Source organism: Carcharodon carcharias, chromosome 6 (assembly GCF_017639515.1).
Source record: "Carcharodon carcharias isolate sCarCar2 chromosome 6, sCarCar2.pri, whole genome shotgun sequence".
Lineage (NCBI taxonomy): Eukaryota > Metazoa > Chordata > Chondrichthyes > Lamniformes > Lamnidae > Carcharodon > Carcharodon carcharias.
In genome coordinates, this window is record NC_054472.1 from 132,589,722 (window position 1) to 133,134,779 (window position 545,058).

A 545,058-nucleotide genomic window follows, 5' to 3' on the forward strand; every position below is an offset into this window, starting at 1 on the left:
GGAAATGAAGTGATATGAAACAAATAATTAAAAAAATAAAAATGTAATAAAACATGTCCCCTCATGTGACTCTGTCACATGAGCAGGGACATGTTATTAATGGAAAATTAAAGTTTTTATTTTTATTTGATTTTGGAAACCTCATCCCGCCCATGAATGAGGTTTCCAAAAAATGCAAAGGCCGTTAGGTTGGACGGGCAGCGAAAAATTTTATTTATTCGATTACTTAATGGCCTTAACAGGCCTTTTCATTGTTGGCAGGCACGCTACCGACTGCGCCCCATGCCCACTGACCGAACTATTGTGTGACTGCACATTGAAGTCGGTACACACGGCCAGCGTCAAAGCTCGTCATTTCACGCTTGAGCGGGTCAGCGTGCACCCGCCCGCCAAGGGAAAATTTCTGCCCATAGAATCCCAGTAACACTTTTGGGATTTTAAAATTAAAAGATTTATTAACAAGAAGAAAAATAAAATAATCACACAAGATTAAAATTACACGTTTAAAACAGTCTTACAAAGCTTCCGCCACCAAAAATAATTTGGTCAGAACACACAAGTAAACTACTCGGCAAAAGCTCCCTTATAGATTTTAACCATAAAAATGCAGTAATATTACTGAAGGCAAAAACTGCCGCTACTTTAATAAAGTGTACCTCATGATTTCTCACTCTCTTCCACTCTGCTTTGGAAGCAAAGAAAGTTCAGAAACAGATTGCTTTCTCGAAACAGCCTGGCTTGAAACTGGATGGCTGGTTCAAAATTCATAAATTTTCTCAGCACAGAACTGGTCTTAGGACACCTCCCCCACACAGCCATCACAAGTTAACTAAATGTCTTTCCTTAAATATCATTTATCCATTTGATTTTAGACTCCATTTTTCTAAGCACCTCTTTGGGCTCAATTTTTACAAACTCTTAAAAAATCTTTCATGCCTCCCTATTGCCTCCACTTTCGGGTCAAATAAGATTTAATAACCTTCCCTTGTTTACCTATGAAACCTTTGTAAATTTTAAAATTCCTTACCATCTCTTTGAAATTCATGACTCTGGTTTATTTAAAAATGCAAATGTTCTTCACCCCTCACATTCTAAAACTTCAGCCATGTTTACGTATTTTGCATTTCAAACCTAGTTTCCCTTCTGGTACGTCAAAGCATCCAGACCAGCTGTCCATAATTCAATTAAAACCCACACACACACACCTACGCACAGAGAAACTAATCCAAGCCCCACTATTAATCTATTTTTACAATAAATTACAATACTATTTTGAAAATTATTATATTTTAATGACAGACAAAGTTGGGAGAGCTGTCCCACAGACTAATCAAGCAACAGCCTGGCCTATTCATACTCACCGAATCATACCTTACAGACAATGTCCCAGACACCTCTAACACCATTCTTGGGTATGTCCAATTCCTCTGGCAGGACAAACCCACCAGAGGTGGCAGCAAATTGGTATATAGTCAGGAGCGAGTTGCCCTGCGTGTCCTCAACATTGTCTCAGGACCCCATAAAGTCGCAGAACAAACACGGACAAGGAAACCTACTGATTATCATCTATTTCCCTCCCTAAACTGATGAATCAGTATTCCTCCATGTTAAGCACCACTTGGAAGAAGTACTGAGGTAAGGAAGGGCACAGAATATATTTTGGGTGTTGAGGACTTCAAAGTCCACTGTCACTAGGTTAAAAACCTGGAACTCCCTTCCTCATAGCACTATGGATGTACATACACCAAATGGACTGCAGTCATTCAAGGAGGTGGCTCACCATCACCAACACTGCTGACCATGCACTCTGAAGCCTGGCCTTCTAGGGCCAGAGCTGCTGGAGGTTATCATGCAATGTTCATCTGCAGTGTTCCCCACTGAATGTCAGCAGCCTTCCACCAATAATGATGCAGCCATGGCGTAGCACTGTTTGGGAGCCATAAGACAGGCAAAGACACACAGAAGTCATGCGCTAAAGGAATGCACAAGGCTGATTAGTGGGCTTTTGTATTCAATATGTCAATCTTTGATTTACAAATTTGATTTGGAAAGTTGGTTTGGTGGTCACTTCTATTTTAGATTATGGCTAAGAGGGCATCTAAGATGTGGGAATGGGGAATTGGGGTAGTGTTCACAGATACTGCAATGACTGAAGCAGCCACAAACATCTGAGTCTTTCTCCTCCACTTCCCCGTTCTCTTCCTTCTCCTCAGCTGGCCATTGTATAGCTTTTGGCAAGGACTATGCCCTCAGCATGGAGCAGGGCATGATAAATATTAACACACAGTCTTCTGAGTACTAGAGAGCTCCCCAGAAGTGGCCCAGACAGTGAAAACATTACCTAAACATTCCAAAGGTTTGCTGTGTGTCATTTTGCAGAGCAACATGGCTTTTGTTTTATGCATGACACAAATACAGCATGTAGGAGTTTCTGTACAGCACTGCATCCTGGACAACCACCTCTGCAGTTAGTGTCTGAAGCTCAAGGAACTATGGCTTAGAATTGTTGGGCTTGAGTCTGAATTGCAGATATTGCAGGGCAGCAAGGAGTAGGAAAGTTACCTGGTCACTTTGTCCTGGGAAGCACTCTTATCCCTTAGGTTAGGTAGTACTTTAGAGGTGGCCAATATTCAGGGACAGGAGGGAAAAGCAAGTCCAGTGATCCAGGATGTATTCATGAAGGAGCCTCAGACCTTGACTTTGTCCAACAGGCATGAGATACTCGCAGCCTGTATGGATGGGCACAAGGACTGCAGGGAGGATCGGAAAACTGAGCACAGCACCATAATGTAGGAGGCCATTCAAGTTAGGGGAGAGGTAGAGGACAGCCAGGGGAATATATATTGTTCTCTGCAGTTGCAACTAGGAATCCTGAAGGTTGTGTTGCCTGCCTGGTGCAAGCGTGAAGGTTCCAGGGCCGTGCCTGGAAACGAACTTGGACTGGGATGGAGAGGATCCGGTTGTTATGGGCCATGTGGGAACCAAAAATGTAGGTAGAACTAAAGATAAGGTCTGCAAAGGCCACTTGATGAACTCAATTAATAAGAAGAATTTCAAGGCTAATCATCTCTGAATTATTATATGATCATCTGCAAAGTGATATAGGATCAATTAAGAAATAAACACATAACTCAAAGAGTGGTGAGGGAAGAAGATGTTTTGCTTCATGGAGCACTGACACAGTACTGGTGTGAGGGCTGATCTGGTGGGATGGTGTAATAAGCTTGGAGTACCGGGTAGGTTTTGTGTAAGAAACAGTAAACTTTATTTACAGAGCTCCTAATAAAGCTACATGTTTGTACCGAGACGAAGGCTAGGAAACTCCACCCCCAAGATTACCCACGCTTAGTGCTGATTCATCTGTACAGTCACATGATCCCCATAACATTATGAAAGGTTCAATTTACAATTACTATAGATGGTCTCCATTTACCTATGGCTAGGATCAACATCCTAGCGAATCATAGTGGATAGGAATTTAAACTAAAAGGGAGGGGAAGGACCAGATGAAGAGAAATGTTAAAGTTTAAACAAAAAAGCAAAGGAAGGACAGCTGGGTAGCAATTTGGCAAAGGCAAGCTGAGTGGAACAGGAATGGGCTAAGAGTTTAATGGTCCATGCAAAGAAGTAGTGGCAAAAAAATAAAATTAAATCTGAATGCACAAAACAGTCATAATAACATGGATGAACTAGTGACACAAGATAGAGAAAAATGGGTTTGATTTAGTTGCCTTTACAGAAGCATGATTAAAAGGTGGTCATGATCTCTATCACCTAGAGGGACAAGGGCAGCAAGCACATGGAACATCACCATCTGCAAGTTCCCCTCCAAGCCACACACCATGCTGACTTGGAACTATGTTGTCATTCCTTCACTGCCAATGTGTCAAAATCCTGGAACTCCCTTCTTAAAAGCACTGCAAGTGTTCCTACATCAGATGGACTGCAGTGGTTCAAGGAGGTGGCCTTTATTGCAAGGGGTTTAGAGTATAGGAATAAATAAGTCTTGCTATAATTGTACAATTGCTTTGGTAAGACCACACCTGGAACACTGTGTGAAGTTTTGGCCTCCGTATTTCAGGAAGGTTATACTTGCATTGGAGACAGTGCAGTGAATGTTCTCTACATTGGTCTCTGGGATGAGATGGTTGTCCTTTGAAGAAAGGCTGAGAAATTTGGGCCTGTAGTCTCTGGAGTTTAGAAGAATGAGAGGTGATCTCACTGAAGCATGTAAGATTCTGAAGGGGTTTGACAGGGATGACGCTGAGAAGTTGTTATTGCTGGCTGAAGATCTAGAGCACAGTGTTATGATCCCATAGGGACCAATAATTTTTAAGAGATTCAAACTTCATGTTAATAGTTGAAATAATGTAAAAATAAATTTGAACTTGCAGTTAATTGTTGAAAATTTTCACTTTTTAATACTTTTACTGTAACAAATGCCCAAAACACTATTGACTACACACTATTTCTGTACTAACTTCTTTATTAACTACAGAAAAAAAGTTCCCCCTTTATACTTATCATGTTTCACAGTCTCCACAAAATTACAGTTCTTACAGCAAACAGTCCACAATTACTCCCAGCTTCCAATGGGTTTACATTTGCCTGTTTTGCTGAGTAGTAACTTCAAGTGACCACCTAGAGTTGCTTCCTTTAGTTTTGGGAGTTTCCTAAATCCACTACCAGCAGGAAAGCCTGTCCTGATGAGTATTACTCTCTGGCCACGCTAGGACATATCTCTTAGAATCCTTACATGGTTGTGGGGTGTATCTCCTTGACTAAAACCATTTCTCTCCTGCATCCGGCTGTGGTAGTTTACAAAGCCAAACAGCCTTATCTCTCTGGAAAAACTCAGCAGGTCTGGCAGCATCGGCGGAGAAGAAAAGAGTTGACGTTTCGAGTCCTCATGACCCTTCGACAGAACTTGAGTTTCTGTGCCCGGCCTTCTGACTCAGATCTATGTAGTTCAGCATGTCCTCATGGTCTAACATCAAGGGTTGTAGAGTCGCATGTAAGTAAACCACGCCCCTTTTTTTACAGCAAAGTGCCCAGTCCATCAAAGTTGATTTTTGCAGGAGTTTTGTCTGAAGGCTTGTGGTGCTGGCTTCAAGAAAGACATTAGCATTTGTTTGAGGACCCTCCCTTGAATCCAGAGGCATTACAGATAGAATTTCTCTCCTGCACTTTGGTGTCACTGATACACAGTCCAGGTCTCACTGTAATGCAGGAGTGTGGTGATGACAACTGCTCTATACACTAGGCCCAGAATTTTATGGTCCCATCACAGCAGGGACGGGGCCATAAATGCAGCGAGGCATTCTAAGCTGCATTGACTTCAATGGGAACATAAAATCTCGCTGCTTAAAATTCTGCCCTAGGACTTCTGTTGACTCGTGGTGATCTTTATTGTCAAACACACTGCCGTAGTTCGTAGAAGATTAAGCTGGCTTAGCTGATCCAGTGTTGGATCTCCTTGTCAATGGTGGCCTTTTGAGAGAGGTGGCTGCCAAGGTATGGGTAGTGCTCAACATATTTCAGAGTCTCTCCTTTAATGTAGATAGGAGTGAAGAATATTTAGCTGACCAGTGTCTTGTATGCAGAATTGAAGAGATTGAGAGCGGCTTGCAAATCTGGTACTTAGTGGGCAAACTGTAGATCATATATGTCTATGGTAGTCAGTTTGGCATGGAGGTAACAGAGTTTTCCATCTAGATGGTATTTATACTCACACTAGAGGGCATTTGATATCTGATGAGGTAAATAGCCACTGTCAGATAGATAGTAAGTAATTTGGGAGCTATCTCACAGCCTTGCTTAACACCGGTCCAGATTTTGAAGGCTTATTTTTCAGTTCTCCCACTCAAGACGGTTGTAGTCATGTCATCATGAAGCAGTTACAGGATTGTGATGAAAATTCTTGGACATCCAAATCTTAGGAACACAACCCACAGAGCTTTGCAATTTACTGAGTCAAATGTTTTGGTCATATGAATGAATGCAAATGAATGAATTGCAATGAGTGTTGTTCTCAACATGTTTCTTGGATAAAAACAAAAAAACTGCGGATGCTGGAAATCCAAAACAAAAACAGAATTACCTGGAAAAACTCAGCAGGTCTGGCAGCATCGGCGGAGAAGAAAAGAGTTGACGTTTCGAGTCCTCATGACCCTTCGACAGAACTTGAGTTCGAGTCCAGGAAAGAGCTGAAATATAAGCTGGTTTAAGGTGTGTGTGTGGGGGGCGGAGAGATAGAGAGACAGAGAGGTGGAGGGGGTTGGTGTGGTTGTAGCGACAAACAAGCAGTGATAGAAGCAGATCATCAAAAGATGTCAACAACAATAGTACAATAGAACACATAGGTGTTAAAGATAAAGTTGGTGATATTATCTAAACGAATGTGCTAATTAAGAATGGATGGTAGGGCACTCAAGGTATAGCTCTAGTGGGTTTTTTTTTTATTTTATATAATGGAAATAGGTGGGAAAAGGAAAATCTTTATAATTTATTGGGAAAAAAAAAGAGAAGGGGGAAACAGAAAGGGGGTGGGGATGGGGGAGGGGACTCACGACCTAAAGTTGTTGAATTCAATATTCAGTCCGGAAGGCTGTAAAGTCCCTAGTCGGAAGATGAGGTGTTGTTCCTCCAGTTTGCGTTGGGCTTCACTGGAACAATGCAGCAAGCCAAGGACAGACATGTGGGCAAGAGAGCAGGGTGGAGTGTTAAAATGGCAAGCGACAGGGAGGTTTGGGTCATTCTTGCGGACAGACCGCAGGTGTTCTGCAAAGCGGTCGCCCAGTTTACGTTTGGTCTCTCCAATGTAGAGGAGACCACATTGGGAGCAACGAATGCAGTAGACTAAGTTGGGGGAAATGCAAGTGAAATGCTGCTTCACTTGAAAGGAGTGTTTGGGTCCTTGGACGGTGAGGAGAGAGGAAGTGAAGGGGCAGGTGTTGCATCTTTTGCGTGGGCAAGGGGTTGTGCCATAGGAGGGGGTTGAGGAGTAGGGGGTGATGGAGGAGTGGACCAGGGTGTCCCGGAGGGAGCGATCCCTACGGAATGCCGATAAGGGGGGTGAAGGGAAGATGTGTTTGGTAGTGGCATCATGCTGGAGTTGGCGGAAATGGCGGAGGATGATCCTTTGAATGCGGAGGCTGGTGGGGTGATAAGTGAGGACAAGGGGGACCCTATCATGTTTCTGGGAGGGAGGAGAAGGAGTGAGGGCGGATGCGCGGGAGATGGGCCGGACACGGTTGAGGGCCCTGTCAACGACCGTGGGTGGAAAACCTCGGTTAAGGAAGAAGGAGGACATGTCAGAGGAACTGTTTTTGAATGTAGCATCATCGGAACAGATGCGACGGAGGCGAAGGAACTGAGAGAATGGGATGGAGTCCTTGAACATTCCTTGTTGCAGTCCTACTCCGGCCCCCTTCCACAACTCTTTCTCCGGTACATCGATAATTATTTCGGTGCTGCTTCATGCTCTCGTCAGGACTTGGAAAAATTTATTAATTTTGCTTCCAATCTCCACCCCTCCATCATTTTCACGTGGTCCATCTCTGACAATTCCCTTCCCTTCCTTGACCTCTCTGTCTCAATCTCTGGTGATAGACTGTCCACCAATATCCATTACAAACCCACCGACACCCACAGCTATCTCGACTACAGCTCCTCACACCCCACTTCCTGTAAGGACTCCATCCCATTCTCTCAGTTCCTTCGCCTCCGTCGCATCTGTTTCGATGATGCTACATTCAAAAACAGTTCCTCTGACATGTCCTCCTTCTTCCTTAACCGAGGTTTTCCACCCACGGTCGTTGACAGGGCCCTCAACCGTGTCCGGCCCATCTCCCGCGCATCCGCCCTCACTCCTTCTCCTCCCTCCCAGAAACATGATAGGGTCCCCCTTGTCCTTACTTATCACCCCACCAGCCTCCGCATTCAAAGGATCATCCTCCGCCATTTCCGCCAACTCCAGCATGATGCCACTACCAAACACATCTTCCCTTCACCCCCCTTATCGGCATTCCGTAGGGATCGCTCCCTCCGGGACACCCTGGTCCACTCCTCCATCACCCCCTACTCCTCAACCCCCTCCTATGGCACAACCCCTTGCCCACGCAAAAGATGCAACACCTGCCCCTTCACTTCCTCTCTCCTCACCGTCCAAGGACCCAAACACTCCTTTCAAGTGAAGCAGCATTTCACTTGCATTTCCCCCAACTTAGTCTACTGCATTCGTTGCTCCCAATGTGGTCTCCTCTACATTGGAGAGACCAAACGTAAACTGGGCGACCGCTTTGCAGAACACCTGCGGTCTGTCCGCAAGAATGACCCAAACCTCCGTGTCGCTTGCCATTTTAACACTCCACCCTGCTCTCTTGCCCACATGTCTGTCCTTGGCTTGCTGCATTGTTCCAGTGAAGCCCAACGCAAACTGGAGGAACAACACCTCATCTTCCGACTAGGGACTTTACAGCCTTCCGGACTGAATATTGAATTCAACAACTTTAGGTCGTGAGTCCCCTCCCCCATCCCCACCCCCTTTCTGTTTCCCCCTTCTCTTTTTTTTTCCCAATAAATTATAAAGATTTTCCTTTTCCCACCTATTTCCATTATATAAAATAAAAAAAAACCCACTAGAGCTATACCTTGAGTGCCCTACCATCCATTCTTAATTAGCACATTCGTTTAGATAATATCACCAACTTTATCTTTAACACCTATGTGTTCTATTGTACTATTGTTGTTGACATCTTTTGATGATCTGCTTCTATCACTGCTTGTTTGTCGCTACAACCACACCAACCCCCTCCACCTCTCTGTCTCTCTATCTCTCCGCCCCCCACACACACACCTTAAACCAGCTTATATTTCAGCTCTTTCCTGGACTCGAACTCAAGTTCTGTCGAAGGGTCATGAGGACTCGAAACGTCAACTCTTTTCTTCTCCGCCGATGCTGCCAGACCTGCTGAGTTTTTCCATGTTTCTTGGATTATCTGGCAACAAAGACCATGTCAGATGTTCCTTTGGAAAGTCTAAAGCCACATTGTGTCTCTGGGAAGACTTCATCAGCCACAGAAAGTAGGCGATTCAGGAGAATGCATCAGGAATTCCCTGCTATGGACAAGAGAGAAATATCTTGATAGTTTCCACATGATCTCCCTTCTAGAAATTGATGACAATTGTCGAATTCCTGAAGTCGAGGGACCCAAATCCATTGGATGAGTACATGGAGTCATGATGTGAGCAGAAGTCCACTAGCTTTGAAGGCCTCAGCTGGAATACCATCAGGGCCACAGGCTTTGTTGCTTCTCATCCATTTGATTGCTTGTAACAGCTCTCCCCTTGATGGTGGTTCACCCATGGATTCTACCTCAGGGTACTGAGCGATAGCCTGGAGAGTACCAGTTGCCACTGGGACAAGCAGTTGGGGAGTTGTTCAAAATGTTCTTTCTAGTGATGATGGATGGCATGGTTATCCTTAAGAACAAAAACATCACCCTGTGAGCAAAGGGATTTTGTCCATTTGACCTTCGTCTATAGATGGTTTCAAAAAAGCTTTCCATGTCGTGACAGTCAGCATATTATTGAATCTGATGGGCTTTCTCTTCTCACTACATGTCCTTTATCTTCCAGATTTGTCTTTGGGTGCCAGCCTTGAGGTTTCGGAATGCTGCCTCCTTGACCTACAACCTTGTTATGTTCTGCCAGGCAATGAAGCTGCTCATTTTTGTTCTAGGAGATCATGTATTTCAGTATTGATTTCATTGAACCAGTCCTAGTGATGATGATTATCTAGCCCAATGGTTTGGGCACAGGAGTCTAGTACTTTAGAGTCTTAGAGACTTTATCTGATCCCAGTGTTCTGGAATTGAATTGGATGTGTGAAGATGTTCCAGATTCATTGTGAGCTGCACTTAGAATTGTTCTCTTCAGTTGGGCTGCTTTAAGGCTGAGGCTGACATTGCCTTTTTCCTTTTGGACTTCTAGGTCTTCTGATGTATTGGTGCTCGATGGATGTTCATCGCCAGCTGAACAAATTGATGATCTGTCCAGCAGGAATCAGTCCCCTTTATGGATCGAGTAATGCAGACATCACTTAGATCTTTGACTCAAACAATGGCATAATCCAAGAGGTGCCACTGCTTTGATTTAGGATACCTCCACGTAGTTTTGTATTTGTCCTTCTGGTGGAAGAGGTGTTTGTTATAATGAGGCCATGCTGAGCATAATTTGTCAGCAGGAGGACACCATTTGCCTTAGTTTTTCTCACCCATTTTTCACAATAGTTCCTCTCCAGACATCGGAGTCACAGACAGTCCTGGCATTAAAATCCACCAGAAGGATGATCTTTTCTTTTTTTGGATGACAGAATATAACTTTTCCTTGACATCGTCATTGGAGTCAAGTCATTGGGGCATTAGCGCTGATGATGGTGGCATACAGGTTTTGGTTGAGTCGTAAGTGAAGTGTCATAAGTCTTTCATGTATACAACTGGGGAGTTCTGGGAGTGCATCCAAGATCCTATTCCAGATGGCTAAACAGGCTTTGTGGACACTAGGATCACTGTCAGCCTTTCCTTTCCAGTAGAAAGTGTATTCTCTTGCTAGTTCCTTCAATTGCCCCTTCCGAGGAGGGGGAGGGGGGGGGGGGGGTGCGGTGCGCAGGGGGGGTCTCACTAAGGACGGTGATGTAAATGATGTCAGGTCTTGATTGCAGCTCTTCTTTCCAAGTTACAAAATTTAAAGTTTTCTTTCATTGACCACAAAAGTGGTGATCCTGCAGGATGTGGTTCAGGAGAAAGTGGGACAACCTATTTTTAGGGGATCTTTTCTAACCCCCTCCCCATTTGGGGAGAGCTGAGGGTGTCCTGAAGAGGACTGCTCAGTCACAGATGCTGCTGCCCAGAGACGTATCTGGCATAACACAGGTACCCAACAACCTTCAAGCAGATTCTTGTGCAGACTAGGGACACCCAGGTTCACACTCCTGTCCCTGTCACCAATTCTCCATCACCACAGGACTTGGCAAATGGACCCTTGTTGAAGCTTGTGCATGGCCTTGTTTAATGTGGGGACCTTGGGAAACTGCCACAAGATCTTTACAGCAGATTTCATTGACATGTCAAAACATGATGACTGGGACCAGTTTGCCACTGCATCCTCCTTCCACCTTCACTGTGGGTGAGATGCACAGTCTTCCTTTGCCTGTTCTGCTGTTGAGGACTTTTGGACCACACTTTGTCTGTTATAATATGCCTTTGGGGATATCAGCATGACATCACTAGAAGGGAATTGTGGCTTGCGATCCAGTTTTAGTTTCACTTTTGCTTTAAGCAGAGCACATACACACATACACACACACACCTCTGATATCTTCAAGCTTTATTCCTATGTATAACTGTTCTCATGTGCCTAGTCTTAATAAAGAACCCATAGCGTGTTTACCAAATCCTTTATGAGCGATTGGTGCCTTGTGTCTTAACAGAAAATAAGCTCAAGGTATTATATCACTATAATAATAGAACATCCCTGACCCTGCCACCATGTCTGGCCTTATTGGGTGTGAAGAGCTCCTGGTGGCATTGCTCAATGGATCACCAGAGTGCACAAGCACCTCCACCGCATCAAAATGGCAATCCACCTAGGCGATTTACTTTGGTAGTAAGAAAAGAAAACAGGATTTTTTTTAAAAGTTGTGCAATTCTAACTTGCTGATCAGAGAGACTCGGGTGTACTTGCTGTGCTTTTTGTTACATTCTTCTATTCAATGTAAATGTACCAATCATACGACAAGGATTGAAGAAACAATAATGTAGGTTCTTTATTTGAAGATAAAGCTATATAACATACAGCGTTTACAGGAGACTATGTACACATGTCTGCCACTGCTGCATATAGACTAAGTCCAGAGTTACTGGACTAATGCATCACATCTTGTGTCGAGGTAGCAGTGATTGACAGCAGTTTAAGAAACACTCCTGTAAAGATGCATGTACATCACATCACAACAATGTTTTTTTTCTAAACTAGAGGTTTGCTTTTAAAGAAGAAAACTATTTACATGACAAAAAAAGAAAATATCAATGTGCCTGAATATGTCCTTATACCAAGCAATAAATTTACAAGTCTCTGAAACATATCGGCAGTTTGTTTATCCGTCCAGACTTTGCTATGGTGATCTTGGTTGGAGGCTGCTGTATATTTTCAGGATGCCAGTTAGGGTTCTTGTTGCATCTTAGGCCATGTTCTATTTGCAATAGGATTACTCGATATTCCTAGTTGTGGTATTTCCTGATTTGGCATCTGTTTTGTCACACTGTCATGCCACATCGAAGCATAAAGGAGGTCACAGATGCCATTTACAGGAAGTCCCATCATTATGTCAGGTTTGCTCTGGATGAAGATAGCCAGGCTGTAAGATTCACCAGCTTCACCGCCATCTCAGGCTTCCCAAGAGTGCAGGGTGCAATAGGCTGTACCCATGTGGCTATATGGGCTCCATAGTGGCAGGCCTCAATGTTTATAAACCTCAAGGGCTATTATTCCATCAAAGTACAATTGCTGTGTGATCACCGGAAACACACACTGCACATTTGTGCACGGCACCCTGGGATTTGCCATGACTCCTACATCCTGAGTCACTCCCAGGTACCTGAGATTTTCAAGGGCCCATTACATTTGCAAGGCTGGCTTCTTGGGGATAAAGGGTACCTACTGAAATGCTGCTGATGACACCAGTACGTTGCCCTCAGAGTCTCTCCTCCTGACCCTCCTGTTCATGCTGTGGCTCCACTTGACCATGTCCCTCCTGCTGGAGCTGCGCACAGAGTTGTCTCTACCTCCTTTACCTCCTCTACTAGGACCCTCACAGCTCCACACGCTCCCTTATAGAGCAGACCATAGGGCTTCTGAAGATGCGTTTCAGATACTTGGACCATTCAGGTGGCTTACTCCAATACACTTCCGATAAGGTTTCCCACATTATCGCAGTGTGTTGCACCCTTCACAATCTGGCTATGCAAAGAGGTGACCTCCTTTAAGAGGAGGATGAGACGTCATCAGAGGACAAAGATCTGAAGGCCCAAGAACCTCAAGAAGCTGCTGGGGGTCAGGATGAGTGCAATCATGCCATGGAGGGAGGAAGACATAGGAGACGTGCCTGTGAAACGTTAATCACTGCCAGGTTCCAGGAAGCATAGAGTCAAGTGAGGGAACATGGCCACATCTCTCCTAGCTCTCAATGTCATTTTCTTTCAACTCAGGGAATGTCCACCCACTTACAGCGAGAATAAGTCCCGCATTCACACTTTCCTCAAGAATTGCCAGGCCATGATCTTTGCTTTGCTCTATGGGGCCCTGTAAGTGAGCTCACTCTGGGAGCTGAGAGCCCACTTAGGAACAGGAGCGATGCAAGAGAAGATTTGATGCCTTAGCCGCAATCTAATAAACAAAGAAAAGTACAGCACAGGAACAGGCCCTTCAGCCCTCCAAGCCTGCGCCGATCATATTGCCCGTCAACTAAAACATTTTGCACTTCCGGGGTCTGTATCCCTCTATTCCCATCCTATTCATGTATTTGTCAAGCTGCCTCTTAAACACCACTATCGTACCTGCTTCCACCACCTCCTCTGGCAGCGAATTCCAGACACTCACTACCCTCTGTGTAAAAAACTTGCCCCACACATCTCCTCTAAAGTTTTCTCCTCTCACCTTAAATCTATGTCCCCTAGTAATTGACTCTTCCACCCTGGGAAAAAGCTTCTGACTATCTACTCTGTCCATGCCACTCATAATTTTGTAAACTTCTATCAATTCGCCCCTCAATCTCCGTCGCTCTAGTGAGAACAATCCGAGTTTCTCCAACCTCTCCTCATAGCTAAAAACCTCCAGACCAGGCAGCATCTTGGTAAACCTCCTCCGCACCCTCTCCAATGCCTCCATATCCTTCTGGTAATGTGGCGACCAGAATGGCACACAATATTCCAGGCGTGACCTAACCAAGGTTCTATACAGCTGCAGCATGACTTCCCAGCTTTTATACTCAATACCTCTGCCAATGAAGGCAAGCATGCCATATGCCTTCCTGACTACCTTATCCACCTGCGTTGCCACTTTCAGTAACCTGTGGACCTGTACGCCCAGATCCCTCTGCCCGTCAATGCACTTAAGGGTTCTGCCATTTACTGTATAATTCCTGCCTGTATTAGACCTTCCAAAATACATTATCTCGCATTTGTCCGGATTAAACTCCATCTGCCATTTCTCTGCCCAACTCTCCAACCAATCTGTATCCCGTTGTATCCTTTGACAATCCTCGTCACTATCTGCAACTCGTCCAACCTTAGTGTCATCTGCAAACTTACTAATTAGCCCAGTTACATTTTCCTCCAAATCATTTAAGTATACTACAAACAGCAAAGGTCCCAGCATTGATCCCTGCGGAACACCACTAGTCACAGCTCTCCATTCAGAAAAGCACCTTTCACTGCTACCCTCTGTACTCTATGTCCAAGTCAATTCTGTATCCATCTTGCCAGCTCACCTCTGATCCCGTATAACTTTACCTTCTGTACCAGTCTGCCATGAGGGACCTTGTCAAAGGCCTTACTGAAATCCATGTAGATAACATCCATTGCCCTTCCATTGTTGATCACCTTTGCCACTTCCTCGAAAAACTCAATCAAGTTAGTGAGACACGACCTCCCCTTCACAAAACCATGATGCCTCTCCCTAATATGCCCACTTGCTTCCAAATGGTAGTAAAACCTGTCACAAAGAATCTTCTCCAATAATTTCCCTACCACTGATGTAAGGCTCACCAGCCTGTAATTTCCTGGATTATCCCTGCTACCCTTTTTAAACAATGGAACAACATTGGCCATTCTCCAATCCTCGGGGACCTCACCCATACAAGGATTTCTGTCGAAGCCCCAGCAATCTCCTCCCTTGCCTCCCTCAATGCTTTGGGGTAGATCCCATCTGGCCCTGGGGACCTATCCACCTTAATATTCTTCAAGACGCCTAACACCTCCTCTTTTTTGATCTCAACATGATCCAGGCTATCTACACACTCTTGCCTAGACAAATCAACCACCAAGTCCTTCTCTTTTGTGAAAACTGATGAGAAGTACTCATTTAGTATCTCTCCCATTTGATGCAAAAATTGCTACAACTGGGATGTGGACATGCCAAGGGATCTCATCCTCCAGTCCACGTCTTTTCTTCTGCCACTACCACTGAAGAGACACAAATGTCATTAGAATATCAATGCTGATGAGCTGCCCTTGCTCAATGGTTTTATTTGAGGAAGAAGGGTTGGAAATGCTTGCATCACACACTCCCAATAATGATTTAAACACATCTCCCTGACATCACACAAGGGTAAGGAGACTAGTTCAACTGATGTTGGCATCACAGGAATGTGAATCTCACAGTAAGACGCTATCACTGAGTGGGAGGAAGACTAAATCTTGAGTAAGAGGATTCCAAAGTATAAAATCACCCCCAGTAGGCAGGAACATTCACATTACCATCAAATGTATTAACAAAAGTATAATTTAGTTACATGTCTAGCACATCCATGACCCAAAAGTGACACCTATTTTTCTTAACTTGCCTAACTCTACTGTTATGCCTGGGTACAGCGACGACATCCGCAGCAGAGGTGGAGGCTGACTGCTATGCCCTGATGTCTGTGATGGCCTTGGCAGACGTCCTCTGGTGGCCCATGGCTGGAGGGCCCCGGCCTGATGAACGTCACCTGTTCAGGGGCAGACTCGCCCTCGGTGGCCTGAGAAGCTGGAGTGGACGAGATGACAGTCAGAGGATGCTGTGAGTGGCTACACACCCATGGAGTATCCTAAGAAGAGGCCCCTGGGGTGTCTGGCTTACATTCATCCTCCCTGTGGGTGCCCAAGGGCCCCGCCCTGACTCCTGCAGGAGATGGTGCAACTGGAGGGAGGTGCCTCATCCCCATGTCGCACACATCTTGATGGTGTCCCCCAGGGTGTGTGGCCATGGAGTGCAGGACCGAGTGCAAATCTGACAAAGTCTGCTGGACCAAGGTCTCCCTGGGTTGCCAGCCTTCCCATGGTGACCGCGAGGCTTTCGCATGTCGGAGCCACTATCCATGTGGATGGACTCTAGTCTGTTGAGTGACTGCTGAATTTCTGCCTGATGTTCTGCCACCTGTCGTTTCATCTCCAGCATAGATTTGGCAGCCACTTCCAGCGGCTCGTCATCTGACTTGGACTGAGCAGGTGGCTGGTCTCCAGCAATCTTCCAAGTGCCAGAAACCTGGTTGTCCCTGCCTCCGACTGCTGTGGGGATGTGTCAGTGAGGTGTTACCCAGAAAGTGAGCCCCAGCCTAATCTATATCTGTGGTCCACCGTCGTGTGTGTGTCTGAGCTGTGGAGGGTGTGTGTGAGCGCTGTGACAGTTCTTCCAGAGCTTCCTCCTCGGATGAATACACTTTGAAGGAGTAATTTGACAAGGATGTATTCAATGAACGGCATGACACTAGGAAGTTCTGAGGAACAAAAGGACTTGGCGTGTGTGCCCATAGATCTCTGAAGGCGGAGGGGCATGTTAATGGGGTGGTGAAAAAACCATAAGGAACACTTGCCTTTTTCAATCAAGGCATAGATTACAAAAGTAGGGAGGTCATGTTAGAGTTGTATAGAACCTTTGTGAGGCCACAGCTGGAGTACTGTGTGCAGTTCTGGTTCACAGTGGGATTTCAATGCAAGAGTGGGTTTGGGCATCATGGCCTGGAAAAGATAATGAGAGCAAACAGAGACACTTAAGTTTTGCTGCTACCACGAGCTTTGTGTAACTAACACCTCATTTCAGAACAAGTCATACCACAAGGTGTCCAGGTAACAGCCAAGATCAGGCCAATGGTACCAGCTGGATCTAATCATCACCAGACGTGACTCTCTGAACATCATTCTCAACACATACGGCTACAACAGTGCTGACTGTGATACTGATCTTGACTGAACACATCTACCTCAAATCACAGAACAGGAAGATCTACAATTTACACGATCTTCTCAGTCCAGCAGTTGCATGAGAAATGCCATGGACAAAGGAGAGCACTGTATATTACCTCCGTTGATCTCACCAAGGCACTCAACCATGTGGGCAGAGGCAATCTGCTTAAGCTGCTGGGGAAAATTGGCTGCCTGCCGAAGCTGCTCAAGGTGATCTCCTCTTTCCATATCAACATAATGGGTAAGGTCAGCTATGACAGGGCAACATCAGAACATTTGAGATCCACGGTGCGGTCGAACAGTGTTGTGGTCTGGCACTGACACTTTTTGGCATATTCATGTTTTTGCTGCTGTCATATGCCCTCAGGTTATCTACAAAGAGTGTCTACTTATATACCAGAACTGATGGAAAGCTGTTTAGCCTTGCTCGCATGAGACCCAAGATAAAGGTACACCAAGTTCTCATCAGTCTGCAACCTGACTGAGAACACCAAACTGCGAGTCTACCAAGCCTCAGCGCACTCCTCTACAGTAGTAAGACTTGGATAACATATGCTAGGCAGGAGAAAATGCTGAACAGTTTCCACCTTCGCTTTCTCAGGCATGTTCTCGGAATCTCTATCTAGGACAAGCTCACTAACTCAGGGGTCTTGGAGCATGCTAATTCCATCAGCACACACCCATTGCTAAGCCAATAATATCTGTGCTAGCTCAGCCAAGTTCATTAGATTGATGATGATTCAAATACCTTTTTATGGTGAATTGGCGACCTTTGCTACAAGGACACCTGCAAATGAGATATGAAGATGGCGGATATTGACACCGACAACTGGGAGACAGCTGGTGACTGCCATGACCTCTGGATGTTGACTGCTTGGATGGGTATTGTAAGAGGTGAGGCAGAATGAAATGCTCAGCTGGTCAAGCAGATGGCCCAGAGAAAACAAGAGGCCAGCAAATTGAGCACCCTCTCAGCCCACTGTCTTCCTCTACAGCAAATGAGGCAGAAACTGTCATGCCAGAGTGGGGTTCCTGAGTCATGCCAGGTGATGCTTAACACAGTTGACCATGACAACACTAACCATTGTCTTATGAGATGGAAGGCTTCCCCAATTCTTCAAAGATATCTGACCAGCAGAAGCATCATCATACACAGTGCTGATGAAAGGTCTTTGACCTGAAATATTGGGCAGGATTTTTCAATTGGCATGCGGGCGCGTGCCCAACATGCCTGAGCGTAAATAACACGTGATATTTCGCTCTGACTCTCACACACAGGCACCCACCGACAATTAAGAGGCCTATTAAGGCCATTAATGTATTAGTTAACCTGGATTTTTCACTGCCAGTCCAACATTATGGTTGGCAGGCAGGCGAATGCATCATTTGGCCTTTGGATTTTTGAGGAAACCTCATCCAAGGGTGGATGAGGTTTCCACTATTAATTTTTTTAAAAGTATTTGGGCAGAATTTTTATCATCTATATATTTAGGTGAGTGAGTCCAATGTGTGAACATTTTTTCCTGCATTTTAAAACTTTTATTTGTTGGTCTTAAAGTCTTCAGCCCCTGAGGCAGCTCTCTGCCTTCAGGGAGTTTTCATAGCACGCTCCCCCTTTCCCGCACTGACTTCAGTGCTTGTCATCCTCCCACCACCACCCTGGCAGTGCTGAGCCTTTCAGTGCGCCTTTCCTGCTGGCTGGCTGTTAATTGGCCAGCCAGTGTGAAATCGCAGTCGGGGGCCTATTGCGGGTGATGGATCGTTTCCCGGGCGCTCCCAGGCCCACTCACCCAACGACCTCAAAATTCTGTCCATTAATTCTGTTCCTCTCCATAGATGCTGTCTGATCAGCTGAGTTTTTTCAGCATTTTTTTGTTTTTATTTCAGGTCTCCAGCATCCACAGTATTTTGCTGTTGCACCAACATGTACATCATTGACTGAGTTCCAGAAAGCAGGTGTTCATGGGGCCCACATTCTATGAAAGAGCAATAGAACAGGATAGGTGGCTCTTGGGAGAACATACCTATCCTCTGAATGCATGGTTGCTGATGGCCCTCAACCCCCGCCATCCCAATCACCTGTGCCCCCACCCCAACAACTCCGAGAAACCCCCTCACAGTAAAAGAGATCTCAGGCTGTTAATGTTATTTATGCTGTTTCACCGGGGCTTCCTCTAATATCCCTCCAAAGTTATGGTGGAACTTCAGGAGAACTCCCTGTGGTAATTCCAGGCACATCGAATGCTTAAAATTCAATGTAATCCTCACTGAGCATGGTGCAAGGTCTGATCTCAGCAACTACAATTATGTTGCCTTTAAATTTTTGAGTTTATCAAAATAATTCCTTCTTCAGCTGAAATATGTTGTAAAACTCATAGGCTTAAGTGGCAGGTCATTATTTCTGTTTTATATCACCACTTTCACAAACTTACTTAATTTATAATGAGCATGACCCAAATCCTCCAGGGATCACTTTAATTAAATTACTCACATAAATATTAATATTTGGTCTAAGCAAATAGTCTCATCAGATTACTATTTCTTCCCATTCTTGCCCTCCATGACCCATGCGTGAAATTCTTAAACACCTTCAATTTATTAATTAGATCTGAAGAATTAATTTGATAAATCTGCTCTCTATAAATCATTATAAGATATTCTGCATCAAAAAGTATCAGTGCAGCGACCTCATTAAAACAGTCAAGCTATAATAGCAATATATATAAATAAACATATATATAAATAAACATTTTCCCATGCAAATGGCTATTTGGTAAATCTACTGCGGATGAGAGATTGCCCCTTGAGCAAGTGAAGGGCTTTTAATTCATTAGAAAGTAGTTAGGTGAACACATGACTTATGTATAGCCTTTGCTACTTAAAAGATAGATGAAACTGAGCTCAGTGACACAGCTAATGGTGAAAGATCAAATCAAAGTGAAAACTTTTGTTCTTTAATTTTCATGAATCTTGGTTCAATTCTTAATATGACATTTAATTATTCACAACTGTCTTGATCAATAATCATCTTACGTATGTAGTTACTGGACTGGTCTCCCTTTAAATAACTGGATGGCTTTCAATAACAGACTAACATGTTGCTCATGATTTTCCATATCAGCTGCGTTAAAAGGTTATTTATTTTTATAACAACAAGATCAGGTTTTGAATTTCATTAATCACAGCGTTTGTGAATTATTCTATGTGTTAATGAATTCATGGCATGAAAACATTACTTTGGCTTTCAATCTTTAAGCGGCACAGTTGCATTCAGGCACTGGGTTTAATCAGCAATGTTTGTACTCTTTCAGCCAAGAGATGAGATGTGATAAGCTGTTAAATAACAACATCTGTTCTCTTTGTTGTCAATGATGCAATCTGCAATTTGAGTGAAGAAACATAAAACCTTTTTACATACAATGGTAAGGAAGGTAAAGCAGGCAATTAAATTGAAACCTGATACATCCACAGCAATGAATGGTTAGAATGAAATATATCTATCAAACTATAGAGTTAAAGGGTGTTATCATCATATTAGGGTGATTTTTCTTTTGGCAGTTCAATTCCTGGAACAGATTGCTTGGCAAACTGCTTCAAAACCACTATGGAGACCAATATGGTGAGTTCAAGCTGTAGACTGAATCTTTTCAATGCAGTTTTAATAATTGGTTAGATTTACTAGGTGACATGATGATGTTGGTGCAAAATAAAAACAGAATTACCTGGAAAAACTCAGCAGGTCTGGCAGCATCGGCGGAGAAGAAAAAGTTGACGTTTTGAGTCCTCATGACCCTTCAACAAAAACAGAATTACCTGGAAAAACTCAGCAGGTCTGGCAGCATCAATGGAGAAGAGAAAAGTTGACGTTTCGAGTCCTCATGACCCTTCAAAAGAAGAACAGTTCTGTTGAAGGGTCATGAGGACTCGAAACGTCAAATTTTTTCTTCTCCGCCGATGCTGCCAGACCTGCTGAGTTTTTCCAGGTAATTCTGTTTTTGTTTTGGATTTCCAGCATCCGCAGTTTTTTGTTTTTATATTATGATGATGTTGGCGCATTGGCAAACATGTCATGATCTCATTTTTATGATAAAACTTGATGCAAGTGACATTAGCATGATGACGTTGGCCTTTTAGGCAGCTTCTCATTTAACCCTGAGCATTTCTAAAATTGCTTTTAACTTATTCAGTGCATTTTTAGAACTTTGTAAGCTATATTGCACATTCTCTGTGCATTAACCATGGCGAGCTGGTATCTCCACTGCAACAAGGAATGGTTCCTGGTCTAGAAGTGGTGAAATGGAAGAGTTTGGAAAGAGATTTGTGATAGACATGCTCTGAAACAGTAAAGTGGGAATAGAACACTTTGAACCAGGTGTTATGTGTCTGGGATGCTTTCCAGCACTAATGAATACACATTAGACACATTGGCCAGGGGCGGGAACTAACCATTCTGTTTGACTTTTTAGTGTTGCTTTTGTATTGCTGCTAACAAAAGTTAGTAGGGTCAAATGGACCCAGGCCATACAGTCACCATCTGTATATAGTGAACAGGCAAGAACTAGTGCTAGCAGGGATAGGGGAGAAAAGTCTAGGTTCCTGGTGAGGCAGTAGGAGCCTTTATTACCAGAATTTCCATTATTTTAGCCAAAATTCCATCTGGTTTTGGGTGGGATTGCCAGGGGAAACCTCTTGCTTCCCAACTTTTAATGGATTGCTCATGATACTCAGAAGTTAAGCTATATTTGTCAAGAGCAAAATATTGCAGATGCTGAAAATCTGAAATTAACAAAACATGATGGAAATACTCAACAGGTCTAGCAGCAATTGTGTAGAAAGAAACAGAATTAATGGCCAGACCTTTATGCACTTAGTCCCTGCTGGAACAATGCGAGCAATTACAGGTTGGGAATTCGATTTACTAATTGGTGTGCTTTACTGAGACTCTTTTTCAGAGCTACAGTATTAACATCCCACCTCTGTGATCGCTGTCCAATCAGGGAAGGTGGGCAGGATGGTGTACATAAACAAGCAATGAAGGATCTCTATTTAAAGGGATCCTGGCTGGGCTCACAATGGCAGCACTGAGCGAAGCATTCAAGATGACAGTAGGAAGTGTTATAATATGCCTTTTAAGGGATTGCAGCATGACATCACTAGAAAGGAAGTATGTCGTGCAATCCAGTTTAGTTTCACTTTTGCTTTGAGCAGAGAGCATAACACAGGTAGCTCTGCTAGTGTGTCTTCAAGCTTCATACCCATATATATCTGATCTTATGTGCCTTGTCTCAGTAAGTAAACCCACAATATGTTCACCCAATCCCTTATCAGTGATTGGTGCCTTAATATCACTATAAAAACACAACAGGAAGGAGGAAACTGCTACAGAATGGCAGCAAGATAAGAGAGGGGTGCCTCTTACCCACCCTGCCCCCTTACCCACCCCCCCCTTGGTTCTCAGACTCAGCCCTGGAGGTCATGTTGAGTGCATTGATGGCAAGAAGAGAAGTACTCTCCCTAGAGGATGGGAGGAGGAGACCATCCAGTCTCTGTTTACGGGCGAGGCTATAAGTTGCAGAGGAGGTGAATAGCAGCAGTATGGTGTGCAGCGTAGTATAAAGCATTAACAGATGGAATATACTACAGATGGGATGTACAACTGATACAAGACAATCTTGTGTTAGACTCTTGAAAGAGAGGTTAGAATCATGCCTAAGAGCTACGTGCTTACTCTGTAACCTGTTTAGATGTAGTACTAACAAGTGTTATGTAGATACCAGAGTATCTCATGCCTAGAATCCAAGACAGAAGGACCCAATCTCAAAACATGGTGGCAGTGATGGAGACATCAATGTAAAAGACATATCCGTGTTATTGAAGGAACCACAGAGTGGAGAAACCTTTGAAAGCAGCTCAAAACATTTCGGTGGTAGGAGGCGGCACACTGGAGAAAGCTAACAATGACTGTATCTAGTGAGTAGTCCCTGCCCTCTCCCCACCTGTTTGACTGCCTTGAGGGCCCGCAGAGAGGCCAGAGCGGAAATTATGTGAATGCAATTTTCTCCGGCACTGAGAAGTATTAGGTCTTCGTGAAAAGGAGCCAAAGCTTCAAGTTGATTTCATTATTAAAGACTTTGAAACCTTTATTATTCTGCCTAGGAACCCTGTTATCAAGCAGTGCGTGATGCTTCCCCAATTCTGAGCATTGAATCAGACTATTATTTGTGGCCACACCGAGGCTTCGCATGACTCTGTAGATTGGATAGGCCCAAGGGCAGTGGGCCCAACCATGCAAAAGGCTGTCAAACCAACCAAAAGAGCAGGAAACACCATGCTGGCAGCCACTTTGAGATTCCTGTGTTGTAGAGCAAAAACCCAGCATAAACACCAAGACTACCCGGCAAGGGGCGCAGAATGCTTTTTTTATTCATCATGGGGTGTGGGCATTGCTGGCTAGGACAGCATTTATTGCCCATCCCTAGTTGCCCATGAGAAGATGGTGGTGAGCTGCCTTCTTGAACCGCTGCAGTCCATGTGATGTAGGCACACACTCAGGGCTGTTAGGGAGGGAGTTCCAGGATCTTGACCAGGCGACAGTGAAGGAACAGCGATATATTTACAAGGGGAACTTCCAGGTTGTGGTGTTCCCAAGTGTCCACTGCACTTGTCCTTCTAGTGATCATGGGTTTGGGAAGTGCTGTCTAAGGAGGCTTGGTGAGTTCCTGCAGTGCATCTTGTAGATGGTACACAGTGGTGCTATTGCGCGTCGGTAGTGGAGGGAGTAAATGGTTATGAATGGGGTGCCAAACCAGCTTTGTCCTGGATGGTGTCGAGCTTCTTGAGTTTAGGAGCTGCAGTCATCCAGGCAAGTGGAGAATACCTCATCACACTCCTGACTTGTGCCTTGTAGGTGGTGGGCTGGCTTTGGGGAGTCAGGGGGTGAGTTATTCGCCGCAGGATTCCTAGCCTCTGACCTGCTCTTGCAGCCACAGTATTTATATAGCTAGTCTAGTTCAGTTTCTGGTCAAGGGTAACTGCCAGGATGTTTTTGGTGGGGGATTCAGCAATGTTAATGCCATCGAATGTTAAGGGGGGGTGGTTAGATTCTCTCTTGTTGGAGATGGTCATTGCCTGGCGCTTGTGTGGCATGAATCTTACTTGCCACTTGTCAGCTCAAGCCTAGATATTGTCCAATCACCTTCCTTTGTGCTAGGTATGACTGCAACCAGTGGAGAGTTTTCCCCCTGATTCCCACTGGCTCCAGTTTTGCTAGGGCTCCTTGATGCCTCACTCGGTTAAATGATGTCAAGGGCAGTCACTCTCACCACACCTCTCAAGTTCAGCTTTTTTGTCCATGTTTGAACCAAGGCTGTAATGAGGCCAGGTGACCCTGCCAAAATGCAAGCTGAGCATCAGTGAGCAGGTAATTGCTAAGCAAGTGCCACTTTATAGCACTGTTGTTAGCCCCTTCCATGAAGTGAATCGAATTGGCTGAAGACTAGTATCTCTGGTGGGATCTCTCGAGGAAGCCAAGGTGGATCATCCACTCGGCACTTCTGGCTGAAGATTGTTGCAAATGCTTCAGCCTTATCTTTTGCACTAATGTGCTGCTCTCCCCGTCATTGATGGGGATATTTGTGGAGCCTCCTCCTCCAGTGAGTTGTTTAATCGCCCACCATCATTCAGAACTGGACGTGGCAGGACTGCAGAGCTGGGATTTGACCTGTTGGTTACGGAATCACTTAGTTCTGTCTATTGCTTCCTGCTTATGCTGTTTGTTATGCAAGTAATCCTGTGCTGTAGCTTCACCAGGTTAACACCTTATATTTAGGTATGCCTGGTGCTGCTCCTGGCATGCCCTCCTGCACTCTTCATTGAACCAGGGCTGATCCCCCGGCTTGGTGATAATGGTAGACTGGGGGATATGCCGGGCCATGAGGTTACAGATTGTGGTTGAGCACGGTTCTGCTGCTGCTGTTGGCCCACAGCACCTCGTGGTTGCCCAGTCTTGAGTTGCTAGTTCTGTTTGAAATTTATCCCATTTAGCATGATTGTAATGCCACACAACACAATGGAGGGTATCCTCAATGTGAAGACAGGACTTTTTCTCTACAAGAACTACACGGTAGTCACTCCTACCGATTCTGTCATGGACAGATGCACCTGCGACAGGCAGGTTGGTGAGGATGAGGTCAAATATGTTTTTCCCTCTTGTTGGTTCCACTACTACCAGCCACAGACCCAGCCTAGGAGCTATGTCCTTTAGGACTCAGCCAGTTCGGTCGGTCTGTAGTGGTGTCACTGAACTACTCTTAGTAATGGACATTGAAGCCCCCCATGCAGAGTACATTTTGCACCCTAGATATGCACTGTGCTTCCTCCAAGTGGTGTTGAACATGGAGGAGTACTGGTTCATCAGCTGAGCGGGGCGGGTAGGTGGGAGTGAGTGGTGAGGCGGGGGGTGGGAGCGGTACATAGTAATCAACAGGAGGTTTCCTTGCCCATGTTTGACCTGCTGCCATAAAACTTCATGGGGTCTGGAGTCAACGTTAGGAGGGCAGGGCAACATCTTCCAGACTGTGTACCACCGTGATGCCACCTCTGCTGGATTGTGATGGTGGTGTCTGGGTCATTGTCTGTAAGATAACAATCCATGAGCATGACTATGTCAGGCTGTTGCTTGACTAGTCTGTGAGACAGCTCACCCAATTTTGGCACTAGCCCCAGATGTTAGTAAGGAGGACCTTGCAGAGTCATCAGAGCTCAGTTTGCAGTTAAGAACATAAGAACATAAGAAATAGAAACATGAGTAGACCATTCTGCCCCTTGAGCCTGCTCCACCATTCAATAAGATCATGGCTGATGTTCTTGTGTTTCAATTTCCAGATTCCCATCTAACCTTTGATTCCCTTGCCTAATAAGAATATATCTACCTCTACCTTAAAAATATTCATTCAATGACTCCACCACCTTTTAAGGCAGAGAGTAATCATTTCCAGGGCTAGATTTCATTCATTTTAGGGAGCATAGCATTTTGATGCAACTGAGTGGCTTGCTAGGCCATTTCAGAGTCAATCACAAAGCTGATGCCAGGAGTCACATGTAGGGCAGCAGCTGTCCTTCTCCAAAGGACATTAGTGAACATGAGGGGCTTTCAGGGCAATGGTTTCTTCAAATTCCACTATCTGCCATGGTGGGATTTGAACCCAGCTCCCCAGAACATTACCATGAGTCTCTAGATTACTAGTCCAGCAACAATACCACCACACTACCACCTCCCTTTCCTGTGTGACAAAACTGGACATTTCAAGCATTTCTGCAAATCCAGAAATTTTAATCAAAGTTGCAGAGCAGTGAATATTTATGAAACACAGTCCTTCCAAGTCATGAAAATTAAAGAAAATGACGATCCAACAGAGCTCCCAAGTGAAGTAATAGTCTAAATCCAGTCTACTGGTTAGTTTCAATCCAAATTCAAGGCTTTGATATTTCTTTCAAAATTGATACTGTTAACATTTTAGCAAATAATCTCAACTAGCTTCAGGCGATGACACTTTATCCATCAGGCATTAAGTTACAATGCCCAGGTGGCATAGAGCTTCCAATCAAAGTCAAGGTTATTGCTGTTCTTACAAGAGGTGACGGATCATTGATCCTCTCTATGTTCTTCACAATCAATGTACATCCTTATTGAGTGGTGATGTTTGCATATTTCAAGGAATCCAAGAAAAAACAGATGTTGCTCATCATTTGAATGATTCACTGTCTTTCATGTAACAATCTTCAACCTTTTATTTAGGAACAGTGGAAATTCAGCCTTCAGAAGATGAGGAAGTTTATATACTCAGCAGTGAGCTCCTTTCTTTCACAGAAATATCATCCACTAGACCCAGGGCAGACAAGGAAGTTATGATTTTTTTTTTAACTCACAGGTTGTGGGCTTTGCTGGCTGGGCCAGCATTTATTTGCCCATCCTTTTGCCCTTGAGAGGTTGGTTGTGAATTGCCTTCTTAAACCGCTGCAGTCCATGTGGTGTAGATACACCCATGGTGCTGTTAAGAAGGGAATTCCAGGCTTTTGACCCAGCAATAGTAAAGGAATGGCGATATAGTTCCAAGTCAGGATGGTGAGTGACTTGAAGGGGGGAGTTTCCAGGTGGTGGTGTTCCCATCTATGTGCTGCTCTTGTCCTTCTAGATGGTAGTGGGTCTGGAAGATGCTGTCAAAGGAGCCTTGGTGAATTCCTGCAGAGCATCTTGTAGATGGTACACACTGCTGCTACTGTGCATTGGTGGTGGACGGAGTGAATGTTTGTGGATGTGGTGCCAATCAAGCAGGCTGCTTTGTCCTGAACAGTGTTAAGCTTCTTGAGTGTTGTGGGAGCTGCACTCTTCGAGGCAAACGGGGGGTATCCCATCACACTCCTGACTTGTGCCTTGTAGATGGTGGACAGGCTTTGGGAAGTCAAGAGGTGAGTTACTCATCACAGGGTTCCTAGTGATGTCATGGAGTAAGGCCAGAGGTGGTGGATACAGAAGACACTGCAACAGATAGTGACTGTCCCCAGGAAGACCTGCTGGACCTGAATTGGCTCTTCCTAGAGAGTGATGTGGAAGAATCCCTTACAGTGCTGTGTGATCTCTTGGAGGTTCATGTTCTAGAGAATGATTCATCTTTACCATTGATTGATACACCTTCTCAGATAATACTTTAGCAGCATTGCTGCCAGCAGAGATGGGAAGCTGAGTGTAGGTTGCAGAATTTCTTTTCAGAAGAATCAGCTGTGCTTTTAATAGCTGACCAACATTCAGATCTGAGTTCCACTGAATCTACTGATATATTGCCTACTTTTTCTCCTGTTGACCATGAAGAGTCTTCCACAGATGATGCCTTGCTTGAGTTTATGTCAGAGCCCATAGCAGATCACATTCCTCAAGGGCTGGTACCTTCCTTAGGTGAAAGTCAATTGACACCCATACCTCATTTCCAGCTGACAGTCCTCTCTTCATAGCTAGTGGTCAGTGCAGAAGCTGTGGTAGAATCTTTAGCACTTCTGAAGCTGCAGAATCCTGTACAACAATCTTGTCCCTGAGTTGATTGCCTACAGGAAATTCCTCCCATTACAGAAACTGAGGCTGCCTTGTCTCCATATCCTCAGCAATACTTGACTTTGCCCATAGTGGAGCAGCCTCTTTCAGAAAGAAGTGCGGCTCTCTTACGACTGCCTACAGAAAGTAGACAACCCTCCTGAAAAATCATTGGGAAATCATCTCTTCTTTTCCTAACAATCTTATAGGAAGTTGATTGTTTTCTTCCTTCATCATCTAAGTTCATTGAAACCTCAGATCTTCAATGCCTTTTCAGTCTTTGATGCAATAGTTGATGATGCAGCTGTGTTAGTATTCCCAACAGCCATAGATCATTCCTCTTCTGAAGTTTCATCCCAGAGTTCTTCAAGGGAGCAACAAGTTCACCACAGTGTCCTGAGTTCTTTTCTTCTAGTCTCACAGGATCCAAAGTTTGATTCTCTTCAGTTACCTCTTTTGGATCAGTGTTTTGTTACAAAGTCTTTGTTGTTCTTGCAGTTTAGTCATTCTGCAACCTACACTCAGCTCTGCTGGCAGCAATGCTGCTAAAGTGTTATCCTATTCTGCAGATGATGATGCCCTAACAGATGCAGAAGAAAACCCTTACGTCCCCAAGACATCTTCCCTCAGGGCTGAGAATACTGAGGGAGACTGAATCCCCTAGAACTGACTTGGAGAGGGGAAGAATAAGAGTTGGAGTTGAGTAGAGGCTGTTCTTGTAAAAAGGGAGTTACATAGTTTCATGTCGTTGTTAAAAAGTAGGATATCATTCTTGGGGGGAGGTGTAGTATAAAGGGTTAACAGATGGGATATGCTCATGTATGGCATAGATGATGATGCCCCACTGACAATAGTCAGTCATGTGTTAGACTCTCAAGAGACATTGGAATCATGCCAAGAACCAAGTCCCACACCTAGAGGCCAAGACAGAAGACCCAATCTCAGAACACCCAGGGCCTAGATCCAATGCAGCAAAAGATTTAATGACCTCGTGACATCCAAAACGGTGAGTGTCCTGCAACTCTCAGCTGCCAGCCATCACTCTCTCACCTCCCTTGCATTCCGCAGCACTGTACCTCTCTGATTGACATACCTTGCTGTCACATACATTGTTTACTTCCAAGCTCCTCCTCAAATCTCCATCTCAGCAGACAATATACAAAGTTGATTTAATTGCATTCCTGTGTCCATTCCTGACAGTCCACCTTTCTCCAGTGCTCAATCTCCATCCTCTGTAATTGTTTCAGATCTCATACTCTTCACTCTCTGCCTCATTGCAGGAGAATCAGAGAATCATAGAATGGTTACAGAACAGAATTAGGCCAATCGATCCACTGAGACAGTGCAATCTCCCTGCAAAAGCAAAATAGCTAGTCACACTCTCCCACCCTTTTCTCATGTGCATTTTTTTCTATTCAGCTGATTATCCAATTCCTATTTTGAAAGCCATGATTGAATCTGCCTCTACCACACTCATAGGCAGTGTATTCCAGATCCTAACCACTTGCTGCATAAAAAAATTTCCTCAAATAACCTTTGATTCTTTTGTTAATCACCTTAAACCTGTGTACCCTAGTTGTCAACCCTTCTGCTAATGGGAGCAAGTTCTCTCTGTCCATCCTGTCTAGACCCCCCATGATTTTGAATACCTCTATCAGATCTCCTCTCAAACTGCTCTTCTCTTAGGAGAACTACTCTATATTTTCCAATCTATCCATTTTACTGAAGTTCCTCATCCCTGGAACCATCCTCATAAATCTTTTCTTCACCATCTCTAATGCCTTTACATTCTTCTTAAGGCGCAGTGACCAGAATTGGACACAATATCCTATTTGAGGTTGTTTTATACAGGCTTATCATAACTTTCTTGCTTTTGTATTCTATGCCTCTGTTTAAAAAGCCCAGGATCCCGGATGCCTTTTCAACCACTTTTTCGACCTGCCCTAGCACCTTCAACGATTTGTGTATATATACCACCAGGTCTCTCTCTTCCTGTACCTACTTAGAATTGTACCCCTTATTTTAGTTTACTGTATGTATTTATTTGTGCTGCAACACCAGGGAGAACACTTCTTGCACAGGGGCAAATATAGTGTCAGTCAGCCTGTGACTTTATCATTTGCAACTAGACAGTCTAAATTAAGTTTTGAGATGCAAACTGAAGCCTGATAAGAGGGAGTAAATTAAAACAGAATCATGTTAGGATTGACTGTTCCCCACAATGTTCTAATCATTTGTCAGTTATTAAAATTCTCATTAGAAATACTTCAGGATATTAGCTTTTTTAATAGAACTTTTTTGCAGATGCATAAAAATCTATAGGCTTACTCCATCTTGCAATATTTATTAACTTTTACTATTTTGAAATGGATGTATTCTTCAGTAGCTGAGCTCTCCCGGGAAGTCCCTATTCACTCCTGACAATTCTTGTATCTGCAACAGGGGTCTTTATTCATCACGATTCTTGTGTTTTGAGTAAAAAATAAGTAACAAATAAACAATATTACATTTTTAAAAATTACCTAATGTTATATTTGAGGCCAGGACCCTGGGGTTAAGAGCCCTATTAACTACCAACTGAGCTAGTCAGGAATTACCTCCACAAAGTATTTCCAATTTGCTTCAGAAGACTGTTATTTAAGCCTACATGATAATTCATAAAATCATTATTTCCATTTTGTATATCTGCTAAGCATTACAAATTCAAACAGTTTATCCCCATAATAAAGAAGAAATCCAGGAGTTGATGCTCTGCAGTGATCCTGTGCCACTGATGTTCCTACCGCCGAATGGAAAGACATCTGGATCAGCTGCACCACATGCGCCGACAGTTACAGTGCAAGCTGAGTGCACATGTGGAATCATTCCAGCTGCCTTCCTGGTCAGCAGCAGGAGTTATGCATATTTTATATTGCTTCTCTTTGTTCTACCAAAATGTATCACTTCGCTCATCTCTGCTTTGAATTTCACCCGCCCACTCATTCACTGACTTATGTTCTCTTGAAGTCTGTCACTACTGTCACTAACCTACTCACAGTTTACAATACTTCCAAGTTTTGTGCCATCTGCAAATTTTGAATTTTTCCCCTATACCCAAATCTAAGCAATTAATATAGATCAAGAAAAGCAGTGGTCCTAGTACTGACTCCTGGGGATCTCCACTGTCCTTCAGTCTGAGAAACAACCATTCACCACTACTGCTGTCACTCAGTAATCTCGTCTCCACTGTCCTTATTATTCAACGCCCTTCAAATACCCTGACACATGATCTCATTGAAACACCCAATAGTCTGAATGGGCTTTAAAGGGTGGACACTGAGAGGCTGTTCCCTCTGGAAATGGGGAAACAGAATCTGAGAAAAGGGGACACAGACACAGGATAAGAGATCAGTCATTTAGAACTGAGATGGGGAGAAATTTCTTCACTTGGGATTCTCTACCCCCAAAGGGTAGTAGATGCTCCATCGTTGAATATAACCAAAGCTAAGATCAATAGATTTTTGACTCACAGGAGTATGGAGAGCTGGTGAGAAAATTTGGTCGAGTCAGAAAATCAGCCACGATCATGTTGAATGGTAGAGCAGGATTGAATAGACAGATGGTCTACTCCTGCTCATATTTCTTATGTTCTTCCTCTATTCAATATCCAGTGGAACCAGTGGACAGGCTGCTTGGTCATTTATAGGGCTGCCTAAAAATTGCATAAGACAGGCCTTGGGTGTCGATGGAAGTGGAAGTGTCCCTGTCAATCTTCAACTGCCAGATTTCCATTCTTCTGGTCAAGCAGGAGAAAATCACCTCCTCCGACTCTCTCATCCTCACTCACCTGTGGAGATGAAAAAGGCGGTTAAAAGTCCTGGTTTGAATTTAGCTCAACTCTTTCATAAATCCATCCAAAATTTGCATTCAACTATTTTTCAAGAACATATAAATTAGCATATTATTCTAAGCAAAGACATAAGTTACATTTTTAATCAAAAAAATAGATAATAGTTTGTTTTGGAATTTGAATATAAAAGAAAACAAGCATAGGCATGCACCCTGTACTGAGATGAGGAGAAGTTTCTTCACCTAGAGGGTGGTGAGTGTATGGATTTCGCTACCACAGAAAGTAGTTGAGGCCAAAACATTGTATGTTTTCAAGAAGGAATTATATATAGCTTTTGGGGTGAAAGGGGAAGCAGGCTATTGGGTTGGATGATCAGCCATGATCATAATGAATGGTGCAGCAGGCTCGAAGGGCTGAATGGCCTACTCCTGCTCCTATTTTCCATGTTAATCAATACGCCAAGGGTTTGGGTAGTGGGCTGAGAGGGTGAAGTCATTTTCCACTTGTCTGCCTGTAATCAATGGAATGAAAATCTGGCAGTTCTATCAAGAATGAGCGACCTGCTCCTCCAGGTTACTGTCCAGGCAGTGAAGCTGAAGATGGGTGGACCTAATCTGAGGAACTCCTGCAGTGATGTCTGGGGCTGAGATGATCCTTCAATAACCATAATCATCTTTGTTTGTGCTAGGTTTGGCTCCAAACAATGTAAAGATTTTTTTATGATTCCATTGACTTCAATTTATCTCAGGCATCCTGTACCACACTTGGTCAAATGCTACCTTGATGTGAAGGGCAGTCATTCTCACCTCACCTCGAGTTCAGTTCTTTTGTCAATGTTTAGATCAAGGCTATAATGAGGTCAGGAGCTGAGAGGCCCTGACAGAACCCAAACTGGGTGTTAGTGAGCGGGCTATTGCTGAGTCAGTGCCACGAGGTGAAGTAGATTTTTCCCTCTTGTTGGTTCCTTCACCACCTGCTGCAGACACAGTCTAGCAGCTATGTCCTTCATTAATCGGCCAGCTTGGTCAGTAGTGGCGCAACTCTTGGTGATGGACATTGAAGTCCCCCACCCAGAGTACATTCTGTGCCCTTGCCACCCTCAGTGCTTTTCAATATAGAGAAGTAGTGATTCACAGCTGAGAGGAGTTGGTAGGTTGTAATCAGCAGGTGGCTTCCTTGCCCATGTTTGACCTGATTCCATGGGATCTCATGGGATCTGGAGTCAATGTTGAAGCCTCCAGGATAATTCCCTTCTGACTGTATACCACTATGCCGCCACCTGTGCTGCGTTTGTCCTGTTGGTGGGACAGGACATACCCAGGGATGGTGATTGTGGTGTCTGGGACATAGTCTGTAAGGTAGGATTCCATGAGTATGACTATGTCAGGCTATTGCTTGACTAGTCTGCGGAACAATTCTCCCAATTTTGGCACAAGCTCCCAGACGTTAGTCAAGAGGACTTTGCAGGGTCCATAGTGTTGGGTGTGCCGTTGTTACTTTAGGTGCCTAGGTCGATGCCAGGTGGTCCATCTGTTTTCATTCCTTTTTCACGTTTCTGTAGTGGGTTGATACAACTGAGCGGCTTGCTAGGCCATTTCAGAAGGCATGCCTGCATGAGTGTGCCTGCAACAAACTCAAGAAGCTTGATACAATCCAGGACAATGCAGCCCACTATTTCAGCACCCCACCCACCAACTTAAACATTCGGTCCCTGCAGCATTGATGTACAGTGACAGCGGTGTTTACTTAGACTATATGTGCATACACCACCCACTATCTTGACAACTTTAGTATCTGTAAAATGGGTGCATTGTTATCAAATTTTTTTGTGTTAAAGGCTAAATACAAATATTAATTTAGTTAGACTGACAACATTCTACTGGGAAACACTGCACATTGCAAATGCTGATGTGAAGCGGGGTCTCTGATTTACAATAATATAAAATAAAAGCAAAATACTGCAGATGCTGGAAATCTAGAACAAAAACAAAAATACCTGGAAAAACTCAGCAGGTCTGACAGTATCTGCAGAGAGGGATACGATTGACGTTTCGAGTCCGTATGACTCTTCATCAGAACTAAGACATATAGAAATGAAATTAAATATAAGCTGGTAGAGGGGGGTGGGACAGGTAGAGCTCGTTAGGGGGCCAGTGATAGATGGAGGCTAAGAAGAGACTGCCAAAGATGTCATAGACTAAAGGACAAAGGGGTGTTGACGGTGGTGATATTATATAAGGGATGTGCTAATGGGGACATTAAGGGTAGAAAGCAGGATGAGCAAGTAGCAGGTGGCCCTAGTGGGGGTGGGGGGAAGGGGTTGAAATGGACTAAAAGTTGAAGATGAAACAATGGATCAAAATAAATTTAAAAATAGGAGGGAAAAGAAAAATATATTTGTAAAAAAATTATAAATTATTGGAAAAAGGGGGATCGGAACAGGGGTGGAGATGGACGAGAGAGTTCATGATCTGAAATTGGTGGACTCAATGTTAAGTCCGGAAGGCTGTAGAGTGCCTAGTCGGAGGATAAGTTGCTGTTCCTTCAGTTTGCGTTGAGCTTCACTGGAATATTGCATTTTTGTTCCCTGATTTACAAAACAATTTCAGTAGCTCTCTTTGAAAATATTCTGAAGCCCATGCATGAAAAGAAATACTTGCACTTATATATCACTTTTCATGACCACTCAACATCTCAAAGTACTTTACAGCCAACAAAGTACTTTTGAAATGTCATTGTTGTAATGTAGGAAATGTGGCAGCCAATTTGAGCCACAGAAATCTCCCACAAACAACAACATGATAATAACCAGATAATTTGTTTTTCTGATGTTGATACATATTGACCAGGACATCGGGGCTAACTTCCCTGCTCTTCTTCAAAATAGAGTGATGAGATCTTTTATATCCACTAAGAGGGCACACAGAGCCGCACCACCAACAGTGCAGCATTCCCTCGGTACTACACTTGAGTGTCAGCTTTGATGTTTTTGTGCTCAAGTCCTGAAGTCATTTGTATTCAACTGGAATAGATGTTAATATCAGCTGCAAACTATTTGTAAGAAAATTACTTTTGGTAAAAGTATGGCATCTCAAATAAATTTAAAGGCAAGGGAGAGTGGAGAGGGCTAGAGAGAATGCAGAGGGGAAGTAAAATACAGCAGTATGAGGGTAAAAAGTACAGGAGGCAAAGCCAAAGAAGATGAAGGGGAGAGGAAAACAGAAAGGAGGAACATGAAGGGGAAAAGAAAGAATTAAAGGAGATGGGAAAATGTGTAGCGGGATAGCAAGAGAGGAGCAAAGACCAGTGGGAAGGAGGGTGACCAGGAAAGCCAGTACGACCTTAAAGGTGCAGGAGTCTTAGCTGTTAATTGGGGGCAGTTAGAGTGAGCTTCTTCTGTCAGCATGTATTTTGATCTTAACAGGCGTGGAAAGACTGGAGAATCAGGCTCAAATAAAGAGGCAAGAAATTGACTCTGAATTGTAAAGATCGTGGGCAGAATCATCCCAGATTTGCACTAAGTGCAGTAGTGGGCGGAAAAAAGGACATTTTACCCACCGGCTGCAATAGCAGCTTTTCATGCCGTATCATCCCAGTTCTGCCTCATTGATTATGCATTCCTGGGAAACACGCTGTTTCGATGGTGGGCGGGCTCTCATTCACCCACCACACCATCACCTCACCGCTTCTTCATGTCAGGAGCCACATTCAAAGTGCAGCTGCACGCTCACCTCTGTGTTTCCAGCCCAGGACAGATGTATGGAAGACATGGCCCCAAGAGGCAAGAAGACTGCAGCCCCCCAGATAATGACGTCTCCATTGAGCACCTTTTGGATGCAGTGGAGGTCCACCGTGATGTCCTGCACCCCTGCCTGGCCACAGGATGGGCAACAACATCACTAATTCAGCATGGGAGTCAGTGGCAGCAGTGGTCAGCACCAATGCCCTGCAAAAGAGGACAGCCACCCATTGCTGCAACAGGATGAATGGTCATAGAGTCATAGAGGTCTACAGCAGAGAAAAAAGCCCTACAGTCCATCAAGTCTACGCTGGTCAAACAAGTACCTAGCTACTCGAATCCCATTTTCCAGCAAGAGACCCATAGCCTTGTATGCTGTGGCATTGCAAGTGCACATCCAAATCCTCTTAAATGTTATGAGGGTATCTGCCTCTACCATCCTTTCAGGCAGTGAGTTCCAGATTCCCACCACCCTCTGGGTGAAAAAATTCTTCCTCACATCCCCTCTAAACCTCCTGCCCCTTACCTTAAATCTATGCCCCCTGGTTAATGATCCCTTCTACAAGAGGAAAAGTTCCTTCCTGACTACCCTATCTATGCCCCTCATACTTTTATACACCTCAGTCATGTCCCCCCTCAATCTCTTCTGCTCCAGGGTAAATAACCACAGTCTATCCAATCTCTCCTCATAACTAAAACTCTCCAGCCAGGCAACATCCTGGTAAATCTCCTCTGCACCCTCTCTACTGCAATCACATCCTTCCTATAATGCACATTCCAGAACTGCACGCAATACTAACCAGCGTTTTATTCAGTTCCAGCATAACCTCCTTGCTCTTATATTCTGTGCCTCAGCTAATAAAGGCAAGTATCCCATATACCTTCTTAACCACCTTATCCACCTGCCTCGCTACCTTAAGGGACCGGTGGACATGCACACCAAGGTCCCTCTGTTCCCTCTGATGGTCTCATCAATTCTGCCAGGGTAAGTCATTCTTTTCATCACTCACAACTCACATGCTCACAAACCCATCACACATCCACAGCGATCTCTCACCTCAAGGGACAACACCTCTAACTCTCACACACACCCTCATATCTCCATCAGACTCATATCCTCTCAAGCTCATGTCCTCATCCTGTCCATGGCTCCGCTCACCACACAAACTTTCCACACAGTGCCATGTGTCCTGATCACACCCTTGATCACACCCTTTCTATCTGTTTTCATGCAGGAGAAGCTGGCTCACAACAGCTGAAAGAGATCCTAGACTGGGGGTGGCGTGGCACACATTAGGCCCTTCATTCATTTTGAGGAGTGTGCCATTGTGCTGACTGGTGAGGACATGGACCGGGCCTGTGGCAACTGTGAGGTCAGCAGCGAACACCCTTGTGAGGATCCTGCACCACATCATTCCTCTCAATGCAACTGTGAGTGTTTTCCCTCCTGCTTTAGACTCTGCTGCCATGCACTAATTATCTCTACTTTGGTTCACAGGGAGTTTTGCCAAGTGACCGACACCCTCAGCCAGCCAGTCCCTCAGCTCTACCCACGTCCTCACCTCCAGCCAAGAGGACATTCCTCCATTGAAGAGCTGGAAATAAGCAGCCTGGAAGATCCGTCACAGCCCCTACCCACACCTTCCACCAGCGCCAAGACACACACCTCGGTGGGACCTAGATCTAGAGCAGGCTCAGGTTTACAATCTGGTGGTCACCGCATGGACACATGGCTACAGTAGGAGGAGGCAGGTTTCTCCGAGCTCCCTAGCACTCGGAGGACTGCTGAGGAAGAGGCATCCGTGAGGTTCGAGTCAGGTGATGAACCTCTGGATTTGGCCTTCCAACTCAACAGAAGATGGGGGAACATCACACTGTTGGAAGCCCTCAACAGAGAGGCACACAAGTCGGAGGAGTTTGTCCTCCTGCTCTCTGATGAAGTGGTGCCATATGTGCGCATATGAGGTCTCCATGGGGAGGATGGCGGATGCACCAGAACATGGAGACGTTTGCAGACCACTGTCCATCGCGGGATCCATGGCTGAGTTCCTGCAGTGGAAATGCGAGAGGGAAAAATAGGACACCTCGACGTCCTCTAGATGCTCCTTACTCTCAAGGAGTCAGGCCGGGGCCCTCGGGCACTCGAAGGGAGGAGGAGTGGCAGCTGGACAGTCCTGGGTCATGCAATCTTAGATGCTGTCCTCTCCCTCCGAATCCCCTTTGCTCATGACCTCCTCAACCTCATCCTCTGTCACTGCAGAGGGAGCAATTGGCCCACAGGAGGACAGCCAAAGCAGGCCAGGTCCCAATGGCCTCAGTTCTCCAGAGGACCCATGCCAATGTCATCAGAGGCAACAGAGCCAACCACGGCACAGGCTGTCTCCACCCCTGCTGCAGATGTCAGAGCAATACCTAGCAGTCTAAGGCATTCAAAATTTAAAAAAATCTGATCACAGTGGGTTGCAGGGTGAGCACATTTTGTCACTTTACAGTCTGGAAATATATTCACTTCTACAAATAATGTGTAATGGTGTTGTTGGATTCAGTGCCCTGGCTTGTTGGGGGCTAAAGGATCTAGGTTGCACGCTTGTTTTGGGGTGACTGAGTTGGTACCAAGACAGAGAAGATCAGTGGACTGTTCTTAGAAGAAACACATTCTGCTTATTTACAAAAGGAATTCAGCAGCTACACTTGTGTTCTTAAAACTCAAAACTGTGTCTTAACTCTTCAGACTTTAACTCAAGATGACTGTCTACAGAGGTAGTCCACGCTACTCTACTATTGTGTATCAAGATCATGTGATACAACGTTTGTCTTAAAGGTATATTACACATCAGATTACTACACCCCTCCCCCTTTACTCAGAAATACATTTTACAATTTGTCTCAAAATATCAAATTATTCACATAGATAAATAATTTACAAAGCCAGTCTTTCTGGGGGTTTCCTTTTGCATGTAGAACATCTCAGCTCTACAGCTTCTGATATTTGATCTGGAAACGTCCCTCTCTACAGTCACCTGAGCATCTGGCTCTTCAGTAGGTACCTGCAAATCTGTTTCTTCGACTCTTTCAGGTACAGTTGGCCCTTCAGACACATCTGTACTCAGTTGAGTTCTTTCAACAGGAGACATTGATTCAGTCACAAACACTTGTTGTATCATTTCTGGGTATTTTGTTTCTCCTCTTCTTATATGATCCACATGTCTTGACTCAATCTTCCACTTTCATGTGGTAGGAAAGAGGTTCTGTTAATGCACTTGTTTCACCAAACAACCGTGTTGGGCCATCTCTAAAGTTTTTCACAAATACTTTCTCTTCTACGTTAAATGTTCTGTCACGGCTGTGACAGTCATGTTCAATTTTCTGACTTCTCTGACTTCTTTTTACCCTTCCCCCAAGTTTGGTATAATTAGGCTCAATCTCGATCGGAGACGGCACTTCATCAACAATTCCATAGGTGTGATACCTGTTGTCGTATGAGGGGTGATCCTATAATGGAAAAGAAAATGCACTAATTTAATCGCTATAAAATCTCCAGACAATTTCTTCATACCAGATTTCAAAGTCTGAACTGCTCTCTTGGCCAGTGCATTTGAAGAAGGGTGGAGTTTTCACATGAGTAATACCATTGAGGCTGATAAATCGATGAAATTCAGCACTCATCAATACTGTTCCATTATCTGATATGTCCAATCTTTAATCTGTCGAGCACATATTGGTGATGAGTCCAGGAAGTTCAATAACAAAACAAATTCTTGAGAAATTGGACACCCTCATCTTTTATTAGCATAGGCAAATGACCGAGTGCACCTGCATTTGCAATTTGACTTCTGGGTCTATGAATGAAAGTATACTCATACACTGTCAAGATCAATGCCCATCTTTGTACTCTTGCTGAGGCCAAAGGGGGTAACGCCTTGTCTGTGCTGAACAATCCCAATAATGGGTTGTGGTCCAAGATGATAGTAAAATGACAACCATGTTCATGTTAATGAAGCTTCTTGACACCACAAATGATTGACGGACCATCTTTTTCTATTTGAATTATCCTTATTCTGCTGCATTGAGTGTTCATGATATATATCCTATAGGCCGTTCTGATCTGTCATCCATTCAATGGTAAAGCACTGCTCCCACTCCATAGGGAGATGCGTCACACATTAATGCCAACTTTTTTGGGGGTTAAAATATACTAAAAGTGTAGATGATTATAACAACTGTTTCACTTTTGTGAAACCTCCTTCCTGTGGTGTTTGCCAAGACCATCGCTGGTTTTTTCTTGAGTAAGTAATACAGGGGTGCCAGCGCTGTCGACAAATTAGGCAAGAAGCATCCATAGTAATTGATCATCCCCAAGAATGACTTCTGTTCAGTTGCATTCTTGGCACTGGTGCTTCTCTAACAGCTTTAACCTTTTCTTCAACCGGATGTAGGCCTGATGAATCTACTTTGTGACCTATGTAAATTACATCTTTTGCTTGGAATGTGCACTTATCTTTTTTCAACCTCACTCAAACCTGTGAAAAACATTGCAAAACTTCTTCCAAGTTCATCAAATGTTCCTTTTCAATGAGTCCAGTCATGAGAACGTCATCCAAATAAACTACAATGTGGGTCAGTCACTGTAGTAAACCTTCCATGGTTCTTTGGAATATGGGGCAAGCTGAAGATATGCCAAAAGGGAAGCAGATGTTTGGTACAATTCCTTTGTGTGTATTAATGGTGACAAACTTCTGGGAGGTCTTCTCTAATACCAATTGTTGATAAGCATGATTCATATCAAGTTTCATGTAGGTGGTTCACCTGCCAGTTTAGCATACAAGTCTTCAATTTTTGGTATGAGGTATCTGTCCAACTTTTCTACTTTATTGACTGTTAATTTATAGTCCCCACAAATACAAATGCTTCAGTCATGTTTGAGAACAGGTACAACTTGTGCTGCCCACTCTGAAAACTGCACTGCTTGTATCACTCCGAGTTTTTCTAATCTGTCCAGTTTGGCATCTACCTTTCCCCCCATTGCATAAGGTACTGATCTTGCCTTCATGAATCTTTGTGTTGCCTCTGGATCTGCTTGGATTTTTGCTTGTAGCCCCTCAATTTTTCCAAGTTCCTCCTTGAAAACTGAGGCATATTTTTGTAGTAGCTCTGATAGCCCAGTAGTTCTCAGTTGGAAGATTTCAGTCCATTCCAGTTTAATTTCTTTCAACCAGTTTCATCCGAGAAGACTATGTCCCTCGCCTGCTACCACCATCAAGGGTAATTTCACTGTTTGACCTCCGTAGTGTACTGTGACTTTACGTATGCCCTTAACTTGTACGCCTTCTCCCATGTAAGTTTTCAATTTGGCATCAGTTTCTTCCAAATTTAGTTTACATTCCCCATGATGCAGATATTATGCTCAACTTTCACAGTAGTGGCTGTTCCAGCATCCACCTCCATTCTGGTCGGTCTCTCATTCACTCTCATGGTTACATCGAGAGGCTCTGTTCTTCCTGTCTTTAAATTATAAAACAAATAAATATCTGAATCTATTACTTCAGGCTTTCCAATGCTGTTGATCTCATTGGGTTTTTGTTTTTGTCTGAAAGTCTGCTTGATTCTATCTTTACAATGTCTCAAGAGGTGTCCATTTCAATGACAGAAAAAACGTTTATTCATTTTACACTGTGATTCATTACAAGGTTGTCTGCTTCCACCTCTGTTAGCATTATGGCATGTTTTTGCTGCTAAGTTATCTCTTTTAATTTGTCTGCTAGTGGTGGCTGCTTCTCGCTTCTGAGTAAAGCTTTGCACTTTCATTCTATTTTTGGCTGGGCTCCCCGCCCAGCATGGAGGACGGCGCCATTTAGCCTGTAGGGATTTCGAATCTCGCACTGCACCTTCCATTGCCAGAGTGATTTCCAATGCCTCTGAAAATCTAAAGTTGTTTCAGACAGTAATCTCTTCTGAATCACATCTTCATTTATACAGCACACCAAATGATCTCTAAGCATATCATTGATAGATGTACCAAACTCACAATATTCCGTTAATTGTTTCAGATGTGCCACATAACAAGCAACTGTCTCCCGTGCAGCTCTATTCCTTGAGTTAAATTTGAACCATTGCATCGTCACTGACGGCTTGGGCTGATAATGATCCTTTGCAAGCTTCACTTAGTCATCAAAACTTTTTGTAGCTGGGCACTGGGCGTCAACAAATTTTGAATTAATCCATATGTCTTACTCCCACATGTGGATAAGAGTATCAAGTGCTTCTCCTCCTCCCGCACAATGTCGTTCGCCTGGAAGAAGAACGTGAGGCGTTCAGCATAATGAGACCAGTTGCTGAGGTTAGATTGAAAGGCTCAACTTTTCCAAATTGCGGCATGCTCTGAGGAGATTTCTTCAATGATGAGGAAGGAAACTTTACTTTACTTACCATGTGAGGTACAGCCCGATTTCTGTCCTTCTGGTTTCCTTCATTCTTTCTTGCTTTTTACCTCATCCTTTTGTATCTTTTCTTGCTTTTCACTCTCATCATCAGTTTGTTGGATGCAGTGCCCGCTTGTTTCTGGGTGACCGAGTTGGTACCAAGACAGAAAAGATCAGTAGATCGTTCTTAGAAGAAGCACATTCTGTTTATTTACAAAAGGAACTCAACACTTGTGTGTTTACAACTCGAAACTCTATCTTTACTCTTAAGACTCTAACTCAAGACTACTGACTACAGAGGTAGTCCGTGCTACTCTGTTATTGGGTACCAAGATCATGTGATCTTACATTTGCCTTAAAGGTTTATTACACATCAGGTTACTACAGGTATCCTTCAGCTTCATTGGCATGCTTCGCAACTCCTCCCACTGCATCTCCTCCCACCCCTGCACTAGCAGTTCAGCTGCACGCAGCCAGCCCATGAGTGATTCTGGAGAGAGAAGTGTGTGTGTCACAGGGCCTTTCGGAACCTAGTGCAAGCTTTCTCCCATGCGTCATACTCATCTCAATGCCCTGAGCATTTTCATTGCTGCCTACTGGGGTTCTCTTTCAGTTGACCATCTGAGTTGATCTGCATCTCCGCCCACCCATTGATCACACTCCCATGCAGTACCTGTTCTCGAACACCATGACTTTTGTTTCACTTTTGATTTAGCCAGCATCATAGTGCTACAGCTTTTCTTGCTCTCCTCCATGCTTTCTCCTCCCCCAGTCAATCATTTTCTATACCCTATCATTTCTAATGCCCCGGCATCACCTTCCACTTCCCCACTGTGACCTACCAGCCACAGCCCTTTTATTTCAGGGATGCCCAGGTGAACATGCGCATTCCCTTCCTTCCTGAAAATCCCAACCCATCCACATTAACTTCCCAACCTCCTCCCTCCCACTCCCAGGGTCCGTGTCTGCCTCCGCGTCCCCACCATTCACCCTCACCGTTCTTTCTATTGATACTGTTGCATCCTCACCCTCCCACCCTACCGCCTCACCCTGTCCTCAGTCATTCTCACAGTTCCCTTGTACCACATCCACCCTCAATTCACTCCCCATGAGGCAGTCATGGACTCATCAGAGCCCTCCATTGCACGTTACCCTGGATATCCTCCCCTTCTGGACTCCTTCCCCTTTTGGATATCCTTACCCCCTTGGAACTCTTTCCCCTCTTGGAACTCCTTCCCCACCCCCACTCCCCTGGACTCCCCCCCAACTTTAGTCTTTCCCCCTTCCTGACTTCTTCATCCACCCTTACTTCTTTCCCTTTCCGGACTCCTCCCTCCCCCTCGGTCTCCTTCCTGCCCCCCAGACTCTTGCCTCTCCCCGGACTCCACCCTTCCCCTGTTCGGACTCCTTCCTCCCCCCGCACTCCTTCCTCTCCCCAGACTCCTTCCTCCCACCAGACTCCTTCCTCCCCTGGGACTCCTTCCTCCCCCTGGACTCCTTCCCCTTTCTGGACTCTTTTCTCCTAATGAACTCCTTCCCTTACACCTTCCTCCCCTCTTACACTTACTTTCCCAGTTGCCATATTCTCTCATGTTACCCTTCCTTCTCCGTAGTCCCTCCCTCCCAACCTCACCCCCACAATACCTCTGTTTAGTCACCCCCAATCTCACCACCCACCCATCCCCCCCACCCCCACCACACCTCATCGACACACCTTCCTCTCCCAGTCAACCCTAGACCTTCCTCACCCACCACCCCCGGCACATCTTCCTCTCCTAAACACAGCTGGACCTTCCTCTCCACCCCCTTGACCATCGTCTGTTATGAGCAAACCATCAACAGCAACTTTCCACCTTCCATGAGCTGCTTCATAGCAGACCCATGTCCATGAGAATCCACCCAGCATGTCATCGGTGTTCCTCCAGGGACCCATTGTTGTTGGGATCCAGCATCTTCTGCTCCTTGAATGTCCACGATGTGAGCTAAGCCCTGACTCTAATTCCTGGCTTCTGCATGTCATGCTTTTCAAGAGATGTTCTGCACTGGCATGTTTTCCTGCCAATGTTGGCGGATGATCCAGCGTGGGGAATTGTTCTAGCAGATTGGGTTTATAATGATATGCAGGTGTATTACAATGAAGTTCCCGATGTCCAACAGCGGGAAATGTATCCTGCCATTGATGGACAATTGCAAGCTGGTTTCACGATGGTGTGAAGCAAATTTTTGGCCTTCTCACCCTGTTGTCCTCTCGCACAGCCGAACACTCCCAATGCCAGTGGGCGCAGAAAATTCCGCCCAGTGAGCTGGGAGGGACCAATTCACTAAATGCAGGGGAGCAGACTGAGGTGTTGGTGCGGATTATGATGGAGGACACTGTGGCAAGAGTCAGCTTGTGGATTCCAAGTAGCTCCAACCTTGTAGGAAAATCAGCTGATCCATTACTTTTTGCTCTGTGTGCATCAAAGCTCCACAAAACATCCAGACAAACAACGGTAATGGAAAATCACTCAGAACTTTTGGTATCTCTAGTCTGGGGTACAGTCTACATTTGTGAAATCTTCATCAATGTTACAAATATGAGAGTAAAAATCTTATAAGTTAACTTCAACTTTTGTCCCACACTTAGACTATCTGGTTGAAAATTCAAAGAACTTTTGTGAAGCTGTGGAGTATAGGGCAGCAAACATTGCTTTGAGAAGTACAGATGATTATTCCACAACGTACCCATGTACAGGTACTGATGGAACATTGTGACCCATCTTTCATTAGAATTTGACCCCAATAAAAATCCCATAATGCCACTTGGAAAGAAAAGTTTGCCTTTCACAACCTCAGGACATTCCAAAGCACTTTACAGCCAATGAAGTCCTTTTGAACCGTAGTCACTAAAACTATTACTACGTATTAAACTTGGGGTAATTACATTTTATTTCAACTTGACCATTTTTACACTATAATCACTGTGATAGCTAACAAGGTCAAGGAAAGCTATTTTAACATTAACACGTGACTGAAGTAGCCATTTTGCATCCTGTGTTAACTATATGTATTATTCAAAGTGCTGTATTAAATAGTGGCCAGTCATGAAACCGGTGATTGTAAAAGCAATGAACCTTGATTGAGTTATAATCAATGAATCAATTTAACTGGTAATCATATTAGAAAGACTGGGTTTTCATTTAAGTACTAATGTATAATCGTTGTTTTATGTCTTTTTCTCATGAGTTTCAGTTGAATATGCACAAATGAGGAAATCTATTTGGAATCCTGATAAGGTCCATGAGGCAGTACATAGTCTTGCAAGAGCCTAGCTTAATGAATGTTGAGTTGTTCAAAACCAGACTAAGAAACAGTGAGGAATAACCCCATTTTATTTCTGTTTGAGATACTGAGGCCTGATGGTCTCAGGAGCGAAGATACAGGTGAAAGCTAACCAAATTTACCTAGTAACAGCTAGAGCCAATCATTAAATCAATCGGCTGAAGCTCTAAAAGTTATTGTCCTAAGTTGTTAAGTATACCCTTTCTTTAATAAACTTTCTAAAATTTGCTATCCAGAGGGTCTTGTTTTGCTTTAATTGGTTAAGTCTCACCCGAGCAAAAGTAAAAGCTTCACGTTTGTCAAATTCCTTCCTTAAATTGGAATAGTTATCTAAATTATCAACACGTGGAAAAATAATGTTACTTATTCAGTCACCATAAATCATAAGCCGTGGAAGTCTGGGATTCTAATGCCTATAATAAAAGCTATGGAAATAGAGCAATTATCTTTTTCATGAATAATAATTACAGCAGAAAGTGGATATTGTTACATTTTTAACAACTGGTAAAATATTGTTCTGAGAATTTGATGGGGGGTGTGGGTGGGAAATTATTCATTGTTTAACATGCTATCTGGTAGTCGCATTCCTATTGTGCCGTTATTGCAAAAATGCTATAGCAATTGGTATTACAATGTAAAATTAATTTAAAATTAGTCCCTAAATTTAAACAATGAAAAATTGTTCAGTATATTTTCTAATTTATGTCCTTGCCACCAATTTTCCATCTGAATAGATGAATTATTTTAAAAGTACAATGGAGGCTATTGGAGTTTGAAGATGGCACTTGACATTGTACTAACAGTGACTTTTTCGACACTCAATGCTGACAGTTTAATTTACTGCCTTAATACGGTATATACTGAAAGGGCGACTGTGCATTAGTGTCTAACAGTAAACAAGTACAAAGAAATGCAACAATAAACAATTATCTTCACAGACAGTTCCCAATCTGTTCTAATTCTCTGTTGATTTAATGTCTGTATTTTCATTTTAAGTTAAGGGCTGAGAGGACAAATAAAAAATGAGTTATTTGGAGAAAAACTCAATGGCTGGAATTTTCTGCTTCATGGCAGGTGGGGGGAACAATATGGCGAGAAGGCCAAAAACCGGTTTCACGCTGCCATGAAAACAATTTGCGATCACCCGCTCAACCCGTTAATGTTGGTCTACGTTTCTTGCTGCTGTACATTAGGAACCTAATTTCAATACTTTAGCATCTCATTATAAGCCCTGCTCGCCAGAATCACGCCCAACACCCCCCCACCAACCCCACCCCACACACACAAGCTGGGTCATCCAGGAATCACACCGACGTGTTTCACAGCTGTACATAAGCGACGTGCACCTGGTGAGCTGCGCTTAGCTCAGGGCTTCAAGGTTTGTTTGCCAAACTTGCTTTGGGCAGCATCCACGGTCAACAGCACCAGGCTTCACAGTCAGCTCCACATCGCTTTTGGGGGGGGGGGTGGGGGGTGGAGGGGGTCACAGGCAGGTCTCTAACTACCAGACCAACCGTAAAGTAGGGGTGGCTTTTCAACGGCTGCAGGGCTCGGGCTTGTTTGGAGAAGGGGAGAAGTGGCCTCAAGCAAGGGAAGAGGTTGCAGGGCAAGGGCTGTACTGGGGAAGGGGCAGGGGGTGGGGGGTGGTGGTGGTGGTGGGTATCTCAGGCTGTGTATGGGACCACATGTTGACCTGTGCAAGTGGCCTCAAGGTGGCAAGGACTGAGGAAGCGGTTTCCAGAGGGGGTGAGATCAGATGGAGATGTGAGGGTGCGTGTAAGAATGAGTGGTGATGTCCCTTGAGCTGGCAGTGAGTGAGATGCCAGTGAATGTGTGATGGCATTGAGTGTATGAGTTATGATTGATGAGATGGTTGCTTTACCCTGGTGGCATGGATGAGATCATTCATCCATTTTCTGCACTGGATGGCTGACCTCTTGTGTGCAGCATTGGCACTGACCACCTTTGCCACCTCTTCTCAAGCTTGAGTGGTGAGTCTAATGGGCCACCTGTGGCCAGGGCGGAGGAAGAAGACATCGCGGTGGGCCTCCACAGTGTCTAGAAGGCATTCCAGGGATGCGTTGCTGAATCGGGGTGCGGTGGCGGGGGGTGGGGGGGTCATGGGTGCTACACACTTCTAGGCTTTTGGGACCATGTTTTCAGTGGAGAAGTCCTGGGCTGCAAGCATTAAGGAGTGTGCACGTGACTGCAGTGTTTTAAAAAGTCTCTATTTTTAAAAGTTCAATTTGGTTTTCTAGCTGATAGATTAAAAAAATTATTTGGCATAAGTCATTTTTCATGACAACTATCTTCCCCAGTTACTAATAATGCTAACACTTGGGGCTGAATCTTCCTCTGGGCTCAGGAGAATCCAATCTGCACACTTTTACCCCTTGGAAACTGCACACCCGAACTATCTGTGACTTGACACATAATTTTTGTCTTTTCAAGACGGGTTTGGGCCAGCTGGAAGGCCCACCTCAGTTGTCCAGCACAGTATCCCGGTTCCTAACAGTGATTAAAGCCCTCTAAACCTCACCCCTTATCTCCCTCACCCCCACCTCCCCATGCCAGTCCATGCCCCCTCAGATTACCTATGCCATTCCATGCCACCTCTATAGCCATGTATCCTCCATGCCCCCTCAGATCACCATGCCATCTCGATTCTCCAATGTATCCTTTATAGCCACTCACCCAGTATGCATTATGTATAGTCATCAGATTCCATGCAATATCAATGAAAAATATTGTATATTTCTTGTAGAAAATGAACCTCTCATTATCTAATATAAGCCTCAATATAATTGAATCTGAAAATAAGTGCTTCTGCCATGTAAAACCAAACTTGTAATATTTGTGATCCTATTAGCTTGTGTCAACAACCCAGAGACCAATGTCTTGAAACTATCATTCATCCTCTGATGGATGGAAGTCCTACTGCACTGAAACCCATTAGAACTTGAAACACAGTCAAGCATTGATAATAGCTACAGCTGTGCAAACAATAGAATAGCTTCTGGGAAGGAAAGAACAAAAGGTGTTCATTTCAATTTTAAAACAGAGTGCCTGTCAATCAGTCTAAGGTGGTTAGATTTTTTTTCAATTGTGAAAACCAGAATGTAAGTGACCAGGTACTTAGATTATTTTAAAGTATTAAAATTATTTTTTTTATCAGCCACAGCCATTTACATCACAGTAGGAAAGATGACAGCACATGCCGATAGGACATTGCTAACATTTTTCACTGCATTATGGTGCTTTCTCAATTAGAAAAGCATTGAAATGCATGTGAACAAATACATAAGGCTGGCCAATGTAAGGGTCAACTTATCTTTAAAGGGCAGATTCCAATTGATGGATCCCTATGATGAATTAATGGGTTTTCAAACCCTGCACCACCAGATGAAAATGGTGTGTGGGAGGAAATCTTTTCTTTCCCCATTTAAAACAGAGAATCCGCCCTCAGCGTGGGCTGGTGTACATGTTACATTCTCACTAAAAGGCCATAGGAAAATGGCACAGGGTTGGGAATGCAGAGGTAAATTGTATTTCCTCCTGAAAAAAAATCTAAGTTTGACCCTCCACATCCATATGGAAATTCATCCCTTGGAGTCAAATAAGAATGAAATTGCAGACAGTTCAGAAAATAACTCTGGAAAATTCCTTCCCAATTCCCTTGCAATCAAGCAAGATCCAGAAGTCCACAGTTAGCCACGATGTATCAGGTAATCAAATAACTTACTCCCTATTTTGTTCCAGTCACCTGAGGTTTGAAGAATATCCATCGGAATGGTTCGAAAGATCATAACCTAATTTATTTCTTATACCTTTCAATAGTCGGGTCTGGCAAAAATCTCTAACAAATAAGGTGGAGTATTAATTATTTCAATCAGAAATACCATTGTATTAAAGACAATATGTTGAGTACACCAACAAATTGACTGAAGAACAAAATGTGTCTATAAAATATGTTTCATCTGGACTAATTCTGAAAATACACCAAAAAATACTTGCTAACATCCATGTTATGCTTGATCATCTAATTTTGTCAAAAGTATATAGTTTTCATGAAAACACTGCACTTTCAAGTTTAATACAGACCATTCTTTTTTTCCAATTATTTTTAATACCCAGCACTTAGCAAGGTGCTGAAGTACATGTGACCATCAAACTGGTCAAAGCTGCCCTCTACTGGACATTTAGCAGTGGTGCTTAGATGTTGTGTACCATGTCTCACCAGACCTCCTGAAAATGAATTGTGAAATAAATGCAACTTGAATTTGTAGTTCAGTTTCAAAAGATAAACTGAAGGGCTAGTTTCCCTTATTTGTTAACTTGTTACAAAGTCATAAATGTGAGTATTAGGCTAGATTTAATTTTGAAACCCAATTCCAATCTGTGTACATTAAATAGTGAACACTTATATGATTTTGCTTCAAACATTAATCAAATAAACTCAATTCCCTGAAATATGAGGCATGACACTGTCGCCTAAAATTCTTTTTTTTTTGGAAAAATATTCTTTATTCATAAAATATCTGAAAGAACATTGCAAAACATTTCTAAATGGCCATCACAAAAAAGTGCAATCAGATTCAACTTATACACATGGATCATGAGGTGCTTCAATACAATCAATGAATATGACAATCATTTCAATATGGTCATTACAGACAGTCAGACAGTGCAATGGGATTGGAGTTTTTGACATACATCATGTCACACTCTATGGTGCTTCAATACAATTATGATACATTTAGTATTCACTACATACAATCTTTGTGATTTGTACAGCATGAGGGGTCTATACCTTTCCCAGTCCCTCGGTGCACTATGGCTGAAAGGTCTTAGACAGCGACTTTTCCCCCATTGCACCTTTGTGGCAGCTGCCCCAAGTTTCAGCACGTAGTCCTGGACTTTGGAATGTGCCAGTCTGCAACACTCGGTCGGGACAACTCTTTGCACTGGAAGACCAACAAGTTTCGGGCAGACCAAAGAACGTCTTTCACTGAGTTGATGGTCCTCCAGCTGCAGTTGATGTTTGTCTCAGTGTGTGTCCCTGGGAACAGCCTGTAGAGCACAGAGTCCTGTGTCACAGCACTGCTCCGGATGAACCTCGACAAAAACCACTGCATCTCTCTCCAGACCTTCTTTGCAAAGGCTGTCACCTAAAATTTACCCGTGTTTCCATAATCTCCTGCCATAACCCTAGAGGAAGAATCTGCTGGAACAAGGCATCTCATCTTGTGCTAACTACTATTAAGTATACTTGATTATGCATACATTTTTAAAAATTCGGTCAAATTTGAGTCAGTCAAAGTGTGAGCTGAAAACAGCAAGCCAATTGAGGGCAACAGGGCATCTAAAACCTTGGTGACTGTAAAGGGTTAACTTCAAAAGCACCTGATACTGATGTAACTATTGATGTAAATATGATGCAACATCACATGAGTAAGTAACTGCAATCTGGTGGGAAGCAAAAGTATAAACTCATGTACTCTACATAGACCTGTAAATAAACAAGAATGGTTTTTACGAATAACAGTCTATGGCAGTATTCTTAGGGTAACAGGCAAACCCTAAAGGTAGCAAGATAGGCTGACAGCACAGTTAAAGAAACATACATATCCTAGGCTTTATTAATAGGGGCAAAGAGTAGAAGATCAAGGAGCTTATATTGAACTTTTATAGAATACTGGTTTGGCCTCAACTGGAGTATAACATCCAGTTCTGGGAGCCACACTCTAGGAAAGATGTGAGAGAGTGCAGAAAAAGTTCACGAGAATGGCTCCAGGGATAAAGAATTTCAGTTAAGAAGATAGAATTAAGAAGTTGAGACTGTTTTCCTTGGAAAAGAGAAGGTTGAGAGAAGATTGGGTCAAGGTATGCAAAATCATGAGGGGTCTGCTGGACAAAGTAGATAGGGAAAAACTGTTCTCACTGGTGGAAAGATCAAGAATGACAGGACACAGATTTGAGGTAATTGGCAAAAGAAGAAATGGCGACATGTGGCAAAATGTTTACAAGCAGTGCATGGGTAAGACCTGGATTGCATTGCCTGAGATGTGGTGGAGGCAGGTTCAGTTGAATTATTCAGGAGATTATTATCTGAAAATGAAGAATGTGCAGGGTTATAGGGAGAAGGTAGGGCAATGGTACTAGGTGCATTGCAAATATGGAGTGGCTGGCACAAATATGACAGTCTCCTTTTGTGCTGTAACAATTGTGATTCTGTGAAGAGAGGTTGCAGATTTATTTTTTTTATAATCTTCTAAAAACAATTCACAATCTGTAGGAATGAGACTCCATACTTATCATTGTTCACTTCCTGGGCAAGAGAGAATGTTCACTTCCTGGGCAAGAGAGAATCTTTGGTAGTCATTAATAATTATCATGCAATTAAAAGGGCTGAAAGGCCCTGCCACACACAAACCTCTTCCTTCACAATCACTCATGGGTTGGCTGCATGCAGCTGAACTGCAGTGGGAGGATTCACGAAGCCTGTCAATGACAGACAGCATTACACATTATCCAGTGAAAGTGAATATATTTTCAGATTATAAAGTAATAAAATGTGTTCACCCATGCAACCACTTGTGATCAGAAATTCTTAACTTTTCTAGACCTATCACTTCTTCTAGGTGCTGCCCTGACATCCGCAGCAGGGATGAAGACAACCTGTGCAATAATTGGCCCTGTTGCCTCTGATGACTTAGGTACACATCCTCAGGACAGCTGAGGCCTTGAGGGCCCTGGCTTGCTTTGGCTGTCCTCCTGTGGGCCAGCTGCTCCCTCTGTGATGACAGAGGACAAGGTTGAGGGGGTCACAGGCAAAGGAACAGACAGCCTCTGAGATCCCTAAGCGGATGACCCAGGGGTGCCCAGCTGCCGGTCCCTCCTCCCTTCAGGTGCCTGAGGGGCCCAGTCTGACTCCTTGAGGGGAAGGAGCACCTGGAGGGATGCCGAAGTGCCCCGTTTCCCTCTCACATTGCCACTGCAGGAACCCACCCATGGCTATTGCGATGGCGTGCAGGCTTGTGAGCATCTCTACATTCTTCTGGACCAGGATCTCCATGGTTTCCGCCATTCTTCTCATGGAAACCTCCACACACAGTGGGCACCACTTCATCAGAGAACAGGCGGATGCACTCCCTGACTCGAGTGCCACTCTGATTAGGGCTTCCAACAGCTCTGCGTGAGGCCCCCCCTCACCTTCTGCTGACTCTCCACAATGAGTTGGAAGGCCGAATCCAGAGACTCATCATCTAACTCTGACCTCACAGATGTCTCTTCCCCAGCAGTCCTCTGAGTGCCAGGGAGCTCAGCCGAACCTACCTCCTCCTGCTACAGACACATGTCCGTGTGGTGCCCACCAGATTGTGAACCCAAGCCTGCTCTAGATCTAGGTCCCATCAAGGAGTGTGTCCCTGCAATGATGGAGGGCATGGTAAGCGCTGTGACAGGTATTCCAGGCTGCTTATTTCCAGCTCTTCAATGAAGGACATATCCTCTTGGCTGGAGGTGAGGGTGTGGATGGAACTGAGGGACTGGTTGGCTGAGGGTGTCGGTTCCTTGGCAGAGCTCCCTGTGAACCAAATTAGAAATAAATAGTGCATGGCAGAAGAGTCAAAAGCAGGAGAGAGCACTCACAGTTGCATCGAGAGGGGGCTGATGTGGTGTAGGATCCTCATGAGCATGTTCACCGCCGACCTTACCGTTGCCACAGGAATGGTCCACGTCCTCACCAGTCAGCAAGACAGCTTGCTCCTCAAAGTGAGTGAGGGGCCTAATGTGGACCACTTCATCCCCCAGTCTGGGATCTCTCCCTGCTGTTGTGAGCCAGCTTCTCCTGCATGAAAGCAGGTGGAAAGAATGTGAGCAGGATGCATGGCACTGTGCTGAATGTTTGTGTGGTGAACGGAACCATGGACGGGATGAGGATGCGGGCTCCAGAGGATATGAGCCTGATGGAGATGTGAGGGTGGGTGTGAGAGTTAGTGGTGCTGTCCCTTGAGGTGTGAGATCCCTGTTGATGTGTGATGGGTTTGTGAGTGTGTGAGTTGAGAGTGATAAGGTGGTTGACTTACCCTGGCAGGACAGATGACAGCATTCATCCTTTTCCTGCACTGGATGGCTGACCTCCTCTGTGCTCCAGTGGCGCTGACCGCCATTGCCGCTGCCTCCCAGGCCAGATTGGTGACTCTGGTAAGCCTCCTGCGGCCAGAGTGGGCTAGAGGACACCATGGTGGCCTTCCACATCGCCCTGCAGGCACCCCAGAGAGGAGTTACTACATTTGGGGGCTGCCGGGAAACGTCAGGAATGGGACGATACGGAACAGACACTCGCTATTGTGGCCGGCGGGTAGAATGACTTTTTTTCCACCTGCTACCGCACTTTATGCAAATCTGGGACGATTCCACCATTGGACAGCAACTTCATGAAAATCCAATAGAGTTTAAGGGCCAACAAGCCATTTTCATGAAGCTAATGGCAGAGCAGTGCAAATCATTCTGCAACTTCTGGCACTTTGCAATTCACCAGGTCCAGGAAATTCTGATCTAAGAGTCTCATGAAAATTCAAGTCTTCCTCATGACTGAAAGAACAATTGTAACATACTGCCATCTGCTGTGGCATTTGATTTATTCAACCGTAGGATTAAGATTAAAATGATTCCAGAAATCATATCTGTATTAATTGTCTACATAACCTTGAATCTTTACTCTTTTGATTCTTTTACCGCAATAAGTTCCTTGCTAATAAAGAACACTGTTGTTCATCTGCAGAAAGCCTTACATACAATTTTCTTGCAGAAAGTTAATTTAAATATTTCTGGTGTAATTTGAGTGTAGGAACTCTATCTCCCAGTCTTACATGCACACATCCTTCAGCAAACTTCCCTGCAATGGCTTAACTTTTTAAAAGCGCCCTAGTTGCTTGACAGCCAAAGAACACTGTCTGGCAGCAAAGGAGAAGTTGACAAGTAGTTTTGCTGCCAATATCCACCAAATCATTTGATGGCATTAGTCAGTCAGCCATCTATTTGGATTGGCACCATCATGCCCTGTTAAGTGGCAATTGTGCCCAATGGGCACTATCTCATGACAGAGATTTAGGTAAGTTGAGTTATGTAGGGTGTAAGAAAAGTCAAAGCAATACAATGTGAGGTAGAAAGGCAGTTGGACACAAGGGGGAAGGTGCTAAGAAAGAATAGGAAGTCAAATAATTTTTATGCAAATATTTTTCTGCTAAAAATGTTTTGTTCAGGACACTGTCTGTTTATCTTATGCTTTGTTACCTATGTTCACAACAGCCTTTCAGAAAGGGGAACATTCATTTGGTATGGACGTCTTCCCTGAGGTGATGCTTTGTGGCAATGTCCTATTGGGCTAAATAGGTTTGTTGTGGTGTTACCCTGGTAGGGCAGCAAGAAGAGGGTAAAGCTGAGGCGCTGTCATTGAAGTCAATCAATGAATGAAGACATCCTGCAGAATCTGTCCTTTGCAGCAATTCTCGAGGGCCAAGCTGAGCCATCCCGGAAATGGAAGTCCTTCCATTAACAACCATCAGCAGCTGCTTAACTAGCAAAATTTGGTGCCATATGTGTGCCATTGTGACACCCATACCCCAGGGAATCCAGCTAACTTGTAAAGCTCCCTGTGCCTTAGCTGCTTTGGGGTGCATCCCGGCTGGAGTAATTTGGTTGCTCTATGACGGATGACATTGAGTCACTTTCACACTGGTAGTGAGCACCTCAGGAGAACTGAGGTTAACAAGGTTGGCGGTATCCTCTCGGTCTGCAGCAGGTTTTTAATCACTGCCCTTGAACTCCACACTGCCCTCCTGATGCAGTCCCTTTGTTGCCCTGACGCACACTTGCGTGGGCCCTTCAAGCTGCCCAATGGCAGCTGCTCCCCTTTGAGTGCCTGCTCCTGTCACAGCCTAACAGTCCGCTCTAGGCCTCCAGTTTTCAGGCAGATGCACCGGTTGGTTGCTAATTGGGACATTTTACATTCTAGACAAACCGCTCTATTGCATCATAGTGGAGGATCAGTTGCGGCAGCAGTGTGTTGAGGCCAAGCATATCAGCAACATGACAGAGGAAGCAGTACACCAGGTTCTATGTTCCCAACCTGTGTACAGTTCACTACAGCGTTAGAAGTCCCTCTCAAAGGAGCTATGGATCTGACAGCTGCATCTCACCAAGCTGCCACTGGGCATCTCAGCCAACTTCACAAAGATTTGCAAACTCACTCCATTTCCACAGCTGTTCTGAACATAGCAATCAGCTGCAGCCCCTCCTCAAACTGACTTGCTTCCAGGTGAAACCTTCAATGGTTCCTCTTCAAAAGTGCACAGAATTCCCTCACCTCTCATGCAGCCTCAATTCTTCACTGACCTCATCAGCCGTTATATCTTTTATGCTGCTGAGTTGAGCCTGCTGTCAGTCCCTCCTCGGCCATCCAAAATCTTCAAATTCTTCTGACCTCAACTGCCATACTTTGTTGCACACTAACTCCTGCTTGCCAATTATTCCTTTCCTTACTGCCTAATATTACTTCCCTTGCCTGTATCTGATCATTGGTTGTCCTGCTGAGGATGTGTAATTGGTTGTATTGCCTGTCTGGGGCGCTGGCAGAGGGGTCATCAGCCATCTCTTCAAGGAGTTTTATTTGTCCCTTAAATCTCCAAAGTGTATGAATGGATTGTGAGTGCACATCTGACGTAGGCTGGACTGACAGATGATGAAGGAGTTCAGTTAACTGAGGAGCTTCAGTATTGGAGGTAGATTGAAGAAGTTAGGACTATTTTCCGTGGGGACAGTTCCCACTAGTGAAAGGGTTGAGAATGAGAGGGCACAGATATAAAATAATTAGTAAAAGAAGCAAAAGTGACATGATGGAAAACTTTTTCATGCAGGGAGTTTTTAGGATCTAGAATATACTGCCTGAGACCGTGGTGGGGACAGGTTCAATTGAAGCATTCTAAAGGGAATTAGACTATTATCTGAAAAGGTACAATGTGCAGGGTTACAGGGAGAGGCTGGGGAATGGTACTAAGTGTGTTGCTCATTCAGAGAGCCAGTGCAGAGACAATCAGCCAAATGGCCTCCTTCTGTACCATAACAATTCTGTGATTCTGACTTATGGCAGCTGCCGGGAAAGCAAGCACACACATGGAGGAAGTTCTTGTTGTGGTCATAGACCAGTTGGATATCAAGGGAGTGAAAGGCCTTCCTACTGATGGATCTTGGAGGCCGGTTGTTGGGTGTTCTGAAAGCCACAAGAGTGCAACCAATGATGCCCTACACCAGGAGAAATCCTGCAGTTGAGTCAAAACAAAATGCCCTCTGCCCTTGCAAGGCTGTGTCACACAGTAAAGGAACGTACTGTCCAGTTCTGGCAGAGAGGGCATCACTGACCTGTGAGATGCAGTGTTGTGTGGCTGTTTGCATGATGTCACTAAGGTCTGCAGCTGATTGTTGGAAGAGTTAGAAATGAAGATGTTCAAGGCCACAGTGACTTTGATGGCTACTGGCAGGACATGGCAACCAGTGCTGAAAGGTGCAAGCATGGCTATAACCATCTGTCTGGGGAGTTGCAGCCTTCTGCGGCACTGGTTCTTGGTCATCTCCAGGTAGTTTCATCTTCGGCAGTCGATCATATATTGAGGATTTGGCCTCGGGTGCTTTCCTACCCTTCTTTCCTCTCTTGTTCACTCCTGATGTCAGGGGTTGGGGTGTTGCCCGGGACAGCCATGACTAGCTCCGACCTTCCCTTCGCTGTTCTGAAACCGACAGCTTCCACAACTTGTTCACCACTTTAAGTATCCCATTGCCCCCTTCAGCAAGCTATTAACAAGCTCAGCATAAAGAATTGGCCCTAATGGGGATGAAACTGCGATTCCTGTTTTGCCCTCCCCCTACACTGGGGGTCATTGCCAGTACCAGGGTCATGGTAACTTGAAATCGATACAATGCCTGGCACCAATATTTCCAGGTGACACCCCTGCCTCCATTCTTGTCTTTCAGAGCTGCAAAAATTCATACCTATGATGATACCCTTTGTGAATTATTCATATCCATTCAATAACTGAGGTAGACAGATTAATCCCTCGCAGCTCACTTTGTGCCATTAACAGTGCAAACTATTATATTTCATCTAATGTCCTCATGCCAAGATTCAAGGCAGTGAATGACAGTAATAGTCATACATAGCTTGTGATGCAAACTGCAAATAAAGTTTTATTTCCTTCAGTAATTAGGAAGAGAGCCAGTGAATAAGGCAATGCTTCAAAATTATCTCCAGCTATCTAAATAAGATACTTATGCCCTCATAATAGAATATATATCTTAGCAGGAGGGTTAACAGCTAAGCATTTGCACAGCTGACTCCAGAACAGACGTAGTATTTAATTATATTTCACAATGTTTTTGTACGTTGAGTGCCAGTTTGTTAATTTGAGACAAGAAACACGGTCAGCTTTCAACACAATCTGTCACCTGATGATTTTGAACCCATTTCTGAATATCTCTTACCATTTCATGTAATGGAATTGTTATATCATGTTTGTAATAATGAATTGTTACAATATTTAGATGTGACTTGTTTCAAAAGAGACTATATGGAGATCCCTACTGTGTGCATTAATATGGATTATCAAACTCCTGGCGTTAATCCCTCCAAGTCCACTTGTTTTGTGAATCTGTCCTTGCTGCTTCATTCAGGAATAGATGCCAGGTTTCAAACAGCCTGGGTGCCAGTGTGATCCCACAGTGACTTGCAGAAATTAATACCCTAAGGAGGAAGTAAGCAAGCACGAAGGTAGCAGCTTGTCACTGAGTACAGCTCAAGCCAGAGTGAAAGCTTGAGAATTAGTAAATGAAGGAATTTTAAGAGTTAATTTTAAGGGTTAATCTCTTTCTAAAATCTAGTCTAATATGCATTTAACTACTATTTACTGTTAAAGTTAAGTTTCTTTCAATCTTAGTCAAGGATAAACAAGCTCCCTACTAGAGAGGTAACTACAGTTAATTAATTAGTTAGCTAGTTAGAACTGATTTCTCTAGCCAGCAGTGCTTACTCATCTCTACAGAATTTCATCTAGTATAATTACAGGTGGTCTTGCTGAGCATAAAGTAAGCAAGCACAAAGGTATCAGATCATCACTGTGTGCAGCTCAAGACACAGATTGTCAGCTTGGTAATTTGTTAAGTGAAGAAATTTTGTGCAGTGAGGGAGAAGGTACTGTTCTGACCTTTAACATAAAAGGAGTGAGCCGAGAGACGGAGCAGGAGGCCAGCAGCAGGACCCAAGAGCTGAACCCAAAAGCATTGATTAGGTGAGCAGCTTTGCAAGTGATACATCTAAACCTAATTTGTTAAATAAAACACAGTAAAGATGGCAGGGTGGGTGATGTGTAGCAGTTGTCGTACATGGATGCTGGTGGACAACTGGATGATCCATCACAACCACATCTGTAGTAAGTGTCTGCGATTCGAGGAACTTTGATTCAGAATTGATGAGCTTTAGTTGGAGCTTCGGACAATGCGATGCATCAGTGTCATGAAGCTATTAATGTATATATTTTGGAAAATACTTTTCTTTTAAAATAGAGGTTTAGTTTGCGGGTGTGCCTTAATTGGATTAAAGTCAGCTAGTCTGGGTGCTTTGATATGTATTAGTTTTGATATGGAAGAGAGAGAGAGAGAGAGAGAGAGCTTTTGCATTTTTTGAATAGCGCATTCAAGAAGTTGGGTGAAAACTTGACGCCTTTCTAGCAGCTACCAAGCAACGTGTTTATATTACTAATAAAATTAGTACAATGAATGGGGTTTCATTGTTAAAAGGTGGAGTTCAAAGAGGCTGGTGAGACAATGAGGATTTGAATTCAATCAGTGGTGGTAGGTATAACTTCAGTAGTTTTCGGGCATGCAGGCAGAGGCAATGTAAGATCAAAAGGCAGCTGCAAGCCTCCAACTGGCTCCACAGTAAAAAGAACCTCATTTTGAATTTGTAAGGTGAAAATGCTTTGCCTGGTGTCTGGTTAAGTCTATGGGTTGCTGTTGCCTCAATGGAGATTAGTTTGGGAATTTGTCAAAAGTTATGGTAGTAGTAATTTGTAGCCATGTGTATATATATTTTTAACAGTGTAAATTAATAAAATGTTTCAATTAGTTTAATGTAAAACCTCAAGAGCTGATGGTCTGATTCCTGAATTTAGAGTTGCATCTCAAACATAATACTTAAAATTATAGGTTATTACAGTTCTTTAAAGTGTCCCACTGGGATTTTAAAATAACTCCGCTTTACCAACTGCATCGATCATAACAATCAGGGAGGGGGAAAGTTACCTACACAAATTGTTCCAAAAGGCAGCTGTGCCATTTAGGTTAGGTGCTTCTGAATTAGTCCATGGTCAGGGACAGGAGAGTGTGACTGCAAGTGAGGCAGGTATGGGAAGGTAGGACTGAAAAACTTCAATGTCCTTGCAATTGTCAAAAAGATTTGAGGTTCTTGGTTCATTTAAGGTTCATCTCTGTGGATGAGCGTAAGGACTGCAGGGAGCAGATTGAATATAGCACTGTGGTACAGGAAGCAATTCAAATTTGGGGGGTGGTGGGATTCGAGGGAGTTAAAGTGAATGTAGTCATAGCAGGAGACAGTATAGTTAGGGGGATAAATATGTCCTGAAGAGCTGACAGCATGACTCCAAAGGTTGCGTTACTGGTGTCAGGGTCAAGTACATTTCCTCGGAGCTGGAGAGGAACTTGGAGTGGGAGGGGAAGGATCCAGTTGTCATAGTCCACGTTGGTGCCAATGACATAGGTAGGACCAAGAAAGAAAGACTGCTAAGGGAGTATGAGCAGCTAGGGGCTAAATTAAGAAGTAGAGCCACAAAGGTAATAATCTCTGGATTACTAATGAGCCATAAGCAAATTGACAGAGGATAAATAAGATCAGAGAATTGAATGCATGGCTCAAAGGTTGGTGTAGGAGAAATGGGTTTCAATTCATGGGGTCCTGGCACTAGAATAAGGGAAAGAGGGAGCTGTACAGTTAGGACCAGTGTCCTGGTCAATCATAAAACTAGGACTGCCCCTCTCTTTGTCACCCTCTTTTCCTCTCCCTCTTCCTGTAGCTGTCTTTCCATCTTTGTCTCTCTCTCTCTCTGTTTATTTATCTCCACCTCTGTCTCTCCCTTCCTCTTTTTCTCCTTGAATCTCTCTCACATTTTCTCTCTGCCTCTGTCGCTCTTGCTCTGTCTCTCTCTCTTGCTCGCTCTCTCCCTCTGTCTGTCTCTCTCCATCTGTCCCTCTCTCACTCTTTCTCTCTATCTCTGTCTCTGTCTCTCTTTCTCCCTCTCTGTGTCTCCCTCTGTTTCTGGATAAACCAGGGAACTACAGGCCAGTCAGTCTAACTTCAGTGGTGGGGAAACTATTGGAAGCAATTCTGAGGGACAGAATTAATCTACACTTGGAGAGGCAGGGATTAATCAAGGACAGTCAGTATGGTTTTGTTAAGGGGAGGTCATGTCTGACCAACTTGATCGAATTTTTTGAAGACGTGACCAGGTGTATGGATGAGGGCAATGCATTTGACATAGTCTGCTTGGACTTCAGCAAGGCTTTTGATAAGGTCCCACATTTGAGACTGATAATGATGGTAAGAGCACATGGAATCCAAGGCAATTTGGCAAATTAGATCCAGAATTGGCTGAATAGCAGAAAGCAGAGGGTTATGGTCGAGGGGTGCTTTTGTGACTGGATGCCTGTGTCCAGTGGGGTTCCACAGGGATCGGCGTTGGGTTCCTTGCTGTTTGTGGTATATATAAATAATTCAGACTTGAATGTAGGAGGGTTGATCAGTAAGTTCATGGATGACACGAAATTGGTGGGGTGGTAAATAATGAGGAGGATAGCCTACAGGAGGATGTAGACGGGCTGGTCAGATGGGCTGATCAGTGGAAAACAGAATTTAATCTGAATACTTGTGAGGTGATGCACTTAGGCAGGAAAAACAAGGCACAGGAATACATGTGGTAGGACCCTAGGAAATATCGAGGATGAGAGGGACCTTGGTGTGCATGTCCACCTGTCCCTTAAGGTAGCGGGGCGGGTAGATAAGGTGGTTAAAAAGGCATATGGGATACTTGCCTTTATTAGCCGAGGCACAGAATATAAGAGCAGGGTGGTTATGCTGGAACTGAATAAAACGCTGGTTAGGCCTCAATTTATTGAGTATTGCATGCAGTTCTGGAATCCGCATTATAGGAAGGATGTGATTGCACTAGAGAGACTGCAGAGGAGATTTACCAGAATGTTGCCTGGGCTGGAGAGTTTTAGTTATGAAGAAAGATTGGATAGACTGGGGTTATTTCCCTCAGAGCAAAGGAGATTGAGGAGGGACATGATTGAGGTGTATAAAATTATGAGAGGCGTAGAAAGGGTAGACAGGAAGGAACTTTTCCCCTTGGTGGAGGGATCAATAACCAGTGGGCATAGATTTAAGGTAAGGGGCAGGAGGTTTAGAGGGGATGTGAGGATGAATTTTTTCACCCAGAGGGTGGTGGGAATCTGGAACTGACTACCTGAAAGGGTGATAGAGGCAGAAACCCTCACAACATTTAAGAAGTATTTGGATGTGCACTGGCGATGCCATGGCATACAAGGCTTTGGGCCTAGTGCCAGAAAATGGGATTAGAATAGTTAGGTACTTGTTTGACTGGTGCAAACTTGATGGGCCAAAGGGCCTTCTTCTGTGCTGTAGACCTCTATGACTCTTTGACTATAGAGGGGGCTTTAAATTTAATAGTTGAGAGGAGTGTTCATGTGAGGGGAGATTTGGAAAGTCAAGGAGAAAAGACAAGGCTATACTGCAGGGTAATGCTACAGGTAATGATAACAGAGTGTGACAGCAAGGGACAGAATGTACAAACATTACTGCGCACCAGCAAATAAGGTCAGAGAAAGCAAAATGGTAAAAATACAGAATTAGAGGCTCTTTATTTGAATGCTCACAGCAATCGTAACATGATGGATAAATTGATAGCATAAATAGAAATAAATGAGCATGACATAACATCCATTACAGAGATATGGTTGCAATGTGACCAAGGCTGGAGACTGAACATTCAAGAGCATTTGACATTTCAGAAGGACAGGGGTACCTCTGTTAATAAAGGATGAGATCAGTATAGCAGTGAGGAATGATCTATGTTCAGAAGATCAAGATGTAGAATCAAATTGGCTGAAGATGAGGAATAGCAAAGGAAAGTCACTGGTAGGAGTATTTCATAGGACCTTGAACAGTAGCTAGATACTAGACAGAGCATACATCAAGAAATAATTGGGGCTTGCAAGAAAGGTACTGAAATAATCATGGGTGACTTTAATCTTCAGTTTGATTGGACAAATCAAATTTGCAACGATAACCTGGAGGATGAGTTCATAGAATGTATTTGGGACAGCTTCTTGGAGCAATTTGTTCTGGAAACAACAAAGGACTAGGCTATTTTGGACCTAGTAATGTGCAATGAGACAGGATTAATTAAGGACTTCATAGTAAAGGATCCTGTAGACAAGAATGATCATAACATGATAGAATTACATATTCAGTTTGAGAGTGAAAAATATGGGTCCATAACTAGTGTCCTAAACTTAAATAAAGGGAATTACAAGGGTATGAAGACTGAATTGGCTAAAGTGGACTAGGAAAATAGGTTAAAAAGGTAAGACAGTGGAGGTGCACTGGCAGGCATTTAAGGAGATGCTTCATAACTCTTAAAGATTTATCCCATTGAGGAAGAAAGACTATACCAGAAAGATGCATCCTCCATGGCTAAGGAAGTTAAGGGTGGTATTGAATTCAAAGAAAATGTATACAAAGCTGTGAAGATTAGTGATAGGCCAGAATATTGGGAGAGTTTTAGAAGCCAGCAAAGAATAATAAAAAGGGAGAAATTGGAATACAGGAGAAAACTAGCAAGAAATGTAAAAACAGGCAGTAAAAGAAGTTGTAGAAGTACATTAAAAGGGTAAGAGTAGCTAAATGAACATTGGTCCCTTAGAGGGTGAAGTTTTGAATTAATAATGGGAAACAAGGAAATGGCAGAGGCTTTGAACAAGTATTTTGTATCTGTCTTCACATGAGAAGATACAGTAAGCATCCCAAGAATATTTGTAAATCAAGAGGAAAAAGGGAGGGAGGAACTTAGAACAATCATAATCACTAGAGAAAAAGTAATGGGAATACTAATGGGAATTAAGGCTGACAAGTCCCCTGGACCTGATGGCCTTCATCCTAGGAACTTAAAAGAAATGGCGAAGAGATAGTGCATGCATTGGTTGTAATCTTCCAAAAGTCCCTAGATCCTGGAAAGGTCCCAGCAGATTGGAAAATCACAAATGCAGCACCTCTATTCAAGAAATGAGGGAGACAAGAAGTCGGAAACTATAGACCAATTAACCTAACATCCATCACTGGGAAAATGCTAGAATCCATTATTAAAGAGGGAGTAGCAGGACATTTAGAAAATCAAATTAAATCAGGCAAAGTCAATGTGGTTTTGTGAAAGGGGAAGTGTGCTTGACAGCTTCATTATAGTTCTTTGAGGATATAATGCATGGGGTGGTTGAAGAGAATGTAGTGTTTTTCAATTTCCAAAAGATATTTGATAAGGTGCCACGTAAAAGGTTACTACACAAGAGCGTATGGTGTTGAAGGTGATATATTAGCATGGATGGAGGGCTGGCTAACTAACAGGAAATAGAGTGTCAGCTTAAGTGGATCATTTTCAGGTTGGCAAACTGTAATTAGTGGAGTGCCGCGTGGATCAGTGCTGCGACCTCCACTATTTACAATTGATATTAATGACTTGCATGAAGGGACTGAATGACTGTATTTTAGCCAAATTTTCACACAAAAACAGTTAGGAAAGCAAGTCATGAAGAGGATACAAAGAGTCTGAAAATCTGGCAGATGGAGAATAATGTGATAAAATATGAGGTTGTCCACTTTGGCAGGGAGAATAGAAAAACAGAATATTGTTTAAATGGAGAGAGACTCCAGAATGCTGCAGTCCAGAGGAGCGTGGGTGTCCTTGTACATGAATCACAAAAAGTTAGCATTCAGGTAGAGCAAGGAATCAGAAGGCAAAGAGAGTGTTGGCCTTTATTGCAAGGGTGGATGGAATATATAAGCAGGAATGCTACAACTGTACAGGGCTTTAGTGAGGACTCCTGGAGTACTGTGTACATTTTTGGTCTCCTTACATGAGGGTTGAGGAGAGAACTGGAGAATGGGAGGGTCAGCAAAGTGGGCGCATTGGGAAGAGGTGTGGAGGCGAGCGGGAGGGCCAGGGAATTGGGAAGGTCAGGGAGGGAAGCAGCGAGCAGCAATTTGTTTTGAAAAATAAGGCTCAGGAACTGTTCCAAAATGAAAATGGTAATAGCACTGTTGGGGAACTGTGCTAAAATGAAAACACACCATTAGAGTCATAGAGATCTACAGCACAGAGAAAGGCTCTTCGGCCCATTAAAATGCACTTTAAACGGGGGATGCCTGTATCTATTTTAAGTTTAACTATTATGCATCAGAACATGCAGTATTAATGGTCAACATTTTAGGTGGAGAAGGTGGGCCCACCACTCAGAGTTACGGGTCATGCCTACATATGCCATTCCTGGAAGCCACGACTTAATTTTACATTGATCAGGCCTGCAGTTATGGCTTCTGCCCCTCTAAGGCAGGAGGTCCAGCCTCCAGAAACTGCCGACCAATTAAACTGTCAGCAGCTCTTCAGTCCCAGCAGCACCACCGGGAATGATGGCCACTGCTGGGACAGCAGCAGTCCCCAGACCAACAGTTATAGAGGAGGCCCAGAGTGCAGTTAAATGGGATTGGGATTTGTCAGGAGCAAAGAGGCAAGCCCCCGTGAGATTGATGGCAAGGGCAGGGGAGTGGGGTCTTCCAGAAAGGAGAGGCCCTTTGCCCTGGGGAGTCCAACATGGGCCACAGGGTGCCCGATCAGGAGACATGCCCGAAGGAAGGCTGCTAGGCAGCCTCCTCAGGTGGCGAAGTGTTCACCCACATCTGGTAAAATACTAGTGACAGTGGGAAGATGCCCTTAAGTGCCTACCTAAGGGCCTCAAATGGCCTAAGGGCAGGCAGGTAAAATCCCAGTGGCATTCGGAAAGTGACATTCATGATATTCCCTACCATCCTCTGATTTTATGCCCCTGCCTTCCAACTTCCCAGGATTAGGACAGTATAAAATTCCAGCCAATGCTAATATTGAAAAACTGTCAAAACTACCTTTGGGTGAGCAATTTCTCCTTTTGGTAATTTTCGTGAAAAGCTTGGTGAGTACACAAAGCTCTTGCAAACTTTTTCATGCAGTGTATCCACACTGACAATTTTACCTCATTTATCTACAACAATTCAAATTTGGGCACTTTGATTCTCGTAGCAAACAAAAAAGGCTTGGTAAAGCTTTACCGGAGTTCATCTGTGAAAGAAGCAAAAATGGCAGTTATTTCTGAGTGTAGATAAATGTATAAGAACATAGGAACAGGAATAGATCACCTAGCTCCTCAAAGGTGCTCTGCTATTGAGTTAGACCAGACCCGATCAGTATCTCAACTCCAATTTCCTGCCATTCCTCCATACCCATTGATAAATTCTTGTTAGGTAAGGCTATCAATCTCTATCTTGATTTTTTAATTTAATTCGTTATGTTGATTACATTTAAAATCTTAAATTTCTTAAGGCCTTAAGTGGAAACAATTTTTTTTGGCTCCTGGATATTGTGCAACAATCTATTTAATTGTACTTAGAAACAATTTGCTTTTGTGTTGTGGTTCTTTATGCCCTCAGGACATCTCAATGCCTTTACCACTCAGTTCATTAATTTTTGGAGTATAATGTTATGTAGGCGATACAACATACAACGTGTGTGCAACCAGGTACCATACAAACAGAAAATAAGATATCAGTTAAGCAGCTCCTGGTGGTAAAGTTTTAAAAGGCCATTCAAATCTATATCCACTTCTTTTGAAAAGTCATTTAAAATTCTGGTTTCAACACTGTTCCTGACAGGGCATTCCATGTTCTTGCATTGATTGTATTAAAAAGAAATCCCTGTTTTAATGATTGTAAAATTTTTGCCTCTAGTAGTTGACTCAACCACCAGTGGAAATAACTTTTGCAATTTATCGCATCAAAATCCCCAACTTGATCACCTCGCAGGCTTCTGAACTACAAAGGACATACACACATTCTACTCATTCCCAGAACAGGCCCTCTCATCCCAGAAATAAATCTAGTGATTTTTTTGTTGCATGCCCTCCACGTAAACTATATGCTTTTTTAGGTAAGGAAACCAAACTCTGCGCAGTACCCTGTATGCCTAGACCATGTGCGCAGATCATGGAGTGGGGCCTGAATCCATGGTCTTTTGACTCAAGAGGCAAGTGAGCTAACAAGTAAAAAAGGAGCTTTTAAATTAAAAATAATTTTGCTATTCAATACAACCAGCTGGAATTTAGAAAATGTCAAAGGACGTTTATAGCCCCTTACGGACTTTTTCAAATTTGTTTGAAGCTGACACTGTATTGGTAACATTGGTGGTTCTTATTTGGTGTAAGAAAGACTTAATACATTGCATTTGAGCAGCATTTCACAAGACACTGTTAAGAATTAAATTACCCCAGTCTCCCAAAGGACATTCTGTCCAACGTTCAGTTTGTTGTTCATCCTTGTTCACCCTCCAGGTGTTCACTGTTGAATCCTCTGCACTGGAGTGGTTACAGTATCCCTGGTTCTACCCCACAAACAGATTTTGTCCAATCACATTTTCTCCCATATTTTTCCCAACTTACCCAATCCTACTGATGATTTGTCCAAGTGCAGATGATGCTTGGACCTCATATCTTTTTTAGTCTAATCACAAGCTTCTACGGTCTCTAGGTTAATGGCCCATCATGTAGACCTTGAAACTAACAGTCTTACTGACTGTAATCATGTCTCAAAACAATGTCACTGTTGCTTAGAGGAATGAATGTAGCTGTGGCCGATCAAAGCTAAGAGATTAAATGTATTGGGCCTTGGTGGAAAGCTATATGTACACACTGATCAAAGGTGTAGTAGACTGGGAAAGAGATCAACAGCATGTTTGCTGGACAGACAGGAAAAGCCAATTACCTGTAACAGTTTAAGGTGAATCTACTGTTAAATGTGTGCTGTAATGTTTAAATCCTCTGGTTTCCTCAAATACCCTTTAAGCCCATATATCAGATGTGTCTGAAATTTAAAACTTATTGCAGTGCTGTATGTTAATTATTGTAAATATATTCTATTTTATGCAATTGCTTGAGGGCTACAACTTAATTTGAATTTGTTAGTAGAATTTGTGTGTACACAAGCAATTTATGCTGGAAGCCTAAACTCGTCCTTCAGCAGATAGGCTGCTCCATGTGTCTGAACTAAAATTCATACAGCTCACCACCTGTAATAGAGTTGGGATAGGAGGCAGTATACGGAATTGCTCTATGGTAGATCTTGGAGGTTGTCTTTAAGCAAGTCACTGCTGGAGTTTCCACAAAAGTTTACTCTTACGTCAAATTTGTTACACAACAGATTCATTATACAAGTAAACTCACTGCTAGATGGTTTTATTTTGAACATAATCATAAACTGCTTGAAATGCTCAGCAGCATCTGTAGAAAGAGAAAAATAGTTAACATTTCATGTCGGTAACCTTTCATCATAAGAACATAATAACTAGGAGCAGGAGTAGGCAATTCAGCCCCTCGAACCTGCCCCACAATTCAACACGATCATGGATGATCTCATTTCAGCCTCCACTCCAATTTCCTGCCCTCTCCCCATAACCTGAAAGGTCATTGACCTGAAATATTAACTCTGTTTCTCTCTCCAAAGCTGCTGCCTGACCTGCTGATTGTGTCCACCAGTTTTGTTTTATATTTCAGACTTTCAGCATTTGCAGTATATTGGGTGGAATTTTCCGAGCCCGCTGGCAGTGGGCGTGATAGGTGGTGTGCATGGAAAATATGGTGTGACCTGCTTCACAATGGCGTGGAGGCAGAAGCAATCGTCCGCTCAGGCTGCCAAAAGCAGCCGCATTTTCCGGCATCAGTCGGCGGTGGGTTAATTGTAATACATCAGCACATAGTTAAAAGGCCATTCCGCCAGGTCTTGGAATCCATCGTGTCATCTGTCCATGTCAGTGGGAAAGCATGCTGACATGTTTCACAACAGCACGCAGGGGCCGTGCACTTGGCGGCCTCCACTTTGGGGGAACTGAGGTGAGTGAGCAGCAGCATTCTCCACAGCTAACCTGTTGTTTACAGGCCTCAGGGGCATCATGGGTGGGGCAGCTGATGCCTGGCTCCAGAGGTGACTGTTTTGGGGTGGGGGGAAGCCCAGGGGCAAATGCTGACCAGCCTCGGATGCAACCATTGTTGGTAGGCGGGTGGGTTGGGGTGGGGGGGCGGGGGGGGGGGGGGGGGGGGGGGGGGGGGTGGGGGTGGTGGCAAGTGCTGCCCTGGTGCTGCATCCTGTGCACAGGCAATCGAGGTGGGGGTCAGGGTATACGCAGGGAAGTGGCCACGCATTAGGGACACCTGTATAAACTGACCATGCCTCGGCAGCTGAGACAGACGAGGGGCAGCCCCAGTGATATGATTGCCTGCCCATGCAAGAACATGGTGGCTCCAAAGGGGCACCAAGCGCTCCATACCTTACCCACGCCCCCAGCACAGACTTAGAGTCCGCCACCACTTTATTGGGCCGTGGAGCAGTTGGACTGCACACGTTGTACAATCTCCTCGCCAATGCTGGCCATGTAACAGTCACTGCTGGAGACGCTCACAGCCCCTTGCAATCTCAGCATCCCAGTTTGGATTAGTGTCCCCATGTCGCCGGTTGACAGGGCATCCATGCAGCGCACTCATCTCTGGCCAACTGAGGGGTGACCAGCACTCTCCGGGAAGCATTAAGGGGAAATAACAGAGGGCCAGGGATGGTGCTAAGTACAGCTATGATAACCAGGTCTCTCTTTCATGCTGCAGGAGGACCACGTCAGGATCAGAAATCCTGGTGACCTAGCTGTATGCCTGATGACCTACAGAGGCCATAGAAGACATGGTGACTGAGGCTCCTGGCTGTGCAAAGGCAGGAGCAACAATCTCATGAAGGGGCAGCAGGGGCTCCCGCTCATGCTGCCCAGAAGTGACAGTGAGCCATGGCTGGTCGGCGCCTAGCAACACCCAGGGTCTATAGATTCCGCCTGCCATTCCTGCAGGTGACTGAGAACCAGTGTCGCTGATGACTGTGCATGTCTAGGGACCTAGTGACTCACATCTGCCACTTACTGCAGGAATTGGCGCCAAGGGGACATGGAGGGCATCCACTGCCAGTGGTTGTGAAAATGATTACAATGTTTAATTTCTACAACAGTGGCTCCTTTCAGAGCTCCAACAGGTGTGGGATTTCACAATCCGCCACCCACAAATGCATCCTTGAGGTCACGGCTGCCATCTTCTCGAGGGCACACAACTTTGAGCATTTTGCCCAGGACTGGGACAGCCATTGGAGCCGGTGCCTGGACCGATCTGGTGGAGCCCTGCAATACAGTCCGCAGAGGATGTCACACATCATTGTCATCGACAGGTGCAGGGTGCAATTGACTGCACTTGTGGTGCTCAGGTCTCCATTGCTACACTCAGTGGACTTCATCAACCGCAAGGGCTTCCACTCACTGACTGTGCAGCTGGTGTGCGACCACCAGAAATGCATCCTGTAGGTGTGTGCACGGTTTCCAAGGAGTGTGTATGATGCCTACATCCTGAGCTGCTTGCAGATCCCTGCAGTCTTCCAGGGTCCACAGAGGCTGCAGGGGTGGCTCCTTGGAGGCAAGGACTACCCACAGAGGTCGTGGCTGATGACACCCGTTCAGTGGCCTCAGACTGCAGCAGAGCGACGCTATAATGAGGCTCATGCAGCAGCTCGCAACTTGGTGGAGCAGATCATCGGGGTGCTGAAGATATGGTTCCGGTGCCTGGACCTGTCTGGTGGAGCCCTGCAAAACAGTCCGCAGAGGATGTCACGCATCATTGTCATCAGCTGTGCCCTTTACAACCTGGCACTTCCTCAGCCTGCGAGTCTCCCTGTTGAGGAGATGGAGGAGCTGGAGGTCTCCTCGGATGCGGAGGACACCGACGGGGATGAAGGTGAGGGGGTCCTTGGTGGTGACGATGACGTGAATGAGGCTCTCGCATAGGGTTAGATGAGGCAGGCACACTTAGGAGACGCTCATAGCTGCCAGATTTGTGGAAGATGACAACGACATGCAGTGAGGTGTCCCCACAGATCCTCACATCACAGTTGTGAAAGTTTGACTTATGGCAGCGTCAATACGCTCTGTGAAAATGCTCCTGTCATGGAGATGCAGTAGAGGCCCTCACAGGAGGATGATGACAACATGCAGTGAGGACACTCCATAGATCTTCACATAGTCTCTGAGAATGTCTGAATCCTGTCTGGCCAGGGGCAGCTCACTTGCACTCATGAGGCCAACTCAGAGACACAGTCATGAAACTTTAAATGCATCTGATGCTGTGTCTGCCTTCAGCACCTCAGCTCTTCAGGAGCTGGTGCACAGCACCACTGGTCGCAGATGTTGTTGTGATGGGGGCCAGGCCCACCTTAAAAGTGCTAAGAGCGAACAGAGAGAATGAGAGAACTCTGTGGTGCCTGCCCACTATAATCTGGCAGCAATGACCAGCACCACCGAGGTGCAGGCATCAGTAATGTTTCCAGGGAGTGAGAGGCTGGACTATCACCCTGGTCTGGGCTGCCTTTTGAATTCTGTCAGAACTTTGGCATCCCTCTACCTGTCTGTGACCTTTCCCTCCTTTTGTGAGACAGTTTGTCCTGCATGGACAGAGATGGGAAGAGTGTTCCAGGATGCCTGCAGGGCCAGATGATAAACTGTCCCACCACCCCCACTAACAGCTTATATTTCACCTCATTTCTCTATTTCCTTAGTTCTGATGAAGAGTCATACAGACTCGAAACGTCAACTTTGTTCCTCTCTGCAGATGCTGTCAGACCTGCTGAATTTTACCAGATCTTTTTGATTTTGTTTCAGATTTTGCTTTTATTTTAGATAATAAGTATGCCTGGCCTGTGTGGGTGGTGAGTGGTCCCATGGATGGATGAGAACAATGACTATGGGCAGAATTTTGCTGTTGGCGAACAGGGGGGGGGCCTGCTCGCCGATGCGTCAAATGACACAGGATGATGTCAGGTGAAACCCCCGATGTTATCCTGCCCCATTTAAATTTTCAGGTAGGCGGGGGCTCAGCAAAATCATCTGTGGGCCCGCCAACCTGTCAATGGCAAATTGAAGCCATTGACAGGATCATTTAAACAATTAAAGGACCTGCCTTAAGGCTGACGGGCAGGCCAGGAGCCCCGATGGCAAATAGAAAAAACATGAAACCTCATCCAGCGGCGGGATGAGGTTTAATGTAGGGTTTTAAAATTTTTAATAAAGTTATGATGTTAATTATGAACATGTCCCGTCTCATGTGACATTGTCAAAAGGGGGACATGTTAGGGAATTTTTTTCCTATTTTTAATATAGTGAAAAGCGTAAGTGATCTCCCGGAGGAAGCATGTGCGCTCTTTTGTGTGCATGCATGAAAGAGCGCACTTTCACTTTTGGGGAAATCCCCCCCCACCCCAACACAAGAAGTGCATAGAACTTCCCGCCGGACGTCACGCTGGGCAGTCTTTAATTGGCCCGCCCACGTAAAATGGCGGCAGGGCCTGCTTCTCTGGCAAGGATCGGCTCCCCACCCCTCCTGCCAGAGACTGGGTCAGGCCCGCCCACCCGGCAGGCAGAAAATTCTGCCCTATGTGTGAAAGAGTGAATGTCCCTTGCATTGGCAGAGTGAGGATCCTACGGATGTGTGATGGGTTTGTTGTGAGTGAGAGAGTTGGGAGTGATGAAAAGAGCGACTTACCTTGGCAGACCGGAGGAGATCATTCATCCTTTTGTGGCACTGGGTGGCTGTCCTCCTCTGCAGGGCGTTTGTGCTGACCACCGCTGCCACTACCTCCCAAACCAGGTTAGTGACATCGCTGCCCATCCTGTGGCCAGAGCGGGGGTAGAGCACACCCCAGTGGGCCTCCACGGTATCCAGCAGTCGCTCGAGGGGTTGAAGCAGGGTCTGCAGTCTTTTTTCCTTTGCTGGCCATGTCTCCCAGGCAGGGGTGGTGAGCTGGTGGCGATGAGCGCTTTGCTGGCGGCTGCCTTTTAAAGGTGGCAGCCGACGTGCTGCAGCAGCAGGTTGACGGCTGGCAGGCGAATGAGAGCCCGCTCGCCATGGAAACAGCGTGTTTGAGGGAGTGAATAAATAATGAGGCCGGCTCGGGACAACACGGCATGAAAATCCTCAGGGAAAATTTGGCCTTTTGTATGTGTATTTTGTATTTGTTTTGAGTAAACGATGGCAGCCTCAACAGTCTAATTAACTTACTTTTTATCTTTTTAAAAGAGTGCTTAAAGAGGCTATACTGTTTAACATTTAACTCCACTTTAGCTTTTTGAAGAGGCAATCCCATTTGAAAGAAGTATTGAAAAACCCATTACGCATTTTACATCTCAAAAGCATGTTTATGAGTAATGATGCAATACTACAGTATTGTTTAGTCTCTTCTAAGCCATAATTCCGTTTGATTTTCTAGGTGGGAAGTTATTGTTTCATCTCGAATGATGTAAATGAAGGCAAATAGCAAGATGCAAGAATGTTGCTTTGTACAAAATTGAATTATACAGTTTACAATCTAATTCATGATTTAATGTAGCGAGATTACAAAATTTAGATCTGCTAGATGACAGGATATATTCGTCAACGTGGCTTAGCAGAACAGTCTCGTAGTCAGAGCTCATGGTTCAAGTTCCATTCTGACTGGAACACAAGTTCTGGGTAGGCATTGCTGGAGGTTTTCACAGGTTATAACAGAGGCCATGCCTGTCCATTCAGGTTGGTTATTAGTTTCTCTTGCATTATTCAATGTTTATTTTAATCAACATCACACAAAGATTAACTGGTCATTTAATCCCATTGGTGCATTGTGAAACATTGCTATGTGTAACTGGTTGCCATGTTTGGCTACAAAACCATTACACTTTCACTGATTATTTGGCACATCCGGAGGATCATGAAAACTGTTATATAAATCCAAGTTCTCTCTCTGATCAGGGATCATGCCTCATATATCCTAGAAATCTGAAATTAACTATTAGTTATTTTGCTCTGCTGGTCATGTCCTTGCTTCATTGTAAGCTAAAAATAAAAGCAACACAGTTCTTGATTTCAATTTAAGACATGAAAAGTATTTTTTTCCCACCGACTTTCTCCACTCCTCCAAAAAGGCACCGCCTCCTAGTATACAGGTATTACACTTTGCAGCATTTTGCGAATTTTCTATTAATGCCTTAATCTAAACTGCAATGTTCAGCAGACTGTTTAATTACGGTTACATTGTAGACATGTTCTTACCGATTGTCAAAATGTGCACAATTTCAGGCAGATTTCTCCTATAGATGGGACCCAACAAAATCTGGAATATAAAATTATTGACCACATCTAATATGCTTCAGGTTAAAAAAAGTAGCTATAATTAGTATGTTATACAATTCTTCAATCTGTTTTTTCAAAAATTCTAAAACATACTCTTAAACTGGAAGGCTGACATGACCAATGGCTATGATGAATGATGCAGAAGCAGATGAAAAACTGCCAGTTCACTTTAAGAAGTCAATTTATTAAAACGGATTACACATTAAATTAAATATTCAATTTTTCATCTGACATCAATACAATTGAGAAATGCACTTTATAGTAAACAATGGTATCAATTTTACTGTGTATAGAAACCATCAGTTGTTTCTACACAAAATACCATAAGCCAGGCGTAACTTTGAGTGACCTAACTGAGCCAGTCAAATGACAAACCACATCAGTAAAGGTAGTTTCTAGCAGTCACCTGAACCCAAAATTAGATTATAACATTGTAATCACTTAATTAGAATATATATTTAGTTTCAATTTCATACCGGCCTTTTATTCTGGAGTTTCCATAATGCCAGTGGCTGTTAATCTGGACACAGTTCATGCGCATCATATTCTTGATGCGCAATATTCACACAAAACACTCAACCATGATGATACCTCTGCAGATTTATCACAGAACAATCTGCAGCTGATTGCTGGAATCTTCTGCACACTGTGTTTATAATGTGCTATTGATATACATACATATTATTGCCAAGTGCCATTATATGAAAGTATCATTGACAATTCAAGCAGAATTCAAATTTTATAAAATCTTAATACTTTTCAAGAAATATAAAGGGCAATTCAATCCAAAGACATTAAACAAAATATTCACCACTCTGTTTTTGCAAACAAAAAGCAGAATAAGTTGGGTAACCTTCCACATCAATTTTACTTATAGAAGGGAGCAAGGTCACAGCTGTTATAGAATTTATAATAAAAATAGCATTATCAAAGTCCCAAGTCCAAGTTAAAATTGTATCTGTTCCATACCCGTTTTCAGTTTGTAAAATCAGTTGTACGTTTTCCCACTGATGCTCTTGGACAAACACGAAACAAATCAAAGTTCTTTGCACTGTGCTTTTTTAAATTAATTACAACTAAATCTTATTCTTTAAAGAAGAGACCTTTCTTTGCATTGAAATATGCGATTGCCCCCAAAACGGTGATTCGTTTGGATGAATGTCAACTGAAGTTTGAGAAAAATATGTATGGTATATGCTTTGCAAGTTTCCATAATCAGCTACAACTCTACTGCCACAACCTACAAAGTTTCAGCATAAACAAATGTGCTCTACTCTCTTCCCTTATCACAACTGTTTTCAAAACAAAGAACTGTAATAAGCTCTGTATGATCCCAATTATTTCCAAATATGTTTTTCACTACCTCACTACATTTCATTATTTTAGCCATAATAGCACTGTTCAATTTATGATCCTGACAAGATTTGGAATAAGTCTGAATGGTACATAGGACACTTAAGTAAGAACATATTGTACACATCAAATAAAAGGAAGCAATTCATGTGCGTTTGGTATTGGCTAGAAGTGCATGTCTGTCAACTCCAAGTTATAAAAACTAAAAGGAGTACAAATATCGTTTGTATCTTTTAAATGTGCTACATCATATAAAAGTTACCTCATGTGCTGTATGTAAATTAGTTATCAGATTACCATCAAGGCAAAGAGAGCATTGACACATATGTAAATATCAGAACAGCAAAGAAAACAACATTGATAGTTCAAAGTAATGGCTCAGAAAACATGCAACACATCTTTTGAAATTTACTGTGCCACAGAACAGCACATTCAGTATAAACATGCTGCATTAAAGGCAGTTATTAAGCCATAGTGCATTAACTAACTGATGCTCAATATATACAGAACTAAAGTATTTTATCTTACACGTGGGATGTTCAGGCAAAATGAATCATTGTACATGCTGCCTACCGATTTAAAATGTATTTGTCATGCAAAATTTCTGATATGTGCATCTATCTAAAAAGAAAATCCTATTTGATGAAAATGGATTGTCACTCAAATAATAGACTGGCTATGTACTTCAGCATTTTCTGTTTATTTCACTGCATTTAATTGCTTAATTATGTTTTTTCAATATGTTATTTAAGCTAAGATTTCAAATGCAGATTAAAATTACCTCAATGACTTTGCTGAAATGAACATTCTTCCACGGAGATTGTTTGAGACATTAATGCCATCAGCATTTTAACAAATGGAACAGCCCTGACTAATATATTGAGATGTTGGTATCATCATAGTTTTAATCACATAGTTTAAAACACACCTTGGTGTTTTGTAAACTCATAGGGCACCTTGAAACCACAGATTGGAATAGATTGAGAAAATATATATCACCTTGTGGTATTTATATTTTTACTTCCATGTTTTGATGGGAAGGAGCATATTCATGTACATTTTAATGTTTCCTATGCCACCTGGTTCAAACTGATCAATAATAAGACTGTAAATGTCTTCCGCTTCAACATGATAATTCTTGAGTGCAAAATAATTTATTTAGGGAGTATTCTTTTCAACCCTACATTTTACTTATTTCAATTATAGCAGACAACTTCAATAGCTCAATGACACTGAACTTATTATATTTGAGACACTCTGTTGTCATCCTTTATTCTACAAATGGTATCATTAAGACCAAATAACTAAAGTGCATATTACAAGCAGCCACAGGGTCATCTGTGCTACTCTTACTCACTTAATTAGAAGGTTACATTGCAAGACAAATATATAAACTTAGTGCTCATTTGATTGATCAGCAAAACCATTGTATTATTTAATGCTTTAAGGACCAGATTAGAAGAGGTACTTTGATTGTTCGGTGACATGTGAAATTCCACTGTTCTAAATCGTATAGATTGTAACACTCTACTTCACTCTCCACACATGGGAGGCGTTTTGGTTCTTTTCTCTTGCCTGCTCATTTGACATTAGGCAGTTTATTCACACAAACAGAAATTGTCTTACTAGATACACCATAATGCCACATGTACTAGATTTTATAATACAGTTGCTACCAAACATATATATATATCACTCTGCACAAATTTTGATTGTAAACCAATTTACAAGGTCAATGTGATGGAAAGGAGAGTCAACTTACAGTGCATTCTTCCACAACAGAAAAAAACATGGTTCAACATAGTCTGTGGAATTCACTTATGAATACATTACAAATGTTAGTTTTTTTTTATAAAGTTGCCCTTCCACCTTGCTTTCTTTTTCACCAGCAACTAAACTCCATCACTATATGGATTGTGATTATCTTTCTATTTCAGCTGCCAGTACCATACCTTTAATTTATTCACTATTAAGGCAGTCGTGCGAAGCCAGAACGTACTGATGCCCAATTAGTCATTAGCCTCTAGTGACCTAAAATTAGCACTGGCTGATGGGTTTACAGTTCCCTGAATCTATATAATCATTTTGATTCATACAATATTAATTCCACCACTTGTCATTGCTGAAGTCCTCTTATTGCAGAATGTCAAGCTGGGTCCATTTGGGTGACCGTCTTTAATAAAGGAAGTCTTCAGCTCCATCTGGCAAGCCAAAATGGCAGCATCCAATTCAGTATGAGCCCTATGCACAACATAAAACATCAATCCAACGCTGATACAGATCTGTAACCAGAGGAAAGCAAACCATATAATCACAGCATAATGACATGGATAATTTAATGTACAAATTGAGATTTTAATTCTCCATAAAATCAGATTGTTATAAGCACTTTCAAACAGTATACAATCAAACTATTCAGGAGTCCTGCAAATTTGCATTCACAATCACAACAACCAACAACTTGCATTTACACAGAGCCTTCAATGTACAAAAACACCTTTGGGGAATATTGTGTTATTCTGTGGAAAAGGCTGTGTGTGTGTGTGTGTGTGTGTGTGTGTGTGTGTGTGTGTGTGTGTGTGTGTGTGTGTGTGTGTGTGTGTGTGTGTGTATGATTTAATTAAGCTGGGCTTAGATTAATAGGAGCCAGGTTGTCGGGGGGAGATTAAAACATGAAAAGGATAGAGGTGTTAGGTCGATGTACAAGTAAATGGGTTATAAATAACATTTGTATTTTTTAGATATGTTGAGTTTATTTGAATGTCAAAGCTGAGTCAGAGGTACAAAGAAACATGTTTGCATCTTGCAGGAGTTCCATAGGTAAATAGAAGGGGTTATCATTTTTATTGACCCAAAAGGAAAGACAAGATGGCGACATGAAAGATTTTATATTTGGAAGGGTTTGAGTTTCAAAGAGGTGTGAAAACAATGGAACCTGAGATGAAAGGCGGTGGGGGGAGGGGGGGGGAGGTATTTTAGAGTTATTGTGGGCAGCTTAGGACTATAGCTGTTTGAGCTGGAGCAGAGTTGGAAGCTGTTTGAGCAGTTGAGTTAGGAGCTGTTAGCTCTGGGCTGGGAGGAGATGCAGTTTGAATCAGCCATCCAGCCAAGTCAGAAAAGTCTTGGGCTACAAAAAGCAATTTTATTCTGAAGTTTGGTTTTTCACAGCAGATGGAAGCGAGTTACAGGTCATGTGGTATGCCTTTAGTGAAACTACAGCAGTTTCCCCTAAGTCATATTAATGGAATTTCTATAGTTAAATATCTATAAGGGAGTGTTGCCTGAAAGGTGTTTACTTGTGGGTCTGACCAAATTGAGAGTCTTTTTAGGGGGAATGTTTGTAAGACTAACCTTAATTATGTAACTGTAATCTTATGTGTTTAAATGTTCTTTTATTCTTGTTAATAAAACTTTTACTTTTAACTTTTAAAATCCCAAAAGTGTTATTGGACCTCTTACGGCTGAGATCGGTACGTCGTCTTCTCGTTTTCAGAATACAAAGAAAAAGGGTATGGCCTGTAAGCCAAGTTTCCCACTGGGATATGGTTTGTGCAGTAATTAACACTGGCTGTGGTCATAACAACCTCTAGTTATGTCACAAAGAACGGAGAGGGAGCCAAAGTTATATTAAAAAGTGACCAAAAACGTGCTTAAAGAGGGGTTTTAGATTCTTGAAAGAAGTGAAGGATATGATTGCTGGCGGGGTTTAAAGGAGGCAATTCCAGAATACCCAGCCTTAATGACTTTAGGCACAGCCACCAATGGTGAGTCAAAGAGGGAAGGGTCAAATGCACAAAAGGCTAGCATTATTAGAAGGTTTTGGCCTGGAGAAGTTAGATCAAAAAAAGATGAGGATTCAATAGTATAATGAAAATGGAATTAACAAATTAGGAGGTGGGCCTCATGGATGAGGTGAGCTCAAGAGATTGCCTGGGAGGAGAAAGGAGAGAAACACAGACTAAAAAGGGTAATGAATTCAAAGATTGGTACATACCAAAAAGCAATCTTTTATAAGTATATACGAGTGGTAGAACTAGAGAAAGAATAACTAATCAGTCATAAAATAAATCTAATTGTGCAGAAGGTATGTTGGAGCTTTTAAGTAGTCTGCACCAGTTTTTAAACAAATGATTGTGAAGTGAGCTGTAAGTGTGCTGAATATGAAATAGTTGTTAGAGATAACTGGAATTAGTTCCTTAGAAATGTGCAGGACTCCGGGTGACCACACTCTGGCTGCATGCATACTAGAAGCTAAAGGAACTCTGGAGTTTGCAGAAGCACTACCTACAACTTTCCAATCCATTTTAAATATGGAAATTACGCCGGGGACTAGAGCAGTGCGAAAGTAAAATCGTTATCCTTTTCCCCTTCTTGAACAAAGTAGGGAACCACAGACCAGTCAGTCTAATAAGTAATAAAGGTAAACTCTTGAAATTCACAACCAAAGATACATTTCATGAATCAGAACCAAAAAAAGATACAAATTAAAACACAATGTCAAAGGTAATAATCTCTAGATTGTAACCTGAGCCAAGACCAAGAGCATGGGGTAAAGATTGAAGAATTAAATGCATAGTTCAAAGCGTGTTGTAGGAAGAGTAGGTTTCAATTCTGCGTCAGCATTCAGGAAAGAGGGAGTTGTTCCGTTGGGAGGGGCTCCACATAAATCAGGCTGGGATCAGTCTCCTATCAAATCGTATAACTAGGGCTGTGGACAGGGATTTAAACTAAAAGCAGCTGGGCAGGTCAGGTGAAGGGAAATTCAGAAGTCTAAAGAAAAAAGTTGAGATAACAGAGTAGTGTAGCGATTTGGGTAAAGACAACCTGAGTGGGACAGGAGGGGAGGGAAGATAGTAATAGTGGTATGGTAATTAATGGTAATAGTGCATCAGCATATAGGGTCCATGCAAATAGTATCAGTTATAAAAAAAAAGGCTCTTTATCTGAATGTGTGAAGCATTCACAATAGGATTGATGAGCTACTGGCACAAACAGAGATTGATGGCCTAGATCTAACCACCATTACCAAGGTTGAGATATAAATATTCCAGGATGCATCACATTTCAAAAAGGCAGCAAAGATGGAAAAAACAGTCACCTTGATAGTAAAGGTCAATAATAAGAAAGGATCTTGGCTCAGACAATCAAGTAGGTGGGTAGAGATTAGGAATAACAAGGGTCAGAAAACACTGATGGGAGTAGTTCATGGACCTCCCCTAACAGTATTTATGCCACTGGGCAGAGCATTAAGCAGGTAGGATGTGCTTGCGATGAAAGCCATGTCCAGCGCTGACTGCTAGGCTGAAAACCATCTTATCATTTCAAAATTAAACATCAAGATCTATCCCCCTAGATGCTCCTGGACATGAAGGTTCAGAAGCATCTCAATGCCCCAAGACTCAAGCAGGCAGATAGAGAAGAATCTCTCTGAGAAAATCAGGAGTCGCCTGTGTACAGCGAAAACGGACACTCACTGTGTTAAGGGTGACTGGGCAATCTTCAGGTATAGAGTGTACTTCACTGCTCTAGAGGACCTTGGTCCTATCTCTCATAAAACATCAAGATTAGCACAATGAAAACAATGACATAATCGAAAAACTAATGGAGGAGAAACATTGCCTCTACAGGGTATACCTCAGTGGCAAGTCATGACTATTCAAGCACAATGCCTATCAAAATATCTCAGGGCTGACCCAAACAAGCTCAGAGACATGCAAGATACCTGGCTGAATCAGAAAGCAGACGAACTTCAGTCATATGGAGACTCAAGATGAAGAGAATCTATGATGCTCTGAAATCTGTTGACGGTCCTAGTCTACTGGTTCGTCACCAATTCTCGGTGCCAAAAGGTCAACATTGCTCACAGGAAAAGCCCAAATTCGAGAAAGACGCTCAGAGCACTTTAACCATATCCTCAATCGCCTTCATTTATCAATAAAGAAGCAATCAACAGGCTGCCATCAACTATTCTCTTGATGACAGTCCACATGCTGTTAGAAACAACAAATGCAATCAAACTCCTGTCTAGTGGCAAAGCTCCAAGTGCTGATGCTATCTCAGCTGAGGTCTACAAGGCTGGAGGTCAATGCCTGGTCAAGAAGTTCACTGAACGCTTTCAGTCTATGTGGGAGCAATAAAACATCCCACAAGAATACAAAGGTGCCTCAATTGTCCACCTATACAAGCAGAAAGGAACTTGCCAATCTTGCCACAATCATAGGGGAATATCACTCCCCGCCATCGTCAGCAAAAATTTGGCCAGAATCCTTTTGAACCACTCAGTGCAACGTCTTGATAAGGATCTGCTGCCAGAGACTCAATGCGGTTTCAGAAAAGGTCAAGGAACCACATATTGAATTTTCAGTTAGACAGCTCCAGGAGAAATGCTAAAAACAGAACATGGACCGCTAACACCATGTTTGTTCAACTGACCAAGGCCTTTGACACAGTTAACTGTGAGGACCTTTAGAAGGTATTGGAGAAATTCAATTACCCCGAGAAATTCACCACAATGGGTCAACAGTTTTATGAAGGCACGCTTACATGTGTCCTGGATAATAGCGGGTCTTCTGATCCATTCCCAGCCACTAAAGGTATTAAACAGGGCTGCATGCTCACGCCAACCTTCATCAGCATGTTTTTCTCCAACACATTCTTCAATTCCTTCCACGATGGTGATCCCAGCATCAAAATCAGATATTGTATGGACAGGAACCTGCTCAATTTGAGACCACTCCAGGCAAAGACCAAGGTCTCCCAGGACATGTTTCATGATTTCCTGTTTTCTGATGACTGTACACTAGCTGCCAGTTCAGAGCTGGAGATGCAATGTAGCATGGACTTGTTCTCCAATAATTGTGACAACTTCTGCCTTATGATCAGCACAAAAAGACCTGAAGTAATGGACCAGCCTGCTCCAGGAAAGCCCTACCTTCAGCCTAAGGTTTCAGTCCATTACCAGTGCCTGTCAGCAGTGGATAAGTTCACCTATCTCGGCAGCACACTCTCTCGAGCTATCTATACTGACGACGTGATACATGCAAGAATTGTCAAGTGTGGCCTTCAGTAGGCATCGAACATCAATCTGGGAATGAAGAGGAGTAGGTCTGCCTAGTAAACAAAGTCTATAAAGCAATCGCCCTGCCCTCTCTGCTTTATGCGCCAGAGACATGGGGCAGCATTCTCCGGACAGCAAGTGGGGGCGGGGCCCACTTGGCGACACGTAAAATGAAGAACGCTGACGTCAGGCACGTGTCCTGACGTCACAGCTTGTCATTTAGATTTTCAGTTCGGCGGGCGCACAGCTGAGTCAGCTGCATGCCCACCAAAGTGTCAAAGGCCATTTAAGTAGTAATTAATTCAATTAGCTGAGCTGCCCATCCAATCTTAAGGTTGGCGGGCAGGCAAAGAGCCCAGGCCACCTTCGCATTTTTCATGAAACCTCATCCGTGGGAGGGGTGAGGTTTCATGAAGTGTTTTAAAAGTCAATAAAAATTTTAAAAATAATTCTTTCACACGCCCGATCTCATGTGACAGAGTCACATGAGGGGACATGTCTTAAAAGTTTTTATTTCCCTTTATTTAAATTTACACATGTCAAACCAATCTCTGTGCTCTTTCGCGCGCATGCGAAATTGGCCCGCCCACTTAAAATGGCAGACCGTCCCTGATCAGGGGTGCCTATCAGGTTCACACCCACCCCTGCACAACATCCCCCACAGGGGAAAATTCAGCCCTTGGACTATGTACCTTCACCATGCCAACTAGCTCAACCACTTTCACTTGAGCTGCCTTTGGAAGCTGCTGACAATCAGAGGGCAGGTCAAAATATCAGACACTGAGGCGCTCACCTGAGCAGGCATCCACAGCATACTGAGACAGTCACAACTGAATTGTGCTGGTCACGTGGCCAGAATGTCTGACAGTCAATTACCAAAGCAAATCTTCTGTGCTGAGCTCGAGTGTCGGGTGCACTCTCATGATAGTCAAAGAAAGTGCCACAAGGACACTCTGAAGGCTTCACTTAGGAGTTTGGTTGTCATCTTCAAATCCTGGAAAAGCTCACCCAGGATTGCTGCATCTATTGCAACAAAATAAAAATGGTGCGGATTCCTTTGAAAGCAAGCAAATATCAGAGGCAGCGAGAAAACGCAAGGAGAGAAAACGGTGAACTAGCAACTCGTCCAAAACTCAATCATCCATAGTATCCTGTTCTATTTGAAGTAGAACCTTCTGAGTGCAGATCGGCCTTAACTATCGCCTATGTGCCCGCTGGAACACTTCCAAACACCCCAGATGGTGAACATAGTCACCTTCACCTCAAAGGATGAAACAGCAGCAAGAAATAATTGGTGATTGTAACAAAGGCAGTGTAATAATTGTGAGGGACTTTAAACTTCATGCAATAAGCAAGCATGAATGCAGGCAGACATAGAGTGAGCGCTTGGAAATTTGGTGACTAAGGGAATTCAGTGCAGTAAGGGACGAGCTGCTATTCTGACCTTATACATGAAAGGAGTAGGCTGAAAGATGAGCAGGAGGATGAGAGTGCTGAAGCATGGAAACATGGGTTAGGGCCAGAATTTTGACGTCGGCATGCAGGGGGCCTCTTGACACGCTGACAAATAAAATGATAGTCGGTGTCGTCGGGCGTACATCCTGTCATTTAGATATTACATTTGGCGGGCATACGCCGAACTGTCAATGGCCTCTTAAGGCTATTAAAAAACCAATTAAAGTAGTAACCGATGCTGCCTGTCCAATCTTAAGGTTGGCGAGCAGGTGAAGAGTCCAAGCGGCCTTCACGTTTTTCAGGAAACTTCATCCACGGGTGGGATGAGGTTTTTCCGAATATTTTATTAAATAAATAAATAAATAACTTTTGCATAATTCATAAACATATCCCAGCTCAAGTGGCACTGTTACATGAGGGGGCATATCTAAGTAATTTTTAGCTTTATTATTTATGAACTTTTATTTTGTACTTAATCTGCCTGGGGCAGCTCCGTGCCTCAGAGATTGCTGCACTCTTTCGTACCCATGCCCAGACTCTCCCTCCTCTCCCTGCCCACAGAGGTAGCACTGAGTGCTATCAACTATGCGTCACGCTGGGCGGGCCTTAATTGGCCCGCCCCGTAAAATGGCAGCGTGCAGCCAATTGCGGGCGGCAATCGGCTCCATGCCGTCTGCGCCCGCTCCCGACCAGCCCGCCCAACATGCAGAAAATTGTCCCCTAGATGAGCAGCTAAATGGGTAGTTGGTGAGTTTTAAATTTCTTTTTCTCTCTAAACAGGAGGCAGTACTTTAAACTGTTATTGGGGAAATGTAAATATTACATTAAATTTACAGCTTAACTAGTTGAACCACTTGATATAACTAGAGATAATCAGTGGGTGATATTTCTGAAATTAATTGATTAAATTAAACAAAATAAAGATGGCATGCCTGATGATGTGTTGCAGCAGTAGAATGTGGGAACTGGCTGACACTTACGTGATCCACAGAAACCACATTTGCAGCAAGCGTCTGCAGCTCGATGAGCTTCAGCTCAGAACTGATCAGTTGGGAGTCCAAGCTTCAGACACTGTGATGCACCAGGGAGGGGCAAAGTTACCCGGACACTTTGTTCCAGAAGGCAGTCACACCTCTTGGGCTAGGGTCTTCACAGATTTGGTCCATGCCCAGGGATAGGAGGGTGTGGCTGCAAGTGAGGTAGGTATGGGGACCCAGAAGGTATAAGTGGAGGAGTCTCAGTCCCTGCAATTATCCAACAGGTTTGAGATTCTTGCAGCTTGCATGGAAGGGAAAGAGTGCTATAGGATGTAATAGCAAACTGACCATGGCACCATGGTGCAAGCAGCAATTCAAGTGGGGGAAGCTAATAGGTATGCAGTGGCAGTCAGGGATAATATGATCAGGAGACTAGACATAGTTCTCTGCAGTTGAGAGTGAGTCCAGAAGGCTGCGTTGCCTGCCCGTTTTGAATTGGCTTAGGGTTAATAAGATTAAATAGTTGAAAGCATGGCTCAAGGACTGGTGTGAGAGATGGGTTTTGATTCAAGTGGCACTGGCACGAGCACTGGGGAAAATGGGAGCTGTATTGTTGGGACGGTCTTCACCTGAACTATGCTAGAACCAGTTTTCTGGCGAGTCATATAACTAGGGCTTTAGAGACGGCTTTAAATTAAATAGTGGAGGGAAGGGATCATGTGATGGGAGATGTGATAAATTAGAGAGAATGGGCAAGGCAACAGGAGCGGGGTAACAAATGATAACGAAAGTGCAGCAGGAAGGACTACATACAAACTTAAGATTGTACTAACAGATAAGGCCAGAGTTTGCAATAGTAAAAGACAGAATGAAAGGCCCTATACCTGAATGAGCACAGCATTTGTAATAAAATGAATAGGACAAACAGAAAGAAGTGAGTATGATCTGATAGCCATTTCAAAAATGTGATTGTAAGGTGACCAAGGCTAGGACCTAAAAAGTCAAGGGTATTTGGCATTTTGGATGGGTATGAAGCTGGGTGTAGCTCTGCTAATTATTTAAAACATTAGTACAGGGGTGAGAGATGACCTTAGTTCAGAAGATCAAGATGTAAAATCAATTTAAATAGAGATAAGAAGTCACAGTAGTTTATAGGCCCCCTAACAGTAGCTACACTGTTGGGCAAGATACACATGAAGAAATTATGGGGGCTTAAAAGAAAGGTACTGCAATAATTGTGGGAGATTTCAATCTTCATATAGATTGGACGAATCTGATTGGCAAAGGTAGCCTGAAAGAAGAGTGCATATAGTGTATCTGGGATAATTTCTTAGAGCAATATGTTCTAGTGTCAATGAGGGAGCTGGCTATTTTAGACCCGGTAGTATGCAATAAAACAGGATAAGTTAAGAACCTCACACTAAAGGAGCCTCTAGACAACAGTGACCATATCATGATAGAACTTCAAATTCAGTTTCAGGGTGAGAAATATAGGTTAAGATGAGGGTCTTAAGCAAAAATAAAGACAATTACAAGGGTATGAAGAAAGAGGTACTAAAGTGAACTGAAAAAATAGTTTAAAAAGTCGGACAGTAGAGGAGCAGTGATAGGCATTTAAGCAGATATTTCATAACTCCCAAAGGTATATTCCACTAAGAAAGAAAGACTATAAGAAGCATGCACCATCTGTGGCTAGCTAAGGAAGTTAAGGATAGTGTTAAATTGAAATGAAAAAAAAGAGTAGAATAGGTCAGAAGGTTGGGCAGATTTTAGAAACCAGCAAAGAATGAGAAAAAATGAGGGAGAAATTAAAGTATGAGAGAAAACTAGCTAGAAATATAAAAACAAAGTTTCTACAAATATTTAAGGAGGAAAAGAATAACTGAAGTGAGTGTTGGTCCCTTAGAGGTTAAGATTAGGGGATTAGTAATGAGAAGCAAGGAGATGATGAAAGCATTAGACAGATATTTTGTGCCTGTCTTCACTGTAGAAGATACAAAAAACATCACAAGAACAATTGAAAATCAAGCGGTAAAAGGGAGGGAAGGAATTAAAACAATCACAATCACTAGGGGAAAGGTACTAAGAAAACTATTAGAATAAAGGCTAACAAGTCCCTTGGACCTAAAGGCTTTTATCCTAGAGTGTGGCTGCAGAGATAGTAGAGGCACTGGTTGCGATCTTCCAAACTTCACTTGATTCTGGAAAGGTATCAGCAGATTGGAAAATCACAAATATGACACCTCTGTTCAAGAAAGGAGGGAGACAGAAAGCAGGAAAATATACAAGAAAGTTTATCTATTATGAAGCATGGTCAAACTTTGATAAACTTCAAAAGACATTATATAGAGGACTATATCATGGGCTTTAACAGATTATATAAAGATTGCAGAAATTCGAATGGCAATGCTTTATTCAGTGCTTGCATTTAAATTGCTGAATTGTGCTAAGGTGTTGCATGTGGATAGGTTCCTCGTATTAACCGGAGTTTGGTTCTCAGAAAAAAAACACTCTTTTGGATCAAATGTCTTCTACTTTAAAAAAAATTCCTGGGGGAGCAACAATTTCCAACAGCCTTGATGGTGCAAATGGGACATTCTGTGGTGTCGGAAAGGACGGAGGAGGGCTCAATGGCCTTTTGAATTTGTTCAGCTATGGGCTGCAGCCGTTAGTATAACAGAAGAGTTACAAGCAAAAGGAATGAGGACAAAGGCATTTTTAGCAGATCTGGCAGACATCAGGATTAGAGTAGCAATAATAGGTGAATGAACTCCAGGAATGCCCAGGGAACAATTAATGTGCTTCAGATGTGACTCAAAATATTATGTAATGAATTGCGTGGAACAGCAGGGTTTTCATAGCGAAGCATGACACAGAAAATTTGAAGGTTAAAGATGACGTTCAATCGGAAAGAATTGTACTTGTCACAAGAAACTTTTGTCTAGTAATGAGTGTATTCGTTGCAAATTAATTTAATTAGGTAGTAGCTGCACCTCAACAGTGCGTGGAACAGATTGGTTAAAATGTTATTTAGTATCATTCAGTAGTAAGGATCAAAGTAAGGTCAGGGAGTACGGAAGTTCTACTTGTCTCAGGTTTGGGGATGACAACACACTGAGGTCACTGGGTAGAGTGGTGATTCCATGCAAAATAGCTGAATAAGCCACTTAATTAGTACTGATGTAGTCTCTGGTGAGATACCCTGGCTGTTGAGCAAGCTTTCCATGAAAAAGGCTCAAATGAAACTGGACATGGAATATGATAGAGCAATTGTTTTGGAAAGTCAGTGGATCTATTGTTTACTCAATCAGTGCATTATTGCATCCTCTTAACAAAACCTGACATTTCAAGAAGTGGTAATGGCATTAGATAATAAGAATGAGAAAAAAAATGTCTTAATGTTACACAGAATTTTTTCACTTACCTTGTCACAGATTAAAAATCCTACTAAAGGATACAGGTGTGGTTGATGAGGAGTATACAAGGCTCACTGAAGAGTTTGGTGCAAAATATGAGATATGTAAAAAGCATCAGAGGATGCTGCCACATCCCACTTTAAGTCTTTCATTGGCGCAAGACTTTAGTGAAAGAGTAGCCATGGATTTAAAGGTGTGGGACAAAGGCAGAAACATTTTCATTTTATATTTTATAGGAATGGCAACTAGCTACAGTAATACATGCTACGGCCAAAATGGTGATTGCAGTTAAAGTCATGGAAAACTAGATAGGGAAAAGATTTGGAACACCAGCTAAATTTCTGACTGACAATGGGAAAGAATTTGCTAATGACATGTTTAGAGGCATATGCGAAAACATGAACATTGTGATTATGAACACCGCAGCTGAAAGTTCTTTTAGCAATGAACTAAGAAATCACACTGTGATTGATGAGATGTTCAATCAGATCTTAGCCAATCAACCAAACTGCAAGTTAACAACTGCCCTGGCATTGGCATGCAAATAATTCACTTCAGATAGTTGGGGAGCTATAGTCGTCATCAGTTGGACTATGGGAGAAATCCAAAGTACCTTCTGCGTTGCATGATAAGTCTCCCTGCTCTAGAAGTGACTACAATTAGTTCCACTTTTTCTGCACACTTGAACGCTTTACTTGCAGGGAAAAGCACATTCATCAAGACCAAGGACTCAGAGAAAGTTCTCAGAGCTCCAAGGCATTGCCTAAGACCATACGAGGGAAACTTTAATCCAGTTATGAGGAACAGTACACAGAAGATAAAGGGCCAGATGGTGATAGGCAGAATGATACTGATGCACAGAACAGGGCTATCTTATTCAAATGGCAACTGCCTAGAGTGGGTACTCAGGTGTCATACATACCAGAAGGGTCCAGTGAATAAAGGGAAGCTATTATCGGGAGAGGATGGAAAGGAACCAGTAAGTTGAAATATTGATTAAATGCCCAAGGTGATGGACAAGAGGCAAGATCTATGGGCTGGCAAAATGGAGTGAAATTGAGTAAAGAAAGAAAACACATTGCGAGTTCTCATAGTGGATCTGGAAGTGACTCTTATGTTAGGAACTCTGATTGTGGGGAGGGAGGGATACTGTAGTAGTCCAGAAAGACACTGAAATGCAAGTAAAGGTCTTAGCTTGACTAGATTATGCAACAGAACAAGCACAACCAGAAGTAGAAGACCTTATGACCAGCAAGTTTTGGCGGCTGTCAAAAAAATCAGAAGATAAATTAACAGGAGAGACAAAACAAAAAGAGTCAGATAGCTGGAAGGAATTTGGTGTCTATTCTGAAACACTAGATAGGAGACAGCAAGCCTCATCACATAGATGGGTATTTATGGAAAATGTCCACCCAGATGGGACTTTTAAGGCTAAAGCCAGACCAGCGGCTTGGGTTTAAAAGAAAGACTTGGAGGTCAAGATGTTAGAGTGGAATTCCCCCTGGCAGGAAAAGTAATCCTGAAAATTTTCTTAGCTTTGTTGGCCACATATTTTTGGGAATCTAGGTCGATCAATGTAAAACCAGCATTTTTACAGGGTGAAAAATTTCAGACAAATATATTTTTCAAAACGGCCAAAGAGGCAAGCGATGTAGAAGGGAAACAGTAGAAATGTCTTGCTGAAACTAGGTTGTACTCAACTGAAAGCAAATCCAGCAATGTTATCCTGGTACCACACAAAGGGAAACTCTTAGGCATATTTATGATGCATGTCAATGGTTTTCTAAGGGGAGATTCTATAGAATTTGAGCAATTTATTAGATATGATTAAAGGGGAATTTAAGAATGGAAGTCAGACTTTGGGAGCCTTTAAATATATAGGCTGAGACATTAAGCAGAATAGATCAGCAGTAATCTTGAATCAAAAATCTAACCTAGAAAGTGTTACTTGCACATTGATAAATTGTGCTAGGTCGTCACAGAAAAATAGTCTTCCCCTCTTTTGGGGGGGACTAGAACTAGGGGACACAATTTAAGGATAAGAGTTCTCCCTTTTAAGGAGATGAGGAAATATTTTTCTCTTGGAGAGTCACTAGTCTGTGAAATTCTCTTCCACAGAAAGCAATAGAGTCTAGGTCATTGAATATATTCAAGGCTGCGTTAGATAGATTTTTGATAGACAAGGGGGTCAAGGAATATGGGTTGTAGGCAGCAAAGTTGAGTTAAGGACACAAGCCATGAACTTATCGAATGGCATGGAAAGCATGAAAGGCCAAATGGCCTACTCCTGCTCCTAAGTCCTATGTTACTATGCTTTTAAACAGAGCATTGAAGAGCTTTGATCAGACAGCTGAATTGGCCATTCACTCAGACAGGACCAGATGCCAGTTTTCATGTATTGGAACTAAGTACCAAGATGAAACATGCTACGATTGATGATGAAAAATTGCCAGAAACGGGAATGGGGAGGGACTATCGGAATCAGGTCCCGACTACCGTTTTTAAAAGTTCCCGGAGTTGGCCTGACTTGGTGAAAATCCAGGCCCCAAGAGGTTGCTTTACCTGGTTGGGGAATCTGGAACACAGGTACAGTTATCAGGATAAGAGGACAATCATTTACAACTGATAAATATCAAAATAAAACTGAGATAGACATCTTTTTGATTTGTCAGGGAATTGAGGGATATGGAGAGCGTGTGCGAAAGCGCAATCAAAGCCGATAATCAGTTGTTTTGAATGGCAGGATATTCAAGTATGGTTTACTCCTGTTCTTATTTCTTATGTTCTTAATTTAGTGAATATCTAGAATACAGACGATTGATCAAGAGCAGCCAAATTGAATGATAAAAACAAGTCATGGACTTGATAAATTTAAGGCAATTTTTCTTACAGGAGTAACTAATTTAGTAAATATAAGATTTAAGTAGATTTTCAAAAGATATTTGATTAACAAGTCTCTTAGGAGACACTTGAAGAGGAAAAAAACATCAGACCTAAGGTAGAAGCGGAAATGTAGCATTTTGGATAGAAGGTTGGCTGATGGGCAGGAAACAAAAAAAAAGTGTTATTTGTGCTCCAGAGATTACAAGGTTTTAAGTGCTATATCGATTTTTGTTCTCAGTAGAAATAGTTCAATGCACTGCAACCTCTCTAGCCCAGAATGCTTGGGAACAAAGCATTTCTGGATTTCAGAGTATTTTGGATTTCAGAATAATGTTAGAATGCCTAACCACAAGTGCATTAATGGATACAAATATGTATATACTGAGCTCATTAACATTAGAACACACAGTTATCAGCAAGTGATTTGTGTACGTGTGCATGATAAGAAGGGGATGGGGCTGATTACTGTATATGAAATATATCTCTGTCCATCCTTAAAAACCTCCTTGAAACTTACCTTTTTGACTGCATCCTCTCCTAGCTCCATTCCTCTTCCTTGGATGCTTTAGAGGCACTTGTCCTTGACAAAGGCCATTAAAGTAGTGCCTGGCAAAGCTCTGGGGATTTACCATTACAACCACTCTGGCCAAAACATCAACTCTGTTACAGAACCACAGGTTGCCAGTTCTAGACTTGCATGTGCATTCAAAAAATATTCTGGACAACTGGGATTTCTAGATTTGAGAAGTTACAATGTATTTCAATTTGCAGGCAATATCAAAATAGAAAGTCTGGCAAAAAGCAAGTTGGGCATCATCTTTCAAAGAACATGCATATTTAGCAGAAATAATAGGCGGGAGGCAGATGCAACTTAATGTGCATAATTGGGGCAAAACATTCAATGGTTAATGTATTCAGTAGAAAGATACTGAAGGTGACTGTGCCTTTAGCTATCTAAGCCTTAAGCTTTGGAATTCTTTTGCTAAGTCTCATTGACTCAATTTCACTCCTTCAAGATGTTCCTTAAAATCTAACTTTGTGATGAAGATTTGGTCCATGTGTCCTAGTGTCTCCTTACATGGCTCAGTGTTAAATTTTGTCCAATATCGCTTCTCTGAAGTGCCCCAAAGCACTTCAGTTATGATAAAGGAATTACATAAATGCAAGTTGTTAAATGAGATGAACAGAAAAAATTAGGATTTGCATTAATTTCCTGAAAATGAAAGTACAAGCCACTAACATTTGCATTTTATAAATAGGTACATAGATTAAAAGGCCAAAAAGTTCAATGATAAATTTACATCAATAAATGTTTAGGACAATACTGGGCACTGTGTAACATGCCTCATTGTTAAACAAATCATTAAAGCCACATAGAGCAAACAACATAGTACATCAGAATTATACCACAAATGGAAAAGTAAGGTTATAAGAAAGGTTGGACACAGAGACTCGAGCAGAGAAAAAAGATTTAATACAATTCAAAAAATATAAACGAGTTTTGATAGGGAAGGTTTGGTAGGGAGTCAGTGACAGAATCATCAAATTAAAATGATCAATAACAAGAGCTTCTGAGAGGTTTCTTCAAAAGATAGTGATAGGTTTTTAGAAAAACTAGTAGAGAGAATGGACCAAGTAGACTTGTTCCACGCTCGCCTTCTATGGTTCGATGCAAAATTATTTACTGCTGGATACATTTATAGGCTAAAATACCACTCGTGTTTGTGAAAATCAGTTTCCTTTCACAGGCAGAAGACCCACGAAATGATGGACAGAACCCATAGCTGGGGTAACAGCTTTCATTTATATAATACTTCTAATGTAGAAAAAGCAACATTAACTTTTTCTTTTTAAGGTGCTATCATCATCCTGGGTGTGTTATAATATTCTGCAAAAATATTAGGGCGGGGGGGGTTGGGGGGGAGTGAAAATGATCTTGAGGGCAAGAAAAGCCAGGATGCTCCTATAATCTAAAAGGCAGGAGACAAAAAATATCTAAAAATTGAAAAGGCTAGGATAGAAAAACAAAAGATTGAAATCTGGTCAACAGTGTGGGATTCAGATCAGTGATTACACTCCCTACTTAGGCAGGAGTTCTTACATTAGTGTGTCACAATAATGTTCCATACCATGTAGCATTGATTATGTACTTTATGACATTTATTTATACAAGGCACCAATTATTTTTCACTCATCTCCTGTTACCATACTACACTATATCAAATGAATTTTCACTGGTCATAAAGACAAAATTTAATACAAGCAATACACCTTACCTGCAGACTGAATATTAAATATCCACTGACACTCTGTTCAGCAATAACATCTTCCATTGTGCGCAGTGTTGTTCCCAGATAAGAATTCAAAAGCTGAGTGGGAAGCAGTCCAACTGAGGATGCGACAAGATAGTTTGGAAGAGATAAATCTGTAATCTGCAGGATCATAAAACTAAATATTAGTTCAGGAAGTGAGCAAGTGTTGTATCAAATTAAGGATCAATTTGTCAGTTATATGGATAGATTAGAGAAGCTGGGATTGTTTTCATTAGAGAAGAAAAGCTTGAGATGAGATTTGATAGAAGTGTTCCAAATCATAAGGGTTGATAGAGAGAAACTGTTCCCATCCACAGAAGGGCTGAGAACCAGAGGACAGTGATTTAAGGAGATTGGCAAAAGAGCAAGTGGTTAGAATTTGGAATGCACTGAGTATACGCAGTGGAGGTAGATTCAACCATGGCTTTCAAAAGGAACTGGATAAGCACCTGAAGAGAAAACATTTGCAGGGCTATGGAGAAGAATGCAGGGAGCTGTTCTGGATGATTTACTTTGGCAGAGAGTCGGCATGGATTGAATATCTTCCTTCTGTTCTGTTACTATTTCAAGTATCTAAATGACTACAGGATGAGGGAAAAGGTGGGACTGCGGTGCATACTTTCCACAAGGTGCACTACATCAATTCTCTAAAGCTTCTTCAACAGCACTTTTCAAACCCACAACCTCTACCACCTAGAAGAACAAGGGCAGCAGATACATGGGAATACCTCCACCTGCGGTTTCCCTCCAAGTCACACATCATTCCAACTTGGTTCTTTTAATATCACTGAGCCAAAACCTGGAACTCCCTGCCTGACACCATATGCGCCACAGGGATTCAATGCAGCAGTTTATCATCACTTCCTCAAGAGCAATTAGGGATGGGCAATAAATGCTGGTCTTGGCAGCGACGCTCACATCCCACAAACCAATTAAAATAAACCAAACCAGGTGTTTGTATTGCTGCCGCTATACCCAATCATACGATCTGCGGATATCAGCTGCCTAAGTTGCCACTGGCTGGTAGTTTAGTTTAAGGAGTTCTACAAACAAATGCTTGTAACTTTTGTCAATATAAACATGAATCTAAATTCTGAAACATTCCATTATTGCAGCTGGGTCTGATCAGAGCAACTCTAACTTTAACTTCAATTTCATCCAATCTTGGGTTCACTGAATATTAAACAACTGCAAGAACTAAGAACTTGCTGATTGTTTATGACTATGGATTTGGATTATAGAATATTCCATTACCACAGCTGGTTTGAATCAGAACTGCTGTTATCTCTTTTCCACTCAGCTTCAACGATACTCTCTGTATATTACTTGGTGCATCTCCATCATATACTCAAATTAGGCAGCTGTTACATTCTTTCCATGACAAACCTCAATTAAGCAGTCACTTTGGTTATAATTTGCACCTATGTTTAGTGAAGTACACTGGAAACTAACTCATAGAAGGGAACAGTGATCCGAAAGTTAATGTATGAACGTCTAGGGACATGATTAGAATTGCCCGCTATGGTTGGATGTATCTCTGGAGGTTGCATGACATGATCCCTAGCATCCAACCACCTGACCCAGTCAACAGTCTTCCCCACCACCAATCATGATCAATAACTAACAAAGAAAGTGTTCAAAAGAGAAACAACACCATTTTTGAATATCCATATGATCTTTCTCTTGGAGAGATGAATCTTTAATTCCTGGAGAGTTTGGAACAATCCTAGAAGAATGGAAAACCTAGCATAATATCAAATACATTTTTTTTGCAAAAATATACTTTATTCATAAATCTTCAAAAACATTTCGAAACTTTTTAAATCACCATTACAAAAATACAAAGGTTCAACTTTTACAAACTGAAAACACAAGATGTATCAGAAGAAACAATGAATATTTCAATCATTGGCAGACATACATTTTAATCTGTACAGACTGAGGGGCTCTTTACAGTTGCCAGCCCCCCAGTGCACTGTGGCAGAAAGGTCTTAGGCAGCGACCCTTCCCCATTGCGCCTTTGCGGCGGCTGCCCCAAACTTAACTGTGTCCCTCAGCACGTAGTCCTGGACCTTGGAAAGTGCTAGTCTGCTACACTCGGTCGGGGACAACTCTTTGCGCTGGAAAACCAACAAGTTTCGGACAGACCAAAGAGCGTCTTTCACCGAGTTGATGATCCTCCAGCTGCAGTTGATGTTTGTCTCGGTGTGTGTCCCTGGGAACAGCCCGTACAGCACAGAGTCCTCTGTCACAGAACTGCTCGGGATGAACCTCGACAGCAACCAGTGCATCCCTCTCCAGACCTTCTTTGCAAAGACACAATCTACAAGGAGGTGAACAACGGTCTCTTCGCCACCACAGCCACCTCAAGGGCAACGTGCAGAGGGGGTGAGACTCCTGGCGTGTAGGAAGGATCTTACAGGGAGGGCTTTTCTCACCACCAGCCAAGCTACATCTTGGTGTTTGTTGGAAAGTTCTGGTGATGAGGCATTCTGCCAAATTACTTTGTCAGTCTGCTCAGGGAACCATCCCACAGGATCCACCCTCTCCTTTTCCCTCAGGGCCTTTAAGATGTTACGTGTCGACTACTGCCTGACGGACTTGTGGTCGAAGGTGTTTCTCTGCACAAATTTCCCCACGAGGGACAGGTGGTACGGCATGGTCCAAATACTTGGAGCTTTCCGCGGCATCGTGGCCAGACCCATCCTTCGCAACACCGGGGACAGGTAGAACCTCAGCATGTAGTGACACTTGGTGTTTGCATACTGAGGGTCTACGCACCGCTTGATGCAGTCGCACACAAAGGTGGCCATTAGTATGAGGGCGATGTTGGGCACGTTTTTTCCCCCTTTATCTAGAGGCTTGTACATCGTGTCCCTGCGGACACGATCCATTTTCGACCTCCAGATAAAGTGGAAGATGGCTCGGGTGATCGCCACCACACAGGAGTGTGGAATGGGCCAGACCTGCGCCACGTACAGCAACAGCGAGAGTGCCTCACACCTGATGACCAGGTTCTTACCCGCAATGGAGAGGGAGCGTCGCTCCCACAAGCCCAGTTTCCTTTTCACCATAGACACTCGCTCCTTCCAGTTTCCAACACATGCCCTGGTCCCTCCGAACCATATTCCCAGCACCTTCAGGCCATCAGCCCTGACAGTAAAGGGGACAAAGGATCGGTCAGCCCAGTTCCCAAAGAACATGGCCTCGCTCTTCCCACGATTTACCTTGGCTCCCGAGGCCAGTTCGAACTGGTCGCAGATGTGGATAAGTCTGTGCACCGGCAGTGGATCAGAGCAGAAGATGGCGACATCGTCCATGTACAGGGAGACTTTGATCTGAGTGCCTCCACTACCTGGGATCGTCACTCCTCTTATGCCCGGATCCTTCCTGATGGACTCAGCAAAGGGTTCTATGCAACACACGAAAAGAACAGGCGAGAGAGGGCAGCCCTGCCTGACTCCAGATTTAATAGGAAAGCTATCTGATTCCCACCCATTGATTGAGACTGTGCTACTGATGTTAGTGTAGAGCAGTTGGATCCAATTGCGAATTCCCTCCCCAAACCCCATTTTGGAGAGCACATCCACCATGTAGGTGTGCGATATTCTGTCAAAGGCCTTCTCCTGATCCAGGCTGATGAGGTAGGTTTCCACACCTCTGTCCTGTACATAGGCAATCATATCCCTGAGCAGCACGAGGCTGTCAGAGATCTTCCTGCCCGGCACAGTGCAGGTCTGGTCAGGGTGGATCACCAATTCCAGAGCGGATTTGACCCGACTGGCAATGACCTTGGACAGAATTTTATAGTCCACATTCAACAGTGAAATGGGTCGCCAATTTCTAATTTCCTCCCTTTCCCCCTTGTGCTTGTAGATGAGGGTGATAATGCCTTTCCTCATGGATTCTGACATACTGCCGGCCAGGAGCATACTCTCGTACACTTCTAGCAGTTCTGGGACGATCCAGTCCCACAGAGCCGAATACAACTCCGCCGGCAAGCCGTCGCTTCCGGGAGTTTTACTCTTCTCGAAGGACTCAAGGGCCTCAGTCAGTTCGTCAGGAGTTAGCGCTTTGTCCAGACTCTCCCGTGTACTGTCATCTAAGACCTCCGTGATAGAGGACAGGAAGGACTGGGAGGCCGTGCTGTCTGTGGGCTTCACATCATACAATCCGGCATAGAAGGATTTGCTAATCCTCAAAATGTCAGATTGCAATGACTTAACTGAGCCGTCTTCTTCCTTCAGGCTGCTGATCACAGAGCTCTCTCTGTGTACCTTTTGGAAGAAGAAACGTGAGCACGTCTCATCCTGCTCCACGGAGCGGACTCTGGAACGGAAGATGATCTTGGAGACCTCCGAGGCAAAGAGCGAGGCTTGCTGGCTCTTCACCTCTTGGAATTCCTCCTTGATATCGACCCCCATCGACTGCAGCCAGAGCAGATTCTGCATGTTTCTCTGGAGTCGGGACATTTCCCTCTGTTCCTTTCTAGCTTTCTGGGTGCCTTTGAGGACGAAAAACCTCTTGATGTTTCCCTTGATCGCTTCCCACCAGTGTGTCAGGGACTCAAAGAGGGGTTTCATGGTTCTCCAACCTTTGTAATCCCTCTTGAGGTCCTCAATGTTCTCTGGGGTCAGCAGTTGCACGTTTAGCTTCCATGCCCCCCTGCCAACCCTCTGGTCCTTCTCTAAGTGACAGTTAGCCAGTAGGAGGCAGTGGTCAGAGAATAACACCAGCTTGACGTCGGTGGATCTGACTGCAAATGCACGGGACACAAACAGGAAATCTATCCTGGAACAGACGGACCCGTCAGGCCGCGACCAGGTGTATCTACGCTGCGCTCCATCTGCAGGGTTGCTGAAGACGTCGTGCAGCTTGGCATCCTTTACTGTTTCCATCAGGGATCTGGATGTAGCGTCCAATCTGCTGTCGGCCCTGCCGGATCGTCCAGCCGCATCGATGATGCAGTTGAAGTCACCGCCCAGAATGACCGGCCTGGAGGTTGCCAGCAGCAATGGGAGCTGCTGAAAAACCTCCAGCCGCTCAGCCCCTTGTGACGGGGCGTAGACGTTAATTAAACGGAGTGGAGCATTCTTATACATTACGTCTGCTACGAGGAGGCGCCCGCCCACCACCTCCTTAACCTGGGAGACGGTGAAGCTGCCTCCCCGCAGCAGAATCCCCAGGCTGGAGGAACGAGAGTCGTTTCCTCCCGACCAGATTGATGGCCCATGGGACCACCATCGTGACCATTGCCTGTAGGAGCTGAGGTGCGGTATCGCACACTCCTGTAGAAACAGCAGGTCAGCTTTGACCTTGGTAAGGTAGTCCAAGGTCGCAACACATCGCGTAGTAGATTTAATGCTACGCACATTTATATCATAAATAATATCAAATACAAACCAGCACAGTTGTATTAAAAACAGAAAGTAGGCTATTTCATCTTACTTCAATGCACTAATTAATTTGACTCTAACTCTAGATTTGTAGTTATGCATTGAAAATTGATTTCTGCTCTGCATCAATGCAATGTACATTACACAGGGGACACTTCTTGCACAACACAAAACTACCCAAAGGAACTGTATCAATTGTGCAGACTCAACTAGCTCAGAAGGCTTGCTAATGAGGTGCAAATCTGCAATGGTTGACATTAACATAAAATGAAGAACTGTTCACTGCAGCTACTTTTTGCTACTTCCAGTAGTTTACCCTGTAGTCGGCTGAAAATCCCCTGGGATGTTCATTTGTGGATCCAACCAGAATGCTTGTATTTTGCTAGGGTTTTCATTGTTAAATTCAGTCGTCAATTGGGTATAAACAGTGCATTAACCCCTCTATTGAAACTGGACTGCTTCTGTTAGGAAGCTTAAAGTGTTGAAGCAAGCACTAGTTCAAAGATGTATATTGTGATCCTGCTGAATAAATTTAAACACATTTAAATTAAAAATCATGGGTTTCTTCTAAATGTCTTGTTTCTGCATTCTAAGGTTTAGAAACTGTGATTTTGACATGGATTTCATTCAGTATTTGGCACTTAGTGAACATCAGCATCTCAGTTCTAATGACGGAGTGGCTATCCTCAAATGAATTTGTATTTGTTTTTGCAATTTTCATATTTTCCCCCATTCCCTTCTTGTTGAACTTCTTGATACTGTCTCAGTTCCTGGGGCTTTATGCTAGGGCAGGCTGTTCCTGAATAGCTACTAATGGACTTGATAAGTAAAAATTCTACCACAGTTGAGGACAGAACTTAGCAGAACATAGAGAAATCAATCCAGGAACATCATCATATACAAATAGTGACTTCCATCTCACTCATGTGTGGCCTGACTTGGTCATCAGGCCCAATGCAGATTAATTAATTAATTAAATCAAACCCAATGTCCTACTGCCAGATGATTAGTTTTTAACATTGAAGCGATAATATCGCTAATGCCATCAGACTCTGATCTCCACCATTCCCAGCCTCACAGGCCACTTTCTACCTGTAGGAAGCTGGTTGATTATCTTTTAAAATACTCACAATAGATTTGCGGTAATAACACCCTTTAGGTGCAGTAAGTCTTGTGTTTGAACTGGATTATTTCAGTGAAGGAGGTAGGATGGTATGGGGAGTCGGGGGTGGGGGGTGGGGGGGGGGGGGGGGGTTTCTGGCAGGGAGTTGTTGGGGGAGGGTGTAGGGAAGGGTCAGAGATGGAAAGTTCAGCATCAGTAACAACACAAGTCTCAGCCTTGGCTACCTGTATAAGTTCTGGAATGAGATTCAAACTCTCAGCTTTCAGACACAAGAAGCAAGGGGGCTACCACGGAGCTAAACTGACAGCTAGAACAATAAAGGGTTATAGTTAATCCCCCCTGGTGCTGTATCTGCACATGTGCAAAAGGTATTCCAGGCATAGTGTGGTGCCCAATTACACTTCCCTGCACTGTCAGTATTGTTATATACTAGTTGACACGCCATTACCAACAAACAACCTTTAAAGTCATACATACAGTCTTATTTTTAAACTTTGTGAAAAATAAAGGAGCCTGCCTCTTTTGACACATTAGTGTTGGAACAGCTCCAAGAACAAAAGTATTGAAAGATTGGAGAAGTTGGGACTGTTTTCCTTGGAGAGAAGGCTGAGAGGAGACTTGATAAAAGTTTTCAAAATAATGAGTGGCCTGGACAGAGTAGATAGGAAGAAACTGTTCCTGCTTGTAAACGGATCGAGACCCAGAGGGCACAGTTTTAAACTGTTTTGCAAAAAAAGCAAATCCAATGTGAGAAAAAGCTTTTTTGTACAGAGTAGCTAGGGTTTGGAATGCACTGCCTGGAAGTGTGGTGGAGGTAGGTCCAATTGAGGCATTCATGAGGGCATTGGATGATTATCTAAATAGAACCAATGTGCAGGGTTCCAGGAAAAAGGCAGGAGATTGGTAAAATGCTCAGACACGATGGGCTGAACGGCCTCTTTCAACACCGTAACAATTTTGTGATTCTGCGTGACGATGTTTTAAGTATAACATAACCACAACGATGTCGTTAGCTGTCTCTAAACAAACTTCACATTTTTTTAAAAGTAGCATGATGTTAAATACAATCAAAATATGCTACAATTACTCAGCAAGTCAGGCAGCACCTGTAGGGAGAGAAACAGTGTTAACATATCCGGTCAAAAATCACTCATCAGAACTAGAAATAATTAGAGATGCAATAGGTTTTAAACAAGGGAAGGGGAGAGGGTGGAAAAAGAAATAAAATGAAGGACTGTGATAAGCTGGAAGGCAGGAGAAAGTAAATGACAAACAAGTTGGTAGTGCAAATCCAAAGGGAGTGGTTAATAAGGCAAGAAATAAAACATGTCCACAAGAGGTAGCTCTAGATGCCGTAAAAAAGCAAAAAGGGAAAAACAAGAGAGTAAAACCAAAACCAGAAAAGCAAGAGAAAACAAAACGAGGCACAGGGTACAGTTTGAAATTCCCAAACTCAATGTTGAGCCTCAAAGGCTGTAAAATGCCTAATTGAAAGATGAATTCCCCTTCCATTGAGTTTAACTGGAACGCCAGAGGAGACTGAGAACTGACGTCAGAGCTGGAGCAAGATGAAGAATTAAAATGGCAGGCCACCAGAAGCTCGGGACCATGCTTGCACACTGAATGGAAGTGTTCTGTAACTCTCAATAGAAATATAGGAATGCGAGACAGGCAAAGACCTATGTCCATCTTGTGTGCCCTTAAATCATTCATGAAATTCTTGACTAATTATGGCCATCAACTTCTTTCAATTAATCTACAACAGGCCCAGACATGAGGCGAGGAGACCTTGGTGGAAAACCTTTGGTACCATCAGTTCAAATGATATAAATTCCTCCCAAGTATGTTAAACATACCATAAGCCATGACTCAAATCACTCATGTACTGCAGCCTAAAATATTCATCCAGCAAATTAGTAGCAAGAAAGAGTTGCAAATCAGCATTAGTTGCCGGGTAATTTGCACGACTCCATAATTAGTCTCAAAGATGGTAGTTCGCTGCTAATTTCCATGTAAATTTCTTAGAATTATAGAATAGTCATAGCACAGGAGGACGCCAGTTTGCCCTGTTGTTTCGATGCCAGTCCTCAGCAAAAACAATTCAGCTCACTCGCCCTCCCTCCATTTCCCAGTAAATACTCTCCCTTCAGGTGCTCATCCAATTCCCTTTTGAAAGCCACGATTGTATCTGCCTCCACCACACTCTCAGGCCGTGTATTCCAGATTCTAACCACTCCCCTGGCTGCTAACTGGTTAACTATTTCCCCTTCTGCACTTAGTCCCTGGAGTTCCTGGGGGATCTTTTGCTTACTGGATTTGTACTTTTTAGTGGGGGTTCACCTTTCCAGAAGAGTAAAAATGTTTGATGCCTTTGGTTCTTTTGTCATTCACCTTAAATCGATGTCCTCTGGTTCTCTAGGTCCCTCCGTCAATGGGAACAGTTACTTTCTTCTTAATCAGTTGTTCATGATTTTGAACACCCCCATCAAATCTTCTCTCAACCTTCTCAAAAGAGAACAATCTCAGCTTTGCCAATCTATCATTGTAACTGAAGTTCCTCATCCTTGGAACAATTTTCGTAAACCTTTGCTTCACCCTCTTTAAGGGCTTCACATTTTTCCTCGAGTGTGGTGCCCAGAATTGGGCACAGTACTCAAGCTAAGGCAGAAAAAGTTTTATAAAAGTGCACCTCAACTCCCTTGCTTTTGCACTCTATATCTCTATTCAGAAAGCCCAGGAAACTGTATGCCTTTTTTAACCACTTTCAATGATTTGTATAGCCCCAAGTCTCTCTGTTCCTGCACCCTTTAGAATTTTGTCCTTTAGTTTATATTGCCTCTCCAATTCTTTCTACCAAAATATACCACTTCTCTGCATTAAATTTTATCTACCATGTGTTCACTCATTCCACCAGCCTGTCCCTGTCCTCCTGAAGTCTCTCAATATCCATTTCAAAGTTACAATACTTGCAAATTTTGTGTCATCTGCAAACTGTGAAACTGTACCCTGCACACCCTAATCTACGTCATTAAGATAAAGGAAAGCAGTGATCCTAGAACAGACCACCAGGCAGCCCCACTGTATACCTTCATCCAGTCTGTAAAAAAATTCACCACTACTGTTTCCTGTCACTCAACTAACTTTATAGGCGAGCTGCCACTAATCTAATGACAGGACATGGACCTAAATGTTAAGTTTCTTTCTCCATGGGTACTGCCTGACCTACTGGGTATTTCCAGCATTTCCTGTTTTTATTTAAAATATTATTCTGTATCGGGAAAACAAAACAAGTGTAGGAGCATGATAGTGGGGTGGTGAAAAAGGCATATGGGACACTTGCCTTTATCAATCGAGGTATAGATTAAAAAGTAGGGAGGTCATGTTGGAGTTGTATAGAACCTTGGTGAGGCCACAGCTGGAGTACTATGTGCAGTTCTGGTCACCACATTATAGGAAGGATGTGATTGCACTGAAGGGGGTGCAGAGGAGATTCACCAGGATGTTGCCTGGGATGAAAAATTTGAGTTATGAAGAGAGGTTGGATAGATTTGCGTTGTTTTTCGTTGGAGCAGAGAAGATTGAGGGGCGACCTGATCGAGGTGTACAAGATTATGAGGGGCATTGGACAGGGTGGATAGGGAGCAGCTGATCCCCTTAGTTGAAGGGTCAGTCACGAGGTGACACAAGTTCAAGGTGAGGGGCAGGAGGTTTAGGGGGTATGTGAGGAAACACTTTTTTTTACCCAGAGGGTGGTGATGGTCTGGAATGTGCTGCCTGGGAGGTTGTTGGAGGCGGGTTGCCTCACATCCTTTTAAAAAGTGCCTGGATGAGCACTTGGCACATCATAACGTTCAAGGCTATGGGCCAAATGCTGGTAAATGGGATTATGTAGGTAGGTAGGTCAGGTGTTTCTCACGTGTCGGTGCAGACTCAATGAGCCGAAGGGCTTCTTCTGCACTGTGTGATTCTGTGATTCAAATTTTTTTAAAGTAAAATAAACTGTTGACTCATTTTAGAAAGGATTGCAGCCCCTTTGCCCAGCGACTTGAAAACACTTATTCCGTCCAATTTCACAACAACTTGTATTTATTTAGCACCTTTAGTGTAATATAACAGCCCAAAGCACTTCACAGGAGTGTTATAAGGCAAAATTTGACACCAAATCACATTAGGAGATATTAGGGCAGATAACCAAAAGCTTGGACAAAGAGGTAGATTTTAAGGAGCCTCTCAGGGGAAAGTGAGGCGGAGAGGTTTAGGAAGGGAATTCCAGAGTTTAGAGTCTTGGCTGCTCAACCACCAAATTGCAGGCTTGAGACCGCCAGAATTAGACAAGTGCAGATATCTGAAGGTTGTTGAAGGGCTGGAAAAGATTCCAGAGATATGGAGGGAGGAGGCCATGGAGGGACTTGAAAACCAGGATTGGAATTTTAAAAGCAAATATAGGTCAGTGTGCATAGGGATGATGGGTGAATGAGACTTGGTATGATTAAGGGCATATGCAGTAGTTTGAGAAGACCTCAAGTTCACAAAAGATAGAGCATTGGAAACCAGCAAGGAGTGTATTAGAATAGATAAATCTTAGGTAACAAAGGCATGAATGAGGCATTCATTCTATAGTCTGTTCTAACATATTCGACAAGACCATACGGTTGTCATAGAATTGTCCAAATAGTCTATCCTCTAACAATGCAATGTAATCAATCATGGTTGCTATTGAAATCACTGTGTAGTCAGCATTCTGGAACATTACCAATACATATTGCAAATAATCTCCCTGTAGTAAATTACGTGTACCCTTTACAAAAAGATAACAAAATGCTGGATGAAACCTACCGTCAGAAATAACTGAATATACAAAAATACACAATGAAAATATTAACTTTTAGAAGATGATTTTCAAAAGCTCAGAAGAAATGCTCAATTAGGCAAAGGGAAAATTCTGTAACTCGTATGATTCAACTAGGCACTAAAATATCAAAATACTGCAATACATTTGTTTATTAAACAGAAATTCTTGTAGTCAGGAAACAAGAAATTTAAAAATACATTAGGTATATTTTTCCCCTAAATTACAATCCCTCCTAACATATGTTAAGCATTTTTTTAACCCACATTTGTTTCATATTTAAAAAACACTTCCAAAGTCCACAAAGAAAACCAGTTATTTGGCAATCCCTAAATTGGTATTTTGGTAAAAAGAAAATGTTAAGTAGCCAAATCAAGTGATCTCTGTAGGCACTTGGAGGAAACATTGACAGTGGCAAGGGCATAGAATATACTCTGGTTGGGGGACTTCAATGTCCATCACCAAGAGTGGCTCGGTGGCACCACTACTGACCAGGCTGGCTGAGTCCCAAATGACAGAGCTGCTAGACTGGGTCTGCGGCAGGTGGTGAGGCAACCAAGAGGGAAAAACATACTTGACCTCACCCTCACCAACCTGCCTGCCACAGATGCATCTGTCCATGACAGTATTGGTAGGAGTGACCACCGCACAGTTGTTATGGAGAAGAAGTCCCAGTTTCACACTGAGGACACCCCTCCATCTTGTTGTGTAGCACTACCACCATGCTAAATGGGATAGATTTCAAACAGATCTAGCAACTCAAGACTGAGCATCTATGAGGGACTGTGGGCCATCAGCAGCAGCAGAATTGTACTCAAACACAATCTGTAACCTCATGGTCTGGCATATCCCTCACTCTACCATTACCATCAAGCTAAGGGGTCAACCCTGGTTCAAAGAAGAGTGGATGAGGGCATGCCAGGATCAGCACTAGGCACACTTAAAAATGAGATGTCAACCTAGTGAAGCTACAACACAGGGCTACTTGCATGCCAAACAGCATAAGCAGCAAGTGATAGACTGAGCTAAGAGATCCCACAGCCAACGGATCAGATCTAAGCTCTGCAGTCCTGCCACATCCAGTCATGAATATGGTGGACAATGAAACAACTCACTGGAGGAAAAGGCTCCACAAATATCCCCCTCCTCAAAGATGGAGGAGCCCAGCACATCAGTACAAAAGATAAGGCTGAAGTATTTGCTACAATCTTCAGCCAGAAGTACTGAGTGGATGATCCATCTCGGCCAGATACCAGTCTTCAGCCAATTCGATTCGCTCCACTTGATATCAAGAAACGGCTATAGGCACTGGATATTGCAAAGGCTATGGGACCTGACAATATTCCAGCAATAGTACTGAAAACTTGTGGTCCAGAAATTGCCACACCCTAGCCAAGCTGTTCCAGTACATCTGCAGCACTGGCATCTACCCAGCCATGTGGGAAATTGCCCAGGTATGTCCTGTACACAAAAAGGACAAATTGAACCCAGCCAATTACCGCCCCATCAGTCTACTCTCGATCATCAGTAAAGTAATGGAAGGAGTCATCAACAATGCTATCAAGTGGCACTTGCTTAGTAATAACCTACTCACTGAAGCCCAGTTTGGATTCCGCCAGGGCCACTCAGCTCCTGACCTCATTATAGCCTTGCATCAAACATGGATAAAAGAGTTGAACTCCCGAGATGAGTTGAGAGTGACTGCCCTTGACATCAAGGTCGCATCAAGCAAAGCTGCAGTCAATGGGAATCAGGGGGAAACTCTCCATTGGTTGGAATCATACCCAGCACGAAGGAAGATGTTTGTGGTTATTGGAGGTTAGTCATCTCAGCTCCAGGACATCAATGCAGGAGTTCCACAGGGGAGTGTCCACGGCCCAACCATCTTTAGCTGCTTCATTAATGATCTTCCTTCCATCATATGGTCAGAAGTGGGATGTTAGCTGATGATTGCACAATGTTCAGCACCAGTCGTGACTCCTCAGATACTGAAGCAGCCCATGTCCAAACGCAGCAAGACCTGGACAATGTCCAGGTTTGGGCTGACAATTGGCAAGTAACAAGTAACATTCGAGCCATGCAAGTGTCAGGCAATAACCATCTCCAACAAGAGATAATCCAACCAGCACCCCTTGATGTTCAATGGCATTACCATCACTGAATCCCCCACTATCAACATCCTGGGGGTTACCATTGGCCAGAAAGTGAACTGGACTAGCCATATAAATACTGTGAGCTGCAAGAGCAGGTCAGAAGCTAGGAATCCTGTGACGAGTAACTCACTTCCTCACTCCCCAAAGCCTGTCCACTATCTACAAGGCACAAATCAGAAGTGTGATGGAATACTCTGCACTTGCCTGGATGAGTGCAGCTCCCAAAATACTCAAAAAGATTGATGCCATCCAGGACAAAGCAGCCCACTTGATTGGCACCCCTTCAACAAACATTCACTCCCTCCACCACTGACGCACAATGGCAACAATCTGTGCCATCTATAAGATGCACTGCAGGAATTCACCAAAGCTCCTTCAACAGCACCTTCCAAGCCCACGACCACTACCATCTAGAAGGACAATGGTAGCAGAGATTTGGGAACACCACCACCTGGAAGTTCCCCTCCAAGTCACTCACCATCCTGACTTGGAAATATATCACCATTCCTTCATATTGCTGGGTCAAAATCCTGGAACTCACTTCCTAACAACACTGAGGATGTAACTACAACACATGGGCTGCAGTGGTTCAAGAAGGCAGCTCACCACCACCTTCTCAAGGGCAACTAGGGATGGGTAATAAATGCTGGGCCAGCCAGTGAAGCCCACATCCCGTGAATGAATAATAAAAAAAAGTTAAAAAGTGTAACTCAAGTTGAAAAAGGAATTTAAAGGTGTAACTGATTTTTTAAAAATAAGCTGAAGTTCTTGGTTGGACTAAATAATTGCATTCCAGGCACCACTTGATCTCAGCTAGTCACTCAAAATTATGCAATCATATGATCTTTCAAATGGTTGGTAATGATCTGAAATGTTAAAAAAATGTACCCCAAATATTAAATAGTTAACATTCACTAAGTCTTCATTGCATTTTTGAAAGAAGGGTTCACGTCGGTCAGACTCAAAGCTCACTATTATTCATCACTTTTAGCAATAGATTACAATTTGTGAGTGCTGTAAACACTAAGCCAGGTTTACACCCCTCTCTAATCAGCCATGATCTTATTGAATGGCGGAGCAGGCTCGAGAGCCCAAGTGGCCTCCTCATGTTCTTAATTACATGCGTACATATGTACATACGTCAAGAATCTTTCAATTTTTCTGTGAAGACTATTGACAATTTCCTTGAAAGAACTAAGAAAAAAACCTTTCAAAACATCTCTTCTGATTTATTTTCCCCAGTATCAGGCAATAAATCTTTGCAGGCAATTCTTGATATTAATTGTTGCCATTCTCATCAGGGTGTCTCATTACCTCCACCGCTGAAGGTGGGCGGAGGTAATGTTTTTGACACTGTTTGTTCGTCTGCAAACAGTATCTCTCAAATGCTAACAGTTGGATTTCAATGAAACTTGATGCACAGTTAGGTTATGGCCCAAGGATTAGATTTTGGTGAAGGTGCAGATCTGGATCTGGATCATGGGAATTTTTGTAAAGGGTTTGTTAGCATTGAGAGATAGAGTAAATTGACATTTTCTTTCAGAGTGCTGTGGGTTTTTTTTTAAAAAAGAATGGTGTTGATTGTTTTAGAATACTGTAGGTTTTCTAAGCTGCTGTGGTGGAATTTGTCACAGCAGTCAAAACATGAGCAGTGTTTTCAGAGCAGGTTGTTGAATGTCAATTGGCCTGAAGCTCCTCAGAGAGATGGAAGCTCTGAGTAAAAAGATTTTTTTTTTAGCTTTGTAGATATAGAGCATTAACCAGGCAGGGAAAGCCTCAAAGAAGAGCTGCATAAATGTAATAATGTTGAGTTAATACAGCATGACAGAGGTATGTGCTCTACTGAGTGCCCTCTTCACTTGTTAACACAAGTTTTAGATTGAAAGGAGACAAAATAGATGTTTAATAGGTGGCAACAACCACAATCCTACTTTTTTTGATGTATTTCTAGATCCCCATAGGCTGACATGCCGGGGCATGTTACTTGAAAATTAGTCTTCAAATGCAGATTAATTTCACTAAATTGGAACATGTTCACCTGCAGCTCAGAGGTTTAGGAGTTCAAATCTGATACCAAGTTTGAGCTCAACTAAATGAATACTATACTATCTTCAATGCAACTTTTTGGGTACAATGTTAAATCAGAGTTTCACCTTCCTATTCAGATTGATGTGGAATATCTTTTCAAAAGGAATAAGTGGGCCAGAATTCCTCACCAAATAAATTTCACAATTTACAGTTACTCTCCATACCCTCTGAAATGGCAATGAATCATTAAATGACAAATGGAGAGAAAATATAAGACAAATCACTAGCAACACCCAAGAATCAGCATATCTCAATCCACTTGATTCTGTAAAGTCTCCCTTGGTCACAAGTTCAAGTTTGGAGAACTGTTCAGGCTAGTCGAGCAATAGTTTAATTTAATTAACAGGATCATATCAATGAGACAATATGTATATATATATATATATATATATACACACACAGTATTCATATTGATCTCTTTCACTGTCAAATCAGTGCTCAACCATGATGATTGCTACTTGGAACGAAGCAAGCCACACTAAGTGTGGGTCAGGTGGAGAAGGGAACGTAAAGGAGTAACCTACTTGACCTACATCACCTCTAATCTAATTCTCTCCTTACTAAGCTCCCCTCTCCATGCTCTTTTGGTCATCTTGCCCCTCCATAAAAGATTCTTGGAGGACCCCAGAAATATCAATGTGGGAGTGGGAAGAGACGACAAAAGTAGATTCCTCTGGCTACAAATAGACAGAATCACCTGGTTCCAAGCCTTTTTTTAGTCTTGATCCCAACATGGGCAAAAAGCTGAATATCAAGGGAGGAGTGAAACCAGCTGCTCTCAACTGCAAAGCATCATCTGAAAAAAATGGTACCAAGAAGCCTTGGCACTACTTAAGTCAGGGGCAGTGGGGTGGCGAGAAATCAAAGAAAAAACTTTCAATGGCTGAAATCTTTATGACAAGGTGGATGGTTTTACTTGGAGGCCAATTACTATTCCAGGATATCACTCCTCTCTGTCGCTCCTCCCTCACCAAGAAAGAACACTTCAAGCTAATAACAAAGGGAGATAAATGTCCCTTGAGCACAAAGAAGCTTACACAGCTGGGACTCTAAGAAGCAATTAAAATCAATGGTCGAAGAGGAATCTAATTGCAAAATAGCAGAGATAAACAGCACAACTCAAAAATTCTAAATCTAACTCTAGTGTAATGCAAAGTACCTTCTCTCGTAAACACAATGTCATAAGAACTTCACTTATGTCAGCTGAGTTACAGGGAAAGTACATTTTCTAATCATTCCAAACAAAATATGCATATTGTACTATTTGATATAACTCATTAACGGGTTTGCCTTCTAACATATTATGTCCCTTATATTTTTCAAAGATACAATTGCTAGTTAACTTGCATATACACATCAAGTCTAATTAGCATTATACTGACAATGTTACCCTAGCAGCATTCAGAGTGTCCTCCCACTTTATTAGTTATTTTCATCATCATGATCTTCACAATTTTGCTCAATCATGGAAATATCCAGGTTAAAAAAAATGCATTTTTTTTTCAGAAAGCTGAACAATTAAATAATGACAACAGAAAACAAAGAAGTTGTGAACATTAAAACCTTTGGACCAAATAATCCAGAAAAGCTGAATGTTTACACAAATAATCACATACTTGGTACAAATTGATGAATTCACTTCCGATCAAGTTATTTTGCACTTTCTTCCTGAAAACCAAAGAGCAAAATCAAAAACAAAAACAGAAAAGCCTCAAGGTCGGCAAGAACTTTGCAAGTGAATAGGCATTTTGGAGAGAAATTACGAGAGCACCAATAATTGTGGGCAGAGTCCAAGGGGGCAGCAATGCATTGGGTCAGAGTGACTAGATGGAGGTTGGTGAGGTTCATCCCCACCTGATGGACACAGCAGTATAACAAAGCAAACTCCTTCACTTGCTCTTTCAAGATCTCTCAGATGGGAATGAAAAGTAAAACCATTTGGTGATACTTTTTCAACAGGTAAGCAGAAAACGGGACAGGTAATCAGAAAATGGAACAACTGGAAGAATGTACCAGTAAATGGGTTATTTTGGAGAGGGCACCAATAAATGAGGAAATTGGCAGGGCAATTACAGCATTGAGGAGGGTGCCAGTATGTGGAGGTGGGAGGATGGAATTGGGGACAGCACAAGGAAATGGTAGTAATTGGAAAAGGCATCTATAATTGAGAAGAGGGACTAGTAAACAGGAGAATTGGGGAAGACAGCAGTAACTGGGAGGTGGCATAGTGATGCAATGGTTAGTGCTGCTGCCTCACAGCTCCTGGCACCCAGTTTCAATTCTGACCTCTGGAATCCGCACATTCTCCCAGTGTCCGCATGGGTTTCTGCAGGGTGCTCTGGTTTCCTCCCACCGCCCAACGATGTGGTTAGACAGATCGGCTACAGTTAAATTGCCCCTTGGTGTGTGTGTGTGTGTGTGTGTGTGTGTGTGTGTGTGCGCGCGCGCGCGCACGCGCCCTGTGATGCACTGGCGTCCTGTCCTGGGTGCACCCTGCCTAGCGCCCATTGCCTTTCGGGACAGGGTCCGACTCCCCGCAACCCTAAATTGGATAAAGCAGTTCTGGAAAAGTGAGTGAGCAGTAAATGGAAGTCCTGATTGACAATAAATTGAAGCTATTGTAACAATGCTCAGTGGCAGTGAGTAAAGCAAATTAGATGTTGGGAAATAGTGAGTCAGCTCTTTTGCCCAAATTGGAACCAAGACAGCAATGTAATCTGGAGCTGAGTGTTCTTGGTGGAGCCCAAATGGAGCTGCAATGTTCTAGATAGTAACGAGTAAGTGCAACTTAATAGCAGTGTGGTCAAGTCCATCACTCTGCTGATGATTGAGAGTAAGCTGAAAGGATAAATTCAATTCATCCAACTATCACCCTGTCTTTATGGACAGGGCATTTTCACATTGCCAGGTAGATGCCAGTGTTGTTACTGTACCAGGACAGCTAGATTAGAGATGCAGCTAATTCTGGGGCCCTTTGTTGTAGGCAGCCATTTCTTGATATTATGTGCAACAAATCAAATTGGCTGAAGACTGGTATCTATGAAAGTAGGGATCTCAGTAGCCAGGCAAAGGTAGATCGTCCTCATGGGTACTTCAGCCTAGTTGCTTGCATTTGTGTTGGTCTCCACCATCATTGAGAACGAGAATGTTCATGAAATCTCCTCTTCCTATTAGTTGGCTTAATTGACCACTACCATTAATGACTGGATGTTGAAAGACTGCAGTTTTGGTCAGAATTGTTTTTAGGATCACTTAGCTGACTACAGCTGTTTCCACTGCTCATGCATGTAGTCCTGTAGTCCTGTGCTGTGGCTTCACTGGGATGTGTTAGTTCTATCGATAGCTCTTCACCTTCAGCTTCACACTGACAGATGAACTGCATCTACCACCACTCAGCATAAAAGACTGCTCTGAAGAAAGCATTCTGAGATTATATCTGCAGTCTTAAAAAATGTACATAAATTAAGCAACTTCTGCAAAATGCACTTAATGCATAAAAATACCTCTGACAACATTGTGATTTTCAACTAAAAGAGTAAATCAATTCTATTACAGGCATTGAGGTAAATGAATATTGTTTAGATGTTATCATTTATTCAGGGAGAATATATAAATCAATGATAATTAAATTTATAAAGCAACTCTAAACTATTAAAACATGTCAAGGAGCTTCACAGGAGCGTTATCAAACATAATTTAACACCAAGCCACAAGATGATCTTAGGGCACATGCTTTGGTCACAGGTAGACTTTAAAGAGCATCTCAAAAGAGGATGGACGGGTTGAGGGAGAGAATTCCAGAGTTTAGGGCTGTGGCAGTAGAAGGCACAGCCGCCAATGGCAGAGCAATTAAGATGGGATATCTGCAAGATGCCAGGATTGGAGGAGTGCAATATGAGAGCTGTAGGAGGTAGGGAGGGGTGACGCCATGGAATAATTTGAAAACAAGGATGTGATTTTTAGATTGAGTAGTTACTTAACCAAGAGTAGGGCAGTGAGGATGGGATGAGTGATTGAAAGGGGCATGGTGCAAATTAGAAGAGAGGCGGCAGATTTCTGGATGACTTCATATTTACAGCAAGGCGTAGAACATGAGAGACTAGTCAGAAATTTTTGCAATGGTCAAATCTAGAGGCATGGGTGAGGAACAGATGAGCCAAGACAGGAACAGAGATTGCCAACAGTACGGAAGCGGAAATAGGCTATCTTAGCGATAGTGTGGATAGATGGTCAGAAGCTCATCTCTGGGTCAAACAATATCAAGGTGGCTAAGAGTCTGGTTCAGCCTCAGACAGGGAGAAGGATGAAGTCAGTGGTGAGGGAAGAGAGATTGTGACAGGCACCGAGAAGCATTTCAGTCTTTTCAATATTTATTTATTATTTAAATTCATTTTCGGGATGTGGGCATCGCTGGCTGGGCCAGCATTTATTGCTCATCGCTAATTGTCTTCGACGTGGTGGTGATGGTGGGCTGCCTTCTTGAACTGCTGCAGTCCATGTGGTGTAAGTACACCCACAGTGCTGTTAGGGAGGAAGTTCCAAGATTTTGACCCAGCGACAGTGAAGGAACGCCAATATATTTCCAAGTCAGGATGGTGAGTGGCTTGGAGGGGAACTTCCAGGTGGTGGTGTTCCCATGTGTCTGCTGCCTTCTGTCTGTCTGTCCTTCTAGATGATTGTGGGTTTGGAAGATGCTGCCTAAGGAGCCTTGGTGAGTTTCTGCAGTGCATCTTGCAGATGGTGCACACTGCTGCCACTATGCATCAGTGGCGGAGGGAGTGAATGTTTGTTGAAGGGGTGCCAAACAAGCGAGCTGCTTTGACCTGGATGGTGTCAAGCTTCTTGAATGTTGTTGGAGCTGCACTCATCCAGGCAAAAGCAGACATGGACTGCTTTAGTATCTGAGAAGTCGTGAATGGTGCTGAACATTGTGCAATCATCAGCAAACATCCCCACTTCTGACCTTATGATGGAAGGAAAGTCATTGATGAAGCAGCTAAGATGGTTGGGCCTAGGACACTATCCTGAGGAACTGCTACAGTGACGTCATGGAACTGAGGCGATTGACTTCAAACAACCACAACCATCTTCCTTTGTGCTGGGTATGTTTTCTCCAGATTTCCACTGGCCCCAGTTTTGCTAGGGCTGCTTGATGCCACACTCGGTTAAATGCTGCTTTGACATTGAGGGCAGTCACTCTCACCTCACCTCTGAAGTTCAGCTCTTTTGTCCACGTTTGACCCAGGTTTGTCATGAGGTCAGGAGCTGAGTGATCCTGGCAGAACCCAAACTGTGCGTCAGTGGGCAGGTTATTGCTAAACAAGTGCTGCTTGATTGCACTGTTGATAATTCTTTCCATCACTTTACTGATGATCGAGAATAGACTAATGGGGCGGTAATTGGGTAGGTTGGACATACCTGGGCAATTTTCTACATTGATGGGTAGATGCCAGTGTTGTAGCTGTACTGAGAGAGCTTGGCTTGGAAGCCAAGATAAATCATCTACTTGGCACTTCTTTGTTGCAAATGCTTCAGCCTTATCCTTTGCCCTGATGCGCTGGGTTACCCCACCATTGAGGATGGGGATATTTGTGGAGCCTCCTCCTCCAGTGAGTTGTTTAATTGTCCACCACCATTCACGACTGGATGTGGCAGGGCTGCAGAGCTTAGATCTGATCCATAGGTTTGTGGAGTTGCTTAGTTCTGTCTATCGTTCGCGGTTTTTGCTGTTTGATATGCAAGTAATCCTGTGTTGTAGCTTCAGCAGGTTGACACTTCATTTTTAGGCATGCCTGGTGCTGCTCCTGGCCTGCCCTCCTGCCCTCTTCATGGAACCAGGGTTGATCACCCAGCTTGGTAGATAGCGGGTCATGAGGTTACAGATTGTGCTTGAGTACGATTCTGCCGCTGCTGCTAATGGCCCACAGTGCCTCAAGGTTGCCCAGTCTTGAGTTTCTAGATCTGTTCAAAAGCTATCTCATTTAGCATAGTGGTAATGCCGTACCACACAATGGAGGGTATCCTCAATGTGAAGACGGGACTATGTCTCCACAACGACTATGCGGTGGTCACTCCTACTGATTTTGTCATGGGCAGATGCATCCGAGGCAAGCAGGTTGGTAAGGATGAGGTCAAGTATGTTTTTCCCTCTTGTTGGTTCCCTCACCACCTGCCACAGACCCAGTCTAGTAGCTATGGCCTTTAGGGCATGACCAGCTTGGGCTGTGGCAGTGCTACTGAGCCACTCTTGGTGATGGACATTGAAGTCCCCCACCCAGAGTACATTCTGCACCCTTGCCACCCTCAGTGCTTCCTCCAAGTGGTATTCAACATGGAGGAGTACTGATGCATCAGCTGGGGTGTGGGGGCGAGGTGGGGGGGGTGGCGAAATGTGGTATGTGGTTATCAGCAGGAGGTATCCCTGCCCACATTTGACCTGATACCATGAGACTTCATGGGGTCCAGGTTCGATTTTGACTACTTCTAGGACAACTCTCTCCCAGCTGTATCCCACTGTGCCACCACCTCTGCTGGGTCCATCCTGCCTGTGGGACAGGTCATACCCATGGTTGTCTGGGACATGATCTGCAAGGTATGATTCCATGAGGATGATTATGTCAGGCTGCTGCTTGACTAGTTTGTGAGACAGCTCTCCTAATTTTGGCACAAGCCCCCGATGTTAGTAAGGAGGACTTTGTAGGGTTGACAGGGCTGGGTTTGCCACTGTCGTTTCTGGTGCCTAGGTCGATGCCAGTTTAATTCCTTTTTATTGATTTTGTAGTGGTTTGATACAATGGAGTGGTTTGCAAGGCCATTTCAGAGGGCGTTTTAAGAGTCAACCACATTACTGTGTATCTGGGGTCACAGGTAGGTTGTGACCTAGCTGTCACAGATTTCCTTCCCTAAAGCCCTGAACCAGATGGGCTTTTACAAAAATCGACAATGGTTTCATGGTCATCATTACGCTTTTAATTCCAGATTTTTATTGAATTTAAAATTTCCGTGGTGGGATTCAAACCCAGGTCACCCTGGGCCTCTGGATTTCTAGTTCAGTGATAATACCACCGCCTCTGTTCATCCAGCATTGGATGCTGGACAAGCAGTCAGTTTAGAGATAGTACAGGGTCATGAGAGGTGGTGGTGTGGTAGAGGTGGCTGTCGTCAGCATACATGTGGAACCCCAACACTGTTTTCAGACGATGTAGCTAAGAAGCAGACATGTAAAATGAGCAACAGGAGGAGACCAAGGATGGATCCTTGGGGGCCAGCAGAGGTAACAGTGCTGGAGAAGGAAGAGAGACCCTTGCACATGATTCTCTGGCTATGACTAAACAATAAAAATGGAACTAGGCTTATGCAGTTCCATCCAGTTAGACGACAGTGAAGAAGCATTGAAAAGAGAAATTAAAGAATGTTGCAGCACCTGTGGCCCATCAAATTTATACAAGCCAATCCTATTAGTTACCCATATCCTTGAATATCCTTCTCTTTCAATTATCCAATTAACTCTTGACATAATTTACAGACTCGGCTTCAACCACATCCTTAAATTAGCCCATGACGAAATTGCACCCATTCCTCCGCAACTTTTCTCTCGTTATCTTGAATTTGCTCCCTCATGTGACAGTCTTATAGTCACTATAGGGGGAGGCAGTGGTGTGGTGGTATTGTCACTGGACTGGTACTCCAGAGACCAAGAGTGACGCTCTGGGGACCTGGGTTTGAATCCCACCATGGCAGATGGTGAAATTTGAATTCAATAAAAAAAAACCAATCTGGAAAGTCTGATGATGGCCACGAAATCTTTGCCGATTATTGTAAAAACCCATCTGGTTCACTGATGCCCTTTAGGGAAGGAAATCCGCTGTCCTTACCTGGTCTGGCCTACATGTGACACCAGACCCACAGCAATGTGGTCGACTCTTAACTGCCCTCTGAACAAGGGCAATTAAGGATGGGCAATAAATGCTGACCCAGCAATGCCCATGTCCCATGAACAAATAAAAAAATCTATTTTAACTCATCAGAATCCTTTGCAATCTCGAATGTCTGACTATCAGGTCACTTTTGCAATTCTAATTTAAAAAAGACTCAAATCCCTTAAACTGGTAGTATTCCAGTGAGTCTATGCTGCACCTTATTATTTCTTTACTACAATGAGATACCCAAAATGGCACAAAATACTGCAACTGTGGTCCAGCTTTACCTTTTTGCTTTAAGGGCGTCCTTGGTTAAATAACTTGTCCTATTACCTTTAATGGCCATGATTTACATAGCATGGCCCCTCTTCTGAGTTCCATTCAAAATGTTACCATTTAAGGTGCATTTACTTTCCTGATTCTTATCCTCAGAATGTAATATTACATATTTTTCTATACTGAGATGCACCTGATAATCATCTACCCAGGTCTTTCACAATCATAAATTACTATTCTCTGAATATGGCGCTATCAGCAAATTAGCTATCTTAAGCTCAAGAGCGCCATTCACCACATTTCTTGTCTGAGAAACTCGCATTTTTACCAATCTCTTTCGTCTTCTGCCCTGCAATCATTTCTCTCTCCAAAGAGCGTCATCCCATAAATGATTGTTGCAATTTGTCTACGGCCATACCCCAAATCTGAATTAAGTATTTGTCTAAATATTGAGACCTTAAACCTAGTAAACATATTTCTACTATGACGCCGAGATGGAATAAATTGGTTCAGAGTCTTAATTTATTTGAACATTTTTGTCTTAGTTGACCGAGTTGCATACAGTGAGTTATAAAAGTTGATTTAAAATAATTTTTAAAAGGAGATGGCAAATACCAACTGTCCATAAAATTCAAATTTCAAGTTCAGAAAATTAAGGAGGGGTTGAAAAGAATAGATCAATGTACATCATCTCATGCTGCACGATAGGCTAAAAGTAATTGTCCTACATTACATCATGCCTTCTGCATATGTTGCTATAATAAATTAAGTTTTACATGTCTTCAATTGCTCTTCATTAAAACTGTACCTAGAACCAGAGGGATTTTAATACCAGTGGGTACAAAGTCGTTAACCCACTCTACTACAGCAATCTGTGCACAGTAATTCAGCTTCAACAGACTCAGCAACTCAAAGGACGTTTCTCAAAGATGCTCATTCAGTTTGAAAACCAATGGAAGATACAGACTTTTTGATTTTTTTATAATCTTTTTCATATTACTGGTCATTTCCACAACATGAAGATCCTGCACTGCTGTAGAACGTATCCTGCTTAAATTATAGTCATTCAAGCATCATTTGAAATCAGAATAGTAACTGCTCATTTCTATATGAACTTTTCCAGACAACTGGAATGTCCTTGCAGGTCTAAATGACACCAATGATATCAGCGCTATAATTTAAAGATATATATTCAGAAGTACCCTGGCTAAAAAACTAATATAGAGAGCTGGTGTGTATAAAAGCATTATAGTGGAACACTCATGTTTGTTCATGGAGACGGCATAAAGTGACCAACTGAAGTAAAACAGAACTGAGCTATTGTTAAATGCCAACAAATAGCCCTTTCAATTGAGGTCATAATAATGCTTGTGCATCACAGCCAGAGACTCATGGTTATTCTTAAAAGTACACCACTCTAAACTTAAGCCAAATGTAGAAGTGCGGGTGTATTTTGTTTAATTGTATCACATAGGTTAATTGAAATAACCTTGTCCAATAGTTTAATTCCCAGCTAACATTAATAAGGAAATATTGCAACTGAACACATTACAGGTTGAGAATAAAGTTCAAAATTGCTCATTTTGTAGGTCTCACCATCAGGCAGGATTACCACTGAAAATATCTGATCTACCCAACAGAGTTGTCCTCAAATAAAATTACATATATACCGCCTCAATAACAGTTAACAATCTTTAGGAATATCATCCCTGAAAAATGATCAGTTCAACATATTGCACAGCTGCAGTACAATCTGTGTATGTCAAATAACTGCAACAGAGTTAAACTCAGCATCACCAACATTATTCCTATTCCATGAGAAAAATATGTTTTTAAAAATAAAATTTCATTTAATCTGAATTGCCCTGAGAAGGTTAATATAAAGTCAGCACCGAGAGTAAATTCTATGCTCTTGCTTTCTCCAATTGGAGTTCAACATACAGTATTGGTTCATTAGTTGGGGGAAAGGGGCTAAGTGCTAACAGCAAGTTTCCTTGGCTTTGTCTGATCTGAAAACACAAAACTTCATGGGGTCTAGAGTCATCAAATGTTATGAACTCTCAAGGCCTGGTCAACAAACTGCATACAACTGTGTCTCCCACCTTTGTTGGATCGATCCTGCAAATGAGGCAATGTCCATACCAGAGCTAGAGATGGAGAATGCCAGAATATTAGCTAATGGAGATGCACTGGAGAGGACAACAATGTCAGGCTATTGTTTGATGAGTCTGGGGGACAGCTCTCCCAATTGGGCACCAGTTCCCAGATGTTAGCAAGGAGACATTGTAGGACCGATGGGGCTAAGATTGCCAAGGTCTTGTCCTGCCGTATTAAATGGGTCATTGTCCAATATTTGTAGTTCACGACATTACATGCCAATTAGCGTGGAACCGGAATTACAAGCAGGCTGGACCATGTGAAATGGGAGAGGAGGACACACTTCAGCCTGAATTTTTGTCTGTAAGTCAGTTGTGCAGATTCGGGAGAATTCCCTGCTCCACGAACCCAGCTTTTAAAAAATGGCTGCCAGACGTCAGGTTTTTGTTCCAGGAGAAGTGGGGAGGGGTGTGGGCTATATTAGAAGTTGGTGTCCGTGAACCCGGATGTAATGGGGAGGATGCCGGGTGCGGAGGTGGACGGAGCAGGCCTGCCTGGGGGCTCCGGCACTGTGCCTAAAAATTTATGAAAATTAAAACATAAAACGCCCTTCCAGCCCTCAGCCCCCAGCCCCCCACACACTCCCCATGCCTCATCCATGCCTCCTCATGCACAGTACCATCCCCATTACTCTTCATCCCCTCCATGCCAACCTGTGCCTGTACACCCCCAGAGGCCCTGTATAGCCCCATGCCAACTTAGTGCCAACTCATGCCCCCCACCTACCACTCTTTGCCCTTACATCTACCATACCAATCACTGTGGGCAAGCCTCAGGACCCATGCAAATAAAATAAAGTTCTATAAAATAATAGTCACATGGACAAATGCAGGTTAATCAAGGAAAGCCTTGATTATGGGCTTATTAAGGAAAAGTCACGTTTAACTAGCTTGGAGTTTTTTGAAGAGGTAACAGAAAATGTTGATAAAGGCAATACTGTTGACGGGATGTGGATTTCCAAACGGCATTTGAGACAGTGCTGCACAACAGACTTGTGAGTAAGGTTCATGGGATAAAAGGGGCGGTAGCACCATGGATACAAAATTGGCTGAATGACAGGAAACACAAAGTAGTGGTTACCGGAAGTTTATAGGGCTGGAGGAAGGTTTGCAATGGAGTTCCCCAGGGGTCAGTGTTGGGATCCTTGCTTTTCTGGATATATAATAATGCCCTCGACTTTGGTGTACAGGGCACAATTTCAAAATTTGCGGATTATACAAAACTTGGGAGCATTGTGAACTGTGAGGCTGATAGTGTAGAATTTCAAAAGGGCACAGACATGTTGGTGGAATGAGCGGACAGATGATAGATTCAATTCAATGCGAAGAAACGGGAAGTGCTTCATTTTGGTAGGAAGAACCTGGAGACACAATATAAAATAAAGCGTACAATTCTAAAGAGGGAGCAGGAGCAGAGAGACTTGGGCATATATGTGCATAAGTCACTGAAGGTGGCTGACAGGTTGAGAGTGTGGTTAATAAAGTATGCAGTATCCTATGCTTTAATAGGGGCATAGAGTACAAGAGCAAGGAGGTTATGTTGAACTTATATAAGTCACTAGTTCAGCCTCAGATCGAGTATTGCAACCAATTCTGGACACTGCATTTTTGGAAGAATGTAAATGCATTGGAGAAAGTGCAGAAAAGATTTACAAGAACTGTTCCAGAAATGAAGAACTTCAGGTATGAAGACAGATTGGAGAAGTTAAGACTGTTTTCCTTGCAGAAAAGGCTCGGACAAAAGTTAGTAGAAACGTTCACAATCACGAGAGATCTGGGCAGGGTAGATAGGGGCAAACGGGAACTTCAGAAAGGATCAAGAACGAACGCGCACAGGTTTAAAGTAATTGGCAAGAGAAGCAAAAGCGATATGAGAAAAAAACTTTTTCATGCAGTGATTGGTTGAGATCTAGAATGCACTACAAAGTGCATGGTGGAAGCAGGTTCAATCAAAGCATTCAAAAGGAAAGTGGACTGTTATCTAAAAAGGAAAAATGTGCAAGTTTATAGGAAGAAGGTGGCAAAATGGAACGAATGAATTGCTCATTCAGAGACCTGGTGTGGACATGATGGGCTGAATGGCCTCTTTCTACACTATGGTGACTCTGTGATAAAGTTCCAAGTGTATATTATAGACTACACTATATTGGGGGAAAAAAAACTCACTCATAAAATCTCATTCTCTACATATACATTCCTTCAACTACATAAAGCCTTAAAACAACAAACATTTCATTCAAGTACACAATCCTATATGACAACAAACACTGGAATTCAGTCCCACTTCAAAGAGTCTATAACCACTTGTAACTGGCAATCAAACTGTGAAATGGCAGGCACTATACTGGGTTAATGGATGGGCTGCAAAAACTGTCATGCAGTAGTAATCCAGTAATGGAATCCCTCACATATATGTCAGGGTGAAATAGTAATACTTTTTAAAAAAAAAAAAATTCCAAACATTTTTTTCAAAGATTTAAAGGGCTGGACTTTTAAATGCCTTGACAGCTTAACATGTCCTCTTGACACATCCTATTGACATGTCTGACTGGTCCTCTTGATACTTTTGACAGTTAATTTTTACAGATCTGTTGACAATTCCAACGAGCATGACAGTTAATGAGTTTATGCACTTTTTACACAGATTCATGCCTATTTTTAACAATTCCAAAGGATACCTGACCTTCCCCAAAGATGTCTCGGGACCAGATCCAAAGGGGTACCTTACCTCTCCAACGGGGTACCCAAGCTATCCAAAAAAATGCACAAGGTTCCAACTTGCTCTCATCAGGTCTACTCTGCACAGTTTGGATTTCACATTCCTGGGTTACCAAAATATGACTTGTGTGGAGGCTCCTGATGAGTTAAATGGCCAGCTGGCTCTGTGAACCGCGTATGTGCGAAACACGAACCACCCCCATTCCCACCCCTGTGAAAATTGGAACTGCCAAGTTCAGGGGCAGGACTTGCAATTTATGAGCTCACCCGCCATTTTCGTCATGATGAAGAGGCTCATCATGGCAAAAATCCTGGCCTTTGTCTCCTAATAGGAACATTGGAAATAGGAGCAGGAGTAAATTTTTTGGCCCGTTGGGCCTAGTGCCCCATTCAAACAGACCATGGTTGATCATCTACCTCTTATGCCATTTTTTCCCCACTATCCCCATATCTCCTGATGTCATTATCATCCAGAAATCTATCAATTTCTATCTTGAACATGCTCTATGATCGAGTTTGCACACCCCTCTGGGGCAGAGAATGCCAAAGATTCACTATGGAGTGAAGAAATTCCTCCTCATCTCATTCTTATTCTGAGACTGTGTCGCCTGGTTTAAGATTCATTAGCCAGGGGAAATATCCCATCCATATCTACCCTTCACGCCCTGTAAGAATTTTGTAAGTTTCAATGAGATCCCCTCTCATTCTTCGAAACTCTAGAGAATACAGGTCCAGTTTCCTCAATATCTCCTCATAAGACAATCCCGCCATCTCAGGTGAACCACCTAGTCTGGTGAACCTCTGTGGCACACCCCCTACAGCAAGTAGGTCCTTCCTTAGATAAAGAGGACAAAACTGTACACAATACTCCAGATGCAGTCTCACGAAGGGCCTATACAATTTCAGCAAGACATCTTTACTCCTGTACTCAAATCCCCTTGTGATGAAGGCCACATACCTTTCTAATTACTGGCCTGCGTGCCATATCATAGTGACTCATGAACAAGGACACTCAGGACCCTTTAGATATCAAAATTTCCCAAAATCTCACCAAATTTTCTACCAAAATGGATGACTTCACACTTATTCACATTATATTCCATCTGTCAAGTTCTTGCACATTCACTTAGCCCATCCAAATCCACCTGAAGCCTCCTTGCTTTCTCTTCACAACTCACATTGCCACCTAATTTTGTGTCATCAGCAAATTTGCAAATATTAAATTTTGTCCCCACATCCAAATCATTTATATAGATTGTGAACAGCAGTGGCCCAAGTACTGAACCCTGCAGTATGATGGACCAGGAATTTTTTACAATAATTTGGCAGCTTTGATAATGATTTTCAAATACCAATGCACAAATTACAGATTTACTGAAATCAATTTCACAGCTGCAAATGGTGGAATTTGAACTCATGACCTCTGGATTGCCATACCTGTGAACCATTCCCATTGCAGCCTAGGTAGGGCAGAAAAACATAGCATGAACTCAAAGCACTACAATAAAATTTATAGATGCTAATTTAACTAATTTATGTTGTTTAGTTGTATGTTTGATAGGACTAGTATCTGAACAGAAGCATCTCTCTAAAAAACGTTCCTGAATACTCTAATCTAATCAGATTGCCAGCTGTTTCATCCAGTACAGGACAGTAAATTGTAAAATTGGCGTGATCATTTTCCATCATTTCCAGGATTAGCAGGACACTCATCAACTAAGCTACGTTTAGACCATAGCATCTTAAAAAGTAATAGAGTTATTAAAATATAGACCCTGCTGAAAAATAGTAATGAGTAAGCATTTCACCAATACAATTAGTTTCAAAAATGTTTTGATAGACAAGGAAGTCAAGGATTATGGAGGCGCAGACAGGAAAGTGGAGTTGAGACCACAATCAGATCAGCCATTATCTTATTGAATGTTGTAGCAGGTTTAAAGGGCCGAATGGCCTACTCCTACTCCTAAGTCCTATGTTCTGATATTAGGTTGGGGCAAAATTCAAGTATACAGCTTTTACCAGATGTCAATTTTGGAAGTTTATAAAAATAGCATCTCAGATGACAGGTATCAACAGTTCTATTCTCTACAGTTAATGAAGGCTCAGTGCAAGCAAAACTCAGCTTGAAAAACCACATTTCCAGTTTTCTTGTAATTGATTTAAAAAATTAGCACATTTTAAAATAAACTGAAATCAATTGTTGGAAATAACAACGAATACAACCTTTTCAGACACTGAATTCTGCTTTTTTTCCCCTTTTAAAATATAAAGTATTATCAGTAGCAGATTTGCAACATTGTCATAATGCATATTGCTCTCCAAGTAACTAAAGGCCCCTTCAATTTCCTGGGTAGATGGCTTATAGAACAGCATTGCAACAGAACTGCTGTGGATTCTCAAAGCATAAAGATCCTATTTCAAACAGACACTACTGTTCACTTTTAGTCTGTGCCTATGAACGTAATTCCGAACTTGTGTCCAAATTGGGTCAAATTTTCCCGTCTCTAGATCGAGGGAGACCGGACATACGACTAAAGTGCGCATCAGGACCCTGTGGAAGTCCTCATGCGCAGACCTCCAAGGGGAGGTCCTGGGAAGTTTCAACTTTTGTTGGGCAATTCTCCTGTTCCCTTGGATCCTACGCAAATGTCTCTGACTATGCTTTAGAGTCGGATACTTGGGAGAGATCCATGGTACTTACCTGAATAGTTACCCAAGAAATGTTAGATGGATTAGTCCAAATTTTCCATCAGAATCGGATCCTCTGTGTCCAACAATGATCAGTCAAAAAACCATGCGCTTACCTGGTTACATTAAAAGGATCTGACTTCTGATGCAGCAACCTGAAGAACTCCCTCAGGGCAGGAATGCAAATAGAGGCTTGTGAAGAGAACAGCGCAGTCACACCCCCTTTTTACAGCACAAGCTACTATATAAGTTTAAAGGACCAGTTTGACTGTCAGTGAATGGGTGAATGAGTGGCCAAGAAGGACAGTGTGAGGTGGGACAGCAGGAGCTACATGGGCGAGGCAGGCATTTGGGTAGGGGTGAGTGGGGGTATGGAGGTTAGTGGGGTCAGGTTGGGGTTTAGTAGTGCAATTGCATTGGGTCGAGGGGCGCAGTAGCTTGGGGGCAGCATGGTTCAGTGCTCTGGGAGGCGAGTGGGTTGGTTATGTAGTTAGCCAGATCTTAGACTAGGTTTTAATCTGTCTAACATTTCCTGGCTATTGAACTATTCAAGTAAGTTTCATGGATCTCTCCCAAGTGTCTGACTCTCACTCAGAGACAGTTCATAGAGGGTCCCAGGGAGCAGCGAAATTTCACATCGGAAGTTGAAACTTCTCAGGCAATTCCCATGGAGGTCAGTGCATCAGGTCTTCCACAGGGCCCTGACATGCTTCTTCTGTCATGCATCTGGCAATCCGGAGACCAGAGGATTTTGGCCATTAACATCTAGGTAACTACAAGGCCAACTCCCCAATCACCTCCCAACTACCACTTGCCAAACAACACCTGTCGAATAACAGCACCCCCAACTACCCGCAAACCGAACAGCCCCCAAACCCCTGGACACCCGTCTAACATCCCCCCTACCCTGACCAAACTGACCCAACCTCACTAACCATTTTGCACTCCACCCAGTTACCCACCTCAGCCAATTTGTGGACTCCTGTGCTGAGGGAGTTCTTCAGAATGATACATCGCAAGTCAGCCCCTTTTAAACATAACCAGGTAAATGTAGTTTTCTGACTGATCATCATCAAACGCAGTGGTGTACCAGTGCTGTTTGGAAGATTTGGGCCAAAGTCTTTTGATTTAACCAGGTCTACATTACTAACTGCATTGGAGAAATACCAATAAAACCAGAGCTGTCTTTTGATCAAAATAAACCAGAATTGTCAAAACATTGTGTATTATGTAATGTAAAGGAAACACCTCAGGAAGCATTTATTGCTTGGAAAATTCAAATCAACAGAATTTGCATCAAAAGACCCTAAGTTAAGGATAAGCAGTAACATTCATAGCGCAGCTTCTATTACCACCCCCCTGCTCCCCACCCCAGATGCACTAAATTGCACTTATTTCAATTAGATTCCTTCATTCTCACCATTACTTATTTTCTTGTTTAACTACAATTAGCCAAGCATCTTTCTTATTCTGGCATCCCACAGGTTACTGCATTATTGAGTCCACTGGACCTACTACTCTTCCCAACCTTGCCATAACTATTTGCAAGTAACACAGATGCCACTTCTCTTTTGGTTAAGTTTAACAAGTAATATTCTGTTGCATATTCTAATTTTAAAAAGTACATCACTCCCACTTGCAACATCCTTCAAGTCTAACTTAGGCTGTTCACTCCTAAGGCAAATTAGCATACATGCTCCTTTTGCAGCAGTATGTTGGCAATTTTACTTATTGTTTAACCTCTTGCTAACCTTCTGATGCTGAAAATGCTCGGTTCACTACTTCCCAGCGAAGGAAATTCAATTCTACTTTTTTTGCATACATCAGCTGATCTTTTAATAAAAACAGAAAATGCTGGAAATATTCAACAAGTTGGGCAGCATTTGTGGAGAGAAAGAGTTAACGTTTCAGGCTGATGGCTTTTCATCAGAACTGAAGTAAGAAATGTAATAAGTTTTAAGCCAGTAGAAGGTGGGAAGGTAACAGGAAGAACAAAAGGGAAGATATTTGATAAAGTGCTGGAAGGAGGGCTTAAATGGCAAAAAGATTTTGTGGTACAAAACCTGAAGAGAGTGGTAATGGTAATCGTAGAGAAAAAAGGTGTGCCCAGATGAGGCATTATGGTAACACAGCAACTGCCTGAATGCAACATAAGAACATAAGAACTAGGAGCAGGAGTAGGCAATTCAGCCCCTCTAACCTGCCCCACTATTTAATATGATCACGGCTGATCTAATTTTGGCCTCAACTCCAATTTCCCACCCTCTCCCCATAACTTTTCAACCAGTTACTAATTAAAAATCTGTCTATCTCCTCCGTAAATTTATTCAGCGTCCCGGCATCCACTGCACTCTGAGGTAGTGAATTCCACAGATTCACGACCCTTTGAGAAAGGTAATTCCTCATTTCTGATTTAAACCCACCACCCCTTAGCCTAAAACTATGGCCTCTCATTCTAGAATGCCCCACAAGGGGAAACATCCGCTCCACGTCTACTTTGCCTATCCCCTTTAGCATCTTATATACCTCAATTAGATCTCCTTTCATCCTTCTAAACTCTAGCGAGAATTGGCCTAAACTGCTCAATCTCTCCTCATAAGACAAGCCCTACATTTTTGGAATCAATCTAGTGAACCTCCTCTGAATCGCCTCCAAAGCAACTACATCCTTCCTCAAGTAACATGAATGGATACAGACAGAAATGATGCAAGACCAAGCCAGCAGAAAAAACACAGGGAACAAGAGCAGAGGAAATTGTTGAACTCAGTGTTGAGTCCAGAAGGCTAGAGTGCTGAGTCAAAAGAGATGCTGTTCCTGGAGCTTAACTGGAATATTGTAGCAGGCCATGGGCAAAAAGGGTAGAGTGGGAGTAAGGTGGAGGATTAAATGAAAAGTGATAGCAAGCTCAGGGTCATGCTGTTGCCCAGGTCATGGAGAAAAAGGAGGTAGCTCAGATACTTGAAGGGCCTACACTCATTAAGGAGGTATTGGATAGGTTTTATACTTAAAGTTGATAAGGCACCAGGACCAGATGGGATGCACGAAGGATACTGAGGGAGGTGAGAGTGAAAATTGCAGAGGCTGTGATTTTTCAGTCTTCTTCAGACTAAGAGGCCTGGAGAATTGCAAATGTTGCACCCTTGCTGAAAAAAGGTTGAAAAGATAAGCTCAGCAACTTCAAGCCAGTCAGTTTAACTTCAGTGGCAGGGAATCTTCTAGAAACAATAATCTGGGACAAAATGAAGTCACTTGCACATATGCAGGTTAATCAGGCAAAGCTAACATGGATTGGTTGAGGGCAAAGTGAGTTAAACTAACTTGGGAGTTCTTCGATGAGATAACAGAGCAGGTTGACAAAGGTAATAGTGTTGACATGGTATACTTGGACTTACAAAGGCATTTAATACAGTGCTGCACAACAGGTTTGTAAGAAAAATTATAGCTCATGGAATAAAAGGGACAGTACCAACATGGTTGCAAAATTGGCTGAATGACAGGGAAAAAAATTGTGGTAAATGGGTGTTTTTCTGGCTGGAGGAAGGTGTGCAGTGAAGTTTCCCAGGGGTGAGTGTTGGGTCCCTCGCTCTTCCTGATATATATTAATGATCCAGACCTTGGTGTACAGGGCACAACTTCAAAATTAGATGAAATGAAACTTGTAAATGTTATGAACTTTGAGGGGGATAGTGTAGAACTTCAAAAGGACATTGGCAAATTGTGTACTGGGCGAACAAGTGGCAGGTGAAATTCAATGCAGGGAAGAGTGAAATGATTAATCTTGGCAAGAAGAACATGGAGGGACAATATAAAACAAAGGGCACAATTCTAGGAGCAGAGGGACCCGGGAATATAGGTGCACATGTCATTGACGTTAGCAGGGCAGGTTGAGGGGGTGATTAAGTATACAGTATCTTAGGCTTTATTAATAGGGACATAAGAGTACAAGAGCAAAGAGATTATGTTAAACTTGTATAAAGCACTGGTTCAGCCTCAAATGTGCACTGCATCCACTTTAAGAAAGATGTGGGGGCATTAGAAGAAAGGATTCACAACAATGGTTCCAGGGATGAGGAAATTCAGTTATGTAGATAGCTTGCAGGGGTTGGGTCTGTTCTCCATGGAAAAAAGAAAGTTGAGAGAAGATTTGATAGGAGCACACAAAATTGAGATAGTTCTGGACAGAGTAGATAGAGAAAAAATTGTTCCCATTGGTAGAAGGATCAAGAACAAGGGGGCACAGGTTTAAGTTGTTTGTCAAAAACAGCAATGGTGACAATGAGGAAAAACTTTTTCATCAGCGAGTGGCACACCAGAATGTGCTGCCTGAGTGTGTGGCTGTCATGAAGTTATTAATGTATATTATATTATTGGACTTTTTTTAAAATAGAGGTTTAGTCTGTGGGTGTGTCTTAATTGGATTAAAGCCAGCTGGTCTGGGTGCTTTGATGTGTACTAGTTTTGAGATGTAAGAGGGGTAGAGTGCATTTTTTGAATAGAGCATTCAAGGTAAGTGAAATCCGGCACCTAGTGAACAGGGACCAAACAATATGCTTATATTGCTAATAAAATTGATACTATGAAAGGGGTTTTATTGTTAGAAGAGGTGGGTTCAAAGAGGCTGGCGATACACTGAGAATTTACATTCAAGAGCTATGCTAAGTAACATCAGCAGTTTTGTGTGGGCAGAGCAGAGGCAATGTAAGATCAAAGCAGCAGTAAACCTCCAACTGACTCCACAGGAACCAAAATGAAACGAACCTTATTTTGAATTTGTAAGGTGAAAATGCTTTGACTGGTGTCTGCTTAAAAATCTATGGGTTGCCTTTGCCTTAATGGAGATTAGTTTAGGAATTTGTTAAAAGTTCTGCCCGACGTCACCATGCATCATTTAACACATTGACAAGCAGGCCACCGCCACCCCCCACCACCCCCCCACCCACTGGGAAAATCCTGCCCTACGGGTTGCTGTTGCATTAATGGAGATTAGTTTAAGAATTTGTTAAAAGTTATGATCGTAGCAATTTTTTGCCATGTATATGTGTTTAACTTGTGTAAATTAATAAAAATGTTTCATTTAGTTTAATATAAAACCTCTTGAGAACTGGTGGTCTGATTCCTGAATATAGAGTTGCATCTCGAACATGCCACTTAACAATATAGATTATGACAGTTGTTTAAAGTTTCCCTCTGGGATTTTTAAATAACTCAAGCTTTACGAAAAGGTTGTCTCATAACAATTGGGGGCTCATCCGGGATTAAAATATTTCTAAATTCATGATTGGTTTGGAATTGGTGAATCTTAAGGTTACGAGTACGAGAAGCACTTTGAATTCAGGGGTTAGTGAGGTGTTTTGGAAGTGGTGGGACTGCAACATGGCTTTGGCAAATTCTAAGACTTGTCTTGAAGCAGATGAGATAACTCTGGTTGGGTTGGAGAAAATAACTAGAAGTAAATTAACAAAATTAGCAGATAAGTTAAAATTGGGGCTAACTGAGGGTGCTAGGAAATCAGATATAATTAAAAATATCACACAGCATCTACAGTTAGAAGTGAAATGTGACACCAGTGAGTCACAGCTGAAGGTAGTGAGACTTCAGCTACAAATGAAGAAGCTTGAATTTGAATAAGCAGAGGAACTGAATAAGCTTGAATTTGAAGCAAAGGACAGAGAAATGGCTTTTAAAAGGGAATTAGAAATTGTGACGGTAGAGGAGGAGGAAAGAGAGAGAGAGAGAGCGAGCGAAATCCAACTGAAAATGTTGGCAGTTAAAAAAAGAAATGCCAGTAAGTGAGGAAGGATTTATCTCCAGAGTAGAATCCAGTGGGGATATGTTTAAATTTGTACAAGTTCTTCCAAAGTTTGAGGAAAAATATATGGAAACGTTCTTGATTTCATTTGAGAAGCTAGCTAAACAGATAGAATGGCCACAAGAAAACCGGACGTTATCATTACAGTCGAAGTTGTTAGATAGGGTGCTTGAGGTAAAAACTTCGCAATTAGAAAAAATGTCAGTGAATTATGTGATAAAAAAGGTTATTTTGAGTGCATATGAGTTGGTTCCTGAAATATACAGGCAGAAATTTAGAAATATGAGAAAACAGCTTGGGCAAACTTATATTGAGCTTAAAAGAGTAAAACAAAGTAATTTTGACCGGTGGATACAGGCATTAAAAATAGAGACAACTTATGTAGCCTTAGGAAAGTAATTCTTTTGGAAGAATTTAAAGGTTCAATACATTCAGTAGTGAGAACTCATGTGGAGGAACAGAGGGTTGATTCTGTAAGACAAGCAGTAGAGATAGCTGATAATTATAAGTTAGTTCATAGAGCTGAACTTTTTCTCTTGACTCTTTCAAATTGGAAAAGGATAAAAGGTGGGAAGGTGAAAGGAAGGTAGGTAGGCAGAGAAGGAGTAGCTGGAAGTTCATAGGAAGTTTGTACTCAGAATAAAGAGGTGGTGCTGAAGGTAGAAGTGACATTAGAAAATTGAGGTGTTTTCATTGTAATAAAGTGGGGCACATGAAGTCAGTGTGTTGGAGATTGCAGAAAAAATCTGTTGGAAATTTTGGGGTACAGAAAAGCTCTGGAAATAAAAGTACTGAGGATTCTGAGGTTCAGAGGAGAAACCAGTGGTTTGTGTACAGGTGAAATAGAGAGAATCAATGAAAGGTGAAGAAGTGGGAAATTGTTCACAATTTACTCAAGAGAATTCTGAGCAGCAGGTTGCAGGAATGAATTACTTCCCTAAGAGCTGCATAAGTTGTCTCTATTTTTAATGCCTATATCCACTGGTCAAAATTACTTTGTTTTACTCTTTCAAACTCAATATAAGTCTGCCCAGGCTGTTTTCTCATATTCCTAAATTTCTGCCTGTATGCTTCAGGAACCAACTCATATGCACTCAAAATAACCTTTTTTACCACATCATAATTCACTGACATTTCTTCTGATAGTGAAGTATATGCCTCAAGCGCCCTACTTAACAACTTAGACTGTAATAATAACATCAAGTTTTCTTGTTGTATGAGAAGGGAAAGTCTATCCATGTATACAGAATGGAGTAGGTAAAGATGTTAAAATTTTAAGAGACACAGGGGCTAGTCAATCCATAATGTTTTGGGATAGTGATATTTGTTGTTCAAAGCGAGTATTGCAGTAGAAAGTAATAATAAGTGGGGTTCATGGAGATGCTAAATCTATTCCATTGTGGAAGGTAAATTTAAAGAGCATATGGAAGACAGGTGAAGTTATAGTTGGAGTGTTGGAAAAATTGCCCATTGCAGAGGTTCATTTTATTCTGATGTAGCTGGATCACAAATGTGTCCGATGCCTATGATAGTTGAGCAGTCTGTAAAAGTATTTTCAACAGAGGTGTTACTGAAGGAACATGCTGGATTGGTTCCTGACTGTGCTGTAACGAGATCAAAGGCTCATCGGGAAGAACAAGATAAACAAAATATGCAGGCAGTTCAAAGGCAAGAAGGTAGTGTCAAAATTTGTACTGTATTTGATAGCATTGTTCAAGACAAAGGAATCCAGGACAATTCAGCTGAAATGTTAACTCAAAGAGGTTACAGTGGAGTTACAGAAAAACGATTTGTAATTAAAACAGTTATATCAGAAAGCTTATTCAGAAACAGAAGCAAAATGTATTCCAGTATCTTATTATCTTCAGGATGGTATTTTAATGAGAAAATGGCAGTCGGATCATGTGTCAGCAAATGAAAGCTGGAGGGGGGTGCATCAGATTGTTATCCCATTAGGGTATAGAAATTAGATTCTGAGGATTGCTCATGAAATTCCAATGTGGGGACATTTAGGAATTAGGATAACAGGAAAAGATAGAGGTTTTTATTTGGCCAGGATTGCATAGAGGTATAATCAAATTCTGTAGAACCTGTTACACATATCAAATAACAGGAAAACCACAAGCAGTAATTAAATCAGTACCTTTAATCCCAATGTCAGAGTTTGAATAACTCCAAACCAAGGTCATGATAGATTGTGTAGGACCTCTCCCCAAGACTAAAAGTGGAAATCGGTATTTATTGACACTAACGGAGGTGTCTACCAGGTTCCCCGAAGCGATACCTTTAAAAAATATTACAACTAAGAAGACTGCAGAGGAGTTAATTAAATATTTTACAAGATATGGTTTGCCTAAGGAAATACAATCAGATCAGGGGTCAAATTTCATGTCACAGCTGATTAAGGAACAGTTTGGGGATAAAACAATTTAAGTCAACAGTTTACAATCCGGAGTCACAAGGAGCTTTGGAAAGACGGTATCAAACTTTAAAAACTACGATAAGAGCATATTGTCAGGATTATGCACAGGATTGGGCTCCAGGAATTCCTTTTTTATTATTTGCTACTAGAGACGTTCCTAATACATCAACTGGTTTCAGCCCTTCTGAACTCGTTTATGGTCATGAGGTAAGGGGACTACTGAAATTGATTCATGAGAAATTGGTGGGTCAACTTTCAGAAACTTTTCTCCTGGATTATGTAGCAAATTTCAGGGAAAGATTGAACAGAGCATGAGAATTGGCTAGGGAAAATTGAAAGATATCACAGCAAATTATGAAAGTGAAAACACGAAGAAAGCTAAAACTCGCAGTTTTGTTTCTGGGGGAAAAAGTACTAGTTTTGTTACCAGTACTTGCTGGTTCATTAAATGCAAGATTCAGTGGGCCTTACAGGATTGAAAGGAAGTTGAGTGAAGTAAATTATTTAATGAATACTCCAAGTAGAAGAAAGAAGCAGAAGGTATGTCATGTTAACATACTTAAAAAGTACTTTGAAGAGAAGAGGAACACAACGAGGTATTAGTGGTGATGGATGATGAGGAAGAAGTAGAAGTGCAGGACTCTGAAACTGATTTTCCTCTAATCAAATTGGATAATGAGGGGGTGCTTGAAAATTTAAATGAAATGTTGAGTTACCTTCCAAGAAGTGTCAAAGTGATTTGGAAAAGCTATTGCAGTCACACAAACCTATTTGTGGAAATATGTTACATGATGTATGTATTGAAATGCCATCTTCAATAAAGCAACAACCTTAGAGATTAAATCCAGCAAAGTTATCACAAGTGCAAAAAGAAATTGATTTCATGCTTCAAAATGATATTATTGCATCTAGTTGCAGTAGTCGGAGTTCGCCTATTGTACTGGTACCAATACCAAATGGAACACAAAGACTGTGTGTGGACTATGGAAAGGTGAATGCTGTGACAATAGCAGGTTCATATCTCATACCATGGTTGGAAGTGTGCACTGAGAAATTGGGACAATCAAAATTTATCACAAAGAGGACTTGCTGAAAGGATATTGGCAAATACCATTGTTGGAGAGAGCAAACAAGATATCAGCTTCTATAACACCAAAGTGGACTATATCAGTTTCAAGTCATGCCATTTGGTATGAAGAATGCACCTGCAACATTTCAAAGACTAACAAACAAAGTAATTTCAGGTCTTAACAACTGTGCGGTTTATATTGATGATCAAGTTGTTTTCAGTCAGGCGTGGCAGGAGCATCTGGAAGAATTATTTACTCGACTACATGAAGCTAATTTGGTGATGAACTTGGCTAAAAGTGAATTTTCAAAAGCTCACGTATCTAGGCCATATCATTGGACATGGTAAGGTGGCTCCAAAAGATGCGAAAGTCAAGGCTATCGTGGATTTCCCAGTGCCTACAAAATGAGAAGTTTTGAGATTTCTGGGCATGATGGGTTTTACCAGAAATTTCTACTAAATTTTAGCCAAATGGTTGCAGCGCTGGCTGAACTATCAAAAAACAAGAAGTTTCAACGAACACTGGAGTGTCAGTCAACGAACACTGGAGTGTCAGAAGTCATTCGATAGTTTGAAAACTGCATTAACTACCACACCAGTTTTGGCAGTACCCAAGCAACTCAAGTTGGCCATTGACGAAAGTGATAATAGGCATTGAGGCTGTACTGTTGCAAGGCGCCGACACTGGAATTGAAAAACCGATAGGGTGTTTTTCATGGAAGCTGAATGTACAACAGAGAAGATATTCAACGGTCAAAAAAGAGACTTTGAGTTTTGTGTTAGCACTGCAGCATTTTGAAACTTATGTTGCAAACAAATCAGAAACAATTGTTTATACAGACCATAATCCTTTGAAGTTTTTGGACAAACTTCGAGACAAAAGTGCAAGGCTGTTCAGGTGGAGTCTATTATTACAACCATTTAATCCATACATATATTTATATATAAATATATATATATTATATATATGTTATACATATTGCTGGAAGGGAAAATCTGTTCACAGATGCATTATCAAGAGTTTGAAGCTTAAAGAAAAAAGCAACTTTTTTCTAAAAAACCTGGATACCAAGGGCTTGTGTATATATATTATGTTAATACAAGCATTTGGTAATGTAATAATGTAACAAGTACAGGAGATAGCGTGAGATGGGTTACTAAAATGAAGCTGTCTTTTAGAATTATGACGATTCATTTTTTGATAGGGAGGGTCATGAAGCTATTAATGTATATAATATTATTGGAACTTTTTTTTAAATAGAGGTTTAGTCTGTGGGTATGTCTTAATTGAATTAAAGCCAGCTCGTCTGGGTGCTTTGATGTGTACTAGTTTTGAGATGTAAGAGAGGTAGAGTGCAATTGCATTTTTTGAATAGAGCATTCAAGAAGGCGAGTGAAGTCTGGCACCGAGTGAGCAGAGACCAAGCAATATGTTTATATTGCTAATATAATTAGTACAATTAAAGGGATTTTATTGTTAGAAGAGGTGGGTAAAAAGAGACTGATGATACAATGGGAATTTATATTCAATAAGAAGTGCTAGTTATAACTTCAGCAGTTTTGTGTGTGCAGAGCAGAGGCAATATAAGATCAAAACAGCTGTAAGCCTCCAACTGACTTCACAGGAACCAAAGTGAAAGGAACCTTATTTTGAATTTGTAAGGTGAAAATGCTTTGCCTGGTGTCTGCTTAAAAATCTATGGGCAGGATTTTCCCCCCGTTGGGGACGAAGTTGAAGTGCTGGCGCGCAGAGGTGTTCCTCCAATCGGCACCCCCAATTGGGGCCGTGGTGCCATTTTATGTGGGCGGGCCTTGACATCTGCATGGAAGCACTATGCACTCACTGTGCAGGCGGGGGGGGGGAATCCCTAAACCTGAGAGTGGACTCTTTCGCGCATGCTCATGAAAGAGCGCACTCTTCTCCCTGAAGCTAAGAGCTGCCTTAGGGAGATCGCCTCCACTGTCAAAAATATTAATAGAAAAAAAAATTCCCTGATATGTCCCTTCATGTGACACTGTCACCTGAGTTGGGACATGTCCATCATTTTTTTTAAACTTTAATAACATTTTTTAAAACCTACATGAAACCTTATCCAGCCCGTGGATGAGGTGTCATGCTTTTTCTAATTCATGCCAGGGCTCCTGGCCTGCCCGCCAAACTTAAGGTTGGATGGGCAGGTCCATTAATTAGTTCAATGATCCTGTCAATAGCCTCAATTGGCCATTGACAGGCCGGCGGGCGCACAGCTGATTTTGCTGCGCCCCTGCCTACCTGAAAATTTAAATGGGGCGCGGTGACGTGGCATTGATGGCAGTCCAGAGAAGGCTCAGTAGGTTGATCCCAGGAAGGAGAGGTTGAGCAGGTTGGGTAGGGGAATGAGAGGTGAACTTATTGAAACATATAAGATTATTAGGGGGCTTGACAAGGTAGATGCTGAGAGGTTGTTTCTCCTTGTGGGAGAGTCCAGGACCAGAGGGCATAATCTCAGAGTAAAGGGGCGCCCATTTAAAACAGAGATGAGAAGGAATTTCTTCTCTCAGAAGGTAGTAAATCTGTGGAATTCTTTCCCGCAGAAGGCTGTAGAGGCTGGGTTGTTAAGTATATTCAAGGCTGAGATAGACAGAGTTTTAATCAGGAAGGGAATCGAGGGTCTTGGGGAAAGAGTAAGAAAGTGGAGCTGAGGATTATCAGATCAGCCATGATCTCATTGAATGGCAGAGCAGACTCAATGGGCCAAATGGCCTACTTCTGCTCCTACATCTTATGGTCTTATGACATCAGGAGTTCCGCCTGACGACACCGCGCATCATTTTACGCATCGGCGAGTGGGCCCCACCCCGGCTGGGAAAATCCTGCCCTACAGGTTGCTGTTGCATTAATGGAGATTAGTTTAAGAATTTGTTAAAAGTTATGATAGTAGCAATTTTTAGCCATGTATATGTATTTAACTTGTGTAAATTAATAAAATGTTTCACTTAGTTTAATATAAAACCTCTCGAGAACTGGTGGTCTGATTCCTGAATTTAGATTTGCATCTCAAACATACCACTTAAAAAAAGGTTATGACAGTTGTCTAAAGTTTTCCTCTCGGATTTTTAAATAACTCAGCTTTACCAAAAGGCTGTCTCATAACAGTGGTGGAGGCAGGTTTGAATTAAAGCATTCAAGAATAAACTGGATTATTATCTGAAAAGGTAGGATATGCAGGGCTACGGCAAGAAAGCCGGAAGGTGAATTGCTCATTCTGAAAGCCAGCGCAAACACGACAGGCCAAATGGCCTCTTTCTGTAACAATTCTGTGATTCAAGTTAAGTAATCCAGTTTAGAGGAAAAACAGAATAATGTATATTCACTTGGATATTTCCACCATTTTCGAAATCAATGTGGAAAGAGAAACAGAGTTAACATTGCGATCAATGACCTGTCGTCAGGCCCTTAAGTTAATAAAAGTGATGATAGATCATCAATCTGAATTAACTTTCTCTTTACATAGATGCTGCCCCACATGCTGAGTAGTTCTAGCACTTTCTCTTTTTATTTCATATTTTTAGCATCTGCGGTATTTTGCTTTTGTATTCACAATATTGTTTTATATTGAAACCTGTACAATATTTTATAACTAGTCTCCAATAGATTGTTTACTTAAAAGCTTCACAATGCCAGTCTTTGCTTTATCTTTCTTATAAAGCCACTGAACAGATTAGTAAATTTTCAAAATATACATTCATCAGGATCATTCAACTCTAAATAATTTTTTTTTTAAGATAAACACATAATATTGAGATTTAAGTTTATCTAGTCCCACAAAGATGGAGGTAGACAACCCATAGTTCCATCATAAGAATGTACCTCATAGGCTCAATTTAGGTTACATTAATCCCCGGGTACTTGACACCTGCTCTCATCAAGCTGTTTTGTAAATCATTGCTCCCTGTAGGGTTGTTTTGTGTTTTGTTGAAAGATATTCACCGTATGCAAACTTGCAAGCTCAGGTGTTCCCAGTTTCAGGGTCTGACTGAAAATACAATTCACTTTAATGCTGCAGCACATCACAGTGCGGCATATTCAACATGTCCACTGAATAAATTAGGGTGCATGTCGAGTAATTAAAAAAAGGAATGTACGTTTCAAATATGCTGATATCCATTTTTTATTTTAATGGTAGTTTCAAACTTGAGCGACACAATACTTTACTCTTCATTTACAACTCCTACCAAACTTCTGTTGTGGAGAGTTGTAAATGGTGCTGCATTACTATTGTTTCCAGTGACCAGCATGCTACTTTGCAACTGTGTCAGGGAATGAAATAATTAAACTAAAGTTTCACCTCTCTCATTGTTAATATGAAAGAAAATTCTCTGCTCGCCACCTATCTCCCCCAAACCTCGCTGTGAGTGAAGGGTTGGGAGAGTAGCGACAGGAGGGAGGAAGGAAAGAAATGAGAGAGGGGTTCTGCAAGTGGGAGGGAAGCAGCGAGCAGAAGGGCCAGTGATCAGGCCGCAGGAGAGATAAGTGCTGACGTGGCTTTGGGTTCCAGGAAGTGACAAGTTAATTTCGGCTGTTAATTCTACCTGATTAATCTTGTCAGGCTTGGCTTTTGTGCATTAATTTCCGGTCGTGAGGGAGGTTACCAGTTAGTCGTTGACAGGACCCTCAACCTTGCCCGGCCCATCTCCCGCGCATCCGCCCTCACGCCTTCTCCTCCCTCCCAGAAACATGATAGGGTCCCCCTTGTCCTCACTTATCACCCCACCAGCCTCCGCATTCAAAGGATCATCCTCCGCCATTTCCGCCAACTCCAGCATGATGCCACCACCAAACACATCTTCCCTTCACCCCCCTTATCGGCATTCCGTAGGGATCGCTCCCTCCGGGACATCCTGGTCCACTCCTCCATCACCCCCTACTCCTCAACCCCCTCCTATGGCACCACCCCATGCCCACGCAAAAAATGCAACACCTGCCCCTTCACTTCCTCTCTCCTCACCGTCCAAGGACCCAAACACTCCTTTCAAGTGAAGCAGCATTTCACTTGCATTTCCCCCAACTTAGTCTACTGCATTCGTTGCTCCCAATGTGGTCTCCTCTACATTGGAGAGACCAAACGTAAACTGGGCGACAGCTTTGCAGAACACCTGCGGTCTGTCCGCAAGAATGACCCAAACCTCCCTGTCGCTTGCCATTTTAACACTCCACTCTGCTCTCTTGCCCACATGTCTGTCCTTGGCTTGCTGCATTGTTCCAGTGAAGCCCAACGCAAACTGGAGGAACAACACCTCATCTTCCGACTAAGCACTTTACAGCCTTCCGGACTGAATATTGAATTCAACAACTTTAGGTCGTGAGCTCCCTCCCCCATCCCCACCCCCTTTCTGTTTCCCCCTTCCTTTTTTTCCAATAAATTATAAAGATTTTCCTTTTCCCACCTATTTCCATTATTAAAAAAAAAATTTAAATAAAAAAAACCCCCACTAGAGTTATACCTTGAGTGCCCTACCATCCATTCTTAATTAGCACATTCGTTTAGATAATATCACCAACTTTAACACCTATGTGTTCTATTGTACTATTGTCGTTGACATCTTTTGATGATCTGCTTCTATCACTGCTTGTTTGTCCCTACAACCACACCCCCCCCCCCCACCTCTCTCTCTCTATCTCTCCGCCCCCCACACACACACCTTAAACCAGCTTATATTTCAACTCTTTCTTGGACTCGAACTCAAGTTCTGTCGAAGGGTCATGAGGACTCGAAACGTCAACTCTTTTCTTCTCCGCCGATGCTGCCAGACCTGCTGAGTTTTTCCAGGTAATTCTGTTTTTGTTTTACCAGTTAGTTATTTGCTCATGGGCTAGAGTGGCAGCAAACCTCATTTTACCATCAGGATATAGCACTTGATGGACTGTTGCACAGCCATGCAGCTTAAGGGGGACACTGACCATCACCAGCAAGGTCCCCTCCAAGCCACACACCATTCTAGATTGGAAATGTAGTGTCATTCCCTTACTCTCGCTGGGTCAAACTCATAGAACTCCCTTCCGAACAGCACTGTGGGAGCACCTTCACCATACGGACTGCAGCAGTTCACAAAGGGCTTTCCACCATTTTTATTGCCTCATCCCTAATTGGCGTCAATGATGCCCACCTCCCATGAATGAATTAAAAAACCCTCCATCTCTTACAGTTCAGGTGCTTAAAGTTTAAGTTTTCATGCCCTCTGTATGGCCAGGGTGTCCCGACTATAGTGCATTGATGTGTTCCTGGTATTCCTTACAAGTTCTACTACCACTTTTGAGGTATGCATTATACTCTTTAGGCTAAACACTCAAAGTTTATATTTGGCTTCTTTACTGCAGTTACATACTACAATATATTCAACTGGCTAGCCACCATCACTTGAATCCCTCTCCTATGTATTATTCTACATTATATCACGATACACCTGATAGTCTCAACTTGTATTTGTTTCCATTAAATTACATCTGCCTCTTGTCAGCCTAATTCCCATGGTCCCTTGGTTTTCACCATCTCATCCCCAGATGTTTGCAGCACTCACCCACATTAGATTCATAGCAGCAAATTTCATCTTGCCTCTCTCCCACTTCTAAGTAATTTATATTGACACTCAAAAGCTTTTCTAACATCTAAACACAATGTCCATCAAATACCCCATATTAGGAATGCAGGAATAGAAGTAGGCTATTCAGCCCTTTGAGCCTGTTCCACCATTCAATTAAATTTTGGCTGATCTGTACAATAACTCTATATAGGGACCAATGTTCCCTTGCCTAACAAAAATCTATTAAAAAGAACCTTGAAAATTTCAATTGACCCAGCATTCAGTGTTTTACAGAAAACAGTTCCAGATTTCCATGATCCTTTGTATAAGTGGCACAGCTCTAAATTTAAGAATATGACCCCTTGCTCTGGATTCTCCCAGCAGATATAACTGTCTCTCTGTATCCAACCTATTGGATCACTACCATTCTAAACGCCTTGATTAGATTACTCTTCAAACGGCTAATCTCAAATATTACAAAACAAGTTTGTGCAACGTGTACTTATACTTTAATCCATTAACACCTGGTTTCTTTCTAATGAATCTGCAATGTATCTCCAAGGCCATTACAGCTTTCTTTAGATTTAATACCAAAACTGAAAACAGTACTCCAGGTAGAGTTTAGCCAAGGCTATGTACAAATGAAACCACTTGCTTGTTTTTGTATGTCAATACCCCTTCCCCCAACCCTGGGCATTTAAGGCAAACATTCAGTTAGCCTTTTTGATTAGATTTATTAAACTCTCTAGGTCTTCTATCTCCTTGAGGCTAAAACAATTAGTTAAACATTAATTCCATTTCAAAGACATGGTGACTTCCTCTTGGCCAACATTACTCTGCTTCTTCTGCTGCTTGTAGCTACTCCTAGACTCTCAGACTTTTACAGCATAGAAGGAGGCCATTCAGCCCATCGTGTCCGCGCCAGTCAACAAAAGTCTGACTACATTAATTTCGTTTTCCAGGGCTAGGCCCATAACCCTGGAGGCTAAGGTAACGCAAGTGAATGTCTAAATACTTCTTGAATGTTATGAGAGTTTCTGACTCAACCTTTCAGGCAGTGAATTCCCCGACTCCCATCACCCTTTGGGTGAAAAAATTTCTCCTCAACTCCCCACTTCGCCTTCGACCTCTTACCTTAAAATTATGCCGCCTGGTTATTGACCCCTTTACCAATGAAAAAAGTGTCCTCCTATCCACCCTATCTATGCCGCTCATAATCTTATCCACCTCTCCCAACCTTCACTGCTCCAAGGAAAACAACGCCAGTTTATCCAAACTTTCCTCATAGTTCATACCCTCCAGCCCAGGCAGCATCCTGGTAAATCTCCTCTGCACCCTCTCCAGTGCAATCACAACCTTCCCATAATGTGGTGACCTGAACTGCACGCAATACTCCAGTTGCGGCCTAACCAGCATTTTATGCAGTTTCAGTATAATCTCCCTGCTCTTATATTCTATGCCTCAACTAATAAAGGCAAGTATCCTATATTCCTTCTTAACCGCTTGCCTTGCTACCTTCAGGGATCTGTGGATTTGCACACCAAGGTCCCTCTGATCTGCAGTACTTTCCAGGGCCCTACCATGCAAAGTGTAATCCCTTGTCTTGTTAGCCCTCCCCAAGTGCATTGCCTCACACTTCCCCAGGTTGAATTCAATTTGCCACTGCTCTGCCCATCTAACCAGTCCACTGATATCCTCTTGCAGTTTACAGCTATCTTCCTGCAGTTTATGGCTATCCTCCTCACTGTTTACCACTCTACCAATATTCATGCCATCCATGAATTTCTTGATCATACCTCCTACATTTAAGACCAAGTCATTTATGTACGCCACAAAAAGCAAGGGCCCCAACGCCAAGCCCTGCAGAACCCCACTGGAAACAGACTTCCAGTCATAGAAACATCCCTCCAACATCACCCCCTAATTCCTGCCTCTCAGCCAATTTTGGATCCAACATGCCACTTTGCCTTGGATCCCATGGGCCCTTACTTACTTGACGAGTCTGCCATGAGGGACCTTATCAAAAGCCTTGCTAAAGTCAATGTAAACCACATCAAATGCATTACCCTCATCAACTCTCATGGTTACCTCCTCAAACAAAAAAAAATCAAATTTGTCAAACATGACCTTCCCTTAACAAATCCATGCTGATGATCCTTGATTGATGTGTCTCTCTAAATGCAGATTTATTTTGTCCCTCAGAATTCTTTCTGGTTGCTTCCCCACCACTGAGGTTAGGCTGACTGGCCTGTAGTTTCCTGGTCTATCCCTTCCTCCCTTTTTTAATAATGGGAGGGCATTAGCAGTCCTCCAGTCCTCTGGCACCTCACCTGTGGGCAGAAAGGATTTGAAAATTACTGCCAGAGCCCGACTTCTCTTCCCTTGCCTCCCTCAACACTCTGGGATACATCTCATTTGGGCCTGTGGATTTATCCACTTTTAAGGCCGCTAAATCCACTAGTACCTCCTCTCTCTCTCTATGTTAATTTCCTTTAATATTTCACAGTCCTCCACCCTGATGTCTATACATGATGTCTGTACTTCCTACAGGAGATCTGCTGTCATGGTATGTCACACTCATCTTGAGCCATCCTCACACATCTACTGTAGCTCATATGCAACCCTTCTTTCTGCTGCCCTCCATGTTTCCCTCTAGAAGAGATCTCTGTGGCTTTTAAGCTCTGATCAAATGGCAAAAATACTAAAATTTACTTTTCTGGATGTCACTTTTTAGAGTTCTTCTTGTTCCTGCAATTTCAAGCACCACTTCATTGGTCTTATGGTCTACATAAGCAATTTAACATACATCTTAGCTTCCACATTTCAAAGGCCTCTATTTTCTTTCACAGATTTTTATTTATTGTCCAGGTTTCTAAGGTATAAGTGCATAGAATGCAGCATCTTGAGTTTTGCCTTGTTACACGTTTTAATTTTCTTGTTGTTAACATTTCTCTAGGTATTTTATTATTCACTCCTTCAAAATGCCGTTGAAGGTTTTTACCTACTACAAATAGGATCAGTGGTCCATCGCCTGCAGGTTTCTCTATATACTCTCCTTACCTTATAAATTATCATGTTCTTCCTTTATCAATCCCCAGAAGCTATTCCAGTTTCCAAAGCATCCATAAGGTGACAATCCCATTATCAGCTCCCTTAAGTATCTGTGTGCAGGGATTTTTTTTAAAGCTCTCTTAGCCTGCCCATTGCATCCATTATCTCTAATTTCTAACTAATATTTTATCACGTCTTAGAAATTCTACTTCTGTTTTGGGAAAGTAGCCTCTTTTCTCTTGTGAAAATGAAAAAACAATATTTCCTTCACTTTCTCATCAGTCCTAACGTGAGCACGATGTAGGCCAAATAGGGATAGTTGTCCACATTTTGTACTGCTGACCGGCAACCCACAGCATGCTCATAAACCTCAATGTAACTCTTTTGAGTCAACCAATTAAACTAAACCAACAAAATAAGGGATAAAGCAAACACAGCCCCTATGTCAGGTCAGCTGTAAAACCAAGTACAAAGTTTAAAGGAAACTTACAAACATTAAACCAAAATATGGTTAAAGGGGTCGATAAAACACCCCAGTCCCCGCGGTGCCCACCAAGCACGGAAGGCCAATAAACCTCAATGTAGGATACTGTAGGTGTGGAGTTATTATTGTTTCTTTTAAAGTGTGACCACTGGTTAGTGCCATACATGTGTCACGAGCATTACATTAACACCTTAGCACTTTTAGTTTAGTAAACTACAGGATCAGCTTTCAAAGGATACCTGTATGGGCAGATCCAAATTATACTGTTAACATCCTCATAATTTACCACCCAGGCAGCTATTCTTTACAAACACAAATAGAAAGTTCTCACCAAATCTGAATTATCAGTTATATTTTCACATTTGCTGACTCCTTCCTAACATTAAAAATGAAGTTGCAAATTGCTAGAAAGCTTTTAAATGAGACTTTGCACAGGCTACAATTATACTGCGAAAGCAAAATAATGTGAATGCTGGAAATCGGAAAAATAAAACATAGTTAGTAAACACCCAGAAGGTCAGATAGCATCTGTGAAGAAAGATCAACTGAAATGTTTATTCACCCTCTCCATAGATGCTGCCTGACCTGGAGTGTTTCCAGCATTTTCTTCATTTATCATAATTATACTGCAGTGGAAGCAAAGCATAAAGGAGTGGAAATACAGCAGAGTGCAAGACTGCTTCTTGATGTGGTCCCAGAGTTTAACACTGAGCCAATGCTTGGGCAAACAGGGTGGTATGCATTATTTATTTTAATGATGCTTTACCAGGTGGGTACTACTTATGACAACATGCCTGACTCCATGCCAGATCCTTGTCCACTGCTCTATCCCTGAAATCTTGCAGATTTATTTTCATGTGCCAATTCAATTTCCTTTTGAGATCATTGATCATCTCCATTTCCACCAACCTTTTAGCAGAGCTCCAGGTCCTTACCACACTGTAAGAAAGTCCTTTCTCACATCCCCCCTATATCTCTTACCCAAAACCATAAATCTGTGTCCCCTAGTCCTTGTATCATCAGCTAATGGAAACAGTTCATCTCTATCTACCTTATCTAAACCTGTGATAAATCTTGTACACCTCCAACAGATCACCTCTCAGCCTCCTTTGCTGCAAGGAGAACAATCCCAGCTTCTCCTACCTAACCTTGTAGCTAAATTCCCTCGTCCGAGGAATCATTCTGATAAATCTCCTCTCCATCCTCTCAAGTATCGTCATGTCCTTCCTAAAGTGTGGAAACCAGAACTGGATGCAATACTGTTAATTGTTGCCCAACCAACGGTCAATAACATTTACAAGGTACACAAAACAGGGCAAATGAGAAGGTGTCCAAAATGAATACAAGTTTTGGCCTTTTGAAAGTAGTTTGTCATATGCGCTAACAATTGGTGAAAAATAATTTATTAGTTCTGGGTATTCATGTTTGATTTCATTAAGAGAAAAAAGCACTGTCGGCTAATGAAACTAGTGTCTGAACCATTCCTGTTTTAGAACTATTAAACTTTCATTTTGAGCTGTGCCATGATAAATAAACTGCTGCTCTCATTTCCCAAGCAATAGCAATGATCTCCAGACTGGAGGAACCACCAATATATTCCCCTGGGAGTTAAACAAACAAAAGCTCTCTCATGCTGTCCACTCCTTTGAGATAGAAAACCAAAGAGTTTTACGGAAAAAAAACCACAGGAATTATCTGAGGAGCACCTATAATTGAGATTCAAAATACAGCCTGGGATACTCTAATTTATTTATGTTTTTCTTCCCTAAACAGTATATCCTGCAAAACAGTCATTCATTAAACTAAGCAAATTTTACATAAATTGTTACTTAGATTCCAATCCAAAATTAGTCGACGAGACTTATTTCGTTTTGTCTGGATAGGGTTTGGATGTTACCTCTGAGAGACAAGCTGTTAAAAAGAGTAAGCTTTCAGCAGTTTTTTTTGTGTGCAGCTATTACGCTGTTTACAGTTGTAATAGGGATTCTGCAGGTTAAAGTAATATGTCATTCATTACGTCCCTCATATTGGTTTTAACATTGATACTCACCGAAAACACTGCATTCTGCAGCCCGAAAGGAATGGGGGTGAGTCTGGCCAAGGCTACCACTTTCAGTCCACTGCCTCCCTCCACCACTCTGACCACGGCGCTGAGCTGCTCATTGTCGCGGACCTTGGTAATGACCCACGACGCCAGCAGCCTCCTGCAGAGCAGGTGTGCGATGAAGGTTCCGATCAACACCCCGACCACCACCAGCCCTAAGCCCAGCACGAAACCGTACAGATAGCCGGCGGCCACGTTCAGCACGATGTAGCCCCAGCTGCAGGGAAAAGAGACGGCGATGAAACCCACGACGAAGAGCAATGCCCCGACCAGGCTGTCCAAGCTTTCCACCCAGAGCAGCAGCTCCTTCAGGTAGCGTCGCACCAGCGCTAGTGAGGAGAAGCAGACCAAGGTGAGCACGCAGACCAGCAGGAAGCTCTTGAGGCAGCAGCCGTTCAGGCAGTAGGTCGCCTTCGGGTCGCCCAGGATGGGCAACTCGCTCTCCATTCCCTGCTCCTGCAGGCTCAGTTCGGGCTTCACCTGGACCCGCTCCACGTTCACCGCTTCTCCCTGGGCCAGCAGCAATGAGTCGGGGCAGGGTCTCTGCAAGCCCCGGCTCAGCGCCAAGTGACCTTTGCCCAACTTCTTTAACACTTTACTCAATACCTGCAGAGAGCCAGCGCCAGAGTTCCACATATTTGGTCGGGGAGGAGAAATTCAATCTCTCGAGACCTTGCAAACAATCTGTGCGGAGATAAAAACTGGATATATTGTCTATTCCCTTCAAAAATTTGTACAAAAATAATCAATAATAAAATCCGATTTTCCCCTGATGAACAGGCTCGCTCACTTTTTCTTTAGTCGAAACTCTTCATCGTTCAGTGCAACTGGGCGGAGTGAGGGTGAAGGGAGGGTTAAAGCGTTGCCCAAGTGCTGCTGCTGCAACGGCTCCACACGAAGGGGAGGAGAGAAGGAGGATGTTCCCGCAGGCCCAGTGGTTGCAAAAGACGATGTTTCTTGTTTTTTCCCCCTCAGATGATCCCGATGTCTGTGACGGTGCAACGGAAGCAGCAGCTGGCGAGCGGGAGGAGGATTGCTACTGCCACGTCCCGTCTCATCTTTCCTCAGGAGGGGAGCGGAATATTCACGGGCACACAAACAGCCTCCTCCTGACTGTCAGTCCCCCCCCGGCGGCCGCCGCCGCCACCTAGCAGAGCCCCGGGAGGACACGCGCCCGCTCTCCCGGGCTGCAGAGAGCGCGAGCCGCCCGCGGCCCAATCTTCCTGAGCCGCACAGAGTCCACCTGGAGCCGCCGTCCGCTCCCCGCCTCCTCCGCCGCCGCCTCCATCCGCCCTCTGCACCCAGTCCGTCCCGCTTGGCGACCGCTCTCACCCACAATGCTGCTACTGCTGCACGTCACCGAGCCGCGCACAGTTTAAAGACAAGTTTTAGTCACCCACCGCTTAAAGAAACATCAGCGCAGGCTTTTACTCTACAAACCACATTCTGTATCCGTTGCATGGGGTTGATTCCCTGGGACACAGTCTGCTCGCTAAAGCAAAAACAAATAAAAAAATAACGTTTCCTCATAACACATGCTCATTTTTTTTCGCCTATTACAGACTCCATGGCGTTTTGCACTGGAACCGCTAAATCATTGCCACAAAATATTGGGATATAGAATCTTACAATAGTACTTAAACTGTATGAAGTTGTTTGGAGTTGTAATGCACCTAAAATAATAAAATGCCGCAGTGGGAGCACAGCGGCTGGGAATTTAAAAAAAAAATCCTGCCCTTAGTGCCTGCAGGGGCTACAGTGTGAATTAAGCAATAATACCGAAGATAAATGGTTAGGAGTGAAGACAGAGAATGCGGGAAATACTCAGCAGATCTGGCAGTATCTGTGCATAGCGGAGCAGAGTGAACGTTTCAGGTCATTGACCTCAACGACCAGATCTGCTGAGTATTTCCAGCATTTTCTGTTTTTATTTCAGATTTCCAGCATTCACATTATTTTGCTTTTATAAATGACTAAGAGAATCACTTGAAACTTTGGATCATCCATAGCAGCATCAAATAGATAACTATAAGACCATAAGACATAGGAGCAGAAATTAGGCCATTCGGCCCATCAAGTATGCTCCACTATTCAATCATAGCTGATAACTTTCTCAACCCCATTCTCCAGCCTTCTCCCCGTAACCTTTGATCACCTTACCAATCAAGAACCTATCTATCTCTGTTTTAAATAAACTCAATGACCTGGCCTCCACAGCCTTCTGTGGCAATGAATTCCATAGATTCACCACTCTCTGGTTAAAGAAGTTTCTCCTCATCTCTGTTCTAAAAGGTCTTCCCTTTACTCTGAGGCTGTGCCCTCGGGTCCTAGTCTCTCCTACTAATGGAAACATCTTCCCCACGTCCACTCTATCCAGGCCTTTCAGTATTCTGTAAGTTTCAATCAGATCCCCCCTCATCCTTCTAAACTCCATCGAGTATAGACCCAGAGTCCTCAAACGTTCCTCATACGTTAAGCCTTTCATTCCTGGGATTGTTCTCGTGAATCTCCTCTGGACCCTCTCCAGGGCCAGAACATCCTTCCTGAGATACGGGGCCCAAAATTGCTCACAGTATTCTAAATGTAATCTGATCAGAGCCTTATAAAGCCTCAGCAGCACATCCCTGCTTTTATATTCTAGTCCTCTTGAAATAAATGCCAACATTGCATTTGCCTTCCTAACTAGCGACTCAACCTGCAAGTTAACCTTAAGAGAATCCTGGACTAGGACTCCCAAGTCCCTTTGCACTCAAGATTTCTGAATTCTCTCCCCATTTAGAAAATAGTCTATGCCTCTATATTTCCTACCAAAGTTCATGACCTCACACTTGCCCACGTTGTATTCTATCTGCCACTTCTATGCCCATTCTCCTAACCTGTCCAAATCCTTCTGCAGCCTCCCTGCCTCCTCAATACTACCTGTCCCTCCACCTATCTTTGTATCATCTGCAAACTTAGCCAGGCTGCCCTCAGTTCCTTCATCTAGATCATTAATGTATAAAGTGAAAAGTTGTGGTCCCAACACTGACACCTGCAGAACTCCACTAGTCACCGGCAGCCATCCCGAGAAGGACCCCCTTATCCCCACACTCTGCCTCCTGCCAGACAGCCAATCTTCTATCCATGCTAGTACCTTGCCTCTAACACCATGGGCTCTTATCTTACTGAGCAGCCTCCTGTGCAGCACCTTGTCAAAGGCCTTCTGGAAGTTCAAGTAGATAACATCCATTGGCTCTCCTTTGTCTAACCTACTCGTTATCTCCTCAAAGAATTCTAACAGATTTATCAGGCATGACCTCCCCTTGATGAAACCATGCTGACTTTGCCCGATTTTACCACGCACTTCCAAGTATTCTGAAATCTCATCCTTAATAATGGACTCTAAAATCTTACCAACAACCAAGGTCAGGCTAATTGGCCTGTAATTTCCCGTCTTTTGCCTCACTCCCTTCTTAAACAGGGGGGTTACATTAGCGATTCTTCAGTCCTCTGGGACCTGCCCTGACTTCTGTGATTCCTGAAAGATCACCACTAACGCCTCCACTATCTCTTCAGCTATCTCTTTCAGAGCTCTGGGGTGTAATCCATCTTGTCCAGGTTTATTTATCCACTGTCAGACCTTCCAGTTTTCCTAGCACCTTCTCCTTGGTAATGGCCACCATACTCACCTCTGCCCCCCCGACTCTCTTGAACTTTGGGAATGTTACTCGTGTCTTCCAGAAACTCCTGTCATTGCTGTTCCACTGTCTTTCCTACTAGGCTCATCTCCCAGTCAATTCTGGCCAGCTCCTCCCTCATGCTTCTGTAGTTGCCTTTATTCAACTGGAATACCATTACATCTGATTCCAGCTTTTTCTTCTCAAATTGCAGGGTAAATTCTATCATATTATGATCACTTCCTCCTAAGGGTTCCTTCATCTTAAGCTCCCTTATCAAATATGCCTCATTACACATCACTAAATCTAGAATTGCCTGTTCCCTAGTGGGTTCCACCACAAGCTGCTCCAAAAAGCCATCTTGTAGACTTTCCACAAATTCCTTTTCTTGGGATCCACTACTAACCTGATTTTCCCAGTCTACCTGCATATTGAAATCCCCCATGATCTCTGTAACCTTGCCTTCCTTACATGCCTTTTCTATCTCCTGGTGTATCTTGTGCCCCACATCCTGACTACTGTTTGGAGGCCTGTACATAACTCGCATTATGTTTTTTTTACCTTTGCGGTTCCTCAGCTCTACCCACACAGATTCTACATCATCTGACTCTACGTCGTTTCTTGCTATCGATTTAATTTCATTTCTTACTGACCTGCTTATCTTTTCGATAGGATGTATATCCTTGTATATTTAGCTCCCATTCCTGATCCCCTTGCAGCCATGTTTCTGTGATGCCCACCACATCATACCTGCCAATTTCAACCTGCGCCACAAGCTCATTTACCTTATTTCATATACTGCGTGCATTCAGGTACAACACTTTCAGTCCTGTATTTCCCGAACCCTTTCTCATTGTCATCCCTTTATCTGATGTGCTTGAAGTTAGATTCCTAGCCCTTTCCAAACACTCTGTCCTATTTTGTGTTCTGAAGACTTTAATAGCCTCTCCTGGGCTCTCCTTTCTTTTCAGTTTTTTCATAATTTTCCATGAAGTTGAATCCACCCCCCCCCCCACACGCTAACCTGCTGCTTTGTTTCCCATTAGTCATAGTTCTTGGAGTTTTACCCTTCCCTCCCCCCAACTTTCTAGTTTAAAGTCCTGTTGACCACCCTATATACCCTTTGCACTAGAACATTGGTCCCAGATCGGTTCAGGTGGAGACCGTCCCAACGGTACAGATAACTCCTGTTCCAATACTGATGCCAGTGCCCCACGAAATGGAACCCCTCTTTCCTGCACCATTCCTTTAGCCACATGTTTACTTCCCTTATTCTCGTGTCCCTATGCCAATTTGCACATGGCTCGGGTAGTAATCCAGAGATTATAACCCTTAAGGACCTGTTCTTTAATTTAGTTCCTAGTTCCTGATAATCCCCAACCAAGTCCTCTTTGCTAGTCTTACCTATGTTATTTGTCCCAATGTGGACCACAACAACTGGATCCTCCCCCTCCCTCTCCAATATCCTTTCAAGCTAGTCAGAGATGTCCCTTACCCTGGCACCGGGCAGGCAATATACCATGCGAGACTCTCGATCCTGCTTACAAAGGATGCTATCAATTCCCCTAATTATAGAATCCCCTACAACTACCACTTGTCTTTTTGCTCCCCTCTCTTGAATGGCCTTCTGTTCCACATGCCATGGTCAGCTGGCTCATCCTCCCTACAGCCCTGTTCCTCATCCACACAGGGAGCATTTACCTCATACCTGTTGGACAAGGTCAAGAGCTGAGGCACCTCTGCTCCTGAACACAGGATCCCTCTACCTGCCTCACTTGCAGTCACACCCCGCTGACTCTGACCACTGACCGAAATTGAGGTACTTAATCTACTGGATGTGACCGCCTCCTGAAACAAAGTGTCCAGGTAAGAACGATCCCAGGAATGAAAGGTTTAACATATGAGGAACATTTGAGGACTCTGGGTCTATACTGGATGGATTTTAGAAGGATGAGGGGGGATCTGATTGAAACTTACAGCATACTGAAAGGCCTGGATAGAGTGGACGTGGGGAAGATGTTTCCATTAGCAGGAGAGACTAGGACCCAAGGGCACAGCCTCAGAGTAAAGGGAAGACCTTTTAGAACAGAGATGAGGAGAAACTTCTTTAACCAGAGAGTGGTGAATCTATGGAATTCATTGCCACAGAAGGCTGTGGAGGCCAGGTCATTGAGTTTATTTAAAACAGAGATAGAAAGGTTCTTGATTGATAAAGGGATCAAAGGTTATGGGGAGAAGGTGGGAGAATAGGGCTGAGAAAGTTATCAGCCATGATTGCATGGCGGAGCAGACTCGATGGGCAGAATAGCCTAATTTCTGCTCCTATGTCTTATGGTCTTACTACAGATGGGTGAAGGTAAAGAAACTCCAAGCAACCACCATGGAGACAGTCATTAAGTCACTCAGAGATGTTTGCAAGTCACAGCATTCCAAATGAGCTCTTTTTGGATAACGGCCCACAGTTCACTAACGAATGCTTCGCAGACCTTGCAGCTGCAGCCAGCTTTCCACCACTGTACCAATTCCTCAAGGTACCCACAGTCCAACAGTGAAGCAGGACATGGAGTTGCACAGTAAAAGCCCAATCGAAGAAGAACAAGGACTTTCCCACTGCTCTGCTTACTTACAGGTCCATCCCCTTACAGTGCGGCTCTTCCCCGGTGGAGCTCCTGCTGTGCAGGAAACCATGCACTCAACTTCCAATTCTGCCAAAGAGACTCCAACATACCTGGCTGAGTGGGAAAAAGAGCAGGCTCACAGACGGAAGCAGGCCATTACCTGCACCAGGCACCTGCCACAATTACAACAGGGTGACAAAGTTTGGATCCCGGACCTTGGGGAGACAAGGGACAGTCCTTCACCTAAATGAGGACCAACCCTGCTCCTACCAAATTGCTACACCAGACAGCACAGTCAGGTGCATCAGGGGGAATCTCCACCCACTCCCTAAACAAGCTTCCCTCATTGCAGCTTTGAGGGTTATTGATGAGGATGCCCAGGTGCTGGAGTCACCCCCAGTGCCCACCATTGTTCCAACGGAATGACAAACAAGAAGCAGAATGGTTGTAAGACCACCAGACTGCCTGAATCTCTGATGTCAAGGACTTGATGCAGGGAGATGGGATAGTACGAACATTGTTAATGCATGCCATTAATGTTGTTAATGTTTCTAATGAAACAGCATAAGGTTAGAATAATTTATAGTTGTAACATTAAAGTTGGTACTCAAGACTTATACTAATGTAAGACTTGAGGCAAACTGGAAGTAAACTAATGTCAGTCCAGGGAATCAAGACTTGGTTGGAGGTGTAGAAGGATCTGGTACCTAAAAGGTTAACATGAGACTGAGTACAGTACCGCCACAATGGTGATGTAAGAAGGCACATGACCTAGAGCTAGGGCCAATCTAGAGATAAGTAGCAGTGTGTAAGGATCTAGTATGAAGTCCTCTCCACACCTACTGTAAATATGTAAAGTTCAGTATTGTTAATAAAGACTTCCTTGTTACTTATACAAGACTGCTCCATGGTGTCCAAGCAGTATCCTTCAATAATGGTGACAACAGAATATATCATGGTACTAGCAGTAGAACTCATCAAAATCAAGACATTGCTTAACTGGGAGCCAATGTAGGTAAGCTAGCACAGGGGTGATAGAGGAATGGGAGTGGCTGAGCATTAAGGTATTGACAGCAGAGTTTTGGATGAATTCAAGTTTACGGCAGTTAGAATGTGGGAGACAAGCCTGGAATGCATTGTACTAGTGCAAGAAGAGTGTAGACTGAAGCCAGATGCTTTTCAGGGCCTGTTCCAGAGAATAGAGGTGGTGCAGGACAAAATGCACAGAACTATTACCTAATCTTTTCAAAAAGTGTAACAGGTCTATAACCTGCCTTGCCTCTTCTGGAGAAGTCTGTAAAATTTCTGGCACTGCAGTCATGTGCAGAATGTAATGCTACTAGAGTTGACTTGTTCATCAATTTCTGCCACACTTTTTGGCTCACTTTTCTCCCTGTAGCAAGTTACAACATAGTCTTGTTTTGTTGCACAGCCTTCAGCAGTATACCATTGCTGTCATTGTAGAAATTAGATAGCTTTAACTTTGTTTGGTATGTTGATACTATTCGAATATGCTAGGGAAGCAAGAATACATTCACTGCAGAAGACATGTTAAAAGTAGCAGACATGCAAAGTAATGTTTCAGGCTGGCAGCAATTAATTTTAGTATTTAAACTATGCAGGAATAGCTAAAACCTTCTCAAACTTACATTTAAAAAATGCATGACTACAAAAATGATGATTCAACGTCAGCTACTATCAGCAATTGGGCATGATTTTCCCTGGAAATTTTAGGCTCTAAACATCTCTAAGTTGGCTTAAACTGAAACGTGGATTTCATCTATGTTTAGTGCAAGATGTCAATTTAGTAAATGAGTTGAAACTTCTGCCAGGAGTGGCTGCCCTGAATATTAGGTACAAATGGAGTGCCACAGGGATCAGTGCTGGGCCCTCAACTATTTACAATTTATATCAATGGTTTAGATAAAGGGACCAAATGTATTGCAGCTCATAATCCTCCTGTGCTTCTCTTATTTGCTATTTCACCTCTCCTCTGAACCTTCTGTATTTCGCTTAGTCCTCAATTGTATTTTCTACCTGACACCTATCATAAGCACACTTTTTCTTCTTTATCTTAATTTCTATCTCCTTTTTCATCCAGGGCGCTCTGGATTTGTTTACCCTACCTTTCCCTTTTGAGGGAATATACCTTGACTGTGCCTGAACCTTTACTTTCTTGAAAGTAGCTCATTGTTCAGCTACAGTTTTTCCCACCAGCCTTTGGTTCCAGTGTGTCTGGCACAGCTCCATTCTTGCCCCATTGAAGTCGGCTCTCCCCCAGCTAATTACTTTTAGTCTGGATTGCACGTTGTCATTTTCCACCGTCATCCTAAACCTTAGGATACAATGATCACTGTCTCCTAAATATTCCTCACTGACATTTGATCTGCTTGGCCCACCACATCTCCAAGAACCAAGTCTAGCAGTGCCCCCTTTTTTGTTAGGTACTGCTGTAGAAAATTCTCCTGAACACAATCAATGAACTCTTTTCCCTCTCCGTCCTTTACACTCCCACTGCCCTAGTCTACATTTGGGTAGCTTAAGGCCCCCATTATAACTACTCTATAATGTATGCATTTCTCTGTAATTTCCCTGCAGATTTGTTCCTCTACATTTTATTTCTGTTGTTGATTTTTGATCCATTTAAGTAATAAGTACTTCAGGCAAGAAGAATGTTTTATTAATTTGGCTTTTCCTGTTGACAAAACAGGCTTGGGAGTTTTTAAAGCATTTTCAAATGGAATGTTGTGACCCACTCAATGATAGTATTCTACATTCTGGCATGTGTCTTTGTGTTGTATATTTATATCTTATTCATGGAAGATGTAATATAATTAAACATCCAAAAGGCATTTTACAACATTCCACAAGAAAAGCTACTAGATAAATTCAAAGCTGTGGAGATTCCAGGTAAGCCCTTGGAAAGATGTGGTGTTCCATTTCGCTAGTACTGTGCCTTTTTAATTTTGTGTTGTGTTTAGGATTTGACTGTTTAGATCTATAGTGTACCTGTCTCCTAAAACTTTTCCTTCAATATTTCACTAATTCATGAGCCCTATATCTCAGCCATCTGCAGGAACCAGAGATCTGGCAACCTCACAGAACATTCCCACCATCCTTGCCTTTCAACAGCAGTCTGCAGGTCACACTATCTTTGAACCATCAACTGAAGCTGGTGAGCTGTGAATAATGTGGCCTCAGTATACTTATGTTGATTATATCTTTGCACTACACTGATTTATGTTTGCCAGTATTACAAGTCCACAGAGTCCTGAAGGTGGATGATGGTTTTGACAGCACCTAAGCTTTGAACTGCCTTCTCTTCCTCCCTCATCTACTCCCTGCACCAAACACCAGCGCAAATACTTTTGCCCAGCAGGGATTAGTGCAGTGGGACAAGGACAAGCACAATCTGGTAAGGGCACTTCACATTCGCACATGTAGCTGCCGGAAAGTGTGGTGGACCAGACTTTGGACAGTTGGAGGAGTGTCCGAGTTGACCAGCAACTGAGTCTGAGCAGGGTGATAAGCCTCTGGAGTCATCCGTAAGATGGAAGATGCTGGATGCCCAATGTGAGGTTCGTGGAGATTTGACGAATATACTGGGGGCTGCGTGCCCTAGCCTGGACTGTGGAGGTGTTCATTCAGACCATGTGCACTGCGATCACCCACTCTTCGGAGTATCAAGCTTCGTCCATGGGCAGACTGTTGACTGTCCCTAGAAGGTAAACCTGCTGAATTGCTGATGCTATTGTGGGTATGCGCTCTGACCTACACACCATCTTCCTGGCTCTGAGCTTAAGAGAACAGTAACCAGGGCGACCAGGGGACTGGGAGCCTGGACACTGAGCCAGCTCCTGGGACCTCACAGGAAGGCAGGGAAGACCTTGAGGCAGTGAATGAACAGCTGCTATCACCACCTGGAAGCACCTCTCAGGGCACTTCTGATGGGGGCAGCCCCTACTCTGCCCCTCCGCATTGACACAGTCAGCCTCAAGTCCGGCGGTGACACAATGTACTCCTGTTACTCAGCAGGAGCCTTCTAACATGGCGGGGCCCTCAAGGCTTCAGTCGCACAGAGGATGCCTGCCAAAGTCATCCAGGGTAAGGAAACAAGCAGATCACTCCTGTGCAGCAGCAAGCGAGGGGGTAGTACTGCACTGGAGCACAAGTAAAGGAATTAAGAAATCTCCACACTAGCCACAAAGTGAGTCACATGGGTGCGTTTTGTAGATGTGCCCTTTAGATTTGCCAGAAGCAAGATGTTAACAAACCGTAAATTCACTACTCCTCATGCAGAAGTTCATTTTATCCATGAGCACTCTAGGAATTTTCTTGGGAAAAGATTCCTGAATTATCAGTAATGAATATTGGTCAAGATGCAAAAATGCCAACAGAATCTAAACGGTAAGTGTGCTGACAGGATTCTCAGGGAGGTCACATTCTAGATGGAATGACATTGAGATATAGGCTGTACACGCACCTCTGAGGCCGAGAATTCCTGACCTATTGGAACCTCTGTGTTATCAAGGAATCCGTTGTGTCATGGACATCCATGTGCTCACATGCAGGCTCTTGACCTCTTCGTTGGGATGTGCCCTCACTTTCTCTTCACCCTCATCATCAGAGGAATGCCTGCTGTTGGGATGGTTTTGGTTACAGAACGTGTCTGTTAAAGAAGTCTTAGTAGTCTTCTGTATGTTAACAGCAAGTCTTTATTAGCTACTTGTAACTATGTACTTATATACAGCAAGGGGTACAGGCAAAGAGCTATCTCCATGTCTAGGTCTTAACACGTCCCTGTTCAAAACCATACTGACCCTAGGCCTCGGTCATGTGCCTTCTTACATCACTTCATGGGCAGTATTGTACTCAGTCCCACATTAATCCTGTATGTGCCAGACCCTTGTGCTCCACCTGCTATCTTGCTCTAGGGCATCCTGTCTCTGAATGGCGAGGTTATGGAGAGCGCAGTACACAACAAACATCAATGAAACTTTGGACGGTGCATACTGCAATGCTGCTTTTTTACCTATCTAGGCTTCTTATTTTTAGAAACTCAATTGTCTACTTGACGCTGGGCCTAGAGGCCTGTGGCTGTTGTTGTAACCCCTCTCAGCATCTGTTCTAGGGGCCCTCACAAGTGCTATGAGCTATCTCTTCAAAAGGTAACCCTTGTAACCCAAAAGTCAGCCATCCAGGGCATCAGGTCCATTGAACATGTCTGGCACCTGGGAGTCCCAGAGAATGTCTGAGTCGCAGCTGCTGCACAGGTACCTTGCGCATACTTGCATAATTCATTGATTGTGGTCACAGGCCAACTGGACACTTAGGAAGTGATAGCCTTTCCTTTTTTAAGAATGTTCAGTACTGGCCTGCTGAAGCCTTTATGGCTAAGTGAAGCAGTCTATTACCTGAGGTAACCTGTGATCACCGGAAAGCTTCTGGCTCTTTCCATTTGACTGTGGCAGTCCACTGAAAATGCTATGTACTGACCTGCTCTTCAGAATACTGCATCTGTAAAGACCTTAATGCAGTGCTCTGCAGCAGGCTATATTATACCACTGAGGTCTCTACAGGCAGCCAGTAAGGATCTGTGGCAAAGAAATTCAGTGCAACAGTCAACTTTGCAGCAACTGGCACTAGGTAACCATCAATGTATTTGGAAGCTATCGACCCTGTTAGCAGAGAAATCACTGTTGCTATGGAGAGCCTGAGTCCCCTCTAGCACAGTCTCTCTGATATCTGAAGGTAGCTCAGTCTCTACCTATATGCATGAGTCCACCTGAGTCTCCATTGCTGCATTATGCCTCCATCAGTCACTTGCACCAGTGCAGGTCTTCCACCCTCATGCACCACCAGTGCATCCTGCACCTCATCATCACCCCTTCTTCCTTTCCTTCTCAATCTCCTTCTTCTTTCCTCCTCAATGGAGGATGTGTCTCCCACAGAAATCATATTCCATGTTTTTACTACCGACGAAGCTGAGGTACAGTTGAGGGTCTAAATTCAGCTTTCTGCAGGAAAAATGAGGCCTCCAAATAGCAAAGGTATCCCTTGGCAACACAGCTTTCAACATCAAATACTGACAGCACTCACAGCAGCCTGAACTGCTGAGGTCAAACTAAGGACCTAGCTAGTGACATTTAATCTGCCGTTACAATCTTTCTGTGAAGAAACAATATCCCCACCTGGCGTGATTCACATTCTCTAAGCATTTTATTGCTCCCAGCATGCAGTTTTAAGCCATCAAATTTAAACAAGCAATTAAATTGAACTTTAATAAGGTGGATGGACTCTCGAGTTCTAGGCCTGCCCGCCTACTGCATTATTGCATTCAGGCGTGATGACAGCAGGAACATGACCCAATGTCATTATGCATGATAATACATTGGCTTGGTCACAGTATAGGCCCATTTTCATGGTGTCTTATTCTGCCCCATGTGTTAGCGCTGCTACCAATCCAGGGTGAAACTCTGAAAGCCTAGTTCAGTGACCTGTACAGCATGGCAAAGAGAATTGGCGAGGTGGATTATTTAATTGACATCCCAGAGCACAGAAAAAAGCAAAGGCAGTGTCACGCCAATATGTTGAAGCAGTATCGCAATTGGGAAGAAGACAAACAAGCACAGGTCTGTCAGCCAGTCAGGATAGAGGAGGGTGAAAGGAGGACGAGTTGGACAATTCCCAAATTGAACTACCTACTGTCCGGTTAGTTAACACTGAAATGTCAAGGAGATTAGACACTCTGTTCTCCTATTTAACACAGAACAGACAGGAGACCTGACAAAGCTGCTCACAGCATTTAAAGAGACCTGTAGGCACAACCCTAGCCCTACACAATATGGATGTTGGAGAGACCATAAGACTATAAGACATAGGAGCAGAAATTAGGCCATTCGGCCCATCGAGTCTGCTCCACCATTCAATCATGGCTGATAAGTTTCTCAACCCCATTCTCCCGCCTTCTCCCCGTAACCCTTGATTCCCTTAACAATCAAGACGCCTCCCATAAAGCGAAATCGCTACCGACTCAGTCCTGAGAAATTGACGCAGGCTCAGGGAGAAATTCAGTACATGCTGGAGCACAACATAACTGAGCTCAATCAAAGTAGTTGGAGGTTCTGCAGTTGTGCTTGTACCTTAGCCCGATTGCTCTACTAGGCTTCGCATTGACTACAGAAGATTAATGCAGTGACCAGAGTTGACTCCTACTCAATTCCCCACCTGGAAGACTATATCAATAGAGTAGGAAACGCTACATATATAACAAAAATAGACCCAGTAACAGGACACTGGTGAACTCTCTTAACCACCTGAGCTAAGGAAATCTTGGCTCTCAACACCCTAGACAGCTTATTCTATAGAGTCATAGAGGTCTACAGCACAGAAAAAGGCCCTTCGAGCTGCACCAGTCAAACAAGTACCTAACTTTTCTAACTCCATTTTCCAGCACTAGGCCCAAAGTCTTGTATGCCATGGCAGTCCAAGTGCACATCCAAATACTTCTTAAATGTTATGAGGGTTTCTGCCTCTACCATCCTTTCAGGCAGTGTGTTCCAGATTTCCACCACCCTCTGGGTGAAAAAATTCTTCCTCACATCCCCTCTAAACCTCCTGCCCTTTACCTTAAATCTATGCCCACTGGTTATTGATCCCTCCAACAAGGGGAAAAGTTCCTTCCTGTCTACCCTTTCTATGCCCCTCATAATTTTATACACTTCAATCATGTCCCCCCTCAATCTCCTCTCCTCCAGGGAAAATGATTCCAGTCTATCCAATCTCTCCTCATAACTAAAACTCTCCAGCCCAGGCATCATCCTGGTAAATCTCCTTTGTACTCCCTCTCGTGCAATCACATCCTTTCTATAATGCAGATTCCAGAACTACATGCAATACTCTAGGCTAACCAGCGTTTTATACAGTTCCAGCATAATCTCCATGCTCTTATATTCTATGCCTCAGCTACTAAAGCCCAGTACCCCAGATGCCTTCTTAACCATCTTATCTACCTGTCCCGCTACCTTAAGCAACCAGTGGACAGATACACCAAGGTCCTTCTGATCCTCAGTACTTCCCAGGATCCTACCATTCATCATGTATTCCCATGCCTTGTCCTGCCCAAGTGCATCACCACACACTTATCCGGATTAAATTCCATTTGCCGCTGATCAGCCCATCTGACCAGTCCGTCTATATCCTCCTGTAACCTAAGGCTATCCTCTTCACTATTTACCACCCCACCAATTTTCATGTCATCTGCAAACTTACTGATCAAAGCTCAGGTAACCTACCCAGGGCATGTTTTGGGTCAAGGGTTGGTGTTTCCCAGAGCAGCAAAGGTGCAGACACTACTAGATTTTCCTATCCCCATAAATAAATGGGAAAAATATGATTTTTTGGGGATGTGTGGGCTCTACTGCAAGTTTGTCCCAAATTTCAGCACTCTAGCTACCTCACTGACAGACTTGTTACAGAAAATAGGTAATGTGATCAGGGAGGTGTCAAACAGCTTTTGAGAGGCTGAAAACTATTTTAATTAATGAACCAGTGCTGGCAGCTCCAAACTTTAACAAGCCATTTGAAGTGGCCATCAATGCTCATGACCTAGGTGTAGGAGAATTTCTTCTCCAAGATGATGGGTCAGGCATCGAGAGACCATTTGGACATTTCTCTGAAATGTTAAACAGACACCAAACGCGATACTACACTGTGGCAAAGGAAACTCTGGCACCATTACTGGCTCGCTCTCAAACACTTTGAATTATATGTCCAAAATAGTTTATACAGATCACAACCCCTTGACACTTGTGGAGAAATTCAAAACCCAGAATGCAAGGCTATTTCAATGGAGATTGTTTTTTAAACCTTACCACCTAAAGATAACTCACATTGCAGGGGGAAAAAACAATGTGATAGCTGATGCTTTATCATAGTTATAACAGTATAAGGTTGAAATGTGATTGATCGAGGATGAATGTATTTTTTTTTAATTACAACCTTACAATGAAATGATCCTGTTGTCACATTTCATTTCATGTGGTGTGGAGGGGTTATTAAGATCTGCTTCATGCCAAATTATGATTTTTAATCCACCCACTGGTAAACTGAATTGAACTTTTAAAAACAGACTTTTTAAAAAAAACATAGAGACTAAAGTTATTTGAACCCACAGCCCATAATGGCTAACCACAAGTTGCATTATTATACATTCCACATTCCAATGAATTGCAGTGGAGTTAGTCTTTCTGCAAAATCCGTTAAGTACAATGACTTCAGGGGAGTGTGAAGGACTCAACTTCAACTGTTAGAGGTGGGCCGCTAAGTCTAATTGCTTGGACAATGGAACCCTGGCTAAGTTAACTTCCAGACATGAGCTAATGGAATACATAGAAAATTATCTTTTTTGAATCCCCCTGGCAGTTGGAGAAGGAAGGTCACATGACAAGCCAACACTTTGTATGTTTTGAACACATGTTTTTTTCAGCAGAAACTGAGAGCCAACAGCTTAGGAAGAAGACCCAAATGGGGTCCCTCCTGCATCCTTTTTACTCCAACCCACCTGGTAAGCTTTGAGCCCTGTTTGCTGACTGATCATTCAGAGATGGCATGCTACAGACAGAGATTTCTCAAAATAATCCAACACAGCGTTACCGTCTCCTGAAGAACATCCAACACAGCCGTCTACAAATTTAAATTGCTAGCATCGAGACCATGAAATTCAGCCTGAAGCCAGCTGAGTCACCAAATTACAGAATATATATTCTTTTACTTTTTTATGGACTCCAATTTGGCCAACCTATTCTTCCCCACTCTGTTATCTCTATAATAAGTCAGTGCGTATTTTATTATGTTACTTAGATCAGTTTAAGTATAATAAAGCTAAATTCTTTCTTTGTTAAACTCAAGAAAACTTGTCCTATTGGTTCTTTTGTGATCGCAGCAGATAAACAGTTAAATATTTGCTGAATTGACAAGTATATCTTTTTCAAATAAAATAACCTGTTGCAGTCAGATGAGGAGAGGGCAAAGAGGGGAGCCATTCGACCCTGCCTCACCTGGTCGTAACAACCACAAAAAAGAAAGGTGACACCGGGCATTTCTGGTACATGCAGCATGCACACCCTCATGGACAACGCCCCAGCCAACAGACCTGACAGAAGAATTGATCTTGTTGGTAGAGATGTGGCTAGGTATAACATCCAGATCACTGCAATTAAGACTGAACGTGGAGCTACTGATATGGTGTTTGCAGTTAGATGGCTCCGGGATAAATGCCGAGAACAGAACGTGGACTTCAAAACCATATTTGTTGACCTGACCAAGGTCTTTGACACAGTCAGCTGTCAGGGCCTTGGGAAGGTATTGGAGGAATTCACCTGCCCTGTGAAATTCATTACAATGCTTTGACAGTTCTATGATAGCATGCTCACACATGTCCTGGATGATGATGAATCTTCTAACCCATTTCTAGTCACTAATTGTGTTAAAAATCAGCTGACTGCTGGTGCCAACCCATTTCAGAATGTTTTCTCTTTTATGCCCTTTGATGCTTTCCATAATGGCGATCCTGTCATCGAAATCAGACATTGCAAGGTCAGAAAGCTGTTCAATCTGCGACAACTCCAGACAAAGACCAAGGTTTCCAAGGACATACTTCATGATTCCCTATTTTCCCATGACTGACAACCAGCTGCCACTTCAGAGCTGGACATATAATGTAGCATGGACTTATTCTCCAATGCATGTGACAGCTCCAGCGTTATGAAGAAAACTTAAGTCATGTATCCAGCCTGCTCCAGAAAAGCCCCATCTTGAGCCTAAGGTTTCAGTCCATAACCAGAACCTGTCAGCAGTGGATAAATTCACTTATCTGGGCAGCACACTCTCTTGAGTTGTCTGTATTGACGATGAGACATGTACAAGAATTCCAAAGCAAGTCTAGCCATCAGCAGGCTTCAAACATCAGACTGGGAACAAAGAGGAGTAAGTCTGTCCACCAAACTGAAAGCCTATAGAGCAATATTCCTGCTCTCTCTGCTCTATACATGCAAGACTTAGACTGTGTACCAGTATAATACCAAGAAGCACAATCACTTTCACTTCAGCTAACTTCAGAAACTTCTGAAGACCAGATGGCAAGACAAAGTGCCAAACACTGAGGTGCTCATCCAAGCTGGCATACCAAACATCCACACCATTTTAAGACAGTCACAACTGAGTTGGATTGGTCATGTAGCCAGAATGCCTGACAATTGCTTACCAAAGCAAATCTTCTATGGAGAATTTGAGTCTGGAGTGTGCTTTCATGGTCATCAAAAGAAGCGCTACAAGGACACTCTGAAGGCTTCACTTAAGAATTTTGATATTATCTTCGAGTCCTGGGAGAAACTTTCCAGTTCAACCAAATAAAAAATGGTGTGCTTTCTTCAAAAACGAGCGCATATCAGAGGCAGAGAGAAAATGCAAGGAGAGGAACTCCTGAACCAGCAACTCGTCCAAAATTCAATTGTCTAGGATATCCTGTCCTATTTGCAGCAGAACCTTTCGGTTGCACACTGGCCTTAACAATCACTATGTACCCACTGGAACCCTACCAAACAGCCCAGATGATGAATGTGGTCATCTTTGCCTCAAAGGATGAACAAAAATCATGAGCCCTGCATGTAAGTCTAATTCATTGATAAAAACCATAAACAGCAAGGGACTCATCACTGAGCCCTACAGAACCCTACTGAAAACATTCTTCCACTCACAAAAATGTCCAGCAACCATAGCCCTTTGCTCCCTGCCACTGAGCTAAATTTGGATCTAACTTGCCACTTTACTTTGGATCCCATGAGTTTTTAATTTTTTGACTGGTCGGCCATGTGGAACCATGTTAAAAGCCTTGATTAGATCTATGTAAATTATATCAAATATGCTAACCTCAATGACCTTCTAAATGTCTCCTCAAAAAAATTCAATAATTTTATTCAGACACAACCTTCCCTTAACAAGTTCCTGCTGACTGTCCTTGATTAATCCATGCCTCTCTAAATGATGATTAATACTGTCTCCAGAATTTTTTCAAATAATTTGCCCCTCACCAATGTTACACACAATATATGAACTGTTTTTGTGTGGTTGTAAATCAGTATTCATTGATAGAATGAAAATGGGGAGGTGATGGCGTAGTGGTATCGTTGCTGGACTAGTGATCCAGGGACTCAGGGTAATGCTCTGGGGGACCAGGGTTTGAATTCAATAAAAATTTGGATTTAAAAAAGTCTAGTGATGATCATGTTGTTAAAAACCCATCTTATAACTCCAAACCCCATAGCAATATGTTTGACTCTTAAATGCCCTAGCAAGCCACTCAGTCGTAACAAACCGCTACAAAATCACAAAAAAGGAATGAAACCAGACAACCACTGGAAATGACAATGGCAATCTCAGCCCTGTCGACCCTGCAAAGTCCTCATTACTAACATTTGGGGGCAAGTGCCAAAGTTGGGAGATCTGTCTCACAGACTCGTCAAGCTAGTCATGTAACAGCCTGACTCACAGCATCATACCTTATAGATAATGTCCCAGAAACCATCATCACCAGCCCTGGGTATGTTCTGTCCCACTGGCAGAGCAAACCCAGCAGAGGTGGCAGCACAGTGGTATACAGTGGGGAGGAAGTTACCCTGAGAGTCCTTAACATCGACTCAGGACCCCATAAAGTCTCATGGCACTAGGTCAAACATGGGCAAGGAAACCTCCTGCTGATTACCACTTACCACCCTCCCTCAGCTGATGAATCAGTACTCCTCCATGTTGAACGCCATTTGGAGGAAGTACTGAGGGTGGCAAGGGCCTGAAATGTACTCTGGGTGGCAGACTTCAATGTCCATCACCAAGAGTGGCTTGGTAGCACCATTACTGATCGATCTGGCTGAGTCCTAAATGATATAGTTGCTAGACTGGGTCTGCGACAAGTGGTGAGGGAATCAACAAGAGGGAAAAATATACTTGACCTCATCCTCACCAACCTGTCTGCTGCAGATGAATCTGTCCATGACAGTATCAGTAGGAATGATCACCGCATGGTTATTGTGGAGACAAAAGGCCTGCCTTCACGTTGAGGATACCCTCCATCATGTTGCATGGCACTACCACCGTGCTTTTGAACAGATCCAGCAACTCAAGACTGGGCATCCATGAGGCACTGTGGGCCATCAGCAGCAGCAGATTTGTACTCAAAAACAATCTGTTATCTCATGGTCCGGCAAGTCCCCCACTCTACCATTACCATCAAGCCTGATTCAATAAAAAGTGCAAGAGGGTGTGCCAGGAGCAACACCAGGCATACCTAAAATTGAGGCGTTAACCTGATGAAGCTATAACACAGGGCTACTTGCGTGCCAAAAAGCATAAGCAGCAAGTGATAGATAGGGCTAAGTGATCCCACAACCAACGGATCAGATCTAAGCTATGCAGTCCTGTCACATCCAGTCGTGAATGGTGGTGGACAACTAAACAACTCACTGGAGGAGGATGCTCCACAAATATCCCCAATGATGGAGGACACCAGCACATCAGTGCAAAAGATAAGACTTAAGCATTTGCTACAATCTTCAGCCAGAAGTGCCCAGTGGATGATCCATCTCGGCTTCCTCCGGAGGTCCCCAGCATCACAGATGCCAGTCTTAAGCCAATTTGATTCACTCCATGTGATACCAAGAAATGGCTGAAGGCACTGGATACTGCAAAGGCCATGGGCCCTGATGACATTCCGGCAATAGGACTGAAGGTTTGTGCTCCAGAACTAGCTGTGCCCCTAGCCAAGCTGTTCCAGTATAGCTACAACACTGGCATTTACTCGGCTATGTGGAAAATTGCCCAGGGAAATCCTGCACAAAAAAAGCAGGACAAATCCAACCCAGCCAATTTTGCCCCAACAGTCTACTCTTGATCATCGGTAAAGTAATGGAAGGGATCATTAACAATGCTATCAAGTGGCACTTGCTTAGCAATAACCTGCTCACTGATGCCCAGTTTGGGTTCCTCCAGTGCCACTTAGCCCCTGACCTCATTACAGCCTTGGTTCAAACATGGACAAAAGAGTTGAACTCCCGAGGTGAGGTGAGAGTGACTGTCCTTGACATCAAGGCCGCATTTGACTGAGTGTGGCATCAAGGACCAGAACTGGCATCAATGGAATCATGGGGAAAACTCTCTGCTGGTTGGAGAAATACCTAGCACAAAGGAAGATGGTTGTGGTTATTGGAGGTCAGTCATCTCAGCTCCAGGACATCACTTCAGGAGCTCCTCAGGGTAGTGTCCTAGGCTCAACCATATTCAGCTGCTTCATCAATGACCTTCCTTCCATTATAAGGTCAGAAGTGGGGATGTTCGCTGATAATTGCACAATGTTCAGCACCATTCACGATTCCTCAGATGCTGAAGCAGTCCATGTCCAAATACAGCAAGACCTGGACAATATCCAAGCTTGGACTGACAAGTGGCAAGTAACATTGGCACTACACAGTGCCAGGCAATAACCATCTCCAACAAGAGAAAATCCAACCATCACCCTTGATGTTCAATGACATTACCATCACTGAATCCCCCACTATCACCACAATCAACTTCCTGGGGGTTACCATTGACCAGAAACTGAACTGGACTATCCATATAAATACTGTGGCTTCAAGATCATGTCAGAGGCTAGGAATCATGCAATGAATAAACCCCCTCCTGACTCCCCAAAGCCTGTCCACCATCTACAAGGCACAAGTCAGGAGTCTGATGGAATACCCCCCACTTGCCTGGATGAGTGCAACTCCTATGACACTGAAGAAGCTGGACACTGTCCAGGACAAAGCAGCCCGCTTGATTGGCACCACATCCACAAACATTCACTCCCTCTATCACCGATGCAGTTAGCAGCAGTGTGGACCATCTACAAGATGCACTGCAGAAATTCATCAAGGCTCTTTAGACAGCACCTTCCAAACCCACTGCCACTACCATTTAGAAGGACAAGTGCAGCAGATAAATGGGTAAACCACCGCCTGGAAGGTACCCCCCAAGTCACTTACCTTCCTGATTTGGAAACATATTGCCGTTCCTTTGTGGTCGTTGGCGCAAAATCCTGGAACTCCCTTCCTAACAGCATTGTGGGTGTACCTACAACACATGGACTGTAGTGGTTCAAGAAGGCAGCTCACCAGCACCTTCTCAAGGGCAACTAGGGATGGTCAATAAATGCTGGCCCAGCCAGCAAAGCCCACATTCCATGTATGGATTAAAAAAACCCTTGCTGCTCATGAATAATCCTGGTTGTTTCAGGGTGCCTGGACTGCCACATTGGTACATTCAGTGCTGCCTGGTACCTGTGGGAAGCCAGTCAAACCCACAAAGCTGAGCACCCTCTCCCTGACTGGTATCATCAGAAGCAGAGCTGACATAATTATAAAGCAAAATCTGAGGGTGCTGGAAACAGCTGGAAACAGAAAATGCTGGAAATACTTAGCAGGCCTCATAGCATCTGTGGAGGGAGAAACAGACCAGGATTTTCTGTGCCCATTGGTGTCGGGTGTGTTGGGTAGTGTGAGCAGACAGTATGGTGAGAAGGCCAAAAATTGGTTTCACAACGTCATGAAACCAGTTTGCGATTGTCCGCTCAGCCTATCAATGCCTTCCCTGCCATCAGGAGTCGGAAACCTCATTGTAAACCATTAGCATATCATTATAAGGCCAACCTGCCGGACTCACCACCCACCCCTGCTGGATTGTCTGCCTACATCGGAAGGCAAACACGCCGGTGCAGAACATGGCTTAACAACTGTGACCTGCAGAAGTTGGGACTTAGCACCAGGACCTTGTTCACATCCCAGACATCCGAGGAGCAGAAGATGCTGGAGCCCAACAACAATGGGATCCTGGAGGAACGTCCATGACATGCTGGGTGGATTTTCATGGACATGGCTCTGCTGCGAAGCAGCTCACAGGAGGTGGAAAGTCACCGTTGATGCTCACAACAGATGATTGTCAAGGGGGTGGGAAAGGAAGGTCTACGGTCAATTGGGAGAGGAATGAAGGTGTCAGGGGGTGAAGTCGGGAGGTGAGGTTGGGAGGGGAAGAATGAATGTATTGGGGGGTGAGGTTGGGAGGGGAAGAATGAAGGTGTTGGGGGGTGAGGTCAGGAGGTGAAGAATGAAGGTGTTACGGGGTGAGGTTGGGAGGGGAAGAATGATGGTGTCAGAGGGGGCGAGGTCGGGGGGGAATTAAGGTGTCAGGGGTATGAGGTTAAGAGGGGGGAGGGAATACGGGGGGAGGAGGGTGTAGCAGGGAGATGATGGCAGTTGGGGAGGTAGATGTAAGAGGCATGGAAAGTGTAAGGCAAGGAGTTCAGAGCGGGGAAGGAGTGCAGAGAGGGGAGGGAGTCCAGCGGGAGGAAGGAATGCGGAGGGGGGTGTGAGTCCGGGGGCAGGAAGGAGTGTGGAGAGGGGAAGGAATCTAGAGGGAGGAAGGAGTGCGGAGAGCGGAGTGATTAAGGGTGAAGGAAGGAGTAAAGCTGGAGGACGGAGCGAGGGTGTCTGAGGGAGTCAGGAAGGGGGAAGGAATAAAGCTGGAGGAAGAAGTGAGACTGGAGGAAAAGGTAAGGCTGGAGGAAGGAGTCGGGAGGGGGAAGGTCTAAGGGTGATCAAAGAAGCAAGGGAGTCTGAGGGATTTGGGAAGGGAGAGGGTCCAAGCGGGCATAGCCCTGTGGGGAGGCATTGGAGGACTAAGAGAAGGAAAGAGCCCAGAGGGGGGGAAGGGGTTCTGGGGGGAAGGGGTCTGGAGGAGGGAAGGGGTCCGGAGGAGGGAAGGGGTCTGGGGTGAAGGAGCCCAGAGTCGGGGTGTACAGGTGAAAGTGCAAGGGAGGGGTCTTATGGGTCCATGACTGCCTCCTGGGGAGCAAACTAAGGGTGTGTTTGGTATGTGGGAATAGTGAGAATGACCAAGGGCAGAGCGAGGCAGTAGGGTGGGAGGGTGAGAGTTTGACAGTAGCAGTAGGAGGGACTGTGAAGGTGGTTGGTGGGGACTCAGAGACAGGAATGGATGTTTGGGGTGGGAAGGAGGAGGTCAGGGAGGTAAATGTGGATGGGGGTGGGATATTCAGGAAGGACGGGAATGTGCATGTTCACCTGGACATTCCCGAAGGAAAAGGGTTGTGGCTGGTAGGTCACGGAAAGGAGGTGGAAGGTGATGCTAAGGGGGGTCAAATGTGATGGGGGAAAGGAAATGGGTGACTGGGAGAGGGGAAAAGGCAGAGGAGCTTATGAGAAAGTGAATCCAGATCAGGCTGTCCAAATCGAAAGTGAAACAAAAGTCATGTTGGGTGAGATCAGGTGCTGCATGGGAGTGTGATCTTTAGGTGGGCGGAGATGCAGGTCAACTCAAATGGACAACTGAAAGTGAACCCCAGCAGGCAGCATTCAAAATGCTCAGGACATTGAGGTAAGTTTGATACGTGAAGGATCCGTGTGCTTGGGAGATTGCTTGCACGAGGCTCACACACATTTCTCCCTCCAGAATCACTTGTTGGCCAGCTGCTCCCTTTGCAGTAACAGAGGATGAGGCTGAGGGGCTCACAAGCAAAGGGTACTCGGAGGGAGAGGATAACCTCTGAGATTCCTGAGTGGATGACCCAGGGGTGTCCTCCGCTCTTCGGGTGCCCAGGGACCCTGGCCTGATTCCTTGAGGGGAATGAATGCACGGAGGGATGTCAAGGTGCCCCATTTCCCTCTTGCATTGTCACTGCAGGAACTCACCCATGGCTCCCACGATGGAGTGCAGGTCTGCACATATCTCCGCATTCTGCTGGAACAGGGTCTCCATGGCAACTGCCATCCTCCCCATGGAGACGTACATGTGGGCACCACTTCATCAGAGAGCTGGTGGACACACTCCTCCTGACTTGCATGCCACTCTGTAGAAGGCTTTCAACAGCTCTGTGTGATGTTCCCCCACCTTCTGCTGACTCTCCACAATGAGTTGGAAGGCAAAATCTAGAGGCTCGTCATCTGATTCAGATCCCACAGCTGCCTGATCTCCAGTGGTCTTCAGAGTGACAGGGAGCTCACATGAACCTGCCTCCTGCTGCTGCTGCTGCGGCATGTGTCTGTGTAATGACCACCAGATTGTGAACCTGATCCCACTCTAGATCTAAGTTCTACTGAGTTGTGTGTCTTTGTGCTGGTGCAGGGTGTGGGTAAGTGCTGAGACCGGTCTTCCAGGCTGCTTAGTTCTTCAATGGAGGAGGAGTCTTCTTGGGTAGAGGTGAGGACGTGGATTGAGCTGAGGGACTGGCTGGCTGAGGGTATTGGTTGATTGGCAGAGCTCCTTGTGAACCGTAGTAGAGATAATAGTGCATGGCAGCAGAGTCAAAGGCAGGAGAGAGAGACTACTCACATTTGCATTGAGAGAGGGATGATGTGATGCAGGATCCTTACGAGGGTGTTTTCCGTCAACTTCACCATCACCGCAGGCATGGTCCATGTCCTCACCAGTCAACATGATGACACACACCATAAAGTGAGTGAGAGGCCTAATGTGCACCACTTCACCCCCAGTCTGGGACCTCTTCCCTCCTGATATGAGCAGGCTTCTCCTGCATGAAAACAGCTGGAGAGAGTGTGAGCAGGACACATGGCACAGCGTGGAATATTTGTGTAGTGAGTGGAGCCATGGACAGGATGAGGATGTGAGCTCAAGAGAATGTGAGCCTGATGGATATGTGAAGGTGTGTGTGAGAGTTAGTGGTGTTGTCCCTTGAGGCATGAGATCCCTGTGGATGTGTGATGGGTTTGCGAGTGTGTGAGTTGAGGGTGATGAGAAGAGTGAATTAACTTGGTGGAATGGATTCATCCTGCAGTGACACTGAGTAGCAGTCTTTTGCAGGGCATTGGCACTGATCACTGCTGCAACCACCTCCCAAACCACATTAGTGAGTTGTTGCCCATCCTGTGGCCAGAGTGGGGGCCATGCCTTCTTTGCAGCAGTCATGGGTTGGAAGAACTGAGAGATGTGAGCCCGGCTGGACTTTAAATATGGTGCCCAGCGTGATGAAGTGGTGAGGTGATGGTGTGGAGGGTGATTGAGAGCCCACCTGCCATTGAAACGGCATGTTTCCCAGGAATGCATAATTTAAAGCGGCGGGCTTTGGACAATATGGAGTGAAAAGCAACCATTGTGGCCGATGGTACCGCTACTGCTCTTAGTGCAAATCTGGGATGATTCTGCCCACAGCGTTAACATCTCAGGTCAGTGAGCTTTCATCAGAACTGACTGAAACATTAACTCTGTTTCCCTCTCCACTGATGTAGCCATCGACCGAATATGTACAGCGTTTTCTGTTTTTATTTCAGGTTCCCAGTGCCCACAGTTTTGTCCGGATGCAGCAAGGTGGAGTGCTTAACTCTGGGAATTTTGTAAGTGAAGAAATTCAACATAGGGCGGGAAGAGATGCTGTCTGGTCTTTTACAAAAAGGCTCCAGAGAAGGAGCCAAAGACAGCGAGATCTGACAGATGAAAGCTGGAGGCACAAATTAGGTGAGGAGATAGGTCGGTGATTGGTGGATTTTAAGTTCTTTTTTCCCTCTCTAAACTGGGACAGTAGTTTAAACTGGTACTGGGAAGATGTAAGTAGGTGAATTAAATTTATAGATTAACTAGTTAGACTGCATAACACACCTCCAAAAATTGTTCAGTAATATTTCTAAACTTGAAACCTAATTACTTAAATAAAACAAAGCAGCTCAGGTAATGTATTGCAACTACAGCATGTGGGATGTGGTGGACATCAGTGTGATACATAGCAACCACATCTGCAGTGTCTGCAGCTCAAGGACCTTCAGCTCTGAGTTGATGAGCTAGAGCCTGAGCTTCAGACACTGTGATGTAACAGGGAGGGGAGATGCTACCTGGATACTTTGTCCCGGATGCAGTCCCAACCTTTAGGCTAGTCCTTCAGATTTGGGCCATGATCAGGGATAGGTGAGTATATAGGTAGCATAAGGTAGCAATGGAAGAGACATTAGTCCTTGCAATTGTCCAACAGGTTCGAGGTTCTTGCAGCTTGTATGGCTGAGATCAGGGACTGCAGAGGAGGTGAGCAAACTGACCTTGGCGCAATGTTGCAGGGGGCTGTTCAAGTTGGGGGGTAAGTGGGTAGTGAATAGGGGACATTATAGTTAGGGGACGAATGTTAGTCTGTGTTTCCTGCCTGGTGCCAGAGTTAAGGACATCTCTTTGGGGCTGGAGAAGAACTTGGAGTGGAAGACGAAGGGTCCATTGTTGTTGTCCATGTTGATACCAACAAGGCATGTATGGCTAAAATAGAAGTTCTGCTGAGGGATTGTAATCAGCCAGGAGCTGAAGTAGAAAGAAGTTCCCGCAAAGGTAATATTCTCTGGATTACTAACTATGCCACAAGCCAATTGGCAAAGAGTACATAAGATCAGAATTGAATGTATAGCTCAAAGATTGTGGGAGAAATGGGATTTGATTCATGGGGCACTGGCACCAGTACTGGGAGCTGTTGGGACAGTTTTCACCTGAATTGAGCTGGCACCAGTCTACTGGCAAGTCATATAATTAGATCTGTGGAGGGGGCTTTAAACCAAATAATGGTGGGGGAAAGGTTCACGTGAGGTAAGATTTGGAAAGCTGAAGAGGAAGGACAAGGTAATAGTGCAGGATGACAATACAGGTAATGATAACCAGATTGTGATAGGAATGGACAAAGCTTACAAATATAAGAGTGCACCAGAAAATAAGGTTCGAGTAGGGGAAATAGTAAAAAGACAGAATTAAAGGCTGTTTATCTGAATGCACACGGCAATTATTAAATGATGGATGAATTGATAGCACAAATAGAAATAAATGTGAATAACATCATAGCCATTACAGAAACATGGTTGCAAAGTGAGTATGGCAAGGACCTGAATATTCTAGGTTATTTAACATTTTGGAAAGAGAGGAAGGAAGGAAAGGAGGTGGATAAGCTCTGTTAAGTAAAGGGTAAAAATAATCCGGTAGTGAGAAATGAGTTTGGTTCGAAGGATCAAGATCTAGGGTGGAATCGTCCACTCCCGTTGGCGGCAAATATCTTGGTGGGCAGGGAGGGGTCAATTTGGCAGGAGGGGCAGAAATTGGTTTTACGCTAGTGTGAAAGCATAGCAGGATCATCTGATGGTGTCAACCATGACGGAATGTGAATCCCACTGGAGGCTGGCATGAACCCGATTTGCAACCCGGTAATGGGATGCAAGTAAGGCCCAACCGGAATCACCCCCTGCCCCCCCGCCCCCATGCCTGATTTATTATTACGCTCGCGTGAAAGCATGCCAGTTCAGAACACATCTGGACAACTGTGACGTGTGGAAGTTGGGACTTACTGTTAGGGTCTTGATCAGATTGCAGACAATGGAGGAGCAGAAGATGGTGGAGCCCCATAGCCACCAGACCCTGGAGGAATATGTGGATCGCATGCTGAGTGGGTTCTCATGGACATACCTCCACTGAAAAGCTGCTCATGGTAGGCAGGACATCTCCTTTGATGCTTCAGGTCTGCTTCGGAACATCACAGTCTTGGCCAGGGGCTGCTATGGATTATAGGTGAGGTGGGGGGAGAGCAAGGTCCAGCTGTGAGTTGGAGAGGAATGCCTAGGTTTGACTGGGAGAGGAAGGGGCGCTGGGGTGATGAAGTTAGTGGCAGGATGAAGGTGGGGGGATGAAGGTGGGGGGAGGGGTCAGGTTGTGGGGAGGAACAAAGGTGCCGGAGGGTGAGGTTGGGAGTGGGGACAAACATGTTGGGAGGGCGAAGTTGCAGTGGGGGGGGCACAAATGTGTCGGGAGAGTGAGGTGAGGGGAAGAATGAAGTTGTAGGGGGGTAAGGTTGGGAGGGGTCAATGAAGGTGTCGGGTGGGTGAAGTTATTGAGGGGAACTAAGGTATCTGGGGGCTTGAGGTTAGAAGGGGGAATAGAGGCTTTGGGGGGGTGAGGTTGGGGGGGTTCGAAGGTGTCGGGCGGGTGAGGTTGGTAGGGGGGAAACAAAGGTAGCGGTGGGGGCTGAGGTTGGAAGCAGGGTGACAAAATTGTCAGGGGGTGAGGTTGGAAGCTCGGGGACAAAGTTGGAAGTGGGGCTGAAGGTGTCGGGGGGCAAGGTTGGAAGAGGGGGCAAATATGTGGGGGGGATGAGGTTGGGGGGTGAGGTTGTCAGGGTTGAGTTTGAGAGTGGGGAGGAAGGAGCACAAGGGGTGGAAGATGTAACAGGGGAGAATGCAGCAAATGGGAAGATAGATGTAAGAAAGGAGGAAGTTTGGAGGGGGCAAGGAGTTTGGAGGGGGGAAGGAGTTTGGAGGGGGGAAGGTTTCCAGGGGGATGAGGGAGTTCGGAGTGGGGGAGAAGGTGTCTGAGAGGATGCAATAAGGGTGGAGGCAGAGAAAGGGTGGAGGAGGGAGTAAGGGGTGGGGGGGGGGGGTGTCCAGGTGAATGTGCAAGGGAGGTATCTGTGGAGATAATGACTGCCTCCTGGGGAATGAACTGAAGGTGGGTGTGGTAGGAGTGGTCGGTGAGCATGGGAGGGGACAGAAGGAGCCAGTAGGATGGATGGTGAGGCTTCGTCAGTGGCGGTAGAAGGGATGGCGTAGGTGGTTGGCGGGGACTCGGAGGCAGACACAGCCCCTCGGGGTGGGAAGGAGGAGGTTGGGGAGGTCAATGTGGATGGGGGTGGGATTCTCAGGAAGGTAGGGAACGTGCACATTCACCTGGACATCCTGGAAAGAAAAGGATTCGTATTGGTAGGTGACAGTGGGGAAGTGGAAGGTGATGCCAAGGGTGGGGTGGGGGTGGGGGAGGGGGGCTGGGGGTCAACAGTGATTGGGGGAAAGACATGGGTGACTGGGGGAGGGAAAAGGACAGGGGAGTTGATCCAAAACTTCACTACTGCCATTGTTATCAAAATCAAAAGTAAGCGGAGTCTTGTATTGGATGGGCACAGATGTAGCAATGGAGTGTGGTCAGTGGGTGGGCGGAAATGCAGATCAGCTCAGATGGACAACTGAAAGAGAACCCCAGCATTGAAAATGCTTGGGACAGTAAGATAAGTGTGATGGATGAAGGCTCCATGTCTTTGGGAGAGTGCTTGCACAAGGCTCTGAAAGGCCCTGCCATGCACACACTTCTCCCGCCAGAGTCACTCGTGGTTTGGCTGTGTGCAGCCGCACTGCTAATTGGAGGGTTGCAGTGGGAGGACTCACGAAGCCTGTCAATGAAGCTGAAATACAACATTACACATTCACAGAATTGCAGAATCAATTCAGTGGAAGTGAATATATTTTCAGATTATTAAGTGACAAAATGTGTTTGCTAATGCAACCACTTGTGATCAGAATTTCTTAACTTTTCTAGGCCTACCATTTCTTCTAGATGCTGCCCTGACATCCGCAGCAGAGGTGGAAACAGCCTATGCAATGGTTGGCCCTGTTGCCTCTGATGACTTCGGCCTGTGTCCTCTGGAAATCTGAGGCCTTGAGGGCCCTGGCTTGCTTTGGCTGTCCTCCTGTGGGACAGCTGCTCCCTCTGTGGTGACAGAAGATGAGGTTGAGGGGGGTCACAGGCAAAGGGAACAGAGAGCCACTGAAATTCCTAAGTGGATGACTCAGGGGTGTCCAGCAGCCGCTCCTCCTCCCTTCGGGTGCCTGAGCACCCCGGCCTGACTCCTTGAGTGGGAGGAGCATGTGGAAGGATGTCGAGTGTGATGGATGAAGGTTCCATGTGCTTGGGAGAGCGCTTGCACCAAGATCTGAAAGGTCCTACAACACTTAGATGATCTTACTGGCTCAATGGGCCAAATGGCCTACTCCTCCTAATTCTTATGATTTTCTGGCAGGTAAGAAAGCAGCTGTGTGGACTGAATATTTATTGGTCTATTTCCCTGAGTTTGATGCAGCCATCTCAATTGCTGCTGTGCACTAGCCATGCTTTCACTGGCAAGTTTCAGGAAGCCTAGGAAACCTGGGGCCCTGATGTTCAACTCAAAAATGTGTGCTAATATTATTCCAATTGAGCGATTAACATATGTTAATGCCAACCCACCTTTCCTGAGGGCGTTGCAACACATAGCTTAATGTGCTGCAATGAAATGTGGAAGTTAGCAGGTTGGAGCTGGCTTCCTGACACACTGTCAATTTTGCCAATTTTAACTCCCTGCCTGCACTCAAACCCATGCACTCCTGCGTATTAAATTCAGTTCAAAGTTTAATAATATGATTCCAGCTCTGCATTGAAAGAGCCATTATTTCCATGTGAAAAGTAAGGAGACAAGATTGGGTGGCAGCAACACTTAAAGTATGTTTTGGGGTAATTGGCTGGGTTGGGTTTGTCCTTGCTTTTAAGGAATATCAGCATGACATCACTAGATGTCAAGTCATGTGGGCCTATCGAAGTTTCACTTTTGCTTTGAGCAGAGTACAGAATCACAACCCTGATGTCTTCAAGCTTTATACTTATGTATAACTGTTATCATGTGCCCAGTCTTAATAAATGAATCCACAACATGTTTACCCAATTCCTTATGGGTGATTGGTGCCTTGTGTCTTGTACAGTAAATAAATTCAAGATGCTATATCACTATAATAACATGACATGATGGTCAGTGGTGGTGAGATAGGTAGCAGCAATATTAAGTACAAATACAGACTTAGATTGTGCTACATGGTGTGAGAACATCCTGGACAGTTTTGCCAGACTGCAATGAATTCACAGCATGGGAGACAGTTGAAAATGCAGCATGCCGACTGCAAAGAAAAGCTTTGGAGACACAGCGCCAAACTAATGCTCAAATAAAGAACTGGTAAGCAGATGGTTAAATTGCAGTACATAGTTTGTCAGTTCCGTAAGTGGGACAGTGCATCAAGAGGACAAGAATCAATGTAATTCAGTCAAGAAACGCATGTGACCAAGATATGGGCCGGATCAATAATAAGCAAGGAAGAGTCAAACAAAAAACAAAAACAAAAACAAAAAGTACCTCAGAAAAATTGGGCCAGAGAAGGCTGCGATTATAATGGGTAGTTTCGGGAATTGTTGAACAATAAATTGAATATAAAGCAAAAGCACAGTGGTGCATTCCTGCCACAGCATATATTTGTAGGTGGTGTTTGTTAGGACTGCAGCAATGTTATTCACTGAGCAAGACAAATCCCAGAGGGAAACTTGTCTTACTGATCATAACTTTTTTTGTATTTTGAAAATGAAGGAAATTACTGATTCCAGAAGCATAGAATCCCAGTAACACTCTAAGGATTTTAAAATTAAAAGACTTATTAACAAGAAGAAAAATTTAAACACACAAGAGTAAAATTACACAGTTAAAACAGTCTTACAAAACATTCCCTCCCCCAAAAGCCACTTGGTTAGAGCACATAAGTAAACTACTTGGCAACAGCTCCCTTCTAGATCTTTAACCATAAAAATCAATAATATTACCCAAGGCAAAAACTGCTGTTACTTTAATAAAGCATACCGTATGACTTCTCAATCTCTTCCACTCTGCTGTGGAAACCTGTAGGAAGTTCAGAAGCAGACAACTTTCTGAAAACAAAGACTTCTCTGGCTTGAAACTGGGTGACTGCTTCAAATTCACAACCTTTGTCAGCACAGAGTTGGTCTCAGGACATCTGCCCCACATAATGGCCTCAACTCAACTAAATAACTCACTTAAATATCTTTCTTCTCCCCTTTCATCCTAGAATCCATTGTCCTAAGCACCTCTTTGAACTTAATTTTTCCAAAATTTAACATCTTTCATGTCTTCCTATTGCCTCCACTTTCAGTCAAATAAAATTTAATAACCTTCCCTTGTTTACTTATGAAACCTTTGTAATTTGTAAAAGCCCCTTAAATTCCCTCTGAAATTTAAGAGTTGAAAAGTCAAGTCCTTATGTATCACCTAATGCAAATTTTAAAACCCAAATTACATACTTGTAATTCCAACTTCACCATAGCCTCTCATTACGAATGCATGCACCTAGCAAACTTTTACCTTTCATCTCTCAGTTCCCACAGAGGAGCTGTCTTTATTAGCCTTCCCCCCATTTATTACTCATGGATACAAACACACAGCCTTCTTTACAGAATACCACTATATTTTAAAATATTAAAAAAGATATCATCATCACTCCTCCCTCAGTGCAAAAAAAGGAAACGTCATATTTCAAAAAGACATTTTCATTTTCCCAACCCACTTTCAATTACTTTATTATACTTATCTGAAAAAACTAGGTGTATGAAAAAATATTTTTAAAATTTTAATAAGAACAAAGGCCATTTCAGTACATTATCAATTTCCTAACATCCAAGCCCTTTTGAATTTAAGCACTTTTAAAAAATTAATTCACGGGATGTGGGCTTCGCTGGCTGGGCCAGCATTTATTGCTCACTCCTATTCGCCCTTGAGAAGGCAGTGGTGTGCTGACTTCTTGAACCGTTGCAGCCCATGTAGTGTAGGGACACTCAGAGCGCTGTTAGGAAGGGAGTTCCAGGATTTTGATCCAGTCACAGTGAAGGAACAGCGATACATTTCCAGGTCAGGATGGTGAGTCACATGGCGGGGAACTTCCAGGTGGTGGTGTTCCCATCTATCTGCTGCCCCTGTCCTTCTAGATGGTAGTGGTCGTGGGTTTGGAAGGTGCTGTCGAAGGAGCCTTGGTGAATTCCTGCAGTACATCTTGTAGATGGTATACACTGCTACTGCTGTGCGTAGGTGGTAGAGCGAGTGAATGTTTGTGGATGTTGTGCCAATCAAGCGGGCTGCTTTGTCCTGGATGGTGTCAATCTTTTTGAGTGTTGTGGGAGCTGCACTCATCCAGGCAAGTCAGGAGTATCTCATCATACTCCTGACTTGTGTCTTGTAGATGGCGGACGGGCTTTGGAGACTCAGGAGGTGGGTTACTCATCGCACTATTTCTAGCCTCTGATCGGCTCTTGTACCACGGCATTTATATGGCTGGACCAATTCAGTTTCTGGTCAATGGAACCCCCAGGATGTCAAAAGTGGAGGATCCAGTGATGGTAATGCAATTGAACATCAAGGGGAAATGGTTGGATACTCTCCTGCTGGAGGTGGTCATTGCCTGACACTTGTGTAGTGTGGATGTTACTTGCCACTTGTCAGTCCAAGCCTGGATATTGTCCAGGTCTTGCTGCATTTGGACATAGACTGCTTCAGTATCTGAGGAATCGCGAAGGAAGATTATTGATGAAGCAACTGAAGATGGTTGGGCTGAGGACACTACGCTGAAGAACTCCTGCAATAATATCCCAAGCTGAGATGACTGACCTCCAACAACCACAATCATCTTCCTTGTGCTAAGTATGACTCCAGTCAGCGGAGAGTTTTCCCCGTGATTCCCATTGACACCGGTTTTGTTAGGCCTCCTTGATGCTACACTCTGTCAAATGCTGCCTTGATGTCAAGGGCAGTCACTGTCACCTCACCTTGGGAGTCCAGCTCTTTTGTCCATGTTTGAACCAAGGCTGTAATGAGGTCAGGAGCTGACTGGCCGTGGAAGAACCCAAACTGGGTGTTGGTGAGCAGGTTATAGCTAAGCAAATGCTGTTTGATAGCACTGTGGATAACTCCTTCCATTTCTTTACTGATGATCAAGAGTAGACTGATGAGGTGGTAACTGTCTGGGTTGGGTTTGTCCTGCTTTCTGTGTGCAGGACATACCTGGGCAATTTTCCACATTGTCGGGTAGATGCCAGTGTTGTAGATGTACTGGAACAGCTTGGCTAGGGGTGGAGCAAGTTCAAAAGCACAAGTCTTCAGTATCATTGCCGGAATATTGTCAGGTCCTATAGCCTTTGCAGCATCCTGTGCCTTCAGCCGTTTCTTGACATCATGTCAGGTGAATCGAAACGGCTGAAGACTGGCATCTATGATTCTGGGGACCTCCGGAGGAGGCTGAGATGGATCATCCACTCGGCACTTCTGGCTGAATATTGTTGCAACTGCTTCAGCCTTATCTTTTGCACTGATGTGCTGGGCTCCTCCATCATTTAGGTTGAGTATACTTGCAGAGCCTCTTCCTCCAGTAAGTTGTTTAGTTGTCCACCACTATTCACGAAATGATGCTGCATTTGAGGACAGCAGAGCATAGATCTGATCCATTGGTTGTGGGATCGGTTAACCCTGTATATCACTTGTTGCTTATGCTGTTTGGCATGCAAGTAGTCCTGTGTTATAGCTTCAACAGGTTGGTACCTCATTTTTAGGAATGCCTGGTGCTCCTCCTGGCATGCCCTCCTGCACTCTCCATTGAACCAGGGTTGATGCCCTGGCTTGATGGTAATGGTACAGTGGGGGTTATGCCGGGCCATTGGGTTACAAATTGTCTTTGAGTACAACTCTGCTGCCACTGATGGTCCACAGTTCCTCATGGATGCCCAGTCTTGAGTTGCTAGATCTGTTCGAAATCTATCCCATTTAGTATGGTGGTAGTGCTGTGCAACATGATGGAGGGTATCCTCAATGTGAAGCCGGGATTTATTCTCCACAATGACTGTGCGGTGGTCACTCCTACCAATACTCTGCGGGACAGATGCATCTGTGGCATGTAGGTTGGTGAGGATGAGGTCACGTATGTTTTCCCCTCTTGTTGGTTCCCTTACCACCTGTTGCAGACCCAGTCTAGCAGTTATGTCCTTTAGGGCTCTTGGTAACACATCTGCAATTAAATTCTATTGTCTAGCCACATGTACAATCTTTAAATTGAACGGTTGCAATAACAAACTCCACCAGAACTGTCTGGCGTTTTTATCTCTAAACTTTTACAGAAACATTTTGAAGGATTGTAGTCAATATGTTCTACTGTCTCTGAAAAGTTGTTTGCATACACTTCAAAATGCGATAAAGCTAAAACCAAACTTAAAGGGCAGAATTTTGCCCTTGGTGGGTGGGCTTGGCCAGGGCAGGCAGGGGCAGTTGAGAAGCTGACCACTGCCTGTGATCTGCATTGCATTGCGATTTCAAGTTGTCGGGCCAATTAAGGCCCATCCATTCTGAAACGCAAGCGACAGTGCTCAGCGCTGTCTGTGTGGAGGGGTGGGGGGGTTGGTGGAGGAGGGTGAGAAGGCCGAGCGTGAGCTTCGCGCATGCATGTGTGTGAGTGCTGTATAATCTCCCTGAGACAGCTCCATGTCTCTGGAGATGAAAAGGTGTAACAAAAAATAATAAAGAAAATAAAAATGTAATATAACATGTCCCTGCTTATGAGACTGTCACATGATCAGGGACATGTTATTAATTCAATTGCAAAACTTTTATTTTATTTCTATTTTTTTTGGAAACCTCATCCTGTCTGTGGATGAGGTTTCCAAAAAAATGCCAAGGCCGTTTGGCCTTTTCACTTGCCTGCCAACCGTTAGGATAGACAGGCAGCAAAAAACTTAGCTTAATCGATTATTTAATGCCCTTAAGAGGCCTTTTAATTGAAGATGGGCATGCTGCCGGCTCAGCGTGCGCCCGCTGACCGAACTATTGCATGACTGCGCATTGACTTTGGCACACTCGGCCAACATCAACACATACCATTTCACACTTGAGTGGGCCAGATGCACGCCCTCCTGCTGAGCTAAGATTTTTACCCAAAGTCATTTTTCCTATTGTTCAATATTTCTTCTGATTTACGTTCAACTTCTGTGAGAAATACCACAGTGGTTTCTCAAGTCCAGGTTCATCTTTCTACAGCAATACAGCACCAACACCTACATCAATGGTGTCAACAGCCATTTTAAACTGCTTTGTATAATCAGATGCTGCTAGAACAGCTGTAATGGTTAATACAGCTTTCTAGCTGTCAAATGCAGCCCGATACTCCTGCATCCATTAGAATCTCCTATTCTTCTCCAATAATCCAGCCAGTGTACTGCTGAAATTTGGCATTAATTTCCAATAAATTCCACTCATGCACAGAAATCTCAAAACTTCCCATTTTCTTGTAGGCACTGGGAACTCTGCAATAGCTTTTACTGTCACATCTTATGGGGTCATTTGAGCATGTTCAACTATGTGGCCTAAATATATAACTTCTGCTTTTGAAAATTCCCTTTTAGTCAAATTTACAACCAAATTGGTTTCCTGTAGTCGGTCAAACAGTTCCTACAAACATTGTAAATGTTCCCCCAGTTTTAACTGAACACCCTTGGTTATCAATACAAACAGCACAATTGCTTAGTCCTTCAATCACGTTGTTTGTTAGTCTCTGAAATGTTGCTCATGCATTTTTCATACCAAATAGCATTACCTTGCATTGATACAAACCATCCAGTGTCACAGAAACTGATATCTCTTTTCTGATAAGAGTACTTGCCCTTATCCTTGCAGCAAGTCAGTTTTTGTGATAAAATTGACTGTCCCATTTTTTCGATACAATCCTCCACTCGTGGAATAGGACATGAATCCGTCTTTGTTTCTGCATTTCCTTTGCTGTAACCAATATATCATATATGTGTTCCATTCAGTTTTGGCACCATTAAATTGGGTGAACTCCAATTGCTGTGGGCGGGATTTTCCATACCCGCCTGCCGCCGTGGTCTTCCAGTCCTGCCGCAAGTCAATGGACCTCTGGCTGGGGCGCCGCCTTGCCTGCAGTGGGTCCCACCTACAACGGGGCCGGAAAATCCCGGCCTATGACTGGGCTCTGTGACATCATATTGAAGCAAAAATTCAACTTCTTTCTGCACTTGAGCCAATTTTACTGGAGTTAAGCTATATGGGTTTTGCCTTATTGAAACGCAATCACTCACATCAACATCATGCAAAGCCAAATTTGCCTTCTCTAGTCTCTTTCCATAAATTGCTTTGTGTGACTACAATAGCTCTTCTAGATCACTTTGGCAGTTTTCTGGAAGATAACTTAAAATCACATTTAGATTCTTAAGTACTTCCTCATTGTCCAATTTAAACAGAGGAAGGTCAATTTCAGAATCTTTAATCTGTTTTCTCCACCTTATCTACCACTACCAGTATCTCCTGTTTTTTATCCTCTCTGTCAAGATACCTTTTTAGCATATTCACATGGCACACTCATTGACTTTTCCTTCTTTCTGGAGTATTTACTAGTTTACCTCATTCAGTCACTTCAATCTGGTAAGGTCCACTAAACCTTGCCTTTAGTGGTTCATTTAACACTAGCAACAATACTAATACTTTTTCCCTAGCCACAAAACTATGAGCCTTTTCCCTTTTATCCACATTTGCCTTCATAATTAGCTGAGATATTCTTAAATGTTCCCTAGCTAGCATGCCCTACTCAATCTTTCTCTGAATTTCATTACATAATCCAGGAGAATTATTTCAGAACGTTGACTCACTAATTTCCCCTGAATCAGTTTGAGTGGTCCCCTTACTTCATGACCATAAATTAACACGAAAGAACTAAACCCTGTTGGCTGATTTGGGGTGTCCCTAATAGCAAACAACAAAAATGGAATCCCTCGATCCCAATCATGCAGGTAGTCTTGACTGTGTGCTCTAACCATAGTCTTTAAAATTTGATGCCACCTTTCTAAAGCACCTTGTGATTCAGGGTGATAGACTGACAATCTAAATTACTTTATTCCTAGGTTGATCTTTACCTCTTTAAACAGCTGTGACATGAAATTTGAATCCTAATTCAACTGTATTTCTTTTGCTAATCCATATCTTGTAAACAATTTGGTCAACTCTTCTACAATCACCCTTGCTGTGATTTTTCTTAAAGGTATTGCTTCTGGAAATCACATCCATGATTGTCATTAAATACTGATTCACACTTTTAGTCTTAGGGAGGGGTCCTACACAGTCACGACCCTGCTAAAAGGTTCCTCAAACATTGAAATTGGAATTAAAGGTGCAGGTTAAATTATTGCTTGAGGTTTTCCTATCACCTGACATATGTGGTATGTTTGACAGAATTTAACTATATCCTTATGTAGCCCAGGCCAGTAGAAATATTTTTGTATCTATCTCTAGGTTTCCTAGTTGCCAAATGTTCAGCTATTGGGATTTTATTAGCCATTATTTTAAATTTCATTCCAGTACCCAGATGGTATCACTACTTGGTGCACTATCACCTACTTTTCATCTGCTGGGGCATGAGAAGGTGTCCATTTCCTCATTAACATATTGTTCTTAATGTAATGACATTCTGGAATGTATTCTGCTTCGGTTTCTGAATTAGTTGTCTGGTATAACTGTGTTAAGTCTGGGTCCTGCTGCTGTAATTCCATTAACTACAATGAACTAAACTCCTCAACCTCATCCTCTCTAATCTTCTCTTCCTGAGTAAACTTTTCAAAGATTGATCCAGCCAACTGAGGTTCAGTATCCTCCCCCGTCTTTTAGATTCTTCCTCTTTGTTTTTTAAGTTTGTGTGCCTATGACCTCATCACCACACAATCTGGAAACAATCCAGGATGCTCTTTTTATAAAACCTTTGTTGTTGCATCTCAACAGGATCCTCTTCTACAGTAAGTTTGGTCAATATTTGTGATCTAGCTATATCATTCCCTAGAATAAATTGAGCCCTATGCAATAGGCAATTTTTCCACCACTCTAACAATCATCCCTCCTATTTTAAAATGACTCCTTAAAATTTACTTTATGTAATGAAATAAACCTGATCTCTCCACGAATTCCACGAACTAACACTTTCCCCTGCAACAACCCTTCTGGGCAGCAGATAGCACTATCCCGTTAATGACTGGCTAACCTCTGTATCTCTTAAGATCTTAACAATCTTTCCTGTTCTTCCCGGAACGCATGGATATACTTTCCCTTCACATGTTCACTCTTCTTTTTTCACCGTACAAAGGCTACTGGTCTGTCTTGCACTTGGGTCTAAGAGCCCACAGCACTTTTACTTACAGAACTCATGTGTTCCAATCACTGCAGTTCATTTCCCATTAACCTCCAACAATTTGATCTTGTGTGTCCAGCCTTGTTACAATGGTAACATACTACTTTTCTTCCTTCACCTTTGCCTTCTACCTTTCCATCTTTAATAGACTGATGTCCTTCAACTGGCTCCTTGTTGTTAACATTTTTACTATCACAAGGTTTTCTATACCTCCAATTTCCTTGCTGACTCCCCTAGAATCTTTTTCCTGCACTCAACTGTCTGTATGAAATATCAAAAGTATCATCCAAAACAGCAGCTTCCCTGATCTTTTTACTTTGTCTTTCATCTAAGTATGTCTTGTTAGTTACTGGAATTCTGTTTCAAAATTCTTCCATAATTTCTCATACATTTTCAAAAGTCTTGTCTAACTTTAATGCCCTAAACCATTGATCCCAGAGCGCTTATTTTCCTCTTGCAAACTCTACAAAGGTATGATTAGGTCTCTTTCTTACAGTCCTATACTTCAACCAATAAGCTTCAGCAACTAGCTCATAAGCATTAGTATTACCTTTTTTACTATCTCATAGTCTGCAGATTGCTCCTCTGATAAACTGGCATATACATTCATTGCTGTACCTGACAAAACACTCCATAACAATATAATCCAAGCATCCCTTGGCCAATTCAATTTTATAGCTATCGTTTCAAATGAGATGAAATACCTTTAGGCACTAACCAAAGCTTTTTAGTTAAATCAAATTCTTCCAAGAAATCAAAGTCACCATCTAAATCGCTATCTCTCCTTTCCTCTTTTATTCTAAGCTTCACTTTAAACAATTCATACTATCTGGCTTCATTCTCTATCTGAAGCTCCTTATCTCTTTCCTTCTCTCTTTCCTCAATTGCTAACTTCTCCCTTTGAAGTTGAAGGTCAAGCTTTTGCATTTCTGTTTCTTGCAATATTTTCTTTCCTTTTCCTTGCTCCTCCTTTCCCTATTGAAGCTTTTTTTAATTTCAATATCCTTTCAGCTGTCCTTTTCTTTTTCAAGTTTTTTAAATTTCTCTTTCTTTTTCCTTTTCTTCCAAATCAAGTCTTTACAGTTCCATTTCTTTTTAAAGTTCAAGCTTCTGCCTTTCCCTGTCTATTTCCATATCAAGCTGCTTCAGTTGCAACTGCAGTCTACCACCTCCAGCTGTGTCACACTAAGTTCTGGTGTCTCCTCCTCTAACTTTAAATGCTGAGTAAGTAACTTAACCATATCATCCTTATGAAATTTTGCTTTTAACCCTAATTGCACTTCATCCACTAACTCTCTCAGCTGAGCTTTAGTCAAAGATTTAAAATACTTCACAGTCAGATCTTCCATTCCCAGAAAAGTCTTAGCAACTGCCAAAGGCATGTTGCAATCCAACCACTTTAAAACTCTTCAACACAAAACTCCTGAGTTCCTCATTTTGTATCCTTTAAATTCACAAATCCCAATTCAATCAAGGAAGTTTAAATCCTGCAAAGAGCCCCCAAATTTGTTACAACCATAGCTGATGTTATTCGTGCAGCAAGTCAAACCCCAGAGGGAAACTTGTTTTACTGGTCATAACTGTTTTTTTTTTGTATTTTGAAAATGAGGGGAAACTACTGATCCATAGAGTTGTAGGATCCCAGTAACACTTCTAGAATTTTAAAATTAAAAGATTCATTAACAAGAAGAAAAAATAATTAAACGCACAAGAGTAAAATTACACAGGTAAAACAGTCTTGCAAAGCATTTCCGCTAAAAATCCATTTGGTCAAAACATACAAAAAACAACAATAGCTCCCTTATAGATTTTTAACCATAAAAATCCAGTAATATTGCCCAAGGCAAAAACTGGTGCTACTTTAATAAAGTATAACACGTATCTTCTCACTCTCTTCCACTCTGTTGTGGAAATCTGAAGCAAGTTCAGAAACAAACTATTTTCTGAAAACAAAGATATCTCTCGCTTAAAACTGGGTGGCTGCTTCAAATTCACAACTTTTCTCAGCACACAAATGGTCTCAGGACACCTCCCCCACATAGCAACCTCAACTCAACTAAACATCTCCCTTAAATATTTTTTTTGCCTTTCATCCTAAACTCCATTGTCCTAAGCACCTCTTTGAACTCAACACTTCCAAAATATAAAAATCTTACATGTCTTTCTATTGCCTCCACATTTGGGTCAAATAAAATTTATTAACCTTCCGTTGTTTACTTATGAAACCTTTGTAAGTTGTAAAAGCCCCATAAGCTCTCTTTGAAATATAACAGCTGAAAATTCAAGTACTTAACTATCACCTATTGCAAATTTTAAAACCCAACTTAACTATTTGTAATCCAACTTCACCATAGCCTCTCATTACAAATGCATGCATCTATCATCTTTACCTTTCATCTCTCAGTTCCCACAGACAAGTTGTCTTTACTAACTTTCCCCCAGTTCAATTACCCATGGACGCACACAGACACACAGCTTTCTTTACAGAATACCACACTTTTCCCAAAATATTAAAAAGATATCATCCATCTTTACAAACTTCAGAAAATTGCATGAAAATGGCTAAAGTGACACTCATTCCAGGTACTACAGAAGAAGGGATGTCAAAAGGGCATTATCAGAATTTCCACAAAATTCCCCAGTTTGAATTGAAATGATCTGACCTACTATCCGAATTCAAAATGTTCAACCGTCGCATAGAGCTATGGGTTCTTGAGTCAGCTGTGTCTGAACCAGAGAAGCAAGCCATAAACAATTGCCTAGCAATAGGAAGTGAATGGCTACATAGGCTGAACACATCATGATTAACAGAAAAAGAGCTAAAGGATCCTCAAAAGATATGACTACATTGGAAGGCCAGTTCAAAATCAGGTTATACTTCTGTATTCCTCAACTAGAGTTTATGCCATTTTGACAACAGCGTAAAGAGTCCATAGACCACTTCATCAGCAGAGGCAGGGATAAGATTACATACTGTCATTTTTCAAATGCAGAGCTAACAGGCAGAATTGTTGAGTTCATGATCGCATGCACTCCCATAGAAGCATTCCAGAAAGATCTGCTGGACAAGCTCAAAGAGATGCTCAAGGACATACATAAGTACAAAGTGATCCTCACAGGTCAACAAAGCTTACAAGTCCTAAGTGCACCCCAATTGTTGGCGCATTTACTCGAACACCCAAACCTAGCAAGACCTGTGCAATGGCTGGCCATGTACATGCACCAAGGAAATGTCCAGCTTTCCATCAATTCTGCAAGGCATGTGGCATAAAGGGACACTGGCAGTGGCAGTGCACTAGAGCAAGGGATGATAAGGCAACAAAGAGCTGTTCACTGATCCAAACAGACCATACACATTCAAGGAATAAGAATGACCATCCGATATCCCAACAGAAACATACACATGAGGTGATTGACAAACCAGAAAATTACAATGAATGCAGGATAAGACAAAGAGTGGTGAACACATGTTTCACACCATCAATCTCGTGCAAAACCCGGATACCATAACACTACAGTGTTTGCCAAGATTCAAGTTATTGTCCTGAAGAGAGTTGGTAACGATTTGTTATTGGCCAAGATTAACACAGGGCAGGTGTTAACATACTACCCCTTCAAATTCTAAAATGAAAACATGCATCTACAAACTTGGAAGGCCATGGTGAAATCTACTACTGTGAAATTTTCAGCATATAATGGTTCACTAATTCCATGTACAGGATCTGTAGTCCTGGAGTGCGAGTACAATCAACCTTCCTGGGTTCACAGATGCTCGACATCATGGAAACGAAAGGCTCAGTGATTGCAGGTCTACCAAAATGTTGTGTTCTCACACTAATAACAATCCATGGAATCAGTCAGACACCACAAGGCAGATCAACCTCAGAAACTACCCCTATCACATAAGTTCAACATCTAACATCAAAATATCTAGCATGTTTTGACAAAATTGGCAGTTTCAAGGGAGCTGCAGCATTACACCTATGTGAGTATGCAAGTCCATCAATTGATCCACCACACAAATGCAGCATCCACTTACAAGACAAATTCAAGGTTGAACTAGACAAAATGTCAAAAGACAGAAACATTAGAAGAGTACACAACCACACAGATTCCTGCAGCTGAATCGCATTTCATAAAGAAGGACAGAACATTGAAAATATACATTGTTCCACGACACTTAATCATTGTCCTTCCAAAATATCCACATTAGAAGAGTTAAAAATGAGATTTGCAGATGCAAAATTCTTCTCAAAGCACAAAGAAGCCCCCAAGAGCTTACAAGAGCTTACAACATTTTTACCCTATTGGTTGATACTGTTTTCAATTACTTCCTTCTGGGCTATCTGTTAGCCAGGATTTCTTTCAAGCTCACATGGACCATATTACATTCACTGTACTGGGATGCATCTGTATCACAGATGGCATTGCTATTGTGCGAAGAACAAAGCAAGAACATGACCATAATCTGCACATATTGATGCAAGTGGCACATAATGAATATTGGGCGTTCAACAATCTGAAGAGCAACATGACCATACAGCAGATCAATTTCTTCCATTCTATTTATTCTAATGCTGGTATATGTCCAGATCCAAGTAAAATAGAAGATATTAAGGCAATGCCAACTCCTCAAAATGACGGCGATCTTCAAAGATGTATAGGTCTCTTTAACTTCTTGTCTCCATACAGCCCTAAATTTGCTCAAAAATCTTCATCACAAAGGGAATTGTTGAGAAAGGATGTGCCTTTCCTGTGGCACGAAGACCATGAATACCTCTTCAAAACACTGAAACAGTTGTTATCAGAAGCATAGACATTGCAACTTTATGATCCTAGAGAGACAACTATCCTGGACATAGATGCCTCATAGAAAGATCCGGAAGAATGGAAGCTACAAAAAAACGAACCGATTGCATTTACTTCAAAATTTCTGTCTATAATCCATTGAGTGCGAAACATTAGTTTTGGTATTTGGAATCATGTGTTTTCATACCTATCTATTTGGCAAAAGGCTTGTGGAAGAGACCAATCACAAACCATTGGAGATGATTTGGCAAAAACCATTGATCAGTGCACACCAAGATTGTAACATCTCTTGATAAAGATTCAAAGTTATGCCTGTGAGATTAGGTACAAGCCAGGTAACTTGATGATCACACCAGATACACTTAGCAAATTGCCCAACTCAGCTACAACAGAAGATATAGCCTTGGATCTACAAGTTAACATTGAACCTGAAGATTTTCTCCAAATTGATCTAGTACTTTTTGAGCAACACAAATGCCAGCAGTTACAAGAAGAAATGAAAAAAATATTCTACACTCCAGAAACTGTGAAAAACCATCATTGAAGAATGACATGATTCAATTCAGCATGTCCACGAACATGTGAGACCATTTTGGCCTTATGAGGATGAGCTAGGCATCTCCCAGGCAGTAATTTTCAAAGGCAGGCAGGCAGTCATCCTGGAATCATTGATACCTGATATTCATCAATAAGTTCATCTCCCTTTGGGCATAGATCGGATGAGAAGGCCCTCAAGAAAGACAGTCTATTGGCCAGGTGTGGATAATGACATTGAAGTTGTTACCAAAAGTGCAAGGCATGTCAAGAGCATATGTCAAGTCAGCACAAAGCACCATTGATTCCACATGAGGTTCTACCCATGCTTGGATCCAAAACACATCTTTCATGTCCCTGACTTCATCATTGTTGTCAACCATTATACAATACATTGAATGCCCTAGCTCAGATAGTCTGGAGTCACATGTAGGCCAGACCAGGTAAAGGCAGCAGATTTCCTTTGTGAACCAGATGGGTTTTTTTTTACAGCAATTGACAATGGTTTCATGGTCATCATTAGACTTTTAATTCCAGATTTTTTTAAATTAACTCAAATTCCACCATCTGCTATGGTGGGATTTGAATCCAGGTCCTCCAGAGTATTACCTGGTGTCTCTGGATTACTAGTCCAGCAATACTAACACTACGCCATCACCTCCTCCAGTGGGAGAGAACTTTGCCGATAACAGCCTGCAATTAATTGGTAAGGCGTTTCAGAATATGTGTGCGACATGGAATATCAATCACACTACTTCACCTCCTCATTATCCTAGAACTAACGGCCTAGCTGAACGATAATTCACATGGTGAAATCGCTATTCTCAAATATAGGCAGATCAAGCAAAATCTACACATTGCAACATTACATTTGAGAGTGACAACTTTAAGCGGAACTATTCGATGACCAGAAGAGCTCATGTTTGGCAGACCAGTGCACAGCAATTCACCTCTCTTACCCATTATATTCTCTCAGAAACTAAGGAGCAACCTTTAAAACTATGAGAGGAGTTGACCAACATGCACAATAAAAATGCAGATACAGAATTGCCAAGTTTACAGTTGGGGCAACAAGTTCACATCCAGAATCCTACAGAAGGTACATGGCAACCAGCCGAAGTGACAAGGATTTGTTCAGAGCCAAGCGCCTATGATGTAAGTACACATAAAAGGGCAATGGTGAGGCATAACTGAGGACCAATCAGATCCATTCCAGCTCATGAAACACCTTACTGTCTTGTTGAATCTAGGACAAGATCCCAAATGCAACCAGAAACAACACCCAAGAATGACAATCCCACAGATCCCTGTGAGCAATTAAAAAAATGTCCAGCCAAGGTTGCCATTGCAAGGTCTGGGCATACCAGCAGATTCTCTTTACACTTCACAGGCTCATGGATTCAACAATTCTTTGCTCTTATGTAATGGTAACTAAACATGAATATATATTGTAAATAGTTATACTTCTGTGGAAGGGGGAAAGTTATCTTTAAAAAGAAAGGGGATGTTGTAATATACCTTTGAGGGATATCAGCATGACATCACTAGAAGAGACATGATCCAATCTTAGTTTTACTTTTGCTTTGAGCAGAGCATAGACAGGCAGCTCTGATATCTTCAAGCTTTATACTTATGGGCAGAATTTCACCCTTATCGGGTGGGCTCGGTGGCGGTGGGTGGGGCAATAGAGAAGCCGACGGCTGTCCATGATTGAGGCTGGAAGGCTTTTTCACACTGACAGACCAATTAAGACTTGGCCAGAGTGAAACGTGAGTGGCAGCGCTCAGCGCTGCCTGTGCGGGTGGGGCGAGGAGCGGGAGGGGCTGAATACAAACTTTGCGCATGCGCATGGGTGTGCACTTCATAGCCTCCCTGAGGCACAGGGCTGCCTCAGGGAGATGAAGCATTTTCAAAAAAAAAATAATGTAATAAATAATATAACAAAACATGTTCCCACATGTTCTCTGGCACATGAGCAGGGACATGTTTTAAATAAATTTTAAATGTTTCATTTTATTTTTATTTGCTTTGGGAAACCTCATCCCGCCCGTGGATGATGTTTCCTAAAAAGTGCAATGACCACTTGGCCTTTTCACCTGACCGCCAACCGTAAAGTTGGATGGGCAGCGAAAAGTTCTATTCAATTGATCCTTTAATGACCTTAACAGGCCTTTTAATTGTTGGCGAGTGTGCTGCCGACTCTGGCGTGCGGCTGCAGAACAAAATATTGCTCGACGTCCTGACTGTCATCTGACGTCAACGTGCATCATTTTATGATTGAGCAGGTTGGCCATGCCCCACCGAGCTAAAAATTTTGCCCTATGTATAACTGTTCTCATGTGCCTAATCTTAATAAATGAAAGCACAATTTGTTTACCCAATCCCTTATGAGTGACTGGTGTCTTGTGCCTTGTACAGTAAATAAGCCCAAGGTATTATATCATCATAATAACATAACACTGACCACCCTCCCTAAATCTACAATGAGTCTCCTTTACAATAACATACCAGTCTAGGTTCATTATCCCTTCTTCCAGATTTTGTGAATTCTGCAGTGATTTTAACAATAGACATCTATCTCATGTCTTGAGATATTTGTTTGATCTCTTTTGAATGCAAATGCTTAGATTCTTCTTGCTTTCTAGAAATATCCTGTAACAATTTGATATTTCATCATTTATGTATGAGTTTCAATAATAGGGCATTGTTATTGTGCTCCTGATAAATTGGGAAAAAATAGGATGACTGTGCATTACTTTAAACAGGAAATAATCATTGTAGATCTAACATATAAGCTCATTTCTCATCTAGTTGCTCCTGCGTTCCGTAAATAGCAGATATTATAGCTGGACTCTTCGGCATGTTTATGAATCCATGATCGATTATTCCTAATTAAACACCAAGTCATCTATTCTTAAACAAATCCAAATGCAGAATGCCATTTCCTGGCATTATTATTTTTTGACATTGGCATTGACTTTATTGGAAAATTAATATTTGGTCCAATTAAGATTTCAGTAGAATTGCTAGGATCTTTTGAAAACTTATCTGCTTTCAAGCTGTATTTTCTTGGTGTTTTGTTAGTATTAATGGTTATGCCAATCTGTCATATTCTTGATTTAACCCTGAAGAGGGCACCATTGTTCAATAAAGAACTTTTGTTTTCTCGAACTCCTGTTGGTAATTTTGGGGGTTGAACACTGATGGCAGAATTTTCTCCCTGCTGGGCGGGTGGGCCCGACCCAATCTCCAGCGGGTGGGGAGCCGATCCCCACTGGAGAAGCGGGCCACACATGTAAAATTTGCCATGAACCAGCTGAATTAGCCAGCGTTTTACAGCATCATTGTTAAAAAAAAGTTTTGCTTTTAAAAAAATCCTTGAAATATTTAAGAGTGGTAATTTGGTGGAGCTTTATTAATACAGCTGCAAAACGGTTCACCACAAAAAAATCGGTGACCAGTCCCATAATCTGCTCGTTGTATTAGTTTTGTAGTACATTTTATACTCAAAAGTATTTAAAATATGCATATTAGCATCCTTGCTCCCAAAAAACAACTAGCCTAATTTTGACAGCCTCCTGGAAGTTCAGCAAGTGGATGCAATTAAGGGAAAATCGCAATCGAGGTTAATTTGACCTGGAGGCGTGGCCAGTTTTGTGGGCAGCACTGATTTCTAGCATCACGCTTGAGCAAAAAAAAAATCGCGGAAACTTGATACGAAATGGATTTAATTTGTGCCTGAAATTCTGTGATCTTTTGCACTGATTTCTCTGGTTTGAGGTGAATTGCGATTAAAAAACACAACCTAGCAGAAACTCAATAATGCGTAGGCGTTCAAGATGCCCGAGCTTTGGATGCCCTTCCTTTCCTTTTCACGGGAATATCTAGTCTGTAATCGAACTATCTTTGACCATTTGATTCCATCAGTAGGATGTGGTGAATGCTGCTGAACTGTCAAGGAATTAGAATCTTAATTAAACTCGTTTTAATAATGGAAAAATGTTACCTCTAATTGAGGAAGTAAGATTGTGAGTCAGCAAATATCCCATGGAAGGTGTTGGGCTAGTTTCATTTGTTAAATCTGTGAAGAATGCTGTTGGTTTGGACTATCTTTTGGAAGGATAATTAGGTTCTGTAACTATTCTTATCAAATGGTCCAGTTACATCACAGAACCACTTCTCATAAATGTGATATCACATTATGACCATTATGACTGGCCATTGCACCAGATTCACACGGGTTATCTGCATTGATTTAGATTGAACATGTATATGTCTTATTCAAAAGTCACGAATGCATTTTTTTTGGAATACAAACATTTGCGAGGAGGGAAGCAGAATTAACATTTCAGGTCGTTGACTTTTTGTCAGAACCACGCCGTATTTTGCTTAGATATTTCTTCCATGCTCAATGTGAAGGACCACCCCATAAGTGCGCCCTTGTTCCCAAAAAAACGAAGCCTGGCCCTGTCTGCATAATTTGCCGCCTTGTAGCATTGCTCAGAGATTGGGTAACTCCTGTACTGTGTTCAGATCGCTGGATAGTTCACTTCTGACATCTTAAAATAAATAGATCTTCTCTTCTACTACGAAATATATAATAAACCGCGAGGACATGCGAATTAGGAAGGACCGATTGACAGTGCCAAACTCAATATTGTAGATTACAGTATTTTATTAAACGCAACTACAGGGGGAGGGAGAAAGAGGGATGGAAAGACAGAACAAATCAGAAAGCGATGCAGAATGAGTGAGAAGTAAAAAGAAAAAAACAGAAAAGGAAAGAGAACAAACGAGTAAAATGAGAGGGAATCATTTTAACTTTGGGGAAGTGTAGAATGGGCAATGTCGATTCAGCCGCCAGTTGTACATCTCTTCAGATTTTCATTTGCATTGAATGAATATTGGGACAAATAACAGGCATTGATAGATGACACCCATTTTACATGAACATCCAAAGTCAAAACTACGCTTTAAGTGAAAGAAAACAAGTGAAGGAGAGAAAATAAATGAAAAAAGGACAAAACTGGAAAAGGAGAAATCAAAGTGGAAGGAGAGAAAGAGAACTGGGCGGAGATGTAAAGAAACAAGGAGAGAAACTGAAAGGGCGAGAAGGGAAGGGGAGCAAGAGAGACAATATAGATGGAGAGAGCTGCTGTGGGAATAACATGACCAGTCAGCTGTGTTTTTGAGCAGAGTTTGTGTGGATCCAGCAGAATCTGTGCCCGTTTATGCCCGAGGTGATGCTTGTGAACGTCTCCCGACTTGCGAATGTGTGTGTGCTAGTGACAGCTCAGCCACGATACAGCGGGCAGTAGCAATAGCAACCACCCCAGAACAAAACAAAACCACAGTAGCAACAGATCGCAGGGGTAGTCTTCAGAAACACGTTTGCACAGGAGCGCTGCTTTTCTCAATCGGACGCACAACACCATTAGGGTTATCTTTCAATAGTAAATCTTTAAATCATGGCTTGTCCGGAAATAATTCCTTTTTCTTCCGACGCATCCGATTGTGATGACAGTTCGACGCTTCAGCCGAAGAAAGGCATGTCGATTTTCCGCGATGTGAGTACCAACTAAAATTCTGCGATATGTAATCAACCTAACACCCTAATTAACCTGAGCTGTAATGCCAGCAACTGCAGCAGAAGCTAGCCACACTTTATTTTATCTCACTTTGGGAACACGAACATACAATGCAGGGTTGTCATGTAATTTAAGCAACTCCCAATGATGTGTGGAAGCAAAATGGGAAAAAAAGGATTCATGTTTTAGGAGAAGAAATAGATTCTCAGATATGATAAGTCGCACAATGATTAATGTTCTAGAATATAAATCCTGGGAACCAGCGATGTGAGGGAAGAATACTTCGAATATATATGATGGTGCCGTTTTTTATTGCTGAGAATGGTGCATAATTAGAAAGGTCTTTGGATGTTTTTTCTTTTTGGTCCTTTGGTTGCATTTGGATCTGTGCGAATATTCTTTTCAGTGAAATATTTGAGCATCTAATTGCATCTGCTAAAGCAGCAACATTCAAGTTAGAGTCCCACTTTATAAGAAGTAAAGTTGAAAAAAATGATTAAAACTGAAAGACAAATGACTGGCAGGATGGGAGAAAGGAGACTGAATCTTTGGGACCTTCGGCTTAGGATCGGAAGATCCAGTCCCGCTGAGTGGAGCTGGGGTCCTCGTTTTACTTATACAGCGCCAAATAAAAGCAAATGAAATCGCCCTCAAAAAACTTGGAATAGATTTGGAAGCGTATTCATGCTAAATTTTTAATTTTGGAATTATTAACTTTTTTAAAAAATGCACTTAGCTTTTATAATTAGAGCCAATATTTGTGTTGCTAATTCTATGTAATTAATCTCAGCTTTTGATTAATTGGACTCTATTCGTTATTGGAAGCTTAAAGGAAGCTAAAAGAGACAAATATAACAAGCCGATGAAAACACTTATTCTGACACATACTGAGACAGTAAAGATTGTTTCAAAGGTACTGTGGACACAGACTATGCTGAGGGCACCATTTTATCTGGTAGCAAAGCTACAAGAGAGACATTCAGCCGCTGGAGAAAATATAGAGAGAAGCCACGAGCCTCAGCCTAATACCGGAGGATTGAGTTATGAAAAAAGATGCAAGTCACTTGGGCGTCTAAAATCTACATCGTTAAACCGTATTTTCTGGCGTGAAAAGGGCCATCTCTACATTGGTCTTAAGATTGTATTAGGCAGCCATCAGGAGCACGAAATTGGTTTAAATATTAAAATGCACCTGAATAATCAAGGGTTGGTTTGCTAAATTTGTCAATGAAAGCACCTGGTTTGGTGGGTCTTAGCTGTAGTCATGAAGTCATTGTGTTAACAGTCAAGAAACACCTTTACATTAGTAACCCTCATTAGGTCATTAAACCTTTTTGTTATACATTGCGTACAACCAGGTCCTAGGAGCAATGCTTCTGATGCTCACCCATTCTGTCATCTCTGCCCATTGAAAGCTAACTAGTTGAAAAGGTAAGATCCTTCCTCCTGCCAACCTCCTCCACCAACACCTCCAACGCTATATATGAAAAGCAGGGAGACCTTCTACCTGCTATTTCAGTGGTGTCCAACATGGAACTGATTGCAGCCACATGCATCAACTCTTTAAGAGGTGTTGTCATTAACTTAGTGACCAGTGACATTCCACTTCCAGCTCCGTTTTAGAAAAGCTGCCCAGAAAGAATGTGAGTAGTGCAGGCAACTCACTTATTTCATGCCAAGCAGGTATGGGGGTCAATTTAGCATGATCTCCAGGTCCACTTAGTGTGCCATTAGAGCACGTCAGCCAATGTTCCCGTTTCTGGCCCATTATGAATTTAGCCCTCTTGACCTTTTCAGCCTAGACGGGAGATGCTTGAGAGTATATAACATGGTCAAAGATACAGAACAAGGGCAGTATTACATTCACTTAAGCTGTTGGAGTAGAGTAAGGGTGCAAGAGTTCAAATCAGTAAAAGATAACTTTAGGACTAACCTCAGTAAATTATTCTTCAGACAAAAATAAATCATTGTGTGGAACAAACTCCCAGATAGAGGTATGGAAGCAAGAATTTTAGAATAATTTATAGCGGAATGATAGCAATTAACTAAAAATGTGTCTTGCTGCTGAAAGTGTTTCATGAAACAATCAATAACCTATTATGAAATTGAATCATTGTAGCTGCTGATGTTGCAATGTGCCAAAGCTGAATTGAAAACTAATATCAGAACAATAAAAAGTTTGTGTTAAAATGCTAAAGTTTATACTGTTACAAGAATATGTCCTTTACAAACATGCTGTAACAATCAAAAATATGACATTTTGAGTGGAGTTTTGGAATGTACCATTTCTAGTTGTTCAGGGACTTCTGGACACTTTCTATTACAATAATATTTTAGAAACTAAAATTATTGGAGTCTTGTCATCTCACTAAGTCCATCAGGTAGTACTAGATGACAATGGCATTTTAAAAATTGTGTAAACCAAATTATTATTTAATGTGTGGTAGCAATGCAATAGCAAAAAACTCTTCTTCATTGTGTAGATTGATGAGTAATAGTCAACCCTTTATCATGTATTTGGTCCATGGTTCCTTTAAAAACACAACAGAAGCATCATGACAATTGGTAACACTTGAATCACAAATTTGTGGGATCAAGTTCCACTCAGGACTCGAGTACAACAATTAAGGCTGCCACTACACTGCTCTACAGAGAGGGTGCTGCACTGGTGCTACCTTTCAGATGAGACATAAAGCTGAGGCCTTGTCTGCTCTCAAGTGAATGTAAAGGATCCCATGGCATTATTTCAAAGGATAGGAGGGAAGTTACCCTTAGTACCCTGTTCAATATTTATCCCTCAATCAGCACCACAAAACAGATTATCTGGCCATTATCACATTGTTGCTTATGGGGCACAGATTGATGCACAGTTTGGCTGCCACATTTACTACATTACAACAGTGATACTGAGGTCACTAAAGGGGTAATGTAAATACAAGGTACAGTATCATTATCAAAACAAATTCAAATCAATCTTGTATCATTTTCAGGAAAAATAAATCACATAAAAGTGTACTTAAAATATTCTATCTGGCTTTAAAAGTCCAGTTATTCATTTTCTATCAGATTTACTAACCCTCTGATTTCAGTATTGTCATTTCTAATTTTGAAGGATTAATTTGTGTGCAGTACTGTTGTCAGTTTATTGGAAAAGCAGCAGTTTCATTAAAAGTTCAGTCTACTTACTGGCTATTTTTCTGTCAAACGTTACAGTGAACAAATTAATTCCAAACATGCTAAATGTTTTTAAATTGTAGCATAGAATGAATGCAAGTAATTTAAGTGCCAAATTTCCTAAGTCAGTTGAACACCTGTTCAACTTATTTCTTTTATGTTTAATCTGTAATAAGATAAAATATTCAAATGTCATCTATATTAGAGAAATTTTCTGAAGTGGACAATATACTTGCAAGAACTTTGAATAACTTTATGAGTCTCATCTCATTAATATTACTAAGAAAAAACAGGCCAGTAACTGTTCCACATTGTTAATTCACCCAGGTTGGTTAATTCACCCAGGCTGTTTCCTCTGGACATGAAACTGATGATGTTTTCTTTGTGTGTGATTTATTTCAGGTTTTACGGAGAGCAGACAAAAATGGTAAGAATTTTGAAATTTTGGATCAGATTTTAACAGTTTTCCCATTATTTGCTTAAAGATGCAAATATCTACTGCAGGCTTTTCTACCTGTTTAATGTTACAGATCTCCGTAAAAATGAGAAAATGTTCCAATAACCTGCAGGTTAAGATTAGAGATGAGAATTTGTTGTAATTTTAATTTTGGGTTTACACTGTGCAATGTTAAATCCATTCACATAAAATCCTTATCAACGCCTTTGCTGAGTTGTTCTACATTCCAGTGTAGCACTAATTTTAATGGCAGAGTTGGGTAGGGGGAGAGGAGGGTGGGTGGGTGGAGGAATGGAGGGCAGACCTTTATCACATTTATCTCTTGAGACTGGGAAAAGTTTTGATGAATGCACCCCAAGAAAAAGTGGTAGGAGGAGAAATCTGCCCATGGAATAAAAAAGGCAGTGGCAGCATGGATATAAAGTTGACTGAGTGACAGAAAACAGAGTAGTGGTGAACAGTTGTTTTTCGGACTGGAGGAAGGTATAACGTAGGGTTCCACAGGTGTCATTGTGAGGACCGACCACTGCTTTTCAGGATCTATATTAATGACCTAGATTTGGGTGTGTAGGACAAAAAATTCAAAATTTGCCAATGACATAAAACATAGAAGTATACTGAACTGTGAAGAGGATAGTGGTAAACTTCAAGAGGGCATAGATAGGCTGGTGGAATGGGCAGATATGTGGCAGATAAAACTTAATACAGAGAAGTGAGAATTAATTCACTTTGGTAGGAAGAATGAGGAGAAGCAATATAAAACAACGCATATAATTCTAAACAGGTGTTGGAGCAGAGGGACCTAGAGGTATATGTACACAAATCATTGAAAGTGGCAGCCAGGTTGAAAAAGCGATTAGTAAAACATAGAGCATAAGAACATAAGAAAAAGGAGCAGGAGCAAGCCATTCAGCCCTCTGAGCCCACTCCACCATTCAATGAGATTATGGTTAATCTTTTACTTCAACACCATTTACCTGCACTATCCTTGTATCCTTTGATGTTTTTTAATATGTAACAAACTATTGATCTCAGCCTCCACAACCCTCTGAGGTAGAGAATTCCAAAGATTCACCATCACTAATTGAATAAATTCCTTCTCATCATCTCAGTCCTAAATGACCTGTCCCTCATTCTGAGATTGGGTCCCCTGGTTCTAGAACCCCAAGCCAGGGGAAGCATCCTTTCTGCATCTACCCTGTAAGAATTTTGTAAGTTTGAATTAGAAGACCTCTCATTCTCCTAAACTCCAGAGAATAATCTTTCTTCATAGGACAATTCCAGGAATTAGTTTGGTGAACCTTCGTTGCACTCCCTCTATGGTAAGTATATTGTTCCTTAGTAAAGAGGCCAAAACTGCAATCAATAGTCACCAAAGCTTTATATAATTGTAGTAAGACACCTTTATTCCTACAATCAAATCATCTTTTATTTAAGGCCACATACCATTTACCTTAATTGCTTGCTGTACCTGCAAGTTAGCTTTCAGTGACTAACGAACACGATCACCCAAGTCCCTTTGAAGTTTAACACTTCCCAGCCTCTCACCATTTAAGAAATAGTCTGTGGGGAGAATATTCCCCATGTTGGGCGGGCCGTGCGTGAGCGGCCGCTGACCTGATTGGGTCTGCGCCACCATTTTACATGGACGGACCGACTAAGGCCCACACAGCATATTTCTCGACTCCCGAGGATAGTGGGAATGGGCAGGCGGTGGCGAGCGTGCACAGACCGTCGGGTCCAATGGTGACCCAGCAGCCTGTTTAGATGAAGGCTTGGCAGCCTTTGCAAGGTTGCTCACAATGGCCGGGAGAAGAGCACAGCAGAGGGCTACTGTGCATCACGCAAGTCTGGAGGGTAGGTCAGCGGGGCAGTCCAGGCCGGAGGGTAGGCCAGCGAGGCAGTGTGCCCCTCATTTCTCTGATGACTGCCTAGCTGGAGGAGGTGGCAGCTGGTTGGGGGGTCCTGCTTCCGAGGGACGGGAGGCAGAGGCCTCCCTATCTGACCAAACGTGTGTGGGAGGAGGTGGCCGAGAGCGTGAGCTCCCATGATGTGGTGCGGCGCACATGGGTCCAGTGCCGCAAAAGATTCAATGACCACCTGCACTCGGGAAGAGTGAGTATCATGCTGGCTCAGGTCACTTAATGCAGCCGTCACCCTTTTCCCCTAGCCCCACCCCTGCAACTCTGAGTACAGTAATGGCATTGAATCCTTCATGGCATGTATCTCTCATTGGGTGGGCCAGCAGATATAGCCCATGCCTAGTTCACCTTGATAGGGTTGAGCTAGGATGTGTTCTGCACCCACAGCATGTGTGACACTGATACCCAGAGTTTAGAATGGGGGGATAGACAAGGATCTGCACTAGGCAGAGTGCTGGAACTGGGAAGCATGTTAAAGTCAGGGTGCTAACATGCTGGGAGGGGAGATTCCAGTTGGCAGGGCAACAATCCATCTGCTGGTCTTTGCGCTCCAAGTGCTTGTGCTTCCTTGCTTAGCAACGTAACACTTTGTGGTGCCACATGTGAAGGAGGAAGCATTTGGGCAATGAAGCGGGGTCAGCCCTGGCTTCTTTGAATGAGCATGCAGCAGCTGCGGGCTAATGAAGAACTGGAGTCCTGTAATGTCCCATTCTGTCTGGGTTGGCAGGGATACGATGGGAATCCATTTACAGGCTGGATTAATTAATGCTCTTCTCTCCTTTTCAGGAGAAGACTGCACACAATTCCACAGAGCAGGTGCAGACTGGCAGAGGCCAGGCCCAATGGGAGACCCTGACACCTTTTGAGCAGCGGGCCATGGATCTGAAGAGGCACATGCACCCAAGTCAACTGTTGGCGGTGAGGCTGGGGTGCCATGGGGGAGTATGTTTGCCGAGCACTCAGGTCACCATGTGTGTCCCAGAAGCCATGGCACTGCTGAATGCTCAGTGATTGAAGTTCACAACATGGACTGACCATTGATTATGGAAGGATGTGCGCATAATGATCCGGGAGACCGGCATGCAAGTTGACATTGTCTGTCCTTGTTCTTCCTTTCAGCATCACCGGAGCAGGCCGAGAGGAGGAGGCAGAGGGGCCATCTCTACACCTGAGGGCAGGGGAAATTCACTCACTAATGTCACACCATCTCTGCCAGGCAGGCACCAGCGCAGATACTAGCACCTCAGTGGGAATTAGATCCTCAGCTAATGTCCCTTGGCATGGCAGTGAGGACATTTCACACTTGCTTGAGGTTCGGGCAGAGACAGAGAGTGCCCAGGGCACCAGCAGTCAGAGGACTGCTGGGGACCAGGCACATGCTCGGTTGGTAGCTGATGATGTGCCTCTGGAGTCGCCCGTGAGGTAGCAAACGCTGGAAGTGCAGCAGGATCTGCAGGAGGATCTGGCGGAGTTACATGAGGCTATGCATGGCATGGTGCCGGCGCTTGAGGAGTCCACGTGGAACATTACCGAAGCAATGAGCCTCATGGCCAAGAGCCATGCTTCCTCCATGGAGAAGTGGTGACTCTCGTGGATAGGCTCCTCCAGGAGAACAATCAGGACTTCCTGGGGTTGTGCTCGGACCTGCAAGCCCTCACACCGGCATTGACCTCAGCTTGGTGCCCATCCATCTGCGGTTAGCAGGGAGGTCAGAAGTGACCTCATGTCAGTGCCGCTGCTGCCTCTCAGAGCCCTCCGGATGAGAGCAGCAGCTCCTCTGTCCCTCTGCCAGTGACTGTGGCATTCAATGAGGCTGCAGCGACTGGGGAGAAGCCAGCTGTGGAACTGGCCGCTCCCTCCCAGGTGGAGCCATCAAAGGCTTCACAGGCCAGACGACGGCCACCAAGGTCATCGAAGCCAACAGGACAGCACAGTGAGCAGGCTGTCTCAGATGCCAGTGGCAGCGAGAGGACAGCACCAAGACATAGCACCCGTAAGCGTAAATTTCAGGCACCTAAGGCACACCACGGGTTTCTTACTGGTGTTTTTATGTTGGCCCATAGTAGTTTATTGAAGACTTGGTGTGATGTTCAACACCTTTTTTTTTGCTTTATGAAGTTACATTTGTTCTCTCAATAAATGTTGACATGTTGCCATGCCTCAGGGTGATTCCTTACTTTTGCAAGTGGACGGGAACCCATGATGTTATGAGTGAGTTGTTTGACATTGAGCTTTATCGACAAAGGCTTATTTAATGTTACTATCCAGGCAGATTTAGCACTCAGGTATCAAGCATGGAGCCTGCAGCCTGGCGTGTGCTGGGCCAGCTGAAGGTTCTTTGGATTAAAGCCTCCTGGGTGTCCCTGCCTCCCTGGAGAATGCTCAGGTCTGTGCTTACCCCCTCAGTGTTCTCCTGTGCGTGCTCATCCTCGGACTCACTGCTGGACTCATCGTGTGCATCCACGTCTACATCTTCCTTGCCCACTGCATCACCCCTTTCCAGCGTCAGATTGTTAGAGCGCAGCATGCAATCATTATCAGTGACACATGACCTGGGGAGTATTGGAGTGCGCCTCCTGAACGGTCCAGGCATCGGAAGTGCATCTTGAGACCAATGCTTCTCTCCACCACAGCCCTTGTGGAGGTGTGGCTCCTATTGTACCACTGCTCAGCTTCTGTTCTGGATGGCAGAGAGGCATCATGAGCAACCTTTTGAGGATATAGCCCTTGACACCCAGCAGCCATCCATCCAGCCGGGCTGGAGCACTGAAGAGCTCTGGCACCTGGGAAGGTCTGAAGATGTAAGTGTCATGGGAGCTGCCTGGGTACCATGCACAGACTTGTAGAATCAGCATCCTGTGATCACACACTATCTGCACATCCATGGAGTGGAAGCCTTTCCTGTTGATGAAGACACCGGGCTCACCTGCTAACGCCTTGATGGCCACATGTGTACAGTCTATTGCACCCTGGATGCGGGGGAAGCCAACAATGGCCGCGAAGCCTCTGAATCACTGTGTCTGGCTGGCCTGACCCCAGCGGTAGTGGATGAAAATCAGTGCATGCCTGAATAGAGTGTCTATCACCTGCTTGACACAAGTGTGGACAGCTGTTTGGGAGACTCCGCAGAGATCACCCACCGGCCTTTGGAAAGAGCCAGAGGCATAGGAATTGAGGGCAGCTATGGTCTTTAGAGCCACTGGCATGGGGTTCCCACCCACACAGTTTGCAGAGATCTCAGAGCTTATCATCTGACAAATGGAGGTGACTGTCTCCCTTGTGAGATGGAGCCTCCTTTGACACTGCACCTCAGGCATATAGTGGTAGCTGCTTCGTCGCCTGTATACCTTAGCAGCATTATGGTGCCATCTTGTGCAGCCCCTTCTGCCTTGGACTTCCTGTTGGCCATGCGTCCCTTGTGCCTGCACCTCTCTTCTCGAAGGTGGCTCCACTGGGGGCTAAATGTGGACTCCTGTCCTTCCGCCCCCCTTCTGGCCCTCCCTTCCTCCTCCTCGGAGGTGGCTCCAGTGGAGAGCACAACTCCCATTCCTAATCTAAGCGAAGGCTTCTTGAAAGCTGCAGGCCCTGAAAATGATCTTTACTGTAGAGTCCCGACCTGAAGGCTTTTACTCCTGTCCAAGCAGCTGGTATGAGTTTTGAAGTATTCCTGCTCACACAGGCAAGTACCAGTAACTTTCACACTTAAAAACCTGAAAGATAACTTTCATGATTTCACTGAGCCCTCTTATTCTGCCCGTGGATGAGGTTTATACAAATGTCTCCTACCCGCTTGCCAGTTGTCCCTGTGCAATGTCCCAAGATTGCATGGGCCCCGAAAAATGCAGACAATTGCTGCCTCAAGGACCTTAACTGGGTGATTAATTAATGGCGGGCGCGCATTTGAAAACATCGCTTGCCTGCCCACCTAAATATCACGATGATGCACAATGACATCGGGACACTCGCTCAACATCACCACACATCATTTTACGTGTCGGCATGCAGGGCCCCACCCCCCATGCAAATGGGAAAATTCTGGCCTCTATTTCTGTTTTCCTACCACATTAGATAACCTCACATTTCTCCACGTTGTATTCCATCAGCCAATTACTTTTCCAGTCGCTTAGCTTCTTCAAAACCCCTTGAAGTTTCTTTGCATCTCCTCACAGCTCACACTTTCACCTAGCTTTGTGTCATCTGCAAACATAGAAATATTACATTTAATCCAAACATCCAAATCATTTATATAGATTATAAATATCTGGGACCCAAGCACTGATCCTTGCAGTACCCTGCAAGCCACAGCCTGCCAACTTGAAAATGACCCATTTATTCCTACTTTCTGTTTTCTGTCTGTTAACCAATTCTCAATCCAAACCAGTATATTCCCCTCAATCCCATGTGCTCTCACTTTGCTGGTGAACCTCTTGTGTCAGAAAAGCTTTCTGAAAATCTAAATATACCACACCACAAGTTCTCCCTTATCTATTCAGCTACTTACATCATCAAAAATCTCCAACAGGTTTGTTAAACATGATTTCCCTTTCATAAATGAATGTTGACTTTTGTTTTATTCATTCACGGGGTGCGGGCTTCGTTGGCTGGGGCAGTATTTATTGTCCGTCCCTAGTTGCCCTTGAGAAGGTGGTGGTGAACTGCCTCCTTGAACCGCTGCAGTCCACGTGGTGTAGGTATACCCGTAGTGCTGTTAGGAAGGGAGTTCCAGGATTTTGACCCAGCGACAGTGAAGGAACGGCAATATATTTCCAAGTCAGGATTATGAATGGCTTGGAGGGGAACTTCCAAGTGGTCGCATTCCCATCTATCTGCTGCTCTTGTCCTTCTAGATGGTAGTGGTCATGGGTTTGGAAGGTGCTGTCTAAGGTGCCTTGGTGAACCCCTGCAGTGCATCTTGTAGATGGTACACACTGCTGCTACTGTGCGTCAGTGGTGGAGGGAATAAATGTTTGTGGATGGGGTGCCAATCAAGCAGGCTGCTTTGTCCTGGACGATGTCAAGCTTCTTGAGAGTTGTGGAGCTGCACTCATCCAGGCAAGTGGAGAGTATTACATCCAACTCCTGACTTGTTCCTCACAGATAGTTGACAGGCCTTGGGGAGTCAGGAAGTGAGTCAATCATCCCAGGATTCCGAGCCTCTGACCTGCCTTCATAGCCACAGTATTTATATGGCTAGTCCACTTCAGTTTCTGGTCAATGGTAACCCCAGGATGTTGATATTGGGGGATTCAGCAATGGTAATGTCATTGAACATCAAGGGATGATGGTTAGATTTTCTCTTGTTGGAGATGGTTATTGCCTGATACTTATGTGCTGTGAATGTTACTTGCCACTTGTCAGCCCAAGCCTTGATATTGTCCAGGTCTTGCTGCATTTGGACATGAACTGCTTCAGTATCTGAGGAGTTGCGAATGGTGATGAACATTGTGCAATCATCAGCGAACATCCCCACTTCTGACCTTATGATGGAAGAAAGGCCATTGATGAAGCAGCTGAAGATGATTAGGCTGAGGGCACTCCCCTGAGGAACTCCTGCAGTGATGTCCTGGAGCTGAGATGACTATCCTCCAACAACCACAACTATCTCCCTTTGTGCCAGGTATGCCTCCAACCATTGGGGAGTTTTCCCCCTGATTCTTATTGATTCCAGTTTTGCTAAGGCTCCTTGATGCCACAATTGGTCAAAGATGACCTTGATGTCAAGGGATGTCACTCTTACCTCACCCTGGAATTTCAGCTCTTTCGCCAATGTTTGAACCAAGGCTATAATGAGGTCAGGAGCTGAGTGGCCCACTGACACAAACTGGGCATCAGTGGGCAGGTTATTGCTAAAGCCCACTTGATAGCACCTTTGATGACCCTTTCCATTACTTTACTGATGACTGAAAGTAGACTGATGGGGCAGTAATTGGCCAGGTTGGATTTATCCTGCTTCTTGTCTGCAGGACATACCCACGCAATTTTCCACATAGCCAGGTGGATGCCAGTGTTTTAGCTGTACTGGAACAACTTGGCTAGGGGCCTGGCAAGTTCTGGAGCACAAGTCTTCAGTACTATTGCCGGAATATTGTCAGGGCCCATCGCCTTTGTGCTATCCAGTGCCTTCAGCCATTCCTTGATATTATGTGGAGTGAATTGAATTGGCTGAAGACTGGCATCTGTGATGCTGACATCCTCCAGAGGAGGCCGAGATGGATCATCCACTCGGCACTCCTGACTGAAGATTGCAGCAAATGCTTCAGCCTTATCTTTTGAACTGACTTGCTGGGCTCCCCCATCGCTGAGGATGGGGATATTTGTGGAGCCTCCTCCTCCTCCAGTGAATTGTTTAATTGTCCACCACCTACCAACTGGATGTGGTAGATCTGCAGAGCTTAAGTCTGCTCTGTTGGTTGTGGGATCCCTTAGCTCTGTCTATTACTTGCTGGTTATGCTGTTTGGCACACTAGCAGTCCTGTTTTATTGCTTCACCAGATTGGCACCTCATTTTTAGGTATTCCTGGTGGTGCTCCTGGCATGCTCTCCTGCACTTTTCATTGAACCAGGGTTGATCGCCTGGCTTGATGATAATGGTAGAGTGGGGGACATGCCAGGCCATGAGGTTACAGATTGTGTTTGACTACAATTCTGCTGCTGCTGATGGCCCAGAGCACCTCATGGATGCCCAGCCTTGAGTTGTTAGATTTGTTTGAAATCTATATCATTTGGCACGGTGGTAGTGCCACACAACATGATGAAGGTATCCTTAATATGAAAGCAGGACTTTGTCTCCACAATAGCGTTCATTCCTACCGATACTGTCATGGATGCATCTGCGGCAGGCAGGTTGGTAAGGATGAGGTCAAGTATGTTTTCCCCTCTTGTTGGTTCCCTCATTATCTGCCGCAGACCCAGTCTAGCAGATATCTCCTTTAGGAGTTGGCCAGCTTGGTTAGTTGTGGTGCTACTGAGCCACTTTTGGTGATGGACATTGAGGCACCCGCCCTGAAGAATACATTCTGAGCCCTTGCCGCCCTGTTGCTTCCAAGTGGTGCTCAACATGGAAGAGCACTGAATCATCAGTAGAGGGAGGGCGGTACATGATAATCAGCAGCAGGTTTCCTTGCCCATGTTTGACCTGATGCCATGAGACTTCAAGGGGTTCGGAGCCAATGTTGAGGATTCCCAGGGCAACTCCCTCCCAACTGTATACCGCTTGCCATCACCCCTGCTGGGTCTTGCTGCCGGTGGGACAACACATACCCAGGGATTGTGATGGTGGTGTCTTGGACATTATCTGTAAGATATGACTCGGCCCACTCTTACCATTATTTTCCTGTTATCACATCCTTTATTATAGATTCTAGCAATTTCCCTACTACTGATGTCAGGCTAACAGGTCTGCAGTGCCCCCTTTTCTCTCTCCCTTCTTTATTAAATAGTGGGGATACATTTTCCACCATCCAATCTGTGGGAACCATTCCAGAATTTACAGAGTTTAGAAAGATGATCACCAATGCATCTGCTATCTCTGCAGCCACCTCGTTCACCACTCTGGGATGTAGATAATTGGGCCCAGGGGATTTATCTACTTTAATTTCTCTAGTGCTAATTTTTTACTAATATTAATATCTTACAGTTCCTTGTTCAGGCTAGTTCCTTGATTCTTTATTATTTCTGGGAGGTTTTTAGTATTTCCCTCTGTGAAGACAGACACAAAGGCTGGGATTTTCTAGTCCCACCTGCGGCGGGCATCGTCAATTGACTTTTGGCCACTCTCCAAATTTTGCCATCCTGCCTGTGATGATGCCTGCTGCTGGAGGGACTGGAAAATCCCACCTAAAGTATTTGTTTAGTTTCTCTGTCATTTCCTTATTCCCCATTATAAATTCTCCTGATTCCACTTGTAATAGACCCACAGTAGTTTTTGCTAATCTCTTCCCTTAGAACCTTTCACAGTCCATTTTTATGCTTCTCGCTAGTTTGCCCTCATATTCTATTTTTCTTTTCTTAATCTTTCTCTTGGTCCTTCTTATGGGATCTTGTGCATTACAAATAGGTGCATGGAGTAAAAAAGCAAAGAAGTTATCATGAGCCTTTATAAGACACTGGTTCAGCCTCAGTTGGAGTACTATGTCCAGGTCTGGGCATCACACTGTAACAAGGACATGAAGGTATTAGAAAAGATGCAGTAAATCTTTACAAGAATGGTTCCAGGGATTAGGGACTGCAGTTACATGGTAAGAATGGTGAAGCTGGAACTTTTCCCCTTAGAGAAGAAAAAGTTAAGAAGAGATTTAATGCAGGTGTTCAAAATCATGGAGGGTCTGGACAGAGCAGATAGAGAGAAACTGGTCCTATTGGTGGAAGGGTCGCAAACCAGAGGACTCAGCTTTAAGGTGGTTTGCAAAAGAAGCAACTTTTTTACTTAACGTGTGTTTTGTGTCTGGAATGCACTGCCTGGGAGAGTGATAGAGGCAGATGCAATCAAGGCTTTCAAAAGAGAATTGGATAATTATCTGCAGACAAAATCTTTGCATGTCTATGGGGAAATGGTGGGGGTGTGGGACTTGCTGAGTTGCTCTTTCAGAGAGTTGACATGATTCCATTACAATTTTTAAAAATTGTGTCCTGTATAACTAAGTCTAGACCATTAATATATATGAAGATAGCAAGGACCCTAGTGCCGATACTGGGAAGTCCACCGTACACCTCCCTCCAGTCCAAAAATGACAATCCACCATGACTGTATTTCCTGTCTTTCAGTCCACTTCATATTCATGATACCATTGGCCTCTGCTCATTGGAGTTTAAAAGAATGGGACAGAATCTTATTGAACCATACAAGATTCTGAGGGAACTTGACAGGGTAGATGTTGGGAGGATGTTTCCCCTTATGGGGGAAGCCAGAACTAGGGGGCAAAGTTTAAAAATAATACGTCTCTCATTTAAGATGGAGATGAGGAGGAATTTATTCTCTCAGTGGATCCTTAGTGTTTGGAATTCTCTCCCCAAGTGAGCAGTGGAGGCTGGGTCATTGAATATATTCAAGCCTGAGTTAGGCAGATTTTTGATTGACAAGGGAGTCAACAATTATGGGGGACAGGCAAGAAAGTGGAGTTGAGGCCACATCAGATCAGCCACAATCTTATTGATTGATGGTGCAGGCTCAAGGGGCCAAATGGCCTACTCCTGCTCCAATTGCTTATGTCCGTAAGTTCTTTTGCTTCTTCATTATCCTAAGATGCATAGTATTTGATCCTGGTGGCTTATCAACTTTAAGTACAGCCAGCCTTTCTAATACATCCTCTATATCAAATTATATCTCATTTAGTGTCTCAACTACCTCCTCTTTTATGATGACTTTGGCAACATCCTCTTTGTTGCTAAAGACATGTGTAAAGTACTCATTTAGTACCTCCACCTCCATGCATGGATCCCCATTTTTGGTCCTTAATTGGCTCCATACCTCTTGTTAAAACATTTTTAATATTTATATGCCTGCAGAAGGATTTTGAATTCCCTTTTATGTTAGCTGCCAGTCTCTTTTCATACTCTCAAATAGTGCATAAATGTTTTTTCCAGCTTGACCATTCTTCAGGTTTAGCAAGTTACATTTTGCTTGTGGAGCTATAGAAATACAGCATCTGTCTTAGTGGAAGGAGTTTTGTGAAACTGCACTGGCAGTGGAAAGTCTTGCCCAATAACAAATATTGGAAATTCAAACACACAATGATTTTATAACCAAAATTAATGGTCAGAAATTTGTGGCCAGTGCGCTCCCAAATTTGAAGCTCCATAACGGCAGTGTAGGCTCAGAAAATTGCCTCTTGCTCATTTTACTTGATGTTGACTGTATATTTGAGAATACCCTCACAATGTTGCAGCCACAGCTTCGATGGTTTTGACTTTGACACATTGGTAACTGCTTTTTCCCCCCTTGCTTATTCAAAATAACTCCATCACCTTGGATTAATTGCTTCTTTTGATTTTCAGTTGATTATATCAGACTTTAAATCATGTGGAATTTTCAGATTCTTGTAATCTGCATATATTGCATTAGCTCAGGTTAATCCAGTCGATCAAAAGCCAAGTTAAACTAATGGATCAAAGAGACATAATTCCTGATCAAAATTATTTTAATTGGTGATAAATAAACTATCAATGTCACTAAAGTAACAATACTAGGAAATTGAGGTTATGGATACAAAGTCATAAATGCATTGCAAAAGGCACTTAAAACAATTATTTCTGGTCCTTCTTGTTCACCAAGTTACCCTGAAATCATTGAAAAAAATTACAAGTTTGAGGAGTATATACAGTCACATTCAATCCTTTATCCCAGGGTGTGTGAATAAATGAGTACACACTGTGCACTTAATTTTTATTTGGATTCTTTTTACCGGGCAAGTTTTTATAAAGCTAAATACATCTATATTTTAGATGTTAAGTTTCATCTAGGCTGTTTGCCCTGCAGCAGTGTGGGCATGCATGGCGAGCAAGGAGAGAAAGGTAAAGTTGTCAGTATACTTTACATGTGGTCAAATTGAAGATGTAACAGGTTGAGAGAAAGCTTATTGCGGCATGCATTCTTTTCTCCTATTGTTTCATTTTTGTATGGGAAAATGCTCTCGCAGTTTTTCTGAGCTTGGCAAAATTTGACTCCATCTGCTCCCAAGTTCTCTGAATATTAGTCAGTGCATCCTGTCTGCCTTCTCTTCCCACACAGTCTAGACAGTTCACCAGTGTGGAAGATGCCATTAAGAACAACTCTCATTTGTCCCATTTCATGAAAGAGTACTTTTCAGCTGTGTCATTATTTTGCAATTGTTTCCTGCAGTTGATGTTCTTGCTATAGAAAAAAAAAAATCAACTTTAAATGGCAGCTGTAGTCTTTTTAAAATGGCAATGGATATACCAGAAGGAAAAAAAAAATAGTTTGGACCAGTATTCTTATATCCCAGTTTTTACTGGTGTTCCATTTTAAAGTATACAACACCAGTTCAGACCAGATTCTTATTTTCCAGTTTTTACTGATTTTTTCCTTCTGGGATTCTACAACCACTTGCCCCATCTTTGTTAGGAGGTTCAATCCAAGTTGGGAGCTCTATCTGAATGCATAAATTGGACTAATCCAGAATATTGTTGCAGAATCAGACAAGCACAAATCTCAAAATTACAGCCTAGCACCAAAACTGGAAAATATTTTTCATAAGAGTGTTTGGTGTTCCAGGCACGTGGCTGTGTATTACGGGAGACGGGATGGCTCATGACCCCCAGAAGCAAAGTTGACTTGCTGGATGCTAGCCCTATGCAGTCATAACACACTGAGGCTGTGCTAAATAGGCTGTCAGTGGGACTTCCATCCCTAATCTGGGAGAAAGTCCCAACCTCAGGAGCTGCCAGTCAATTGGATTGGTCAGAAGCTCCAGGAGTCCCAGCAGCACCAAGAGCCCATTAATGGGCATGGCCAGGACTTCAACGAGATCCAAGAAGAAGGCACGATGGATCCTGGAGCCAGGTACGTCCAGGGTATTGAGCAGAGAGTGTTTGGGCAGCTTGGCAAAGGGGCTGGAGGGGTGTGGTAGATGGAGGTGAGGGTGGTTGGCTTTACAGAGCAGGCGATAGGAAGAAAGGGTGGGTACTACGTTTGGTGGGGTCTGGCCCCTGACGCACAAAAGGGAGGCCTTCAAGATAGTACCAACCCCTTCCTTCCCAATCTTTTAAAAAGATTTAAAAAAGAATGGCCTTCCCACTCCTGTCTGACCGCCCATGTAATTGTAATATGGCATGGGCAACATACTACTGGGGTCAACTGGCTTGGTAACAAGCTCAATGGACACCTAATTATTTATTTAAATATGGCAGGCTGCCTGCTAATTTCGGTGTCTGCCCACCTACTGTTTTATAGGGGTGAGTTAGGGGGTGGGTGGGAAAGTAGTGGGGTGGGCACTCGTTCTATTTTACTTCCCCTCCCCCACCATTGAAAATATGCTTGACGGGAGCATGTAAAACCCAGCCCATAATCTTTTTGATAAAAGTGGTTATCTGTACTTAACAGAATAGAGCTGCCTGAAAATAGCATTCAATATACCCTAGACTACTTTATTCACCCATTCATACTTTTATATATTTTATTGTAGAGTGTACTGGGAAAAAAAACAAGTTGGTAAATTTAAGTTAATAATGATAATCATTGCTTTTAAATTATTGCCATAGATCTGACCTGAATTGCATAATACAGCTTTTAAATTCACATTTTCTGGCTTAGTCAAATAATTGCCACCAAGTACTGCACTGATATTTAAGTTTGAACAGCTGTGTGAAAGTCCAGCTTGGCAAAGGAGGAAGTATCCACTCAATTTTAAAATGCCAACATTTCTGGAAATTTAATTAAGGATGGAATATAATGAAAAGAGAAATGGGAATACTGGTAACAATACTTCCCACAAAGTTTAATAAATCAGCTTGAACCATTCACTGAGACAAAAAATGTTATCAAATAACCTCTTTACATGGGCATGTGGACCTCTGGGACATCGCCAGCTGGATCATAACTTCGCAAAAATATTTTGCAAGTTTTCATCTGCAAGACATCTGAAGGTCAGCAGCAGACAATGATAGGAGACCATAGTTGTCTGCTGTATCCATAGTTCTATAGAACAAATTACAGACCTGCTCTTCCCCAGAAGCCAAGTCATCGCAACCACATGCCGAAAATATCCTGGTCTCTCTGTCTTTCACTGAACTTTTCTTATTGTCAGTAATGACACCACTTAAGTGAAATTAAAGATGAGCATTAGGCATTTTCGTGATTCTCCACTTTGGAAAAGTGACTGGAACCATACCCTTCCAGGAGTAGTGGACACAATCACAAATAAAAAAGGAAACCACCACCCACACATGCTTCAGTCTCTCTACTTGAGAGACATGGCCTTAATAATTGCAAAACACAGCAGCTGTTGTTCCCCGCAACAGACCATCTTCTTCAGAGTCACATTATTCATGAGTTTTTTAACCTTCCGGAGTAGCTCTCCCTTACCTCGTTGGTCTGCAGATTTGCAGCAGCTGCTGTTGAGACTCACTCACTGTAGAAAGCATTTCTCCCAAACAATACGAGCACTCACTCCCTATCAAGACAGATCTATTAGCTTAACTGCTATTCTTCAAGGCTCTGCCACACAATGATCACAAATGCCCTTTCCAGGGTTACATTTTCACTATAGCAACTGAGTCTTTTATACCACTGTGTTCTCTAATCGTCAGCAACTTATAGTTGCTGCTTCCCATTGTGCAACTTCTCATGACAATAGTGAATTTAGTGGCACATATTACTCATAAGTGTTTACAGCACAGAAGGAGCCTATACGGCCCATTGTGTCCATGCCAGTCAAAAAATATCTGACTACACTCATCCTATTTCCCAGCACTTGGCCCATAGCCCTGGAGGCTATGGCATTGCAAATGAATATCTAAATACTTCTTATATGTTACAAGAGTTTTTGACTCAGCCACCCTTTCAGAAAGTGAGTAACAGACTCCAACCACCCTTAGGGTGAAAGAATTTTTCCTCAACTCCCCTCTTAGCCTCCTACCTCTTACCTTGAACCTATGCCCCCTGGTTATTGACCCTTCTAGTAATGGAAAAAAAGGCCTACCTATCCACCCTATCTATGTCCCTCATAATCTTATACACCTCTATTAGATCACCTCTCAACCTTCACTGCTCCCAGGAAAACAACCCCAGCCTATCCAATCTTTCCTCATAGCCCAGACTGTCCAGCCCAGGCAGCACCCTCTCCAGTGCAATCACATCTTTTCTATAATGTGGTGACCAGAACTGCACACACTACTGCAATTGTGGCCTAATCAGCATTTCACACAGTTCCAGCATAACCTCCCTGCTCTTGTATTCTATTCCTTGGCTAATAAAGGCAAGTGTCCCATATGCCTTCTTAACCACCTTATCTACCTGCTCTGCTACCTTCAGGGATCTATGGATTTGCACACTAAGGTCCCTCTGATCTTCGGTACTTTCCAGAGTCTTACCATTCATGGTGTAATCCCTTGCCTTGTTAGCCTCCCCAAGTGCATTGCCGCACACTTTTCAAGGTTGAATTCCATTTGCCACTGCTCTGCCCACCTGATCAGTCCATTGATATCCTCCTACAGTTTAAGGCTATCCTCATCATTATTTACCACCCTACCAATTTTCGTGCCATCCGTGAGCTTTTTGATCATACCCCCTACATTTAAGTCCAAATCATTTATGTACACCACCAACAGCAAGGACCCCAGCACAGAGCCCTGCGGAACCCCACTGGAAACAGATTTCCAGTCACAGAAACATCCCTTTACCATCATCCTCTGCTTCCTGCCTCTCAGCCAATTTTGGATCCAACGTGCCACTTTGCATTGGATCCCATGGGCTCTTACTTTCTTGACCAGTCTGCAATGAGGGACCTTATCAAAAGCCTTGCTAAAATTCATGTAGACCACATCAAATGCATTACCCTCATCAACACTCCTGGTTAACTCCTCAAAAAATCCGATCACATTAGTCAAACACGACATTCCCTTTACAAATCCATGCTGACTATCCCTGATTAACCTGTGCCTCTCCAAGTGCAGATATATTCTGTCCCTCAGAATTCTTTCTAGTAGCTTCCCCACCACCGAGGTTAGGCTGATTGGCCTGTAATTTCCTGGTCTATCCTTTCCTCCCTTTTTAATAATGGGACAATGTTAGCAGTCCTCCAGTCCTCTGGCACCTCACCTGTGGCCAGAGAGGATTTGAAAATTACTGCCAGAGCCCCTGATATCTCTTCCCTTGCCTCCCTCAACAGCCTGGGATACATCTCATCTGGGCCTGTGATTTATCCATTTTTAAGGCCACTAAACCCACTAGTCCTTCCCCTCTCTTTTTTCTCTGACAGAGAAAATTACAAGAAAAACCTTGTCTGTCATGACCACCTTTTTTTAACTGTCACAGTATCACAGTATCTTTACAGAGCAGAAGGAGGCCATTCGGTCCATCGAGTCTGCATTGGCTCTCTGAAAGAGCAGTCCACCTAGTCCCACTCCCCTGCCTTATCCCCGTAACCTTGCACTTTCTTTATTTTCAGGTAACAATCCAATTCCCTTTTGAATACCTCAAGCGAACCTCCCTCCACCACCCTGTCAGGAGATTTATTCCAGAATCCAACCACTCTCTGGGTGAAAAAGATTTTCTTCAAGTCACGTTTACTCCTTTTGCCAAATATTTTGAGTCTATGCCCTCTAGTTCTTGACATTCTCTTGCTATGAGTCAAGCTTTTACCAGATGCCTTTATCATTCTCAACACAAATTCAGCTCACTTAGCAAAGCACTTGCACTCCCTTAGAGCCAAAATGTTACTTTGTGCACAAGGTAATCTGGGATGTATCGTTCTGGAAATAAAAGGCATGAAATAGGTATACACGCAGAATTACCACCACACTGTTACTTTGGTGCATTAATAATATGGTCCCCGCCAAAAGTTATTGTGACAAGTTAAAACCGCAAACTGCTTTATTCACGGATTGCGATTGTGGCAGAAATGAAGGGTTCAAAAATCCATCGTGGAAGAAATGAGACAGTGTGAGCTCCTGACCCTAGTGGAGGATCTGGGGACTGAGCAGTACCACTAACCTTATATGGGGTTCATGGTGATGTAGTTGTACAATGCATATTCACTGGAGATGGCCATTGCCTGACACTTGAGTGGCACGAGTGTTACTTGCCACTTGTCAGCCCAAGCCTGGATATTGTCCAGGTCTTGCTGCATTTAGACGTGGACTGCTTCAGTATCTGAGGAGTTGCAAATGGTGCTGAACATTGTGCAATCATCAGCGAAAATCCCCACTTCTAACATTATGATGGAAGGTTAGATTAATGAAGCAGCTGAAGATGGTTGGGCCTAGGACACCACCCTGAGAAATTCCTGCAGCGATGTTCAGGGACTGAGATGATTGACCTCCAACAACCACAACCATCTTCCTTCATGCTGGTTCAACCAGCGGAGGGTTTTCCACCTGATTCCCATTGACTCCAGTTTTGCTAGGGCTCTTTGATGCCACCCTCAGTCAAATGCGGCCTTGGTGTCAAGGGCGGTCACTCTCACCTCACCTCAGGAGCTCAGCTGTTTTGTCCATGTTTGAACCAAGGCTATAATAAGGAGAAGAGCTTGAGTGGCTCTGGCTGAACCCAAACTGAACATTATTGTTAAGGAAGTGCTAGCTGTTAGCACTGTTGATGACCCCTTCCACCACTTAACGGATGATTGAGAGTAGGCTGGTGGGGAAGTAATTGGCTGGGTTGGATTTGCCTGCTTCTTGCGTACAGGACACATCTGGGCAATCTTTCACATTGCTGGGTTGATGCCAGTGTTGTAGTTGTACTGGAACAGCTTGGCTAGAGGTGTGGCAAACTCTGGAGCACAAGCCTTCAGTACTATTGCTGGAATATTGTCAGGGCCATAGTATCTGCAGTATCCAGTACCTTCCATTGTTTTTTATATTACGTGGAATGAATTGAATTGGCTGAAGACTGGCATCTGTGATGCTGGGAACCTCTGGAAATGGATCATCCACTCGGTACTTCTGGCTGAAGCTTGCTGCAAATGCTTCAATTTTACCTTTTGTATTGATGTGCGGGACTAACCCATCATTGAGGATGGGGATATTTGTGGAGCTTCCCTCTCCAGTGAGTTGTTTAATTGTCCACCACCATTCACAACTAGATGTGGTGGGACTGCAAAGCTTAGATCTCAGCCGTTGAATGTGGAATCGCTTACCTCTCTCTATTGCTTGCTGCTTACACTGTTTGGCAAACAAATAGTCCTGTGTTGTAGCTTCACTAAGTTGACAACTCATTTTTAGGTATACCTGGTCTGCTCCTGGCATGCCTTCCTGCAATCTTCATTGAACTAGGATTGATCCCCCAGGCTTGATGGTAATGGTTGAATGAGGAATAGGGCCACAAGGTTATAGATTGTGTTCGAGTACAATTCTGCTGCTGCTGATAGCCTACAGCGCCTCATGGTCGTCCCGTCTTGATTTGCTAGATCTGTTCGAAATCTATCCCATTTAGCACAACGGTAGTGCCACACAGCATGATGGAGGGTATCCTCATTTGAAGGTGGGACTTTGTCTCCACAATGGCTGTGAAGTGGTCACTCCTACAGATACTGTCATGGACAAATGCATCTATGGCAGGTAGGTTGGTGAGGATGAGGTCAGGTATGTTTTCCCCTCTTGTTGGTTCCCTAACCATCTGCCACAGACCCTTTAGGACTCAGCCAGCTTGGGCAGTAGTGGTACTGAAGCCCCCCACCCAGAGTACATGCTGCACCCTTGCCACCCTTAGTGCTTCCTCCAAGTGGTGTTCAACTGAGGGGTAGGGGATGGGGAGGGGGTTAAACATGGTCATCAGCAGGAGGTTTCCTTGCCCATCCCAGATCAACTCCCTCCTGACTGTATACCACTGTGCCGTCACCACTGATTGGCCTGTCCTACTGGTAGGACAGGACATACCCAGGAATGGTAATGGTGGTGCCAGGAACATTATCTGTAAGGTATGATTCTGTGAGCATCAGTACATCAAGCTGTTGCTTGACTAGTCTGTGAGACAGCTCTCCCAATTATGGCACAAGCAGAAGAGGCCTTTGCAGAATCAGCAGGGCTGATTTTGCCGTGGTCATTTCCAGTGCCTGGATCGATGCAGGGTGGTCCGTCCAGTTTCATTCCTTTTTATTGGTTTTTTAGTGGTTACGTACAACTGAGTGCCTTGCTAGGCCATTTCAAAGGGCATTTAAGAGTCAACCACATTGCTGTGGGACTGGAGTCGCATGTAGGCCAGACTAGGTGAGGATGGCAGGTTTCCTTTCCTAAAGGACATTAGTGAACCAGGTGGGTTTTTACTATAACCGACATTGATTTCATGGTCATCATCAAACTTTTAATTCCAGATTTTTATTAAATTCCAATTCCAAAAACTGCCAGGCCCCCGGAGCCTTACCCTGACTCTCTGGATTACAAGTCCTGTGACAATACCACTATGCCCGCAATTCCCACCTAGGGGGTGTCGTTGGTACCTTTGCTGAAAATGCTGATAGACAAGCAGATCATCCCAACTAATAGATCAGGTTGAGCAGGCGTATAAAGCATTTTAGGGGTCTTCCAAGTCATGACCCCCAGCAATGGTTGGTTAAACCTCTTCATCTCCACTTTGCTTAACATAAGTAACAATCTCAGGGTACCTTGGACATTCACTTTGCCCTCTGGAAGATAGAGAATGAAGAGTTATTATCCAACAAGGAGCAGAGCCATGGTTTAGCTGCCTTGAAAGAAGGCTGAGCAGATGCATGCCTATCTAAGGAGCCATTTTTATATGATCTCTGTAACATTAACATGTAATTACAAAAAATAAATTAGAAGGAAATATAATGCACCAAATTCCTCTACCACAAGTTAAATAGAATACATCACATACTGTGCAACCAATGATTTTTCATCCATAGGTCTGATAGAATGCTCCAAAACTCCAAAAGAGCATTAAACATTATAGTTTTGTGTTGCACGCTGCATAATTTTTCCACCTGGAAATTAATCACTGTGAAGTAGGGACAGAACTTGGATTATGAAGGAGCCTAAGAGAATACACTGCTCTGCCCTCAACTTCTTGAGGTTTGGGGTCCCCATCATATTTTCACCCTCTATTCTGGGTTAGTTTAGCTGTAAGTTATGATGTTGATGAAATACCTGCTGTTTTCTGAGGCCTGCCATAGCTAAGCACTAAATAAAAATGCAGAACATCTAGCACGCGAGTGGGTTTTGAATAACTATCATGGTTTCACCCTCCATCAGCGAGAACAGGGAGCTTTCCAGGGAAGAGGAAAGTGATGTTGTGATTGAATTTGTTTTGCCTTATGCTAGTGTTAGAAAGATAAAGAGAAAAAAAGGGTAAAATTCCCATGTAATTATGTAATAAAAACAGAAAATGTTGAAAACTCTCCCCAAGTCAGGCAGAATCTGTGGCGAGAGAAACTGCAGGTGCTCCTGCCATATCCCCTAGCTTCCCTGCCTCTGGCTCCTCATGTTGCTTCTCCTCTTCGTCCTCTGAAAAGGCGGCACACTCAGGATCTTCCTGCTCCAGGAGCTCTAGTCTGCACTGCTGTACTATGTAGTGCAAAGTGCATCAAACAACAATCATTCTGAATACCCAGATCCATGCAGATTGAAAGGAGTCCACAGAACAATTGAAGCATTTAAAGAGCCTCTTCGACATCCCAATTGCTTGCACTATCACAGGACTGGTGGTCAGATGGCTTTGATTGTACTTCTCCTGGGCATCATCTTATAGGTGTCACCAGCTATGTCTTCAGAGGTAGCCCTTTGCCTTCAACAAGGAGTCACGCTAACTCTGAGGTGTGATGATCTCACGAAAGCTTGGCTGACACAGGATGAAAACATTACAGCAGCTCCCTGGGAATCTTACACAAGCATGTGATTTTTTTTGTGTGGCTGCAGACAAGTTGACCATTGATGGAGTGGAAGCACTTTTGGTTGACAAAGATATAGGGTGAGCTGAGAGAGCCTTGATTGCCACCTGTTTTCAGTTGATGACTCCCTGGATCTATGGGAAGGCAGCCAGAGCTGCAAACTTGTGTGTCCGCTCATTCTGACTGTCGACAGTTAAGAAGTGCATAAAAGTCCCAGTCCTGGCGAACATGGCATCTGCCTCCTGTGAGACGTGTTTGTGGGCAGAAGGTATAGCACCTGCATATAGCATATAGCACCTGCAGATCCCTGGAAGGAACCAAAGATGAACAATTAAGGGCTGCAGTGACTTTGATGATTTGATGACCATTGACAATATGTGCCTACCTGATCAACTTGGCTTCCTCCTGGAGGCTGCATCACCTGACATGAAATCCCTCCTGAGGCAGTGGTGCTCAGTCATGTCTAGCAAGATTATCTTTTACTTGTAAACCCTGTGATGGGAATATCTATGCTTACACTAGGCATTATAGGAAAAAAATGTAGCATTTTGCTAGATGCCCCTTTTATTTTAGCTGAAAGAGTGATCTGGTTATCAGAAGATGATGGAATTGTTTGTGAACCAACCAGCAAAACTGAAAATAATAGCTCAGGGGAAGAAGTTACTAACAGAGAAAAGAAAGAAATAAGATTGTGTTTGGAAACATTCTTTGTTGTAGAAGAAAGGGAGGATTTTCTAATCGAGGGTGATGACAGCAGTGTAGGCGGTTAGGATCAAATGGACATTAGAAGAATTGCAACATAGAAAAATACCTTAAGAATACATAGAAAATATACTGAGGTAAGTTTAGATAAAGATCGGCTTAGAAAAAAATAGCTTAGCAGGGTTAATGTAATGATGTGTTCAACTACATTGCATTTTTAAAATGATATTAGTGATTGGTCAATTAGAAGGAACTATAGGCATTGGCTTGAAATTATACTAGTGATATTAACCATGAATTGGTTGATTTATTAATGTAAACTACATCTTTGCTTTCTGAATGCATTTATTTTTCATATTGCATTGTAGTATTTTAGTTTATAAGGGTCATATTTTCCTTGACTGCCATTTGTGGCAAGATGGAAGAATGATAAATAGAACAGCTCTGCAACTCCGGACCTGGGGCATATGGAGTTAGTACTTGTAAATCCAGTTCCTGTGGAGCCAGTTCCCCTCTTTGCTGTGAAGACCTACCAGGGCCTACAGATATATTATGTGGTGTAGGATGAGTGTTGCAAATGGCAGGCAGTGCCATAGTGGTATCGTCACTGGACTAGTAATCTGGAGACCCTGGGTAATGCTCTGGGGACCTGGGTTTGAATCCTGCCATGGTAGATGGTGGAATTTGAATTGAATAAAAACCTGGCATTAAAAGTCTGATAATGACAATGAAACAATTGTTGATTTTTAAATGTTGTTAAAAACATTTGGCTCACTATGTCCTTTAAGGAAAGAAATCTGCTGTCCTTACCTCATCTGGCCTATATGTGATTCCAGACCCACAGCAATATGGTTGACTGTTAAATGTCCCTGAACAAGGGCAACATGGGATGGACAATAACTGCTGGTCCAGCCAGAAAAGCCCACATTCTGTGAATGAATTAAAAAAATACACTAGCATTCTTTCATAACGTACCACTTTAATATGAAATACTGTCATTGTCACTTTTGGCATTTTTCTTAGTTTATTTAAGATGTTTGCTTTTCCTGAAAATTAAAATTGAAAAGACTCTTATTTCTTGGAAATTAGGAGTTAATTGTCACAGAACCCGATGTACAAGTCGCCCTCTGTTTTAAGTTGTTACTTTAATCTTTAAAAAAATCAGTTTGTTACATCCATATGCATCGTGCATTGATTTTACAGGATTGAACAACATGCATAATCCCTCTTATACTTATATCATTCTATTTTCCTTACACTGGTATGTTCAGGGGATGTTCTAACATTATGGAAACTGCCCTCACTCATCTACACTTGATACGGAAAAAAGCTCTCATTCATGAAATCCGTTCAAAGATTTTAAATCCCATCAATTGGCCAATCTATTGTAAAAACAAACTTTTATTCACTACATATCAAAGGCAGTTAATCCTTTAATAGTTTCTTACAACGATCAGTCAAAATGTGAACTCAGCCACCCTGTAGAGATAAGCGGTTTTGGAGCTTTTGAAACTCAGCCAAGCATTCATAATGTGCTTAGCTGTAATAACAACCCTTGGGAAATGTCAACAATGAAATCTTTTGAAACTGCAGGAACAGATAGCTTTTTTCCCCTAAACTACAACAGATAGCCTGTCAATCAATGCATTCTATTATCAGTTGTTTTCCTTTTTACTCCAAATGAAAGCTGTTTTTTTCCCATTTTTAAAGGGATGGGGATTTAAATAACTGCAGGTCAGGACACTTAAACATACCTTATCTGCCCTTCAAGAGCGTTTATGCCTCCTCAATAAATTTGTGACTTCTACAGGTTAAGGCCCCTGGAACAGTGAAAATGGGGTCTGTTTGAACTCAGCACTAATTTCAAATGATCCTGCCCTGGTTAGTTCGGGATTCCCACCTGTGTGTTTCACACCCCTCCCCCTTATCCCCTGGCTAGCAATAAAGGCATCTGCTAGAAATGGGGGTGCGACTTCCATATACAGGTTCCCTCCTGCCATGTTAAAGGTCCTCAGAGTTGGCTCGATTCCATAAAAATCCAGCCCCCGTATCTAAAGCTTTAACAGCTCCAGAAAGCCCCTCCCAATAAACAGATCACACACTGGCAGTTTTAATCAACTTCTGTCACAAGCAACAGATGTTCTGAAAAATTTACATCAATGGCATTGAAATAACCCAACTTCTTTTTGAAAGCTCTATGTGCGACATTTGCTTTGAACATATTTTCTATGTTTGATCCTTCATGCTGCTTTTACCAACTGTTTAACATCTATGAGCCTCTCAATATATTTTGATCTGTTGTTATCTAGCTGCTGATTAGAGCTTGCAAGGTTTCAAAAATCATTATTTTCTCTCCCCTTTTACTTTTTCCATTTGATATGCAGAATAAGAATACAGTATATAGCACTTTAAAATTATACTAACTACATTATAAGTTAAGATTAGACTAGTTAGGGACTAGATAACATGGCTCAGGTACAGAATAGTTATATTCTTATGATGATGGAAGGGGATTCAGTAGTAACTTTCAAAAGGGAATTGGACAAATACTTGAAAGGAAAATATTTACAGAGTTGTAGAGATGGAGCAGGGGAGTAGGACTAACTGGCTAGATCTACCAAAGAGCCTGCACTGGCACAATGGGTTGATTAGCTTCCTTCTGTGGTTCATCACTTTCTGATTCTATGCTTGTAGAATCACCTCTTGTTCATTCTCGCAACAACAACAAAAACAAATTGGAAAAATTCATAAGTTAGCGGTCTCAACTATCATTATAAAACAGATCTATTTAATTTACTCATGAGTCTCAAGTTAAGTTTTGAAAGATTAATGCCATTTTGCACATATCACTGACCTAGTATATGCTCTGATTCAATGTAGCCATTTTTAACATACTGCTACTGTGAAGAGATTTTCAAATGACCAGGTTGATGAAGCTGAAAGCAATTAGTACATTCTAACTATGAAATCCCTTCTTTGCTTACAGATGATGGCAAGCTGTCCTTTGATGAATTCAAGGCTTACTTTACAGATGGAGTCCTGAATGCAGAAGAGATGCATGAATTGTTTCGTACCATTGATAGCAATAACACTGAGTAAGAATATTAATATTTCACTTTTATCCTTGTTGTAACAGCACAAACCTGCATTCGTTTAAATTATAAATTGGTAAGATTTTAGTTAACCTTACAAAATGTAGAAAGTATAACTTTTCTCAATTTTAAGCAGAAAAAAAAATCACTTTGCAAAAGAATCAGGTGGCATTGGACAGCTTTGCTTTATCTTTCAGATAACTTGGATGACATTCAGTGCAGTTCAATTGTGTAATCAAGACATCCTTATCTCACATAATTCTTCTCCTTTCACAGCAATCAGGGAGCATAGATGCAGTAAATGAACTGTGATCTCAGTTAGTGGAGGAGTTGTTTTAAGTTGCTGATGTGCTGAGAGTGGTGGGTGGTTTGATAAAATACAGGAAACCTGGAATTAAGAGCAATGCCTCTGTCAGTGGCTTTTAAAATGCAACCACTATATTAATATATTATTTCCAGGTTTCTCCACCATTTTGGTTAAGCAGAAATGATGACAACCTGTATGAGTCAATTTCAACTCCAGTATTTGACAGAATCACACAATTGTTACAGTGCAGAAGGAGGCCATTCAGCCCATCATGTTTGCTCCAGCTTTCCGAATGAGCAGTTCACTTAATGCCATTGCCCCACCTTCTCCCCATAACCCTGCAAGTTATTCTTTTTCACATAACAGTCTGATTTCATTATGAATGCTTCAATTAAACCTGCCCGACAGAACAGAACCTGTCTGGTCCTGCTGCCTTATCAACTTTAAGTGCAGACAGCCTATCCAATACCTCCTGCTGATCAATTTTAAACCCTTCTAGTGCCTGAATTACTTCCTCTTTCACCATACTCTGGGTAGCTTCTTCTTCCATGGTAAAGGCAGATGCAAAGTATCCATTTAATATCCCAGCTATGCCCTCTGCCTCCATGTGTAAAAATCCTTTTTGGTCCCTAATCAGCCCTATCCCCCTTTTAACCACTCTTTTACTATTTATATGCCTATTGAAGACTTTCGGATTCCCTTTTATGTTAGCTGCCAGTCTCTTTTCATACTCCCTCTTTGCTTCTCTTATTTGGTTTTTCACCTTCCCTCTGAACCTTTGTATTTCAGCCTGGTTCTCAATTATACTTTCAACCAAACAGCTGTTATAAATACACTTTTTCTTCTTTATCTTAATTTCTATCTTTTTTATCATCCAGTCAGCTCTGGATTTATTTGCCACACCTCTCCCTTTTGAGAGAATATACCTTGACTGTGCCCAAACTTTCTCTTCTTTGAAGGTAGACCATTGTCCAGCTACCATTTTTCCTGCCAACCTTTGATTCCAATTTGTTCAGCCCAGGTCCATTCTTACTCCATTGAAGTTGGCTCTGGATTGTTCTTTGTTCTTTTAAGGATATAGGCTCTTCGATAGATACTGGAGTTGGGAGCAGAACTCAAGGAAGTGACAGGTTGGAGTGTGCACACTTAAAGGCTTCACCTCACTTTATTGACACTTCCCTGGATTTAATGTTGTGTTCTGTAAAGTTCCACGAGGAGATACTGTTCCATACTGATGGGAGGAAGAAACACACCAGTGAAATCAAGAAGATGTGGCTGGTGGTAGTGGAAGAGATGAGTAGCTAGAGTATTCTGGGTTCAATGCCAAAAGTGATTTCATGACCCAAGCAGGCAGGACAAATGACAGAAGTGGCACAAATTTTTAAAGTTGTGAAACTAATGTCCAAAAGTGTGAAAATAGCTTCTAGAGTTTTGAAAGTAACCTCCCAGGACAAGTACTCTAAACAAAGCCTTTCACACAATCAGACATGAATCAGCCATGAGATTTCATTGCTTATTGGCATATTTCCCTGTTATATCGGCAGCCTCTCAATTACCACTGCTTTTGCATTGCTTTCACTGGTGGCTTCCAGGAAACCTGGGATATCTGTGAATCCAAAGTAAATTCCAAAAGCCATGTTAATATTGCTCTAAATGACCAATTAACATATTGAATTTACAGCCTATCTTTCTCAAGGGGGCTGCTTGACATAGACTAATACACTCGAATTAAATGCAGAAGTTGGCAGCTTGGAGCTGATTTCCTGACAGAAAAAAGTAAAAGTCATTTGAGTGTAAATAGGTACGCTTCAGTGTTCGAAAACTATAGTGGTTCACTCAGGATTTATATTTTCCATTCTCCAGTTCAATGTTACAATTTGCATATTTTAAATGAATTGAAAAAATGTGCACCATCACCTTTCTAAATGCGTACAACAGCATAGGGTGCATGCCGTGATGGCCATCTGACTTATCTGACACAGTGTGGCTGCTTTTCACCATCAATTTCTTTTCTACAGCTATCTCACAATCATTCCACATCCTCCTCTAGCATCCCTTTCTTTTCATTTCCAATGTCATTTATAAAATATCAGTTTATAGTATTACATAGAAATTAGGGCCAGCAAAGGACCATTCAGTCCAATAGATTGAGGTCATGTTAATGCTCTACCTGAGCCTTCTTCCACATTTTTCATTTCACCCTAACAACGTGTTAACGTTTATTTATTTAGTTTTTCTGCTATTCCTTCATCCTCCACAATTACAGCTTCTTGATAAAACGCATTTAGGAGGGGAACTAGGACAGTAATTTTTAAGGGTGGACTATCATATATGATTTTGAAGATGCATCTGTGCTATATTCAACAACCTTCCAATTAATGTTTGCAAACTATAACAACTTAATGTTATTAACAATTTTTCCTGGTAGTTCACTTCCAACTCTCTCATCTCCCATTGCCTCTCTGTAGTGTTACTAGACATGTAAGGGTAGCTATGGCTCAGATGTAGCACTCTTGCCTCTGAGTCAGAAATTGTAGTTTCAAGACTCTAAGTTGAGTGCAAGATCTAGTCTCACACTTCTGTGTAGCACTGGGGGAGTACAGATGTGGTGTCTTTCAAGTAAGACGTTAAACTGTCCTCTCACATGGATTATAAACATCACATACTATTATTTATCCTTCCAACAGCATCACTAAAACATATTTTCTAGTTGTTATTGTTATACTCCAGAAAGCCAAGTGGTCAAGGATAGAACTGGCAACAATCTTTACACATTTTTATAAGTATTTACTAAAAGAGATCCACACTTGCACCTCCTAACCCAACCACCATAATTTCAGTCTATTATTTACACAAGCTCAAGTGAATCCCCAGTTAATGCCCACCGCCTGTATTCTCTAAAATACAATTAACAGATTCCCTTTTCACTCTTTAATAAATGATAGTGTTTATATGTACTAGCAACATTTCAAAATAAATTAAATCAAAGAGCTCCATATTCTGTACAAGCATTACATTGTGAGACAACCCTCCTCTACAACCTTTAAACATTTCTTTATACATCTATTTCTTTTTGCAAAACTGTCAGACAATTCAATACTTGCATCCAGCCATTTAATTTTAGAGATTTTCTTTCTCTCCAGCATTTGGTTCTGGCCAGCAAGATCAATACATAACCTTTTCTCAATCACACTTTTCTTACAATTTCCCACGATGAACAATTATCTACTTGACAGTGATTAGGTATACTATCTTCAGTACACCCATTGTGTAGAATCTCACTTAAAATATTTGACAAATAAAATCCCATATCCACAGCCTCCATAAAAGCCGATGTTCTGGCAGGCAAGGTAGTTTTAGCAATTATTTTTATTTTCTTGGCTTCTCAAGCTAAAGGACATTTTGTATTTTAACCCATCAGAAGTATTGGTCCAGATCTTCCGGCCTCCTGATTGTTGTAGACAAGATGTTTGGCCTAAGATCCCGTCGAGACCCTGCGGAAGTCCTGTTCACACTGACCTCCGTGGGAAATGCCCAGGGAGTTTCAACTTCCGATGGGCAATTCCCCTGCTCCCTGAAACCCTCCATGAATGTCTCCAACTGAAAAATTCTAGTCTAGGTCCTGGGTAACTACAGAACTGACTCCCCCAATCATTCACACTGACTCCCCTGACTCCCTTATCGTCCCCCTGACCCCCTGACTACCCCCATGCCCCTAACTACACCCTAACCCACCAACTACCTGACTACCCTCCGAACTGACATGACTGTCCTCCCAGACCACATGGTTCCACTGCACCCCCTGCTGACCCCCCAACTACTTTCCAGTCCCACCTGACCTAACTACACCCCCAATCACCCGAATACCTCCCTCACACCCCCACTAAGACCAAACCTGACTCAACCTGACTACCCCCCACCACCCGACAACCCCCCTGACCTGGCCTGACCAGTCTCTGACCTGACTACATCTACCGACCTGAATTGACTACTTCCTGACTCACCTGCCAACACACCCAGCTGCCTCCTCACCTACCTGCCACCTAACTCATTTATCTCACCCACCCTATGCACCTACCTCACCCACCTAACCCCCCTACCATCCTGCCCATTCACTCATTCATCCACTCAGCCATTCAGCCATTCACCCATTCACTAACATTTACACTGACATTTAAACTTACAACTAGCAACTAGTGCTGTAAAAAGGGGGCATGTCTTGTCTTCTCCAATGCTGCAGTGCTGCAATGGGCTTCTTCAAGGGACATGGTTCTCTGCTTTCTGGATAAGCCAGGCTCAGAAAGAAATGCGGAGCAGTATCAAAGCGTGTAAATGTTTGACTGGAGCAGCAATCCAATGACTATTGAAACTTCACAGAATATCAGGATCATTATGAAACAAGTTACACTAGAGTACTCATAAGGGAGATTAACATGTGAAGCATTACAAGAATGACCAGCTTCATGTTTTTTGGGTCACCTAAGGAGGGAACTTAAGTAAGCATTTATACAGATTTAATTTTCTTAATGTTTTATTAAGACATTCTCTACTTTAGAGTGTTTCATCATAGTACTTAACTCCAACACATCAGACTAGCATGTGGTCTAAACTGAGTGCACAACCAGTTCAAGTGACCACTCGAACATTACCTTTTCTCTCTCTCCTTTAGATCTAACACTATTTTTCTGCAATGACCCAAGATGATTAACTTGAATTGGGGTAACACGCTGCAATAAGATTGTTCAAATAAAGTTACACCTGAACTACTTTGCTTAATATCTAAACCAATATATTTTAAAGCCCCACAAGCCTGGCTACCAATTTTAAATTCTACTCTAATCTTATTAATAACACATTACTCAAATTCCACAGAACCGTCCCGTAAGAAATCACCAAATTGCATCATGAAAATGCCTGAAAATGTTAATTTATGATGCCAATAAAACATTGTGGAGCCCAGTTTTAGTTGGACACACATCATTTTCAACAGAACAACTCCACAAAAGATTTCATACCCTAGAAGCATCATTCAGGTCTTTGATGCATTTGTTTAGTGTCCATCATTTCCTTTCTGTCTCTCTGTCTCTTTGGACAGTTTCAGAACAACTTCTCTATAAAGTATTGTCTTGCAGATATGCTGCTTTTAGTCACTCCCCTGACTATGTGACCCAAAAGAGCTAAAAAGATTTTTAAAGTTATTTTTCCAGCTGTAGGAGAATCCATTCAGTCACCCTTCAGAGCCCCTAGCAACAAGCCTCACATTAGCCTTATAAGTCCCATATTCAAGGACATCATCTTTGATGAAAGTCCATCTTCTTGCAATTAAAGCATCCAGAGGTGCAGAAAAAATTGAACTAATTGTAATTCTTTCTAGTGCAGAAGGACTATCATACAGAAGAGAAGGCAATTTGGGATTTTGCCCATGGTTTAATTGATAAGGATTATACCCTCCAACTATCTGGAATAAATTATTTGCATGAACTCAGGTGGTTTTCAACTTGTAGTCTGGTTGATTAGCTAAAATTTTCTGCAGCATTTTACTGATCTCTGCATGATTCCTTTCATGGTGTCCATCATAGACCTATCAATTACAACACTGAGCTGTGGTATTCAGGACTATAATGTGTATCCTTTCACATACCTCTGTACTTGTCATTTGCAAGTTGTCCCTCCATCTTCAATCACAAACTGCACTTGTGTCCCAGGTTTGATCCCTATCCAATTCTCCATGATTTTGTATAAAATGACAGTTTTGTCCTTGCAATTGTTAATTTAGAAAGGCTAAATCTGGTTGCCAGGTCTACAAAATGTAGAATGGAAATATTTCTGCCTTTGTCCCATACCTTTAGATCCACGGAAACTACCTAATTTTGGTTATGTGCCAAAGGAAGGCTTACAATACCACCTGGTGGCCTCCTTTGAATTTTTTTAATAGATTTCACAATTCTCACTAAGCTACATGCTTCACATACTCTTCATCAAGCACAGTTGCATCTTTTAGCAGGAATTTTTCACCTTTGAATAGTGTGAACAGACTGCCTATGTAAGTTAAAGATAACATGTATTTTTAAAATCTGATATTATCATCTGATGTCATTAATACTTGACTGACACGCTATTGAGTAAAATAAGGTTTGGTTAAGAGGATACAAAATATTGCCTGGACAAGGTAAACTGCAGTTCAATCAACTTTCCAAACATAATTGCCTTATCAGGTTCCATGTCAAGGTTCATTTGTTTTAATAGAAGGTTTACTCAACAGCATGGTTATTTCACCAAAGACTGCATCATTACCTAGAAAATGGCTTACTCCAGCTATTTTGTATGGAATTACAACTCTGTTTTCTTACTTTTCAACCTTCACCTTTAGCAAACCATCCTTTGCTACTATGTCACACTCCAGGAAACCAGATCTGGAAGCAATCTTTGCACATCTTTATAATCATTTATTTACAGAGATACACATTACAACCTTGCATCTCCTAATCCAGCCACCACAATTTCAGTCTGTTCCTATTTATAGGGCACAACTGCATCCCAGGTTAATTCCGTGCACCTCCATACAATTAATAGACAATTTACAATGATCATGTTGCTGTTTGCGGGGCTTGTGTAAATTTGTTGCTATGTTTCCTACATTACAACCATGACTACACTGCAAAAGTACTTCATTGGCTGTAAAAAGCTGTGGGCTGCCCTAGTGTTGTGATAAGTGTTATGAAAATGCGAGTCCTTCTTCCTTTCTTTCAAGGGGCTTAAGTGTATCCTCAGCATGTATACTTCATGTTCTGATGGGTGCCATTTCTCCTTCTGTGGCACTTCTCTCCCTGGATGAGATGATTTCAAATGCAGGCAAGAGCAATCTTTTCTCTTTGGACTCGAATGTCATTACCATTGATCCCAGGCACTTGGTTAAGTGGAATGATGGAAAAGGAATGTATATGCATGATGTTAGGTTCCTTGTGAATATAAAGGGTGAAACCTTTAACTTTGACAGAAGCAAGAACAATGGGTATTAGCGAATCAGCCACCAGTTGCACAGTACTTCCCCCAACCTAGGCAGAAGTGTTAAAAGCACTTTCCTCCAAACAGATGGAAATACAGCTTATGCTGTTTAATGGAGTTTTTTAAATCATTGAAACAACAGTAAAATTACACAGGGGTTTTGGATAGATTTAGTATCTATCTAGCAGTTGAAACATCAATCAGTTTAGTCAGCATCTTACAGACCCCAGATAGTGCTAAAAGAAAGCAGTCCCTTTCAGAAAGAGGCAGAAATAGATCTGAGTATGTAATATTCTAAATTTGGTTTGAGAATGTGAATGCTATCGCAGTCTGCATAGTACAACTATAAGACCATAAGACCATAAGTCATAGGAGCAGAAATTAGGCCATTCGGCCCATCGAGTCTGCTCCGCCATTCTATCATGGCTGATAAGTTTCTCAACCCCATTCTCCCGCCTTCTCCCCATAACCTTTGATCTCCTTACCAATCAAGAACCTATCTATCTCAGCCTTAAATACACTCAATGACCTGGCCTTCACAACCTTCTGTGGCAATAAATTCCATAGATTCAACACTCTCTGGCTAAAGAAGTTTCTCCTCATCTCTGTTCTAAAAGGTCTTCCCTTTACTCTGAGGCTGTGCCCTTGGGTCCTAGTCTCTCCTACTAATGGAAACATCTTCCCCATGTCCACTCTATCCAGGCCTTTCAGTATTCTGTAAGTTTCAATCAGATCCCCCCTCATCCCATAGACCCAGAGTCCTCAAACGTTCCTCATACGTTAAGCCTTTCATTCCTGGGATCATTCTCATGAACCTCCTTTGGACCCTCTCCAGGGCCAGCACATCCTTCCTGAGATATGAGGCCCAAAATTGCTCACAATATTCTAAATGTGATCTGACCAGAGCCTTATAAAACCTCAGCAGCACATCCCTGCTTTTATATTCTAGTCATCTCAAAATAAATGCCAACATTGCATTTGCCTTCCTAACTACCGTGTCAACCTGCAAGCTAACCATAAGAGAATCCTGGACTAGGACTCCCAAGTCCCTTTGCACTCAAGATTTCTGAACTCTCTCCCCATTTAGAAAATAGTCTATGCCTCTATTCTTCCTACCAAAGTACATGACCTCACACTTCCCCACGTTGTATTCCATCAGCCACTTCTTTGCCCATTTTCCTAACCTGTCCAAATCCTTCTGCAGCCTCCCCACCTCCTCAAATCTACCTGTCCCTCCACCTATCTTTGTATCAGCTGCAAACTTAGCCAGGGTGCCCTCAGTTCCTTCATCTAGATCATTAATGTATAAAGTGAAAAGTTGTGGTCCCAACACTGACCCCTGCGGAACTGCACTAGTCACCAGCCGCCATCCCGAGAAGGACCCCCTTATCCCCACTCTCTGCCTCCTGCCTAACAGCCAATCTTCTATCCATGCTAGTACCTTGCCTCTAACACCATGGGCTCTTATCTTACTGAGCAGCCTCCTGCGCGGCATCTTGTCAAAGGCCTTCTGGAAGTCCAAGTAGATAACATCCATTGGCTCTCCTTTGTCTAACCTACTCATTACCTCCTCAAAGAATTCTAACAGATTTGTCAGGCATAACCTCCCCTTGATGAAACCATGCTGACTTTGCCCAATTTTACCATGCACTTCCATCCTTAATAATGGACTCTAAAATCTTACCAACGACCGAGGTCAGGCTAATCAGCCTGTAATTTCCCATTTTTTGCTTCACTCCCTTCTTAAACAGGGGGGTTACATTAGCGATTTTCCAGTCCTCTGGGACCCTCCTTGACTCAAGTGATTCCTGAAAGATCACCACTAACGCCTCCACTATCTCTTCAGCTATCTCCTTCAGAACCCTGGGGTGTAATCCATCTGGTCCAGGTGATTTATCCACCTTCAGACCTTTCAGTTTTCCTAGCACCTTCTTCTTGGTAATGGCCACCATACTCACCTCTGCCCCCCGACTCTCTTGAACTTTGGGAATGTCACTCGTGTCTTCCACTGTGAAGACTGACACAAAGTACCTATTCAGTTCCTCCACCATTTCTTTGTTCCCCATTACTACTTCTGCAGCATCATTTTCCAGTGTCCCAATGTCCACTTTATAAAGCCTCAGCAGCACATCCCTGCTTTTATATTCTAGTCATCTCGAAATAAATGCCAACATTGCATTTGCTTTCCTAACTACCGTGTCAACCTGCAAGCTAACCTTAAGAGAATCCTGGACTCGGACTCCCAAGTCCCTTTGCATTCCAGATTTGTGAATTCTCGCTCAATTCTCCGTCATTTCTTTGTTCCCCACTACTACTTCTCCAGCGTCATTTTCCAGCATCCCAATGTCCACTTTTACCCCTTTCTTACCCTTTATATATCTAAAAAAAACTCTTGCAATCTTCCTTTACATTACTGGCTAGTTTACCCTCATATTTAATCTTCTCCCTCCTTATTTATTTTTTAGCTGTCTTCTGTTGGTCTTTGTAGGCTTCCAAATCCCTTGGTTTCCCACTGCTCTTCGCTGCATTGTATGCTTTCTCTTTAGCTTTTATGCTGTCCCTGAATTCCCTTGTCAGCCATGGTTGCTTTCTCCTCCCTTTAGTATGCTTCTTCTTCCTAGGGATGAATTTTTGCTGTGTCTCCCAAATTTCTCCCAGAAATTCCTGCCATTACTGTTCTACTGTCTTTCCTGCTAGGCTCATCTCCCAGTCAATTCTGGCCAGCTCCTCCCTCATGCCTCTGTAGTTGTCTTTCTTCAACTGTAATACCGTTACATCTGATTCCAGCTTTTTCCTCTATTAAATAATTCACTGTGATTTCAATTAGATCATACTATTATAGCACAGAAACAGATTAGTCAGCATGTCAAGTCAGCACCAATGCTTTTTTCCCTGCATAAACTCCTAACCTAATCTACGTACCCTGTAGAATCAGAGAATATTACAGCATAGGACCAGAACAGATAATTCAGCCCATTAAGTATTCGAAAGTTTCCAGTAATTGCTGGCAGATACCATTGAAAGGATGGAGTTAATTGAAACCATCATTTTAACATTTACTTTAACAGGTGCAGAATTTGGTAAAAGCCCAAAACACTAACATTAGATCATGCCTGATTAATCCTCAACATCTCGGCTTGCAAAAATCAGGCATTAGTCAGTCAGCTTAGGATAAGACATACAGATACATGTCAGAAGAAAAGGCAGGCTTGTACCAAAATATAACATTAGTGTTGTTTTGCCATCAGTGGGAATCACCAAATGATTTGTCAAACAGCTGAAACAAGACGTAAAACTAACCTGCAGCATTCAAATATATATGTGGGGAAGCATAAGAATGTTCTGAGCTTATAATGGTCTTCTAGACTCTAGAAAATGGAAAAAAAGGTCAGCAGAATATGTGAATAACTCAAATAGCCCCTCTCTATCTGGAGTTGTTGTTACTTTGTGATCCATCTTGTGGGACTGTATTATTGAACTATTCCATTAACACATTCTTATTCAGATCACGAGTTTCAGAGAAAAGCAGTCTTCTTTTATTCCTGTAGGCTTTCTATACCCTCTGTGTTGCTGATGATGCCACTGCTGTTAGCCGTTGCTTCACTGACTTTGTCACAGAAGGTTGCAGAAAGGAATTTATGCATTAATTGAAGAACGAGAAACATTTTAAGAAAGTAAACATTCATGATTGCTAATAGCATTTTATCTGTTAGCCCGTCTGCATTTGCTGCTCAAATCCTTTCTGATGATAAGAAAATGAAATCCTCCTTCAGAAAAAATAAGTTTTATAAAATCACATCGGGTCTTCGGATGTAAGCCATAAACTGCTTTCATGTTTTTCAGTAGTTGTCCCAGAGGTGGATGGCGAATGCCTCATTGATAGTCAGCAGCCTTGACTACATGAATTTCAATGTGAGAAGTTTGTGAAATCAATGAAGAGTTAGAACTAATCATTCAATTTGACAGCAGTATACACAAATAAATAAATTACTTGGCATATGCAATCAGTATAAATGTAGTTAGATCAGTCCAAAGAATTTACATTCTTTAAATCTACTTAGTTATATCTGTTAGTTCAATTATTCTTTATTTAAGCTATTATTGGTCATTAACTGCACATGTTATTCCTGAGAAAACAAAACCTATTTAGGTCTGTGAGGTGTTGCTGGAGGTCAAAAAAGCCCTGGAGAATCAAAGAAGCCTCTGCTGATATCTTGTGACAGCGTTGTGTACTGCCAGACAAGGCATGTTGCAGCAATGCTGGAGAGTTCCAGTATCACACTGTCAAGTTGATCCAAAATTACAGTTGTAGATTGGTGTCTCACGCTGCATTAAGTGACAGTTTTATTGTCTATGGCATTGACCTGGGATTTCCAGAATAGATAGCTGAATGGGATTTGCATTTGTGGCATGTGAACTAACAGCATTGGCTGCCGTCAATTTTTTTTCTCTTATGGCTCTCAGCAGACAATAATGTGAATTGACCGTCTTCAGCATCCATTCTTACTTTTGGAAGGGAATGTTTTATCTGTCTCGGTGCATAATTGTGTTATGCACACCCTGAATCACCTACTGAGCAACATAAGTAGCAATCACATTTCTTCACACTAAATTTTAGAAATAATATATACATAGGCAGGAAGCCTGGAGGGAGCATTCTGATGGATTTTACTGTATTAAGAAAAGCAGAATAGAATCAGATTTCCTTTAGAAGAAAATAGAATAGAAATTCCAGGGTATTGAAGGCATGATACTTTCTGTATTTGGATAGGACTTTAGGGCAGTACTTATTTCCACCAGGTTTTCAACCTGCAATGACAACTTTCAATGGAGGGGTGGTGGACTGCTTGTCCAGCCCACTCCACTCTGACAATGACTTCACTTTTGCAACCTGTCCCAGAAATCACACCAGCCCCACCTGAGTATGGCCAGCAGTAGGTATGAATGCATACTTTGGGGGAGCTGGTGGCGGCATAGTGGTATGGTTACTGACTAGTAATGCGGAGAGGCAGGGTAATACCCTGGGGATAAAGGCAAAATACTGCGGATGCTGGAAATCTGAAACAAAAACAAAAAGTGCTGGAAAAGCTCAGCAGGTCTGACAGCATCTGTGGAGAGAAAGACAGAGTTAATGTTTTGAGTCTGTATGACTATTCTTCAGAACTAAAGAGGAGTAAAAATTTGGTGAAATATATACTGTTTAAGGGGGGTGGGACAGATGAAGCTGGATAGAAGGCCAGTGATAGGCAGAGGCAAAGGAGAGATTGCAAAAGATGCCATAGACAAAAGGTTGAAGGGATGTTGGTGGTCGTGATTATGGCTAAAGGAGTTGCTAATGGTGACATTAGGAGTAGAAAGCAGAATGAGCCCTAGTGAGGGTGGAGTGGGGGGAGGGGACGGTGTGGGAAAAAACACCGAAATAGGCTAAAAGGTGGGGATAGAACAATGAATAAAAATGGAAATAAATTAAAAAAAATAATAATAACAGAAATAGAAAAAAAATATATATATATAAAAATTTTAAAAATAAATATTGGAAAAAAAGGGATCAAAAAGGGGTGAGGATGAAGGAGAGAGTTCATGGTCTGAAGTTGTTGAACTCAATGTTAAGTCCAGAATGCTGTAAAGTGCCTAATCAGAAGATGAGATGCTGTTCCTCCAGTTTGCGTTGAGCTTCACTGGAACATTGCAGCAGGCCAAGACGGACATGTGGATATGAGAGCGGGATGGTTTGTTAAAATGGCAAGCAACAGGAAGATCAGAATCATGCTTGCAGACAGACTGAAGGTGTTCTGCAAAGCTGCTTCACTTGAAAGGAGTGTTTGGGCCCTTGGACGGTGAGGAGAGGGGAAGTAAAGGGGCAGGTGTTACACCTTCTGCAGTTTCATGGGAAGGTGCTTTGGGAGGGAGTTGAGATGTTGGGGGTGATGGAGGACTGGATCAGTGTGTCCCGGAGGGAACGGTCACTATGGAATGCCGACGGGGGTGGTGAAGGGAAGGTGTGTTTGGTGGTGGGCATCATGCTGGAGTTGGTGGAAATGGCGGAGGATGGTCCTTTGAATACGAAGGCTGGTGTGGTGAAAAGTGAGGATAAGGGGGACCCTATCATGGTTCTGGGAGGGAGAGGAAGATGTGAGGGCAGAGGCGCAGGAGACGGGTCAGACATGGGGATCCAGGTTCAAATCCCACCGTGGCAGATGGTGGAATTTGAATGCAATAAAAACCTGGAATTAAAAGTTCATTTATGACCATGAAACCATTGTCAATTGTTGTAAAAACCAATCTGGTTCACTAATGCCCTTTAGGGAAATCCCTTACCTGGTCTGGCCTACATGTGACTCACAGACCAACAGCAATGCGGTTGACTCTTAAATACCCTCTAAATAAAGGCAATTAGGTTTGGACATCCAGCGACACCTAAAAAATAAAATATAAAACACATAAAAAATAAAATCTGCTCTCTTTAAGTGTGACTCCAGATCTACTATGAAATGCCTTCTGAAATGGCCTAGCAAGCCACTCAGTTGTATTAAAATAGATTAGGAATGAAATTGGACAGACCACCCAGCATCAGCCTAGGCATTAGAAATTATAACAACAAACTCAGCCCTGTCGACCATGGAAAGTCCTCCTTATTAACAAGGATCAACTCTGGTTCAATGAAGAGTGCAGGAGGGCATGCCAGGAGTAGCATCAGGCATACTTAAAAATGAGGTGTCAACCTGGTGAAGCTACAACACATGATTAATTGCCTGTCAAGCAGCAAAAGCAGCAATCAATAGACAGAACTAAACAATTCCACATTCAACGGATCAGATCTAAGCTTTGCTTTCCTGCCATATCCAGTCGTGAATGTTGGTGGACAATTAAACAACTCACTGGAGGACGAGGCTCCACAAATATCCCCATCCTCAATGATGAGACAGTCCAGCACATCAGAGCAAAAGGTCAGGCTGAAGCATTTGCAACAATCTTCAACCAGAAGTGCCGAGTGAATGATCCATCTTGGCTACATCTGGATGTCTCCAGCATCATAGATGCCAGTCTTCAGCCAATTTGATTCATTCCATGTGATGTCAAAAAGCAGCTTAAGGCACTGGATACTGCAAAGGCTATGGGCCCTAACAATATTCCAGCAATAGTACTGAAGACTTGTGCTCCAGAACTTGCCGCGTTACTAGCCAAGCTGTTCCAGTACAGCTACAACACTGGCATTTCCCGGCAATGTGGAAAATTGCCCAGATATGTCCTGTACACAAGCAGCAGGACATATACAAACTGGCCAATTACCACCCCATCAGTATACTCTCAATCATCAGTAAAGTGATGGAAGGGATCATTAATAGTACTATCAAGCTGCTTGGGTTTAGCAATAACCTGCTCACTGACGCCCAGTTTGACACTCAGCTCTTGACCTCATTACAGCATCATTTCAAGCATGTACAAAAGAGCTGAACTCCAAGGGTGAGGTGAGAGTTACTGCCCTTGACATCAAGGCAGCATTTGGCTGAGTGAAGCATCAAGGAGCCCTAGCAGAACTGGAGTCAATGGGAATTAGGGGGTAAATTCTCTGCTGGTTGGAGTCATACCTCGCACAAATGAACATGCTTGTGGTTGTTGGTGGTCAATCATCTTAGTTCCAGGACATCGCTGCAGTAGTTCTTCAGGGTAGTGTCCTAGACACAACCATCTTCAGCTGCTTCTTCAATGGCCTTCCTTCCATCATAAGGTCAGAAGTGAGGATATTAGCCCCTGATTGCACAATGTTCAGTACCATTTGTGGCTCCTCAGATACTGAAGCAGTCCACGTCCAAATGCAGCAAGACCTGGACAACATCCAGGCTTGGGCTGACAAGTGACAAGTAACATTTATGCCACACAAGTGTCAGGCAATGACCATCTCTAACAAAGAGAACATTTAATCATGCCACTTGACATTCAGTGGCATTGTCATCACTGAATCCCCCACCATCAACACCCTAGGGGTTACCATTGATGAGAAACTGAACTGGACTATCCATATAAATATTGTGGCTACAAGAGCAGGTCAGAGGCTAGGAATCCTGTGGCAAGTAACTTACCTCCTGACTCCCCAAAGCCTGTCCACCATCTTCAAGGCACAAGTCAGGAGGATGATGGGATACTTTCCGCTTGCCTGGATGAGTGCAGCCCCAACAACACTCAGGAAGCTTGACACTATTCAGGATAAAGAAGCCTACTTGATGAATACCACATCCATAAACATTCACTCCCTCCATCACAGACGCACACTGGCAGCAGAGTGAACGATCTACAAGATCCTTAGGCAACACATACGAACATATGAATAAGGAGGAGGAATAGACCATTTGGCCCCATGGGCCTGCTCCGGCATTTAATAAGATCATGGCTAACCTGATAGTAACCTCAAATCTGCATCCCGCGTACCTCCGATAACCTATCACCCCCTTGCTTACCAAGAATCTATCCTTAAGATCTATCCTATGCCTTAAAAGTATTCAGAGACTCTGCTTCAACCGCCTTTTCAGGAAGAGAGACTCATGACCATCTGAGAGAAAAAAATTCACCTCATTTCCATTTTAAATGGGTGACTCCTTATTTTTAAATAGTGCCCCTAGTTCTGGATTCTCCCATGAGTGGAAACATCCTCTCCACATCCACTCTGTCAAGACCCCTCAGGGTCTTATATGTTTCGATCAAGTCACCTCTTATTCTTCTAAACTTCACCTTCCAAACCCATGACCACAACATCTAGAAGGACAAGGGCAGCATTCACACGGGAACATCACCACTTGCAAGTTCCCCTCCAAGCCACACACCATCCTGACTTTGAAATATATCATCATTCCTTCACTGTCACTGGGTCAATGTCCTGGAACTCCCAACCCACCCCACCTAACAGCACTGTGGGTGTACCTACACCACATGGACTGCAGCAGTTCAAGAATCCGCCTTCTCCAAGGCAATTAGGGATGGGCAATAAATGTTGGCCTAGCCAGTGACACCCATATTCCATGAATGAATACAAAAAAATAAAGTGGATATATTTATCACACAGAACTGTATGTGAATACAATATTCTCCTATCCAAATAGCAGTCATTTTGACAGAGATTGCCATTTCATCAGGCAATCAAGGTGCAACTTTGAAATTCTTCTGTGTCTGCAAGGTGGGTATTCTCACAGCAATGACAGTGGCAAGGGAGCCATTCCATATTAGTTATGTGACCCCCTTCCTAGAGATTGGGGAGAGTATCAAAATGAGGGCGAACAGGTGGGTGGAAGTCTTACCCCACCCACTTCATGTGGGACAGCACCTGGACCACAGTTCCTGTTTTTAAGGCTTTGCTACTCTGCCACAATATCATGGGCAGAATCTTCCGGTCAGCGTGTGGGGGCGGGCCCAACACACAGATGCATAAAATAACCTGCGATGACGTTGGGCGTTTGTCCCGATGTCGTTGTGCGCCATTGCGATATTTCATTCAGCAGGCGCGCGCAGGAGCCGGCTGCATGCCCACTGGAATGTTAAGGGCCTATTAAGGCCATTTAGAAATTAATTTAAGTATTTAGGAGCGCTGTCTGCCCAACCTTAATGTTGGTGTGCAGGCGAAAAGCCCAAGAGGCCTTTGTGTTTTTAAGGAAACCTCATCCTCAGGCGGGATGAGGTTTCCTGAAGCTTTAATAAAACAAATAAATAAATTTTCCCACATTTACAAACATATCCCAACTCATGTGACACTGTCACATGAGGGGACTTGTTTAAATAAATTTTTACACCATTTATTAACCTGCTTTATTATCCATTCATTCTCCCCAAGGCAGCACCGTGCCTCAGGGAGATTGCTGAGCTCTTCTGCATGCATGCATGAAAGAGTGCAGGCCCCGACTCTCCCTCCTCCTCCTGCCCGTACAGATAGCGCTGAGCGCTACCGGTTGTGCATTATGTTGGGTGGGCCTTAATTGGCCCGCCCACATAAAATAGCACCACGGAGCTGATCACACGTGGCGATCGGCTCTGCGCCGGCCCCCACTCACCCGTGTACAGCCTGCCCGCCATAGGAAAAATCCAGGCCCATGAGTTTAACCAACTATAGAAGTCTTCAAATTTAGTATGAATTTGCATTCCTCACCCCAACCCACTTGGTGGCTTTTAGAAACATAGAAACATAGAAAATAGGTGCAGGAGTAGGCCATTCAGCCCTTTGAGCCTGCTCTGCCATTCATCGTGATCATGGCTGATCATCCAACTCAGCAGCCTGCTCCTGCTTTCTCCCCATATCCTTTGATCCCTTTCGCCCCAAGAGCTATATCTAACTCCTTCTTGAAAACATACAATGTTTTGGCCCCAATTACTTTCTGTGGAGGCGAATTCCACAGGCTCACCACTCTCTGGGTGGATAAATTTCTCCTCATCTCAGTCCTAAATAGTCTACCCTGTATCCTCAGGCTGTGACCCCTGGTTCTGGACTCCCCCACCATCAGGAACATCCTTCCTACATCTACCCTGTCTACTGCTAGAATTTTATAGGTTTCTATGAGATCCACCCTCATTCTTCTGAACTCCCGTGAATATAATCCTAACCGACTCAATCTCTCCTCATATGTCAGTCCCACCATCCCAGGAATCAGTCTGGTAAACCTTCGCTGCACTCCCTCTATAGCAAGGACATCCTTCCTCAGATAAGGAGACCAAAACTGCACACAATATTCCAGGTGTGGTCTCACCAAGGCCCTGTACAATTGCTGCAAGACACCCCTACTCCTGTACTTGAATCCTCTGGCTATGAAGGCCAACATACCATTTACCTTCTCTACCGCCTGCTGCACCTGCATGCTTACCTTCAGCGGCTGGTGTACGAGGACACCCAGGTCTTGCTGTACATTCCTCTCTCTCAATTTATAGCCATTCAGACAATAATCTGCCTTCCTGTTTTTGCTACCAAAGTGGATAACCTCAGATTTATTCACATTATACTGCATCTGCCATGCATTTGCCCACTCACTCAGCTTTTCCAAATCACACTGAAGCATCTCTGCATTTTCCTCACTGCTCACCCTCCCACCCAGCTTTGTGTCATCTGCAAATCTGGAGATATTACATTTAGTTCCCTCATCTAAATCATTAATATATATTGTGAATAACTGAGGTCCCAGCTCCGATCTCTGTGGTACCCCACTAGTTACTGCCTGCCATTCGGAAAAAGACCCGTTTATTCCTACTCTTTGTTTCCTGTCTGCCAACCAGTTTTCTATCCATCTCAATATACTACCCCTAATTCCATTTGCTTTAATTTTACACGCTAATCTCTTATGCGGGACTTTGTCAAAAGCCTCTTGAAAGTCCAAATAAACCACATGCACTGGCTCCCCTCATCAACTCTACTAGTTACATCCTTGAAAAATTCCAGTAGATTTGTCAAGCATGATTTCCCTTTCATAAATCCATGCTGACTCTGTCCAATTCTGCCACTATTTTCCAAGTGCCCAGCTATTAAATCTTTTATAATGGACTGTAGAACTTTCCCCACTACTGACATCAGGCTGACTGGTCTATAATTCACTGTTTTCTCTCTACCTCCCTTTTTAAATAGTGCGGCTACATTAGCAACCCTCCAATCTGTTGGAACTGTTCCAGAGTCTATAGAACCTAGGAAGATGACCACCAATGCATCCACTATTTCTAGCGCCATTTCCTTAAGTACTCTGGGATGTAGATTATCAGGCCCTGGGGATTTATCGGCCTTCAATCCCATCAATTTCTCCAACACCATTTCCCTACTAATACTGATTTCTTTCAGTTCCTGCCTCTCATTAAACCCTGTGTTCCCCAACATTTCTGGTATGTTATTTGTATCATCCTTTGTGAAGACAGAACTAAAGTATGTATTTAGTTGGTCAGCCATTTCTTTGTTCCCCATTATAAATTCCCCTGTTTCTGACTGTAAGGGACCTACATTTGCTTCCACCAATCTTTTTCTCTTCACATAACTAAAGAAACTTTTACAATCAGTTTTTATGTTCCCTGAAAGCTTACTCTTGTACTCTATTTTCGCCTTCTGAATCAATCCCTTCGTCCTCCTTGGCTGAATTCTAAACTGCTCCCAATCCTCAGCCCCGTTGTCTTTTTTTGAATAAGACTGGCAATCCAATAACAATTTGCATTGAATTATGTGAAATTCCGTTTATGGTTCATGCCAATCATCAGCTTGATCAAGACTTTCCAAGCTTATTTCACATAGAACTCTGACTGTGAGCAGGTAGAGGATGCTATCATTCCATCCAGCTCAGATATAGGTCCTATTTTTCAATGATGTTGCTCAACCCTGTTACATTTTTAAAATGTCACCTTTGGGCATGCCATCAGTGAAAAGCCATTAAAATAGCAAGGGATTTGGATTCCTGACAAAGTCCATATTAACAAAATGCAATGTAGAGAAACAACTCTGGTCTGCTTCTCTCATGGTGTCATGTAGCACTGATGAAAAGAATAGGAGGTAACATCTAAATCACTACATATTATTGTTAGTCAGCTTTTGTTATGTGTAAGCCACCCCAAACTGAAAAGTGATGGACCAAAATCTTGTACACCCATCTCAACAAGGAATACGCTTTCTGACTACGCCTGAAATATTAACTTGTCTGTTCTCTCCATGGGTGCAGAACAACCTGCAGATTACTTCTAGAATTTTCTGTTTTCTTATAGACTAAAAGGGTGAGATTTCCCTTCTCCATCACAGCTGGTGGGAATGGGACATCCACCTGCCAACCTAACTTTTACCATAATACTGATATTGGGTCATAGCTCATTAATCATGTCAGGTATGATTTGTAATAGCATGAAGGAGCCACAGTGCATAGAAAACTGCAATGGGACCACTGCCACAACACAAGAGGAAAGGCTGCTTAAAAAAGGTAGAAGAATCCCGAAGATTCCAGGGTATTCATTTTTATTTAGACTTTAGATTGACCAGTGGCTTTAAAAAGGTGAACTTTTCAGAGCTCAGGAGAGGGAGAGATGCTCATTATTGTGGCATATCCTTCCAAATGAAGCATCAGCAGGCTTTCTGCTGCTATCCTAGAGACTGCCACCAACCATCTCCTGGGGGCTACTGGTTCCAGAAGAGTAAGATAGGCAAATCAACCAGGCCTTATTCCCTTGATATCATGTGTATATGCAGGGTGATGAAGGACAGCTTTTCCTTTAGGGTCAAGAATAAGAAAATGTAGCTTGAAATAAGGATGCACCAATTTCCTTTGTATTTATTTGCTATACTGCCCAATTTTGAGAAGAATAGCAGAAGAAAACATAGTCCACAATTTCACAATGCTTGTATTATACCTATTTTCTTCAGCCCTGGTTTATTCTTAACACCATCAATCATTGCCACAGTCATTACTGTTTTTGATGATCAATCACATTTATAGTTAAGAGAGCTCTTGTGAACACTGGTATTGCATTTCAGCAGAAAGTATTCAACTTGAATGTCTCCATGGTCTTGTAAGTATTTCCCTTGCAGAAAGTTAGGTGGGTCAATGCATACCAGTATTTGGAACAAAAAAATGCAGCAACACAGCATCATTTTAATAAAGGTTGGTCTCACAGGAGATTGCTTCTTTAAAAGAAGAATTTTTTTGGAAAAATAAGTCAACAGGCTTCATCATAGGTCATTTGTGTTGGTGACATGACTACACCGCAATTTGGCACACCAATAAATTCCTTCACCTTTGAATGAATCACCATACATTCCAATGAACCATCCATAACTTTCACAAGCAATTTCTCCAAAGCAACTGACTTAATGATTTTGAGATCTTCTTCATAATTTTCAATCAGTGAGTTTATTACCCATGGCATTAAATTTGGCTGGAATTATTTCATTTTTGCAATGCCATCTAAAATAATCGATAAATTCTAATACTCCTTTTTCAATATAATTGCAAATAAAGTGCCAGTAGAACTCTAATTACAACATGATTTTTAAATTAAAATGCCACTGAATTAATACAGTCTAATTTATTAATATTTTAAAGATATGTTCTCAGGGGCCTTTTTTAAATGGAAATATGGCAACACTCCATGAGGCACAGTGCCATCCCATAAATATTTGATAGTTCTTTTAATTATCAAAGATGATCCAGGTTTAAAAATAGAAATGTACAAGGCAGCATGGTCGGCAATAATACTAAAAGTCTTTCCTTTCTTCCATTTTAGCAACCTCAACATTGAAGAAATATGTGGTAAGTCCTGTGCTTTCACAATTTTCTGTTCTCAATCAAGCAGCAAACAAAATACAGAAAAAAAGACAGATTTTGATTTCTTTTTGTCAGTAATATATAATTTTAAATGTTTTATTCCCCACTTGGAGCAATGTGATATTTTAAAATATATATATTTTTTCCTAACTAAAGTAAATTCATAACCAAACCAACCTTACTTTCCTGGAGTTGTATCTATGTTTTATATTATTTTCCCTGCAAAACACATGCAGAACTGGACATAGACGATCTAAAAGAGAGTTGAAAGGGGGGAGGAGTCATGAAGCATTTATCTACCTGTTCCACTGTTTTGTCAGTGTATTATAGATGTTTTTCTCTCTATTAGGTTTCTGATCATAATCTCCCAATACAATGTGGTCCAAATAATTGTTTGATTTATACAGATACTTGTAAATGTTTATAAATCAATTTGGCAATTATGAAGCATCATTTTCTCCCTAGGCCAATTCTCAGCGTCAGCTTAAAAGGCTGAATAGCTTGCAGTGAGGTCCTGTCAGTTTCTGGAGATGATCAAATTTCTAAGCCTATGTCTTTGACCATGCCTTGACTCTGTTCTCCCATGCCCTGACTCCCATGAATGACCTTGGCAAGTTCACTGTGTTAAGGGAAGTAAGTGTCAGCCTTGGTTCAGTGGTAGGACTGTCATCAGAAGCTTGCGAGTTGAAGACCTACTCCATAGATATGAACACATAATGTAGTGGTGAGGGACAGTGGAACTGTATACTATGGGAAAAGTTGGATTCCCCCTGAAAACAGGCGTGGATGTCATGATGCACAATGAATCCACATATGTTCCCTTTTGATGCAGGCTGTATGCAAACTATATGCTGCCTGCTCATTTGTCTGATTATAGTGCCCCAGTTGGAAGCATGTGTTTGAGTGACTGCACACCTGCGTAAGGGGTGCAAAATTGTGAGAGGCTAGAATGAGTTCAAGGCGAGCTTGCACTACTTAAAGCCAGCTTAAAGGGGTAGTTAATTTTGACTGCAGCAGGTGCTGGAAATTATTGCAAAAGTGAGTTTGATGTGGAAGAGGCACAGGAATGGTGCAATATGGCAGAGAACATGCTCTAAGATTCTCTGACACAGCAAAGAGACCTTGGTGCAGAAGGTGTACAGAAAGAATCATAGAATCATAGAATGGTTACAGTACAGAAGGAGGTCATTTATAAAGTTTGTTTGGAATACTTGTTTTATGGTGGCTTTTAATCTTACATTGAGGTCAATAGGACGTTGTGATGGTCAGTAACAGAGGAAAGGTAAGATATGGGACTGGTGGTGATTTGGGAATTAGGGTTGTGTCCACTGATGCTGCAGCTGGTGAGCCAATCATGGGTCCTCAGCTAGAAAAGGGATGTATTGCTTCCATCCTCCTGTTCCTCCAATACCACCTTTTCTTCCTTCTAGAATTTCTCCTTAGCTCGTCATAGTTTCAGCTGCTCAGGGTGGTGGGCTCCGTGACAGTGGAAGCTGCTCAGCATGGTGGAATGTCAGTAACAGTGGGAGCTCAGGTTGTTCAGCTCTCAGTAGCAGTGGAAAATGCTTAGGGTGGTGAGTTCTCAGTAACAGTGGGAATTACTTAAGGTTGTGGCCTCTCAGGAAGAGTGGGAGCTCAGTGTGGTGGGTTCTCAGTAACAGTGGCAGCTCATGGTAGTGGGGTCTCAGTAAAATTGAGAACTCAGGGTGGTGGTTTCTTGGTTACAGAGTGAGCTGAGCATGGTGGGCTTTCAATAACAGTGGGAGCTGCTCGGGGTGGTAAGTTCTCAATAACAATGGGAATTACTCAGGTTGGTGGGTTCTCAGGAAAAGGAGGAGCCCAGTGTGGTGAACTTTCAGTAACAGTGTGTATGCTTAGCATGGTGGGTTGTCAGTAACAGTGGGGGCTCAGGATGGCGAGCTCTCAGTAACATTGGGAGCTCAGGGTGGTGGGTTCTCAGTTACATTGTTGGCTCAAGTGGTTGGTTCTCAGTAACAGTGGAAGCTCAAGGTGGTGAGCTCTCAGTAACAGTGGCAGCTCAGGATGGTGAGTTCTCAGCTACATTGTTGGTTCAGATGTTTGGTTCTTAATAATAGTGGGAGTTCAGTGTAGTGCATACTCTGTAACAGTGAGAGCTCAGGATGGTGGGTTCTCAGTAACAGTGTGAGCTGTTCAGGGTGGTGGTTTCTCAATAACAGTGGGAGCTCAGGTGCTGGGGTTCTCAGTTACAATGTTGGCTTAACTGGTTGGTTCTCAATAATAGTGGGAGCCCAGTGTGGTGAACTTTCAGTAACAGTGTGTATGCTTAGCATGGTGGGTTGTCAGTAACAGTGGGAGATCAGGTTGGTGGGCTCTCAGTAACAGTGGGAATTATTCAGGTTGGTGGTTCCTCAGTAAGAGTGAGAGCCCAGCGTGGTGTGTTCTCAGTAACAGTGGGAACTGCTCATGGTGCTGGGTTCTCAGTAACAGTGGGAGCTCAGGTGCTGGGGTTCTCAGTTACAATGTTGGCTTAGGTGGTTGGTTCTCAATAATAGTGGGAGCTCAGTGTGGTGCATTCTCAGTAACAGTGAGAGCTGCTCAGGGTGGTGAACTTTCAGTAACAATGGGAGCTCAGGGTAGTGGGTCCTCAGCACCAGTGGGAGCTTCTTGGGTGTTGGCTTTCCAGTATCAAATGGAACTCAGGATGGTGTGCTCTCATTTAGAGTGGCAGCTCAGGGTGATGAGCTCTCAGAAACAGTGAGTCATCAGAGTGGAGGGATCTCAGTAACATTGGGAGCTCAGGGTGGTGGGCTCTAAATAACAGTGGGAGCTGCTTATGGTGGTAGGTACTTAGTAATAGTGAGAGCTCAGGATAGTGGGTTCTCAGTAACAGAGGGAGACCAATGTGGTGTGCTCTCAGTAACTGTGGGAGCTGCTTAGGATGGTGGGTTGTCAGTAACAGTGGGAGCTCAGTGTTGTGGGTTTTCGGTAACAGTGTGAGCTCAGGGTGGTGGGTTCAGAGTAACAGTGAGAGCTGCTCCAGATGGTGATCTTTCAGTAACAATAGGAGCTCAGGGTAGTGAGCTCTCAGTAACAGTGGGAGCTGCTAATGGTGTTGGGTTCTCAGTAACTGAGAGCTCAGGGTGGTGGGTTCAGAGTAACAGTGGGAGCTGCTTACGATGTTGGGTTCTCAGTAGCAGTGGGAGCTCAGAGTGGCCGACCCTCAGCACCAGTCGGAGCTGTTAGGGTGTTGGCTTTTCAGTAACAGTTGGAATTCAGGGTGGTGTGTTCTCAGTAACAGTGAGTTATCAGGATAGAGGGTTCTCAGTAACATTGGGAGCTCAGGGTGGTGATCTCTCAGCAACAGTGGGAGCTGCTTAGGGTGGTGGGCACTCAGTAATATTGAGAGTTCTGGGTGGCGGGTTCTCAGTAATAGTTGGAATTCATGGTGGTGTGGTCTCAGCAACAGTAGCAGCTCAGGGTAGTGGGTTCTCAGAATCAGTTAGTTGTCAGGTTTGTGAGTTCTCAGTAACATTGGGAGCTCAGGGTGGTGGGTTCTTAATACCAGTGGGAGCTCGGGGTGATGATCTGTCAGTAACAGTGGGAGCTGCTTATGGTGGTGGCTTCTCAGTAACAGTGGGAGGTCAGGGTGGTGGGCTCTCAGGAATAGTAGGAGCTTAGGACGGCGGGTTCTCAGTAACGGAGGGAGCTCAGGGTGGTGGGTTCTCAGTAACAGTGGGAGCTTGTCAGGGTTGTGGCTTTTCAGTAATGGTGGAAGCTCAGTATGATGAGCTCTCAGTAACAGTGGGAGCTGTTTAGGGTGTTGAGTTGTCTCTAGCAGTGGGAGCTCAGGGTGGTGGGTTCTCAGAAACAGTGGCAGCTCATGTTGGGGTTTCTCAGCAACAGTGAGAAGGTGGGTTCTCAGTAACAGTGGGAGCTGAAGATGGTGGGCTCTCAGTAACAGTGGAAATTACAAGGTTGGTGGGTTCTCAGTAACAGTGAGAGCTCAGTGTGGTGAGTTCTCAGTAACAGTGGGAGCTCATGGTGGTGGGATCTCAGTAACAGTGAGAAGTCAGTGTGGTGCGGTTTAAGTAACAGGGCGAGCTGAGGGCGGTGGTTTCTCAGTAACAGTGGGAGTTGCTCAGGGTGGTGAGCTCGCAGTAACAGTGGGAATTACTCAGGGTGGTGGGTTCTCAGAAACAGTGAGAGGTCTGGATGGTGGGTTCTCAGTTCGAGTGGTAGGTTAGGGTGGTGTGTTCTCACTAACAGTGGGAGCTGAGGGTTGTGGGCTCTCAGTAACAGTGAGAGTTTAGAGTGGTGGTTTCTCAGTTACAGTGTGAGTTTAGGTTGGTGAGGTCTCAATCACAGTGGGAACTCAGGGTGGTGAGTTCAGGTACTAATGGGAGCTCATTAGTGTGGTGGGCCCTTAGTAACAGCGAGAGCTGCTCTGGGCGGTGAGTTCTCAGTAACAGTGGGAGCTCGTGATGGTGGGCTCGCAGTGACAGTGAGAATCAGTGTGGTGGGTTCTAAGTAACAGGGCGAGCTGAGGGTGGTGGGCTCTCAGTAGCAGTGGGAGGTGATCAGGGTGATGAGCTCTCAGAAACAGTGAGAGGTCTGGATGGTGGGTTCTCAGTAAGAGTGGGAGGTCAGTAACAGTGGGAGCCAAGAGTCGTGGATTCTTAATAGTAGTGAGAGCTCAGGGTGGTGGGTTCTCAGTAATAGTAGGAGTTCAGGGTGCTCTGTTCTCAGTAACAGTGAGAGCTGCTCCAGGTGATGATCTTTCAGAAACAGTGAGAGCTGCGTTTGGTTGTGAGTTCTCAGTTACAGTGTGGGCTCAGGTGATGGTTCTCAGTAACAATGGGAGCTTATCTGGTTGGTTCTCAGTAAGAGTGAGAGGGCAGGGTGTGGGTTCTCAGTACTATTGGAAGTTCAGGGTGGTGGGTTCTTAGTAACAGTGAGAGCTGCTCCAGGTGGTAAGCTTTCAGTAACATTGGGAGCTCAGGTTAGTGAGCTCTCAGTAACAGTGGGAGCTGCTTACGGTCGTGGTTTCTCAGTAACACTGTGGGCTCAGATGGTGGGTTCTCAGTAACATTGGGAATTACTCAGGGTGGTGGGTTCTTAGTAACAATGAGAGCTCAGTGTGGTGGTCTCTCAGTAACAGTGAGAATTCAGGGTGGTGGGCTCTCAGTACCACTGGGAGCTGCTGAAGTGTGGTGAGCCCTCAGTAATAGTGGGAATTGCTCCGGATGGCTAGTTCTCAATAACAGTAAGAGCTCTGTGTGATGGGCTCTCAGTAACAGTTGTAGGTCAGGGTCTTGGCCTTTCAGTAACAGTGGGAGCTGAGAGTGGTGGGGTCTCAGTAACAGTGAGAACTCAGGGTGGTACCACTCGGAGCTGCTGAGTGTGGTGAGCCCCCAGTAATCGTGGGAATTGCTCCGGGTGGTTGGTTCTCGGTACCAGTAAGAGCTCAGTGTGGTGGATTTTCAGTAACATTGAGAGCAGCTCAGGGTGGTATGTTCTCAGCAAGATTGGGAGCTCAGGGTGGTGGGTTCTCAGTAACAGTGGGAATTGCTCTGGGTGGTTGGTTCTCAGTAACAGTAAGAGTTCAGGCTAGTGGGTCCTCAGTAACAGTGAGAGCTGCTCAGGGTGGCGGGTTCTCACTAATCGTGGGAGCTCAGGTTGGTGGGTTCTCAGTGACATTGGGAGCTCAGGGTGCTGGGTTATCAGTAACAGTGAGAGCTCAGGTTGTTGAGCTCCCAGTAACAGCGGGATCTAACTCTGCTGGTAGGCTCTTAGCAAGGGATGCCGAGGGGCATTGGTGCTGGTGCCAAGGGGAGTAACAAGGGCAGGTTCTCAGGGAGATTGACTCCAAAGGCAGTGCACAAGGGAGGGAGAGGGCAATGGCCATAGGACTCCTGCATTTAGTGGCCTGATTTTTATCTTTGGCAGGCATGCCCGATCGGTGGGCCCGGGAGCAGTTGGGAAATGGACCGCCATCCGCGATCTGTCCCTGACTGCGTTTTCACACTGGCTGGCCAATTAATGGCCAAGCAGCATAAAACACTGAAATGCTCTGCCGCGGTGGAAGCGGGCGGACCATGAAGTTTCCACAGGTGTGGTTGAGCGCTACAAGAAAGCTCTCTGAAGGCAGGCAAGCGTCTCAGGTAGCTAGAGATCTGAAAAAAGCTAAAATACAGGTTTTAAAAGCTGACAAAAAATGTCCTTGCACCATAATCAATCACCTGGAAATATCGCTGATAAAAATGTTGTCCACAGAAATTTATTTTAATTTTATTCAATCATGGAAATTTCATCTCACCCTTGGATGAGTTTTGATGAAGAATGTAAAGGCCACTTGATCGATTCGCCTGTCCACCAACCGTAAGGTTGGATGGTGAACGAAAAACCAGGGACAAATGTGGCGTGTTCCTGGACCCCCATGAGGAGGAGCAGCAGCACAGGGGAGGGAGCATCATGCTTCAGTAGCTCCACTGCAGCAGTAGTCGCCAGCCTCTGGTTAGGCGCATTAGCAAAGCGTACATAGGGGACCAGCAGCAGCCGGCTGCACCGAGAGTATCCAATGCCAAGATTGTACTGGACTTGCCTTAATCACATGCAGATGCCAGAGCAATAGTGTCAGCAAAGACTGCAGCTCTCAAGGATGGCCTTCACTGATTTATATGGCATGCTGCAGGAAGCGCAGCAATGCAAGGGCCTCAGTGGACACCAGTGTATGACCTCATGCCCTTTCTGCGCAGCATTGAGGAGAATCTGAATTGCTTCACTGTGGGGACATTGGTGTCTTTCCTCTGACATGTCTCCTACACCTTAACTCCCTTGTTGAGTTATGGTTGCTGAGTCTATGGGATTCTTGTATTGCACAATGTTCAGTCTATGGAATTTTTGGATTGCCCAGTGCTCAGTTTATAAGATTCCTGGATTGCCCAGTGCTCAGTTTATGAGATTCCTGGATTGCCAAGTGTTCAGTTTATGGGGTTCCTGGATTGCACCGTGTTCAGTTAATGGAATTTCTGGATTACACAGTGCTCAGTTTATGGGATTCTTGGATTGCCCAATGCTTAGTTTATGGGATTCTTGGATTGCCCAGTGCTCAGTTTATAGGATTCTTGGATTGCACAGTGCTCAGTTTATGGGATTCTCGGATTGCACAGTGCTCAGTTTATGGGATTCTTGGATTGCACAGTGTTCAGTTTATGGGATTCTTGGATTGCACAGTGCTCAGTTTATGGGATTCCTGGATTGCACAGTGTTCAGTTTATGGGATTCTTGGATTGCTGTGTTCGGTATCTGGGATCCTTGGGTTGCATACTGTACAAGCTGTAGTTTGGAGAGGTCCACCCTGAAGGTAGTGCTCTCTCTGGATTGTTGCTGCAATGATAGGTATATGCAACACTGGATGGAATGGAGAGCTGGCAGCCTTTTAAAAATGGCACTAGCACCTGCCCCCCCACATCAGGTCATGGTGAGATCTACACCTTGTGGCTTGTACCTACACCAGCATTGGACCAGCTACTTCATTGTTAATTGGCTGATCACTGCTTGATCATGGTTGGCTAGCCACATTTCTTCTCTGTGGAGATGAAACCATTTCGGGGCCTTCTGCTGAGACCTGCATATAAATTTAGCCCATTGTTCCTCACTGAAATTGAGATAGGAGAATTACCCACTAAAGACCCTGGCTCAATATGGCCTCCTGTTGAGAGCCTTATGCCACTCTTCCTCCTTTCTCTTCCAGCAGTTTGCCCTGCTCTATGTTAGCTTTGCTCATTCACTCTGTTATGCTGTAGACCAAGGATACTGCATACTCTTGCACACATCTTTGGGGAAAAGTAGTTTGTGCAGAGGCCAGAACAAATTCTTCCAGTGCATGTTACTGCACTGCCTGTAGATTCCAACAACTTTAAGTAGCAGTGCAAACCTCCAAACATTTCTAAGAATTCAGCAACCGCCAGTAAAAATCAATTAGCAACTAATCTGAAAATTTGTGTATGTTCTCCATCTATTTAGTAGGCCTCACAAAGAGGTTCCGAATCTTGTACTGTTCAGCATCAAGTATTTATTCATAACACATAACTATGTAAGTATATGTATGCTATAGCCCAAGCTATGAGCTAACTGCATGCTTGCTTCTACACAGGTCTCAATCCAGTCCATAACTGACTCTGGTCTCAGATCATGTTTCTCTTTATATCACACTGTGAGCATTATTGTTTCCCAGTCCCACATTAACCCTTGCTATGCCAGATACTCTTGTATTACACCTTCCTCTTAAGTCTTTGCCCAAAATATTTACATTACAATTATGCTACCCCTTCTTCCCCTCCTTAAGTCTCTGACTTTATAAATTCACATGGGCTGGAGGCTTGACAATTCTTCCAGATCTTGTTCTGGTCACATTTGGAGAAGTTGCAGGCTCTGTTGATTTTGGCAACATTTGTTGATTTGGAGTTATAATCTGTATTTCTGACACTTGGTTGTTTTCTTCTTATAGTTTTTTCCATTCCTTGGAGTTGACCTTTGTCAGCTCCCCATCTGCTCTGTCCGGATACCACTGGTTTGTCCCATCCTTTCCGGAGAGACTGTTCACTCCGTTTATTTATGTTACGAGCTCAGTTTTTCTTTTTCTGTGTGGTCCATCATGATTATTGTGGGAGTTGAAGGGGTCTCTCCCTATTGTTTGGATGTTCCTCATCAGTAGGCTTACCTTGCAGTTTGGCTTTTATTGTGACACTATTTTTCTGTGTGTCTCTGCGCTCCACTCTGGCAAGTTGATGGTCACTGTGGTGTTTATAGTGTCACAGCAACCATTGGAGCCTGGGGTTGGGGTTCATTCTTCTGTTGTTGGTCATTTTCCTGTGCGTCATCCACTCAACGTATTAATCTGAAAGTTTGGCGGGTCTGACCAAAGGAGGAGCTTCTGCCATCTGCAAAGAAATTGGACAAACCGGCTCTGTGAAGAGTGAAGACAATTCAGAGCTGAAGACCAAGTTGAATGTCTTTTTACTGGTGGGCCTCTCAGGAACTTGCAGTTCCATGTAGTTCATGACAGAGGTTGTCTTGATATCTTCTGCTGTTTTAAGAAGGTTAAAGGCAACACAGGCATCTTTGCTCAAGAGAGAAAAAAGATTAGTTTTGGATGACGTACATGATTTAAAATATCTGCTTGGTTGCCACACCCGAGTGATTCTAATATCATGCCTATGACTGGAAGTCAGATTCCTTCAAGCCCATAGAGTGGTGTGTCACCCAGCAGACAGAGGTTTCTCAGCCATGGTTCCTTATCCAAAAGGACCATAACACTGGCTCCTTTGTGCAATTTGAAGTTGGTGAGGTGACCTTTTACTGAGATGTCTGCATTCCAGAAAGAGAGTCCAGAATCTTTGACCTCACCCAAGAAGCACATTTGGGTCTCTTCCTGGAGTTGTACCTCAATCTTTTGGATTGTTTTGGGACCTTCCACCTATCTGGGTGTCTTAGCTTTGCGTGGCTTTCCAAAGTGTCCCAGGCAGTTGCAGTTGAAGCGGCAGATTGCTGAACATTGCTCTCGCCTTGGCCTGGAGTCTCTCTGCTTCTTTCTTACTTTACTAGCTGGACTGGGGTTGCTCTTTACCATGGCTTACTTTCACCCCATAAAATAGCTTGGTGTTGTTGTTGGATTTCAGACTGTCTGACTATTTGGATGGCCTTTTACAGACCCAGATCTTCCTTGGCCCATAATACATCTGAACGGACATCTTCAGCTATTCCGACAATAATTCTGTCCCTTCTGACTTAAGTTCTGACTTAAGGTCATCATAATCACAGCCTTCAGCTAATCTGTATAATTTGTTTAAAAAAGAGTTTACGGGTTCTCCAGGCTGTGGGACATATTTGTTGAATTTTGCTCTTGCTAAAATTTTGTTGCTTCATAGTTTAAAATATGTATTGAATGATTTTAGAACTCCATCAAATGTATCTGAGGGTTTGTTTATTCCTTGTCTCGCAATAATATAATCAGCTATTGGACCTACTGAATAAACTGGTGTATTCACTAGTTCAGCTTCTGTCTTTTTATCTAATCCTGAAGCTATCATGTATTTTAAGAATCTTTTCTGCCCAAGTCCCCAGTTTTGTGTTTGGGCTGGCCCTTGGATCAATCCAAATTGGTCTGGAAATGTTGATTTGTTGTCCATGCTTGGTTTAAGGTTCAGGTGAGTACAGCTCTAAATGCTGTGCAGGTTTTAAAGATGGCACTGTAGTAACTGTTTTTTTCAATGAGTTCTCCTGTGCTTGTCACATTTGGCAGGCTCCCATGGCAATGGCAATCCTGACATCCTTGTCTTTAGTTTTGTGCAGCGATTTACTCAATGAACTATTCTGAGCCTTCTCTGTGATATCGGAGGATTTTGGGGAATTTTATAATCAGTTTCTGGTTTTGGTTGAGGTTTTTAAACTTTCCATTTCTTTTCTTTATCTTTACAATGAACTCGGCTGCCACGTAGTATGGCTTTGACTCTGAACCCAGCCTGGCTGTGGTGATTTTGGAATCGGGCTGTTCTGAATTTTTTTTAACAGCACTGAAACTTTTTAAACCAATTCTGGCTTAGAACTAATATTTTTTTGCTCATCCCTGCTAAGTCCTTTGACTCTGCACTCAGTGGGAATTCACAATTGACCTTGTGAGATCTTGTGGAATCCTTAGCTGCACAATAGAGATTTTCTTCTGCCTTTCTACTTCCAAATCTGCAGTGGAGCTTCTTTCAGGCAATCTCCCTCTGTGTTTTCACTTGAGATGCTTTCAGCCTGGTCAGAATGCTGCTACTTTAATTTCCCTGCATTTAAATTTCTGCTCCAGCTTCGCTGAGGTTCAGGGTTTTTCCAAGAGCTGCTACAAATGTTGCATATTCTGCATCTATTCAGTAGGTCTCACAAAGAGATTCTGAGTCTTGTATGATTGAACATTAATTGTTTAATGATAATGCATAACTTTGTACATATATACAGGGTATGGGCCAAGCTATGACCTACCTCCATGCTTGCTTCTACACAGATCTCTGCCCGGTCCATAACTGATTCTACTCTCAGGTCATATGTCTCTTTACAACACAGATAGTTTGTGTTGAGACCTCGAGTCCTTTTTTTTTCTCTTCTCTCCTTTTCTTAAACATAGCTTGTTAAGTATAAGATTGGTACTGGTGTGTAAAAACATTACAATAAAGTGTAAAGAGCGGGGGATTCTTCAAGTGTAAAGAGCAGCAATACTAGAGTAATTAATTCAGTCATTAAATAAAATATGATGGTGATGGCAGGACGGGTGATGTGTTGCTGCTGCAGCATGTGGTGGCTGCTGGACATCAAGGTGATCCAGGGCGAACACATCTGTAGTAAGTGTTTGCAGCTTGAGGAACTTTGGATCCGAGGTAAGGTGCCACTTCAGGGAGGGGGAAAGTTACCTGGACACTTTGCTCCAGGAGGCGGTCACACCCCTAAGATTAGGTCATTCAAATTAGGCCTGTGATCAGGGAGAGGAGGGTGTGACTGCATGTGAAGCAGGTTTGGGGACCCAGAGAGTAGCATTTGAGGAGCCTTGGCACCTGCAACTGTCCAACAGTTATGAGGTTCTTGTAAGCTATAGGGACGAGACCATGAACTGCAGGGACGATAAGCAAACTGACCACGGCACCATGGTACAGGGAGCCATTCAAGTGTGGGGAGGAAATAGGAATGTAGTAGTAGTAGGGGATAGTATGATTAGATACTGTTCTCTGCAGCTGTGAACATGAGTCCCAAAGGCTGTGTTGCCTGCCCGGTGTCAGGGTTAATGACATCTCCTCAGGGCTGGAGAGGAACTTGGAGTGGAAGGGGATGGATCCAATTGTTGTCCATGTTGATATCAATGACATTGATAGTACTAGAAAGGATGTTTTGCTGAAAGAATTTGAACAGTTAGGAGCTAAATTAAAAAGCATAACCTCCCAGGTAATAATCTCGGGATTGCTACCTGAGCCACAGGCAAACTGGCATAGGGTAAATAAAGTCACGGAGTTAAATGTGTGGCTCAAAGATTGGTGTGTGAAGAATGGGTTTCAGTTCCTGGGGCACTAGCACCAGTACTGGCGTAGAAGGGAGCTTTTCCGGTGGGATAGGCTTCACTTGAACCGTGCTGGGACCAGTGTCTTGGTGAACCGAATAACTAGGGCTGTAGAGACAGCTTTAACCTAAATGGGATGGAGAGGGGTTGGTGGTGGGGAGGGTTCTGGAGAGGGGATATGTAAGCTAAATAAGCAAAAGGATATGGCAGCATTGAAGGGCAGCTATTAGGTAATGATACCCAGAGTGTGAGAGGAAAGGACAGAGTGTACAAACATAAAAAAGCAGCAAATAGAGTCAAACTGGGAAAAATTATAAAAAGGCAAAACTAATGGCTCTTTACTTAAATGCAGGTAGTATTCAGAACAAAATGAATTAATTAATGGCACAAATAGAGGTTAATGTGTATGATCTTATAACCATTACTGAAACAGGGTTACAAGGAGATCAAAGCTGGGAACTAAATATTCAGGAATATGTGACTTTTCAAAAGGAAAGGCAGGAAGGGAAGGGTGGTGGGGTAGCTTTGTTATTATGAGACAGAATAAGTATGATAGCAAGAAATGATCTTGGATCAGTAGATGCAGAATCCATATGGGTGGAGGTAAGAAATAACACAGGCAAGAAGACACTGGTGGGAGTAGTCTATAGGCCTCCTAACAGTAGTTAAGCTGTTGAACAGAGAATAAATCAGGAGATAATGAAGGCATGTAAAAAAGTAAGTACATTAATCATGGGTGACTTTAGTCTTCATGTAGATTGGGAAAATCAAATTGGCAGAGGTAGCCACGAGCAAGAATTCATAACACGTATTCAGGACAGTTTCCCAGAACAATATGTCATGAATTCAACTAGGAATCAGACTATTTTGGATCTGGTAATGTGTAATGAGAAGGGATTAAATAAAGGTAATTATAATGGAATGAGGGCAGAGTTGGCTGGGATAGGGGTTTAGCATAAAAGTTGGTTGATGAACAATGGCAGACATTTAAGAAAATAGTTCATGACTCACAACAAAGATATATCCCAATGAGAAAGAAGGATTCTAGGAAGGAGATAAACCAACCATGGTTAACCAAGGAAGCTAAGGAAAGTATCAAGTTGAAAGAAAAAACATACAATGTGGCCAAGATTCATGATAAGCCAGTGGATTGGGAAAATTTTAAAACCAACAAAAGATGATCAAAAAATAATAAAGAGGGAGCAAATAAACTTTGACAGCAAACTAGCAAGTAAAATAAAAATGGACAGTAAGAGCTTCTTTAAAAGGAAGAGAGTGGCCAAAATGAACATAGGCCCCTTGGAGAATGAGGCTCGGGAAATAATAACGGGGAACCAAGAAATGGCAGAGGAGTTGAATAAACACTTTGCATTAGTCTTCTCAGTAGAATACATTAACAGCATTCCAAAAACACTAAATAATCAAGGGACAAAAGGAGGGGAGGAAATAAATACTATAACTATTGCGGGAGAAAAAGTGCTAGGGAATCTAAATGGGGCTAAAGGCCAATAAGTCCCCTGGACCTGATGGGTTCCATCCTCAGATATTAAAGGAAGTGTCTACACAAATAATGGATGTACTGGTGGTAATTTTCTAAGAATTCTTAGATGCTGTAAAAGTCCCAGTAGATTGGCAATTTTCCAATGTAGCGCCCTTATTCAAAAAGAGAGGGAGATAAAAAAGGAGGTTACTATAGGCCGGTTAGCTTAACATCTGTCATTGGGAAAATTTTGGAGTCTATTATAAAGGATGTAATAACAGAGCACTTAGAAATATAATCTAATCAAACAGAGTCAGCATGGCTTCATGAGGGGAAATCATGCCTGACAAATTTATTAGAATTCTTTGAGCAGGATAGTTAAAGGGGAGCCAGTAGATGTAATATATTTGGATTCAAAAAAGGCATTCAATAAGGTACTGCACATAAGGCTATTTAATAAGATAAGGGTTCAAGGTGTTGAGGGCAGTATATTAGCATGGATAGAGGATTGGCTAACTAATCAACAGAGAGTTGGGATAAGGAGGGCATTTTCAGGATGGCAGCCTGTCACAAGTAGAGTGCCACAGGGATCAGTGCTGGGGCCCCAATTAGTTACAATATATATTAATGGCTTAGATGAGGGAAGTGAATGTACTATCACCAAGTTTATGGATGACACAAAAATAGGTGGGAAGGCAAGCTGTGAGGATGACATAAAGAGTCAACAGAGGGATATAGACAGGTTAACTGAGTGGACAAAAACTTGGCAGGTGGAATATAATGTTGGAAAATGTGAGGTTATGCATTTTTGCAGGAAGAATAAAGGAGCTGAATGGTATTTACATGGAGAAAGACTGCAGAAAGCTACAGTACAGGGATTTGGGAGTCTTCGTGCATGAATCCCAAAAAGCTAACATATAAGTTATATATGTAACCGGGAAGGCAAATGAGATGTTGTCCTTTATTTCAAAAGGAATAGAGTATAAAAATAGGGAAGTCTTGCTAAAACTATATAAGGCACTAGTTAGGCCACACCTAGAATACTGTGAACAGTTTTGGTCCCCTTTTCTAAGGAAAGGTGTACCGGCATTGGAGGCAGCCCAGAGAAGATTCACTAGGTTGATCCTGGGTGCGGAGTGATTTTCTTATGAGGATAGGTTGAGTACGTTGGGCCTGTGCTCATTAGAGATTAGGAGAATGAGAGGCGACTGCATTGAAATATATAAGATTCTTAGGGGTCTTGACAGGGTTGATGCTGAGAGGATGTTTCCCCTTGTGGGAGAGTCTAGAACTGGAAGGCATAACCTCAGAGTAAAGGGTCACCTACTTAAGGCAGAGATGAGGAGGAATTTCTTCTCTCAGAGGGTAGTGAATCTGCAGAACTCCCTACCCCAGACAGTGGTAGAGACTGGTTCATTAAGTTTATTCAAGGCTGAGATAAACAGATTTTTAATCAGTAAGGGAATCAAGGGTTATGGGGAAAAGGCAGGAAAGTGGAGTTGAGGATTATCAGGTCAGCCATGATCTCACTGAATGGCGGAGCAGACTCGATGGGCTGAATGGCCTACTTCTGCTCCTACTTCTTATGGCCTAAGGAATGTTTGCTTTCTGTGAGGCAACATAACTATATATAAAAAGACAAAACTCACAAGTGGCACCAGAAAATTCTGTAAAAATATTGGCTCCAAAATTCCAAAACCATTCTACTGAAGTCTACTCCTAGACCAGCAGAAATCCACCAGAATGATTACACGTTCCCAACACCCCACCAAAAGCATGTATTCCCAGGATGGCTTTTTGAATCTCCATCAACCACTCTAAGCCAGCAGTGTTGGGTTGCAGAGTCATAGGTATGGATTCCCTAAATTGGGAGTTGTCCCACATCACAAAAGATCTTCAAAAACTTCAGTGGTATTAGTTGTGGAATTTGACAGTGGTCCCTAACCTTGGCATAACACCATAGATTGTACTTCTTGGATTTTCAAGGACATTAACTTTGACTTATAAATAATTATATCTACTTGATCTGCAAGTTACTAACAGCACTGACAAAATTGATTTCATCAGTTGGCATTCAATCTGCTACTAGCATGAAATAAATAACTTTATCTTTTGCATATAATACTGATATTGAGAGGATCTTTTTAAATTAACTTCCCTGGTGAGAACTGGTAATGTCAAGGCCGGGTGCTTATTTAACAATGGGATCCTATTTTATGCTCTGATGAAGTGAATGCAGTGTAAAATCAGGCATGATGTCTGAGCTGAACCCACCAATCTCCTGCCCAATGGATTACATTAAAATGACCTCCTACAGGACCTAGAAGGGGAGCCTGAGAATCACATACATTTATAAATTGTCATATGCCAAAGTCATTCCTTCTGAACTAAGCACTGGAGTTAGCTTAAGGATTGGAATACTTGTGTGATTTATCAGTTTCCCAGTATCAAAAAGTGCAGCGCTCCTAATACTGACCTCTGGGAACGGCCTCCAGTCTGAAAAACAAACCCTTACCATTACTCTCTGCTTTCTGTCCCTTAATCAATTTTGTACCCATACTGCAACTGTCCTTTAATCCCATGGGTTGAAATATTGCTAACAAGTCTGATACTTGTAATTGATCAACTATATGAGATGGACAATAATTAGCCTGTGCAAACATTAATTTTTCAACAGTGTTATGATTTTATTTATATACATGTAAAGTAAAATGTTGGCCATTATGAATTATAGCAGAGCTTTCTGGGGATATCAGATTTCCTACATTTTCATTTGAGTCAATTAGAAAAAAATATTAGAAGCATGGGCACCACATAGGAGAATCTGAAACTTGTACAGGTTTGAGCTAACATAATGTATGGCAAGCTGCTTAACAAGTGGCTCAATGACATTATCACATAGAATAATATAGATTAATGGATGCATTTTAATGTTATTTGGCTCCTTTGATGTGCCCTAATTGTCCAGAGATAACTGTAATTGATCCCACAACAGAAATCTGCTGTTCCATTTTTTATTCTTTCATGGAACGTGGGCGTCACTGGCAAGGCCAGCATTTGTTGCTCATCCTTAATTACCCTTAAGAAAATGACGGTGAGCCGTCTTGCTGAATCACTGCAGTCCATTTGGTGCAGATACACCCACGGTGCTAGTTTCTATGAGATACTACATTTCTGTCACATATTTGCAGGCAATCCACACTGACTATCCCTGCAATTTTGGGCAGCACACAGTTTCAGCTGGAAGTTTTGCCCTGATGCACTTCTACCTTGATGGAATCAATCTCATTGAAGGCATTGTATGTTCCTCAGGTATGCTAACAGTGGGGAAAATACATTTCTAAGTTCACACTTTACCTAAGAATAAAAGTTTCCCAAATGTGTCACATGCCTGAATTTATTTAAAAGTTTACTTTGGGAACTGCTCCTCCAGGGATCCTCAATGTTTATTTGATGTTTTGTTTGTATTATTTATGCCTAAGCGAAGGTAGTACTCCAGGAAAGGCTCATTAAAATCATTTTAATAACCTTATATCCGGGGACTGTAAGTAAAATAGTTTAATACTCTCATCCATTTGTAATTTTATGTATTCTTCCACCAAAGATTCATTAAAAGAAAAGAAAACCAGGTTAATTGTGTATTTTGTTGTCTTCCCACACTCATTTCTGGAACCTGTGAATGATGAGGTGAAAAGGAAATTCTTCTTCTAGGAAATGGTAGTGGAGTAGAAAAATAGTGCATTTATTTTTGAAATCTGAATTTGGTTTAACGCAGAAAAAGAGAGTAAATAGTTTCTTTTTTTCTGATTACTGCGAGGCTCCAAAATGAAATTAATTTTGATAGCGAATCCACAATATTTTTTTCACATTTGTCTAAGGGAGTTGAAATATAGGAACAGGTTACTGTGACATTGGACAGAATAGTGAGGTGGAGCTTCAGCAGAGGGGCTGTAAAAGAAAAGGTGCTATTCAAGACATTGGGTGCATCACCCAGGTTAAATAACAAAGTGCCAGTGAAATAGGAGACAGCGCCTATCCAGGCAGATGGTCTTGACCATTATTTGTGCTCTGGTCCACAATGACCTTAGGCCTTGCTGACCCCATGGCAGTCCCCAGTCTCCTACATTCAATAGTTAAAGTAACAGTGCTGCTAAATTATTTTGCTTCTGAGTCATTTCAAGGATGTGGACTTTGGTGGTATTTGCAGTTGGCAGCTCCTCAAGCTATCAGGCTAGTCACGGATGTCCTGTCTTGGAGTGCAGGTGACAACGTCCGTTTTGAGAGAGCGGAGCCAGTATAGGCACAGAAGTCAATGGAGTTTGTCATCATCAGTAGACTCCCTCAGGTTCAGAGCGGGGGTGGGGGTCATCAATTGCATCCAAGTAGCCATCAAGGCACCGGCAGAGCAGCCAGTCAGATTCCTGGACAGAAAAGGCTTCCAGCTAGTCTATGACAGGTAGTGCATCTTGCTCGTCTAGTACTCAGATGTGGATGCGCAGAGGCTCTAAAACAAGAGCCATCTACTCACATGAACCTGCATTGAATAGACCATTGGCATATTGAAGATGCACTTATATTCTCTTGATTGGTCAGGTGGTGTTCTCCAGTACGAGCCAGCCAGAATGCCTCGTGTTGAGGTCATTTGATGCACGCTGTACAACATTTCTATACAAAGAGGACAGGAGCTGGATGAAGAGCAGGACCTGTAACATCATTCTTCCTCAGTGGAGGATGGGGAGGAGGAAGAGGAGGAGGAGGAAAGGGGTTCTCTAAAGTAGCCCGCTGCCCAGACATTGGAGGAAAACCATTATTGCTGCCCCAGGCCTCAAGCCAACTGGCAGGATGGCCTGGTCACAAAGGCCATTCTGATTAGCCCTATGAGAAATGGCTCTAACTTGACTTCCATCAGAGAGAGAAATTATTCAGAAAGTACACACATCTGAATAATCCTATCACCACTTACATACATTGAGATTGAGGTCTCCACCACCGCTATTGCCCCACATCGCAGAACATGGAACTGCACGAAGCTCATGCTTCCACCACCTCTGCCCCCATACCCAATCACTTCCCCCCACCCCTCAACCCAGTTACCTCCCCCCGCATATCTGTCCTCCACCCCCAACTCCATACCCTTCCGTTTACTTTAGCATCCGGCTTCAATAACACAGAAGTCTAATTGATTTCATAATCAAATAGAATTGTTACCGGAGAAATAAATGACAAAACAAATAGAAGTAAACTTCACCTAGGTGACCCATTAAATACCAACTAAAGGTGTGGCATCTTGCACTCTCATGCACTCCTACAAATTACCAGTGGGGTTCCACAGGGATTGGTGTTGGGTCCCTTGCTGTTTGTGGTATATATAAATGACTTAGAATTGAATCTGGGAGGGTTGATCAGTAAGTTCACGGATGATACAAAAATTGGTGGGGTAGTAAACAGTGAGGAGGATAGATTTAGGTTACAGGAGGATATAGACGGGCTGGTCAGTGGCAAATGGAATTTAATCTGGATAAGTGTGAGGTGATGCACTTGGACAGGACAAACAAGGCATGGGAATACACGATGAATGGTTGGACTCTGGGAAGTACTGAGGATCAGAGGGATCTTGGTGTGCATGTACATTGATCCTTTAAGGTAGTGGGACAGGTAGATGAGGTGGTTAAGAAGGCACATGGCATACCTGCCTTTATTAGCCGAGGAACAGAATATAAGAGCAGGGAGGTTATGCTGGAACTGTATAAAACACTGATTAGGCCACAGCTGAAGTATTGTGTGCAGTTCTGGAATCCACTTTATAGGAAGGATGCGATTGCACGAGAGGGAGTGCAGAGGAGATTTACCAGGATGTTGCCTGGGCTGGAGAGTTTTAGTTATGAGGAGAGATTGGATAGACTGGGGTTATTTTCCCTGGAGGAGAGAAGATTGAGGGGGGACATGATTGAGGTGTATAAATTATGAGGGGCATAGATAGGGTGGACAGGAAGGAACTTTTCCCCTCGTTGGAGGGATCAATAACCAGTGGGCATAGATTTAAGGTAAGGAGAAGGAGGCTTAGAGGGGATGTGAGGAAGAATTTTTTCACCCAGAGGGTGATGGGAATCTGGAACTCACTGCCTTAAAGGGTGGTAGAGACAGGAACCCTCATAACATTTAAGAAGTATTTGGATGTGCATTTGCAATGCCATGGCATACAAAGCTATGGGCCTAGTGCTGAAAACGGATTAGAATAGTTAGGTACTTGTTTGACCAGCGCAGACTTGATGGGCCAAAGGGCCTTTTTCAATGCTGTAGACCTCTATGACTCTATGACTCTACTCTCCCTGTGGCTGAGGATGAGGGGGAGGCAGCCTCCTCTATTGTATATGTATCTGGCTGAGATGCCCATGGCTTCCATCCTCATTCTGGAGGTGTCCGTGGGAGTTGCTCCACAGGTTGCTGTGCCTGAATCATTGCAGGGGCAGCCTCTGTTGCAGGGCCTTGTGCATGGATGGGTCCTGTGTCAGTAGGGCCATGGTGGCAAGCGGCGATGTTGCCACTGGATACATCCAGCATACAATAGCACCATAAAAGGGCTGAGACAGCCAAAGGGGTTGATGGAGATGCTCTTTTCATCAGCCTTTTGACTGTCCCAGCCCTTTCAATGTGCCCATGCATGCTGGACAAGGCTACCAGCTGGGACGTAGCTGGCATCTGCTCCAAGCATCGGTGTGCCAACAGTGACACTGAGTGATCCATTCTACAGAGATGCTGCAGATGGCTCTCCAAGAACATGGCCACATTCTCAATGGAGGAGTTCATGCACTCAAACCCCTGAGGCATGAAAAAGCACATGCACTGCATGAACTCCTCCACTGGCAGCCCCTGGCACTGTAACACCTCAGCGATCTCGAACATTTGGGAACTCACCTGTTTCTTGTGCTACAAAAAGACCCTTCTTATGTGTTTCATCCATGGCCCAGCTGTTTTGCCCAGCATGGCTATTGTCTTGACTTCTGTCCTCTGAAGGGAACTCTCCTCCTCCTATTTACTTGTGATGTGCTGTTCACCCAGTGCACCCCACTATAATTTAGATGGTGGCCCCACTGAGGTGAGTGTGTCTGTGCTGGTAGATGGTGCAGAGTTATGCTGTGACAGTGCAAGCTCCATGGAGACTTAATGCCGAGGAGACGGGTGATAGCTGGGCTGGGACACTCAGCGCCCCCTCTGCTATAGGCTCTGTGGGAAACACAGGCAGGTGGTCACGAGAACTCAAGCAACTCAGCGAGTGCATCAGCACAGCCAACTTCAGATGACAGCAGTCGAAGAGCCACAGTGCACATTGGGCTGGAGTTTCCTCCATGCCTTTCACCAAAGGATGGTTATCAAATAACTGTGCTCTTCACGGCCTCTTGTCTTGCCATCACCAATGCCCTGCCATGATGGCATCCTTGCAATATCCATTGCTGCCTCCTCCATTGGTGCTAGGTTGTGAAGGTCAATCACACTACCACTCATACATGACTGTTCTGAGCACTTTTCCTGCAGGATGAGGAGACGATGATGTATAAATAGCCTGGCCTCCCTCACCTATTCCAGCGTGATACTGACATGTATCCTTTGCAATGCCCCCTGCTCAGCTGTGCTCCATGTGGGAGGGTGATTGACATCTCAGTGATAAAATTAAGCACTAGCTCTGACAATGTAAAGGAGTGTTATGGACATTCAGTCTGCTCAGCTTGTGTGCATGCTGCTGTACACTGAGTTTGACACTGTCACCAGGGTTTCACTTGTCATTATTTTTTCCAGATTTTATCAGGTCCTTGAATCTTTTATGACACAAGTCCCATGTCCTCCTGGTCACCCCTCTACTGCTGAACTCCGTATCCAGCTCTATCCAGGCCCAATTGGTATCTTTGGACCTTTTCTGCTGCACTTCTTACCTCTCAGCGACTATCTCAGTTAAAATCTCAAGAGAGGCATCAGAGAACCTTGGGGGCTGCCTGTGGACACCTACCTGTGCCAATGCTGGCCTTCAGTGAACCCTCCAGTGCCATCCCCGTAGAGAATGGCAAGCCCAGTCATAGCTGCTGCTCGCCTTTTCAAAGGGCCCTTGATTTCCATACCCCATCTCCAGGCCACCCCCAATGCCACTAATTAGGCGCCAAACCTGCCCTGGGGTTAAATGTATTTCAAAATTTCATCATATCACTGATCACCATTGAAAATCAAGCCCAATGTTCCAGATCAATAACCTTTTGCCAAAGCTCTGATGTTTCTCTCTCCACAAATGCTGCCTGATCTGCTGAGCATTTCCAGCATTTTCTGTGATAGCTCATGGAGGTCTGCCTCATTATCTTGCTCTACACTTGTGGAGTGGTGCCCCTCAAGCTATATGGCTAATCACCTCTCTCTAATGAAGAGAGACACCCATGGTCCTCTGTGGGCTATGACTAATTATCACAATTACCACTGTTTTTATTTCAGGTTTCCATTATCCACTGTAATTTTCTTTTGCTCCACAAAAGCTCCACAAAAATGTGGTTGATACTTAACTGACATGATCTAGCAAGCCGTTCAGTCACCAAGAGGATGGCTCACAACCACCTTCTCAATACCAATTAGCGATGGGTATAATAACAGCGATGCCCACATGCTGTGAAAGAATAAAAAAGGCAGTAGCAACAGATGGGAAAGACAAGGTCTGACAAATGATTATCATCTTCAAACAATAACTTTGTCCACACACAGATACTGCCTGACCTCCAGATTATTTCCAGCATTTTCTGCTTTTATCTCAGAGTTCCACCTTCTTCAGCATTTTGGTATCACCTGAGTAATCCGGGTAGGTTGTCAATGCCACTTATACCTCCACAGGCAGCTTGTCTGACTGGTGAGTTGAATTTTGGGTTGCCTGCCTCAATCGTGTGAGAACAGTGGGAGGGGACCCAATCACAGCTGACAGCATCTGCCGGAAATACTCCTGCCTTCCTGGCTCCTCATGAATTAAAAACAAATTTTGGGTGGCTACTAGTTTGTAGGTTGTATGCCAGCTGAAGCTGAGCAGAGCTGGCCCAACACTATTTATCAAGGCAACATACATACATGGTCAAGAGGCCTATACTTCTTTTAGACAACTTACAGGGATACCTCCAAAATCACCTGAGCGAATTATGAGTTACTGTCTTTGAAATACCCTCGGTTGACAGGCAATGGTCCCTGAAATTGGCTCTTGTTGCATTCTACACGCAAAAATGTTGAACTCACATTTATAATCTTCACTTATAAGACTGCAGGATTCAATTGGCCTTCACTTCAAAAAGTATTTAATTGGCTGTAATAACCTTGGAGATGTCCGATGGTCATGAAAAGCGTGATATAAATGCAAATCTTTCTTTCTTTATTCCTGCATTCTCATTGAGGAGCTGTCCTTGAAGGGAGTGCGGTTGGAGATAGGCTGCAACACTATGGGGTGCGACTCATGCTCCCTTTGAGCACAGCTCTTTGCTGTGAATGTCAGGATGGCAAATTTACTTAACATCTCATGTGCTACAGTTTTTTTTTATGTCCAGTACTTTATGTTTGACTTAAAATTTCATGAACAAGTCTCAGAAACTTACTTTGCTTCTTTTTCTGTTGTCCCCTGTGGAATTTTCCTTGACAATAAACTTGTGCAGCAATTCCTCTTCCAAAAGTATGACATTTCCACTTTCCATATTTATTCCGTCCTCTGTGCACGAGAATAACAACTGTTCCAAATTATTGTTTTTTTTTTTCCCAGTTCCCTACATTACAAAAACACTGCAGAATTACTTTATTGACTGTAAAGTGCTTTGGGGAAGATGTATGTTCATTCTTTTTTAAGGGCTTATTCTCAGTAAGAGTAAGATTGAATCTGCCTAATGCATTTTAGCTGGAGTATTTACAAAATGAAGTCATCCTACTAGTCTGGGCTGTATTAAAATACAAATTTCGGAGGTGATAAATGAGTATACTAACCCACTGCCCCAGCCAATATCAGAGAAAGGACATTCAACAACATTGATTTAAAAACAAATTATTACAAACTAATTGACAATTAAAGCAACATGACAGTGCACAGATGGTTGGATCTTCTTTCATCAACCAATGTTTTTCTCTCCTGATGAAAAACGATTATGGTATAAAATAAATCTTTTCAATCACTGAACTAAATATAAAGAACAACCTGCACTTATATAGCACTCTCCATTACCTCAGGATGTCCTAAAGCACGTTGCAGCTAATTAAATGTTTTTGAAATGTAATTACTGTTGTAATATATGAATGTAATAGCAGTTAACAGGTCTAAATTGGAGCAATATTTGAAAGTACTGGCAATAAACCTAGTCAGGCATGAATATTAGAATCTACAAACTCCAAAATAGGTAAGAAAAAATGGGGCAGAATTTTCTGCTTGACGTGCGGGGAGCAGACCCTGCATGTCAGAGCGTAAAATGATGCGCGGTGATGTCGGGCGAGCGTCCCGGCATCACCACACACCATCGTGATATATCGCTGGGCGGGATTGATGAAGTTCGATGCGCAACTGCCATTAATTAACGGGCTAGTTAAGACCCTTAAATCATCAATCGATTTTCAGGAGCCCCTGCGACCTTTGGGTTAGTGCACGGGCACAATGGGCAGGCAGATAGGACACTTTTTAATGAAACTCATCCACGGGCGGGATAAGAGGGCTCAGTGGGGTTGTCAGTCTGGCCTGTGAGTATTTATTGCAGAAAGTTTTTTAAACATGCCTGTGTGATCTGTAGCAGTTCAGAACAAATTCCAGCAGCTTTCTGTGTACTTTGAACCTTCAGGTCAGCAGCCTGCAGTCAATAATCTTTATCGGGCCTGCAGCTTTCCAGAGGCCTTCCTTTAGCCTAGGTATGAGTTCCGACATGTCCACTGGAGGCAGCTCCTCTGAGGAGGAAGGGAGGGTTAGAATAAGGAGGAGGCCAGGAGTGCACAATCAGCTTCCAGGGGAGTATAGGCACATGCACAAGGGGCGCAGGGCCAAGAGGTAGTCCAAGGTGGAAGGGGCCACAGAAGACGCCATTATCCTGCTACCAGGGTTTACAGGCAGCAAAGCAGCTACCTCAATATGAGGTGCAGTGCTGAAGGAGGCTCCAAGTGTCAAGGGAGACAGTCAACTACATCTGTCAAATGATTGACCCTGAGATCTCTCCTAACTGTGTGGGTGGACACCCCACGCCAGTGGCTCTGAAGGTCACTGTTGCCCTCAACTTCTATGCTTCTGGTCCCTTCCAGGGCTCGGTGGGTGATCTTTGCGGTGTCTTCCAATCAGCTGTCAACCTATGTGTCAAGCAGGTCACAGACGCTCTGTTCAGGCATGGATTGACCCTCATCCACTTCCACTGGGACCAGGCAAGCCAGACACAGCGAGCTAGAGGCTTCGCAGCCATTGTTGGCTTCTCCCGTGTCCAGGGTGCAATAGACTGCACACATGTGGCCATCAAGGCGCCAGAAGGGGAGTCCAATGCCTACTTCAACAGGAAAGGCTTCCACTCCATGAATGTGCAGATAGTGTGTGATCACAGGATGCTGATTCTACAAGTCTGTGCAAGGTATCCAGGCAGCTCCCACGACGCCTACATGCTCAGACACTCCGAAGTGCCGACGTTCTTCAGTGCTCCAGCCCGGCTGGATGGATGGCCGCTGGGTGACAAGGGCTATCCCCTCAGAAGGTGGCTCATGACGCCTCTCTGCCATCCAATATCAGAAGCTGGGCAGCGCTACAATAGGAGCCATGCCTTCACAAGGGCTGTGGTGGAGAGAGCCGTTGGTCTTCTCAAGATGCACCTCCAATGTCTGGACCGCACTCCAGTACCCCCCAGATTGTGTTTCAGTGATAGTGGTTGCAAGCTGCACTCTTCACAATCTTGCGCTGGAAAGGGGGTACATAGTGGACGATGAAGACGTTGATGCAGTAGATGCGGCTGCACACAATGAGTCCAGCACTGACTCTGTGGATGGGGAAGCGCAGGGAAATGATGAGGGGCTAAATGCTGATCCAGGACTACAGCAAGGAGGCAGGGAAAACTGGCTGACTTTAATCCAATGATCCTTCAGCTAGCTCCACACAAATGGATCAGCAGGACCAGCCTTGCCTGGCGCTTCCATACTTGGCACCTAAGTGCTAAATCTGCCAAGTCATCAGCTGCAACTAAGGGTTTTGGACATTAACTTCAATGTCCACTCAAACACACATGACATGTATGTAAAACATACAAATGCAGAACAAAGGAGCCACCCTCAGCCATGGTAACACATCTGATTCTAATTTCCAGCATCAGTAGTTCTCACAAAGTCAAAACAAAACGTTATTCAAGCAGAAACAAATGATAAGTCCCTAATCTAGGGCCAAAGCACCAGTGAGATACCCGTGGTGTGCCTAAGGTGCCTTACGGTTACGTTTCCAGGTGCTACGTCTTGGTGTCGCCCCATTGCTTGGAGTGGCATCTGAGACAGCCTGCTGACTCTGCTGTCCTGTTGGCATCCGACCTTGGCGGTCATCCTTTGGCCCATGGAGCCTGGGAGGGATCTGCCAATTCCACAGCTGGCGTTTCCCCAGTTGTCGCAGTCTCACTCGATGAAGCAGTCACTGGGAAAGGGGAGGAGCAGCTGTTGCCCTCTTCCAGAGCACTGTGAGAGAAGCCTGCAGATATGACAGGCTGCTGCTTCGCTAATGTGAGGCCGCACCGGACCTCCCTGCTCACTGTCGATGGATGTGCAACGAGCTGGGAAGCTTGAAGCCCACACCATCTCCCACATTGGCATTGACCAGCTGTGGCCACTGGTGCTGTGAGGGCTTGCAGGTCCGAGCGTAACCCCAGGAGGACCTGACTGTTCGCCTGGAGGCCCCTCTCCATGAGAGTCGCCACTCTTTCCATGGAGGAAGCATGATGCTCTGCCATGAGGCTCATTGCATCACTGATGCTCTACCACGGACACCTAGCGAAGCATAGTCTCATGTAACACTCCAAGATCCTCCCGCACACCAGGCCGCATTTCCTGCAGCTGCTGCGTCGTGGACGACTCCAGAGGCACATCATCACGCACCAACTGAGCATGTGCCGGGTCCCCTGCAGTCCTCCGACTGCTGGTGCCATTGGCACTCTCTGTCTCTGCCAGCTCCTCCAGTGATTATGAAGTGCCCTCCCCACTGTGCCCAGGTACAATAGCTGATGTTGCAATGCCCACCAATGTGCTAGTATCTGCGCTGGTGCCTGCTTCGCAGAAATGGTGTGACACAGGTGACACTTGAGGACCCTCTGGTATGAGAGGGGGCATCTGGAATTGGTCCCAGCGGACAGGCCCTGATGATGCTGAAATTAACAACAAGGACTGTGGATCAGTTAGTGTGTACACGGTGACACACTTCATCCCTTTCCCCCTGGCTCATTCTGCACTCAACCTTCCAGAACCTATGGACATGAATACTGGTGAGGTGGCAAATAGTCAGGAGGATATCCTTACGTTACTGCAGATATAGACGGGATGGTCAGATGGCCTAAGGAATGCCAAATGGAATGTTATGTGGATAAGTGTGAGGTGATGAACTTGGGCAGGAGAAACAAGGTATGGGAAAACACGAGGAATGGTAGGACTGTGAAAAGTAAGGAGGTTCAGAGGGGCCTTGTTGTGTATGTCGACAGGCCCGTTAAGGTAGCGGGACAGGTACATAAGGTATTTAAGAAAGTAAATACCATACTTGCATTTATTAGCCGAGGAATAGAATATCGGAACAGGGAGGTCATGTTGCAAGTGCAGAAAATACTGCCAAGGCCACAGCTATAGTTCTTCGAGCAGTTGTGATATGCGCTTCATGGGAGGGATGTGATTGGAGGGGAGAGAGTGCAGAGGTCATTGACCAGGATGCTGGCTGGGCTGGAGAGTTTGGCTTATGAGGAGACATAGCATAGACAGGGATTATTTCCCCTGGAGCAGAGGATATTGAGGGGTGACATTATTGTAGTTTATAACATTAGGAGGGGCACAGATAGGGCTGACAGAGAGGAACTTTCCCCTTGGTGGAGGGATGAGTAACCAGGTGGCACAGATTTAAGGTAAGGGGCATGAGGTTGACAGGTGATGTGATGAACAACTTTTGCACCCAGAGTGTGTTGGGAATGTGGAATACACTGCCTGAAAGGGTGTGGACGCAGAAACCCTCCGAACATGTAATAAGTATTTGGATGTGCAGTTGCAATGCCATGGCACACAAGGCCATGGCGATAGTGGTGGGAAATGGGATAAGGTGACTTTGGAAGGCGCTTGACATACGCATCTTTGAAGGGTCAAAGGACCTTTGTCTATGACCCACATCACTGACTCTATCAGTCTGTGAATGAGCAATGTTGCAACAATAACGAATCAAACAATTATCAGTGCTGTGGATGGTGGGAAGACAGAGCGGATCTCATTGTTGTCCTCAAATACCTGGCTGTTCCACCCCAGCCTCAACACCAGTTGACCTGGGTGCATGGCACTTCTCAAGCTCCAGGGCCTCCTGTTCGAAGCGGCTTAACATCATGAGCTGGGCCTGGCCACCTGCAGTCCTCGGAATACTCAGACGCATTATGAGCATTCTCCTCCTGAAAAACAGAGAAGACCATTCAATTGAGGCAATTTGCACATGGACTCTGCACGTGCACACCATATCAGGCCTCCAGTGCTTCCTCTCCCCACTACTGCTGCTCAGTCACACAAAGGTAGTACGCCTGCTCCCAATCCCCCCACAACAGCCACCTTGGACACATTCTGCATCCATCACTTTAGGAAACACACAGTCTTTGCTCCCATAACAAGGAGGCACAACAATGTGCAGCGTCGAGTTCAGCAGATGGCTCTTGGCCATAACACCTTGAGGCTCCCCTTCCACAATCTCATCACTGTGAATAGGACATGTGTTGGAGTTCTGAGTATGCACCTAGCTGCATCTCCTGCAGGTTGCCCCCAGACTAGTCATGTGCGACCAAGAGCAACACATGGTGCGGGGGAGAACTCATCTCCTCAAGAACCACTCAGGCTGATGTAAGCATGAGCACTATCTGCTTGCCCACCCAGCATATGAGGAATGCCCAACATGATTCAATGCAGTCATGAAAGTAAGACTTGGTGGGCGGGGGGTTGGGGGCTCTAAGGCTAAGGCTACCTGCTGGGTTAAATGCCCAATGCCAACATAGCACTCACCCTTCCAGAGCACAACAAATCGTTGAAGTACTTGCGGCACTGGATCCAGGCGCGCTGCACCACATCGTGGGAGCTCACCACCTCCGCCACCTCCTCCCAGGCATGTTTGGTCTTGTGAGGGGGCCTCCTCCTCCCAAGCTGGAGGACCAACAGCTCCTTGAGGAGGGCAGCAAGGCAATCATCAGAAAAGCGAGGGGCACATTGGCCCTCCGCTGGCCTACCCTGCAGCCTGCCCTACTTCTGTGGCAGACCCTGCAGCCTGCCCTGCTCCTCTGCCCTTCCCTCCATCATGCCCTGCTCAGCTGACCCCCTGCGGTGTGACCAGGAACTGGCCATTGTGAGCAGCCTACATTGGACCTGGCGGTCTGTGCACGCCCGACAGGCAGAAAATTTTGCCCATGGAGAAGTGAGTGAATTATAGATAACAGCAATAATTTACTCTCCTGGATGAAAAGTAACTGAGATAACTATAGCTTTGCCTAATTTACCTTTAGGCAGGGCAGGAAGAAACTTTTCCTCAGGAATTAAATGAGATTGTGTTGAGTTCGTGGTTGAGAAGTTTATTTGTATTCCATGGAAGCAATAGGTTGTCCAGCTAAATGCCTTTCCATGTTTTCTTATATTATTTTTGTAACAGCGGCACCTAGTAAACTATATTAATGATACTTTCCCAGATTGAAATTTTCCCCAATTTCTCTGCCATTGCTGAAAGCACAGGATTAGAATATATTACATTCAGAAAGGGTGTGGAATAAAATTCTTTTTATTCTGCCACATTCAGAAAAATGAAAGGTTTCATTTATAGCTGCTGAATCTTAAAAATAAAAAATTTGATTGACACAGTGCTGTCCTTTCACTTCATTTTCACGCTTTTATATAATTAATTCAAATAAGTAACAGCAGCAGTTTATTTTGAGGTAGAAGTGTTCTGCTGTATGTAAAGTAATTTACAATGGAAACAGAACTGAGACAAATGGCTTTTGTACACAGGTGAAGCTTGGAACAGTTACAGTGCTGTGTTGGCTCATTGTCTAAATGAAAACATTTTCTATCCTTTTCAGAGTATTTTTCTCAACATTTAGGAGAATATGAGAATGTACTGGCAGCGCTGGAGGATTTGAATATTTCTATATTAAAGGCAATGGACAAAACAAAGAAAGTGAGTAAAGCTGCATTTAATATCGAGTTTATGAAATAGGTAAAATAGACTTTTAAATGCAAAATCTTATGTCATATATGGCCAGGGTGGCATGGTAGTATCAGAATTAAGATAATCTGGAATAGTAATTACATTACATAGGAACAAACGACTTAGGAGCAGGAGTAGGCCATTCGGCCCTATGAGCCTGCTCCATCATTCAATAAGATCATTGCTGATCTGTTTGTGGTCTCAACTCTACTTTCCTGTCTGCTCCCCATAACCCTGACTCCCTTGTCTATAAAAAACTCTATCTAACTCAGCCTTAAATAAGTTCAATGACCCTGCCTTCACCCCTTTCTGGGGAAAAGAATTCCACGGACTAATGACCGTCTGAGAGAAAAAAAATTCTCCTCATCTCAGTCTTAAAAGGGAGACCCCTTATTCTTAAACTGTGTCACCTAGTTCTAGTCTCTCCTATAAGAGGAAACATCCTCTCAGTATCCAGCCTGTCAAGTTGCCTCAGGATCTTGGATGTTTCAATAAGATCACTCATTCTTCTAAACTCCAAAGGGTATTGGCCCAACCTGTTCAACCTTTCCTCATAAGATAAGCCCTTCATCCCAGGAATGAGTCGAATTAACCTTTTCTGAACTGCTTCTAATAAAATGATATCATTTTTCAAATAAAGAGACTAAAACTGTACACAGTACTGCAGACGTGGGGTGGAATTTTCCCAGTTCTGCTCTTAAGTGCGGTAGCGGGTGGGTAAAGTGACCCACTGGCTGCGATGGTGGGTTTTCACGCTGTATCATCCCAAACCTGCCTCATTATTTATGCATTCTTGGGAAACCATTTCCATGGCAGGTGGGCTTTCGTTTGCCCTCCTGCCATCACTCCGCTGTTAAATCATGCCGGCCGCCAGCACACCACCTATCGCTACCAGCTGCCCAGGAGACATGGCCAACAAAGGCAAAAAGACCACAGTCTCCCAGTTTAATGACAGGTCCCTTAAGTGACTGCTGGATGCTGTGGAGGCCCGCTGGGATGTCCTGTACTCCTGCTCTGGCCGCAGGATGGGCAGCAACATGACCAATCAGCTTGGGAGGTGGAGGCTGCATGGCTCAGTGCCAACACACTTCAGAAGAGGACAGACGCTCAGTGCCACAAGAGGATGAACGATCTCCGTTTCACCAGGGTGAGTCACTCTCTTTATCACTCTCAACTCACTCACAAACACAGTACACATCCACAGGGTCCTCACTCACTGCCAGTCCAAGGGACATCATTATTCACTCTCTCACATACACCTTCATTGTCATCAGCCCATCCATGGGACCACTCACCACCCACACATGCCAGGCACGTTTATCATCTGGTCCAGCAGGGGTCCTGCTTACACTGTCTCCATCTTTATCCATGCAGAACAAGCTGGTACACAACAAGAGAGCTAGGTCGCACACCGGTGGCAGAATACCCAAAATCAATATCCTCACGGACTTTGAAAACAGAGCCATTCAGCTGACAGTGAGAATCTGGATCGGTCCTGCGTGAAGGTGAGGTCGGCGCTGCTCTACCAAGTAAGGGTCCATCAGTACAACATCCATCAGACAACTATGCTGTGAGTGATGTGTCCTGTTTCACAGGCCACTGCCATGCACTAATTATCTCCCCTTGATTTTGCAGGCATATCTGCCAAACAGGTGACAGAGTCCAAGACCCAGGGCCTCCAATCAAGCACTGAAGAAATCTCCGAAGGGGAACCTGGAGACACCCTCCATGAAGTTCCATCACAGCGCTCACCTACACCCTCCACCAGTGCAGAGACACACACTTCAGTGGGACCTAGCTTTAGAATAGACACGGAATCACAATCTGGTAAGCACATTGCACTGTCTGATCCACAGCCGGCGGAGGCATGGCCTTCCCAGGTCACCGGCATTTGGAGGTTTGCTGGAGGCCAGAAATTTGCTGAGTCCAAGTCAGATGATGAGCCTCTGGACTCGGTCGTGTCACTGTTGCTGGAGCTGCAAAGGCAAGCTCGGGAACACCAGGAAGGGATGTCCCTCCCTCCATGGCCTCTCACCTCCCCAGCTCTTTAATCTCCTCCAGCACCACAAGCCTCCAAGATATCTGTGTGCCTCTAATTCTGGCTCCTTTGGCATCCCTGATTTTAACTGCTCTACTTTTCATGGTCACACTTTCAGTTGTCTAGGCCTCAAACCCTGGAATATCCTCCCTACACTCTCCACCTTGCTTTCATCCTTTAAGAAGCTCCTTAAAACCTAACTCTTTGACCAAGCTTGTATCTCCTCATGTGGCTCACTGTCATATTTTGTTTTATAATACTCCTGTGAAGTGCCTTGGGACATTTTGTTATGTTAAAGGCACTATATAAATAGAGGTTGTTGTGGCTGTGGTATTGATTCTCAGCTATCTTTGCTAACTGGAGAACAAAGTTAATTCTTTGGTATTGAAGGCTCTTGCTGCTGAGATAGTTTTCCTGCTTTTGTTTTTTTGTCCCATCCCCTGTTACCCCTCTCTCTCTCTCTCTTCCTCCTCCCTATCCACCTCTATGTTTCTTTATCTCTTCTCATTTCCTCTCCCCAGTTTCCCTACTTGGGGAATTTCTGATCTCCTATCCTTATCCTCTCTCCTTTCCCTGTTCAGTCTCAGAACATTAATTGAATTAAAACTCAAGGCCAGAAATTTTCAGTTTCCTGGACGTGCTCGGCAAGAGTGGGTGGGGGTGGTTGCGGAGCTGATCGCTGCCTACAATTGGCTCTGCACTGCCATTTTACGTGGGCTGGCCAATTAACGCCTGCCCAGCATAATATGTGAGCCACAACGCTCAGTCCTACCTGTGCAGGCGAGGGGAGGAGGGAAAGTCGGGGCCAATGCTCTTTCGTGCATGCGCATGAAAGAGTGCTTCAATCTCCCTGAGGCATGGAGCTGCCTCAGGGAGATTGAAGGGCTTTTGAAATTATTAAATAAATGCAGTAAAAATTTAATTAAACATGTCCCCTCATGTGATTGTGTCACATGAGATGGGACACATTTTGATATTTCGGAAACATTATTTATTTAACTAATGAAAGCTTTAGGAAACCTCAGCCCGCTCGTGGATGAGGCTCCCTTAAAATCATGAAGGCCGCTTGGCCTTTTCTCCTGCTCGCCAACCTTAAGGTTGGACGGGCAGTGTTAACAATTACATTAATTACTTCCTTAATGGCCTTAAAAGGCTGTTTACATATCGGCAGGCGCATAATCGACTCCAGCGCGGGTTCGCCGAACAAAACATCGCAACACAGCGCAATGACGTCGGGACGCACGCCCAAAGTCATTGCCTGTCATTTTGCGGACCAGCATGTCGGGCCTATCCCCTCATGCCGACTGAAAAATCCTGCCCATGAAGTTGATTTGAGAAGTCCTGATACCCAAAATACCCTGGGAACTCACCTGATGAAGTTCCATGTTCTGCTGACTTAATAGCTTTTTTCCCAAATGAAAAAAATACTCAGGTGTTGTTTCTTGCAAACACTGCATCTGTCGTTAGCTTTAAACATGCATGCATTGCAGACTAGGTAATATTACTGGTGTGTTTATTAGGGTGATGAAGTATGAGCAAAGCTTAGTACTGTGCTAAAATTCACTGCTCTTGGAATGAGTCATCACTAACTATTCTGAATGTTATCTGAAGGTCAGTGCATGCTGGATAGTATAAGTCTGTGTGCTTACCAATAATACACGTTTGAGTTCCCAAATACTGTTGCCATAAAATCCGCTCAGGTTTTTATAACTTCTCTGCATTGTTAGTAGGACTCTTGATAAAAGCGAAGCTTTGCGCAATTGGCCCTTCTGCTTTCTGTTTCCTTATTTGTATCTCAAATCCATTGGCTAATTGGGGGACTGAATCAGAAGTCATGGAATTGAACACACTTCTAGCTGATAGAAGATCTATATGATAATGGAGCAAGCTTTAAATTCAACATCGTAAAGTGTGAAACAAGTGTTACAATATACAAATTTAGTAGCACAGAGTGTTGCACATAATGTTCATAGGCATTTGAGTTATTAGCATTAAATTAGTTGGGGCTTTATTTTTAGATGGCCCTGGCATTTGCCAGAAAGAGGCACAGGCTTCATTTCAATGTTGAGATTAAGATAACAAGCCTATTTCTGACCCAGTCAGGTGTCGAAATTATTATTATTTTAAATAATTTCCCCTGTTTCAAAACCTTTTCAATGTGTATTCTTAGCTATAAGGTGTATTGAGAAATGGTCAAAGCAGTTTTTTTTCCAAATAATAGCAAAAGAAATGTTGCTTGGCCTCAAGTGTTAATTGTGAGTGCATTATAAATAATGAAATGCAACACTAGTGGCAAAAACAAAGCAAAATAAAAATTAATATTTCTGTGCCGAGACTTCAATGAACAGAATTCAATGAGCTGGCAAATGGAGTTTAGGCTGCAAAGGCAATAGATGTTCACTGGCCTTTCCTTTCTGAGTTCTGCCAAAGGCTATTAGCTTGCTCACAACCCGTAATAAAACAATGAAAGTCCATCAACCAGCTTCACACGGATTATTATTGCTTTTTGGATCAGGTGACAATTGGTGTCATCTTTTGAAGAGGCTGCTCAAGGTGCATGACTATACAATGAAGAGAGTGGGCATTTTGATCATGCACAATTCCTTTTTAATAGAAGATGAAAGCTTGTCAGATGACTCATGCTACCGAAGGGCTAAACTCATAGCTGAAATTAGATTTTCTTAGAACAAGCCACTGGGGCTTAAAGCACTGTAAACACTGTATAAAATTACATGGTTGTGAAAGGTGGCAATTCAATCTTTTACTGATTCTAATTGCATAGTTGGTGGAGTGTAAAGATCTAATGAATATACAAGAAAGCTATATTTGTCATAATTATACAAATTAAGGCAGATGTTGTCTGTGTAATGCAACAGAAATTGTGCTTTCTAAAGTTCACTAGCATTGGATTTTCAGGGCGGCCGACACCCTAAATCTGAAAGTTATAAAATAGTTTCACCTATGCTAAGGATACTCATTAAAAGTAAACAGCATTTTGACTTGCAACCTGTGTTTCTTCCTGGAGATGTAAAAACTATAGAAATGGGGGAGATACTCATCACTATCAAATAGTCTTTTGGATGCAAAATTCAAGTTGGGAGACCAATTGCAGGACACAATTTTCCATGCATCCCCCCAGCCCCATCACCCCTCCAGAAGTGCTCTGGTGCCAAACTGTCAGCTGCAATTTTCGAGTGAATGGGTCATCATCTAAAACAGCCTTGAATACCCTAATCAAAGGCCTGATCTGTGCTTTGTGACCCCATGGCCAATTGGCAGAAACTGGGTGGAGCATTAACATGTGTAAACATTAATGATACAAAGCAGAATTTTGTAATCCGTTGCCTGCGAATGCATTTTGCAAGTGACCACTGCTATGTTTGCTAGGGCTGGGATTATGTGCAATTTGCAACCAATGAGACCAGTTGGAATAAGCGGCGCTTGGCTTCCCACAGGTTTCCCACAGGCCCAGACTGTGCACACCTGGCTTCAAAGTGTCCCCAGATCACCCTGGAATCTTTGTCAAGTGAAAGGGTTCCTACTGCATCAATGTGCAACTCGTGAGCAGCCAGAAAAGATATCATCATTCACATATGCAAGATTCCCAGCCAGTCAAGCATCCCTGAGCTCTCACACTGCAAAGCAGAGTTAGTGGTCACATCTTCGAGGACAGGGCTGATGACATCCAGTAGGAGCCCAGATAATGACATCCATGAATGATAGAATTGAAGCCACCTCACCACAAAAGCATTATCAAGCTGATGAGAATGTGCTTTCAGTGCCTGGACAGATCTGGAGACAGATCAGTACGCATGAGCCCGGGTATTGAGAATCACAGTAATGCACATCATAGCACACAGTATGGACTGGAATGCCAAAAGAAAGAATGTGCTGAGTGCACTGCTTCTCCAGATGAGGAAGTAGAGGAACAACATCAGGAAGAGAAGGAGGAGAGACTGGATGGGGCAAGAGCACCAGCAGCGCCATATACAGTTGCCTGGAGTATCTGGTTGTCCTAATCTGGCATGCGTCAGTTAGCTGAAGCAGTGAACCATCCTGCAGCCAAATTCTGAATCCACTTGTCCCACTTTCAGCACCTCCCTCACCACCACCATCCCCAATAAAAAACAAACTTACAATCAACAAAGCATCACTGTCACAAATACCCATTACGTGCCTGTAACACTTGTCTTACCGTTCATCTCAAGCAAGAAGGCCACTACAAGCCAACAGAGAAAAATATGCAAGACAGGAATATGATTCAACAAATAAGTTAATCTGACAGAAAAATTAAACAGAAATTTAACATCTAACATTGTGTTAAAAATCCATGGGCATTCTATTGTGCAACTTCAATTTTTACTCTTGCTTTTTCTACTAATCCAATTGGTTCAATCCCAAAGGGCGGAATCACCCAGTCCCATTGGCGGCAGGTGTCTTGTTGGGGGTGAGTGGACAATATGGTGAGAAGGCCAAAAATCGGTTTTATGCTGTTGTGAAACCAGCTAACAATTGTCCTTCTGACCTGTCAATGGCGGGCTGCGTTTCCCACCACCGCATGTTGGGAACCTACTTTCAATACTTTAGCATCTCATTATATGCCCTGCTCGCCGGAAACATCCCCACACGCTGGATCATCTGGGCACGTCGGCATAATTGCACGCCAATGTGTTTCACAACTGTACATAAGCGCCGTGCATCTGGCATGCTGCTCTTCACTTGGGACTTTGAGGTTTGTTTGCCTACCTTGCTTCAGGTAGCATTTGCGCACATCAGTGCCAGGCTTCGCAGGCAGGACCACATCACTTTTAGGAGGGCTCATAGGCAGGTGTCTACCTACCAGACTAGCCAGAAGACAGGTGTGGCTTTTCAACAACCACAGGGCTAGGACTTGCTTGAGGAATGGGGAGAAGTGGCCTCAGGCAAGGGAAGAGGCTGCAGGACAAGGGCTGTACTGGGAAAGGGGGTATCCCAGGGTGTGTGTGGGGACACATGTTGATCTGTACAAGTGGCCACAAGATGGTGAGGGCTGAGGAGGTAGTCTCCAGAGGAGATGGGGCCAGATGGATATGTGAGGGTGTGTGCAAGAAAGTAAGCAGTGACATCCCTTGAGCTGGCAGTGAGTGAGATGCCAGTGAATGTGTGATAGGCTTGTGAGTGTGTGAGTTTAGAGTGATGAGATGGTTGGCTTACCTGGCAACACAGATGAGATCATTCACCCATTTTCTACATTAGATGGCAGCATTTTGTGCAGCATTGGCACTGACCACCTCTGCCATTGGCTCCCAAGCCAGAGTGGTGAGACTGATGGGCCTCCTGCGGCCAGAGCATGGGTAGAGGACACCACAGCGGGCCTCCACAGCATCCAGAAGGTGCCCCAGGCATGTGTTACTGAATCGGGGGACTGCAATATTCTTGGTTTTTGGGGCCATGTCTTCACCGGAGCAGCCCTGGGCTGCAAGCATTGAGAACTGTGTGCACGACTGCAGTTTAAATATGGTGCACTGTGTGAGGAAGCAGCAAGGTAATGGCGTGGTGGGCAAATTGGCAGCTGCCCACCAGCAAGATGATGTATTCGCTGTGGCTGCATAATTAATGAGGCAGGAAGAGGATGAAATGGCATGAAAACCTGCTTTTGTAGCCGACGGGTAAAACATCATTTTTCCTGTCCACTACTGCTCTTAGACAATTCTGGGACAATTCTGCCTGATGGCTTCAGCAGAGCTAGAGATAGGCTGCTCAGAGCCCTCTCCTGACTGTTGAGATGTTCTTGTCCAATGTTCACTGGAGCCTGAAAGGGCTCCACCCAGGGCTGTCCGACCAGTAGCACTGTGTTGCACATCAGTGAGCTGCTGATGGGTCAAGGCTATGGTTTTGTCAATCCTATTTTAAGGTAGCATTCTCTCCCAATTGGTGAGGACCTGCATGCACTCATCATGTGATGCTTCATACAGGTGGCCAGTCTTTCCAAGATGTAGACATCATTGTGAAGACTCTTGTCACTCATTTTAGAGATGGAGTCCTCCAATCTCTCTCCAAGCGGTGAGGTGGTGGTGTGGTGGTATTGTCACTGGACTGGTATTCCAGGGACCCAGGGTAATGTTCTGGGGGCTTGGGTTTGAATCCCACCATAGTAGATGGTGTAATTTGAATTCAATTAAAAGCTCTACTGATGTTGTAAAATCCCGAAAGGAAACCTGCTGTTCTTACCTAGCCTGGCCTACATGTGACTCCAGACCCACAGAAATGTTGTTGACTCTTAAATGGCAATTAAGAATGGGCAATGAAGAATAAAAAAAGAGGGTACAGTGGAGCTGGAAAAGCTGACAGAACTTCATGCAGTTTTTGCTACTGCTCAAATGTTACCTCCCTCATCTCCTTCCCAGATTCAGCATCTGCATCCAGCTGAACAAAGCTTAGAGCGTCTTGACCCCTCCAATGCTTTCTCCATTCTCCAACATCTGCTCTTGCTCTTTTGATGTTTAAGGCACCATGAGGCAGTGCACTACTTGACTTGCTGGTTCTATCAATGTATGTAAACCTGAGCTGATGGATGGTCGGCTTTGAATCATGTGATGGTGCATCCTCAAATGAGTGACCTCCCCTGAGGCGTTTTTGTCCACTTTCTACGCCACCTCATATGGGGGGTGTTTGATGGATCAGTGATTTAGAACTGTCAAGGTAAGAGGGTGCTTAGTCATCATTGTGCAAATGGTTATATTTCACTGGCGTCTGGTTTTTAAAAAATATTTCTTGATATGTGGGCATCGCTGGCAAGACCAGCATTTGTTGCCCATCCCAATTGCCTTGAACTGTGTGGCTTGCTCAGCCATTTCAGAGGGCAGTTAAGAACCAATCACATTACTATGGGTCTGGAGTCACATGTAGGCCAGACCAGGTAAGGATGGCAAATTTCTTTCCCTAAAAGACATTAGTGAATCAGTTGGGTTTTTTTGATAATCGATGATAGTTTCATGATCACTAGTACTGATACTAGCTTTGTGTTCCAGATTACTAGCTTTATATTCCAGATTCTGGCATCAAATCGACATGAGTGAGTACTCTAAGCTATTTGGCTGTCTGATATTTAATTTTGTCACCAGATAATTGGGAGAGCCATATCTATCCATCTCCAATGGCTAGGCATGCTGAGAGTCAGCTTATCTCTAGTGCCACCTGCTCAGTTACAGTCAGCATAGAGATGGTTGGACGGCCACCTTTGGTTCTCTGCGTCTCCCTAATAACCTGTCCTTTCTTCTCCTGAAAGGAGTGAGAGAAGACATCTATGAGTAAAAGTGATGGAATGTACTGAGAAGATTGATGAACAACATTTGTGGAGGGTCATCATGAGGGTAGGTGTGGCATTGCATTAAAATGTGGATGAGTTTCAATGAAGGATGGTCAGATGGACATGTGAGGAATTGCCTAGACAAAGATGAAAGGGTGCACCCACAAGGTAAATTAATATGATGAGAAATGAGCTGGAGTAGGCTTGGGAGGGCAGTAAAGTGCATTGGGGGTACAAGCACATCAGGATATACTTCAATGTGCTACACCACTCACCTTTCCTGCCCTGATGAGTTCATTAAAGCTCTTCTGGCATCGTATCAAGAAGTGTGGTATTGCACTTCTACTCCTGACTGCCTCAGTAATTTCCAGGCAAACCTTCTTGTTCTCTGCGGCAGGCTTCTTCCTCCCATCAATAGGAAAGAAAATCTTATTGCAAGCTCTTACAGCTGCAGCATCAGTTCTAGGAGACATCAGTGAAGTGAATCCTGTATCCTGTGCTGCAGTTCTTTGCCCTTTTGAAACATTTGGACAACCTTTCAACTTTCATCTTAGCAGGGTCCCTTTAAATACCTCAGCTGAAATAGACTCATTTGGATCATCATTGCACAGTTACCCCATTGTGCCAATTGGTCAGTAACCTGGAAATCGGGTGCTGATGCAATGGCTGTGTTAAAAGCCACTGACAGGTGAGCTGCAAAAACTTCCAGGTGCTACTGCCCACCCCACCGCCCTCACCCCCCCACCCCACCCCCACAACCCCGCTGCCAGTGCATTAATCAGTTAATATCTAGTCCAATATCTCTGAAATGTCAATGAAGTAGCCCTATTTCTGACCTACAACCTCACAGTTTCCATTTAACATCACAAGCAAATACAATTTCACCAGTCCCAAGTATAGTAACAAACTAATTCTGCAGTTTCTCAAATATGACAATATAGAACATTCAGTCTAAGCTTATTGGAAGACTGAAATTATTCATGAGTGATTCTATAATATTTTCCACTTAGAACTTCTATAAAGGCAGCCTGTGCCTCAGACACGTAATTTACATATTTATTGGAACTGAAATCTCTAGCAGCAAAACACCATAAATGATAGCAAACCCTAAAGTTCCAGCCATACTGTTAATGTTCAATAACAGGGTTTCATCTAGTACTGGGCTCTAGGGTTATTGATATTCTGTTTAACTTCTGGCTATCTTTTTGTATATACTTAAAGGCACATTTGCAGCTCCTTATTTTTATAGACAATTTTTAAAAATTCATTTACGGGATGTGGGCTTCTCTGACTGGACCAGCATTTATTGCCCATCCCTAGTTGCCCTTGAGAAGGTGGTGGTGAGCTGCCTTTTTGAACTGCTGTAGTCCACCCACAGTGCTGTTAGAAAGTGAGTTCCAGGATTTTGACCCAGCAACGGTGATAAATTTTCAAGTCAGGATAGTGAGTGACTTGAAGGGGAACTTGCAGGTGGTGGTCTCACCTGCTGCCCTTGTCCTCCTAGATGGTCGTGGGTTTGGAAGGTGCTGTCTAAGGAGACTTGGTGAATTCCTGCAAGTGCATTTTATAGACGGTACACACTGCTACTGTGTGTCAGTGGTGGAGAGAGTGAATGTTTGTGGATGTGGTGCCAATCAAGCGGGTTGCTTCGTCCTGGACGGCGTCAAGCTTCTTGTGTGTTCTGGGAGCTGCACTCATCCAGGCAAGTGGGGAGTATTCCACCACACTCCAGACCTTGCAGATCTGCTTTGCCAGATAGTGGACAAGCTTTGGAGAGTCAAGAGGTGAGTTACTCATTGCAGGATTCCTAGCCTCTGACTGCTCATGTAGCCATAGTATTTATATGGCTAGTCCAGCTCAGTTTATGGTCAATGGTAACCCCCCGATGTTGATAGTGGGGGATTCAGTGATGGTAATGCCACTGAACGTCAAGAGGTGATGGTTAGATCCTCTCTTGTTGGAGATCCAGGGTACATTCTGCGCCCTTTCCAGTCTCAGTGCTCCCTCCAAGTGTTCATCATGGAAGAGTACTAATTCATCAGCTGAGGGAGGGTGGTACATGGTAATCAGTGGGAGGTTTCCTTGCCCATGTTTGACCTGATGCCATGAGACTTCATAGCAGTTTGATAAGAGGGCATTTAAGAGTCAACCACATTGCTGTGGGTCTGGAGTCACATGTAGGCCAAATCAGGTTAAGACAGCAGGTTTCCCTCCCTAAAGGGCCTTAGTGAGCCAGATGGGGTTTTATGACAATCAACAATGGTTGCATGGTCATCATTAGACTTTTAATTCCAGGGTTTTTTTAAATTCAAATTCCACCATGGCAGGATTTGAACCCAGCTACCCAGAGAATTACCCTGGGTCTCTGGATTACTAGTCCAGCCACAATACCACTATGCCATTGCCTCCCCTCAATGTCAATGAAATATACTATATAGAGAAAGTATTATTCTTTGCTATAACAGTATTATTCATGCATTTGAGTCTCATTAATATAAAACTATTAAGCTGGATGTTCTTCTATTTATTTACCCATTTTCCAGAGCTACTGAAATGCTTTAGGGTGGAACATAGAATGGCCATTCTTGTTGCTTAATTGTATAGTCTAGGGTTTTATTCCCTTGAAGCTAGAATATTAAGCGAGATCTAATTGGGGGGTAAAAGATGATTAAAGAAGTTGATAGGATAGAAAGAGAGAAAATATTTCTTCTGGTGGGGGAATTCAGAACAACAAGGCATAGACTCATAAATAGAGCTAAGCCATTCAGGGGTCACATCAGGAAACACTTCTTAACTTAAATTAGATATCTCTGCTCCCAAATCTTTTGAGGCTAGATCAACTGAAAAATCATAAAACTGAAGCTGATAAGTTTATGTTAGACAAGGGTATTAAGGGTTATGGAACCAATGAAGGTCGATGGAGTTAAAACATAGATCAACCATGATTGGATGACAGACATTGTCTTTGCCTAGTATCTCTGACATGTCACTAAGTAGCCCTGTACCTAACTCATAACAACATCATTTATGATGAATTTTTCAATTTAATATCGCAGGGCTAATAATGGAATTCACTTCATTTTCTGCCACTAGCACCTTAACAATACCAGCTTCTAAATATTCCTCATATAAAACAGGCATCCAACATAGCTGAAGTTGTAAATAGAAATGTGAATTTTAATTGGCACATCAAACACTTTTGAAAAAAGAGACAAGCAAGGTTTTCTTTAGATTCCACTATAATTCCTGATGAACTTTGGGACCAGTTTTATTCCATATTCCCATTTGAGAATGCAGCCCAACCCTTAAAGCTGCTGCAGGCATTGAAATCCTGCAGCCATAAGCCATTTCGCAGAGTGACATGCTCCCAAGCATGAATGCCAAAATTGATAGATGTCCACAGAAATTATTATAGGCTAGCGTTACCTAATTGTTTTTGCACCATTTGTGTCTGGAAATATCAAAAGAAGTAAAAGTCAAATTCTATTTGTTATGTCATAATGATAAAGAAACAATATCTGCACGGTGAAGTTATTCTCTGATGCAATACACTAGCACCAAACTAACTTTACTAGTGGAGAGCAAGTTACCTTCCCTGCAGAACCAGCAGCCCAATCATATCCAGATAGGATGGCTTAGAGTTTCCTATGAAAATATGCATGTTATATCTATTCTTGTATGATACACTGAGAAAAATTAGGTGAGGTGGCCAGAAGTTGAATGCTTATCACCAAATCTGGCTTCTGAAATGTGCTATGCTTCGACACAATGTTGTTCACCCACTTTTTCCTACCTGAGATGATGAAGAAGTGGGAGTTAAGACACCAAGGTCTTAATTTTTGCAGGGATGGAGGGTATCTCCAGCTTTGCCATTGTGAAGCTGGAATCTCGAATCCGAAGTCTGGCCCCCAAACCCAGCATCCACCATTTTCAACTGAGTGGGCAACGGGCGGGTTGTAGTTTGTACATCTGTGGTTCACAGAGGCAGCTGCACATGTAAAAGTGCATCTGCCTTCAAACAGATCTAATTTTCATTGGTGGAATGTCCAAAACACAATCGTGTAGATTTTCATCTTCAAGGTGGATAGCTGGAGTTGCGAAAATTCCCTGCTCAGCCTGTCCGCCTTAGGATAAGGTGCCTGCAAAGGAGGGATATTCATTACCGGGGGACATGTGTGGGCTGGAGTCAGGCCACCAAACTGGGAAGAAATTTGGAGGCAGCCACAGGGCTGCTGGGTGTGGAGGTGGGCTATTTAAAAGGGCTGCTTTGGTGCTGTGGGACTTTGTCCCAGTTAAAATTAAAATAAAGGCCCTCCAGCCAACACGCCTCACTCTCCAAACATTCCCCTTGCCTCATACATAGTACATCATGCCCCCATGCAAAGCTCTGTCCTTCCATCCACCCCCCATGGCACCTCTTTCCCCTATTCCAAGCTCTTCCTTTCCACCCACCTCCTATAGCCCATCTTGCCCCCATCAGCCAGCCCCATTATCGGCTGACAGCCCACGTAACCATTAAGCTTGTTGAAACAGCTGCACGCCAGAGAAAACATTGGTTGATTGGCAGCTGAGGCTCTCTGATCTCTGCTGTCAATTTCACCTCATTAGTTTACATGTTGGTTGTGTTTTCAAGGACTTATGGATTTTGTTGCTGATATTTTAAAAGGTCTGGGTGATTCTCACTTTTATCAGCTTATAGTGAAATGACTTTTTTAACATAGGAGAAAGTTATGAATGAATTACTTTCAAAGCTTTTCATTACACATCCTTCTTTCACTACAGGGTTCATTGGTTCTGGACAGTGTAGAGTGGGTCAATGGTCATGGAAGTGTGACTTCCTGGCATTGGGGTCATGAAGAGCATAGGAGCTGGGTAGAAGGACAGAGCATGGCATGGGGAGTCATGAGAGGCCAAGGGGGATGGGTGGAAGGGTAGAGTTTGCAATAGGGGGCATGGGGAGGACAATTTGAACACCTTTTAAAAGGTCCCCTTATGCAGACTAGGGTTCATGACTCCTCTGAGGGGCCATGAACCACAACTCTTCAAAAATCTGGCCTCCATGAAAATTGTAGATGACTAGAAAATGCCTACCTCCGCAATGGAGCTGGCCAGGTCTGGAATCCCATCTGTAGGCTTTTGACACAAGCTAGCCCCCACCTTTTATAGGCTCTCCCAAAAATCAGACAGCCCAGAAATGTGTTGGGAATACTAGAGTTGGGACCCACCCATCATTTTTAAAGGTCATCCCAACTTGATGAAACTTCAGGCAATTACACTTGGGCATTACACTTTTCAGGAAAAGTTCTAAACTTACCGGAGTTCCTTGGAGAATATGCAATACTCTAGCACCAAACTAACTTTACTAATGGAGAGCAAGTTACCTTCCCTGCAGAACCAGCAGCCCAATCATATCCAGATAGGATGGCTAAGAGTTTCCTATGAAAATCTGCATGTTATATCTATTCTTGTATGATGCACTGAGAAAAATTAGGTGCGGAGGCCAGAAGTTGAATGCTTATCACCAAATCTGGCTTCTGAAATTTGCTATGCTTCGACACAATGTTGTTCACCCACCTTTTCCTATCTGAGATGATGAAGAAATAGGAGTTAGGACACCAAGGTCTTAATTTTTGCAGGGATGGAGGGTATCTCCAGCTTTGCCAATGTGAAGCTGGAATCTCAAATCCAAAGTCTGACCCCCAAACCCAGCATCTACCATTTTCACTTCAGTGGGCAACGGGAGGTTTGTAGTTTGTACATCTGTGGTTCACAGAGGCAGCTGCACATGTAAAAGTGCATCTGCCTTCAAACAGATCTAATTTTCATTGGTGGGATGTCCAAAACACAATCGTGTAGATTTTCATCTTCAAGGTGGATAGCTGGAGTTGCGAAAATTCCCTGCTCAGCCTGTCCGCCTTAGGATAAGGTGCCTGCAAAGGAGGGATATTCATTACCGGGGGACATGTGTGGGCTGGAGTCAGGCCAGCCAATCTGGGAAGAAATTTGGAGAGGGAAGGTACTGTGTTGGACAGATCCAGTGATACCTTTGGGAATGGTAAGACACTCGTTGGGAGAGGTCAAGTCCCCTTTGGGATTTAAAATTAGAAATGGATGTACATAAAATGTGGATAAACGCATTGGAACTGTCAAGCTGTCAAGATATTTAAGTCTTCTGCCCTTTAAATTTAAAAAATAACCTGCAGCCTAAAACAAATCGGTGCTGCCATTTCACCCTGCTTGATGATATAAGCCTGAGGATTATTATTATAGGATTTGTGCTGCATAGCTGATTTCACAACCTATCATTATCATAGTGGGCTGCCTGTCTGTTCACAGTTTGATTGACAGCTTCAAGTGGTTATAATGTTTTAATGTAGGACTATGAATACAAATGCTGATTTTTATAAGGGTTTAAGCACCTGAAGGAAGTGCTTGTTAATATAATGGATTGAGTAGTTAAAGGAATTTAAATGTAATGAATGGGTTTTTAACAATGGGAGTGTTTTTTTTAATAGTGAAGTTAACAATAGACACTTAAAAAGCTTTATTTTATTTCATCTCAGCATGGATCCTGAGATCTGCCCATGGTGGATACTGGTTGAGTTGGCATGGAATGTGCAAGGGTAAAGAGTGGTGGGTGGGGGATGGGTTGGAATGAGTTGGCACAGGGGTTATAATGGACTATTGGAGTGGGTAGGGGCATAGGTTGGCATAGAGGGTATTAGGGGCCATGAGGTGTGGATGGGGGTATGAGGTGACATGAGTTGATATGATGGGGCATGGGGCATGTGTGAGTGTGTGAGGTGTGAGGGCTAAAGGGTTTTTTCATTTCATTCTTTTACAAGTCCTGGAGCACCAAAGCTGGCCCTTCACACAGCGCAGCGTCCCCTGGGCCTGCCTCTCCATTGTTTCCAGGGATGGCGGGCTCCAATCCCATTAGCACCCACCATCCTGGAATTTTCCCAGCTCTACTCTCCCAAAACAGGAACAACAATCCAGGCCCAAGAGATTTCTATAACTTCATAACAGTACAATCAACCCAATGCAAGATTGGTACCACGGAATGTGGTCAACGAATTGTTGTAGCTAATAGCAGGAAAATTCATTAAAGGGAAGCAAGGGCCTCTTTTTGGTGACCTTTCTCTCTCCTACCCCCTCTAATTGCTGGCGGGGTGGCCAAGAGGGGTTATTCAGAGACATCAAACTCTTGGTTTTGCGACACCTTTAGGAGGCCTTTGGTCCTTTCGCAAGTCCAACCATTATCTTTAGTGCTACCGTTAGTGTCCCACATGTAGAACCACAACAATTTCCTTCTTGACAGTGACAGATTTTCTCTGCAAAACTGACTTACTGTCCAGAGTCCCACCAGCATAATGACCAGGATAATGAATAAGGTTCATGGCAAGGTTGGACCACTGGGTGGAAACCTAACCAGACCTGTTTCCAGCAGAAGAAAATTTCGGACTCATTTTTTCACTCTTGATGTAATTTAGGGTTAAAAGAGGGCGTAGCCATCAGGACCTCCTTTGCAAGAGTCATTTGGGAAAAAAAGTCTTTGTCAGTTGTACAGCAGCAAGATTTTAAATGACCTGTGAGCAAAATTATAAAAATAAAATATGAATTAACTTTGAACTTCATCTTACACAAATGGCATACAGTAGAATGAATTGAACTGCCACTCTCTTAACATAGCAAAAAAGGTACTGTAACAAAATCTGACCATAACAGATTCCTCTGGTAATCAACTGTCAGAAATAGGAATAGCATGATGAAAGAAATTGAAAACCTGAAATTTTACAGGAGAACTACTTGCTTTTGCCGGGTTTTTTTTCCGAGAGTATCATTTTACTCCTGGTGTGTGGGATTGGCAGGGGCGGTCAGGAAACCGACTGCCACCCGCGATTAGCAGCTCACCGTGATTTTAGTGTGATACGTGGCCTGGAATGTGTGCAAAGAGATGGGAGGGGTCGGGGGCATGATGTCCGCCAGGTCCAATGGCAACCCGGCAGCTGATTCAAATGTGGCCTCGGCAGCCCCTGGAAGGCTGCCACCGAAGGACATGGAAGTATTGTGAATGGAAACCGTAGCGGGTAGACACGGCAGGTGGGGCAGCTGGCCCCACGTTTTTCACACAAGTGCCTCGCAGCCCTCCTGGAGGAGGTGGCAACGAGAAGAGAAACCCTTGTCCTCAGGGACAGGAGGAGGAGACACCCACCTCACCAAAAAAGCCTGAGAGGAGGTGGCATCCAAGGTCAACAGCCATGATGTGGTGATGTGCAAATGGGTCCAGTGCTGGAAGCGCTTCAATGATCTCCTGCAATCGGGAAGGGTGAATACCATGTTGACATGGGTCACTGTGCAGAACAGCCAAGAGCTGTCCATTCCCCCGTGGACCTCAGAGGTGTTACAGTGTGAGTCTGAAATGTCAATGAGGCAGGAGCTGGCCAAGGGGGTGAGTTCTGGCTGCTTGGACTGAGTGCCTTGCAGCTCCAGGATCATGAATCGGCTGAGCCCTGCAAGGTTTTCCTCAGGTGGGATTGGCCAGGCTGCAAAGGCACTGCAGGTAGAGAGTGGACTAATCAATTCTCCTCTGCCCTTTCAGGGCAAAACATCCATAACAATGCTGAGAGGTTGTGGACTGATGGGGGACCCCCACACCTCCACATCCTTTTGCAACATGAGCAGGTGGCCCTGGAGCTGGAGAGGCAGCATGCACCTCGGTCAAGCGGCTGCAGTGAGGTTGGGGTGCCAGAAGAAGGTAAGAGTGCAGTGCACTGAGGTGAGAAAGTCAGTTATTGCTAACATTCCAGTGTAGTCTCTATATTGATGTGAGCCTGGAACCTGGGATCGCCATTGACAATTGAAAGACGAGGGCATCATGATGCAAATCTCTGTCTCATCGGGGTGCCAGGCATGCACAATGACAGTGTCATGACTTAAACTGATGACATGTCCATCTTTTTCATTTTGGGCTCACCATCAGCCATTCATTATGAGGACCCTCAAGTCCCACCCCCTCTCTGTCAGAGGCACAGTGCAGATTTCAGCACCTCGGTGGGCATAAGATCGTCATGTAGTCTATTTATCTTTCACATTGGTGAGGGCACTCACACTCGCTTGAGGTGCAGGCGAACCCAGAGAGTGCCCTAGACATCAGCAGTCGGAGGACTGCTGAGGAGCAGGACAATGCTCAGTCAATGGCTGATGATGGGCCTCTGGAGTCCCCCTGAGGCAGCAAATGCTGGATGTCCAGCAGAGTGTATGGGAGGATGTGGCGGAGATACATTAGGGAACATGTGCCATGGTGACCTTTGGGAGGCGTCACTGCAGAGCATGACCACTCGGTTGACCCTCTTGGCTAAGCGCAATGCCTCCTCCATGAAGTGAATGGCGAATCTCATGGACAGGCTCCTTCAGGATCTCAATCAGGGATTCCTGAGGATGTGCTCCGACCTGCAAGCCTTCATACTGGCAATGACCTCAGGTGGTGAGTGTTAGTGTGGGAGATGGATCGGGCACCCAGCATCTCTGCTAGGTGCCTGTCCATCAATGGTGAGTAGGGAGGTCCAAAGTGACCTCAAGTTGGCGCATGAGCTGCTTATCATTTCTGCGGGCTCTTCTCAGGGTGCTCTGGATGATGGCAGCAGCTCATCCGTCCCTCTGCCAGTGACCATGGCATCTGATGAGACTGTGGCGACTGGGGAGATGCCAGCCATGGCACTGGCCTCTCCCTCCCAAATGGGGCCAGCACAAGCTCCACAGGCCAGAGGGCACCTACCAAGGTTATCAAAGGCAACAAAAGAGTGATCAGCCTGTCTCCAATGCTAGTGCCAGCTAGGTGGGAGCACCTGGACTTGGCACCTGCAAGCAAAAATTAAAGTGCCTTAAGCACAACATGGGCTTATCACTGTTGAGACTTGGTTCCCTGATTTTTCTTTTCTTTTTATGGTGATATTATGGTGAGGTTGACATTGGTTGACAATAAGACATTGGTGAGGCCAACTTTGGAGTATTGTGTGCAGTTCTGGTCGCTAACTACAGGAAGGATATCAGTAAGATTGAAAGAGTGCAGAGAAGATTTACTAGGATGTTGCCAGGTCTTAAGGAGTTGAGTTACAGAGAAAGATTAAACAGGTTAGGACTTTATTCCTTGGAGCGTAGAAGGATGAGGGAAGATTTGATAGAAGTTTACAAAATTATGAGGGGTATAGAGAGTAAATGCGAGTAGGCTCTTTCCACTTAGATTAGGAGAGATAAACATGAGAGGACATAGCTTTATCGTGAAAGGGGAAAGGTTTAAGGGGAACATTAGGGGGAACTTCTTCACTCAGAGAGTGGTGAGAGTATGGAATGAGCTGCCATCTGACATGGTAAATGTGGGCTCACTCTTAAGTTTTAAGAATAAATTGGATAGATACATGGATGGGAGAGGTCTGGAGGGTTATGGACTGGGTGCAGGTCAATGGGATTAGCGGAATAATATTTCGGCACAGACTAGAAGGGCTGAATGGCCTGTTTTCTGTGCTGTAGTGTTCTATAGTTCTATGGTTTTAATGGTGTAATAGAAAATGCCAGTTAATGTTAATTTCTGCAATGTTTAATATTCACAAGTAAATGAGATGTTATTTTGTGCAACTGGCCTCTGTATGCATCATTTGTTTTGAAGGTGCAGGGAAGGCCATGATATTATGGTGGATGTGTGTCTCCTGATTCTTTATTGCAAAGGCAGATAGCTTATGTTGTTGACCAAGGACCTGGTCCTGTCAGGGATTGAATATGGAGCCTGCAGCCCTGGCAGTCCTTCTAGCTGAAGGAGCATTGGATCAAAGCATCCCAGATGTCCCTTCCTCTCTGTAGGTTACCCAGGTCTGTGTTTATGCCCTCAGCATTCTCCTCACCGTGCTTGTCCTCGGACTCTCTACTGGACTCATCATCTGTTGCCTGTGCAGCTGCATCAAGATCTTCTTCCTCCAATGCGACCCCCCTTTCCAGTGCCAGATTGTGGATAGTGTAGCTTGCAACCACTATCAGTGACACACTATCTGGGGGGTATTGGAGTGCGCCCCCTGAATGGTCCAGGCATTGGAAGCGCATCTTGAGAAGACCGCTGGTTCTTTCTATCACCACTGTTTAAGGCGTGGCTTCTGTTGTACTGCTGCTCAGATTCTGTTCTTGGGTGGTGGAGAGGCATCATGAGCCACCTTCTGAGGGGATAGCCCTTGTCACCCATAAGCCATCCATCAAGTCAGTTTGAAGCACTGAAGAGCCTTGGCACCTGGGAGTGCCTGAGTATGTAAGCATCATAGAAGCTGCCGGGGTACCTGAACACACATGCAGAATCTGCATCTTGTGATCACACACTATCTGCATGTTCATGGAGTGGAAGCCCTTCCTGTTGATGAAGGCACTGGGCTCACCTGCTGGTGCATTGATGGCCACATGTGTGCATTCTATAGCACCCTGGATGTACGGGAAAGCAGCAATGGCTGCGAAGCCTCTGACTCACTGTTCCTGGCTTGCCTGGTCCCAGCGGAAGTGGATGAAGGTCAATCCATGCCTGAACAGAGCGTCTGTGACCTACTTGACACAAATGTGGACAGCTGATTGGGACACTCCACAAAGACCCCCCACTGACCCCTGGAAAGAGCTGGAGGCATAGAAGTTGAGGTCACCATGACCTTCAGCGCCACTGGCATGGGGTGTTCACCCACACAGTTGGAACTGATCTCAGGTTCCTCTGACAGATGGATGTCACTGTCTCCCTTGAGAGGCAGAGCCTCCATCGGCACTGCACCTCAGACATATTGAGATAGCTGCATCGCTGTCTGTAAATCCTGGCTGCAGGATATTGGTGTCCTCTGCGGCCCTTTCTGCCTTAGACTTCCTTGGACCCTGCACCCCTTGAGCCTATGCCTCTCCTCCCACAAGTTGCTCCCCTGGAAGTTGAATAGGGACACCTGACCTCCTCCCCCTCTGGCCCTCTCTTCCTCCTCAGTGGAGGTGCCTCCAGCAGAGACCACTATCCCTGTTACCAGGGTAAGGGAAGGCTGTCTGATACTGGAAGGCCCCATGTGGTGTGAATCCCCCGGGGGCCTGGAAAACAATAGCTGAGTCCTGAACTGAAGCCTCTAAATTCCCTGAGTGCAGCTCTGAAGCGAATTGAAGTTATCGTGCTCACAGAAGCAACCAGCAGCAAGTGATATCCTCACTAATCACTTTAACGAGACCACTGACCCCTCTCATCCCGACCATGGCTGAGGTTTTGCAAATTGCGGTCTGCCTGCCTGCCTGTTTTGCCCATGTGATGGCCTGAAAATCGCATGGGAAACATAAAGTCAGAGACAGTTGGTGTCTCAAGGACCTTAACTGGCCATTTAATTAATAGCGGGTGTGCCTCCATCTCCATTGTGTACCCGCCTGGCAAAATACACACTCGGCCGATGTCAGCGCACTTTATTTAACGTTCCAACGGGTCGGGCGCGTGCCCACAAAGCTAAAAATTCTGCCCCAAGTACGGTGATACATAAATATGAACATCATCCCATAAGGAATTGTTTAATTGCTTAAGTAAAAATAATGACATGTAGCAATTAACAGGTTGCAGTCAAGAAACTGCAAGAATTTACATTGGCTGTAAAAGGTATCAACATCTTACAACTGTGTAGCCTGTATTAAATATTCAGTGTTGGATTCCAATTGAATCTCAGGGAGATTACTAATGTGATAACCATGCTTTATGATCTAACATTCAGCTCCTTAATTAGCAATGATGTTTGCTGTGCTTTCTGTACCCATCCACGCAAGTTACATATGGGTCAAACACAAAAACAATATTACTGTAACAAAAAAGTTATTGTTAGGTAATGTTGTTTCTTTTTTGATGGATTTGTTGATAGTCCTTCCTTCTTTATCCCCCAGTGTCACAGTGCACATCTGACATCCAAGCACTTATTTTGTTTTCTGTTGCACCAGTGGACGAGGCAAGTGTTTGCTGCATTGGAAGCAATACATGTATTGGAAAGAAAAACAATATTTAAAATTTCTTTGCTTCACAATTTTAATGCATTAGTGCCACAGAATAAGTAATGCTCAGCTGTCTTTGAAGAGTATTTTGTCAAATGAGTGTTAAAGCATTATTAATGAAAGGTACCTATATATTTTGAGATATTGTTGCTCACGTCAAATGCTGAGCCAGTGTGTTTAAGCACTGCAATTTAAGGTTTATCATATTAAAATTGTAGATTGAAAACACACAACACATTCCTGGTCTGCCTCCTACGTTCTACCATCTGTAAACTTGAGGTTATCCAAAACCTGGCTGTCCATGTCTTTATTTGCACCACGTTACGTTCACCCATCACCCCTATGCTCATCAACCTACACTGGCTACCAATTAAGCAACACCTTGATTTTTAAATTCTCTCCATTGTTTTAAAACAATTACTTCACACCCTCCCTCTCATTACCAGTCCCACAACCCTCTGAGATTCCTGCACTCATCTAATTCTGGCGTCTTCATCATTCCTGATCTTAATTGCTCCACCGTAGATGGCCATGCCTCCTGCTGCCTAGGTCCTAAACTCTGGAATTCCCTCCATAAACCGCTCCCTTCTCGAAAACTCTTCCCTCCTTCAAGTGGCATAATGTAATGTAATATTACTGGACTTTTACTGATACTTATGTCAACGCAATATGTAGAACCTAAGCAAGGGAGATTAAATATATTTCTTACTTGAACTTCAAAGCCAAAATTTTTCTGCTTAGCTAAAACCTGAATATAAGCATAGGACTGGCCCCAATAGCACTTCAAGGATTGCACTATCTGTCACTGCTTGCTTGTGAGAAGTGTTCAAAACCATAACGGCCTGAATTTTTTGATCGTTGGGCATGTGTGATCAGTGGGCCCGGGAATGGCCAGGAAACGGACCCCCAGCTGCCAGTTAACAACCAGCCAGCTCAGCGCTGCCAAGGTGGGGTGGGAAGAGGGCAGGCGACGATGGCACTGCAGGTGCGGGTGAACGCTGAAGGCAGGTCTGCAGTCGCCTCAAGGAGTTGCAGACTTGCAAATAATAAAAGAAAGCTCTAAAAAGCTGCAAAAAAATGTCCATGCATCACAATCAAGCGCCTGAAAGCATCCCTCATAAAAATGCTGTCCCCAGATTTTTCTTCTTATTTTATCTCTGAATGGAGATTTCATTCTGCTCTTGGATGAGGTTTCATGAAAAATGTAAAGCTTGCCTGGCCAATTCGCCCATCTGCCAACCTTAAGGTTAGACAGGCCACAAAAAATCAGAGACAGTTGCACTGTAAATTGGCTTAATTGCTTGCTTAATTGTCTGCAGGCATGCTTCTGACTTTTGCGTACACCCACTGAGCTAAATATCGCGCAAGTGTGCAATGACGTCAAGGTGCTTGCCCAACATCAACTTGTGTGATTTTACACCTGATCGGGTCGGGCACACGCCCGCCCGCGGGACGTAAAATTCTGCCCAATGTGTCTGGACAGAATAGATAGGGAGAAACTGTTCCCACTGACAGAAGGGTTGAAAGCCAGAGGACACTCGGAAAGTGGCAAAGGAGTCAGAGGTGACTTGAGAAAATACATTTTTATACAGCAAGTGGTTAGGACCTAGAATACACTGCCTGAGTGATGGGGAAAGCACCTTATGAGATAAAAGTTTATAAGGCTATAGGCAAAAGGCAGAACAGCTCTTACAGAGAGCCAGCACAAGCAAGACAGGCCGAATAGCCTCCTTCAGTACTGTAGCAATTCTATGATTCTATGAGTCTATAAATAAAGACACCAATTTCAAGAGGCTTAGAGAATGAAACAGAGAAGTGTATACTGGACACAGAACATGAGTGAGCGGAAGTAACTGGGGTAGAAGATAAGGAGAAGCACATTGCTTTAGGACAATAAGTGGTCCCTCAACTGAAGAGCACAGGGATCCAGATCTTACAGATCCTGCTTTCAATAATTCTCTTGCATGAAACCCTGTTAGACACCAATGGCCTGATTTTAACTCACTCAAAACCTATGCATTTACACAGAGTTAAAATGGGGCCTCCCAGGGCAATATTTAAGGTGACAGATTGAATGCTGGATCTCACTAATCACTTGTGCAGCACGGTCTTGCAATTCTCCAGTCGACTCTGGATCAAGAAACAGCTCCAAAGAAATATGCAGCATGAGGCATGTATCTTAATAACTTATCGATACCCAAACTATTGAGACTTGGGGTGCCAGATTGGAGGCTATTGCTTCAAATGATTCGATTGGGTTGCAGACATGCTTCTCATGGAGCTTCCATGATCTTGTTGATGACATTAGGTCTTCAAATCAATGGCAAGTAGAGCCAGTGCTATTTTAAGTAAAATGCATTTGTAAAATGATTCTGTCACCCACGACAGCAGCACATGAGTGCCCTTCCACTTAGCCCTCCTTCACATGTCTCAAAGGATGCCCAACTAGATTCAAACTTCTGCAAGAGGTGCAGCCTGCAACTTGTCCAAATTGTATTCCTAGCTGCTGTGAAACAAAAACTATTTATGTTGCAAGAGGCTCCCCTAGTCCTGTAGCGATGAGCCACTTAATGCACTTTAGTCTAAGAAGTTACACACTGGCACTAAAGAGAGGAAGAATCACAGTGGAAAGAAGCAGCAAAATATCCATTAAAAAAGTTCTGGTCACCACATTACAGGAAGGAAGTAATAGCTCTGGAGAGAGTGCAGAGGAAGTTTACAAGAATGTTGCCAGGGTTAGAAAAGTGTAGCTACAAGGAGAGATTGGATAGGTTAGGGTTATTTTCCTTAGAACAAAGAAGGCTGAGAGGTGACTTGATTGAGGTGTATAAAATTATGAGGGGAATAGATAGAGTGGAAAGGGTAAAATTGTTTCCCTTGGTGGAGAATTCTAGAACCAGGGGACATAGATTCAAGATAAGTGGCAGAAGGTGTAAGGGGGACATGAGGAATAACTTTTTATGCAAAGGGTAGTGAGTGTCTGGAATTTGCTGTCCAAGTTGGTGGTAGAGGCAGAAACTCTAAACTCTTTTAAAAAGTACCTGGATCTGCATCTTAAGTGCTGTAAGCTGCAGGGCTATGGGCCAGGTGCAGGAGGGTGGGATTAGAAAGGGCACCTGGGTGTCCTCGGGCTGGCATGGACAAGATGAGCCGAATGGCTTCCTTTTGTGCTGTAACTTTTCTATGGTTCTAAAGGGGTTAAATTAGAATTTTGGTTGCACTGAACTTGTTCTATGTACAGTCAGTAGTGCAAAATTTTTGCAGGGTGTAGCCCGATAACATTGGTGGAAGATCTGTGGAAATGTTGTAAAATGGATAAACAATACTTACACTGTTTCTCTGGGGTGTTGACAGATCTTACATTCAAGTTATGTGTGACAATTGGGAGAAGCTTGTAAGTGTGGATGTTCAGAGAGACTTGTGTGTGCTTGTACAAGGAATGCAAAAAGTTAACATACAAGTACAGCAAGCAATTAGGAAGGCAAATGGCATGTTGGCCTTTATTGAAAGGGGATTGGAGTACAGGAATAAAGAAGTCTTGCTGAGTTGTACAGGATTTTGATAAGACCACATCTGGAATACTGTGTGCAATTTTGATTTCCACATTTAAGAAAAAATATATTGATTTGAAGGCAGTATAGCGAAGATTCATTAAATTGGTTCCTCGGTTGAGGGGGTTCTCCTGTGATGAGAGGCTGAGCAAATCAAGTCTATTTTCTCTGGAGGTTAGAAAAATAAGAGGTAATCTCATTGAAATGTACAAGAGTCTGAAGGGGCTTGATACGGTAGACACTGAGATTGTTTCTGCTGGTCAAGGAATCTAAAATGCAGAGGCACGGTCTCAGGATAAGGGGCTGAGGATTTAGGGCTGAGACGAGGGAAAATTACTTCCATCAAAGGGTTGTGAATTTTTGGAATTCTCTGCCCCAGAGCATTTAGATATTCTATCATTCAATGCATTAAGGCTGGGAGAGACAGATTTTTGGTTGAATCAAGGGATATGGGGAATGGTCAAAGATGTGGAGTTGAAAGCCATGATTGTATTGAATGGCAAAGCAGACTCAAAGGACCATATGGTCTACTCCTACTTCTATTTCTTGTGTACTTGTATTCTTGTGCCTGGTTGGAGTCCTGATTGATACAAATTGCTAGTTGGTGAGTGAGGCGCGAGGGCAAATTGAATAGTGTATGACACTAGTGGTGCAGTTGGTGGGATATGGCATTTGAAGATTCATTCAGTAACCTTGATAACTCTTATGAGGTCATTGAACTTGTGGTAATATATCCAGGTCCTGACGTTTGACATTGATCTCCATAGCAATCTGCTCCCACTATTTTGTGAGCAAGTGTCCTAGGGTTTCTTGGCCTTCCATGGAAATAGGACATCTCTCTTCCTTTGAATCTCCTCCAACAATGCCTCCAGAAGCAGCATCGAAAAATCTTGGAGCCCTCTCTCTGCCATGTAATGCCATTTTTCTGTCTTTAACAGAACAGTCAATTGTAGCATGATTCCCAACATCCGTTGCAGCCATATTACATGCCCCCTTTAAGAGGTGCTGGTTGATTTTAAGTATTGCAGGTTAACTTTAAGTAATGCTAGCTGCTTGTGATTTTGGGGTCCCTGCTGAGTCATGCTGTCATTACTGACTGCATGCGGCAATCCTGTTAATCAGAAGCAGCACAAAGTTGATGTGCTGCCAGCATCACATAGAACAGGCACCGGTTAATCGCTTGTCATGATGCACAAAACTATTTTCTGGAGCTATAAAATTTAGCCCCCAAATTGTCCTTAAAACATTTTCTTTTTGGATGTAAAATATTATATAACAACCTTCTACCAAAACATTTAGCAACTGCAAAAAGAGGAAACATGGCTATCAATAAACTCAATCTAAATATAAAGTCCTTAACCATTGAAATGTTTCCTTAAACCATGCTTCAGAAGAATACGTACTGTAGCCTTACTTTGGTGCCAGAATGAAAACAAAGGCAAAATTTTAATCTTAATATTATGAGAGTCTTAGCAGAGCAGCACGAATAGCATATGGGAGCGCAATAGGGCTAAAATACACTTTATTCAATACGCAAAACTAAGAGTGGAATTTTCCCTGTCAATTGGCATCAGGCATGATGGCAGATGTGAGCGGATAATATTGCAGGAAGGCCAAAAATTGGTCTCATGACATTATGAAATCAGTTTACGATTGTCCACTCTGCCCGCCTTTCCCACCGCTGGATCGAAAGCTTCATTTTAATACATCTACATATCATTATAAGTCCCGCTCACCCGAATCATCCCCCCACATCAAATATACCACCCACGTCGGCGGAAAAACATACCAGAGCAGAACACATCTTGACAAGTGTGACGTGCAGATGTTGGCACTTACCTTCAGGGCCTTGCTCACATTGTGGACATCCAAGGAGCCAAACATGCTCGAGCCTGATAACAACTGGACCCTGGAGGAACTCTTGCATCGGATGCTGGGTGGATTTATATAGATATGGCCTTGCCACGCGCAGCTCACAGCAGGTGGAAGGTCAGCATTGAAGATCTGCTTTGAGACATCACTGTCTTGGTCATGGTCAGCTATGGATGATCATTGAGGGAGTGGAGAGGGAGGCCAGTTCTGAGTGGGAGAGGAAGATGTATTGGGGAGGGGTCAAATAGAAAGACCTAGGCTTGACTGTGAGAGGAAGGTGTACAGGACTGGGGGGTGAGGTTGGGAAGTGGGAAACAATGATTCCAGGGGAGCGTGAGGATAGAAGGAACAGTGCGATGGTGTCAGCGGGGGCGGGGGGATCAGCTTGGGAGGGAGGAGAATTATGATATCGGGAGTGAGGTTGGGAGGGGGCAATGATGGTGTCGGTAGGCAAGGTTGGGAGGGGGAACAGATGGTGTCTGGGGGGTTGAGGTTGAGAAGTGGGTGGGAGTATGGGGGAGGAGGGTGTACTGGACGCCATCAAGAAAATTCTGGCCACAGAAATTCAAGAGAGAAGGAAATAAATTATGCTGAATATGAGAGACATGCAGAAGCAACAAATGCACAAGAAGACAAGAAATAGGAGTAAAAGTAGACCATACGGCTTGGTGAGCCTGCACTACCGTTCAATATGATCATAGTTGATCTTGGGCTACAGCTCCATTTTCCCAATGGCTCCCCATATCCTTTAATTCCCTGCGAGACCGAAAATCTGCCTATGCAAGCCTTAAATTTGTTCAATGATGAAGCATCCACAACTAACTGGGATAGAGAATTGCAAAGATTCACAACCCTTTGAGTTAAGTAATTTCTCCTAATCTCAGTCCTAAACGATCGGCTCCTCATCCTGAGACTATAGCCCTCTGTTTTAGACTCCCCCAAACGGTGGAAACAATTTCTCAGCGTCTACCATATCAAACCCACTCAGAATTTTATAGGTTTCAATGAGATCGCCCTCTCATTCTTCTAAACCCCAGAGAATATAACTTATATTGTTACTTAGCATTTCATCATAGCACAACACTCTCAACCCATGTGCTAACCTAGTGAACCTTCACTGTACCACCTTCAGTACAAATATGTCCTTTCTTAAATGTGGAGACCAAATCTGCACACAGTATTCCAGATGTGGCCTTACCAAAGCCCTGTACAACTGTAGTAAAGACTTCTTATTCTTTATAAAGGCCAACATGCCATTTGTCTTTCTAATTGCTTGCAGCACCTGCATGCAAACTTTTTGCGTTGCTTGTACAAGCACACCCAAGTCTCTTTGAACATCAACACTTACAGGTTTTACACCTTTCAAATATTTTTAAAAATATTCTGCTTCTCTACTTTTATGGCCAAAGTGAATAACTTCACATTTCCGTACATTATACTCCATCTGACATCTTGTTGCTCACTAGTTTAACCTGTCTATATCTCTTTGTAGCCTCTATGTGTCCTCCCCATTGGTGGCCCTCTGCTGTTTTCTAAAACATTCCCAACCCTCAGACTTGCTATTGTTTCTTGCAACATTATAAGTCTCTTCTTTTAATCTAACTCACCCTTAACTTCCTGCGTTTCTCATTGAGTTTTTGTTTTTCAATGAAATGTATTTTTCTTGAAGATTTTGAATTGTTTCTTTAAATGTTTCACACTGTTCATTTGCCTCCATACCTTTTAGTCTCTTTATCCAATTAACCTTAGCCAGTTCTCCCCTCATACCTATGTATTTGCTTAAGATTCTTGTTCATGATTAGAATATGTCAGTTTTAAACTTCACAGAACTGCAAAATCATAGAATTTTAATAGCACAGAAGGAGGCCATTCAGCTCATTGTGTCTGCACCGGCTCTCCAAATGAGCATTATGATCTAGTGCCATTGCCCTGCCTTTTCTCCGTACCCCTGCACATTGTTTGTATTCAAATAATCATCTAATGCCCTCTTGAATGCCTCGATTGAACCTGCCTCCAGCACACTTCCAGGCAGTGCATTCCAGACCTGAACCACTCATTGTGTGAAAAAGATTTTTCTTACTTCACATTTGCTTCTTTTGCAAATCACTTTAAATCTGTGCCCTCTCATTCTTGATCCTTTTACGAGCAAGAGCAGCTTCTCCCTATCTACTCTGTCCAGCCCCCTTGTGATTATGAACATTTCTTTCAAACCTCCTCTTAGACTTCTTCTCTCCAAGGAGAACAGTCTCAATCTCTCCAATCTATCTTAATAACTTAACATGGAATTCAATGGTATTACATCACTATTTCCCAGAGGATCTTCTACCACAACATTACTAACTAATCCTGCTTCGTCACACAATACTGGATCTAAGATAGATTTATCCCTAGCTGGTTCCACTATATATTGCTCCAAGAAATTGTCACAAAGACGTTCTACAAACCCAACTTCTAGACCTTCTTTGGTGGGACAATTTGATTGTCCCAGCCTATATGAAGATTAAAGTCCCCCACAATTATTAATTGTCTTTTTACAAGCTCCAATAATTTCTTATTTAATGCTCTGCCCAATGGTATAACTACTGTTAGGCCTAACAATACTGCAGGTAGGTATTTCTGTTTTTTATTCTATGTTGTGGCAAGATATTAAAATCAGAATATAACTCGTTTATAATGATGTATTATATGCAGATACAGAAGTATTTTCCCTAAATCCACCATCAAAGAATCATACAGGAATAGTAAGTACACATGGTACATTCTATATCAAAGCTGGATATGAGAGTTCTAGTTGCCTGCTTGATGGAAAGATAGTTTTAGGATTGAGGGTCTACTGTAACAGCTGAATTGTGGGGGAGTTTCAATCCTAATCACTTGGCAGAACTGGGGTGGTGGGCAGTTAAATAGCTCTGAGTGACTTACTCACTGATACCCTGTTTAGATTCCGCCCAGCCTCACAAGGAATGCTTAGGCCTGCGCTGCTCTGAACTACCTCAACTGGAATCCACTGCTCTCACACGTGAGTGTAAGGGCAGGCACCATTTTCCAGCCAATACCCATCCATCTTCTTCCCATTCTGGGTCGGAAATTAATTAGCAACATGGCAGTGAAGTCTGCCAGTTAAAACCACAACCAAGCTGGTTGATAATAAACTGACTCCCACAGCTTCCCACTAGCCATCGACTGCAAATAAAAATCAATCTTGTGTCTCTATTTGGCTAGATCATTCAATCAGAATACTGTATTGCTAACATAGGAACATAGGAGCAGGAGTAGGCCATTTAGCACTTCGAGCCTGCTCCACCATTCAATAAGATCATGACTGATCTAGTTGTGGTCTCAGCTCCAATTTCCTGTCAGCCGCCCATAACTCTAAACTCCATTGCCTAACAAAAATCTGTTTAACTCTGCCTTAAGTAAATTTAAAGACTCAGCCTCCATTACTTTCTGGGGAAGAGAATTCCACACACCAACGACTCTTTGGGAGAAAATGTTTCTCCTCATCTCGATCTTAAAAGAAAGACCTCTTATTTTTTAAACTATGTCCCCTAGTTTTAGTTTCTCCCACAAGGGGAAACATCCTCCGAGATCCGCACTGTCAAGTCCTTTCAGGATCTTATATGTTTCAATAAGTTCACCTCTCATTTTTCTAAATTCCAATGGATATAGGTCTGTTCAACCTTTCTTCATAAATTACCTGCTTCCAGGAATGTGATCAGTGAACCTTCTCTGAACTGCTTCTAAAGCAATTATATATGTTCTTAAATAAGGAGTCCAAAACTGCACACAGTACTCCAGATGTGATCTCACTGGGGTCCTGTACAGCTGTACTAAAACTCCCCTACTTTTATATTCCTTTTCTGTTGCAATAAAATATAATACAAATAAGTATTGAATGTTTTGAGGAAAAGAACAGGTAAATGAGATTAGAGTAATTAGTTCTCATGAGGAGCTTGTATTAGCATAAGCATAATAGGGAATTAAATTCCTTTTGTGCTGGATAGACACAATTTTGGTTGCTCAGGGAATCAAGGGATATGGGAAATGGATGGGAAAGTGCAGTTGAAGCCAAAGGTCAGACTTACATTGAATGATGGAGCAGGCTCAACATGCAGAATGGTCTGCTCTTGCTCTTATTTCTTACGTTCTTACATGCCTGCATGCAGCAAGCAACATTCATGCCATCCAAATACCAAGACTTTTACTATAAAGAGAGAATCTAACCAACTCTCCTTGACAATTAATGGCAACCATCGCTGAGTCCCTCACCATCAACACCCTGGGGATGAGTGCAGCTCCAAAAACACTCAAGATTTTCAACACCATCCAGGACAAGCATCCTGCTTGATTAGCACCCTATCCACCACCTTAAACATTCACTGCCTCTACTACCAACCGTGGCTGCAGAATGTGTCTTCCACAAGATGCACTTCATTAACTCATTATGCTCCTTCAACCTCACCTTCTAAACCCATGATTTCCACCACCTATAAGAACAAGGGAACAGACACAATTTTGGACAAAGCAGTCCACTTGATCAGTGTCCCACCTATCATCTTAAACATTTACTCCATCCACCGTCAACATTCAGTGGCAGCAATGTGTACCATCTACAAAATGTACTGCAGTAACTCGCCAAGGCTCCTTCGACAGCAACTTCTTAATCTGTGATCTTTACCACCATGAAGGGCAAGGGCAGCAGATGCATTGGGACACCACCAAGTGCAAGTTCCCCTCCAAGCCACATACCATCCTAATTTGGAACTATATTGCTATTGTTTCACTGCTGCTGGGTCAAAATCCTGGAACACCTTCCCTAACAGCACTGTAGGTATACCTATATGAGATGAGCTGCAGTCATTCAAGAAGGCAGCTGACCACCATTTTCTCAAGGGAAATTCTGAGTGAACAGCAAATGTTGGCCTTCCCACATCTCATGAAAGAATAAAAGAACTTCCTACCGAACAGCATTGTGGGTGTATCTCTACTACACAGATTGCAACAGTTTAAGAAGGCAACTCATAGCCTTCTCCAGGGAAATTAGGGATGGGCAATAAATGCTGACCTTGCAGAGATGCTTGGAGCCCATAATTTGCAATGTGAGATCAGTGGGTAACTCCATTAGCACTCTTGCAGACCCAATTATGATGCAGCATCTGATACTCGATGTCTCCATTTACATTGCAGCGCAAGCAGAAGCCACTCAACATCTGGGTGCTGCACTGGAAGCTCAAACAGAAGTCATGCAAGGTCACCTGGCTGTCATGGAATAATCTGGCTCACATCAAAGCACAGTTTACTGCCAAAAAATGCTCAGATTACTGCCATTTTGGCTTGCAAGTACCAATGTTCAAAGGGATATGCAGGATCTCACAGTAGTTCAAGCAATCTGCCATCTAATGGATTACTAAGATTGCTGAAGCACCTCCTCAGGGGAGTAGCAATAGCTTAGTAAAGCATGAACCTGCTGTCATCTCTAAGAAAACCATCCTTTCACTGGATTGCTGCAAACTGCTGCCGCCCATGCCGAGATGGTATCGTTCAAAGCCAGGCCTCCTATGGCCTGAGCTGATTAAGACCATTTGCAAGACCACCTGTAGTTTCTTCCATTGAAAGTCAGCAGCCTTCCACCAGCAATGCTGCAACCATAAGAGTAGCATGGCAGGAGCACTGGGCCTGGAAAAGGCACACCAAAGATGAACGAAATGCACAAAAGGGATTGTTTGGCTCTTATATCCAATATAGCAAAGTTTGATTTTTAAATTTTGTTTGGGGTTTTGTATTTTATTTTGTTTTTATTTTAACATTGTGGACAAGCAAACCCTGTGTTCATCAGTAAGAGAAGGAAGGGATATGTGGGACTTTTGGTGAATGAGAAATCAGGGTTGCAATTACTAATATGCCACTCAGATGAGGTGATTACATATAGCCTGGCCAGAAAGAGGCTATGTTGGTTGCCTTCTCCATTTCTCTTCTCTCTCCTCTTCCTTCTTCCTCTCAGTTGGTTGCCTTGTATACAGACAGTACACAGTACACAGGTAGCTAGGGTTCTACACTCATCATGCAGCAGACCATCATGAACCTGAGTACTGCTGGGCTCCTCCAGAGAGGCCCACTGGAGGAGCCCAGACTGTGGAAATATTGTTCGAGGACCCCACTTGCCTCCTCTACCTCTCTCTTGCAATGCCTCAAAGCAAGGAGGACACTTGCCACAGAGTACCAGAGATGACTTTTGTTATACTGCCCACTTTTGTGTGGGTTGCACTTGAGAGTCATGAGACATTTGGTCAACCAATAGCGCATGTCACTCAGTAGTCACCTCTGGTTTGTCATGATGGCTCATTGGTATCATTACCGCTGCAAAGATACCAGGCATTGACCTGCATAATACCCTGCATCTGCTTGCACAGCAACTGGACTCTGCAGGAGTAGGGTTCCTTTCAGTTGTTGTACATCCCAGAGTTGACACACAACACCCACAAAGTAATGAGCATGGAGTCAATGCCACCTTGCATCATGGAGAAGTCTGCAATCCTCACTCTACCTGCTTCTCTTTGGCAAGAGAGAATGAAATGTGTTCAGCTCTCTTGAAATACAGAACATCAGTGGCCTCCCCTATGTAAACTGCAAACTGTGAGATGTTGCAAATATCGCTTGCTCCAATCTTCAAAGGGTCAGGTACTTAAAAACTCATCGAAAAGCAGAATACTGCTGATGTTGGAAATCTGAACTGAAAGCAAAAAGTGCTGGAAATACTCAGCAGACCAGGCAGTATCTATGGAGAGTGAAACAGAGTTAATGTGTCTGATTGTCCATCAGAACTGGGAAAAGTTAGAGGTGTAATAGGTTTTGTGCAAGGGTAGATGAGACAGCAAAAAAAGGTCTGTGATAGGGTGGAAGACAGGAGAGACTGAATGACAGTAGAGTTCATCTTACCTTCTCAAGCACAATTAGGGCTGGGCAATAAATGGTGGCTGAGTCAACGACTCCCACGTCCCCCAGATCACAGGATCACAGAATCTCACAGTGCAGAAGAGTCCCTTCAGCCCATCGAGTCTGCACCGACATTGAGCAACACCTGACCTACCTACCTAATCCCTTTTAACAGCACTTGGCCCATGGCCTTGAATGTTATGACGTGCTGAGTGCTCATCCAGGTACTTTTTAAAGGATGTGAGGCAACCCGCCTCCACCACCCTCCCAGGCAGCGCATTCCAGACCATCACCACCCTCTGGGTAAAAAAGTTTTTCCTCACATACTCCCTAAACCTCCTGCCCCTCACCTTGAAATTGTGTCCCCTCATGACTGAACCTTCAAATAAGGGAAGCAGCTGCTCCCTATCCACCCTGTCCATGCCCCTCATAATCTTGTACACTTTGATCAGGCTGCCCCTCAGTCTTCTCTGCTCTAACGAAAACAACCCAAGTCTATCCAGCCACTCTTCATAATTAAATGTTTCATCCCAGGCAACATCCTGGTGAATCTCCTCTGCACCCCCTCCAGTGCAACCACATCCTTCCTATAATGTGGTGCCAGAACTGCACACAGTACTCCAGCTGTGGTCTCACCAAGGTTCTATACAATTCCAACATGACCTCCTTACTTTTATAATCTATGCCTCAATTGATAAAGGCAAGTGTCCCTTTTGCCTTTTTCACTACCCCACTAACATGCCCCTCCCCCTTCAGAGACCTATGGACACACACGCCAAGGTCCCTTTGTTCCTCAGAACGTCCTAGTGTCATGCTGTTCAAGGGTTAAATTCCATCTGACACTTATCTGCCCATTTGACCATCCCGTCTATATCTTCCTGTAGTTCAAGACACTCAACATCTCAACCCACCCCGCCAATCTTTGTGTCATCTGCAAACTTACTAATCCTACTCCCCACATAATCATCTATGTCATTTATATAAATGACAAATAATAGGGGATCCAGCACAGATCCCTGAGGTATGCCACTGGACACGGGCTTCCAGTCACTAAAGCAACCTTCTGTCATCACCCTCTGTCTCCTACAACTAAGCCAATTTTGAATCCACCTTATCAAATTACCCAGTATTCCATGTACATTTCCCTTCTTTATAAGTCCCCCATGTGGGACCTTGTCAAAGGCTTTGCTGAAACCCGTATAAACTACATCAACTACACTACCCTCATCTACACACCTGGTCACCTCCTCAAAAAATTGAATCAAGTTTGTTTGGCACGACCTCCCTCTGACAAAGCCATGCTGACTATCCCTGATCAAACCTTACCTCTCCTTCAGAATTTTCTCCAATAGTTTCCCTACCACTGACGTGAAACTCTCTGGTCTGTAGTTCCCTAGCTTATCTCTACAACCCTTCTTAAATAGCGGAACCACATTAGCTGTTCTCCAGTCCTCTGGCACCTCCCCCGTGGCCAGAGAGGGATTAAAAATTTAGGTCAGAGCCCCTGCGATCTCCTCCCTCACCTCCCTCAGCAGTCTCGGGCACAAATCATCCGGACCTGAAGATTTGTCCACTTTTAAGCTTGCCAACACCTCCAATACTTTGTCACTCCCTATATCAATTTGCTCAAGAACCTTGCAGTCCCTCTGAGTTTCATGCCTTCATCCGCATTCTCTTGAGTGAAGATGGATGTGAAGCATGTTTTCAACACTCAGCCGATGTCTTCTGGCTCCACCCATAGATTGCCCCTTTGGTCCCTAATGGGCCCTACTCTTTCCCTGGTTATCCTCTTCCCATTGACATACTTATAAAATATCTTGGGACTTTCCCTACTTTTACAAGCCAGAGCTTTCTCATACCCCCTCTTTGCTCACCTAATTGCTTTCTTAAGCTCCACCCTGCACTTTCTGTACTCCACTAATGCCTCTGCTGATTGGCTCCCCTTGTACCTGCTGAAAGCCTCTCTTTTCCTTCTCATCGTATCCTGAATATCTCTGGTCATCCATGGTCCTCTGGGCTTGTTACTCCTTCCTATCACCCTAGAGGGAACATGTTGAGCCTGTACCCTACCCATTTCCGTTTTGAATGCCCCCCGCTGCTCTTCTGTAGATTTCCCCAAAAATAGCTGCTCTCAGTCTACCTTGGCCAAATCTTGCCTTATTTTAGTAAAATCCGCTCTCCTCCAATCCAAAACATTTTTTTGCAACTTGTCTATTTCTTTGTCCATAACAAGCTTAAGATAAATTTTAAAAAAGGCAAAGGGAATGATGATAGAGAAACAAAAGAAACAAAGGGTGGAATCATTCCAGGTTTGCACTAAGTGCGGTAGCAAGTAGGAAAAAGGACGTTTTACCCACTGGCCGCAATGGCGGCTTTTCACACTGTATTGTCCCATTCCCGCCTCATTAATTATGCATTCCCAGGAAATACGCTGGGTTGCTGGCACGGCAGCATCTGCTTTGCCCACCCCACTGTCACCTCAGGCCTTCAGTAAACCGGGCACCATATTTACAAGGCTTGCCTGCACAGAGCTAGCACTCTTCAAGGGATAGGAAGCTGCTGGGACCTGACGGCTGCCAAAGGGAGGAAACATGCTGCCCCCACTCTTGAGCACCTACTGGAAGCAGTGGAGGCCCGCCGCAAAGTCCTAAAGACTAGCAAGCAAGATCTCCAATCCAGCATGGGAGACGGTGGCAGCAGCGGTCAGTGCCAATGCTCTGCAAAAAAGGACAGCCATCCAGTGAAGGAAGAGGATGAATGGTCTCATTACTCACAACTCACACACTCATAAACCCATCACACATCCATTGGGATCTCACACCTCAAGGGACAAGACCACTAACTCTCCATCAGGCTCATATCCCCTGGAGCTCGCATCCTTATCACGTCCATGGATTCACTCACCGCACAAACATTCCACACAGTGTCATGCACCCTGTTCACAGTCTCTCCAACTGTTTTCATGCAGGAGAATCTGGCTGACAACAAAAGGGAGAGGTCCCAGACCACGGGTGGAATGGCCCACATCCGAGTCCTTGCTCACTTTGAGGAGCATGTCATCGCATTGACTACTGAGAACGTGAACCGTGCCTGTGGAAATGGCAAAGTTGGTGGTGAACACCCACATGACTTTCCTGTACCACATCATGGGTGAGCTCCTGCAGTGGTAACACAAGAGGGAAACAGGGCACTTTGATGTCCATCCAGGTGCTCCTTCCCTGCAAGGGGTCAGGCCGGGATCCTCGGGCACCCAAAGGGAGGAGGAGCAGCAGCCGGATACCCCTGGGTCAATCACTCAGTAGTCTCAGAGGCAGTCCTCTTCCTCTGAGTCACCTTTGCCTGTGACCCTCTCAAACTTGTCTTCTGTCACCACAGAGGGAGTAGCTGGCCCACAGGAGGACAGCCAAAGCAAGCCGGGACCCTCAAGGCCTTGGCTCCCCAGAGGACCTATGCAGAAGTCAGCAGAGACTAAGGGACCAACCATTGTACAGGTTGCCTCCACCCCCACTGTGAGGGTGGAGACATCCTGTCAGAGCAGCACCTAGAAGGAGTGATAGGCCGAGAAATGTTAAGAATTTCTGTTCACGAGTGGTTGCATGAGTGAACACATTTTGTCACTTTAGAATCTGGAAATATATTCACTTTAACTGAATAACGTGTAATGGTGTCTTTCAGCTTCATTTACAGGCCTCATGAGTCCTCCTCCTGCATAATGCTGGGAGGATGATTCCAGTGAACGGGGCTTATAATTAAATACAGATGTATTAAAATAACATTCCCGATGTGTGGCAGTGTTAAAGGTGTTTACCATTGTTGGGTGGAATGGACAATCGTAAACTGGTTTCACAATAGTGCGGAACCGACTTTTGGCCTTCCTGCCATAATGTATGCTCGTCATTACACCCGACGCCAACAGGGACGGAAAATTCCAGCCAAAGCAACAAAATATTTACCTGGAATAGATGTGCCAATGAAACATACAAAGCAAAAGAAACAAAAATGGGTGACAGAGTTGACTTTGGCCTGCTGCACTGTTCCAGTGAAACTCAATATCAGCTTGAGGAACAGTACCTCATCTTTTGATTAGGTACGTTATAGACTTCTGGGCTCAACGTTCAGTTCAATAATTTCAGACTATAAACTCTGCCCCCCAATTCTGTTCTTCTCTCCACAAATGCCACCTGACTTGCTAAGTATTTTCAGCACTTTCTGTTTTCATTACATAGAAGTTCATGGTTACAGTCAACATCACAGCCACTGGTAATGTTATCCTTTCCCTGCTCTGAGATTGCTGCTGTGGTTGCAGCTTTTGGCAGATTTCAGTGAGTGCCTTCTTACTGAAGCATGGATGTCTCACACACTGCTCCATGCTGAGGCTCAGGTAGGAGAATTGCTCCCTGAACACCTGGATGTATATGGCCACCTGCTAAGAATATCTATTCTCCTCCTCCTCCTCTTTCAGCAGCTTGTCTTGCTTGATGTGGCCTCTGTTCATTTTCCCAGTCATGCCATACTCCAAGTGAAATGCCCACTACTGCACCCATGTCTGAGAGGAAGTGTTTGTGCAGATTTATTAAAACTAAGACAAAGTCCTTCAGTGTGCCACACCACTCCCTGTCGACTTTAACAAATCAAGAAACACAAGGAAACCACCAAACAATTCTACAATCGCAGCAAGAGAGTAGAAATAAATCAGCAACTAATCTGAAAATACTTGATGCTCCCTTTAAATAGCATTGATTGGGATCCTTCCTGCTCCTGAAACTATATTCAGTTGTGTGAGATTAAGACAGGGAGTTTGTTGTAGAATTGAGCTCCAAAACGGTAACACTGCTGTCAAATCAGTGTTACATTTCGATTGATAATCATGATCTCCCTATTCTGCATGCTTTTGGTGGCATTTCCTGAGCACATGCTAATGCCTTTACTAAAACGCCACTTGGCAAGATTTGCACCAGAAGTGTACATTTGCGCTGACACCATTTTGGAGGCAAAATGGCATTTATAGCATCAAAAAAAAAGTGACTTAGAAGCTGAATTTCATAGCCAACATTTAGTATTAAGACTTCGTTCTTTACAATCCGTTTCATCCAATTATTATTCATGATTACATTTGTGTGATGAATAAGTGTTCTGCCATTAGATTATCTGACGTATTCATGCCTGTGTACTGCAGTGGTGACTGAAGTATGAGCTGCTGTTACCACTGAAAACAATGACTCAAGATATTCAAGGAGGCTCCTTGATTAAACAGGGGATCTTTAATTGTCAGCACACGATTTTCTCCAAGCCTTTCTTCAAACTGTACATCTGTAGAAATACAAATACAAATTACATTATCAACATACTTTAGGAAGAAATGTGATTAAGCAATGGAGCTTTGCTGCCCCTCTGAGAAATAACAGAAGGATCAATTTAATATAGACATTTTTATACTTATGTGATTTCCTCAACACTAAGTAGATCACAAGAAGTAAGAAGAATAAAACTGCAAGTGTGGAAATTTGAAAAAATGGATAGAGTTTTCACTAGCTTTACGTTGCTTTTTCCAGTGCAACTAAAATCAGTCAACCCAGCACAAAGGATTTCAAGCACAAAGTATGTCCGGTGCAAATACAGCATCTACCCCGTCAAGTCCCTAAGAATTTTATATGTTTCAATTAATTCACCTCTCAAATTACATTAACAATACTACAACATTCAACTCACTCTGTAAACAGTTTCTTCAACCAAACTTCCAGCGCAATTGCTTAATTTCAGTATGATTAGGACCTGCCCTGCTGCTTTAGACACTGTATACTATTTAAAAAAAATATATTCATTCATGGGATGTTGGCAGTACTGGTGAGGCTAGCATTTATTATCCAACATGGTGGTGAGGTGCCTTCTTGAGCCACTAAAGTCCTTGATTCAAAACTCAGTCAAATCCTGCCTGGATATCAATTCTCACCTCACCTCAGTTTCTTTATCCAAGTTTGGACCAAGGCTGTCTGGAGCTAAGTGGCCCTGGCAGAACTCAAAATGAACATCATTGAGCAGATTATTAGTGAGTAAGTGCTACATGATAGCCTTGTCAACAACACCTTCCTTCACTTTGTTGACAATTGAGAGAGACTAATTGGCGGTAATTGGTCAGATTGGATTTGTCCTGCTTTTTGTGAATAGTGCATAACTGGACAATTTTCCACATTGCCATGTAGATGCCAGTGTTGTAGTTGTGATTGAACATTTTGGCTAGGGATGTGGCTAGTTCTGGAGCGCAAGTCTTCAGCACTATAGCAAGGATGTTGTCAGGGTCTACAGGATTTGTTGAATCCAATGCATTTAGCTATTTCTTGATATTAGTTGAAGTCTGGCATCTGTGATGCTGGGAACTTCAGGGGGAGGCTGAGGTGGATCATCCTTTCAGCATTTCTGACTGAAGATTGTTGTAGATGCTTTGGTCTTGAACTTGGCACCAACATGCTGGGTTCCCCCACTATTGAGAAAGGAGAATATCATGCAACTTCCCCCACTGTTGGTTTTTTTAAATTGTCCACCGCCGTTCACAACTGGATGTGACTACAGAACTTTGATGGTTCATTGGTTATGGAATTGCTTAGCACTGTCTATACCGTGCTCCTTCCATTGTTTAGCAAGAACGTGGTCCTGTTTTGTGTCTTCCCCAGGTTGGCACCTCATTTTAAAGTATGTCTGCTGCTGTTCCTGGCATGTTCTCTGACAGTCCCCTCTGAACCAGGGTTGGCCCTCTAGATTGATAGTAGTAGTAGGTTGAGGGATATGCCAGGCCATAATGTTGGAGATTATTCTGGAACTCTGCTTCTGCTAATGGCCCATAGTGCCTCATGGACTCTCAGTTTTGAGCTACCAGATTCGACCTGAATCTTTCCAATTTAGTACAGTGGTAGTGCCACATAACACGATGTGTGAAGATGGGACTTTGTCTCCACAAGGACTGTGAGGTGGTCACTCCTATCAATATTGTCATGGGCAGAAATATCTGTGACAGGTAGGTTGATGAGAATGAAGTCAAGTAAGTTTTTCTCTCCTTTCAGCTTTCTCACCATCTACAGCAGAACTCAGCCAGCTCGAGCTATAGTGGTGCTATAGAGCCACTCTTGGTAATGGAGGTTGAAGTTCCCCTTTTATTCCAGATTTATTTAATTAATTTTATTTTAATTGAATTAAATTACTTCTGCAGGATTACCAGGATTCGTGTAATCTGGAACAATTTGTGACTCGCTTTCTGTTGAAAGAAACAGTGAACCAGCTTCAGTCTTTGCAGAATTCCTTGGAATGTGCAATGGAAACCACGGAGGAGCAGACACGCCAGGAAAGGTGAGTCTTAGAATCTGCATTGCTGCTATTTTGTAATTACTGCTTGTTATTTTCCTTTAAAATAATAACTTGTATCAATACAGTTCCACATACATACAACGTAAAAGGTCATATTTGAGAGGGCAGAAGGTTCCTCTGTTTTCTCTTTGATTCTACTCGTCTTCTGAGGCCAATCATTTTCAGCAGCCAAGAAAAAAGCTCATAGCCTCTTCAAATGTCTTTCAAAAGTGGGCTGATAAGTGTATAAGGGCATGTGGAGGAGTGTTCCTCTGGTTTCACTTTGTCTTAAAATTAACAATGCAGTAGCTTGGGGAACCAAATCTACACTGCCCACTGTCATGTCACTACACATTGTTAGCTTCACATTCACATCCCTACTTCTTTACTCATTCACCCTTCCTCTGTCAAAACCGTGGTGAATAAATAACAAGTCAAAATTTCGGAACAGTTTGCTAAATTGATATGTTCCTCAACAGAAGAGAAATATCATTCGGGTATACATGATGTAAATAAAAGGGTTTTATTTTGTTTTATTTTTACCAACAATACTAATGAATTCTACTTTGTCAGCACTGCTGTGATATTTTTAATGTTATTGACGAAACGTGACTAAAATAATCACTCTACATGGGAGAATTTGCAGAAAACCTATGAAAGTGGTTACATATAACAGGAGACATTCAAGAATAACCTTGAAAACAAGATGCAAAATTCTGCAAATAAACAAGAGTTTCAATAAACCAGTATCAATAAAGGAAAAAGATAGTTTAACATTTCATCAAGGGTAATAGCCAAAATGTTAACTTAACTGTTCCATTTACAAATGTTGATCATTTGCTGTGTACTTCCAGTAGTTTAGCTCTGAATTTCCTTAGGGTCAGTGGCAACTGGAGTGAAATGGGTTTAGGAGGTCAAAGAGAAGAGGCAAATCAAGCAGAACCTGGGAACCCATAGGGTAGAATTTTGCTGTCGGCGAGCAGGGGGTGGGGCCAGCTCGCCGACGTGTAAAATGATGTGAGATGATGTCAGGTGGAACCCCCGATGTCATCCCACCCCATTTAAATTTTCAGGAAGGCGGGGGTGCAGCAAAATCAGCTGCGGGCCCACCGGCCTGTCAATGACAAATTGAGGCCATTGACAGGATCATTAAAACAATTAATGGACCTGCCTGTCCAACCTTAAGGTCGGCGGGTAGGCCAGGAGCCCCAGTGGCTAATAGATAAAACATGAAACCTCATCTAGCGGCGGGATGAGGTTTCATGCGGAGTTTTAAACATTTTAAAAAAGTTAGTATGTAAATTATGAACATGTCCCATCTCATGAGGGGGACATGTTAGGGAATTATTTTTTTCTATTTTTAATCTTTTTAAAAGTGTAAGCAATCTCCCTGAGGCTGCACTTTGCCTCAGGGAGATGTGCACTCTTTCGTGCACATGTGTGAAAGAGCGCACTCCCGATTTTGGGGAATCCCCCCCCTCCCAGCCACACACAGGAAGCGCATAGCGCTACCCACCGGATGTCATGCTGGGTGGGCCTAAATTGGCCCACCCACGTGAAATGGCAGTGGGACCTACTTCTCCGGCGGGGATCAGCCGCCCATGGAGATTGGGTCGGGCCTGTCTGCCCGACAAGCAGAAAATTCTGCCCATAGTTTCCACCCAGAAGAGCGAGGCTGCTGGAATTCTGCAACTAAAAGTTTCACCTGCCCCAGCAAAGAATCATGACATGGAAAGGAGGCAGGTTTCATGGTGTGTCAATTGTAATCCCAGGTCCTTTTTGGGACCATTCTGGATTGGGTCTGCTTCCTAGATGATCATTCTCAACTTCTGGCTGAGAAACACAGATCCTAAACAAACTGAATGGGTCTGAAGAACTGATCTAGCTCGCCCCAGAGGAAAGGAAGCAGCTGAGAATATTACTGTCTTCCACATAGCCTTTTTAACAAGTTTCAGCCAGATTAACTTAACCTTGATATTTCGAGGGTCCAAAAATCTCTCCTCAGTAATGTACCTCTCCACCAAACTGTGTACAGAGATGGGTTCACAAGTCAGTCATACAGAAGATCATGTGAGACAATGTAAATTCTAAAATATAATCAGCCTGAACATCCTTGGAGTGGCAATCAGTGTCGGATTGCCACTCTGTGCGCAATTACTTGTGTTAATTTTTTTTTTCCAGTCTATCTCGCCCAGTCTTCTGACTCAGGCTGAGCGATACCCAGGCAGTGCAGAGCGTCCCTGGGGCCCAGCATCGACATGCAGCAGAGGTAAAGGGAAGGAAGCCAAACCCCCTTTTTTATGACATTAGCTGCATAAACCAGGTTAAGTTTAAAGGTCCAGTGAAATTTTAAGGTCCTTGATAGTCTAGGGAGAAAGTAGGTGCCGAGGGTATGTGGATAGGATTTGCGGGGGTGGGAGGAATTGGAAATTGAATTGGTGGGGAAGGTCAGAGGTGGGGAAGGGTCATGTCAGGATTGGTCGGGCCAGGCCTACCAGTTGTGGGGGTGTAGTCAGTTCAGGCCTGGAGGTGGGTGGGGGGCCTTGACAGTTGGCGAAATGGTGCTGGGCCTTGGGGTGGGGAGGTGGGGAGGTGTGTCGGGCCTCGGGTCAGGTCAGGTCGGGCCTAGTGGGTGAGGGTATCAGGCTTTGGGATTGGGGGTGGTCAGGCCTGTGGGGTGGGTGTCAGTTCTCGGAGATTAGGGGGCAGGTATGGGAGAGTTGAACCCCAGGATGGTTCAGGCCTCAGTGCCAGGGTGTGTTGGGCCTCAGCTCGGATCGGGTCAGGCCAGCGGGGGGCAAGATGAGGGAAGGGTGTCAGCCTCAAGGTTGGGGGGAGGAGGGTGTCGGTCCTGGGAGGGGGTGGGGGGGTGAGTACTGGGCCTCTGGGAAGGTCAGGCGTGGGGATGCTGGGAGGGGGGAGTCAGGAATTGGGGTGGTGGCCAGGGGGAGGGTGTTGAGACCCGGGGACTGTTTGTAGAGGGCCTTGCGGTGTTGGGGTACAGGCCATGTATCGGGTCTGTTCAGGCCTGTGAGGGTATCATGAGGATAGTTGATTTGTGGTAGTGCACACCAGTATTAGATACTATACAGGACTCTGTATGAGATGGGGTCACCTGACCTGGGGAGTGCAGGTCAGATAGCACATGTTGGAGCCTGTCTTGATCAAATTCAGTTACTGCAGAGATATGTGTTTATGTTAGGAAAATGTGTTAAGAATAAACTGACAGCCTGTGTGTATCATTGAAACAAAAAACAAGACATGGGCCAGAATTTTCCTGTTGGCGTGCAGAGGCTGACCCCGCACGCCCGAGCGTAAAATGATGCATGGTGATGTCGGGCCATCGCAACATTAATTAACCGGCCATTTAAGGCCCTTGAGGCGCCAATCAATGGCAATTTTTCGGCACACAGGTGCAATGGGCAGGCAGGCAGGACACGTTTGTATAAGCCTCATCCACGGGTGGGATAAGAGGGCTCAGTGGGGTCGCAAGTGTGCACGGTCAAATATTGATGTCTCAAAGTTACTAATACTTGCCTTTGTGATCTGCAATACTACAAAACACATATCAGCTGCTTGGACTGGACTCACAACCTTCAGGTCAGCACTCTGCAGTGAAGGATCTTTTTTGGGCCTGCAGGTTTCAGGAAGCCTTCCCTTAGCCTGGGAATGGGAGCTGAACTCTCCACTGGAGGCAGCTCCTCTGAGGAAGAAGGGAGGGCTAGAAGGGGGAGGAGGCCAGGAGTGCACATGCAGCCTCCAGGGGAGCCACCTTTGGGAGTTCAGGCGTAGGCATAAGTGGTTCACGGCCAAGAGATAGTCCAGGGTGGAAGGGGCTGCAGAAGACACCGCTATCCTGCTGCCAGGGTATACAGGCGGCAAAACAGCTATCTCAATATGTCTAGGGTGCAGTTCTGAAGGAGGCTCCGTCTTACAAGGGACACAGTCAACTATATCTGTCAGATGATTGTGCCTGAGATCTTCGCAAACTGTGTGGATGGACACCCCATGCCAGTGGCTCTAAAGGTTACAGCTGCCCTCAACCTCTTTGCCTCTGGCTCCTTCCAGGGGTTGGTGGGTGATCTTTGCGGTGTCTCCCAATCAGCTGTCCATATTTGTCAAGGAGGTTACAGGCGCTCTGCTCAGGCATGCATTTACCTTCATCCACTACCATTGGACCAAGCAAGCCGGACACAGCAAGCCAGAGGCTTTGCGGCCATTGCTGGCTTCCCCCGCGTCCAGGGTGCAATAGACTGTACACATGTGGCCATCGAGGCACCAGCAGCTGAGCCCGGTGCCTTCATCAACAGGAAGGGCTTCCACTCCATGAACAGATAGTGTGTGATCACTGGATGCTGATTCTAAAAGTCTGTGCAAGGCACCCAGGTAGCTCCCACGACGCCTACATCCTCAAACACTCCCAGGTGCCAGGTCTCTTCAGTGCTCCAGCCCGGCTGGATGGATAGCTGCTGGGTGACAAGGGCTATCCCCACAGAAGGTGGGTCATGACACCTCTCCGCCATCCAAGAACAGAAGCTGAGCAGTGGTACAATAGGAGCCACACCTTCACAAGGGCTGTGGTGGAGAGAGCAGTTTGTCTTCTCAAGATGCGCTTCTGATGCCTGGACCATTCAGGGGGCGCATTCCAGTACCCCTCAGATTGTGTGGCGCTGATAGTGGTTGCATGCTGCGCTCTCCACAATCTTGCGCTGGAAAGGGGGGATGCTGTGGACAATGAAGACATAGACACAGTGGCTGTGGCTGCACACATTGCGTCCAGCAGTGAGACCAAGGTTGAGCACGTACAGGGAAATGCTGAGGGGAAAGACGCTGACCCGGGCATACTCCAGGGAGGCAGGGACACTCGGGAGTCTTTAATACAATGAAACTTCAGCTAGCACACCACATTTGGACCTCCAGGACAAGCCTGGGCTGTAGGTTCCATATTGGATACCTAAGTGCAAAATCTGTCTGGATAGGAACATTAATTAAGGGCCTTGTTAATAAAATTGAATGTCCCAAAAATCACTCATAACCTTTTTGAAAACCATCCACCTGCAGAAGAAAAGAGGCACCCTCAGCCATGGTGACATGCCTGAATTTTACAACCAAAGGAACCTAAGAAAACAAAATGACAAAGGTATTAAAAATCACACCAACTTAGAAAGACCTCATCGCAGGCCAACACAAAAGCACCAGTGATAAGCTGTGGTGTGCCTAAGGTGCCTTATAATTACATTTTTGGGTGCTATGCCTTGATGCCGACCCCTCGCTGTGAGTGGCATCTGAGACAGCCTGCTCACTGTGCTGTCCTGTTGACCTCGATGACTTTAGCAGCCATCTTCTGGCTCGTGGAGCCTGTGCTGGCCCCACCTGGAAGAGAGCTGCCAGTTCCACAGCTGGCATCTCCCCAGTCATCACAGCTTCACCAGATGCAACAGTTACTGGCGGGGGGGGGGGGCGGAGGAGCTGTTGCCCTCATCCGAAGCGCCCTGAGACGACAGGCAGCTGATGCGCCAACGTGAGGTCGCTTCGGACCTCCCTGCTCACTGTGGATGGATGGGCACCAAGCTGGGAAACTTGATGCCCAGACCATCTCCCACATTGGCAATGACAAGCTGAGGTCAATGCAGATGTTAAGGCTTGCTGGTCCGAGCACATCACCAAGCAGCCCTACTTGGTCTCCTGGAGGAGCTTCTCCACGAGAGTCGCCACTCTCTCCATGGAGGACACATGGTGCTTGGCCATGAGGCTCATTGCTTCGGTAATAGTCCACGTAGACTCCTCCACCACAGACACCAAGCCAAGCATAGCCTTACGTATCTCCACCAGATGTTCCCACAAACCTGACCACATTTACTGCATTTGCTGTGTTGCGGATGACTCCAGAGGCACATGATCAGGCACCGACTAAGCATGTGCCTGGTCCCCTGCAGTCCTCTGACTCCTGGCGCCATGGGCACTCTCTGTCCCTGCCAGGTCCTCCAGTGACTATGAAGTGCCCTCACCCCTGTGCCCCGGGACACTAGCTGATGTTCTAATTCCCACCGAGGTGCTAGTATCTGCCTGATAGAGATGGTGTGATGCTGGTGAACCCGAGACTTCAGGACCTTCAGGTGTAAGAGGCGGCCCCTGTTGCTCATCCTCCCGGCCCTGCTCCGCTGATGCTGAAAGGAAGAACAAGCACATTGGATCAGGTAACATGGAGACAATGAAAATGTGCATCTATGTTCCGCCAGATCGTTATGCGCTCACCGTTCCATACACAATGGTTAAGCCATGTTGTAAACTTCAATCACTGAATATTCAGCACTGCCATGGCTGTTGGGCGAACAATGGTAACCTCACTGCTGGGCAAACATACCTGCCTGTGGCACCCCAGCCTCACCGACACCGGTGGACCTGGGTGCATGGCACCTCTCCAAATCCAGGGCCTCCTGCTCAAAGCGGTTGAGAATCGTTAACTGTGCTGGCCCGCTGCCAGTCTTCACCCGCTTGGCAGCATTATGTGCATTCTTCTTCTGAAAAGGAGGGAAGAGCATTGATTAGTGCTACTTGTACCTGGACTCTTTTCACGGACGGCCCACCCCAACCAGACTGGGACATTGCAGGGCTCCAGTGCCTCCTCACTCAGCTGCTGGTGAACACTCACACAAAGATGTTAGGCCTGTTCCCCCCACACACCCCAACCCACTTAGCCAAATGCTGCCTACATCACATTAGGCACCATAAGGTCTAACCTTCCTTAGCAAAGAGGCGCAAGCACATGGAGCACAGAGGACAGCAGATCAATCGGTGCCACACCACCTTGAAGCTCCCTCCGCAACATGTCATCACCCTGACTTTGACATGTCTTGGAGTTCCAGCACTGCGCCTAGGTGCAGCTCCTCCAGGTTGCCCCCAAAACAGTAATGTGGTTCACAGTGTATGACTTGTTGCGAGGGCAGAACCCACCTCTTCACCACCCTCTCAGGGTGACCTCGGCATGGGCAATATTTGCTGGCCCACCCAGCGAAGGACACATGCCGTCAATGATTCAATGCAGTCACTACACTCAGACTTGGGTGTTGCGGGGTGGGGGGGGGGGGGAGGGGGGTGGTTGGCGCCAGGGGAGAAAGCCTACCTGCTGAGTTAAGTAACCAATGCCAGCATGGTACTCACTCTTCCTGAGTGCAACAGGTCATTGAAGCACTTGCGATACTGGATCCAGATGCGCCGCACCACATCGCAGGAACTCATCACCTCCTCCCAGGCACGTTTGGTCATGTGGGGAGGCCTCCTTCTTCCATCCTGGGGTACGAGGACCTCCTGCCATGTTGCTACCTCCTTGAGGAGGGCAGCAAGGCAATCATAAGAAAAAAGAGGGGTACAGTACCCCCCTGCCCTACCCTCCTGCTTGGCCTGCTCACCAGCAGCTCTCTGGGGAGCCCTTCCACTGGCCATGATTCACAGCCTTTGAAAGGCTGCAGCAGCTTTTTAAAACAATGTTCCATTCATCTTCTTTGGAATTTGTTATTACTGCACCAAAGAAAAGTTCAGTTTCAGTGTCTGTGTCATCACCTGCAATTGTGTGTACTTCCTTCAATTTACACATCTTAGTGAAATTATTTAATTTATCACAGTTCTTACACTGCTTTCTGTAGGCTGGACAACTACGTGGTAAATGCTTTGTTCTACATCGGCTGCATTTAAATGTTTTAATAGCAGTTTTGTTGTTTTTACGTTCAGACTGTTTATTTGTTCTTTCCCGGGGCTGTTACTGTTTAACTGCATCTAACTCCTTGATCATGCGTGGCTTATCATCTTTTGTCATCCCTTTAACCTGGGGTATTTTGTTGTCTCTGCCGCTCTGCAGATATTTATTGCTTTCTCCAGTGTGAGGTCAATTTCTCTCAAAAGCCGTCCTCTCAGAGTTTCATTTGCGAGTCCGCAAATTATTCTATCTTGGATGGGTGATTCTATAAACTCTCCCAATTCACATGACTTAGCTCATTTTCTCAGCTCAGTTATGTGCTGACTAATGTTGTCAATGCCTTGCATGCACATAAAAAAATCGGTAGCTTTCATATGTGATGTTTTTCTTAGGGCTGCAGTTGGCTTCAAATTTTTCCATTATTTATTTCAAGTCATTTTGTTTCTCATTGCTTTCAAACGTAAATGTGTTATAGACTTCAAGGGCTGCTTCCCCCGCTACTTGAAGAAAAATGGAAGACTGTGCCTTAGGATCTTTTTTATCACTGCCTGTCGCTGTGAGGTACAGCTCAAATTGCTGCTGGATTCTTCTCCAGTTTTCGGGGAGATTTCCCTCCAAACTGAGCTCTTCAAAATCACCTCTGTCATCATTCAGAACATCCAGTGGAAGAATTGTGAAAAAAAACGCAGAGACACAGAGATGAGTAAAAGACAAAACAGACTGATCCACACAAAGTGAGAAAAATAGATGAGACTTTGTATATTTGAGTTGTGTAAAAGTTTTGTTTTTTTTTAAAAAAAGGGAAATGTCATGATAATAGTTGATTTGTGGTAGTGGACTCCAATATTTGATACTATACGGTACTCTGTATGAGATGGGGTCACCTGACCTGGGTCAGATAGCACACTAGCACATGTCAGAACCTGTCTTGATAGAATTCAGTTACTGCAGAGATGTGTGTTCATGCTAGGAAAATGTGTTACCAATAAAGTTAGCCCAGCTACAATGTCGACAACCTGTGTGCATCATTGAAACAAAAAACATGACGGGGAGATGGGGGTGAAATTTGGACCCACCGGGGGTCAGGAGGAGGCAGGGAACCCATGCAGGTGTGGGGAATCCCGTGGGGGGCAGGTCCTGAGAGATCGCTGGGGGCTCAGGTAGGGTGGTGGGGCATCCAGTGCGGGGGTAGTCGGGCTTTGGGGAAACACTCCTGGCAGTTCAGGGGTGTGGGGGTAACTCCATGGATGGAGTAGTGAGGTAGTAGGGATGGGGGGGAGGCTCCTGGGAAGTCAGTGAGGTGGGGGAAATCCCATGGGGTGGTAGTCAGGGGTTGGGGAGAGTCCCCTAGAGGGGTGGAGGGAGTCCCATGGGTAGTCGGTCTGGGTCTGTACATTAGTTACCCAGAAGTGAGAAGTGGTTTTAATTCTTCTAACATTTTCTGGTTAACTATTGGTGTAACCCATTCAGAACCATCCGAAGTTTGCCATTTAAATCGCTTTTTTGCATGGCATTCCCAGTGCAGGGCAATTGCTCAGGGGAAGTTTGCACTTCTGGGCAATTGGTGTACAAACCTTACCTATGAACTTCCAAAGGGGATTCCTCAGCACATCTTTGAGGTACCCTCCCAATCCGACACTGGGGAGCTCATAAGTTGAGTCCCATTGAAGTCTATTAAAGAAGCAAACATGAAATTCACAGATGCAAGACAGTCAATCTCAATGTTAACAGTTCGAGGAGAAAATAGAAAATACAATCTTATTTCTAGTTGAGAATCTAAGTTTTAAATTCCAATATTGTTACAGTGAAATATTTAAGTAGGATATCCATCAATTATTAAAGTAACATTTACCTTAATTCCCTGAGTAGAAAACTACAGAGTAGCGAGATGCCTCTGCCCCAGTTAAAGGGAGAATTATTATCTCACCCCAATAGTCATCCACCTTTATTGTGAGAGATGCTGATGTGAATCCAGCAAATCTAAAAATCCAGTGTGTTTTCAATATTTATACTGTTTCTGAGGTTGCACAACAAATTCCTTACATATGGAGGTAGTATGTCAACTGTAAGTACCTTTGTCCCTCTTTATTCCAAAATTAGGGCGTGTAACTGTTAATTTCTATGTAAGATCTGGCCCTCTTTGATTTTTAAGAAAGCTAGCATAGTAGCAAGGTGTGTATCTCAAGGTGGCCAAATATTTCATTATTCATCCAAGTATGTTTCAAGATTATAATACAGTTTGGGTTGAGCTAACTTTGTCAAAGTTTAAGTTGATTATGGTTTAGGACTATGAACATAAAATCATCTTATCAAATATAACACTGTGGTAGCTTTTAACAGTTTGCAATGTTATCAATGTTTGACTCTGTGGTGAAGTTCGTGACTTTAGGAGTGAAATCCTTTAATCAGAAGTTACACCTTAACAACTGCTGGATTGTATCAAACAGCATGCCCCTTTGGCTGTTCACAATAGGCAGAGCACTGACTGTACTCAACCAGCCCCTGCTTTCAAAACCAGAACATAATCTCTAATGTTAGATGTGATTCCGCAATTGGACAACACTTGCTGAACAATCTCGAGTCAATGAAGAATTACGCTAAAACCCAATTTAAGGTTATCGTTGAGCTTGCAGTATAGCTCACTTTATGCTTGCTAGAAGCTAAATGTATTCATAAGCAGGAACCTACCCTCTGCAGGCTAAGGGGACATGTCAGGCATTGCACCTTCTTTGAATTAAACAAAAGCTTCGGGTTAATAGTTCCCTGGTGCATTCTCCATGATAAGTCTCAACCAATCAGAGGCGACTTGTCAATCAATCAGCACTCTTTTTTTCATGCAGTATAAATTGTTGCTCCCTTTGAAATTTGGGATTATTGTGTCTGTCCTGATGAGTGCAAGACAAAAAGCTTCAGCAGCATGTGTCTTTTTTCAGCAATAATCAGAATTTACCTTATAGTTCTAAAATGAGGCAAGCCATTTCTCGCAGAGGCCCATGGACATACAGTAAGAACTGTCTTAAGCTTTTAGAAAACTTAGGAAGTCTTGTGGCACAGTGGATAGCACCCCTAACTTTGAGCCAAAAGCTCTGGGTTAAGTCCCACCCCAAGACTTGATGGCTACAGAAAGTGCATTTGTGGTGTGGCCAAGCAGGTTAATTGTCAAGCTGTAAATCTTTCCGATATGCCCAAGACAGGTGGTAAGAGTGGGAGAGTTTCCTGGTCAGCCAAAACTGTGTAGTAGCTGCAGCACAAAGCATCCCCATTTTGAAAGACTCCACTTGCAAGCTCTTGCCATGGGTTCCATGGTAGCTGCTAGGAGGCTTTCATCACATTTACATTTCCTTTACAGCCAGAAATATGCTCAGCGGGAAGAAAGTGGCATCAAGTAAGGAGAGAAATGGTGCCCATTGACATCTCCAGAACAGAGTCACATCTTGGAGCAGCATGGAATTGTCTGTTGTAATTTGTTATTTGTCTGTTTGCAAAATCAATGATGGGGTGGGTGGGGTGGTGGTGAGGGGATGCTACCTGCCAGCAACAGAATCACAGAATCCTTACAGTGCAGAAGGAGGCCATTTGGCCCATTGATTCTGCATTGGGTTTCTGAAAGAGCATTCTACCTAGTCCCCCTCCTCTATCTTATCCCCATAACCTCGCACTTTCTTTCTTTTCAGATCGCAATCCAATTTTCCTTTGACTAATTCAATCAGACTTGTCACCACCACCCTCTCAGGAAGTTCATTCCAGGCTCCAACCACCCTCTGGGTGAAAAATGTTTTCTTCTCATCACTTTTGCTCCTTTTGCCAATTATTTTGAATCTATGACCTCGAGTTCTTGATGCTGCCTTGAGTGGGAACAGTTATTCACCTTTTACCCTGTCCATACTTCTCAGAATCTTGAATACGTCTATCAAGTCACCTCTCAGCCTCCTTTTCTCCAACGAAAACAGTCCCAACCTCTCCAATCTATCCTCATAGCTACAGTTCTTCATCCCAGGAATCATTCTTGTGGATCTCCTCTGTACTCTTTCCAATGCCTTCACATCCTTCCTCAAGTATGGCGCCCAAAACTGGACACAGTGGGCAGAATTTTGCCCTCAGATAGCATGCGGACCCCACCAGCTTGGTGGCGGGCGGATGGCTGACCCCACCACCGAAATGGGGCCCGCCGCCATTTTGAGTGGGCAGGCCAATTAAGGCCCACCCAGCGGCCTGCCCGACAGGAAGCGTTACGTGCATCCTGTGCGGGGGCAGGGAGGGAATCCCCATCTGTCAAAGTGCGCTCTTTTGCGCAGCACACTGCTCTCTGAGGCAAAGTCCTGTCTCAGGGAGATAGGTGAGAGGTAAGTAAAGTCTAAAAATAGAAAAATATTAAAATTATTAACATATCCCCCCCATGAGACAATGTCACATGAGATGAGACATGTTAATAATAAACACTTAAAATTTATTACATTTTTACAAAATAGACATGAAACTTCATCCCACCAGTGGATGAAGTTTCACGAATAATCTGCAGCCCGCTGGGGTTCCTGGCCTGCACACCAGCCTTAAGGTTGGACGGGCAGTTATTTAATTAACTTAACTAGCCTGTCAATGGCCTCAATTGGCCATTGACAGGTCGGTGGGCGGACAGCTGATTTCACTGTCCACCTGCCTTCCTAAAAATTTAAATGGCCTGGGATGACATTGGGGATTCCTCCTGATGTCATCCCGCATCATTTTCCCCTTGGCGAGCAGGCCCTGCCCCCAAATTGCTGAGGGGAAAATCCTGGCCAGTATCCCAGATGAGGCCTAACTAGTATCTTATACAAGTTCAACATGACCTCCTTATTCTTCTACTCAATGCCCCTATTAATAAAGCCTAAGATAATATATGATCTATTAGCTGCTGTCTCAATATGCCCTGCCATCTTCAATGAGTTAGGTACATATACACCAAGGTCCCTCTGTTCCTGCATATTTTTTAGAATTTTTCCCTTTATTTTATACTGTCGCTCCATATTCTTCCTTCCAAACTGAGTCACCTTACATTTCTCTGCATTGAACTTCATCTGCCACTTGTCTGCCCAATCCACCAACATGCCTCGGTCCTTTTGAAGTTCAAGACTATTCTCATCACAGTTGACAATGTTTCCAATCTTTGTTTCATCTTCAAATTTTGAAATCGTGCCCTGAACATCATAGTCTAGGTCATTAATATACATAGGAACCATAGAACCATAGAACACTACAGCATGGAAAACAGGCCATTCGGTCCTTCTAGTCTGTGCCGAAATATTATTCCGCTAGTCCCATTGACCTGCACCTAGTCCATAACCCTCCAGACCTCTCCCATCCATGTATCTATCTAATTTATTCTTAAAACTTAAGAGTGAGCCCACATTTACCACGTCAGATGGTAGCTCATTCCACACTCTCACCACTTTGAGTGAAGAAGTTCCCCTTAATGTTCCCCCTAAACCTTTCCCCTTTCACCCTAAAACCATGTCCTTTCATGTTTATTTCTCCTAATCTAAATGAAAAGAGCCTACTCGCATTTACTCTGTCTATACCCCTCATAATTTTGTAAACTTCTATCATATCTCCCCTCATTGTTCTACACTCCAAGGAATAAAGTCCTAACCTGTTTAATCTTTCCCTGTAACTCAACTCCTGAAGACCCAGCAACATCCTAGTAAATCTTCTCTGCACTCTTTCAATCTTACTGATATCCTTCCTGTAGTTAGGTGACCAGAACTGCACACAATACTCCAAAGTTGGCCTCACCAATGTCTTATACAATCTCACCATAACATCCCAACTCCTATACTCAATACTTCAATTTATGAAGGCCAGTATGTCAAAAGCTTTCTTTTCAACCTTGTCTACCTGTGACGCCACTTTCAGGGAACTAAGTATCTGAACTCCCAGATCCCTTTGTTCCTCCGCTCTCCTCTGTGCCCTACCATTTACTGTGTATGTCCTACCTTGGTTTGACCTTCCAAAATGTAACACCTCACACTTTTCTGCATTAAATTCCATCTGCCATTTTTTGGCCCATTTTTCCTGTTGGTCCAGATCTCTCTGCAAGCTTTGAAAGCCTTCCTCGCTGTCCACAACGCCTCCAATCTTAGTGTCATCAGCAAACTTGCTGATCCAATTCACCACATTATCATCCAAATCATTGATATAGACAACAAACAACAATGGTTCCAGCACAGATCCCTGAGGCACACCACTAGTCACAGACGTCCAGTCTGAGAAGCAATCATCCACTATCACTCTCTGTCTTCTCCCACATAGCCAATTTCAAATCCAGTTTACAACCTCTCCATGGATACTAAGTGTCTGAACCTTCTGAACTAACCTCCCATGTGGGATCTTGTCAAAGGCCTTACTAAAGTCCATGTAGACAACATCCACAGCCTTTCCTTCATCTACTTTCTTGGTAACCTCCTCAAAAAACTCTACAAGGTTCATTAAACACGACTTACCAAGCACAAAGCCATGCTGACTATCCTTAATCAGCCCTTGGCTGTCCAAATAATTATATATCCGAACTCTCAGAACATCTTCCAATAATTTACCTACTACTGAAGTCAGGCTCACTGGCCTGTAATTACCTGGTTTACTTTTGGAGCCTTTTTTAAACAACGGAACAACATGAGCTACCCTCCAGTCCTCCAGCACCTCACCCGTGGCTAAGGACATTTTAAATATTTCTGCCAGGGCCCCTGCAATTTCTACACTAGTCTCCCTCAAGGTCCGAGGGATATCATGTCAGGCCCGGGGGATATATCTACCTTTATTCGCTGTAAGGCAGCAAGCACCTCCTCCTCTTTAATCTCTATATGTTCCATGAAACTACTGCTTGTTTCCCTTCCTTCCTTATACACTGTGCCAGTTTCCTGAGTAAATACTGATGCAAAAAAGCTGTTTAAGATCTCCCCCATCTCGTGAGGCTCCACACATAGACGACCACTCTGATCTTCAAGGGGACCAATAGTGTCCCTTACTATCCTTTTACTCTTAATATACTTGTAAACCCTTTGGGTTTACCTTCACATTATCTGCCAAAGCAACCTCACGTCTTCTTTTTGCCTTCCTGGTTTTGTTTTTTAGTACTTTCGTACATTTTCTATACTCTACAAATACCTCATTTGCTTCTTGTTGCCTATACCTGCTATATACCTCTCTCTTCTTCTTAACCAGATCGCCAATATCCCTTGAAAACCAAGGTTCCCTATGCCTGTTAACTTTGCCTTTAATCCTGACAGGAACATGCAAACTCTGCACTCTCAAAATTTCACCTTTGAATGCCTTCCACTTTCTTACATCGGTCTGCTATCTCTGTACAGATTTGCTCCTCCAATTCTCTCTGACTATTGGGCGGTCTATAATACAACCCTATTAGTGTGGTCACACCTTTCCCATTCCTCAGCTCCACCCATATGGCCTCCGGGCTGTCCTGCTTACGCACAGCTGTGATATTTTCCCTGACTAGTAATGCCACTCCTCCCCCTTTCATCCCTCCCCCTCTATCACGTCTGAAACAACGGAACCCCGGAACATTGAGCTGCCAATCCTGCCCCACCTGCAACCAAGTCTCACTAATAGCAATAATGTTGTAATCCCACATGCCAATCCATTCCCTAAGCTCATCTGCCTTTCTGACGATACTCCTTGCATTGAAATAAGTGCACTTGAGAACATTTCTATCAAGTACAGACCCTTGATTTCTGTCTATACATCCTTTCCTCGCTTGACCTTTATCCTTCTCCACCTCACTATCTGCTCTAACAGTCTGGTTCCCCTCCCCCTGCAAATCTAGTTTAAACACCCCGGAGCAGCACTAGCAAACCTACCCGCAAGGATGTTAGTCCCCCTCCAGTTCACGTGCAAACTGTCCCGTCGGAACAGGTCCCACCTTCCCTGGAACAGAGCCCAATTGTCAAGAAACATGAAGCCCTCCCTCCTGCACCATCTCCTTAGCCACGTATTTAGCTGCATTATCCTCCTATTTCTAACCTCACTAGCATGTGGCATGGGAAGCACTCCTAAGATCGTAACCCTGGAGGTCCTGTCCTTCAACTTAGCACCTAACTCCCTAAACTCTCTTTGCAGGACCTCCTCCTCCTTCCTATCCACGTTACTGTTCCCTACGTGGACCACGACATCTGGCTGCTCACCCTCCCTCCTGAGAATACTGAGAACTCGATCCAAGATATCGCGGACCCTGGCACCATGGAGGCAACAGACCATTTGGGATTCTCGATCTCTCCCACAGAACCTCCTATCTGTCCCCCTAACTATCGGATCCCCTATCACTGCTGCTTTCCTCTTTTCCCTCCCTCCTTTCTGAGCTGAGGGTCTAGCCTCAGTGCCAGAGACGCGACCACTACAACTTGTCCCTGGTAGGACGTCCCCACCAACAGTATCCAAAACAGTATACCTATTGTTAATGGGAACGGCCACAAGGGTGCTCTGCTCTTTCTGTCTATTCCCCTTCCCTCTCCTGACATTCACCCCGCTGCCTGCCTCCTGACTTGTAGGGGTGACTGTCTCCCTGAAACTCCTGTCTATTACTGCCTCTGCCTCCCGAATGATCCGAAGTTCATCCAGCTCCAGCTCCAGTTCCCTAACTCGGCTTCTCAGGAGCTGCAGCTGGATGCACCTTTTGCAGGTGTAGTCCTCAGGGACAATTGTGCTGTCCATGACTCCCCACTTGTTGCATTCGGAGCACTCGACTACCCCAACTGCTGCATCCATTACCTACTCCTAATTTACTTAAAGCACTTTACCCGGCCCTACCCCACTGGGAGCAAGCTCGTCCTTAGTATCTGCTCGCCAAAGCCTCTTGAGCCAAAGCCTCAAAGCTCCACTCCTTCACTGGGTCGCTCACACACTGGCCGCTCACAGGCTGGCCGCTCCTCTTGAGCTTCCCCTCCTTTTATTTTCAATCTCCGCGCTCTTTATCAACTGACCTGCCTTCAAGATCCGCGCTCTTTTTCAAATGTTGAATGCAAGAATCCTTCTCGTTGATTCCCTCCTGAGGCATGGTGACTGTGCTGACTTCTCCCAGAATACTTCATTCATTTTTCACCAGTGGCCTCTGTTGGATGTCCCCCCTCCTGTTGAGTGCAAGAGTCCTTCTCCTCAATTCCCCCCTGAGTCCTGGTGACTGCGCTGACTTCTCCCAGAATGATTCAGTCACTTTTCACCAGCGCCCTCTGTTGGATGCCCTTCCTCCTGTTGAGTGCAAGAGTCCTTCTCCTCGATTCCCTCCTGAGTCGTGGTGACTGCGCTAACTTCTCCCAGAATGCTTCAGTCACTTTTCACCAGTGCCCTCTGAGCAAAGGTCCCAACACTGACCCCTGGGGAACTCCACTACAAACCTTCCCCAATCTGAAAATTATCCATTAACCACTACTTTTTGTTTCCTGTCACACAGGAAAGTGCCTACTTATCAAGTGCCTACTCTCCCTTTTATTCCATGAGCTAAAATTTTGCTCACATGTCTGTTGTGAGGCACTGAACCAAATGCTTTTTGAAAATCCATATACACCACATTTACAGCATTACCCTTACCAACCTTCTCTGTTACCACCTCAAAAATCTCCAGCAAGTTAGTTAAACATGATTTCCCTTAATGAATCCATGCTGGCTCTCCTTAATTATCCTGCACTTGTCTAAGTGACGATTAGTTTTATCCAGAGCTATAGTTTCCAGAAGTTTCCCTACCACTGAAGTCAAACTGACTGGTCTGTAGTGCTGGCCTTATCCTTATACCTTTTTGAACGAGGGTGTAATATTCACAATTCTCCAGTCATCTGGCACCACCTCTGTGTCTGAGGAAAACTGGAAGATTACATTAGTGTCTCTGCAATTTCCACTCTCACATCCCTCATTACCCTGATATCTTATCAATTTTAAGTAAAGATAGCCTTTCTAAAACCTCCTCCGCAATTGTAAATTCTTCTGGTGTGCTAGGTGCCTCCTCTCTCATCTTGCCCTGGGTAGCATCTTCTTACTTTGTAAAAACAGATGCAAAGTAATCATAGGCCTGAATTTTACCTTTGGCGGGCACACGTGTGCGATCAACAGGCCTGAGATTGGTCAGGAAACGGACTGCCCACAGAGATCGGCCCTCGACCGTGTTTTCATGTTGGCTGGCCAATTAATGGCCAGCCAGCATGAAACGCGTGTTGAAATGCTCAGTGCTGCTGGGGTGGGGGCAGGAAGTGGGCAGGTGCTGGCGTCACCGAGGGCGTGGGTGAGCACTGCGAGTGAGCTCCCTAAAGGCAGACAGCTGCGTCTGGGAGCTGCAGACCTTTAAATGATTAAGTAAAGGTTTAAACAGCTGCCAAAAAATGTCATGCATCACAATCAAACACCTGAAAATATACCTAATAAACATGCTGTTCACAGATATTTTTTTTTACTTTATTTCATATCCAAGATTTCATCCTGTCTTTGGATGAGTTTTGATGAAAGATGCAAAGTTTGTCTGGCCGATTCGACTGTCCGACAAACCACAAAAATTCGGAGACATTTGTGCTATTAAAAGGCTTAATTGCCCTCTTAATTGTCGATTCTGAATTTAACGTGCACCCGCCGGATCAAATATCGCACGAGTGCAGGATAACGTTGGGACGCTCGCCCGACGTCATCTTGAGCGATTTTACGCCCAATCAAATTGGGCGTGCACCCACACACGGGATGTAAAATTCTGCCCATAGAACCATGGAAAAGTTATGGTGCAGAAAGAGGCCATTCAACCCATCATGTCTACACTGGCCAAAAAGAGAAAAAAAGAACTAGCCGCTCATTTTAATCCCACCTTCCAACACCTGGTCTGTAATCTTGCAGGTTACAGCAATTCAGACATAGATCCAGGTATCTTTTAAATGAGTTGAGCGTTTCAGCCTCAACCACCATTTAGACAGTGAATTCCAGATGTCCATCATCCTCTGGGTGAAAAAGTTTTTCCCCATGTCCCCTCTAATACTTCTACTAATCACCTTAAATCTATGTCCCCTGATAATTGACCTCTCAGCTTGGGGAAACAAATCTTTCCTGTCTACTCAATCTAGGCCCCTCATAATTTTCTACACCTCAATTAGGTCACTCCTCTGCCTCCTTTGTTCTAAGGAAAACAGCATTAGTCTATACAATCTCTCCTCATTGCTGCAATTTTCAAACACTGGCAACATTCTTGTAAATCTCCTCTGGTCTCTCCAGAGCAATTATATCCTTCCCGTAATGTGGTGACCAGAACTGTCCACAAAATTCCAGCTGTGGCCTAACCAGCATTTTATACATTTCCATCATTACATCCCTGCTTTTGTATTCAATACCTCGCCCAATAAAGGAAAGCATTCCATATACTTTCCTGACCACCTTGTCCAACTGTCCTTCAACCTTCAAGGACTTGTGGACATGCACTCCAAGGTCTCTCACTTCCTCAACCCCTCTCAATAACTTGAGGTCCTGCTTTTTATTTCCCTTCCTAACTCCTTAAAATCTAAGTTCAGGACCTCATCCCTTTTTCATGTATGTCATTCGTCCCAATGTGGACCACAATCTCTGGCTGTTCACCCTCCCCCAAAAGAATGTCCTGCAGCTGCTCTGTGACATCTTGACCTTGGCACGAGGGAAGCAACATACCATTCTGGAGTCACATCTACAGCTGCATTGCTATGGAACTTCCACTCTTCCTCCTTCCATCCTGTGCAGCTCAGCCACCCATAGTGCCACGAACTTGGTTCTTGCTACAGTCCTCTGAGGGACCATCCTGCTCACCTATATCCAAAATGGAAAAACAGTTAGAGAGTGAGGAATGCTCAGGGGATTCCTGCACTACCTGCCTGTTTCTCTTAGATACTCTGGTGGTCACCCATTCCCTCTCTGCATTTGTACTTCTTAGCTGGGGTGTGGCCACCTCTCTAAACATACCATCCACATAATCCTCAGCCTTTCGGATGCATCACAGTGACTCCAGCCACCCCTTGAGTTCCGCAAACCAGAGCTCAAGTTTCTGCAGCTGGTGACACTTCCTCCAGATGTAGCCATTGAGGGCATTTTGTGCCTGCACGACTCCCCACATCCTCTAGGATTCACATTCCACATGGCCAAGCTTCACTCACATACCTCTAACTTTATATAAATGTGTTTGTTACAGTAAGGTATAATACAATCTCACGTGTCACTCACCAATCGTCTCCTCTGTGCCGAGTCCAGAAAGGCCTACACCACCAACCAATCAACTGACAGGGCTGCTGTGACATCACTGTTAGATTTTATCTGTAAACTCCCAGCTCACTCTCTCTTTGCTGCTTTAGGGACCCTCAAATGTTGTTTATTTAGCTTAATTTAATTATTTTCTTAATTAACTTTGAATATTTCGTATGTACACCACACCTCTTTCCACCAGGCACTAAATTCCCACATTCACCTAAATCACTACTCACTCAGTCTCTGTCTCACTCAAGCGTAGTCACCTGTCTCCTCGCATGCCCCTTACTGACAACACGCCAATGCAACTTCCATGCTGCATCATTAGTCTCCCTTTTTCTCTAATGGGCATCCAGCGTTGTCTCATTTTGGCGTAGTTAGATCAACGGCCTTGCCCTGACCTCAGACACTTTGGTGGGGTCAGGAGCAAATGATTGAAGTGGAGCAAGTTTCCTGCTCCTGCCACACACACACACACCAAACTTGAAGAATTTTGTGCTGTTTCTCTTATTATTTCAGATGTTCAGTATTTTGTTAGTTCTGATATATTGACAAATTAAGGTCCACTTCTAAAATAATAAAAACAATAAAACCTCCCAAATCATTTCACAGAAGCATTTTAAAGCAAAATTGGATAGAGGCACATAAGGCAATATTAAGGCAAATGGCCAAAAGCCTGCTCAAAGATAGATTTTAAGGAGTATCTTAAAGGAAGTAAGAGAGGTAGAGAGTTGGAGAGGGTTAGGAGAAAATTCTTGGGCGTAGGGCCTAGCCAACTCAAGGCCCATCAATGGTGAAGCAGTTAAAATCAGGAATGCCCAAGAGGTCAAAAGCACAAAGGTCTCAAAGGTTTTGGGGCAATGGGAAATTACAAAGATAGGGATGAGGTCATGAAGGGATTTGAAAACAAGATGAGATTTTTAAAATCAAGATGTCACTTGACCAGGAGTTAACGTAGGTCAACGAAGACATGGATGATAGTGGACTGGAACTTGGTGTGAATTAAGATATGGCCCAGGAGTTTTAGGATGGCGGGGTTTCCCATAAATAGGGCAGAGAGGGCAGCCCTGCCTGACTTCAGGTTTGATTGGAAAACTTTCTGATCTCCACCTATTGATTGAAACTGCGCTGCTGATATTTCTGTACAGCAGTTACATCCAATTGCAGATCCCCAGCCCAAAGCCCAATTTGGAGAGTACATCCATCATGTGGGTGTGTGAAATTCTGTCAAAGGCCTTCTTCTGGTCCAATCTTATGAGGGAGGTGTCCACACTCCTGTCCAGCAAAAATAGCAATTGTATCCCTGAGCAATACAAGGCTATCAGCGATCTTCCTGCCAGGTACAGCACAGGCCTGGTCAGGGTAGATCACTAACTCCAAAGCAGACTTGACTCAATTGACAATGACCTTTTTGTAGTCCACATCAAGCAGTGAAATAGGTCTGCAATTTCTGATTTCTTCCCTCTCCCCTTCTGCTTGTAGGTGAGGATTATGTTTCTCCAACATTTGGAATCCCTTTTGAATTCCTCAATGCTTTCAGAAGTCAACAATTTCACATCCAACTTCCATGTTCCCCTGCCGGTAGGTGACAGTAGGTGACAGATGTAGCTTGGCTGGCAGTGAAAAAGGCCCTCCTCCCCCTCATCCTTTTTGCACACCCAGCATCTCATTTACTCTGCAAGTTGCCCTCAAGAGGGCTATGGTGGGGAAGGGACCATTGTCCACCTCCTTCTGAAAGGTGCGTTTGAAAAAATGGTCCAGAAAGAGATGCAGTAGCTTTTGTCAAGGTTCATGCCAAGCAGCTTTGTGAAGCAAGACTCTGCTCTACGTGCTGTTTCCAGGGACACACACCGAGATAGACATCAACTGCAGCTGGATGACCATCAGCTTGGTGAAAGATGCTCTTTATCTGCTCAAACTTAGCTGGTCTTCCAGTGCAGAATTCTCCCCAAGCAATTGTTGCAGACTGACACATTCCAAGGTCCAGGACTCTATGCTAAGAGATGCACTAAATCTTGCTGCAGCCGCTGCAAAAGCTCAATGGGGAAAGGCCACCATAGTACACTGAGAGAGTGGAAATGGGGTAAAGCACCTTGGGCTGCAAGTTTGACATGTAATGAATATTATAAATGTTAATTATAATTGTAATTGTAATGAGTAGCATTTCGTACTGGAAGAAAATGATTTGGTTTGCAACTGATGTACTGTTAATTTTGAATGGTCATTCATAAATTTTATGAATAAGTACATTTTTGGGAAAAGAATCCTACCCCACTTTTGGATGCAACTCTCTTCCTAAGTTTCAGGACAGTTAAAATAATTTGAATTAGCAAATTATGATTGGTTTCAGATCCCATTTGAAAAGCACACTTTGGGTGGTTCAGACTGGGAGAAGGGAATGCTAGTCTGCGGTATATTTTCAGCTGAGTTTTTTCAGATGGATTAATTCTTATTTTAAGTAGTGCTCACACCATAGTTTAATCATCATCTATTTGTGGTGGTGCTAGATATTCATGCTTTTTCTACGACACAGAGGATGTGGATTTGCAAATATATCTGGCATCTCAAGCAGTGATACAATAATAAAGATAAATTAGCTATTGGCATACCTTAGAACAACACCCCTGATGATACCACTTTTGAATGTTGAAGAATTGGTTCAAGATTTATATAAAAACATAATTGTGTTCTGTAGATTCATATAAAAACACAATTGTATTCTGTAGATTCAAATAAAAACACAAGTTTGGAAATTTGCTGTATGAAATAATATTGATTTTTAGGAGCACTTCATTTCAAAATGCACTGTATCATCTTTAGCATTGACAAGGAAATTTAAAAATAAAGAAAGATATGCATTTGGAAGATCTAGCATCTCAAATTTTAGAACTATAAAGGGTTAAAGGGAATCAACAGATTTAATCAATTTGCATATTGTCAATATTATTCTTAACTTGTTACCTTTCATTGTAATAATATCAGATAGATTTTAGAAATTCTCACTCGCAGTGCATACTTTATAGCTGCACTAAATGCATACCTTCAAGTATGAAGACAATCTGTACAGACTGCTTTGGAGCGACTGGATAATTCGGAGCTTTATCAGCATTGAAATACTGTTGCATAACATATGGAATCTCTATTGCTGACATCGCTGAAAAGACTACGGCCAGAATTTTTACCTTGATTGGCGGGTGGGCCCCACTGGCTCGGTGGTGGGCGGGCAGCCGAACTCCGCTGTCGAAACGGGGCCCGCCGCCATTTTGAGTGGGCAGGCCAATTAAGGCCCGCCCAGTGGCCTGCCAGACAGGAAGCGCTATCTGCTTCCTGTGTGTGGGGGGGAGGGATTCCCCAACTGTCAAAGTGCGCTCTTTAGTGCATGTGCAAAAGAGCACACATCTCCCTGAGACTAAGTGCTGTCTCACGGAGATTACTGACAGCATAAAAATCTTTAAAAATAGAAAAATATTAAAATTATTAACATGTCCCCCTCAGGTGACAATGTTGAAACATTTACTGAAATGTTTAAAAACGGACATGAAACCTCATCCCACCAGTGGATGAGGTTTCATGTACTATCAGAAGCCCGCTGGGGCTCCTGGCCTGCCCGCCAGCCTTAAGGTTGGACGGGCAGGGCATTTAACAAGCTTAATTATCATGTCAATGGCCTTAATTGGCCATTGACAGGTCGGCAGGCGGACAGCTGATTTCGCTGTCCGCCCGCCTTCCTCAATATTTAAATGGACCGGGATGACATCGGGGGTTCATCCCGACATCATCCCGCATCATTTTCCCCTCGGCGAGCGGGCCCCGCCCCAAATTGCCGACGGGAATATTCTGCCCTATAACTCAAAATAAATATCGTCTGTATGGTTTGTGATATAAGTTTAAATGGTGCGCATATAAAAAGCCAAAATTTTTTCTCGTAAGAACTTCAAGAGTCTCTATATTATTCTATAGTTATTACACTGTGGGTGTTGTATTATTATAATGATATAATACCTTGGGTTTATTTACTGTACAAGTCACAAGGTGTCAATCGTTCATAAGGGATTTGGTAAACATATTGTGTGTTCATTAATTAAGACTAGGTACATGAGAATAGTTCCACATAGGTATAAAGCTTGAAGGCATCAGAGCTGTGTGTGTGCATGTGTGTGTGTTCTGTTCAATGCAAAAGTGAAACTAAGACTGGATCACATGACACATTTCTCTTCTAATGTTTGATGCTGATATCCCTTAAAGGCACATTACAACATCCACCTTTCTTTTTAAAGATACTTTCCCCCTTCCAAAGAAGTACAGCTATTTACAATACATATTCATGTTTAGCTAACATTACAGAAGTGCATAGAATTGATGAATCTGAGTCTCCAAAGTGTAAGGGTAATCTGCTGATTAAGAGAGAGACATAAAAAACTAAAAGAATAAAAACCTTCAACATTAATTTTCTTCTGAGGTTCCACATTTATAAAGTTAATTTTCACAGCCGGAGAGGTTGTTCAAAAGTACTTATCACATATTATGCTACTAAGGAGATTTTGTGGCACAGAGAATAGCTTCCCTGCCTCTAAGCCAGAAGCTCTAGATTCAAATTCCAGCACCGGACTTGATGGCCAAAGAAGCAGAGTTCATAATGCAGCCTAGCAGATTGATTATCAACCTGCAAATCCTTCCAACATGTGTTAATGGCAGCTGGTAAGAGCAGGGGAGAGAGAGATGCCTGGTCAGACATGTGATGGAAAGAAAGTTGAGTCTCTACCATCACCATCTATAGCTCCAGACTATGTCACAGCAACTTGGAGTTCCTGAGTGATATGTAACACTCCACCACCAGTACATTACTAAATACTTACTTGGTTCTTATTGCACCAGCCCTAACAATTTCTCCCTCTTCAGTGCAAGTCTGGTGGGTAATTACCCTAAATTCAGATTATTATAGTGATCTCTGTGCAGATTCCATCAGAGAAGACAGCAGAGCCTATTTTGGAATAGGGCATCACTGACAGCAACTTGCAGATTTCCACATTTCCATTACTAGAGATGCCAAAGTTGCTATTGATTTCACCCTGCCAGCCTCACAAGATCAGTATGAGGAAAATATGGGACACGAAACTTGCCAGTTTATTTCGAGCAGTTCATGAGATCTTCCTTAATCCCCATTTTTGATTGTGAAATCAGCCCTCTGTTGTAACAATTGTTTCATCAAAGGCATCAAAATAAAGCAGTGAAGGAGGAAGAGAGAAACGCATAATCAAAAGTGGTCATTAATTGCCAGGCTGCCATTTAATCCTAACCGCCTGAACATTTGGTTTCAGTCTCTTGAGAATGTGTTGGCTAGCTTCAATCTGTTAGCACAACAAAAGAAGAAGGTTTCACACTGAGGTTGAATTGAGGAGACATAACCTATTATGGTTTAACTGGACACTATTTAAGTGGACAAATTGCGTTAACACCGACATGCCCGGTACAGGCGCTGGGGACAGTGTCAGGGTAGAAAGTAATTGATTAAATTTTTAAATGAGTTTTGAAATTTCTTTTCTACAACAGTACTCTCATTGAAGTCTTCACCATTTATGTTAATAAGATTTGCTTGTTATAAATAGTGGGTGTTAAACTGAAATTTCTAAATTTAGGTAAAGAATACATCCAAATGGATTTACTGGGTGAGGGTCCAAAGTACAAAAGTAGGCAGAACTCAAATGAAATCAGAAATAAACCTGCTTAGCTATTAAATATCCATTTTGGGCTTTGCGAATTCTCTTCTTGCAATTTGCATTATATATGACCTAGTTAACAGTATAAATAGAAAGACGTATGTTTAACAATGAAGTTATCTGTAATTTCAAGAAAAGCCTGCAATTAACAGGCCCACATGTCAAAATGCCTGTTCTTGGCACTGTAAGTAGGAGTGCGGGAGGTTATTATGTACTAATCACCTCTTTTATTGTGATTTGCATGAAATAATTAAGGACAGTCTCTTCTGATTTGTTTAATTCTCCCTCCCCTCTGTGACTGGTGTCATTACTGAAATGTCAGGATACTTGAGAGGATTTCAAATTACTAAGAAACGGGGGTTGGTGTCCAGAAAATTAATTGCTTCCATTCAATCTATCAGAGCCATTCATCAACAGGTAAAGAAGATAAAGGGCAAAATCATCTGGTAGCGAGTGGGTAAGACAATGTTTTACCTGCAGGCCGCAATGGCAGCTTTCCACGCCATATAATTCCAAACCAGCTGCATTAATTATGCATTCCCAGGAAACATGCTCTCAAGCGCACACCATGCCATCACCTCTCCACTTCACCACGCCCGGCACCATATTTAAAGTCTAGCCGCACGCACACCTCTCAGTGCTTCCAACCCACAACTGCTGCAAAGAAGACAGGATGGCCCCAAGAGGCATAAAGACTGCAGCCCCCAGGTTCAATGATGCGTCCCTCCAGCGCCTTTTGGACACAGTGGAGGCCCGCCATGGTGTCCTCTAATCCTGCTCTGGCCAGAGGATGGGCAGCAACCTCACTAATCTGGTTTAGGAGGCAGTGGCAATGGTGGTCAGTGCCAATGATCTGCAAAAAAGGACAGCCACCCAGTGCTGGAAAAGGATGAATGGTCTCATCTGTTCCATCAAGGTAATTCACTCTTCTCATCAATCTCATCACACACACTCACAAACCCATCACACATCCACAGAGATCTCACACCTCAAATGACAACACCTCTAACTCTCACACACACCCTCATATCTCCATCAGACTCATATCCTCTCGAGCTCATGTCCTCATCCTGTCCATGGCTCCTCTCACCACACAAACATTCCATTCAGTGCCATGTGTCCTGCTCACACTCTCTCCACCTGTTTCCATGCAGGAGAAGTCTGCTCACATCAGTAAGGAGAGGTCCCAGACCAGGGGTGGAGTGTTCCTCACTCCTCACCCACTTTGAGGACTGTGCCATCATGCTGACAGATGAGGGCGTGGACTGTGCCTGCTTTGAAGGTGAAGTTGGCAGTGAACACCCTCATGAGGATCCTGCACCACATCATCCATCTCTCAATGCAACTGTGAGTGCTTTCTCTCCTGCTTTTGACTCTGCTGTCATGCATTACCTATCTCTACTTTAGTTCACAGGGGGCTCTGCCAAGCGACCGACACCCTCAACCAGCCATTCCCTCAGCTTGATCCATGTCCTCCCCTCCAGCTAAGAGGACACCTCCTCCATTGAAGAGCTGCAAATAAGCAGCCTGGAAGACCCATCACAGTGCTTACCCACACCCTCCATCAGCCCAGAGACACACTTCTTGGTGCTAGATCAAAATCAGGCTCGGGTCACAATCTAGCAGTCACCGCACGGACACGTGTCTGCAGTAGCAAGAGGCAGGTTCGTGCGAGCTCCCCAGCATTCGGAGGCATCTGTGAGGTCTGAATTAGATGATGAGCCCCTAGATTTGGTCTTCTAACTCACCTGGAGAGTCAGCAGAAGGTGGGGGAATACAAGCAGAGCTGCTGGAAGCCCTCAGCAGAGTAGCGCATGAGTCAGAGGAGTGTGCCTGCCTGCCCTCTGATGAAGTGGTGCCCACATGTATGCATATGGAGGTCTCATGGGGAGGATGGTGGACGCCATGGAGACCCTGGTCCAGCAGAACGTGGAGATGTGTGCAGATTTCCACTCCATTGCAGGAACCATGGGTGAGTTCCTGCAGTGGCAACGTGAGAGGGAAACGGGACACCTCAACATGCCTCCAGGTGCTCCTTCCCCTCAAGGAGTCAGGCCAAGGAGTCCAGGCACCTGAAGGGAGGAGGAACGGCAACTGGTGAACCCCAGGTCATCCACTGAGGAATCTCAGACGATGCCATCTCCCTCCGAGTTCCCTTTGCCTGTGAACCCCTCAAACTCACCTTTTGTCACTGCAGAGGGAGCAGCTGGCCAATGCATGTTTCTGGAAGGAGAAGTGTGTGTATGGCAGGGCATTTTGGAGTCTTGTGCAAGCACTCTTCCATGCACGCGGATCCTTTACATATCACACTCACCTTGATGTCCTGAGCATTTTGAATGCTGCCTGCTGGGGTTCTCTTTCAGTTGTCCATCTGAGCTGACCTATATCTCCGTCCACCCAATGATTACACTTCCATGCAGCACCTGCTCTTGCCCAACACGACTATTGTTTCACTTTTGGTTTGGACAGCATGGTCTGGATTCACTTTTTCATGCATTCCGCATCTTTTCCCCTCCCCTAGTTATCCATTTCCTTTCCCCCATCACAGTTGACCCCCTGGCATCACCTTCCACCTCTCACTGGATTCATCATCTGTGGCCTGTGCAACTGTGTAAAGATCTTCTTCCTCCAGCAGGTGCCCTCTTGCCAGTGCCAGATTGTGGAGAGGGCAACATGCAACCACTATCAGTGACACCCGCTTTGGAGGGTGTTGGAGCGCACCCCATGAACAGTCCAGGCATTGGAAGTGCATCTTAAGAAGACCTATGATACTCTCTATCCACCATTGGGGAGGCAAGACTCCTATTGTAACGCGGCTCTGACTCTGTTTTTGGGTGGTGGAGAGTCATCATGAGCCACCTCTTCAACGGATAGTCCTTGTCACCCAGTAGCCATCCATCCAGTCGGGCTGGAGCACTGAACAGCCTCAGACCTGGGAGTGTCTCAGGATGTACGCGTCATGGGAGCTGCTAGGGTACCTTGCACAGGTTTGCAGAATATGTGGTCACACACTATATGCATGTTCATCGAGTGGAATCCCTTCCTGTTGGCGAAGGCACCTAGCTGTTCCGCTGGTGCCTTGATGGCCATATATGTGCAACAGATAGTATCCTGGACACAGGGGAACCCAATAATCGCTGCAAAGCTCAGCCTGGCTGGCCTCATCCATACGGTAAAGAATAAAGGTCAGTACCTGCCTGAACAAGAGCTTCTGTCACCAGTTTGGCGCGAATGTGCACAGCTGATTGGGAGTCTCCACACAGAACCTCCACTGACCCCTGGAAAGAGCTAGAGGCGTAGAAGTTGAGGACCACTGTGACCTTCAGAGCCACTGGCATGGGGTGTCCACCCTCACTGTTGGAGGTGATCTCAGGACCAATCAACTGACAAATGGAGGTCACAGTCTCCCTGGAGAGTCAGAGCCTCCTTTGGCATTGCACTTCAAATATATTGAGGTAGCTGCATCACCGCCTGTAAACCCTGGTAGCAGGATAGTGGTGTTTTCTGCAGTCATTTCTGCCTTGGACTTCCTGCTGGCCCTGTGCCCCTCGAGCCTTTGCCTCTCCTCCCACAGGTCCCTCCCCTTGAAGCTGCATTGAGACACCTGGCCTCCTCTCCCTCCTGCCTCTCTCTTCCTCCGAGGAGGAGGTGCCACCTGCGGAGACCACAATCCTCATTACCAGGGTAACAGAAGGTTGTCTGATATTTGGATTCATGGCCTGAATCCTCTGGGGGCCTTGCAGATACCAATAAGTCCCGAAATGAAGCCTGGAAATGCTAAAAATTAAGCCCCAAACAGAGATGAAGCTGCCAAGTACTACTAAGCAACCAGCAGCAAACTATCTCCAAACCTCCTCACTACTCGCACTGGCAATGCTGCTGACCCTTTTTATCCCACCTTTGGATGAGGCTTTTGAAATTGTCGGCTGCCCGCCTGCCCGTTTTTCCCATCTGACGAGCGTGAAGTTGCACAGGCAACGTAAAATGCAGCTTAATTGCCTTTTTAGTGGCCTTAGCTGGCCTCAGAATTGATCGTGGGCTCGGCTCTGACTCCCACTCATGCCCGCCAATATTGCATGAGTGCGCAATGATGTCGGGATGCTTACCCAATGTCACGGCGTGCTGTTTTAAGCTTGAGTGTGTCGGGTGTGCACCTGCCACCGTGCAAAAAAATTATGGCCTTTGTAAATGGTCCGACTGACTCAGAGGCTGTCCCAACTGCCCAAAAGTTGAGGCAGCCACTGCAAAGGCTTTTTTTATTCATTCATGGGATGTGGGTGTTGCTGGCTAGTCCAGCATTTATTGCCTAATCCTAATTGCCCGTAAGAAGGTGGTGGTGAGCTGCCTTCTTGAACCACTGCAGTAGTGTAGGTACATCCACAATGCTGTTAGGGGGGATATTTTAGGATTTTGAACCAGCGATAGTGAAGGAACAGTGATATATTTCCACATCAGGATGCTGAGTGTCTTGGAAAGGAGCTTCCAGGTGGTGGTGTTCCAATGTATCTGCTGCCCTTGTCCTTCTAGATGGTGGTGCTAGTGGGTTTGGAAGGTGCTGTCTAAGGAGGTTTGGTGAGTTTCTGAAGTATGCCTTGTAGATGGTAGATACTTCTGCTACTGTGCTTTGGTGGTGGAGGGAGTGAATGTTTGTGGATGGGGTGCCAGTCAAGTGGGCTATTTTATCCTGGATGGTGTCAAGTTTCTTGAGTGTTGTTGGACCTGCAGTCATCCAGGAAAGTGGATAGTATCCCATTATACTCCTGACTTGTGCCTTGTAGTTAGTGGATGGATCTTAGGGAGTCAGGAGGTGAGTTACTCACCACAGGCATTGCTTGTGCCCTATCATTCTTTTGATTGAATAAATCACTGTAGTTTATCTGACCTGCTCTTGTAGCTACAGTATTTATACGGATGGTTCAGTTCAGTTTCTAGTCAATGGTAACCTCAGGATTTTAATAGTTGGGTATACAGCGATGGTAATGTAATTGAATGTCAACGGGTGATGCTTAGATACTCTCTTGTTGAATATGGTCATTGACTGGCACTTGTGTGCTACGAATGTTACTTGCCACTTGTCAGTCCAAGCCTGGATATTGTCCAGGTCTTTCTGCATTTAAACATGGGCTACTTCAGTATCTGAGGAGTTGCAAATGGAGCTGAACAATGTGCAATCACCAGCGAACATCCCCACTTCTGACCTTATGATGGAAGGAAGGTCATTGAAGAAGTATCTGAAGATGGTTGGGCCAAGGACACTAACCTGAGAAACTCCTGCAGTGATGTCCTGGAGCTGAGATGACTGACCTCCAACAACCATAGCCATCTTCCTTTCTGCTAGGTATGACTCCAGCCAGAGGAGTTTTTCCCCTGATTTCCATTGACCCCAGTTTTGCTAGGGCTCCTTGATGCTACACTTGGTCAAATACTGCCTTGATGTCAAGGGCAGTCAATCTCACCTCATGCCTGGAGTTTAGTTCTTTTGTCCATGTTTGAATCAAGGCTGTACTGAGGTCAGGAGCTGAGTGGCCCTGGCAGAACCCAAAGTGAGCAAGTTATTGCTAAGCAAGCGCTGCTTGATAGCACTGTTGATCACCTCTTTCACCACTTTACTGATAATGGAGAGTAGACTGATAGGGCAGAAATTGGCCGGCTTGGATTTATCCTGCTTTTTGTGTACAGGGCTTAACAGGGAAATTTTCCACATTGGTACCTAGATATTTGTTTTGTAGCTGTACTGGAACAGTTTGGCCAGGGATGTGGCTGGTCCTGAAGCACAGTCTTCAGTACTATCGCCAGAATATTGTCAGGGCCCGTAGCCTTTGCAGAATCCAGTGCCTTCAGCTTTCTTCTGGTTATCACGTGGAAGGATTCAAATTGGCTGAAGACTGGTATCTATCATGCTGAGGACCTTTGGAGATGCCTTATCTACTCGGCACTTCTGGCTGAATGCTTCAGCCTTACCATTTACACTGATGCACTGGGCTTCCCCATAAGTGAGGATGGGGGTGTTTGTGGCACCTCCTCCAGTGAGTTCTTTAATTGTCTACCACCATTCACGACTGCATGTGGCAGGACTGCAGAGCTTGGATCTAATCCTTTGGTTTTGGAATCACTTAGCTTTGTGTATCACTTGCTGCTTATGCTGTTTGGCATGTAAATAGACCCATGTTGTGGCTTCACCAGACTGACACCTCATTTTTTTTTATTATGCCTGGTGCAGCTCCTGGCATGCCCTCCTGCACACTTCACTGAACCAGGATTGACCCTCTGGATTGCTGTTAATGGTAGAGTTGGGGATGTGCCTGGCCAGTAGGTTACAGATTGTGGTTGAGTACAATTCTGCTGGTGCTGATGGCTCACAGCATCTCATGGTTGCCCAGTCTTGAGTTGCTAGATCTGTTTGAAATCTATCCCATTTAACATGGTGGGAGTGCCACACAACATAATGGAGGGTATCCTCAATGTGAAGATGGGATTTTGTCTCCACAAGGACTGTGTGTGGTCACTCCTACCGATATTGTCATGCATCTGCAGCAAGCAGATTGGTAAGGATGAGGTCAAATATGTTTTTCCCACTTGTTGGTTCCCTTAGCACCTGCCGCAGACCCAGCCTAATAGCTATGTCCTTATGGACTTGGCCAACTTGGTCTAAAGTGGTGCTACTGAGCCAGTCTTGGTGATGGACATTGATGTCCCCCACCCAGAGTACATTCTGCACCCTTGCCACCCTCAGTGCTTCTTCCAAGTGGTGTTCAACATGGAGGAGTACTGATTCATCAGCTGAGGGGAGTGAGTGGGGGGTTAGTTGTGGGGGTGGGGGTGGTGGTGGGGAGCATGTGGCGCATGGTGATCAGCAGGAGATTTCTTTGCCCATGTTGGACCTGATGCCATGAGACTTCATGGGGTCCAGAGGACTCCAAGGGCAACTCCCTCTTGAATGTATACTATTGTGCCGCCACCTCTGCTGGATCTGTCCTGCTGGTGGGACAGAACATACACAGGGATGGTGATGATGGTGTCTGGGACATTATCTGTAAGATATAATTCCGTGAGGATGACTATATTAAGCTGTTGCTCGACTAGTCTGTGAGACAGCTCTCCCAATTTTGGCACAATCCCCAGATGGTGGTAAGGAGGACTTTGCAGGTCGACAAGTGATAATACTATAGTATGTTAATAGGTCATTAACATTATTTTGAGGGCGCAAAAATCACATTTCCAATATACTTGGGTCTATTTCCAATATTAGCCAACTATCTGTGCACAGATGCATGAAGCAAACTACATGTGAATTGTTTGATAGAATAAATATACATTCACAATAGATACTGTGGTAGGACGTTGCAGTTTTATTGTGAGGCAAGATTCATCAACATCCACAATGTCATAGATTTCACTCAACATGAACCACCTCATCATTTATCTGCATGTATGTATTAATTTCCCTAGCAGTTACCATTTCAACTTTTTCCACCATGAGCGTACATTTTTTATCAGAAACACATGTGTCTGGGCGACTTCTGATGTATCAAGGCTATCCCCTGCAGTCATGGATGATGGCAACTGACTACCAGAACATCAACAAGATCCAGCCTGCCACAAGAGCCATTGGAGAATGTTGGAGACAAGCTGTATGCTCCCCCACTTTCCTTATAAAGAGTGGACTGGAGGGGGATAGTGCCCAAGGGCAGCAGGAGAAGCAAACACTTGAGAACCAGTGCAAAGATGTGTGAGATGCAATTCTGGCTGCAAGACACATATATACAAAACTGATACAAGAATGTCTCTTGACCACATTTGCCAATGCATCTGCAGAGCTGTTTATGTATCTCTGCTGCACACCTTTCCGCACCTTAACTCACAGAGCTGCAAGTCAAAACAGTTACTAAAACAATTTTCAAACATTGCCAATAGCAATGTCTATGAACAGTACAATTGTTTTTAACCCAATATGTGACCATGCCTAATTCTCCTAATTACCATGCATCCCTGTTGCTTTGAACTTTCAAGATTGATCTCATGTTCCTTTATAGGTGTTGCCTGAGTGTCAGGAGTATGCGCAGTGGTCAACTGTTGTGTGGGGAGCTTTTCCGGAATAAGATGGCAGCTATATGCTGAAGTGAAGCATTAACTGGCTGCAGCTCTTGGACTTAGTGGTATGTTTGCAAACAATAATGCTTAAAGTTATGATATAATACTTTATCATATTAAAATGCCTCAAAGCATTTCAAACAATGAACCCTTATTTGGTATGAAAAGCAGAGTGGTATTTGATTTGGACTAACATAATCTAGTATTGTTCTCACAAGATGTTTACAAATTTTCAGTTCCAGAGTTAATTCTCAATCAGCATTATACTCAACAAACTCAGTCAAAATGATGATTTGAGGTACAATTAGCATCAGTGTGCATGTATTAGGGAGGAGTTAATTGGCCAAGGCTTCTGCTGTTGACTGCTAGTCAGTGACCTCTCCTGGTTGGTGTACGTGTGGATACTAAGTCAGCTGCAATGCCTATTACAATTGCAAGCCTTACTAAATATCTAGATCTACATAATATTTTGGTTTCCTAGGCAACTGTACTTTCTGGAACCTTACCCAAGCAAGACGGCAAACCTTGAGGGAAAATGAGAAAATTGGTCATAATACGAAGCAAGTGCCTTGGGATGTTTATTACGTTAAAGGTGCAATTTAAATACAAATTGTTATTGTTTAAAAAAATAAATAAGAACTTTAAAACAAAAAAGTTGCAAAATTCAGGTCAGAACTTTGTGCTGTATATGATAAAGCAACTGACACAATATGTTGTATTTTAATGTGCAGGCATGCTGGGAGCAGTAGGACATGTAGAGGTCCAATAGTGCATAGGATACCTAGAAATGTGATAAGTAGATCGTCAGTGGCTTCTTAACTCAGCCACCTCATTATCATGTTATTTTCGAGTTTCCTGCTCAATCAGCAGCAGCTGGCATGATGTGGATCCATGTGAAGCAATCTCAACTTGCCTTTAATGAGATAAACCAAAAACACAAGTTGAAGGTTTTAGAGTGGTTGTCAGAGAGCTGGGAATGTTGGGATGGAGTCGAGATGGGTAAAGGCTGAGCCCCTCTTCATGCCTCTCAGAATGTGCTGCTGGGAACTGTGTGGAGCTGGAAGGAGATAGCAACGGCAGGAAAGAAGCCTGCTGCAGAGATAAAGAAGACATGGCTGGAGATTGTCAAGGATTGGAGGGTTGTGTCACGCTTTCAACGCAGAAATGGTTTAATGACCTAAGCAGGTCAGGAAAGGTAAGGACAGGGCCGCATTCACCTATATCCTGCACATCACTCCAACCCCTTCACTCTGGCTTCTCAAGTTTACTTCAGCACATCAATCCTCACACCCTTGTGAGTGCACCTATCCTTCACTTTGTATCAATTTCTCCGCATCTATCCAGCCACCATACCCATTTGTGTTCATTCTTATGCAATATCATGTCTCCCTCATATCTTCCTCAGCAAATATACTTCACCCAATGCATGAATGCATGTTATTACACTCACTCGTGGTTCCATACATTCCTTCCTTGCAAGAGAAGGGGCCACAGAGCACCAGCAGGGGAGTGAATGGAAGGGGACCCTCCATAGGTCACACAGCAGAGGTGTTGGATATAAATGGAGTTACTGTGGCCTTGGTTATCAGAGATGCAGGTTGGATTTTACAGACCCTGGCAGCGGGTTTGTATATTGGGGGCCCGTAAAGTGCCATGGGTACTGTGCTTTCCCCTGCTCTGCTGCAATTTTGCCAGCAGCAAGTGGAGGTGGGGGTGGGAGCACGAAGTGGCCTGCCCACCTATGGGCCAATTGAGGCCTTTAAGTGATCAGTTGATGCCCACTTAAAGGCCTCATCTCACCAGTGGAGGGATTAAACCAGCAATGACAGCAGCCTATGCCTAGCGTCCAGCCAAACAGATTCATTGCTTGGACTGATGGCGAGCAAGGGGAGGAGATGGTTCCCCCCTTAGCAGGTCCCTGCCCCCATCGGAGGGTGCCCCCTCCAAGGTCTTCCCCATCCCCCAGCACCACTCCACCCTCCCTACACCGGCTCTCTACTCTCGCCAAATCCACTGACCCTTGCCCTGGCGATACATTTACCTTTAACTTCAGTTCTGGTTTCTCATAGTTCGAGACTGGTTGCAGTCCCAGGAGTGACCACTGCTCCCATTGGCACTGCTGGGACTGGAGAATTGCTGACAAGTTAATTGGTCTGCAGCTCTCAGAAGAGAAATTTCCGGCCTAGATGGGGGACAGAAACCTCACCTTAAAGCAATTACTGACCCTCCAAGAGTTAAATGTTTGCAGACAAGTCACTGGATCGGGGATGGGCTTGCCCTTCCTCATTGCTAGAAGGGCACGGGGACCCCAGCACCCCATTAAATCTAACCTGGTGAGGAGATTTGGAGCTCCAGCTACCTGGTGACCTGGTTTCACCAGCAAATGGAATATAAAATAATAGATGTGCCATCATCCAGTATCCAATAGGCCACTGTGATGACTTGATGTACTGTACAGGTTTCTACTTGAAACAGATAAGTATTACAGAGAGCTTTTCAGAAGCTACATGCTTGAACCAGGTCCTTGACTAGAAAGCCACGCCCTCCCCCTCCCCGGATTACCCATGCTTGGGGCTCACTGGTCAGAGTCAACAAGATCAATTGACCCCTGACAGGCAGTAGGAAAATGCTGTACCTTCAATCACTACCTTCACTACTGAGAAAGATATAGAGGATCAAGTTTGCAGGGAAATTATGGAGAAATGCAAGAACAATATAGTGATAATGGGGGACTTCAGTTATCCTAATGTAAATGGGGGTAGCAATAAAGTTAAAAGCAGAGAAGGAGAAGAATGTTGAATTGTGTTCAGAAGAATCTTCTTGATCAGCATGTTTCTGGCCCAATAGGAAGGAGGCATTGCTGTATATGGTTGTCAGGAAGGAGGTGGGTCAAGTGGATTCAGTGCCAGCAGGAACATATGGTCATGGTATCATCCGTGTTGGATTAGCTATGGAAAAAGACAAGGAGTAATGTAGAATAAAAATACTTAATTGTAGGAGGGTTAATTTCAGTGGGTTGAGAATGGGCTGGTCACTGTAAATTGGAATGAAAGATTGACGGGCAGAACAGTATGGAACAATGGGCTGCCTTTAATGATGATTTGAGTACAGCTGAGGTACATTCTCACTAGGGCGAAAGATAGGACAACCAAAGCCAGAACCGCCTGAATGACAAAAGAGATAGCTGAAGCGGAAAAAGTTTGGGTATGATGGATGTCAGGTGGATAATACAAATGAGAACCAGGCTGACTATAGAAAGTTCAGAGGGGCAGTGTAAAAGGAAATGGAGAGTATGAAAGGGGATTAGCTAACATAAAGGGGAATCCTAAAGTCTTCTATAGGCTTTAAATAGTATAATGGCAAGAAGAGAAGGCCTGGGGCCAATTAGGGCCAAAAAAGGATTTATGTATGATGACAGAGGGCATGTTGGAATACTAAATGGAAATTTGAATTTGTCTTACCAAGGAAGACGCTGGCACCAAAGTTATAGTGAAGATGGAGGTAATTGAGATACTGTACAGCTAAAAATTGATAAAAGGGGGGGCATTAAAAAGGCTGGCTGTAATTTTTTTATTCTTTCACAGGATATGGGCATTGCTGGCTAGGCCAGCAATTTTATTGCACATTTCTATTTGCCCTTGAGAAGATGGTGCTGATCTGCCTTCTTAAACCGTTGCAGTCCATGTTGTGTAGTGCACCCACAACGCTGTTAGGGAGGGAATTACAAGAATTTGACCCAGTGACACTGAAGGAATGGTGATATATTGTTACAACCAGACCCAGGGCGAGGTTCCCCAATTTGTATGATCCCAGACAAGGTACCCCAATTGTTATGCGCCTGGGTGAGGAGGGATGAACTGGCTCCCTTTCTTTATTCAACCCCCTCGACTGGTCGCAACAAAGTTAATTTAAAAAGATCTCTTCCCTCATTAATACCTTTTTCAGTCCAAATGTATTTTTGTTTTAAAAGGAGCCAATTTGACCAGGCTGTCTTGAGTCATTGAAAGAGTGAATTTATTAGTTACTAAAACATGAGAAAAAAAATAATAAAAATGCAACACACATTCACACAGATTAGAAATAAGAAACTGAGTCCAAAAATAAAAGTTAAAAAAATATACGAATGAGTCCTTTGGCTGAGGAGTAGAGGGTGAAATGTTAAATTGCGGTGATGCCAGTAGTGCTGACTTTTGGCAGTTGAGCAGTTGATTTGGAGATTCTTGGTTCTGCAGGTTAGCTGAAAGGAGTTATCCTGTTTCTTTTCAACTGTGGCTTTGCTGACTTGCTTCCAATAATCAGAGAGAAAAGACTTTTTTACCTGAAGCTGCAGGAATGCCTAGTTGATGTTCTTCAGCTGTGACCTTCACAGCACACACACACACCAGAACAGAACACCAGACTAGCGCACACAACTGGGGCTGTAGCTGGCTTTTTTAAACACCTCCTTGTGTATTTCTGGAAGGGAGAAAATAAACATGTCTTTCGCTCAGGTCTGTTTTATTTTTCAACTCAGTTCATATTCGCAGTCTGGGATATAACTCAATAGGAGGTGGTTTCTGCTGGGATGGCAATCATTTTTCCATTATCTCCACAATCACAGGAGTTTACAGCTCAGTTTGTGTTGTATCTTTTCCTTTGAAGTGCCTCTGTCTGAAGTAGGCTGTGTCACACCTTTTAGGCCAGCATTTGCTTTTATGTCCCCTTCTAAAAAATACATTTCACTTAAAAGTTCAATATGTCCATAAGCAATTTGGGGATAGGTTCTGCGGTCACGAAAATAGTTCCAAGTCAGGATGGTGTGTGCTTTGAGGAGAACTTGCAGGTAGTGGTGTTCCCATACATCTGCTGCCTTTGTCCTTCTAGGTGGCAGAGATTGTGGGTTTGGAAGGTACTGTGGATGGAGCCTTGGTGAGTTCCTGCAGTGATATTGTAGATGGTACACACTGCTGCCACTGTGCAATGGTGGTGGAAGAAGTGGATGTTGAAGGTGATGGATGGTGTGCTAATCAAGTGGTCTGCTTTGCCCTGAATGGTGTTGAACTTCTTGAGTGTTGTTGGAGCTGCAGTCATCCAGGCAAGTGGAGAATATTCCATCACACTCCTGACTTGTGCCTTTTAGATGGTGGGCCAACTTTGGGGAGTCAGGAGGTGAGTATTTCTGCACAGAATTCCCAGCCTCTAACTTGCTCTTGTAGCCACAGTATTTATATGGCTGGTCCAGTTCAGTTTCTGGTCAACAGTAATGCCCAGGGTGCAGATAAGTCACCAGGACCGGTTGGGTACATCCGAGGCCATTGAGGGGAATAAGGTGAAAACTGTGGAGCTACTGGCCAAAATATTCTAACCCTGCTTAGATATAGGGATAGTCCAGAGGACTGGAGAATTGAAAACATGACACCCTTATTGAAAAAAAGGATTTAAGGATAAGTGCAGCAATTACAGGACAGTCAGTTTAGCCTTGGCGGCGGAAGGCTTTTAGAGAAGATAATCTGGGTCAAAATTAGTCATCATTTGGGCAAGGGTGAATTAACTAAGAAAAGCCTGCAGAGATTTTTTCAAGGTAAATTATATTTAATTGACTATCAATGATTTGTGCACCACAGGCCCCCTGTTTCCACGCCCCCTTTAGAATTGTATCCTTTAGTTTATATTGCCTCTCCTTATTCTTCATATCAATATACATCACTTCATATTTCTCTGCTTTAGCTTTTAGATGAGGTTACAGTGAGGATTGATGAGGGCAATGCAGTCAATGCAGTGTACATGGAATTCCAAAAGGCATTTGATAAAGTGCCGCCTAATAGGAGTTGAGGCCCATGGAATAAAAAAGGCTGTGCTGACGTGGATTGAAAGTTGGCTGTGTGACAGGGAATAGAAACTAATGGTAAATTATTATTTTTTGGACCAGAGGAAGCTATACAGTACTGCTCCCCATGTTGATATATATTAAGGACCTAGACTCAGGTGTACAGGACACAATTTCAAAAGTTGCAGATGACACAAAACTTGGAGGTATTGTGAACTGTGAGGAGGATAGTGGTAGACTTCAAGAGGACATAAAAACAGAAAATGCTGGAAAAACTTAGCAGGTCAGGCAGCATCTGTGGAGAGAGAAACAAGGTTAACATTTCGAGTCTGTATGACTCTTCCTCGAAGCTAAAGGGAAGTAGAAATGTGATGGATTTTATACTGTTTAAGAGGGAGTGGATCAGGTGGGACAAGATAGAAGTTCAGGGATAGGTGACAGCTAAGGAGAGACTGACAAAGATGTCATGGCACAAAACAAAGGGAGCATTAGGTAATGGTAAAGATTAAAGGAGATGCTGATCGTGACGTAAAGGTAATATGGCAGAGGTGTTAATAGCAGAACAAGGGTCAGCACTCGTGAAAGCAAAACATAAAAACAAGTGACAGATGGCCATGTGGGTAGAAGGTGGATGTGGTTTGGGGGGAAAGGATAAAAAAATGAATAAATAAATACAAGAATAAATTGAAATTTAAAAATAAATAAATAAATAAAAATATTGGACTTAAAAAAGAGATCAAGATGGAGCAGAGAGTTCATGGTCTAAAGTTGTTGAACTCAATGTTAAGCCCGGAAGGCTGTAAGGTACCTAATTGGAATATGAGGTGCTGTGCCTCTAGTTTGTGTTGGGCTTCACTGGAACATTGCAGCAGGCCAAAGACAGACATGTGGGCACGAGGGCAGAATGGTAGGTTGAAATGGCAAGTGACAGGAAGGTCTGGATCATGCTTGTGGACTGATCAAAGATGATCCACAAAGCGGTCACCTAGTCTGTGTTTGGTCTTCCCAATGTAGAGGAGACCGCATTGGAAGCAGCAAATGCAGTAGACCAAAGTGAAGGAGGTGCAAGTGAAGCACTGCTTTACCAGAAAGGACTGTTTGGGACCCTGAACAGTGAGGAGGGAGGAGGTAAAGGGGCAGGGTTTGCACCTTGTGTGATTGCTTGGGAAGGCACTGTGGGAAGGGGATGAGGAGTTGGGTGTGATGGAGGAGTGGACCAGGGTGTCCAAGAGGGAACAGTCCTATGGAATACTGACAGGGGGGTGAAGGGAAGACGTGTTTGATGGTAGCATCATACTGGAGTTGGCAGAAATGGCAGAGGATTATCCTTTGAATGCAGAAGCTGGTGGGGTGCAAAGTGAGGACACGCGGGTATCGACTACAGCTCCTCACGCCCTGCTTTCTGTAAGGACTCCATCCTATTCTCTCAGTTCCTCCACCTTCATCACATCTGTTCTAATGATGCCACCTTCCAAAATGGTGCTTCTGATATGTCTTTCCTTTTCCTTAACTGAGGTTCCCCATCCCCCCCACCCCAGACGCCCCCCAAACCCACTGTGGTTGACAGGACTCTCAACTGTGTCTGACCCATCTCCCGCACCCCTGCCCTCATCTCTTTCCCTCCCTCCCTCCCAGAACCATGATAGGACCCCCCCCCCCCCCCACCACCAACCTTGCCTTCACCCCATCAACCTCCATGACACCCTGGTGCACTCCTGTATCACCCCAACTCCACGTCTCCCTCCCACAGCACCTTCCCATGCAATTGCAGAAGGTGAAGCACCTGCCCCTTTACCTTCACCCTCCAAGGCCCCAAGCATTCCTTTCAGGTAAAGCAGTGCTTCACTTGCACCTCCTTCAATTTGGTCTACTGCATTCGCTGCTCTCAGTGCTAAGGAGACTCCATATTAGCGGGTGCAGCCTTCTCCAAGCTCTGCCCAACTGGACACAGATGTTGAACCTTGGGGGCAGTTGATGAATTAGATGATCATTAACCAGGAGCAGACAATGCATTGATAGGCCTTCAAAGCACACTCACTATTGCAGAGAAATTAGAGGAATCCACTTCAAGCATGAGTAGGGTGATGTTGCAGGCCATTGAGAAGGTATCATCTTCCAAGGATTGAGTGACCCGCACCATGGATTGTCATGTGGTTCAATCAAATGAGTCTGTGCATGCTTTAAACACCATGGCGTAGATGCTGGATGGCAACATATCTGCCACCTTAAATAGGTTGACAGATACCTTGGCCTTACAAGGCCACATTGTTCTACACCAAAGTGCTCTCCAGTAAAGTGGTAACAGGGTGTGTGGGTGAACCGTGAGAGGAAGATCACAAAAAGGGGCATGGAAGTAGGGACTTCACCCAATGTGCTTCCACATTGGACTGAGATGAGAGAAAATTTCTTCACTCATAGGATTGTGAATCTTTGGAATTCTCTACCACAGAAGTTGTGGACATTCCATCACTGAGTATATTTAAAGATGAGTTAGACAAATTTTTGACCTCTCAGAGAATCAAGGGATATGGGAATGGGAAGAAAAGTGGAGTTAATGCTGATGACCATCCATGATCGTGTTGAGTGACAGAGCAGTTTCAAGGGGGCATATGATCTAATCCTATTTCTTATGTTCTCCATTCGCACCCACAACCTGCCTCACAATCATTAGTGGACAAAGGGTGGAATTTCCTGTGCCCACTGGTGTTGGGCGTATTTAGCGGCATGAGCAAACAATATGGTGAAAAGGCCAAAAATCAGTTTTGCAATGTTGTGAAACCAGTTTGTAATCGTTTGTTCTGCCCGTCAATAGCAGGCCATGTTTCCCCCGTTGAGCGTCGGAAACCTCTTTGTAATACATCTGTATATCATTATAAGGCCAGCCCACCGGAATCATCATGTCCCGTTGAATCATCCGTCCACATCAGTGGGAAAATGCGTCAGTGCAGAACACATCTTAACAAGTATGATTTGTTGGGACTTACCACCAGGGCCTTGCTCATGTTGCGGACATACATGGAGCGGAAGATGCTGGAGCCCAATAGCAACGGGACCCTGGAGGAACGTCCATGGCATGCTGGGTGGATTCTAGTGGACACGGCTCTACCACAACACAGCTCATGGAAGGTGGAAAGTTTCCGTTGAGGGCCTGTTCACAACGGATGATAGTGAAGGGGGTTGAGAGGAAGATCCAACTGTGTTTGGAAAGTAAAATGCACCTGGGGTTGGGAGAGAAAGGTCTAGGATTGACTGGGAGAGGAAGAAGTATCAGGAGAGTGATGTGGGGCGGGGGGGAGAACAAAGGTGTCAGGTGGGGATAAGGTTGGAGGGGGGGAACAAAGGTACCAGGGGGAAGGAGGCAGGAGTGGGAGAATGTCCACGCAAAAGTGCAAGGGAGGGGTCTAATGAGTCCATGACTGCCTCTTGAGGAGCAAACTGAGGGTGGGTGTGGTACAAGGGATTGGTGAGAATGACTGAGGGCAGAGTGAGGTGGTAGGGTGGAAGAGTGAAGGTTCGACGGTATTGGTAGAAAGGATTGGTGAGGACTCAGAGGCAGACAAGGACCCTGGGAGTGGGAAGGAGGAGGTTAATGTGATGGGGGTGGGATTTTGGGGAAGGAAGGGAACATGCACCTGGACATCCCCAAAAGAAAGGGGTTTTGGTTGGTAGGTCATGGAGGTAAGGTGGAAGGTGATGCCAAGGGGGTCGACAATGATGAGGGAAAGGAAATGGGTGACTGGGGGAGGGGAAAGGATCAGGGAGCGTAAGAAAAACCGCAGCACTACCATGCTGGCTAAATTGAAAGTGAAATGAGTCGTATTGGGCAGGCACGGGTGCAGTATATGGGTCAGTGGGTGGGCGGAGGTGCAGGTCAGCTCAGGTCAACTGAAAGTGAACCCCAGCAGGCAGCATTGAAAATGCTCACAATATTAAGATGAGTGTGATATGGGAAGGATTTGTGTGCATGGGAGGGTGTTTGCATGAGGCTCCAAAAGGCCCTGCCCCACACACACACACACACACACACACACACACACACACACACACTTCTTCCTCCAGAATCACTCATTGGCCAGCTGCTTGCAGCAGAACTACTAACGGGGGCGCCAAGGGGAATGCAGTGGGAGGACTCTCAAAGCCTGTCAATGAAGCTGAAAGACGTCATTACACATTATTCAGTGAAAGTGAATATATTTCCAAATTGTTAAATGACAAAACATGTTCACCCATGCAACCAACTGTGATCAGAATTTCTTAACTTTTGAACATCTTAGGCTTCTAGTTGCTGCCCTGACATCCCAGCAGGGGTGGAGACAGCCTGTGCAATAATTGGCCCCGTTACCTTTGATGCCTTCAGCTTGGATCCTCTGGAGAGCTGAGGCCTTGGGGGCCCCAGTTTGCTTTGGCTATCCTCTGGTGGATCAGCTGCTCCCTCTGTGGTAACAGAGGACGAGGTTGAGGGGGTCACAGGCAAAGGGGGCTTGGAGAGAGAGGACAGTTCTGAGGTTACTGAGTGGATGACCCAGGCATGTCCAGCTGCCACTCCTCCTCCCTTTGGGTTTCTGTGGGCCCTGGCCTGTCTTCTTGAGTGGAAGGAGCAGATTGGGGGGCATCATGGTGCCCCGTTTCTCTCTCGCATTGCCATTACAGGAACTCACACCATGGCTACTGAGATGGAATGCAGGTCTGCACACATCTCCAGGTTCTGCTGGACCAGGAGCTTCATGGCACCCACTGTCCTCCCCATGGAGACCTCCATACACGCACATGTGGGCAGCACTTCATCAGAAAGCAGGCGGATGCAATCCTCTGACTTGCATGCCACTCCATTGAGTGCTTCCAACAGATCTGCGTAATGTTCAAAACAAAAACAGAATTACCTGGAAAAACTCAGCAGGTCTGAGTTCTGTTGAAGGGTCATGAGGACTCGAAACGTCAACTGTTTTCTTCTCTGCCATGTTGCCAGACCTGCTGAGTTTTTCCAGGTAATTCTGTTTTTGTTTTGGATTTCCAGCATCCGCAGTTTTTTGTTTTTATCTCTGCGTAATGTTCCCCTGCCTTCTGCTGACTCTCCAGGATGAGCTGCAAGGGCAAATCCAGAGACTCGTCATCTGACTTGGATGTGACGGATGCATCTTCCCCTGCAGTCCTGTGTGTGCCAGGGAGCTTGGCTGAACCTGCCTCCTCTTAAGGTGCAGCGACCACCAGGTTGTGAACTCAAACATGCTCCACATCTAGGTCCCACCGACTTGATTGTCTCTGTGCTGGTGGAGGGTGGGGTAAGCACTGTGATGGGTCTTCCAGGCTGCTTATTTCCAGCTCTTCATTGGAGGAGGAATCCTTTTTTGTGGAGTACATGGATGGAGCTGAGGGATTGGCCGGCTGAGGGTGTCAGTCACTTGGCCCAGCTCCCTGTGAACCAAAGTAGAGATAATTAGCATGACAGCACAGTCAAAAGCCACAAAAGCAGGGGGGGAGCATTCATACTTACATTGAAAGACGGATGATGCGGTGCAGGATCCTCACGAGGGTGCCTCACTGTCACCGCAGGCACGGTCTACATCCTCACCAGTCAGCATGATGGCATGCTCCTCAAAGTGAGTGAGGTGCCCAATGTGGGCCACTCCACCCCCAGTCTGGGACCTCGCCCTGCTGTTGTTAACCAGCTTCTCTTGCATGAAAACAGATGGAAAGAGTGTGAGCAGGACACATGGCACTGCATGGAATGTTTGTGTGGTGAGCAGAGCAATGGACAGGGTGACGATATGAGCTCCAGAGGATATGAGCCTGATGGAGAGGTGAGAGTGTGTGTGAGGGTTAGTGGTGTTGTCCCTTGAGGTGTGAGATCCCTGAGGATGTGTGATGGGTTTGTGAGTGGAGAGTATTGAGAAGAGTGATAACCTGGCGGAACAAATGAGGCCATTCATCCGGTTGCAGCACTGGGTGGCTGTCCTCTTTTGCAGGGCATTGGTGCTGACCAGCCCTGCCACCACCTCCCATGCTGGATTAATGATGCTGCTGCCCATCCTGTGGCCAGAGCAGGGGTAGAGGACATCATGGCAAGCCTCCACTATGTCCAAAAGTCCCTCGAGGGACACGTCATTAAACTGGGGGGTTGCAGTGTTCTTGCCTTTCGGGGTCATGTCTTCTTTGCAGCTGGAAGTACTGAGAGGTGTGCGTGCGGCTGCACTTTAAATATGGCGCCCGGCATGATGAAGCAGTGAGGTGATGGCATGGCAAGTGAATGAGAGCCTGCCCACCATCGAAATGGCATGTTTCCTGGGAATGCATAATTAGTGCGGCAGGATTCGGATGAAACGGCGTGAGAAGCTGCCATTGCAGCCAGCAGATAAAAACATCATTTTTCCCGCCTGCTACCACAATTAGTGGAAATCTGCCCTTGCTGACTTTTCTCCTGATGACAGAGTCTACCCTGCAAAGCTGCAGATGGAGCAGTCTCTGGCAGGACCCTCCCTCATTTGTTGAGACAGACCCCTCGAAGGATCGGTGGCATAAAGAGCTTAAGGATGATGGCAACTTATGGAATTCCATTAAAGTGTGGCCACCAGGCCCAGCAGGCAGTAGGTCTTCTTCTAGGTGATTGCAATGTTTGCCAACTGACGTGACATCCTGAGCCTCCTGCCTCACTGCTCTTTAGACTTTTCATGGAAACTCAGCTTCTACCTGTAGATAAAGGCAAAATACTGTGGATGATGGAAATCTGAAATAAAAAAAAATGCTGGAAAAACTCAGCAGGTCTGACAGCATCTATGGAGAGAAAGAGTTAATGTTTTGAGTCCTTATGACTCTTCTTCAGACCCAAAGGGAAGTAGAAATTGGTGAAATATATACCATTTAAAGGGGGTTGAACAGGTGAAGCTGGATGGAAGACCAGCGATATGTGGAGGCAAAGAAGAGACTACAAAAGATGTCATTAACAAAAGGTCAAAGGGGTGTTAATGATGTTGGTACTGGCTAAAGGACGTGCTAATGTAGGACATTAAGAGTGGAAAGCAGAATGTGATAATGACTGGACCAGGATAAGCACTCTGGAAAGTGACAGATGGCCCCCTTGTAGGGGTGGGATGGGGGGACGGGACAATGGCGTGAAAAATAGATCGAAAATAGGTTAAAAGCTGGGGATAAAACAATGAATAAAAATGGAAATGAATGTAAAAAATAATAATGAAAATAAGTAGAAAAAAATAAATCAAAATTTTAAAATAAAAATGAATAAAGAAAAAAGGAGGATCAAAAAGGGGTTGGAATGGTCTGAAGTTGTTGAACTCAATGTTAAGTCCAGAAGGCTGTAAAGTGCCTAATCGGAAGATGAGGTGCTGTTCCTCCAGTTTGCATTGAGCTTCACTGGAACATTGAAGCAGGCCAAGGATGGACATGTAGGCACGAGAGCAGGGTTGTGTGTTGAAATGGCAAGCAACAGGAAGGTGTGGGTCATGCTTGCGGACAGACCGAAAGTGTACCGCAAAGTGGTCACCCAGTCTGCGTTTGGTCTCCCCATGTAGAGGATACCGCATTGGGAGCAGCGAATGCAGTAGACCAAATTGAGGGAAGTGCTCAATGCCTTCAATGACGAGTTTTAGCAAGCTTATGAAACCTGTGGACAACAACAATAACAACTTGTATTTAAAGTTATAAGTGTGCATTAATATCATTCTAATTGAAGGATTAACATATGTTAATTAGAAACCCGCCTTTCCGGACGGGGTTGCGTGCAGACAGCCTAATGCACTTGAGTTAAATACAGACATCAGTGATTTGGAGCAAGCTTCATGGTGCACTGACATTTTTCCCATTGTTAACTCCCCGCATACATCCAACTTATGTGCTCTTGCAGGTTAAACTTCAATCCAATGTAAACCTACCAGAGGCACCCAGCAGGGCAACATTTAAAAATACTTTCTGGATAGACTTTTTATGGCTATTCCACACTTTCAGTTTCCATCTCAATATTCATTGATACCATTCTAAATGCGTAGCAAACCCAAGTCATTAAGATATCATATTTTGGAAATGACAGCATTAAACAGCCCCGTGCTAATATCATACTGCATAATTTCTAGGCTCATAAATGAAATAGAAAAGACGCAACTACAGAACACTTTGAGGAATATGTGTAAGAGCATTACACAGAGCATTTCCCCTGGAGTTTTGCATAGAAAACAAGTGAGAATATAGACATAACCAAGTGCGACAGGATGTTATTAACTTGAGGCGCTATCACTTGAGATTTTAGTCAAAGAGCATTGCTTCTGTATCTACTAATCACATTGCAGGGGTCAAGATTTTGTAGAGTGTGCTAGCAAAAAAAAAACCAGCAATGTTATTTGCATTGTTGCATCAAAAATATTGGGCTGGATCTTCTGATGCCAACAGCAGTGAATGTTAAGACTTTCGCTGTTGTGCATCAGAACATTTCGGAAGACCTGACCTGAGCACACGCGCAATAATTGCCATGGTAGCTTAAACTTCCGATGGGCAGATTTGCACTGCCTGGGCTCCTCCAAAAATGACTCTGGCACTGAACTTGCTGTCAGATACTTGGGCCTGTTGCACGATATTTTACCCAGATATCTATCCTAGTATTTTCTTGCTGTTAATTTCTGTCACATGTCAATGATTAATAGCAGAGTCCAACCCCCCAACCCAACTGCACATCCACGACCCGATTAACCCCCAACCAGACTGCCACTTCCCCGACCTGAATATCTGCACCCAGCCCCCCATTCATTCACTAAGCCCCCCCCATTCACTAACACCCCCCCATTCACTAAATCCGCTACCTAGCCACAAACGTCCGCACCCACTAATAGGCCAACCCACTGACTAACCCCAATAGAATTCCAAAGACTTTTAAAAACTTCCCTGAACACTGCAGCTAGTGTTGTAAAAAGGGGGTGTGGACTCTCCACTGATCCTTTTTACCACTGTTTTCCATAGATAGCTGAGATGAGGGGCTGCAAGGATAGAAAAGGGTAGAGCCAGCATCACCATTGACTGGCAGATTTGGTCCATTATCATTGTAAGGTTTCTTGTTTGGGGTGGGTGTAAATGTAAGTTAGTAATTATGGGTAGAATTTTCCACTTGGTGCAGGTGCACACCCGACACGCTCGAGCGTGAAATAACACGTGATAATGTTGGGCACGCGTTCCACCGTCAACGCACACTCACGTGATATTTTGGCCGGCAGGCAAGCGCGAGAGTCAGCAGCGCACCCGCCGACAATTAGATGACCTATTAAGGCCATTAAAGTAGCAATTGATAGTGATTTTTCACTGCCCGTCCAACATTACGGATGGTGGGGGGACAGATCTGCAAGACTGACTTTGCCTTTTTAATGAAACCTCATCCAAGTGCGGGATGAGGTTTCTGCTATTAATTTAAAAAAAAACATTTTGAACAGAATTTTCATCATTTATATTTTCATGTGAGTGAATCTGATGTGAGGACATTTTTTTCTGCAGTTTCAAATCTTTGTGGATTGGTTTTAAATTCTTCAACTCCCTGAGGCAGCTCTTTGCCTTCAGGGAGCTCTCATTGCACGCTCTCCTGTGCCTGCACAGACTTTAGCACTTGCCCTCCTGCCACCCCCGCCCCAGCAGCACTGAACCTTTCAGCGCACATTTCACGCTGGCTGGCTGTTAATTGGCCAACCAGTATGAAATCGCATATGGGGGCCGATCACAGTTGGCAGTCCATTCCCTGGCCATTTCCGGGCCTGCCAATCGTGGCTGTCCGACCCGAAAATTCGGCCCTATGTCTTTATGGGGCCAGGTATTTATAATGGGGCCAATGAATAGCAGGGTTCTGCTGCAAAAGCACTTAACATAAAATCTATGGAGCTTCAGGGAGCTCTGTGGAAATTACAGAATCACAAAATTATTACAGTGCAAAAGGAAGACATTCAGCCCATCGTGCCTACACCAGCTCGTGAATGGGCATTAAGTCTTAGTGTCATTCTCTTGCCTTTTCCCTGTAGCCCTACACATTGTTTCTATTCAAATAATCATCTAATGCCCTTTTGAATGCCTTGATTGAATCTGCCTCCACCACACTTCCAGGCAGTGCATTCCAGATCCGAATCACTTCTTGTATGAAAAGGCTTTTTCTCTCATCATATTTGCTTCTTTTGCAAATCACTTTAAATCTCTGCCCTCTTGTTCTCAATCCTTTTACAAGCAGGAACAGTTTTCCCTATCTTCTCTGTCCATACCCCTCATGATATCGAACACCTCTATCAAATCTCCTCTTAGCTTTCTCTTCTCCAAGGAGAACAGTCCCAACTTCTCCAATCTGTCTTCATAACTGAACTTTATCATCCCTAGAACCATCCTTGTAAACCTCTTCTGTGCTCTCTCCGATGCATTCGCATCCTTCCTAAAGTGTGACACCCAGAACTGTACGCATTACTTCAGCTGAGTTCTAGCTAGAGTCCTATGCAAGTTCAGCATAACCTCCTTACTCATGTATTCTAGGCCCCTATTAATAAAACCTAGGATACTGTATGCTTTATTAACTGTTTTCTCCACTTGTCCTGCCACCTTTTATGACTTATGCATATATGCACCCAGGTCCCTCTGCTCCTGCACACCCTTTAGAGTTATACCCCTTGTTTTGTATTGTCTCTCCATGTTCTTCCTACCAAAATGGATCACTCCACACTTCTCTGCACTGAACTTCAAATGCCACCTATCTGCCCACTACGCCAACTTATCTATGTCCATTTGAAATTCTACACTGTCCTTCTCACAGTTTACATTGCTTCCAAGTTTTGTGTCATCCGCAACATTTGAAATTGTCCCCTGCACACCAACTTCTAGATCATTAATGTATATCAGGAAAAGCAAGGGTCCTAATACCAACCCCTGGGGAACTCCGTGACAAACCTTCCTCTAGCCTGAAAAATATCTATTAACCACTACACGCTATTTCCTATTATTCAGCCAATTCTGTATCCATGTTCCATTGTGCCTTTTATTCCATGAGCTATAACTTTTCTCACAAGTCTGTTGCATGGCACTGTATCAAATGCCTTTTGTAAGTCCTTGTACACTGCATCAACAGCATTGCCCTCATCAACCCTCTCTGTTACCTCTTCAAAAAAACTCCAGCAAGTTAGTTAAACATAATTTTCCCTTAAGAAATCCATGCTGGCTCTTCCTAATCAAACCACATTTTTCCATGTGACTATTAGTTCTATCCTGAATAATTGTTTCCAAAAGCTTTCCCACCCCCGAAGTTAAACTGACTGATCTGTGATTGCTGGGCTTATCCTTATAGCCATCTTTGAACAAGGGCGTAACATTTACAATCCAGTCCTCTGGCACCTCCCCCGAGTCCAGAGAAGACTGAAAGGTTATGGCCGGTTTCCCTGCAGTTTTGACTCTTACTTCCTTCAATATTCTTGGATGCATCTCGCCTGGTCCAGGAGTGCCTTATTAACTTTAAGTACCAACAGTTTCTCCAATACCTTGTCCTTATCAATTTTGAACCCTTCTAGTGACAGTTTTCTCCTATGTCACTATGGCCTAGGTAGCATCTGCTACCTTCTTAAAGACAAATGTGAAGTATTCATTTAACACCTCAGCCACGCCCCATGCCTCCAAGTCTAAATCCCCTTTTTGGTTCATAATCAGCCCTACTCCTCCTTTTACCACCATTTTACTGTTCATGTGCTGAAAGAAGGCTTTAGATTCCCCTTTATGTTGGTTGCTAGTCTTTGCTCATAATTCATCTTCGCTTCTCTCATTTGCTTTTTCACCATGCTGCTGAACCTCCTGTATTCAGCCTGGTTCTCAATTGTATTTTCTACCTGACACCTGCCATAAGCATACTTTTGCTTATTTATCTTAATTTCTATCTCCTTTTTGATCCAGGGAGCTCTGGATTTGTTTCCCCTACTTTTCCCTCTTGAGGGAATATACCTTGACAGTGCCTGAGCCATTTCTTTTTTGAAGGTAGCTCATTGTTCAGCTACAGCTTTTCCTAATATCCTTTGGTTCCAGTCTATCTGGCCTAGCTCCGTCTTTGTCCCACTGAAGTCAGCTCTCCCCCAGTTAATTATTCTTACTCTGGATTACCTATTGTCCTTTTCTGCTGTCATCCTAAACCTTATGATACAACAATCACTGTCTCCTAAATAAAAACAGAATTAGCTGGAAAAACTCAGCAGGTCTGGCAGCATCGGTGGAGAAGAAAAGAGTTGACGTTTCGAGTCCACATGACCCTTCAACAGAACTAGGTGAATCCAAGGAAGGGGTGAAATATAAGCTGGTTTAAGGTGTGTGTGGGGGGTGGGGGTGGGGGGGAGGCGGGTGGGGGGGGGGGGGGGGGGGTGAGGGAAGTGGAGGGGGGCGGTGTGGTTGTAGGGACAAACAAGCAGTGATAGAAGCAGATCATCAAAAGATGTCACAGACAACGGAACAAAAGAACACATAGGTGTTAAAGTTGGTGATATCTAAACGAATGTGCTAATTAAGAATGGATGGTATGGCACTCAAGGTATAGCTCTAGTGGGGCTGGGGGGAGCAAAAAAGATTTAAAAATATTTAAAAATAATGGAAATAGTTGGGAAAAGAAAAATCTATATAATTTATTGGAAAAAACAAAAGGAAGGGGGAAGGAACAGAAAGGGGGTGGGGATGGAGGAGGGAGCTCAAGACCTAAAGTTGTTGAATTCAATATTCAGTCCGGAAGGCTGTAAAGTGCCTAGTCGGAAGATGAAGTGTTGTTCCTCCAGTTTGCGTTGGGCTTCACTGGAACAATGCAGCAAGCCAAGGACAGACATGTGGGCAAGAGAGCAGGGTGGAGTGTTGAAATGGCAAGCAACAGGGAGGTTTGGGTCATTCTTGCGGACAGACCGCAGGTGTTCTGCAAAGCGGTCGCCCAGTTTACGTTTGATCTCTCCAATGTAGAGGAGACCACATAAATGTTCCCTCCCTGACACTTGATCTATTTGGTCCACCTCATTTCCAAGAACCAGGTCTAGCAGTGGCTCCTTTCTTGTTGGACTGGACACATACTACTGTTAAATTCTCTGAACACAATCTAGGAACACTTGCCCCTCTCTGTCCTTTACACTACCACTGTCCCAGTCTATATTTGAGTAATTAAAGTCCCCCATTAAAGCTATTCTATAGAGTTTGCACCTCTCTGCAATCTCCTTGCAGATTTGTTCCTGTAAATTCTTCCCACTAGTTGGTGGTCTATAGACTACACCAAGCAATGCGATTGTACCCTTTTTGTTCCTTAGTACTCTCCAAATTGATTCTGTCCTTGAAGCCTCCGGGATATCCTCGTTCTCCAGCACTACAATGCTCTCCTTTACCGCCACCCCTCCGTCTTTTCTTCGTTTCTTATCTTTTTTGAACACCTTGAACCCAAGAATATTTAGCACCCAGTCCTGCTCTTCCTTTGCCACAATATCATAATTCCACATAGCAGTCTGCACCTGCAACTCACCAATCTTATTTATTATACTTTGTGCACATATATGTAAATAACCCTGATATAGACATCATTACTCTTCCCCTTATTCCGACTGTACCTATTAACTTACTATTCTTTGTTCTGGCGTTATCTGTCTCTCCCAGTATTTTGTGCACACTGGTATTACTCTCCAATATTCTCTCCTAGTTCCCACAGCCCTGCCAAGTTAGTTTAACCTAATTAAAGTAATGGCATCGCCTATTCTAAGTTCTGGAATTTCTGTTTTTCAATCTATTCTTGAGAATGTGTGCATTTTTAAATGGCGCAATTCTACAAGTTAGAGTTATTTGATTGAAGGGCCACAGCTTAACTGAGATGCCTTTTGAAGACTTTTGGCTGTGTTTTTCTTACTATCCATTCTCCGAACGTGACTGTTACTCACAGGGTCAGTGTTTATTGCCCAGTGTTAGCTGTCCTGAGAAGAAGGTGGTGGGTGTTCTTGAACTGTTGCAGATCAGTTCAGGATAGTGGATGTATGTTCTTACTTGATAGTTACTCCTGAAAATAATATCTCTTTTTGTTACTTCATTCAGACATTGTGGGCATCACTGGCAAGGACAGCAATTATTGCCTATCACTAATGGCCCAAGAGAAAATATCACCTGCTGCATTCCATCGTAGAGGATTTGGTAGAACTGAATGGCTGGCTAGGCCACTTCAGAGGGGAGTCGAGAGTGAGCTGGAGCCACATGTAAACCATACCGGGTAACTTAAGGCAGCAGTTTTCCTTCCCTAAAGACATTAGTGAACCAGATGGTAATAATCTGATAATTTTATTATCACCATTACTGAGACTACCTTTTTATTCCAGGTTTATTTAATTAACTGAATTCAACTTCCACAATTATCATGGTGGGAATTGAACTTATGTTTCCAGGTCATTAGTCCAGGCCTCAAGATAACTCATACAATAACATAACCACTATGCTGCTGTACCTGACAGTTCACAGCATTACAGATAGATATTCAAAGATTTATTAATCATACCTGTTATTGACAATTATCAAACATATATTTAACAGCAGTACTTATGGGAAAAAAATCTTACTAGTTTTACTGATGAAGCTACATATTAACAGCAAAGTTTTTAACTGATCAGAAGGCATTATTGAATTCTAAGGTCTCTCCCAGCAACTACGCCTCTGTATTTTTTTTGCCCAATCCTATTACGTGTTAACACAAAAGCAAAATACTGCAGATACTGTAAATCTGAAAGGAAAACAAAATGTTATGTTTTAATATTGCATAATGTTCTGTTCACGCCCTTGTCAATAATTTCAAGTTTATACAATAATTTAAAGTTTACACATTCTTATTAATCTATGTCAAATCCTTTGGATGAAGTCAGTTACAAGAATTCATGAACTATCAAAGGCATTCTAACACTCCTGTCCACGTGCTACTTTTTAAAATCTATATCACTGTCTATACCTGGCCACCAAACATAGTTTCGCGCAAACATCTTCATCTTCGAAATGCCTTGATGCGTGCTATGAAGCTCTGTCAAGAGTAGTTCTCTTCCTTGCAAAGGGATGACAATCTTGATCCCCACAACAAGATTCCATCTTGACAATTTAAATCAGTTTTACAGGCAGAGAATGGTTTTATCTCTTCAGAGACTGGTGCATTCAGTCATCCTTACAATACCAGGTCTTGGACTTTTGATAAAATTGGATCATGGTTTGTCCAATTCTTTATTTGCTTCACACAGACCAGTGAGGAGTCCAAGAATTTCAACACAAGTACAACTTCTTGTGCCAATGGAGCATTTTTTTTTAATTCATTAATGGAATGTAGGCATCACTGGCCAGGTCAGCATTTATTGCCATCCCTAATTGCCCTTGTTCAGAGGGCATTTTTAAGAGTCAACCACATTGCTGTGGGTCTGGAGTCACATGTAGGCCAGAACAGGTAAGGACAGCAGATTTCCTACCCTAAAGATGGGTTTTTACAACAATCAACAATGGTTTCATGGTCATCATTAGACTTTTAATTCCAGATATTTGTTGAATTCAAAATTCCAGTATCTGCCATGGTGGGATTTGAACCCAGGTCCCCAGAGCATTATCCTGGATCACTGGATTACCAGTCCCATGACAACGCCACTACACCACCACCTCCCATTACCCATGACTAGGGTTGATTTGTCAGTACAATCAGGTGACCACTAAAACAGTGGGGAAGGTTTTTACTTATAATCAGTACAGATGCTGAAGGATAGTATATGACTTTGGGAGGAACATAGAATTGATGGTGCTATTAAGCACCTGCTGACCTTATCCTTCCAGGTGGTGGAGGTTATGGGTTTGAGAGATACTACCAAAGAAGTCTTTGTGAAGTGCTTCAATGCATCCTCACGCACTGCGATCGTGGTATGTTTATGTTGGAGGGGATAGTTGTTTAGCCTATTGCTTGAGGTCTTGATCAAGGGTTGGCTTTGACACAGATGGTGTTGAATTTCTTGAGTATTATTGTCCCCATTCAGGCAAGTGAAGAGAATCACCATATTCTTGACTTGTGCATTGTAGCTGAGTGCTCCCTGTGTGGGTGGGGGTGTTCCCTGAGTTGGGGCCTGTGCTCTTTTGCGTATGTGCACGAAAGAGCGCAGAAATCTCCCTGAGGCACAGAGCTGCCTCAGGGAGATTAGTTTAAGTTCCAAAGATTTTAATAAAGAAGGAAAAAAAACTTAAGACATGTCATCTCATGTGACAGTGTCACATGAGCTGGGACATGCCAATGAACTTTAATGAAAACATTTATTTAATTTATATACTCTTCATGAAACTTCATCCTGCCCGTGGATTGGGTTCTATGAAAAATGTGAAGGCTGCCGGGGCTTTTCGCCTGCCCGCCAACCTTAAGGTTGGACAGGCAGCTTTCTCAATAGGCTTAATTAGTTCATTAGTGGTCTTAACAGGCCTTTGACAGTTCGGCAGGCACGCAGCTGATGTCTCCACGCGTCATTTTACGCCTCGGTGGGTGGGCCCTGCCCTGCTCACCGAGCCAAAGATTCAGCCCCTTGAGACACTTCACAGGAGCATTATCAAACAAAATTTGGTATCAAGCCAAATAAGGAGATATTAAAACAAGTGACCTTGCCAAAGAGCTATTAAGTATCATTTTTAAAAAATTTATTCAGAGAATGTGGGCGTCGCTGGCCAGGTCACCATTTATTGCCCATCCCTAATTGCCCTTGAGAAGGTGGTGGTGAGCTGCCTTCTTGAACTGCTGTAGTCCATGTGATGTAGGTACACTCACAATGCTGTTAGGGAGGGAGTTCCAGGATTTTGCCTCAGCAGCAGTGAAGGAAAGGTGGCATATTTCCAAGTCAGGATGGTAAGTGGCTTGGATAGGAACTTCCAGGTGGCGGTGTTCCCATGTGTCTGCTGCCCTTGTCCTTCAAGATGGTAGAGGTCATGGGTTTGAAAGGTGCTGTCTAAGGAGCCTTGGTGAGTTGCTGCATTGCATCCTATAGATGATACACACTGTTGCCGCTGTGCGTCAGTGGTGGAGAGTGAATGTTTGTGGATAGTGTGCCAGTCAAGTGGACTGCTTTGTTCTGGATATGACTGAGAAGCCTGCTAGTTAATGATTACTAATTAATCACTGGTGTGAGACTGCAGTCACATTTAGGTCAGGCAGGATAAGGACAGAAGCTAAAAACGAAATATTGCGGATGCTGGAAATCTGAAACAATAACAAAAATTGCTGGAAAAACTCAGCAGGTCTGACAGCATTTGTGGAGAGAAAGTTTGTCTGTCTGTCTTTCTCTCCACAGATGCTGTCAGACCTGATGAGTTTTTCCAGCAATTTTTGTTTTTGTTTCAGGGTAAGGATAGGGATCTAAAAGGCATTAGTGAAGTAGTTTTTTTAATGACACTCCAACAGCTTCATCGTCACAAAAGGAGTGTTCATGTCATGTTCCTGTCAGGCTTTCTGTAGCTTGCACAATGCTACACCAAACTTCCTGCTGACCAGATTGCCAGAGCCAGTATAGAACAGCAGCGATGGAAGTAATAGTGACATGGCTAGATGATTGACACCAATTAGTTGCCTTCTTCAGTCGCATTGCAGGTTTTGGGGAAATAAATTTACTATCATATTCAGGAAGCTTTCTCATACTTTCTAACTTACCTTCAAAAACATTTATTTCAAGATAATTACTGAGCTGAGATGTGTGTTGACAAGATGTATATGCTGGAGGAAGAGAAGATCAAAGCTGTAAGGGAAGTCAAGGGAGAACCAGACCATACCAGTATTACCCACTGAGCATGTTGCTCTTTCCTCAACCTTTCACAGGAGCTCAGTCTCAGAAGGCTGTGCTTCTGTCATGAAGTTTTAGAAGGCTTATGTTCATTTCTGTAGCCAGATCTATAACCAAGGACCACAACACACCAGCTCTCAATGAGGCAGAGAAGGTGCCCTCAGCTCTTCATCTTTATGCCTCTGGCTTGTTGCAGGGAGCCACAGGGTACTTTTGCCACCATTAAATTCTGGTGGGCTCAGGGATAACTGCTCTTAAGTCACTCATTAATGAGCCTAATTGACATTACGCTGCTGGCTATTGGGATTCGTGCGTCAGGCCCTTCCTGCCCCCAACCTAATTGGGGACTGTTTTCCCGATGCCAGAGATCCAATATGGGTACTCCCGTGCAATTCTCCTGTTCCCCCCACCATCATACCTGTTCTGGCAAGCTCTATTAAATTCCATTCACTGAATGAGAGAGGCACATGTGAGCTGGGTAAGAAAAAAAAAACTGGGACAAGAAAGAAGGAAACAGAAGATCATATTGGGGGATAGGGAGAATGGCGCAGGTAAGAAATAAAAAGGACAGCTAATTATATCAACTGAGTTAGATACATGTTAGATTGCACAGGCTTGGTATTTTAGTTTGCTGTGGCGCTTCTGCCTGGATGAAAGAAAAAGCATTTAAAAATAAAGAGCAGATGGTGAAAGACCTTGTAATATGAAAGCAATAATGAATATCAATCCAAATCTCCCCCTGGAAACCCTGAATTTACACAATTGAATCTTAAAATCTTGCAATCTCAACAGCATCTAGGATTACAAACCCTTCATTATCAATTTGTTATGCTATCTCATTTCTCTGTTAGGATGACATTTTTTCCTGTCTACGATAACTACTTGCCACTTTCTTGATGTTAAAAAATGACATTCCTTGTCATGAAGTCATTGAAATATAGAAGTGTTATCTCCAACCGTATTTGGCAAATAAGAGTTTCATGAAAGATATACTTTAATGGCATTGCAACCCTTCTTTATGCAGCACTGATTCTACTCAAAGGTTAACAGAGGCTGTGGCTGGAAATGAAGAGAGAAATGTGACATCTTTTGGAGTTTCCTCATCACTAACCAACTCAATAATATGTAGCTGGTAGAGCAAAGTTACAGGGAAATTACATTATTTGGAATGAGGTACTTGTTACCTCATGAGGTTCTGCTTCCACAGAATGGAAGCATCTCATGAGGGAAAAAAGTCATATGGGACAGAATGGAAGCATCTCATGAGGGAAAAAAGTCATATGGGACCTGTCCTCATACAAATTGCTGTTAAAAAATGCGGTTGCACCTAAGAATTTGTCCACAACTGATGCTAGACTAGCTAGGCTTATCCTTCTCTTCGTTATTGCACAAGTTAATTAACTTGGTAATTGTCCAGTTAAATGGCACAATGTTCAACTTGAAGAGTGACAATTTGTTAGCCAGTTCCTCTGCTATTTCCTTTGTAACTTCTTTTGCAATTTCTTTCAAAAGTCTAGAGGGGGAAATCATCCCAGATTTTCACTAAGTGTGGTAATGGGCAGGAAAAACGGCATTTTACCTGACGGCCACAATGGCGGCTTCTCACACCGTATCATCCCAATCCTGCTGCTTTAATTATGCATTCCCAGGAAACATGTCATTTTGATGGCAGGCAGGCTCTCATTTGCCCGCCACACCATCACCTCACCACTTCCTCATGCCAAGCTCCATATTTAAAGCATAGCCACGCGCACACCTCTCAGTGCTTCCAGCCCAGGAGGGCAATTGTAAAGACTTGGCCCCCAAAGCCAAAACGAGTGCAGCCCCCTGATTCAGTGACACCTCCCCGGGACACTTTCTGGGCACCATTAGAGACCACCTCATTGCCCTCCAGAGCTGCTCTGGCCACAGGAAGCCCATCAGTGTCACCACTCTGAATTTGGAGGCAGTGGCAGAGGTGGTCAGTGCCAATGCTGGACAGACGAGGTTCGCCATTCAGTGCAGAGAAAGGATGAATGATCTCATCTATGCTGTCAGGGTAAGGCAACCATTTCGTCATTCTAAACTTACACATTCACAAGCCCACCACATAATCACTGGCATTTCACTCACTGCCAGCTCAAGGGACATCACCACTCACTCTCTCACACACACCCTCACATTTCCATCTGGCCTCATCTCCTCTGGAGACTGCTTCATCAGCCCTCAGCCTCTTGTATGTCAACACGTGTACCCCCACATTGCCTGGGATAGCCCCCTTCACCAGTAATGCCCTAGCCCTGCAGCCTCTTCCCTTGCCTAAGGCCACCCGTCCCTTCCACAAGCAAGCCATAGCCCTGCAGATGTTGAAAAACCATCCCCGCTTTACAGCTGGTCTGGTAGGTACAGACATGCCCAGGAACCAGCCTAAAAGTGATGTGGTGCTGCCTGCAAAGCCTGGCACTGATGACCACAAGTGCTGCCTAAGGCAAGGTAGGAAAAAAAGCCTCAAAGTCCTGAGGGAAGTGCACCTTGCCAGGTTTAGGTTTCTTATGTTCAGTTGTGAAACACATCCGCATGCAATCATGCCGATATGCTCAGACAATCCTGTGTGGGGGGAATAATTCTGGCGGGCTGGCCTTGTAATGATACACAGATATATTACAATGGGTTCCCGACGTCCGACATTGATGGGCTGAGCGGACGATTGCAAACTGGTTTCACAATGCTGTGAAACCAATTTTTGGCCTTCTCGCCATATTGTCTGCTCATGCCACCGAACATGCCCAATGCCAGCAGGCATGGAAAATTCCACCCTAGGGCTCACCACCACCTATTCAAGCAAAATTAGAGGTGAGCAACAAATGCTGGCCTTGCCAGTGATACTCATATCCCATGAAAGAATAAAAAAATGCCATCAATGCCTGGATATTTATCGACTTTGAGTTCTGCTAATATTTTTCAGCTTAGTTTATTTTCTCTCTATAGCAATGCAACTCTACACTTAAATGTATCCTCTTTTTAACTACTAATTAATTTTTACCTGTAAAATAATTATTTTGTAGTCTATGTATCTCATAAAGATTTATCCCTGCTGACCCATCAACCTGTTTCAACTTTGCATTTCCTAGTCCAGTAATCTTATCTTTGTCTTCATTATCATTTCCTATACTTACATTGATAATGGCCAATGTATTATATGAGTGACCTTTTAAACAGATTGTGAAATAAATCAGATACTGCAAGCTTATTAGATGATATTTAATTTCCAGTAAATGTCATTTCTCCCTTCAATTCACTTTAGTACTCATGTTGCAATACAACAAAAATTTCATCAACCTCATGTGATAAAACAGTAGAAGATCACAGGATTTTAAAAGATTACAAGACTAATAGACTATTCAGTCCATAAACATTGCTTCAGTGTTTTTCTCCACGAGCCACCTAATCTAATCACAATCTGCATATTAAATTTTTCAAGACACCACGGGCAGAATTTTTCGCTGAACTGAGCATGCCCGATCCGCTCAAGCATAAATTGATGCGTGATATTTTGGTCAGTGGGCGCACACCAGAGTCGGCAGCGCACCCGTTGACACTTAAGAGGCCTATTAAGGCCATTGAAAAGGTAATTAAAAGAAATTTTTCACTGTCCATATAAACTTACGGCTGGCAGGCAGGCGAAAAGGCCAAGCAGCCTTTGCATTTTTTTGGAAATCTCATCCACGGGTGGGATGAGGTTTCCAAAAACAAATAAAAATAAAATTAAAATTTTAAAATTTAATTCATAACATGTCGCTGCTCATGTGGCAGAGTCACATGAGGTGACATGTTTTATAGCATTTTTAAATGTTCATCTCCCTGAGGCAGCTCTGTGCTTCAGGGGGATTTTCAAGTGCGCACCTGTGCACCCGAGCACATGCTTCCTCCCCCCGGCCCCCAACCCCCACCGCACAGGCAGTGCTGAGTGCTGCCACTTGCATTTCACTTTGGGCGGGCCTTAATTGGTCCGCCAGTGTGAACTGGAAATCTGACCCCAATCGAGGGCAACAGTCGACTTCCTGACCGCCTTCGCTTGCCCCCGCTAAGCCTGCCCGAAAAGGGCAAAATCCTACCCTATGTAATACAATAGGTTGTGGCAGAGAGCTGCAGATATCATTGTAAAGATTTTTTCTAACATTCCTGTTATACTTCTGGGTCTTTTTGACTAATTTACCATAGAAGTGCTTTGAAGAAAAAGAGTTTGCTGTTGAGCTTTGCTTGGGTTTGCCAAAGTTTAAATGGAAAGTCCATAGGCTTCAGGTATTTGCAGAATAAGGCCAAGGCCTGTATTTTTCCCCCAAGGCAGGTGCACAGAGCTGGGAAAGCTCCTGGCTCATCGCATCTACCTCTGGGAAAATTGCCTCGAATGATGGGATCTTCATTCTGGGAGAGGGTGTGGGTGTGGGATGGAGTCAAATCTGCCATACCTGGATGCAGATTGGAGGTGACCACTAGGGCTGTTGAGTGCCAGGCTGGTTAAAAGGCCTGCCTCAGTTCTCTGCGACTTTGTCACAGTTGTTTTGTTAAATATTAGGCCCTCTAGGCCTCACCCCTCACACCACCTCATTCCCTCCCAAAAACTCCCCATGCCAACTCATGCTCTCTACCACCCTATGTCAACTTAGTGCTAATTCATGACCCCAACCCACCCCGAAAGCCCCTTTCTTGTCCCTATGACAGCTTAGTGTCAACTTACTGCCACTTTTTCCAATGCATGAACCCCACCCAACCCCATGGCCCCTTATAAACCAAAGACAACTTAGTCCTGACTCATGACAACCCAACTCAAGACTCCCCACTCACCCCATTGCCCTTTATAGGCTCATGCCAACTCATGACCCCTCACCCACCACCTTTTTCCCCTACACCCTTCATGCAAAATAGAAACATAGAAACATAGAAACTAGGATCAGGTGTAGGCCATTAGGCCCTTCGATCCTGCGCTGCCATTCAATATAATCATGGCTGATCATCTATCTCCACCATATTCCCACTTTCTCTCCATACTCCTGATGCCCCTAATATCCAAAAATATATCAATTTCTTTCTTGAATGTACTCAGTGACCCGGCCTCCACATCCTTCTGTGGTAGAGAATTCCACAGGTTGACCCCCCTCTGAGTGAAGACATTTTTCCTCATCTCTGTCCTAAATGGCTTGCCCCATATCCTGAGACTGTGGCCCTTGGTTCTAAACTCCCCAACTAGGTAAAACATCCTCCCTGCATCCAGTCTGCATAGCTCTGTTAGAATTTTATACGTTACAATCAGATCCCATCTCATTCTTCTAAACTCTAGTGAATACAGGCCCAGCTGAACCAATCTCTCCTCATACGACAGTTCTGCTATCCCCAGTATCAGCCTAATGAACCTTCACTACACTTCCTCTATGGCAAGTATATCCTTTCTTAGGTAGGAAGAGCAAAACTGCATGCAATACTCCAGATGTGGTCTCACCCATGTGGTCTCGCCTTTTATAACTGCAGTAAGCTATCCTTACTTCTGAACTCAAATCCTCTTGCAATGAAGGCCAACATACCATTTGGCTTCCTAATTTCTTGCTGCATCTGCCTGTTTACTTTCATTGACTGGTGTACAAGGGCACCCAGATCCCTTTGTACATCCACATTTTCCCAATATATCACTATTTAAACATTACTCTGCTTTTCTATTTTTCACACCTAAGCGTACAACTTCATATTTATCCACATGATACTGCATCTGCCATGTGTTTTCCCAAACCCACAACTTGTCTAAATCACCGTGAAGCCTCCTTGCATCCTCCTCACAACTCACAACCGCACCCAGTTTTATGTCATCAGCAAACTTGGAAATATTGCATTTGGTTCACTCATCCAAGTCATTTATATATATCATGAATAGCTGGGGCTGAAGCACTGATCCCTGCGGTACACCACTAGTCACCGCCTGCCACCCAGAAAAAGACCCATTTATTCCCACTCTCTGTTTACGGACTGGCAACCAATTCTCAATCCATGCCAGTATAGTACCCCCAATCCCATGTGCTTTAACTTTTCCCACTAGCCTCTTATGTGGGGCCTTATCAAAAGCCTCCTTGAAATCCAAATACACCACATCCACTGGTTCTCCCTTATCTATTCTACTAGTTACATCCTCAAAAAACTCCAGAAGATTAGTTAAACATGATATCCCTTTCATAACAAAAACAGAATTACCTGGAAAAACTCAGCAGGTCTGGCAGCATCGGCGGAGAAGAAAAGAGTTGACGTTTCGAGTCCTCATGACCCTTCGACAGAACTGATCTAGTTCATGTCGCTTTTTGAATCATGCTGTCCTTGCGCCACTTTCTCCGAGTCTCCCCAGAACACTCACTGTTGCACTGCTTTCAGCCCCGAGTCCAGCTCCCGTTCTTTTTAAATCTCCTATCTGACTCTCAGCTCCCGCTCTTTTTAAATATTTGCTCTCTCAGCTCCCACTCTTTTTAAATCTCTGTTCTGACTCTCAGCTCCCACTCCATATATATAAAAACAAAAAACTGCGGATGCTGGATATCCAAAACAAAAACAGAATTACCTGGAAAAACTCAGCAGGTCTGGCAGCATCGGTGGAGAAGAAAAGAGTTGACGTTTCGAGTCCTCATGACCCTTCAACAGAACTGATCTTTCTTTACAAGGAGAGGGAAATATAAGCCAGTTTAAGGTGGGGGGGTGGGGGCGGGGAGAAGTGGAGGGGTGGGGGGGTGTTAGGATAGGAGCAAATCATCAAAAGATGTCACAGACAAAAGAACAAAAGAACACAGAGGTGTTGAAGTTGGTGATATTATCTAAACGAATGTGCTAATTAAGAATGGATGGTAGGGCACTCCAGGTATAGCTCTAGTGGGGGTGGGGGAGCATAAAAGATTTAAAAATAATGGAAATAGGTGGGAAAAGAAAAATCTATATAAATTATTGGAAAAAAAAGGAAGGGGGAAGAAACAGAAAGGGGGTGGGGATGGAGGAGGGAGCTCAAGACCTAAAGTTGTTGAATTCAGTATTCAGTCCGGAAGGCTGTAAAATGCCTAGTCGGAAGATGAGGTGCTGTTCCTCCAGTTTGCGTTGGGCTTCACTGGAACAATGCAGCAGGCCAAGGACAGACATGTGGGCAAGAGAGCAGGGCGGAGTGTTAAAATGGCAAGTGACAGGGAAGTTTGGGTCATTCTTGTGGACAGACCACAGGTGTTCTGCAAAGCGGTCGCCCAGTTTACGTTTGGTCTCTCCAATGTAGAGGAGACCGCATTGGGAGCAACGAATACAGTAGAATAACTTGGGGGAAATTCAAGTGAAATGCTGCTTCACTTGAAAGGAGTGTTTGGGCCCTTGGACGGTGAGGAGAGAGGAAGTGAAGCGGCAGGTTTTGCGTGGGCATGGGGAGGTGCCATAGCTGGGGGTTGAGGAATAGGGGGTGATGGAGGAGTAGACCAGGGTGTCCCGGAGGGAATGATCCCCATGGAATGCCGATGGGGGGGGTGAAGGGAAGATGGGTTTGGTGGTGGCATCATGCTGGATTTGGCGGAAATGGCGGAGGATGATCCTTTGAATGCGGAGGCTGGTGGGGTGATAAGTGAGGACAAGGGGGACCCTATATCTATCACCAACTTCACTTTATAAAACAAAATTATAATTTGTGAAAGCTCATTCAGTACATTTAAAACCCCGAAAGTCCTTAATCCCTTTTAAAAACAAACATTTGTATTCATAACCCCACATCAAAGACAACTAATGCTTTAAACATCTCTTTGAGCTGTCAATCAAACTGTAACAATTATAGGGAAAGCAGTCCAGCATTAATAATGCTATAAGGCTAACATTTAGAGTTATGTGAACAAACAGCTATTGAAGCTGCTGGCATAGAATTATTCAACACACCAACGCAGGCAGGCATTTTTTTTCAATTTCTAAGGAACAGGCTATTTAACTAACTTGAAAGTTTGACAGTTTCACAGGCCTTATCCAGCCTTCACAAGCATTTACAACTAATCTAAACAATTGTAACACATACTCAATAATAAGGTTGCTCCAGAACAGAGTTCAAATGGCCCTGCTGAGTTAGGGTCTCCCATGTGTGAGAGTCACATCCCACCCTCATTCACCTACTTCTAGTGAAAATAAGATTGATCAGAAATTGGGCTGGGACTTCTAGATTCCAGTCCTGCCCACTATTTTTAAAGGTTCCTGGAGTTTTAAAAATATATTCTTTTATACAATGCTGGTTAGTCCAATATTTATTGCCCATCTCTAATTGCCTTTGAGAAGGTGGTGGTGAGTCACCTTCCTCAACCACTGCAGTCCATCTGGTGTAGGTACACCCACAGTGCTGTTATGAAGGGAGTTCCAGGATTTTGACCCAGTAACAGTGGAGGAACAACAATATAGGTCTAAGTCAGGATGATGTGTGGCTCGGGGGGGAACTGGCAGGTGGTGGTGCCCGATGCATCTGTTGCAATAGGCCTTCTCGGTGGCAGAGGTCATGGGGTTGGAAGGGGCTACTGAAGGATTCTTAGTGAGTTACTGCAGTGCATCTTGTAGATGGTACACACTGCTACCCCTGTGTGTTGGTGGTGGAGGGAGTGAATGTTTAAGGTGGTGAATGGGGTGCCATACAAGTGGACTGCTTTGTCCTGGATGGTGCTGAGCTTCTCGAGCTAGTTGGAGCTGCACTCATCCAGGCAAGTGGAGGGCACTTCATCACACCCCTGACTGGTACTTTGGAGATGGTGGACAGGCTTTGGGGAGTTAGGAAGTGAGTTACTCACCATAGAATTCCCAGCCTTTGACATGCTCTTGTAATTACCATATTTATAATGGGTAGTTCAGTACAGTTTCTGGTCAATTGTAACCCCTATGATGTTGATAATGGGGAATGCCTTTGCATGTCAAGGGGTGTTGCTTAGATTCTCTCTTGTTGGAGATTGACATTGTCTGGCAGTTGTGTGTTGTAAATGTTACATGCCACTTATCAGCCCAACCTGAATGTTGTCTGGGTCTTGCTGCATATGGAGACAAATTGCTTCAGTATCTGAGGAGTCACAAATGTTGCTGAACATAGTATAATCATCAGGGCACATCCCCATGGTTAGTCCTACCCTGAGGAACTCCTGCAGCGATGTCTTGGGACAGTGATAAAACTGTACTGCTGTTGATGGCCCACAGTGTCTCATGGATGCCCAGCCTTGAGTTACTAGATCTGTTCGAGATCTATCCCATTTAGCACTGTGGTAGTGCCACACAGCATGATGGAGAGTATCCTCTGTGTGAACACAGGACTTTGTTTCCACAAGGGCTGTGCAGTGGTCACTCCTACTGATATTGTCATGGACAGATGCATCTTCAGCAGATAGATTAGTGAGGATGAGGTCAAGTAGGTTTTTGCTTCCCGTTGGTTCCCTCACCACCTGCCACAGCCCCAGCCTAGCAGCCATGTCCCTTAGTCTTGGCCAGCCTGGTCAGTAGTGGTGTGATCGAGCCACTCTTGGTGATGGATATTGAAGTACCCCACCCAGAGTACATTCTGTTCAACATGGAGGAGTACCAATTCATTAGCGGGTGGGGTGGGGGGAGGGTGGTGGGGGGGTGGGAAGCAATGGTAGGCAATGGTAATCAGCAGGAGTTTTCCCATATTTTACCTGATGCCATGTGACTTCATGAGGTCTGGAGTCAATGTTGAGGATTCCGAGGGCAACTCCCTCCCGACTGTATACCACTGTGCCGCCACCTCTGGTGGATCTGTCCTGCCAGGGATGGTGTTGGTGATGTCTGTGACATTTTCTATGATTCAGTGAGTATGATTATGTCAGGCTGTTATTTGACTAATCTGTGGGACAGCTCTCCCAATTTTGGCAATTAGTAAGGCGTACTTTGCAGGGTCAACAGGGCTGTGTTCCCGTTATAATTTTCAGTCCCTCAGTCGGTGCCAGGTGGTCCATCCAGTTTAATTCCTTATCAGCTTTTTTGCAACAGTTTGATGATCTCCCCCCGAATTTGGAGTCATCTGCACATTTAGAAATTAAGTTTTTGATTCCAAAGTCCAAATCATCAATGTAAAGTGTGAACAGTGGTCTCAGCACTGATGCTTGTGGAACACATTTCATACCATCTGCCCCTTTGGATAACTATCCTTTATTCCCAATCTTTACTTTCTGTCTTGAAGCCAGCAAGCAATCCCTTCTGCCACTTGGCTCCTGATTCCACATTCTCCCATCTTATTCATTAGTATATTATGGGGCACCTTATCAAAGACCTTTTGAAAAGGCAGGTAAGTTACAACTATTGTATTGTCATTGCCTGCGCTCTCTGTTACTTCCTCAAAAAATTCAATAAGGCCAGTCAAGCAAGATTTACCCTTTTGAATCCATGCAAACTATTCCTTATTATATTTTTCATTTCTTAGAAGTTCTTATATTCTCTTCTTTAGCAAGGATTCTCTTTTTTTCTTACCATTGACATTAAACTGACTAGTATATAATTCCCTGGACATGTTTGGTCCCCTTTCTTAAATATAGGAATTGCATTAGCTATCTACCAGTCCTCTGGCACTACACCTTTTCTAACAAATTATTAAATATGAGTAACAATGCCTAGACTATCTCTTCCCTAGGGCAGAATTTTACGTTCGGCGTGCAGGCGCGAGCCAGTAATATGATGCGCAATAACTCTGTGCCTCAGGGAGATTGTAACACTCTTTCACACGCATGCACAAACTGCAAGCCAGGCCCGCTCTCCCTCCTCCCCCTGCCCACACAGTAGCCACTCACGATCCACGCAGGGCGGGCCTTAATTGGCCAGCCATGTGAAATTGTGGTGCAGAGCCCATCGCGGGCAGCAGTCGGCTTCCCGACCACCTCCACCCGCTCTCTCTGAGCCCGCCCGACGAGGGAAAGATCCTGGCCCTAGATTCTTTTAAATTACATAGATGCAATCCATCTGGACCGGGGTTTTATCTACTTGGAGTTTGTTTAGTTTATTCAAAACATCCTCTTTTTATATTAAATGCACTTATCTCATTATTCATTTCATCATTCAATGTCATGTCTATCTGTTCTATCTTCCTTGTAAATATCAAAGTGAGATAATTATTTATTATTTCTGTCATCTTTCAATTGTTACTTGTGGCATTGTCCTCTTTATCCTTTAACGGTCCTATTCCATTATAATCTTCCTTTTTTATTGTTGTGCCTGTAAAATAATTTACTATTTTGTTTTATGTTCCTTGATGATTTAGTTTTATAGTTCCTGTCTGCCTTCCTAATTATTTTTGACTTTCCTCCTAATCTCTTAATATTCTATCTTTTCCCGCATTTCTTTTGTCTATGTACTTAATGTATGCCTTAATTTTAATCCTCAATTGTTCCCTTTACAATTCTGATGAAGAAAGCTTTCAACTTCTCAAGTTCTTCTCAAGTTGTTCTTCATAATTGTAACCCTACATTTTTGAGAGATCGTAGCAAATCCATTTGCGCTTTTTATGTTGTCTATATAACTTTCGTATCCCACCCTCAAACTGCAGTTTAACCGAGGTCTTATGCAATTTCTTAATTTGTTGCCAGCTTTCTTACGGCAGATAAGTCAAACCTCACCAAACGCTTCAGATGGTGAGAAGGTATCTATGTTTTCCATGTGCTTGAGAGTATAAAACATGTGCACATCATTCTTTGTCTCATCGTGCACATCATCATCATTTTCTGATGTGTCAGACACCTTTGTATATGTTTCTGATGGGATACCAATCAGTCATTCTTATTGCCTGAAAGTACCCATTGTGTATGGTCTGTTTGGATCAATGCATGGCTCTTTGTAAGCTGCATCAGCCTTTGCTCTAGTGCATCATCACTTCCAAAGGCCCTTTCTGCTATATGCCTTGCAGAATTGAAGGAAAGCTAGGCTTTTCCTTGCTGCATGCAGAGGCCACAACTCCCACATATTTTGCTGGGTTTGGGTGTTCTAGTAAGTTCATCAGCAATTGGGGTTGTAAGCTTCATTGATCTGTGACAATCACTTCGTACTTATGCCCATGCTTGAATCGCTCTTCCATGCTATATGTTTGGGCTTGTCTAGCAAATCTTGCTGGAATGTTTCCATGGGAATGGATGCAATCACCAACTCAGAAACATATACATGGGTGTTTGCCATAAGAAAGCTGGTAACTCCTTGTAATTGGGTATTGCCACAGGGGCAAGTGCCTATATACTACCCCTGTAAATTCTAAAAGACATGAAACGCCATTGTGAAACCTATTACTGTGAAACTTTCAGCATACAACAGTTCACTAATTCCATGCACATGTTCCATAATGCTGGAATGCAAGTACCATAAATCCTCCTGGGTGCCACAGATGCTCTCCAGCATGGAGACTAAAGGGCCAGTGATTACAGGTCTACCGGTACGCTGTGATCTTACACTAGTGACAATCTATGGAATTAGTCGGACATCACAAGGCAGTTCAACCTCAGAAACTGCTCCTTTGACCACAACCGAACATCGAAATAACCATAATGTTGCGACAAAATTGGCAGTTTCAAGAGAGCTGCAACATTACATTTACAGGAGAATGCAAGTCCGCCAATTGATCTGGTACATCTTGGGCAACACAAATGCCAGCATCTACAAAAATAAATGGTTAAAGATTCCACAGTACAGGAACAGTGGAAAACCATCATCAAAGGCTGGCCTGATTCAATCTGGCATGTCTACAAACACGTGAGATAATTTTGACCTTACCAGATGAGCTAGGCATCTTCTGGGGAGTCATTTTTAAAGACAGGCAGGTCATCATACAGAATCTTTGTGACCTGATATTCTTCAATAACTTCATCACTCACACATGGGCCTAGATCAGACAAGAAGCTCGGAGAAATGTAGTCTATTGGCCGAGTACGAAAAATGACATCTAAGTTATTGTCAAGAAATGTGAGGCAAGTCAAGAGCACATGCCAAGTCAGCACTAAGGACCACTAATTCCACTTGAAATTCCTACCCATTGTTGGTCCAAAATTCTGACTTCTGTCATCTGCAAGGTACTGTCCTCATCATCATCATTAACTACTTTGCCAAGTACCTCATTTTTTGACAGTTGTACAATATGTTAAGCACAACTGTCGTGCACACTTTAAGTGCTATTTTCATTTTATTTGGTGCACCTAAAGAGATCATTACGAATAACAGTCTGCAATTTATTGTAAGCCATTTCAGGATACGCATGAGAACTAGAATATCAATCACATTGCTTCTTCTCCTCATTCACATGGTGAGATCCCTATTTCTCAAATGCAGACAGACCAAGCAATATCTACACATTACAATGTTACTTCTGAGGGTGACACCTTTAAGTGCAACTATTCCACCACTAGCAGGGCTCATGTTCGAAAGACAATCTAGCAACTCTTACCCATTCTACTCTCTCAGAAACTAGAGAGAAACTTTTAAAACTGCAAGAGAAGATAACCAAAGTCCACGGTTAAAAATATGGGTACAGAATTGCCAGGTTTACAATTGGGACAATAAATTTGCATCCAGGATCCCACAGAAGATATGTACCAACCAGCCGGGTGACAAAGATTTGTTCAGAACCAAGGTCCTATGAAGCCATTATACACAAAGATGAGGTGTAGCTGAGGACAAGTCAGATCCATTCCAGCTACTCAACCACCAAGCAATCCTATTTCTTTGAGGGGAAGATCTCTAATGAAACCAGAAATGACATCCAAAAAGGACAATCCCACAGATCACTGTGAGCAATTAAAGACACCGCCAGACAAGGTTCATTACAAGATCTGGGCATACCAGCAGATTACCTCTATGCTTTAGAGACTCATTGACTTATCAGTTCTAAACACTTATTGTAATGGTAACTAAACATGAACATTTGCTATAACTTATTTGGAAGGGTGGAAAGTATCTTTAAAAAGAAAGGTGGATGTTGTAATATGATATTAAGGGGTTTCAGCAAGACATCACTAGAAAGGAAGTGTGTGATGCGATCCAGTTTTAGTTTCACTTTTGTGTTCAGCAGAGCACACGCACAGTTCTGCAGCTCTAATGTCTTCTAGCTTGATACTTCTGTATAAATGTTCCCAAGTACCTATTCTCAATAGATGAACTCCTGTGTTTACCCAATCCCTTATGAATGATTGGTGCTTAATATCATTATAAAAACATGACAGCCACACTCACCCCTCCAATTTTGGAATGCCATTTGCTAAGCCTATGCCCATTTTAGTAATTAAATATAGTTGGTTGTATTTCAGCTGTGCTGAGGGAGTGAGAAGTTGACAATTGGATCCTAAATTTCAGAAAAGTATCTAAGAAGAGGATACACCTATTCTGTAGGTTCTTTCTTCAGGGACATAGAAGATCACGAGGATGTTACAGAAATATCTTGAAACCGTGAGTACCAATTGAAATGGTACTGAGGCCTTTGCCTTACCTTGGCAGGGAATGATGAATGCCAGCACCTTGCAAAGTAACAGATATATACAATTTTTAAAAATCAGTGAAGTCATGTTCCTGCGGTTTATCAGTCGTGTAAAAAAATATTGTTGCTTTTGATTCTGTTGGGCTTCAAACTCCACAATTCCTGACAATATGTAAAGATCTACATCAAGAGAAAACAGCACAAGCATATCATGACACCAAAAAAGTTGCCCTTGAAAAAGGTGGAAATGACGATTGAAATGAAATAACTTCAGAAAAGCTGACTTGCCTCCTAAATGTTTGACAACTCAAAAACAGAACTGAATAAAAACCATGATGTGTGATAGTTAAAAAAAATCACACTAAAATTGCGGGGCGTCATAGACTTATAATTTAAACTGTAATTATAGTCAACTTTCCTTTATTTTAAGTAAAAGGAAGTCTGTAAAAGCCATGGGATGTACAAAGAGAATATATAACGTTTATTTTCTTGCACGAGTTCTGGCAACATGTATTTTCCATCCACACTTCGAAACACACTGAAAAATGTAAATGTTTACCTCCCCCACTGGAGGTGGGTGGAGGTAATGTTTTCGACTCCGTTTGTTAATCTGTTTGTCTATCTCAAAAACTAATGAACGAATTTCAACAAAACTTGGTACAAAGATAGGGTATGGCCCAAGGATTAGTTTTTCTGGTGAGGATGCCGATCCGGATCTGGATCCTAGAATTTTTTAAAGCATCCATTAACTTTAGGAGATGGGATGAATTGAACTATTTTTAAGAATGTCGTGGATTGTTTTAATATTGCTGATTGTTTTAGAATTTTGTGAATTGTCTCAGCTCTGTGGTAGAATGTCACAACTGTCAAAATGTGAGCAGAGTTTTCAGAGCAGGTTGTTAGATATAGATTGGCTTGAAACCTCCTCAGTCAAATGGAAGCTCTTGATAAAAAGGTTTATTTTTTCAGCTTTGTAGATACAGGGCGTCACCAGGCAGAGAAAAAATCTCAAGGGAGAGCTGTGTAATTGTAATAACAATAAGTTAACACAGTATAGCGGAGGTATGTACTCTATCTAGTTCCCTCTTCATGTGTTAACACTATTTGGAACATATTCCAATATTTTGGAATCTATAATAAATACGGATATCACTTTTGTTCAGCTAAAAATGAAATGACTTCTGGTTTTCATTGGTCCAACTTTATTGAAAACTACCTTCTAATTGCAATTGAGAATAGATTACTTTTTAAATATATTTTAAAACTATCATGCAGCAAACAATAAATTACTATGAGAAAAAAAGTTATTGGGGGTAAAATTTGGCTGTCTAGTGCCCATATTTTCAGTGATAGGGGTTCATTTTTGATATCAAATTGGTGCATTGCTGCACACACATTTTCAGGAGAGCATTCGTTTGAATGTTAGGAACGTGTACTGGAGGTATGCAGATCATGATGCCAGTCAGCATGCAATGCTGATTTGACACCAACACTTGCCATTTTCAATGTCACAACTTCTGCACTCATAACGTCATACAGTTGAACATGCGTTCAGCAGCTCAGAGGGTGATCATCAATTTTCAAGTTACTAACTGATTGATTCTACTGGCTCTGTCTGAGTTTATAGAAGTGCTGTTAGTTGTATACTGCTGTTTAAAATTGGTGAAGGCAACAGAAAATGGTGTTGCATATGTTAAAGGTCTTGGTTCTAACTTCAATGGTTCTGGTCAGACCACTTGCTCCTCGTTTTAGGTGCTGTACCTACCAGCCCCCTGGCCTGCAACAAGACAGGAAGAATGAGTGAATGCAATACAGAGAAGGACAATCTGCTCAGAGAGTGGGGAAGAGGAGAGTGGAAAGGGCACTGAGCTAGAGGCCATATCCATGCAGGGGCTTCAAGGAGCAAATCTCTTACCTTAACATCAGCAAGGGACAGTGTGAAAGTGCTCACTGAAATCTGAGGCTGATCTGCAACCGTGCGACTGAGAGCAGGGAAAGGAATCATGTGCATTTTCTTAGGCCTGGATTGGTGTGCAGGACCTGGATATTGAAGTCCTGCCCCATTTCTGATAGATTCCATTTTGGTTGGTAGTGGAAAGTGGGTAGGGCACAACACACATGAAGGAAACTTGAATTTAGCTGGGCCAGTGCTGGGTTCAAACAGACCCCATTTTCACTCTCGCAAGGGTCTTAACTCACAGAGTGGAAGTGACAATATTTTATAGTGGACATAAATGCACCTGAACTGCCATGATGTGAAGTTATTTAAATCCTCAGTCATTTAAAAATTAATAAAAATGCTGCCTGTGTCAGTGAGAGTTGAAAAACTCTGTTCTTGCAATTACCATAGCTGTTTGTTGGCATTTCCCCAAGGGCTATCGTTAGGTCAAACATGGGCAAGGAAACCTCTTGCTGATTACCACATCCCTCAGCTGATGGATCACTGCTCCTCCATGTTGAACATCACTTGGAGGAAGCACTGAGGGGGCCAAAGGCGCAACATATTCTCTGGGTGTTGGGGGACTTCAATGTCCATCACCAAGAGTAGCTTGGTAGCACCATCACTGACCGAGCTGGCCAAGTCCTAAATGATATAGCTGCTAGACTGGGTCTGCGGCAGGTGGTGAGGGAACCACAAGAGGGAAAAATATACTTGACCTCATCCTCACCAGCCTGCCTGTCGCAGATGCATCTGTACATGACAGTATCAGTAGGAGGGACCACTGCACAGTCATTGTGGAGATGAAGTCTCGCTTTCACATTGAGGATACCCTCCATCATGTGTGGCACTACCACCGTGCTAAATGGGATAGATTTCAAACAGATCTAGCAACTCAAGACTGGGCATCCATGAGGCGCTGTGGGCCATCAGCAGCAGCAGCAGATGTACACAAACACAATCTGTAGCCTCATGGCCCGGCATATCCCCCACTCTACCATTATCATCAAGCCAGGCGATCAACGCTGGTTCAATGAAGAGTGCAGGAGGGCATGCCAGGAGCAGCACCAGGCATACCTAAAACTGAGGTGTCAACCTCGTGAAACAATAAAACAGGACTACTTGCGTGCCAAACAGCATAAGCAGCAGTGATAGACAGGGTTAAGCGATCCCACGACCAACAGATCAGATCTAAGCTCTGCAGTCCTGCCACATCCAGTCGTGAATAGTGGTAGGCAATTAAAAAACGCACTGGAGGAGGTGGCTGCACAAGTGTCCCCATCCTCAATGATGGAGGAGACCAGAACAGCAGTGTAAAAGATAAGGCTGAAGCATTCGCAACAATCTTCAGCCAGAAGTGCTGAGTGGATGATCCATCTTAGCTTCCTCCGGAGGTCCCCAGCAGCATAGATCCCAGTCTTCAGCTACTTCAGTTCACTCCATGTGATATCAAGAAATGGCTGAAGACACTGGATACTGCAAAGACTATGAGCCATGACAATTCTGGCAATAGTTCTGAAGGCTTGTGCTCCAGAACTTGCCGCGCCCCTAGCCAAGCTGTTTCTGTACAGTTACAACACTGGCATCTACCCGGCTATGTGGAAAATTGCCCATGTATGTCCTGTATACAAAAGGCAGGACAAATCCAATCCAGCCAATTACCGCCCCATCAGTCTACTCTCCATCATCAGTCAAGTAATGGAAGGGGTCATCAACAGTGCTATCAGCACTTGCTTAGCAATAACCTGCTCAATGATGCCCAGTTTGGGTTCCACCAGGGCTACGCAGCCCCTGACCTTGTTACTGCCTTGGTTAAAACATGGACAAAAGAGCTAAACTCCAGAGGTGAGGTGAGATTGATTGCCCATGACATCAAGGCAGCATTTGACCGAGTGTGGCATCAAGGAGCCCTAGCAAAATTGGGGTCAATGGGAATCAGGGGCAAAACACTCCACTGGTTGGAGTCATACCTAGCACAAAGGAAGATGGTTGTGGTTGTTGGAGGTCAGTTATCTCAGCCCCAGGACATCATTGCAGGTGTTCCTCAGGGTAATGTCCTAGGCACAACCATCTTCAGCTGCTTCATCAATGACCTTCCTTCCATCATAAGTTCAGAAGTGGGGATGTTCACTGATAATTGCACAATGTTCAGAACCATTTGCAATTCCTCAGATACTGAAGCAGTCCATGTCCAAATGCAGCAAGACCTGGACAATATCCAGGCCTGGGCTGACAAGTGGCAAGTAACATTTGTGCCAGACAAGTGTCAGGCAATGACCATCTCCAAAATGAGAGAATCGAACCATCACCCCATGATGTTCAATGGCATTACCATCACTGAATCCCCACTATCAACATCCTGGGGGTTACCATTGACCAGAAACTGAATTGGACTAGCCATATAAATACTGTGGCTACAAGGGCAGGTCAGAGGCTAGGAATCATGCAGCGAGTAACTCGCCTCCTGACTCCCCATAGCTTGTCCACCATCTACAAGGCACAAGTCAGGCGTGTGATGGAATATTCCTCACTTGCCTAGATGAGTGCAGCTCCTATAACACTGAAGAAGCTGGACACCGTCAAGCAGTCCGCTTGATTGGCATCACATCGACAAACATTCACTCCCTCCATCACTGACGCAGAGTGGCAGCAGTGTATACCATCTACAAGATGCACTGCAGGAATTCACCAAGGCTTCTTAGACAGCACCTTCCAAACCCACAACCACTGCCGCCTAGAAGGACAAGGGCAGCAGATAGATGGGGACACCACCACCTGGATGTTGCCCCGCAAGCCACGCAGTATCTTGACTTGGAAATATATCATTCTTCCTTCACTATTGCTGGGTCAAAACCCTGGAACTCCCTTCCTAACAGCACTGTGGGTGTACCTACATCACATGGTCTGCAGCAGTTGAAGAAGGCAGCTCACCACCATCTTCTCAAGGGCAACTAGGGATGGGCAATAAATGCTGGCCTAGCCAATGGAGCCCACATCCCGTGAATGAATGAAAAAAAAGACATCATCACGAATGCCTAGCTGCTTTCCACAAACTATAATTATCTCAGCAGGGTGCTCTTAAGTCCACATTTTAATTGACAGCTCAAAGAGGTTTTTGATGGATTAACTGCTTTGATGAGATGTTACGAAGAGAAGTTCATATGCTTTTATAAGGATTAATGGATACCTTGAAGAAGTTTAAAAATTTGAATGGATTTTCATGAATGAAAGTGTTTTATTAATGTAGTGAAGGCTGCAATATCTATTTAGAGTATTTATTTCATCTCAGCATGGCTCCCAAGGTCTGCCCATGGTGGATACTGGGTGAGTTGGCATGGATGGTGTAAGGGCCAAGGTGATGGGTGGGCTGGACATAGGTTGGCATTAACTTGGTGTGGGGCTATAAGGGGCCATGGTTGGGAATGTGGGCACAGATTGGCATTAAGTTGGCATGGGGCAGAAAAGAGACATGGGGTGTGTGGGTGTGGGCAAGAGTTGGCATTAAATTGGTATGTAGGCTTGGAGGTAGCCTGGGGATGGGGTTGGAGGGGATGATGGGATGTGAGGGCTGAGAGGTAGAGGGCCTAAAATTGAATAAAGCAACTGTGAAGAAGTCCTGGAAAACCAGGGCAGGCGCTTTAAACAGCCTGCCTCGACACTCTGAAGTTCCTGTGGCCATCTCCAATCTGCATTCGGGGGCAGCAGGCCCGACTTTATCCTACACCTACCCATGCCCCAGAATGAAGACTGTACCATTCAAGATAGTTTCTCCCAAGGCAGATGCAGCGAGCCGCAAAATTTCCTGATTTGTGCTCTCTGCCTTGGTAGTGAAAATCCAGGTCTTAGTCACTGTCTTGCAGGTGCCCTTTCCAAGCCTAGTTCTCCTACACAGTGCTACCCCATTTATTTCAGCCCAGGTGGTGGAAGGCTACTGACCTTCAGATGGTTTTCAGGGCAACCTCGAGATGCTGTGTGTCTTGAGACCTGGCTTTGAATGGCTCCACAGACATAGGCAGCAGCAATCTGGGCTGTCTGGCTGATGGGCAACAGCAAGAGTACTAGCAGTGAAAGTGGTGGGAAGATGAATGCTGTCATCCTCAATGCAGACAGCAGATTCATGTTTCATGAAGCCACTGATGCTCCACCAGATCACTGCCTCAGTAATTCTGGCAACTTGTTGGACTGCTGTGAATCTGTAAGCCCATTTGAGCACTGGTATCTGTAGCATGTTGGCAGCAGTCTGAGCTTCATTAGCACCAAGCTGCACATGCATTACAAGAAGCTGATATTGCATGACTTCAATTTGCATTGCCATTACAGCCCTCAGATGCTGGGTTGCTTCTGTTTGTAGTGGAAGCTGAGAACTTGGCCATCAGATGCTGCATCATGGTTGGGTCTGCAATTGCTCTCATGGAGTTCTCCTCAACTTCCAGCCAGAAAGAATGTTCTCTAAACTCTGCATAAATCCCTGTGCCACATTGTTGCTGGACCCCTCCATGCTCCTTAGTAGTGGCAGCAGGCTAGCCAGGTTGCAGTTCTTCAGTATCTGAAAGGAAAAAGCTACAAGGGTAAGGTTATGATGAAGGAAGTGGTTGAAATCATGAGATACATGCTTATACCATCTGAAATTTGTAAATCAGAAGAGATTATGGGACGAGGGGGAGCTGAGCTATAAGAAGGAGGTTTAGGTATGAATATAGTTATCTTCGATGATTTCAGCCCTACCACAATCCAGCACCTCAGTCACAGCTGTTCCAATGGTCAGCACTGTCCCCTCCATTGCAGTAATGCCTGTCCCCTGCAATCATGCACCATCTTTTCCAGAAAGAGAGAGGGAAGTGTGTCAGTGAATGTGATGCAATGTGTTGGGTGGTGTGTCTGTCATAGTTGAATAACTGGCACAGCGTGCAAACAATTAGATGTGGGTATGAGGCTTGCAGCAATTTTAACTGCTGCACCATTAGTGGCCACAGCATCAGCTGCATACAGGCTCTAATCTCTGGAGTGCCCTCCCTAAACACCTCTATTTTTCTACCTTTCCATCATCCTTTAAGAGGTTCCTTGAAACCTAACTCTTTGACCAGCCTTATAATAGTGCCTTATGTGGCTTGGTGTCTAATTTTGTTATGGTGTTGTGATGCTCTTGTGAAGCATCTTGGGATATTATATGTGAAAGGTGATATATAAATACATGTTTTTGTTGGACATGCGTGAAGGTCACCTGAAGCTATGAATCTGAAATTTGAGTCATAGTTGATTGTAATTGTCGGTAGATGAGTGAAGATTGGAGTGGTGTATTGAGCAGCATATGAAGCTAATGGTTCAGTTGTAAGGATATGGAATTTGAAGATGCATTTGGCCACTCATGTGAGATCATTAAAGTGCTGTCTACAGGTGCTCAGGGCTACATTTCTGGCAGTTACCCTGACGGCTATCTGCTGCCACTACTTTCACAGTGTCTGTACGGAGGGCCTGGTCCCATGAGAACAAAAGGACCTCTCTGCTCCTGTCCACCTCCTGCCCCAATGCCTCCTACACTGTGTCTGAGAACATTGGAGCAGCTCTGTGTCCTGTTTCACCATAAGTCAGTGTTTTTCCTGCTCAGAATACCTTTCCAGGCTTCTTCCAGCACCTGCCAGAATGCACCTCCCTTTATCAGGTGCAGGTTGACTTTAAGTGGTGCAAAATTCACACAAACTTGGGGACCCTTCTAAAGTATGCAGCTACTCAGAGCTTGTTTAGCACTGGGCTGCATGCTACTATCACTTAAATTAGCAGGCAGCATAAAGTTGCCTATGTGCGTTGCCTATGTCAGAAGCAATGGGTGCAGATTAGTCTTGCATCTTGATGTTCATGCCCATTTTTGGGCCTCATGATTTTTCTGTGTTATTTTCAAATAACAAGTGAAGAATTTAGTCCCCATCTTATTGACTATTGGATCCTTCTAGTGGCAAATTTAGAATTGCAAGAGTCTTTCCAAATGCCCCAAACTATGGGCTGTATTTTACATGCGCCCACTGGGTGTGTTTTCGCTGGGAGGGGCACGTAAAGTGGGCTGGGTGACCACTCCACCACCTTCCTGTTCACCCCCATAATGCAGAGAATGGGCAGGCGCCAAAATCTGCATCCAACCCATCATATTGAAATAAGTAATCAAGGGTCAATTAGGCTTTTTACCAAGCCAACTGACCCTGATAATACTATGCCCATGCCATAAAACATTTGGCATGGGCAGTTGGGTGGGAATGGGCAGCCTGATTTTCTAACAAAGTTCTTCAAAGGGCGGGAAGGAAGGGATGGGTATTTGATCTTCAGTGGCTGACCTTTGCCGATCAGAGGGTGGCCCCTACAAGATCGAACAGCCCCCTTCCTACCTACCCGCCCGCAGCCTTAAACCTTCCTCCTGCCCTCCCCTCAGCCCCCTCCCTGAGCTTCCTAACACCTCCCTGTCCATGACCCTGGATTTACCTGCTCCGGGGGTCCATGGCCTTCTTCTTCTTACTTGTTGCAGTTCTGGCAGTGGCCAGTGATGCGCTCTTGCTGCTGCCAAGACTGATGGAGCTGCCAGCCAATCGGATTGGCCAACAGCTCCAGAGGGTGGGACCTCCTCCCCAATTTAGCTGGTAGGCAGTGCTTTATGGCTGTTGGGCGCGTTTATGTGGAGCATTTTGGCTCCACAGCGATTTTGCCTTCAGTGGGGGTGAGCCATCCATGCCCCTTTATTGTTCAGTCCTATAATGTATTTCTAGAGTCCAGGTGAAACTTCCCATGGAACTTTATTTTACTTTAAAAACAGTTTGGTTAACTTTCAACACATCTGTACTTCAAAATTGATTGTTTTTCCCCTTTAATGTAAAAAAATCTTAGAAATTAGGATTTTTAACAAGCCAACCAGAATGAAATGCTGATGACTGACTACACGTAAGTACTGGATTTAATTATAATAGCACAACTCCTTGCAGCTTCATCTGTTCTCAGTGATAAGTGATTGCTGGAAGGAAAATTGACTAATTACTTGAAGAAAACTTTTGTTTTCCTTTCCTGTTGGGGATAGGTTCAGTAGGCATATTGATTCGCTAGAACATTGCAGGATCCAGATGGTTCCTTAATAATTGAAATGTATTTATATTTTTTGAATCCATCAAATAAGATGTTTGTAATGGACTTTCCAGAACAGAAGAGAAACTAGAGAGCAAAGGAGATATCGGCTTTTGTGATGCCAGATGGACTATATCAGTTTAAAGTTATGCCATTTGATGTGAAAAATGTATCTGCAACATTTCAAAGACTGACAAACAAAGTAATTGCAGGTCTGAGCAAATGTGCTGTTTGTATTGACGATTTGATAGTTTTCAGTCAGATGTGGGAGGAGCATTTACAACATCTGGAACAATTATTTACTCAATTACAAGGCAGCTAATTTAGTGATGAACTTGGCTAAAAGTGAATTTGCAAAAGCACAAGTTATGTATCTAGGCCTTACCATTGGACATGGTAATGCGGCTCTGAGAGATGTGAAAGTCAAGGTTATTGTGGATTTCCCTGTGTTTACAACAAAACAAAACGTTTTGAGATTTCTGGGCATGAGTGGGTTTTATCGGCAATTTGTATCAAACTTTAGTCGTCTGGTTGCTCCATTGACTGAGCTATTAAAAAAGAACAAGAAGTTTAAATTGTCACAAGAGTGTCAGGAAGCATTTGACAGTTTGAAAACTATATTAACTACAACACCAGTTTTGACAGTACCCAATTACGTCAAGCAATTTAAGTTGGCCGTTGACGCAAGTGAATAGGTATTGGGGCCGTACTGTTACAAGAAGATGACGCTAGAATTGAAAAAAACGATAGGGTATTTTTCACGAAAGTTGAATGTATAACAGAGAAGATATTTAATGACTGAAAAGGAGACTTTGGGTTTGGTGTTAGCGTTGCAGCATTTTGAGATTTATGTTGCAAACAATTCATCAGAAACAATTGTTTCTACAGACCACAATCCTTTAAAGTTTCAGGAGGAAATTTGAGATGGAAGTGCAATGTTATTCAGGTGGAGTTAATTACTGAAAACATTTAATCTACAGATTATGCATGAGACGGGATGAAAAAAACCTGATTGTAGATGTGTGTCAAGTGTTTGAAGCTTAAAAAGAAACATTGAATATTTAAAAACCTGGACACTGGAGTAGAATGATTTCTGTTGATACCAACGGCTTGTGTATACATTGTCATGTTAACACATGCATCTGGTACTGTAATAGTGTAATAATTATAGGAGGTAATGTAAGATGCGTTCAGAAAATGAAGCCATAGTTTTGAAATTATGACAGTTCATTTTTTTTAATAAGGAGGCGGATGTCAGGAAGATATAATAATTTTCATAATATTATTAGAACTTATTGTAGAGTAAAAATGGGGTCTGTGTCTATGTGTGTGTGTGTTTGTGTGTGACTTAATTGAATTAAAGGCAGCTGGTCTGAAGTCTTTGATGTATCAGAAGATGAGCTACATTTGAAATTAGGTAAACATGGGGGATGTTTTAGAATGTGAGAGGTAAAGGGAATATTTGAATTTTAAATAAATCAGACTAGCTTGGATTCAAAGGAGGGGTGAAATGTTCCATCTAGCTAGGAGAAGTTAAGAAACAGTAGGCAGAATTTTGCCCTTGACAGGCGGGCAGTCCCCACCAGCTTGGTAGTGGTGGGTGGGCAGCCAATCGCCGCCACCGAAACTGGCCTTGCCGCCATTTTGATTGGGCGGGCCAATTAAGGCCTGCCCAGGGGCTGCCCAATGGGAAGTGCTACGCGCTTCCTGTGTGGGGGGGGGAGGGATTCCCCAACTGTCAGAATGCACTCTTTCGCGTGCATGGTGCACATCTCCCTGAGACTAAGTGCTGTCTCAAGGAGAGCACTGAAAGTTTTATAAACTTCAAAAATAGAAAAATAAAAAAATTATTAACGTGTCCCCCTCATCTGACAATGTCACACGAGATAGGACATGTTAATAAATATCACATAAACGTTGTTAAAGTTTTTTAAAACAGACATGAAACCTCATCCCGCCGGTGGATGAGGTTTTATGTTTTATCAGAAGCCTGCTGGGGGGCTCCTGGCCTGCCCACCAACCTTAAGATTGGATGGGCAGGGCCTTTAATTAGCTTAATTATCCTGTCAATAGCCTCAATTGGCCATTGACAGGTCGGTTGGCAGACAGCTGATTGCGCTGTCCGCCCGCCTTCCTGAATATTTAAATGGGGTGGGATGACATCGGGGAGCACCCCCGACATCATCCCGCATCATTTTCATGTCAGCAAGCAGGCCCTGCCCCCAGCTCACTGACAGAAAAATTCTGCCCATTATGTTTATTTTTCCCAAAGAGTACTGGTAAAATTGGTACTGAAAGAGATTTTTATTATTAGAGTGGTAAAGTCCAAAGACGTAGTGAAACAGTGGGAATTTGCATTCAAAGGGGAAAATAGATATAAAGGAGAGAAGGCTGTGTATGAGGGTAGACATTCTAAGATCTAAAACAAGTGTGAAAAGTCTCCAACATCTAAACTTCAAGCTGTTGTCTACAAAGAACTGAAGTTAAGAAAACTCACTTTGAATTGGATTGTTCAGGGTATTGTGTTTCTTTTCCTAGGTCCTTTAAAATCTGTGGGCTGAATTTTGCCATTGGCGAGCAGGGGGCGGGGCCCACTCATCAACGTGTAAAATGACATGGGATGATGTCGGGGGAATCCCATTTAAATTTTCAGGAAGGTGGGGGCATGGCCAAATCAGCTGTGCACCCGCTGACCCGTCAATGGCCTATTGAGGCTATTGACAGGATCATTTAAACAATTAAGGGACCTGCCCGTCCAACCTTAAGGTTGGCGGGCAGGCCAGGAGCCCCGGTGGGCAATAGAAAAAACATGAAACCTCATCCACCGGTGGGTTGAGGTTTCATGCAAGGATTTAAAAAGTTTAATAGACTTATAATGTAAACCATGAACATGTCCCATCTCACGTGACATCGTCACTTGAGGGGGACATGTTAGGGAATTTGTTTTTTCTAATTTTCGTATTTTTAAAAGTGTAAGCGATCTCCGTGAGGTAGCATTTAGCCTCAGGGAGATGTGCGCTCTGTGTGCATGCGCGAAAGAGCGTACTCTCGTTTTTGGGGAACCCCCCCCACCTGCACAGGAAGCGCATAGCGCTTCCCACCAGACGTCTTAATTGGCCCACCCATGTAAAATGGCAGCAGTGCCCGCTTCTCTGGCGGGGATCAGCTCCCCGCCTGCCAGAGATTGGGTAAGGCCTGCCCACCCGGCAGGCAGCAAATTCTGCCCTATGTGTCGTATTGTTACCTTAAAGAAGGTGTAACTGGGAGTTAGATTAACTAGGGGATTTAGAAATTATCATAGTAGTAATTTGTAGATCTATGTGTGTGCTTAAAATCATTTCTTCTATTAATAAAGGTTTAATTTAGTTTTGTAAGAAACCTGTAAGACTCGGTGGTCTTATTACTATTGAATTCAAGGCATGCATCTCGAAATTTATACAAATCACAAAACGGTGGCAGTGGTTTCAAGTTTCCCTTTGGGAGTTGAGCAGCTCAGCATTTACCATGGGCTGTGTCATAGCACTCGTAAATCATCTAGCTACCCAATAGGTGGATTTTTCATCACAGATCCACAGTTCCCTGAGCTGCTTGAGGAGCTGCCATTCTTCAAACTTGATTTAATGTTTAAAAGAATGATGAAAACAAAAATAGATATGGCATATAGCACATACAAATAAAATTTTATTAAGTAATTAAATTAATCAACTACTAACAAAGTATTTTCCTTCTAGCAATTAATTTCATTGGCCAAGCGTGACTTATGTGGCATTTAACGGGCTGCTGTAAAGAGAAGAAAGAATGCTCCTGCAGCTTTGCAAAGAATCTGTCTCCTAGGAAGCTGGATAACATCATAGTCTTTGGAGATACTTCTTTAACTCCTATATTTAAAAAAGGCTAAAGATAAAATCAGCAGGAAGACTAACTTTTATCTCTTGTTTGTAGACAGGGTCCAGTGAAACCAGAGGTTCTGTCAATTAACTGGTCAGGGAAACGATCTAGTCGGAGGCTTCAGAGAACTAACAGCCTGTCTCCAAACAACACCAATTTCAGCATCCTAAACTCAGGTATTTTACTGGCAGTCTTATGTTACAAGTTTCATTTTTAAGTTAACATGAAAAAGCCTTCCCTCCAGATTGTGTTCCCAAATGTTTTATTGGCATTATTAACTTGTGGCCCAAATAATAAATATATATTTATAGTGGTAAGAGTGATACAGTATTGGTGCAATTATTAGTGGTATAAATGCTTGCCAAGAATATATTCTAATACTCATTGGTTCTGGTTTTACTAATGTGTTTTATAAATATTTCATGTATATCATTTATGCTGTACATTAAATGGACTAAAGGGTGGCATTCTCACCCTCTGTATATCTAAGAACAAACAATTAGTTCCATGTTGATCAACAAGAATCAAATTTTTTTATTGTTAAAGTGTACTCCTACAAAATGTAACAGCCAGATATTAAGTTTCTTAGCCATCCATTATTGTAAGAAGAACTGTGAAAAAACAGGCAGATGGTTCTGATTGTTGCCAAGAGAGGGAGGCAATTATACTTAGCATTCCATTCAAACAGAGAGAAAGACATGGATTTTAACTACTAGCAAGAAAAAATAGTTATTTTCCCACCCGCAAGCAAATAATGAAGACCCTGTTGACTTTAATGGTCAAACCTAATGAAAAACCATGAGCCAATTTCTGATCTGTTCCAGCAGGAGAAGCCCAGGAAAGTAAAAACACTGTTTTAAAACTTTCATTGTTGGGATTCTTTTGGCATCAATCTATTTCCTTGTTGAGTTGACCAGGCAGAAAACTCATTGCACTTCCTACTCAGGGCTCCTAATAAATTTGATGTCTTTTATTACTGAGATCTAATATATGTGCATATAGGACCCCATTAGTGTTGGCTGGTGTCTTTGCTGCCTAGCTGTTCAGTTGAGCAAATTAAAATTGCGATTGGTTGGTTTCCAGCCCACTCACCCAAAAGCTGACTATCCCACAGCCATTTTACACTGGGAGCAGCGTTAATTGTTTCAGGGTGAGACTTTCACCCTATCTGGGAAGAAGTCCTGCCTTGGAGAGCTGCCGGACAATCTGATTGGCCTGTCCTGTAGTCCCAGCAGCACCACATTAGAGTAAAGACCACTACTGGGACTACATGCAGCCCAGAAGAAGAAGTCATAGAGACCAGACTTAAAAGTAATTACAGGGTTTTAGACAGTCTGGCTGGCAGACCCTAGCCAGGGCGATGAGGTAGGGGAACAATTTTGAGAGGCTGGGAGGTGGGGATAGGGTTAAAAAGAGGTAGGATCTTTGGGGGAAGGGTGGGTGCCTCTGATGGCCCGATGGGACCCCTAAAAGAGGTTCCCCTCCTTCTTGCCCAACAGCAGCCTGCACAGTGAAAACTGCTGGGCTACCTGCCTGGACTCTGCCTTCCCCTGCCATGAGTAAAATAGTGGTGGAGGCAGAACGAGGCCCTTAAGTGACCAATGATTAACCCGGCCTCAGTAATTTGGGAGTCAAGTCTGGGGTGGATGGGAATGCATTGGAAAGGCCACGGGCTTTATCTTACAAGACCCCTGTCTTCAAATACACGAGCTGAAGACTGTAAAACATGTGTTGGTTCATGCATTTCTAATTACTTGTTTTACCTGATTGAATCAAAATGCTTAAATTCAATCTTTACCTCAGTTCTGAGTGGAAACCATTGGGTAGAGTCTTCTGTTCGGTGTGCGGGGGCAGGCCCCGCACGCCGACACATAAAATGACGTGGTGATGATCTTTAGTTCGGCAGAGCGCACCCGCTGAACTGACAAAGGCCTGTTAAGATCATTAATAAAGCAATTAAAGATATTGACACAGCTGCCCATTCAACCTTAAGGTGGCGACTCTCGTGAAGAGGCTCCTTCAGGAGAGCAATCAGAGCTTCTTGGGGATGCGCTCGGAGCAGCAAGCCCTCACAGCGGCATTGACCTCAGCTGGTCAGTGCCAGTGTGGGAGATGGTTTGGGCGCCAAGTATCCTAGCTCGGTGCCCATCCATCTAGCAGGGTCCATACTCGATACCTGAGTGCAAAATCTACCTGAGTAGGAACATTAACTAAGGGTCTTGTCAAAAAAGCTCAATGTCAAACAACTCACTCATAACATCATGGGTTCCCGTCCACCTGCAGAAGTAAGGAATCATCCTGAGCCATGCTCACATATCAAAATTTAATGATTTAACAGTGAGCAGGGAGGTTCCAAAACGACCTCATGTCGACGCAGCAGCTGCCTGTCCTCTCTGCAGGCTCCTCTCAGGGCACTCCAGATGAGGGCAGCAGCTCCTCCGCCCCTCTGCCGTGACTGTGGGATCCCATGAGGCTGCGGCAACTGGGGAGATGTTAGCTGGGGAACTAGCCACTCCCTCCTAGGCAGGGCCATTAAAGGCTCCACAGGGCTAGAGGACGGCCGCCAAAGTCATCGAGACCAACAGGACAGCACAGTGAGCAAGCTGTCTCAGATGCCAGTGCGAGCGAGGTGGGAGCACCTAGACATAGCACCGCAAGCGCACCAGAGGTTTCTTATTGGTGGTTTTATGTTGCCCTGCTATTAGTTCATGAACTTTATTTTGTTAAATCATTAAATTTTGATATGTGAGCATGGCTCAGGATGATTCCTTACTTCTGCAGGTGGACAGGAACCCATGATGTTATGAGTGAGTTGTTTGACATTGAGCTTTTTTGACAAGTCCCTTAGTTAACGTTCCTACCCAGGTAGATTTTGCACTCAGGTATCGAGTAGGGATCCTGCAGCCCTGGCTTGTGTTGGAGGTCCATCTGTGGTGTGCTAGCTAAAGATGCATTGGATCAACACCTGCCGGGTGTCCCTACCTCCCCGGAGTATGCTGGGTCAGTGTCTACCCCTTCAGCGTTCTCCTGCACTTGCTCATCCTCGGACTCACCGCTGGACACATCCTGTGCAGCCCGAGCAGCTGTGTCTACATCTCTTCGTCCACTGAGTCGTCCCTTTCCAGCACTAGATTGTGGAGAAGGCAGCATGCAACCACTATCAGTGACACACGTATTGGAGTGCCCTACCCCGAGCGATCCAAGCATCAGAAGCGCATCTTGGTTCTCTCTACCACAGCCCTTGTGGAGGTGTGGCTCCTATTGTACCGCTGCTCAGCTTCTGTTCTTGGATGGCGGAGGGGCATCATGAGCCACCTTTTGAGGGGATAGCCCTTGTCACCCAGCATCCATCCATCCAGCTGGGCTGGAGCCCTGATGAGCCACAGCACCTGGGAGTGTCTGAGGATGTAAGTGTCGTGGAAGCTGCCTGGGTACCTTGCACAAACTTGTAAAATCTGCATCCTGTGATCACACACTTTCTGCACGTTCAAGGGGTGGAATCCCTTCCTGTTGACGAAAGTAGCGGGCTCACTTGCTGGCAACTTGAAGGCCAAATATATGCAGTCGATTGCCCCCTGGACTCGGGGGAAGCCAGCAATCGCTACGAAGCCTCTGGTGCCCTCTGTCTGGCTGGCCTCGTCCCAGTAGTAGTGAATGAAAGTCAATGCACACCTGAACAGAGCGTCTATCACCAGCTTGACTCAAGTATGGACAGCTGACTGGGAAACACCGCAAAGATCACCCATCAACCCCTGGAAAGAGCCGGAGGCATAGAAGTTGAGGGCAGCCATGACCTTCTGCACCACTGGCATGGGGTGCCCACCCACACAGTTGGTGCAGATCTCGGGACCTAATATCTGACAGATGGAGGTGACTGTTTCCCTTGAGAGACGTAGTCTCCTTCAGCACTGCACCTGACATATTGAAGTAGCTGCTTCGCCACCTGTTTACTGTGGCAGCAGAACAGTGGCGTCTTCTGTGGCCCCTTCCTCTTTGGACTTCCTGTTTGTCCTGCGCCCCTTGTGCCTGCACCTCTCCTCCCAAAGGTGGCTCCCCTGGAGGCTGAATGTTGACTCCTGGCCTCCTCCCCCTTCTAGCCCTCCCTTCCTCCTCAGTGGAGGTGCCTCCAATGGATAGCACAACTCCCAATCCCAGGCTAAGGGATGGTTTCCTGAAACCAGCAAGGACCCAGAAATGATGTTTATTCAAGAGTCCTGATCTGAAGGCTTTTACTCCTATCCAAGCAGCTGTGAAGTGTTTTGAAGTATTTCTGCTCACACAGGCAAGTATCAGTAACGTTAACAATTAAATGTCTGACAAATAACACTTGCGACCCCACTCACCCCCCTTTTCCTGCCCGTTGAGGTTTATACAAATGTGGCCTACCCGCCTGCCCGTTGCGCTGTGCAATGCCCTGCAGATCGCACACACCCCAAAAAATCTCTGACAATTGTTGCCTCAATGGCCTTAATTGGATCATTAATTAATGGCGGACATGTATCAGAGAACATCACGTGCCCGTCCACCTAAATATCGCGAAGGCGCGCAGTGATGTCGGGATGCTCGCCTGATGTCACTACGGGTTATTTTATGCATCGGCATGCGGGGCCTGCCCCTGCACGTCAACGAGAAAATTCTGGCCCAGGCAGCGTCCAAGGGAGCGACTGTGGGAGGAGAGGCACAAGCACAAGGGGCGCAGGGCCAGCAGGTAGTCCAAGGTGGAAGGGGCCGCAGAAGACGACACCACCCTGCTGTTAGGGTTTACAGGCGGCGATGAAGCTGCCTCAATATGTCCAAGGTGCAATGCCGAAGGAGGCTCCACCTCTCCAGGGAGACTGTGACCTCCATCTGTCAGATGAATGGGCCTGAGATCACCTCCGACTGTGTGGGTGGAAACCCCATGCCAGTGCCTTTGAAGGTCACAGTGGCCCTGAACTTCTTTGCCTCCAGCTCTTTCCAGGGGTCAGTAGGGGATCTTTGTGGAGTGTCCAATCAACTGTCCACAGATGCGTCAAACTGGTGACAGAAGCTCTGTTCAGGCGGGTAATGATTTTATTCATTTCCATACAGACAATGCCAGCTAAGCTTAGCGAGCCAGAAAGTTTGCAGTGATTGCTGGGTTCCTCCGTGTTCAGGGTGCCATCGACAGCACACATGTGGTCATCAAGGCACCAATGGGTCAGCCAAGTGCCTTCATCAACAGGAAGGGATACCCCTCAATGGATGAGCAAATAGTTGTGACCACAGGCCATAGATTCTGCAAGTCTGTGCAATGTACCTTGACAGCTCCCATGATGCTTATATCCTCAGACCCTCCCAGATGCCAAGGCTATTCAGTGCTCCAGCCTGACAGGATGGATAGCTGCTGAGTGACAAGGGATATCTGTCTAAAAGATAGCTTATGACGCCCCTCCACCAGCCAAAAACAGAGGCAGAGCAGCATTTTAACAGGAGTCATGCCTCCACGATGGCAGTGATAGAGAGGACCATAGATCTTCTGAAGATGCTCTTCCGATGCCTGGACCATTCAGGGGAGCACTACAATGTTCCCTAAGGTGGATGTCACTGATAATTGTTGCATACTATGCTCTCTACAATCTGGCACTGACAAGGGGGGACCCAGTGGAAGTAGAGGATCTTGACTCAGCTGCACAGGCCACAGAGGATGAATCCAGTAGTAATTCAGAAGAGGAGCACGGTGAGGAGAATGCTGAAGTTGGGGAGGCAGACCTCTGTATTCTTCAGAGAGGCAGGGACATCAGAGATGCCTTGGTCCAATGCTTCTTCAGCTAGGCTACCAAAGATCTGCTTCCACCTAATGCCAGGATGTCTGAAATGACCCTTTCATTTGAACCCAGAATCCACTCAGTGCCTGTGCAATAAAATTTGGATCCACTCATGTCCAGCAATACATACTGGCATATCCTGCACCAAAAATATAAAAAGGTGAAGCATTCTTAAGCCATTACGTCAAAAACAAAATTTATCTAATTTTTACAATCAAAACAAATTAATGTAAGCTTCTCTGGCCTTCATTCCCAACCAGTAAACATAAACAAAACATTACACAACAAAAGATCACCCGTGACCAGTCCCTCTTGTGCTCATGGTGCCTTAAACCTACGTTTGCGAGTGCTACATATTGGAGCTCCCATCTCGCTGGCAGCGGCATTGAAGGCAGCCTGCTGACTCTTCTGTCTTGTTGGCCTTGATGACCTTAACAGTTGCCTTCTGGCTGGTGGAGCTTGTGCTGGCCTTGCCTGGGAGGGAGCAGCCAGTGCCATGGCTGGCATCTCAGTCATTGCGGCCTCATCAGTTGCCATGGTCACTGGGAGAGGAATGGAGGAGCTGCTGCCGTCATCCAGGTTATCCTGAGGGGAGCCTGCAGAGATGACAAGCAGCTCATGCATCAGCTCTGAGGTTGCTCTGACCCTCTGCTCGACGTTGGTGGATGTGCACCGAGCAGGGACACTGGGTGCCTCATCCATCTCCCACATTGGCACTGAACACCTGAGGTCATTGTCTATGTGAGGGCCTGCAGGCCCATCACAACCCCAGGAACCCTTCATTCTATCCCTGGAGCTGCCTCTCCATGAGAGTCACCACTGGCTCCAATGGAGGAGGCAGTGCGCTCGGCCATGAGGGTCAACACAGCTCATGCTCTGCATGGACTCCTCCACAACAGAGACCATGGCACACATACCCTCATGGATCTCCGCCTGATCCTCCCGCACATCCGCACATTTTGGTGAAGAGTCATACGGACTTGAAATGTTAACTATATTCCTCTCTGCAAATGCTGTCAGACCTGCTGAGTTTTTCCAAGTATTTTTGTTTCAGATTTCCAGCATCCGCAGTTTTTTGCTTTTATCTCCCGCACATCCCGCTGGACATCCAGAATCTGCCTCCTAATGGATGACTCCAGAGGCTCATCATCTGCCTTCAACTCAGTATCGTCCTGGTCTCCAGCAGTCCTCCGATTGTTGACGTCCTGGCCACGCTCTGCTTCCACCTGCTCCTCAAGTGAGTGCGAAGTGCCATCACCACTGTGCTCCAACAGTCTAGCAAAAGATGTAAGAGTGTCCCTCCAGGTAGCCACCTCCTCCAGGAGGACTACAAGGCGCTCACCCGAAAATCATGGGAGGGGTTGAGTGCCCACCCGATCTGCCCTCCCCGTCTCCAGCCGCACTTGAGGCCACAACTTCGGTCTTCAAAACGCTGCAAAATGTTCTTCCCTGGCAGCCTTCAAGTTGCTGCCTGTGCCATTTTTAAACTGTAATCCAGGTCGCCATTGGACCCAGCCGCCGACAGGCCCCTACCCCTGTCCGGCCCTACCCAACTATTAGGAAGACATGCTTCACACTGGGCGGACCTTAATTGGTCAACCAGCATAAAATCATGGTCAGGGGCTTATCACAGGTGGTGGTCCATTTCCCGACTGGTCGCGGGTCTGCCAATCACGTATGCCCACCAAGGGTAAAATTCAGGCTATGGACTTGTGTGTTTCAATTTTGCCACAAATTTTATTATCTAGTTTCTTGATAACTAGTTTCTTATTTGCTTAACATTTTCCTCAACTGCCATTAAGTTTTGGCACCAGGTTTATATTTCTGTGTTTCAAGGTTTTGGTTGCTAGCTTCTCCTTAGGCAGTCCCTCGGGGTTGAGGATGACTTGCATCGACACTAAAAATGAGTTCTCAGGTGACTGGAGTCTAATGCGTGACTTACAAATTTTGTCACAGGTGGTGCAGACAGTGGTAGGGGGAATGGGTGGATGGTGTGCCCGGGTTGCTATACGCTCCTTTCACTGTCTATACTTGGCTTCAGCTAGCCCTTGGCGATAATACTCAAAGTGTTCAGCTCCTTCCCAGATGCTTTCACTCAACTTCAGGCTTGGGTCACAGATTCCCAGATGGCAGTGGAGATGTTGCACTTTTTCAAGGAGGCTTTGAGGGTGTCCTGGAAGCGTTTCCTCTACCCTCCTGGGCTGACTTGCCGTTTTGGATCTTAGAGTAGAGCGCTTGTTTCAGGAGTCTCATGTCAGGCTGTGGATGATGTGGCCCACCCAGCAAAGCTGATCAAGCATAGTCAATGCTTCAAAGCTGGGGATGTTGGCCTGAGTGAGAACATTGATTTGGGTGCGCTTATCCTGCCAATGGATTTGCAGGATCTTGCAGATGTGGCACTGGTGGTAGTTCTCCAGCATTTTGAGGTGCCAACTGTACATAGTCCATGTCTCTGAGCCATATAGGAGGGCGGGTATCACTGCTGCTCTGTAGCCCATGAACTTGGTGCCGGGTCTGAGGTTCTGATCTTCAAACACTCTCTTCCTCATGCTCCGCTGGCATACTGAAGGCAGTGTTGAACCTCGTTGTCGAAGTCGATCCTTATAGACAATAGGCTCCCAAGGCACGGAACGCAGTCCATGTTGTCCAAGGCCTCATTGTAGATTTTGATAACCGGGGAGTAGTGCAGTGTGGAGGGATAGGCTGGGAGAGGACCTTTGTCTTACGGATGTTTAGTGTAAGGCCCATGCTCTCATATGCCTTGGTGAAGGCGCTGATGATGGCTTGGAATTTAGCCTCCGAGTGTGTGCAGAAGCAAGCATCATCTGCATAGTGTAGTTCAATGTCAGAGGATGGGACAAGCTTAGATCTTGCCTGCAGGTTCAACAGGCTATTGCTTGTTCTGTAGTTTAGCTCCACTACAGCGGGTAGCTTGCTCAGGGTGAGATAAAGCATTGCAGCAATGAAAATTGAGAAGAGCGTCGGAGCAATGACACAGGCTTGCTGACCCCAGCCCGACCGTAGACTGTGGTGGATGTGTTGGTCAGGGTCATGGCTTGCATGTCATCGTGGAGCAGGCAGATGATCGTGACAAACCTTTGGGGGCAGCCGTAACGGAGGAGGATGCTTCATTATCCTTCATGGTTGATATTGTCGAAGGCTTTTGTGAGGTCAAAGAAGGCCATGTACAAGGATTGGTACTGTACCCTGCATTTCTCTTGCAGTTGCCACGCAGTGAAGATCATGTCCGTTATGCCCTTTAGTGGGTGGAATGCCCATTGTCACTCTGGGAGGAGCTCTTCAGCTACAGGGGCAAGGTAATTGAAGTGGATCCTTGTGATGACCTTCCCTGTGACCGACAGCAGGGAGATTCCTCTATATTACCACAGCCAGACTTGTCACCTTTCTTGAAGATGGTCATGATTACGGCATCTCTGAGGTCTCCTGGCATGCTTTCCTCCTTCCAAATAAGGGCGATGAGGCCATGTATTCATGCCAATAGTGCTTCTCCGCCATGCTTTGGTGCTTCAGTGGGGATTCCATTTACTCCTGATGCCTTGTCACTCTTTAGCAGCCGAATGGCCTTTTCTGCCTTGCGCCGGGTTGGGGTTGTGCTGAGATGGTGGTGGGGAGCATGCTGCAGGATGGAGTCAAGGACACTTGCGTTGAAGACAGAGTCTCTGTTAAGATCTTCAAGGTGTTCTTTCCAGCGGGTGCTGACTTCCTCTCTGTCCTTGATGAGAATCTGTCTGTTCTTGGCCAGCAGTGGAGTGGGGCCTTGGGTGCTTGGCATGTAGATGATTTTGATTGCGTTAAAGAAACCTTGCATGTCATGGTTGTTGGCTAACTGTTGCATCTCCTGTGCTTTCTCCACTCACCATCTGTTTTTTTAGGTCATGAGTTTTTTGTTGGACATCAGCCTTCACCCATTTGTAGAGCTGCCTTCTTGTTCTCGAGTTGGGTTGCTGTTTCAAGTTCAGAAATGCCTTTCACTTGTGACTTATCAGCTCCTGGATCTCTAGTCTTGGTGTTTCCTGGTCGAGTTACCAAGTGTCTCTTCCCAGGTGCAGATTATGGAGGCCTTGAGGGCAGACCAGGCACTGTGAAAATTCTGCATCTTTGGGTTACCGTGAGTTGCCAGGTTGGCAGTGAGGCACTGGCTGAATAGGGATCTCTTATCAGGGTCCTTGAGTGCCTCAGTGTTGATTTTCCTGTGGCATTGTTTCTGTTGCCGCCACTGTTTTGGGGCTACACTGAATCTGATGGCAGAGCGAATTAGGCAGTGGTCCTTTCAGCAGTCATCGGCTCCTGACTTGGTGCAGGTGATACACACATTCTTGCGGTCCCTCGCTCAGACAATGATGTAGTCAAGCAGGTGCCAGTGCTTGGAGCGAGTGTGTTGCCACAAGGCCTTGTACTCTCTTATGGAACAAGGTGTTGGTTGTGACAAGGCCATGTTCTATGCATTTTGTCAGGAGTAGGTGTTGGATTTCCCTACCTGCTCTCTGCTGATTACATCTCCCCAGAGGTCTGTGTCCTTCTCAATTCTGGCGTTGAAGTTGCCAAAGAGGATCAGCTTATCACCTGCTGGGACTCGGGTCAGGGATTGTTCGAGGCTGGAGTAAAATTACACTTTGGACTCATCTGTAGCATCCAGTGTTGAGGCGTGCATGCTGAGGACTGTAGCATATTTGTTCTGGGCTAGAATGAGCCGTAGGGTTGTGAGGAACTCATTTATCCCACAAGGGGCGCCTTTGAGTCGGCCAACTAGTTCATTTTTAATGGCAAAGCCAACCCTATGGAAGTGTGATCTTCTACTGAGTTATCTTTCCAGAAGAAGGTATAACCACCAACTTGTTCCTTGAACTGACCTTCTCCTGCCTGCCAGCTTCACTTAGGGTGATGATGTCAATGTAGAAACGTCTGAGCTCCTGGGCAATGATAGCAGTTGCTGTTGAGGTTGTCCGTGAGGGTCCTTACATTCCAGGTCCTGAACTTCATTTTGAGGGGGTGGAAGGTGCCTGTGCATGAATTTTTTAATGTGAGGTGGACATTGCACACCAACTACCATGCAGGCTTCACAGAGCAAGGCCTTGGTCCAGCAGCAAGGGGGTCCAGGGTGACTGGAGACCAGGCTCCGCTGTGTGGGACTAGGACATACAGACAGACAAGCTCCTCCTGTCCTTTCTTCTCCTTCCCATAGGACCTCTTTCCGTGGGATTCATAAAGAGCAGTGGCAGCCTCGTGATCTCGCTGTTGGCCCAAGCTGTGCTGCTCCAGGCAGTAAACACCAGGTGGTGATTCCTGCCTCCGGCCAGCTTCCATCACAAAATCATATCACTGTGATTCCGACATTCTCCTCCTTTGCAGGCTCCCTGAGCCCATCGGAGGCACACCCCACCTCCCTCCCAGGCCATTCCCTCCTTTAACCCTTCCCCTCCACGGCCTCTCAGACCTGGCATACTTACCCATCTTTGCCAGGCCAGGTTGGCAGACACCTGACTTACATGAGCTCCTCGGCATGGTGTGACTACCTGTAGTCCCAGCAGTGGTGACCACTTCTGGTGGCGCTGCTGGGGCTGCAGAGCTGCTGGCTATTCACTCTCTGTCAGCTCTCTAAGCTGGGACTTCCTCCAATGATATGGCTGGAAGAGTCACCTTAAAGCAATTAATTCTGCTCCCAGTGTTAAATTACTGAGAGGCAGAAATTGGAATAGTTGGTGGGCTCCCCCCTGACTTTTTCGGTGGTGGGGGGGTGGTGGTGGTGGAAACCACGGCATACTGTAAAATCCAGCCCTTTGACAAGGTATATGGGAGATCATAAGAGAAGATTAAGAGGTACGGAGATAAAATGGAGGTTGGAAAATTGGATTAAAATTGGTTACAAGAGAGAAATCAGAGAGTAGGAATGGAGGGTAGTTTATCAGATTGTCTAGAAGTAAGCATATGGTTGAATTCTGGAGCTACTGTAGTTCATTCCGTATACTAACGGTTTAGATTTAGGTAAAGAGGGAATAAAGTTAAAATCTTGAGACAATAGCAAAATAAGAGGTATAGTTAATTTCTTAGAAAACCATAGGAAACTGCAAAGAGATATTGATAAGATGGTGGAATGGACTAAAGAGTGACAGATGGAAATCAATTGACAATAATATCAACTTTTATTTATATAGAACCTTTAACATGAAATACCCAAAAGGGACTTTACAGAAGCATTATCCGTTATGTTCCTTCTATCGGGTTGCTTTGCTCAGCAAACACGGTTACACACCTATCTACTGGTGAGTGAATTGGTAATCAAGATAATGCTGATACAGAGACCAATGTAAGATGAAGCACATGCTGTTTATTAACACAAGTAACAGAGCTCTAAACACATAACAAAAACAGAATTACCTGGAAAAACTCAGCAGGTCTGGCAGCATCAGCGGAGAAGAAAAGAGTTGACGTTTCGAGTCCTCATGATCCTTCAACAGAACTGATCTTTCTTTACAAGGAGAGGGAAATATAAGCTGGTTGAAGGTGGGGGGGTGGGGGGAGGGGTGGGGGGGGTACAGAGAAGTGGAGGGGAGGTGTTAGGATAGGAGCAGATCATCAAAAGATGTCACAGACAAAAGACCAAAAGAACACAGAGGTGTTGAAGTTGGTGATATTATCTAAACGAATGCATTAATTAAGAATGGATGGTAGGGCATTCAAGGTATAGCTCTAGTGGGGGTGGGGGGAGCATAAAAGATTTAAAAATAATGGAAATAGGTGGGAAAAGAAAAATCTATATAAATTATTGGAAAAGAAAACAAAAGGAAGGGGGAAGAAAGAGAAAGGGGGTGGGGATGGAGGAGGGAGCTCAAGACCTAAAGTTGTTGAATTCAATATTCATTCCGGAAGGCTGTAAAGTGCCTAGTCAGAAAATGAGGTGCTGTTCCTCTAGTTTGCATTGGGCTTCACTGGAACAATGCAGCAGGCCAAGGACAGACATGTGGGCAAGAGAGCAGGGTGGAGTGTTAAAATGGCAAGCGACAGGGAGGTTTGGGTCATTCTTGCGGACAGACCGCAGGTGTTCTGCAATGCGGTCGCCCAGTTTACATTTGGTCTCTCCAATGTAGAGGAGACCGCATTGGGAGCAATGAATACAGTAGACTAAGTTGGGGGAAATGCAAGTGAAATGCTGCTTCACTTGAAAGGAGTGTTTGGGCCCTTGGACGGTGAGGAGAGAGGAAGTGAAGGGGCAGGTGTTACATCTTTTGCGTGGGCATGGGGAGGTGCCATAGCTGGGGGTTGAGGAGTAGGGGGTGATGGAGGAGTGGACCAGGGTGACCCGGAGGGAAGGTTCCCTACGGAATGCCGACAGGGGGGGTGAAGGGAAGATGGGTTTGGTGGTGGCATCATGCTGGAGTTGGCAGAAATGGCGGAGGATGATCCTTTGAATGCGGAGGCTGGTGGGGTGATAAGTGAGGACAATGGGGACCCTATCATGTTTCTGGGAGGGATGAGAAGGCGTGAGGGCAGATGCGCGGGAGATGGGCCGGACATGGTTGAGGGCCCTGTCAACAACCGTGGGTGGAAATCCTCGGTTAAGGAAGAAGGAGGACATGTCAGATGAACTGTTTTTGAAGGTAGCATCATCAGAACACATGCGACGGAGGCAAAGGAACTGAGAGAATGGGATGGAGTCCTTACAGGAAGTGGGGTGTGAGGAGCTGTAGTCGAGGTAGCTGTGGGAGTCGGTAGGCTTGTAATGGATATTGGTAGACAGTCAATCACCAGAGATTGAGGCATAGAGGTCAAGGAAGGGAAGGGAAGTGTCAAAGATGGACCACGTGAAAATGATGGAGGGGTGGAGATTGGAAGCAAAATTAATAAATTTTTCCAAGTCCTGACGAGAGCATGAAGCAGCACCGAAGTAATCATCGATGTACCGGAGAAAAAGTTGTGGAAGGAGGCCGGAGTAGGACTGGAACAAGGAATGTTCCACATACTCCATAAAGAGACAGGCATAGCTGGGACCCATGCGGGTACCCATAGCCACACCTTCTATTTGGAGGAAGTGAGAGGAGTTGAAGGAGAAATTGTTCAGTGTGAGAACAAGTTCAGCCAGACGGAGGAGAGTAGTGGTGGATGGGGATTGTTCGGGCCTCTGTTCGAGGAAGAAGCTAAGGGCCCTCAGACCATCCTGGTGGGGGATGGAGGTGTAGAGGGATTGGACGTCCATGGTGAAGAGGAAGCGGCTGGGGCCAGGGAACTGGAAATTGTTCATGCGACGTAAGATGTCAGAGGAATCATGGATGTAGTTGGGAAGGGACTGGACATGGGGGAGAGAGAAGGATGTCAAGATAATGAGAAATGAGCTCTGTGGGGCAGGAGCAAGCTGACACAATCGGTCTACCAGGACAGTTCTGTTTGTGGATTTTGGGTAGGAGGTAGAAGCGGGCAGTCCGAGGTTGGGCGATTATCAGGTTGGAAGCTGTGGGAGGAAGATCCCCAGAGGAGATAAGATCAGTGACAGTCCTGAAAACAATGGTTTGATGTTCAGTGGTGGGGTCATGGTCCAGGGAGAGGTAGGAAGAAGTGTCTGCGAGTTGATGCTCAGCCTCCGTGAGGTAGAGGTCAGTGCGCCAGACAACAACAGCACCACCCTTGTCAGCGGGTTTGATGACAATGTCAGGGTTGGACCTGAGAGAAATAGCTATACCAAGCTATACCTTGAGTGCCCTACCATCCATTCTTAATTAGCACATTCGTTTAGATAATATCACCAACTTCAACACCTCTGTGTTCTTTTGTTCTTTTGTCTGTGACATCTTTTGATGATCTGCTCCTATCCTAACACCCCCCCTTCTCTCCCCACAGCCCCCCCCCCCCACCAACCGCCCCACCCCCCACCTTAAACCAGCTTATATTTCCCTCTCCTTGTAAAGAAAGATCAGTTCTGTTGAAGGGTCGTGAGGACTAGAAACGTCAACTCTTTTCTTCTCCGCCGATGCTGCCAGACCTGCTGAGTTTTTCCAGGTAATTCTGTTTTTGTTTTGGATTTCCAGCATCCTCAGTTTTTTTGTTTTTAATCTCTAAACACATAAACTTCTTAAACCAGACTCTACTCTAAACTACTGATGAATATTGTAGCCCATGCTACATGGCAATTAGGTAATTGTCACCTGATCAATCTGCTCACATTCTTTTAAAGGTGTATTGTACCTCCGATTAACACATTATCAAATAGAATTTAACACTGAATCACATTAGGAGATATTTGATGCACCATGGAGCCAAAGAATGCTAGGATGTAAGTTCAGGGAGTTCTCAAGTGCATCGTGCTGTCTTAGGGATGGGTTCAGTAAAGATTAAGAACTTTCACACAGAAAAGAAGAGATAACGAGTGACAGAGAGAAAGAGAAAGACGTCATCTGGCTGCTCTTGCATTTTTGACTTTAATGTAAAGGAAAATTGGGTGTGATACTGTGGCCAATTCAACATTGCCTGTCGCACACTGCTTCCAATGGCAGAAAATCTAGGTAAATAGCTAAATTATTTAAATATTTTTGTCATTTGTTTGAATCTTAAATGGAATCTAAGCATAGAAGATAGAGTGAGAGACATCAACAGTGACACAAGAAGAAACTTTTGTTTCACAGAGAATGGTTATGATTTGGAATGCAGTACCTGAAAATGTGGCAGAGGCAGGTTCAATTGCAGCTTTCAAAAGTGAACTGGATAATTATCTGAAGAGAAACATTTGCATGGGCTACACAGAAAAGGGGGGGTGCAGTGGGACTATGCGAGTTGCCTTATAGAGAGCAAACTGTTATGGCACAGCAGTTGGTAAAGGCTGAGTTATTTAAAATACCAGAGGGAAACTTTAAACAACTGTCATAACCTATATTTTCAATTGGTATGTTTGAGATACAGCTCAGAATTCAGGCATAAAACTAACAGGCCTCGAGAGGTTTTTTATATAAATTAAATTAAACATTTATTAATTTAACAACAGATTTAAACACATACACTTGTCTACAAATTACTACCATAATAACTTTTAAATAAATCCCCAAACTAATCACTCCCAGGTAAATATCTTCACCAAGGCAACAACAACCCATAGACTTTAAACAGATATCAGGCAAAGCAACATTTTTTCTTACAAATTCAAAATGGGACTCCTTTCAATTTTCTTTCCTTTGCAAACAGTTGTAGGTTTACAGATGGCTTAGATCTTACCTCTGACCTCCACAAACAAAATTCTTCTGTACCACCCCCACAAGAGCTATACCTTGAGTGCCCTACCATCCATTCTTAATTAGCACATTCGTTTAGATAATATCACTAACCTTAACACCTATGTGTTCTTATGTTCTATTGTTGGTGACATCTTTTGATGATCTGCTTCTATCACTGCTTGTTTGTCCCTACAACCACACCAACCCCCTCCACTTGTCTCTCTCTCTCTCTCTCCGCCCCCCCCACCCCCACCCCCCCCCACCCCACCCCCACACACCTTAAACCAGCTTATATTTCAACTCTTTCTTGGACTCGAACTCCAGTTCTGTCGAAGGGTCATGAGGACTCGAAACGTCAACTCTTTTCTTCTCCGCCGATGCTGCCAGACCTGCTGAGTTTTTCCAGGTAATTCTGTTTTTGTTTTGGATTTCCAGCATCCGCAGTTTTTTTGTTTTTATCTCTGTGTTTAATTGACTGCCACTGCTCTTCAAGAAATTCCTACCTCCTTGAAGAAGTTCTGTTCTTCTCTGCGACAAGATTTCCGTACCTCTCTTTTGCCTTGCTCAACTTCATTGCTTTCCATTTCCCTCCTGGTGTTTGACAAGGTGTTTACTAAAACCCGCTTTCACAGCCATATCTCCTTTCTCAGTGACTGTCTCCGTCTCCGACTTACCCCACGTGGATTTCAACTGAAATTCCACCCCTCATGTTTCAAACCCACCCAGGATTACAGGTATCTCCGGGACATAAAACGTTTCTCGGACTGCTGTTCCCGTCACATTCTGAAGTCCACACTCAGTGCCATGCGCCGCCATATGAACACACTCGACCTCTCCCTCCAGCAGCACCGCCGTACCCTTTTTCAAAGCTGCGCGTGCCCCCAGTTTCATTTTATTCTTCGGTTCATCCGGCGCCTCAACAAGAAACTTTTTCTCTTTCTCTCAAGTGCTAAGGAACGCAAGCTCCAACAACTCATCGACACCAACACCCATCTAGGACCCACGACCCCTGCCTGTCCCTCCATCCCCACCCCATCTTCCAATCCCAGCCCCAGCCATGTATTCGCTATACTCCCTGACCTTCCCTTCTCTGATGCTGAACATTCAGTGCTCAGCAAAGGACTTAGTTTCATACCCTTACGCCCTCACCTCAATGAATTTCGGGCTCGGCATGATGCTGAACTCTTCTTCCGCCGCCTTTGTCTCCAGGCTCACTTCTTTGGGCAGGAGCCCTCTCCCAGTTCAACGGATCCTTTTACCCACCTCCAATATTCTCCCTCCACCTGGACCCCTCCCTCTGGATTCTTACCTTCTCTTGATCTTTTCATTGAGAACTGTCGGCGTGACATTAGTAGTCTGAATTTCTCTGCTCCTCTCACTCATTCTAATCTGTCTCTCTCTGAACTTACTGCATTCTCTCCATTCTCTCAGGTCCAACCCTGACATTGTCATCAAACCCGCTGACAAGGGTGGTGCTGTTGTTGTCTGGCGCACTGACCTCTACCTCGCGGAGGCTCTGCGTCAACTCGCAGACACTTCCTCCTACCTCTCCCTGGACCATGACCCCACCACTGAACATCAAGCCATTGTTTCCAGGACTGTCACTGACCTCATCTCCTCTGGGGATCTTCCTCCCACAGCTTCCAACCTGATAGTCGCTCAACCTCGGACGACCTGCTTCTATCTCCTACCCAAAATCCACAAACAGAACTGCCCCGGTAGACCGATCGTCTCAGCTTGCTCCTGCCCCACGGAACTCATTTCTCGTTATCTTGACTCCCTTCTCTCTCCCCTTGTCCAGTCCCTTCCCACCTACATCTGTGATTCCTCTGACACCTTACGTCACATCAACAATTTCCAGTTCCCTGGCCCCAACCGCTTCCTCTTCACCATGGACATCCAATCCCTCTATACCTCCATCCCCCACCAGGATGGTCTGAGGGCCCTTAGCTTCTTCCTCGAACAGAGGCCCGAACAATCCCCATCCACCACTACTCTCCTCCGTCTGGCTGAACTTGTTCTCACACTAAACAATTTCTCCTTCAACTCCTCTCACTTTCTCCAAATAAAAGGTGTGGCTATGGGTACCCGCATGGGTCCCAGCTATGCCTGTCTCTTTATGGGGTATGTGGAACATTCCTTGTTCCAGTCCTACTCCGGCTCCCTTCCACAACTCTTTCTCCAGTACATCGATGATTACTTCGGTGCTACTTCATGCTCTCGTCGGGACTTGGAAAAATTTATTAATTTTGCTTCCAATCTCCACCCCTCCATCATTTTCACATGGTCCATCTCTGACACTTCCCTTCCTTGACCTCTCTGTCTCAATCTCTGGAGATAGACTGTCCACCAATATCCATTATAAACCCACCGACTCCCACAGCTACCTCGACTACAGCTCCTCACACCCGCTTCCTGTAAGGACTTCATCCCATTCTCTCAGTTCCTTCGCCTCCGTCGCATCTGTTCCGATGATGCTACCTTCAAAAACAGTTCCTCTGACATGTCCTCCTTCTTCCTTAACCAAGGTTTTCCACCCACGGTGGTTGACAGGGCCCTCAACCGTGTCCGGCCCATCTCCCGCACATCCGCCCTCACGCCTTCTCCTCCCTCCCAGAAACATGATAGGGTCCCCCTTATCCTCACTTATCACCCCACCAGCCTCCGCATTCAAAGGATCATCCTCCGCCATTTCCGCCAACTCCAGCATGATGCCACCACCAAACACATCTTCCCTTCACCCCCCCCTATCGGCATTCCGTAGGGATCGCACCCTCCGGGACACCCTGGTCCACTCCTCCATCACCCCCTACTCCTCAACCCCCTCCTATGGCACCACCCCATGCCCAAGCAAAAGATGCAACACCTGCCCCTTCACTTCCTCTCTCCTCACCGTCCAAGGGCCCAAACACTCCTTTCAAGTGAAGCAGCATTTCACTTGCATTTCCCCCAACTTAGTCTACTGCATTCATTGCTCCCAATGTGGTCTCCTCTACATTGGAGAGACCAAATGTAAACTGGGCGACCACTTTGCAGAACACCTGCGGTCTGTCCGCAAGAATGACCCAAACCTCCCTGTCGCTTGCCATTTTAACACTCCACCCTGCTCTCTTGCCCACATGTCTGTCCTTGGCTTGCTGCATTGTTCCAGTGAAGCCCAATGCAAACTGGAGGAACAACACCTCATCTTCTGACTAGGCACTTTACAGCCTTCTGGACTGAATATTGAATTCAACAACTTTAGGTCTTGAGCTCCCTCCTCCATCCCCACCTCCTTTCTGTTTCCCCCTTCCTTTTGTTTTTTTCCAATAAATTATATAGATTTTTCTTTTCCCACCTATTTCCATTATTTTTAAATATTTTTAAATCTTTTATCCTCTCCCCACCCCCACTAGAGCTATACCTTGAGTGCCCTACCATCCATTCTTAATTAGCACATTCGTTTAGATAATATCACCAACTTTAACAGCTATGTGTTCTTTTGTTCTAATGTTGGTGACATCTTTTGATGATCTGCTTCTATCACTGCTTGTTTGTCCCTACAACCACACCAACCCTCTTCACTTCTCTCTCTCTCTCTCTCTCTCTCTCTCCCCCCCCCCCCCCCACCCCCCCACCCACCCACACACACACCTTAAACCAGCTTATATTTCAACTCTTTCTTGGACTCGAACTTTTCTTCTCCGTCGATGCTGCCAGACTTGCTGAGTTTTTCCAGGGTAATTCTGTTTTTGTCTTCTGTATATACCTTGCCTTCCCTTTGAATGCAAATTCTCATTGTATCACCAGACCCTTTGATCTCCACCTCTTCTAACAATAAAACCCCTTTCATAGGAGCAACTTTCTTAGTAATACAAACATATTGCTTGGTCTCTCTTAGCTAGGTGCAAGAATTTAGCCACAGTCTTTGAAAGATTTATTCAACAAAATACAAATGTACCCTCTACCTTACTTTTTCCATCTCAAAACTATACATTAAAGCACCCAGGTTAGCTGGCTTTAATCCCATTAAGACACACACAACCACACCCACAGACACAAACCCTACTACAAGACCAATTCAAATGAAGTTCCAATAACATTAGATACATTAACATCTCTTCATGACATCCCCCTCCCTATCAAAAAATGAAGCGTCATAATTCTAAAGGACGGCTTCATTTCTTAATTACTCATCTCACACTAACAGGTGCATGCATTATCATAACAATTTATATACACAAGTCCTTGGTATCAACAGAAATCATTCCAGTTCAATGTCCAGTTTTTTTTTAAAAACGCCCAATGGTCCTTTAAGCTTCAAACTCCTGATTACACATTTGCGAACAGATTCTCTCTATCTGCAACATGTACAATCCATAGATTAAATGGTTGTAATAATAGATTCCATCTAAAAAGTCTTGCACTTTTGTCTCGAACTTGGTCCAAAAACTTCAAAAGATCGTGGTCTGTATAAACAATTGTTTCTGATTAATTGCTTGCAACATACATCTCAAAATGCTGCAGCGCTAACGCCAAACCCAAGGTCTTTTTTCAATTGTTGAATACCTTCTCTGTTGTACATTCAGCGTTCATGAAAAATAGCCTATCAGTTTTTCAATTCCAGTGTTATCTTCTTGTAACAGTACAGCCCCAATGCCTACATCGCTTGCATCAACTGCCAAATTGAATTGCTTGGCATAATTGGGTACAGCCAAAACTGGTGTCGCCATTAAAACCTTATTCAAACTATCAAATGACTTCTAACACCCTAGTGTCTATTGAAACTTCTTGTTCTTTTTTAATAGTTCAGTCAGTGGAGCGACCACTTGGCTAAAATATGGTGCAAATTTCCGGTAAAACCCACTTGTGCCAGAAATCTCAAAACTTCATGTTTTGTTGTAGGCATTGGGAAATCCATGACAGCCTCAACTTTTGCATCTCTTGGGACCACCTTACCATGTCCAATGGTATAGCCTAGATATGTAACTTGTGCTTTTGCAAATTCACTTTTAGCCAAGTTCATCACCAAATTAGCTTCTTGTAATTGAGAAAGTAATTCTTCCAGATGTTTGTCCATCTTTGAAATATCACAGGTGCATCCTTCATACAAAATGGTATGACTTTAAACTGATATAGTCCGCTTGGCGTTACTAAAGCCAATATCTTCTTTGCTCTCTCTTACAATGGTACCTGCCAATATCCTTGTAGCGAGTCAATCTTTGTGATAGATTTCGACTGTCCCATTTACTCAATGCAATCTTCCAACTGTGGTATAGGATAACAATCTGCTTTAGTTATCGCATTCGCTTTTCAATAGTCCACACACAGGGCAGGATTTTCCGCACCCGCTCGGCACCGGGATCGGCCAGTCCTGCTGCAAGTCAGTGGACTTCTGGCTGGTGCGCCATCTTGCACTTGGCGGGTCCTGCCTGCAACGCAGCCAGAAAATCCCAGCCACAATCTTTGTGTTGCATCTGGTTTCGGTACCAGCACAATAGGTGGACTCCAGTTACTGCAACTAGACTCAATGATATCATTTTGAAGAATGAAATCAATTTATTTTTGTACTTGTGATAACTTTAACAGATTTAAGTTATAAGGATATTGTCTGATTAGAGATGAAACTTGTACAGAGACATTATGTATAGCTAAATGTCTCTTTCCTAATTTATTCCCACAAATAGGTTTGTGTGGCTGCAAAAGCTTTTCCAAATCACTTTAACACTTGCTTGGAAGGTAACTCAATATTTCATTTACGTTTTCAAGTACCCCCCATTATCTAATTCGATTAGAAGAAAATCAATTTCAGAGTCCTGCACTTATACCTCTTTCTCAACATCCACCATCACTAATATCTCTTTTTGTTCCTCTTCCCAGTCAAAGTACTTCTTAAGCATACTTACATGACACACCCTCCACTTCTTTTTTCTATCTGGAGTATTTATTAAATAATTTACTTCACTCAATTTCTTTTCAATCCTGTGACGCCCACTAAATATTGCATTTAATGAATCACCTAGTACTGGTAACAAAACTAATATATTTTCCCTAGAAACAAAACTGCAAGTTTTAGCCTTCACTTTCATCACTTGCTGTGATATCTTTAAATGTTCCCTAGCCAACTCATATGCACTGTTCACTCTTTCCCTGATATTTGATATGTAGTCCAAGAGAAAGGTTTCTGAATTTTGACCCACCAATTTCTCATGAATCAATTTCAGTCGTCCCCTTACCTCATGACCATAAACTAGTTCAAAAGGGCTAAAACTAGTCAATGCATTAGGAGTGTCTCTAATAGCACATAACAAGAATGGAATTCATTCAACCCAATCTGGTGGATAAACCCAACAGTACACTCTCATAATAATTTTTAAAGTTTGATGCCATCTTTCCAAAGCTCCTTATGACTCCAGGTGATAAGCTATTGACTTAAACTGTTTTATCCCCAAAATTACTTCCTTCAACAGCTATGACTTGAAATTTGACCCCTGATCTGATTGTTTTTCCTTAAGTAAACCGTATCTTGTAAAAAAATTAATTAACTCCTCCATAATCTTCTTATAATGTAATATTTCTTAAAGGTACCACTTCAGGAAACCTGGCAGACACATCCATATTGTCAGTAAGTACTGATTTCCACTTTTAGTCTTAGACAGGGGTCCTATACAATCAATCATGACGATAGTAAAAGGTTCTTCAAATGCTGGTATTGGGATTAAAGGTACCGGCTTAATCACTGCTTGTGATTTCCCTGTTACTTGACATGTATGACAGGTTCTACAGAATTTGACTACATTCCTATGCAATCCTGAGCAAAAAATTACCTTTGGATCTTTTCCTGTGTTTTCCTAATTCATAAATGTCCCCCCTCATGGAATTTCATGAGCAATCCTCAGAATCTCATTTCTATACCCTAATAGGATAACTATCTGATGCACCTTGTTCCAGCTTTCATTTGCTGAGACATGATCCAGCCTCCATTTTCTCATTAAAATATTTCTTTTAAGGTAACAACATACTGGAATACATTTTGCTTCTGTTTCTGAATAAGCTTTCTGACATAACTGCTTTAATTGCAAATCATTTTTCCGCAACTCCACAAACCTCTTTGAGTTAAACACTTCAGCTGAATTGTCCTGTAATCTTTCCTCATAAACAATGTTGTCAAACATAGTGCCAGCTAATTGCATCTCAATACTTTCATCTTGCCTTTGAACTGCCTGCCCTCTTTGTTTATCTTGTTCTTCTCAATGAGCCTTTGATCTCATTATCACACAATCAGAAAACAATCCAGGATGTTCCTTCTGTAACACCTCTGTTGAAAATGCTTCTACAGGCTGCTCAACTACCCTAGGCATCACCCACATTTGTGATACAGTTATATCATTACCCAGAATAAATTGAATCCCTGCAATGGGCAATTTTTACACTACTCCAACAACAATTTCATCTGTGTTCCATTTGCACTTTAAATTTACCTTTCACAATGGAATAGATTTAGCATCTTCATGAATCCCACTTATTATCACCTGCTCTTGCAATACTCACTCTGAACAACAAATATCACTATCCCACAACATTAAAGATTGAATAGTCCCTGTGTCTCTTAAAATGTTAATATCTTTACCTACTCCACCTACTCCACCCTGTTCACATACAAAGTCTTTAAATACTTCTGCAACCTGCTCCTCAGAATTCTCTTGGGTAAATTGTGAACACATTCCCACTTCTTTACTAATCACTGATTCTCCCTGTTTTGCCTGTACACAAAGCATTGGCTTTTCCTGTGCCTGAACCTCAGAGCCCACAGTACTTTTTCTTCCAGAGCTTTCCTGTACCCCAATAATTCCAACAGTTTTTTTCATACAATTTCCAACACACTGACTTTGTGTGCCCCATTTTATTACAAGGAAAACAACTCAATTTTCCAATGTCACTCCTAGCCTTAGCACCTTCATTTTTATACTGAGAAAAAAAACTTGTTGAGAATTCCCAACACTCCTTCTCTTCCCAGACTATGTACCTTCCTTTCACCTTCCCACTTTCCATCCTTTTTCAATTTGAAATGGCAATGAAATAAAGGTAAAGCTCCATGAACTAACTCATAATCATCATCCTGTTTGTCTTACAGTTTGGACCCTCTGTTCCTCCACATGAGTCCTCAGTACTGAAGGAATTGAGTCTTTAAATTCTTCCAAAGGAATTACTTCCCTAAGAGCTGCCTATGTTGTTTCTATTTTTAACACCCATATCCACTGGTCAAAATTATTTTGTGCTACTCTCTCAAACTCAATATAAGTTTGCTCTGGCTGTTTTCTCATATTCCTAAATTTCTGCCTGTATACTTCAGGAACCAACTCATATGCACTCAAAATTGCCTTTTTCACCACATCATAATTCATTGATATCTCTTCAGACAGCGAAGCATATACCTCATGCACTCTACCCAGCAACTCAGACTGTAATAATAACATCCAGTACTCCTCTGGCCATTACATCTGTTTACCTATCTTCTCAAAATGAAATAATGAGCACTTCAACATCTTTTTCCTCAAACTTTGGAAGAGCTTGTACAAATCTAAACATCTCCCCAATGGGTTTTAGGTTTTTCATCATCAGAACTCTCCTCAGAATCAAAGATCTCATTTTAATTTCCAGCCTTTTAAGTAGATATTCTCTTTCTCCCTCTTTCTCTCTTTCATGAAATTCCAATTCCAGCTTTCTTTCTTTCTCCTGCCTTTCTACTTGCTCCCTTTTCAATGTAATTTCTCTTTCCTTTGCTTCAAATTCAAGTTTCTTCATTTCAAACTGAAGTCTCAGTAGCTCCAGCTGTGACTCACTAGTGTCAGGTTTCACTTCCAACTGTAGATGCTGTGCTATACTTTTAATTATATCTGATTTCCTAGCCCCCACAGGTAACCGCAATTTTAACTTATCTGCCAACTCTGTTAACTTATTTTTTTTTTAACCCAATCAGTTATATCTTCTACTCCCTGCCAAATCTTAGCAATTGCCAAAGCCATCACCAATTCTAAATAAGCTCACCAACTCCTGAATTCAAAGTGCTTCTCATACTCATAACCTTAAGATTCACCAATTCCAAACCAATCAAGGAATTATAAATATTATCCCGCCAAGAGCTCCCAATTGTTATGACACAGCAGTTGGTAAAGGCTGAGTTATTTAAAATACCAGAGCGAAACTTTAAACAACTGTCATAACTATGTTTTCAATTGGTATTTTTGGGATGCAGCTTGGAATTCAGGAATAAAACCAACAGGCCTTGAGAGGTTTTTTATATAAATTAAAGTAAACATTAATTAATTTAACAACAAATTTAAACACATACACATGTCTACAAATTACTACCATAATAACTTATAAACAAATCCCCAAATGAATCACTCCCAAGTAAATATCTTCACCAAGACAATAACATCGCATAGAGCAGAAATTTTCGCTCAGCGGGCGCGAGCACGCTCGATCTGCTCAAGCACTAAATGACGCGTGTTGACATTGGCCATGTTTGCCAATGTCAACGCGCAGTCGCATGATAGTTCAGGTTGGTTGGCAGGCAAAAAGGCCAAGTGGCTTTTGCTTTTTTTTTTGGAAACCTCATCCACAGGTGGGATGAGGTTTCCAAAAGCAAATAATAATAAAATAAAAGTTTTAAAATTAAATTAATAACATGTCCCTGCTCAAGTGACATTATCAGATGAGGGGACATATTCTATTACATCTTTGTAATCTTAATTTTCTTTTTTAAAAATGCTTCATCTCCCTGAGGCAGCTCAATGCCTCAGGGAGATTATACAGCGCTCACTTGCGTGCATGCACAAAGTTTGCACTTGGCCCGCTTGCCCCCTCCTCCCCCTCCACGCACATGCAGTACTCGGCGCTGCTGCTCATGTTTCACGGTGGGCAGGCCTTAATTGGCCCACCAGCATGAAATCACAGTCCAGTCCTGATCGCAGGCGGTGGTTGGCTTCACAACCACCCCCACCCGCCCTCACTGAGCCTGCCTGCCAAAGGCAAAATTCTGCCCATAGACTTTAAACAGACACCAGGCAAAGCACATTTTTTATTACAAATTCAAAATGAGGTTCCTTTCAACTTTCTTTCCTTTGCAGACAGTTGTAGGCTTACGGATGGCTTAGATCTTACATTCCTCTGACCTCCACACACAAAACTGTTTTGTACATACCTAGCCTTCCCTTTGAGTATAAATTCTCATTGTATCACCAGGCCCTTTGAACTCCACCTCTTCGAACAATAAAACCCCTTTCATAGGACCAACGTTATTAGTAATATAAACATATTGCTTGGTCTCTCTTAGTAGGTGCAAGAATTTGCCCCCAGTCTTTGAATGGTTTATTCAACAAAATGCAAATGTACCCTTTACATTACTGTTTACATTTCAAAACTACTATACATCAAAGCACCCAGGCTAGCTGGCTTTAATCCAGTTAAGACATACACAGAAACACTCACAGAATCAAACCCTACTACACGTCAAATTTAAAATAATTTCCAATAAAATTAGATACATTAATATTTCTTCATGACACAGCACAGATGTGCTGCAACAATTCTATGGCCAGAATTTTATATTCAGCATGCAGGGGTGGGCCTGACATGCCAGAACGTAAAAGAACACGTGATGACGTCAGGCATGCATCCCGACGTCACCACGTACCATTGTGATATTTGGGAAGGTGGGCATGCTATGAGGATGGAGGTGCACCTGCCATTAATTAACGGACCAGTTAAGGCCCTTGAGGCACAAATTGTATTTGATTTTGTGCAGCCCGTGTGATTTTCAGGGCGTCGCATGGGTGCACCAGGCAGGCGGGTCGGCCACATTTTCAAAAACCTCATCCACAAGCGGGATAAGAAGGGTGAGTGGGCTCGCTAATGTGAATTGTTAGCACTTCAGATTATAACATACTGCTGCTTGCTTTTGTGAACAGGACAACTTCAGAGCTGCTTTGACAGAAATAATAGGCTTCAGTTCAGGACTCTGGAGGGGTCATACCACTTGGGACCTTCCAGGTCTCAGACAGCCTTCCCTTACTGTGGGAATGGGGATTGTGGTCTCTGCTGGAGGCGCCTCCTCCTCTGAGGAAGAGAGGGCCAGAAGGGGGAGGAGGCCAGGTGTCCCTATTCAGTCTCCAGGGGAGTGAACTGTGGGAGGAGAGGCACAGGCACAAGAGGTGCAGGGCCAACAGGAAGTCCAAGGCAGAAGGGGCCGCAGAAGATGCCACTATCCTGCTGCCAGGGTTTACAGGCGGTGATGCAGCTACCTCAATATGTCTGAGGCACAATGCCAAAATGCCTCTTAAGGGAGAGCGTGACCTCCATCTGTCAGATGATTGGCCCTGAGATCAGCTCCAACTCTGTGGGTGGACACACCGTGCCAGTGGCGCTGAAGGTCACAGTGGCCCTCAACTTCTATGTGTCCGGCTCTTTCCAGGGGTTGGTGGGTGATCTTTGTGAAGTCTCCCAATCAGTTGTCCACAGTTGTGTCAAGCTGGTGACAGACACTCTGTTCAGATGTGCATTGACTTTCATTCACTACCTCACAGACGAGGCCAGCCAGGCAGAGCAATCCAGGGACTTTGCAGTGATTGCTGGGTTCCTTTGCATCCAGGGTACAATCAACTGCACACATGTGGCCATCAAAGCGCCATTGGGTGAGCTTGGTGCCTTCATCAACAGGAAGGGATTCCACTCCATAAAAGTACAGATAGTGTGTGACCATAGGAGGCAGATTCTGCAAGTCTGTGCAAGGTATCCATGATGCTTACATCCTGAGACACTCCCAGGTGCCGAGGCTCTTCAGTGCTCCAGTCCGGCTGGATGGATGGCTGCTGGGCATCATCCCCAAAGTTCAAGAGAGTCGGGGGGCAGAGGTGATGGTGCTAGGAAAACTGAAAGGTCTGAAGGTGGATAAATCACCTGGACCAGATGGATTACACCCCAGAGTTCTGAAGGAGATAGCTGAAGAGATAGTGGAGGCGTTAGTGGTGATCTTTCAGGAATCACTCGAGTCAGGGAGTGTCCCAGAAGACTGGAAAATCGCTAATGTAACCCCCCCCCCCATTTAAGAAGGGAGTGAGGCAAAAGACGGGAAATTACAGGCCAATTAGCCTGACGTCAGTCGTTGGTAAGATTTTAGAGTCCATTATTAAGGATGAGATTTCAGAATACTTGGAAGTGGAAGGTAAAATCGGATAAAGTCAGCATGGTTTCATCAAGGGGAGGTCAAGCCTCACAAATCTGTTAGAATTCTTTGAGGAGTTAACAAGTAGGTTAGACAAAGGAGAGCCAATGGATGTTATCTACTTGGGCTTCCAGAAGGCCTTTGACAAGGTGCAGCACAGGAGGCTGCTCAGTAAGATAAGAGCCCATGGTGTTAGAGACAAGGTATTAGCATGGATAGAAGATTGGCTGTCTGGCAGGAGGCAGAGAGTGAGGATAAGGGGGTCCTTCTCAGGATGGCAGCTGGTGACTAGTGCAGTTCTGCAGGGGTCAGTGTTGGGACCACAACTTTTCACTTTACACATTAATGATCTAGATGAAGGAACTGAGGGCATCCTGGCTAAGTTTGCAGATGATACAAAGATAGGTGGAGGGACAGGTAGTATTGAGGAGGCGGGGAGGCTGCAGAAGGATTTGGACAGGTTAGGAGAATGGGCAAAGAAGTGGCAGATGGAATACAACGTGGGGAAGTGTGAGGTCATGCACTTTGATAGGAAGAATAGAGGCATGGACTATTTTCTAAATGGGGACAGAATTCAGAAATCTTGAGTGCAAAGGGACTTTGGAGTCCTAGTCCAGGATTCTCTTAAGGTTAACCTGCAGGTTGAGTCGGTTGTTAGGACAAATGCAATGTTGGCATTTATTTCAAGAGGACTAGAATATAAAAGCAGGGATGTGCTGCTGAGGCTTTATAAGGCTCTGGTCAGAGCACATTTAGAATATTGTGAGCAATTTTGGGCCCCGTATCTCAGGAAGGATGTGCTGGCCCTGGAGAGGGTCCAAAGGAGGTTCACGAGAATGATCCCAGGAATGAAAGGCTTAACATATGAGGAACGTTTGAGGACTCTGGGTCTATACTCGATGGACTTTAGAAGGATGAGGGAGGATCTGATTGAAACTTACAGAATACTGAAAGGCCTGGATAGAGTGGACGTGGGGAAAATGTTTCCATTAGTAGGAGAGACTAGGACCCGGGGCACAGCCTCAGAGTAAAGGGAAGACCTTTTAGAACAGAGATGAGGAGAAACTTCTTTGGCCAGAGAGTGGTGAATCTATGGAGTTCATTGCCACAGAAGGCTGTGGAGGCCATGTCATTGAGTGTATTTAAGATCGAGATAGATAGGTTCTTGATTGGTAAGGGGATCAAAGGTTACGTGGAGGAGGCGGGAGAATGGGGTTGATAAACTTATCAGCCATGATTGTATGGCGGAGCAGAGTCGATGGGCCGATTGGCCTAATTTCTGCTCCTATGTCTTATGGTCTTACGGTCTTATGGCTATCCCCTCAAAAGGTGGCTCATGACACCTCTCCATCATCCAAGAACAGAGGCCAAGCAACAGTACAATAGGAGCCATGGCTCCACAAGGGTGGTGGTAGAGAGGGCCATCATTCTTCTCAAGATGTGCTTCCGATGCCTGGACCGTTCAGGGGGCACAATGCAATACTCCCCAGATCATGTGTCACTAATAGTGGTTGCATGCTTACTCTGCTGCCCTGTTATCCTTGATGACCTTGGTGGGTGTCCTCCGGCCCATGGAGCCTGTGCTGGTCTCACCAGCCTCGTCAGATGCCACAGTCACTGGCAGAAGGGTGGAGGAGCTGCTACCCTCATCCGGAGCACCCTGAGAGGAGCCCGCAGAGACAACAAGCAGCTTGTGCACCAACATCAGGTTGTTTTGGACCTCCTGCTCACCTGTGATGGATGGACACCCATCTGAGGTGATTGCTGGTGTGACGGCTCACAGGTTCGAGTGCATCCGCAGAAATCCCTGACTGAGCTCCTGGATCAGCCTCTCCATGAGAGTTGCCACCCTCTCCATGGAGGAGGCAGTGTGCTTAACCATGAGGGTCATTGCATTGCCTGGCTAAGAGGGTGTGATGCTGGTGAATTTATATTGCCTGTGTCCTCTGGGGTGAGCAGTGGCCTTAAGGATCCTGACCCCGATGGTCTTCTGACATGTCATTAGTGGAAGTCGTTCCACTGTTACTGTGCATACCTGGCACCTGGATCATGGTGCCCTCGTCTTTCCATTACCAATGGGGATTCCATGTTCGCGGCTCATATCAATATACAGACAACAGTGGAATGGTTGCTATGACAAACATTTTGACCTCAGTGCACTGCGCTTTTACCACCCTGTTGCACCGCTGCTGGCTGACCTAAGCCCATGGCACCTCTCCAGCTCCAGTGTCTCCTGCTCGTATCTGGACAGGAGTAGAAGGGGCGCTCCTCTGCCAGTCTGCAACCTTTCAGCATTATTGTGGGCTGTCTTCTCCTGAAAGGAGAGAGGAGCATTGATGAGTCCACCCTATATCTGCATTGCCATTACAGCCAGGAGGGCTCAACCCCCTGCCCAGATGCTGCCTCATTGGCATTTGCCACTCACACTCTAAGAACTCTGAGGTCCGGCAGGGGGAGTGTGGGAGGGCTGGTGGGGGGTGCTCCTAACTGCTGTGCTAAGCGAGCCATGCTAACATGATGCTCACCCTTTCTCAAGATCGCAGGAGGTCATTGAAGCGCTTGTGGCACTGCACCCATGTGCGCCTCACCACATCATGGAAGCTAACCCTCGATGGCATTTTTTGGTGAGGTGGGGGGCATCCTCCTCCCGTCCCTTGGGGCAAGGATATCCCAGCGTGCTGCCACCTCCTTCAGGATGGCAGCATGACACTCGTCAGAAAATTGTAGGGCCGACTGCCCAGCCGACCTGCCTCCTGCCTGCCGTGTTCAGCAATGAGGTTCTGCATGACAACGGTACTCCGAGTCAATGGCAACCTTTGCATGGTTGTCTGCGCTATTTTTGAATAGGCCACCAGGTCGCCATTGGACCCAGCGGACATTAAGTTCCCGCTCCTGCCCACCCCTTCACGCTGATGCCAGAGTCACACATTACAGGCCTAAAATGGTGATGTGGACCCGATTGCGGGAGGCAGTCGGGTTCCCAACCAGCCCCGCCCGCTCCTGCCAAGCCCACCCAACGTAGGAAAAATTCAGGCCTATGATTCTACATTTAAGAAAACAAAAACTGGAAGTATTGAATCAGAGTTAAGGTTGGCCTCTTTTCCATGAGTATGAAAAACGGAAAAGCAAGACACATATGAGCAGTTTAGAAAATCCATCCCTGGATATGCTATTCTGCCCTTTCAGTTGTAATCAGCATGTTATCAGCATGAATACCAGTGGGGAAATATTTAAACCTCTCAGTCACTATTATCATTCAGGTAAATATCTCGATATATCTGCCAATAATGGAAATCTGGGCTATTACATTTTCTGCCACCAAAATTGCACATACTTTTTAAAATTGATATAGGTTTTTTTTCTCTTCTTTTGATTTCCAAAGGTGTCCATGCAGATGAGGACATCCAGTGGATGACCCAGATAAATAGGCTCCAGAAGCTAATTGACCGCCTAGAAAAGAAGGTATGCATTTATTCAGAATGTGGACAGTCCATAAAAGAGCAACTTTACAATAGCAAATATATCATAAAACTCATTACCATAAACCAAAAAAATCAATTCTGATCACATTTACCAATTAAGAATTATGTTTGCCATTGCTCTTCTACGAGATATCATCTATAAGAATGTATTTATCAGTAATAAGTCTCATGTACAGCATGCGTTTTCTGTACATATAACAAGTACTCCTTGTCATAATATACTGTCACGTTTAATAGTACTGCTTTTGTACCTATTCTTCTATTTACTTCTAATTGGCTCATCTTTCCCATCAGTTTTTTAAAATTTCTAAATGCGTGCTAATTTTTTTTTACATATTTTAACTTCTTACAGTCAATTGAGTGATGTACAAATTTATTCCATGTCAAATATTTCTTTCAGTTGATTGTGTAACATGCAAGTTTATTAAATAAAATTCACTCTTATTAATTTGTTGGAAGAGCAAAAAGTTAATCAAGTAGACTAATTAAATAACAAAAAATCTTTTTGCCTGCCATTTTTATTGGTACCTGACATTTTCAATAGCAATGTAAAATCCTGCCAAAGTTACATATTTAGTAGCAATATTATTAAATGTATTCATTGTTTTTAATACATTAAAATTTTAACTTAAAGGCTTCATCTGATGTAAATGTCTGACCTTCACCTGAATATCTTATTGCTAGAAAGTTAAAGACAGTTCCTAACCTCATTAGTGCAGTCTGTAAAATTCCTCAGGATGCATCGGGAGGTTTCTCTGGGAGGAAGTGGATTGATTTCTCCTACAGTTCATGAGTATTTTTGAGTTTGTTTACTTTCTCAAATATTTCAAAGGAAACTGGAAATTAAATTCTTAAACCTCAAATTGAAGATATAAATAGAATTTTTGCCTGATATAAACTGCTCATTTTTTATTTCAGTTAGACAACACTTGTGTTTAACAGAACTGGTGGATTCTTTTGTTAACATTGAGGAAAAAATGGAATGCTTTATCAAAAAATAGTGATTTAAACTTATCTAAAATATGAATTTATATCATCAGATTCTTCAAGAAATGGGATGCTGTTCGGGGGAATTGTTTGTCCTGGCTGGCATCAAGCTCCTTTGGGCATTGTTGCAGCTGATCATCCAGCCAATGGAGACTATTCCATCACACTCCTTGCTGGCTTATGCCTTGTTAGTGGTAAAGAAGCTTTATGCAGGCATGCATTGCTTTGTTATCTGAGAAATTGCAAATAAGCTGAACACTACAATCATTAGTGAATAGCCCCATTTCTAACCTTCTGGTGGATAGAAGGCCATTGATGAAGCAATTGAAGATAGTTGGGTCTTAGTACTGCTAAGTAACAATGTTCCAAGGCTCAGGTGATTGGCCTTCAACAATGACAATGCTCATTTTGGTGCTTTGAGGTATGACTCCACCCAAAAGAGAATTTGCTCTGATCACTTGAATTCAATTTTACTAAGGCTCCTTGGTACCACACTCTGTCCTTGACATCAAAGCAGCATTTGATCATCAATATTACCTCATGACAGAAATTCAACTAGTACCCATGATTCAGTGAAAACTGTAATAAGATCCAGGGCCTAGTGGCTCTGACTGAACCAGGATTGAATATCAAGGATAAAAATAAAAAACGCTGGAAAAGTCAGAATGTCAGGCAGCATCTGTGGAGAACAGTTAACCTTTTATGTTGATGCCCTTTCATCAGAACTGGGAAAAGTTAGAAATGACATTTCAACAACGAGCTCTGTCCAAGAAGGCAATTTAAATATAATGAGGCTGCGTGCCTCGCTTTTATTTGCTATTTAAAATTTAAGACTGAATGGCAGGGTTTTCTGAGAGGCGAGGTGAGGCACTGAATCAAAAGGCATGTGCCTTTCTACCTACATTTTTAAAAATTCATTCAAGGGATGTGGACTTCGCTGTCCAGGTCAGGATTTATTGCCCATCCCTCCCCCCACCCCAGTCATCCCTGGTCTCCACGCCCAAGATTTCTGACCTCCCTTAGACCTCTGTGCAGTCCGACCAACCTCCCTCTCCCAAGGCCTCTGACTTCATTCTCTCAGCATACTGAGATTTCCAATACCCCAAACACTCCCCCTACTAGGCGTCCAACACTCCAAAGCTCACTCTCAACTGCACCAGCACCCCCCTCCCCACTATCCTCAGCACCGGCCTCTGATCTCCTCCACAGGTTTCCAAAGCCTCCCAACCATGGTACTCCAACCAAGCCTCTGACCTGCACCCCAGAACCTCAAGACATGACTCCCCTCCATCCCACTTCTGTGGGACTCCTGGATTAACTCCAATCCCCTACACTAGGACCAGTGATCCCAACTCCTGGGGATCTGACCACACCCCATTTTCCAGCTCTCAAGGCGTGAACCTACCTGCTCCTGTGGCCTCCTCTAGGCCACATGATGTCAGTGATATCGTGCACATGCTGTGGAATTAAAACTCTACAGTGTGCATGGAAACCCAGACTTGCAGGTTCCCTGCATTCTATGGCCACCCACCCATCCTGCCACTACCAGAAGGTCAGGTAAGTTAAATCTCTCTCCATGGAGTTTATATTAACAGTCCTCCCATGATGGGTGGGAAGAGGTTGTGGGGAAGGGACCTAAAGCTTAGAAAATGCAAAATGTGACCTAACCAATGTGTATGCCACCATTTTGATGGCAGTGGGTAGCTTGTTGTCCAAATATCCTGTCTTGGAGCACCTCATTAGCATACTTAGATCAGCTATATACAGTATAATTAAGAGCCAAATTAAAATTTAACCTCTGCTGCATCAGTTTGCCATGTACTCTCCTGGCCAAGAAAACCTCCAGCCTTTTTTCTGCCTCTCTGTCTCTAGCCCCTGCCACAATCTGCAGCCTGCCCACCTCCTGATTGCCAGAGATCATCACCATAGGTTACTGGCTACAAATGTCATTGGTTTTCCCATCCCTTGGCTGGCCGCTAGGTGAGATACAAAAGAAAAATATGAAGTCCTGCCATTAAATTCAGCAGGATCCCTATGACCCCAGGGATATCAGGGCATATGTATTTTGTCATGCCATTCCCTTTTTTGATGTCCCCCCAATTAAATCAACAGATTCCATATTGGGCTTCCTTGCATCATGTTTTTTCAGAAAGTAGTAGGGGAATGAAAGACAGAGGCTGGGATGGTTACACACCTTGCATCCATCTGATTATAACCCACACCAGAATATGTAGACCAAGATGTTTCTATGTCCAGTTCATGAAATATAGTGTTTCTGGAGACTGAACATTCCCAAGAAATCCATGATGAGGTAGGCTACATGCTGAAACCTAACCTTCGGCCACCTCGGGCATTGATGCTGTGAAGATCACAACAACCCTGAACCTTTTGACTGTGGATCTTTACAGGCTACCACTGCCCTGAGTAGTATCATTAGCTAATTGGCTGCACAAACATGTTTAAAGCAAACGACAAATTCTTTGTTGTCTAAAGCCAGTTCATCCAATTCTCTGTGAGCAACTAGCTACAAATGACATGGCACTGCAATTTTACAGGAAGAAAGAGAAGACTCTCATTGATCTCTGGGCTGCATCTCAGTATTTCATGTCTCAGGAGTGCCGAAGGCCTGGAACCCAGGGCAGGGCAGTCCCTTATTTTTCTGACAATGACCTAGAAGTGATGCTGAAAGCTGTGAGGGAGAGGAGGGAGGTCCCCTTCCAAAGTGGGGCAGGAAGGGGCCATCCATAGAAACAAAGCAGGCCTGGGTTGAGATAGCAACCACTGTCAATGCTCAGAAATATGTACCAATGTCATGCCAAGAAGCTAAATCACTTTCACTTGAGCTGAACATCATATGGCAGGACGACAATACCAGACACTGAGGTGCTCACTCAAGCTGGCATGCCATACATCCACACCATACTGAGACAGTCACAACTGAGTTGGATTGGTCATGCACTCAGAAGGCCTGACACTGACTTACCAAAGTGAATCCTCTATGGAGAGCTTAAGTTTAGGGTGCACTGTCATGGCAGTCAAATGAAGCACAACAAGGATACTCACAGAATTACAGAATTTTTGCAGTGTACAAGGAAACCATGCGGCCCATCGTGTCTCCACCAGCTCTTCGAATGAGCATTTCACCCAGTTCCATTCTCCTGCCTTTTACCCATAACCCTGCAGATTGTTTCTTTTCAAATAATCATCTAATTCCCTCTTGAATGCCTCAATTGAACCTGCCTTCAACATACTCTCAGACAGTGCACTCCAGACCCTAACTACTCAATGTGTGAAAAAGTTTTTTCTCATTTCACTTTTGTTTCTTTTGCCAGTTACTTTAAATCTGTTCCCTCTCATTCTTGATCCTTTCATGACTGGGAACAGGTTCCCCCTGTCTAATCTGTCCAAGCCCCTCATGGTTTTGAATACTTCTATCAAGTCTCCTTTCAGTCTTCTTTTGTCCAAGGAAAAGAGTCCCAACATCTCCAATCTATCTTCATAACTTAAGTCACTCATCCCCGGAACCATTCTCGTAAAACTCTTCTGCACTCTCTCCAATGCCTTCATATCCTTCCTAAAATGTGGTCCCAGAACTATACACAATATTTCAACTGAGGTCTAACTAGTGTCTTATATAAAAACAACATAACCTCCCTGCTCTTGTACTCTATGCCCCTGTTAAAAAAGCCTAGGAAACTATATGCTTTATTAACAGCTCTCACAACTTGTCCTGCCACCTTTAATGACTTATGCACATATACACCCAGGTCTCTCTGCTTCTGCACACCCTTTAGGGTAGTATACTTTATTTTATTCTGTCTCTCCATGTTCTTCCTACCAAATGTATCACGTCACATTTCTCCGCATCGAACTTCATCTGCCACCTATCTGCCCATTCCACCAACATGTCTCTGTCCTTTTGAAGTTCTACACTGTCCTTCCACATTTTGTATTGTCCACAAATTATGAAATTATTCCCTGTATGCCTAGGTCTAGATCATTAATATATATCAGGGAAAGCAAGGATCCCACCCTGAAGGCTTCACTTAGTACTGGATACTGCAAAGGTTATGGGCCCTGACAACATTCCAGCAGCACACCGAAGACTTGTACTCCAGAACTAGCTATGCCTGTAGCCAAGTTGTTCCACTATAGCTATAACACAGGCATCTACCCAGCAATGTGGAAAACAGCCCAGGTAAGCCTTGTCCACAAAAAGCAGGACAAATCCAACCTGGCCAATTACCTCCCCATCAGTCTATTCTCAATTGTCAGTAAAGTGATGGAAGGGGTCATCGACAGTGCTATCAAACAACACTTAATCAGCTGACACTCAGTTTGGGTACCACCAGGGCCACTCAGTCCTGAGCTCATTATAGCCTTAATCCAAACATGGGACAAAATAGCTGAACTCAAGGGATGAGGTGAGAGTGACTGCCCTTGACATCAAGGCAGCATTTGACTATGTGTGGCATCAAGGAGCCCTAGAAAAATTGGAGTCAATGGGAATCAGGGAGAAAACTCTCCACTGGTTGGAGTCACAACTAGCATAAAGGAAAATGGTTGTGGTTGTTGGAGAACAATCATCTCAGCCCCAGGACATCAATGCAACAGTTCATCAGGGTAGTCTATGGGCCAAACCATCTTCAGCTTCTCCATCAATGACATTCCCTCCATCATAAGGTCAGAAGTGGGGATGCTCGCTGATGCTTTCACAATGTTCAACACCATTCGTGAATCCTTGAATGCTTAAGCAGCCCATGCCCATATGCAGCAAGACCTAGACCAACATTCAGGTTTGGGCTGATAACTGGCAAGTAACATTCGCACCACACAAGTGCCAGGCATGACTATCTCCAACAAAAGAGAGAACCCTACCATCTTCCCTTGATATTTAATGGCATTACCATTATTGAATCCCACACTATCAACATCCTGGGAGTTACCATTGACCAGAACTTGAAGTGGACCAACCATATGAATAATGTGCCTAAAAGAGCAGGTCAGAGGCTTCGAATTCTGTGGAAAGTAACTCAGCTCCTGACTCCCCAAAGCCTGTCCACCATCTACAAGGCACAAGTCAAGAGTGTGATGGAATATTCTCCACTTGCCTGGATGAGTGCAGCTCCAAGAAACACTCAAGAAGCTCAACACCATCTAATGCAAAGCAACCCACTTGATTGGCACCCCATCCACCATTTTCAACATCCACTTCTTCCACCACCGATGCACAGTGGCAGCAATATGCACCATCTATATGGTGTGCTGCAGCAAGTCACCAAGGCTCCTTCGACAGCACCTTCCAAACCCGTGACCTCTACCATCTAGAAGGACAAGGGCAGCTGATGTGTGGAAGCACCACCACCTGCAAGTTCCCTTCCAAGCCACACACCATCCTGATTTGGAACCATATTGCCATTCCTTCATGACCGCTGGGTCAAATTCCTGGAACTCCCTTCCTAACAGCACTGTGGGTGTACCTACACCACAAGGACTGCAGTGGTTCAAGGCAGCAGCTCACCACCATCTTCTCAAGGGCAATTAGGTGTGGGCAATAAAAATGACAGCCACATCCTGTGAAAAAAATAAAATGGTATAATAGGCACAAATCACTAATAAGGGATTTGGTAAACACGTTCATCAAAATTTGTGTTTATTTTTTAAACGAGGCACATAAGAACAGTTGTACATAGGTATAAAACTTGAAGACTTCAGAGCTGTGTGTGTCCTCTGCTCAAAGCAAAAGTGAAACTAAGATTGGATCACATGACAAATTCCCTTTCTAGTGTTGTCATGCTAATATCTCTTAAAGGCATATCACAACATCCCCTTTTCTTTTTAAGGATAGTTCCCCCCTCCCAAAGAAATATAAATATTTACAATACATGTTTACGTTTAGCTAACAATACATAAGGGCATAGAACTGACAAGTCTATGAGTCTCTAAAGTGTAAAGGTTATCTGCGGGTTTGCCCAGATCTTGTGATGGTAACCTTGTCTGAAGGTTTCTTTAATTGCTCGCAGTGAACTGTGGGATTGTCATTCTTGGATGTTGTTTTTGGTTGCATTTGGGATCTTGTCCAAGATGCAATAGGACGGTACACTGGGTGAATAGCTGGAATGGATCTGATTTGTCTGCGGGTATGCCTCACCATTGTACTTTCATGACTTCATAGGACCTTGGTTCTGAACAAATCCTTGTCACCTCGTCTGGTTGCCACGAACCTTCTGTGGGATCTGGGATGCTAACTTGTTGTCTCAATTGTAAACTTGACAATTCTGTACCTGCATTTTTATCATGCATGTTGATCATCTTCTCTTGTAGTTTTAAAAGTTGCTTTCTAGTTTCTGAGAAAGTAGAATGGGTAAGACTGAGTAAATTGGTACCCACTGGTCTGCCCAGCATGAGCTCTGCTGATGATGGAGTAGTTACACTTAAATGTGTTGCTCTCAGATGTAACATTGCAATGTGTAGATGTTGCTTGGTCTGTCTACATTTGAGCATTACGGATTTCACTGTATGAATCATTCGTTCAGCTGTACTGTTAGATCTAGGGTAATGAGGAGAAGAAGCAGTTTGATTGATATTCTCCTCCTCAAACATATTCTGAAATGGCTTGCCAATAAATTGCAGACTGTTATCAGTAATAATCTCTCTAGGCACGCCAAATAAACTGAAAATAGCACTTAGTGTGTGCACAACAGTTGTGCTTGACTTATTGTGCAATTGTCAAATAATAGGGTATTTAGTAAAGTAGTTGACGATAACAATGAAGCCAGTGCCATGGAAATGAAAATGGTCAGATACAATTTTGGATCAAGGGTGGGTATGAGCTTTGTGCTGACTTGGCATGTGCAACAGCTTCAATATCATTGTTCTTACCTGGCCAATTGACTGTCTCTCTTGCAAGTCTTCTCATCCGATCTATCCCATGTGTGATTGAAGAAATTGTTGAACAATATCAGAACGCAAAGATTCTTGATGACCTGCCTGCCTTTAGAAATGACTCCCTGGGAGATGCCTAGCTTGTCCTGATAAAGCTAAAATGGCCTCTCATGTTCATGGACATACTGAATCGATGATGGTTTGCCACTGTTTCTGCAGTGTCAAATCTTTCACCATTTCTTCCTGTAACTGCTGGCATTTGTGTCACACAAAATATACCAGATCAAGCTGGAGAACTTCAAGTTCAATATTGGAACGCAGGATATCAATGAAGTCAAATTGTCGATCTAAGTATCTTCTGTTTTCGCTGGGTTGGGCAATCTAAGTGTACCTGATGTGATTGTCAAGTTACCTGGCTTGTATCTAATCTCACAGTCATAACCTTGAATCTTTATCAAGAGACATTGCAATCTTGGTGGTGCACTGATCAACGGTTTTCACAAAATCATCTCCAATGATTTGTGGTTGGTCTCTAGCACAATTCTTTTGCCAAATAGATAGATATGAAAACGCATGATTCCAAACACTAAAGCTAATGTTTCCCGCTCAATGTTGGAGTAACTAGATTGCATTATGGACAGAGATTTTGGTGCAAATGTAATCAGTTTGCCTTTTTGTAGTATGCATATTCCCAGGCCTTTCTGTGAGGCATCTATCTCCAAGGTAGTTTTCTCCCTAGAATCATAAAATTGTAATGTCAATGCTTCTGATAAAGACTGTTTCAATGCTTTGAAGAGATATTGGTGGTCTTCGTGCCACAGGAAAGACACATTCTTTCTCACCAATTCTGTTCACAATGAAGATTTTTGAGCGAAATTGGGAATGTACGGAGACAAGAAATTGAAGAGACCTAGACACCTTCAAAGATCACCTATTCTTGAAGAGTTGGCATGGCCTTAATGTCCTTTATTTCACTTGGACAGGGATATATTCCAGCACTGGGATAAAGAGAACCGAGAGAAATTGATCTGCTGCACATTTATGTCGCATTTCAGACTGTTGAACACAAACCTTCATTACATGCTGCTTGCATCAGTAACTGCAGATTGTGGTCATATTCCTGCTTTGTTCTTTCCACAACTACTATGTTATCTGTGATACAGATGCACCCTGGTACAGCACAACTAATGCAACCCATGTGAGCCTGAAATAGATTCTGGCTGACAGATAGCCTGAAAGGAAGTTGTTGAAAACAGTATTGTTTGAAGGGGGTATGAAATGTAGTAAGCTCTTGGGCTTCTCCATAAGATATACAGACCAGTACCAGTTGGCTTCAAGCTTCGAGAAGAATTTTGTACTCACAAATCTTGAATTTAACTCTCTAATGTGGGTATTTTGGAATGACAATGTTCCAGAGCTATGTTTAAACCTCATGGATTGAGGCATACTCTCAAAGATTTAAAATGCAGCAGATGACTGTGAAGAAAATCTTTGAAGACACAGCGCCTAGCTGGTACTCAAATAAAGAGCTGGTAAGAAGATGGATCCCTCATGCTGAGATTGCAACTCATAGCCTGTCAGTTCAGTGAGTGGAACAGTGCATCCAGAGTACTAGCGCAGGATTAGCTCAGTCAGGAAAGGCAAGTGACCAGGTGTGGGCCAGATCAATAGCGAGCAAGGGAGACTCAAACAAACAAATAAAAATGCCATAAAAATCAGGCCAGAAAAGTTTGCGATTATAACGTCCTTTGAAATTGTTCGTATATCAAAGGCAGAGAGAAAACGCAAGGAGAGGAAGTACTGAGCCAGCAACTCACCTAAACTTCAGTCACCTGCGCTATCCTGTCCTTTTTGCAGCAGAGCCTTCTGGGTGCAGATCAGCCTTAGCAGTCACCTACATACCCACTGGAACAACACCAAACACACCAGATGATGAACATAGTCATCTTTGCCTTGAATGATGAACAAGGCTGTCAGTGGCAGAAATCTCATTAGCCAATCCTGGATTCAGTGTAAGAAAAGGTACAATGAATTCATACGCTCTGGCAAATTGAGTGAAATGCCAAACTCTCAAGACAGATCCCAAGGTGTTCACCCTCCAATAGATACACCACCTGTGGAGCCTCATGGTACATGCTGTTCATGACGATGGGAGGGGTGTGTGCCCAGGGCAGTTATTTCTCCCTCAGAAAGGCTCAGAGCTGTAACCATTAAAACATGGGGCTGGATTTGATAGGAGGGGGGTTGTCTGCTTGCTATCTCCCGCCCCACACCCCCCCAAACCCCCCATCGCAGAAGGAAAGTTGATCCCGAATGGGCTAACTTTTAAAAGCCTACCTGACAGCGATAACACACTGGGGTGGGGTAAACAGGCTGAGGGTCGGACTTCTACCCCTCAGTAGACAGGAAATCCCACCTTCAATGTGCTTGGCTGCAGTTCTAGCACGGGGAGGCAATGGTGTATTGATATTGCTGCTGGACTAGTAACGCAGAGACCCAGGATAATACTCTTGGGACCCCGGTTCGAATCCTGCAATGGTAGATGGTGGGATCTGAATTTAATAAAACTCAGCAATTAAAAGTCTAATAATGACCATCATCGATTGTTGTAAAAGCCTATCTGCTTCACGAATGCCGTTTAGGGAAGGAAATCTGATCCGTACCTGGTCTGGCCTACATGTGACTCCAGACCCACAGCAATGTGGTTGACTCTGAAATGACCTAGCAAGCCACACAGTTGTACAAAGGAATGAAACCGGACAGACCACTCTGCATCGACCTCAGCACCAGAAACGACAATGGCAAACCCAGCCCTGTGTGCAAAGTCCTCCTTACTAACAGTTGGGGGCTAGTGCCAAAATTTCTGACGGACTAGTCAAACAACATCCTCACGGAATCATATTTTACAGATAATGTCTCAGACACCACCAAACACGAGCAGAGGTCGTGGCACGGAGGGAGGGAGTTGCCCTGGGAGTCCTCAACATCAACTCCAGACCCAGTGAAGTCTCATGGAATCAGGTCAAATATACTGTCCTCCCTCAGCCAATGAATCAATACTCCTCCATATTGAACACCACTTGGAGGAAGCACTGAGGGTGGCAAGGCCGCAGAATGTACTCTGGGTGGGGGACTTCAATGTCCATCACCAAAGTGGCTGGGTGGCACCACTACTGACTGAGCTAGCTGAGTCCTAAAGGACTTGGATGCTATACTGGGTCTGCAACAGGTGGTGAGGGAACCAACAAAAGGGAAAGAAGTACTTGACTTCATCCTCACCAATCTGCCTGCCACAAATGCATCTGTACATGACAGTATCAGTAGGAGTGACCACAGCACAGTCCTTCTGGAGATGAAATCCCACCTTCACATTGAGGATTTCCTCCTTCATGTTGTGTGGCACTACCACCATGCTAAATAGGATAGATTGAGAACAGATATAGCAAGTCAAGACTGGCAACCATAAGGCACTGTGCCATTGGCAGCAGAATTGTAGTCGAACACAATCTGTAACCTCATGGCCTGGCATATCCCCACTCTACCATTACAGTCAAGCCAGGGGATCAACACTGGTTCAATGGAGAGTGCAGGAAGGCATGCCAGGAGCAGCACCAGGCATACCTAAAAATGAGATGTCAACCTAGTGCAGCTAAAATATATAAATTGCATGCCAAACAGCATAAGCAGCAAGTTATAGAGTTAACTGATCCCACAACCAACAGATCAGATCTAAGCTCTGCAGTCCTGCCACATCCAGTGGTGAATGGTGGTGGACAATTAAACAGTTCACTGGAGGGGGAGGCTGTACAAATATCCCCATCCTCAATGATGGGGGAGCCGAACACATCAATGCAAAAGATAAGGCTGAAACATTTGCTACAATCGTCAGCCAGAAGTGCTGAGTAGATAATCCATCTCGGCCTCCTCTAGAGATCTGCAGCATCACAGTCTTCAGCCAATTCATTTCACTCCACGTAATATCAATAGACAACTGAAGGCATTCGATAGTGCAAAGGCTATGGGCCCTGACAATATTCCGACAATAGTACTGAAGACTTGAGCTCCAGAACTTGCTGCGCCCCTAGCCAAGCTGTTCCAGTACAGCTACAACACTGGCATCTACCCAGCTATGTGGAAAATTGCCCAGGTATGTCCATACACAAAAAGGACAAATCCAACCTGGCCAGTTACTGCCTCATCAGTCTACTCTTGATCATCAATAAAGTAATGGAAGGGATCATCAACATTGCTATCAAACGGCACTTGCTTAGCAATAACCTGCTCACTGATGCCCAGCTTTGGTTCCGCCAGAGCCACTCAACACCTGACGTCATTACAGCCTTGGTACAAAAACGGATAAAGAGATAAACTCCCAAGTTGAGGTGACAGTGACTGCCCTTGACGTTAAGGGCACATTTGACCGAGTGTGGCATCAAGAAGTCCTAGCAAAACTAGAGTCAATGGGAATCGGGGGAAAACTCTCTGTTGGTTGGATTCATACCAAGCACAAAGGAAGATGGTTGTGGTTATTGGAGGTCAGCCACCTCAGCCTCAGGACATCACTTCACAGGGTAGTGTCCTTGGCCCAACCATCTTCAGCTACTTCATCAATGAGCTTCCTTCCATCATAAGGTCAGAAGTGGGGATGTTCGCTGATGATTGCACAATGTTCAGCAGCATTCGCGACTCCTCTGATACTGAAGCAGTCCATGGGCAAATGCAGCAATACCTGGACAATATCCAGGCTTGGACTGATAAGTGGCAAGTAACATTCGTGCCACACAAGTGCCAGGCAATGACCATCTCTAACAATAGAGAATCTAATCACTGCCCCTTGATGTTCAATGGCATTACCATCACTGAATACCTCATTATCAACATCCTGTGGGTTACCATTGACCAGGAACTGAACTGGATTAGCTGTATAAATACTATGGCTACAAGAGCAGGTTAGGGCGAGAAATCCTTTGACAAGTAACTCACCTCCTGGCTCATCAAAGCCTGTCCACCATCTACAAGGCACAAGTCAGGAATGTGATGGAATACTCCCCTCTTGCCTGGATGAGTGCAGCTCCCACAGCGGTCAAGAAGCTTGACACAATGCAGGACAAAACAGCCCGCTTGATTGGCACCATATGCACAAACATTCATTCCCCGCACCACCAACACACAGTAGCAGCAGTGTGTACCATCTACAAGATGCATTGCAGGAATTCACCAAGGTTCCATACACAGTCCCTTCCAAACCCACGACCATTACCATCTAGATGGACAAGGGCAGCAGGTAGATAGGAAAAGCATCACCTGGACGTTCCCCTCCGAGCCACTCACCTCCTGACTTGGAAATATATTACCGTTCCTTCACTGTCGTTGGGTCAAAATCCTGGAACTCCCTTCCAAACAGCACTGTGTGTACCTACACCACATGGACTGCAGCGGTTCAAGAAGGCAGCTCACCACCACCTTCTCAAGGGCAACTAGGAATGAGCAATAAATGCTGGCCCAGCCAGCGAAGCCCACACCCTGTGAATGAATTGGAAAAAAAGTCCTAGCAGAACTCATAGTGCTTGCTGCTGGGGTTATAAGGAGGCCCTGAGAAGATGATCACAGTGACCAGAGACAGGTAATTCTGAGCTTTAAGGGCAGGGATTGGGGGGAATCAGAGAGGGGGATTGGGGGCCAGATTTTAGAGAGCAAACAGGGAGGGACAAAAGGGGGCCTGACATATTAGGGGTTCCCCTAATGCACACAGGGCACCCCTTTCTTCCCGCCTTTTCAAAGAAGCTATTTCAAAATCGACCTTTTGTACTCTGGCCCACCTGTCACTGCCCAGCATTTTATGGCAGTAGATGTGGATTGAGGCCTTTAATTACCACTTAACTGCTCACTGAAGGGCCTCAATTGGTCTCAGGGCAGGTGGACTGGTGGGTGCCTTACCTAACCCCCTTATTATATGAGGAACAAGTTGGAGGTGGGCAGGAATAATGTGGGATGGACTCCTGAAATATTTCATATGCTCCCCTGCCAAAAACACACCTGGCAGGGGCTGTAAAATCCAGTCCATGCAGTTTCTAAATATGCCTTTGCCTGCAGAGGATAGCAGTTCTTTATCACACTCTCTATTGTCCTTGCAGAAAAAATGGGCATGTAACAATTAGAAGAGGGCCCAAACAGTTGGAAGGGCACCATACTTGGATGAAGTTGGTCCTGATGAAATGGGCACTCATTGTGGAGATGCTGATTACAGAGCACAATGCACTCATTAAGGGGGTGCAGTGCACTCCACCCTATCCAACAGCATGCCAAACACAGAGTTACATGGGTAGCTTCAGCACTGCAGAGGCTTGAGCTCTCCTAGGCTAGCTCTCATCAACTCATCTTGTTTCTTCCACAGGCGCAGACATTCACTTCATAACACCTTGTCCCTCTCCCTCCCTGGCCCCAGAAGATCAGCAAGGAACTGAAGAAGTACCATCACACTTTACAAGTGTACTGCCTACCAATGAAGATACTCTCACCTCAGTGGGTCCTGACATGCATTTAGATAACAAAAACGCTGGAAAAACTCAGTAGGTCTGACAGCATCTGTGGAGAGAAAGACAGAGTTACCATTTCGAGTCAATTTGACTCTTCTTCAGAGTTTTTCCAGTATTTTTTGTTTTTGTTTCAGATTTCCAGCATCCACAGTATTTTGCCTTTATTTTATGCATTTAGATAAGTTGTCACAGGGTTGTGATCATGGGACTAGTGTGCAGGAGGAGGTGCCAGAGGCAGAGGCAGGCCTGGTCAGTTCCCCTTGGAGGATGGAGGACAGAGACAGCCCTGCTCAGCTGGATATAGATGTAGGGCCTCAGGAATCACTGTAAAGGAGGCTGTACATAAAACAGAAACAGGACATGTGTTCCCACATCTCAGAGTTCCCTGAGGCAGTTCACAGTCATGGGCAGAGAATGGAGGAATCCATCCAGCTCATGTTCACTACAATGGCTCAAGAATATCAGTGCATGGACTCCTCCATAGAGTGGCCAACCTCATAGAAAGCCATGTGTTGCAGTACTTGGAATGTCTACAGGAAATGTGCATTGACATCCAAAAGATGCATGCCACACTGTGTGGCCTGGACCAGTCAGTGGCGCTGGTAGCCTAGAGATGTTTGGAGTTGATGCCAGTTGCACTCAAGCTGATACCCTCCTTCAATCATCCAGAGTGCCTGCCAAGAGCTCAGGTTGTCACGGACTAGGTTGAAGGTGCCACCCATTTTGGGGCATTTTCATCATCCTTGAACTCCTTGGCTCCTCTGACAGTGGGGGCATCTGCACAGGAGGGCCAAGTGACAGAGACTGCTCCTGCAATGATGCAGGTGCAGCAACCTCTGGAGAAGCCCTCTCAGGTACCTCAGTGACAAAGATGACTGCCACGTGCACACCAGCTGCAAGCCAAGACAAGTGAGTAGGCTGCCTCTACCTACTCTGAGGCCACAAGGGAAGCGCCATGCAGAAGTGACCAAGCAGAGCATTGAGTTGGTCACTAGAGTATCTTCTTGCTGTATCTGTGCACTATTTCTCTTTCTGAGCACTACTATTGACACTTAAAGCCACATCTGAAGTTCCTTCTATTATTGGCAGGATGCGAAAAGAGACATGAGTTGGTGAAGGAAATAAAGGGTCCCTCCAGGGTGATGGAAAGGTATTTGGGCAGGTTGCCGCCTTCATTGGAAGTAAGAGTTTAGACATTTCAGGCTGTGTCTTCAAATGATTGCTAGCACAGATACCTCAAACTGAATTCCATACCATCCCCTTCATCTTGGGACAGAGGGACCCTGGCATTCATGGCATCCTGATGAGACCTTCGCAACCTGCACTGTGCCTATCCACCTACCTATGTAGCCAGAGCACCCCATTTTCTCCACTTTCTCCTCCTCTCCCACCTCCTGCTCCTTCTTTTCCTCCATTGATCTGTATCCTTTCAAAACCTCACTATACATAGGGTCCATACCTCTCTGGAGGATCATGTTACGGACAGCACCAGGGACCCACCACAATGAGTGTATTGGAGGGTACCACCTGACCAGTCTAGGCACCGGGAATGCATTTTCAGAAGCCAGATGGCCTGCTCAATGTTGTCCGAGTGAGCAGGTGGCATTGAGCCTGTTACCTTTGTGCCTCTGTCTGGAGCCCTTAGAGCAGTGAGTAGCCATTTCTGCAAGGAATGTGCCTTACAACTGAGGTTTCACCCATGCACTTTGGTTGTTGGAGTGAAGAGTTGCAGTAGCCTGGTTTGAAAGGAGTCATGGCAGCGGCCAGGAAAGGGAGCACGTAAGTGGAGGAAGCATTTGTTGTGGCCGCAGATCAGCTGAACATCAAAGGAGTGGAAGGCTTTCCTATTGTTTGGTCTTGTTGACTGATCGCGAGGTGGTGCAATTGATGATGCTCTTCACCTGGGGAAATCCAGAAATGGTGGCAAAACCTACTGCCCTCGGGGATCGTGAGGTCTCATCCATCATGAAATTAATGTCCAGCTTTAGCAAAGAGGGCATCAGTGAGCTGTGCAGCAATTTCAGGATGCTACAAAGGATCACAGTGGATCCTTGGAAAGAAGCAGAAGTTCAAGGACGAGATCTGCACCTGAAGGCTATGGACCAATTGCTGGAAAGTGGGATTAAAATGAGCAGTTAGTTCATTTTTTTTTCTCTTTTTTTTTTGACCGGCGCAGACACAATGGTTGAATAGCCTCTTTCTGTGCCGTAACTTTTCTATGGCTCTAAGGTCATAGTGACTTTGATGACTACAGGCATAACATAGTGAGGAATGCTGTGAGATGTGAGATCTTTAGCGAAGAGGGCACAGATGTCTGAGACCATCTGCCTGGAGAGTTGCAGGCTCCTGTGGTACTATTTCCTGGTCATCTCCAGGTAGCTCTGTACTCGTTAGTGGATCCTATTCTGAGGGTATGGCCTGTGTGTCCTTCCTGACCCTAATTTCTCTCCCCTGCCCTCCTGATGCCCAGGGCTCAGTCCTTCTTGCAAAGGGCGTTGCTCTTCTCATCACTGAGCTTAAAATCTGAGAGTCATACTCTCATTACCAACTGCTGCCTTCTTTGCACTCAGCTGGTCACCCATCTGTCCTTGCCAGCATTGGCCCCTGCTTGCTGCCAGAGGGTGACAACACCCCTGCAGCACCACTCAAGCGTTTGCTGTCCACTCTCCTCAGCACCTGTGCTGCGCCAAGGGCTCCTGCTTGTCAATGGCCAAGTCCCCCATCCGCCCAAGATAATTCCCTAGAGTAGTTATGACTAACTCTCCAGTATACCCAGCACCATTCACTTGGTCTGGCCCCAACAATGCCTGTAGCCCATGCACCCCCATGAAAATCTCACCACCTCCCCATTAACAAGTTCTTGATGAGTTCCTCAACCACTTTAATTGTCTATGAACAAGAAATGGCCTGGATTGTTTTGCCACTTCCTCCCGCACCACCACCCTGGTGAAAATGGCTAGCACCAGATACAGCATTAGGATACCTGTATGCCAGCTAGCAGTGGTATTTTCAGGCTCGTCTGCCTCTGTTCTTGACCCACACCCCACCCCAGAAGGGCCCAAAAGATAAACCCTGTGTGTCTCAGTGAAAATCCTGGGTCTTTGCCATTGGGAGGGAAGTTATTCTGGGCATGTTGCAATATTAAACCTAGCTCTTTGCCACTAGCCAAGCTGATATAGTGCAGCTACAACCCTGGTATCTACCCAGCAATGTGGAAAATTGCCCAGGTACATCCTGTACACAAAAAGCAAGACAAATCCAATTCAGCCAATTACCACCCCATCAATCTATTCTCAATCATCAGGAAAGTGATGGAATGGATCATCAACAGTGCCATCAAGTGGCACTTGCTTAGAAATAACCTGCTCACAGATGCTCAATTTGGGTTCTGCCAGGGTCACTCAGCTTCTGACCTCATTACAGCTTTGGTTCAAATGTGGACAAAATAGCTGAACTCCAGAGGTGAGGTGAGAGTGACTGTCCTTGACATCAAGGCAGCATTTGGCCGAGTGTGATATCAAGCAGCCCTAGCAAAAGTGGAGTCATGGGAATAAAGGGTAAACTCTGCTGGTTAGAATCATACCTAGCACAAAGGAAGATAGTTATGGTTGATGGGGCTCAACCAACTCAGTTTCAGGACATCACTGCAGGAGTTTCTCAAGGTAGTGTCCGAGGCCCAACCATCTTCAACTGCTTCAGCATGATCTTCTTTCCATTCACTGATGATTGCACAATGTTCAGCCCCTTTTGTGATTCCTCAGGTGCTGAAGCAGCAAGACGTGGATAATATCCAGGATTGGGCTGACAAGTGGCAAGTAACATTCGTGCCACAGAAGTGCCTGGGAATGACCATCTCCAACAACAGAGAATCTTACCATCAGCCCTTGACATTCAATGACACCTGCAGAGGAAAAGAGGCACCCTCAGCCTTAGTCCCACATCTAAATTTAATGCTATAACAAGATGAACTTAAGGAAACAAATGACAAAGGTGTTAAACACCACACCAACTAAACATGACCTCATTGCGGGGCAATGCAAAAGCACCAGTGAGAAACCCATGGTCTGCCTAAGGTGCCTTAGTTTTATGCTTTTGGGTGCTACGTCTAGGTGCTGTCCCCTCGCTGGCACTGGCACCTGAGACAGCCTGCTCACTGTGCTGTCCTGTTGGCCTCGATGACCTTGGCGGCTGTCCTCTGGCCGGTGGAACCTGTGCTGGCCCTGCCTGGGAGGGAGCAGCCAATTCCACAGCTGGCATCTCCCCAGTCGTCACAGCCTCATCGGATGCAACAGTCACTGGCAGAGGGGTGGAGGAGCTGCTGTCCTCATCTGGAGCACTCTGAGAGGAGCCCGCAGAGACAGCAGGCAGCTGCTGCACTGATGTGAGGTCACTTTGGACCTCCCTGCTCACCATAGATAGATGGGCACCGAGCTGGAAAACTTGGTGCCCAGACCATCTCCCACATTGGCACTGACCAGCTAAGGTCAATGCCGATGTGAGGGCTTGCTGGTCCAAGCACATTCCCAGGAAGCCTTGATTGGCCTCTTGAAGGAGCCTCTCCATGAGAGTTGCCATTGTCTCCATGGAAGAAGCATGGTACTCGGCCATGAGGCTCATTGCATCGGCGATGGTCCGCGTCAACTCCTCCACCACGGAGACCAAGCCAAGCATAGCCTCATGTATCTCCGCCAGATCCTCCCGCACACCCTGCTGGACTTCCAGCATTTGCTGCCTCACAGACAGCTCCGGAGGCACATCATCAGCCACCAACTGAGCATGTGCCTGGTCTCCTCCAGTCCTCCGACCGCTGGTGCCATGGGCACTCTCTGTCTCTGCCAGCTCTTCCAGCTGTGAAGTGCCCTAACCACTGTACCCCAGGACACTAGCCAATGATCTAATTCCCACCAAGGTGCTTGTTTCTGCGCTGGTGCCTGCCTGGCAGAGATGGTGTGGTGCTGGTGCGTCAGAGACTTCAGGGCCCTCAGGTGTGAGAGGGGCCCCTGTGCCTCCTCCTCCCAGCCCTGCTCCAGTGATGCTGAAAGGAAGAACAAGGACAAGGACATTTGATTAGTTAATATGGAGACAACGTCAATGTTCATCCCTGTGCCCTGGATCATTATACACTCATCCTTCCATAAGCAATGGTCAAGCCATGTTGCAAACTTCAATTACTGAACATTCAGCAGCGTCATGGCTTCTGGAACACTAATGGTGATCTCAGTGCTGGGCTAATATACCTGCCCCTGACACCCCAGCCTCACCAACACCGGTGGACCTGGGCGCATGGCGCCTCTCCAGAACGGGGGCCTCCTGCTCGAACCTGGTAATGATGACCAACTGGGCTGGCCCTCCCCCAGTCCTCAACTACTCGGCGGAATTATGAGCATTCTTCTCCTGATAATGAGAAACGAGCATTGATTAGTGCATCTTATACCTGTAATCTCTTCGCTGTCATCCCACCCCAACCAGACTGGAACATTGCAGGGCTCCAGTGCCTCCTCACCCCGCAGCTGCCGCACACTCACAGAAAGATGCCTGGCCTGTACCCCACCTTGGCCAAATGCAGCCTACATCACATTTAGCATCACATGGTCCAACCTTGCAAAGCAAGGAGGTGCAAGCACGTGGCACGCAAAGGGCAGCAGATGGATCAGTGCCTCACCACCTGGAAGCTCACCTCCCAGCATGTCAGCACCCTGACTTTGACATGTTTTGCAGTTCCAGCACTGCACCTAGGTGCAGATCCTCCAGGTTGCTCCCAAAACAGTAACGTGGCTGTCACTGTACCACATGCTGCAGGTGTAGAACCCATCTCATCACCATCCTCTCAGGGTGACCTCAGCATGGGCAATATCTGCTGGCTCACCCAGCGAAGGATACATGCTGTCAATGATTCAATGCAGTAACTGCACTCAGGGAAAGCCTACCTGCTGGGTTGAGTGACCAATGCCAACATAGTACTCACCCTTCAGAGCGCAAAAGGTCATTGAAATGCTTGCAGCACTGGATCCAGGAGTGTCGCACCACATCGCGGGAGCTCACTCACTATCTCCACCACCTCCTCCCAGGCACATTTGGTCATGTCGGGGGGGGGGGGGGGGGGGGGGGGGGGGGGCCCTGGGGGGGCCCTCCTCCTCCCATCCCCTGGGAATGAGGATCTCCCACCATGTTGCCACCTCCTTGAGGAGGGCAGCAAGGCAATCGTCTGAGAAATGAAGGGTACAGTGCCCCCCTTGCCCTACCCTCCTGCCTGGCCTGCTGACCAGCGCGCTCCGGGGACCCCTTCTGCTGGCCAGGTTTGACAGCCTTTGCAAGGCTGCAGGAGCACTTTTAAACAGGCTGCCGGGTTTCCATTGGACCTGGCGGTCATAGCAGTCCTGCCACTGCCCACCCACTCCCACTGTCCTCAGGAGTCGCGTTTCACGCTGGGCTGGCCATAATTGGCCTGCCCGCGTAAAATGTCGGCACGGACCAGGTTGCAGGCGGCGATCAGGTCCACTCCCGCCCCTGCCCAGCCTCGTACGGCCTGCCTGACAGGCAGAAAATTCTACCCCTGGAGCTTCACTTGAATGTTGAAAAATAATGATAATTCACAAAACTGAAATTCTGAAGTCTGAAGATATTCTGCTAACTTGAAAGGTCTCCTGCTATTGCTCAATCACACCTTCTGATTCACAAAGCAAGAGAGCGCTTTCCAAAATGAATGGACAGAATTTTTCATTCGACATGCAGGCATGCATTTGACCTGCTCGGGCGTGAAGTAGCATGTGATGACGTTGTGCGAGTGTCCCAATGTCGTTGCGCACTCGCATATTATTTCAGTCGGCAGGCGATTGCAAGAGTCGATAGCGTGCCCACCAACAGTTAAGAGGCCATTAAAGTAGTAATCAACAGTGATTTTTCACTGCCTATCCAACATTACAGTTGGCGGGCAGGCGAATCGGCCAGGGAGGAAACCGTACCCAAGGGCGGGATGTGGTTTCCAATATTAATGAAAAAAAAAGATTTAAAAATGTTTGGACAGAATTTACACCAGCCATATGTTCAGGTGACTGATCCTGATGCGTGGATTTTTTTTTTTTTTCGGCATTTGAAAATTTTTATTTATGGCTTTTGAATTCTTCAGCTTCGAGGCAGCTCTCTGCCTTCAGGGAGCTTTCTTTGAGTGCTGCCCCACACTCACGCTGACTTCAGCACTTCCCCTCCTCTTGCCCCCAGGGTGCTCATGCGCCTTTCACGTTGGCTGGCCATTAATTGGTCAGCCAGCGTGAAATGGTGGATGGGGGCCGATCATGGGTGGTGGCCCATTTCCTGGCTGCTCCCGGGCCTGCCGACTGCGCCCACACGCCAAACTCAAAATCCTGCCCCATGTCTTTCATGTCTCTCACAGGCATTGCACACTTATAGAGAGAAGCATCTGACAAGCAGACTGCTATTTCCAGATGAACATTTCTTTCACCTAATTCAGCTATTTTATCCTGCACCTTACCTATTCAAGCACCAGCTATACCCATTTGGAACATATTAAGACAGATACTATATAATTGGGTGAATCACAGATCACCAGTCAGTAGGAGGAGCTTAGAGACAATAATGAGGAAACAACTAACTGTCCCCAGAGAGGGCAGAGGTGGTTGTTCTTGGCTGAGGAGGTCAAGAATCAAGATCACAGGAGGCCAGACTTAAAAAGAGATGTGCCCAGTCAGCAGGGAGCCATACTTATGGGGAGTGCATTGCTGGCAATTATGGGCGTACAGCCAGTTATTTCCTTTTTCATCCTTATCTTCTTATTGGTCCATTTATTTGTATGGTTTTATTTGTTTTGCAGGACTTGAAACTTGAACCACTGGAAGAAGAAATATTGGAGGGAAATGCCAAATCTGTAAGTCAGCCTCAGTTTACTTAAAAATCATTTCAGTCACTTGGAGCATGAAATTATTTTTGATCATCTTTGGAAGTAAAGGAAGGAAGGAAGCAAGCAGAAATCTAGCTCACCTCACAAGTTTATAATCCTAGAATTTTGATATCTAATATCCCCAGCATTAATTTGGACCATTGAGCTATTTTATTGTAATCACCAAACTAGGTAGTTTCTTGCCAGAGTAGGTCTATGCACCCTTTAGGAAAACAACTGGAGCCAGCTCAACAAATCAAACTGTATAATGACATGCATACTGAAATCAATCACCGTGTACAATTGAGATGACAACTTTTATACACAAGTCCCAAGTTGTCAGGTGGGCTGATTTCTGTTGAGTATGTTACATGTTTGCACTGTGCTGGTTCTCCAACTCTCGGTTCTGGCAATAATTTAGAAGGCTTAACAAAGTGAAATTTGGTTTTCTTTTGCTTCACTTTGATTTTGTCACTAAGTCCTATTACTACTTCTTGCTTCAGTAAATTTTTACCTGTTGGAAGAGTAGTCTGGGTGCAGTGTGACATCAGTCGCTGGACTGGACTACTTTCCATGCCATCAGTAGGTGAGTTTCTCCACTTAAAGATTGCCTTGTACACATCTGTGTTGGATCTAACCAATTTTTTAATGATCCCTTTGGCAATTTTCACCACTGTCTCAGCCTTTCCGTTTGATTGGAGATAGTGTGGAGATGATGTGTAGTGTTGAATGTCCCCATCATTCATGAAGTGCCGGAACTCTTTACTCATGAATTGAAGGCCATTGTCACACATCACAATGGTTGGGAATGCCATGATGACTGAAGTCTGCTTTCAAGCATTCTACGATCTCACTGGTAGTCCTTGGTGCCAGTTGGTCTAGCTCCCAGTAGTCTAAATAATAGTCAACTATGATGAAATAATCAATTCCAGCGAGAGTGAAGATGTCTATTCCCAACTTCATCCATGCTCTGTCTGGGATGTCATGAGTCATGCGGGGCTCTTTAACTTGCTTGGCTTGATGTTCATTACATGCCCTGTATTGGCTGACATGTTCCTTAATCTCATTGCTCATGTTTGGCTAATAGAACACTTCTATTGCCTTCTGTAGACTAGACTCAATTTCTTGATGGCTACACATGATGATACACTGTAGCACCTCTTTTCTCAGCTCTGTAGGGATAATGACCCTAGCCCCTTTGCACAAGATACCATCTTAGGCAATGACTTCAATTCTGCATGCCCAATACTCTCTTGCAGCACATATACTTCATGGTCATTCTTTTATTACGTTCCTGTAGGACTTGAAGAGTGGCATCTTGTGTAGTTTGCTTGATCTGAGCAAGACACTGGTCTTTCAAATTCATCGAGTGGAATCTTGTGCTTTCCCCTGTGGTGAGTTTGGTGGCAGGGGGCATTTAATCAGATGGATGGGGACCCCACCAACTTCCCAAGTCCATGAGTTTTGATGAAGAGTCATCATTGACCCAAAATATTAACTGTTTCTCTCCACACATGCTGTCTGAGCATTTCCAACATTTTCTGTTTTTAATCCCTCCATTCCTCTACAATTCGCAGAACCGTACCATTTATAATGCATTCCCTTGCCTTGTTCATCCTCCCCAAATGCATTGCCTTATACTCCTCTGGATTGAATTCCTTTTGTCATTTTTCTGCCCATCTGTCCAGTCCATTGATACATTCCTGCATTCTACAGCTATCTTCTTCATTAGCAACCACACAGCCACTTCTTACACTACCTGTAAACTTCTTAATCATGCCCCATTAATTTAATTCTAAACCATTGATATATACCACAAGAGCAAGACACCCAGTATTGATCCCTAAGGAACTCCACTGGAAACAGTCCTTGAGTTGCAAAAGCACCTGCAACACCATTACACTTTGCTTCCTTCCACTGAGACAATTTTGGATCCAATTTGCCACTTTCCATTGGGTCCCATGAGCTTTTAGTTTTCTGACCACTCTGCCATGTGGGACCTTGTCAAAATCCATGTAGACCACATCAAAAAAGGATTGTCTAACTGACAAGAAACATAACGTTGGGATAGATGGGGCATTTTCAGGTTGACAAATGTAACAAGTGGAGTGCCACAGGGATCAGTGCTGGGGCCTCAACTATTTACAATCTATATAAATGACTTGGATGAAGGAACAGAGTGTATTATAGCCAAATTTTCTGATGATATAATGATAGGTAGAAAGACAAGTTGTGAGAAGAACACAAAGAGTCTGCAAAGAGTGGGCAAAAATTTGGCAGATGGAGGATAATGTGGGAAAATGTAAGGTTGTCCACTTCGCTGAGAAGAATAGAAGAACAGAATATTACTTAAATGGAGAGAGATTGAAGGATGCTGCAATACAGGGGGATCTGAGTATTCTTATACACGAATCATAAGAAATTGGCAAAGTACAGCAAATAATTAGGAAGGCAAATAGAATGCTGGCTTTTATTGCGAGGGGAATGGAGTCTAAAAGTAGGAAGGTCTTGCTGCAATTGCACAATGCATTGGCAAGACCATACCTAGAGTGCTATGTACAGTTTTGGTCTTATTTTCAGAGGGATATACTCACATCTGAGGCAGCTTAGAGAAGGTTCACTAGGTTGATTCCTTGGGTGAAGGAGTTGCCTAATGAGCAAGATTGAGCAGGTTTGGCCTATACTCATTGGAATTTAGAAGAAAGAGAGGCGATTTTACTAAAACATGTAGGGCAGAATTTTACGCAGATGTGCCTGACCCGATATGGCATGAACTTGCGCCAGATGACGTCAGGCGAGCGTCCCGTCATTCAGCGCTCACGCGGTACTTCAGTCGGCAGGTGCATGTAAAGTTGGACGCGCGTCTCTCGACAATTAAGAGGCCTATTGAGGTCACTAAATATAGAAACATAGAAATCAGGAGCAGGAGTAGGCCATTTGGCCCTTCGAGCCTGCTCCGCCATTCAATATGATCATGGCTGATCCTCTATCTCAAAGCCATATTCCCGCTTTCTCTCCATACTCCTTGATGCCCCTACTCTCCAAAAATGTATCAATTTCTTTCCTGAATATACTAAGTGACCCGGCCTCCACAGCCTTCTGAGATAGAGAATTCAACAGGTTGACCACCCTCTGAGTGAAGACATATTTCCTCACCTCAGTCCTAAATGACCTGGCCCGTATCCTGAGGCTGTGGCCCCTGATTCTACACGCGCCAACCAGGGAAACATCCTCCCTGCATCCAATCTGTCTAGCCCTGTTAGAATTTTATACATTTCAATCAGATCCCCTCTCATTCTTCTAAACTCTAGCAAATACAGGCCCTGTGGAACAAATATCTCCTCATACGACAGTCCTGCCATCCCAGGTATCAGCCTAGTGAACCTTTGCTGCAATCCCTCTATCCTTTCTTAGGTAGGGAGATGAAAACTACATGCAATACTCCAGGTGTGGTCTCACCAAGGCCTTGTATAACTGCAGTTAGACATCCCTACATCTGAAATCAAATCCTCTTGCAATGAAGGCCAACATACCATTTGCCTAATTTCTTGCTGCACCTGCCTGTTTACTTTCATTGACTGGTGTACAAGGACACCCAGATCCCTTTGCACATCCACATTTTCCCAATACATCATCATTTAAATATTTCTCTGCCTTTCTGTTTTTCACACCAAAGCATATAACTTCACATTTATCCACGTTATACTGCATCTGCCATGTGTTTGCCCACACACACAACTTGTATAAATTACCCTGAAGCCTCCTTGCATCCTCCTCACAACTCATAACCCTAACCAGTTTTGTGTCATCAGCAAACTTGGAAATATTGTATTTGATTGCCTCATCCAAGTCATTTATATCTATCGTGAATAGCTGGGGCTGAAGCACTGATCCCTGCGGTACACCACTAGTTACCGCCTGCCACCCAGAAAAAGACCCATTTGTTCCCACTCCCTGTTTCCGGTCTACCAACCAATTCTCAATCCGTGCCAGTACGTTACCCCAATCCCACGTGCTTTAATTTTGTCCACTAGCCTCTTATGTGGGACCTTATCAAAAGCCTTCTTGAAATCCAAATACACCACATCCACTGGTTTTTCCTTATCTATTCTACTGGTTGCATTCTCAAAAAACTCCAGTAGATTAGTTAAGCATGATTTCCCTTTCATAAACCTATGCTGACTTTGTCTAATCCTGTTAATGCTTTCCAAGTATTCTGTTACCAAATCTTTTATAATAGACTCTCGCATTTTCCCCGCTACTGATGCTAGGCTAACAGGTTTGTAATTCTTGTTTTTTTCTCTCCCTCCTTTTTTAAATAATGGGGTTACATTTGTCACCCTCCAATCTATAGGAACTGCTCCAGAGTCTATAGAATTTTGGAAGATGGCTTACCAATGGATCTAGTATTACCAGGGCCACTTCCTTTAGTGCTCTGGTATGTAGATTATCAGGCCCTGGGGAACTTTCAGCCTTTAACTCCATTAATTTCTCTAGCACAATTTTTTTTTACGAAAACTGATTTTCAATTCCTCCGTCTCACTTGACCCTTGGTTCCTTAACATTTCTGGGAAATTATTTGTGTCCTCATTTGTGAAGACAGAACCAAAACATGTGTTCAATTCTTCTGCCATTTCTTTGTTCCCCATTATAATTTCCCCCATTTCTGACTATAAGGGACCTACATTTGTCTTTGCTAATCTTTTTCTCTTCACCTATTTATAGAAGCTTTTAAAGTCAGTTTTTATGTTCAAGTTTACTCCCATACTCCATTCTTCCCTTGTTGATCAATCTTTTTGTCCACTTTTGCTGAATTCTAAACTGTTCCCAATCCTCAGGCTCACTGCTTTTTCTGGCAATTTCATGTGTCTCCTCTTTGGTTCTAATATTATCCCCAATTTCTTGTATAATCCATGGTTGCACCAGACAGGAATGAATAATTGTTGTAATTCATATATATGTTTCTTAAATATTAGCCATTGCCTATCCATCAACAACCCTTTTAGTAAGGTTCCCCAATCCATCATTGCCAACTCGTGCCTCATACCCATGTAGTTCCCTTTATTTAGATTCAGGACTCTAGTTTCAGGTTCAACTGTTTCACTCTACATCTTAATGAACAATTCTATCATTTCATGTCTTCCCCCCCGCCCCCCCCATCACCCCCAACAAGATTGTTAATTAATCCTTTCTTATTGCACAATCCCCAGTCTAGGATAGCCTGCTCTCTACTTAGTTCCTCAACATATTGGTCAAAAAAACCATAATGTACACATGCCAGGAAATCTTCCTCCACACTATTATTGCTAGTTTGATTTATCCAATCTATATGTAGATTAAAGTCACCCATGATTACAGTATTCCCTTATTGCATGTGTTTCTAATTTCCTGTTTAATGCCTTCCCTTACACCTCCATTAATTTTTGGGGGCCTAGAGACAACCCCCACCAATGTTTTCTGCCCCTTGGTGTTTCTTATCTCCATCCAAACAGATTCTGCATAATGTTTTTACGAGCCATTATCCTTCCTCATCATTGCATTGATTTCCTCCTTTACTAACAGTGCTAACCCACCTCCTTTCCCTATTTGTCTGTCCTTCCTAAATTTTGAATACCCTTGGATGTTCAGTTCCCATCCTTGGTCACCCTGCAGTCATGTGTCCGTAATTGCAACTATATCATAACCGTTTATATCTAATTGCATTGTTAACTCATCTACCTTATTGCTAATGCTCCGCGCCTTAAGATACAATGCCTTTAGACTTCTCTTTCTAACCTTGCTGTTCATCCTAGCTTTATTTTGCATTAAGACCACATTTATTTTTTGTCCTTGCTTCTTCTGCCTTCCACTTTTGCTTCTTACTTTTCTGACTTTCAATTCTATCCTTATTTCCCCATCTCTGTCTCCCTGCTCAGGTTCCCATCCCCCTGCCACAGTGCAATTGTCTTTAATTTCACATTGCCTGTCCAACCTTAGTGTCCAAGCTTTTTCCCAGGGTGGAAGAGTCAATTACTAGGGGACATAGATTTAAGGTGAGAGGAGAAAACTATAAAGGTGATGTGCAGGGCAAGTTTTTTTACACAGAGGGTGGTGACTGTCTGGAATTCGCTGCCAGAGGAGGTGATGGAAGCAGGTACAATAGTGGTGTCTAAGAGGCAGCTTAACAAATACATGAATAGAATGGGAATAGAGGGATAAGGACCCTGGAAGTGCAAAATGTTTTAGTTGACGGGCAATATGGTCAGCGCTGGCTTGAAGGGCCTGTTTCTGTGCTGTACTTTTCTTTGTTCTTACAGTTCGCGGATGGACGAATCAACCAGGCAGCCTTTATGTTTTTCATCAAACCTCAACCAAGGGTGGGATGAGGTTTCCGTGATGAAATAAAATTAAAATTAAAATCTAGGGACAGCATGCTTATCATGTATATGTTCAGGTGATTGATTGTGATGTTTGGACATTTTTTTCCTAATTTTAAAAACTTTATTCAATGCTTTTCAAGTCTTCAGCTCCCTGAGGTAGCTCCCTGAAGGCAGGGAGCTTTCTGTCAGCGCTCACCTGCGCCTGTGCTGACATCCCGCCCCCACCCTGGCAGCGCTGAGCTTCTCAGTGTGTGCTATACACTGGCTGGCTGTTGATTGGCCACCCAGCGTGAAATTGTGGTCAGGGGTTGATCGCATTTGGCGGTCCGTTCCCCTGCCGATCCCGGACCGCCGATTGCACATTAAGTTTGAAAGTGATATAGTTAATTCTGAAACTAGGGTCCAAAATTTGAACAAAGTAAACTATGGAGTTATGGAGAGAAAATTGGCTATGGTAGTTTGGGAAAATACACAGTTTTTAAAGTAGTATTAAATGGCCTACAACAAATAAAAATTCCTCTAAGACACAAAAACCCAACAGGAGAGGTGAATCAAGCTTGGCTAACAAAAGAAGTTAAAGATTGCATCGGATCAAAGGAAGTGGCTTATAAGATTGCCAGTAAAAGTGGTAAGCTTGAAGATTGGGAACAATTTAGAATCCAGCAAAGGAGGACCAAGAAACTGATTTAAAAAAGGCAAAAGAGAATATGAATGCAATCTAGCGAGAAACATAAAGGCAGAACATGAAAGCTTCTTTATGTATATGAAAAGGAAAAGATTAACAAGTACAAATATGGGTCCATAACATGTGGAGACAGAAGAATTTATAATGGCGAATAGGAACTAACTAATTACTTTGTGTCGGTCTTCATGGAGTAAGATACAGAAAATCTCCCAGAAATACTAGGGAACCAAAGACCTTGTGAAAATAAGGAACTGAAAGGAAGTAGTATTAATAAAGAGGTAGTATTCAAAAAATTAATTGAACCGAAGGCTGATAAATCTCCTGGACAAGATGAGCTTCATTCAAGTATTGATGGAGGTGGCCATAGAGATAATGGATGCATTTGTGGTTATCTTTCAAAATTCTATAGATTCTGGAATGGTTTCCGCAGACTGGAAAGTAGCAAACATAACCGCCTATTTAGGAAGGGAGGGAAGAGAAAGTGGAGAACTACAGATCTGTCAATTTGATGTCAGCAGTAGGGAAAATGTTAAAATCTATTATAAAGGACATGATAGCTGGACACTTGGAAAGTAATGATATGACTGGGCAGAGTCAACATGGATTTATGAAAGGGAAATCATGTTTGACAAACCTGTTGGAGTTTTTTTGAGTTACTTGTAGCATGGAGAAAGGAGAACCATTTGGATTTTCAGAAGGTGTTTGATAAGGTCCCACACAGGAGGTTAGTAAACAAAATTAGAGCACATGGGATTTGGAGGCAATATACTGGTGTGGATTGAGAGTTGGTTAACAGGTAGAAAACAGAGAGTAGGAATAAATGGGTCATTCTCACGTTGGCAGGCTGTTACTAGTGGGGTACCGCAAGGATTAGTGCTAGGACAACAGCTGTTCAGAATCTATATGAGTGATTTGGATATGGGGACCAAATATAATATTTCCAAATTTTCTGATGATACAAAACTAGGTGGAAATGTAAGTTATGAGGAGGATGCAAGAAGGATTCAAGGGGATTTGAACAGGCTAAGTGAATAGATAGGAACATGGCAGATGGAATATAATGCAAGTAAGAGTGAAGGTATCCAGTTTGGTAAGAAAAATAGAAATTGAGATTATTTCTTAAATAGTGAGAGATTGGGAAATGTTGATGTCCAAAGGGACCTGGGTTCATGAGTCACTAAAAGCTAGCATGCAGGTGCAGCAAGCAATTAAGAAGGTAAATGGTATGTTGGCTTTCATCAGAAGGGGATTTGAGTACAGGAGTAAAGATATCTTGCTGCAATTATGTGGAGCCTTGGTATGACTGTACTTGAAAGATTGAGTACACTTTTGATCTCCTTATTTAATAAAGGTTATGCTTGCCATAGACAGACTGCAACGGAGGTTCACTAGACTAATCCCTAGGACAGCGGGATTGTCTTATGAGGAGAGATTGAGGAAACTGGGCCTGTATTTTCTAGAGTTTTGATGATTGAGAGGTGATCTCATTGAAACTTACAAAATACTTATAGGCCGTGACAGGGTAAATGTAGATAGGATGTTTTCCCTGGCTGGTGAATCTAGAAGTAGGGGATACAGTCTCAGAATAAGGGCAGGCCATTTAAAACTGAGATAAGGGGGAATTTCTTCACTCTGGGGGTGGTGAATTTTTGGAATTGTCTACCCCAGAGGGCTGTGGAAGCTCAATCATTCAGTGTGTTCAAGATAGAAATTGATAGATTTCTGCATACTAACATCATCAAGGTATATGGGGATACCACAGGAAAGCGGCATTGAGATAGGTGATCAATCATGATTTAATTGGCTGAGCAGGCTCAATGGGCTGAATGGCCTACTCCTGCTCCTATGTTTCTATGACAGGGCACATACTGAGAGGATGTCTGCCCTTGTGGAGTAATCTAAAACTACCGGACACAGTTTCAAAATAAAGGAGTCTCCCATTTAAGACTAGGGTGAGGAAAAATTTCTCCTTTGGAATTGTCTACCCCAGAGAGCAGTGGAGGCTGGGTTATTGAATATATTCAAGGCTGAGTTAGACAGATTTTTAATCTACATGTAAGTCAAGGATTTTGGCAGGCAGGAAGGAAAGTGGGCTTAAGGCCACATTCAGATCCACCACTGAGTTATTGAATGACGCAGCAGGCTTCAAAGGCCGTATGGCCTACTCCTGTTCTGATTTCTAGTGTTCTTATGTTCAACCCTCATCCAATCTCCTTGTTATCCACTCAAAAAAAAAATCAAGTTTGTCAGACTCAACCTTCTCTGAACAAATCCATGCTGTCTTTAATTAATTCTTGCCTTTCTAAATGATTATTAATACTGCCTATCAGGAATTTTTCCAATAATTTGCCCACCACCAAGATTAGGTTGATTACTCAGGATATCTTTTCCTTCCTTTTTACACAATGTTACAACTTGAGCTGTCCTCCAGTCCATTGAAACTACACCTAATACCAGACAGGATTCAATATTGAAGATCAGAGCTTCTGCTATTTCTTCCCTTACTGCACTTAGTAACCTAAGATACAGTTCACCTGGGAATTTATCTATTTTTGAGTTTGTTAAACATCTTAATATTTTCTTTTTCACTATGTTTATCTCATCCAATATTTTACACACCTCGTCATTGACTGCAATGTCGGCTTTGCTCCGCTCTTTTCTGAAAACCGACATATTCATTTAGAATCATGCCCACCTCGTACACGTTCACACACAAGTTACCTTTTTTGGTCTCTAACTGACTTTCCTTTGTTATTCTCTTGCTCTTTATGTATTTATAAAATATATTTGGATTTTCCTGGATTTTACTTGTCAACTCTTTTTCCTATCCTCTCTTTGCTTTCCTAATTTCCTTTTAATTTCATCCCTCCACTTTCTATACTCCTCTAGGCCTTCTGCAGTATAGGGCTCTTGACATAACCTTTTTTTTTGCCTTATCATACTCTGTACGTCCAAGGGGGTCTAGATTTGGGAATCACTCTTTTTCTTTGTGGGAACATAATTGTTCAGGACCCTCTTTATCTCTTCCTTGAATGTCACTCACTGCTCTGACACTGAATTTTCCATAAATAGTTGTATCCAGTCCACTTTTGCCAAATTACATCTCAGTTTAGTAAAAATGTTCTTTCCCCAATTTACAACTTTTACTCTTGGTTATCGTTACCATTATCCCTTTCCATAATTTCTTCCATGCCCTTAGAGTTGGCATTATTATATGGTGGATTACAGCCTTATTTCATTCAGTTTACTAAACATGTTGGATTAGAACTGATATGATACCAGTTGACAATCATGCTCGGACAGCAATGTTCTTGATAAGCAGATCTAGGATTTTAAATTCCTAAACATTGCAGGCAAGGATTTGCAGAAACTGGCTTTCCAGAAAGCAGACACTCACAGTTTCATAGCATTTTCACCTCTTCACACACATATAATGACTCAACTTTTGTTGTATCCTCAAGGTTACTGTCTAATTCCTTTGAAGCAGATTAAGCTGTTGCTTGGGACAGTTTGTGTGAAAGAGATTGGATGATATGAGGTGCTGCTTGCTTCAGTAACACTGGGATTGTTGTACTGGGATATGGCACATTGGGAATAAAAGGATAAAGTGGGAATGAGGGGATATGTTCAGAATTTCAGGTGGCGAAGGGAGAAGACAATGGCAGTGGCATGATTGCAGCAAAGTACAATGCCATTTTCAGGATGAAATGCAGGAGTTAACCTGTGGGGCTTTTGGAAAAGGTAAAGGCCACCTTACGAAATAAATTATTTTTTGATTTACTGGCCCTTCCTTCAGTTTCCAGTGGAAATGGGTGCTTGAATGGAGTACTGCTTCGATGCTCCAGTTACATCATGAGGAGCTACCATTTCAAATATTTTTCATGTCTCCAACAAGCCTGGCACACAGATTGTGTACAAACTCTCAGTACTGACTGGGTTTTGCTGAGGCTATCTCAAGTTACCAGCCACTCTATGTTGTCTCTTATTATCATCCCTCTTATTTGAAGGTTGCAGAAGAAGTAATGGAGGGTTTGAGGCTCAGAAAAGGTATGACAGAGTGATGCATTTGCATCTTTGGCATTCAATTAGAATACATCCTTATATGGCCATCCATGTCTACAAAGCCAGGCTAGCATGCCAGCACACATCTGAAGATGCCTACTTGTGGAAACTATAATTTCCAAAGGAGGCTGTCACAGAACAATGCAGTCAAACCTTGGAATCCTTTCCAGGACAAAAGCAGCAGTGTCAGTGACTGTGAAAATAACAAATGTGTTGTACTTCTTATGTAGCAAGCTCACTCTAAATAACTGTAGGAGACTTCTGTCATATCTCAGTTTTCAGTACATTTTTACTTCACAAAAATCACCGATGTGCAACTGGCCAGGGTCAGTGATTTCATCAGTTTCTTTTTTAGAAAAGTTAGCATCAAGAAAAGTCCTCCATGTGATACGATTCCCCAGAGTGCAGGACATTATTGACAGCAGTCATGTGGCCAAATGCACCTCGATCTGCATTGCCGCTTCATTCACGAACAGAAAGATATTCCACTCCATGAAAAAGCAGCTAGCCAATGGCCAAGAAACCAAACACTGCTTAAAAATGCATATTATCCTGGCAGCAGCAAGATTAATCCATCCTATGACTTATTCATAGTGGATCACCTGAATTGCAATGAAGGCTGTACAAACGGAAGCCAGGGGATACTAATAGGCACTGCAGCAGTGGATCATGACATTATTTGAGAAACTCAAAGACAAGGGCTAAGGAAAGGTATGGTACAGTGAACACATCCACTCAGTTTATGGGCAGGATTAAAATTCACCCTTGAGGACATGAGGAGAATGGTGGTGTGTGAAAGAATGCAAGATTATAGTTTTCCATTAACATTCTTGAAAATATACCAGAATGAATCATTCTAAATGTAAATTTTAGAATTTTTCTATTGTGCTTTTCTTGGGCTTTCTAGAATAGCATCTCGTTCTTTCAGTTAGATGTGACAGCTCGACAATTCAGTTCAACCGGCACTCCTGATAATAGGCATGACCTTCGTTGACACCAGTCCCCCAATGCCACGAACTTAAAATTTGCATCCCATGTTTAAATCTCCTCATGGATTTGGCTGCCCCAGCCCCCTCCCTCCAACCCCACCATCTATTCTCAAACCCTACAACTTTCTCCCTAAATACTCTATTTCTCTGACTTCACCCTCTTGTCTGTCACGCTCCTTTCTTCACCCCAATACTGATGGATACCTGGATATCATCACAACCTGGATTTCACTTCCTAAACATCAGCATTTTTTCCACCTCTCCTCCTTTAAGGTTCTCTTTGGACCTCAAATCTAACTCTTTAACCATGTTTCTGCTTACTCCTCCTAATCTTATTATTTTTGAAAACATCCAATTTTATTCATGAGTTTGCGAAGGGATGTTTTTCTATGTTCAAAGCACTAAATAAATGTTGTCATCTTGCATGAGGTACTTAAAGAACTTGAGATGGCCCTTTTTAAAAGCAGTTGTTGAAATGAGCAACGTACTACTGATACACTCCTAACATAAGCATATAAATACGCCATGACCTACAGTGAGATATGCTAAATTTCGAAAAAAAAATGGGGTACACAACAAATATCTAAAGAATATTCAATGACTGGCAATAAAGTGTGATAAATGCTTTTCATTAGTTAATATTTGTGGATTTTTTTGTTATATTGTATCATGTATTTGGGATAAAAATTCAACTTCCACCTAAAACAGGCATGAAATCAGTGATACAATCATTCCACCCACCCATTCATGCAGGCATGAGACTTGAACCCCATTTGGTCAGCAATGTGTGAGCACATTGCTGACTGCAGGTGGGGGGAACAATCATGGAAGCTTATTTTTCTTCAGCATGTTTCTCTGGAGTGTGCACATTGTATGCTCTGCCCATTTATACTTGAATTTTGAAATCATGGTCCTGCACCTGTCATAGGTTGCTGCACTAGTAATCCAGAGACCCAGGGTAATGCTCTGGGGACCTGGGTTTGAATCCCGCTAGGGCAGATGGTGTTATTTGAATTCAATAAAAATTTGGAATTAAAAGTCTAGTGATGACCATGAAACCATTGTTGATTGTTGTAAAAACCCATTTGGTTCACTAATTCCCTTTAGGGAAGGAAATTTGTTGTCCTTACCTGGTCTGGCCTACATGTGACTCCAGACCCACAGCAATGTGGTTGACTTTAAATGCTCTCTGAAATGGCCTAAAAAGCCATGCAATTGTAACAAATTGCTACAAAGTTATAAAAAAGGAATGAAACTGGACAGACCACCCAGGCACCGGAAACGACAACGGTAATCAGAACCCTGTCAACCCTGCAAAGTCCTCCTTACTAACATTTGGGGACTAGTGCCAAAATTGGGAGAGCTGTCTCACAGACTAGTCAAGCAACAGCCTGGCATAGTCATCCTCATGGAATCATACCTTATAGATATTGTCCCAGACTCTACCATCACCATCCCTGGGTATGTCCTGTCCCACCAACAGGACAGACGCAGCAGCACAGTGGTATACAGTTGGGAGGGATTTGCCCTGAGAGTCCTCAGCATTGACTCCGGACCCCATGACGTCTCATGGCATCAGGTCAAACATGGGCAAGGAAACCTCCTGCTGATACTCCCCCCACTCAGCTGATGAATCAGCGCTCCTCCATGTTGAACATCACTTGGAGGAAGCATTGAGGGTTGCAAGGGTGCAGAATGCACTCTGGGTCAGGGACTTCAATGTCTATCACCAAGTGTGGCTGGGTAGCACCACTGCTGACCGAGCTGGCTGAGTCCTAAATGACATAGCTGCTACACTGGGTCTGCGTGAGGGAACCAATAAGAGGGAAAAACATACTTGACCTCATCCTCACCAACCTGCCGGCTGCTGATGCATCTGTCCATAACAGTATTGGTAGGAGTGACCACCGCACAGTCATTGTGGAAATTAAGTCCCGCCTTTACATTGAGGATACCCTCCAACGTGTTGTGTGGCACCACTGTCATGCTAAATGGGATAGATTTTGAACAGATCTAGCAACTCAAGACTAGGCATCCATGAGGCGCTGTGGACCATCCGCAGCAGCAGAATTGTACTCAAACACAATCTGTAACCTCATGATCCGGCATACCCCTCACCCTACGATTACCATCAAGCCAGGGGATCAAATATAAAATAAAAACAGAAAATTCTGGAAAAACTCAGCAGGTCTAACAGCATCTGTGGCAAGATAAACAGAGTTAACATTTTAAGTACATATGACTCTTCTTCAGAGCTAAAGAGGAATAAAAAAGTGATTAAATTTATATTGTTTAAGCGGGGTGGAGCAGGTGAAGCTGGATAGAAGGCCAGCGATAGGTGGAGGCAAAGGAGAGATGTCAAGAACAAAAGGATAAAGGGGTGTTAATGGTGGTAGTATTGGTTGATGTTGGCATTAAGGATAGAAATCAGAATGTGATAATAGCCAAGCAAGGATAAGCACTCTGGAAAGAACAACATGAACAAGTGACAGATGGCCCTAGTGGGGCTGGGGGAGGGGATGGTGGTGGGGAAAAAAAGATCTAAAATAGGATAAAAGGTGGGGATAAAGCAATGAATAAAAATGAAAATAAATTAAAATAAAAATAAGTGGGTAAAAAATAAAAATTATTTTGAAAAAAGTGGATAAAAAAAGGGGCAATTACAGAGGAGAGTGTTCATGGTCTGAAGTCGTTAAACCAATGTTACGTCCGGAAGGCTGTAAAGTACATTGGGCTTCACTGGAACATTGCAGCAGGCCAAGGACAGACATGTGGGCATGAGAGCAGGATGGTGTGTTGAAATGGCAAATGACCAGAAGGTCTGGGTCATGCTTGTGGATAGATCGGAGGTGTTCCGCAAAGCAGTCACCCAGATTGCGTTTGGTCTTTTCAATGTAGAGGAGATCGCATTGGAAGCAGTGAATGCAGTAGACCAAATTGAAGGAGATGCAACTGAAGCGCAGCTTCACCTGAAAGGAGTGTTTGGGCCCTTGGACAGTGAGGAGGGAGGAGGTAAAGGCACAGGTGTTGCACCTTCTGCGATTGCATGGGAAGGTGCCGTTGGAGGGAAATGAGGTGTTGGGAGTGATGGAGGAGTGGACCAGGTGTCCTGGAGGGAACAGTGCCTACAGAATGCCAACAGTGGGGGTGAAGAAAAGATGTGTTTGGTGGTAGCATCATGCTGGAGTTGGCGGAAAATGATCCTTTGAATACAGAGCTGGTTGGGTGAAAAGTTAGGACAAGGGGGACCGGATCATGGTTCTGGACGGAGAAGAAGGTGTGCGGGCAGAGGCACAGGAGATAGGTCGGACATGGTTGAGGGCCCTGTCAACCATCGTCATCAGAACAGATGGAGGCAAGGGAACTGAGAGAATGGGATGGAGTCCTTACAGGAAGCAAGGTGTGAGGAGCTGTAGTCGAGGTAGCTGTGGGAGTCAATGGACTTGCAATGAATATTGGTGAACAGTCTATCACCAGAAATTGATATAGGGAGGTTAAGGAAGGGAAGGGAAGTGTTGGAAATGGACCATGTGAAGGTGATGGAGGGGTGGAAATTGGAAGCAAAATTGAAAATTTTTTCCAGGTCCAGACGAGAAAAGGAAACGGTGCCAAAACAATCATCGATGTACCGACAAAAGAGTTGTGGGAGGGGGCCTGAGTACGACTGGAACAAGGAATGTTCTACATGCCCCATAAAGAGACAGGTTTAACACACAAGTACCCATAGCCACACCTTTTATTTGGAGGAAGTGAGATAAGTTTAAGGAGAAATTGTTCAGTGAGAGAAGAGGTTCAGCCAGACGGAGAGTGGCGGTGGATGGGGATTGTTCGGGACTCTGATCAAGGAAGAAGCAGAGAGCCTCAGACCATCCTGGTGGGGGGGTTAGAGGTGGGGGATGGAGGTGAAGCTAGGGAATGGAGGTGAGGCTAGGGGATCAACCCTGGTTCAATGAAGAGAGAGCAGGAAGGCATGCCAGGAGCAGTACCAGGCATATCTAAATATTAGGAGTCAACCTGGTGAAGCTATAACACAGGACTACTTGCATGCCAAACAGCATAAGCAGCAAGTGATTGACAGGGCTAAGTGATCCCACAACCAATGGATCAGATCTAAGCTCAGCAGTCCTGCCACATCCAGTCGTGTCTGGTGGTGGACAATTAAACAACTCACTGGAGAAGGAGGGTCCACAAATATCGCTATCCTCAATGATGGAGGAGCCCAGCATATCAGTGCAAAAGATAAGGCTGAAGCATTTGCTACCATCTTCAGCCAGAAGTGCCAAGTGGATGATCCACCTCGGCCTCCTCCAGAGGTCCTCAGCTTCACAAATGCCAGTCTTCAGCCAATTCGATTCACATGATATCAATAAACAACTGGAGGCATTGGATACTGCAAAGGCTATGGGCCCTTACAAATTTCCAGCAATAGTACTGAAGACTTGTGTTTGAGAACTTGCTGTGCCCCTAGCCAAGCTGTTCCAGTACAGCTAGAACACTGGCATTTACCTGGCTCTGTGGAAAATTGCCCAGGCATATCCTGTACACAAAAAGCAGGACAAATCCAACCTGGCCAATTACAGCCCAATCAGTCTACTCTCCATCATCAGTAAAGTAACGGAAGAGGTCATCAACAGTGCTAACAAGCAGCACTTGCTTAACAATATCCCGCTCACTGACTTTCAGTTTGGGTTCCGCCAGGACCACTCAGCTCCTGACCTCATTACAACCTTGGTTCAAACATAGACAAAAGAGCTGAACTCTTGAGATGTGGTGAGACTGACTGCCCTTGACACGAAGACAGCATTTGACAGAATGTGGCATCATGGAGCCTTAGCAAAACTGGAATCAATGGGAATAGGGGGAAAGGTCTTCATTGGTTGGAGTCATACCTAGCAGAAAGGAAGATAGTTGTGGTTGTTGGAGGTCAGTCATCTCGGCTCCAGGACATCACTGCAGGAGTTCCTCAGGATAGTGTCCTTGGCCCAACCATCTTTAGTTGCTTCATCAATGACCTTCCGTCCATCATAAGGTCAGAAGTGGGGATGTTCGCTGATAATTGCACAATGTTCAGCATCATTCACGACTCCTCAGATGCAGTCCATGTCCAAATGCAGCAAGACCTGAACAATATCCAGGCTTGGGCTGACAAGTGGCAAGTAACATTTTCACCACACAAGTGGCAGGCAATGACCATCTCCAACAAGTGAGAATCCAACGATTACCTTGTGATGTTCAATGGCATTACCACCACTAAAACCCCCTCTATCAACATCCTGGGGGTTACCATTGACCAGAAACTGAACTGGACTAGCCATATAAATACTGTGACTACAACAGTAGGTCAGAGGCTAGGAATCATGCGGCGAGTAACTCACCTCCTGACTCGGCAAAGCCTGTCCACCATCTACAAGGCACAAGTCACAAACGTGATGGAATGCTCCCTGCTTGCCTGGACAAGTGCAGCTCCCAAGAAGCTGGACACCATCCAGGACAAAACAGCCCACTTGATTGGCACCACTTCCACAAACATTCATTCCTTCCACCACCGTCGCACAGTGGCAGCAGTGTGTACCATCAACAAGATGCACTGCAGGGATTGCACTTCCAAACTCACAACCATTACCATCTAGGACAAGGGCAGCTGATAGATAGGAACATCACCACTTAGAAGTTCCCCTCCCAGTCACTCACCATTCTGACTTGGAAATATATCGCCGTTCCTTCACTGTCACTGGGTCAAAATCCTGGAACTCCCTTCCTAAGAGCACTGTGGGTATACCTACACCATATGGGCTGCAGCGGTTCAAGAAAGCAGCTGACCACCACCTTCTGAAGGGCAACTATGGATGGGAATAAATGCTGGCCCAGCCAGCAAAGCCCACATCCCGTGAATGAATAAAAAATAAATAAATGTGCATAGTTACACAGCCTTATGCCAGTTTCAGGTAGGCAAGCTGCTCATCCATTTACAGGCCCACATGAAAATGATATCAGCTGGATCTTTGGTGTGAATGGGGTGACCAGATGTATTCTCCCAATATTCAAAAGCCAGCTGCGAATTTCTCCTTCTGAAGGTTTGCCTCAACTAGAAAGGACTGCGTAATATATCGTATACCAATGATGGTTAGATTTTTACTCCTTGCCAATGACAATTATTACAATATACCATAAACCACAGCAGGAAAATGATTCAAGCAAAGAGCAATAGTCTATATCAGATTATTTCCTTTATGAGATGAAATTTTCATCTCTAAGAAATATTCTATCTCAAGCCCCAGAGCTAAATATTCTCAGCTTGCCAAAGCCAAACCTAACCAACAACTTTGTGATAAGAGTTAAGCTTAATTATATAGACAAACCTTGTATAACTAAAGCGCTTCTGAGAAAAAGCATAGGTAAGTAGTCACACTGCAACAAAGGCTGAATAATATCAATCTCAATAGCCAAGCACTGATTAGATTTACAATCTACAATAATGCTTTTAAGATGTTTATTATAAGCAATATTTCTTCAGATGCAATTTTTTTTTCCCACAGCACATACTTATTGTTCAGCGGCAGATGTCCATACTTGAAGAGGAACTAGAGGAATTTCGTCTAGCTTTGAGGCAGTACGTGGTATCTGCAACTGCACAAACAGGATGTTTGCAGTACGTATGAGATCTTTGTGAAAATCATCTTTGCAATACTGTAATAAAGTCTATTATCCTTTGTATCCTAGCAGCTCTTAAAAATACTCCATTTACATTTCTAACAGCAGTAGAGGGACTAAAGAGGCAATAAGAAACTTGGGGGAGGATTATTCCCTTGTTGAACCGGCTCAGTGGGGGCGGGTGCGGGTGATTGGCTGCAGACCACGATTTCATGCTGGTGGACCAATTAAGGCCTGCCCAGCATGAAACGCGAGTGGCAGGGCTCAATGCTGCCTGTGTTGGGGCGGGGCGCGGGGAAGGAGGGCAAGCGCGAACTTCGTGCATGCACATGAGTGTGCACTGAAAAATCTCCCTGAGGCACAGAGCTGGAGGGTGGGAGAAGTGGGGCATACAGGAAGTGGCCATGCACTTGGAAAAGATTATCAAAAGTGAGCATTCTTCCGCAGCTGAGACCATTCAGCTGCAGATCCATTGACATGCTTGGAGTCAGGCCTCTGAAGCTTTTCTGACCACTCCAGCAATGAAAAAGCATGAAAGTGCCACCAAATGCTCCAGAACATTTCACTCCAAAATAGACTTGCACACAATGTGTTGGGGGGTAGGGGATTAGTAGTGGGTCAGGAACCCATTTGTCACTGACGTGAGTTTTGCATGGATCTTTAACTTAGCCATTGTATTAGCATCCTGCTTCTGAATTTCCCAGCTTATCAGAAAGGGCAGGCAGGGTGATGCATCAAATCCTGCAAAAGCAGGATTTCTAGGCAAAATGGGCCCTAGCATGGGTTAGAACGACTCAACTAAACATGGATTCCTGTTGCTTCAGCAAACACAGGAATGGAAAGGAATAGAAAGGCTGACCCTGGGACTCTGACTCTTACCTTAAAGTCCTGCTGCAGGAGCTGAGGGACTGAAGTGAGGTGATGGTTCTCAAAGATGGGAAGAAGAGGCCAACCTCTCAAAGCAAGTAGGCATTGATGGAAATGGTTAAGGAAATAAGCAGCAGGTATGTTGTCCCTCAAACCTGGATACAATGTCCCAAGAGGTTCAAGGACCACAGGAGGGCATGAATGGTGAGTGACAAACCCCACATGCTGCCTTCCCTCATTTCCACACAATCCATTTCTCACATTTACAACTCTTTGACTTCCTTGCACATGAGTGGAGAAATCTATGGTGAGGCAGAGAATGGAGGTGATTGGCGGGAGTGGGGGTGTCTCTCGTGAGAGCGACTTTCATGACAACCGGCAAAATGTGCCCCTCTGGTCCACTGGAAAGCATGTCTTGTTCCAGGAGCTTGCAGATATTAGCAATGCCCTGCCGTGAAAGCCTGAGCTTCCTGAGGCACTCATGCTCATACATATCAATAGAGTTAATCCTTTGCCTGAAGACCGTACTGGGTGTCTAACCTCCTTCGCACTGGATCTCTGTGTCCATCCCTTCTGTCTTGTGAATCAGCATATGGCTGAGGATAGGGCTATTCATTTTACTCTTGATGTTGCTCCTGCTGCTGTTGGCGTTACTGCTCCTCCTGCTGTTGGCATTAATGCTCCTCCTGTTCCTCATCAGAGCCCCAAGATAGAGCTTCTTAAGCTGTTCCCATGCTGCAGTGAAAGCTGACAGCTGGGAAATACAGATCAAGTTAAGTAAAGTTCAAGACAGAAGTTGGAAATCACCTGTCAAACAGTGAAGGCTCTCAAGAAGTGCTGTTAGCACCAGCCTCTCACCCAGACAGGGCTGTAGCTATTCGCTTTCAATGTTTGAAGGTTTTCCTGTCTTTCAGTTTCATTAAACAAGCACTGTACTTCCCACTGTGATTTCACCTGCTGGACCCTCGTGAGCTCCACACAGCTCAGGATCTTCTGAAGTGTTTAAATGTAGCTGAAATACTTTTGAATTGTAGTCACAGTAGTATGCTAGGAAACATAGCAGCCAATTTGCAAACAGTAGTCACCCACACATAGTGGGCAGAATTTTCTGCCTACCGGGCGTGCGGGCCCCACCCAATCTCCGGTGGGCGGGGAGCCGATCCCTGCCGAAGAAGCGGGCCACGCCGCCATTTTAAGTGGGCGGACCAATTAAGGACCGCCCAGGGGGAAGCACTATACGCTTCCTGTGCAGGCGGGGTGGGGGGGAGGGGGAGACGATTCCCCAAATGCGAGAGTGCGCTCTTTCACACATGCGCACGAAAGAGCGCACATCTCCCTGAGGCAAAGTGTTGCCTCAGGGAGATCGCTGACAGTTGTGAAAACATTAAAAATAGAAAGAAAAGTCCTTAACATGTCCTCCTCATGTGACATTGTCACATGAGATGGGACATGTTCATAAATTTCACTAAAACTTTATTAAACTTTTTAAATCCTGACACGAAACCCGCCGGTGGATGAGGTTTCACGTTTTATGTAGTTCCCGGAGGGGCTCCTGGCTTGCCCACCAACCTTAAGGTTGGACGGGCAGTCCTTTAATTGTTTTAATGATCCTGTCAATGGCCTCAATTGGCCATTGACAGGTTGGCAGGCCCGCAGCTGATTTTGCTGTGCCCACGCCTTCCTGAAGATTTAAATGGGGTGGGATGATGTCGGGAGTTCCCCCTGCTCGCTGACAGCAAAATTCAGCCCAGTGATGTGATAATGACCAGATAATCAGTTAATTCTTTAAGTGATGTTGTTTCAGGGATTAACATTGACCAGGACACTAAGGATAACCCCCTGCTCTTCTTTGAAATAATGGCATGGGATATTTTATATCCAGACAAGATAATTGACCAGGCCTTGGTTTAATATCTCATCCAAAAGACAGCAGCCTGGATTTTCATCACTGAGATAGGTGTGGGTGCCAGGAAAATTTCTGGCTCAGCCTGCCCACCTTGTGAGAAAATGCCCGCAAAGGCGGGATCTTCAATGTAGGCTGGCAGGGGCATACTGCAGTCAGGCCAGTTGACCCAGGAAAGACATCGGAGGCAGTCACAGAGGCTGTCATGTACAGAGGCAGGCTGTTTAAAGGGTCTGCCCCAGTGCTCTGGGATTTTATCCCAGTCAAAATAAAAGCAGAAAAGCCCTGTAGTTCTCACTCCTCACCCCCACACACTCCCCATGCCCCTCCTCCCCATGAAAGGCTATGCCCCTCCAGCCACCACCCCCACCCCCCGCCCCCCATGTTTCCTCATGATCCCTATGCCAAGCATGCTCATTGTTAAGACAAGCCTCATTATATATTCTTGGCTAATAGCCTAGACATTCATTACTCTGATTAATCACCTGGGCCCCAGAGAAAGCATTGCTTAATTGAGAGTTCTGGCTCTTTGACCTCTACTATCAATTTCACAATGTTTATTTACACAGAGTTAAGAGGTTTCAAGTACCTGCAGTTTCTGCTATTGATACTTTAAAGGGTCTGGATGATTGACACTTCTATTGCCCTGTACTAAAAGGACTTTTTTTTTTAAACATAGTGGAGATGAATGAATAGCTTTTTTTAAAAGTTTTTTTTTACATATCCTATTGTCACTCTAGAATTCATTGGTTCTATACAGTGTATAAGGGTTAATGGGCATGGAAGTACCATTGTTTGGCATGAGGGGATGAGAGGCAATAGAAGTGGGTAGATGGGCATAGCTTGGCATGGGGGGGGGAAATGATGAGGCCAAGGTGGTTGGATGGGGACATGGTTTGGCATAGAGGGCATGAGGAGTCATGAGGATGGGGCATAACCTGGCATGGGTGGGCATGAGGAGGACCTTTTGAACTCACCTTTTAAATGCTCCCCTCATGCGGACAATGTTCACAATATCTCTGGGGTGCCGTGAACCATGAATCTTTAAAAACCTGGCCCAACTCCATGAAAATTGCGAAGGAGTAGGACGTGCCTATCTCTGCAACGAAGCCAGCCAGGTCAGGCGTGTCCGGTATGGGCTTCTGAACCAAACCACCCCGTACCCTTAAAAGGCACTCCTGAAAATTGCACAGTCCAGAAATGAGGTCTGGAATCGGGACACACCTGCTATTTTTAAATGGCTCCCGTCTTGGCACAAATCCTGGCCAGCATCTCCAACAATGCAGCACTCCCTCAATACTGCACGGTTTGAGTCTTTTTGTTCAAGCCTCTGGAGTGAAGGCTTGAACCCACAACCTGCTAACTTAAAGGTAAGAGTGTGAGCCACAATTATTAAAGCTTGTTTAAAATATAAAACAAAGTTACCAGTAAACCATAATTTTGTTAACATTCATATTTAGATGTTGTATTTAACTGCTTAATATCAATGTTAACATGACTTATGCATCAATAGTAGATTTATATTGCTCATTAATTACAATTTTATATATCCATGATTTTATTTATTGTGAATCCTTGTTTCTTTTAAATAGCGTTTCTGTACAGAAACTTTCATCTGAATCCCGTTTTACACTTTATGAATTCTGGGAAAACACTAATCTCTGGAAAAAGTAAGTAGTTTGACAGTTTGGTTTGACAGATGGCACAAGATGAATAATCAAACTTGGTGGAATAGCAAAAAATAAACAATAGAGTGGCCTCAGCTCCACTCAACATAGGGCAAATAAGCAACATAGATCCAAGCCACTTACTATATTTTTCTACAAACCAATAAATCTTGTACATTTTTACAGATATAAAGGTGAATGATATTTAAAAGGCTGTGTATTCTGATGATGCCAATGAAAACATAAGGTTAATAAATATTAGTAGGAGTAGGCCTTATGGCCCCTCAAACATGCTCCACAATTCAGCAAAATCATAGCTGTACATTTACATCAAGTCCATTTCCACACTATCCCAATATCCCTTGATTTCCTTAGTAATTTATCAATCTCAGTCTTAAATATACTCATTGTATGAGCAATCTGAGCATTCTGGGGGTACAGAATTCCAAATATTTACACCTATCAGTGAAAAAAATTCTCCTTATCTCAGTACTAAGTGTCCAACCTCTTAATCTGGGACTGACCTCCAGTTTTAGACTTTCCAGTCAGGGGGATCAATCTCTTTACATCTACCTTGTTAAGCTCTCTAAGAATTTTATACAGTTCAATGAGATCACTTCCATTCTTCTAAAACAAAACCTCAGTCTCTCCTCATAGGACAGTCCCTCATCCCAGGAATCAATCTGAATCAATCAGGAATTTTCATTACTCTCCCTGAAAGGCAAGGTATGGAGAACAAAACAGTACACAATACTCCAGGGGTGGTCTTTCCAAAGACTATATTATTGCAGCAAGACTTTCTTCCTCTTCTCCAACCCCTTTTAATTAAGGCTAATGTACAATTTACATACCTAATTGCTTGCAGTACCTGCATGTTAACTTTCTGTGATTCAGGTACAAGGATGCCCAAAGTCCTTTGAATACTAACATTTATTAGTTTCTCACCTGTTAAAAAAATTTCTGCTTTGTCAAGTGGATAATTTCACATTTCCTCAGATTATACTTCATTTGTCACCTTTTTTCCCAATCACTTTACCAGTTTATAATCCTTTGCAGCCTCCCGCACTTTACTTTCCCAACTAGCTTTACATTGACAACAAACTTGGATCAATTGTACTTGGTTCCCTCATCTAAGTGATTGATAGATTGTAAATAGCTGAGACCCAAGCACTGATCCTTGTGGCACTTCACTTTGAAAAAGGCCCAGTTGTTCCTAATTTGTTTCCTGTCTTTAAGCAATCCTCAATTCATGCTAATATATTATCCAAATTCAATGAGCCCTAATCTTGGTTAACAACCTTGAGTGGATCTTGTTACTCTAGGCTTGACTATTCCAATGCTTTCCTAACTGGCCTCCATCTTTCACCCTCCATAAACTTGAGCTAATCCAAGAACCTTGCTGCCCAAATTCTAATTCCAACCAAGTCTCATTCATCATCACAGCTATGCTCAATTACCTTGATGGGCTTTCAGTCCAGCAATGTCTCAATTTTAAAACTCTCATCCTTATTTTGAAATCCCTCCATTGCCACCTTGTCCATCCCTATCTGTGTAACTTTCTCCAGCCCTACAACCCTCTAAGATCTCTTGCACTTTCAGGATTTTAATCACTCCACCATTGACGACCATGCCTTCAGATGCCTAGGCCACAAGCTTTGAAATTTTATCCCTAAACCTCTCTGTCTTTCTCTCCTTTTAAAATGCTTCTTAAAACCTACCTCTTTGGCTAACCTTTTGTTTATCTATTCCAATATCTTATTTGGCCTGGTGTCCAATTATGTTTGATAATGTTCCTGTGCAGCACCTTGGATCATATTAATAAAGACACTATATAAATGAAAGCTATTATGGTAAATGCAGTTTCCAGAACATTTTCCCCAGAATAATACTGGCAGATGACTTTCCCAGCCAATATATATGTTTGAGCATTTCTCAAGATGTGTATATCTGAAGTAATTGCCACTAATTGGAATAGAAGGGGGTGGTTGTAACTCTTTCGAGTACAAACACGTTTCCATCTGTTCCTATTCAGATGAAGTTACATTGTTTCATAGTTTGCCATTGTGAGATTTGAACTCTTGATAATCTTTTAAATGAAAACCAAATCGACAAAATTGGGATAAATCAGGCACAGCCCCTAATTCAGGTCAGCTGTAAAACCAAGGACAAAGTTTAAAGGAACCTTACAAACTTTAAATCAAAATGTGATTAAAAGGGTCAACAAAACACCCCAGTCCCCGCGGTGCCCACCGAGCACGGAAGGCCTCGAGAGTGTCAGCAGATCCCTCTCCAGGGACATCTGGCAGCGAACGTAGCCGCGGAAGAGGGACAAACAATCGGGTGGGACTCCCCCGTCGATCGCCCGCTGCCTGGACCTGTTAATGGCCAACTTGCCCAGGCCCAGGAGCAGGTTCACGAGGAGGTCCTCCTCCTTCCCGACCCCCTTCCGCACCGGGTGCCCATAGATCAAGAGCGTGGGGCTGAAGTGCAAACAAAACATCAATAAAAGGTTTTTCAAGTAACTAAAAAGGGAGTGCAACCTACAACACCCTATGTATACATGGTCCACGGACTCCACAAGACCGCAAAAAGGGCATGTGTCCTGAGAGTCCATGAACCTATGCATCCTCTTATTATAGGGGACTGCTGCATGCAACTTGAGTAACACATAGGAATGTAACTCTTTCGAGTACAAACACGTTTCCATCTGTTCCTATTCAGATGAAGTCACATTGTTTCATAGTTTGCCATTGTGAGATTTGAACTCTTGATCTTGGGGTTACAAACCCAGTACCATAACCACTTGGCTATTTAAGCCAAGCAAGGGGGTGGTTGTACCTCTGTCGAACCAGCACTGAACATAATTAGAATTGTATGCATGAGTTTAAACTAGTGAACTCGGGAGCGGAGCTTTGACTGAACTTTAGTTTTAGTTGAGACACCCTGATTGTAAAATGTTCAAGAAGAGATAAAGTAAAAAAATGAAGTTGACACTGTAAGGATCCCTATAACAGATATTAAGCTAACTGGCTTGTAGTTTCCTGCTTTCTGTCTCCCTCCCTTTTTGAATGAAGAAGTTACATTTGCAATTTTATAATCGAAAAGAATCTTCCCCGAATCTTGGAAAATTAAAACCAATGCATCAAATATCTCACTAGCCACTTCTTTCAAGACCCTAGGATTAAGTCCATCAGGACCCTGGGATTTGTCAGCCAGCAGCTCCAACGATTCGCTCAATACCATTTCCCTGCTGATTGTAATTTTCCTGAGTTCCTCCCTCCCTTCTATTTCCTGATTTATAATTATTTCTGGGATGTTACTTGTATCCTCTATCCTCTATAGTGAAGAAAGATGCAAAATACCTGTTCAATTCATCTGCCACCTCCTTACTTTCCATTATTAATTCCCCAGATTCACCTTTTATAGGACCAATCCTCACTCTTTTCTTATTTAAATATCTATAGAAATCTTACTATGTTTCTAGCTATCTTCCCCTCATGCCCTATTTTTTCCCTCCTTATTAATCTTTTTCCCATTCGTTGCTGGTATGTATTACTGTTAACTGGCTCCGTGCATTTAGGGCTCAGGAGAAGTCCTGGGGAGTTAGGAAGGTGACAAGCTCCATACTGGAAAGGGCTAGGGCAGAGAAGAAGCTCTGGGAGCTTCATAGCTTGGTGTAGCTGGGGAGATTGGAGTTTGGTGAAATCCAGGGGCAGTGCCAGCCCAGTGAAGCTAGCCAGCTAGTAGAGTTGAAATTGTGCCAGTCAGTCGAGGCTCGGGTGCCATCTCAGAAATCCAGGGGAACGGAATCTTAGGGGACGAGATTGAAATCCTGGGAGGTGTGCAGTCATTGAGGCAGTTCGAGTTGGAGCAGCTTTGAGGGAATTCAGAGGCTTAAATTCAAAAGTGATAAGTTTAAAGTCCCTTGTGAGATTGGTTGACTCATGGTGTTTACAGACGTCTGAGTGGGTTGCTGAGAAATCCATGGGATCTGTCTTGGTCACATCTCCTATTTATTGTACAGTGTGGTTTGTTCGACCACAATTTGCCTCCTAATTTACACGGTACCTCGTATTAGCCCTAAACGTTAGCATGAAAAATAGTTATTGTAAATTGTGTTATCTTTTTGACCTTGTATATAGTTAGGTTTATTTCTGTTCATTCAAAATCCATGGAACCTTGTGGCTTTACTCTCTTAGCAACTGTCTTGAATCTCAAACTTGGTCTACTTTAAACAAAACATTATTGGTCCCTAACCAAATCTTACCAAATACTTGGGGGTATGGTCTAGAATCATAACACTGTGTCAAATGTATTTTTGTGCAGTAATCAGGGAGTGTGGATGATTGATTATGATTGATATGTCAATCACCACACAGCCACATCCAGACTAATTACAGCAAGACCTTTCAAAGGAACAATGTGGATTTCTTGGACACTCCAGAACTAATAACAACAATGCTTGTGCCTGGTAAGAAGCAGATCTTAAAACTTCATTGTAAGCTCATTACTGATTTGACTGATATTACTTCATTTCATGTGTAAGGAATTATTTCTGATGGCTTTTCTCATTAGCACGGTAAACAGTCAAGCATTACCTTAGTGTGCAAACTGTAAATTTTGTTACAGTGGGGTGTGAAGAAAAAAAATTGTACAAGACATTGGTTAGCCCACAATTAGTGTATGTTGTGTATTTCTGGGCACCCCATTAGAGGAAGGATATTGGTACAGCGAGAAGTCAGTAAAATAACACTAGGAATCTGTGGTTATCAAGAAATGCTAGCAAAAATATGGGCTTTTTCATTGAAACAAAGAGGTTTAAGGGGTAATCTAATGAAGGTATTCACAATTATGACACCTTTTACAGAACAAATAGTAAAAAACTGTTATTGCTGATTGGTTAAAGATTATTATTAGAAGAACAAAGAATTTTTTTCACACCTGTGTCTGGAATTTCAGGATTGGGGAGGCGGTTCTCTTGATCATTTGCTATATTTTGGTAGGTGATTGGCAGAAAATCAGAGAAATAGCATAAACACCAGTTTAATCACAAAATTATTTTGATTATGGAGTGGCACTACTGAAGTGGTCACCTGTGAACCTGATGGGATTTCAGAAAGGTAACTTGCCATCTCAGTGAGTGGACACATAGTCTGGTCTGGCTGGAGATTTGAAGCAAGCCTTTGGCATTTTCTGATGCAGGTGGCCACATATTTGAGTAACAATACAAAAGTGACATCAGGATAGAGGGAGGTAAAAGAAACATTCCTTTCTCACTCCCTTGGTCAGATGCTCTTGATGCAAAAGCAGAAAAACAGAGCAAAAGGGTTCACTCTGATTTCCACCCCACTTTACAAAATCCACTGGCTTTCTGCTCCATTAATGAACAAAACGACTATGCTCTCTCACTGACTTGGACCATTTAACTTTTTATAAACATTTGTAAGCATAGACCCAGGATGTTGATTTTAGCAGTAAAATACTTGTATGGCATGATATTGTGGTAGACCAACTGAGTCTGCCAAAATTTTACAGTAAATCCACATTAATTTATTATATACCATGCCAGACTCCATTTAATTATTTGATTTAATAAAGTACTTAAGTCATTTGTGGCTAAGGTGAGGTAAATACATAAGTAGGGTCATGTGGCACTCATATGCATTAAACATTTTCAAATGAATCATTATGCATGTTTTACATATTTGAGAGTTCCTCTAATGTCATTCAGCAATTGTTTTTTCTTTCTTTCACAGCATCATGGTGGGTTTTGAATAATAACTGAAAATTTGTCTCCTGTTGCAGAAAATTTGTGTAGTGTGAAATTTTGTGTGAGACATCTAGAAATAGCTTCACTTGTGTTACAAGCCACAATAAAATAATATGTAATCTAAACATTTGAAAAAATGTTATGACTTACATAATAAATGAATACATGACTGGAAGTAATGTGTTCTAGTGAATAAATCATTAATTAATAGGCAACTGTATTATTTATGAACAGCATAGATGTATCAGTGTAATATATTCTGTATCCCTAATTTATATTTTGTAATGCAGTACTTTTGTATTCTATTTGTACCACACAACTTCAGATGATTACATTTTTAATGAAAATGTGATAATTGCTCACTGACACTCAGTTTGGGTTCTGCCAGGGCCACTCAGCTTCTGACCTCACTACAGCCTCAATCCAAACAATGACAGAAGAGCTGCACTTAAGAGGTGAGGTGAGAGTGACTGCCTTTGACATCAAGGCAGCATTTGACCAAGTGTGGCATCTTGGAGCCCAAGCAAAACCGAAGCCAATGAGAATCAGGGGGAAAATGCTCCCCTGTTTGGAGTCATACCTAGCACAAAGGATGATGGTTGTGGTTGTTGGGTGTCAATCATCCCAGTCCTGGACATCGCTGCAGGAGTTTCTAAGGGTAGTGTCCTAGGTCCAACCATCTTCAGATGCTTCATCAATAGCATTCCCTCCAAAATAAGGTCAGAAGTGGGGATGTTCACTGCTGATTGTGCAATGTTCAGCACCATTCACAATGCCTCAGATAATGAAGGAGTCTGTGCCCATATGCAGCAAGACCTGGACAATATCCAGGCTTGGCCTGATAAATGGCAAGTAATATTTGTGCCACGCAAGTGACCATCTCCAACAAGAGAGAATCTAATGATCTTGCCTTGACATTCATTGGCATTACCATCACTGAATCCCCCACTATGAACATCCTTGGGATTACCATTGACCAAAAACTGAACTGGACCAACCACATATATACTGTAGCTAGAAGAGCAAGTCAGAGGCTGGGAATTCTGTGGAGAGCAACTCTCCTCCTGACTCCCCAAAGCCTGTCCACCATCTACAAGGCACAAGTCAGGAGTGTGATGGGATATCTCCACTTACCTGGATGAATGCAACTCCAGCAACACTCAAGAAGTTTGACACCATCCAGGACAAAGTAGCCCAATTAATTGGCATCCAATCCACCACATTAACCATTTACTTCACGACAGTGACAGCAGTGGGTACAATCCACAAAATGGACTGTAGCAACTCACCCAGGCTCCTTCAACAGCACCTTCCAACCCCCCGACTTCTATCACCTAGAAGGAAAAGGGCAGCAGATGCATTAGAACACTCCCACCTGCAAGTTCCCCTCCAAGTCACACAGCATGCTCGGAACTATACTGCCACCCTTCCACTGTCTCTGGGTCAAAATCCTGGCACTCTCTTCCTAACAGTACTATGAGTGTTTCTACAACAATTGGACTGCAGTGGTTCAAAAACGCAGCACATTACGACCTTCTCAAGGACAATTAGGGATGGGCAATAAATGCTGGTCTAGCCAGTGACACTCTCATCCCAAGAACGAATAAAGCAAACACATTGCTTTTCTTTAGTCAATGATCAGGAGGTAGGCACAACAATTATTTTAACATTACATGATTAGGTTCCAACATGTTGACTCACATGCGACTAGATAAGATCGATTGGATAATTGTTGAACAAAATGTTTTTAAATGTAAAGTTTAAGCAGTGAGTAGACATATTTAAATACTGTTTTTAATTACTGTTTTGTTTTTTGTTGTTACTCCAAGGCAAAAAAAAAATCAACAGATTTCTCTTGTTATATTGCCATAATTTTGGCAAAAATTTGGTCGAAACTCTGGGGAAATGGCAAAAAGCCCAAAACTAGCAATCAACTACTGCAGTAGATCAGAGCACTCATGGAAATTCCAATCAACTATTTCATTCTCTTAGGTCTGATTTGAGCTTATTCTACTTAAATCTGAATTTAAAATGGTTTCAGCAGTGGTTTGTGTGGCATAAATAATGAATCATATGTACCAGTTTTAAACCTTTCAGCTTTGTACAGCAAAAACTGTAATTGCTAATTTGTGTGTATCTATATTGAGCACATCAAAACATGTGTTGTAAATTGTTCCAAGCTGATTACATTGAAAAAAAAAAGTCTTATTACAGTTGTTGATAAATGTTTGTGGAGGAAGTCACAAATATTTTTTAAATGTTTGATTTCTTGCATACGTCCGTGTTCTTTCCATCTGTACTCACGAGCTTTGTTAGTTAATTGTGGTTTATTAAAATTGTTCTGTGATGAAAAAATTTATTTCTTTTCACTAGAAAGGAAGCTGGCATAAAGATGCGCAAGCATTGATAACATAAGCAAGCTGGTCAAATCTGTTAAAAGAGCCAATCCAAAACACTCCGGATTTTGACAAATTAGAATTCCTAGAATCCATACAAAAGTGTATTTAAATATTTTCAAATTAAGCCTATAACACAAAGTATTTGAAACAGTAAAGCCCAACTATACTGAGTAAGTAATAAGATCACAAGCTAGGTACAGATGAAAGACTATTCAACCCTTCCTAATCTCGTCCATCCAGAAACAAATTAGTTTTCTCATTGAAGAATCCAAGTTGTTTTCTAAAACAATTGCACGATTTCTACATCCATTTCCTTATCCCTTCTATAACTTGTTCCCTCTTTGTGTGAAGAAGAATTTCCTGACATCATTCCTAAAGTGCCCTTTCAGCATCTCAAACCTGTGGAATTTGTCCTGAGTTCAGGTTTAATTTGAAGTGATTGATTTGTCTTTTCTATCCCATTTACTATTTTAAATACATTTATGGGATCCCTTCTTAGTTGTTTCCTTTTAAGCTTGAATTGTCCAAATTTTTCTTCATAATTCTATTCTCTAACACCGGGAACTCGTGGCTCTTCCCTGTTTCAGCTTAAGGACTCTGTGACTAAAACTGAACACAGTACTGGCAAGGTTGACAGTTTTAATGTGATTCTTCAATTCCTACCCAACTCTTGATAATTTGGTTCAGTTCTCTATTTTCCTTTCAATTACTGCTTCACTGCAATTGGACATGGTAAGCATTGACCCTGCTAATATGTCTGGGCCCTGAAATTCTATGGGATGCTCCTGGTCACTGCCTTGGTGAAAGTCTTAGTGGAAGATTGGTGGAACACCTAAAGAAATGGCATAACCTGCCATTTTTGGATAGGCCAATAGATCAGGCGAATCACCAGAGAAATTCAAGGTGCATACCATTTTCGACTTTAACTTCAACCACTTAAATGAATCACTAACTTATTTATGCTGACATCAGATACTTTACACATCTCTGCATATACTGTTTTTACATGTTTTACATGATTTAATTTGTAGACCCCCGATTGCCTTATATTTGTATAGTGTCTTTAATGAAACATCCCAAGGCGCTTCACAGGAACATTATAAAAAAAATTATGACACCAAGCCACATAGGATAGGAGGTCAGATGATCAACAACTTGGTCAAAGACGTAGGTTTTTATAAGTGGCTTAAAGGAGATAAGCGAGATAGAGAGATGAAGGCAGGGAGTACCAGAGCTTGGGGCTTAAACAACTGAATGCATGCCCATCAATGGTAGAGCAATTATAATTGGGAATGTACAAGAGGCCAGAATTAGAGGACTTCCATTATCTCGGAGGGATGTGGGGTTGGAGGAGATTATAGAAATAAGGAGGGACAAGAGAGGGATTTGAAAACAAGAATGAGAATTTTAAAAGCAAGATGTTGCTTGACCAAGATCCAGTGTAGGGCAGCAAGCACAGGGAAGATAGTGAACAGGACCTGATGCAAGTTAAGACACAGGCAGTAGAGTTTCAGATGAGCTCAAGTTTACAGAGAGTAGAATGTGGGAAACCAGCAAGGAGTCTATTTGAATAATCGAATCTCAAAGTAATGAAGATATGGATGAGGACTTCAGCAGCAGATGAACTGAGACAGGGGCAAAATTGAGCAATGTTAGAGGTGGAAAAGAGGTGGAGACTGGAAGCTCATTTCAAGATCAAATTTGGCACCATTATGTTGTTAATGGAGTGGCTTAATCTCAGACTATTGCCAGAGAGAGGGATGGAGTCAGTAGTTGGGAAATGGAGTTTGGAGTGGGAACCCAAAACAAAGGTTTCAGTCTTCCCAATTTCCAATTTAATTGGAGGAAATTTCTGCTCATCCAGGATGTTGATTAAGCAGTCTGATAACTTAGCAGTCAAGAGAGATGGTGAGGTAGAGCTGGACGTCATCAACGTACACATGAAAACTAATGCCATGCCGTCGGATCATGTTATCAAGCAGCAGCATTTATATGAGGCAGGCAAGCATTATGCTCTTTATTTGCATATGACTGTATGCTGACTTTTTTTTGTTTCACCAAAAGGATTTTTTGCTCAGTGGGTGGGTGCGCGCCCAACCCAACCCACTCAAGCATGAAATAACATGCGTTCACGTTGGCTGAGCATCCCAACATCAATGCACACTCTCGCAGTGTTTCAGTCAGCAGGCATGTGCAGGAGATGGAGACACACCTGCCATAAATTAAGACACCAGTTAAGGCCCTTGACACACCAATTGTTGGTGGTTTTACGTAGCCCGTGCGATTTCTCAGCCAATGCATGGGCAAAACGGGCAGGTGGGCAGGCTACAATTTGCATAACCTCATCCACAGGTGGGATAAGAAAGGTCAGCATTATTGTCAATGTGAGTATTGAGGAGTTTTGGAGATCGTGTGCTGCTGGTTGCTTATTTGAACTGGACAGCTTCATCTCTCTTCAGAACTTCATTCTGAGCATTTCTAGGCTTCATTTCATTGTTGTCTTCCAAGCCTCCAGAGGATTCAGACTGTGTGGGCCCTTCCAGGTGTCAGACAGCCTTCTATAACCCTGGTAATATGTCTGGGCCCTGGGTTATGGAAGGGGATTGTGGTCTCTGCTGGACTACCGCTTCTGAGGAGGGCAGAAGGGGAAGGAGACCAGGTGCCCCAATGCAAATTCCAGGGGAGCGACATGTGGGAAGACAGGCGCAGGCATGGGGGGGAGCAGGGCCTTCAGGAAGTCAAAGGTGAAAGGGGCCGTAGAAGATGGCACTATCCTGCTGCCAGGGTTTACAGGCAGCGATGCAGCTACCTCAATATGGCAAGGTACAATGCCGAAGGAGGCTCCGCCTCTCCAGGGAGACCATTAACTCCATTTGTCAAATGATCGGGCCTGAGATCAGCTCTAACTGTGTTGGTGGACACCCCATGCCAGTGCCTCTGAAGGTCACAGTGGCCCTCAACTTCTATGCCTCTGGCTCTTTTAAGGGCTCAGTGGGGGATTTGTGCCAAGTTTCCCAATCAGTTGTCCACAGTCGTGTCAAACTGGTGACAGAAGCTCTGTTCAGTTTTGCATTGACTTTCATTCATTTCTGCATGGATGAGACAAGTCAGGCAGAGCGAGCCAGAGGCTTTGAAGCGATTGCTGGCTTCCCCCACGTCCAGGATGCAATAGACTGCACAAATGTGGCCATCAAGGCACCAGCAGGTAAGCCCAGTGCCTTCGTCAACAGGAAGGGATTCACTCCATGAACATGCAGATAGTGTGTGATCACAGGATGCTGATTCTACAAATCTGTGCAAGGTACCCTGGCAGTTCCCATGACACTTATATCCTGAGACACTCCCAAGTGCCAAGCTCTTCAGTACTTCAGATCGACAGGATGGATGGCTGCTGGGTGACAAGGGCCATTCCTTGAAAAGGTGGCTCATGATGCCTCTCTGCCACCCAAGAACAGAGGCCGAGCAGCAACACAACAGGAGCCATGCCTCCACAAGGGCCATTGGTCCTCTCAAGATGCAATTCCGATGCCTGAACCATTCAGAGAGCACACTTCAATACCCTCCAGAGCACATGTCACTGATAGTGGTGGCATACAGTGCTCTCCACAATCTGGCACTGGCAAGGGGGGACCCAATGGAGGAAGTGGATGTTGACACAGCTCCACAGGCAACAGATGATGAGTCCAGTAGTGAGTCTGAGGATGAGGAGAATGCTGAGGGCGTGGAGGCAGAGCTGGGTAACCTCCAGGGATGCAGGGATGCCTGGGATGCATTGATCCAACATTCCTTCAACTGGACTGTCAAATAAGAACCACCACCCCATGCCAGGGCAGCAGCCTCCATGCTCAATCCTAGAGAGGAGCAGTTCCTTGGCCACCAACATACACTCAGTACCTGTGCAACAAAGTTTCAAGAGACACATTTCCATCATTAAAAATTGGCCCACCCAGCACCTACAGAACAAATGAAGCATACTCAGTCCAATTGCACATAATCAAATCGCATTTCATGTTGCAAGTGGCAGATTGCTGAACTAAACATTAACCAGTGTTGGTTGTCACACCATTAAAAAACTCAAAGCAAAATGGAGGAAAAAAATATCACCTGTGTCAAACCCATCTTGTGCTTAAGGTGCTTTAAATTTACATTTGCGGGTGCTATATCTAGGTGCTCCTCCTTCGCTGGCACCGGCATTGGAGACAGCCTGCTGACCTGCTGTCTTGTTGTCCTTGATGACTTTGGTGGTTGTCCTCTGGCCCACGGAGCCTGTGCTGGCCCTCTCTGGGAGAGAGTGGCCAGTGCAATAGCTGGCATCTCCCCAGTGGCCACAGCCTCATTAGATGCCACGGTCACTGGCAGAGGGGTGGAGAAGCTGTTGCTGTCATCTGGAGCGCCCTAAGAGGAGCCCGCAGAGATGACAGGCAGCTCATGCACCAATGTGAGGTTGTTCTGGACCTCCATGCTCACCATTGACGGATGGGCACCTAGCCGGGATACCGGGTGCCCCATCCATCTCACACACGGACACTGACCAGCTGAGGTCATTGCCTGTGTGTGGGCTTGCAGGTCCGATTGCATCCCCAAGGGCCCCTGATTCTGTCCCTGGAGCAGCCTCTCCATGACGGTCGCAATCTCTCCATGGTTGAGGCATTATGCTCGGCCATGAGGGTCAACTCAGTTGTCATGCTCCGCAGGGACTCCTACAAAACGGAGGCCATGGCACGCATGCCCTCATGGATCTCTGCCAAATTCTCCCACACACCCCGCTGGACTTCCAGCATCTGCTGCCTAATGGTTGACTCCAGAGGGCTATCATCAGCCTTCAACTGAACATCGACTTGGTCTCCAGCTGTCCTCTGAATGCCGGTGCCCTAGGCATTCTCTGCCTCCGCCTGCACCTCACGTGAGTGTAAAGCAACCTCACCAATATGCACCGAGACACTAGACAGCAATCTACTGCCCACCGAGGTGCTGGTATCTGTGCTGGTACCTTCTTGACAGAGCCGGTTTGACTCAGGTGCCTAGGGACCATGGTGGTCCTCCGGGGTCAGGGGTGGTCCTTTAGGGTCCTTGGTGGAATGCCTGCTGGTGAACCTAAAAGAGAGAAGAAGAACAGATCATTAGTGCAAGTCATCATACTGTCATTGTGCATGTCAGGCACCCTGGTGATACAATGGAGATCTGCTTCATGGTGCCCTCGCCTTTCGATTATCAATAGGAACTCCAGGTTCAAGGCTCAGATTAGTGAAGAATTTACACCAGAATGTTGCACAAGCCGAAATTCTCACCTCTATGCACTGCACCCTTATCTTCGTCTGACACCCCAACCTTACGTTGACCGTGGTGCATGCTGCCTCTCAAGCTCCAAAGCCTCCTGCTCATAGTGGGTGAGGATGAGGAGGTGTGGTGGTCCCCCGCCAATCTGCGACCTCTCAATGCTGTTATGGTATGTCTTCTCCTGAAAGGACAGAGGAGCATTGATTAGTCTACTCTCTGCCTGCAGCGCCATTGCAGCCTGGCCAACCCCACCTGAGGAACACCTTGCATGGCACATTCGAGCTGTGGTCCTCGATCTGCAAGGTACTCAGTCCAAGCAGCCAGGGCTCACCCTCTTGGCCAACTCTGTCGTCATTGACAGGTGCAACTCTGGCTCTAACACCCTTGAAGTCCACAGGGGGATGGCCAGCCCTTAACTGTTCTCCACACTGATCCATGTTAACACGGTACTCACCCTTCTTGAGCGCAGCAGATCATTGAAGTGCTTCCAGCACTGCATGCATGTGCACCTCGCCACCTGGGATGCCACCTCCTCCCATGTTTCCTTGATGAGGTGTGGTGGCCTCCTTCTCCTGTCACTGGGGACAAGGGTGTCCCTTCTGGCAGCTACCTCCTCCAGGAGGGCAGCAAGGCACTCATTGGAGAAATGTGGAGCAGACTGCCCCACTGACCTCACCTCCTGCATGGATTCTCCTTCCTGGGTCGTAGCCATGTCACTGCTGCAATTCCGATGCAGGCAGCCTCCCTGGGGTCGCTTGTGCCACTTTTGAATTGGTGGCCGGGTCACCATTGGACCCGACGGACACCAGGCCTCTGTCCCTGTCCACCCCTTCTTGGAGGTTCCCCAACTGCCTTTCACGCTGAGTGGGCCTGAATTTGCCCGCCAGCATGAAATTGCCTTCTGGCTCCAATCCTGGGCGGAGGGTGGCTTCCTGATCACCCCCGCCCACTCCCGCCAAGCCCACCCGAAAAGAACAAAATTCTGTCCCTAGTATACTTCTGATTCATAATGAGTGTGCACTTCTTGCCCATCATATTTAAAGACTTAAAAGGTTAATTAGCACTCAATATTCAGCTGCTGCATGGACAAACTTCTAGCTCATTGAGTTTTTTGAGGTTATACCAAATTAGTAAATGAATAGCAGCCAGTTAAATTCTGTACAACTTAACTTCCAGAAGTGTCAGCAATTGAGAAAGATTACCAGTCATAATCAATGGTGTATGTTTATCTGGGACCACAGTACTAACTAAAATATCCCAAGGCTCTGTGTTAGCACTATCATTGTTCATCATTCAATGAGTGCATACCTAGAGGTTGAAAATTTAGGTCACATAGTTCCTGACCAACATAGGTAACTTAGCAGCACTATAAATTATTGCCCTCTGGTGGTTATGAACCACAGTTCCCTCATGGTCATAACCATCTTGTCTCTTTGTATTTTACATTATAAGTGGAAGTCATTCAAAGGGGAAATTTTGAGAGTGCAGAGTTTGCATGTTCCTGTCAGGATTAAAGGCAAAGTTAACAGGCATAGGGAATCTTGGTTTTCAAAGGATATTGGCGATCTAGTTAAGAAGAAGAGAGAGATGTATAGCAGGTATAGGCAACAAGGAGCAAATTAGGTACTTGTAAAGTACAGAAAATGTAAGAAAATACTAAAGAAGGAAATCAGGAAGGCAAAAAGAAGACATGAGGTTGCTTTGGCAGATAATGTGAAGGTAAACCCAAAGGGTTTCCACAAGTATATTAAGAGTAAAAGGATAGTAAGGGACACTATTGGTCCCCTTGAAGATCAGAGTGGCCATCTATGTGTGGAGCCTCATGAGATGGGGAGATCTTAAACAGTTTTTTTGCATCAGTATTTACTCAGGAAACTGGCATAGTGTATACGGAAGAAAGGAAAACAAACAGTAGTGTCATGGGACATATGGAGATTAAAGAGGAGGAGGTGCTTTCTGCCTTACAGCAAATAAAGGTAGATAACTCCCCCGGGCCTGACATGATATTCCCTCGGACCTTGAGGGAGACTAGTGTGGAAATTGCAGGGGCCCTGGCTGAAATATTTAAAACGTCCTTAGCCACGGGTGAGGTGCCGGAGGACTGGAGGGTAGCTCATGTTGTTCTGTTGTTTAAAAAAGGCTCCAAAAGAAACCAGGTAATTACAGGCCAGTGAGCCTGACGTCAGTAGTAGGTAAATTATTGGAAGGTATTCTGAGAGATCGGATATACAATTATTTGGACAGCCAAGGGCTGATTAAGGATAGTCAACATGGCTTTGTGCGTAGTAGGTCGTGTTTAACAAAGCTTGTAAGGTTTTTCGAGGATGTTACCAAGAAAGTAGATGAAGGAAAGGCTGTGGATGTTGTCTACATGGACTTTAGTAAGGCTTTTGACAAGGTCCTACATGGGAGGTTAGTTCAGTAGGTTCAAACACTTGGTATCCATGGAGAGGTGTAAACTGGATTTGAAATTGGCTGTGTGGGAGAAGACAGAGAGTGGTGGTGGATGATTGCTCCTCAGACTGGAGGCCTGTGACTAGTGGTGTGCCTCAGGGATTTGTGCTGGCACCATTGTTGTTTGTTGTCTATATCAATGATCTGGATGATAATGTGGTAAATTGGATCAGCAAGTTTGCTGATGACAGTAAGATTGGAGGCGTTGTGGACAACGAGGAAGGCTTTCAAAGCTTGCAGAGAGATCTGGACCAACAGGAAAAATGGGCCAGAAAATGACAGATGGAATTTAATGCAGTAAAGTGTGAGGTGTTGCATTTTGGAAGGACAAACCAAGGTAGGACATACACAGTAAATGGTAGGGCATAGAGGAGTGCGGAGGAACAAAGGGATCTGGGAGTTCAGATACATAATTCCCTGAAAGTGGCGTCACAGATAGACAGGGTTGTAAAGAAAGCTTTTGGCATACTGGCCTTCATAAATCAAAGTATTGAGTATGGGAGTTAGGATGTTATGGTGAGGTTGTATATAAGACATTGGTGAGGCCAACTTTGGAGTATTGTGTGCAGTTCTCATCGCCTAACTACAGGAACGATAGCAGTAAGATTGAAAGAGTGCAGAGAAGATTTACTAGGATGTTGCCGGGTCTTCAGGAGTTGAGTTACAGGGAAAGATTAAACAGGTTAGGACTTTATTCCTTGGAATGTTGAAGAATGAGGGGAGATATGATAGAAGTTTACAAAATTATGAGGGGTATAGACAGAGTAAATGCGAGTAGGCTCTTTCCACTTAGCTTAGGAGAGATAAACACGAGAGGACATGGCTTTATGGTGAAAGGGGAAAGGTTTAGGGGGAACATTAGGGGGGACTTCTTCACTCAGAGAGTGGTGGGAGTGTGGAAGGAGCTGCCATCTGCCGTGGTAAATGTGGACTCGCTCTTAAGTTTTAAGAATAAATTGGATAGATACATGGATGGGAGAGGTCAATGGGACTAGCGGAATAATATTTCGGCACAGACTAGAAGGGCCGAATGGCCTGTTTTTCTGTGCCGTAGTGTTCTATGGTGCTATGGTTCTACTGTTGTTTGGGGGCTGCATTAAAAGTTCACCATTTTCACCCCAACACTGTTTGTATTGTGATCCAGCATATGTGCCAATCAGAAAGTAAATACAGCTTACTGGGGTGGCAGCAGTGGGATCAAGCATCGAAGTGTAAATTATGTTCTGATGCCAATGCTCAAATGAATTGACTGTCTCAGTCTTTCCTAAGCACCACTGCTTGGCTGTGATAGTTTCCACTGTTATAGTACTGGAATATTATGGGCTAAATAGAGGTCAATAACCAAGTATAAGTGCCAAATAAACTCACCAATTTACTTTGGAGTGGGGCGTGAAAATTTTCCGATGCTGCCAACTTTGTCCATTTCCTCGGTGATGGTTTCACATGGGAGAACTAGGAATTCTCTGTAGATTCAGAGACACAGAAGGCGAAGGTACATCTCCAGAATTCACTGGCCAACAAAAAAATTATCTTATTAGACCTGATTCTAGTGTTAGGAAATACAGATAATTTAAGTAAGTTATATTTGTAGGTGTTAGGAATGAGTTTTAGCTTTAGAGTTTAAGGTTGATTTGTATTTCTGTATCTGGGTTAAGAAAGGCCAAAGCAAATTTTAATTTCATTTTAAAAGGTGCTTGCATTTTGAATGAGAGTTTTACAACTATAAGCTAAGTTAAGCAAATAAGAGTAGAATAAAAGTGTTGTTGCCTAGCAACAGGAGTAGAGAGAGGCAGGTCTCTCCCACAGACACACAGACAGAAAAGCTAGAAACAGCAGTTTGATTTTGGAAGCTGTTTGAGTTCACTTGGTTTTGAAAGTAGCTGCCAGGAGAGACTGGAGCAAAGGGGACAGATTGCCAGTCCCAAGCTAAAGAAAAGAACCCAAAATCCAGGGGAATGGAAAAGGGAAAAGTTCCAAGCAGACCTTCTAATCAAAGGAATGACAGGAACCAGGAAAAGGTTTTGTTAATGAAGTTAAGAGTGAGGGACAGAGAGAAAGGCTCCAAGCTTCAGATTTAAAGAGGAAAAAGCTACAGAAAGCAGATTTGAAGGAAGAACAGCTTGCAAGAGGCAAGGAGGTCCAAAGAGACAACTAATGGTCTATGACTTTTTGCTATGAGCATGTGAAGCAGTGGTATTGTTGATGGCTGAGTTGGTGAGGGAGAGTGCGCAGAAGACAGCTTGAATGCTTATGGTGACTCAGGGAAGAGGAACACCGGAAGGAGAGTTCAAAACCCTGGAGGTGAACCCTTGCGGAAGGCATCTGAGAGAAAGCACCAGTTTGGGAGAAGATTCCAAGGCAAGTTCTTGGAAAATGGAGATTGGAAACCCTCCTGTGAAGGATGGAGTTCAGTTCTGTGGAAGGGTCATGAGGACTCGAAATGTCAACTCTTTTCTTCTCCGCCGTTGCTGCCAGACCTGCTGAGTTTTTCCAAGTAATTCTGTTTTTGTCAGTGATACTGGTTGGCTCATGGTGTGACAAGCATCAGGGTTGGGGGGCACGAGAGTTCAGCGGAGGTCTATAGTATCTCGTTGAGGTGGCATCTGTCACTTGGTTTCAGACTGTAGTGTGTCTGACCACAGGGTGCCGATTGGTACATGGACTGTGTACTTTCTGTGAACATTAGAATATAAGATAGTTTTTATAACTTGTGTTATCCTAACAAATCTGTATGTATCTGTGAAGGTATAGTTGTGGGTGAAGGAGTATTGTAATTTAGTTCATCTTTTTTTGTTCAATAAATGTTTTATTCTATTGTTAAACGTTCATCAGCTGACTCCTGCAACTCTGTTCAGTTGCTACTCTCCACATATCTAAACAAACAAATTAAACGTTAGGATCTATCAAGCTGGGTTCCACCCTGGGATCAGGCTTGTCCAGGGGTAATCTCAGCTGGGATCATAACACTAGAGCAGATAGTGAATTACTGTCCCGTTTTATCATTGAACTCCATAGTTAAAGCATCTACTTCTCTCAGATTGATTTGACAGATCATCCACCTATATTGTGGTTTCCAAGCCATGGGTGTCCAACCCTTAGACTTGATTTCAGATTGCAATCAGTTGGCAGACAGGTCAATCTGTATCAATGTCTGTTGGCTTTCTTTGAGTCTCAGTCATCAGAGTTAACCTCTTGATGAGGATGAGGAGTTGTCACTCTCATTGGAGAATATAGTGATTCTACCTTGGCTACAACTCATTCACCCTAGTCTACCATGTCTAGTGAAGCAGAGTATGACACTGAGCTCAGACCACACATCCTGGCAGCCGTAAAGCCAGAGATCTCCCTAGCCTTGCATTTGTTATTAGATGAGATTTGCATATTTGGTGATGACAAGGCTCTTCGCATTGCTGTTTTCTCCTTCCAGGACTGTTTCACCCTCACCTAACAAGACTAGGCTGCATGACTTCCCTCCCTTACATACAGATCAGGCGTCCTGCCCATTATGCAAGCAAGGGGACCTATCTGATAAATATTTACTTTCAGAATAAGGTCAGAAGTGAGGACGTTCGCTGATGACTGCATAATGTTCAGCATCATTTGTGATTCCTCAGATACTGAAGCAGTCCATGTCCAAATGCAGCGAGACCTCGACAATATCCAGGCTTGGGCTGAGAAGTGGCAAGTAACATTCACACCACACAAGTGCCAGGCAATGATCATCTCCAACAAGAGAGAATCTAACCATTGCCCCTTGACATACAATGGCATTACCATCACTGAATCTCCCACTATCAACATCCTAGAGGTTACCATTGGCCAGAAACTGAACTGGACTAGCCATATACATACTCTAGCTACAAGAGCAGGTCAGAGGCTAGGAATTCTGTTGTGAGTAACTCACCTCCTGACTCCCCAAATCCTGTCCACTAACTGCAAGCACACAAGTCAGGAGTGTGATGGAATGATCTCCACTTGCCTGGACATATGCAGCTTCAAAAACACCCAAGAAGCTTGACACTATCCAAGACAAAGCAGCCCACTTGATTGGCAATATATCCGCAAACATTCACTCCCTCCATCACCAATGCACAGTGGCAGCAGTATGTACCATCTACAAGATGCACTGCAGGAATTCACCAAGGCTCTTTAGACAGCACCTTCCAAACCTACGAGTACTACCATCTAGAAGGACAAAGGCAGCAGATAGGTAGGAATACCACTGCCTGGGAGTTCCCCTCCAAGCCACCCACTATCCTTACTTGGAAATATATTGCTGTTCCTTCACTGTTACAGGGTCAAAATTCTGGAACACCCTCCCTAACAGCACCGTGCGTGTACCTACACCACATGGACTGCAGTGGTTCAAGAAGGCAGCTCACCTACCACCTTAAGGGCAATTAAGGATTGGCAATAATTGATGGCTTAGCCAGTGATGCCCACATCCCATGATAGTGTCACAGGTGCTCATTTAGATGACGGGGATGAGGAACCTGTTGATATCCCATTGGAATCAGCTGCACTCCATTTATAGATCCATCAGACACCCTACTTAGACACATGCTTCAAACAACATGCTATTAGGGTGACCATCGACAGTGGAGCCACTGGCAACATGTTCTGTGTTTCTATAGCTATGAAACTTGGCATCCCAGTCAAGAGTTAATCCCAATTTGCTCACCAGGTGATGGCTCATTGCCATTACATTTGATTTGTAAAACACACTTCTCTCTATCTGGAGTCCATCACAACCTTGCCTTTGAAGGCCTGGTTGAGGTACTTGCAGATACTTTGTTCATGAAAACCAACAATGTGTCAATTCGATGGGCCAAAGGCCTAGTGCTAATAGGTGACTCCACCATCTATGTTTTTGGGCCTCATCCTTCCTCTAGCCCATGCAGAGTGAGATGAGCCCAAGTACTCTGTGCTCCCTCAAGGTCCACAATAATTTGACCAAGGGATGTCATTGAGACAGCCCTATGGGCTGATCTTGCAGATTTCACGGCATTTGCAGTTGAACCATCCTCTTTTCCTTCAGGACCAAAGTGCAACAAGCCACCCAACAATTGGCCTCCACTATCTATTTTGTTTAGTGTTGCTGACAAGATTCACATCACAAATCTCTCCCTTGAACCACATTTCCTGTCTTGCAATGAACATTATGCACAGAGACAACCTACCATCAGCCCCAGCAACTAGGTTCTCAGCCTCTCAAGATGACTTGAAACAGCAACTTACCAAGTGACACAAATATAAGCACCATCAGCTGTTTTCAAAATCTCTTCTTGTGGATACAGATCACCTCCTGCCTCAGCACATGTGTTCTCCGTTCCACACACACCTTCAGCAGTATGATCCCATTTTCTAGCACTTGGCCCATAGCCCTGGAGGCTATGGCAACACAAGTGAATACCTAAATGCTTCTTAAATGTTACGAGAGTTTCTGACTCAGCCAGCCTTTCAGGCAGTGAGTTCCAGACTCCCACTACACTCTGAGTGAAAACATTTCTCAACTCCCTTCTTAGCCTTCTACATCTTATCTTAAATCTATATCCCCTGGTTATTGTCCCCTCTATTAATGTTGATCCATCTAGGACCCTCCACTCCTTCCCATCCCTCTGACTCCATCCCGTCTTCTAATCCCAGCCCTTGCCATGTTTTGACTACACCTTCTGACCTCCCTCTCTCTGATGCTGAACGTTCTGTACTCAGTAAAGGAGTCAGTTTCATACCCTTATGCCCTCATCTCAATGAATTTCGGGCTCGGCATGATGCTGAACTCTTCTTCCGCCGCCTTCGTCTCAGTGTTCACTTCTTTGGGCAGGAGTCCTCCCCCTGTTCAACAGATCCTTTCACCCGCCTCCAGTATTCTCCCTCCACCTGGACCCCTCCCTCCGGCCTGTTACCTGCTCTTGAACTTTTCATTGAGAACTGTTGACGTGACAATTTCTCTGCCCCTCTCACCCACTCTAACCTGTCTCCTTCTGAACTTGCTGCACTCCATTCCCTTAGGTCCAACCCTGACTTTGTTACCAAAGCTGCCGACAAGGGTGGTGCTGTTGTTGTCTGGCGTACTGACCTCTACCTCGCAGAGGCTGAGCGCCAACTTTCAGACACTTCTTCCTCCCTCCCCCTGGACCATGATCCCACCACCAAACATCAAACCATTGTTTCCAGGAATGGAACTGACCTCACCTCCTCTGGAGATCTTCCCTCCAGAGCTTCCAACCTCATAGTCTCCATCCCCGGATAGCCCACTTCTACCACCTTCCCAAAATCCACAAACAGGACTGTCCCAGTAGACCGATCATGTCAGCCTGTTCCTGCCATACAGAAATCATTTCTTCCTCTCTTGACTCCATTCTCTCCCCTTGTCCAGTCTCTTCCCACCTACATCCACAATTCCTCTGATGCCCCACATCATGTCAACAATTTCCAGTTCCCTGGCCATAACTGTCTCCTCTTCACCATGGACTCCCAATCCCTCATCCCCTACCAGGGTGGTCTGAGGTCTGTCCACTTCTTCTTTGAACAGAGGCCCAAACAATCACCATCCGCCACCACTCTCCTCTGCCTGACTGAACTTGTTCTCTCACTGAACAATTTCTCCTTAAACTTGTCTCACTTCCTCCAAATAAAAGGTGTGGCTATGGGTACCCGCATGGGCCCCAGTTATGCCTGTCTCTTTATGGAGAATGTGGAACATTCCTTGTTCCAGTCCTACTCAGGCCCCCTCCCACAACTCTTTCTTCGGTACATCGATGACTGTTTCGATGCCACTTCATGCTCTCATCTGGACCTGGAAATATTTATCAATTTTGCTTCAAATTTCCACCCCTCTATCACCTTCACATGGTCCATCTCTGACACTTCCCTTCCCTTCCTTGACCTCTGTCTCCATTTCTGGTGATAGATTATCCACCAATATTCATTACCAACCCACCGATTCCCATAGCTACCTCGACTACAGCTCCTCACACCCTCCCTCCTGTAAGGACTCCATCCCATTCTAACAGTTCCTTTGCCTCTGTTGCATCTGTTCCAATGATGCTACTTTCCAAAACGGCACTTCTGGCATGTCTTCCTTCTTCTTTAACTGAGGTTTCCCCCCCACCGCCATTGTGATTGACAGGGCCCTCAGCTGTGTTCGACCCATCTCCCGCGCCTCTGTGCTCACACCTTCCCCCTCCCTCCCAGAACCATGATAGGGTCCTCCGTGTCCTCACTTTTCACCCCATCAGCCTTCGCATTCAAAGGATCATCCTCCGCCATTTCTGCCAAATCCAGCATGATGCCACCACCAAACACATCTTCCCCTCACCACACCGCCCCCCCGTCAGCATTCCATAAGGACCGTTCCCTCCAGGACACCCTGGTCCACTCCTCCATCACCCCTAACACCTCATCCCCTACCCATGGCATCTTCCCATGCAATCACAGAAGGTGCAACACCTGCCCCTTTACCTCCTCCCTCCTCACCGTCCAAGGGCCCAAACATTACTTTCAGGTGAAGCAGTGCTTCACTTGCACTTCCTTCAATTTGGTCTCCTGCATCCGCTGCTCCTCTACATTGAGGAGACCAAATGCAGATTGGGAGACTGCTTTGCGGAGCACCCCAAGTCTGTCCACAAGCATGACCCAGGCCTTTTGGTTGTTTGCCATTTCAACACCATCCTGCTCTCATGCCCACACGTCTGTCTGTGGCCTGCTGCAATGTTCTAGTGAAGCCCAACGCAAACTGGAGGAACAGCACCTCATCTTCTGATTAGGCACCTTACAGGTTTCTGGACTTAACATTGAGGTCAACAACTTCTGACCATGAACTCTCTCCTCCATCCTCAACCCCTTTTTTAATCCCCTTTCTTCTACATTCATTTTTATTTTTTTATCCACTTAATTTAATTTTTATTTTTATTCATTTATCCGTAGTTTTATCCCCTTTTTTATCCCATTTTCTATCCTTTTTTCCCCCACTCCATCCCCTACAGGGCCATCTGTCACTTGCTCCATGTTGTTCGTTCACACAATGCTACCCTTGTTCTGTTATAATCACATTCTGCTTTCTTACCTTTATGCCACTATCGACACCTTTTTTTTAGCACTTACCACTACTATTAACACTCCCTTTGTTCTTTAATTCATGACATCTTTGTCAATCCCTCCTTTATCCCCACTTATCACTGGCATTCGATACAGCTCCACCTGCCCCACTAGTCTTAAACAGAATAAATTTAATCACATTTCCACTTCTCTTCAGCTCTGAAGAAGGGTCTTATGGACTTGAAACGTTAACTCTAACTTTGTTTCTCTCCCCACAGATGACATCAGACCTGCTGAGTTCTTCCAGCATTTTCTGTTTTTGTTTCAGATTTCCAGCATCCGCAGTATTTTGCTTTTATTTCAGCAGTATGATGATGCCTTTGATCCAGATTTCCAAGATTATAATGGTAAGGCTGAGCCCTTCAAAGATAATGCCAACATGTAGACCCGTACAACCTCCACAACAAAAGGGTTGCACCCTTAGTATGCCAGAGACAAATTTGTTGAGTTGCAATGAAAATGTGAAAGCCTTGGAACTTTGCACAGCCTGAGGATGTAGGGGATCACTGTGAAGTACCTTAACCCATCATTTCTTGAGAAGAAATCGGATGGGGATTTTTGACTTGTCACAGCATTTGCCGATCTTGGCGCTGCAGTAAGCCACAACCTTCACTTGTGCCAGATGTTGATTCAACCTTAGGCAAGATTACATTAGTAGAAGGGTCAACATTAGTAGAGGAATCAATAACCAGGGGGAATAGATCTAAGATAAGAGGTAGAATGCTAAGTGGGGAGTTGAGGAGAATAGTTTTCACCCAGAGGGTGGTGGGAATTTGGAACTCACTGCCTGAAAGGGTGGTTGAGTCAGAAACTCTTGTAACATTTAATAAGTATTTAGATATTCACTCGCCTTCCAGGGCTATAGGCCAAGCGCTGGAAAATGGGATTAGTGTAGTCAGATGGGCCAAATGGCCTCCTTCTACTGGGAAAACCATCATTGCAATGGAAATAGCCAATGCCATTTACCAGATTTTATTAGCACTGTCTTCCATGAAGTTCTGTGGATTGGTCACACCTTACAAGGGTGTTTGTGTATATACTCAATCCACCATCGTCATGCCTGGATCTGAAACCGCCCTTGAGGAATTGACATGCCATGTTCTAGGTGATCTTCTAGTTGAGGATTTAGTCATCAAACTTCCAGAAGACCTCTACTGTCATGGTGGTAGTCCTGAAGTACTTCTTCACAACTAGCAATGTGTTCTAAATGCTCTGTCACGATGTGACCCACACCTATCTGCTCCTAAAACTTTCATCTGCCCTAAGACTATGACTATTTTGGGATGAATTTGTTCCATGGGTACCTTGTAAGCTAGGAGAAAGTTTCTGGCATGAGATAATTCATTGCAGCCTACAAGATGCTTTCAACAGTCTTCCCTCAGTGTGCCTCTTATGCAGCTCCCTTGGATGCTCTTACCACTGGTTGTCAGTCCAATGAAAGGATCGAGTAGACAGATGATCTCTGAACAAGCTTCCAAAAGATGCAATCTGCTCTCTCATTCATTAAAACCATTACCCTTCCCTGTTCAGATGACCAACTCAGATGACAGACTTAAGAAGCATGGCATTGCATCCACTCTGTATGTGACTTGTGGCAACAAACTCAAGCTTGCTATTTTTTTTCAGTGCTAAACTGCCTGGTCATCAAATCGCGAGATTTCATTGTGAAATTGAAGCTCTATCCATTGCTGCTTCTACCATATACTTCAGCCCATATATTGTGCAGTCCAAGCATAATCCTTGTCCTTACTGATAGCAAATATTGTGTACAGGCCTCTGAGAAACTGTTCAGGAGAGAATTTTCTGCCAGTTCCCGTGTCACCTTCCTTTCCATTGTCACTACTGTGCCTCTGTCAGACACTTAGCTGAACCTGTGAACATCCCTTCAGATTTTGCAAGCCACAAGACACCTGATTGTGAGAACCCCATGTACCAAGTTGTTTTCTTCATACATAGACCTCAGATTCCATCATTCACCAGGTATCCATTGAAGACATTGGGTGGAATCTTCCCAGATTTGCACTAAATGTGTTAGGGGGTGGGAAAAATGATGGTTTACCCATAGACTTGCAATGGCAGCTTCTCATGCCATATTGTCCCAATCCCTCCGCATTAATTATGCAATTCCCCAGAAACATGCCTTTTCAATGGCAGGCAGGCTTTGATTCGCCCGCCATGTCACGACCTCGCACTTCATCATGCCGGGTGCCATAGTTAAAGTGCAGTCACTGCACACCTCTCAGTGCTTCCATCCCAGGGCTGTTGCACACAAGACATGGTCCCAAAAGGCAAGAAAACACCAGCTCCCAAGTTTAGTTACACATCTCTCCAGTACCCTTTGGATGCTGTGGAGGCCCGCTGTGATGTCCTCTGCCCCCAATCCGTCCGCAAGAGGGGCAGCAACATTACCATTCCAGCTTGGTAGGCGATGGCAGTGGTGATCACTGCTAATGCTGCACAGGAGAGGTTGGCCATCCAATGCAAATAGAGGATAAATGATCTCATAAGTGCTGCCAGGTTAAGGCAACCATCTCGTCACTCTAAACTCACACACTCAAGCCCATCATTGACATCTCATTCACTGCCAGCTCAAGGGACATCACCAGCCATTCTCACACACATACCTACACATGTCCATCTGGCCTCATCTCCTCTGAAGACTGCCTCCTCAGCCCTCGCATCTTGAGGCCACTTGCACACATCAACATGTGTCCCCACACACACCCTGGGATACCCTCCTTCCCCAGTACAGCTCTCGTCCTGCAGCCTCTTCCCCTGCCTGAGGCCACTTCTCCCCCTTCACCAAGCAAGCCCTAGCCCTGCAACCATCAAAAAGCCACCCATGCCTTATGGCTGTCTGTGAGCCGCCCTAAAGTGATGTGGTGCTGTGTGCGAAGCCTGGTGCTGATGACTGCGAGTGCTACCTGAAGCAATGTAGGCAAACAAACCTTGAAGTTCTGAGCAAAGTGCAGCCCACCAAGTGAATACCTTATATATGCTGTTGTGAATCACATCGACATGCAATCACACTGACGTGCTTGGGACGTACTGGCATGGGTGGATGATTCCGGCAGGATGGGCTTATGGTCGTATGAAGATGTATTACAATGAGGTTCCCAATGTCCAATGGCGGGAAACATGGCCCGCCATCGAGGGGTTGAGCAGACGATCGCAAACTGGATTCATGACGTTGTGAAACCAATTTTTGGCCTTCTCGCCATATTGTCCACTCACACCACCAAACACTCCTGATTCCAGTGGGCACAGAAAATTCCGCCTATTATGTCAGGCTCAATAAAACTTTCTTTCACCAGCAGGCCAGCATGGCTAGCTATCTAGTCTGAATGTCCCCTTCATCACACACATGCTCTGCTGCTGCAAGGCAACTGCCTTTCAAAGAAGCTTACCAAGATTTGTGATGCGAAACGCTACCTCCAAGTTGCTATCATTGCATAAGATGGTTTGCTCATTGTTTGGTGTGATGAGCCCCTTGCCCCCTTTTCAGGGTATACATTATTATTCCACATGATGTTCTGGCAGGCCTTTTCACTGCTCTCCACCTACATCTTGGTCATCCATCATGTCATCAGCTCAAATTGGTCACCCACGTCTGTGTGCTCAACATGGATGCCTCTATTGAATGGCTTACAGCTGGTTGCAATGCAAGCATTGCCCACCGCACCATTCCACACACTGTCATTCTCCCAGTCTTCAAGTGACCACCCCACCCTCCGGTGGTGGTTGGCATTTCATTTGCTGATGTTATCAAGCATGGGTGACGGCTCATTTTGTTGTACAAGGGTGTGTCACTTCTTACACAGCCTCTTGCATCATTGCCAATGGATGACGCTACAACTTGGGGCATCCTCTCCTCCAGTTTTGCATTGGGCTTTGTCCACCGGAGAGTCCCCTAGCTGTCATACGGATTGATCCTGCCCTTCGGTTTTCTGTCCTGTTAGGAGACAAACTGCTTCAGGAACAGTACATTGCTATTGAGCTCGGGAGATTGAAAAACCCCAGCAAGAACCCGGTAGCAGAGAAAGCAGTATGGGAATTGGAGGACGAGCTCCTATGCCATGAACCACATAGAGGCCCTTTCACATTTGTGGCACTGTCCATCGCCACTGCACAACTCAACTCATCTCTTCATTCTCAGGGCCTTTTAGCTACAGAATGATGGACTCAGAGAGACCAGCTCACCAAAATTCAGATTCCCATGTCCAATAAAAGGCTTACTGAGACTCAACATCGGCTTTGTCAGGTCAAACACCTGCAGTCGGAAGTCCAAGGCCCCCCTAGGGTGTAGTCAATACTCACCTCAGTTGATATTGATGATCCCGTCCACCTTCACAATGATCACTATAAGTTGCAGGCCCGTCAACGCTACTTGGCCACCTCCATCAATGACAGCTGGTGCAATATTCTCAAATTCATTGGCTCCCAGTTCTGTAGCAAAGTTATCAAGTCAAGAGATTGGAATACTACAAGGTCTGTTCCTTCTAAACTGGCTCTACGATCTACTTCACTTCCAGCTAAGATCGTACCACACATTGTGGGTGCTCCTCACCCATCCAACCTTTTCCTGTAAACTCTGACATACTAGCTGAGCTATCTATGCCGTCCAGAGCTCCAGTGGTGCCAGAAGTGTCAGCTATTGGGTCCAAGCAAATTTCTATGGTGGATCCCATGGTCCTATGTCAGTCACTGCCATTGGGATGAATCCATAAGCTGCTCCCCATTGTGAAGACACTGATATCTGATCCAAGACCATAACATTTGTCTCCTACCCCAGTTTTGCAGTGTTCAACCCAGGCTTCTGGTCATATGGCACTGGCTTGTAACATGCCTAGCCAGATGTCTATGTGTGCCACTAGCCTTGTTCTCTCCATGCTTATTTTAAGATGCTCTACACAGCAGACATCCCCCAGACCATCTAGCAGATTTTATACTTCTGGATTGATGCTGGTATTTGGGTGCTGAATAAACCCCAGGGGCTACAAGGTAGTTCGCCCCTGTATGTCAATGTCATATCAATTACATTGTTAATGTTTGTTAATATTTGTCTTTCAGCATATGTAAATAGGGGATGGCCAAGGTAGCTATCAACAGCTCCAGGCAGCAGGGGGCCAAGGGGGTCAACCAACCCACTGTCTGTCCCTCTACTGCAGCTATGTTCATGGCCGGGTGGCCCTGGAGAGGGAGTATGTGGTGTCCACCAGTATGCTAGAAGCCTTTCATGATCAGTGGGCACTGAGAGGGCTGGGGTGCATCATCACCCCTGGAAATTATATTTTGATTTGATTTTTTCAGTTTCCTTTCATGATTTTGTTTTAGTTACAGTGCCCCACAAGGGGCTGTCACTCCCTCTGATTAATTGATTTTTAGTTTAATTTATTAATTTTGTTTCTCAAAAAGAGTCTATAAATAGGGGATAGCTGGGACACTGGGTGTGTGAGAGGAGAGCTGTGAGACTGAACAAGTCAATAAATTCTTTCAATAAAGAAAATCTCCGTGCCTTGGTTGCTGTTCACCAACTGGTTTGGATCCTGTTAACACTGTAAAGTGTACTTGTGTGCCTAATTCACATTTTGTTGCGATTCCTATGCATGTGCTTAGACTGCCTTTCTCAAAGACGTTTTTGTTTTTTTACATTTATGAAGTTGCCCTTTTTGGCCACATATATTCACTTGTGAATGCATTTTGATGCAAGGACATTGTTTATGTGTATTTATCTCAGCTGTTTTTTGGGGCATGTTAGTATAAGATATGATATACAGATGAGAGAGAAAGAGAGAGACAGAAAGAAAGAGGTCACACCACTATAGGTTATCGCCCTCTGGTGGTTGGTCAAGATGTGATGTACAAGTGAGAGAGAGAGAGAGAGAGAGAGAAAGAGAGAGAGGGAGGAAGAAAAAGGTCAAACCAGTTTGGAGCCCCGGTTTCTTGTGTGCATGGCCACCTTGTCCCTTTATTGTACTGTTGTTTGAGGGCTGCATTCAAAGTTTGAAATTTTCACCTCAACACAGATCCAGTGTATGTGCCAATCTGAAAGTAAACACAGCCTACTGGCATAGAGAAAGAGGTACATCTGTGGCAAATGTCTTTAAAAATAGCTAAGTGTTATTCATTTAGACCTCAGAAACTAATTTGTGTGTAAAAAGATACCTGTTAAAGTTATAGAACAAGAAAGGGACCGAGAGTTTATCATTGATAATGGCTGGGAATTTCCGGCCCCGCCCACCGCAGGGATCTTCTGATCCTGCCAAAAGTACATGGACTTTTGGCTGGCCCGCTGCATTGCCCACAGCGGATGCTGGCCAATGTTTATAAACAGTGTGAGAGGGCTATTATGAAGGCAATTAGTGTTTAGGTTGTATTGCTAAGACAATGCAGTTTTTTGTTCTTGGAGCACCACTGGCAAGATTGTACTTATTACACATCTCTAGTTATCAAGAACAATAAGTCTCATCCACATGGTGTGGATATAGAGTCACAAATAGGCCAGGCCATGTTGGTAAGTAATTCCCTTCTCTGAAGGACATTAGTAAACAAGTTGGGTTTGTAACAACAATCCAACAGCTATCATGATCATTATCTGGTGCAGGCTAACAAATTACCAGATTTATTGAATTCAGTTTCTCAGTTTGCTGTGGTAGGGTTTGAACTTGTTATATGTAATCCATTATCATAACTACAAGTCTTAGTCAAGTTGTGATTGAGGATTTTAAAATGATGAGGAAACTATATTCTGTCCTGTTGTATAGGCTATTTTAGATGGGTATGAATAGGAAAACTAATCTGCATGCATATAAAATATGTAGGCACAAAGCTAAGTTAGATGTTGGGAAATAATTCATTTCACAGGGAATCAATGGCTTCTGGCACAAATGTGTAATTGGTGGATGGATATGAATTCCATGCAGTCCTTCAAAAGTGTGGTTGGACAAGTTTATGAGAGAGGATGACAGTTTCAGTTGCAAAGGGTAAATTAGTCATGGGCTAGCTGGAAATAGTGAGATTCATGAGTTAGAGAAATCTCCTGAAACTTGCCCTAAAGGGGTTGGAGTGGACATTTTGTGAAATTTGGTATTTTCTTTTTCCATTCTTTGCCTCTTCCAGTTAAATTGTATGACTGGTGCGTGGGGAGATTGATTATGTCCATTACCAAATTATTGATGGATGTGGAACATTTGCTGAAGTACAAGATGTAGCAGCCTAACTTTTTACAGTATTTACCAAGCAACCTAAAAGTCGAGTTCAAGTTCCACGATGGGAAGTTCTAAAATTAAGAATTTGATAAATCAGATGATTTATGGGGTAGTATCAGAACAATAACCATGGAAATTGTTGGACTTTCATTAAAAAATAGTTCACTATGTCTTTCAGGAGAGGGAGTCTTTCACTCCCAAACAGTTTGGTATGGTTAGCTGGTAGGGCACTTGGTGAAAGGAACAGAAATTAGATGGATCCATCAGCAACAACCATTGCATCATATCAAGACAAAACTTAAGCAATCTCAGCCCAGTTAACCTAATAAAATAATGACATTCATCAAAGATCATGAATTCAGGTCCAAAAGATTGCTGGAAACCGCCAGTTAATTACCTTCACAACCACCACACTGACTTGATCAATCAGTACCCTTCCATGTTAAATATTGCTTGGAAGAAGATCTGAGGTAAGTAATGTACTCCAGGTGGCGGGCTTCAATGTTCAGTGCTGAGTGGTTTGGCGGCTCCATCACTTACTGACTCCTGAAGCTGCTAAATTGGACTTGAATCACCTGGTGAGGGAACTAAGTCAAGGAAGTGGTCCACTTGACCTTGTCCTCATCAACCTACCTGTCACAGGCACATTTATCCACAATAGTATTGTTAGAATTGACCACTGCACAGTTCTTGTGATGATAAAGTTTTCACAAATAATTGAGATAGATTCATGACTGATCTCATAGCTCAAATTGGGCAGGAGGCCAGCAAGCCTGGAGATTAACTCTGCTTCAATAATAGTGCAAAAGGGAATGGTAGGAGCAACATGCAGCATACTTTAGAATGAGGCACCAACTTAGTGAAGCTACTAAATATCTGTTTTGTTATGATCCTGGTAAGTACCATTAATGTTAAAAGAGAAATCTGAACACCAGTAATTAACTAACAGAACTACACCACAAGATTTCACATTCTTCAACAAAAACAAACGTTATTGTATATATAAAAGAAATTAAATAATGCAAGCACTACTAACCTAGTAGTTATAATCTATAGTGTTAAATTTCTAGTTTTACTTTTACTTTCCCCAGAGTTCCCTTATCTTACAAAATCTTGAAAGTTCATTCACGTTTCCTGGGACCGACCCAATGATATGGCATAAACCTTCAGAAGTCACTATGATTTCTCCTCAGTGTTCCAGTTATTTTCCAAGGCATGAAATTTCATCAGGATCCTTCCATTAATTTTTGGCTAAGTGATCTTCCAAAGGCCTCATGACTGTGAACTCTTCCGTTCAAAAGTGGGCCCACTGCTTTCTTGCTTAGGGATTTAAACATAGGAAAACTCTTGGTTCCTGAAGACCCTCTATACCCCCACAGCTTCTCTGCAGCTGCTGGTCTCACAGCTGATTCCCACCTCCTGGCAGATACTTTCTCTCTTTCTGTTCTAAGCCAACTAACTGCTGGCTGCTTGAGCAAACACACACACAAATAAATTAAACAAAGGAAACTCCCACAGCCATTTCCATGACAATGTGGCATATATGGGATACTCCAAACAAAAATGTACTCTAACTATCTTTTTACCTTCAACACAACTCTTTGATTCTATAAGCCATATGAATAATTTACATATCTAATAGAAATGATCACCCTCTCTCTAACTTGCTGAGTCCTGCTAAGTAACTATCATGTTTACAAACCGCTTCTTTTCATCTGGGACCTGCATAAGTAATTTAAATCTTTTTCTGAAGTAATGGTAGATATTCTGGTTCCATTACAAGCCATTCATTATTTAAGTTTTACACTTCTAACTCTGACCTTATAAGATAAACAAAGGTTACCTTTGAACCTAGGCTTGTTTGATTTGCCTTTATATTAGGGTTGTTCAATAGTTTCTTAACCAGGCTTCCTCATTTATTTTACATTTAACACTTTAAACTTCAACCTAAAAGTTACATCAAAAATATTAATAAAAACCATGAAATTAGATGATTATAATGGTATGCAAAACAAAGAACCTAACAGCCTATATTGAGCTCTGTGATTTTATAAACGACTTCTCTGGACCTATTACATTCAGTCAAGAATGGAGGTAGACAATCAGGTAACCAAAAGGAGAAGAAGGCTCCACGAACATCTCTTCAAATCCAGTGACATGAAACATGTGATGTGTGAAACGTTCACAATCTTAATCAGAGACAAGTGATTAATCCCAATTGGCTTCTTCCCAGTATCCTTAACACAGATGTCAGTCTCCAACCAACTCAGATCACCCTACATTACATTAATAAACAGCTGGACACAACAAAAAATATGGACCCTGACAGCATCCCAGCTGTAATGCTGAAGACTTGAAATCCCCTAGGTAACGTTTTTCAGTACAGCTATGGAATGGCATCCACCCAACAATATCGAAGATTGTCCTATTCATAAAAAGATAATTACTGCCTGCCATTCTATTCCAAATCATCAGTAAAGTAATAAAAAGAACATTAGCACATAAGAAATAGGAGCCAAAATAGATGATTTGGCCCCTCCATTCCTGCTCCACCATTCAATACAATCATGGCTGATCTTTTAACTCAGCTTCACTTTTTACTGCACACTCCCCATTTCCCTTGATTCCATGAGATCAAAAATCCAGCGATTTCAGTCTTGAATATATTTAATGTTGGAGATCCACAACACGTGATGTGATCTCACCAAAGCCCTGTACTTCCTTATTCTTGTACCCCATTCCCTTGCAATAAAGATCAATATGCCATTTGTCTTACTGCATGCTGATTTTCTGTGTTCCTTGTATGAATCAACAATAATACCATCAAGCAGCACTTGATCATTGAACTCAGTTTAGCTTTCTACAGAACCCATCAGTTGCATATCCTATCATTTGATCCAGCCATGAACCCAAGAGCTGAATGCCAGAGGAGAGGTGTGTAAATTCTCAACTCCTAAGCAATATCCAATCGAATAATGCAAAATCGAGCCCCTTATAAAACTGAGGTCAATAGAGATTAAAGCCTCCAGTAGTTGGAATTGTATCTGACACAAAGGTATTGCTGGAGACGAGTTATCCTAGGCTCCATGGACTTGCTTCAGGAGTGCCTCAAGGGAGCAATCTCAGTCCAACTGTTTTCAGTCGCTTCATTAATGTTTTCTGCCATACATTCTGAAGTATTTTCTGTTAGCAAAAGTGGTATCCATTTTAAATATCATATCAGACAGATAATAAAGACTTCAATTTGAGGAAAAGACACATCAAAACCATGAAAGTGCAGCAGTATTCATGACATTATTTTCATTGATGACTATGCCCTAAATGCCTGGTCAGAACAAGAAATGCAACATAACATGGAGTGCTTCCCATTTGCATGTGATAACTTCAGTTTCACCATCAGCACCAAAAAAAATGAAGTCACATACCAACCTGCCCCACAAAAGCAATATGGAAAGTCAACTATCACAATCAATGGTCAAAGGTTTGAAGCAGTCGACAAGTTACCTACTTCGTCAATGCCCTCTTGAGAGCAGTTCATTCACACTGCCGACAAAGTCAACATGAGAATAATTATGGCCAGCGTTGCTTTTGGAAAACTATGAAAAATGTTCTGGGGCTGAAGTGGAATTAGTCTCTCAACAAAATTGAAGGTGTAGAGCAGTTGTCCTTCCAACTTTCCTGTATGCTTGTGAGACATGGACACTTTACTCCAGGCACGCAAACAAACTACACCACCTTCACATGATCTGCTTGTAGGGAATACTCTCAAGATCAGATGCACGGTGCGGGGGCCGGGGGAGGAAGAATTTTTATAAAGCACACAAAAGCAGGAAATGTGGTGTGCAGGATGACTTCATTAGGTGGGACACAAAACCTCAATTTTCCAAAGGTGGGTTGAAATGCAAGGATAAAGTCAACAATGTGTTTGCAGCATGTTGAGCCTCATTATGGCCTGTGGCAGATTCATAATAGTAATACATTTGTATGCCATGTAAAAATTTTTGAAATTATGAACTATCTTCAAGATAAAGTCAAAAGTGCACAAGAATCTCATGGCACACAATTCATGTTTGTTTAAAGATGGCAAGTACCAGTCGGTTTTGTGCAGTTGTGGGTAAGGTTTTCCACAAGGGAGTGGAACAGGAGAATGGCAGCTTTCATGGGGGTTTGGGACCAGCAAGGGTGAGGGGGTGGATCTGGAGAGGGGTTGGAGGCATGGGTGGAAGAGGTATCCAAGGGAGGTCAGAGTGTGGGCTCAGGGGAATGGAGGAGTGAGGTGGGAAGGGCTTGGCATCCTGGGTGTGGTGGGGGTAGGCGGGTGGTGGGAACAGTCAGTTAAGGTAAGAAAATGAGGGATTTAAAGGACAGTGTAAGTAATGTCCATGTATGAGTCCATTTCATGTTGGCTGGCAGGGTCCTTACATGGCTTTGAGTTCACCTATAACATTTCAACTGTCCTGCTGAGAGCGATGTCTGACAATGTTCTTCACAATGCATAGAAGGGAGGGCCAGCTTAGCCCGGAAGCTCAGCCATGTCCCACAGGGAGACAAGTACAACACTGGACACTAGCATGAACATTAAAAAAAAAAGTGAACAAAAAACACATTTCTTCTTCCACAATAAAGGAAATGTCCCTAACTTACATGTAACCATCAATGCGTGCCAAATATAAGGCATGTCAGTGCATTTAGCTCTTTGACCAAGCTGGTCTCAACAAATAACAATGTTGCACACATGTATAAAGTGAAACCAATGCAATGTGAAATATTTACAAGTGAAATTTAATTTTGAAAAACACCCATGCCTTTAGCAACACCTTTGTGCTCTCAAGTCTTATGTTAATGGTCAATGGAGTTGAGCAGGAATGTTTTGATTGTGATCCTATTTGATCAGCCATAGCTCCAACATTGTCAGCTGATGGTGGGTTTCACCATTGAAAAGCATCTGCTGCTGCCAAATCGTACGTGTCCTCCATACATTCCATCTGTACTTTAAATATTAATATTAATCCTGTGAGAAACAGAAAAAAACAAGAGAGCAGAAGTGGAGCACACTTCTAGTTCCAACATCAGGAATGGTGCACCACCGACAAAACTCCAACCAAGGCTTTTAATATTGAGATCCTCTCCATGACCAACACTCTGCTGAAGAGATTTCTGATAAGATGTGCAGGACTTGTTGCCAGATTGCCTGATGAGGACTTGCCATAAAGCTCTTTGGTGAGCTAATTGGAGGGAAACATTCACATGGAGGCCAGAAAAAAAACACCTCAAGGACACTCTGAAGGTCTCACTGAAGAGTTTCAACATCATTCAAGAGACATGGGAGAATCACACACAGGATCATTTTATACGAAATAGTTTCATCAGCAAATATTCCACCTCTTATGAACAAAAGAGTGGCATGGGCCAATAGGAAATGGGGGTTTTGCAAGTCCAGAGCCACAAGCACCTCTTCTGCATCAACAATACATGTATACCCAATGTGTAATAGATCTTTATGTATTCAAACTGGACTGATTAGTCATCTTCAAACGTATTGCATCTGAAAATTAATTAATTATAGTCGATGTCATGCTCATCACAGATACCTGATTAATCTGCCTTGCATTATAGCTTTTGGCTACTCTACTACTGCCAGCATATAGATCATGTAAAGTGGGATTCCCAAAGGAAAGCCCATGTTGCAGCCTTCAGATCATAGTTCAGTAATCTTCCAGAAAATAGAATGCTTTCTAAGCGTAATGCAGAATGTAGAAGGTGGCTTCAGAGTATGATTGATTTCTTTTCTCCAATACCTGCACAGTGAGTTTCAACATACAGCTGAAAAGGGTCCACAAGTAATCTCAGTTCACCAGTGCCTCTTTGATCAAGTAACCCTGACTAGATAAACAGGTCCTAGCAAATGGCATTATATTTAAGTAGTGATGCACATTCTCAAGACTAGATGGAAAGGCAAAAGTCATGTGGCTGAATTTTATAGCCTGCCCACAAACTGCGCCCACACCCTCTCATTGCCTCACCACTCCCCCCACCCCAGGGTGGGTTAGCAAGCATGGAAGCCTATAAAATTGGGCACCATGCCATATGCGCTATACCTGCCATCTACCTCCCTGCCTCTGCTGCAATTTTACCAGTGAAAGGGGAAGTGGCGTGAGGCCCACCCATGGGCTAATTGAGGCCCATAAAGTGGCCACTTAAGCACCTCACCCTGCCACTGCTGGGATTTTACCAGTGGCAGGAAAGGCCCATGACAAGTGTCCCGCCCAGCAGCTTTCATAGTGAGGCTGGTGGTGGGTAAGTAGGGGGGGGCACGCTGGGTGGCAGCGAATCGGAGGGGCCCCTAAAGTCTTCCCTCTCTGAGGAGGGACTTTCTGCTCAGATGAGGGTGAAAGTCTTACTTTAAATAAATTAACAGCCTGGTAGCTGTTAAACAGCTTCAGGCGGGCCAGCCAAGTGGACGCAGGCTCGCCCCTGACTTGGGGGTTCTAGGGAACCCAGTGCACCATAAAATCTAGTCCTTGGAGTTTAGGACAACTCATGTTATCCCATCTAACTCTATCATTTGCTTGAGGCTGCCACTGGGAGGACATGCCCTAAAATGGAACACAATTTATGATGGAGGGCTTTTGCAGAGAAATGCATAATATTAAAATACTCTTAAAATGCTATGTTCCTTCACAGGAATACCTACTAATCTATGTACAGTGGAATAGTGGTTATATTACTGGACTAGTAATCTGAGGCCATGAGTTCATAATTTCACCATTGTATTTTATGAATTTGAAATTCTGGAATCAAAAGTTAGTATGAGTAATGGCAAACATGAAGCTCTGGATTGCTGTAAAAACCCAACTGGTTCACTAATGCCCTTTAGGGGAAAAAAAATCTGCCATCCTTACCTGGTCTGGCCTTACATATGGCTTCACACCCAAAGCAACAAGATTGACACTTAACTTCACTCTGAAATGGCCCAGAAGGCCATTCAGTTGAATCACATTAACACAAAAATTAATTACAATAAAAATAAAATGAGGCGGACCACTTGGCATGGTCCTAGGCATTGGATTTGGCAATGGAAAAGGCACACTCAAACCAATTAAACCTCCTCACTAACATCTGAGGGAATGTGCCAAAATTGAGGGAGCTGTCCCACAGTCTAGCAGCAATCTGGCATAGTAATATTCACGTTACCCAATGTCCCATCACTATCCTTAGGTATGCCCTGTCCTGCTGGCAGTACAGACCACCAGAGATTGTAGTTTACTGCCGTACAGTCAGGAATAAGTGGCCCTGGGAGCTCACAAAATTGATTCTGGGCCTCATGATGTTTCATATCATCAGGTCAAGCTAGGAAACCACTGCTGATTGCCAACCTCTGCCCTCCTCCACTTGGGAGAAGCACTGAAAGTAGCAAGAACACTTGTTGAGGACTTCAATGTCCATCACCAAGAGTGCCTCAGTATCACCACTAGTGACTAACCTGGTTGAGTTCTAAAAGATGTAGCTGGCTTGGATGGTGAGAGAACAAACATGAGAGAAAATCCTACCTGATCTCCTCCTCACTACTGTTGCAACTGCCCATGAGAGCACTGGTAGGTGTGACTACTACAAGGCACTTTGGGTGGTGGGGGGGTGGGTGAAGACCCGTCTTCACATTGAGGAAAAACTCCATTGTGTTATGCTAAATGGGATGGATTCAGAATGGGATGTGTGTACCATTTATAAGATGCACTGCAGGAATTCGCCAAGGCTCCTTTGATGGCAACTTCCAAACCCATGACCATTACCATCTAGAAGGGCAAGGGCAGCAGATAGATGGGAACACCACCACCTGGAAGTTCTCCTTCAAGTCACTCACCATCCTGACTTGGAAATATATCGCCGTTCCTTCACTGTCACTGGGTCAAAAACCTGGAACTCCCTGTCTAAAAGCACTGTGGGTGTACCTACACCACATGGACTGCAGTGGTTCAAGGAGGCAGCTCACCACCACCTTCTCAAGGGCAAATAGGGATGGGCAATAAATGCTGAAGAGGTGTGAAGAAACAAAAATCTCAATTGGTTGGGGAGCATAATAGAAAACAGAGGCCTGTGCTTTTTCATCCCACTGCCTTAATCTGCAACAAATGCAACACAGACTGCCATGCCTGAGCCAACCAAGTGATGTTTAACACAGAGTTGACCACCATGGTACAAATCATTGTCTCACAAGACATAAGGCTGCCGACAAGAGACATAGTAAAATCAAAAACAATGTGAATTGCGGGCGGTAACTCTCCACTGGCTGGTGTCATACTTAGTCAAATGCAAGATATTGTGGTTGTTAGAGGTCAATCATCTCAACCTCAGCATGTCACTGCAGGAATTCCTCTGGGCAGTGTCCTAGGCCCAACTATCTCCAGCTGCTTCATCAGCTACCTTCATCCTAAATTTGGATCAGAAGTAAGGATCTGCCTGATGATTCTAGAGTGTTCAGTTCAATCTGCAATTCTTCAGATAATGAAGAAGTCTGTCAATGTATGCAGCAAGACCTGGACAACATATAGGCTTGGGCTATGAGTGGCAGGTAACATTTATGCCACAAAAGTGCCAGGCAACGACCATCTCCAATACAAAAGAGTCTAAAGAGCTCCCCTTGTGGCATTACCATCATCACATTCCCCATCATCAACATCCTGGAGCCACCATTAAACAGAAACTTAACTGGACCAGCAACATATATACTGTACTAAGGCTATAAGAGCAGGCCAGAGGCTGGCAAGTAACTTACCTCACAACTCCTCAAAGTATTTCCGCCTTCTACAAGGCACAAGTTAGGAGTATGATGAAATATGCTCCATTAGCCTGAATGAGTGCAGCTCCACCAACACTCAAGAAGTTTGACCACATCCACAACAAAACAATCCAATTGATCAGTATCCCATTCACCACCTAAAACATACACTCCCTCCATCAACAGTACAATGAGGCTGCCATGTATACCATTGACAAACTGCACTCGAGCAAATCACCGAGGCTCTTCAATAGCACCCCCCCAAGCCCACCATCTCTACCACCTAGAAAGACAAAGGTTGCAAGCATATGGGAGCACCACCACCTCCAAGTTCTCCTCCCAGTAATGTACCATCCTGACTTACTGCAATGGTTCAAAAAGATGGCTCATGACCACCTTGTCAATGACAATTATGAATGGGCAATAAATGTTGGCTTTACCTGTGATACCCACATCCCATGAATGAATAAATAAAAAATGTTAGGCTTTCAGGTGTGTCTTCTAGTACATAAAACAATAACTTTTAAACCAAAAATTTTGAGGGTAAGGTATACATTTGAATACAAAATAAAAACAGAAAATACTTTAACTTCTAGGCAGGTCAGGTAGCACTTGTGAAGACAGAAACTGTTTTAATGTTTCAGATTGGAGATCTTTCATCAGAACAAATTGGAGCACAGGATTGGAAAAGATAATTGTGGTTCATCTGGCTGGTATCATTGCCTAGGAAATCTCATGTTTTTTTTCAGAGTGGCAGGCAGTGACCAGTGGAATACCGGAGGGATCAGTACTTGGGCCCCAATTACTCACAATATATATCAATAATTTGGTTGAGGGAAACAAACGTAATGTTTCCAAGTTTGCTGATGACATGAAACTTGGTGGGAATATGAATGTCGAGGAGGATGTTAAGAGACATCAAGGCAATTTAGACAAGTTGAGTGAGTGAGCAAATATATGGCAGATGCAGTATAACGTGAATAAGTATGAAGTTATCCACTTCGGCAGGAAAAACAGAATTGTGGAGTATTACTTAAATGGTGATAGATTGGGAAATGTTGATGTACAAAGGGACTTGGGTGTCCTGTACACCAATTACTGAAAGCAAGCATGCAGGTGCAGTCAGCAGTTAAGAAGGCAAATGGTATGTTGGCCTTCATTGTGAGAGGACTTGAGTAAAGGATGAAGGATGTCTTATTATAGCTGTACAGGGACTTGGTGAGAACACACCTGGAATATTATGTGCAGTTTTAGTCTCCTTACCTAAGAAAGGATAAACTTGCCATAGAGGGAGTGCAGCGAAGATTCATCAGACTGATTCCTGAGATGTCAGGACTGTTGTATGAGGAGAGATTGGGTTGGCTAGGCCTGTGTTCACTGGAATTTAGAAGGGGATCTCATTGAAATGTTTAAAAATCTGAGAGGCTGGACAGACTGGATGCAGGAATGATGGTTCCTCTGGCTGTGGGGTCTAGAAGAAGGGTCACAGTCTCAGGATACGGGGTAGGCCATTTAGTACTGAAATGAGGAGAAATTCTTCACTCAGAGGGTGGTGAACCTGTGGAATTCTCTACCACAGAAGGCTGTGGAAGTCAAGTCACTGAATATACTTAAGAAAGAAATAGATAGATTTCTAGACTCTAAAGGCATCAGGGCGTAAGGGGAGAGAATGGGAGCATGGCGGTAAGATAGATGGTCAGCCATGATCATATTGAATGGCGGAGCAGGCTCGAAGGGTCAAATGACCTACTCCTGCTCCTATTTTTCTATGTGTCTATGTAATAGCTACACCTCCTTATCATTTTGTTTTCAAGATGCTTAACCAACTTGCTTCATTTGCTGATACAATTAGTGCTCACTACGTTCCTTACAGGCCATTTCATATATGAAAGTAACATGACAATACTTAGGTGGACAAAACATTTCAACTAGTAAAAAAGTCAAAAATGAACATGTTTGGCAAAGGTGAATTCCAAAATATATTAAATTATGTCAGAATAATTTAAGGTACTTCACATGATAAAGGACCCAACAGGGGTTTCAGTTAGTGGATTAAACCCCATGCACCTGAGGGCAAAAGACTAGGCTAAAAGATAAATCTGTTATACTGACACATCCTCTAGTCATGGATGACAAAACAAGCTATTAACTATCCACACTCCCAATGAATTGTATAATTAACACAATTAAATCATGTCCAAACTTGAAGTAATCAGTCATCCATGATCAACATATGACATTTAATGAAACACAAACCATACAAAATCATTGCTATCCACAAAACAGGTATTGCTTATTATCAGGGTCACTTGCAAATCAATACACAAAATCACATGTGGTTTTTGGCTGCTGACAATCATGTGAACATCATTAGCATCCTTTCATATCAACCTGGAGAAAGATCAAAATGAAAATCTCAAAAAGAAAAAATGAATAATTCTGATAGAACAGGTTGAAATTCCTCCCATCAATAATTTTATTGAGAAAGTTCCGATAACTACAAGTTATCAAAATTAGGAATTAAAATTATAATTAAAAATAAAGGAGAGCCAACATTTAAAAAATGAAAATCAGCTCAAAACAAATTTGGGGAAGAGCTTAACAATAGATAAGAAATTTCAGGTCATTTGAAAATGTTTTGATGTTACATGTTTTTCAACATTTTGTTTAGGCATCAACCTTTTATCAAAAGGACCAGTGTTGATGCTGTTATATCTTAGAATATAAAGCCATGCTGTCAATCCTATCAAACAAAACAAATCAAAGCTACGATTTAGGACTTATTTACATTAAGGATATATCTTTGGATCAGTGTTTGCTTACTGCTTATCTCTCTAGAGTATACCAGGCTATTTTCTGATGCGTATCACTTGCAAGATAGTCTTATTTGTTCTGTGGACATTTTATTTTATCATGATTGGACACCACCAACAGCTAACTGCTCCAGATTAAATGTTCCTGCAAATAGCATCTCCTTAACATGACCAAAATCAGTTTTTTTCCGTTTTTTTTTTTGTTTTGTGGGCGTCGTTGGCTAGGCCAGCACTTATTGTCCAACACCAATTGCCCTTGTTCAGAGGGCATTTAAGAGTCAACCACATTGCTGTGGGTCTGGAATCATATGTAGGTCAGACCAGGTAAGGACAGCAGATTTCCTTTCCAAGAGGACTTTAGTGAACCAGATGAATTTTTACAACAATCGACAATGGTTTCATGGTCATCATTAGACTTTTAATTCCAGATTTTTATTGAACTCAAATTCCATCATCTGCTGTGGCAGGATTCAAACCCAGGTCCCCGAGCATTACTCTGGGTCTCTGAATTACTAGTCCAGTGACAATACCACTACGTAATTGCCTCCCCCTTAAAGGTCAAATTTAGAATCAGCTCTGTTATAAGGTTGCTTGGTGTCTCACTAAGAGATCTGAAGGCTTGTATGGTTGAACATAAACCATTTATCAGTAACCCATAACTGTATACATCTCCAAGGCACAGCCCTGCTTGGTTGCTGTCTCTATGCTGGATCCTTCCAGGCTCTACAACACACAGTTGATCATCATGTGACTCTCTACATCATACCATGGGTGGTTCTGTTCTTCAATCCTACATTACTACCACAAATACCCTTAAACTACTCTCACCCCACCCCACCCCCAAGTCCTTACCCAAATATATTTACAATAAAATCTTCTTTACTTCCGTGCTGCTCTTTCTCCTCTCCCACCACCCCTCAAGCCTCTGACTTTACAAATTCAGATGATCTGAAGGCTTGACAGTTCTTCCAGACCTCATTCTGCCATGTTTGGAAGAACGGTAGTCTCAATTGTATTGGGTTGATTTTGTCAGTTTGGCATTGAAATTGTAGTACTTAGTGTTTTTTGGCACTTGTCTCACTTGATTCACATTTTGCGCTCCTTCAAGTTGTTTTATTGACAATTTGTCTGTTTTGTTCGGACACCGTGGGTTTGGCCCATTCCTTCCAAAGGGAATGTTCATTCCAATCATTCCAAGAATTGACTCAGATTTCCTTTTATCATGGAGTCTGCCATGTTCTTGCTGGCAGTTGATGTTTTAAAAATGGGATCTTCATTTCCACTTCTTTCACAATTTCAACCAAATATTTTTTTATTCTTTTATTTTCAAGTCATTTTTCAAACTTATGAATCTTTTTATTCAGCTCAGCAACGACTCTGGTGAGTTCAGTTATCTTTGTTTCAGAGTTATCTGCAAAATTCTTATACAAGTTTAACAGCTTCAGGTGGGCATTCAGTTCCTGTCATTCAGTCCTTCTTCCATGGTCACTGAATGCTCCTTAGGTTCTTTCAATGTACTTGTTAGATCCACAAATTGTTTCTTAGAATTTTCCTGATCTGCTTTTAAAGTCTGGATTCGGTCTTCCATACTATGCATCTCTTTTTTCACATTTTTAAGATTGGATCACAGTTCAAGAATTTCATTGCTCTTTTCATGGTGAAGTTCTAAAATTTCATCAGTTTTGGTTCTTAGTTCTGCATTCAGCCAACTGTTCTGATTCATTGTTGAATGAATACTTCACATCCGTCTTCACCCAAGAGAATGAAGATGAAGGTATAGAACTCGGGGACAGAGACTGTGAGGTTCTTGAGCAAATTGTTATAGGGAGTGGCAAGGTACTGGAGGCGTTGACAGGCTTAAAAGTGGATAGATCAGCAGGTCCAGAAGATTTGTGTCCCAGGCTGCTGAGGGGGGCAAGGGAGGAGATCGCAGGGGCTCTGACCCAAATTTTTAATTCCTCTCTGGCCACAGGGCAAGTGCCAGAGGACTGGAGAAAAGCTAATGTGGTTCCACTATTTAAGAAGAGCTGTAGAGATAAGCCAGGCAACTACAGGCCAGTGAGTCTCACGTCATTGGTAGGGAAACTATTGGAGAAAATTCTGAAGGAGAGAATCTATCTCCACTTGGAAAGGCAAGGTTTGATCAGGGATATTCAGCATGGCTTTGTCAGAGGGAGGTCATGCCTAACAAATTTGGTTTTTTGAGGAGGTGACTAGGTGTGTAGATGAGGGTAGTGCAGTTGATGTAGTTTATCTGGATTTCAGCAAAGCCTTTGACAAGATCCCATATGGGAGACTTATAAAGAAGACAAATGCACATGGGATATGGGGTAATTTGATAAGGCGGATACAAAATTGGCTTAGTTGTAAGAGACAGAGAGTGATGACAGAAGGATGCTTTAGTTACTGGGAGCCAGTGTCCAGTGGTGTGCCACAGGGATCTGTGCTGGGTCCTCTATTATTTGTCATTTATATAAATGACATAGATGACTATGTGGGAGGCAGGATTAGTAAGTTTGCGGATGACACAAAGATTGGCTGGGTGGTTAACAGCGAGGTTGAGTGTCTTGGGCTACAGGAAGATATAGACAGGATGGTCAAATGGGCAGATAAGTGGCAGATGGAATTTAACCCTGAAAAGTGTGAGGTGATACACTTTGGAAGGAATAATTTGACAAGGAAGGGTTCAATGAACAGCATGACACTACGAGGTTCTGAGGAACAAAGGGACCTTGGTGTGTGTGTCCATAGATCTCTGAAGGCAGAGTAGCATGTTAGTGGGGTGGTGAAAAAGGCATATGGAACACTTGCCTTTATCAATCGAGGCATAGATTACAAAAGTAAGGAGATCATGTTGGAGTTGCATAGAACCTTGGTGAGGCCACAGCTGGAGTACTGTGTAGAGTTCTGGTCGCCACATTATAGGAAGGATGTGATTGCACTGGAGGGAGTGCAGAGGAGATTCACCAGGATATTGCTTGGGATGAAACATTTAAGTTATGAAGAGAGGTTGGATAGACTTGGGTTGTTTTTGTTGGAGCAGCGAAGACTGAGGGGTGACCTGATCGAGGTGTACAAGATTATGAGGATCATGGACAGGGTGGATAGGGAGCAGCTCTTCCCCTTAGTTGAAGGGTCAGTCACGATGGGACATAAGTTCAAGCTGAGGGGCAGGAGGTTTAGGGGGAAATGTGAGGAAAAACCTTTTTACCCAGAAGGTGGTTACAGTCTGGAATGCACTGCCTGGGAAGGTGGTGGAGGCGGGTTGCCTCACATTCTTTAAGAAATATCTGGATGAGCACTCAGCACGTCATAACATTCAAGGCTATGGGCCAAGTGCTGGTAAATGGGATTAGGTAGGTAGGTCAGGTGTTTCTCACATGTTGGTGCAGACTCGATGGGCCCAAGGGCCTCTTTTGCACTGTGTGATTCTATAATTCTGTGATTAGTAATTCATTTTCATGTTCCAAGCATTTTTCATGATACTTAATAGGTACTTCGGATATTTGAAGTTAATCCCGTTTCAAGTGCTATAAAGCAGCATTTGCTTAGCAATAGCCTGCTCACTGATGCCCAGTTTGGGTTCCGCCAGGGCCACTCAGCTCCCGACCTCATTACAGCCTTGGTTCAAACATGGACAAAAGAGCCGAACTCCCAAGGTGAGGTGAGATGACTGCCCTTGACATCAAGGCAGCATTTGAGCGAGTGTGGCATCAAGGAGCCATAGCAAAACTTGGAGTCAATGGTTATCAAAGGGAAAACTCTCCACTGGTTGGAGTTATACCAAGCACAAAGAAAGATGGCTGTGTTTGTAGGAGGTCTGTCATCTCAGCTCTCGGACATCACTGCAGGAGTTCCTCAGGGTAGTGTCCTAGGCCCAACCACCTTCAGCTGTTTCATCAATGATCTCACTTCCATAATAAGGTCAGAAGTGGGGGTGTTCATTGATTATCGCACAATGTTCTGCACCATTTGCAACAATTCAGACACTGAAGTAGTCCACGTCCAAATGCAGCAAGACTTGGAAATATCCAGGCTTGAGCTGACAAGTGGCAAGTGACATTCATGCCACACAAGAGTCAGGCAATGACCATCTCCAACAAGGGAGCCATCACCCCATGATGTTCAATGGCATTATCCCCTACTATCAACATCCTGGGGGTTACCATTGACCAGAAACTGAACTGGACTAGCCATATAAATACTACAGCTACAAGAGCAGGTCAGGGGCTAGGAATCTTGTGATGAGTATCTCACCTCCTGACTCCCCAAAGCCTGTCCACCATCTACAAGGCACAAGTTAAGAATGTTATGGAATACTCCCCACTTGCCTGGATGAGTGCAGCTCCTACAAAACTGAAGAAGCTGGACACCATACAGGACAAAGCAGTCCGCTGATTGGCACTGCATCAACAAACATTCACTCCTTCCACCACTGACACACAGTAGCAGCAGTGTGTACCATCTACAAGATGCACTGCAGGAATTCACCAAGGCTCTTAAGACAGCACCTTCCAAACCCACCACCACTACCACCTAGAAGGACAAAGGCAGCAGTCATATGGGAACACCACCATCTGGAAGTTCCGCTCCAAGTCACTCATCATCCTGACTTGAAAATATATCACTGTTCTTTCGCTGTCGCTGGGTCAAAATCCTGGAACTCCCTTCCTAACAGCACTGTGGGTGTACCTATACCACGTGGACTGCAGCGGTTCAAGAATGCAGCTCACCACCACCTTCTCAAGGGCAACTAGGTATGGGCAATAAATACTGGGCCAGCCAGTGAAGCCCACATCCCGTGAATGAATTTAAAACAAATTTTGATTATCAAACTCATTATCCATACGTGAAAGTGAATTCTCTAATACCTGTATGCTATTCTTCAAGCTCACATTCTTTAATTTTACTTCTGCTAATTGTTTCTGGGACTCTTCACACCCCTTTATGAGAACTTTTACTTTCTCTTGCAACTGTTCAACTTTTACCTGACATTCTAGTATTTTGATTTTCAATTTAACCATGTCATTTTTCAACAACTCAATGGTTCTCAGTAAGTTTGAGGACCCAATGCTTTTTCTTCTTGTTCCTTGAGCTTCAGTGTCAGATTTACAATTCCTGATCTTATTTCTGTTATTACTTTCTCTATCTGCAGCAGAGCATTGTCTTTGTCCTTCATTTTGGTTTCACTGTTGGCGAGGTCCAACTCCAATGAAGTCTTAACTTGTGTTAGCTCAGTAATTGTGCTACTCATGGCTTCATTGCCCACTGACAGCTTGGAAACTTCTATGGATTTTCCTTTCATTGCCTCCTCTTTTCCATTCAGCTGGTTCTTCAGCTCTTCAGTCTCTTTCTTGTGCTTCTTGGCTTCCTTCTGGAATATAGAACATTGGTGATCTTTCTCTGCCAACTGGTTCTTCAGTTCGTTCAGAGTGACACTAAATTCATTTTGCTTCTCTTTATAATTTTCCAGAGGAACACACTTTGATCTGAGGGATCCTTGTAGCATGTGAAGCTCTTTGAATTGGTTTTCCTTTGCTTTTGAAACTCAATTGCTTCATCTTGAGTTTTCTTGCATTTCAACAGAGTCTCCTCAATTTAGTTCTGCTGTTCTTCCATTCTGTTGTTCAAGACGGTCTTCACTTCTTCAAGCTACTGAAGGGTTATGTACTCATTTTGCATTTGATCTTGAAGGACACAGCTGTTCTAACAACTGTTTATATTCTTGTTCACCTTTTGCCAACTCATGCTGCACTTTAGTGCATTGTTTTATTGCTACTGATAGCTCCAATGCAGCTTTTTCTTAAGTAGTATTCAACATCTTTTTTAATGCCTCATTTTTTTCTAGGGCCACATATTGATTCTTCAGAGAGTCCTTCAGGGCAGTGACTTCTTTGAGTACCTTTTCTGTCCATTGTGTCTGGCTGTATTTCGGGTTGAATTTTTCTAATTCAGCTTTGAAATGAACATTTTCCTGTGGAACAGCTTTATTTTCTTTTCGCATGTTTTGTTTTTTTGGGTTACCTCAAATAGCTTTCCTTCATTCACAGCCATCTGCTTGCTCCACATCGCCAACTACTGTTGCAGTTTGGGTACTGCATTGACTTTCCCAAAAAGCTCTACTTTTAAGCCTTTCAACTGCTTCTCAGCCTCTTCTTTCTTCTGCACTAAACTCTTCAGCTCATGCACTTCATTGCACTGACATGGTCTGCGGCCATCTTGTGGTTTACTTAGATAGTGTCTCCCTTGGCCTGGTGTCTTCTGTCTTCTTTTCCCTGTGGTCTCCTTGCCCATTCGGTGCTTTATTAGGAGGTATTCCAAACCTTTCTTTAAGTTTCGCATGCTCCACAACTTGAAGTTTAAAATACTTTTCAAAGGCTTTTAATATTCCACTAACTGTGGTTGAGGATTCATCTATACCTTGTTTTCAGATGACTTCATCCACAAATACACCATACAAGTATAAAAACATATTAACTTGGACTTCTTCCGATTTTTTCCTTAATCGTGATGTATTCCTGCAGTTGAAACATTCTCTTCTCCAAGATGCCCAATTTGAGTCTTGTTTGGCCCTTGCATGAGCTCAGATTGGCCTGATAGTTTTAATTTACTATACATGGCTATTTTATATAACAGGTGAGTACTCCTTTATATTTGTTTTCTTCAAGGTGGCTCGGCAGTAATCGTTTTCTTTCTTCATCTCTTTGTTCTTTCTGCACTTATTGGACCTTGGCAATCGTAGGCCCCATTCTTTAAACTAAATGACTCTACAGGGAATCTTCAAGCAAGCCATTTGGGCCAGGTACTTGGCTTTTAAGCTTAGAAAATATAATTGAAGATGATTTTATTTTAGCTCTGGCTGCTGTATTAATAATCATTTTTTCATTTAGTTGAGCTTGGCTGCCATGCACCACTATGTGGACCTAGCTGCAGTTTTCTTCCAGCTGCACTCTAGTATGCCAGAGCTGATCCTGATTGCTGCCTCTTTTAAAAGGTAATTTCTGCCTTTTTAACTGTATTTTGCTCACTCTTTTTTGTGAAGACTAGGTCCCTCGACTCTGCGTCCACTCAGGTTCTCTTCATTTGCACAGTGGATTCTTCTTCTGCCTTTCAGCCATTTTTTTCCTTTTTAAAAAATTTTTCTCAGCCTTTTGTGAGCTGGCTAGGTCTTATGACTCTGCCTCTGCATTCGATCAGGTCTGGCTTATCATCCACATGATGGATTTTTCTGCTGCCTTTCTGCCTTTTTATCCTTTGTTAAAAAAATTGCTCAGCCTTTTGTGATCTAGCTCAGTCCCCTGCCTCTGTGTTCAATCAGGTCTGGCAATTGACCTCCGCATGCCCTGGTGATATCTTTCAGCCTCCACATCTGCAAAGGAGCTTATTTTTAGGTGATCTCTAACAGTGTCTTCAATTTAGGTGCACTTCACTCAGGTCAGACTGCAGTTTCTTTAATTTTGCATGCTTTCAGGATTTCAGGCTTTATTCTTCACTGCTACCATGTTGCAGGTTAGGTGTTTGAGACCCTGTTAACGTTGTTTGGTGTCTCACTAAGAGGTCTGGAGGCTTGTATGGTTGAACGTAAACTATTTATTGATATCCCATAACTATATACATCTCCAAGGTACAGCCCTGCATGGGTGCTGTCTCCATGCTGGCTCTTTCCAGATTCTACTACATTAAATCTACCAGCTTGTGACTCGCTACTTCATCCTGTGGTTGGTACTGTTCTCCAGTCCCACATTAACACTTACTAACCTGAACATCCTTATACTACAAGCTCTACTTCCAAAACAACTACCTATGAGAAAATGGGTGTCTAAAACAGCTCTGAGTGATTGACGTTAACTAGAAAGAATGGATTATGTACCTTTGGTAGCATCTTCTTAATTAAGTTGTGCTGTATGTTGTATGTTATCAGTCACATGAAGAGGTTCTGAGTCTTGTAAGGTTGAACATTAAGTATTCATTGATAACACATACTGTGTAAAGATATATAGTCGATAGCCCAAGCTATGAGCTAACCCCATACATGCTTCTACACAGGTCTCTGTCCAGTCAACAATTCCTCTCATCTCAGGTCATGTGTCTCTTTATATCACACTGTGGGTGGTACTGTTTCCCAGTCCCATATTAGCCTTTGCTATGCCAGATACCCTTATTCTACACCTTCCCCAAGTCTTTACCCAACATATTTACAGTGCAATCATGCCAACCTTTCTCCACCCCGACCCCCCAGCACCACTCCTCTGCCCACCAAAGTCTCTGATTTTATAAATTCAGATGGTCTGGAGGCTTGACAATTCTTCCAGGTCTCTTTTGGAAGAGTGGTAGGCTCTGTTGATTTAGGCTTTTTTTAATTCAGAGTTTGAGCTGTAGTCTTTGTTTCTTGCGCTTGTTTGGCTTCTCCTAATTTGATTAAGTGTTTAGTAGGAGATTCACCTCAAGGGATAAGGAGGAAGCTCCTTCCATTCTTCTTCTTTCAACTTAAAGCACGTGGATGAGGTATGATCTTGACTGGTCATCGTCTCTCCAGACAATGACAGCCTCTCTTTCAAGGTCCTTGATCCATTCCCTGTCCCCTTTGTGTAAAGGTGGCAGGTTTATGGTATGGCATCTTCTATTGCAAACAGGCACCAGCCACTGCTCTTGGTCCTGAATGTTTTGGTAGTCCTTGGTTGCCAAACCTGGAATTAGTTTCTTTGGCAGTTTTGGGATTAAGGTGTGGAGTTTTCTGCCCATCAGGAGCTCTGATTGGGCTAATCCACATTGCAGCAAGGTGGATCTATAAATTAAAAGTCCCATAGGGAAGTCATCATTCTTTCTCAGCAGAGCTTTAATGGTGTGGATGCCCCTTTCTCCCTCACCGTTCAATTGTACATACCTTAGGGAGCTGGTACAATGTTGAAAGCCATAATTGATGGCAAATTGGGTGAAATATTCATTTGCAAATTGTGGGCCATTATCGGACACCATCTGGTCTGGGGTGCTATGGCTCACAAATATTTCCTTCAAGGATCCCACAACTGCTTTGATGGTCATCATGTGTAAGTGCTTCACCTCGATCCATCAGGACAAGTAGTCAATCACAGTAAGGAATGGCTTGCCATTAACAATGAAGAAATTGATTACCAACTGTTCCCATGGCCTGGTAGGGAACTGTGTGGGGATGAGGGCTCTCTCTGGCCCAGCCTGTGCAGCACACATACCTGGCAGTTTGTGATCATTTCTTCAATGGCCCTGATATGCCTGGCCATCAACTTGCAGATTGGGCACACACTCTGCACTTTATAATGCCCAAGGGGCCTTGGTGAATCTTTTTTGGAAAAACCCCCGGCCACAGGGAGACTGAAATGTCCAACCGCTCATTGTATACCAGAAGATCATCTATCAAAGTAAAGTCTTTCTGCTGTTCAAACCAAATTTTAATGACACTGCTACCTGGCCTCTGCTGTGCCACCCTTGTTGACAGTAATGACAGATGTGGACACACTCATCTCATATCTGCTCTTGGCGGATTTGCTGAAGTTTCCATGAAGTAGCCGGCAGTTGTCTCCTCACCATTTAGGAGTACAACCTAAACTCCTCACCAAATTGACATGAGTCACAGAAAAGTCAACTGTGGCCTTGGACAGTGTGTCTGCAGTCATTTGATATTTCCCTTGAACGTGCACTATCTGATATGAGAATCTCATGAGGTGCAAATGGAATTTCTGAACTCTGGGGGGCATCTTTGCAAGTTCCTCCTCATCTAACAGTGAGACCAGTGGTCTATGATTTGTTTCAATGGTGACTTTCAGGCCGATTATGTCGTCAGTGAATTTCTTGCTAGCCCATGTGACTGCAACAGTTTCTTTTTTGATAATGGCATACAATACCTCTGTGCCAGACAGTCCTCTAAATGCGTAATATACTGGTCAGTGACATCTATCCAGTTATTCCTGAAATAAATCTGCCACCATGCCTGTGGACTAGGCATCTGCTGCTATTGTAGTGGGCAGGGATGGGTCATAATGAGCCATGGCTTTGAAGTGCCCGAACACTTGCTCCTGTTGTGCATTCCAGCACCATGCCTGGCCTTTTTTGAAAAGGTGTCACAGGGGTTCTGAGACCTGTGCTAGGTTGGGTGGAAATTTTGTCAACTGGTTCACCATGTCCAGGAATCTCTGGAGGTCTGGAATAGATGAAGGGATTGGGAACTTGCTGATAGCTTTCACTTTTGTTGGTCCACTTTGATGCCTTTGCTGCTGAAAATGTGCCCTAAGAACTGAATAGAGGATTTGGAGAATCCGCATTCCTCATTTAGTGTCAATCCTGCCTCCTGCAAGAATTCTAGGACAACCATGAGTGTGCTGTCGTATTCCTCTATGGTCATGCCATGGACCAAAACATCACCCATGTTGTAGATAACACTGTCCAGGCTTGTAAAATGGCTAATATCATGCATTGAAAAATCCCGAGTGCTAAGATAATGCTGAAAGGCAAGCGGTTGAAACAAAATCTTCCAAAAGGAGTGATAAATGCAGTTAGCAACCTGGATTTCTCGTCTAGTGGATGTTGCCAGGAGTCTCTGTTAGCATCAAGCTTTGAAAACATTGTGCTTTTGGAGAGCTTTGTCAGGCTCTCATCCACTGAGCATATTGGGTAAACTTCTATTGCCACTGCTCTACGGAATTGTGTCAGCTCGATACAGGTACAGATGGAGCCAGTTGGTTTCGGAATTGGGACCATCCCGGAACACCTTCAGGCAGCTGAGCGATGGGGGAGATGACTCCCATTTAGGTTATCTCTTCTAGTTGTTGCTGTGCTTGCTTCATGAGCAGATGCGGTATTTTCTGTGGTATAAATGGACACACAGGTTTGGCATCCACCTTTAATGCAATCCTGTATGTCGTCCTCAGTCGCCCCAGTTCAGTGGGAAACTCTTATTTATATTTGGAACCAGACCCTTACTGGTTAACCTCATCAATTTTCTGAAGGAGGCTTTTCTGCTTAAAAGGGAAAACTGTTGATTGTAGACTACAAATAATGCCACCTGTATTCATTTATCTTCGTATTGGAGTGTTGCCTGCAATTTACCTTTAACTGGGAGCGTGATACTGCCTGCTCTGTACAGCTGTGTTGTGGGTGGCATCAGGCATTCTGTCACCAGCCATGGTTCCTTGTCCAAGAGGACTGGAACACTGGCTCCCATGTTCAATTTGAAGTTGGTGAGGTGACCATTGACTGAGAGGTCCGCATTTCAAAAAAGAGAATCCAGCATCCTTTACTTCACACAAGAAGCACAAATGGGTCTCTTCCTGGTGTGGTACCTCAATCTCATGATTGTCTTGGGATCCTCCACCCATCTGGTTGTCTTAGCTTAATGTGGCTTTCCAAAGTATCCTAGACAGTTGCAGTTGAAATATTGCATTGAGATTGCTGGACTTTGCTCTTGTCTGTGAGGGTGTTTGGCTCCACTGCGCTGACATGGTCGCCCACCCTCTTGTGGTCAGTTTGGATATTGCTTTCCTTAGGCTGGGATCTTTGTGCCCAGGATAGTTGGGGTTGCTCTGTACCATAACTTGCTTTCATCACATAAAATGGATCGGTGTTGTTGGCGGATTTCCAATTGTCTATTGGATGGCGTTTTCTAGAGTCAGACCTTCCTTGGCCTGTAGCATGTCTGAAAGGGCATCGTCAACCAATCTAACAACAATTCTGTCCCTCATGAGTTCGGACTTAAGGTCACCATAGTCATAGTTTACAGCCAATTTGTATAAATCATTTATAAAAGAGTCAACTGGTCCTCTAGGCTGTTGGACACATTTGTTGAATTTCACTCTCTAAACTTTTGTTGCTTCTTAGATTAAAACATGTATTGAATGATTTTAAAACTTCATCAAATTTATCTGAGGATTTCTTTATTCCTTGCTTCACAGTAATATCACCAGCTTTTGAATGTACTGAATAAAGTAGTGCATTCACTTGTTCAGCTTCTGTCTTTTCTCTAATACTGAAGCTATCATGCATTTTAAGTGTTTTTAAACCAAACACTTTTGTGTTTGGTCCTGTCCTTAGATCAGTCCAAATTGGTCTGGTAATATTGATTTATTATCCATGGCTGCATTAAAGTTCAGCTCTAAATGCTGTGCATGTTTTAAAGATGGCACCACAGTGATCATTTTTTCAAAGAGTTTTCTTGTGGTTGTCACATTTTGGCAGGCTCCCGCTCCGATGGCGGTCCCAATATCTTTAGAGTTTAGTTTTTTGCAGCAATTTATTAAATCAACTAGTTGGGGCCTTTCTACAATACTGGAGGATTATCAAGCATTTTACAATCAATATAAAAGCAAAAAAACTGCGGATGCTGGAAATCCACAACAAAAATAAAAATACCTGGAAAAACTCAGCAGGTCTGGCAGCATCTGCGGAGAGGAACACAGTTAACGTTTCGAGTCTGTATGACTCTTCAACAGAACTAAGTAAAAATAGAAAAGAGGTGAAATATAAGCTGGTTTATGGTGGGGGGGGAGAGGGTAGAGCTGGATAGAGGGCCAGTGATAGGTGGAGAAAGCCAAAAGATGTCATTGACAAAAGGACAAAGAGGTGTTGAAGGTGGTGATATTATCTAAGGAATGTGATAATTAAGGGTAGAAAGCTGGACGAGCAAGGTACAGATAGCCCTAGTGGGGGTGGGGTGGGGTGAAGGGAAGGGATCAAAATAGGCTAAAAGGTAGAGATAAAACAATGGATGGAAATACATTTAAAAAGAATGGAAATAGGTGGGAAAAGAAAAATCTATATAAATTATTGGAAAAAAAAGGGGGGGATCGGAAAGGGGGTAGGGATGGAGGAGAGATTTCATGATCTAAAATTGTTGAACTCAACATTCAGTCCGGAAGGCTGTAAAGTGCCTAGTCCGAAGATGAGGTGCTGTTCCTCCAGTTTGCTTTGAGCTTCACTGGACTGATGCAGCAGGCCAAGGACTGACATGTGGGCATGAGAGCAGGGTGGAGTGTTGAAATGGCAAGCGACAGGGAGGTCTGGGTAATGCTTGCGGACAGACCGAAGGTGTTCTGCAAAGCAGTCACCCAGTCTGCGTTTGGTCTGTCCAATGTAGAGGAAACCGCATCGGGAGCAATGAATTTTACAATTAATTCCTGGCTTCGGCAAAGGTTTATAAACCTTCCGCTTCTTTTTTTCCCCTTACACTGAGCTCACCTACTATGTAGTATGGCACCGATTCTGAACCCATGCTCGTCAAGGTGCTTTCAGAAACTGGCTGCTCTAATTTTTTTTTAACAGCACCAAGCTTTTTAAACTAGTTCTGGTTTAGAACTGAATACGTTGCTCACCTCTACTAGGTCCTTAGACTCTGCACACTGTGGGCATTCACAATGGACCACCACTAGATCTTTTGGATCCTCAGTTACACAGTGGAGTTTCTTATTTTGCCTTTCTGCTCCCAATTCTGCAATGGAGCTTCTTTCAGGTGAGCTCCCTCTGTATTTTCACTTCAGGTGCTTTCAGTCAAGTCAGAATGCTGCTGTTTTAATTTTCCAGCTTTTGAATTTCTGCTGCAGCTTCTCTGAGGTTCTGTTTTTTTTCATTAGTTACTACTGTACAGTATGTTTAATTTTCAGTGGTTTCACAAAGACGTGCTGAGTTTTGTATGGTTGAACATTCAAGTGTTTATTGATGACACATAAGATGTTCCTATACATAGAGTATAGGCCAAGCTGCGAGCTAATTCCATGTTTGCTTCTACACAGGTCTCCACCCAGTCCACATCTGAGTCTATCTCAGGTCACATGTCCCTTCACAACACACTAAGGGCGGTACTGTTTCCCAGTCCCACATTAACCCTTGCTATGCCAGATACCATTACACTACAAGTTGTACACAACATTTAAAATATTTAATACAGTTGTCCACTAAGAAAAATTAGCCACCTGGAGAAATCACTATGGCAGTCCATTTAAAAAGGTGCAGCTCACTGACTCATACGATTATTCCTATGACATGTATAAACTCTAGGGGCTTGATTTTACGTGCTCTCTCCGGGCGTTTTCGTTGGTGGGGGGGGGGGGGGGGGATGTAAAATAAGCCGGGTGGCTAGTCCACCACCTGCCTGCCCACCCTGAGCTGACCACCTTAATATGCTAGGTGGACAGGTGCTGAAATCAGCAGTATCCCCACCAAATGTAAAGAAATAATTAAATATCAATTAGGGTTCTTAACAAGCCTATTGACCTGAATCATAAGCTGTGCATGCCAAAATATGGCTGGCATGGGCAGGTCATTTTTATGGCCTAAATGAATAAAAGTGGGAAAAGCAGGGCAGGGGGACACACCTCATTCAGGGGTTGCCCTGTGCTCATAGGTGGCAGCACCCCACCCCTCCCCAAATATGCCACCCCCTCTTTCTTCCTCACTGCCTGCACTCCAAAACCCAGCTACCCATGCCTCTCTCTCCCATCCCTGGGCTCTCATATCCATCCCTGCCCTTAAACCCAGGACTTACATTTCTGGAGCAGCCATGCTCTTCTTCATCCTCCTTCCTGCAGTCTGGCAGAACCCATTTCTGAGTTCTGCGTTGCCAGGATTACTGGTGCTGCTGACCAATCCCAAGGGTGGGACTTTGTCCCACTGAAGGGTGGAGGTCCAACGCTCAACCAATTTTGCCCATCCCCAGCATGTTATGGCTGCGGGGCAGACTTGTTCTGATCATGTCGGCTTCTGACTGGCATTCATTCTGGCGGGGGCGGGGGGGTGGGGGGAGGGTGACCCATTCGTTAACCCTGTAAAATGAAACCCTTTATTTCTGTGGACAACTCTACCTAATTAATTTAACCAAAAAAATTAAATGCATAAATTTCTCTTTGTCTGCTTTGGATAACGTTCCTCTATTCCAGTGACACAGGGCCAATGATCATTCTGTTTCATGGAAAATTCAGCCATTCCTGTCTATATATCATTTCGGTACTTTGATAATCCTCAATTCCAAGCCAAACAGAATGGTATTTCAAAAGTATTAATCAGCATAGAAGGGGTGATTTTAACCTTACCTACCTGGCGGAAGCCAAGTGATAATCTCTCATCAACCTGAAATGTTAACTCTGTTACTTTCTCCACAGATGCTATCTGACCTGCTGAATATTTCCAGCATTTCTGTTTTTATTTTAAACTTCCAGCATATGGAATAATTTGCTTTTGTCTCCAGCATCTGTTATTGGCAGGAAGAATAGACCCACTCTGTTATGAACTCTATCAGCTCAACATAACATAGATTATGCTGCATATAATGTTAATTGACACAGGACGATTCGCAACTAGGAGTGGGTGACCTACTGGAAATGAAGCATGAAATTTGTGAGTGAACACTTAGCAAATGGAATTCCTCTTTTTAGTTACAAGCTTATATAATTAGAATTAACCAAAAACCAAAGCAAACCCATAAGTGTATTATGGCTTCAGGTGCAATACTGTGTTTTACCATGTAATTTATTGATTGGCTTTATCTGGGTTATGTGATAAGGCAGTTCAAAAGAGATTCACTAGACTGATTCCTGGAATGAAGGGGTTGACTTATCAAGAACGGCTAAACAGGTTAGGCCTTTACTCATTAGAGTTTAAAAGAACGAGGTGTGATATTATTGAAATGTACAAAATTCTGAAGGGGCTTGACAGGGTGGAGGCTGAGAAGATGTTTCCACGAGTGGGATAATCTCGAACCAGGTGACATAGTTACAGAATAAGGGGACATCCATTTAAAACTGAGATGTGAAGGAATTTCTTCTCGCAGAGGGTAGTGAATGTCTGGAATTCTCTACCTCAGAGATCTGTGGAGGCTAGATCACTGAAAGTATTTAAAGAAAAGGGAGACAGATGTTTGAAATATTGGGGAGTTGGGGGCTATGAGGAGCTGGCACGAAAGAGGAGGTGAGGCCTGGGGCAGATCAGCCATGATCTTATTGAATGGTGGGGCAGGCTTGAGGGGCTGAATGGCCTACTCCTGCTCCTATTTCTTATGTTCTTATAAATAGTTAGGGTAGTTGTGTAAAATCAAGGAGCAGGGTGAAATATAAGCTGGTTTAAGGTGGGGGTGGGGTGGGGGAGGGGAGAGAAGTGGAGGGGGGGTGTGGTTGTAGGGACAAGCAAGCAGTGATAGGAGCAGATAATCAAAAGATGTCACAGACAAAAGAACAAAAGAACACAGAGGTGTTGAAGTTGGTGATATTATCTAAACGAAAGTGCTAATTAAGAATGGATGGTAGGGCACTCAAGGTATAGCTCTAGTGGGGGTGGGGGGGCATAAAAGATTTAAAAATAATGGAAATAGGTGGGAAAAGAAAAATCTATATAAATTATTGGAAAAAACAAAAGGCAGGGGGAAGAAACAGAAATGGGGTGGGATTGGAGGAGGGAGCTCAAGACCTAAAGTTGTTGAATTCAATATTCAGTCCGGAAGGCTGTAAAGTGCCTAGTCGGAAAATGAGGTGCTGTTCCTCCAGTTTGCATTGAGCTTCACTGGAGCAATGCAGCAAGCCAAGGACAGATATGTGGCAAGAGAGCAGGGTGGAGTGTTAAAATGGCAAGCGACAGGGAGGTTTGGGTCATTCTTGTGGACAGACCGCAGGTGTTCTGCAAAGCAGTCGCCCAGTTTACGTTTGGTCTCTCCAGTGTAGAGGAGACCGCATTGGGAGCAACGAATACAGTAGGCGAAGTTGGGGGAAATGCAAGTGAAATGCTGCTTCACTTGAAAGGAGTGTTTGGGCCCTTGGACGGTGAGGAGAGAGGAAGTGAAGGGGCAGGTGTTACATCGTTTGCGTGGGCATGGGGAGGTGCCATAGGTGGGGGTTGAGAAGTACGGGGTGATGGAGGAGTGGACGAGGGTGTCCCGGAGGGAATGATCCCTATGGAATGCCACCAGGGGGTGAAGGGAAGATGTGTTTGGTGGTGGCATCATGCTGGAGTTGACGGAAATGGCGGAGGATGATCCTTTGAATGCGGAGGCTGGTGGGGTGATAAGTGAGGACCAGGGGGACCCTATCATGGGTGGAAAACCTCGGTTAAGGAAGAAAGAGGACATGTCAGAGGAACTGTTTTTGAAGGTAGCATCATCAGAACACATGCGACGGAGGCAAAGGAACTGAGAGAATGGGATGGAGTCCTTACAGGAAGTGGGGTGTGAGGAGCTGTAGTTGAGGTAGCTGTGGGAGTCGGTAATGGATATTGGTGGACAGTCTATCACCAGAGATTGAGACAGAGAGGTCAAGGAAGGGAAGGGAAGTGTCAGAGATGGACCACGTGAAAAGAATGGAGGGGTGGAGTTTGGAAGCAAAATTAATAAATTTTTCCAAGTCCCGATGAGAGTATGAAGCAGCGCCGAAGTAATCATTGATGTACCGGAGAAAGAGTTGTGGAAGGGGGCCGGAGTAGCACCGGAACAAGGAATGTTCCACATACCCCATAAAGAGACAGGCATAGCTGGGACCCATGCGGGTAACCATAGCCACACCTTTTATTTGGAGGAAGTGAGAGGAGTTGAAGGAGAAATTGTGCAGTGTGAGAACAAGTTCAGCCAGACGGAGGAAAGTAGCAGGGATAGGGATTGTTCGGGCCTCTGTTCGAGGAAGAAGCTAAGGGCCCTCAGTTCTGTTTGTGGATTTTGGGTAGGAGGTAGAAGCGGGCCATCCGAGGTTGGGCGAATATCAGGTTGGAAGCTGTGGGAGGAAGATCCCCAGAGGAGATAAGGTCAGTGACAGTCCTGGAAACAATGGCTTGATGTTCAGTGGTGGGGTCATGGTCCAGGGAGAGGTAGGAGGAAGTGTCTGCAAGTTGATGCTCAGCCTCCGTGAGGTAGAGGTCAGTGCACCAGACAACCACAGCACCACCCTTGTCAGCGAGTTTGATGACAATGTCAGGGTTGGACCGCTTCTACCTCTATTAATTTTGCTTTCAATCTCCACCCCTCCATCATTTTCACGTGGTCCATCTCTGACACTTCCCTTCCCTTCCTTGACCTCTCTGTCTCAATCTCTGGTGATAGACTGTCCACCAATATCCATTACAAGCCTACCGATTCCCACAGCTACCTCGACTACAGCTCATCACACCCCGCTTCCTGTAAGGACTCCATCCCATTCTCTCAGTTCCTTTGCCTCCGTCGCATGTGTTCTGATGATGCTACCTTCAAAAACAGTTCCTCTGACATGTCCTCTTTCTTCCTTAACCGAGGTTTTCCACCCATGATAGGGTCCCCCTTGTCCTCACTTATCACCCCACCAGCCTCCACATTCAAAGGATCATCCTCCGCCATTTCCGTCAACTCCAGCATGATGCCACCACCAAACACATCTTCCCTTCACCCCCCTGGTGGCATTCCATAGGGATCATTCCCTCTGGGACACCCTCGTCCACTCCTCCGTCATCCCCTACTCCTCAACCCCCACCTATGGCACCTCCCCATGCCCACGCAAAAGATGTAACACCTGCCCCTTCACTTCCTCTCTCCTCACCGTCCAAGGGCCCAAACACTCCTTTCAAGTGAAGCAGCATTTCACTTGCAATTCCCCCAACTTAGTCTACTGCATTCGTTGCTCTCAATGCAGTCTCCTCTACATTGGAGAGACCAAACGTAAACTGGGCGACTGCTTTGCAGAACACCTGCGGTCCGTCCGTGAGAATGACCCAAACCTCCCTGTCGCTTGCCATTTTAACACTCCACCCTGCTTTCTTGCCCACATGTCTGTCCTTGGCTTGCTGCATTGTTCCAGTGAAGCCCAACGCAAATTGGAGGAACAGCACCTCATTTTCCGATTAGGCACTTTACAGCCTTCCAGACTGAATATTGAATTCAACAACTTTAGGTCTTGAGCTCCCTCCTCCATCCCCACCCCCTTTCTGTTTCTTCCCCCTTCCTTTTGTTTTTTCCAATAATTTATATAGATTTTTCTTTTCCCACCTATTTCCATTATTTTTAAATCTTTTATGCCCTCCCCATCCCTACTAGAGCTATACCTTGAGTGCCCTACCATCCATTCTTAATTAGCACATTCATTTAGATAATATCATCTTCAACACCTCTGTGTTCTTTTGTTCTTTTGTCTGTGACATCTTTTGATTATCTGCTCCTATCACTGCTTGCTTGTCCCTACAACCACACCCCCCTCCAATTCTCTCCCCCCGCCAACCTTAAACCAGCTTATATTTCACCCCTCTCCTTGTAAAGAAAAATCAGTTCCGTTGAAGGGTCATGAGGACTCGAAACGTCAACTCTTTTCTTCTCCGTCGATGCTGCCAGACCTGCTGAGTTTTTCCAGGTAATTCTGTTTTTGTTTTGGATTTCCAGCATCCGCAGTTTTTTGTTTTTATTTCTGTGTAAAATCAAGTATCAGTTAAGAGCTGCAGCTCATGAAAAAAGGATTGGGTAGTGATCATCCTGGATGTTGTTTTGGGCTAAACAGAGGTTCCTTAGGTGGGAGGAGAAAAAATGTTAAATGCTTTGAAAATCAGCATATCATGAGCACATGAATCTGGAAATTATATAATCTGTTCCCCTTCAAAATTCCCTTCCCACTTCTTTCCTTATCACTTGAATGTAATGATTCATGGTAGTATACAATCTATTCAAGCTGGCAGGTTTTGTTACCTCGCCCAGGAACATTCACATGCCAGCTAAGACAGTGAGTCTCAGCAGCTTTATTAATTTTTAAGAGTATCATAACAATTCTGAGCCTATTTTCAGGCATGTGCTTCCAAGGAGCAGTCACGGGCAACTGATTGAGGTTGCTCCTCAAAGTTGGTCCACTAAAGTTTATTCTTTTATTTTCACTGCATTCTATCTGAGATAATGTAACTCAAGAAAAAAACATAGAAACAGGGTCTTCCTCATCTATACGGTTCAGAAGCATTTACCCACGCCACTAAGGAGCCAATAATTACTCTGAAAGAAGAGATTATGGGGACAAATTTGATAGCCCCTGCAAACTAACATGAGTCACAATGCACAGTTACTTGCAATTGTTGCTTCCAATACAGGCAGCATGGCGACTTCATGCTGCTTACTAATCTGCATGATTGCTACATCTATCCAGCACTAAACAAAGCAGGTGACCCAAGTTGAGGAAGTATAGAGGAGGAGAGATGTGATCTATTCACAGGGCACCAGGAGGCTCTCCAGAAATATTTTGTGAAAGCAGTGGGGCCTGATAGCCATGGCAGTCAATGCAATAACTCAAGTCCTGAGGACCTGAATGTAATGTTGCAAAAAGTTCAATGATCTCATGAGTGTTCAAGGACAGTGACTGCACCTTCAAATGCCATATCTTGTCAGCCTGCACCACTAACGTCACATTTTGCTTAATGCATCACATACCTACTTACCTACATACTTACCTACCAACAATCTCTATCGATCACGACTCATACCCAATATTCATAGCTTTACCTCGCCCTTCTACACTTAGCACTTCTGCGAGCCTTACACCCATATTTCACAGCTTACATATGCTTGCACATGCTATGAGCTACTTAACCAAGAGAGCCACCCAAGCAGATTGCAAGACATTTACTGTCACACTTCCCACTCTCTTGCAGGACAAGTTAGTGCATAACTGAAGGGAGTAGGAGCTTTTTGGCAGTGGACAGCCATGGCCATTTATTCTTACCCCGGATGGAGGACAGGCAGCTGCCATCATTGCAGCAGTTAACTCTGAGGCTTTGGACAGCAGCAGAGCTGAACCTTCAAAGATGACGGTATCCTCATACTCAATTCTCTTTCTCACCTCCCACTTTCCCTCTTCCCACAATATCTTCTGATTTACAAGCTGCAGATGGTGTAAGCATGTATCTTTTGCTATCCCCCAATCCCCTTATCACAACTCCACCTTTCTCTTTCCAGGTATCCAAGAGCCATAAGCTAGCCAGGCAGTGGTGCACTCGCAAGTGTTGGAAGACCAGGAAGAAAATGATGAAAAAGGAACCTTCGCTCACTCTTACATTTATAGCTACCAGTTCAGATAATGACACTGTGCATAATTTAGGGGGTAGTTTCAAGGCAAGCTTTGCATATGGAGGTTCATGGATGCAAGGGACCTGCAGCCAGGACAGGAATCAAGAATAGTGCAGGTCACACATGAATTCTCCTGCAGAAGGCTCAGATGAGGACTTATGGGGTGGCAACCAAAGGAAGACTGATAGGTATGCAGAATGAAAGGCTTGGTGCATTGGCAGGTCTTCCAGAAAGTGTATGTGCAACATCAAGGAGTAAGGAGGAGTGCACCACCAGCTTTGCGCCAGGCTTTGCGCAGAACTTGGAGCCCATCCTTTTCTACGTGGAAATGATGGCCAACTCCATTAGCACACTTGTGGCCCCAACCATGCTGCAGTATGTGATAGCCGATATCTCGACTACCATTGTAGCACAAACAGAAGCCACTCAATGACTGGGCACTGCAGTGGAAGCACATACTTCTGTAAAGCAATGCAGTTAC

General features: G+C 43.9%; 2 protein-coding genes across 3 annotated transcripts; one reads left to right on the forward strand and one right to left on the reverse strand.

Annotated features, from left to right (window-relative positions):
• Window positions 1–74,228: 74,228 nt before the first annotated feature.
• On the reverse strand, window positions 74,229–147,675 carry tmem64 (transmembrane protein 64). 2 transcript variants are annotated; one of them, XM_041190467.1, is made up of 4 exons: window positions 147,175–147,675; window positions 146,331–147,068; window positions 93,483–93,638; window positions 74,229–77,700 (listed from the first exon to the last, which is right to left on the reverse strand). In XM_041190467.1, exons 2-4 carry the CDS (start codon window positions 147,018–147,020, stop codon window positions 77,509–77,511), a joined length of 1,038 nt encoding a protein of 345 aa, XP_041046401.1. In that variant the 5' UTR covers window positions 147,021–147,068; window positions 147,175–147,675; the 3' UTR covers window positions 74,229–77,508. The 2 variants fall into 2 exon arrangements, with proteins under 2 accessions (XP_041046401.1, XP_041046400.1); XM_041190466.1 differs by having other exon boundaries at window positions 146,331–147,675.
• A 65,854-nt stretch (window positions 147,676–213,529) lies between these two features.
• LOC121278831 (N-terminal EF-hand calcium-binding protein 1-like) lies at window positions 213,530–486,567 on the forward strand. Its single transcript, XM_041189290.1, has 13 exons — window positions 213,530–213,584; window positions 222,157–222,348; window positions 225,272–225,380; window positions 246,904–246,929; window positions 276,775–276,872; window positions 318,809–318,945; window positions 403,665–403,786; window positions 435,198–435,277; window positions 457,534–457,587; window positions 476,231–476,343; window positions 480,708–480,785; window positions 485,162–485,253; window positions 486,539–486,567. The coding sequence occupies exons 1-13, from the start codon at window positions 213,530–213,532 to the stop codon at window positions 486,565–486,567; spliced, it is 1,185 nt and encodes a 394-aa protein (XP_041045224.1).
• Window positions 486,568–545,058: the final 58,491 nt, after the last annotated feature.

Excerpts from the sequence above, each read along its gene's own strand:
- tmem64 (XM_041190467.1), bottom strand. The coding sequence starts at position 147,020 with ATGTGGAACTCTGGCGCTGGCTCTCTGCAGGTATTGAGTAAAGTGTTA. Across the intron at positions 93,639-146,330 it reads TGCAGAATGCAGTGTTTTCG|ATTACAGATTTATCTCTTCC; the intron begins GTGAGTATCAAT and ends ATGATCCTGCAG. Across the intron at positions 77,701-93,482 it reads ATTTAATATTCAGTCTGCAG|ATCTGTATCAGCGTTGGATT; the intron begins GTAAGGTGTATT and ends CTCTGGTTACAG.
- LOC121278831 (XM_041189290.1), top strand. The coding sequence starts at position 213,530 with ATGGCCAGGACTTCAACGAGATCCAAGAAGAAGGCACGATGGATCCTG. Across the intron at positions 225,381-246,903 it reads ATTGATAGCAATAACACTGA|CAACCTCAACATTGAAGAAA; the intron begins GTAAGAATATTA and ends CTTCCATTTTAG. Across the intron at positions 246,930-276,774 it reads CAACATTGAAGAAATATGTG|AGTATTTTTCTCAACATTTA; the intron begins GTAAGTCCTGTG and ends TATCCTTTTCAG.